The sequence below is a fragment of the Homo sapiens genome, chromosome 13 (assembly GCF_000001405.40).
Source record: "Homo sapiens chromosome 13, GRCh38.p14 Primary Assembly".
NCBI lineage: Eukaryota > Metazoa > Chordata > Mammalia > Primates > Hominidae > Homo > Homo sapiens.
Window position 1 is genome coordinate 38,416,256 of NC_000013.11, and position 544,122 is coordinate 38,960,377.

The 544,122-nt window shown below is 37.1% G+C and overlaps 1 protein-coding gene, 4 long non-coding RNA genes and 4 pseudogenes across 7 annotated transcripts, besides 11 other annotated features; 4 read left to right on the forward strand and 5 right to left on the reverse strand.

Moving 5' to 3' along the window:
• Positions 3,484-3,533: a silencer, noted in NCBI's record as "silent region_5273". NCBI's record gives its function as "represses an Ori minimal core promoter by ATAC-STARR-seq in GM12878 lymphoblastoid cells {active_cell/tissue: GM12878}" and the evidence as "EXISTENCE:reporter gene assay evidence [ECO:0000049][PMID:35858748]".
• On the reverse strand, positions 115,745-270,420 carry LINC00437 (long intergenic non-protein coding RNA 437). Its single transcript, NR_126377.1, has 3 exons — positions 270,184-270,420; positions 267,432-267,532; positions 115,745-117,765 (listed from the first exon to the last, which is right to left on the reverse strand). It is a non-coding gene; the product is annotated as a long intergenic non-protein coding RNA 437 (long non-coding RNA).
• LOC105370167 (uncharacterized) lies at positions 150,829-151,365 on the reverse strand. The gene is made up of 2 exons (XR_941883.3): positions 151,277-151,365; positions 150,829-151,196 (listed from the first exon to the last, which is right to left on the reverse strand). It is a non-coding gene; the product is annotated as an uncharacterized LOC105370167 (long non-coding RNA).
• Positions 151,469-163,261, forward strand: LINC00366 (long intergenic non-protein coding RNA 366). Its single transcript, NR_046999.1, has 4 exons — positions 151,469-151,540; positions 160,403-160,447; positions 162,474-162,578; positions 162,953-163,261. It is a non-coding gene; the product is annotated as a long intergenic non-protein coding RNA 366 (long non-coding RNA).
• Positions 186,017-186,311: an enhancer, noted in NCBI's record as "tiled region #5265; K562 Activating DNase matched - State 9:DNaseU". NCBI's record gives its function as "activates a minimal TATA promoter and a strong SV40 promoter by Sharpr-MPRA in K562 cells {active_cell/tissue: K562}" and the evidence as "EXISTENCE:reporter gene assay evidence [ECO:0000049][PMID:27701403]".
• On the reverse strand, positions 201,167-201,742 carry PRDX3P3 (peroxiredoxin 3 pseudogene 3; annotated as a pseudogene).
• Positions 208,466-209,027: an enhancer, noted in NCBI's record as "OCT4-NANOG hESC enhancer chr13:39198858-39199419 (GRCh37/hg19 assembly coordinates)". NCBI's record gives its function as "activates a minimal SCP1, AML or CMV promoter by ChIP-STARR-seq in naive H9 embryonic stem cells {active_cell/tissue: H9 hESC(naive)}" and the evidence as "EXISTENCE:reporter gene assay evidence [ECO:0000049][PMID:30033119]".
• On the forward strand, positions 270,822-470,876 carry FREM2 (FRAS1 related extracellular matrix 2). 3 transcript variants are annotated; one of them, NM_207361.6, is made up of 24 exons: positions 270,822-276,262; positions 281,443-281,532; positions 348,049-348,195; positions 353,323-353,553; positions 366,815-366,940; positions 368,302-368,553; positions 430,318-430,467; positions 432,206-432,415; positions 433,783-433,980; positions 434,689-434,853; positions 435,431-435,613; positions 439,871-440,001; positions 441,620-441,778; positions 443,032-443,335; positions 445,176-445,307; positions 448,020-448,351; positions 456,487-456,679; positions 458,227-458,331; positions 459,767-459,894; positions 459,993-460,127; positions 460,862-460,988; positions 461,879-462,066; positions 462,576-462,722; positions 464,029-470,876. In NM_207361.6, the coding sequence occupies exons 1-24, from the start codon at positions 271,090-271,092 to the stop codon at positions 464,530-464,532; spliced, it is 9,510 nt and encodes a 3,169-aa protein (NP_997244.4). In that variant the 5' UTR covers positions 270,822-271,089; the 3' UTR covers positions 464,533-470,876. The 3 variants fall into 3 exon arrangements, 2 of the variants coding, with proteins under 2 accessions (NP_997244.4, XP_016876043.1); XR_941571.3 differs by lacking the exons at positions 432,206-432,415; positions 433,783-433,980; positions 434,689-434,853; ... (12 more) ...; positions 462,576-462,722; positions 464,029-470,876 and adding an exon at positions 405,415-405,593 and having other exon boundaries at positions 430,318-430,386; XM_017020554.2 differs by lacking the exons at positions 348,049-348,195; positions 353,323-353,553; positions 366,815-366,940; ... (17 more) ...; positions 462,576-462,722; positions 464,029-470,876 and adding an exon at positions 346,796-346,955.
• Positions 281,717-282,011: a silencer, noted in NCBI's record as "tiled region #9586; HepG2 Repressive non-DNase unmatched - State 24:Quies, and K562 Repressive non-DNase unmatched - State 24:Quies". NCBI's record gives its function as "represses a minimal TATA promoter and a strong SV40 promoter by Sharpr-MPRA in HepG2 and K562 cells {active_cell/tissue: HepG2 | K562}" and the evidence as "EXISTENCE:reporter gene assay evidence [ECO:0000049][PMID:27701403]".
• RNU6-56P (RNA, U6 small nuclear 56, pseudogene) lies at positions 363,169-363,261 on the forward strand (annotated as a pseudogene).
• Positions 388,173-388,674: an enhancer, noted in NCBI's record as "NANOG hESC enhancer chr13:39378565-39379066 (GRCh37/hg19 assembly coordinates)". NCBI's record gives its function as "activates a minimal SCP1, AML or CMV promoter by ChIP-STARR-seq in naive H9 embryonic stem cells {active_cell/tissue: H9 hESC(naive)}" and the evidence as "EXISTENCE:reporter gene assay evidence [ECO:0000049][PMID:30033119]".
• Positions 405,429-411,336, reverse strand: FREM2-AS1 (FREM2 antisense RNA 1). The gene is made up of 2 exons (NR_146963.1): positions 411,156-411,336; positions 405,429-405,847 (listed from the first exon to the last, which is right to left on the reverse strand). It is a non-coding gene; the product is annotated as an FREM2 antisense RNA 1 (long non-coding RNA).
• Positions 408,264-408,453: an enhancer, noted in NCBI's record as "active region_7596". NCBI's record gives its function as "activates an Ori minimal core promoter by ATAC-STARR-seq in GM12878 lymphoblastoid cells {active_cell/tissue: GM12878}" and the evidence as "EXISTENCE:reporter gene assay evidence [ECO:0000049][PMID:35858748]".
• Positions 456,562-456,651: a silencer, noted in NCBI's record as "silent region_5274". NCBI's record gives its function as "represses an Ori minimal core promoter by ATAC-STARR-seq in GM12878 lymphoblastoid cells {active_cell/tissue: GM12878}" and the evidence as "EXISTENCE:reporter gene assay evidence [ECO:0000049][PMID:35858748]".
• Positions 486,037-486,546, forward strand: PLA2G12AP2 (phospholipase A2 group XIIA pseudogene 2; annotated as a pseudogene).
• ANKRD26P2 (ankyrin repeat domain 26 pseudogene 2) lies at positions 492,973-519,949 on the reverse strand (annotated as a pseudogene).
• Positions 504,701-505,900: an enhancer, noted in NCBI's record as "MED14-independent group 3 enhancer chr13:39495093-39496292 (GRCh37/hg19 assembly coordinates)". NCBI's record gives its function as "activates an origin of replication core promoter dependent on BRD2, BRD4, P300/CBP and CDK7 cofactors, and independent of MED14, by STARR-seq in HCT116 cells {active_cell/tissue: HCT116}" and the evidence as "EXISTENCE:reporter gene assay evidence [ECO:0000049][PMID:35650434]".
• Positions 526,171-526,340: an enhancer, noted in NCBI's record as "experimental_32865 CRE fragment used in MPRA reporter constructs". NCBI's record gives its function as "activates a minimal promoter by MPRAs in K562 erythroleukemia cells, with activity observed for the introgressed 13:39516648 variant allele {active_cell/tissue: K562}" and the evidence as "EXISTENCE:reporter gene assay evidence [ECO:0000049][PMID:34662402]".
• Positions 537,446-537,618: a silencer, noted in NCBI's record as "fragment chr13:39527838-39528010 (GRCh37/hg19 assembly coordinates)". NCBI's record gives its function as "represses an EF-1alpha promoter that drives an FKBP-Casp9 reporter gene in an ReSE screen in HepG2 liver carcinoma cells {active_cell/tissue: HepG2}" and the evidence as "EXISTENCE:reporter gene assay evidence [ECO:0000049][PMID:32094911]".
• Positions 538,263-538,432: an enhancer, noted in NCBI's record as "experimental_32869 CRE fragment used in MPRA reporter constructs". NCBI's record gives its function as "activates a minimal promoter by MPRAs in K562 erythroleukemia cells, with activity observed for the non-introgressed 13:39528740 variant allele {active_cell/tissue: K562}" and the evidence as "EXISTENCE:reporter gene assay evidence [ECO:0000049][PMID:34662402]".

Sequence of the window (544,122 nt, forward strand, 5' to 3'; positions counted from 1 at the left end):
AGAGCTTAATCTTATCATAAAACTGACAATTAGCTTTTGCTCACTGAGTTAATTTTATATTATGAAGTGAAAGTAGTCCAACAATTCACTAAGTGATGAGTAGAGAGGTCTTGGTATCCCAGATTAGTAGTCAAAACACTTCAGAAATAAAATTCTGCCTTTCCTGAGTAGGCTGACATATTGTAATTCCTGTGTTTTAAAGTCTGATACCTGATAATAATATAGTCTGTAATTACTGACTTCTGAGAAATAGTGGGCTCTTTACTCTTCCTCTGTAACACACTGTTCAATTCTCATCTTCCAGACTTAATGTAATCCCTTAATTTTACTCTGTTCCATCTTTTAATCTTCCCATCAGCTTAATTTTTATCCCATGCATGTGCCCTTGCCTACAAATTATTTTCATGGCTTTGTTTTCTTCTTATTATTATATTAAATTATAAATTTGGGGAAAATTGTCACATGAATCTCACTGGATTACTGTGAGAATTAAATGAGATAATGCCAAAAAAGTGCTTAGGACATTGGTTGGCACATATTCCTCAATGAATGTAAACTCTGGTGTGTGATAAACTGCTTGTGCAGAGGGTCTTTATCTTTAAAACCTTATATATAGTAATTAGTACCGATCCATGCAATCGCTGCCTAAATAAATTCTGTCCAATAAGTTCATGAGAATGATTTAATTGTTTAGGGTCTCACTATGTCACCCAGGCTGGAGCACAATGATGGCATCATAGTTCACTGCAGCCTCAAACTCCTGGGCTCAAGTGGTCCTCCTGCCTCAGCCTCATGAGTAGCTGGAACTCCTTCATGGCCGGCTAATTTATTTTATTTTTTTTGTACAGATGGAGTCTCGCTTTGTTGCCCAGGCTGGCCTAGATCTCCTGGCCTCAAGGGATCCTTTCCCCTTGGCCTCCCAAATTGCTGAGATTACAAGTGTGAGCCAAGGTGCCTGGCCAAGAATGATTTAAATTGTGAACACGTGTGATGGCTTTTATTGGTACTTCCTTTTCTGAAGTTATAATTTATTTTTCATCTAAAGAGGCTCTGGGTTCTTAAGTGATAATTTTTAAAAACTGTTTTTCTTATTGGTGGGGGTAGGGGGTTACCAATGAGCAAATGCATCAAGTAGAAAAATGAACAAAACAAATCAGGGCAAACTCAGCAATGAGTCATCCGGATGTATAGCAATGCCATTAACTCTGGAAAATAGTTTTATTTGTAATCATACATTATCTTTCTGTTTTTAATAAGTATTCAATGAACAATAACTGACAACAAAATAAAATTTTAAATGTTAAGAGACTTGTGTTAACCCTGAAAGATAAACAGGTACATGCAGACAATGGAATATTTTTCAGTACAAAAAAGAAAAGAGCTATCAAGCTGTGAAAAGACATGAAGAAAACGTAAATACATTATTACTCATTGAAAGACGCTACATCCCATATGATTCCAACTCTATGACCTCTTGGAAAAGACAAAACTATGGAGACAGGGAAAAGATCAGTGATTACCAGGGTTGGAGTCAGGGAGGGATGAATAGGAAGAACACAGGGGATTTTCAGAGCAGCGCAACTTCCTGTATGATACTGTATTGGTGGATATATGCCACTATACATTTGTCCAAACCCATGGAGTGTACACCACCAAGAGGGAACCCTAGTGTAAACTGTAGACTCTGGGTGGTAATGATGTGTCACTGTAGGTTCATCATTTTGTAACAGATGCACCCCTCTGGTGGAAGATGTTGGTAATGGAGGAGGATATGCATACGGCAGGGGGAGGAGGAGGAGTATATGGCAAATCTCTCTACCTTCCAATTTTGCCATGAACCTGAAAATACTTTGAAAAAATAAAATAAAAAGCATAGAATGTTTGTGTGTTTAAGATATTCTTTACCTAATCTCAGCCTGATCAGCTTTTTCCCTTGCAACATGTAGAATTATAAAATTAGTAAAACTGACAGAACAGGTATTTTGATAGAGTGTGTGGGTTACTCTTTTTTATCCCACATACTCTGTGTTAGAATACAAAATATTTGAGGAAGGTAATGCCCTCTTTCAGTCATTTGTCCTTATTGCAAAAGCCCATTACCTTAAAAGAAGACTTTAAATATTGCTTAGGCCATAGATTCCTTTTTGGTATACCAGCAGTATGGCATAGTATTGCACTATGCTGGATTTCCCAAGTCATTCCTTTTTCTATGTAGAAGCTGTTTTTCTTTTCTCTAACTTCAGAGTGGCCAAGTGGCTCCTTTGACTATGACTAAGAGACCTATTTCAACATACTATATTTTTCCCCACACAAATAATTGCCCTGATTGAAGGGGCATCAATCACCCTGATTATAAGAAGTTCTTTGTGGAAACACTGAGAGAACTTGATTAGAGATTTTTAAAAACTACTCTAAGAAGTTGTACCTAACAGGTACCTAGCTGACATTTCTGAGTTCCTCCCAATATAAATAGAAGACTTCCACAGAGGCGACTACAGCGCATTTTATTGTTGGGCAGTAATATCAAATAATCATTGTCAACTTTTTTTTTTTTTTTTTTTTTTGAGATGGAGTCTCGCTCTGTCGCCCAGGCTGGAGTGCAGTGGCGCATCTCAGCTCACTGGAAGCTCTGCCTCCTGGGTTCATGCCATTCTCCTGCCTCAGCCTCCCGATTGTCAACTATTTTACCATGGTTTGAATGATTTATTCTTAAGACAATTTTTTAAAAACCTGTCATTAAAATCTCACTTAAATCTTATTATGACTTGTATGTTTTTGGAGTATACTTTGGCCACTGTGTCCTCTATTAGGATATTTCTACATTTATTTATTTAGTAAAAACCTAAAGTCACATTATTCTTTCTATGCCACTGGATAATATTGTTAAATTAGATAATATTGTTAAATTAGATTGTTAAAGCTGCCTCTGTACTTACATCCTTAACCTAACATAGTGTGTAAACAGACTGCAATCTAAATTAAGAGTATATTTTGTAACTTGTGGCTTAGTCTTAGCCAATCATAGTAGCTAAGCTTAAGCCAATCATAGTCTGTTAACTGGTCAGACCATGTGCAAATGTGGCAAATGCTGAGCCAAGCTGTAAATAATCAAGCTATTTCTGTATTTCATTTTTGTTTTCTGACAATTAATATTCCCTGTCCCTATAAAGTGAAGCTCCATGAACGTTGCTAAAAGAAAAACCTTAGACAAATTAAATTTAGCAGAGTTTAATTGAGCAAAGAAGGTTTCATGAATCGGGCAGCCTCCTGAGCCAGAGTGGACACAGAGAGACTCCAGTGCAGCCACGTAGTGGAAGAACATTTATGAACAGTAAAAGGAAAGTGACATACAGAAAACAGAAGTGAGATAAGAAACAGCCAGATGCATTACAGTTTGGCATTTGCCTTATTTGAACATGGTTTGAACAGTTGGCCACCTTTAATTGGACAGAACTCAGTGACTGACACAAGAGTAGGTTAGTCTGTTTACACATCAAGTGAGGTTTCAGTTTACTATGTATAGGGAAACTTTTAGGCTAAACTTAAAATAAGTAAGGAGGCAGGTTTAATATAAACTTAACAATTCTCCCCTTTTGGTCAACTTTGAGAAATAGACCAAAACATTAGGCATTGATGTCACTGTCATTATTGTAAATGTCAGGTAATTTTTTTTTTCTGTAAGGGTTAGAGTAGAGAGGACCTTTTTGTGTTGAATCTACTGTTTACAAGAGAAAAACAAAGCCAGGTCTATTTTAGGATCTATCTGAGTCAATGATTCAGTTTGATTATGTCATGTTTAGCATGAGTGACTCCATTTTGGTTTGACCTGGTCTGTTGGAGCCTACTTCACAAGCTCAGTTTGAAACAATGGCCTCCCATAATTTTGTTTAAAAAAATGTCCCCCTGGCCAGGCATGGTGGCTCACACCTGTAATCCCAACACTTTGAGAGGCCAAGGTGAGCAGATCACTTGAGGTCAGGAGTTTGAGACCAGCCTGGCCAACATGGTGAAACCTTGTCTCTATTAAAAATACAAAAATTAGCCAGGTGTGGTGATATGCACTTGTAATCCCAGTGACTTGGGAAGCTGAAGCAGGAGAATCACTTGAACCTGGGAGGTGGACATTGTAGTGAGCTATTGCGTCAGTGCACTCCAGCCTGGGCAACAGAGAAGACTTCATCTCACTTAGGTGAGAGTATAACTAAAACTTACGGTTTTAGTGCCACTCTCAGTTGCCATCATTTTGGGTTTCTGGTCTCAGTACATCATTCGTAGGGTACAGTGAGCTCATGGGTCATACATCTCTTTGAGTTTTTGTCATTCTGGTTGAATAGAGATCATTTGGCATTATATGGATGGCTACATCCAAACATTTAAAACTTCTTCGAGAATACAGTGCAGCTGGGAGACTACTATCATGACTATCAGGAAGTTGTTTAAAGAGTTTAGAGTATGCTCCTTAGCCAAGGTCCCCATGAAACAAACTAACTAAAATCAAATAGATCACAGAATGAGCTAGATAAGGAGTCTATTTTTTAAGCAAGCAGCCTTTTCATTAATTCCTTACAGCTGAATTTCTATAATGCCCAATGTATTCCTCCATGTACAACTTGAAGTATCAGCAGCTGCACAGGTAATTCTCTGTTTAGCCAATAAGTAATCAAGAGCAATTCTATTATTTAGCACAATGTTTTTACAAGAATTTAAAGTCTGCTGTGTAACCATAGCCTTTACAGTAGAATCTGCTATTGAGCCTTTTATAAAGAATAAATTTTTAATCATTGCCTTATTTACTCCAAACTATGGAAAAAGAGACCTAACAAATGCTACCCATCTAGAAGAGTGAAGGCCTCCTGGCAACATTCTCTTTAACCTATGATGTAGGTTAAGAGGAGTGGTCCAATGTTCTGTTTCTGACTGATTATGAAGCAACAAAGATACCATTAAAATTCCTAGCTCACATTGGCCCTTCATCTTCCATTTTTCAAGGCATAAAATTGTCCATATATTAGATTGGCTACAAAATCCTCCACAAATACAAATATACCCTACAAATGTACAAGAGAGATCCTTTTCAGTTCTCTTATTCATAGAGGCATAAGCAAGGAAAAATAGAGAGATCAGAGTCTCATAATAGCAGAGAAGTCTTGATCTGTGATACTGGGACAAAGCGTCCACTTTAAGGTTGTCATTTGCTTGTGGGGAGAAGCATCTCTAGTTAGCTTTACTTTAAGATCTCTGATGGGTGTACAGTTCCAAGAGTCTCAAGGGACCCTTCTGAGTTGTGATATTATGAACCCAAGGCCCAAGGTCCCAACGTTTTTCTGCTGTGTGGATGGCAAAGACAGTCTTTCTCTGATGTTGTTCTCAAAAGATACAATCTCTAAGTTCTAGATTATGAAGGGTTTGATTATTCTCAGTCAATAGAACATGAGAAGCTTTCTTTACCTGGTAAAAATATACCTTGGCATAATGTATTAAAGCATTGCAGCATTTAGCTCTATCAGAATTCAGTAGTGAAGGCTGCATGAGGTTCTATTATCAGGTTCATACACCTTCCAGTAAGACTATTTTATAAAGTGTCACCTTCTGTTTTACCTTGGAAGTGGATCTGAGTGTCATCAATCTGAAATATTTTTGACCAAAGCAATCCACTCAGTTCAGTTAGCTTTGCCTAAAGCTACTGTATCTAGAATACCTTATTAACTGTTTTACAACTTTCCAGTGAAACAAGTGCTTCTATCACTGAAGATTGCCCAGGAATGTTCCATGACAAAAATACATTTCATAATAACCTTTTAGCTACTGCTATGACATCAGCCCTCTGGCATGGGAAAGCTTTTATACAACCAGATAACATGCATTGCAAATGACGATATAATGAAAATCTTCTTTAAATGTTTAAATGTCCCATCAGGTAGCAGAGATATACCTGAAGTTTTGATTGTCTCCCCAGGAATATGGGTTTGACAAATCAAACACTAACTGTAAGCTATGTTAATGATTTAGAACAGCAACCAAATCAATATATATAATTTTAATTGGGATCATTTTATTTCTTTCATGATGAGTCATGGAATTCAAAGCTTTTAGTAATGACAGCTTTAAGGAGTCAGAAAGGACCAGGCAGCTGTTCAGGTTCTCCATGAGTCTAAGCTTAACAATGGACTTATGTTCTCCTTTTTTTTTTTTTTTTGAGATGGAGTCTCACTCTGTCGCACAGGCTGGAGTGCAGTGGCGCAATCTCAGCTCACTGAAAACTCCGCCTCCCAGGTTCAAGCGATTCTTCTACCTCAGCCTCCCAAGTAGCTGGGATTACAGGCACCCACCACCATGCCTGGCTAATTTTTGTATTTTTAGTAGAAACGGGGTTTTGCAATGTTGGCCAGGCTGGTCTCGAACTCCTGACCTCATGATCTGCCCGCCTCGGCTTCCCAAAGTGCTGGGATTACAGGCGTGAGCCACCACACCCGGCCTTATCTTCTCTTAAATACCAGTTTCTTTTTTCCAATTTAGGACATAGCACTGATAACTGATGAATTATCACAGATAGTTTGACTTGGACTATGGAGTTCATTCAAATTGCACATTTAAACAATTTCAATACTGGCTGATTTAGCATGAAAATCTAGCAAAGTATTTTCTTGGTTTTCAACTATTTTTTGTCCTGCTTGGGTTAGCAGTTTTACAAACCAGTCAGTCTCTTCATTAGAGTTCCGGGAATTCTTATCCAGTCCAAATGATATGATCCTAAAGCTATTAAAAACCTGTATTTAAGAGTGCTCATCAAGGTCCTTTCCATCATTTTCATGAATCTCTAAACACACAGTACTCTAGGATTTTGCGTGCTTGTGAAGTCTTCAGAAAGCGCATCAAAATTAAGCCATGAACTGTGGAAAAACTTAAAATGGTCATAAAGACACAATTGACAAGAAAATTTTGTTATTTCTGTGGCCTACAATTATTTAACATAACAGCAAAAAATATGAATGATAGCATAGATCCAAACATTTGAGAATTTTAGGAATTCTATACAATTTTGGAACAGATATTAATAACATTAATTAAAATATAACTCGAAAAAGGTTAAACATCATTTCTTATTTGACAATGTTTTCCACATAATTTGCCATATCAAAGAATCCTGTTTATCTCTGTTTTGAATGCTACAGGGTCCCTCTGTAGCATCCCAAAGTTATAGGTTAAAAAACAAAGATCTAATTTTGAAGCTAATTGCAGTGAGCCGAGATCACGCCACTGTACTCCAGCCTGGGCAACAGAGCGAGACACCGTCTCAAAAAGAAAAAAAAAAACAACTTTCTTTGTCCTATTTCTTAATGGGATCCTCTCTGAACCTGGTCATTTTAGCTAAGAAACAGCAGCTAAGTTAAATGCCTTTTTAAAAATATGTCTTTCTAGAATTTAACTGGCTATTTTGAAATGCTTTTGTAAAAGAATTTTACATCTATAAAAAGATCTCAAAAAATTAACTCAGAGCTAATTTTGATATCGGGAAGCCTGTCAAATATGTCAAAAGTTTAAAGCACTTGACCAAAATAGAATCACAGGTCATTATAAAATAATAGTCACTCTTTTAGCTATAGTGAATTAAAATATTTTAAAAAACAAACATGTTTACTATTTGATAGAGGAGACTGAGTTTTCCAAACAATCAAAAGATCCGACAAAGACTTCATGAGACAGAATCTATCTCTCTTTCTCTCTTCTCTTTTTTATTTTTTGCAGTTCACTAAGTTTATTTTTCTTACCTTTCGAGGAAATTGCAAAAAATAAAACGTCACTTATTAATATTACATAGAATTTTTGTTCAAAAAAGAAAAATACATTTTACTTTTATATTAGTGTAATATCAATAAAGCTAATTTTAATAAAACCTTATAGACAAACTCTTTCAGCCTCAGTCAGCTTTTGACCACACTAGATTTCCATAAATCGTTTATAATCTCTTAACATTTTTCAACTTTTCATATTTTAGTTTACCTGCATCCTTTTAAACTTTTTTTCAATTTGAAACAAACTTTAAGTAACATGAACTAGACAACATTTTTTAACAACACATTTTTATGCCTTTATAACTTCCCTAATCAAAAGCATAGCTTGATTTTGTTTATGCACTTTCTATACAGAATTGTCTTCTCACATCTAGTAGTTTTAATTGCATGTATTAACTTTAACTCTTAGTAAACCTAATTTTTAGTGAAATCCGTAGAAAGCAATTTTGAACTATTTTATATCAGTATTGATAGATAAAAACCACTTTTAATATTTTAGAAAGATATTTTCCTCAAATTATTGTTTATTAACAGATCTAAATACATTTAACTTTTCTATACTATATAAAAATAAGATGGTAAAGTATATAAACTTAAACTTATGTTTAATTATTAATGTTTTAGTATTTTAATTTACAAATGACTAGAGCTTTCATCATTATATGTCATTTAGTTGAACATATCTTAAGATTTTAAAATCATTGAAAAGAATTTTGAAACTATTACACGGGTACCCTCCCTAATGTCTTCCTAGTTATCCTGGGTCTCAAGTAACCAGGTGGCACCCAGGATGGCTATGCCGGGCAGAGCCTGACTCAGTCCTGGATTTATATGCCCGGTGTAGAGCTCAGGGCAGAACACAGAGCTGTGAAGATGCCTGGAGGATCTAACTCCTCTCAGAGTAACCAGGAGGCAAAGCTGGGGCAGGGAAGAAGGGCCATAATGGGCTTGATTTTGTAACTGCTGGTCTAGACACTGAGATCATGTCTCCAGGCCTCACCATGGCCACCTATCCAGACCCCTAAATCCAGAGGCTAAAAGCCAAAAACATAGCTCACAGTCAAAACAAGCAAGTTTCTAATTATATTTAACAGATAATTTTGAAGCCACTCCTATTTTACCAACAATTTAAAATCTGCTATATTTACCAAGTATTATCACATATACAAACCACTTGCAGACATACAAACACACAGAGAGAAACAGATGTTATAGCTTTCATGAAGGTTTATTTGCAGGCTTTTAAATAGTTATTCTATTCCCCATTTAGATTATCAATCTTCCAATTTCCTGTTTCATAGCCCTAAGCAATTGTTAACCAGGTAACAATTTTGCACTTCTAAAGGAACAACTGTTAGGTGAAACAAAAAGAAAAGTATATTTTTTAAGCACAGAGCTAAGATTTTAGCCCTAAGTATTGCTCAAACCAAGGAAAAAATGGTATAAGTAAAAGTTCAGTAAAGACAAGACAGCCAGAAAAGCACCTTAAACAAAGGCATGACTTGTGTAATTTAAAACAACAATAAGAGTTTCTAACGTTTACAGGTAGACACCTTACACATGGAGATCTTCTTATAGATGTAAAGTTCTTTTACAAAAGCGTTTCAAAATAGCCAGTTAAATTCTAGAAAGACATATTTTTTAAAAGGCATTTAACTTAGCTGCTGTTTCTTAGCTAAAATGACCGGGTTCAGAGAGGATCCCATTAAGAAATAGGACAAATAAAGTTTTTTTTGTTTGTTTGTTTGTTTTCTTTTTGAGACGGTGTCTTGCTGTGTTGCCCAGGCTGGAGTACAGTGGCGCCATCTCGGCTCACTGCAAGCTCCGCCTCCCAGGTTCACACCATTCTCCTGCCTCAGCCTCCGGAGTAGCTGGGACTACAGGCGCCCGCCACCGCGCCCGGCTAATTTTTTGTATTTTTAGTAGAGACAGGGTTTCACAGTGTTAGCCAGGATGGTCTCGATCTCCCGACCTCGTGATCTGCCCGCCTCAGCCTCCCAAAGTGCTAAGATTACAGGCGTGAGCCACCGCGCCCGGCCAAGAAAGTATTTTTTAATGTATGGACTCAGCATGGGTAGATCTGAAAAGTAAGCAAGCCCACTCTACCTGAGGTCCTACCTTTTATAAACACTTGATCTAGGATAGCTTTCTTTTCACCTTTGGGGCAGGATAGTAACTAAGCCAGAAGATTAGCAGATTTAATTTTTCTTCTCAGCTAGGCACTTAAGCTTTTTATTTGCTTTTTATAAAAATTATTTTAAAAACAATAAAAATATTGAAATCTCTTTAGAATCTTTTGCATATCAATAGACAACCCTAGAGGAGACTAATTCAGGAACCCTCATTTTCAAATGCACTTCTTTCAGTGCAGTAGTGTTCGTTTGGATTGTTCCATTGTAATTTTAAGTTACTTTTAGTAAGATTTTGCTATTTCTGTAAGTGTTTGCTGCTTCTGGGACCTGATACTTACACATGTAAATGTAGGCATAACTGGAAGGTGGATTCTTAAGAAAGGAACCTATTTTTATCTTGAACTTTGGCTTTGCCTCAGATTTTCTTGATCACCTTAGCCAATGATTCTTCCCTACCCAAGCATACAAGAAAAAAATAAACAAATGGGGTAGAACAAAAACATCTCTGCAAATTTCTGAAACCAAAACTTACAACCCTGCAATGTTGCCATATACTACAGGTTCTGTCTGATCCAGTCAGACATCTGAGGCTGCTAACTGGATCCAAGCCAATTAATTATCAAACCCAATCTGATCCTGCCCCTATTTCAGTCTCGGTAGTGACTTCCAAATCCAGTTTTAATCAGGAACTTGCTCAAACAAACCCAGAGAGCTCGAAACTCAAAAGTGTAGAGATTTGGAATCTGAGCGAGAACTTACCACGACCTGCAGTTGCTGTGAGAGAACAGTGGACACCAGGGCCCAGCAGGTCCCGTGCTTGGTCCCTCAGTGCTCCTGGGGCTTGCTGGAAGCTCTATTTTGGATTCCACCTCTGACACCATCTGTTAAAAGAAAAACCTTAGACAAATTAACTTTAACAAAGTTTGATTGAGGACAGAAAAATTAGCAAATCAGACAGCCTCCTGAGCCACAGTGGACTCAGAGAGACTCCATCCAGTGGAGCCGTTGTAGGATTTTTCCTTAGTTCAGCTAAAGATGGGGGGTCCTTGTCCATCCCACAGCCATGAAAATTTAGGCTTGCAGGCAGTTTGGAGGGTGAGTGAAGCAGGGTTTTATTGGGTGAAAAAGAAGCAAAGGGGGAAACAGGGACTCTCAGAAGGCCAGAGTTCCTACTAGAGCACATCCCTCCCACTGCTCATGACTCTCTTCCCACAATAAAGTCTCTGACACTACATTTCTAGTGAGCCCATATAACGATGAGGCCACTAGGCAAAACTTTGGGATGTAGTATCTGCAGTTCCTGGAAGCTGTGAATCCCAGTTTCCACACAAGATGAGGAGGGGCCAGGCTCCTCCATGTTCCCAAGACTCCATCTCAGTGGGCAGGCTGGTTGGAGTTTCTCCAGGGACCCCCTCACACCTGGCTGTCTAACTGCACCACTGCTCTCCAGCCTGAGCGACAGAATGAGACTGTGTCTCAAAATAATAATAAGTAAAATAAAAAGTTGTTATAGCTATAATGGCACTACCATTGCCCCTATCAACCTCAGTCTTCTGGAAAGATCAAAAGGACACGTGATATTTTGAAACTAAAATTGGCAAAGCTAGTTGAATTGATTGTATTGCCTTGGCCAAAAACATTACCACTGGCTTTAATGCCAATCAGGTCCACTCCCACTGGGAAATATAGATTGGCCCCCTCATGAAATTATTACTGGAAGGCCTATGCTTCTATTAATAGAATCTCATTTATCTCCTACTCTCTGAAACTGTGATATGACTAAATACTGCAAGGTTTTAATGCGTTATGCCCAAGTGTATTTTCAGCAGGTAAAGGACACTTTCTGTTTTTCAACAATTGAGGAAAATAACACTCTTCACAATCTGGAACCTGTAGATTGGATCTTCTGGAAACAACATCAAAGAAAGAGTGCCCTTGAAACTCAATGGAAGGGAAAATACCAAGTTCTCATCACACACACTGCAGTAAAATTTCAGGGCCTCAAATCTTGGGTCCAACATCTCATCAATCAAAAGGGCCCCTCCAGACTTTTGGAACTGCACACCTGTTGGAGAACTTGAGGTAAAGCTGACTAGGAAAGTTTGTCCCCAGAAGCAGATGACACTCTAGACTTGGAAAGCTTTCCCAAGATCTGTTTGTAAGGCCAAGACTTATCTGCCATGGTGAAAGCCTTATTTTACTTTCTTTTTTCCTGATTTTCTGCTGTCCTAATCCCTTTTCTTACAGGAAAATGGATGATACCATAATCTGTGGATGGCTTTAGGTAAGGCTTATGCTCTAGCAAGAAACCAAAGCAATTTTTATCACAGGAGAATATAGTAGGAGAAAAGACTTTTTTTTTTAACTTTGTAAATGTGGCTATATATTCAAAGCTGGTAGGTAATTTGAATAATTTTCATGCTTTTTACAGGACAGTTGTACAGCATTAGAGAAACACTTTTACTGCAAAGGCTTGGCTTTAGGTTAAAAATTTAACTTAGTATACTTTTGTATTCTAAATAGGAATGTTTACTACTATATTTTCCTTACCAAAATATTGCACTTTCAATCATGCACTAGGGTACAATTTTATGTTTTACTTTTTGTAGGCTAATGCCCAGAAATCATAAACCAATCCCACTAATGCCAATGTCTTTCTATGTTCCCAGTGAAAGTCACCCTGAAACCCCAAAGGAAGAATGTAAAAGGAATCCTTGATATTCTAGACATCACTGCTACATGCTTTTCTACTCTCTGGAAATGCTACCCTAACCTTTCCAATTAATAACCTTGCTACTACCAAATATAAAAATAAATATTTGAGTAATGCCTACAAAGGGTATATTTTGCTTCCAGTCATTGCATACTGAAGAACTTGGAAGTACCTATGCGAGTCTGAGTAATTGCTTGTATGATGTAACTGAATTAAATTCAGTAAGGTTTCTTTCTACTAAATGTGGTTAACTACATTTCTCTATTCGGGTTTCCTTGGCCTCACAGTGAGCATAAATCTATATCCCAAATATGTGTGAATGAATATCTAATTTTACTTCAATGTTTGTGTCTTCTATTAAGTTTCTGTGAAATTACATTGGTTTATTAATACAGCTTAAATAATATGTATAGTATAACCTATAATCTTTCCCTATGTCTTATGTATTTTGTTTGGAAAGATGTCTAGAATCATATTCACTAAATGTTCAGACTGGTTATATCTAGATAATGCAATTCTAGTTGATTATTTTTCTATTTTCTTTTCTGCTTTCTTCCCATTTGTGAAGATTTATAGTGAATATGCATTTTTGATATAAAATACTAAAGATTCAAAAAACAATAAATTATTAATAGCAAAATAAAGTTCAAAGAAAGCAAGTATGTTTTAGGGCATGGATAATATAGTACTACTTATATACAAGTAGGGAGTACTTAATATATTACAAGAGTAAACAAAGAAGTCGTTTCTGTTTTTATAGAATCCCAGAGATTTATGAATATCACAGGAAAAAAAGGCTTTTTTTTTTTACTTTGTAAATGTGGCTATATATTCAAAGCTGGTAAGTAATTTGAATAATTTTCGTGCTTTTTACAGGACAGTTGTACAGCATTAGAGAAACACTTTTACTGCAAAGGCTTGGCTTTAGGCTAAAAATTTAACTTAGTGTACTTTTCTATTCTAAATAAACATATTTAATACTATATTTTCTTTATCAAAATATAGCACTTTCAACCATGCAATAGGGTACAATTTTATGTGTTACTTAAATATATGAACATGTGTGGTTTCTATTTAATGACAGTTAGATTATGAAACTTTTTTTTACATTTCACATAGTGAAATATTTTAACATTTGACACAGTGGAAATACAGCTTTAAGCAATTAGATGAAAATGACTCTGTTACCACAACATTGATGCTATGGTCATATAACTATCCTGAACTGACTTAAAAGGAATATTTTCAGACATCCCATTGCTTTTTGCGTAATCAATCAGAAGTGCTCTAAATATAAATCAGTCATTAGAAAAAGCTGAAAAATCAAATAAAGCACTTTTCAATGAAGAACATTTTTATTTTATGACCCTGGTTTTTGAAGAAATTGCCAGTTGAGAATCCATGATTACTATGTATGAATCTTTGAAAGCAGAGCTTGTATAAGATGTAATAATAACATAAAGTCCAAGTTTTTCCCAACATAGACATTAGTGCTACTTCTTGAGGACTATATAAAATCCATATGTTAAATATGAATTTAAATAACGATTAGAAATCTATTTGCATTCATTTAACAAACTTTCATTGTTGATTGGCACCATTTGAAAGTCTCTGTGTAGACAAGGGACGCACAAGAACATTATCTGTTCCTTCACCTTCAATTTCACCAGTGACAAATCAAGATATCGTTGATCCTTGACATACATCTATATGCAGACTTACTATCCCTTGCTTCTAGTCACTCAGAAATTATTACTTTCTTCTTAGGCCCCATACATTTGATATTAGCGTTAAATAATTTCTGTAAGTAGTTCCAATCAGTAGAATCAGAAATACTAGCTCTATCCTAAATAGTGCTGTTTCTCCCAGTCTCTCTTTTAAGGTTCTTCTTTATTATGCTACCTCAAAAAAGTCACAATCTATTTCTATTGTAGCTTTTTAAAATATCTCATTTCCATTCCAGTCCCATTTTTTTCTAAGGATGTGTCTTATTTTCAAGATCAACACATGTGAATTATTTTAGTCTCATCATCTAAATATGTACAAATCAGCCTTTAACTTTCGTTACTTATCCTGATGACTAAACTTTCACAACCCATGTAATTAGCATGGAATTTAGATTTGAGCAGATCTATTTGAATCCCAGCCCTATTACTTACTAGCCTTGTATCCCTCACTAACTTAATTAACTTCTGTGACACTAAGTTTCTTCATTTATAAAAAGGGGATTGGGAAAAAAAAACCTTTCCTGGGATAATATAACTAATAAATGTGAATGTTCAGCACATGTGATATAACTTCTTTTTATTTCTGGCTTAATTTTCAGTGGGTGACCTTTCTGGACCTGGTATCCTGATTCCAGGGATATAATCTACTGTGTCTTGTAGCTCCTTTGACTCTTAATATAATAAAGATGAATTGTGTGAGTGTAACAGCTACTAACACTGGAGACATAAATGTAATTTCATTTACAGTAATCCCCCTTGACTATTCTACAACTCCTAAGACCTTTTTGGTCACTTTTATGAAATTTTTCTTGGGTAATTTTGAGCAGGAATGGGTTCCCCCAGATCCCAACCCTGTATCCAGTTTAAGTAACAAGTCATTTCATCAGTGGCATCCCTTACCAGCAAAGCACTCTTCCCCTCTACCTTTTTTTTTTTTTAAAGATAAACTGTAAGAAATGTCTGACTATTATGAAGGGTATTTAGGAACATTCAGGTTTAGAGATTACTAATTCAGCAACATCTGATGCTATTTGGGACTTGTGTAAAATAAAGAACTACTAAACAGTTCATTTAGGAACAAAGAGCTAGATAAAGAGAGATTTCTAGAGCTTTGGGGCCCATCTGGTCTGAGCTTTAATGTGGCCCCTGGTCCTTCTCTGTCCTAATATCATCATCCTCTTCCTGTCACTTGAACTGATATCCGAAAGAATCCTGTCTCTGTTCATGCTTATTGAGAAATTTTACTGGGTTGCTTCAAGTTTCAAAAGTTTTATGCCATAAATGCCACATTTATTAAGGTTCTTTTGGATACAAACTGCAGGAATCAATTCAGGCAATCTTAATATGAAAGAAGGAGGAAGAGTAGAAAAGAAATTTATTTGAAGGATACTGGAGTTCATCTCAAAACAGAAAAGGCTGAATAACTAAGACTTAGGAAGGGAAAGGATCTAGCCTGCCCTGGGGACTTTAGCACAGAAGTAACAGACACTTTTGCTCTGTAAAATAATCTTCCTGGACTTGGCTATGATATGAAGGTTAAAAAAAAAAAAAAGAAAAGGGAAAATAAAATAATCTTTTATTGGACTTAGCTTCAGTGACTGGTAGTGCCCATTATTCTCTGGTTCCTGTTTCAAACTGGGAAGAAAGAATCTGCTTGTCCCACTTGGACCAGATGTGTGTCCCCAGACTGATTAATCGCAAAGAGCAGACAATTATAAGAGAATAAGGAATTGTTGAACAATTACCTGAGAAGTATCTCCCCTGCTTACATATGTTTTCAACTCAATTCTTTTTCTGCTTCTATTAAATGTTTTTATTTCATTTCTTCTCTTTTTCTGCCTTTGAACAAACCAGGCATTGCCTGCTAAACAAAAAAACTGAATTCAGAATTTAAAAAACAATTTACGGTTTCCTTTTCTTATGCGTGGAAAGAGTTAGTCATTTTTTTCCTTATGCAGTGTTTTAGTTTAATATATCAGGAGACGATATTTGGAGAACTGTTTTTTGAAGGAATCTCTTGTTTTCCATCATAAACATTTTCAGTGGTGGGGTGAAATGGAATACCTTCCAGGGGGCTGTAATAGAGCCTGTAGCGTGGAGGAAGAGCTTTTTTCTCATTCTTGCTCCTTGTTGTGTTTATGCTGACGTACCCATTTAACTCAGAAGTAAAGTTAGTTCTAAAGCAGATGATGGTGATTCAGATAGAGGCTTCAAAATCTATGGTTCAAGTTAAGAGATATAGCTTCTATAATTGTTGCATATTATTATTACTATTTTTTATTTTACTTTAAGTTCTGGGATACATGTGTAGAACGTGCAGGTTTGTTATACAGGTATACATGTGCCATCGTGGTTTGCTGCACCCATCAACCTGTCATCTGCATTAGGTATTTCTCCTAATGCTATCCCTCTCCTAGTCCCCCACCCCACAACAGGACCTGGTGTGTGATGTTCCCCTCCCTGTGTCCATGTGTTCTCGTTGTTCAGTTCCCACTTATGAGTGAGAAAATATGGTGTTTGGTTTTCTGTTCCAGTGTTAGTTTGCTGAAAATGATGGTTTCAAGCTTCATCTATGTCCCTGCAAAGGACATGAACTCATCCTTTTTTATGGCTGCATAGTATTCCATGGTGTATATGTGTCACTTTTTTTAATCCAGTCTATAATTTCTGGGTATTTGGGTTGGTTCCAAGTCTTTGCTATTGTGAACAGTGCTGCAATAAACATACACGTGCATGTGTCTGTATAGTAGAATGATTTATAATCCTTTGGGTATATTCCCAGAAATGGGATAGCTGGGTCAAATGGTATTTCTGGTTCTAGATCCTTGAGGAATCGCCACACTGCCTTCCATAATGGTTGAACTAATTTACACTCCCACCAACAGTGTAAAAGTGTTCCTATTTCTTCACATCCTCCCCAGCATCTGTTGTTTTCTGAATTTTTAATGATCTCTATTCTAACTGGCATGAGATGGTATCACATTGTGGTTTTGATTTGCATTTCTCTAATGAGCAGTGATGATGAGCTTTTTTTCGTACGTTTTTTGGCCACACAAATGTCTTCTGGCACAAGTCAAGGCTGCCCTCTCTCACCACTTCTATTCAACATAGTATTAGAAGTTCTGGCCAGGAAAATTAGTCAAGAGAAATAAATAAACGCTATTCAAATAGGAAGAGAGGAAGTCAAATTGTCTCTGTTTGCAGATGACATGATTGTATATTTAGAAAACCCCATCGTCTCAGCTCAAAATCTCCTTAAGCTGATAAGCAACTACAGCAAAGTCTCAGGATAAAAAATCAATTTGCAAAAATCACAGCATTCCTATATACCAATAATAGACAAACAGAGGGCCAAATCATGAGTGAACTCCCATTCACAATTGCTACAAAGAGAATAAAATACCTAGGAATCCAACTTACAAGGGATGTGAAGGACCTCTTCAAGGAGAACTACAAACCACTGCTCAAGGAAATAAGATAGGACACAAACAAATTGGAAAACATTCCATGCACATGGATAGGAAGAATCAATATCATAAAAATGGCCATATGCCCAAAGTAATTTATAGATTCAATGCTATCCCCATCAAGCTACCATTGACTTTCTTCACAGAATTAGAAAAAAAACTACTGTAAATTTCATATGGAACCAAAAAAGAGCCTATGTAGCCAAGACAATCCTAAGCAAAAAGAACAAAGCTGGAGGCATCATGCTACCTGACTTCAAACTACACTATAAGGCTACAGTAACCAAAACAGCATAGTACTGGCACCAAAACAGAAATATAGACTGATGGAACAGAACAGGGGTTTCACAAATAATGCCACACATCTACAACCGTCTGATCTTTGAAAAACCTGACAAAAACAAGAAATGGGAAAGGATTACCTATTTAATAAATGGTAAAGGAAAACTGACTAGCCATATGCAGAAAATGAAACTGGACCACTTCCTTACACCTTATACAAAAATTAACTCAAGATGGATTAAAGACTTAAACGCAAGACCTAAAACCATAAAAACCCTAGAAGAAAACCTAGGCAATACCATTCAGGACATAGGCGTGGGCAAGGACTTCATGACTAAAACACCAAAAACAATGGCATCAAAAGCCAAAGTTGACAAATGGGATCTAATTAAACAAAAGAGCTTCTGCACAGCAAAAAAAAAAAAAAAAAAAAACAAAAAAACAAAAAAACAAAAAAAAAAAACCTATCATCAGAGTGAACAGGCAACCTACAGAATGGGAGAAAATTTTTGCAATCTATCCATCTGACAAAGAACTTAAACAAATTTACAAGAAAAAAAACAACCCCATCAAAAAGTGGGCAAAGGATATGAAAAGACACTTCTCAAATTGTTGCCTATAATTAACTCTTAGGGTTCTCTGTGGGGTTCTTCAGCCTGGAGGTTGAAGGTGGATAAAACAGGTATAATTAATATTTTAAGCATTAATCAGAGAATAAAATAAATGCCATTAGTGTGGTATGAAATCACACAGTTTCCATGAAACCAAGACTTAAATCTTGCTATTTTAAGTATATCCATACCATATAAAACCCTCATGAGCTCTGGTTTTATACACTGGTAAGTTCTAATTGCTCCCATTTATAGCAATACCCCATATCTCAATGCTCTGAACCTCCACACTTAATTAGAAGGTGACTAGTTTTTCCTGGTTCTTATTCATCACCTGAGCTGTGGCCAGCAGCTCTGCAATTCCCCGATCATGTAATCCATTGCTCCTGACATTCTTAGTTGCTGTTGTGCTTCTGCCCTTGACACCTGCGTTTTGCTGCCTAGCTGCTTTTCATCCCTAATGCTTCTGGCACTGCCACCAACATGGACCTACCTTGCATTATTAAGCCATCACTCTCTATGGTTTCTCTTTCTCCTTTCATTAGGAAAGCTCCTCTTCTCATGACTAGTTCATTTAGACTCATTCCCCCAAGAAAGCTATTGACCCCTTGTGACATGTTCTGTTTTGCCTTCTTACTACCGCTCTCTACTTCTTGGGCCACGAAGATACTTTGGGAAAGGGAGAAGGGATGGTCAAGTGCAGTGTTCTGGTGTATCTAAAGGGAATCTTCCTGCCAACATTGAGGCCTGTTTTCAGTCTGGCCTACTCTGCCAAACTTCTTGACTCATGATGCTTTTTTCCACGAACTTCATTGCCTTTTCTTGGTCTCATTCCTATAGAAAAGTCAATATTCTGATTGTAGGCTAGGAACAAGCTCTTTTGCATGAGTCCCTTGAGCCTCATGTAGATTAAGTGGTGTCCCAAGCCTTTTGCATTATTCCCCCAAACATCCTGTGGCCAATAGGAGGCACGTTTTCCTAGAATGAGTGGAGGACCTCTAAGAGGGAGCTATTCTCTAACCTCTATTCTAACTTTGGCCCAGCCTTGAATGTTCCAAAACATCTACATCCATGTCACCTAGAGATCCTATGTGCATGTGTTACATGTTATAATATAATTCTTTTTTAAATTGTAAAATATACATAACAAACAACATACCATCTTAATCATTTCAAATGGACAGGTCAGTGGTATTAAGTATATTCACATTGTGCAACTGTCATCACTATCCGTCTTCAGAACTGCTTCATCATCTCAAACAGAAGTTATAGCCATTAAACAAGAACTCCCATTCGTCCCTCCCCAAAACTCTTGATAACTATATTTTACATTTTGTCTCTATGAATTTAACTATTCTAGATAGAAGTAAAATTATACAATACTTATCCTTTTGTGCTTGGTTTATGTCACTGAACATAATGTTTTAGCAGTTTCTCCATATTATAGCATGTGTTGGAATTTAATTTTTTAAGGCTAATAATATTCCTCGAATGTATATATAATATTTTGTTTATCTCTTCATCTGTTGGTAGATATTTGGGTGGTTCCACCATTTGGCTATTGTGAATAATGCTGCTATGAACATGGGTATACAAATATCTGCTCCTATCCTAATTTCAACCGCAAAAACTCCCACAAGTAGGCACATGTATATGATTAAATTCATTAAAATAAGAAAGATTTTATCCAGCTAGTCTACTTGAAAATAGGTAGCTTGGCCAGGCATAGTGGTTCACATCTGTAATCCCAGCACTTCGGGAGGTTGAGGCGGGTGGACTGCTTGAGCTGAGGTGTTTGAGACCAGCATGGGCAACATGGCGAAAACCCATCTCTACAAAAAATACAAAAATTAGCCAGGTGTGGTAAATACAAAAATTAGCCAGATGTGGTGGCATGTGTGTCTGTAGTCCCAACTCCCTGGGAGGCTGAGGTAGGAGGATGGCCTCAGCCCAGGAGATGGAGGTTGCATTGAGCCATGATCACACCACAACAATCCAGCCTGGATGACAGAGCGAGACCATGTCTCAAAAACAGACAAATAAACAAATGAAAATAGGCTTTGGGGTTGCACACATTAATAAATAATGTATTTATTAATATAGATTGAGTCATTTAGGTTCATTAATTAAATTATTAATTTAAATTATAGAGAGACTAGGGAATACAAATACAAATGAGATAATGTTATTGCACTTAAGGTTTTTGTAGTCCAGGGTAAGCAGATGAGGAAATGAGTGCTCAAAGCGATGTGATAATTATTAAAGTGGTCATTTACACAATGTCCTATGGTAACACAGAGAAAAACACTTAACTCTGAAGAGAGGGGGGTTTCTTAGAAGACATGATACTGGAACTGAATCTGGAAACATAAGTAGAATACTGTCTTGAGACATTGAGTGAATAGAAGTAGTTTTCCTGGCTAAGAAGAAAGAGTCTAAAAATCATGCAGACTGGGGAAATAGACTCAGTGAATGGTAAGTGGTTAATATGTCTACAGCACTGTGTGCAAATTGAGAATTGTTGGGGGCTGAGATTACACAGGTATTCAAATGCAAGATCATGAAAGGTTGTATTCCCGTGTATGCTAAGGAGTTCATATTTTATCTAAAAGCAAGTCTGACAATGCAGCTAATTCTCCTGAAATTTTAAATTCATTTTGATAAAATCCTCTTGCATGAGTTTGGATCTAGCCTTCTTTCCTGACACATTGGGCACAGCACTGCCACCTACTCAGGAACAAATTGTGCCAATACTTAATAACAGTCCACCCACATGGACTTTTAAAATCAGTCTAATTATGAGAGATTATAGCTCTTTCATGTTAGTAATTAATTTGCTCACTGTTTTTTTATCACTGGTAAATGATAACTAATTTCAGATTATCTAGAAGTACCCTAAATTCTAAATAGAATTTTGAAACTAAAATGGTTTGAAAATCTTGTTTTGTTCTGAGTCACACCAGGGCTATTTTATGAAAGATTGTGTTGCAAACCTGCAGCTTATTTTCTGTTTGACAGTCTCTACCTTTCTAACTAGGAGATGTTTCTTTACATCCAGTTTAATCATAACGTAAAATGGTGATGGACTGATAATATTAATGGATTTCAGGGTAAAAAGTGTTCAACAATGCATCCATTTTCTGAAGCTCACCCTGTAAATTCATTACCATTGTATTCTAGTGGGACTCCTATGAGTCAAATATCAGATGGATGTATAACTTGGAAATAAAGTAACAAATTGTCCCAGAAAGTAGTCTACTTGCCAATATAAAAGGGGGATGGAGGGTTTTTGTGTTACTCATTACATTTTTTTGCACTAATCTATCTTAATTAAATAACACTCTTCTGAACTGCAGAAATTATCATTTTGACATTTTATAACAAAATATTCTCAGATAAAATTATATATGGTAATATAGCAATTTCAACATGTTAGTGGAGGCTGCCTACCTAACATGGGACACTATTAAAGTATAAAAAGAGACTGCCTGTCTAACGTGGGACACTCAACACTTAGGAGGAAGCAGCTGTCTAAATGTTTTCTCTCTAAAAGCAATAGGCCTCGTTCACAGTCCTAAGAAGTTTCTCATAAGATTTGAAGGCACCCCACCCCCCCCATGAAAATTAGAAAATCTAGGAACAGCGAAGCTTAAAAAAAATCAATCCACATATGAAAGAGTGCAGGGTTTAGACAATTAGGATGATTGAATTACAAATGTTTTGATGCTTAGATGCTGGAAATCTTAGAGAATTTATAAGAAAACATCTTTCTAAAATGATACAGTGCATTAGATAAAAAGCACATTATCATATTTAGAACACATGTACATACTTTCTTAAAGGCACAGCTGGCTTATAACTTTTCTTTTACAAATGTTATATGTTGTAGGTTAATTTCTTTCCAGTGTATATTTCTTTGAAGTGAAAACCTAGGAACAGAGCTATAGAGAGACCATTACATGCAACAAGTATCCTGGAGAAAAAACTTGTTACATTAAATGGATTCTCATTCCTACCTTGAAGAAATGCTTATTCTCTTTAAACAGGACTGTCATATTCCAGTATAATGTTGAGTCCATGTCTTAGTCAGTTTTGGCTGTTATAACAAAATACCTTACACAGAGTAATTTATGAATAACAGAAATTTATTGCCCACAATTCTGGAGGGTGGGAAATACAAGATCAAGGTACCAGCAGATTCTGTGCCTGGTGAAGGCCTTCTTCCTCGTAGATGGCACCTTGTTGCAGCAACCTCACATGGCAAATTGGGTGAACAAATTCCTTCAGGCTTTTATAAGGGCACTAATCCCATTCATAGGGTGCAAGGTCCTCATGGTCTAACCATCTACCCAAAGCCCCACCTCCTAAAACCATCACCTTGAGAGTAGGGTCTAACAGATGAATTTTGGAAGGACATGAACATGCAAACCATAGTCATCCATAAGTACTATATGTTTTTCACATTCACTACTGAACTTTCATCACCTACAAGTAAGCTTGACATATAGTAAATGCTAAAAAAGCTTTATTGAATATATAAATAACATACTGCATTTTGACAAACAGCTTTTATAATCAATTTGATGTGAAGCCAAAGACCTCCAGAAACATACCTTTAGTTGAATGAGGTGGATTGCCTGCTAGTTACAATGACAAATACTACACACCATGGGGAACAGTGGGACATCCCAGTAAGAAGTTATTAAAAAGGACCTACTGTAAGATCTGGGGTTTGGTTATGTGACCTTATGGAAGATTCAGAAGCACAGCTCTTTTTCTGGATTGAGTGTTGTTAGGAGCAAGGATAATTCTATAATTGAGTATCTCAATCAGTCCTGTCTAGAAGGAGGGTAGACAAGAATGAGGCTAAAGTTGTACTTAGTAAAAAGTTTTACATAAATAATATGAGTAATCACTCATATTTGCCAAGATAGGAGGTCATTTTTGTCACTTAGAAAAATTTTTCCTTCTGTGTTCAGATATCATTATTATAGAATGATCTTTATTTGTCTTAATCTATCAGGATCATAAAGTTGCCTTCTCTGATGTTGCTGTTCTAATAATTGTTTATCTTTCACAGAAGAATACGCAGGGCTAGGTAGGATTGCTGGACCAAGTCCTTGCAACACCAGGGCATGGCTAGCAGTGCCAGACAAGCTCCTAACTGTTGAGTGCTGGTTTGGTTGTTCTCAAAATTAATCTGGTGTTTAAAGTTTCAATTTCGACTTTCATCTTTAAAATGTTTTCAGTAGTTAACCAAATGTAATAATTTCAAATTATGTGTCAACTAGAAGCACATATTAAAGATAATTGATGAGAATTTTTAAATAGGAAGGTGGTTTGAAAGGATAAGTACCAGAACTTTAAAGTTGTTACTTACATAATTTAAGATAATGTAATGGGATTATTAAATTTTATTTTTCTGGGATTTTTCTCTGTTTTCTAATTTAAAAGATTTTTTAAAGTTTGTGAAATGTTTTGAATAAAGTGTTAAATGTTCAAAGTCCTCAGAACTATATGAATAATTCCATGACAGTGATTAGGAAACAAAGTCAGGTTTGTCAGTATATGACTAATTTTAGATTAAAAAATAGTTAAAATGAATGGAAAATCATTTTTCACAATCTCACTACCTGTGAGACAGGGTATTTTAATGTAACTATTGAAAAAAGAGACCCCTGTAGATGTATGATTGTAAGTAGTAACAACTGAATAACATTAAATGGGAGATGAGTGGCTTAGTGGAGGAAGGAAAAAGAAAATGTTGAGATTTATAACTCCAAATTAGAGCCCCTCAGGCTTTCTGCAGGTTTCCACAGGCTTTGTTTCAGACTATATTTGCAGCGTTTATGTTCCAGGATGCATTCATTCTTAGAGGCTTTTAAAGTGGCAACTGGAGTGATTTATAAGAGCCGAACAGTGTGCTTGAATCTAAGAATAAGAAAAGCAAGGCAGCAGGGGAAGTGAACTACTAATGGATATTCATAACAATCTACTTCAATATCCGATTAGGAATACGAAATTTCCAAATTTATTGTTCTGTTTTGTCTGTCAGTGGGAGTACTGTCAATCCCAAAGTATGAGACCATAAAAAATTTATATAATAGGAAAAGATAAACCTGAAATGAACAACAAAAGGTAAAGATATGCTTTCATTCATGTCGATGCAACAGATATTTACCAAGTGCCTACAAGAACCATGCTAGAGCCTGGGATTACAAAGACTAAGAAAATAAGTTTTGTCAGAAATAACTATGCATTCACGGTGAAGGGAGGGAGTGGAAGTAGGGAATATTTGAACAGGCACTATCCTATGCTATCTACATTAATTTGCAATCACTGCTGTAATGAGTTACCACAAACCTAGTGGCTTAAAACAACACAAATTTCACACCTGTAATTCCAGCACTTTGAAAGGCCAAGGCAGGTGCATCACCTAAGGTCATGAGTTCCAGACCAGCCTGGCCAACATGGTGAAACCCCGTCTAAACTAAAAATACAAAAATTAGCCAGGCGTGGTAGTGCACGCCTGTAATCCCAGCTACTAGGGAGGCTGGGGCAGGAGAATCGCTCGAACCTGGGAGGCTGAGGTTGCAATGAGCCGATATTGTGTCACAGTACTCCAGCCTGGACAACGGAGTGAGATCCCAGCTAAATAAAAACACACAAATTTATTATTTTGTAGTTCAGAAAGTCAGGAATCTAAAATAGGTCTCACGGGGCTAAAATCAAGGTGTATGCAGGGCTTTGTCCTTTGTGGAGGATCTAGGGCTGAACCAGTTTTCTTGACTTTTCTAGCTAAAGGCTGCCAGCATTCCTTGCCAGGTAGATCATTTTTTAAAGTATAAAAAGCTCAAATATTTTAAAATTTCTCAAGTAGCCTTTATTTTGTAGAGCAGTTTTTATGTTCACAGCAAAATTGAGAAGAAGGTACAGAGATTTCCCATATTCTAACCCCAATCTCAACACATGTATAGTCTCCTCTATTATCAATATCCCCCACCATCAGAGTGGTAATTTTCTTTTTATACAATTGATGAGTCTACATTGACTGATCATTATCACCCAGAGTCCATAGTTTGCACTGGGGTTCCCTCCTGGTGTTGTACGTTCTATGAATTTGGACATATGTATAATGACGTGCATCTATCATTTCAGTATCATACAGGGTAGGTTCACTGCCCAGTGTATCCTATGTGCTCTGTTTGTTGATCTCTCCCACACCCCATTCCTGGCAAACACCGATCTTTGCACTGTCTCCACAGTTTTGCTTTTTCCAAAATGTCATATAGTTGGAATAATACAGTGTGTAGCCTCTTCAAATTGGTTACTTTCACTTAGTAATATGCATTTACGTTTCTTCCTTGACTTTTAATGGTTTGAATTTCCATTTTCTGGATGTACCAGTTAATTTATTCACCTACTGAAGGACATCTTGGTTGCTTCCAAGTTTTGGCAATTATGAATAAAGTTGCTATAATCATCTATGTGCAGGTTTTTGTGTGGACATAAATTTTCAACTCCCTTGGGTAAACAACAAGCAGTGCAATTACTGAATCATTCAGGAAGAATATCTTTAGTTTTGTAAGAAATTACCAAATGTCTTTCACCATGGCTGTACCACTTGTTATTCCCACCAGCAATAAATGAGAGTTCTTGTTGCTCCACATCCTCCCCAGCATTTGGAGATGACAGTGGTCTGAATTTTTTCAATTCATTTTAATTTGCATTTCCCTGATATCATATGATGTGGAACATCTTTCCATATGCTTATTTGCCAGTTGTATATCTTCTGTGGTGAGGTGTCTAGTAAAGTCTTTGGCCCATTTATTAATAATGTTGTTTGTGTTCTTCTCATCAAGTTTTTACAGTTCTTTGTACATTTTGAATAACAGTTCCTTGAATCGGACTTTTTTTGCAAATATTTAACCCCACTCTATGGCTTATCTTTTCATTATTTTGACGTTGTCTTTCACAGAGCAGAAATTGTTTAATTTTAATGAAGCCCAACTTATCAATTCTTTCTTTCATGGATCAGGGCACCCAAGGTCATCTCGATTTTTCTCCTAGGTTATATTCTAGGAGTTTCATAGTTTCACATTTTACATTTAGGCCTGTAATCCATTTTAAATTAATGTTTGTGAGGGAAATACGGTCTGTGTCTAAATTTAACCTTTTGCATGTGGATGTCCAGTTGTTTCAGCATCGTTTATTGAAAGGACTATTTTTGTTCCATATTGCTTTTGTTTCTTTGTCAAAGATGAGCTGAGTGTATTTATTTAAGTCTATTTCATTTTCATTGATCTATATGCCTGTTTTTTGGGGTTTTTTGGTCATTAATACATTGTCTTGATTGTTTTAGTTTTTTAGTATGCTTTGAAATTGGGTAGTATCAGTCCTTAACTTTGTTCTTCCTATGCAATATTGTGTCGACTACACTGGATCTTTTGCTTTTCCACATAAACTTTATAATCAATTGGTTGATATCCACAAAATAAGTTGCTAGGATTTTGATGGGGAATGACATTGAATCTATAAAGTTGAAAATAACTCACATCTTGCTACTATTAAGTCTACCAATGAATATAAAATATCTTCATTTAGTTAGTTCTTTGATTTCTTTCTACAGAGTTTTGTAGTTTTTCTCATATAAGTCTTGAACATACTTTGTTAGATTTATATCTACATATTCTGTTTTTTTGTGCTCATGTGAATGGTATTTTGTTTCTAATTTTAAATTTTATTTGTTTATTGCTGGTATATAGAAAGGTGATTCACATTTAAGTATCAACCTTGTACCCTGCACCTTGCTGTGATAGCTTATTAGTTCCTGAAGTTTTCTGCATTCTTTTGAGAGAGTTAGTCTTTTTCATATTGCATTACTTTGCCATTGAATCTTCTGCTTCCATCTTCCATCTTTTAAAGACCCTGTGATTATATCGGGCCCACCTGAATAATCCAGGATACTTTTCCTGTTTTTAAGGTCAGCTGGTTAGCAACTTTAATTCTATCTGCAAGTTTGATTAGCTTTGTCCATGTAACGTAACGTAGTCACACGTTCTGGGGATCACGATGAACATCTTTACACGTTTGTCGGGGCAGGGTGCAGGCATTATTCTGCCTACCACTCTTGCTTAGAGGTATGTATGAACAATGTGTTTTCAGAACTGAATGACCTAGTTGGGCATAGTCATTCAGGCCTCCCTGTCTGTTTTGTTCAAGTTACTGTACAAGATGTCTAAAATTTGTGGCTGAGGTAGCAAAGGCAATATCATCTTTTTAAAAATTAAAGTCCTAAGTCCTTTTCTTTTATAATTTCTTGTGACTATTTTTCAAAATCTTCCCTTTATTTATAAAGTATTTTTCTCAGTTCAAAAGAAAACATTTGCTATGTCTTCATTTAAATAGTGATATTTTCCTTCCATAATCAGTTTATTTTTAAAAATTATTGGTTTCAAATTACTTTCTTTGGACACCACCCTGTGCTACTATAAATTATCATCAAATATATGTTAAATACCAAGCCAAGAATGATCAAACTCCTAGACATAGACTAGGAGAAGTTTTACCATATTGAATGTATGCCATTTTATGTATTTTTAGTTTAATTGTGAGCTTCTCAAGGGCAGGGCATGAATTTTTGTGCTGATTTTTCTCATTCCATACACACAGTAGAATATTTCTTCATAATTGTGAGTTTCTCAAGGGTAGGAGCTGAGTTTTTGTGATTATTCTTCTCATTCTCTACATATAGCATAATGTTAAGCACATGCTATATGCTCAAAAATGCTGACTGTATACATGACTACACAATATATTCTGTTTTCCTAGACTTTTGTATATATAAAGATTTGATTTCAAAATGGAAAGTTTTGGAGTTTTCAGTTTAAAAGGTGCAATAGCCTGAGAAATCATTAGAAAGCAGAAAAATTATAAACCTTTTATACTTCAGTGTCATGGTAGGTTCCTTGGAATGCAAATCTCTGTCAAACCACTTTTCAATGGTTGCTGGAGTGGACAGGGGAGGGGGCAGGATGGCTAGACATTATTTCTGCGAAGTGTCATAAGCTCCTTCCATTGTTTGTAATCCACATGGGCTCCTGTTTTCCCAGACTGGTTCATGGTGACTTAATGTTTCCATGGAAACTAGATGTGAAGATTCCCTGCCATTTCTTAGCCATGGCTACCCTATTGACGTGTCTTCCCTCTTCAGAGCTTCTGTACCTCAGGAGGTAGTTATTTGCACTCCCAGAAAATTTTCACCAAGGCCCTGTGCTTGCCATCTCTTAGTTCACTTCCTGACACCACATTCTGAAATTGAGATGTTGGAACGACTCTCTGACCTTCTCTGCTGCCTAGCAGTTGTCATTTCTGTTCTTTCCATCTCTCTTTGTATCCAGAATCATAAATCAGACTCTGGTATGTCATGAATCCTGGATACATAAATCTGTATATCTGCAATCTGCCCAGTTCCCACCACCTCTAGAGCTATCACTGCAGCCAAAGCCACACCATTTCTCACTTAGACAATCCTGATAGTCTCCCAACATACCCTTGTCCCCCTACAACGTATAGTCAGCTGAGCAGCCAGAGCTACCCTTTGCATACGAAATCAGAAAATTTACTTCTCTACTTAAAACCCAGCAATAGGTGTTTTTCATTTATTTCAGGGTAAATCTTTGCAAGAGCCTGCAAGGGCCCATCTAGCCTGGCCCTGTTACTGCTCTGAGCTTTGAAATAGGGTAAGAGCTCCTAGAAGCCATGGCCGTGTCCTCCTCCTCTTTATAGCATCAGCATTTTGCGCACTGCCTGGTAAACAGAGCTTAACTATGCTTCTTTAAGTGCTTTCTTGAATACATACCTCAAATTTTTAGGGATGAGTTAGTTTCCAATGGTCTTCCTGCATCATTCCCTCTATCTTTGTCTGACAAGAGACATCTTGAGCTGTGAGGAATCAGGGCTGATGATGATCTCACAGCCATGTGCAAGAGTGACCAAGGCCCAAGAATCAAGCCCTGAATCTGGCAGTGACCAGTTAAACAACTGCCAGCCATTTGACTTCACAGTATACTTATTCCTATTTTTGATTTAACATTAATATTTCAGCTGAAGTTATCTTGCAAATATTAATTATTTTTCATGTAAGGAGCAAATTCTCCTTTATGGCACTACAATATCACTAACACATTGCTAGTAAAATTATTAATATATTTTCACTTGGTACTTGGTTAAAAAACATTAATGTCATATAATGTTACATTTCTTATTATCTTGTTACTCAAATCTCAGTAATGTAATAGTGTCTTAGAGCAATAGGCTGTATCTTAGTTATGTAAATACCATAAACCCAATGGAATGGAAATCCACATTTTACTAGAAATTATCAAAATAGAAACTTTTCAAAAATTATGTACTGAAGCAGTTACTTGAAACTGTATATTGTGGAAGATTTATATTTAAAAAGTTTAAAGTATTTCAACATACTGGCCCAACTTTCCTCCGTTGTGAAAAGCATGTAAATATTTATACATTAAATGGTGTGGGGTAAAAGTATTGTTACAGTAAATGTATTGATCATGTAGATATTTATTTTACCTTTGTAATATACATTTAAAAATTCTTGGCAGCTTGGAACTTGAGGAAACAGACTATTTATCCCTTTGTCTTGAAAGATTCCTTTTTCTTTAAATTTTATATAAAAGAAGGAAAAAGGACTTAACATAAGCTCCCTAAAACAGTTTCAACAGCTTTATTGAGATATAATTCACACACCGTAAGATTTACATATTTAAAGGGTACAATATAATGGTTTTAAATATGTTTACAGGTTGTACAGCCATCAGCACAATCAATTTAGAACATTTTCTTTTTTGTTGTTGTTTTCAAGATGGAGTTTCCCTATTGTTGCCCAGGCTGGAGTACAGTGGTGCAATCTTGGCTCACTGCAACCTCCGCCTCCCAGGTTCAAGTGATTTTCCTGCCTCAGCCTCCCAGGTATCTGGGATTACAGGCATGCGCCACCACATCCGGCTAATTTTGTATTTTTAGTAGAGATGGGGTTTCACCATGTTGGCCAGGCTGGTCTCGAACTCCTGACCTCAGGTGATCCACCCACCTCGGCCTCCCAAAGTGCTAGGATTACAGGTGTGAGCCACTGCGCCTGGCCAATCTACTATCTCTCTACATAGATTGATCTATTCTTGACATTTCATATAAACGGGACTATACAATATATAATTTTTTGTGACTGGCTTCTTGCACTTAGCATAATGTGTTCAGGGTTCATTCATTTTGTGACATGTATCATCAGTATTTGATTCATTTTTATTGTCTAAAAATATCCTATTTGTTGAGGGACACTTGGGTTGTCCCAGTATTTGGGCTATTATTAAAAGTGCTTCTTCAACATTCCTGTAAAAGTTTTTGTGTGGTATGTTTTCATTTGTCTTGTTTGTATTACCTAGCAGTGGAGTTGCTTGGTCATGTAACTCTATGTTTAACCTTTCAAGTTTCTGCCAGACTGTTTCCAAAGTGGCTACAATATTTTGCATTCTCACCAGCAATGTACCAGTTGCAATTTACATCCTTGTTAACACTTATTATTGGCAATCCTTTTGTTTACAACCAACCTAGTGGGTGTAAAATGGTATCTAGTTGTGGTTTTGATTTACATTTCCCCAATGACTAATAATGGTGAACAACATTTTATGAGCTTATTGTCCATTTCTACAACCTCTTTGGAGAAATGTCTACTCAGATCCTTCACCCATTTTTTAAATTGGGTGATCATTTTTAAAATTATAGAGTTCTAAGAATTCCTTAAATATTCCAGGTAGAAATCTAAATACATAATTTTCAATATTAATATTTTATCCCCATTCTGTTCATTGTCATTTTCCCCTTAATAGTATTGTTTGAAGCACAAAAGCTTTTAGTTTTGATGAAGCTTATTTTATCTATTTTTGGCTTTGTCTAACCCAAGGTCACAAGGATTTGTTCTTATATTTTCTTGTATAAGCTTTATAATTTTACCTTTTACTTATAGGTCTATAATCCATTTTGAATTAATTGTTTTGTATGATATGAGGAAGGAATCCAACTTCATTCTTTTGCATATGGAAATCCAGTTGTCCCTGCATTGCTTGTGAAAAGACTGTTCTATCCCCACTGAATTGTTTTGGCACTCTTGTCACAATCCATTGACCATAAAAGTAAAGTATTCTTTCTGGACTCTATATAGATGGGGTTTCACCATGTTGCCCAGGCTGGTCTTGCACTCCTGAGCTCAAGTGATCCACCTGCCTCGGCTTCTCAGAGGGCTGGGATTACAGGAGTGAGCCACCGTGCCTGGTCTCTATTCTATTCCATGGATCCACATGTCTATCCTTATGCCAGTATCAGACTGCCTTGGTTATCGTAGCTTTACAATAAGTATTGAAGTCAGTAAGTGTAAGTTCTGCAATCTTTTTCAAGATTGTTATAGCTCTTCTAGGTCTCTTGGATTTCCGTATACTTTTCTCCAAACAGTTTAAGTTCATTTCATACACAATAGATAATACATTTGAATATCTATCATTTCATGAAAGAGTCTTGGTAGTTCTTAAGTTTTTTTGAACAGATTACCCAGTTCACTGCCTGTCTTCAATGGAAAACACAGTATGTCAAGCTTGCTGAGATTTACATTAGAGTTTCCAAGGAGTCAGAATTAATTTTTAGACAACTAATCTATCATTTATTACTCATATTAAGTCTCTCTCATATCTTATTATTTCTCACTAAGCTCTTTTTATCAAACAGGAATTGTGCCTGCCACACTCGTTATGAGAGTTCAGGTCCTCTTCTAAGATACTCTAGATCAGTGCCTTGTGTCATTTTGTTATTTTTCTGTAGTTTATATTTAGCCAGTCAATGATTTTTTGAACCTGTCTTTATATTTTTAAAAAAATTTGGCCCTACATGAATGTCTCATAATGCTAACTCTGAAAAACATCAAATTTCAAAAGTATATCTGTTTCTAAAATTGTTTCTAGAGGAAATGGAAAGGTAGTTTATAATGGAGGAAATCTAGGACATCTTTACTCATATAATGAAAGCAGCTTTACTTCTTTTGATTAACACGATAATTGTTTGCCATCTCTATATAGTTATAAAGATGTCATAGCTAAAAATAATAACTTACCCTTTACTTTGCAAATAAAACACTGAAATTAATAACTCTGGGTATTTCAAGAGAATGGAAAATAGCACATGGTGTGTGTTGTTTTATGCTGCTTAAATTAGTGAAAGGCAAAATTCTCTCTGGAAAAGACTTCTCTAAATAAGTAAAGCAATTATTTAAAAATAATTGTTCTTTTTCAAAGCTTAAGTGTGAAAGAAGGAATAGCTGTGCAGAGGTAAGAACATATAGCAATTGGTTAAAACACATAATCAAAGAAAGAGGGTTTTTTAAAATCACTCTCTGATGATGACTTTGACTTTTCTTTTGTTTGTATTAATTTATAAAAGAGTTGTTTTTTCCTTGGCTCTCTCAAAAAATATTTCATTATTCTCAACCAAATATAAATTGTTTACTTAGAGCAGTGCTTCAAAAATTTTAATGTTCATATCAGTGACCAAATAGTTTTATTAAGATACAGACTCTGATTCAAGATGACTGAGGTGAGGTCTGAGCATCTGCATTTTTAACAAGCCCACAGGTGATGCCAGCATGGTAGGCAGCAAGAACATAAAAGGATAAATGATTCCAAGAACTCACCTTTCATAATTAGACATGTGTATCTTGAGAAGACTCTACAAATTCTATAATATATTACCTCTATTAAACTGTTTATGTGTCTTTTAGGAATAAATTGGGCATACAAGATAGTATTTATTGATTTTTAAACACAAAGAGTAGCATCTGCCAGGATTCTGTACTTTTTTCCATTTAATATATATTGGAGAAAGTTGAAGTCATTTTCTTTCTTCCAAACTACTTTCTAAATCACTGGTGCTTATGGAAAGGTAAGCTATTAAATTTGTCTTTGAATAATGTAACCAGCTAGCCTCTTGGATTCTGTTATTTTTTATGATTTTTTTTCCATTCAATTCTCTAGAAGTTTTCAGTTGTATTATATCAACCTCAAATAAAGATAATTTTATTTTCTCCTTTCAATATTTATATACTATTTATTATTTTATTGTTTTGGGTATTAATTATAGAAAAATATTAAATTGTAGTGATGATAAAGGTAACTTTGTCTTATATTTGACTTGAATGGGAATGCTTCTGCTTTTCATTTTAGGCATGACACTGAATTTAGGAATTCTCCCAATAAATAGCTCTATGTTCTGTCTCTGTCATCTCTTTCACCCCCTCTCTTTCTCTCTCTCTCTCCCTCTCATGTGTGTCTTTGTGTATGTATATTTATGTGTATATGCATATGAATGGATTTATATTTGTATAGAAATATTAAATATGCATCTATTCCTTTATATTATAAATGCTTAAAACTAAGATTGAATATTGCATTTTGTTGAATGACTTTCCAGCATATGGAAATAGTTTCTCTTAAATATAATATTCTGTTGAATTATATATTTCATAATAGTGAACCTTTTTTCATCCTCTTTATGTACTCTACTTGGTCATAGGATAATGCTGACCTTTTGTTAATAATTGTATTGAGGTAAAATTCATATACAACAAACTGCATATGTATTAAATATACAATTTCACAAAACTTGAAAAATGTATACACCTGTGAAAACCATCATCACAATCAAGACATAAAACATTTACTTTCCATTGAAAAGTTTTCTCATGTGTCTTCAAAATTCACTGTTCCCTCCACCCCTGATTCCAAGCAACTGCTGATCTGCTCTCTTTATACATTTGTTTTCATTGTTAGAATTTTATATTTTATATAAATGAAAACATATAGTATGTATACTTTTCTGTCTGCTTCTTTCACTTGACATTATGCTTTTGAAATTAATTTATTTTGTTGTGTCTACAAGTAGTTCAGTCTTGCTTATTGTTGAGTAGTGTTCACTGTATGAATGTACTATATTTTTTTTACTCACATACCAGTGGATGAACATTCCCCCCTCGGTTGTGGTAATTACAGACAAAATTGTTATGAGCATTCATGTACAAGTCTTTATGTAAACATAGACTGTTCTATTCTTAAGTAATTACCTACGAGTTATATAGCTGGTAACATTATGGGTGTATATTTACATTTTTTGAAATTGCCCGACTATTTTTCAGAAAGGTTGCACCATTTTATTTCCACCAGTAAAGTATAAAATCAACATTTTTGCCATCTCTTGATGGCCTGGGTTTTTTTTTTTTTAATTTTAGTATTTCCAATAGGTGAGTTAGTAGTATCTCACTGTGGATTTAGTTTACATTTCCTGATGACACCGAACATCTTTTCATGTGTACATTTTGGCCACTTGTAAACTGAATTTTCAGAAATATCTGTTCAAAAATATTTTACTTGCTATTGTATTGATTCATTCTTATTATTATTGAGGCTTAAGAGTTATTTAATTGTGCTATTTAAATATTCTGGATATAAGTCCTTTGTGTTATATATAATTTGCAAAGATTTTTCTCCTAGTTTATGAGTGGCTTTTTCACTTTTTAACTCTTTCAAATAATTATTTTTTAAATCTTTGTATAACATTCAATTTATTGATTTTTAGATATTTTTGTGGTCTGAGTGTTCTACCTAAAACACTTTTTCCTATCTCAAAGTTGCAAAGGTTTTTCTGATATTTTTTCTTCTAGATTCTCTATAGTTTTAACTTTATATTTAAGTACATCATCAATTTATAGTCAATTTTTGTATATGGTGCAAAGTAAAAGTTGATTTTTTTTTTCCAAATAGGTAACTAATCATTCCAACGCTGTTTGCTAAGAAGACTTTCCTTTCCCCATGAAATTCTCCCACCAATATTGTTGATCATATAGATTTAGCGCCATTTTTGAGTTCTCTAGTCCATCTCATTTATCTCTACGTATATTTTCCACCAATACAAAATTATTTCAGTTGCTAGAGCTTTCTCATACAGACATACCAAGTTTTATTGCCCTTCACTTTATTGCACTTTACAAATACTGTGTTTTGCTTCTCTCACTCTCTCTCTCTCTCTTTTTTTTTTTTTTTTGTATAAATAGCTAAGAAAGAGAAGACTGCTCCTGGTTTCAGAGTTTTAGAGGACAGGCTAACTATTTTTTGAGGAACTAAGGCAGCTGTTGATTTTTAAGTTGAAATTAATGCTTATTCTGAAGGTTTGTGGCAATGCTACATCGAGCAACTTTATCAATACCATTTTTCCAACAGTATGTGCTTACTTCTTGTCTGTGTGCCACATTTTGATATTTTTACTATATTTCAAACTTTTCCTCATTATTTAATTTGTTATGGTAATCTGTGATCAGTGACTTTTGATGTTACTATTGTAATTATTTGGGGGCACCATGAACTATGCCCATATCAGTAAGGTGGCCAACCTAACAGATAAATGTAGTGTGTGTTCTGACTTCTCCACTGAATGGCTGTTCTCCCAACTCTGTTCTTTTCCTCAGGCTTCCCTATTTTCTGAGATACTACATAATAGAAATTAGCCCAATTAATAATCCAATAATAGCCTGTAAGTGTTCAAGTGAAAGGAAGAATTGCATGTCTCTCAGTTTAAATCAAAAGCTAGAACTAATTAATCTTGGTGAGAAGAATATGTTGAAAGCCAAGACATGCTAAAAGCTAGGACTCTTTCACCAAACAGCAGAGATGCGAATGCAAAGGATAAGTTCTTGAGGGAAATTAAAAGTGTTTATCCAGTGAACACACGAATGATAAGAAAGTGAAACAGCCTTATTGCTGACATGGAAGTTTTAGGGGTCTGGATAGAAGACAAACTAGCCGCAGTATTCTCTTAAGCCAAAGCCTAGGCCAGAGCAAAACTCTGACTCTCTTCAATGCTATGAAGGGTAAGAGAGGTGAAAAAGCTGCAGAAGTTTTCAAAGCTAGCAGAGGTTGATTCATAAGGTTTTAAAAAAGAAGCTGTCTCCATAACACAAAAGTGCAAGGTGAAGCAGCAAGCAGTGATGTAGAAGTTGCAGCAAGTTATCCAGAAGATCCAGATAAGATAATTAATGATGGCAGGCAAACTAGATAACAGATTTTTAATATAGACAAAATAGACTTTTCCTAGAAGAAGATGCCATCTAGGTCTTTCATAGCTGGTTTCAAAGTTGCAGAGGTCAGGCTATCTTTTCAGGGGCTAATGCAACTGTTGATTTTTAAGTTGAAGTTAATGCTTAATCTGAAAATTCTAGGGCACTTCAGGGTGATGCTAAATCTACTCCACCTGTGTGCCATCAATGGTACAACAAAGCCTGGATGACAGAACATGTTTACAGCATGGTTTCCTGAATATTTTAAGCCAAATGTTGAGACCTACTACTCAAAAGAGGGATTCATTTCAAAATGAATTACTGTTCATTAACAATGCACCTGACCACTCAGGAACTCTGATGGGGATGTACAAAGAGATTAATTTTGCTTTTATGCAATGATAACACAACATCTATTCTGTAGCCCATGGATCAAGGGGCTACAGTTAATTCAGTGGAGGAAATAACTGCAGATGTGGAAGTAGCAAGAGAACTGGAATAAGAAGTAGATGTGACTGAATTGCTGCAATCTCATCATAATATTTGAATAGACAAAAAGTGTTTTTTATGGAAGAGCAAAGAAAGCAGTTTCTTGAGTTGGAATCTACTCCTGGTGAGGATGTTGTGAACGTTTTTAAAAGGATAACAAAGGATTTAGTTTAGACTGTTATATAAACTTAGTTGACAAAGCAGTGGCAGGGTTTGAGAGGACTGATTACATTTTTTAAAGTTCTACTGTGGGTAAAATGCCATAAAACAGCATCACATGCTACAGAGACTTCTTTTGTAAAAAGAGGAGTCAATCAATGTGACAAACTTCACTATTGTCATATTGTTAAAAATTACCACAGCCATCCCAATGTTCAGCAGCAACCACTGTGATCAGTCAGCAGCCATCAACATCGAGGCAAGACCCTCCACAAGCAAAAAGATTATGACTTGCTGAAGGCTCAGATGGCAGTTAGCAATTTTTTAGCAATAAAGTAATTTTTAATTAAGGCATGCACATTTTTAGACATAATGCTACTGCACACTTAATAGACCACAGTATAGTGTAAACATAATTTTTATATGCACTTGGGAAACAAAAAAAAAATTTGACTAGCTTTATTGTGATATTTGCTTTATTGCAGTGGTCTGGAACTGAACCCTCAATATCTCCAAGCTATTCCTGTATACATTGAAATCAGGTAGTCTAAGACCTCCAACATTACACTTTCTTTGGAAATTGTTTTGTCTCTTCTAGATGATTTGCACCTCCATATCAAGTTTTCAATCTCCTTGTCTCTTTCTATCTAAAAATCTTCAACAATTTTGAGTAGATTGCACAAAATCTATACATCAGTTAGGGGAGAATTTAAACCTCAACAATAAATCTTTCAGTCAGTAAATATGCTGTCCATTTATATATGTGTTTTAAAATTTTACTCAGAAAAGTTTTTAGTGTTTAATATAGAGCTCTTCCATATATTTTGTTGGATTTGGACTTCTTTTTATTATCTTTTGCCACTACTATAGATGGAATTTTTTAATTATTTTAGAATTCCATTTTATTAATATCTCTACTATGGGCATATTTGCTATATTACTTTGTTTTATAGTTGTTACTGGTTGATATAGGGTTTACAATATACCTCTGAAACCTACACAGTCTACCTCCAAATAATGACAGACCCCTTCATGTATAGGTTAACTACCTTGAACCTGTAAGCCTCAATTCCTCTCTTCACATTCTGTGTACATTTTACTCCCACATATGCTTCATAATACATGTTATTTTTGCTTTAAACAATCAGTTATCTTTTAGAAGAGATTAAGAAGGAGAAAAATATTTTGTTTACCAATGTGTTTGTTATTTCCAGTGGCTCTTTTTGACCCTTTATTTTTTGTGTGGAGCCAAATTACCTTTTGGTATTGTCAAGGGCTCAGAGCTCCGGAGATCTATGCCTCCAGGTGTTAGAGTAGCAGGTTAAAACAATAAGACAAATAAAAATAGCAGTCAAGTCTTCATCACTCACTATAATAGTATCAGCAAGAAGAAAAATGGGAGAAAGTGTCAACTCCCCACACTATTTTATTTTCTCCCATGGAATGGTGTTCCACTAAGGGTCAGGCGGATCAGCATAGATGCAGAGTCATCTCACTGCCAAGGGAGCCCTGGACAAAAAGCTCCTGCTATTTTGTGGAAGGGGTGGGGCAGGGGGAGGAGACAAGGAAGTGTTGGGGGGCAAAAGTACTGAGTAGTGAATTAGAGTGTAGAAAAGTGTCTTCCAGGTACCTCCCTGCAATGATAAGGAGATCTAGACAGGGGCGCCTAAGGAGGGCCTCAGCTGAAGATCCCCATAAAGAAGACACCAAAAGAAGGCACCTGGGCTAGGAACTCAGATAATATAACAGCATGGCCTGCCACGGGGGCCTGACTCCTTGTCGGCAGCTCCCTTCAGGGACTGAAATGCACTGGCTGTGCATTAAGCTAGGGAAAGCTCTAGTAATTGCCTATGGTCAGACTTGAAAAGAAATCACAGGTAGGTTTTTTACTGGGAGCTGGGCTTCTCAGGTATCATTTTCTTCTGCCTGAAGAATGTCCTTTATGGTGCATGTCTGCTGGCAATAATTATCTCAACTTACAATTCTTTCATTGGTCTTCACTTGAATGATGTTTTTACTGAGTCAGAAATTGGAGGTTAATAAATTTTCTTTTATACGTATAAAATGTTGCTCAACTATTGTCAAGCTTGCATTGTCTCTGAAAAGAAGTCTGCTTTCATTCTTATCTTTGTCCCTTATTCTTATCCCTATTTTGGTCTTTTTTCTATGTTCGCTTTTAAGAATATTTTTCATTATTACTAGTTTTCAGCTGCTATGTGATTTTGCTATGCCTAGGGATGATTTTCGTTACACGTTTACTCCACTTAAGGTTCGTGAAACTCTTTGGAGCTGTGGATTTATATTTTTAATCAAATTTGGAAAACTTTTAGCTACTATTTTTTGAATCATTTTTTTCCTTTACCACCTCTTTCTTTCTGGAACTCCAATTACATTTACGTTAGACTGCTTGATATTGTACCACAGTTCCCTAATACCATTTTTTCCATCTATTTTCTTTCTTTGTTTCATTTTGGATGGTTTCTATTGCTATGTGTCCAGGTAAAATGACCTTTTCTTCTGCGGTGTCTAACTGCTATTCATCCCATGTGGTATATATACATATTTCAGATATCATATTTTCCATCTCTACATTTTCTATTTGGGACATTTTTGCCTTTCCTTTCTCCCTTCATCATGTTTATTTTTCCTCCACTTTTTAAAAGAATATGGAACATAACTATAATAATAATTATTATAGTTATAATAACATAACTATAACTATAATATAATCATAACTGTAATAATTATTATATTTATATATAATAACTATAATTATTATTATTTTAGTTATATATAATAACTATAATAATTATTATTTTTTTGAGATGGAGTCTCACTCCATCACCCAAACTGGAGTGCAGTGGTACGATCTTGGCTCACTACATCCTCCGTCTTCCAGCTTCAAACGATTCTCGTGCCTCAGCCTCCTGAGTAGCTCTACTAAAACTACAAAAAATTAGCTGGGTATAGTGGCAGGTGCCTATAATCCCAGCTACACAGGTTTCGCCATGTTGGCCAGGCTGGTCTCAAATCCTGACCTCAGATGATCCACCCACCTTGGCCTCCCAAAGTGCAGGGATTACAGGTGTGAGCCACTGCACCCGGCCTAATAATTATCTTAACATTCTTCTTTGCTGGTTTTAAATATAATTTCTTTTATTTCTCAGTCAATTTTTATTGATTAATTTTTTTCTGATTATTTTCCTGCTTCTTTACATGTCTGGTAATATTTTTCCTGGATGCCAGCCATAGTGAATTTTATGGTTTTGGTCACTGGATTGTTGTATTTTTTTAAATACTGTTTGATTTTGTTTTGACACTCAGTTAAGTTAGTTGGAATCCATTGGACCCTTTCTGAGCTCTTCTTTAAGCTTTTTAAGTGTAGATCTAGAGAACCTATTATCTAAACCTAATTTAACCTAATCACCCTTCAGAAAATTCTGTCCAATGCCTCAGGTAAATTAAGCTGTGAGATTATGATCTAGTCCCAATTCTGTGTGAGCTTCAGCTTCTCATTTGTAATAATTATTTCCTCTGTCTTGTGTAGTTTTCTTTCAGACATGTGCATATTAGTACTTAGTCAAAAACTCAAGACACTATGCAAGTATTTAAAACTCTCTCTTTGTTCATCTCCCTCATACCTCGTTGTCTGCCCCACCAATTCTAGCTAGCTACACTGGTTTTTTCTGCTCTCAACTCAATGTGACATCGAAGTTGTTTTTGGTTTTCTGTCTATACTGTAGATACAATGATAGGGCTCACATCAGTTGTTATTCTCTTCCTAGGGCCAGGGTCCTGTGTTCCATGTTGTCCAATATCTGGAAAACTACTGCTTCCTATATTTTGAATCGTTTTCTGGTTTTCTAAGAAGAGAAAGTATATTAGGATCTTGTTATTCTGTCATAACCAGAATGGAATTTTTAGAATTAGCTTCTAACTAATACATTGAAATCCTTATTACTAAAATGTTTTCTACAATTATATATGCAAGTGTTATGTGTTCTGTTGCTTTTGCCACTTTCCTTCAGGGAAATCAGTTATGAATATGTGAACTTTTGCTATATTTTTGTCTATATTTCATATCTATGTTTAATTTAATTTAATTTAAATTTTAATTTTGTTAATTTATATTTTCTCAACTTTCTCATCTGTGTTTATGCTCTTTTGCATTTTTGTTCTCATATGTGCTGCTTTAAGAGCTTTAAGTTTTGTCATTACTTTTTCTTTTCTACTTCTCTCTTCAACTCTTCTAGCATATTGTATTTCGCCTTATTCTTTTGTTCCACTCTGTCAGCCTTGAGCTTTCATATCCCTGTTCAAAAGATTTGTATTTTTGTTAAGTTATTTGAATTCATGAAACTATCAAAACATCACAAAATATAAAATAAAATATATAATAGTCGGGCACTACGTTTATCTACTCAGTAGAAGCAGTCTTCTAATGACTATCCTACTTTTGCATGTTTCAGGTCTTTTATTGCTCCCTGCAGGGTATGTGTGTGTGTGTGTGTGTGTGTGTGTGTGTATACTCATGTATGTGTATATATGTACATATGTAATTTTAAAATGGACTGCTCATTTTCAAATCAATAAATCATCCATATGTTTGCAGGGATTTCTTATGAGAAAAGAGCTGGTAGGAATTTCTACCTACAATGAAGTTCCTTTGGATGCAAGAATGTGTATGCATGTGAATTCTTTTTTTACTCTTGCCAGCCAAACAAAATTGACCATGGCCCACAATTCAGAGTTCCACTTTTTGACCCTGCCTTATCATCTATATGATTTCGGCTAATGTGGCATATCAGATATTCTGATATGTCTGATATTCTGATATATATGATATTCTGATATAATATGATATTCTGCTAACGTGGCATGTCTGCTAACATGGCATGTCAAACACTTTAATAGTTTGGACAAACATATCTCCTAGTTTTATCAGTAATAAAATTTTATTTATTTTGCACAATACTTTTATTGTGTTGGGAGATGTTCAAAATTAAAATTACAGATGTTTAACAAACTTGGTGCTAGAAATCAACAATAAACATAATTAACTGACAAATAGCAAGTGTGCAGAAAAAATATAGGTAAAATTTACTGTAGGTTGATTATGATGTCTGAACATACAGTGATGCAGAAGGCATCTCCTCTAGAAAACAAAAAGCAGAACTGGAAGAAGACTTAAAAACAATCTAATCCATTTATTAATATTTAAATCTCCTCTACATCATTACTATCAAATGACTATTCAATCTTCTTCTAGTGAGGTCTACTCCTGGTAAAGAGAGCTCTCAGATTTATGAAGCTGCCCACTACATCTTTGGACAACTTCACATAATACTGATACAAACCAGCTTTCTTTGATATTAAGCATCTCAATTCTTCTCCAAAAAGCATATTATAAATATTCAAAATCTTTAATTCACTTTGGAAATGCCACCATTCTCAAAGTGATGCCCTGGTTAAAACTATTTCCTGATACCACTTTGGCCAGAGGATATTTACATCTTTATGCATGCCACTTAGCAGAGAGTTGAGGAAGAAGATGGAATATGCATTAAAGGTGTGCTCAATGGATCTGGAGCACCAGCTCTGGAGTAGCTCATTTTTATATTTGTATTTTAAATAAAACCTCTACATTCCTCAGCCCTTTCAAACATATTTATTTGAAAAAACAAAATAAATTGCTAATGATTTCCTTTTCTTTCTTCCATAGAATATGACATTAGAGAATAAATATCTACATATTCATATGGGCTTTTTCTTTTGCTTTGACTTAGTATACATGGTCTAAGTAAAACTGAGTAACAGATTACAAACATGCTGGTTATATACATATATTTTATTTTGAAATAGAACCTGAAAATCTAAGATATTAAATTATACATAATTATGCCTAGAAATGGTTTTCTTTTGGTAAATAAATGGGGTATTGAAGGCTATATTATATTTACTCTTTTTATTCCAACAATTTCAGATTAGGAGAAAAAAATCAGAGCATTCAGCATCTTCAAAAGTAATCCTTTGTATTAAAAGGTGAATTGATTTTTATATAAACATGGTTACCTGAAAAAATGTTGAAAACTTTGCATTTGGTTTGAAATTGCTAATTTTACTGAATGATAATCTGGGGTTTAATGCACAAAATCTGAACATATAATGATGACATATTATCATCTGATGATGGATTGGTCTCATCACGGTTAAAGTGATTCTCTGATGGTGTTATGTAGAATAGCAATGATATGATAACCAAATAGCTTATGTATCTTCAGGGTCCTGTAAATTTATGTTCTAGTGGAATTATGTTTTGCTATAGAAACAAGAAATAAGTCTATATTTGCTAGAAGTCAGACTCTTACTTTAGACAAATCATGCAGTTTCTCTTGGCCTTGGGTTTCTCATTTGTAAAAAGAGGTGTTTAATATCATGTTCAACTTCAAATTTTAACTATGTGATATTTTTGCTAACCAAGTAAACACAGCATTCAAAATATCAGGAATGTGTCTGATTAGAGAGACACAACCTCAAGGAAAAAGAAGAGAAAAAGGGGTAGATAGGACTGAGAAGGATAGGGTGAAATACCAGGTGATGTGCTAGTTATTGCTTCCTGTGCTGGTCACTGCTTCACAATAAGCTAGAAAGACACAGCCATTCACACAGAAAGGGCAATTCTAACTTACATCAGCCAACTCTTCAGAAGCTGCTCGGGAAGTCAGACTTCTGTACTATGTGATGTAGCATCTCAACAAACTCAGAACAAATGGGAGTAGCAAGGGGGTCTGGGAGTGACAGAGTCAGCCACAGTGGTGGCTGAGGCACAGTGAAAAGCTGAGGTTTTTGCAGAAACACAAAGCCTCAAAACTATAAAAACCCTTGAAGACAACCTAGGCAATACCATTCTGGACACAGGAACAGGCAGAGATTTCATGATGAAAACACCAAACGAAATTGCAACCAAAGGAAAAAAAAATAATAACTGGGATCTGATTAAACTAAAGAGCTTCTGCACAGCAAAAGGAACTGTCAACAGATTGAACACATAATCTACAGAATGGGAGAAAATTTTTGCAAACTATGCATCTGACAATGGTCTAATATCCAGCATCTATAAGGAATGTAAACAAATTTACAAGAAAAAAACAAGCAACCCTATTAAAAAGTGGGCAAAGAACATGAACAGACACTTTTAAAAAGAAGACATACGTGTAGCTAACAAGAATATGAAAAAAAGCTCAGAATCACTGATCATTAGAGAAATGCAAATCAAAACTATAATAAGACACCATCTCACACCAGCCAGCATGGCTGTTATTAAAAAGTCAAAAAAGATAACAGATGCTGGCAAGGTTGCAGAGAAAAAGGAATGCTTATGCACTGTTGTTAGGAGTGTAAATTAGTTCAACCATTGTGGAAAGCAGTGTAGCAATTCCTCAGAATTACCATTTGACCCAGCAATCCCATTACAGGGTATATACCCAAAGGAATATAAATCATTCTATTATAAAGGTACATGTATGCATATGTTCATTGCAACACTACTCACAATAGCAAAGATATGGAATCAACCTAAGTACCCATCAGTGGTAGACCGAATAAAGAAAATGTGGTACATGTACACCGTGGGATACTATGCATCCATAAAAAATGAGTTCATATCCATTGCAGGAACACGGTTGGAGCTGGAGGCCATTATCCTTAGCAAACTAATGCAGAAACAGAAAACCAAATACCGTATGGCCTCACTTACAAGTGGGAGCTAAATGATGGCAACACATGGACACATAGAGGGAAATATATACTGGGGGCTATCAGAGGGTGGAGGATAGAAATAGGGAGAGGACCAGGAAAAATAACTAGTGGGTACTAGGCTTAAAACCTGGGTGATGAAATAATCTGTACAACAACTTCTCATGGCACCAGTTTACCTATGTAACAAACCTACATATGTGCCCCTGACCTTAAAATAACTGTTACATTTTTTAAAAAAGAACCTTAAAAGACAAGCCAACACCAAAGGCTCTCAATTTATCTTCCTTTATTGATGATTGACTGTTAAGAATATGTTGGCAATGTAAAAGATGAATTTCACATTGATTTTGTTTTTTAAACATATGCAAACATTATGATATAATTGTGCTATAAGATCTTATTAACAAAAAATATATTTTGTACAAGTTAAATTTGAGACATCTTTTGGATATCAAAGTGATAATGTCAGGGATGAAACTAGACATATGAATTTGAAGCTTAAGACGGAAGGTTGAATTGCAGCTATAAATTTAGGTGCCATGAGTATATAGATACTACTTAAAAGCATGGAACTAGATAAATATATTATACCTTTAAGGTACTATATCATTTATCATATATGTTATTTTCATTCTCTCTCAGACATAAAACCTATGTAGAAAGAATATGAATGTTCCAGGAGATTAGAATAGGGTCTAGTCAGTATGTATCAAAAATATTTCTGAATATTGTTGAGAAAAGGTTATAACTTTAAAAGAAGGGAAAAGGAACGAGGGAGATTTGAGGAGAGAAAAGTATGAGGTAATGTTCTGTTGAGTATGGAAGTCAATTGACTAGGCAAGTGTCAAATTGCTAGACAAGACTAACAGATATGATTTGTGATTACTATTTAGAATGATTCTACTCAATGTGGCAATCTTCTCTCCAACTACATTTATATACAGCGTTAGAGAGGCAGAGTGCATTAAAAGTTGGGTTTAACTGAGGTATGAGTTTCTCAGTGATTAAAACGGTGACAATGAGATTCATAAAATCTCAGCTGGCTGTAGGAGTTAAAGACAATGAAAATGTAACAGGATAAATAGATTGGAGATCCTGATAGACAATACATTGTTTAAGTGTGAGGTTGGGGGCACTTAGTGTAGCTCATGAGGTGGAAATGCAGAACTCAGTGGTCTGAAAATGAGATGGTTGAAACTGAAATTCTGGGTGTGATGCAATTTTTCAAGTGTTGAAGTAAGGTACAGGAAGAGGTATTTGAAAGTAAGGGCCGGGTGCGCTGGTTCACGCCTGTAATCCCAGCACTTTGGCAGGCCAAGGCCGGTGGATCATCTGAGGTCAGGAGTTCGAGACCAGCCTGACCAACATGGTGAAACGCTGTCTCTACTAAAAAAAAAAAAAAATTAGCCGGATGTGGTGGTACATGCCTGTAATCTCAACTACTTAGGAGGCTAAAGCAGGAGAATTGCTTGCACCCGAAAGGCAGAGGTTGCAGTGAGCCGAGATCATGCCATTGCACTACAGACTGGGCAATAAGAATGAAATTCTGTCCACCCCCCACAAAAAAAAAAGAAAGAAAAGAAAGTAAGATAAATGAACTAGAATACAACTATTAACTGCTATTAACAAGAATACTCAGTGCCTACTGATGTTCGACAAAATTGTAAATCTTATTCAGACAGCTGATCAAACATGTGCATTTTCACATAGGCCAGATTGTCCCCAAAGTACATAGTAATTACAAAGCAGAATACCCATGACTTCTATGTTTGCAAAGTCCCAAACGAGGTTCTCTTTTAGACTCCAGAAGGGAGAAAATTAAACTCATCATTCTATTGTAGATAGAGTTCATACCTAATTAAATTAAAGAACAGATTGAATAGTTTAACATATTTCAACGTTCATATGGCATTGAAAATCCTTTGGTTGGCAGCTGTGTAAATCAGCAGGAAATCAGGAGAAGGCAGGAATTAGATGAATATTTAGAAATGGAAATAACAGGCAGTGCTATTTCTAAAACACCCTTTATTGCTTACGTGGTAATACCAGTAATTAAGGTATGATTTAAATAAGTTTTTAATGCATTATCAAAACATAATAGTAGTGAAAACATCATGATTTAACATCTACCTACTTACATTTCTGTAATCGGCTCTTCAGTTTTAAGAAGCCGAACACATAAATGAGAGAAGCATAGATCTTGAGCACTACAGCTCTCCCCTCATTCTTAAATTCCAAAAATATAAATCATTGTTAAATCACTATGCCCATGTGACATCCAAATACAGTTCATCTTTGAGACACGTAGCATAAAAATGACATTGACTTTGAACATCATAATTTATATACAGATGCATATTTATGTAATTACCAAGAAGTTAAAGTGAATGGAATCCTTCATATTTTGCCATTTATCATTTTTTTGTGAAAATTCTCATACATACTCAGAAGTAAGAATTGTTTGATTAAACCCCCATACATCCATAATGCAAATTTTGCAGTTATCAAGATTTTACCACTTCGTTTTATTCTTTGCTTATTTTGCTACAGTATGTTAAAGAAAAATTTCAAATATTTTGTAATTTCATTGATAAATATTTCACAATTATATAGCTTGGGATTCTAGTGTTATCAAATTTATTTAAGTGTTTTTTAAACCTTTGGCATGTTTTATTTATTTATGCTTTGAAATTCATGCCAATCTAATAAGAGTAGAGTAAAAAACAAAATCAAAAATTGAAAAAGTATGGAAAACAAATTAAATAGATAAAGCAGGTAATATGTCAATTTTTCCATTAAACTTTTTTGAGATAATTGTATATTTACATGCACTTGTAGGAAATATTATAAAACAACCCCATATGTTCTTTGCTCAATATCGCACAATGGTAACACCCTGTAAAACTATAATACAGTGTCACAACCAGGATATTTACATTGATACAGCCAAGATACAAAACATCCATCACCAAAAATCCCTCATGGCACTCTTTTATAGCTGCAGTCACTCTCTCCTACCCCCACCTTCTCCTTAATCCATGGTAACCAATAATCTGTTCTTCCTTTCCAGAATATTGTCATTTTAGAAATTATATATAGATGGAATTATACAGTTTGTAATCTTCTAGAATTGCTTTTATTTCACCCAGCATAATTCTCTGGAGATTTATTCATGTTGTAGCATTGATCAGAAGTCCGTTCCTTCTTATTGCTAAGTGAGACTCCATGGTATGGGTATAGCGCCGTTTTTTTAACCATTCACACACTGAAGGACATATGGGTTGTTTCCAATTATGCTTTTGGTGTCAAGTCTAAGAACTCTGCCTAAATCTAGATCCCAACCCCTATGTTGAATCAGAATTGAAGAAGAAGGAGCATTGTCTAATACATTTTATGTTCCTTCTTCTCTTTACTGAAAGAGATTGTGTAGAATCAGGTTTATTCTTCTTTAAACATCTAGTAAAGTATTCCAGTGAAAGTATCTGGGCCAGAAGATTTTCTTTTGGGGAGATTTAAAATTATTGATTTAATTTTCTTAATGATTATAGCACTACTCAAAGTATCTATTTCACATTGGGTGACTTGTGGCACTTTGTATTTTTCAAGAAAGTAATACATTTCATGGAGGTTGTCAAATGTGTGTGTAGAGTTGTTCACAGCAGTGCATTGTTATTCTTTAGGTGTCTGCAAGATCTTTACTTACAGCCCATGTTTCATCCATGATATTGGTTATTCATGTCTTCTCTCTCTTTTGTCTTTGTCAGCCTTGACAGAGGCTTGTCAATTTTATTGACCTTTACAATTGATCAGCTCATTCCTTCATTAACTTTCTCTATTGTAGTACTGCTTGGGATTTCACTGATTTCTGCTCTTATATTAAGTATAAATTATTATGGATTGATTTATCCAGTCTATAAGTATAGACATTATTAATTGTTTGGTGCATATATAGTCAGAAATGCTATATCTTCTTGGTGGCCTTACCCTTTTACCATTACATAATAACCCTCTCTGTCTCTAGTAATTTTCTTTTTTCTGAAGTCCAATTTACCTGATTTACATGATATATCTTTTTCTATTTTTTTACTTCCAACCTGCAAATATTATTATAGTTGAAGTGAGTTTATAGGCAGCATATACATAGCATATACATATCTCATGTTTTTAAATTCCCTCTGCAAGTGCCTTTTATTGGTATCTTTACACCATTTAATATAACATAATTATTCATACTTTAGGGCATAAGCCTGCCATTTTATTTTTTTGTTGTTGTTTTGTATTTGTTTTTTTCTTTACTTGTTTCTGTTTTCTTTTTCTTGCCTTCCTTACTTGGACATTTCTAGAATTTAATTTTAATTATAGTGCTTTTGAATGCATTTACTTGTCATTGTTTTAAGTATTACACATATATAACTTAGGGTCTACCGCTGTATTTTTACCAGTTTGAGAGATGTATAGAAACTTTGCTACATTGATATCCCTTTGTCTTCCCTCATTTATAATTGTTTTTAATATTTTCTCTATATATATTTAGACCTACATTAGACAGTTTATAATGTTTGCTTCAGTTATCAATTTAGAACTCGAGAACAGATGGAAAACCTTTTATATTTACTCATATTTTTGCTTACCACATTCTTTGATCTTTCCTGATGTTCCACAGTTTCTTCATTTATCATTTTCTCTTTGTTTAGAGAACTTCCTTAGTAGTCCTTTTAAGGAAGTTCTGCTGGCAACAAATTCTCTTAGCTTTCCTTTATTTCATAATATTTTTATTTCCCTTTAATTTCTGAAGGATATTTCTTTTGCTAGGTGAAGACTTCTAGGTTGACAGTTCTTTTCTTACAACATCTTGAAGAAGTGCCACTTCTCCAAGGTTTCTGGTGAGAAATTTGCTGTCTTTTGATTGTTCTTCTCTATGAGTGAGATGTCATTTTTTTTTCTGGCTGCTTTCAAGATTTTTGTTTGTATTTAATTTTATGAAGTTTAATTATGATGCATCTTGGCATGGATTTCTTTCAGTTTATCCTGTTTGGTTTTGCTTCCCTTCTTTCTTTATTTAGAGACAGACTCTCTGTCACCCAGGCTGGAGAACAGTGGTGCAATTATAGCTCATTGCAGTCTTGAACTCCTGGGCTCAAGCAATCCTCCTGCCTCAGCCTCCTGAGTAGCTAGGACTACAGGCACATGCCATCATGTCCAGCTTGCTCAGCTTCTTGAATCTTTAGGTTTATGTCTCTTGCTAATTTTGAGAGCTTTTCAGCTATTATTTTTTTCAAGATCTTTTTCAGCCCTGCCGTCATTCTCCTTTTCTACTGGAACTCTGATAACATGAATTTTAGCTCTTTTGTTACATTCCCACTAGTTCCTAAGGTTCTGCTCAATTTTTAGTTGATTTGTTCTCATCATTCAGATTGAGTTATTTTTGTTCTTGTGCATTCCAATTCATTGATTCCTCTGTCCTCTCAATCTGTGTTGAGCTGATCCACTGAAGATTTTTTCTCATTTATTGTATTTTTCAGATATAAAAATCTCCAGTAGATTATTTATATCTTCTCTTTGCTGAGACTTTCTGTTTCTTTGCTGGGGCTTTCTATTTTTTTATTTGCTTTAGACATATCGTAATTTGCTCATAGAAGCATCTTCACCATGATTTCTTTACATTCTTTTTCAGATAATATGAACATTCCTGTCAGCTTGGTATTACTTAGTTTTTTTCATTCAGTTTGAGAACTTCCTGATTGTTGGTATGAGTGATTTTTGATTGAGATTTAGGCTTATTTTTATGTTGACATAATACTGTAGATCCTGTTTAAATCTTCTGATACAACTAACTTTATGAGACCATAAAATAGGTATCCACAGGGAGAAAGAGGTAGTTCAGTTCTCCCACTTAGCCTCCACTGACACCGAAATAAGGAAGACTTCTCATTACTTTAGAGCGGGAGTGGCATTTCCAGTTTCCCACATGATCACCACTGACATAGCAGCGGACGTGGTGTGGTTACCATTAGGTGATAGTTCTCCTTCTCCAGCACGTTTCTTCAGACGCCAGCTTATCAGAGATGCAGAGCAGGTGTCTGTTTATAGTCAAGTGGAAGTAGAAATGCAGGCTTTCCATGTGGTCTCTGCTGACTCCACCAGAGGTAAGACCTCATCACTAGCCAGTGAGGATGAAAGTTCTGCCTTTCTATTTGGCCTTCCCTGACACCACCTAGCAGATGGCGCCCTTCTTTGCAGCCTGGTGAGGAGGCAAACTTAGGCCTCCAACAGCCTTTGCTTGTATGGATTGGGTTGGGCCACAGTTTTGTGCGTATACTGCCTGGAGTAGAGAAGTTACTGTCTAAAAGTTTTCTGTCCTGCTTGTTTGTCCCTTTTCTGGCCCATGGTTTCCAGAAGTCAAGCCATTATTAGAAGGTTTTTGTTGTTGTTGTTTTGTCTGCATCCTTTGGCATTTCCAGGTTGCCAATGTATTCAGCTCCAAATCTGGGGTACCTGAGGTTAAAAGAAAACCCAGAGAACTCACCATTGTGTCTCCTCATATTGCAAGATATTTGGCTGGTTCACCATCTTCTCTCTACCTTTCAGAGTTTTCTTATGCTTTTTAAAAATGTGTAATCTATAAAGTTTTAATTTGGACTTAGTGGAAGAAAAAGGAAAATATATATCTATCCCTTTTTTCTGGAAGGTACAATGTTATTTGTAAAATGAAAATAATTGATCATCATATCTATTCTTTTGGACATGTAACAACCCACCATTGTCACATTTCTACAAGTAAATCACAAAATACAGTAAATCAACATGTATTTTACATAGATTCTTTTGATGAAATATTAAAAAACTAGTGCCAGTGTCATGTATTCTTAAAGGAGCCATGCCAGTAATCTTGCTAATATAATTCACTTTTTAAAAATTTAATCAGAGTGACCAGAAAATTTGGCCAAGTCTAAGAGTATAAATCATGTTATTCATAGATTTACCCATATTTTTCAATCTTCTACAATAAGTAAGCAGGTTATTTATTTATTACCTAGGTTACATGTTTGCCTTGTGGCTCTGACAAAGTGATCTACCTTCGGACTAACTGATTATTAGCAATCTCCAGGAGAAACACTAGCAACAAATATGATTGCCCATGTCATTGGCTTTCTTCAGTTATAAAGATAGACAAAAGTAGTAAAATGATAACTTTATAGTTAGCTATTTATATCAAAGGCAAAGTCAAGATCATAAACCCTCAGAAAGAATTGATACAGAGATATTTTCTTTTAATAGACTAATAAAATATACCCACCATTAATTTTTTACCTAGAGTTTCAGTCTTTATTGATTTGGAAAATTGAATGATTCTCTTGTTTCAAGTTTATATTCCATTTTAAACTAAACAATCTCCAAAATATGATAGCAGAAGAACTACACCTTTTAATTCTATCTGCTCTGCTTCATTTTTAGACCATCTTCTAAGAAATATTAAAAGCAAAGCAGTAAAATAGTTACCATGTAATGACATGATCTTTTCTCTTTCCTGATTTCTGATTCTTGAAAAATGGAGTAATTGTTCATTTGCTTTTCAGTAGACAGTATTTTGAGAAGGTGTCTCTTCAAACCCTTTTCACCATATTCAATTTTCTGCATCTCCTGGTTTGGTTTCTAAACTAATTTTATCAGAGTAGATCAAATAGTTTTATTACAGTAGCCAATTAAAGTTGGTTTCATACTTCTTACAGTTATTGGTGGGGTGAAAAGTATTTCTAAATACGTTTTTCCCCTCATCTCAGTAACCAGCAGGTCATAATAACAGTAAGTGTGTTCCATTAGTTAAACATATATCAATTATGAGACACAGTTACAAAATGTCAGGGAATTTAATCAGATTGAAAATTTTTTTTAAAAAAGATTTTAAATTATAACTATGTCATTAAAGAAAAGTGTTGAAAAAGATAGTCAGTCGTTGATTCTTATGAAATACCAGAAGACAATATTATAAAATCTATTATTATATCTAAAAAGAGGGAAAAATCATCTTTCCAGCTTGAGTTTACATGAAAATCTGTCAAGAAAGAAGTCAGTAAGTTAGACAATATCTCTTGGATTTTTTGAGGAGTCTTTCACTTTAGTTAATTAAAGAACCAGCAAAGAGATATATTTCTAATTTTGTAGCCCAAAGTTTGGTTGCTATAGCCAACACAAGCATGCAAGAGAAGCAATCTCTCTAGCATTGCTTGTTTCTCAGAGAGTTTATAACATTTCTAATCTAATTTGGATCATTTATATAATTCCTTAAGATACCAGTTTATTTGCACTTTATCCAGTTAGATTTACTTTTTCCCCTTCAGTCTTTAAGGTTTTAGTGAATGTTGACTCTAAAGTCAATAAATACTAGCAGTACTTTGCTCCAAACAAGGTACTATGGCTTGCAGCAAGTGTGGAATGCCTGAACTCTGCTCTTCTTTAGTCTCCCATCCCCAAGTCAGAAATAAATAAGTAAACAGGAGAAAATTTTCTAAAGTGGGATTCTTTGATTACAAAAAAAAAAAATCGTGACACTGGAACCACAACGAAGGGATCTGTGACTGGGCTGATGGTACCCTCACTTTGGACGAGGCTGACTGCGTGGACTTTGTAAGAGCTGAAGCTCTGCCACCACTGATGCCTCCTCAGCCTGTCACACGGGGTCCATGGGATCATTTCTCAACACTACCTTGATGCTTCTGTTTATTTTCTCATCTAGCTTATCTTTTCCATCATCAATTACATTTCACATGGATGAATCAGAAGCTTATAATTTTCTTCTGCATGGTTCCTAAAGGCACCTTAGGATTTCTTTATTTCTACATCTGTACTTTTCATAGAATGTTAATGGACTTCAACATGCAGAAATAACTGGATCAACACTGAACACTGTCTTCAGCTACTGACACGGTGCTGCTCACTAGGTGCTCAGCCTCTGCCTTCATGCTGTTTGCATCAGCAAATGCTTTCCTTTTTAGTTACTCAGTAGACACTCTTTGTGTTATTTAGTTTGAAGTTTTAAAAGTTTAAAGATTTTGCCTATTAATCCTTTCAAAGAAACATTAGATCATAACATTTTACCTGGTTAATTGAGAGAATTGTGATAGCTGTATAGTCACAATGAGGGAATTGTTCTTAATCACAGTCGTTCTTATCATTGTTAATGTGTGCTTTATGTATGCTTTCTCACAATTTCTATGACCTGTAACAACTTTTAATACTATTAATGAAGGAAGAATCACACAAAAATGGATTTAATGGGAAGTAATTATTGAAATTCAAAGATCTCCTTTATTTTAAGGTCCTTTATGAAGAATCTGTAAATACTCCTGCATTACATCTAATTCGTAGTAGAAATAGACCCAAATTCTTAAAGAAAAACAAAAAACAAGGAAATTTTGCATTATTCCTGAAATCTGGGAAAATTGTCCTACAGCTACTTCCAATTTCAACCAATATTTGGTATCCTTTCCTTTTTAGTCTCCTATCCCCGCATTAATCTCCACATCTTGACAAGGAGAAAAATATATAGGTATCACAAACTTTTCTATACATAGTAAACTCTCACCTGAAAATGTATATATTAAAAACTAGAAAAATATTTTGAAATATTTTAAGACAATGAAAATATGAAACTTATTCTCCAGATAAGATACAATACATATATTTATCTCCTTCCCCAGGAATGTCTAAAGTGTGAAACCAACTAAGTGACAAAAGATGTGAAGTATTATTGTCTTAGTTTTAGAGTTAGTCTGCTACTCTTACATTGAATGAGTCATATCCCTCGAAGGACTAATTGAAATGCTTTCTACTTTAAAATTTTCCATCCTAGATAATGTAGTCTCTATGTATATTGCAACAAGTAACGTACTCAGTGTGTCCGGAATTGGTGGGTTCTTGGTCTCACTGACTTCAAGAATGAAGCCGCGGACCCTCGCAGTGAGTGTCACAGCTCTTAAGGTGGCACGTCTGGAGTCTGTCCCTTCTGATGTTCAGATGTGTTCGGAGTTTCTTCCTTCTGGTGGGTTCGTGGTCTCTCTGGGCTCAGGAGTGAAGCTGCAGACCTTCGCGATGAGTGTTACAGCTCTTAAGGCAGAGCGTCTGGAGTTGTTCGTTCCTCCCGGTGGCCTCGTGGTCTCGCTGGGCTCAGAGTGAAGCTGCAGATCTTCGCGGTGAGTGTTACAGCTCATAAAAGCAGCGTGGACCCAAAGAGTGAGCAGTAGCAAGATTTATTGCAAAGAGCTAAAGAACAAAGCTTCCACAGTTTGGAAAGGGACCCCAACGGGTTGCCAATGCTGGCTAGGGCAGCCTGCTTTTATTCTCTTATCTGGCCCCCACCCACATCCTGCTGATTGGTAGAGCCCAGTGGCCTGTTTTGTCAGGGCGCTGATTGGTGCGTTTACAATCCCTGAGCTAGATACAAAAGTTCTCCACGTCCCCATCAGATTAGTTAGATACAGAGTTTTGACACACAGGTTCTCCAAGGCCCCACCAGAGCACCTAGATACAGAGTGTCGATTGGTGCATTCACAAACCTTGAGCTAAACACAGGGTACTGATTGGTGTGTTTACAAACCTTGAGCTAGATACAGAGTGCCAATTGGTGTATTTACAATCCCTGAGCTAGACATAAAGGTTCTCCAAGGCCCCACCAGAGCAGCTAGATACAGAGTGTCAATTGGTGCACTCACAAACCTTGAGCTAAACACAGGGTGCTGATTGGTGTATTTACAATCCCTGAGCTAGATATAAAGGTTCTCCACGTCCCCACCAGACTCAGGAGCCCAGCTGGCTTCACCTAGTGGATCCCGCACTGGGGCTGCAGGTGGAGCTGCCTGCCAGTCCTGCGCCGTCGGCTCGCATTCCTCAGGCCTTGGGTGGTCGATGGGACTGGGCGCCGTGGAGCAGGGGATGGCGCTCGTCGGGGAGGCTCGGGCCGCACAGGAGCCCATGGAGTGGGTGGGAGGCTCAGGCATGGCGGGCTGCAGGTCCCGAGCCCTGCCCCGGGGGAAGGTAGCTAATGCCCGGCAAGAAATCGAGCATAGCGCCGGTGGGCCAGCACTGCTGCGGGACCCAGTACACCTTCCGCTGCCACTGGCCCGGGTGCTAAGTCCCTCATTGCCCGGGGCCAGCAGGGCTGGTGGGCTGCTCCGAGTGCGGAGCCCGCCAAGCCCTCGCCCACCCGGAGCTCCAGCTGGCCCGCAAGCGCCGCACGCAGCCCTGGTTCCCGCTGGCGCCTCTCCCTCCACACCTCCCTGCAAGCTGAGGGAGTGGGCTCCAGCCTTGGCCAGCCCAGAAAGGGGCTCCCACAGTGCAGTCGGGGGCTGAAGGGCTCCTCAAATGCCGCCAAAATGGGAGCCCAGGCAGGGGAGGTGCCGAGAGCAAGCGAGGGCTCTGAGGACTGCCAGCACGCTGTCACCTCTCATTAGTATTGTTGCAGTTATCATTGCTATATAACAAATTACCCAAAAAAACTTGGCACAAAATGAAAACGATTTTATTATATCTCATAGGTTCTGTGGAAAAAGAATTTGGACAGGACTGGGCTGGGTGATTTTTCTACTCCTTGCACTGTTGACAGGGTAATTTACTGTTGCTTCTATGGTACACGGATTTGGAAAGCTCAAGACAACTCCACTGCCATTTCTGGGATGGATGGAAGACTGGCCTCAGTTGTAACTGCCAACTAGAGTGACCAAACTTAGTCTCTGAATCCTGGCAGTCTCAGGGTACTCGCACTGCTTTCATAGCAGCTGAGTTTCCCCAGAGCGACTGTCCCAAGACAACCAGGCAGAGTTGCATGAGCTTTTCTCACCTTGTGTCCGAATCCATGCACCGTCACTTCCACCACATTCTCTTGGGTGTAAGTAAGTCATGAGGCCAGCCCAGTTCTCAAGTGGAGAAGAATTAATCTCCACATCTTGACAGGGAGTAACAAGGTCAAATTGCGAAATAATTTATAGAATGGGAGACAATGTTGTGGTCAACTTTGAAACATACAACCTGAAAAATACAATCTGGAAATTCACTTATTGCCCAGAGTCACTTGACTAATAAGTGGTAGATTTAGGATTTTAACCCAGGCAAAGTCTGACACTAAAGAAGCCTTTTCATAATAATTTTATAATGGCTTGGAGAGAGACAGAGGGGAAAGAGAGAGACAGAGAAATACAGAGAATACTGTTTGGAAATCTTATTTTAGACTAAAAATTAGAGTTTTAGAATATAAAATAGTTTGCCATTTATCTCTTTTTTGTTTATCATATCACTAAATCTTTGTATGTATCATATGAATCAAAGATCGATTAAGGTGGAATATTTAGTCTTCTCTTTTACCCTTTATGCTTTTTCATAACATTGTGTCTGATATAAAGTAAATGAACAAGAAAGATTTGTTGAATGAATGAAGGTATGTTTTGTGCAAATGCTGGCAAAGGGAAGATAGTGTGTATTTGGAAAAATAAAGGCACAGTCTTAAGTATTTTCTAGGAATCGTAAACCTTTTATCTTTCCTTTGAGCTGCCTGTTGAAACCTATTTTCTGTGGGATTATTTTGTTTTCTATCCTAAGCTTAAAGCATATAAAGATACATATTCCCCTCCCCTTTCTTACCATTAACTTCACATTAAAAATATTTGAATATAGGAAATACAAAAATAGTTTTTGTGTAAATATGCAGGTTATTTTACATAATACATTATTAAATAAAATGTCTGTAGTAAATTAAACTATTGCAATTAAAAGTATAAGCAACTAATTTACTATACCCCTGTAATTAAAACTTTAAAAAATTGTATAATTTTCAACTTTGACTTGTTTAAAAAGTTACAAAATTATAAGTGATATATAATTAAAATGTATGTACAAATATGTCATATAAGGAAACTTGTTTATCCAACTACTGCAAATTTTTTAAAAGTAACATTTATTTTATTTCATACTCATAAATCTCTCTCCTAAAATATGATAAACGGATGAATAGCTTTTGTTTCTAAATTCTCTCAGAATTTGCCAAGGCAGTAGAGAGGATTTTTCTATTGCTTAGGAGGAAAGCATTTGGTATAATTTATTTGCTCAAAGTTAGCATTTCCATATGAGAAAACACAATGTTGCCATGACAATATGCCAGAAAAATCATAAATAAAATGCAAAATGACATATAACCTATTCTGTCTTAGAAAACAGGTCCAATTTTTAAAATATATGGAAATTTTATTTTTGAAAACTCTTTATAAGGAAACAATTTAATAAATAAAATAAGTTTGATTTAATTACATTTCAAATGCATGATAAAAAGAAATCTCATTGGATCTCAAGTTAGTCTCTTCATTTCCTTTTATTCCATTGGTTAACATTGGAAAATATCTTATGTGTGAAGTGTGAAGGGATCACCTTTTAATGGCTTGTGGAGAATTAATGGAGAATGCATGTATATAAAATTGATTCCATCAGACATTGATAGATTCCTTTTCAGTTAGTATTTGCTTTATCTAAAGGTAGCATTAGTTAGTTGACTAACTTACCCTTTTTTTTTTTTTTTTTAAGACAGAGTTTCACTCTTGTTGCCCAGGCTGGAGTGCAATGGTGCCATCTGGGCTCACTCACTGCAACCTCTGTCTCCGATTCTCCTGCCTCAGCCACCCAAGTTGCTGGGATTACAGGCTCCTGCCACCTACACCCGGCCAATTTTTTGTATTTTTATTAGAGACGGGGTTTCACCATGTTGGCCAGGCTGGTCTTTAGCTCCCGACCTCAAATGATCCACCCACCTCAGCCTCCCAAACTGCTGGGATTATAAGTGTGAACCACCGCCTCCGGCCTAATTTACCTTTTTAAGCCTTTAGTTGATGGAATGAAAAGTAACAATTCAGTGGGCGACTAAGAGAGAAGAAAATGGCATTTGTTTCCTGTCAGAACTGGAATTTGATTGTTGCTAACATTTCTGAACATAGCAGTTACTTAAGCAGAAAAAAGAGGAGAGAAAAAGACAACACATCTAAAAGCAAAAAAATGTGTCCTTTCCTTTTATTCTTGGTTGATGGAACCCAGTGTATAATGAAATCAACTTTGTTCCCCTCTTGGTCTTGGAGGTCCCATTTGGTTCTTTTATGTCAGTCTTTGTAGTTGCCATCCCTCATGTATCAGACCAGCTTTCACAAGTTCAGGTGGGCTGTCTTGCGTTTGGTGATGCTGGCTCTCCACGGCCCAATTACAAGGATAAGGCATGCTTGTGAACAAAGCTGTTAACCCTTAGATCTTACCACAAGGTAGCATATAGATGGAGGACAAAACTCCTCAGGTCACTTTGATTGTCTTTGTCTCTTATGGTGCAAAGTGATGACCTAGACAGTAACAAGGCCTTGATTATCTATCCCCCAGGGTCCAAAAGCAAATACACATGACCTTTTCATTTTGAAAAAAAAATCAAAAGTAACCAGGGGCTAGGTGTGAACTGTTTCTCTTAAGATTGAATCTTTGCAAAAAGAATTTGCTAAAGAATATAGTCCCTCAGCCAGGCACGGTGGCTCACACCCGTAATCCCAGCACTTTGGGAGGCCGAGGCAGGTGGATCACTTGAGGTCAGGAGTTTGAGACCAACTTGGGCCACCATGGTTAAGCCCCATCTCCACTAAAAATACAAAAATTTAACCGGGCGTGGTAATGCAGGCCTGTAATCCCAGCTACTCGGGTGGCTGAGACAGAATTGCTTGAACCCAGGAGGCAGAGGTTGCAGTGAGCCGAGACTGCGCCACTGCACTCCAGCCTGGGTGACAGAGCAAGACTCCCTCTGAAAAACAAAATAAATAATAATAATAATATAGTCCCTGAGCCTCTTTATGTATGTCTTACTTTCCTCCACTAAGTTATAATTATTATATATAATCATGCAAAATACACTGTAAATCTAGAGGAATAGAAAGTTTCAATAATATAAGGAAATAATTGAGTTATTTTTTTCATTCTGAAGTTAATTTCTCCTAAAAGTTGTTGAAAATCACATGTTTATTTTATTTATTTATTTATTTATTTTGAGACGAATTTTCACTCTGTTGCCCAGGCTGGAGTGCAGTGGCGCAATCTCGGCTCACTGCAAACTCTGCCCCGGGGTTCAAGCAATTCTGCCTCAGTCTCCTGAGTAGCTGGGATTATAGGCACCTGTCACCATGCCCGGCTAATTTTTGTATTTTTAGTAGAGACGGGGTTTCACCATGTTGGCCAGGCTGGTCTCAAACTCCTGACTTCAGTTGATCCACCCACCTCAGCCTCCCAAAGTGCTGGGATTACAGGTGTGAGCCACTGCACCTGATGAAAAGTCACATCTTTTTATTTAATCCTTCACAGAGACAGAAAATCATATCTTTATAGAAATACATTTATGCTAATTTTTTTTTTTTTTTGAGGCAGAGTTTCACTCTTGTTGCCCAGGCTGGAGTGCAATGGCGTGATCTCGGCTCACTGCAACCTCCGCCTCCTGGATTCAAGTGATTCTCCTGCCTCAGCCTCCCGAGTAGCTGGGATTACAGACATGTGCCACCACGCTGGGCTAATTTTGTATTTTTAGTAGAGGCGGGGTTTCTCCACGTTGGTCAGGCTGGTCTCGAACTCCCGACCTCAGGTGATCCTCCTGCCTCAGCCTCCCAAAGTGCTGGGATTACAGGCATGAGCCAGCACGCCCGGCCACCTTAATGCTAATTTTAATGCTTTATTCCTTATGACAGATGAATTCAGTGATGACATTGATTTCAGTTTCCTATAAAATGGCATTTGAATAGCAATACATTGGGAAGAACACCTTTATTCAGAAGGATATAAAGGAAATAAAGGATATCATCTCCAACAGTAGTTGACACAAATTATCATGTGGACCTTCAACATTTTTTTAGAAACTATTTGTTTACAAGTATGATTCCCTGCTTCAGAGCTAAAGCACTATCTTACTTATTTTTATTTCCCAAGTAATAGCAGAATTATTTCCAAATAGAAGGTGTTCAATAAATGTTTAATACATAACATATAATGTTGGCAAATCATAGCAACAAGTTTTGTTAAAGAGACCTGGAGATCTTGACCAAAAAGAATATTCAATAGTTTTATTCATATTTAATTAACAACAATAAAAGGAGACACTCTAGTATTAGACAAATTTCATTAGTTGATAATATGAACAAATGTGCAGGTATCAACAGTGTGCTCTGCCCAGAGCCCTCAGCATACACCATTTCCCTACCGTCTAGGGCTTCCTATTGCAAGCACCTGCAAGTTTGTGCTTGAGGACTTTCAGTGGTCACAAGAGCCTGTCCCACCATGTAACCCATGTAAAGGGCTGCCTGGACGTGCCAGGAATTTATGTCCTTGGGAGCAGCTAATATGATATGTAGTTGGTAGATACATACCCAGCACCTTCACCCTCATGTATAAACATAGTCTCCCAGAATTCCTTATCAGAATTGAGCCCCAGGTGCTTACTCTGCCATTGGCTGGCTTCTCTTTCTCACATTTCTGCTCCCCTACTACTCCCAGAGCTCAAATAAGCTAACTGCATATATATCTTTTTCTCAGTCTGACCTGTTTTATCATACAAAACTATTTTTTCTTTCAGTAAAAATCTAAATTATTTATTTATATTTCATTGTTCTTTCATTCAATATGCATCTACTGTCACCCATCATGTACAGTGAATTCTTGTTAACACTAAAATGTTCTTTTAAATAGGCCATTTTCAAACAGAATTTCTAGCTTTCATAAGAATTTAGGAAATAATTGTTTCAAACAAATTTCAATTGATTAATTAAGCCTGTTTGTTTTTAGGCCAGAAGGGCAATGAAGCATTGAGCTCAAAATGGCTTTCATCTCCAAATCTCCAGTACTTTGCAAACATAAGCTTATTGTTACCTAATACCTACATTATTCATAATATCTAGGATTGATAAGCCACATATTCTCAGTTCTATCTTAGGAAAACAAGAAATACTGGAAGATTTCTGGTGCTTCAGTCAAGAGAGAATTTTAAATCCCAGTAACAGAATTAAAGCTCTATTAAACTTTACAGAAACTATAGAGACCACAATACATCTTGTTTCACATGCAAAACCCTCACAGGATAACTCTCAGTAGATGCACTTCTAATTACTTAGCACTCTCTAGCACCAAATAGAATTACAGAGGTATTTATTTCAACATTTAAATAACTAAATGCTTACTTCAAGACATATATTTTGTTATTTTCCTTAGAAAAAGAAACTCAGAAGAATCTTAGAATTATTTCCTTCTCTAGCCCAATATAATACTATCACAATTGTGCCTATATTGTTTATATGGGGCATCTATTTTCAAAGAGATTTCAAGTACACTATTTCGTAGAAAGCTGTTGTTATTTTCACTTGGGGGAAACCAGTACTCCTAGAGGCTGAGCAACTGGACAGACAGGACATGCAATCGGGAATAGTCCAAGGTGGCCTTCACCACATTTCAGGGTGATTCCACTTGACCATGCTAACGTGGGTGGAATGGATAACACCTCCGACCAGGGGGAAAATGCTCATCCACTGTGAATTCTGTATTATCAGAGAATTCTTGCATTGCCTGAAAAGAATATACAGTTTCAGAGGAAAAAGAATGTCCCTAGAAACACATTTATATCTTCAATGAAGAGGCAATGCTTATTTCATTTCTTTGTGTTGAATCAAATCAAATTCTTGGATGAAAGAATTTACAAAATAGTCATTATGTAGAAATTTTTTTTCTTTTTCTTTTTCTTTTTTTTTTGAGACAGAGTCTCACTCTGTCGCCCAGGCTGAAGTGCAGTGGCGCGATCTCGCCTCTCTTCAAGCTCCGCCTCCTGGGTTCACGCCATTTTCCTGCCTCAGCCTCCAGAGTAGCTGGGACTACAGGCACCCGCCCTGTAGAAAATTTTAAAAGCATAAATCCTGTGCAAATGGTTGGATCTTAGTGGAGCAGTAAAGTCATTGATTTTCTTTGCTGAAGCTAACATCTGGTAAATGTATAGCTTCTTGTACTGTAGCTTAGCGGCAATAACAAAAATACTGTCATCACATCAATGGTCAGCCAACATCAAGAGTAAACGTTATTATCCAGAAAATAAATCCCAAAGAAAATGTATTTCTAACTGATTAGCAAAGCTGGCACTTGGGGACCCTACATAAAGAGGCAACTTTGTTTCTTAGCAACAGAAGCAGAAAACAAACTGAAATATGATGGTCTTGACAAGAACAATAAATGGGGGGAAATCAGTGTAACTTGAAAAAATCAGGAGAGAAGTTAATAGGTATTGAGTAAAGTGGCAGAATACTTTTACTTTTAAGAGATTTTGAGCACAAATCCTACATATAGAGGAGAATGATATTTGTAGCCAAACAAAAATCTTTAGAAAAAAATTTGTTTTATATAAGAAAATGATTCACTACATTTTTTATTATATTGCAATCTATTACAATCTATCAACTAATGTGTTAAGAAATGAGAGTAAAGGAATAAATCATACTTATATGCTTTTATAATGTTATACTGGGGATCAAATCATAGAAGAAAACACATTTTACAGATTATCTGGATTTTAATGTATTAAGAGAATTTTCACAAAATGTTATAATATATAAAATATTTTAAATTTATTTTCTTAAAACTCATTTAAACTTTCAATGGGATTGGACTTTTGAAAACGCATTATAGACATTTTATTCAATTCAATGAACATTATTGATTTCTAATTAATTAATTAAATTTATTAGAGACATGGTCTTACCTCCTCACCCAGGCTGGAGTGTAGTGGCTCAATCTTGGCTCACTGCAGCCTCGAACTCTTAGACTCAAGTGATCCTTCTGCCTCAGCCTCCCAAATCACTGAGATTACAAGCTTGAGCCACTGCACCGAGACTCATTGATTAATAACAGTTTCTATTTATTGAATGCTTACTATGAACTGAGCTCTTACTAATCCATTTACATAATTATTTTACTTCATCTTTACAACAGCAGTAAAAGTAGAAATTATTTTCCTCTTTTCACAAAAGAAAGCAAATACCTAGAGAAATCTGCTTGTGGTAGGCAGAATCCTAACGGAGCCTCTAAGAATCCTAACCTGTTATGTGCACACTTTCCACCCCTTAATGATGTACATAATTCCCCTCTCCTTCAGCATGGGTAGAACCTATAAATCTGGATGGTAAACCCCTCTTGTTATTGGTTGATTTTGAATTAATCAAAAGGAAGATCGGCTGAGCTTGATCTACTCAGTGAGCCCTTGGATCCTGGGTATGTGGCCCCTATCCACAGGTCCTCTCACACAACCAGTCTCTTTACTTTGAAAAATAGACCTGGAGATTTTGACCAAAAAGAATATTCAATAATTTCATACTAATTTAGATAACAGCAACAATAAAAAGTGATACTCCAGTCTTAGCCAAAATTTCTTTAGGTATTTATATGAAAAAATGTACAGATCTTGTCAGAGAGATTGGTGGTTTGAGAGGACCTGTTGGTGGGGGTCACATACCCAGGACCTGGGAGCCTCCTCTAGAAAACGAGAGCAGTCTGTCTCTGGATGGAAGCCTGCAAAATGGCAGGGACCTCCATCATACAACTGCAAAAGCATGAATTCTGCCTTGAGCTTCCCAACTGAAACTCAGGGTCCTCTTCCAAGGAACCACCAAAATCAGGAAACATCTTGATTTCCCCCTGGTCAGACCCTACAAAGACGACTCAGCTAACTGGCATCCAGATAAAAGACATTCAGAAACTGTGAGATAATAAATGAATGTTGTTTTAAGCCACTAAATTTGTGATCATTTGTTATGCAGCAATAGAGGAATAATGTGGTGCTTCGAGTCCTACTGGCAGTAAGTGAGATGAAAATCCAGGACAGTCTGATTATGATGGTCTTGCTTTCAAACATCCTCATATCCATTTCCATATAAATTAGGCTTTTTTTTTGTTTGCTATCTATAGAAGCTGACTTCTGGCAAACTGAAATAAAAGTAAAAAGATTCCATTTCTTATGAAATACTGAATATCTCACAGAATGATAAAAGAAAAGCTAGACAGCTAGCCTTAGGAGGGACAAGACAGGGAACAGTTTCCAGAATCCTGGCTGAAATGACAACAGCCTTTGTAGGCAGCTGCTATTGGAAAATGGCTCTTCTCACTGCTTCAGTCTTGAAACTCCAGACTCCTAGTTGTCCCACCTAAGTCACAGGCCCACATCTGTAGTCATAGAGGCTGGAAGTGTGATTGATTGAACTTTCAGAATCATAAGAAGTGGAGAGAAAAAGAAATAATGCAGAATTGCTTTTTGTTTTTACATTGTAAGAGATGGAGGTTGTATTAGCATTCTCCAGAGAAATCGCCAATGAAATGTGTACAGAGTTAGATAATTGTTTTTAAGAATTGCCTTGGCTGGGCGCAGTGGCTCACGCCTGTAATCCCAGCACTTTGGGAGGCTGAGACGGGCAGATCACAAGGTCAGGAGTTCGAGACCATCCTGGCAAACATGGTGAAACCCCATCTCTACTAAGAATACAAAAAAATTAGCTGGGGGTGGTGGTGTGCACCTATAGCCCCAGCTACTCAGGAGGCTGAGGCAGGAGGATAGCTTGAACCAGGGAGGTGGAGGTTGCAGTGAGCTGAGATCATGCCACTGCACTCCAGCCTGGTGACGGAGTGAGACTCCGTCTCAAAACAAAACCGAACAAAACAAAAACAAACCAACAAAAAAAAAAAAAACAAAATGAGTCGGCTCATGCAATGGTGGAGACTGGCAAGTTAAAAATTCACAGGGCAGGCTGGCAAGCAGAAAATTCCAGCAAGGGGTGATGATGCAGTCTTGAATTCAAATGTCAGCTGGAAGGTAGAATTCCTTCCTCTTAGGGGCCTCAGTCTTTTTTATTAAGGCCTCCAACTTAATAATAATAATGATTGGATTATTATTATATAATCCAATCATTATTATTATAATGATTGGATGAGACTCAGCCACATGATGGAGAGGAATCTGCTTCAGTTGGAGGCTGCTGATTTAAATGTTAATCACACCTAAAAAATACCTTCACAGTAATATCTAAACTGATGTTTAACCAAGCAACTGGGAATCACAGGCTAGCCAGGTCGACACGTAACATTAACCATCATGGAGGAGGGTACAAAAATTGGTTAAGGCTTCCGGTGCCTCCATATGGGTTTTTCTATATTATAGCCCTTTACTGTGGACCAAGAAACCAACAAAAAGATTCTGAAAATTGGAGATCTTATCTTTCCATAATTAATGTCACAATGCAACCAAAGTACTACACTGAAAATTATGGGAACACAGTAAATATCCATGAGCTTTGGACAATTTATACTGATAGAAAAAAAAATAGATTACTTCATTGAATTTTAAAAATAGATGTAAAAAATATTATAATCATGCTGAAACAATTTATCTGAAATTCCCTTCACCATATACCCATTTTACTAATAATATTAAATGAGTGAACAACCATACATGCAGAAACATTATAGTTGATTAATTGGATTTAATTTAAAAATCTATGGGACCTGCCTATGATATGATTGCAGAATTAGGGCAAAAAATTAAAACATGCCATCTTTGAGGAAAAAGTACATTTTGAATTCTTATACATTTATAATTAATTCAGTCATCTAACAAACACTTGTTTAGTGCTGGTTCTGTAGAAAATTATTAAGTGGGATCTCAGATCCCTTTAATCTCCCTTTGTGATAACTTTATTGTCTTGCAGGAAGCAGATGAAATAGAAACCATGACTTTCTAACTGTTGAATAAAGGACTTTAGGACCCTAATACACCTGCTCAAACTTAAGCTTTCAATTTTTAATGAGGAGAATCATGTGACTAATCATCCCCTGTCAAAAATTGTCATTTTTGATTCTTATGCTTGCTTGGTTATTGACATTTGTATTTCCATAAATATATTTTGTCCATAATGAAATTTGTCTATAAATGTTCCAGACATGTGTAATGGAGGTTGTGCTTGAATATTTTTGTGGGCCCAGGATTCTAGCTTAATCAGGACAAATGTTTGAGGAATTCCCATACTGGGACAGTTATGAATTGGTATTACTAAGGGTTGGCTGTAAATAGAGGACTACTCTATCTTGTTAACACTTTCAATTTAAGAGTGAGGACAATTCTTTCACATTCAAGCACCTAAGGCAATCTGGAAGGCTAGAGACTACCTCCTTATTCAGCATAACTAACATTAGGCCATATACTGACATCAAAGAGGAAGTGAAAGCTCTTTAATTTCTAATCTTTTACTGTCAATTGTGGAGGCAGTGGAATGTAGTGAAAGGTCTGGATTCGGAGTGCCTTAACTAGAACCCTGGCTCTACTGGGTAATAACTATGTGACCCTGTCTGCTTTTCTCAGGTTCTCTGCCTCATCTGCCTCACTTTCTTTTCAAAATATGAAAAATGGCAATATGTTTTCAATTAGAACTACATAAAATAATACACAAAGAATGCTTAGAACCAGAGGAATCCTTGTAAAATGATAACCAGAAAAAAAATTCTCAAAATTATAGAATTTGCCAATTTCTATTGTGCAAATCTTCCCCCTCCCCTGCCCCCAACTCAATTTCAAGCTGCCAATGTGACATCACTGAATTCAGAGGTAGAGATGTGCTAATTGGATCTTTGGAGATGGTATGAGCCAGCTCTAGCACACCGCTGCTTTTAACAGTGCCTTCACATTCAACAAAAAGAAATTATGCCTTCCAAGTTTATCCATGTTGTCACATGTGGCAGGATTTTATTCTTTTTAAGGCTTAGTAATATTTCATCATATATATACACACACACATATATATATGAATATATATGCACACATATATACACATATATATGAAGTATCACATATAAAGTATCTGAAATAGTCAAAGTCAAAGGAACAGAGTATAATATACATGTATATGTATATTATGCCTCATTTTCTTTATGTTTTCTTCTGTCAGTGGACACAGGTTGATTCCATATTTTAGCTATTGTAAACACAGCTGCAACAAACTTGAGAGTGCAGATATCTCTTTGATATACTGATTTCCTTTCCTTTGGGTATATACCAGGAGTGGGATTGGTGGATCATATAGTAGCTCTATTTTTAATTTTTTGAGGACCTGCTGTGCTGTTTTTCATACTGGCTGCACCATTATACATTCCCTCCAAGAGTGTACAAGGGTCCCAATTTCTCCACATCCTCACTAACATTGTTATGTCTTGCTTTGGATAATAGCTGTCCTAACAGGTATGAAGTACTATCTCATTACGGTTTTGATTTGCATATGCCAAGTAAAATAAGCCATCCACAAAAGGGCAAATAGTACATGACTCCATTTATATGAAGTATCTAAAATAGTCAAACTCAAAGGAACAGGGTATAATGGTGGTTGCCGGGGGTTTGGGGTAAGGGGGAAATGGGGCGTTGCTGTTAAATGGGTAGCAAATACAGTTAACACAAGATGAGTAAGTTTCAAAGATCTGTTGTACAATATTTTATGTATAATTAACAATACTGTATTTTTTAGTTAGAAATTTATTAAAAGAATAAATTGAACTGTGTTAAGTGTTTGTATTATAAATAAATAAATATTAGTAGTAGTCCTACTTTCTTGAAAACTTATAAGTAAACGTTGTCTCATCAAAGAGGTCACCATAACAGGCAGATTCTGAAACACTCTTTTAGTCTGCTTTATGCTGCTGTAACAGAATTCCTGAGGCTGAGGAATTTATAATCTACATATATTTATGTGGCTTATGGCTCCGGAGACTGTGAAGTCCAAGATCAAAGGGGTGCATCTGCTGAGGGCCTTCTTGCTGTGTCATCCCATGGCAGAAGGTAGAAGGGCATGCCAGACAGAGAGAAAGTGAGAGAGGAGGAGGTTGAACTCACAACCCCAAGCCCTTTTTTAATCTGCGTTAATCCATTCATGAGGGCAAAGCCCTAATGACCTGAATACCTCTCATTAGGCCCCACCTCCCAACACTGTTTCAGTACGGATTGGTTCCAACACATGAATTTTGAGGGACACATTCAAACGATAGCACTCCTCAAGTTCCTAGCACCTACTTTATGACATCCCCTGGTCAACAAGAGAAAGATGCATCTGTTCTGTAGACCTACTTTTTTCATGCTGTAGTTATTATTTTTCTACTTCGGCTGCTCTTATCAAGATCAGGGCAATTAGCAGCAAAAACTTAACCTGCCATGGTGCTATCCATGGTCGGACAAATCTTCAGCTGTTCTTCTTACATATAAGCAACTACTCAGGGACAGAGAATGTGTTTGTTGGTTCTAAATTACAGCTTGAGACCTAAACATATATCTTAATAGCTACTCTAGTTTTAAAACCAAAAGTGCCATGATTTGTTTGACTAATTTCAGAATTTCTATTGAGTGTTCTCTGGTTCCAGGTAGCTGCATGGGGATGGAGTCTTCATCTTTTTCATAGCAAATGAATTTTGGAACAAAATTTGCCTGTAATGAGTGTTATTTTCTCAATGGGAGGAAACCTCTTATTTTAATCAGTGTTGAAAATAAATATTACTTTGATTTGGACTTGTATTATTTTATTTGATATTACAAAACTCTTTTCTTTGTGAAAAAGGAGATGGAATATTATTTTGCTTTTAAACTATTCCAAAAAGGCAAAGTAAAACCACACAATCTGATGATATGACTCAATCATGTTGAAGACACCTTCCCCAACTCCTCATCCTGGCACCAATTTGTATGATTCTTGTATGATTGTACCATTTAGCAAAATATTAAATGTTTGTGATTACTTTGTTTTAAAATAAAATTTGTTTGTAAGATAGAACACTTCTCTGATTTCCACGATTTCTCTATCAAAGAATATGATATTGGACAAGTAACTAAATATCCCTAGATTTTCATGTCTTCACCTGTAAAATTAAAAATGTACAGTAAGGGAATATTTAAGGACACTTTCAGCTAAATTAGTATATTTTTAAAGAAACACCAAATCAAAATGATAAACCCAAAAAGATCAAACGTTTTGGTGTCAGAGATCATCAAGAAACATTTTGCATAAAATCACACTATCTTTTTTTCTTTACTCCTGAATTTTGTATTTGAAAGTGAATAGGCTTTCATTCAGGTTGGCGAGGTCATTGTTCAAATCCTAACCTTACTATATATTGCTTATTGACTTTAACCTATAAAATTTATTCATTTGACAAACATTTTTGAGCACCTTCTCTGTACCAGCCTCTGTTCTAGGCATGGTTCAGGGCCTGTTCTAAGATAATAAAATTTGGATATAAGGATACAAAGTCACTGTCCTCATGGAGATTACATTCTGGTGGGTGAATACAGAAATTTAAAAGATAAATTAATACATAATATTAAGTAGCAATAAGAACTAACAAGAAAATTAAAGTCAAGGAAGAGGATAAATCATGGTTGAAATATTGTTTTAGACAAGGTGGTCAAGAAGAACTCTCTAAAGAGGTGAGGCAGAGGAAGAACAAGAGCCAATTCCCTGAGGTGGAATCACACTGGTGTGTTCAAGCATTGACAAGAAAATCAGGGTAGTTGAAACATACTGAGTGATGGTGACTGATAGTGTGAACAGGATTGTGACAGCATATGTAGGCCAAGTGTATTTGTCATTATGTAACAAATTATCTCACACTTAGTGGCTTAAAATAACTTACGTTTATTATCTTACAGTTTCCATGGATCATAAATCCAGACACAGCTTAACTGGGTCCTCTGCCCAGGGTCTCATGAGGCTGCAGTCAAGGTGTTGGCCAGGCTGCATCCTCATCTGGAGGCTCAGCTGGTTAAGAGTTCACTTCCAGATTCATTCAGGTTGTTGAAAGAATTTGTTTTCTTGAAAGCATATGACTGAATAACCCATTTTCTTGTTAGTTCTCAGCTTCTGGATGTTGCTCTCAGGCACTGGCCATGTGGCCCACTCAATAGCTAATTAACAAAATGCCTGTTTCTTTAAGGTAGGCACGGGAAGCTATTTTCAGGAAGTCTTCAGTCTCTCTTCCAATGGATTTCATCTAAATCAAGCATCCCAGGATAATTTCCTTTTCATTTAACTTAAGATCAACTGATCTGGGATCTTAACTATATTTGCAAAATCCCTTCACATTCACAATATAATGTAACCTACTTAAAAAAGTGACAGCCAATTTGTATCCTATTCATGGACCCCGCTCACTCTTAAGGGAAGGGAATTATAAAGGATAGGTACACCAGGGTGGGTATCTTGAGAGCCATTTTAGCATTTTGCCCACCACACCAAGGTAAAAACCTTAGATTTTGTCTTAGAGTAATGGGAAGTCATTAGAATATTCTATGCAGGAGGGTGACATAATTAAGTATAGTTTTTAAAAGGATTACACTTGCTGCTCTGTGGGGAATTTACTGTAGGGCTACAAGAATGGAAGCAGTGAAAAAATTAGGAGGCTTATGCAGTAGTGTAGGAGTGAGATGATGATGATCTGGACTGGTGTGATAGCAATGAGTCTAGTCATATATTTTCTATATATTTTGATATGGCATTTAGATGGTTATAAGATATGTATTTAGCATTAGTAATGAATAAGATATGCATTTAGCATATGATGAATAAGATATGCATTTAGCATTCGTAGATACTAAACAAAGGTAAGTTACCTTTCATTCATATTATTATATTTCTTATTTGGAAGAGATACTATTTTCTTTAAATAATCTCATGGCAAAAACTGGCACCCTGACAGAATTTATAAATTTACAGAGTTTATTTTTTTAATCAAAATCTAAGTAGTTGAAGATTAAGAAATGAGCAGTGAAAGTTCAGGATATAAAGAAAAATTGATTCATTTTCTTCTCACTCTGAAAATTCAGTGTACATTATTATTCTCTTTGCTTTATACTCAACCAAGTAAAAGGAGAGTGGTTTTTGGATGTAAGACTCAACTACATTTAATTGCACCCTTTAATTAAATCTGGCTTGTGTCTGAAAGTACTAAGTTATACCAGAGAAAAATGGCTCCTTTCACCAGTAAGATATCCTGTGAGAGAGAAAAAAAATTATGGCTTCAAATCTCAATCTCTAGAGTACCACTAAAGTAAAAGCATTTGTTGAAACAGCCATATCCACGAGTCTCAGTGGTTCAGCCCAGAACAGTATTTCAGAATTTCCATTATGTTTGTATGCAAGAAACCAAGAGAAATGAGCCAGTTCTCTCCCCAGAGGATGGCTGAGGTTTAATAAGTACGTGGTTGTAGGAGCTTTTAGCTCCTGTGTATACAAGTTTTTAGAAGACACTACTATATTAAGAGTATAATATACACAAGGCCTACATCCTTTTAGAAACAAAGTTGATTAAAATTTTTAAGATAAGAATTGTAAAGATAATTTCTCACTGGCTTTTCATCAAAGAGATCCCCATATTCAGTAATCAGAAATATTGATTGATGACTTAAGATGCCAGGTATGTATGTGGCAACTATGCTATACAAACTAACTTTACAATTGAAGGGAGGGATGAGGTTCTATTGCTAGTGCCCATGAGAATGACACTCCTGCTGACTTCTAGAACAGAGGTTCTAAAATCTACGTGCATATTAGAATTTTCTGGGTACTTTTTAGAAATTACCAAGGTCTATAGGTTTCACGCCAAGAGATGATGATCTAATTAATTTGGAGGTAGATTCTGAGCATAAGTCAATTTTTAAAAATAAACATGATAGGCAAAATTTTGGCCCCAAAATGTGTTCCTTTTCTAATCTCCAGAATCTGCCAGTGTTATAGGACTTTACAGATGTGGTTCAGGTAACAGACCTTGAGACAGCAAGATTACTGGGCAGAATCCAATCACAGGAGCACTTAAAATCAAAGACCACTTCCTGGCTAAAGTCAGGGATGGGCCAGAAGAAAGGAAAGATTTGAGTTTGAGCAACTGGACCTATAATTACTGGCTTTGAAGAGGAGAGAAGGCCCATGAGCCAAGGAATATGGGGCACCTCAAAGACTGGGAATAGCCCTCAGCTGACATCAACCAAATAAATAGGAATATCAGTCCTACAATGGAAAGGAACTGAATTCTGCTAACAACTGGGAAAAACTAGGAAACAAATTCTACCTTAAAGTCTACAGAGAGGAACATAATTCTGTTGTTATCTTGATTTTAGTCCAGTGAGCCCCATGCCAGATAATATTAAATTGTGTTGTTTAAGCTCCTAGTTTGTGGTAGTTTGTTTATGGCAGCAATGGACATAATTATAAATAATTTTGTATATATTATACATAAAATAAAAATATAATAAATTTTGTATTTTAAACTAGTTTTAGGTTTACAGAAAAGTTGCAGAGATAGTACAGATTTCCCATAAATCCCACATCCATCTGCCTTTGCTATTAGCATCTTACATTGGTATGCTATGTGAGTCACAAACAGTAAAACAATATTAATTCATTATTACTAACTAAAATTCATACTTTATTCAGGTTTGTTTCATTTTTACCTAATGTTCTTTTTCTGTTCTGGGATCCAATCTAGATTAGACTTGTCTGATGTTTTTTGGGATTATGTGATGTATGTGATTCTGGGGAGGAAGATCACAGCAAAGTGCCATACTCATCACATCATATCCAGGGTACTTGCAACCTGAGGGGTTTATCAGTGCGGATCACCTGGCATTTGACAGGCTTCTCCTCTCTTTCATCCTCCTTGGAAAGGAGCCATTGTATCTAGCCCACACTTAAGTGGTGGGGAGTTATGCCTCATCTCCTTGAGGAAGTAATAACTATATAATTTATTTGGAATTAGTCTACACAGGAAATGTATTCTTTTCCATTATTTATTTATTCAATACCTTGTTTACATCAGTGTGGACTCATGGATATTTATCTTATACTTTGGGTTATAGTTTAATGCTACTTTATTTTGTTGCTTAAATTGTTCTAGATTTGGCTAGCAGGTTCTCTTTCAAATGACTCCTGTGTCCTTTTTACATACTTTTATTATCATGTTTTTTGACTACTTTCTTATTTTCTTTTGCTACAAGATGTTCCAGAATTATCTCATGTATTCCTTACCCCAATCCTAGACTCATCCATTTCCCCAAGAAGCTCTAGTTTCTTTTATTTGAGAATGGTATTTAAAAATCAGTTGTGAGTTGAATATAGTCATGGCTACTGAGATGGCGTTGCTTCTGAACTTTCTCAGCTGAGAGAACAAGGAAATACATGTGCGTATACTAACCCACAAATAAACACCTATCTATAAATATCTCTACATGTATCTTCCTGTATGTATGCAAAGCTAGACATGACCTCATATTGATGGCTCGAGGTATCATCCATACCACATGGATTATTGTAGCCTTCCCTCTTACCTGTCTAGAACCTCCCATTACAAAAGTGAAAAACCTGGTTCCCACCAGCCTCCCACCATTTTTACATGTTCCATTGTACTATACATGTATAGTGGTTTCAGAATTGTCAATCTGGGAAGCAGCTTTACCAAGGAGAGTACAGAACTTATAATTAGTTCCTTTTGTTTTGGTTTTGCAGTCACCATTCATTTCTGGATTTACTTGGGTAAGCATCTTTTGCCCCACAGCCATAGCGAAGTTATTTCATACATTTGTATTTAGAGTTTTCTATTTAGCTAATCATGTCATTTGCAAATAAGCACAGGTTTATTTTTTCCTTTACAATATTTATATATTTCATTTTTTGTTTCATTTTAATATCTAGGACTTAAAGAATGATGATAAATAGGGATGATGAATGAGGACATCCTTGCCTTTTTCCTAATATTAGGGGGAATTAATTCAGTCTCACATTAAGTATGATGTTAGCTCTAGGATTTTTAGTTATTCCCTTTACTAGGTTAAGGATTTCTCTTCTTTTCCTATGATTTTGAGAGTTTTATTATGAATAGGTATTGAACTTTGTTGATTGCTTTTTCTGAATCTATTGATATGATCACATGGTTTCTCCCATTCATTCTGTCAATATGATACATGATATTAATTTATTTGTGAAAGTTGGAAGCAATATTGCATTCCTGGAATAAACCATTTGGTTTTGATGTATTAACCTTTTTGTATATTGCTGGATTCAATCTGCTACTATTTGATTAACGATGGCATCTTCATTTATAAGACATGTCGGTCTGTAGTTTTATTTTCTTGCAGTGCCTTATGTTGACATTAAGGTAATGTTAGTTTAATAAAATGAGATAAGAAGTGTTCTTTCTATTTCTACATTATGGAGAAATTGTAGAAAATCAGTATAATTTCTCTTTGAATGTTTGGTAACATTCACCAATAAAACCACCTGGGCCTGGTTCTTTCTTTTTTGGTAAGTTTTAATTACTGAATCAATTTACTTAATAGATATAGGGCTTTTCTGTCTATTTTCATTTTCTTGGGTGAGTTTTGATGGTTTGTGTCTTTTGAAAATTTTGTGTACTTAAGTAGGTTATTAAATCTGTTGGACAAGAGTTGTTTGTAGTATTTGCCTATTATCCTTTAAATAGGCATCCTTTAAATATCCTTTAAATGGGATCAGTAGTCATGGCTCCTCTATCATATTTGATATTGGTGATTTCTTCTGCTTTTCCTTGGTTACCCTGGCTGCAGGTTTATACATTTTGATTGATCTTTTCAGCAAATCAATTTTTGGTTTTGTTGATTTTTTATATTGTTTCCTGATTTCCAATTTGTTGAATTCTGCTCTAATTTTTACTAATTTGTTTCTTTTGCTTGTTTTAGATATAATTAGCCTTTCTTTTTCTACTTTCCTAAGCTGGGACCTTAGGTTATGGGGTTTAAATTTTTATTATTTTCTAACACATGCATTTTATGCTATAAATTCCCTTCTAACCATTACTTTATCTACATCCAACAATTTTTGACATTTCATTTTATATTTACATTTAGTTTAAAATATTTTTAATTTACCTTGAGGCTTCTTTAATCCATGAGTTATTTAAAAGTGTGCTGTTTAATTACCAAATATTTGAGGATTTTACAGCTATTAATATATTTCTGTTGTTGATTTCCCATTTAATTCCATAGTATTTTAAAAACATTATTTCCATCCTTTAAATCGAATAAGGTTTATTTCATGGCCCAGCATGTGGTCTATGTGAGCTGGAGAAAAATATGTTTTCAATATAGCCCCATAGTTTTTGGATGTTCTGTTTTGTGGGCCTTTTGTTTTTAATTTTTTTTCTTTTTGCATGTCAGACTGGGAAGATTTCCTCTGACTTATCTTTAAGTTCACTGATTCTTTCCTTGACTATGTCAGGCTTACCAGTTTGCCCATTGAAGGCATTCTTCTTTTTTGCTATTAAAAATAAATAAATTCTAGCATTCCAATCTAATTCTTTCCTATCACTTCCATTTCTCTGCCTACATTACCCATCTGTTCTAACATGTTGTCTACTTTTCTCACTAGTGCCCTTGACATTTTAAATCGTAGTTATTAGTAATTTCCTGTCTGATAATTCCAGTATCTGTGTCATATCTGAGCCTGGTTTTGATGACTTTGTCTCTTCAGAACTTAATATCCAAATTTATGCTAATCTGACTAGGAGTTGGGCTGTGTTTGCTGTTTGCTGTAGCTATAGGTATCTGAAGCTCCAAATTCCTTTGGTGTCCTAGTTTTTGTCTTCCTCTTAGTACAGGGGCTCATTGTCTGCTGCTCCTCAGAGAGAATCTATGTCTTGCAGTTCTTTCAGCTGCAATCCACTGTTATTATACTGGGCTCCTTTTGCTGTTGTGGTAAAGTTTGCGGAAGAAGAAGCGTTCTATAACATTCCTTTGACTCTCAGTCTTTTAGTGGGCTTCTACTTTGGGGCTATGACGCTTCTGTTCTCTTATAGTATAGAATTTCTCCTTTCAACACCCAGTCTCTTCCCTGGCTGCAGAATTTTTATCTATTTCCATGAAGTCCTGAGCCTATTAACTATGTATTATATGTATATAATTACTATGTATTTCTTTTTTGATTAGTTGGCTGTGTGGAAGGTATCACTTTTAGGTGATATAGAAAGGCTAGAGGAAGATGAAGTAGGGAAGAATTCCTCTCCTCAACTGAGATAAAATTTCAGAATTATGCCCTAGCAAAGTCCTTTCCTGTGGAGAATAGACCTTTTTTTTTTTTTTTTGAGACGGAGTCTCGCTCTGTCGCCCAGGCTGGAGTGCAATGGCGCGATCTCGGCTCACTGCAAGCTCCGCCTCCCAGGTTCCACGCCATTCTCCTGCCTCAGCCTCCCGAGTAGCTGGGACTACAGGCTTCCGCTACCACGCCTGGCTAATTTTTTTTTTTTTTTTTTAGTGCAGACAGGGTTTCACTGTGTTAGCCAGGATGGTCTCGATCTCCTGACGTCATGATCCGCCCGCCTCAGCCTCCCAAAGTGCTGGGATTACAGGCATGAGCCACCTCGCCCGGCCAAGAGTAGGCGTTTTTAATGGATAAATCTTTGGGAGTGTTTCCCGGTGTTACTCTCTCTCCTCTGTCAGAGATACTGAAGTATCTTACTGTGATCTGCACCATGAGAACCTGGTGGGCTTTCTAGAGAGAAAGCCCATGAAAGTGTGGCACCTCATTCAAACTGCAGCTCCAGAAATGACTTAGTCTTATGCTAGTCCACACTCAGCCTCCAGGAGTCCATCCAAATTACCTTTTCCTATCGACTGTTAGCTCCAGCGGCTTTTGGGGAAGGAGATCTGAGTTGCTGCATCTCTCTGGATGTGCCCCTCTCTCCAGGTTTTGGGATGGCAGTTTGTGCAGCAACCTCAGTTCTCTGATGGATCCAAGGAAAGTCACTGATTTTCAATTTTTACCTCTTTTCCTTGTTGTAAAGATAGCAGTGCTGACTGTTAAATTCATTGCACGTTACAGCAGAAAGAGGAAATCTACAGCCCATATTTAAAAGCTCTCCTGGTGATTCTAATATACAGACAAGATGAGCACTGCCTCCAGAGAGCAAGAATTAAGGATTTGTGAGAACAGGCTGCCAGTAGGGGCACGAACTTCAGCTAGAGGTTGGCAACCAGATGGAGGGGGATTACATAGAGAAGAGGCCCAGAAACCCTGCAGAGAGTGATAAAGGGAGCTGATCTCTGGGCCAGGACAGAGAACTCAAGAGAAATTGGCAGTATATCCAGAATTACCTTGTGGCTGGTAGTTTATGCACCACTGTGCCTGAAAGCATGCCATTCTACCCTGGAATATATGTTATCATTTTCTTCCCTTATTTAATGTGAGAATTTCTCTGTTATGTGGCATATGCATGCTTCTTTAAGGAGCTGAATGAACTACTATGGTGTTGAATAGCTATTGTATTATAATATAGAATCAGAGTCATCTGGGGATTGAGAACATAAGAATATCTGGCCTCACCCCAAACCTACTGAATCATATTTTTGAAAGGATGATGTACTTATTAGTTTATTAAAAATTCTGATTACTAGCCAGGTTTAGGCATCCGCATTGTTAATCACATACTGCCTGTCATTTACTTCCATGTGTGTTTTCTTCAACTTCCCAAATAGGTTGTTCTGGCAAGGGCTCTTCAGCATCTGCTTCACTCCAAAGAAATCTCAGGTGTCCTGGCAATTCTATAACTCCTTGCCAGGAGTTAGCTTAGGAACAGATTGATGACCAGCCAATGAACAAGGGGAAGAGCAGTGGTTTCAGTTAAGGCTTGCTCATGGCTAAGAAAGAAAGACAAGAAGGTTCCACTGCTTTCTTCCTCTGCATGTGGCTTTGTCTGCATTTGACCTCTGGGCTTACTGCAGCCACCTCACTGCCAAGCTAGGGAGACTGAGTGAAGAAAACCACGGGGAAGCCGAGCCAGAGCCTGCTGCCATGCCTGGGTCATCTTGACCTCTTGTTACATGCGATGAATGTTGTTTTGGGGAAGATATTTTGAATTGTGACTTTTTTACTGCAGTCAAAATATCCCATTTGATATAACTGTAAACTTCTTGAGAACAGGGAATAAGTATATAAATAGCTACTATGCTTTATTTTACATGCTCTAAGTATAAATCACTATGCATTTTTGTTTGCTAATCTTCAATTTGAAATTAACCTACATAAACAAACTTAAGTCTGTCATCAGCTTTTTGAGAGTAACAGGTAAGGAAAGGCTTTGATTTCAAAATTGCTTTTCTATGAAATATATATGACTATAAATATACATTTATATATAATATAAATAATATATTAAAAATCTAATGCTTCTATATAATATAAATGTATATATATATTTATATATAAGATACATAAGTTGGCATAACTTTGTCAAAACTGTTTAGAGTAAACAGCAAAAGAAAACTTATAGGCATTAACCAAGAAAATCTATTTTTATGATTTTACATGTCATGGTGGATGGGTGATTACCTCTCTTAGGTCCCTCATATTCTTATTTTCAGATTTTGGCATTCCATGTGGAAGTTGGGGGAGTTTGCCTTCCCCCCTGAAAAAACTCTATTGTAGTCATCCACTGTTACTCATAGGAGTGTTTTGATATCTTCAGGAGACATGTAACAGAAAAATAAAATATTGAGAATCACTGTGCTCACAAGAATAACTAATAATCTGGAAAGATATTCACAAGGCATAAAAAAGCAGCTTATAAAGCATTATGTAGAAGATTTTTAAATGGCAGCTTTACTTTAAATGTATGCACAGAAATAGTGAAAGAACTAGAAAAATATTTGATATGCTAATTACGTTTGTATCAGGGAAATGATTAATCAGTCATCTCCCCTTTGCTTGTCTGTATTTCTAAAATGAATAGGCATTTTGTAATAGAAAATAAACAAACTAGCACTCAATACATACATTTGCCTTTTCTTCATTTATATTTATGTTTTCTGGACCTGTAAGCTAACAGACCCAAACATTTAGATAGAAATTATCATGTACTTGCTAATTTTTAAAAAGGTAAAATGACCAAACATTAAAAAGTAAAAATAAAAAGCTTAAAGACACTAAAGATTATGCCAGTTCCGAGTCTTAGAGGAAAGATCTGCATAGTGTCTGGTGAACACTGCCTTGCTATATGCAACGAACAGGATGGAGAGCCATTCTCCTTTGTTTGATGAAGTTTTCTGAAAGTGAAAAGGAAAAGATGAAGAAAGAAAATGTGTTTGTGGCCTGATATTTACTAACCCCAGAACATCTTGATATAACTATATAGGCCTTCTTTTTCCCCCTGTTCCCTTCCCAGACCCCTTGGGAACTAATTCCAGGGTACTCATCCTCAACATGGTAAATGGGTTAGCAAAGAAGTCAGGTATATCCTCAGTCAGAGCAAGGCTTCCTGCCTCCTTGCCCTAGAAAATCGGTTCCAGGTGTATGGGAACAGCAATTCCTTTGTGATCCCTCTAGGCCAATTGCCTCTGAAAACAGGCTTATCTCTATACCTCAGCATACTCTACAAATATTATATCATTTTCTTTGTGTATTATGATGTGGAAATGGTTGGAAAGAACAGCTTAGAGAACATTGAATTTGGAAGCATTCCAAAAGGACATCTGTAATCTGCCAGGGCACTGCTCATGTTCCAGGAGCTTAATGTCATGGGAAATAATGAGTTTTCTCATTTCTGCCATTGACTCACTGTAACTTTGAGTAAGACTTAACCTTTGTGGGTCTCTGCAAATGAGAGGGAAAAAATAAGTGATCTCTGAGGTTCTAATATTCTTTGAGTCCGTGGACAGCTAACAGTGAATGCAAGAAAAGATATAAAGTTGAAATACAGAACTGGATGCCAGCAGAGCTGGATCTGTGGCACATTTTGTAGAAAATGGCTTTCTTCGGATTCATGAACCTCATCAAATGATGCCTTTTATGCCGCAGCTTTTAGCATTTACTTGTCTAATTAAAGCAAAATGTCAGGAGACTTATTTCAGACCACATTTCACCATACAATGAGTTCATAGTACCAAAAGCTCTCGGAAAGTCCATTTGAAAGAGAGGGCAAATTGAATATTTTAAATAAGAGTTACTAAAGTAGATGTGAGTAATAAAAAACAATGTAAGTCTGAGCTAAATAAATTGTATTTTAAAAGAGAAAGCAAACTGGAATATTTTACCAATGCTTTTAATCAATTTTTTATTGAACGGCTGTATTCATTTAGTAAAAAAGAAAAGAGGACGTTTCATCTCATGAAGATAATTAGGATGTTTTATTATCAGTCTTTAGATTGTAGCCAGTTCAGTCATCTTTAGATATGAATTCAACCAAAAATCCCTTAAGAAAACATACAGCATTTTTCAGAGACATCCCAAATTCTAAGAGAAAATGGTCAAAGTTATAGTGAAAAAAGTTTCAGGAAGATTCATAGTACTTCTCTTGCATTACTCTTGCCAAGGGTTTCTAAGTATTTTGAATTCGTCTCTATCTTCAGAATAATTGCATTCTCAATGGGCTAGAGCCTCTCAATGGGAAATATTTCTTGTACGTGAGCCAGTTACAGAGAAGCATATTTTATTTGAACAAAATAATGTTAATTTTGAAGAGATTTTTTTCACTACTGCAATGTTTTCTGAAATGTGGGCTGTTTGTCATTGACCAAGAGATAATTTTAGGTGGTTCATAGACATAATATTAAATAGGATTGAATCACAGTAAAAAATTTACTAAGTGTTCAATTTTTTTCACTACTCCCTTATTAAGTCAATAAACATCTTAGTTTGATGCTAATTCATTTTTCCTGTTTGTAACTTAATGTAATTCTGGACAGGTAATGTAAATATATTGTTTACAGTATGGCTTCTCTCTACCGCATAATGTTCGGGGCTTCAGTTTGGGAGACTTGCATGGCTAGAATGTCTCAAACAGGTAGGAGCTGGAACCAACAGAAGGGTCTTCCCCTGTTTCTCCACCTGGGCTCCGCTGGGACTGTTGGTCACAGTGCCTACAAGCCACCCGCCATGTTGATTGGACTTCTCACAGCATGAAGACTGTTTCTAAGAGGGCGTTTATGGAGAGTGGGCAATTGAGGAGACTTGGGCAAAGGCTGCATAACCTTGAAAATCATATAGCATCACTTCTGCCATACTGTACCAGTCAAAGAAGTCACAATCCTGTCAGGTTAGAAAAGAAGGAATATAAACCAAATTCTCAATATAGAGTGTGTCAGAGAATCTGGAGCAACACTTTACAATTACAACAATGTTTAGAAGAGCACACTGATGTTGCTTGTGTGTATCTGGTAGCTTTTATATGCCAGGCCTTTTTTTATCTCATTTCTTTGTCTCATTTTTCCTTCTTCTTGCACTGTATTAATAGTTGTTTTGTTCTACCAGCCTTCTGCTATGCTTTGCTAATGTTGATCCTAAATTTACAGTTTGTTTTGCTATTAAATATTAATTTTTAAGAACTTTATGAGGTTTTCAGTATTCTTATCCTTCTCTCCAGAAAATAAGCAACTTACCATGTTTTAACTACTCCTTTATCCTTTTCCCTTTTGAAGTCCATATTATTGTCTTACAGAAATTTAGTTCCAAATCTTACAAAAACAAAACTAATAGTAGTAAAAGTACTATCTAAGGTGTGTAATTCACTAGACTTAGGTTTGTTTTTGCAATGCACATCCTCTCAGTTCACTTGTATTCATTCTTTCATAATTGCTTATTATATTCCCTTTTTTTTTTTTTTTTTTTTTTGAGGCAGGGTCTTCTTCTGTTGCCCAGGCTGAGTGCAGTGGTATGATCACGACTCACTGCAGCTTCAATCTCCTGGGCCCAAGTGATCCTCCTACCTCAACCTCCCAAGTAGCTGGGAGCAGAAGTATGCACCGCTATGCCTCGCTAATTTTTAAATTTTTTGTAGAGACAGGGTCTCCCTATGTTGCCAGGCTGGTCTTGAATGCCTGGGTTCAAGCAATCCTCCTGCCTTGGCCTCCCAAAGTGCTGAATTTCAGGCATGAGCCACTGTGTGCATCCTAACTATATTATTTAATGATTCTTTCAGTGGTTCTAGGCCTATCTTGATTGGAATGTCCTTTGGACTTTTATATTTTTTCTTTAAATTGACTCAAGTTTTAAAATTTTACCTAAATATATTATAAAGGAATTCTTCTTTGCCATAAGTAGATGGTAATTAAAATTAGTACAATGAAAGTAAAGTTACTACAGTTCAGCTTGATTCAATTAACTGGTGGAGTATTAGATCTTTCTGTTTAAAAGGGATATTTGCAAGTGTTTAAACCCAGTAATAATGGGAGATAAAACAAGGCATGGAAGTACATATAATCCTATTTAGGTAAGACAAATGATATAATACATATTTGAATGAATTGATAATGGAAGAATTTTTAAAAATCTAGTAATAACATTTGCCTTCAAGAAGGAAGAATGAGATGGGGATCCAATGTGGGATGGAGACTTTTTATTGGAATTGTCAGATCCTCTGACACACTCCATATTGAGAATTTTGCTTATATTCCTTCTTTTTGAATCTGGCAGGGTTGTGACCTCTTTGACTGGTACAGTATGGCAGAAGTGACACTATATGATTTTCAAGCTTATGCAGCCTTTGCCCAAGTCTCCTCAATTGCCTACTCTCCATAAACGCCTTCTCAGAAACAGTCTTCGTGCTGTGAGAAGTCCAATCAACATGGCGGATTGCTTGTAGGCACTGTGACCAACAGTCTCAGCTGAGCCCAGGTGGAGACGTGGAGGAAGAACCTTCTGTTGGTTCCAGCTCCTACCTGTTTGAGACATTCTAGCCATGCAAGTCTCCCAAACTGAAGCCCCAAACATTATGAGGTAGAGAGAAGCAATATCTGTAATCCCACAGGTTCAATAAAATAATAAAGTAGCTGTTATTTTATGCCACACAGTTTTGGGGTAATTAGTAACACAGCAATAATAAATTGGCACAATAAAATATGTTTAGTTATGGCTGTATTTGAATGTTATATAAGTGAATTTATAATCTATGCACTCTTTTGTGTCTGGTTTCTTTCTCCCAACACTGCATATTTAAAATTCAGCCATTTCGTTGTGAGTCGCCATAGCTCATTTATTTTCATTGTTTTCTATCATGCTATTATAGAAGTATGCCCTAATTTACTTGTGCATTCTGCTATTGATGGACATTAGGTTTGTTTCCAGTTTAGGGGCTACTGAGAATAATGCTGCTAGGCACATTTTTATATATTATTCTGGTTATATGTGTCCACAAATTCAGTACTTAGGACTGGAATGCATAATTTTGTTTGCCAAAATAGTTGTGACAATTCACACTCCCTAAAGTAGTATGTGAAAATTTCTGTTTCTCCTCAAACTTTAGTATTGCCAGACTTTTACATTTTCTCAACCTGATGGGGTATAGTGGTATCATTGTGGTATTAATTTGCATTTTATTGATTACTAATAAGGTTCAGCATCTGTTTATATTTAATGGCTATTTGGATTTCTTCTGTTGTAAAGTGCTTACTCTTATATTACATTGTTATATTAATGTATTGGATTTTACTAATGTTTTGTATTACCTTTTCAATTTAATTTTAAATAAGTATTTCATGTATTTTCTAGATGTTGTTCCTCATCAGTTATACATATTGCAAATATCTTCTCTTAATCTTTGGCTTATTATTTCACTTTCTTTTTTGTGTCTTTCAAAAGATTCTCAATTCTAATATAGAAAAATTTTCAATTTGCCAAGGCACAGTGGCTCACACCTGAATTCCCAGAACTTTGGGAGGCAAGGCGGGTGGATCACTTGAGGTCAGGAATTCGAGACCAGCCTGGCTAACAAGGTGAAACCCCATCTCCACTAAAAGTACAAAAATTAGCTGGGCGTGGTGGTGCGCCTGTAGTCCCAGCTACTGGGGAAGCTGAGGCAGAGAATTGCTTGAACCCGGGAGGTGGAGGTTGCAGTGGGCCCAGATTATGTGCCACTGCACTCCAGCAGCCTGGGTGACAGAGTGAGACTCTGTCTCAAAAAAAAAAAAAAAAAAAGATAGGACAGGACAAGACAAGACAAGAAAAATTATCAATTTCTTTGGTACAGACAATGTCTGAGATAAATATTGCCAGTCCTTGAAGGTGCAAAATATTTCTACTCTTTACAGATTGCTTTTAAGTATTTTTTTAGATGGCATCAACTTAACTCATTTCATAAAGCAAGTATGAACTTGGTATGAAAATTAAACAAGGAAAAAACAAGAAAAGAAAACCGCAGTCAAATCTAATTTATAAACATAAATACAAGTATATTAACGAAAATTCCTTTTAAAAAATACACAAAACAGTGTATTAAAATATACATTACTGCCAAGTAGATTTATCCTAGGAATATAAGAATGGTTCATTGTCAGAAAAAGAAATCAATGTAATTCACTACAATGACAAATCATAACAGAAAAAAATATAAACACATCAAAAGGTGTAGAAACAGTATTTGATGAAATTTCACATTTGCCTATGATACTTACTCTTATTAAATTAGGATGAGAGAACTTCTTCAATCTGGTAAAAGATATTTATTAAAAATTTGAAACAAGCTGCATAATTATCAGTGAAACTTTAAAGGATCACAATTGTGTCAAAATTAACAGAGGACCTAGGTAAGACAAAGACAAAATACAACAACCACACACACACACAAAAAAAGGAAAATACTGATACTAATACAAAGTAAAGTGAAAAAGGAAGAGAAAGAAGATATCTAAGATATTAAGTCGTCATTATTATTTCCAGAAGCTATGATGGTATACCTGAAAAAGCTGAGAAAAATTCTATAATCTGTTAGAGCAAATAAAAAGAGCCGAGTAATCTTGCAGTATCTAACATACCTACATATGTTAGATATGTACGTATCAACAGTATCTAATGTAAGTTGTAGGAGAACATTAGGAATTTTTATAAAATTGTTATTGAAGGACATAAAATGAAGTCATCAGTGGGCTACTTTCACAGCTAGTCTCTTTCCTTCTGCCTGTGCCCCTCTGCAGTGTATTCTCATCACCAGCAGGCACAGCGATCCTTCTACAATACAGGGTAGATCCATCCAAAATTTGCCAGTCTTCGTTTCTCATTCAGAATAAAGCCAGAGTCCATAACAGGTTTCGACAAGATCCCTGGTCTAGTCCCTACTGCAATTCTGACCTCACCCACTGCGCTACCCTTTGTTTTCATTTCCACTCAACCTGCTCCAGTCTTTCAGTCTTTTTGCTTTTCCTAGAACCAGGAAATTTCCACTTTAGAGTCTTAGAGTCTTGGCACTGTCGGTTCCCTCTATTCGAAATGCCTGTCCCCAAAACACCCCTGACTTTCTTGGGTCTCTGTTCAAATGTCACATGATCAGTGAGGCAGTCCCTAATTCCTTTCCCACATAAAGTTCTGTTTTCTGTCCTGGCATCCTCTGTCCACTTTCTTGGGCTGTTTCTCTGTAGCACCATTCGCCAACTCATGTTTCATACATTGATTGCTTCCTTGTTTGTCTCCTCCCTTTTGATCACAAACTTCAACAGGGAAGCGATTGGTCTGGCACCACTGCATTTTATGTAACTGGGTAAGTTCAAGGATGAGAAGGTGCAGTAGTAATTTTCGAATGTTGTTTCTCATCAAAATATCTATAGATATAAGGAAACCCGCCAATCAACATTTCTACAAGATATTTCCTGAAAATAAGGAAACTGATTCTAAAATGCATAAAGAATAAAAGCATAAAAATCTATCTGAAGAAAAATAAACACAAGAGATTTGCCCTCCCCAAGCATTTGTATATATCTATAATAATTAATACAGTATTTTATCAGTGTAGTTTTAATTAAAAATGGAAAACATTAGAGTCCAATGCCAGATATTGTATATGAGGTATTTGATGTATGACTGAGGAATTATTTTAATCATTAGCGAAGGATAAGCCATTTAATAAATGTTAAGGTTTTATAATATATAAAACTGGCTTTATAATATATATATATATATAAAATGTATATATGTATATAACTTTGTTTTACACCAAACATAAGAAAAATCATAGGGGGTCACATTCTTAAATGTGAAAATAAACTTTAAAACTGTTGGAATAAAATAGATATTATATTTACGACCTTGGAGTAGGAAAGGTTCCCTAGATAAGAACCTAGAAATACAAGTCATGAAGAAAAACACAGCACAAACAAATGTTTGACTATGGCAAAATATATACACTTTTTTTGCCAAAAAAGGCATAAGCCAAGTAAAATGACAAGTTACATTCTGAGAAAAGATATCTGCAACATGCAGTGCAGACAGTTAATTAAGAATCAAGGTGGAAAATATTGCCTAATGGAAAAATAATCAAAGCATTTGAAAAGGCAATTTAGATAAAAGGAAATGCAATGACTAACACATATATGAAAATATAGTTGCATTACTAGTAATTGAAAAAATGCAAATCTAAAAACAGTGACATACCATTGCACAATAATCAGATTGACATACAAAAAATATTTTTAAAACTTTGGTAACACCACATTTTGATGAAGTTGTAGAGAAAAAGGAAATCTCATACATTGCAGGTGGGAGGTAATTGGGTGCAACCACTTTGGAAGAATTTTTCAATGTTTAGCACATTTGTAAAGGCTGCTCATGTGTAACAGGAGACATTTATGGAACTATTCATTGTAGCAGTTCTTGAAACTTAAAAAAAAAGTGAGAACAAGCTATGTCTACAAATAGAATGGATAAAATGAACAATCTATGTCTATATGTATCAATAGGGATGGCTCACTCAATGGATGCTAAATTCATAACAGGAGCTATTTTTGGGAAATTGAAAAAACTGGTCCTGAAGGACAAAAGTGACATCCACTCCATCTATATAATATTTTCTTTCTTTTATAGAAAAATATGCAGTAAAATAATAAATTACAAATATTAATTATTGATAGGGTTATGTATATACCAACAGACATTTTAACAAGAATGCATGGGAGGCTGAGGCAGGAGAATTGCTTGAACTGGGGCCTGGAGGGCAGAGGTTGCAGTGAGCTGAGATCACTCCACTGCATTCCAGGCTGGGCTTCACAGCGAGATTCTGTCTCAAAAAAAAAAAAGAATGCAGAGGTGTTCCCCAAATGATTGAAGTTTAGGAAATGGCATTCCAATTTTCGTAGGTTCGATGACATCTTGAATGTATTACTGTATCTGTAAAGTGATCATTTTTTCAGCTGGAATAAACTTATTCTGACTTGAGACAGTCATACCCATGATCTTGGTCTTTTGGTTAACTTTTATTTTGTTAATTGAGCATATCACGGTCTTGGTAAAATGATTAAATATATTGTGTTCATTGATTCATAATAGAGCTGCAAATTACCTTGAAAGAATGAAAGACTATATGCAAATCCCCTATCATTATGACGACTGAACAGTTGTTCATTCACAGGTGCAAACTATGCATATGGTACCTTTTACATCCCATATGGACTAGTGTTGAATAAGATTAATTTGTTAATTGTTTCCCAAATAAAATTGCCAACAGTCCCCATTCATTTTAATACAATGTCTAAACCTGGAACTATGCTATTCCCGAACTTTTTTTTTTTGGTCAAAAAAGAAAATAGATCCAATGCTCACCTCTATACATGTTGAGTTCTCTCTTCAAGTAGGACATATATTGCCATCTTTTATTACTGTTGTCTTAGTGATTTGATAACACGGCCCAATTAGTTAAAATACATTTAATGACCACTAAATATAATATGCACTGTACTAGGTTCTGGGAACATAATGAAGAATGGAATTCAGAACCTGTCCTGAAGGAGTTAACAATAGGGAGGTTATGGTGAATACAATGTCTATGAATTGCCTTCTAAAAGGAAAACAATGCAATTACTCTAAAATGTATGTCTTTTCTTTTCTGAAACTGTCCTAGACATTTCATTAAAGGTTAGGGAATATATATAAGTAAATAATAACTAAGTTACTGGAGAGATGATGTAATAAATAAAAATACATAAATTCCTCTGAGATAGCATATTAAATGGTGCTAAATAGAATGAAATCAATTTAAACAAGAATTAAGTGTAAGCATAAGATCAGTAGATAATGCCTCCATGCAGAAAAAAACAAACAAGCCTTCTAGAAAGAGGCACCTCAGGATTGGCATTTCCTTAATGAATTTCAGGCAGGTTACCATCTCCAGTGGGGCTGGTGAAGAGCTCTAAGATGTCTATTGAAAATGAGTGAGCTGCTACTGTGATTCTGAAAGACAAATTTAAGCCTGAGTTTACAGAGCCCTATGAAGGCATCATCTCTGCAGATAGTTGCAGTCATTCTACCCAAACAGACAAATGACATCCTAAGACACTTTAGTACATCCTCAAACTTTAGCCAAGAATACAGAGAAAGAGAGAGAGGGTAAACAAGGGAGATAGAAGAGAGAGAAAGAATTAAGTCAATTACAATTAGGTACTAATGTCATTAAAACCTTATATTGTAATACTTAAAGGAGTTGGCTTAGCTTAAATTTAAATAAATTAAATCTGAAAGAATCTGATATGGTCTGGATCTGTTTTCCCACCAAATCTCATGTCAAATTGTAATCCGCAGTGTTGGAGGTGGTGGCCTGGTGGGTGTTCATTAGATCATGGGGGCGGACATCTCATGAATAGGTTAGCACCATCCCCTGGTTGCTGTTCTCGTGACAGTGAGTGAGTGAGCTGTCAGGAGATCTGGTTGTTTTAAAGGGTGTAGCAACTCCCCCTCCCTCTCTCTTGTTCCTGATCCAGCCATGTAAAACATGACTTCTTCCCCTTCATCTTCTGTTATGATTTTAAGTTTCCTGAAGCCTCCCCAGAAGCTGAGCAGATGCCAGCATCATGCTTCCTGTACAGCCTGCAGAACTGTGAGCTAATTAAACCTCTTTTCTTTATATTAATAAATTACCCATCTCAGGCATTTCCTATAGCAGTGTGAGAACAGACTAATACAGAGTCATTATGATTTCTATTCTTTCTATCAAGCTTTCTTCCTATTAAATTCAAATAAATTTAGTCTGAAATAGACATAGTTCTTATTCTTTCCACCAAGGTATTTTTTCCATGAACTATTTGAGTGTGTTAAAATGTATGTTATCATTTATATAAAAGAGAAAATATACATTTTAATATTTCATTGACAAATGGAAGCATATTTTAAAGACATAAAATGACAAGTCAATGAAGATGTCTAATAAAAACCATAAATGACTATTAAGTTTAACTTTTCAAAAATGTATTCTTTATTTTAAAGTTTCTTTAATACAGTAAGGTAAAGGCTTAGGCACTCTCAGTTGGCTGCGCTGACAAATGGCAAATACATCATATAAGATGTAAGTGTCCTAAAAGCAGACATTGCCTCTCTGACATATTGGTGAATAAATAGTCTAGATAGCTAGGGAAAAAAAAAAACCCTGATAATTTGCTCCTTTAAGTTATGTGGGGTTGACAGTGTCAGCATGATGCTTCCTCACAGCATAGCCTCAGATGCAACTTGAAGCAATTAAGGAAGGAAGAAACGTTTGAGTTATGAGTTTAGCTGCACCAAGGAGTTTGAGCTAAGCAGAGGGCAATTGAAAGGATCGGCAAATAGAAAAGCATGTCATTATTGCCTAAAATATTTAATTTCTGAGAAAAGTTTATTTTAATAATCATTAATTTGTTGACCATTTTTACAAATAAGGTGTTTCATGATAACACTCATTCTGATTTTGGGACATCCATAATGACTGAATAAACTGAGCACAATGAAATGGGTAATTATTTTCATCTGCTTACTTTGAGACAAGTAGCTTTGACGAATAGGTATATGCAGCATGAAAATATGTGTTTCATAACTAGGATCACCAATTCTCAGTAATATAGAAAGATTTTATTCAATTTTGTACCATTCTTTTCTTTAGCTTTTCCTGTATCTTGGTTTGGATTTTAGATTTAAAGTAGTTTGCTGTTCATCAAGTTATCTACTGGAGATTAGTAAATAAAATCAGAGTGGTTGAATTTCATTCATTCAGGAGCCATGTAATCACCATTTATAGAATATTAAATATATATGAGAGCCTGCAGTTTCATGCTGTAAATACTGAAAAATATGTTAAGCATATATAATTAAAACTGTTGAATACAATGAGATTTTAATTTTTCTTGTGATTTAAAATATTAACATTAAACTAACCTTTTTACTATAAGGGGAAGGTATTTCATAGGTATTGATAACACTGATTTTTATGTACTTTGTGTGGTACATTTTTATATGCTAATAGTGTGCTTGAAGTTTTTCTATATAAATGTTCATGAGATATATTGATTTAGTTTTCTTTTCTTATAATGTCTTTACCTGGCTCTGGTATTAGGATAATGTTGGCCTTATTGAACAAGTTAAGAAGTCTTTCCTCTTTTCTGGAAGAGACTGTAGAGTATTCCTATCATTTCTTCTTTAAATTGTTGGGAGAATTCACCAATGAAACCATCCAGATTGGTGCTTTTTTTTCTTTTAAGATTATAATTTATCAATCAATTTATTTAAAAGATACAAGCCTATTCCGTATCTCTATTTTGGCTGTGTTGAGCTTTGGTAGTTTGTGTTTTCAAGGAGGTGGCCCATTTCAAATAAATTACCAACATTGTTGTCATAAAGTTGTTTATAATACTACTTTATTATCCTTTTAATGGTTAAGAAATCAGTATTGATAACTTCTGTTTTTATTTTCAGTATCAATAATTTTTGTCTTCTCTCTCCTTTTTTTTCTAGTCAGCCTGGATAGAGGCTTATTAATTTTATTGGTATTTCCAAAGAGCCACCTTTTTACTTTGTTGAATTTCTGTATTGGCTTTCTGTTTAAACTTCATTGATTTCTACTCCACATTTTATTACTTTCTCTCTTGCTTTAGGATTAAATTGTTCTTTATTTTCAGTTTCCTAGGTAGAAGCTTAATTAATTTTGGATCTTTCTTCTTTTCTAATATATGAATTTAATGCTATATATTTCCATCTAAGCATTGCTTTTGCTGTATCCCACAACATTTAAGGTCATATTTTTATTTTCATTAAGTTCAAAATATTTTAAAAATTTCTTCTAAGAGTTTTACCTTGACCAACCTGTTATTTAGAAGTATAGTGTTTAATCTCCACATATTTGGGGGATTTTCCACATATCTTTCCATTATTGTTTCTAATATAATTTTATTGTGGTCTAAGAATGCACTTTGCATGATATCTATTCTTTTTGTTAAAGTGTGTTTGTGGTAAAGAATGTGGTCTATCTTGGTGAATATTCAATGGAAAATTGAAATAATGTGTTTTCTGCTGCTGGTGAATGAAGTATTCTATAAATGTTAATTAGATCAACTTATCTCATGGTACTGTTCATTTCAACTACTTCCTTAGCAGTGCTCTGCCCGTTGGATCTAGCAAATACTGAAAGAGGCATGTTGCAGTCTCTATAATAGCTATAATAGCAAGTTGTCTATTGTTTCTTGCAGTTCTATTCATTTTTGCCTCATGAATTTGGTGTTCTGTTTATAGGAGCACACATGTTAAGGATTTTTATGTCTTCTTGGAGAATCAATCCTTTTATCATTATGTAATTCCCTTCTTAATTCCTGAAAATTTTCCTTGTTCTGAAGTCTGCTTTGCCTGAAATTAATACAGCTAATCCAGCTTTCTTTTGATCAGTGTTAATACAATACAGCTTTGTCAATCCTTTTGACCTACTTGTGTCTTTATATTTACAGTAGACTTCCTATCGATAGCATATGATTGGGCCTTATATTTTCAATGACTCTCACCATTTCTGCCTTTGAGTTTGTTTGTTAGATCATTCACATTTAAAGTGCTATTCATATAGTTAGATTAATATTTACCATATTTGTAAATGTTATCTATTTGTTGTACTTTTGTTTTCTTTTTGTTATTTTTCTGCTTTCTCTGATTTAATTGAATCAGATAATCTAATTAAATTGTATAATGCCTTTTTTTCCCCTCTTAGCATATGGTATGTATTTTTTTTTAGAAAACACTAAATAGTTCCTCTATACCTTGCAATATATATTTTTAAAAACCTACATCCACTTTCAGGTAACACTGTACCACTTCACAGGTAGTGCAGGTGGTTTATAAAAGAATATTACCAATTTCTTCCCCCCATTCTTTGTAACATTGCTATATTTATTTCACTTATTCATAAGCTATAATCACTCAATATATTTTTACCATTATTAATTTGAATAACTGTCTATTAGATTAAATAAGAATAAGAAAAGAATTAATTTTTTATTGATTAATTTTATGACACTCTTTTTTTACATATATATGCATTTCTGACCTATATATTTTTTATTCCTTCTGAAAAACTTCATTTAACATTTCTTGTAGGGCATGTCTACTGCAACATATTTTTTCAACTTATATTTGTTAGAGAAACTTCTCAAGAATAATTTCAATACATGTAGAATTTTAGGTTCTGTGTGTTTTTTTCTTTAACTACTTTAAATATTTCATTTCATTCTCTTCTTCCTTGCATGGCTTCTGATGAGAAGTCTGCATAATTTTTATTCTTTTCCTATATAAGTAAGATGGCCGTTTTTTCCTGGCTTCTTTAAAGATTTTTTGTCTTCAATGTTCTGCAATTTGAATACAATTTGGCTATGGGTAACTATTTTGGTATTCACCTGCTTTGTGTTCTTTGCACCTCCTAAATTTATGGTTTGGTAACTATAATTAATTTCAGAATATTCTCATTTATTATTACTTTAAATATTTCTTCTACTTTAATTTATGGTTTGGTAACTATAATTAATTTCAGAATATTCTCATTTATTATTACTTTAAATATTTCTTCTACTTTATTTCTTCTCCTATTACTCACATTATGCATATGTCATACTTTATAAAATTATCCCAGAATTCAAGATGTTTTGTTCTGATTTTAAAATTTATTTTTTTCTCTTTGCATTTTACTTTGGAAAGTTTATGTTGATCTATTTTCAAGCTCACACATTCTTTCCTCGGCCCTGTCTAATCACCTGATGAACCCATCAAACATACTCTTTTATTATACTGTTTATTATTTCTAGCATTTACTCTTATTCTTTCTTAAAGTATTCATCTTTCTGCTAACTTTATCCAACTTGTGCTTTCTTTTTTTTCTGCATGTTGCCTACTTTTTATTAGCGCTCTTAACCTATTAGTTATATTAATTCTAAAATGCACATTATATCTGAATCTGGTATTAAAGCTTGCTTTGCCTCTTCAGGCTGCTTTTTCATTTGCCTTTTAGCATGCTTTATAATTTTTGTTCAAAGCTGGACACAGTTTATTTGGTAATAGGAAATGCAGTAAATAAGCCTTTATTCTCAGATTTTATGTTAATATGGCTAAGAGTTATGTATATTTAATGATTGCTATAGCTGTAAGTGCCAGAGAGTTCAGTTTCTCCTGATGTGCTTGTTTTTTGGTTACCTTCGGGTCTTTGGATTTCCCTAAGAACTCATTCTTAAGAGGAGTCTGCACCTTGCGGCTCTTCCCATTGTAGCCCACTGTTACTAGACTGGAGCCTGATTGATGTGGTTGTAAGGTATGAGGGAGGGAGCCTTCAATAATCTAACAAATAAGTCTCAGCCTTTTAGTGGTCACATGTTCCTGGCTTATTACCTTCCCAATTGTTTCTTAGCTTTTCTGTTTCTCCCCTTAGGTGAGACAGGATACTGGAGTTGGACAATAACCTTCACTCTGGTTTGATAAAGATCTGGTAAAGTTTTTTCTCTTGAAGAATAGGCCTTTGTTATAGGAAATGTTTTGTGCATATTTTGATATGGTTACTTTTCTCTTCTACCTGTCAAAAATATGGGGTATTATTCTTAGATCTTTACCATCAGAATCTGGGTGGCTTCCATGAGGCTGTGCCAATGAGAGTTCTCACACTTAGCCCACACTCAGTCTCCAGCAATTTACCAAAATTACCATTTAAATGTTTCTTTCAGTTTATATCTGCTGTGACATCTACTCTACATAAGCCAAACTTAGCTGTGATTCTCTGTATTCAGCTTTGACTCTCTATATTTGTCTTTCTTTCCAGATTTGGGGGGCAGCAGTTTGTCCTGTGAGCTCAATTCTCTAATGAGTCCAAGAAAAGTCATTAGCTAAAGTCAAAGAGGTTATTTTTTAGCTTTTTTTTTAATTAAAGTGATGGGGAGATGCCTTTCAAGCCCTTCACATGTCAAAGTCAAAACAAACTAGTAATTTCTTTTGAATTAAAAAAAAAACCCTGATGTCATAAAATAGGCAAGAGTGAAACTAATGCCATGTCATGTAAAAAAGATTTTCTGTGCAATTTGAAAAATATAATAAAAGAGCAAAAGAAGTCAGGCTTAGTTTCATCGTTAAATAGTATTCACTAATCACTGGAATTTTAATGAGGAATAAGACATTGCCCAAGGCTTTAAGTAAAATATTTGCCATTAGGGAAGGTTGACATAATAATAGGCAATTGCCATGCATTTCCACAACAAAGTGGTATGGGAGCACACAAAAAATACCATTTATTCTTACATGAATGTTTTACATAAGTGTGTATTTTATGGAAAAAATATAATTTAATACCAGTCAGAGAGTTGGATCCAGCAGTGCAAAGAAGGGAGAAAATGAGAAAAGAGGCACAAAGGAAGGAAAAAGGAAGAAAGGTGATCCATTATTACACAGTAGGATTTGTTTTTTACTTTTTAAAACTATTGAACTCATAGTTTGTTACCAGAAAAGAGATAGTTAAAACATGGATCTTTTTTTTCTGGATTTTTTGGATGATACCTGAGCTGGTATACCTTGGAGAGAATGACACCTGTGCTGGTTTATGGAAAGTGAGCAGGAACTAAAAGGTATAAGGGAATGAGGAAATAAATTCCTTGAAAAGTATAATAAGGAGTAAGAAAAGTCATTACTGGCAAAGTGAACAGACTCGATTGAACCTAAAACTCAGCGAGGAGCTTAGGTGGATTTTGGAGATATCAAAAAATAACAAGAACTGATAGATAAGATATAGCACAGCATTCAGTGGATTTTAAATTGACTTTGGGTGAATCATGTTGAGACTATAATGAAAGCTATGAACCTCATCCCCAGAAAGCATCCACATGTATGAAGAATTCTGCATTACAATTTTATGGTGTATATTAACTCACTGAAGGCAATCTAGATTATGTTAGGTGATATGTGGGTACAGTGAAATGGGTCAAGGAGAAAACCCTGAGAAAAGCCAGTTTTTAGGAGAAGGAAGTAAATAAAGAGCCCATTAAAAAAGACTGAGAAGCAGCAATCAGATCAAAAAAAGGAAAACGAGAAAAGATTTTTCTCATTTAAAAGAGTCGAGCATTACAATATAGCCAGTCAGCTGTGTTATATACAACAGAGAGGTCCAGAAAGACAGTGATTAAAGAGTATTTATTGAAACTATGATTATTAGAGTCATGTGTGGCCTCTACCAATGCAGCTTCACTGGAGTATTGAATATATGAAGTAGATTGCTATGGATTATATAGTGAGTGGGAAACGAAGAAGTGGGCACTACAAGCAGGAGAAATTAGGTTTAGCTGAGAAGGGAAGGAGAGAATAAAATAGACTCTATAAGGGGGCATAAGATCTATGGAAGAATTGTGATTTAAAGTGGAAAAACTTGATCTTGTTAATAACATGTAGGTGGAAGAAAAAGTGGAGAGAAAATGCTAGGAAAATAGGAAAAAATGTATATATAACTGATGGAGTGAAGTCCCAAAGAAGGCAGGAAAGAAGTGGATCAAGGCCATAGATGCTCTAGATAAGCATGAATGGGAAGAGTGACAACTCAAAGGCTAAGCTGACAGCTCTAGGGAATAGAGATATGTCTCACTTATTCACCACTATATTCCTAGCACAGTGCCTGGAACAATGTTTCCATCTTCCTTGAAGGTCTTTTTTATGTTTCATAAAAAAATTACACTAGGTCCTGTGCATATCAATCCACATCCTTTGTGCCCTTATTGAAACTACCTCTTTACTTGAACACACTTTTGTTCCTTTCAATCAAATAATCATCAGTGAAGGCATTAAGAAATCATCAGAAAGAAAGACAAATATTTACATGCAAAGTTCTTCATTAGAGTTGTATTTATAACAGAGGATAAATGAAAACTCTCTAAGTGTCTAAAATAGAAAAATGATTAAGTAAATAGTACTATATTCAAATAATATGGCCATTAATGTTTCCATTTTCATTATCCATGTCTGGGACATAATAGATGCTCAATAATTATTAGCTGAATAAATTAATAATCACATGGATAGACTAGCTTAATAAGGGCCCATTTGTGCATGCTTTTATCTTACTGAGAGAAAGGTTCCTAACCCTTATGAAATTCCATACTAGATCATAACACTTCTGACTTGCTAATGGAAGCTTGAGTTAAGAGGATATTTTAGGGAAACCTTTCCCAGTATGTCCTCTTTCTGTGCTGCTATAAAATAGACATGGCCATCTGCAAGCAAGTTCTAGCCCTAGTTCAGAAAACAATTCTGAACCACTACCATACACAATGCCCTGTAGTCAAAGATCATTATTCCTTACTAACTAGATTTTGGAGGGTAGTTTTATGTAGATTTTTTTTAACTTTTATTTTAAGTTCAGGGGCATATGTGCAGGTTTGTTTACATAGGTAAACTTATGTCATGGGGGTTTGTTGTACAGATTATTTCATCACCCAGGTATTACGCCTAGTACCCATTGGTAATTTTTCCTAATCTTCTCCCTCCTCCCACCCTCCACCCTCCAATAGGCCCCAGTGAGTGTTGTTCCCCTCTGTGTATCCATCTGTCCTCATCATTTAACTCTCACTTACAAGTGAGAACATGTGGTATTTGGTTTTCTGTTCCTGTGTTAGTTTGCTAAGGATAATGGCCTCTGGATCCATCCATGTCCCTGCAAAGAACATGATCTCATTCCTTTTTATAGCTGCATATTATTCCATGGTGTATATGTACTGCAAATGATGCTCCTAGGCTCCAGTCTCTGTACTATTGCAGAGCACATAAGAGGGTGTGAAACGAGTGCTAGTTTGAAGAAACAGATCAAGCACTTGCATGAACCAGGGAAGGCAGGAGAGAAGCAGAAACCACCATTCTCTTTCACTACTGGCAGATAGGTTCCTGTCCCTGAGAGTTGTGAGGTTTTTCAACAGTTTCCAGGTATTCTCATTCAAAGCACCTGACCTGGTTGTGCAGGCAGCTGTGACCATGCAGTGTTTCCTTCAGATCCTGACCTGGCAGCATAGTAACTTCCTGATTCTTTGAAAGCTTGACACAAAACTAGGAGCTACAATTGACCTTACCTAAGTATGACAGCTGTATTTCTTCCAGGGGCTTTGAAACCACCTGAAATAAATCGTTTATTGCTTGAAACACTAGGTAGTTTCTTTGTTTGAAACCAAATACTGACTGATAAAATTTCTCTCTAGCCGGAGGTAAGAGGCTGAAATATAAACACATGTTATAAGTGGCCTGATGCTCTCTCCTACCACTCTTAGCCTGTTCACATTCATTGTTGAATGGCTTCCATCTTCTGATTACTTTCTGAATGTAGTGTCATGGCACCTATGTTGAATAGATTGTGGTATAGTTTAATACAGATGTCCTATCATTTGGAAATTTTAAGAACCTAAGGAAATCATCTCCAGAAGTCTCCTTTTGAAAGCCCATATGTTCCATTTATGTACTCACTAGACTGGATGCTTTCCTGTGGCTAATTTAGTGTTCCTATTGAAGTCATTCATTATGAGTTTATTATTTGCTGTATTATCTGGGCAAAATTATAAGACTTCTGGAAAGTTATCCCTTCAAAATGATGCCTCCTGCGGTGTTTTAGTAAGAAAATAATGCTGAACTTAAAAGCAGTAACAGAGCTTTGAAAATTAAAGAAATAATTCATAAATATACAAGGGCACCCTACTTCTCTCACCTTGCAATTCATCCTATATACTGCTGTCAGTATATTTCCACCAAAATATTTCTGATTATGTCATCACTTCGCTCAAAACTTTCCAAATTTTACCATGAATACAGAATGAATAATAGGCTTCTAGGCATGACATCTAAATTCTTTCATGATTTATGTCTTCCTAATTTGCTCTTCCAGGCCATTGCTCCTTTAATATACATTTAACCATCTCAAAAGACTGGACCTTTGGCCATATTTCAGACCATGGCAAATCTTGGTTGCTAGCTCATGATTTTACCCTTTCACCTGTCTTGTTAAAATCTTACCCACTTTTTAGGTCTCAGACCAAACATCATTTCTCCATAAATAGTTCTTGATCACATCAGCTCTCTTCTTTAACTTCTCGCTGGCCTTTTTCTCTATTGCTCTCATGGGTTTGAGGCAATTCAGAGTAGTGAAAAAAGGCAGTCGAAAACCACAGACTAAAATCCCCACGGCAACCGAGATTGACAATATAGATTTTGAACGGCAGAGAAGTGATAGAAAATACTAGAGAGAAGTGATTATAGTTTGGTAAGAAGCCAGCATTTTACCCGACATATTTAAATGCAGGTTATTGTATCTGTATTTGAGACCGCAGAATGGAAAATACTAGGTTTGAAATAATGAAAAAGCTGAACTCACTCAGCAAAAGTGCTTCAGCCCACTAAACTGGGATCTTACTAGCTTTTGTAATAATTGCTCATTAAAGGCATCCTCCTCTGTGCTTGGTGAACTCTTGTTTTAAAGTTGGATTAATTTCTAATCGTATTTTGGAGATAATTTAAGCATACTGAAAAAGACTCTCTTCAGAGACTCACAGCAACTTCTTCCTAAATTATGATTGTAATTATTTATTCATCCATGCATTTATTCTGACTTTTGAACATACATAATATGCACAGCTCAGCAGCAGAAATTGAAGGTAGGAAAAGATTGGTGAGTCTGAAGAATAACAGCGATGTTTGACTGGCCTACAGATTGCTTGAAGATAACTCGTAGAAGAAAGGATTTCCAAGGTCAAATGAAGGCAGATCATTAGAGGACCTTAGCTAATTGGGCAAAGGGTTCTAATTTACTTATTGGGCAGAGGAAAGTGCTACAACTCTTGGCCAGGGAAATAAGATAATCAGAGACATGATTTAGAAACAGTGTGACTAAAGCAGACAGAAGATTGGAAGCTAGAGAAATTCTTAGGCAACTGTTACACTCATCTGTGTGATAGAGTGATTATCAATTCAGTAGGAACAGAGGGGAAGGGAAAGAGACAGGTTTTAGAGGTAATGTTCTAAAACTGTAATTTGGAAACTGATTAGATTAATGGGATACAGGAGAGGCTGGCTACAAAATTTGCAAAGCCCAGTGCAAATAAATGATCTGAAAACTGAAAAAAGATAGAGCCCCCTTTTCAAAAATCAGGAAAAAAGTACCAATAAAGGTATTAAAATATAAAGCTTAGGCCAGACGGAGTGGCTCACGCCTGTAATCCCAGCACTTTGGGAGGCTGAGGCAGGTGGATCATGAGGTCAGGGGTTCGAGATCAACCTGACCAACATGATGAAACCCCATCTCTACTAAAAATAGAAAAATTAGCTGGGTGTGGTGATGCGTGCCTGTAATCCCAGCTACTCAGGAGGCTGAGGCAGGAGAATAGCTTGAACCAGGGAGGTGGAGGTTGCAGTGAGTGGGGATCGTGCTACTGCACTCCAGCCTGGGTGACAGAGTGAGACTCCATCTCAAAACAAAAGGAAAATATAAAGCTTATTCCTTTAAAATACTATTACTTACACATTATAAGAGGGGGTAATAGAAATAAAAACATAAACTTCAAAATTGCAGAAAGATAATATTTTGGCATCATAATTTTATATAATACAACAAATCACAATATTAATGTGATATGTTGATTGAACACAAATTTATTGGGCTTTTCTGCAGTGACTTATGTCATCATGTTACATACTTTTAATTCAAAATACTTTGTTTTCAGTTAAATAATTGAAAGTGAACAGTTTCTCTTGGTAAATGCAAGATCTCAAATAATGTTTTGATAATTTTTAATTTTGAGAAAGGTCTTTTCGCTGATGTAAATGTTATTGAAACTGTTAAGGGCATTTTATAGGCTGTAAAAACATAAAGATAAATTACTGATAAATTATTACAAAATTTATGTTTTATTACAGCTAGAGTTGAGGTCATGGAACAATTTTTTCTAAAAAAAAAAATTAACTTCACACAAATCAATTTTGTGTAATTTTTAAATGTAAATTCATTTTAAAATGTAAATTTATACAATAGCATTTTAGTATTTCTCTGGCATTTCATGTAACTTTTGGAGGTTATGTGGATATGTTATTAAAATAGCTTCATTATTTGTGTATCATTAAAAACAGCTGTTTATGTATTTTATCACCATATTTTCAATTATAAGAAAAAAGTCTAAAATCATCTTTCTTATTAATAATTTTTCATTAGAAGTTTTATTGAAAATATGTTCTTTTCCATTGGATGTGATGATATTTGAATTTAATTTCATTTCTAAATCTGTGGATATTTATTTTGCAATGTTGTAGCACTTTACAAAACCAGAGATTTTAAGTTCTTATAGAATTCTAATCATTTTCTAATATGCTTTATTGCAATGTTCATGTGTACACAGTTATTTTGTAATATTTACTGAAAGTTTACTCCTTGATTGCAGCAGTGCCTGTCCCAGCACTCTGGCTGGAGAATTAACATTTGCACACGCACTGCAATGACAGGTGCTCGAGCCAGAGGGTAAGCTGGCCTCTTAGTGCAGGAACTAGCCTTTCCTCCAGGTGAAGTATCTTTCCTCTCCTAGTCATGGTCACTTCTGCTGCTGCTATCACCAATTTGGGCCCTAGTACTACCAAGCCATGTCCTCAGAGCCTCCTAGCCCACAGACTTCCCCAAGGCATGCCCGTGCCTGCCCAACAGAACAGCTGCTGTGTGCGCTGCCCTTGTTCCCCCAGCTGCTGCTGGGCCACAACCCTACCGCCTGACATCTCTCCTCTCCTCTGATCCTGCACTTGCTCTTTGTCCCATCATATTTCACTTACAAAACATTAATTTCAAAGATGAAACAAAGGGAGTCCAGATGTTGAATGCAGAGCATTAAACCAAATGTGGGGAGGGGATCTTCTCAGCATGGGGTCTGTGGGACTGCACACGTCCCAGCCCATGGACCTGGCCCTGGGTACGAGGGAGGGGAAAGAGCCTGAGATGGTTTTGAACACTGGGAACTGAGTAAGCAATGTAACAGGCTGTGTTAGTCCCTCTTACACTGCTACAAAGAAACACCTAAGGCTGGGTAATTTTTAAAGAAAAAGGATCTATTTTGGCTCTTGGGTCTGCAGGCTGTACAAGAAGCATAGAACCAGCATTTGTTTCTGGTGAGGATGTCAGGAAGCTTCCACTCATGGCAGAAGGCAAATGGGAAACAGGTGTGTCACATGGCAAGACAGGGAACAAGAAAGACAGGAGGAAGTATCTGCTTTTAACCACCAGATCTTGTGTTGACTTACAGAGCCAGATCTCATTCATTACCATGGGGAGGGTGCCAAACTGATACAGGAGACAGAAAGAAATTAGGCAGATAGTGAGGGCAGAAGAGTCCTCTGCAGAACTTCTCTTTTAACAAAAAGTAGCCTGAGAAATCATTTCTTTTCTAACAAAGAGCAGCCTGAAAGATGGAGCTGCAAACATAGATAAGGAAGCTGGAAGCTTGTACAGGAGGAGGAATGTCCACCATGGGGGGTCCTCCTTCCCTTTTTCATTAGCATGTATATAGTAAGAAAGAAATGAGCAACACGGAGAAGCTCAGGCAGAGAACCCGCCTGCATAATAAAAGATTGGGGTGGGGGCTGCCAGCAATTCACACCCTATGCAGATGGCACACCTGGTCCTAACTGGTTTTTTGTGCCCTATATAGATCAGACACGGCCTCCACACTAGCTCATCTATAAAACCCCCTGCATTTCACTACAGATCAGCAGACCATTTTTCCGGGACCCCTTTCTGTGGTAGCAAGCTATTCTCTTTCTTTTGCCTATTAAACTTCTGCTACTAACCTCACCCTTTGTGTGTCTGCATCCTTGATCTCCATGGCTGTGAGACAACAAGCCTTGGGTGTCACCCCAGACAATGAGGCCACTTCAAAACCGTTAATGAGGGATCCACCCCCATGATTCAAACACTTCCCACTGGGCTTCATCTCCAACACTAGAGATCACATTTCAACATGAGATTTGAAGGGGACAAACATCCAGACTATATCGTAAGAAATGGAAACCCTTGAAGAATTAGTTTGGAAGGGGTAGGAGTGGAAAGAAGCAAAAGATAGTTATTTCCATTTGAATAATCAACTGAATGGAGATAGCAAAACATAAACCTATCCAAAGTTTAAGCAGTAAGCACTTCAAATGGAGACTTGTTTGCCGGAAACAAGCAGCTGTGAAATAAACTACATCCTCTTTCCCATTTACTTTTCCCTTTTCTTTTTTGGGTTCTCTTTTCAACTTCTGCATCCCCTACACCTCCCTTTCATGTTCTATGGCTGCAGTAACACAACCCTAATGCAGTTAATGCAGCTCTGATGCGTATCTTCACATTCCTTGACACTCCCCTGGAAGGAATGTAAATGTAATTACCACCAATTAAATGGAAGCAACACGTAGAAAGCATGCCATTTCTGCCTGGTTCTCTTGGAACGTTCATCCTCCAGATGTCTCCTGGAACACTATTTCTGAGAACCCAGCTTGGTGCTGTAAGAAACCCAAAGCATGTGCAGGTATCCCAGGCTCTGCCCCAGCCGAGTCCTGCCTTTTCATCATCTCCGCACAGGCACCATGCTCGGTACCAGGCGCCTGCAGCTGATTTGGGCTTCTTCTCTGCTCGCCTTTAGTTGTCACCCTCAGCCTTCATGTCTTTCCAGCTGAGGGCCCAGACATCAAACAAGAGAGACAAGCCATTCCCACCTTGTTTGGATTCTTAAACTACAACATCAAAGCATGATAAGATGGTGGTTTTACACCACTAAGTTTTCAGTTTGTTTGTAACCCAGTAACAGTAATTGTCATGGTCTTTCAACACAAGTTGGAGCAAAAACAGATTTTTTTTCTCTCAGCTCATTAGAATAGGCTAAAATATTTTAAAGACACTTACCAAAATGCTAAGGATAACAAAAATAAAATAATATAGGATATATAGAAGGTGCCTTAAAAATCTTTAAGCATACAAGTGTTAGATTTCTGATACTGGTATATCTAATTTGTTTTCAGGCACACATTCATTTTATTGAATGAGAACCCAGAAAAGTGTACTTTTAAATTCTTAAACTGTTTTTTTCTACCCCTCTTTCTTTTGCATCTCTTCTTTCTTAAGGAGATGCTATATTCAAGTAATGAGCCTTCAAGGGAAAACAATGGAAGGACGTATTTCTAGATGCACAATGCAATGTAGACAGTCCTCCAGGTCATCTAAAAATCACAATCCAGCTACCCAAACTCTAGTTTCCAACCCCCTTCCTCCCCTACTTCTTTTTGGGGAGGTCAGATAAAACTTTACCAAGCAAGTGACAATTTGGCCAAGTCTTAACGATACCTTGTGTTTGGCAAATAGTTAAAACTCAACAAATATTTGGAATAAATGAATGAGGCAAAGGACCAGGAGAAAAAGAAGAAACAGTGGCCAGGTATACTGTTGTGTCCCATAGTTTGGCTATGAGATGCTGGGATCTCTGAGCATACTTCTTAGGACAGTGGCAATATCAGCTGAGTGCAATGGGAAAAAAAAAAAAAGAACTTCTGTAATTTCCCAGCCAAATCAGAAAATGTGAGCATTTTCTGCCTAACATCTGTCAACCATGAGATTTATTTGGATCTGAAACTTACTTTTACAAACTTTAATGTCATAGAAAGATGCCTTTAGTCAAAAAGCTGCTTGACACTTTTCCATCTCAATATTTAATTACATAAACTTTTAAAAAAATCAAGTGGTTTCAATTGAGCATTAAAAATATCCATAATAGTTTTGAAAGTTGTCATAAATTTTACCAAATTCCTCTTAGTTTATCTTTTTCTCTATATGATTTGAAAAATCAAAGCTATGTTTTCAAAGCTGAAAGATCGTTTAGCTTAATAAGCACTAATAGGGCTTACCAATCACAATAATTAAAAAACAACAACTCAAAAGAGAAACAGTGATTAAAGAGAGGCTTGATTTTGGAAAAATTAACAATCTGACTTCAAACAGTAGAACCTACATGTTCCACATAGTTGTAGCTGTATCTGGGTATCACTGTGCACATATGATAGGTCAAGGAAAAAGACACTAAGGATTTGTAGTAACATAGACAGCCAGCTGTGATTTTAAAAATTAAATGCAAAACATTTGCCTTTATAAAAATGTTTTTATCTCAGTAAAAAATATGTAAATTTCCTCTTGCACCAAACATCTGAACACTGACTTGTTTTATATTCTGCTTGAAAATATCTATGGATTTGGGGAAAATGGTCACCTGTCTTTCAGAACTCAGAAGAGGAACTCATCAGTCAAACAAGGATCTCAAATCTCTCTCTGCAGCTTTTCACATGAAGTTAATAGCAAACACTGCAATGCCAGAGATAGAATACAAATATTTTGTGCTTGAGTTTTGCTTTAAATTCATGAGAAAATTATCAATTAATTAGGCTTACCTATGCTTTTGTGTTCTGTGTCTCTATTTTAAGATGACAACTGGAAAACATATTTTTACCTAACTCTAATCATCTTTCTATTGAGTGGAGAAAAACAATACCATTATCAAAATTTCTCTCTTCCCACTTCCATCTGCTTTTAACATTTGGGAACCATTCTATACTTATGCTTTCAGATATTAAATACACACACATATGCAGTGTTTGCTCATAATTAAAAGTTTAGCATCTTTATGATTTTAAAATATTTTATACTTTTCACTAGAAACAAAATAACATGCTGCAGTATCAAGGCAAATAATATACCCTTAGGAAGGATAGTATCTTACGCTACTTTGCAGCCCTTTACACTTTCATTTGAGTGATGTTGAATCTTGTCATATAATAAAAGTATGGACAATATCAGCTTGCTGAGGTGCAAAGAGAAGTGCCTTTCATTATCAGTGCATTTAACAAACTATTTTTTCAGCACCTGTCATCTCGAGCACTATTCCAGACAACTGAAATATAGAGACAAACTTAATACTGATAAACTTGATAAACAACATGATTGCCCTCAAAGAGCTTACATTTTGGTCTACATTGAAGGAAAACAGGAGTTCAGAAATAAACCTAAGTGGCCACAATTTTTCTAAGTCAAGGTCTTTGGAAACTTGCCAAATTTAGAAATGAATAACTTCTCAAAGTTATACCTTATTTTGATTCTTTTAAGAACAACGAATGAGAAATTTCAAAACTTTAAGTGCTAGATATTGGTCAAAGGGCTTTATTATCTTTTGATGTTGCTTCTTCAGAAAAAATTCCTCCTTCCCTGTTTATGCCAATGCCAAAATTATTCAGATCCTACTTTCCCTGCAGTCAGCCTTTTGCTAAATATGGAGTTGTTTCAAGCATTCTAGTCATCCTGCACAGAAGACCTGGCAAAGTTTGCTGGGAGAAACAAATGGCCCTGGTGGTCTGTGAGACCTGTGGCTAGGTCTATGTGTATTTTCACTCAGTTCCTTCAAAAGATAGAGATATATTGACCCCTGTAATTTCATCGTCTGGAAGAAAAAAAGGGCAAGTCTAATGGGGATAGCCAATTACATTTTAACCATGTCACGGGCAAATCTAATGGTAACATCTGTGGTAGATTGCTTGTTATTCTCTTGTCTGCATTCATGGCCCTTTGCAAAGTCACTTTGTAGCTTCACCCATCAAGAGATGAAATGTAATCTGAATCAGGGATCACATTGTTACTTGCTTTAGCTAATAGAATGTAGAGGAGGCAATGTGTGCAAGTTCCAATCCCAGAACACAAAGGCTTTGCATGCACCCACACTCTTTCAGAACCTTGCACTGTCATGGGAACAAGCCCCGGCTGGCCTGCACAAGATGAGAGACCCTGTGAAGAGAGGCTCCAATTTTCCCAGCCATGAGCCCATCATAGACTCACTGATCTTAGGCAACCCATCAGCTGACTGCAGAAACATGGGTAATTTGGACAAGATCAGACCAGGCTGTCTCAGACCAGATTAACTGCCCAGCTGAGCTCAACCCTACAAAGTCTGAGCTAAAAAAAAGTTATTGTAAGTCACTAAGTTTTGGAGTGGTTTTAACACATCAAAAACTAACAAATATAATATTTGATCACAATTTATTACCTCATTTTAAATACCTTCTCGATTCTGTCATAAAAGTATTAAACAACCAATAACAATAATTCTCCCGAACAGAGCGCTCTCTCAGGATTTTGTAAACATAATTCGTTCTTTTTCCTTGTTGCAATATATAACCAAAGGTCAAAAAATTGAGATTTTGGTACAAATTATTTAATACGCAGTTTGATGCAAAAACTAACTTGACCATTTGGTTGTATAATTTCTCCACCTTATAACATTCTGCTCACGGAATAGTGATATAACTCATGATGTATTCTAGATAATGCAGAACATTACCTAGAACAAATGTAACTCAATAGTTTGGACTCGATTGGACTTCAGTCATGTTAATAAATATAGTTGAAACCCCTTTATTAAAATCTTCTAAATTTTCCAAAAACTTAATTAAAATTTTTGAATATAAATAATAGGGAACAAAGATAAAATAACTTAAATATCCTCAGTTCTGCGTTAACTAGGTGCATAAACATAAATATAATTATATTTACTTATTTTTCATCGGATATTATTTAATACCACTTGCATATGTGCAAACATGAAAATCATTTTTAAAATTTCATATTCCACCTTTGACTCTGAACCCCAAATTTACCTAAAATATTTTTGTCATATTCTCATTTTCTCAATTTGTGTCTGTCATTTTGTAGTTTAATTAGTTACTAAGACCTCAGCAAATGTCCAACTTATAGCTGTATCTCACAAATTCCTTTTTAAAGAGGCATTTCCCCTCTCCTTCTTTCTGGTCCCAAGTACACATTATCTACCTGGGTGGCAAGTGACTTTCCCAATACATACAGTAAGTGCAGGGCCCAGGACCCACGATATTTTTAGAGACCCACAAAACATGTTTTAAAATAAATGAATAAATAAATAAAATAGGAAGTAAAACCAATATAAGAATAATGAATAGGTAACCATGAGTCCAGCCTGGATTATTTCTACCTTTATACCAATGTAGTCCTAAAATATAATTTTTAATATTTTTGCATGGAGAAAGGGGCCCACTAGGGCAAAAGTGCCTGTGGTTGGGAGAAAGATGAGTCCTCCTGAGAGACTGCTTTCCTTCTGCTAGTGGCAAGTTTGTGGACCTTTCTGGTGAAGGTCAGAGCCTCTTCTTCCTAGGCAGGTCCAGACCGTTTGCTCTTTTGTGCTCCCAGCACCTAAATGTTGGCTCTTTTGAAGCCTCTGATGTCCCGCATGTGAATGTCTTCTCTGTGTGCTGGCATGACATCTTAATCCACAGACATCTTCTGTTCTACCATGTCCTCCTAGAAACCCAGGTATACCGCTGACAGATCTGAGAGCTCCTCATGCTCCCAGGTGCCACTTTTCTAGGCCTCATCTCCCTCTCCTTATTTCCCTTGTCCCAGCAGCACAGTTAGGGTTGAAAAGAGCAATAAATGGTTAACGCCCTCTGGGAACCCATTCCACTCCCTGCCTCTCTGCCAGCTCACCTTTTGTGTCCTCCTCTTGACAAAAATAATCAAACCAGTTGGGCATTATTTGAATCTTCCTATGGAATGAACAATGTGGCCCCAGACATAATTTAATTGGTAAAACACACAAAACATCTGTTTTGGTGATGCATGGTCATATATTAGTAACTAGTGGAGTGTGAAGGTAATATAGCCAGTACTTCCCATTTTATAGGTAAAATCTATATATTATTTAATATAAATAATAATATAGATAAAGTACAGAAATAACATAAACAAATAACAAGAAATTGTCCAGAGGGAAAAATAAATCTTATTTGTTCAAATGAATTGGTTATTTCAAATTTTGTCCTGATGGAATATTTTCCCAGGGCACAATAAAACAGAAGACAAATTTTTACTGTAGGCACATAAAATGTCCCTTTTTTGTCACCATCACCTGAATTTTTTGGAAATAAAATTCAATAATTTCCTATGAAATACGAGCAGCTTGCTGATAGAATTGACTCCAATGGACACTAGATAAAATACCTTTGAATCAATATATCAAAATTTATTTTGTTTTTAAAAGAAATATATCTCATTTGAAACTGTGAGATACACAAAGCCAAGATGTAATTTTTTAAAGGCTTCTAGAGTGTGTGTATATAAAATATAAAATTAAAAATAATTCGCATATATTTCAAAAAGTAATTAATATCTAAGAATATAAGTGCATTTAACAGAAAACAAGCTGAAAAGCTAGAATATAAACCAAATCTATTTGACCCCAAATTCCAGGACATTTTTACTATATCAGTGATGGCAATTATGTACAACCTATGATGCAACCCGTCTCACCCACTCTCATAGTGGACATGGCTAATCAATCGTAACCATTTTCTGCCAAGTCAGCTGTGGTCTCCAAAGACCTCTCCACACAGAAGTTCAGAAAATCAGTCACAAGCAAGCATGCAACCTGAAACCTCTTTGCAATCTCTCTCTTATATCTGCAGCCTGTGTATACTTTGTCCAATTTTATCTAATAGGGATGATAAATTTTAAAAAATCCTCCAGTGTCATCTCCCTCTTGGAAATACATGTTTTTAATTTTTCTTACCATCAGGCAAATCCATGAAACGTATGTTCCTAGGGAAGGTGGGGAAAGATAAGTTTCTAGAATAAAAAAGCCCATAGAGTGGGGGAAAATAATGATATAAGGAAGGTTCCAGAAAGGCATGCAAGTTTTTCTTCATGGGAAGGTTTCCTGTTGGAGAGGAGGGAGATTTGCGTGGGCCCTTACAGTGGGTGAAGATGCTACCTGAGTCATAAGAAATATCTAGTGCCTTCATCCCTAAACTGGGGCAAAAATGGAAAAAACAGACAGTGGGAATGTGGAGAAGAGGATCATTTGAGTATGTGTGTGTGTGTGTGTGTGTGTGTGTGTGAGAGAGAGAGAGAGAGAGAGAGAGAAAGAGAGAGAGAGAAAGAGAAGTAGAGAGACAGAGGGGAGAGAGGGAAAGGAAGAAGGGGACTAAATAAATTGGAGAAAAATCCAATAATACCTGGTCCCTTGTTATAATTTCTTTATTTTTTCAGCATACTATGTGTTGCCACAAATACAAAGTGACAGAAAGACACGATAGATGGGCTTGAGACTGTGCCCCAGCAGACACAGCCCCTTCTACAATCTCTGGATGACATGTAGGAGGCTTTATGAGTCCTGGAAAAGAGCGCAGGTGGATAAGAGCATCTGTGGACCCCAGAAGTCAGGGATCTGGACAGGGGAAACTACTAGTTTAGAATTCATACCTAAGGCAATGATCAGCAAACATAGAATTCAACAGTGGATATACTAGCGCAGTGGGATGGCTGAGACTCTGCCCTGCTCATTCAGGTTTCCAGACCTAACTTTATGTCACTTGCTGTTGGCAGAGCTAACAGGGAACACAGCAGTTCCCGAGCCCTTACCTTCACCGCAGTCTCCTCTTGGATGAGAATAACACGTTCCTCCGCACTCAGATGTCCTCTTAGGAAGTTGGATGGAGAGGCAAAAAATGTTTTAATGGGGAAAAAAAAAGCTAGAAGAGAGAGTTTAAACTTTAAATTCTTCAAATTGACTTCATAGTCACTATGAGGAGGCAGTTTTGAGGAGATTGTTACATTTTAATAGCTTATTTGAGATTTTCCTCCCCCGCCATCAGAGGGAATGGAAACTCCAAATTACGATGAAATCAGTTAACAGTTAATAAGAAGTTGCATTTACAAGATACTCCTAAGGAAGGAGCATTTTATCTCATTTTTCCATTCTTCCATTTTCATTGTCTATGTAATCAGTTTTCAGCCACCAAAAGATGAACTCAGCAGAGATAAGTAACACTGGGAATTTACCTGCAAGTACTATTATTCCCATTCTTCAGTGAGAGAACCAAATCTCACATTTGTTATGCATTTGGAGTCCTGCTGCTAGAAAGTTGCCAAGCAAATATCTGAATGCCAGTCAGCCTGATCTCGCAATCTATCTTCTTTCCACCATAAACTGCTTCACATCCAAATACCTTGTTAGCTTCTTCATATTGACACCCCATCAAGCACCTCAAACCAAATATATCCAAAACTGAACATATCATCTTTCCCAACAAACCTACTCTTTTATTCTATGTATTCATCTCAGAGAATGTTGTCTAAACTAGAATCATGCAAGATTTCCCAATCTTTCTCATTCTTTTTAGTTGTTCAGCAAACCCTGTCCATTCTATCTTCTGCATGTCAGCACTCCACAGATAATCTTGGGAGAAATGAATGCAGGATAGGAAATACCTATATAGAGATATTATAACTACAAATAACTGTGGTAGGAGCCACGGCTGGAAAATTTCACTGTTACTTAAATAAAACCAAGCCAGTGTCTACAGTAAGTCAACCAATGAGCAACATGGAACCCAAGCACCTCCCTTGAAATCAGGTTTCATTTATTGAAAAAAGGAAATGAGATTCTTGGGAAGCTAGAAGGATACTCATTTTCAAATCAGATTCAATGAACACAAATCTCAAACGGAAGCACTATACAATTCAAAAATAATACTGAGGTGTTTAAGGAAACACCTGGAACCTGCTTTTGGAGGAGTCAATCAGAATGCTTTGCATTGTAGAGGAAGAAGGATTCTCCAAGAGAAAATCCACACTCCTGCACCTCATGGCAAGTACTGTGTACAAAAAGCTGTATGCACTGCCCAAAGAAAGAGGAAAAATCTCAGGGGCTTCCACTCATTCCTGAACAATCTACAAAGCATGAGAATGATAGTTGCTATTGTTGTTCCTTTCTTCTTCCCTCCATCCCTCCCTCCTTCTCTCCTTCCTTTCTTCCTTCCTTCATTCCTTCCTTCTTTTCCTTTCTTTCCTTTGACTTGTTCATTCATTTGCTTTTAGACTCACTGTGTTAGAGATCAGTTATAGAATTAGTTAATAGAATTGATATTCAATTAATAGATTCAATATAAATTAATGAAAACTACATTTTACACTTAAAATAAGTTCAATAAAATTATATATGATTTTGTAAGATTTTGATATAAAATTTTATATTTTCTCATCAAAGAACAGGTGAAAAGAAAATACTTTATGTTTATTTACATTTCTCTTTTTCTTATCTAATTAGCTCTGCTAAAGATTTTGTACGTATCTTAGTCTTGTCCCACATTATCTTTGCTGACTCTTGCTTTTTTATTTCAAGGTCTTTCCTCAGACTCTGCTCAGGAACTCGCTCAAAGTTCAATTTAAGAGTCTACTGTAGAGATTTGCATCCTTTGATTCCATCCAGCATTAGTCACCTGCTTTAATTGCCACATGACAATGCTTTGCCACTGGCTGCTCAAAGCTGTGTCTCTTCTGACCAACCTGGTGTTTGATCTGTTCCCCTTTGATTTGCACAATTCATTAAAATTTTATATTCTACAGTAATGTTGATAGTAAGCTTTAAATTCCTTTTGCTAAGAAATATAACCTCAAAATCACAAATATCTCACCATTATGTGTTATTGAATAACAACAGAATTTGACTTTGATTGATGTGAGTTGGAAAAAAAATCGGCATTTTACAGAATCAGCAGGAGGCCTCGTAACATATGCTTTATGTTACATAGCTGAGAACAAAAGCCTAAATCATACACAGAATTTATCTGATGAGGAAACATAAATATTTCAGTGTGCATTGTGGGCCCTAATGCTCTGAGAATTATCACTGTAACATAGACTCATGACTTTACGCTTCTCTGGCCCCAGTGAGCTCCCAATCCCACTTGTGGAACAGGTGAATGTGATTATTAGAGTTTCCATGCCTAGTGCAAAGAAGGATGGAAAAATGAGCATCTCTAATTTTCTGTTTCTATAAGGTTGATTCTGCTCCCTCTAAGACTCAGATCTCTTAATACTATTCCAAATATAGGCAGAGAATGCAAATACTGAGCAGTCAAAAAAAAATGACAAATGTCTACTACAGCATCTGAGTTGAAAATTCTTGCCATATCGTACAGAATCAAAAATGCCAATACACTGCCAGACTACCCAGTTTCCCAAGTAGCATAAACATGGATTCTTATTTAGCCATGTTCTTGGCCAGTTTCCCACGGGACACACACACACATACACACATACATAACACAAGGAAAATGAAATCACAAAGATACTTGCTCCTAAACTGCAACTGGAGCATGAATTTGTCTAAATGCTTAACTATTCCATGAAAAATAAAATATGACTAGATATTAATCAATTGGGAGTATTTTTAGTATGATTTTTGTTCATCTTGTTTTTTTGCTTGCTAATGACAGTTTTGTATGCCACTTCAGGTTAATTTTGAAAAATAAATACTGGATTAAATGCATTAATATACTCTTATAATCATAACCCTGGAAAGGGTCTTATTACTGTTGAATAAAATCAACAGAAATACGATGAGTTTATGAGTCATAACCTATGCAAAATACAAGGCACTTTTTTTAAATAGGAAAAGCTTAAATTGTTAGACATAACTAAGCAAGAGTATACAGTTTTAGTATGCATAAACCAGAAGTGTTACAATTTTATATCCATGAAGTAGGATATTGAATCATGAGCCCATATAAAAAGGAAAATTCAGTTATCATTTTCATTTTCTCTTCTTGTAAATATTCACATGGTACACTAAATTGTCATTTTGTTTTATTTTGTTTTAATTAAGGGATGTAGTCTCATTCTTTAATTTAACTGTGTTAAGCAAACCAAATAGTTGAAATAAATCCAATGCACCACCGTTGCCCGAAACCTCTACTGTTATATAGTACACCAGCACACTCTATTGGACACATAAGATAATAAATGTGGTCTCCAAAGCAACATTTTAATGTCATTAAATTCTGCTATTTATTTCATTGACAAAGTATTCTTTTTTATACTTACTTTATAGAATAAGCAGAAATTACATGATATTCATGGAGAAATTCAGGATTTTGATATAGACGAGAATAAGAAATGTAAAAATTATGGCCATTTTCTACATACGTAGAGCTTGACCCAATAAATTGCGGGACAATGGGATGAGGATTGAGAAATGCCTTCAGATCAGGAATCGTCTTGCAGAGCAGACAGACCAAAACTAAGAAATTACCCATTCAACCAACATTTTTTGAGTGCCCACTATCTGTAAGATGGGCTAATCCCGTGTGTACAAAAATGGCTAAGACATAGGTCTGCCCCAGCACTCTGAAAAAATTGTTAGAGCCAAAATATTTATAAAGTTTTTCTGGTCCTACATGAGCAAAATATGGATACAGCTCAATTTTTAGATGTCCAATGCCATAATTCTTGTGGCATATTTTGAGGAATTTAAAATTTTGTTCTCAGAAATAAGATAGAGAAGGTGTCAATTTAAGACCGTGGACTCTGGGGCACTTGTACCCACATCTGCCTGTGATTTTCTTTGGTACTTTAAGTAAAACGATTCTAGACTCATTTAATTATCTAGAAATTGTAAATGTCACTTAGGATGATAGTAAAACTGAGTTTTTTAGTGCTTATAATATGCTAAGCTTTTTTCTAAGGGCTTAGAATGTGTTTTCTCATTTCGTCCACACAGCAACCCTATCAAATATTACTATTTTTTCCCACTTTGCTGATGAAAAGACTGAGGCATGAAGAACTTAAACAAATATCTGAAGATTACACAGCTTTTTAAAATAAATGACAGAGTTCGGGTTAAAACCCAGGGTGTCTGATAGGAGGGCTCTTTCTCTTAGGGTACATCACAGGATATTTCTGTGATCAATTTATTTCATTCAAATGTGGGAAGGATAGCGAATGCTCCACAGCAGCTTTCAGGCTTTTAGAATATCAGGGATCTATACAGAAAAGGGGGCATCTAATTGTCTGTGGCTGAGGACTCATTATAATAACCCAAACTAATTGGTTTGTAACTTGTAGCCATTTGAGTAATTCTCTTATAATATGTCAGTCAGATCAAGATTGCTGGGACAACAATGGATATGTTGCAGACAGTGATAACCATGCTTCCGCCCTCAGTCGTCACCATGTGTACCATATTTTATACATGTTTTCTTACTCCCAGGCATACACAACATTAAAATAAATAAAATGGTTGATATCCCCATTTTTAATAAAAAAGAAAAAGGACATTTTAGTAACTACCATAAGTCAAATGAACTCTAATTCAGCATCAATATAGAATGAAGTGCTATAGTTCATCCACATTCTTATTAATAAATTCTGTATGATTCACATGCCCCTTAATTTAGGTCTTGTATTCATCTAATTTGCTTACTTGTCCTCCCTATGATTGCAAAAATGTTGACAGTTTGGATTTTATTTTATGAGTCAGTTGCTTACATAACAGTACCAAATGTTAAATGTGGAAATTAAATGCCCTATAGTCAAAATAATGATAATTATTAACAATACAAAATAAACTGCCAAAGAGATCCTTACTCTAATGACAAATATGCTAGCTTTAATAGAAACAAGTTGTTTCCTAAGCAGCTGTCACTCCTAACTCATTGAAACTGAAATGATTATGACCTGACACAGATTAGAAATTCATACACACACACATAATATTGTAAGCATAAGGTATCTCAGCAATAATTCAACTTATAAAACCTGCGTTACACTCTTTTAATTAGGCAATTAAGAAAGATACAAATGGGTACAAAAATTAGACAAAAATTATGGCAGAACATATATGTCATTATCTTGGAAGATTAAAACTAAACAAGTAGCAATAATGTCTGTTTTGAAGTGTCTTTTGGGTGAAATCATTAATAAACATGTTAAACCACTAGTTTCATAATGATAGAGAAAGTAATATTTCTGGATTTAAATATAAACATGATTATAATTATTCAGCCTTGCCTTCAATTCTGACAAAGAAAAAAATGATATATAAGCTATGATGAAATATCTTTAGAGCATACTCTCATGATTTACAGCAAATTTATATAGGCTCAATCGAAATGGTTCAAATCAAAATCCCTTATAATTCAGAGTGCAGATGAGGAGTTGTTTACACTAATCAATAACTATTATTTGAAGAATGTTGCAACTGGGATCTTAAGGAATCTTAAGACTCATTCATTCTTGGGAAAACTTTTGGTGGGTCTATGGTGCCCAAACATTCCGTGGGAATATCAAACTTGAATTAGTCAATGTTGTATTTTTTCTCGTTCAATATTAAAATTAAAGCACTGATATGACTCAATTTATGTCATGCTAAAAAACAACGAATTCTAAACAAACTTTTCTGATGTTACTTGCAGATAAAAATACATTGCAGAATATGTGATTGATTAACACAAAGCTGGGGAAGCAGTTACATTTGGGATATAGACCAAGGAGAGGGATGTATTAGTGAGGAGTACACAGAAGGCTCTAAAGATACTGAGAGTGGGTGCTTTATTTGTTAATTTTAGCAGTGGTCATATAGGTGCTCATTTCATCCTAATTTTTAAAAATTGTACATGTGCAATTATGTATATTATATTCTATGTATAGCATAGTTCAAATTTAAAAAATTAAAGACTGACATGATTTTTGAAACTGCTGGATGAGTTCATTTTGTCATCCTACATATCCTTTTGTTAGCTTATCTATTTATGTTCGATAATTACAGTGTTAAATTATTTCATAAGTTTTTTGATGCAATGAAATACCTTAGGTTTACTAAATTTTAGTTCTTAATTTGTTTTAGTTAGAATAAAATACTGCTTCAAGTAAAAGAAGAAAAAAATAGTTGATTAAAAATATGAAGGTTTATTTATCTCACATTTAAAAATGTCTTGTAGGCAGTCAATCCAGGAGTGACATGATAGCGTTGCTCAAAAAATTCCTTGGGGACACAGGCTTTTTCCAGCTTCCTATACCAGTAACTCTAGTGGACTATGGCCTTTCCCCTCATAATATGAGATGGAGTTTCAGCAGCCGATCCAAGTTCCAAGAAACTGGATAAAATGATCAGAAGAAGAAGAAAGGGGGAGGTGCAATATATTTCTATTCACATTCCATAGGCCAGATCTCAGTCACGTGGCCATATCTTCCTGCAAGGCAGGCCAAGAATGAAGTCTTCATTTTGAGTGGCCATGTGCCCAGCTAAACATCTTGTTACTGTGGAGGAAAAGAAACCATATTGAAAAGTACTGAGCAGGCTGAGAAACGAGGCAATATTAATCAGAAGACATAGCGTCTTTCTAATGATTCTGTTTACATTTTAAAAAATCCTCTTTTAATTTCAAGTTTATCAAATTAGAAACTTCTTCTATTGATCTTTGTCTTTTAGCTCTTTAGATATTCAAATTCACAGACTGAATGTTTGTAACGACCATTCAGTAAACCCTGTTCTTTCTAAAAAACTAAATTATATTTTAACATAATACATTAAAATAAAAATATAAATTAAATCAATGTGTTGTCAGCTTTTGTTAAATTATAATTTCTGTAAGTTAAAGACTACTACTTGGATGAATAAAATTGCCAGTTTCCTATCATTGATTTGTTAACTATATTGAGTATTTTATTGTACTTCATCTTGGTCATAAGAAGGTAAATTTTAATATAAAAATACTAAACATAAGTTACGAGTGAAATTTTCTTTCCTACTATTATCATCATTTGACTTTAATAACACATTAAAATACGCTTTTTAAGTTTTATATTTCTTTTAGTAATTCATCTAAAACAGCATATCAGAATGTTAATTTTAGAATATTTCAAAGTAAAAATACTTTTCCTCATCCATTTACATATCTGAGCCAAAATTCTAAAATATTTTTAAAATACCCATTTAATATAGTGTGCTTCTTTCTGAGTTTACTTATAACCATTGAATGCATTATCTTAAAAATAAACAACCAAAGAAAAATGTTGACTCATCTCTCTTTCTGAACTTCAAATTCTACTGATAAATCAATTCCCATTTTGCAAGCAATGTTTTAACTTTTCTCACCCATGTCAACAAATTAAACTGCTATATGTAATGAATAATATTTGATAGTCAAATCAGAAAAAACAATGAGCAAAAAGAAACTATAAGAAACAAAAATATAATAGAAATGCATTTGCTTTTAGAAATGGCTGTATCTGGCTGTTCCATAAACTGACACCTCTTGATTAGCAAAGGGAAAAATGTCACAGGTGCAAGTAGTGATTTAGAGATGTGATATAGAAATATTCTCAAACATGAAGTGCTCCCATACAAGTTGAATCAGCAAACATTTTATTGACAAACCCTCAGTGAAAACCTGCTCAGAAAGTCCTGAGGCTGAATTCTGCAGCACCGCTGTCTAGCACCTGACTTGGAGATTCCCTATCTGGTGTCAAAGTCTCCCATTCTGAGATAGGGATTTTTTTATGTGTACTCAGCTTTCTATCAGATTCAGCACAAAGAAATGGTTAGGAGTCGCTTATTCAAATGGAAGAGTACATAGAGCTAAAAGCGACTTCTTTTTTGTGTGTGTTTTTGCTTTTTGTCCCTCTCCCTTTGTGTTATTTCAGATGACCTCCCTAGGCTTGAATACCCCACGGGTGGTTACAACTTGGAACATCTGTCCACAGCCTGGCGTGGTGACAACACCTGCTCCGCACTTGGCAGGGTGGCTGTATGGAATAGTGGTTTACCACATGGGCTATTCAGTCAGGGTGGTTGGGTTCAAATCCGAGCTCGGGTTAATTAACCTCTCAGTGCTCCAATAATCATTTGTATCATTAGTATGATTATAGAGGTGATGTATGGAAACAGGTAATATTTGTAAAGTATCATGTATTAAGTGCTCAAAAATATGTATCATCATCATATATTTTACATTATATAGATGTATTATAAATATATGCATAAAGATGACATTTTAAGAAGGGAATTGGGTAAGGACATTGGAAATTAAAATTGTTCAATGTCAAAATACTTAGAAGAAGGAAGACAGTCATTTAAATGTCTATCAATCTCCTGAAAAATGTTATGATACTATGGCACCATTTACTCTTTGTTCCACCCTTGATGATTCTGATCACCTGCCAGGTCTGAGTTGTAAGCCTAGGTCTATATATAATTTTTAGTTTTCCAAGCAATAATATATAGCCAAATTGGAGAATGCCTTGATCAGAATATCCTCATCAGTGATCAATATTTCTGATTCTAACCCACCCACCCACCTACCTTCCTTCCTTCCTTCCTTCCTTCCTTCCTTCCTTCCTTCTTTTTTTGACAGGGTCTCATGCTGTTTCTCAGGCTGAGTATTAGTGGTGCAATAACAGCTCACTGTAGCCTCGAACTCCTGGATTCAAGCACCCTCATGCCTCAGCCTTTTGAGTAGCTAGGACTACAGGCATGTGCCGCCATGCCTGGCTAATTTTTTATTTTTTCTAAAGACAGGGTCTCACTATGTTGCCCAGGTTGTTCTCAAACTCTTGGGTTCAAGCGATTCTTGAGCTTCGCCCTCCCAAAATCCTGGGGTTACAGGCTTGAGCCATTGTGCCCAGCCTCAACTGACCTCTTCAACTTTTTCTTTCACTACTATCCTCTCTTCTCATCCTACTGCTTGTTGTTCTCTAAACACACCATGCTTTATTTCATATATATATATATATATATATATATATGAGAGTTTGCATGAGCTACTACTGCTACTTAAATAGGCTTCCCCAGAGTGCCTTTTCTACTGGCAAAGGCTTGCTCCTGTTTTAATACCCAGATCAACCATTCTGTCCTTCCCATGCTGAGCAAGATCAGTGGATCTCTTCTATGAATTCCCCGAGACTGCTGCAGCCCCAATCCCACCTCATGTGAAGGTCTTAGGTCCCCAGAAGGTCACTAGACTGTGAGTTCCTTAATGACAGAATTTTACATATTTTGTTTTCTCCAGTGGCTTTAGCACACTGCATAATACAGAGTAGATACCTAAAGAATGATGGCAATGACTGAAAAAACTCAAGTTGCATGCAGAAGGCTGAGGCATATGTAAGTATCTTTGTTCAAGGGCTTGACTCTGAGAATAAGATGCTGTTAATGTAAAATATTACAGAAATTCAGAAGAAAGAGCAGTGAATGTTGCTCTATTCACACACAAGGACATACCAAGATATTTCTTGTACAGAAACACTGTTTTATATTGCAAAGGAACCAGAAAAATTTGAAATCTGATTTTTGCTTCATTAAATTTGCAATCAAAGTGGGGCAACAAGACAAGTACTGTGCAATTAAGAGATGAAATTAAGAGGTTTATGGAAGTCTAGTGATAGGGAAACCATATAAAGCCACATGAACATAAGCAAAGATAACTTTCTTGAGAAGGTGAGACTAGCTCTTGATATTAAAAAAGACTGTGTTTGTACAGAGTAGGGGAAAAACAGATGGTTTTTTAGAAGTGTGAAGTAACGGGAGGAATAGGGAGGCTGGTGTGTTAGTTAGGAAACTGTTGAAACAGAGCCCAGATTGCATGTTAGGAAGTAGTGGGAAATAATGGGAGATCGGTAGGTTGGGCCAGATTATAATGAAGCTTTTAAAGTAACTAGGAACGAAAAGTTTGAGATTTTTCTGCTAACTGAAGCAAATGATTGATTGATGAAAGGAAAAAAACACTGTGTTGATTAAATGTTGACCATTATAATTTTCAGTGCAACAGCTGCTACTGAAATTGCAGTAATTCAAAATGAAAAATAGACACTGTTGTTCTAAAATAGCTTGGACTATTTGGAACCCTGTAGCATGAGTTTATGCTATGTAGTTTTGCTAAGAACATGATGGGGTGCAGGGTTTTCTTTTTTCATTTTATCATAATTACTTGTTCTAAGGATGGAGAATTCAAACTGAGCAACAATTTCACAGCCAGAGTTGGAGTGTGGGTTGTATAAAGTTGTCGAAGCACTTTCCAAAGGTATAAAAACTCCTCTCAACTACCTAATTACAATTTCTAACTGAAATGGTATTTAAAACATGTAACTTGCTTACATTATTTATCTATTAAAATGCATGTATTATAAACTCATTATTTACATTGTATTATTTGCTCACAGTTTTTCTCCTGAAAACTAAGTCCTTGAGTTTGACAGTAGGTATTTCCCCTCAAGATAAATATTTTAAAAACTAACCATACTATGCAAACTACTGGGGTAGGAATAATCCATGAATATAATTTACATCACAACTCATAGTTACTTATTTTTTATTGCCCAAGATAAACAATTTATTTCAAGGCCATCATTTTATCTTCTTTTGGATTAGTAATATCTATAATGTCAAATAAATCAAGTTGCAGTTCAACATTACTATTCTAGGCATCCTTGTTTATTACTAGCACATCATCTCTCTGTACCTCTAATTTATTTTAGGTTACTTTGTCATATCAAGACATTTGGACATCATCCCATAGCAGGTATTTGAAAACAGGGAGATGCCGAAAAACCCCAAGCTGTATTTTGGAAAGATAATGCTGGTAGAAGTAGGAGGATAAATTAGAGGGCAAGGGAAGAGACTTGAAGAAAAGGGGACCAGTTATAGGATAAATGGGATGAGCTGGCTGTGTGAGGAATAGTATGAACAGATTGAGGAAGCATTTTAGAGGTTGAATGGAACTTGTTACTCTACAAGAATTAACAGGTACATAATAAAATGACCTATCAGTGTTACAGTCACAGACACGCTTAGGTTGAAAATGGAGCTCTGGGTACTCTAAGGAGGCAATGGCAGAAGCTTTGCGGAAACAGGTTGCTATAGCAACAGTAGCCTGTCAAGTGCAAATAGAGCCCATTCTCCCTGCCAGTGACCAATAGAGATTTTCAGAAGGCCAAGATGTAATTAGCACGCTAGACCAACTGGTACTTTGATATGGAAAAGTGATCATCCAACGGATACCATAAACATGTCTATGACTTTAACCAAAGCAGGACCCTACATTTTCAAATGTTTATGGTACTGAAACCAGACAATATTTATCCAAATATAGATTCCTTATCCCTTCTACTCTAGGCAAGTATAGCTCTTTAACATCTTTGTGGTTCATATTCCTCATCTATATGGCAGAATAATCACTATGACTATAAACTTGTATGATACTTAGAAGGTGCACGGCACACATTAAGTGAAATGCAAATATTAGTCATTATTATTATCGCTGTTATCCTCATCATCACATAAGTGGGTAGCATAATGCAAGGCTTAAAAGCATGAACTCTGAAAGCAGAATGCTTGTGTTTCATTGTTGTTGTTGTTTAAAAATATAGCACTTTGTAGCTGTGTGAATTTGGGCAACTTATTGAAACTGTCTGCAATTCAGTTTCCTCACCTACAAAATGAGAAATAATACCTGCACCTACTTCACAGAGTTGTTATGTGGGTTAAATGAATTCATATTTGTAAAGTGCTTAAGGTAGTGTCTGGCACATAGTGAATAATAGAGTATTTGTTAAATAAACAAGTAAATGAAAATGTTTTTGTTACATTCCTCTTAGTGGTTTTGATGCTTCCATAATAGCTACTCTTTTTTAGTAGGTTTTAAAATCTAAACTTGCTTTTATGCTTTTCCATGGCTTTCAAATTTAAAGAAAGCAAAAAGGGGCCAGGCGTGGTGGCTCAGGCCTGTAATCCCAGAACTTTGGGAGGCCGAGGCGGACAGATCAAGAAGTCAGGAGTTCGAGACCAGCCTGGCCAACGTGGTGAAACCTCGTCTCTACTAAAAATACAAAAATTAGCCAGGTGTGGTGACACGTGCCTGTAATCTCAACTACTCAGGAGGCTGAGGCAGGAGAATCGCTTGAACCTGAGAGGCAGTGTTTGCAGTGAGCTGACATTGTACCAGTGCACTCCAGCCTGGGTGACAGAGCGAGACTCTGTCTCTAAAAAAGAAAGAAAGAAAGAAAGAAAAACAAAAAAGCAGAAAGTAAAGTGAAAAACACTGAACTAAAATTTATTGCATTTCTACTTCATTGCAGGCCTTCTCAGAGGCATTATATTATCTCATTTAATCCTCACAAAACCCACATGAGCTACAGATGAGAAAAGAGACTAAGAAAATGGAAACAATCCAAATACATTCCCACAGGTGGTAAATGTTAAAGCTAGAATTTAATCCACATATCATTAATTCTAACATTAATATTCTTTAAATTATTACTATTATTATTTTGAGACAGAGTCTCGCTCTGTTGCCCAGGCTCGAGTGCAGTGGTGCAATCTCGGCTCACTGCAACTTCTGCCCCCTCGGTTCAAGCAATTCTCCTGCCTCAGCCTCCCAAGTAGCTGGGATTACAGGCACCCACCACTACGACCAGCTAATTTTTTGTATTTTTAGTAGAAACAGGGTTTCGCCATGTTGGCCAGGCTGGTGTCGAACTCCTGACCTCGTGATCTGTCCGCCTCAGCCTCCTGAAGTGCTGGGATTACAGGCGTGAGTCACCGTGCCTGGCCAATATTCTTTAAATTATTATTGCACAGTATTTCTTACATAAGTTTAAAGTAAATAATAGTTATTCCAAATAATTATTGATTACGATAATGTGAAAAATATTTTTACTATTATTTTATTTTTATGAAACCTTATGTCTTTAACAGTTAATGTTTTTCTAAATATAGTAATATTTATTAAATTATCAACCTGCTACATCACTCCTGGGTGAGATATAGCATTCTGCTTAAAAGACAAACTAATGGTTAATTTATGGTTGATTGACTCATTAATGATGGCTTCAATGGAGAATATATTCTATCCCATGAATTTAAGAGCCCACTATAATATTTAAATATAGGTAATTTTTATTAAGACAATATCATTTCCTTTTTCAGACTACAGTACACTAATCTTTATCTTTTAAAAATCATTTCTAATATTTTAGATTTATTGGGTTTTGAGATTATGGTAAGATTCCTTCATAACCTTCAGCAAAAATGCCTATTAAAGATGTTTTAAAAAAACTGTTGTCTACCCCTAACTTATGAATTTATCATCTATGAAGCAAAAACATAGACTCCACCATGAACCAAAGATGAGTTAGGCCAAGGTGGGTGGATCACAAGGTCAGGAGTTCAAGACCAGCCTGGCCAAAATAGTGAAACTCCATCTCTACTAAAAATACAAAAATTAGCTGGGTGTGGTGGCGGGTTCCTGTAATCCCAGCTGCTCGGGAGACTGAGGCAGAGAATTGCTTGAATCCAGGAGGCAGAGGTTGCAGTAAGCCGAGACCATGTCACTGCACTCCAGCTTGAGTGACAGAGCGAGACCCTGTTTCAAAAAAAAAAAAAAAAAAAAAAAAAGAAATACACAAAACCCATCATCGCAGTTTTCATTCTTACCTAATTTACACTTCATACAAATTACTTCATGTGTTATTTTCTAGTTAATTTTCAGTTCAGCATTTTGTTAAATTATATTGATTGCTAGCACTTCCACAAGTGCACAGAAGCAGTGATTTCTGCATCAGAGTTTAAAGGAAAACAAAAACACATTCTCAGATAGCAAAAAAGGAAAATAATTACTGCTGTTAGTCACTCCTCAAGGACCAAGGAGAAAATGGCAATGAATTTAGGTGTGGATGAAAAGGTGAAATGAGCTTCTTTTTTTGTCGCTGCTGTGGATTAGTTACAAAGCAACTTTAAATGGATTCAGACAGAACAGACGGAAATAAATCTAATAAATTGTATTGGAATTCATTGAGTGGAATGCCATAGTGTGTTTTCTCTTTACATATTCAAGTAATTCATCATGTCCATTTCCTCATTTTAGAACACCTGTCTAAGATATTTTCACCTACAAATTCATTAATGGGTAGCTAATTTTTTCTATTCATACCATCTGTATATACCCTTAAAATTAATGTATTCATAAAATTGTTTTCAACAAGTGAGAACAACAGCAAATCTTCAAAGGCAATTAACCTTTTAAACTCATCTAAACAAGTGCATGATTTAATGTATACATGTTTATAAGTCAACTCTCATTCTTTGTTTGTTTGTTTGTTTTGTTTTGAGACGCAGTCTCGCTCTGTAGCCCAGGCTGGAGTGCAGTGGCGTGATCTCCACTCACTGCAAGCTCCGCTTCCCGGGTTCACTCCATTCTCCTGCCTCAGCCTCCCGAGTAGCTGGGAGTAGCTGGGACTACAGGTGCCTGCCACCACGCCCAGCTAATTTTTTGTATTTTTAGTAGAGACGGGGTTTCACCGTGTTAGCCAGGATAGTCTCGATCTCCTGACCTCATGATCTGCCCGCCTCGCCTCCCAAAGTGCTGGGATTACAGGTGTGAGCCACCACCCCCGGCCTAAGTCAACTATCATTCTGAAAAAACAGAGCATCTCCCAGTCCCCACAAAAATAGCCCACACCCCAGTTTAATATATGTGTAAGCTAGTGAATGCAGTCTTTGAAAAAATAATAGAAAAACTAATCCCTAGGAAATTCATAGGTATATTTTATGCTATGAAATGTCATCAAGCGTGTGATAGTGAAAACTTTTCTTAAAACTGACTGCTCCATGAAATTGTTTTAGAAAACTTGGAGCAAGTCCAGCATTACTTATGCCTCATGTAGGAAAACAATAAAATGTAGCTGAAATATTCAGCATGAAGAATGGAAGTTATGTGTCTTCAGTCATGACTGTGTAGATTTTTCTTGAAGGGAAGTATGCTTCTGGGAGATTTAAATTTGTTGTAAGGTAAAACATTTTTGACAAAATGAATGCTGAGTGTGCAAGAGATTTTCCATTTTCCCTCTATATTCACACTCAATTTTTCTCCAACTTGCTCGGCGACCTGGGAAGGAAAACTTGAATTGCACATGCTCCCTCTGACCTCCATTGGATTTGGTCTATGGAAAGGAATAGCAGCAGATCTACATGTGGAAGGACATGTGATCAGAGTATTTATTCCCTGGCTAACCTCTGCCAGGCTGCAGGCTGGCAATGGTGTGTCATTCTATCAAAGGCTGAATCACCTATTTGGCATCCTCCTGCTATGACCACAGCTACTTCTAAAGCAATGGCAGCATTTCTTTCCAGATTCTAATATCCATTCCTCTTCAGATCTAAGATGGAAAGGGCTTCCTGCTATTGCTAGTCCTTCAGTGTGCCATCCCTTGCTGGTTTCCTTAGCCAAGCTCGTGCCTTTGTAAATGGTTTCTTTATTAAACTATCCTTAATTACCCCCCTTTAAGTGTGCTATCTTCCTTGCTGACAAATACCTTCAGCAAATCAATTAATTCCAAGTATTAACTTCTAAGCCTCTTCCTCGAGCCATTAGAGAAATTAAAATGTCTTTAAAGCAATGTAAATGTTTTTGCAGGCATATAGATAATAGACTACTTCATTGAGTTCGGTATAGCTGGTAAATCGATGATAATTTAACATTTAATTTAAAGTTTAAGATTTAATGTTTCTCTAATGGGAGTAGAAATGTCTTTCCACAACTTGATAACTATTTTGAGGGACACAAACTTAGGCGATTTTATGGAACATCAATCAGGAAATTATGAGGTTTTCTTGTGATGCGTTTTCTGATCAAGTATTGTTCCATACTTTTAAATAGTTCAAATAATGTGCCCTGACATTTTTTTCTCAATTTTAAACAGGTTATTTACATACCACATCATCATTTAGACAAACACAATATTTTATGCTATTACTATTGTATTTGGGTCTTTCATCAGCCTTTTGATATTCATATAGGTATTAAAGAATGTTTTGGTTTTAAGACTTACGACAGAAAAGCCTCAGACATAATCAATATAGGCAAGCTCTAGGGAAGACAGAAATTTTCCTATTCAGTTCATTGTTAAAATTAGTTATTTCACGTCTATCCCAACTGCCCAGTATCCTTTTTACCACATCAAAGCATAATTGCTGAGTCAATCAAGTTCAAAACAGATGAACTGGGAGTATTGGCTGGTGGTTGTGAATTCCTTGGTTCTCTCACCGTAGTTTAGTTACATCATTAAAGTGTTGATTTTTTAAAAATTGTGATGCATGACTCAGAGTCTGAAACTTTAAGAGCAAGAGAGCCTTAAAGAATGAGAACAGAAGGCTGCAACATACATTGTTCAATGTCCCCTTTCACGACTCTTCTTATCAAATATGTACACCTGCATAAACACGCTTTACTTGCTGAATTCTACCAAGATATGTTTATTATTTGCCCAAAAGACAAATATAACAAAGACAACATTTTCATATTAAATTCTCTATTAAATTTAATATGAAAATGAAAAAGCTAACTCATCAAGCTTAATCCCCTCCTTGATCACAGTACGTTTCTCAAATGTTTGACTAGTTCATGTTTGAACAGATTTTACACTGTAAACATAAATAATTCACAAGACAATACCAATATACAAATTTTAAAGATGATGAAATAGAAATTCAGAAAATATTATTTTCTCAAGGTTACAAATTACCAGTAAGCTGTAGAATACGACCTTGAATAGGCCTTCTAACTCTGGTTAAATGCTTTAACCACTACACCTTGAGAACATCTTTTGATGAGCTATAATAGAAAGTCATTAAAACACTAGATGCCCAAGTTAGGATAAAGAGAGAGAAAGGACCTACTGAGATCACTGAGAGGAAACATCCCCAAGTTCAGAATTTTTCCTAGGACCAGCTTTATCTGAGGGTAGAAAGGCCTGAGAGAGGTGCACTCAATGAAGCGTCCTGGTCACCTCTATTTATCTCAAAGGTGGAGTCCCAGAAGACATGCCAAAAAGGACAGAATGCAAAAATGTCTTTTCTTGACATTCTCTTCTAGTATCTCCATGTTACTCTCCTCAAGGTGGAGAATTAAGAAATGAGTCAGAGAGAGGGATGCATTTTGGACAGTGTTGTCACATAAGACCTTTGGACAGTGCGCAGGCTCCAGGGACTCAGTATTGCAGCAGAGGTTCTTCACATTCACAGTTTACTCCTATTCTATTACTGCAAATAGTGCATGAGAAAGTTGCTTACCAAATTCTCCAGAAAGACTTCTGTCCCTGGATAAATTAACATAAAGCATCACATAGTTTGACATTAAATAACCGTGTGTGCTGATTCCTGGTTATTTTGTTAGTGTAGCATTCACTTTATTTGTGTGCACCTGGCCATCCCAAAGGCTAATGGATGTCTTAAAATGTGACTTGCATATTTGTTTTGTTTTGATTTTTGGTTCTCAGAAGAAATTACCTCCTAGAAAAAATACTAAAAATAATAATTCTCTTCCTAGATCAACCTGCAAAATTTTACTGAGCTCCATAATTTAGCAAGGAAGAAAAAATATTTTCATAATACTAAGAGTTCAACCAAGTAGAATATTAACTAGACCGAATTACCTTGAATGTGATGTTTGAACTTGTGTGGGTTCTATTGATACATTCAGCTGACATTTGTTGAGTGCCTCTCCTGTGACAAGCACATAGCAGGGATTTCTGAAACAAAAGACAAACTTTGCAGGTGTCAATTGCTGTTGAGCTAATAGACCAGCAGGAAAGATTGAGGTACAAGTGTTGCCACCCTTTCAGTTTGAACATCCTTTGATTACAATTCCAGTCACATTTGCATAAATACTACAAAGCCTGGCACTCTGAGTTCCGCCGCATGATAGCAGGACCTGGTATTTTCTCTCAGGGAGTTCTTGAATGGTAATACCTCTTGTCCAACTACCCCATTGCTCATGCCACAGGGTTCCACTTCCCTTTGTTTCCACTCACTCCTTCTTGAAGTCCCCACGGACCATACTGCCACCACCATTCTGTCTCCAGGGGCTTGGACAAAGAGGAGTGCCCTTAACATAGTCACTGTATAATAAGTACAGGGCTGACTTCATGGACGTGTCCAGTGCAATTGCACAAGACCCCACTTTAGAAGTCCTTGCACTTGAACATTTGGAGTTGAATGCTCTCTGGTTGCTGTCTTGAAACGTTTAATAGTGTTATCTTTGAGTTTATGTTTTGTAAGTGAAGTCCAATGGGTCAGTGGAGCATGTGCCGGGGACTAGGCACCTCAGCCCACACATGATGCTGCCTCCAACCACCTCCGTGACTCCATGGGAGGAGCTCCAGGCAGCCTAACCTCCATCCTCTGTGGCCTTGGGACATGCCCTGACTCCCTTTCTTGATCCCACTCTTTGATCGCTGACCCCTATATCTAGGGCAGTAACCAGGTCACATCTGTTGAGAACGCCCTGCATCCTCTTGACCTCCACCTTGCTGGGGGCCCAGACAAGGGTCATGGGAAAAGTCAAGGTCTCTGTGTGTTCCCTGCAGAGTCTGGAGAAGGAGCATGGTGCTCGTCATCCCAAGCCTGGGTTGGCAGTGCCACAGCATGTTTCCTGGGGGCAAACGTATCATTCACAACTGATCCAGGTACTAAGTGTATGCCAGTGCAGAGGTTTGCCATTTCTTGCATGGTCACCCTGTCAGCTGTGGGTTGGGATGACAGCAAATAGGAAGGAGAGATTGACTTCCCTGTCCCTGCTGGGGTCCTGTATTTCCATTTTGCACTGGGCCTGGCAAAATTAGACAGCTGACCCTGCATGGGTAACATACATTATACCCCTGGATATTATTCTGAACAAAAGAATAAACTATTTTACTGTTCCCTTTAATATGAGAGTGTATACTAGGAAAGAGGGGCTTTAATCATGTTAGAATAACCTATAACCAGAGGAACTGCAGCTTGGGTTGAGGGGAAGGAAAAGACCCATGTGGTTAAATGGTTATATGCAGGATATAAAAATTAAGTGAATATATTGATAATTACAGGACCTTGAATTCTTACTACTTGGGGAAATACAAATATAGAAAGGAGGAAGGTGAAAATAAATCCTGAATGTTGAGTTGGAAACTGTAAACTCTTGGTTTTTAAACACGGATGGATGGGTACAGACAGAGATGCAGATTACATGGGCCTACACGTGCCTGTGTGTGTGTGTGTGTGTGTGTGTGTGTGTGTGTGTGTGTGTGTGTTCCTAGTTCTTCCTGCTGAGAAGGTCTGGAAGCCTAGTAGCAAGAAACACACTTGGCACCCAGATCTTGGATACTAAATACTCCACTAAATAAAGCCAAGACTCCAGGGAAAATGCGTGATTCCAGAGCAGGGAAAGTGTAAGATGGGACTGGAACATTTTGCAGTATCACAATGAAAAGAAGGAATCAAAGAATATATGGATATGTCAAAAGAGCAGAGGAGCCATCTTGAAGGGGCTCTTACTGTCCAAACTTGGGACAATTAGGACAGCAAATAAATAATGATAATAATAAAATATAACCCATGGAGTAAAATAAGAATCCATGAGTCAATGCTGATATAAATATATAAATGAATGAATGAATGAGTCAAAGAAATTGGAGAGAAGGGATTGCTCTACATTATAGTAAAACATAAGCAATAAATGTAGAAAGAATTATGAACTTAGAATATCACCATTTGGCAATAACTGCAGTAAAAAATGATTTGGGATATGATTATCAATAGATTTTTTAAAAATAAGTGAAATTTTGATAAGAAACAATATTTATCTAAATAATATTTACTTACTTTCAAAGCAGCTCCCCACTTACATAAAAATATTTGATTGATTTAAAAATTAAAATAATAAGTGCATTATGTACTTACATAAATAACAATTTTAATTAAAATATTCTTTCAAAAATTAGTGAGAAGATTAACATTGCTTCATTTTTTGGAAATCTTATTAACACGAGGATTAATAGAAGACAACTGGATTTTCACATCTGCTCTGCATTTAATCTGATGTGACATTTTGTTTTGGTTGAAGTATGTAAAGAAAATCTAATCTCACACAAATACGTAGTTTGAAAAGGAAAGGATATTTTAATAGTCTTCTCAAATAATGGTGGATATTCTTTGGTACAATAGCAATTTTTTTAAATTGTTGTGGTACTCAGTAAGTGTATATATTTGTGGGATGCATAAGATGCTTTGATACAGGCATGGCATGTAAAATAAGCACATCATGGAAAATGGGGTACCCACTGCCTCAAGCATTTATCTTTTGAGTTACAAACAATCCACTTACACTCTTTAAGTTATTTTTAAATGTAGAATTGAGTTATTGCTGACACTAGTCATCCTGTTGTCCTATCAAGTAATAGGTCTTATTCTTTAACTATTTTTTGTACCCATTAAACATCACCGTCTCCTCACCAGTGCCCCATTACCCTTCCCAGCCTCTAATAACCATCCTTCTACTCTCTATATCCATGAATTCAATTGTTTTGATTTTTAGATCACACAAATAAGTGGGAACATGTGATTTTTGTCTTTCTGTGCCTGGCTTATTTCATTTAACAAAATGATTTCCAGTTCCATCCATGTTGTTGCAAATGACGGATCTCATTCTTTTTTGTGGCTGAATACTACTCCATTGTGTAAATGTACCACATTTTCTTTATCCATTCATCTCTTGATGAACACTTAGATTGATTCTAAATCTTAGGTATTGCAAACAGTGCTTCCACAAACATAGGAGTGCAGACATCTCTTCAATATACTGATGTCCTTTCTTTTGGGTATGTACCCAGCAGTGGGATTGCTGGATCATATGGTAGCTCAATTCTTAGTTTTTCAAGAAACCTCCAAATTGTTCTCCACAGTGGTTGTACCAATTTACATTCCCACCAACAGTGTACAGGTGTTCCCTTTTCTTCACATCCTGCCAGCATTTGTTATTGCCTGTCTTTTGGATGTAGCCATTTTAATTGGAGTGAGAGGATATCTCATTGCAAATTTGACTTGCCTTTCTCTGATTATTAATGATCTTGAGCACATTTTCATATGCCTGTTTGCCATTTGTATGTCTCCTGTTGAGAAACGTCTATTCAAATTTTTGATCAGATTATTAGATTTTTTTCCTGTAGAGTTGTTTGAGTTATTTATATATTTGGTTATTAATCCCTTGTCAGAGGGTAATTTGCAAATATTTTCTCTCATTCTGTGGATTGTCTCTTCACTTTGTTGACTGTATCTTTTGATGTTTAGAAGCTTTTTAACTTGATGGAATCTCATTTGTCCATTTTTGCTTTGGTTGCCTATGCTTGTGGGGTTATGCTCAAGAAATTTTTGCCCAGACCAATGTTCTGGAGATTTTACCCAATGTTTTTTTGTAGTAGTTTTATAGTTTGAGGTATTATATTTAAGTCTTTAATCCATTTTTATTTGATTTTTTTATATAGTGAGAGACAGGGGTCTAGTTTCATTCTTCTGCATATGGCTTTTCAGGGGTCTAGTTTCATTCTTCTGCATATGGCTTTTCAGGGGTCTAGTTTCATTTTTCTGCATATGGCTTTTCAGTTTTCCCAGTGCCATTTATTAAAGAAACTGTCTTTTCCCCAGTATATGTTCTTGGCACCTTTGTTGAGAATGGGTTCACTGTAGGTGTGTGGATTTGTTTCTAGGTTCTCCATTCTGTTCCATTGGTCTATGTGTCTGTTTTTATGACACTACCATACTCTTTTGGTTACTATAGCTTTGTGGTACAGTTTGAAGTCAGGTGATGTGATTCCTCCAGTTTCGTTCATTTTGCTTTGGCTATTCTGGATCTTTTGTGGTTCTATATAAATTTTAGGATTGCTTTTTCTATTTCTGTGAAGAATGTTAATGGTATTTTGATGGGGATTGTATTAAATCTGTAGATTGTTTTGGGTAGTATGGACATTTTAACTATATTGATTCTTCTAATCCATGAACATGGAAAACGTTTTCCATTTTTTAGTGTCCTATCCAATTTCTTTCATCAGTGTTTTATAGTTTTCATAATAGAGATATTTCACTTCTTCAGTTGATTCCTAGGTATTTAATTTTATGTGTGGCTATGATAAATGGAATTACTTTTTAAAATTTCCTTTTTACATTGTTCCCTGTTGGCATATAGAAGTGCTACCAAATTTTTATGTTGATTTTTGTATCCTGCAAATTTACTGAATTTGTTTATCAATTCTCATAGTTTTCTTGTGGAGTTTTCCAGATATAAGATCATATCATCTACAAACAAGTATAATTTGACTTCTTCTTTTCCAATTTTGATACCCTTTATTTCTTTCTCTTGTCTGATTGCTTTAGCTAAGATTTCCAGTTCTATGTTGAATAACAGTGGTGGCATCCCTGTCGTATTCCAGATCTTAGGGGAAAGGCTTTCAGTTTTCGGCATTAAGTATGATACTAGCTGTGGGCTGTCGTATATGGCTTTTATTATGTTGAGGTGTGTTCCTTCAATCCCCATCTTTTTAAGGGTTTTTATCAAGAAGGAATGTTGAATTTTATTAAATGCTTTTCAGCATCAATTTAAATGATCATTTGGTTTTTATCCTTCATTCTGTAGATATGATGTATTACATTGATTGATTTGCATATGTTGAACCATCCTTACTTTCCAAGGATAAATCCCACTTAGTCATAATGAATGATCTTTTTAATGTATTGTTTAATTGGGTTTGCTTGTATTTAGTTGACAATTTTTGCATCAATATTCATCAGAGATATTGGCCTTCAGTGTTTTTGGGGGGTGGGTATTTTTTTTTTTGATGTGTCTTTGTCTGATTTAGGTTTCAGGGTGATTCTGGCCTCATAGAATGAGTTTGGAAGTATTCCCCTCCCCTCTATTTGTTGGAATAATTTGAATAGGATTGGTATTAGTTCTTCTTTAAATGTTTGGTAGAATTCAGCAGTGAAGCCATCAGGTCCTGGGCTTTTCTTTACTGGGAGACTTTTTATTACAGCTTTGATCTTATTACTTATTAGTCTGTTCAGATTTTTTATTTCTTCCTGGTTCAATGTTGGTAGGTTGTATGTGTCTAGGGATTTGTCCATTTCTTCTAGATATTCCAATCTATTGTCATATAGTTGCTTATAGTAGCCACTAATGACCCTTTGAATTTCTGCAGTATCAGTTGTAATGTCTCCTTTTTAATTTCTGATTTTATTTATTTGGATTTATTATCTTAGTCTGGCTAAAGGTTGCTAATTTTGTTTAACTTAAAAAAACATTTTGTTTCATTGATGTTTTGTCTTGTTTTTACTTCAGTTTTTTAATTTCTTCTCTGATCTTTATGATTTCTTATCTTCTACTAATTTTGGGTTTGGTTTACTCGTGCTTTTCCAGTTCTTCAAGATGAGTTGTTAGATTATTTATTTGAAGTTTTTCCCCTTTTTTGATCTAGGTGCTTATATCCATACAATTCCCTCTTAGTACTGGGCTGGGTGCAGTGGCTCACACCTGTAATCCTAGTGCTTTGGGAGGCTGAGTCAGGGAGATCACCTGAGGTCAGAAGAATCACTTGAACCCAGGAGGTGGAGGTTGCAGTGAGCCGAGATCACACCACTGCACTCAGGCCTAGGTGACAGGCAACAGAGCAGGACCCTGTTTCAAAACCAAAAAAAAAAAAGAAAGAAAGAAAAAAAAGGAAGAAAAAAGAAAAAATTCCCTCTTAGTACTGATTTACTGATTTTGCTGTATCCCCTAGGTTTGGTATATTGTATTTCTGTTGTCATTTGTTTCAAGAAATTTTTCAGTTTCTTTCTGAATTTCTTCATTAACCCACTGGTCATTCAGGAGCATATTGTTTAATTTTCATGTATTTGTATAGCTTCCAAAATTCCTCTTGTTATTGATTTCTAGTTTTATTCCATTGTTCTCAGAGAAGATGCTTGATATTATTTCAGATTTTTGAATGATTTTTTTTTTTTTTTTTGAGATTAGTCTTGCTCTGTCACCAGACTAGAGTGCAGTGGCATGATCTCGGCTCACTGCAACCTCCACCTCCCAGCAAGCAATTCTCCTGCCTTGGCCTCCCAAGTAGCTGGAATTACAGGAGTGAATGTTTTAAGACTTGTTTTGTGACCTAAGATATGGTCTATCCTTCAGAAAGATCCATGTGCTGAGGAAAAGAATGTGAAATCTGCAGCTCTTGGATGAAATATTCTGTAGATAACTATTAGATCCATTTGGTCTATAGTGCAGATTAAGTCCAATGTCTCTTTGTTGACCTTCTGTCTGAAAGATCTGTCCAATGCTGAAAGTGGAGTGTTAAAGTCTTCAGCTATCATTGTATTGGGACCTATCTCTCTTTTTAACTCTAATTAATATTTTCTATGTATATGTATATATACCTGAGTAGTTGGAGTGCATATATAAAATTATTTTATCATCTTGCTGAATTGACCCATTTATCATTATATAGTGACCTTCTTTGTCTCTTCTTACATGTTTGTCATGAAATCTATTTTGTCGGATGTATGTCTAGCAACTCCTGCTATCTTTTGGTTTTCATTGTCCTGAAATATATTTTTCCATCCCTTTATTTTCAGTCTATGTGTTTTTACAGGTGAAGTGTGTTTCTTGTAGGCAACAGGTCAGTTGGTCCTGTTTTTTTCATCCATTCAGCCACTCTTTGTCTTTTGATTGGACAGTTTAGTCCATTTATATTCAATGTTATTATTGATAAGTAGGTACGTACTCCTGATATTTTGTTATTTGTGTTCTAGTTGTACTGTGGTCTGCTCTTCCTTCTTTCTTTCCTTCCTGTCTTCTCCTAGTGAAGGTGACTTTCTCTGGTGATATGGTTTAGTTTCTTGCTTTTTATTTGCTGTGCCTATTGTATGTTTTTTAATTTGAGGTCATTATGAGACTTGCAAATACAATCTTATAACCCATTATTTTTACCTGATAACGTAATCCTATTTGCAGAAATAAATGAAGAAACAAGCAAAATGAAACCTAATTAAAACTCTACACCTTCTTTCCCCTTCTTAACATTTTGCTGTTTCTATTTATATTTTACTGTACTGACTATGCCTTGAAAAGTTGTAGTTCTTATTTTTGGTTGTCTCATCATTTAGTCTTTCTACTTAGGATAAGAGTAGTTTACACACTACAGTTACAGTGTTATAATATTCTGTGTTTTTCTGTGTACTTACTATTACCAGTGAGTTTTACACCTTCAGGTGATTATTGCTCATTAATGTCCTTTCCTTTATGATTGAAGTACTACCTTTAGCATTTCTTGTAGGACAGGTCTGGTATTGAAATTCCTCAGTTTTTGTTTATTCGGGAAAGTGTTTCTTTCTCCTTCATGCTTGAATGATTTTTCTTTGGCGTTTTAAATATGTGATGCCACTTTCTCCTGGCCTGTAAAGTTCCCACTGAAAAGTCTGCTACAAGACATATTGGAGCTCCATTGTATGTTATTTGTTTCTTTTCCCTTGTTGCTTTCAGGATATTATCTTCATCTTTTACCCTTGGGAGTTTGGTTATTAAATGCCTTGAGGTAGCCTTCTTTGGGTTAAATCCTCTTGGTTTTCTATAACCTTTTTGTACTTGGATATTGATACATTTTTGTAGTTTTGGAAAGTTCTCTGTTATCCTTTTGAATAAATTTTCTACCTCTATGTCTTTCTCTACTTTCCTTTAAGTCAATAACTCTTAGATTTGCCATTTTGAGGCTATTTTCTAGATCCTCTAGGCATGCTTCAATTTTTTTAATTTCTTTTCTTTTGTCTCCTCCTCTTTCATATATTTTCAAATAGCCTGTCTTCAAATTCACTAATTCTTTCTTCTGCTTGATTAATTCTGATTTTTAAAAACTCTAATGTCTTCCTCAATACCCCAGTTGCATTTTTCAGCTCCAGAATTTCTGCTTGATTTTTTTTATTTTTTTAACCTCTTTGTTAAATTTATCTGACAGAATTCTGAATTCCTTCTCTGTGTTATATTGAATTTCTCCGAGTTTCCTCAACACAGCTATTTTAAATTCTCTGTCTGAAAGGTCACATATCTCTATTTCTCCAGGATTTGTCCCTGGAGCCTAATTTAATTCATCTGGTAAGGTCATGTTTTCCTGGATGGTGTTGATGCTAGTAGATGTTTTAGGGTGTCTGGGCATTGAAGAGCTAGGTATTTAGGAATTTATTGTAGCCTTCACTATCTGGGTTTATTTGTAGCCATCCCTTTTGGAAAGGCTTTCCTGATATTTGAAAGGACTCAGGTGCTATGATCTTAGCTGTATCTGTTTTAGGGAGCACCCCAAGCCCAGTAATACTGTGGTTCTTGCAGACTCATAGAGGCACCACCTTGACGGTCTTGGACAAGATCCAGGAGAATTATCTTGATTACTAGGCAGAGACTCTTGTTCTCTTCTCTTACTTTCTCCCAAATATAGTCTCTTTCTCTGTTCTGAGCCACTTATAGATGGGAATGGAGTAACACAAGCAACCCTGTGTCCATCATCACTATGACTGCACTGGGTCAGACCTGAAGTCAGCCCAGCACTGGGTCTCACCCAAGGCCTGCTGTAATGACTCCCTGGCTACTGCCTATGTTCTAATAGCAAAACTTAATATGTGTTTGTTTCTTAAAGGTTATGGGCAATATGGAATCAAAAATCAAAATGGTGTCAATGAAATTTTCATTGTTAAATTTCAATTGTTTATGTACTTTTTTTAAATCAATAACTTCACTTTTAAGAATTTTAGATTTACAAAAATGTTGAGCAGATAATGCAGAGTTCTTAAATATACCCCTTCCAAGCACACAGTCTCTCCTATTATTAAAATCTTGCCACAATGTGGTACATTTGTTATAATTAATATATCACCACTTATACATTATTATTAGCTAAAGTCTATAGTTTACATTAAGTTTTGCTGTTCGTATTTCACTGTTCCATGGGTTTTGACAAATATAGGTGCTGTATATCTCATTACAGTATCATATGGAATAGTCTCATTGCCCTAGAAATCTCCTGTGTTTCATGTATTCATTCCTCCCACCACTCCCAGTCACCAGGACCCCTGAAAACTATTGACCTTTTTACCGTCTTCACAGTTTTTTTTCCCTGCAGAATGTCATAGAGTACTTAGTCTTTTCAGACTGGCTTCTTTCACTTAGCAACATGCTTGTGAGGTTCCTCCATTTCTTTTCATGGCTTTGGAAATTATTTCTTTTTCTCCTTGAATAATATCCTGTATTATAGATGTACCATGGTATTTTTATGCATTCACCTACTGAAAGACGTTTTGGGCTGGGCGTGGTGGCTCACGCCTGTAATCCCAGCACTTTGGGAGGCCGAGGCGGGTGGATCACCTGAGGTCAGGAGTTCGAGAGCAGCCTGACCAACATGGTAAAACCCCATCTCCACTAAAAATACAAAATCAGCTGGACATGATGGTACATGCCTGTAATCCCAGATAGTAGGGAGGCTGAGGCAGGAGAATTGCTTGAACCCGGGAGATGGAGTTTGCAGTGAGCCGAGATCGCACGATTTCACTCTAGGCTGGACAATAAGAGCAAAACTTGAAAGAAGGAAGGAAGGAAAGAAGGAAGGAAGGAAGGAAGGAAGGAAGGAAGGAAAAGAGAGAGAGAAAGAAAGAAAAGAAAGAAAAAAGAAAAAGAAAGAAAGAGAGAGAAAGAAAAAAGAAAGAAAGAAAGAAAGAAGAAAGAAAGAAAGAAGAAAGAAAGAAAGAAAGAAAGAAAGAAAGAAAGAAAGAAAGAAAGAAGAAAGAAAGAAAGAAAGAAAGAAAGAAAGAAAAGAAAAGAAAAGAAAAAAGAAAAGAAAAGAAAAGAAGAGAGAAAGAGAGGGAAGGAAAGAAGGAGAGATGTTTTGGTTGCTTCCAGGTTTGGTGATTAAGAATATAGCTGTAAATAGGTGCAGGTTTTTGAGTAAGCACGTTTTCAATTCAGTTGGGTAAAATCTAAGAGCAGGATCACTGGGTAATATGTAAGATCTTGTTTGCCTTTGTAAGAAACTTCCAAACTATCTCTTAAAGTACCGTTTTATATTCTTACTAGCAATTAGAGTTGCTATAGCTCCACATTCTCTACAGCATTTGATATTATCGTTTTTTAAAAAATTTTAATTAGCTTAATAGGTGTGTAGTGGTACCTCACAGTTGTTTTAATTTGTAATTCCCTAATTACATATGATGGTGAGCATTTTTTAATATGTTTGCTTGCCATCTACTTTTCTTCCGAGGTAAAGAGAAGACATTTTTCTCATTTTTAAATTGGGTTTTTTGTTTTCTTGCTGTTGAGCTTTAAGAACTCTTTGTACCTTTTGGATAACAGTCTTTTATCAAAAATATTTTTTACAAATATTTTGTCCCAGGATCTGTTTTCTCTTTTCATTCTCTTAAGAGTATCTTTCACAGAGCAGAAATCTTTACTTTTAACAAACTTCAACTTTTTTTTCTTTCAAGGATTGTCTTTTTGTTTTTGTATTTAAAAACTCATCATAAAACCAAGGTTATCTAGATTTTATCCTATATTTTATTTTACCAGTTTTATAGTTTTTCAATTTATAGTTAGGTCTATTATTCATTTCAAGTTAATTTTGTGAAAAATAAAAATGTGTGTGTGTGGGTGTGGGTGTGGGTGTGCGCATGGACGTATGTGTTTGCATATAAATGTCCAATTGATATGGCACTATTGTTTGAAAAAACTATCCTTTCTCCATTGAATTGACTTTGCTCCTTTGTCAAAGGTCAGTTGAACATATTTGTGTGAGTTCACTTTAGGATCTCTATTCTGTTACAATAGACAAGTACAGTCTACTTGTCTATTCTTTAGCTAATATCACACTTTCCTCATAATTGCTGCCTTATAGTAAGTCTCGAAGTCAGGAAGTGTCGGTCCTTTAACTTTGTTCTTCTTTTTCAATATTGAGTTGGTTATTCTGGTCTTTGACTCTCCACATAAACTTTAGATATAGTTTGTTGATAGCCACAAAATAACTTGCTGGAGTTTTGATCACATTGTATCTGTAGATTATGTTGGGGGAAATTGACATCTTGATAACACTGAATGTTTCTACACTATGGATATTTCATGAACATGGAATCTTTCTCCATTTAGGTAGATCTTGTTTGATTATTATCATGATAGTTTTATAGATTTTCTCACTCAGAACTTGTACATGTGTTGTTAAATTTAGAGCTAAGTATTTCATTATTTGGGGGATAATGTGTAGTGTTTTTAATTTTAAATCCCAACTGTTGTTAGTACATAGGAAAGCTGCTGAGTTTTTGCAAAATAACCTTGTATCCTGCAACCTAGCTGTAATCATGTATTAGCTCTAGTTCTATTGATTATTTGGGATTTTCTGCATAGACAATCATATCATCTGCAAACAAAGACAATGTTACTACTTATTTCTCTCTCTCTCTATGTATATATATATACCTCTTATTTCCTTCTCTTTTTTATTGAACTAGCTAGGACCTTTGGAATAACACTGAATACAAGTTGCACTCGTTGCTGGTGAACTAATCTTGGCTTTGATTCTCTATATTAACCTATCTTTCCAAATTTCAGGGTGGTGATTTTCCCTGTAACTTCCAATCTCTGGTGGATATACTGTCGAGTTTCTGTTTGTTCGGCATTTTCCTTGTGAGGATCAAAGTGACGTCTTCCATGTTCTTTACATGTCAGAACTCCCCCTTTACTTTTTAGTAAATACAAACACTGATCAATTAGCTTATAATGAACCATCCTGTAAACACCATCACAACTAAATTATACAATCCAACATCTCCAATTATGAGAAAGATTGTTGTCATGTACCCACAAAAAATACTGTGCACTGAAAAAAACACAGCATCCCTTGTAATATTTTGTCAAAAATGTATAACCTGAATATAATGACAAGAAAACAAAAGAAAAATCCAAATTGAGGTCATTTTGCAACGAACTAAAATATATTCTTTAAAACTGCTATGGTCATGAAAGGAAAGCATAACTAAGAAGCTGTTTCAAATTGATGGATAATAAAGAGACATGGCAATTAGGGGCCATTTTTGACTCTACATTGAATCGTACACCAGAAGTAAATGGGTAATACAAAAGACATTGATAGGGAAATTGGAGACAATTGAACAAGACCTATCCACTGTTTTAAAGTACTGAATCAACATTTATTTCCTTATTTTCATGAAAATTTATAGGCTGGTATTGTTATTTTTAGGAAATATTCTCTGATGTATATAGGGATACTATGACACTATGTCAGAAAATGACTTTCTATGAAATGTATAGTATATATAATAATAATGACATTTATATAGAGTGAATAAGACAAATATGGTAAACTATTAACAACTTGGACATCTGGATAAGGGGTATACAAGAATCCTTTATCACTTATCATTATCTGTGTGACCTTGTGAACACTATTTTACATCTAGGTGCTTTAGTTTTCACATGTGTAAAACAGTGATAATAGTGGTATTTTTAGACATAGTGTGACTATTAAGTGGAATAATGTATGTAAAAACATGCAGATGATCTGGTGTATAATGAACACAGGAAAATCTGTTTTTTTAGAATAAATGCAATAAGTATTTGTTACATCATTAAAAATAATATATAACTTCAAAGCTTCTGGAAGTTCTATATCCTACTGAAGGCATATATGTGGGATAGAGAGTACTTTTATTTAACAAAAATTAAAGAACCATCTTGTGAACACACTTTAATGGTTTTTGTTTTTTTTTTTAACTAGACTGGGTTCTGTGTATAATACAAAATGCCACTTCCATTATGGATGGGGAAGTATTTAGAGATTTTTTTCTTCAAGAATATGTTTATCTTGCATGCATTTTCTAAAATGTTTCTGAGGATCTGTGTGTATAAGTCCTGTGCACACTCGTGCATGCTTACTCAGGAGTTATCTTCAGCAGACTGGCAGGCAACAAGAAGAGTGGCAAGGTGTTTTGTCATTTTAACTGGTGGAAAAACCTCAAATAAGAGTGAACTTGGATTACTTGTATTCCCATAGAACAATTCTCTTCGACTTGAATTGACAAACACACCATGGAATGTTTGCTGGACTTTAGAAAAGCCCACCTGGGCATTCTGTTACATTATCTCCCCAATTCAATGAGTTATTCTTGCCTAATTAACCTAAGTTTTGGCAGCTGCACTATAAAAGTAGATTATTGTAGGTTATTGGGTGTTTATCAATCATCCTGGTGGAAAGAAGTCACCCAGATTGGAAGAATAAACCATGCCCTCCTTGGTACGAGATAGAATATTTCTAAAAGGATCAAGAATAAAAATTTGTACCGTAAAAAAGAAATAGGGAGGAAAAGTAAAAGCTGACCTTCAAGGTAAAAAAGGCTAAGAATTAGGAAGTTCTCATTTTTCTTTTCTCTTGAGCTGTTAATATTTTGTCATTTATTTTCATTATACCCAGATTTTCAGGAAAGACTATACCAAAAAAGGAGGCTGTGTTTTGAGTGCTTCAGGAAATTGAAGACATAGCTATGAAGTCAAAACTCATTTTATTGGCTTGGTTTTACTGTGGTTTTCATGAGTATACAGCAAATACTCATGAAAGTTTGAATAATTGTGTGAATGTACTATTACTAAATTATAATTATTAATACTAATTAGTGAATAAATAACAAATACGTATTGATATACTTCTTGGAAAATCTGAAATGTTAATTGAATCAAACTCAATCACAAAAGTAGCAGATTCCAATATGAGTGAATATATCCTATGCAAATCTTGAGGTCACAACCTAAGACGGTAGAAACTGGTAATCATATCTGATCTCTTATTGCACATGAAATAATTGAAATACATCAAAAATTGGTACACAATGCTCATAAGTGGAATAAAATTTCTGCTTAAATATATGTGCAGTATTGCATTAAATAATATTGTCTGTGTTGTGCCATAAACACTTTACCCAGGTTTTCAAATATTCTCTCTCTATAGCTTGATTCAGAATTTTATTGTTTCATTATGTGACATATTCACATTTATCTTGTACTCCTTTTAGCTCCTTTCCCCATAATATAATGTTTCATAATGTTTTCTTATTGTCATGCATTCATCAGACAAATCTATTTCTTTAACTAACTTTTTTTGGGGGGACATTGTTGAGTTATTCACTCTACACAGTTTTATTGAGTTTGGATGTACTTACAGGCTATACCTTCTCATCTAGAGAATATAATGTGCAATATAATTGCAATATATTACATTCAATAATATGTGTCAAGCATCTGGTTGCTTTTTGCTTTGCTTCATAGAATCTCTCAGAGAGCTCAAACATCAAGATTGAAAACATTTTGTTCCAGAGAGCCATGAAGCTCTACTGAAAAGAAATACAACAAGATAAAATATATCTTTCACCTGACATGCAAAATGTTTTCTGGCTCAAACGTGTTTACTTAAGGGAAATGTGTGAATTCTATTGATTTTTGGCTGGCTTTGGGGGGAAAAAAGGAGGAAGAGCAGAGTGCTATGTGGTGTTGCCAAGAGATGCCATATCAAATTTCAGTAAGGCCATATCAAATAAAAACATTTTCTAATAAGCTGTAAGAAACTCCCTTAAAAATCCATATAGAGATGACCTTCTACAACAAAAGTATAAAACTAGAATTTAAAGACTTACAAATATACTGAAAGTTATGGTATTGTTGTTTTCCAATAAAAACCAGTTAGTTATGTTGCTATAACTTTTTATAATGTTTACCCAAGTTTAATTTCTAATAGATTGTGTCAATTTATTGGGATCAATTTTATAACATGACATTTCAAATATGTATAAAATATTAACATCCTGAAATGTTCACTCTTATTTGATCTTAGAAGTTAAGCAAAGTAGGTCAGGTGAGCACCCAGGAATATGGGGTACAGAGAAATTTGGGTAGCTAAGAAAGAGTGTGAGAGCAATGGGAAGATTTTCCCCCTCAAAATGGAAACTACAGGAGCATGTTTCTCTATTGATGTAGCAATGCAAAGGTGGCCTGGGTCTACTTGGGGTAGGGTTTCCTGTTCTCTGAGTACCATGATGGCCTCAGGGTTAGGCTCACTTAGGCAACACAGGATGAGAAACTCATTGATGTGTGTCTATGTGTGTGTGTGTGTGTGCGCGCGCACACGCTTGGTTTTTTGTTGTTGTTGTTGTTACCTAAGAAGCAGTTAAGTGTAGAGGAAAAAAAATGAGATTCGGGATCAGGAGTATATCAGTTCAGGAAACACCAGCCCAGAAGACACCACTTAAGAAGTAATAAGGTGGAAGGGGTCCCAACACTGAAGAGGAGCTCAGTGGCAGTGGTCTCCTCTAGGACTGGGCTGATGATAAGAGATGTTATTATAGAACTGGACTCCCCAGTAAAATTGGGGTGCTAGGAGCCCACAATGATGGAGGCCTCATGCAGTGTATCTACTCTGGCCCTTCCAGCTCTATGGGCCTTTTGGTCCCTTCATCCATCATCTACAATGGCAGTTCTAGCATTTCTGCTTCACTTAGCATGAGCCTTCACTTTCCAAGTTTCCAAGAGACAACCTAGCACTGGATTAGCATCATTCCTTGAGGTCCTTTTTAGAGCGTTTAGAGTAATTTTATTTCTATAAACTCTCCCTTACCCAACTTCATATTCTATCTCCCTTGCTTCAGCACCCTCTGGATTAAGTCCACGTATACTCCTCTGTTCACGTTTAAGTCTCCGCAGCTTCTCTCAGATAGAGTTCCTTTTCCCTCTCGCCAAGCCCAGCACTTTGTTGAATGGGTTCTACTGTTACTTGGCCCTCCTCATTGGTCTGGTTGTCAAGAAGGGAGGTAGAAGTCAATCCTCTCCGGGCAGCACACCTGGTCTTGAAAGGCAGAGTGTTCTGTTATCTTCAAGCAGGGCTGGGGATGGGGGAAGTTATGCAGACCAGAAGCGGTAGAGGTAACCTGGGTTGCAAGGTTTTCAAGTGAGTTGACTGAAGTGTCACATCCCAACTTTGAGGTTTCACTCCTCCCAATCTCAGCTCTAATCTTGACAGAATGGTCTTGTTTAGGTTGAGGATTCAAACTTCACTGCAGTTCAACTACCCTTATAATTAAGCATTCGGCCTCATGCCCAGGATCTTCTGTAGAGATGTGCTGCCAAGGGGCCCTTGACTTTCACACTCTGCTTTAAATTGGTGATTACTCACCCTCTATCTTTCAAGTAAGAACCATCTCATTCAATTGTTTTCATACTAACTAATCTCCCCTAGCCTCTCCAACACCTGAAAGACTGCATCAGCGAGTGCATTCCTTTCACTGTAACTTGTTTGTTTTTTGTTTTTATCCTCAACCCTACTGCCGTTTCGACAGGTTATTTTTTTTCTTGTGGGGGGCAGGGGTCCGTTCTGTTAAGCACCATCCCTGGACACTACCTGCTAGATGCCAGTAACACCATCATCCCCTCTCCCTCAACACACATACATCATCTCTATCAGAATTGTCTCAGGCTTCAACAAGCGTTTCCAGAGAGGGGAGAAGTATCGCGCCACTGAGAACAGCACTAGCTCATCCCAGTTCAGCATTGGTGAGAATTTTATCAACTGCATTGCCACAGCACACCAGGCCCTGTCCTCTTTCCACCTGTTACCAATGATCTCTCTCAATAGGTTACGGGTTATTCAGTTCAAATTCCCTTTTTAGATTATTCTTTTGTGGAGTGCTCCTGGCACCACCTGCTGTGTATCAGGTCCCCAGGGGAGTAGATCTTGGGATGGATGTTTGTATACAGAAAGCTTTCTGGGGACTGCTAGGGGAAAAGCATCTGTTGGGGAGTGGGCAGAGGAAGAAGTTGAGCCATTATGCAACTGAAACAACTTTTCATCTTTCCCACAGCGAGCACTGGAGCTAGGATAATCCTTTAGAGATGTCCAAATTGTATCACTAAATCAACCACCATTGGATGCAGGTTGCCTCCAGCTTCTACTGATGGAGGGTAATTCCTAGGAAGTTTTCAGCTATGAGCCATCAGCAGTCAGAATTACTGACTCCTGGGGAAATGAGTGCTTCACAAAGGCTGTGCACCATGACATCCACTACAAAGACTGAAATAGAAAATCTTGCAAAATAATTTATTTTCAAATTAGTCAGTAAAAGACTTAAATTTTGCTGTTAAAGAGAACTTGGTAATGCCATGGCATCTTGTGACAATCCAGTCATTAAGTTAACAAATATTTACTGAATGTCAAGCACTATTCTGGAAGCTAAGCAGTGCATTTATGTACATGAAGAGTGATGTTATTTTGTCATAACAAAATCAACCATATGAGGAAGAATAAAACTGGGATGTGATACCATGAAACGTATTCTATACATTGATTGCTTATTTTAAACATATTACCAATAAAAAGAGGCAACTTAGTGTATTCAGTGCCTCTCAGGGGTTTCGTGTGGACTTGTCATTTACAGTCCCATTGGTGAACATAATATCTCCAATGCATTTGGTTGATTGTTCACTTTGAAAAAAAAAATCAAGCTTTAGTGATAATTCTAGAAAAGCAACGAGTCTTCTTAATAGGTCTGGAATTTTTTTTAATTATTTGGTTTATTTTTGTGGTGGCCAGTGAAGGGTGATAGAATTAAGTGTCTCCAGGGTAATAATATTGGTGGTTGTTCTTAAAATATCCCCCACTGATGAGGTTTGATGACATCTTTAAATGTCCTTCATCTCAAGGAAATTGAGTCATGCTTTAGGAAAGGAATTGAGAAACATTTTAGGAAATGTATGTATGGAGCAAATAATATAATGTTATATAACTATTCAAATTCTAAAATATAAAGCAGTGTTTGGAAATATTTTTATTGTACTGACTTCAGAAGTGTGATGGGGAAGGGGGCATGCTAATGGCACCTAGCTTTTAGAAGCCAGGGGTGCTGTAAATACTCTACAATGCACAGGACGGTCCGCAACAACGAAGAGATCTCCAGTCCAAAATGTTAAAGGTGCCAAAGTTGAGAAACTCTTATATACAGAGAAATAATATTCTCTGTACTCAGCCAGTTAATTAGTTTTCAGTATTTTGTGAAAACTATGCAACGTTCTATACACTTCAGGTTCATACAAAATAATATTCATATTGGCAACTTTTAAAGAACAGTTATTCTACACATTTTTAAGATAAAGCATTAAAATCCTCGTACAATGAAAATAAAAATTTCTGTGCATATCTTTTTTATTATCATTAAACATTTGTGAGATTTAGTCTCCCTCCCTCTGCACCTGCAAGTTTAGCTCCTTAAGGAGGAGTAATTGACACCTTGACATGCATGTTCAGTCACATTCCAGGTCCTGAGTGTGTACTGACCTAGGCTGGAATTAAAGCAGCAGCCACATCTTTACTACCACCTACTGAGAAACACAGTTAATTTTTCCTTCAAGATCTAATGTCATGAGGCAACCGTGACTTTGGGATTCCAGCTTTACCCATCTCTCCTTCTTAAAAATGGTGATGCAAATTATACTCAGGACCCTAAAGCACTAGAAACTACCCGTGTTCTCTCTGCCTCTTCACCCCTAAACAACTACTCCCTTTCAGACATCTTGCCTTTTAACCTTGTCTCTGTTCACTTCCTATCCCTGGCACCAAGCCCCCACTGGCACTGAAGCCCTCTTCTAGTCCCTAGTTTGGAAATACGTTCAGATTCTTCACACCTGCGTCTTTTCCAGAATTGAAGCCAGTCTCCCAACTATTAACATAATGGGTCATGACAGATTAACTAGGAGGTAAATATTCACGGAATTGCTCACTTTAGGCCGCTGAATTTAGACATTGTCTTCCATTTTCTATAGAAACTTTTTCCCCTGTGACATTTTGAGTGCTGTATTGTAATTGTTTCTTTATAGGTCTCCTTTCTCAATCAGGCTGAGAGCTTTCCCAGGAGACTGATTTTTCGTCTGCGACCTGCAGAATAGAGTATGGGACATAATGGACTTTGAAAAATGTTCGGTAAGTAACAAAATGCCTGATTGAAAATCTCATTACTACCCTTAGTCTTTGGCCAGTGGCTGCCCTTCTAGGTTTTAGAATCTAGTGTCAACTGTGATACTAGTGCATTTTCTCTGCCTCTGCCCTGTTTAGGTGCTGGACTCTGGGGCTGTGTTCTGTCTGTCCTATCTCTTCTGTGCTGATATGAATAAGCCATATTGTCTTGAGCTTGTGTAATGCACAGATAAGTCACTACCTAGTAATTCAAACAAATTTTTTACAGGATTGCTTTAATGAACAACTAAAGAACTAGTAATTACTTTAATCACAGGCATTTCTGTGGCTGCAGCAGTAGAGACCATTAATACCAAAAGGCCTCAGGCATCTAAACTGGTTTAGAGAGAACAGAGCTTCTTTGTAAGTAAATGACTTTTAATCAGAGGCTCCAAAGCTGTCACTGGAACTGTGGCAATTTACCCAGACACAATTAAAGCTTCTACTTTAAATAAAGAAATAAGAAAAAAAGAATATTTTACAGGAGAAAAATGAGAAATGGATTAGCATTTACATAGACATGACATTCCAGTGAGTGAATACCAATGCTAGAAATGATGATTATGATGAAGAAATGCAGAATTATATGCATTAAACCTACAGTCTGAACAAAAATGATCAGGAAAGAATGGGTGTATTATCCAAAAATTATATACCAAATAAATGGAAAAAGATTTGTAGCAGAGCATTGAAATGGAATAATACTATAGGGATTTTTTAATATTATAATTGTATGTATTATAAAGATGGAAATGCTGCGTAACTACTATTTTAGAAAGGATTTGATCCAGTTATTTGGACCAGCATATGAAAATAAATATTTACTATTTAACATTCCTATGCCTTTGATTTTTGTTTTTTGGCTACAGAAGCCTCCAAAACTTATGAGAATACAATTGCATCAATCGTTTTAAAAAGTTTGAGTAAAAGAGTCTGAGATAACTACATATGTCAATCAATTTTTACAATGAAAAATACAAAATAGAATTAAAGTTATTTGTTATTAGTGTTTCCAATAAACAATATAATCATTCTGCAAGCGCCTAGAGATTTAGATATCACGCATGCTACACAATTAAAGAATGGCAGCATAAAGAGACTGTTACCCAATGGAGCCAGTGTTCAAGAATATTTAGTGATGGTTTATTGTGCTTGAATGATGGACCTCAAGTGAAATCTCTTTTATGTATATATAGTTAATATTTCATCTTATTTATTTATAAATCACTTTGTTTCAAAATTGAGCCAGCTACATTAAATACTCATAATTCAAGATAAGATGTAATTCAAAATGAATAGATGGGATAATTTCCAAGTAAGATCTCAAGAGGCTGAATCCTCTCCCCGCAAGTGAGGATGATCATTCTCTGTCCACCACTCAATGCCTATGATAGTGCCTGGAACAGAGGCAGTACTCAAAATTATCTGCTGAATGAACAGATGTGACTCGAATGCCCATTTTAAATTCCTCCTCTCCTAGACTTTTATTGAAATAGTCACCAGAACAACAAGAATAGAAAGACTTTTAATTTGTTTAATTTTTTTAGTATAGATAAAATCTTGCTCTGTTTTCCAGGCTGGAGTACAGTAGCTTGATCACAGCTCACGGCTCAGGGCAGCCTTGACCTCCCAGGCAAAAGCGATCTTCCTGCCTCAGCCTCCTGATTAGCCGGGACTACAGGCATGTGTCACCACACCTGGCTAATTTTTTTTTTTTTTTTGTAGAGACAGGGTCTCACAGTCCAGGCTGATCTCAAATTCCTGGGCCCAAGTGATCTTTCTGATCTCCCAAAGTGCTAAGATTACAAGAGTAAGTCACCACACTTGGCCTAAGACTTTGTTTATTTTGTCAGAGTTAAATCAATCTGGAAGAGAGTAGTGTTTACTACAAAGTAGTATATTTCTGCTAAATATAGTACTGGTGGGGCTGGAGGAAAAAAATTAACTAATTAAAAAGCTGACCTGACCATGTGGGAAGGAGTAGCCTATTTGAGAAGTAAAGCTAGACCATCATCCTCCAATTCAGAATGGCTTGGGCTGAAACCGGCAGCTGGCTGGTGGGACAATCAGAAGCATGTCTGATTCCCATTATCTTCCTCTGGGAAGAATGCCAACTACCAAAGACGACATCTATGGAAAAAACATAGAATCACTTTTAATGGGCTCACAACACAACACAAATGGCCGTGCCAGGAACAGAATAGCTGCCATACTAAATAGGGAGTTGAAACTCCAGTTTTTCCATTTCTCAAGCAGTATGTCATTGAACTGGCAGAGGAAAACTAGAGTAAATCTTAAGTTTTTCATCGTCCTTTATTTAGAAGAAGATGGTTAAATAATAATGTACACAATCTTGGAGAACAACCGTCTCATTTTTTAATATTAAGCAAGCATTGAATTTTGTGGTAAATTCAAGCAAACTGTACATGATAATCATAGTGATGATAATGATAGGCCCAAAGAAAACATCAAGTTTATTTTCTTCTGGAAAACAAGGTTTCCTGAGGCTTTCAATCAACCACACTGTGGTCTGGAGATAGACTACAGTGTGCATCTGAAGTACCTGCAATGGGTGTGATAGGGAAATAGATTCTGTTCATGTCTGTCTACCATGCGGGAGCCAGTGAAGCCTCCTCACTCTGCCCCACACAGAGATCTCTGGGGCATGTCCCTAAGAGCATCTCCCAGCCACCCTTTTCAGGGCTGGTGCCTGTGCTTGCCATTGGGATACACATGGGCAAGCCAGAGGCTCCAGCTCTGCCCAATTGTGTCCGGCCTCTTCCACGGAACACCAGGAACCCCACTATCCAGCTCTTCACCTGAAACAGCAAAGAACACGTCACAGTAAACAGATCAGGGCCATACCCTCCCTGTTGTGCAGTAAGTAGCTGGCTCTTACCTGCAAATGTCATCTATTGGCCTGTAGGTTGAACCCAATACAAAACCTGCTGCATAGGTCTGTAGAAGCAGAGCCAAAACAGCCTGCCCACTACAGCCATCTCCAGATGAGAAGGAACCAGTGTGAGAATTCTGTCTGAATATTGTGACATCACCAGAGGCTCACAGTAGCTCTCTAGCAATGGTCCCTAGCAGAAAAGGAGGCACAGAGATGCAGATGGAGAATTCAGAGCATGGATTGCAGGCAAGTTCAGTGCAATTCAAGGTAAGATTGCAAATCAACACACAAACAGAAAAAAACTTCTAAAGCAATCCAGGAAATAAGGATAGAGGAAAACATTTTAAAACAAAATCAATCAAAGCCACTGGAACTGAAAAACTGAAGGGATTTCAAAACAGAATTGAAAGCATATTTTTTAGTAGCATAGACCAGGCAGAAGAAAGAATTTCAGAGCTTGAAGATCAGTCTTTCAAACTAAACCAGTCAGATAAAAATAAAGAAAAAAGAATTAGAATAGATGAATAAAGCCTCTGAGAAATATGGGATTTGAAAAGCAATCAAGCCTATGAATTATTAGTATGCCTGGGAGATAAGAAGAGATAGTAAACAACCTAGTAAACATTATATTTGAGGACAAAATTCAAGAAAATTGCCCTAATCTTGATAGAGAGTTAGACATGCACATACAAGAAATTCAGAGACCACCTTACTGATACTATACAAAACAAACATCACCAAGGGATATAGTCACCAGAATGTCAATGCTAAAGAAAAAAATCTTAAATGCAGCTAGAGAAAAAGGTCAGATCACAAAAAAAGGGAACCCCAACAGGCTAAGAAAAACTACTCTGCAGAAACCCTACACGCTAGAAGAGAGTAGGGGCCTATTTTCAGCATCTCAAAGAAAAGGAACTCTGACCAAGAATTTCACACCCTGTCATACTAAGCTTCATACATGAAGGAGAAATACAATCTTTTTCAGCCAAGGCATTGCTAAGAGAATTCATTACCACTAAACCAGCCTCACAAGAGATCCTTAGAAGAGTTATGAATACGGAGATGAAAAACAATACCTGTTACCAGGAAACCACACCTAAGTACACAGCCCACAGACCATTTAAAGCAACTGCACAATACAGACTGCAAAACATCCAACAAAAAACTTCATGATAGGATCAAAACTTCAAGTATCAATATTAACCCTGAATGTAAACAGTCTAAATGCCTCATTTAAAAGGCATAGGGTGGCAAGTTACATTAAAAAATAAAAAGACCCATCCATCTCCAATTTTTAAGAGGTCCATGTCACATGTAATGACATCCATAGACTCAAGGTAAAGGTTGGATGAAGATCTATCATACAAATGGAACATAAAGGAGCGAGGGTAGTTATTCTTATGTCAGATAGAATAGACTTTAAACCAACAACAGTAAAAAAAGAACAAAGAACGACACTACATAATGATAAAGGGTTCAATCCTACAAGATGACCTAACTATCCTAAATATATAAGCACCCAACATTGAAGCAACCAGATACACAAAACAAATACTTCTACAACTACAAAAAGATGTAGACATTCACACAATAATAGTTGGGGATTTCAATACCCCACTGACAGTGTTAGATTACCGAGGCAGAAAACTAACAAAGGGATTCTGGACTTAAATTGGATACTTGACCAAATGGACCTAATAGATATCTACAGAACACTCTACCCATCCACCACATAATATACATTCTTCTCATCTGCACACAAAACATACTGTAAGATTGACCACATACTTGGCCTTGAAGCAAGTCTCAATAAATTTAAAGAAATCAAAATCATACCAACCATACTTTTGAACCACAGTGGAAAAAAATACAAATCAAGGTCAGGCACGGTGACTCATGCCTGTAATCCCAACACTTTGGGAGGCCAAGGTGAGCGGATCACTTAAGGTCAGGAGTTTGAGACAAGCCTGGCCAACACAGTGAAACCCTGTCTCTACCAAAAAATACAAAAATTAGCCAGGCATAATGGCACATGCCTGGAGTGCCAGCCACTCCGGAGGCTGAGGTGGGAGAATCCATTGAACCTGGGAGGCGGAGGTTGCAGTGAGCTGAGATCACATCACTGCACTCTAGCCAGCCTCAACAACAGAGTGGAACCCTGTCTCAAAAAAAATAAAAAATACTAATAAATACCAAGAAGATCTCTGAAGAACACACAATTACATGGCAATTAAACACTTGTTTCTGAATGACTTTGGTGTAAACAATAAAATTAAGACAGCAACTTTAAAAGTCTTTGAAATTAATGAAAACAGAGACACAACATACCAAAATCTCTGATATACAGCTAAAGCAGTTTTAAGAGGAAAGTTTATAGTGCTAAATGCCTATGTGAAGCCATTAGAAAGATCTCAAATTAACAATCTAACATCCCACCTAGAAGAACTAGAAAAACAAAAAAGTAACCCCAAAGCTAGAAGAAGGAAAGAAATAACCAAATCAGAGCATAACTGAACAAAACTATAAGCAAAAAAGTCATACAAAGAATTAGCAAAGCCAACAGCTGGTAGTTTGAAAGAATAAACAAGATTGATAGACTGCTAGCTAGATTAACAAAGAAAAAGAGAAAATCCAAATAAGTGCACTCAGGAATGACAAACAATATTACAGCTGATCCCACAGAAATACAAAAACCCTAAGAGGCAATTATGAAGACCCCTGTGCACATGAACTAGAAAATTTAGAGGAAATGGATAAATTTCCAGAAACACACAACCTCCCAAAACTGAGTCAGAAAGAAATCAAAGCCCTGAACACATCAATATTAAATTTCACAATTTAATCCATAACAAAAAATGTACCAATCAAAAAAAGTCCTGGATCAGATGGATTCATAGCTGAATTCTGTGAGACATACAAAGAAGAGATGGTCACTGTGGTACTAAAACGGTTCCAAAATATATAGGAGGAGAGACTCCTCCCTAACTCATTCTACAAAGACGTCATCATTGTGATAGCAAAATCTGGCAAAGACACTATGAAAAAAATGAAACTACAGGCCAATATCCCTAATGACCAAAGATGCAAAAATCCTCAACAAAATATTAACAAACCAAATCCAGCAGCATATCAAAAAGTTTATTCACAACAATCAAGTAGGCTTTATTCCTGGGATGAAGGGCTGGTTCAACATACATAAATCAATAAATGTGATTCATGACATCAACAGAATTAAAAACAAAACCACCTGATAATCTCAAAAGCTGCTGAAAAAGCTTTTGATAAAATCCAACATGCTTTCATAATAAAAACCTTCAACACAATAGGCAAGGAAGGAACACACCCCAAAATAATGAGTTATCTATGACCAACACCCAGCTGACATCATACTGAACAGGAAAAAGCTGGAAGCGTTCCACTTAAGAACTAGAACAAGACAATAATGCCCATTCTCACCATTCCTCTATAATGTAGTACTGGAAGTCCTAGCCAAAGCAATCAGGCAAGAGAAAGAAATAAGAAATAAAAGGCATCCAAATAGGAAAAGGAGAAGTCAAATTATCACTCTTCACTGATGATATGATTCTATACCTACAAAATCCTAAAGACTCCAACAAAAGGCTCCTAGAATGGATAAACAATTTCAGTAAAATTTCAGGATACAAAATCAATGTACAATAATCAGTAGTATTTTGACATGCCGATAACATTCAATCTGAGAGCCAAATCAGGAATTCAATCCCATTTAAAATAGAAAAAATAACTAGGAATACATCTAAGGAGATGAAAGGAATACACCAAGGAGATGAAAGATCTCTGCATGGTGAACTACAAAACTGCTGAAGAAATCACAGATGATAAAAAAAAAAATGGAAAAAAATCTCATGTTCATACATCGGAAGAATCAATATTGTTAAAATTGCCATATTGCCCAAAGCAGTCTATGGATTCAATGCTATTCCTATCAAACTGCCAATGACATTTTTCACATAATTTTAAAATACTGTTCCAAAATTTATATGAAACCAAAAAAAGGCCTGAATAACAAAAACACGTCTACATAAAAGAACAAAGCTACAGGCATCACACTACCCAACTTCAAACTACACTACAAGGATACAGTAACCAATATAGCATGGTACTGGTACAAAAACAGACAACATAGACCAATGGAACAAATTAGAGAACTCAGAAATAAAGCTGAACACCTAAAACCATCTGATCTTTGACAAAGTCAACAATAAGAAGCAATGGGGAAAGGACTCCCTATTTAATAAATTGTGTTAGAAAAGCTGACTAGATCTATGCAGAAATTAACTGAAGATGGATTAAAGACTTAAATGTAATACCCAAAACTATAAAAATCATAGAAAAAAGCTAGTAAATGTCATTCTGGACATCAGACTTGGCAAAGAATTTATGACAAAGTTCCCAAAAGCAATTGCAACAATAACAAAAATTGACTAGTGGGACCTAGTTAAACTAAAGAGCTTCTGCACAGCAAAAAAAAAATTATCAACAGATTAAACAGACATCCTACAGAATGGGAGAAGATATTTGCAAACTGTGCATTCAACAAAGGTCTAACATAGAGAATCTAAAAGGAACTTAAACAATTCATCAAGAACAAACAAGTAATCCCCTTAAAAAACAGGCAAAGAGCATGAACAGAAATTTCCCAAAAGGAAATATGCATGTGTCCAAAAACTACATGAAAAAATGCTCAACTTCACTGATCATCAGAGAAATGCAAATCAAAAGCTCAAAGAGATACCATCTCACACTAGTCAGAAAGGCTATTATTAAAATGTCAGAAAATAACAGATGTCGGCAAGGTTTTGGAGAAAAGGGAATGCTTATATAATGTTGGTGGAGATATAAATTACTTCAACCACTGTGAAAAGTAGTGTGGAGATTTCTCAAAAAAAAAAAAAAAAAACCTTGAAACAGAGCTACCATTTGACCCAGCAATCCCAATACTGGGTATAGAGCCAAAAGGAAAATAAATTGTTCTACCAAAAAGACATGGATGTGTACATTCATCACAGCACTATTTTTAATAGCAAAGACATGGAATCAACCAAGATGCCCACCAGTGGTGGACTGTATAAAGAAAATATGATACATATACACCATGGAGTACTATGCAGCCATAAAAAGAATGAAATCATGTTCTTTACAGTAACATGGATGCAGCTGGAGGTCATTATCCTAAGCAAATTAGCACAGGAATGGAAAACCAAATATCACATATTCTGACTTCTAAGTGGGAGCTAAAAATTCAGTACACAGGATATAGAGGTGGGAACAATAGACGCTAAGGGACTACCAGATGGGGAAGGGTGAGGTGGTGGCAAGGGTTGAAAAGCTTCCTATTGGGTACCATGCTCACTACCTGTGTGACAGGATCATTTGTACACCAAACCTCACTAATATGTAATTACCAATGTAACAAACCTGCACATCTACCCCCAAAACTAAAATAAAAGGTGAAAAAAAAATGATAGATATCTGAATAGGCTAGATCTTTACTTCATAAATATATTTTTTTAATTCTCAAAAAAATCCATCTAGTAGAACTTCCAAGAGAATGCTAATAACCACATTATAGAATATTTTTCTTTTAATTCAGCACAAATGAAGACATGGTAGTGTACTACAGAACAATCTCCAATATAATAAAAATTTTATCAAAACCAAGATAACACTTGATGGTGAAAAATTGCAACTATTTTTAAAGTCAGAAACATTAGGAGTGTATTTCTTTTACCAGTCTTATTAAATGTATATTATCAAGACATTATAATCGATGCAATACTAATAAATAATCCAGGCCAATAAATAGCAGAAATCATAATTTTCACATTATGTTATTGCCTACTAAGGAAAACTAAGAAAACCAACAAAAACGTGATTAAAACTCAAAAGTGAATTCAGAAAAATGTCCGATTTCCAAACTTCACAGTGTTCAATGTACCGATAATAATGTTTGAAAACAGTGAGTAAAAATACTTTTCTCATAGTAACAACAAAAGTTATAAATAGATTACAATAAATTTATAAAGAAATGCGCAGAATCCAGACAAAGTAAACTACAAAAAGTTTATTGTGGCATATAAAAAAGACTAGCAAATGAAGACGCATATTATAACACTGGAGTAGAACTTAATGGTGTAAACATTCTCATCCTGTGTAATTAATATGGCCTAAGTGTAATATAATTATGATAAAAATAGCTGAAAAATGTCTTGTGAATACAAAAATGTTACTGAAGCTTGTTTAATTGAAAAAAATGAGGCTAAATCCTTCAAAATAAATGTAAAGGAGAGTACACTTCCAATTATTAAGATGCATTAAAGTGCTTCAATAATTAAAATAAGATAGCCCATACTGATTGGAAGAAGTTCAAAGGCTAGAAATAAAAGAAAAACTCCAAAGAACAAAGGTATAAATAGAATCTACATATTTATATTTTACATAAAAGAAGTCTGGAGGCGGATAGTTTAGGGCTGGCAAGACAGCTCCAAGTTCATCAATAACTGAAGCTTTCCACCTGGATATTTTTGGTGTATAGTTCCATCCTAAGTGTGGCTTCTACCCTCTGGGTTATGTTTTAGTCCAATACATTTGCTGGAACCCATCCATCACTTCCACACTGCAGGGCAGAAGGAAAAGTAAAGCCAAAGGAGTAAAAAAGGAATTCCTCTTCAATGAATGAGTTCCCTTTAATCAGCCTTCCCCTGTGGCCCACTTGGTAATCTTGATGGCATTTCATTGGCCAGAACCTAGACATGTGACCACATCTTGCCATAAAGAAGGCAGGAAATCATAGTTTCATTTGTACGTTATTTACCTAGCTAAAAATTAACACTCATATTTCTAAGAAGGAAACAGGGAATCAATGTTGGACTAAATAATGCTAGCATCTGACAAATGATAGGAAATTAGTCTATAATAAAGGTGGCATTTTATATTAACAGAGAAATGATGGCTTTTTTCAAAAATAATTCTGAGAAATTAGATAACTACCTAGAAAAATGTTAAGTTTACTCTTTCCCTATAGTATTCAGAATTTTAAATTATGTATTATTTAAATTTCTATAATTTTAACTTTTTTCTGATTCAAAATAAAATATATCATTGAATGCAATTTAGGAAACATAAAACAGTATACCAAGCATATCTATAATGTTATTACCATAGATTACAATGATCAATGTTTTGAACTTTTCTTTGTATATAAACATCTGTATAGATTTATATAAATGGATATAATGTGTATATAATATATATGTATATTTAATAAATATATATAACATATATGGGTGCATGCACAAACATATGTATATGTATAAACACACACACACACATACTCAGATCATATTGTATGATTCAGGGTGGTGTTGCTGAAAACATTGGAAACCGATCCTAACACATAAAAAAGTCATGCATCACTGAAAGATGAGGATACCTTCCAATAAATGTGTGGTTAGGGGATTTTGTTGTTGTGTGAACATTATAGAGTATGTTTACACAGATCTAGAAGGTATAGCCCACTACACACTTAGGCTATATGAGCCAATGCTCCCAGGCTATAAACTTGTATAGCATGTTACTGTACTGAATGCTAGAGATAATTGTAACAGTATGGTAAGCATTTGTGTATCTAAACATATCTAAAATTAAAATGCTACAGTGAAAATATGGTATTATAATAGGACTACCATCATTGATCAAATATTGTCATGCAGTTCATGACTGCATTAAAAAGTAGCTCAGCAAAAAATAGAAAAACCTACAGAAGCAAAAGGAAAACATCAAGGACATATTATAGTCAAAAGTTAGGTTACTACAAACCATCAAATCCTACTTAGGTTTTACAGAAGAATCAGAAATATGCCTCTATGCCTTCCAGAGATATAATCAGTGATGTAATCTACAGAATCCGTAAGATATAAACAAACTCTTTCCTATTACAAGAATGGAAAGAAACTTAAACCTTAGGTACTAATGCATAACAAGCCATGCAATATAATGCATAGGAATTTCAACAACAAAAACAAGGCTGTTTCTTATCTCTCAGTGTAAACCCATATAATCTTGGCAATGTGTAGTTCAATAAAAGCTGTTCGACAGGAAGCCAGAACAATTTTGTCCACCTCTGTAGCAGTCTGTTGTTCTGAACAATACAATGAGAAAATTGAGAGTCACTATAGCAATGGTTTTCAAAATGTGTTCTAGTGGAGGATCTTGGCTTCCAGGCAGAAAACAATCAACTTTTAATTCTTAGAGGGCTGCATGAAGTTTGCTTGAAAACAATTTTTAATTAAAAACAATAGTAAGTCTTTAAAATTTAATTTTAGTGTAATTGGTGGTCTGCTTTTTCTTTAGTCTTCCATAAATACTAATTCTCTTAGTTGAGCTTTTGGTATTAATTAAAGACATATTAAGCACCGACCACTAGAAAAACTGGCTCAAATAAAACTATTCAAATTGCTGGCTAAGCATAGAATGCATGCTTAAAGAGCCAGAAAAGCTGGGTATAGCATTGACATTCTCTTGCAAAGGTTGCAGCCTTACAAAGGCACACATCTCATTAGAAAGTCACCCACACAAAGTTTGGGATGGGAGAGCATCCAGAGGCAAAGCCAGGATTGTCCTCCAATATTGTTGTGGTCCGCACTAATATTCAGACAGAAAGATTATCAGCGCTCATAGTGTAATATTATGACCCCCAAAGGGCCGTATTCCATGGAAGAAGCTTTGTATGTATTTGAGTGTATTCTCAGGGGCCTACTAGATATCAGGAAATGTATTAACTGGCCTTATCATTTCAAACAATTAAATGAAGGTAGAATAAAGAAGTGTTATTATGATAGTGGTAAGATCATAGTTAGAGAAGTCAAGAGTTTCAGAACCACCTAGACAACCATTCACTCAAGAACAATGCAGGTCCAGATGACAAAACAACTAAATTTTTATTATTTGCTGAACAGCAGCCCCACATACCAATGCTGAGATTTGAAGAGCTAAGCTGCTAGGATGCACCCTGGGAAAAGGCTTGTGCAATGCAGTCCTAGAAAAACTAAAACCAAAGCTGGACAAATGATCTTCTTTGTCTATTCACAGCTCAAATCCTATAAAAGACTATATCCAAGAGTACCAGAAAAACAGGTAAGTGGATGTGTTTAGTTAGTATAGATATATTAATAATTCTCCTTATAAAATTTTATTCTTAGAAAATATAGTCAATCAGCCCATGTTCTGACATCTAGATCTCTTCTTGGTGAAATTAGGCAGGTAGGAAGACAAAAGGGGTTAAGTGAGGAGAAAGGTGTATAGAATTCCTTTCCTAGAAACCAATATTCCCTGGGATGTTGTTTGTATATGGTTAACTAGGAACACAGCTATTCCACTCAAGTAAGATCAATGGAATATAGTACTAGAGAAGTCCCACTGAAAACTTTCTGTCACTTTCGCTTTCTGTCTATATATCTTCTTGGGACTAGTAAGATACAGACATACACACATCTTCTCCAACAGTTATGAATGACTCTTAATTATTTCCCCTGAAAGATTATCCAAAGGGTCAAGGAACAATATTCTTTTATTCCCTTTCTTTTTCTGTTGAATTCCATCTTCCTAAGAACTAAGGGGCATGTGGAGGTCAAAGCTTTAGAAAGAAAGTGGTATGTCAGCAGTTCCTGAAGAGGGCTCACGAGAGCTGTCCAATACTAGCAGAGCTGAAACCAGACCTCACCATGGCTCTTGGGTCCTGAGACCGGATAGCACTTACAGAGCTTTGGTTTTCTCCTTTGTAAAATAGGAAGGGTGTTGACTTTACGTCTATGATTTGTTACATCTCTTCAGCCAAAGTGATTCAACTGAGCCCCATTCTCTATCAGACCCTTTTCCCATGACCCACGTACTTATGCAGTGCTCAGAGAAAGCCTGAGCCCCATTCTCTATCAGACCCTTTTCCCATGAACCACGTACTTATGCAGTGCTCAGAGAAAGCCTGAGCCCCACAACAAACAAAACCGCAGTATGTTCTTTCTTTTCCATTGCTGGTCAAGAACATTTCCAATAAAGTGGAGATGGTGCATGAATAACAGGGGGTGACGTTCTGCAGTTCTGGAGGCTGGAATTCCTAGACCAGAGTGTCAGCACAGTCAACTTCTGGTGAGGGTCCTCTTCTGGGTTGCAGACTTCCAATTTCTCTTTGATTCCTCATGTAACAGAGAATGCTGAGTTGTTCCTATTCTAATTGTAATGTTGTAGTACTACGTTCTTTTATAACATTCAACTAAGTTCACAAAACATAATTTTATAATGACCGTTAAATCAGAGTTGAACCCATATGCTACAGCGCTAGCAACATGATACAGAGAAAAAGGTTCACCTTTCTTTAATAAGGTATCAGTACAAATGCTCTCCAGTTATTAAGTATATTTCTATCCTACAGAGAATTTAAAATCCCCCCAAAATTTTTCACCCTGAAAAATTAAAAATGTGTTCAAAAATAGATTTTTTTTCTGTCACTGGAATACTTGAAGCTCCTTTAGAGTATTTCAACCCCAAGTTTTTAGTGTAACTATCCCATTTTCCAAAGCTAACAAAAGTCAGTCATCATTTTTATAAATTGTTGCTCCATCAAAACAAAGTTCAGTTCTAAATGGGAGAATTTTAAATTTTATTATATTAGGGTAACCTTTTTCACAGCATCAATATAATGTAGTAATAAACTGTTTTCTTACTATGTCAGTGAGAACAGGTTTGAGAATCCAACAGATTTCTATTGGTACAAGGAAAACTAATCTCCTATCAAAGGATCAGTCAATTAAATGTCCTTGCAAGGGAGTCTTCTGACCATGCATTAGGGTTGCATTAGGCTGCACCATATCATCGTGAGACAGTCATCATGCGTATTTTAATTTTTCTCCTTGAGGATTTCCACTCAACTTCTTGTGCCTAACATGTGTGATTCTAAATTGAACCAATGGTTATAAGTTGTTTATTTCAAGTAGCATTTATAGATTTGGCAAAAACACTGAACTTAGTAGGTTGCTAATTAATTAAAGCTAATTGCTCTTACCCCTTAACTGTTTAGGTGATTGTAAATTAATTTCCTTTAATTGTTGCTAATCCACTATTTGGATAATTGTCTATACATATGTTCAATGTGTTTCCTATTTTATAGCATAGGAGCTGAATTTCCTACATTCGAACTACCACTCTTTACTTGATCTTAGCCAAAAGGCTTAGAGATGATCTCTCCAAACCGCTCTTGTCAGAATCTGCCTGGGTGAGCCTTTTTGAAATATATCTCCTCGGCTCCTTCTCTCCTCTAGACACCAACCGTTTATTCTTAAGGCCTGGGCCCAAAGCTCTCATCTGTTCTGTATTCTGTTATTTAATATCCACAAGGCTTCATTGCTAAATATTCTACTTGTTCCCTACCATCAAGTTGTTGTTGTCATTGTTGTTATTGTTGTTTGAGATGGAGTCTCATTGTGTCGCCCAGGCTGGAGTGCTGTGGCATGATCTCCGCTCACTGTAACCTCCGCCTCCAGGATTCAAGCCATCCTCCCACCTCAGCCTCCTGAGTAGTTGGGATTACAGGCATGCACCACCATAGCTGGCTAATTTTTTTTTTTTTTTTTTTTGTATTTTTACTAGAGACAGGGTTTCACCATGTTGGACAGGCTGATCTCAAACTCCTGACCTCAAGTTGTCCACCTGCTTCAGCCTCCCAAAGTGCTGGGGTTACAAAGGTGAGCCACCGCACCTGGGCCCCTGCCATCTTCTTTACCTTCTTTTTACTCTCTCAATGTATAGTTTTCTCCTTTCTAATTATTCGTAATAGGAATGTTTCATAATCTACAAATAGTGATTCTGTTATGGTTTGGATATTTGACTTCTTCGTACCTCATGTTGAAATTTGATCCCCAGTGTTGGAGGTGACGCCTGCGTGGAGGTGTTTGGGTCATGGAAGTGGATCCCTCATGAATGGGAGTGAGTTCTCGATGTATTAGTTCCCTCCAGAGCTGGTAGTTAAAAAAGAGCTTGGCACCTCCCATCTCTCTTGCTTCCTGTCATGCCATGGAAGCAGCCTGGGGCTTTCATCAAATGCCCAATCTTCTAGCCAGCAGAATCGTAAGCCAAATAGACCTCTGACCTTTATAAATTACCCAGTTGCAGGTATTCCTTTATAGCAACACTAAATGGACTAAGACAAATACTCAGCATTAAAAAAAGTGACATGTCAGTAAATCCAAACATATCATATCATGGGTAAAGCCTTACTACAAAATGCAATGATAATATAGAATAATCAAGGGCCAGCATGCATGGTTTACACAATAAGTGCTGTCAAAGAAAAAAAGCTGTGCATGGTGGTGCATGCCTGAAGTCCCAGCTACTCCAGAGGCAGAGGTAGGAGGATGACTTGAGCCCAAGAGTTCTAGGCTGCAGGGAGTTATGATGGTGCTACTGCACTTCAGCCTGGGTGACAGAGAGAGACCCTGTCTCTAAAAAACAAACAAACAAAAAATTTCCCAAAGAAAAAGAAAAAGAAGAGATACATGTTGGGAGGTTAAATGTCATTAACATTATTTTCTTCATGGCCTTTGCAGCAACATGGATGGAACTGAGGCCGTAATCCTAAGCGAATTAACACATGAAAAGAAAACAAAATACCACATGTTCTCACTTGTAAGTGGGAGATAAACACTGAGTATACATGGTGTGTTAGTCAGGGTTCTCTAGAGGGACAGAACTAATAAGAGATAGAGAGAGGGAGATAGATAGATAGATAGATGATAGATAGATAGATAGATAATAGATAGATAGAAAGAAAGAAAAGTATTAAGTAGAAAAGGGGTTTATTAAGTATTAACTTACACAAAAATGAGGTCCCACAATCTACTGTCTGCAAGCTGAGGAGCAAGGAGAGTCAGTCCGAGTCTCAAAACTGAAGAACTTGGAGTCCGATGTTGGAGGGCAGGAAGTATCCAGCACGGGAGAAAGATGTAGGCTGGGAGGCTAGGCAAGTCTCGCCTTTGAGGTTTTTCTGCCTCCTTTATATTCTTGGAGAGCTGATTAGATTCTGCCCACCAGATTAGGGATGGGCCTGCCTTCCCCAGCCCACTGACTCAAATGTTAATCTCCTTTGGCAACACCCTCACAGACACACCCAGGATCAATACTTTGTATCCTTTAATCCAATCAGGTTGACCATCACACATGGACACAAAGAAGGGAACAATAGACACTGGGGTCTATTTGAGGTAGAGACTGAGAGGATGGTGAGGATTGAAAACCACCTATTGGGTATTATGCCGATTTCCTGGATGACACAATTATTTGTACACCAAACCCCTGAGACATGCAATTTACCCCTGTACCAATACTGCACAGGTACCGCTTGATCCTAAAGTAAAAGTTGGAATGAAAAAAATAATAATAATAAATGTTTTTACAAGTGAAAAAAATCCATCATTCTTTGTAGAAAAATGCCAATTTTCATTTTTTAAAACTTCTATAAACTAAACTTAAAGCAGACATACATGCACATTAATTTATGCATTATGTCATAACAATATTGCTGATTTAGTTCTCTTTTTCATCTTTAACTTAACATGTGAACTGATTTTAAATATACAAAGATGAAATATTATTAACTATCAAGAATCTGATTTACAGAGGATTCACGACAGATTAACCTAAAACTCATTAATCTAAATAAAAGAGAACTATAATGTATTTTTCCCCAGGAAAGCAATAGTAGTTAATAGAAATACGTCCAAAGTATTTCATACATTCATGAGCCAAATGTGCATGGAGGGAAGCTGATAGAGAGATCTATAAGGAACCAGAGACTTGTCTTTTAAAAAACTGTAGATCTGAGAATAACAATCAGATAAAATATAATTTAAAGGTTCCAAGAAGCCCTGATTTTATACCTTAATGAGATGATTGTAAGCCAGATATTTTTTAAACTTCTCAAAGATTTTCAAATTGCTGCCTGTGGAATATGTTATTATATTAAAATCTAGGAACCATTCCAACTACTTTAACAACATTTTTAAGTAAATAAAAGATTTGGAAATTGTATTACCCATGTTATTTACAATTATATGTGAATAAAGGAAAAGAATCATGTTGATTTCTACATACCTTCTGTATATCTATTCAAATTTGAAAGAGAACAGCAAAATCCCACACCTAATGGGCCTCTCTCCTTATTTAGGAGAAATAATTACAAATTTCTCTTCCATCAATATAGAACTTCCATGAAATGTTCTAGCAGTTGGGCTGCCCCACAAGGTAACTTCCACAAATCGTTTGCATCAAATCTGACTTTAGCAGCTTCCTTAGGCAAATTCAGCTGGTATATTTTATCAGGTAAAATGTATAATGTGTGCCTATATGTATATTCCACGTCTATCCACATTTATCACCTCTATATCAATTTAGTTTTGCAGTGTGAGAATGTGATAACATTTCCACATTAATCTTCACTTAAATAGAGTTTCTTTGGGCTTTTGCTGTATAAACCAATGTTCTTACTGCCTTTGTGTTTGGCAGTTATAAATATTTCATAAAGCATAATATAGCTCGGCTGCTTTTTATTTTACAGGAGTAGCAGTTAGGACTGTTAGTTCAGCATATGTCATTAACATTTTCATATCTTGGAACTGGAGCCCATTTATTAAGTATAAAGGTCCACATAGCTTGGAGAAGAATAAAGACAACTGAGTTCACCATATCTGTAGCTTTAAATATTGAAGCATAGTGCCATCTGGCGGGAGAAAGAAATTTAGAGGAGAGATATGAAGCACAGTGTCCCCACAGATCACAGGACACTGGGGAAAAGACAAGCTCAGATACACAAAGCAGAGATAAGGTGTCCCTCCTTTATTATAATTTTCTTCAATTTTTATTTTAGAATCAGGGGGTGCATGTGCAGGTTTGTTGCAAAGGTATATTGACTGTTGCTGAGGTTTGGAGTACAAATGAATGTGTCACCCAGGCTGTGAGCATAGTACCCAGCGTTAGTTTATCAACTCTTGCCCAACCCCCCTTCCGCCCTCTTCTTATATTTCCAGGTGTCTCTTGTTTCCATCTTTATGTCTATATGTGCCCAATGTTTAGCCCTCAAATTTCAGTTGTGAATAAGGACACAGTGCTCAGGGGAGAGTTAAGGCCTTGCTGCAGGACTGTAGCAAGCCAGGCGCTCACTAAGGTATCTCAGATAGGAGAAATGGTCAGATCCTCTCAATCTACATGTCTTGTTTCATTCATTCACTTTTCATTCATTCTTTCATCTCTCTGTTCATTTAACATCTATCTGCTGAGCACCATTCTAAGTGCTGAGGATACAGCTATGAATAAAGCAGACAACATCCTTGGCATCATGAAGTGTACATTCTGGTGGAAGGACATAGACTATAAACCAATGTATCAAGTGACATGTTAAATGCTCTGGAGAAATAATTAAGCAGAGTATGACACTTGAGGGTTGTCTCCGGGAAGGGTAGAGAAGAGGTGCTATCTCCTGTAAAGTGGCCAGGGAAGACCGCTCTAATTTTGTGACATTCAAGCAGCTAACTGGGTCAAATGTAAGAGCAAACCATGAAGATACCTGAGAGAAGAGCATCTCAAGCAGGAAGAAGAAAAAAACGCCAAGGCTCTGAGAAAAGTGCCTGGATTTTCAAGGAACAGGTGACTATGGTAGGGTAGAGTGAGCGAGGGGAAGGCTCAGATTAGGAGAGGTTGGAGGAGGGGGCAGGACAGATTATGTCCGGCTGTTGGCACATTGTTTACCCATCCCAGAGACAATGCCTCCAAGCATGCATGTGTAGACCCCACAGAAGAGAGTGCTTACTACTTTCAACTGAAAGAGGGCAAGAGAAATTCACCTCATTTATACATTAAGTAAATATTCATGGGTGCCTATTATTTGCTATTCTTTGTGCAGAATGCTGAAAACATGTAGATAAATATGATGTTCTCAATTATGTCAGCCTAATGGGGGAGATAAGTAAAATAACAACTAGAATAAACTACCACAAATACCATAGAAATATTATGGGCTATATATTTATGGGGCCATAACATAATAACTTTAGGTAAAATTCATGACAGTCTTCTGAAAAAATATGAGATTAAGATGTATCTTAATGACTGAGGTGTGCCGGGCACAGTGGCTCATGCCTGTAATCCCAGCACTATGGGAGGCAGAGGCGGGAGGATTGCTGGAGGTCAGGAGTTTGAGACCAGCCTGGCCACAATGGTGAAACCCTGTCTCTACTAATACAAAAATTAGCAGGGCGTGGTGGTGTGCACCTGTAATCCTCTCTACTCGGGAGGCTGAGGCACAAGAATCACTTGAACCTGGGTGGCGGTGGTTGCAATGAGCTGAGATTGTACCACTGCACTCCAGCCTGGGTGACAGAGCAAGACTTTGTCTTAAAAAAAACAAAAAAACAGACTGAGGTGTATCTTAAAGACAGAAAGAAAAAAGAAAAATACCATTCTGACAAGAGGGAACATTATATTCAATGATGTTAACATTTCTGATATGTTTGATAGCGTGCCAGGTACTGTTCAATGTGCTTCAATAGATTAACTTATTTCATCTTCACAACAACCTTATAACCATTACTAGTTTCATTTTATATATGAAGAAACTGAGGCTCAGAGATATTAAGGAATTAACCCAAGTGTATTGAATTCTTGTCATGGAACTGGGATTTGCACACTGGCAGCTTGGATTCAGAGTTTCTGTTATAATCCACATGTAATTTTACCTTAGTAACAGACTCTGAGATACAACAGATGACATGTTTCTAAGAAAGGCAAGAAGTGTACTTAAATAAAGAAAAAACATGAAATAGTAGAGAGAGTGGGGATCGAAACAAGCAAAGATAGACAAATGACAAACTTGTAAAACTATTTTCTACAAATATCCAATGATCTTGGGAGTTCTTCTGTCCTACTTTAATATGGTACTCAAATTCCCATGGTGATTTGTATGGGGCCATGCCCATACTACACTTAGAAGGTACCTAGTTGCATCCTTTCAAGAGGCCAGTAGAGAGAGGGCTGGAGGTGCTGCTCTTAGTTCCCCGCCTATATGACAGGGAAGAGATCCAGAGCTGCCTGCATGCTACGGCAGGAGCCAAGAAAGAGATAACAGTGGCCTTCGATTGAGAGAAGGTGGAGTCCAGGCAAGAAAGGTATGGAAGTCAGGACCAACATAAGGGGCTAAGAATGGGACCAAAGATACCAGTGATGGATGCAGTTCCCAAGGACATGTGAGTCCTAGTAGAGCGGCAGCACATGCTGTCAGAACAGAGACCAACAGAAAAGCCCATGTGAGAGATACATCTCAGTAGTAAGAGAAATGATGACACAGACACTTCACAGCAGCTACCACAGTGCTTCCCAACGTTTTTTCCTTCCCCAGAAAGGAGAAGGGAAAGCCCTTTAGAAGAGAGTCCTGAGTTATTAACAACGTATGTGAAAAATGATTTTAAGTAGAAAAAGATGTATTTAATTTAAGTGACCAGATGGCCTTTTCTGCCATCTGTGCAAATTTAACTCATGAGAATGTTAAATTTCTGAGTTAAACACTTGAGTTGCTGTGTAAATTTTAGGTTGACTTCTCATCTATGGTATCTTCTCATGAGAAGCAATAGAAAGAAAACTGTTGTATAGTATCACCGAGAATGGGTAGTACTCAAATAAATATTTTATAATAAAATCATACATTGAGAGTAGTGTGTGTGTGTGTGTGTGTGTGTGTGTGTGTGTGTGTGTGTTTGGTAAAACTTCAGCAAGGTAATATGTTATTGTGCTTTCATATAAATTCTATTTAGAACCAATACATCATTTAATTTATTTTAGCTTCATTTGAACAAGTTGTCAAACTTGAATCTGATTTTTTAAACCACACTGCCATTTACTGGAAAAACACAAAATGATTAAGAACCTGTAGTCTAGAACCAAATTCTGTGTGTCCTCCATTTTGGAATCCTCCAAAAATCCTAGCACCTCCATTTTTCTATATATGTGACTTCGGTGAAGCTAATTTCTCTTTGTTTCAGTTTCCTCATTTGTAAAACAGAAATAATAATACCTACCGCATGCAGTTCTTAAATGGATTCGATATATTAATATTATTAAAGGGCTTGCAGTAGTGCCTGGTATATATTGAACTACATTAAGTTGTAGCTATTGTTAATATATCTTTAAGGATGTCTTACTCAAGAGATCTTTTTAAAACATAAACAGACTAGGGTCTTGAATAACAAGTATAATCACCAGTGATCAATATTACCCAGTTAAATTAGCTCTATGGAACAACAGTGATATATCAATGATATTAAATTTATAAGCCTCTAAACATGATTTACTATTCTTCTTTATTTTTATCTTGCTGCTTTTCCAATGCCTGGAATAGCTGAGATGTCATATTGCTTCCTTATTCTGATATTTACAGAAACAATCCCCAGTAGAGAATGTATTAATACATTACCCAATCTTTAAATGTATTTTATATCTCTGATATTTACACTGACGATTTGCTTTTCAAGTTTTCATCTTACAAGCTTTCTCAATGAGAATGCAATACAAGATTAAAAGAGAAATCGTTGAAAATACAATTTCTTTTTTTTTTAATAAAGAAAAAAGGTTTAATTGACTCACAGTTCCACATGGCTGGGGAGGCCTCAGGAAACTTACAATCATAATGGAAGGCACTTCTTCACAGGGCAGCAGGAGAGAGAATGAGAGTTGAGCAAAAAGGAAAGCCCTTTATAAAACCATCAGATCTCATGAGAACTCACCCACTATCACAAGAATAGTAGGGGGAAAACCACCCTCATGATTTAATTATCTCCACCTGGTCTGGCCCTTGACATGTGGGGATTATTACAATTGAAGGTGGGATTTGGGTGGGGACACAGAGCCAAACCAGATAAAATATTTTTAGTTATACAAAAGTTTTGAATGAGAATGAAAATGGCTTATTTGTGTTTCCTTGGCTTTAACCACATGCTGATTGTACTTCAGGAAGAGTCTCTAAAATTGTAAAAAAGAAACTTCAAAAACACGCTCAAATGGTTTCTACTCTGCCAAAATTGCTGGGCTTTAGATTATCCAAAATGAAACTTGCATTTCTGGCCATGGATGATTTGACTGAGGATTCATGCCTTCATTGCCTAAGGCAATTACAGATGGATTTGGTACTAGAGAAGACATCCACTTCCACCTAGTCTGTTTGAAACCCCATGCAATAGGAGGGCCTCTTGTGAACAAATCAAATCCTCTTTTTAAGGAAATAAAAATTATCGATGAAAATGGAGATACGTCTCCTTTGGTCTGGCCATTATGCGAAATAAAACTCAGTAAACTTATCACCTGTTCAAGGTAGCACTTATTTGCTCCCTTGTAGCTGTCAGATAGCTGCACAAAATTTAAAAAATATATTTTACTGAGGTTTTCTAGTTTTTCCCAGTGTGAAGAAATGGCCTGTAACAAGCTAGTCTTAACACTACCAGCAATGGACATTCTGTCATAGGTGTTTGTTTTTTAAGTAAAAAAAAAAAAAAAAAAAAAAAAAAGAAAGTAAAATGATACAAAATTGAAATCCAGCTTTGTCATCTGTTAAGTTCGAAAATTTTTGTGTATTTCTTAGTAAATCCTCCAGTTTATTTGTTTAATCAGGATAAAATTACAACATTTTACATATCATATTTTATTATGTCTTGATTCTTTAATATAACATATATTCACATTTTATACTTATTTACTGTATTCATCTTTTCTTTAAGGTCCTTTGAAATTTCATATTTTTTTATTTTTTATTTTTTATTTTTTTGAGATGAGGGCTTGCTATGTTGCCCAAGGCTGATCTCAAACTCCCGGGGTCAAACACTCCTCTTGCCTCAGCTCTTGAGTAGCTGAGACTAGAGGAGTGCACCACCATGCCTGGCTCCATACAAATATTATAGCTGTCAATTTTTTTGAAAATATCTTTGCAACTTTACTTGGAATCACTTGAATGTACACATTGATTAAAATAGAGGTGATTTTCTGAGAATACAATTTCTAAATAGAAAATGGGAGGATTATGAATAATTTTAGTATATTATCACATTCATAAAGAGTATCACTGACTAATATAATTATCTTAGAGCTGATTTATGACTAGGTCCATCCATTGATAGAACTCAGGATAAAAGAAACATATTTTGAATAGTTTTTGCTTGTTGAATTATGGGCTTATTTGTTCCTTGTGCTGTCCATGCATTTATATGGCACATCATGTAAAGAACATGGCATCTGGAGTCAGGCAGCCTAGAAGTGAGTTCCAGCTCTGACCACTGGTTATGATGTTGTAAGGGGAAAAAAAATCACTTCTTGTGGCTATATTTTCATCTAAAAGTTACAGTAAAATTTCACACTACTTAATAGTTAAGACTGTGGTTTTAGAGTTAGAAAAACTTGAGTTTTAATTCCAGCTGTGTTTCATCCCAGCTGTGTGACAGTGGCCAAATACTCAACCTGTCAATGCTTTAATTTCTCCATTTGTAAAGTGAGAATAATACATAATAACTATATAATAACAATTTTAAATGACAGGATAACAGTGAGACTTGAATGCAACACTGCATATGAAATTCTTAGCACATTATTATGCAGACTAAAAAATTTTAAAAAGTTAACTCTTTTTGGATTACCTTGTGGCCTAAGGGATAGCACTGCACGCTATGGCCACTCAAATGCTAATTTAGCATTGGTGTGATTACAACAGCATTCCAACAATATCACATATGTACACAAAACATATACTTTATATTCACCAACCATCAAGATCAAGAGGTAAAGCTAAAAAGTATATTTACAAGAAATACAGTGGCTCATTAATTCTTAACTTAGGGAATGTCCTAGTTCATTACTTAAAAATAAAAATAAAAGCACACAAGCAAGTTCACAAGGATTTTAAGTAGGGCAACCTCCACGTCAATTTCTCTTAAAGTAAGGTGGGTGGGGGCAGCTGCCCACACATCTACAGTATAGAAAGCCTATTTGCTTTAACAACAGAGGCTTTCCCCTAACACTCTCTACTCAGAGAAGCCCCTCTACCAGTCATCATAGAAGACCAGCCATTTAGAAATTAAGACCTTAGAAAATGATTTGTCAATCTTATCTTAATATTCATATAGTATTCATCTTCCATTTCTCAGTCTCAATTAACCTTCATTATTCATAGCCTTGCTTAACTACTTAATATTCTCAAGACCACATGTACTTTGGACATTTCCCCCCTCTACCTAGAACATTGTCCCCTCTTCACTACCCACCACCACATGCCCATCTGACTCATGACCTCCTATATATAATCAAACTTTTCCTTTAAATTTCACCTCTTCCTGCTTGCTTTCCTTGGTTCCCACAGGGGAAATTAAGAACTTAATCATCTGTCTTTAATGCTACCTATGTAGCTCAGCTATATTTCTTCTTGAATTTTGTTTTGTGTTTCGGCATGTCTTTGTTCCCTCACCAGACTATAAACTAGGGGATAAGGGGCTCCTGCCTATTCATTTTTGTATTTATGTTTGTTTACTTGTCTATTTTTTCTTTGAAGTATGTGAACTACTTACTTCATCAACATTATTAAAGTTGAATTTTCTCCTGCATGCATTTTAATACACAGCCACGTGTGGCATAATGACGTTTTGGTCAAAGAAGAACCATGGGCCGGGCACGGTGGCTCACGCCTGTAATCCCAACATTTTGGGAAGCTGAGGCAGGCAGATCACGAGGTCAGGAGATTGAGAACATCCTGGCCAAAATGGTGAAACCCCGTATCTACTAAAAATACAAAAATTGGCTGGGCATGGTGGTGCACACCTGTTGTCCCAGCTACTAGGGAGCCTGAGGCAGCAGAATCACTTGAACCCAGGATGCGGAGGTTGCAGTGAGTCGAGATTGCACCACTGCACTCCAGCCTGGTGACAGAGTGAGAGTCGGACTCAAAAATAAATAAATGAATAAATAAATAAATAAATGGGACCGCATGTATGATAGTGGTCCTGTAAGACAAAAAATCCTATCCCTTAGTGATGTAGTAGCTGTCCTAATGCAGTGGCATAATACATTACTCATGTGTTTTTGGTGTTGCTGGTGTAAACAAACCTATTGCACTGTCAATGGTATAAAAGTATAGCACATACAATTATGCACAATACATAATACTTGATAATGCTGATAAGTGACTACGTTAATGGTTTATGTATTTACTATATTATGCTTTTTAATCATTATTTTAGCATGTATTCCTTCTAATTATAAAAAAGCATCAAACTGCCTCAGGCAGTTCTTTCAGGAGGCATCCAGAAGAAGGCATTGTTATCACAGGAGATGAGAGCTCCACGGGTGTCATTGCCCCTGCAGACCTTCCAGTGGAACAAGATGTAGAGGCGGAAGACAGTGATATTGATGATCCTGACCCTGTGTAGGCCTAGGCTTATGTGTGCATTTGTGTTTTAGTGTTTAGTAAGAAAAGTTTAAAAAGTAAAAAATAATAAAAGCTTAAAAATAGAAGAAAGCTTATAGGACAAGAATATAAAGAAAGAATTTTTATACAACTATATGTGTTTGTGTTTTAAGCTAAGCATTATTACAGAAAAGTTTAAACATTTTTTAAAAATTCAAAAGCTTATAAGGTTAAAAATTTACAGTAAGCTAAGGCTAATGTATTTTTGGAGAAAGAAAAATATTTTTGTATTGAATAAATTTTGGGTAGCCTAAGTGAACAGTGTTTATAGAGTCTATAGTAGTGTACAGTAATGGCCTAGGTCTTCACACTCATTCACTACTTACTCGCTGACTCACCCAGAGCAACTCCCACTCTCCTGTAAGCTCCATTCGTGGTAAGTGCCCTACACAGGTGTGCCATTTTTAACCTTTTATATTTTAACTGTACCTTTTCTATGTTTAGATATAAAAATTATTATATTGTGTTACAATTGCCTACAGTGTTCAGTAAAGTAACAAGCTGCACAGGTTTGTAGCTTAGAAGCAATAGGCTATTCCATATAGCCTAGGTGTGTAGTAGGCTATACCACCTAGGTTTGTGTAAGTGCACCCCAAGATATTCTCACAATGACAAAATCCCCTAGTGATGCATTTCTGAGAATGTATTCTCATCATTAATAAACTGGAAAAATACAAATGATGTCACATACCTAATTACTGTTTCTCTGACATTTTAAAAATATATAATTGGATTTTTTGCTAAGTATAAAATAAGTATAGCAGAGTATAAAAGTATGTGTTTCACTGACACGTTAAGAATGGAATTTGAAGTAGGGTTTTTCTGGAACACTCTGTGCAGAGACCAGCTCTCAACAACCAGCACTTATTCCCAACTTCAAAGTAAGCCCTCTTCCCCTTAGGCTGGAAGGTAGCAACATGAAGCAACCTCAGCTTTCCAGCTATTATTCGTAGTCTTCAAACATGGTCATTTTAGGCAAGCCCTATATGGAGTACAAGCTCTTCAAAGGAACCAGAAGCATATCTAGGCTTAAAATATCACTCACCAGAAAGATAAAGATGCTTTGGCAAGGTTGTGTCATTTGATCGTTAGTTCTTTCATAAGTGCCATTAAGTACCTCTTTGGCCAAGCATCAGATTTAACAAACAATGTGTAATTCAAATCTCCAACGAGATTGGGCAGGAATGTGTGCTGACTAATCAAGGTATCGGCAAAATGAGAAAGCAAAGCACTTTGGCCCGGCACTGGGCTCCACCTGCCTATCACTAGCACAGTGATAGTGTGGGGCTGGTTCAGGCCAGGGCTATTGTATATACAGCATCCAAAAATAGGAAGGAATGAGCCTCAGTTTGCTATACCTGATGTGATCATTATGGTCTTTCTTCACAGAAATTTGGCTAAATTTAACACAAATTAGAATAACAATTAAAAATTAATATATAACTAGATGCCAGTGAAAAGCTAATAGCCTTCTGATGACCTTAAATAAAACATTCCTAGAGGGAAAGAAACCACTACTGAGCATCTCCAATATGTCAGACTCAACACTAGGCCCTTTAGGTAAAGGCATCTGCTTTAATTTTTGCAATAATCCTAGTCATTTGTATTGTTATACCTACTTCACAGATGAGGAAAGTGAGGCTCAGAGAAGTTATATAACTTTTTTTCAATATCTCATGGTGAGAGAGTATCAAAGCCAACATTTGCACTCAACAAAATCTAATTTCCATTCCATCACAGCAAACACACCTCTACTTTACTCAAGGCATCAATATTTCTTTGTCTTAAGCCCCCCCTTTTATATTTTTATTTCTGTCTTCTATATATACTTCTTTCTATGGCTTTTGCCCTTAGGTTTTCTAAAACCTTAAGAAAAATAATCATTCTTCATTACATGTTTCCCAAGATTTTGTCCATAACTTTTAAAAAATTCAACCAGGTTCAGATAAAATTCTAGATTCCTATTCTCTGATAAACGGTTTCTTATACAAGAAACTCAGTTTCCAAACTAACCAATCAACCATGTTTCAGATAAAATTCTGGATTCCTATTCTCTGATAAACAAACACTTTCTTATACAAGAAACTCAGTTTCCAAACTAACCAATCAACCATGTTTCAATGGACTCAGAAAAATAAAAGGCACTGAACTTTGTGATGGCTGCTTCATTGGAAAGAGCAATTAAAAGAAGCTCTCACGATTAGCAATGGATGCAAATGTGTCTTGGTTATATTTTGCTTACATTCATGCATAAAAAGTTAAAACTTCATCCTGTACCCAGACAAAACCAGTTAACCCTGGTTTTGTGTGGAAAGCAAATACTTCACTCAACTTTCAGAGGATGTTTTTTCCTAATTTTATTTTTCAGACAAATGAGCGATAGCAACTAGAGAACAAATTGGTGGCAAGGTTTTAAATTTCTGGAAATGTTTTCCAATTATATGTTAGTTATATGAGATCATTTATTTTCAGATATGTGCCAAGATTTGAAATTTCAGACTTTGGGATTTTAGATTAAAGATAAGCCACAAATATTTGTAATTGGACTAAGTGTTTCTATTAGCCAGTCAGTCTCACTACCACCTCCTCACACCCCTCTACACACAGCACTTCATTCAAGACTTCTATACCTGCTGTATTGTCTTTCTACCCAATCCCTGTTATCATCTGGCCAATGGCATCATCAGTGGCAACCCATATGGTCCCAGAAAGCCAGCCTCTTGATCTCCAAGAGTCATCACCTCCATCCCCCATTCCATTACAGGTATCACTGATCACAGCCCTAACTAAACCAGCTGACTTATCTTCCAGAATGGCTCTTCTTCATAATTCTCAAATCCAGACTAATGACAACCTGCTACAATCATGACTATCTCACTCAATTATTCACACTACACCAATTCTTCCACCACTTCGACACCTCTGATTTTGCTATCTCCAAACCTAAGAGTGTTTACCTATCTTTACTTTCTTTTATTTTTTTAATTTTACTTTAAGCTCTGGGATACATGTGCAGAATGTTCAGGTTTGTTAGTTAGGTATACATGTGCCATGGTGGTTTACTGCATCTATCAACCGGTCATCTAGGTTTTAAGCCATGCATGCATTAGGTATTTGTCCTAATGCTCTCCCTCCCCTTGTCCCCCACCCCCCAACAGGCCCTGGTGTGTGATGTTCCCCTCCCCGTGTTCATGTGTTCTCACTGTTCAACTGTCACTTATGAGTGAGAACACGTGGTGTTTGGTTTTCTGTTCCTGTGTTAGTTTGCTGAGAATGATGGTTTCCAGCTTCATTCATGTCCCTGCAAAGGACATGAACTCATTCTTTTTTATGGCTGCATAGTACTCCATGGTTCCATGGTGTATATGTGCCACATTTTCTTTATCCACTCTATCAGTGATGGGCATTTGGGTTGGTTCCAAGTCTTTGTTATTATAAATAGTGCTGCAATAAACTTTCATGTACATGTGTCTTTATAGTAGAATGATTGATAATCTATTGGGTATATACCCAGTAATGGGATTGCCAGGTCAAATGGTATTTCTGGTTCTACACCCTTGAGGAATCACCACACCATCTTCCACAATGGTTGAACTAATTTATCAACAGTGTAAAGGTGTTCCTATTTCTCCACAGCCTCGCTAGCATGTGTTGTTTCCTGATTTTTTAATGATTGCCATTCTAACTGGCGTGAGATTGTATCTCATTGTGGTTTTTATTTGCATTTCTCTAATGACCAGTGATGATGAGCTTTTTTTCGTATGTTTCTTGGCCACATAAATGTCTTCTTTTGAGAAGTGTCTGTTCATATCCTTCGCCCACTCTTTTATGGGGTTGTTTGTTTTTTTTTTTCTTGTAAATTTGTTTAAGCTCCCTTTAGGATGGGAGAAAATTTTTGCAGCCTACCTATCTGAAAAGGTCTAATATCCTATCTTTACTTTCTTCAATTCAACCTGGATTCCAGAGCAATTACTTTTTTCACTGGCTTGCCACTTTCTCCAACTATCTTGCCCTACTCCCATTCACAGATGCTTGCGAGACCCCCACTGCCAATCTCGAGGCTTCCAGGAACAGCCTGGAAAATAATCACACAATGTCCTCTCAGGAGAGTTTTTCTCCTTACCCATGGGGGTAGGGTACTTATCTGAACCAGGCCTTTAGTTACCACCCTTTCCTTTCCCAGGAAGTTCTCCTTTTCTCTAGAGATGTTCCCTCAACCTTGCTTAACTTTCTAGAACTTACTAGCTAACCATCTTCTCCTCTCCCACACTTTATTTATTTATTTGAGAAATATTTATTGAACACCTACTATTTGCCAGATCCTAATCTAAGCACATGGCCTCAAATCCTAATTGCAAAGAAAAGGAAACTCATTACAGAGACAATTCTTCACATTTTTTGCCATGTAAGATACTACAAACTACCCATCTTTTCTTTCTTTCTTCTAGAGAAAACGATTCCCACCCGCTCCCTACTGAAGATGCTTCTATCTTTCCACTGGTGCTTGGATTTGCAGTTTCTTCCAGCCTGCTCTCCTTTACCCTCAACCTCTTGCTTTCCACTGGTTCCATTTAACAAGCATGAAAACATTCTCAATTTCTCTCAGTATAAACAAAAAAACCTCTCTGGCTGTACTTTCCATTCCAGTGACTATCTCTTCTTTTTGATCCACTTTCTCACTTCCCATTTACTTCTTAGCCTTGTATGCTTCCTTTCCCACCACTCTATTATGTCATTATACACCAAGATTTCCAGGGCTCTCTTGTTGCTTTAGCCAATAGACTAAATAAATAAATAAATAGATGCTCTTTAGTTTACTTTGCCTTTCTGAAATGTGTGACGCTCTTGACCATTCTCTCTCCCTTGATGTCACAGACACCTTGTACTTTTGGTTTTCTTTTTATCCTCTTAGATATCTTCTTGGTGGTTTCCTTATCCTCTCTTCCCTTTGTCTTCGGGTTTAAGTCCACATCCACTAACCTGCCAAACCAGCCCTTCAATTTTACCTTTTCTTTTCCCCAGGGGCTCCTGATCTCTTCATTATAACACATAAAGTTTCACTTTTCCTTCTTCCCAGCATCTTCCCTTTCTACTATTGTCTGGCAAGGTCTATTCAGTCACAGACATTGCCTTCTCTAAGCTTCCTCCCCATCCAGTCACTAATCACACTGCACTGAAATTGCCTGTGTCCCCACTGGATGGTGAACTTCTTAAAAGCAAGGGTTATGAGGCATGTACCATTTCGTCTTCAACATAGGATCTGGCAAACAGATGTTCAATTATTTTAAATTTATTTAATTTATGAATTCTGGACATTTGTGTCTTTTCCCTGTACCTAACTCTGACTTTCCTTGATACTATATTCTCCCATAACATTTCTCAAAGATGTAGGCTACATATTTGATGCTCAGCCATTAAACAATTTCTCTCTTAAGTTTAGTGTTAGAGGTACACATTATTAACTTCAAAATATTTCAGTTGGCCATGATATTATGAGTCAATAACATGAAGCCAACCTACACTAGAGTTTATTATTGTTATAATAAATTCTAGTTGAGCTAAAATATTCTCTTAGGTTTAAAGAATTAAGTCACACATATAACAACATGCCACAAAGTCTACCATTAAAATAGTAAGGTACTACACATGAACAAACAGATAGACCAATGGAGAAAAACCAAAAATTCTCAAAATATATGTGGACACTGTATTGATTTCCTATTGCTGCTCTAACAAGTTACCACAAACCTAGTGGCTTATACCAACACAAATGTATTATCATACAGATCTGTAACAAGAAGTCCAACACACATCTCACTGGACCAAATGAAGGTCTAGCCATGGCTGCATCTCTTCTTGGAGGCTCTATGGAAGGACACATTTCCTTGTCCTTTCCAGCCTCTGGAGGCTGCTGTATTCCTTGGCTCATGGATCTCTTTCTCCATCTTTAAGCCAGCAACACAGCATCTCCTTGACCCTTATTCCATCATCACATCTTTCTCTGACTATAGCCAGAAATGGCTCTCCTCTTTTAAGAATTTCTGTGATATGACTGGGCACACCCAAGTAATTTAGGACAGTCTTTTATTAGATATATAATCACAAATCACTGGGAAAAAATGATTTATTAATAAATGATGTTGGATCAACTAAAGAGCCATTTGGAAAAAGCTAAATTATATTTATATCTCACACTATTCACAAGAATAAACTCCCTGCCTTAGAGCTGTAAGTGTAAAAACGTGAACTCATATACATATACCTAAAAATGAGAAAACATAAAAAATAAATACATTTGACTTTATGATAAAATGTGAAAATGTAAATGACAAATTATGACTATATTTTTCAGGGTTTTTTTTTTGCAGTTTTAACTAGGAAGAAAAAGGGACTAATATCCCTGAGATTAAATGAGAAAAATAACTATAGTCATGTGTCCCTTAATGACAGGGATATATTCTGAGAAATGCATCATTAGGTGATTTCGTCATTGTGTGAACATCATAGGGTGTACTTGCACAAACCTATGGTATGGTCTACTTCACGGCTAGGCTGTATGGTATAGCCTATTGCTCCTGGGCTACAAACCTGTAGGGCATGTTACTATGCTGAATACTGTAGGCAATTGTAACAGGATGGTAAGTATTTGTGTGTCTAAACAGATCTTAACATAGAAAAGGTAATGTGTTTCACTATAACTTTACATCACTAAGCACTAGGAATTTTTCAGTTCCATTATAATATTATGAAATCGCTGTCATTTATATAGTCCATCATTTACCAAAACATTGCTATGTGTCACACAACTAAATAAAAAATAGAAAAGAATATTACAATTTTTACTAAATGGGCAAAAAAAAATGAATAGACAGTTCATGGAAAAATAAAAGCAAAAATCCCTGTACATATGGGAAAAAAGTATCTATCTCATAATCAGGAAATTGCAAAATACCACTATATTATGATACTATCTCTCACCTATTAGATTATAAATATTGAGAAACTTGACAATAGACTCAGTGATGAAGCATTAGAATTACAAACACTCAAATATATGCAAAGGGAGGTACAAAATGATCCAAACCCTATGGAGGGGATTTTTGTAATAGTTTAAGAAAATTATATATATATATACCCATTAGCCAAGTAATATCATTTTTAGGAGTCTACCTTGAACTTTACAAACCTGAAACACTTATGTATAAGTTTATTTATCAAGGATCATTATGAGAGCAGTGTGGTTTGAATAAATTATCATATATACAGGAGCAAAGTTGTATGTAGCCATATGAAAGAAAAGGGATACACTCTAAGAGAGATAATGGAGCATTTTTAGGAACACATTATTAATTATATTTAGTAGGCTTCATTTCATGTGAGACTGAAAGGGAAAAAAATTTTATATTTATAAAATGTATACAAATACCTATATATGTACATATAACATTTGCTTCATTTTGTTAAAAGAAACACAGGTAGCATAAATACAAATTAATGAAAATGGTTAACTATAGGATGTAGATAGGAACCTGATGGAGAAACTAAGGAATGAAATAAAATCTTTTTAAAGTATACCTTTTGATATACTTTAAAAAGTATATTAAACATACTTTTTAATATAGTATAATTTGGACTATTTAACATTTATATGATTTATATATTAAAACATTTATATTAAATCAAAAAGAAAAACAAATTCTAAAACAATACAAATGAAAAGAAATGAACCTATCTGTATATAGCATTGTTAACATTAATGCACAGAGAAAAGAATTACAGGAAACTTTTGAACATACTACCCTGTAGATCTCTAGGGGAAAATATTCTGAGGACAATAATAATTGCAAAGAAGTCTTAAACTTGACTCTGTATATTTAGCAATAGTGGTGCTACTGGTATTGTGATTTTAAAAATATTATAGTTGTATTACAGCATAGAATAAAGCAAATAAGTAAATACCTTAATATTATTAGAAATCTTGATTTCCAGTGTAAGAGAAAGAAGATACAAAGAAGTTTAGAAATAAAACTATGTTGTTAAATTTTAATTGGAAATAGCAATATAAGCTCATATTTTTTGAAAAGTAAATCTCTTGGCTCTATCTACAGAAAGATCCTAGAAGCAGTGACACGTCAGTGGCAATGAGTATCCCTAACATCCAGATTTTTGTTTGTAATTGTTATTTGCATTAGTTCAAGTCCACTATGAAGCAGACATCAAAACTGGATCTACTCCACGTGCAAGAGGTTTGTTAGGAGAAGGAGCAGAAGAAGGTAGAGAGAGTCCTCAGATGAAGATGCAAACCCGACGTCTGTGGAAGGAGGAAGGAAGGGAAGAAAAGAGGGTAGGGAGGAAGTGTGTCAGGCTGCTGCACATTTCTGAGAAAAGTTCAGCTGGGCCAATTGAGAGCCCTGATGTAAAAGTCCTGCATCTTTCCAGAATGAGCCTGTCTTTATAGCCTTGCCATGCTCAGTTATGGCTGCATGCAACCATGGGAACTGTAGGCTCTGCACGGGTTTGATGGTGGATACAGAAAAGCAGCTTCTGGTGCTGTCAGTCAATTATGCTTTCCACAGAAGGAGATCTGAATGGTCCATTTCCATGGCTATTACACCACTCCTTGAAAGAAACCAAGGCTCCTTGGAGAAATAACTCATTGCAGGTCTGCACAGGGAAGGTATGAAGTAAGTCTTTTACTTAACTCTGGACTTCTTCCTTTCACCATATATAAAATTAACTCAAGATGGTTTAAATACTTACATGTAAGATCTGAAACAATAAAAAACCCTAGAAGAAAACCTAGGAAATACCATTCTGGACATCAGTCTTGGCAAATAATTTATGACTAAGTCCCCAAAAACAATTACAACAAAAACAAAAATTGTCAAGTGAGACTTAATTAAAGTAAAGAGCTTTTGCACAGCAAAAGAAACTATCAACAGGGTAAAAAGACAACCTACAGAATGGGAGAAAATATTCACAAACTATGCATCCAATAAAGATCTAATATCCAAAATCTATAAGTAACTTAATTCAACAAACAAAAATCAAATAACCCCATTAAAAAATAAGGACAGGACAGGAGCAGACACTTCTCAAAAGAAGGCATACATGCACCAACAAACATATTTTAAAATGCTCATTATTACTAATCATTCAAGAAATGCAAATCAAAACCACATGAGATAACCATCTCACACCAGTAAGAATGGCTATTATTAAAAGGTCAAGAAACAACAAATGCTGGCGAAGTTGCAGAGAAAAGGGAACATTTATGCACTGTGAGTTGGAATGTAAATTAGCTCAGCCACTGCAGCAATCAGTGTGGAGATTTCTCAAAACTTAAAACAACTACCTTTAGATCCAGCAATCCCATTACCAAGTATATACCCAAAGGAAAATTAATCATTCTACCAAGAGGACATGCACACATATGTTCATCACAGCACTATTCACAATAGCAAAGACATGGAATCAACCAAGATGCCCATCAATGATGGACTGAATCAAGAAAATGTGGTCATATGCACCATGGAATACTATGAACCCATAAAAAGAGAATGAAATCATGTCCTTTGCAGCCACATGAATGGGGCTAGAGGCCATTATCCTAAGCTAAGTAAGGTAGGAACAGACAACCTAATAACACATGTTGTCATTCATAAGTGGGAGTTAAACATGGAAAACACATGGACACAAAGATGGGAACAATAGCCACTGGGGACTGCTTGAGAGAGGGGGGTGGAGTGGGGGCATGGGTTGGAAAGATTCCTATGCAGTACTAGGCTCACTACCTGGGTAGTGAGATCATTACTATGCGTCAGCAACATGTAATTTGCTCATGTGACAAACTTGCACATGTACCCCTCAACCTAAAAGTAGAAAGAAAAAAATAGGTATACTTTTTTAGAAAACAGAATAAAGCATGTCAATTTATATAATATTTTCAATATTTAAGTAAAAATCAGGCTGGGTGTCGTGGCTCACGCTTGTAATCCCAGCACTTCGGGAAGCTAAGGAGGGCAGATCACCTGAGGTCGGGAGTTCAAGACCAGCCTGACCAACATGGAGAAACTCCGTCTCTACCAAAAATACAAAATTAGCCTGGTGTGGTGGCGCATGCCTGTAATCCCAGCTACTCAGGTGGCTGAGGCAGAAGACTCGCTTGAACCCCGCAGGCAGCCGTTGGGGTGAGCCAAGGTCATGCCATTGCACTCCGGCCTGGGCCACAAGAGAGAAACTCTGTCTAAAAAAAATAAATGAACAATAATAATAATAATTTAAATAAAAATCTTCACTTTCGCAAATATTATGATTCTATGAGATAAATACATAATCTCCAAGGGTAGAAACTTGTAGTTCTAAACCTCAGCCCAGTTGCTCAATTTCAGCTTGGGTAACTTGTCCAAACTGCTTCACCTGGACTTCTCTCACTCAAATAAGGGCAAGATGAGGGCCTGGGTGGAAGGATGATCACTAGGATCGCCTTAAAGCATCATTCCATGGCATAACTTTGTTTTTATGGTGTTGATATAATTGATATCACAAACTTACAGACTACCGCAGCAATCTGAATCATAAAATTCGCTAGTTTACAAGCCACTTGAAAAATTTAAATTTACACAGTGAAAAACAAGTGATTTCGAATTGACATCATCTCTTACTATGAAAATTGTAAGTTTAAATCTCTAAATGAGTGAGTAATTTTGTTTTTAGGATTTGAGAAGAAGTAGTTATCAGTATGGACTTTGCATTCATGACAAAATGTCTATTAGATTTACAAGCTAAGCTTTTTGTCATCATATTTCTGGATGATTTCTTCGCTCAGGTCAATTTTGAGGCTTGAAGGGAGGAATGGCCTTTATCAAAGTCACCTTGTTTAACAGAATCTGGCAGTACCAGCTTCTCTGAAGGTGTCAAGATGAGGTCAGCTCCAAAGATAATAACATAACATGAAATTCAAACAGAATTCATTTTGGTTTGTATTTGTCTTCTTTCTGAAGTCTCCTAATTATGAGCTGAGTTTTAAACAAGAAATGTTTTTAAAAACGAATTTGTTTAATGAGGCCCACTAATAACCTGCTCAGAGATTTTAGGAGGGCATATAGGGCATTAATTCCTATGAGTTAGCAGTAATTAGCAGAGTAGTTCTTATACATATTCCTGTACATATTATCAATAAATTATAAGGTTGCTGCTAAATTGGTTAGTAAGGTCAGTGTGAACCATACCAAATAAATCATCAACTATTATTAAAGCACTGCTAAGTTTAAGGAACGTATGGAGAAATCAAAGACGTAAAACATCTCTCTCTAAGCTTCATACGCAATCTGTCATCTATTTACTAGACACTTATTTATAAAACACTATGTTGCATATTGTCATAAATCAGAATAGACCCTGACCCCCAGGTATTTTTAGTCTTGTAAAAGGGATAAGGCCAATTACTAAGTAGCTATAAAGCTGAGATAGCTAAGGTAAATGCTTCAGAAAGATATTAAAAATATATGTTATGGGAGTTTGAGGAAGTTAAGAGGAGAGAGAATTTCACATGGATGGAAGCCCAAACTCAACATGTCCCAAACCATGCTGGTCTCCTTCCTCCCTCATGCATGTATTTACTGCTATCTTCAAAGAAATCATAGTGCTACATATATGCCAGGCACTGGACTATGTTGATGATAGAACAATGAATAAAATACAATCCCTGCACTTTAGGAACTTTCTCTCTAATCCTCAACCCTTCTCCTCACCCCACAGCGTGTCCTGTCTCAAGTCATGACACCTCCATACCCCACTTCCATCAAGCAGAGAACCCCCAAATCATCTTTAGTTCCTTCTCCTCTGTCTTCATTTGAACCGAAAATCCGGTCAATCAGTTCTACCTGTCTTATTCTTTTTTTTGTTTGTTTGTTTGTTTGAGATGGAGTCTCACTCTTGTCACCCAGGCTGGAGTGCAGTGGCGTGATCTCAACTCACTGCAACCTCCACCTCCCCAGTTCAAGCGATTCTCCTGCCCCAGCCTCCCAAGTAGCTGGGATTACAGGCACACGCCACCATGCCCAGGCTAATTCTTTGTATTTTTAGTAGAGACAGGGTTTCACCATGTTGGTCAGGCTGGTCTCGTACTCCTGACCTCAGTGATCCACCCTCCTCAGCCCCTCAAAGTGCTGGGATTACAGCCGTGAGCCACCGCACTGGCCCTGTCTTATTCTTTTAATCCACATTGTTACACTCCACGCTTTAGCTATTTGTTGCTACTTTATTACGATTTGACCGTCCCTCAGGATGGGCTCTCTCCCCTGTCCCAGCCACCATCCACACTATCAGCAAAGCACAGACCTGATGCTGTCATGGTCTTGGCTCAGAAACAGCCCTTTGTTTGTTACAAAGTGATGTATGACTCATTAGTGTGGATATCAAGACGCTTGTAATCAGATACCAACCTCAACTCCCAGACTTATTTCTCTATCTCCAGTCTTCTACACACTGAAGATTCTAGTCACACCTGACTTTTCTGGAATACACCCTCCACTTTCAATCCCTGATCACAGAGTTCATTCTGCATGAATTATCTTATCTTCCTTCAAAATTGTATTTAATCTTCCAAGTTCAGCTTCTCTTAAGCCTTTCCAAATGTCTCCATCATAATTATGATGTACGCCTTATTTTGAATATTTATAGTCTTTGGATTATTACATTTCTACTAGGCATTGTATTTTATTTATATAATGATATTATACATTTTGCAAAGCACTTTCACCAACTCCTAATACACACACTTTTTACCAACTCCACACACACAACTTTGATGTGAGTGTAGGAAGCCAGATGAGGAAACAAGTGCAGACAACTTAGGGGTGACACCCCGGTTTCACAGTCCATTAGCTCTGCACCAGTGCTTTGCTCACGCTCAAATATGGAACTTATATTTCAGATCAGTCTTATGGTCCTGCTTTCCTTATTTCACTCTGGGTTCCTCAAGGGCAGGAGCCCAAACCTCGCTTACTTCCTGGGACATAGTACATCTCATTGAAGGTTTATTGAATTAATGAAGCCCCTGCTTATATTCCTTCTCCACTTCTGCCTCTCTTTTTAGCTGAGGTCACTTCATCCCTTTGAATGAATTTAAATAAACAGAGGTACTCAGCCTTGAATCAAACCTGCCTATCTCATACATTGTGTCTCAGCTTAAGGAACTGTGTGCTTTTAGCCTGCTTCTGACACAAAGTCTCAAAGTAATAACTCAGTTCTAATAAACAATCTTCACCTTTATTCCCCGGGTATAAAAATCTTTAAAATCTCACAGTGCAGGAAAAACATGTGATTCTACAAAGAACTTTTATCCCACAATAAAAGACCATTAAGTCAAATACCATGATCTATAATAATCTAACTTGGAAACTATGGTGATGAAGTTTCAAAATGTTAACTGCTAATTCCAAATGCCAAATGTGATCTCTGTTAAACTATACTTTCAATTAGAAAAAATAAAATTAGGATTTCAGTGTTAATCACAATTTTGACACTATGAGCCCTGAACATTTACCTACAAATTACTGAAAAGTAGAAGGAAAGAGGAAAGTGCAACTCAAGTTCGACATGAATTAGTAAAGACTCCATAACCTGTAGTAATATCTGAGGGTCTTTTTCTAATCTATTTTGTCCACAATGTCTCTGGCTCAATCGTTATCAGTGTTATTTCACTATCTTCTTATAGAGAAATGTGATATATCAGGATGCATGAGAAAAAAGGCACTAACACTAAAAGTCTCACTTTATCAGAACCCGTTTCCCCACTCTCATTCTGCTGTGTGTTGCTACAATCCAGCTTTGGAGCATGAACTCTCACACTCCCACTGTATTCCTTCCATTGAAATTAAAGAAATGCAACTCATCAAACATTTGGCAGCTTCATATCTAACGCTCACATTTCAGTGTCTCCTTTGATGTTGTAAGAGAAGCAGATGCTTCTACATGAGAAAGCAAGATAGGGAGCCATGTATTTTTACTTTTACTTTAACTATCTCTCAATGTGATCACCTTACCTGGATTTTAGGATCTTTCTAAACTAGAAAGACTCTATTGTCACAACGTAATGTCTGAAATGAATGATTAAAGGAAGATACCCACATTATGTGAAGTGAATTAAATCTAAATCTTAAATCTCTATCATAAAATTATTCTGTAATGAATTAGGAGTTTCAATTAAAACATGCAAAGGAAATTTTTGTTCTATTTGAATTTATTGGGACTATGATCTTCAGTTCCGAGCATTATATTTAAGAAGAAACTGATCCAATAGAAATATAAGCAGAAGAAGATCACCAGGTTGGTCAAGAAATATGAAACCATATGAAATAGAGAAGTGTTGAAGTAACTGGGGAGGTTTACGTTGGAAAAAATGAATATTCAGGAGGGATGAGATGATTATGTTAAAGTGTCACTCAAAAAGGAGGATTATATTTATCTAATACTTAAACTTTACCCATTGGATTTAAAATAAACCCAATGGATAAAAATTCTAGGTAAAGAAACACTAAGTATAAAAAATATTATTTAAAGCTGACAAATTACATGTTGGATTTCTCTGAAAAAGGAAGGGTTGCCTTAGAAGGTAATTCCCTATTACTACAGAAGTTCAAAGAAGGTTTACAATAACCCAGTGGCCAGTTCTGTAAAATGGATTCCAACATTGGATGACTGAGAAGGCCAGATGGCTACTGGGCTTATTTGCAACTAGTGACTTTATTGTTGCCTTTGTTCTGATTATAAAGACAGAGTTATTAGAAAAGTGAGAAGAAGCTTCCAAATACTGCATTTCAAGCATAGAAATAAATAAGTTACTATTACTACAATTAGAAAATGACATTCATTTTCCCATTCTCTTAAAGCAGATTATTTCAACTGATTTTACAGTCATCTTAAAGGGTCAAAGGAAAATGTTAAGTAGACAAATTGTTAGGAATAAAATAGTACACAATTGTGTTTGACTTTATTTCCAGTTTTGTCAATTCTTTATGAAACTGAACTAAAAGAGGTCCTGGAAATGAGAATTTCATCCTGTGAGTTTTTATAGAGCAAGTTGAAAAAGCACATAGGAGGACAGTTGAGAAGTTTTAGGTCGATAAAAGAAAAAAGAAAAAAAAACAAGTCTGAATGTACACCAAACTACAAAGCAAAAAGTGGTATTGGAGAAGCAATTTTAACTTTTTTCTTATTTGTTCATAATACTTGAAATTTGTCCCAATGACTTTGCATTATTCTTTAAAGGTACATAAAAATAATTTTTAAGTAAAGCTAACAGATGACGTATACATCTTCAGTACTCAATAAATATGAATGACGCTTATTATAAAAGTACAATATACTCCAAATATATTCATACCCTTTTGAACAGAATTTTACCGTACATATGACTTAATTTTGGATTATACTGTGAATAAAATGTCGATTAAGTATAAATATACACCAAAGTAATGAAAAAGGGAAAGTAATGTACTATTCCTGTCTTCATGAAGCTTATAATGAAAAAGAACTGAAAAGAAATACATCCATAAAATAACTAAAGGGCATATTTGCCAAGCAACATAATAACAGAGTGAGGTTCCATAGATAATATTATAAACTATGCACATAAATGTTTTTTAAAAATCCTGAATAAAGACAGGGTTAAAATTAGGTGAGGTTACACAAAAAAATATTTTCTAAATGAGGTAGGGATGTTATTGCAAGTTTTAAAAAAATAAACTAATAACAAAGTCAGATTAATTATAAATTGTATGACTCCTCCTCTATCATTCTTTTCATTATTAAATCATTTCATTGATTTTTTTTTTAAAAAAAACATTCATTTCCTCCATCTCCATTTCCAAGTCATTTGGTTTTGATTTGTTAATGACTGCTGTAGTTTAGCTATGAGGAGAGTTTTGTGTTATTTGGTGTTAGGCACCCAGATGATGGATTAGTGGTTCTTAGGCACACCGTTTTAAAACATCTTGTCAAAAATACACTTTGCTCAAACTTGCATTTGAAACAAAAGAGGCCACAACAGGACAGCTGCCACTGCAGCTACGTGGTGGACTATTCTAGCTCCTACATCTATGATGTAGAGATGTTTTTGATGACAGAATAGGTAACTGCATGCATTAATAATGACCCTTACACTTTTATTACTTTTTTTTACTTTTATTGCTTTTTAATAGAAGGTAATCTTGAGTCTAATTTATTACAGACACTCATACCTATTTTAAGGCTAAATTGCCCATTTCTGTGAAATCAAAGATCTAAGCATTCACTAAATTATAGCTACTGTAGATTTCATTTCCACTTTCACCACAGGAAGAGGGAAAAGGAAAGGGAAAGAGAAAAGAAGGGTTAAATGTGTGCACGATGCTTCTTTTCATGTTTGTGGTAAAGAATGTATTGGATGGCTTAATTTTTTTGTGTTTTAAACCACATTTGCCTTTTCTCACTGTGGTGCGGTTGGAGCAACCATAGGTGTAGACGTGGATTCTAATCATGATGTGCCTATTATGCATCTAGCACAGTGCTAGACACTTTCTCACACACACACGCACACTCCACACTTAATCCTCCAAACAATCCTATAAGGAAGACAGTTTAGCTCCCTTTTTGAAGTTGAAAGAGGCACATTTAGAGAATTTAAATAATGAGCTTATTGCCAGAAATTTATAGCCTAGCCAGCATTTTGGTTTCTGACTCTAAGTCCCACATGCATGCAACTGAGAATCTGGCAGCCCTGCAGGTCTTGTGAGCACTGGGTGGGGACATCCTGCTCATGAATGTGGAGATGCCCATTCTCCTCAGTACTAGCTTCCCACTCCTGTGGCCTCTTCCAATACACTGGACTTCTAATAGCCTCTGCACTTCAGAAAGCAGATGTTCAGCTGCTCTGCCCCACACACTCACCCACATACACACCCTTCCTCTTAATTGTGCCTCAGTGCCTTGGGGTCCCCATCCCCGTTCCAATGAATGCCATGTCATTGTTTGAAAGGCTTGCAGACTTTCAGAGCAGCATTCAGGCAGGAGTGGCACAAGCTTGTGACTCTTAACCCACCCACCGGAACCTATCCAAGTGTCCCAACCCTACTTCCCGGGATTTCAAATCTGAGACATAAGATTCGAGTCTTTGGCTCTACTCTCCCTCCCAACTCCTCTCCTAGTCTTAAGAAGGGCTCCCCTCTGTCTTTCAGAAAGCAATTGACTTAGTGACTCATCCAACTTAGTCCATGGTTCTTAGTAAAAACATCTGCGTATTCAAAGCTTGGCTTTCAAGATTTTAAAGAAAATCATCATTTCCTCACTCAACAAAGTCAGAATTTTACAAATCAAAAGCGCTTGCTTTTAGACTATGATTTTCCAAAGAACTAAAAACATTGTATTTATTTTAAAACTGAAAGGAATTTCCTTTTTTGTCTAGGGTTTTCTGAAAGAATGAATACCCCACTTTCAGTTGGGGGAGAGGCACAGGATAATTAAGGGACAAAAAACATAGTTACAGGAAATAAGGCTATTGGGTGGATATTATCAAAAATTGTATCCTGATATTCTGGAATTTTCTTGTCCATTCTTAAGAGCATAATTTGAAATGTTTAAAAAGTAAAATTCAAATTTATTAAATATAGTTTTTATGTTTTATTTGGTATGACTTAACAATCATAAAAATTTTTAAGATGATTTAAAGTAATAACTCCATGACATCATCTCACAGCCTTTGAAACAGCATCTAAGGGGACCACGTAGAAATGATTGCCTTAAGGACTGTGAAGACACAATAGACCCCAAAATACCTCAAACTGGGTCGTCTGAAGCTTTAGATGTTTCTCTTTTTTTCATGTAATTTTCATTTCTCAGAAAATTTATCAAAAAGATGTCGCAAACTTTAGGCTTTTGGCAATTATTATACAGACACAAAGTTTATTTTACAAAATGGTAATTTTTCTATCAATATGTCCAGTAGCAGAACTATTGAAGATATGTGTTTCAGTTTTAAAAAAAAATCTATTTAAACACATTTATATTGTTTTAAAATTGAGTGTGGTGATATTCAAACTATCATTCTTTCCTGCAATGTCTGTTTGTGAATATGATCTGTGTAATAGGCAATATTTAATTCAACCATATGTATTGATACTTGCTTTGTGTCAAATATTTTTCCAGAAGCTGGAATTGTAGTTGTAAATGAAACAGAAAACAAAATTCTTGACCACAGGTAGTGAGGGATGACAGTGAACAAATAAATAAGTAAAGTATGCCACATGGTAGACGGCCATTACAGTTACTAGACCTGGCCAACTGGGTTCCTGATCTGGGGTCCCCATTTTAGAAACACCTGTTCTGTCCTGTCACTGGCCACGAACCTCCTGTCTGGCAAGTAGTCTGCAGAATCAAAGGTATGTGCCGATGTGGAGGCCCAAAGACTGGGGTTTCTGCAGGCATGTACCTGTGTATTACTATCGGAGGAAACTGAGGTAAGAAGAATGAGAGGCTTAGGTTTTCCTTTGCATGCTAGCCCCAAGCCCTGCAAATATCAGAATATGAACTTCTGGGTTATTTTTATTGAATGGACTATTTTATATCTCTGTAGGGCTAGAAATTAACTTTTTTTTTTTTTTGAGATGGAGCTTCACTCTTACTGCCCAGGTTGGAGTGCAATGGGGCGATCTTGGCTCATTGCAATCTCTGCCTCCTGTGTTCAAGTGATTCTCCCATTTCAACCTCCCAAGTAGCTGGGATTACAGGCACGCATCACCACACCCGCCTAATTTTTGTATTTTTAGTAGAGACGGGGTTTCACTATGTTGGCTAGGCTGGTCTCAAATCCTGATCTCAGGTAATCTACCTGCCTTGGCTTCCCAAAGTGCTGGAATTACAGGTGTGAGCCACTGTGCCCGGCCCCTAGAAATTAACTTATAGAACAATCATAGTAGTGAAAATAATTAGTGTCCTTTACAATGCAAATGAATTTTATCTGGTAGAGTTCCAATTGATTTCTCCCTTGTAGAAAAAATCACCCAAAACATTTTATTGCCCCAGAGAATATGTACCAGTTTTGCATCTATTACTTACTTCATTTTAGCCCTACTGACTGTATGTATATATATATATATGTCTATACATACATACACACATTTACACATACATTCAGATTTTTGAGATTCCCTTTTGAACTGTTCTGAACATCTCATTGATTAATAAGATCTTGTTAATTAATTAGCACCCCCATTAACTAGTGCATTTAATGAATCTTTGATACAGGTTTATTTTTTATTTGCATCCAAGCCATAATGAAATTTGTTTTTTTTAATTTTTGAAATTTATAAATTAGGAAGAGTTTAAAATTTAAAATAGAATGGAAGGTGACAGTTTCACTGGTAAGGTGATATTTGGACAAAGGCTGAGGAAGGTAAGAGAGGAACACAAGATGAGACTGTTCCAAGTGGAGATAAAATCAAGTCCTAAGAGAGAAGATAGGAATCATGGAGAAAAAAAACTAATTCCCTCCTACCTCTCACAACCTAAGAAATATCTGTATACAATTTGGGGTTTGAAAGAAGATCAGACACAGGAAATAAACATTGTATGGATGTGGCTGTAGACATTTGGAGTGTATGTAATTTAAAAGTAGAATATCCGAATGTCTGTGGGGACACTGCCAAAGAAATCACTGACCTTGGAGGAAGGGGTAAAAGGATCCCTAATGAGATAACAATGACCATATGGTAAAATTTGCAGACAATGGGCAACTTAATCATGCTGCAATGTGGATCTTTTCTGCCTGGTTATTTAGAATTACAGTTATAAAAAAAAATTTTTTTAACAATTTTGTCTAAGCCTTGAAAATAAGAAATTTTTTTAAAAATAGTAGTCTTAACAGGTCACCTATTTGAATAATCATGTCTACTAGCCAGCAGAGATGCTATAATTTTCTTTCTAACAGAGTTTTGTCTTTAATTTTATATTAAAATAATCTTGTGATGTAGTTAAAGAGAATATTCGAAATTAAGGAACATGAACCTGGTCCCTAAATCATCAAAACCAAGATAGTCAGAGTCTTAGTCCATTTTCTGTTGCTATAACATAATACCACAGACTGGCAAATAATGAAGAATTAAGGTTTATTTGGTTCATAACTCGGGAGGCTGGGAAGTGCAAGCACTGCACCAGCATCTGACAGAAGGCAGAAGTGAGAGCATGGGACAGAGCAGAAACAGAGCCAAACTCATCCTTTTTATCAGGTACTCACTCCCTTGTTAATGGCAGTAATTCAATTATGAAGGCAGAGGCCTCATGGCCTAACCACCTCTTATAGTCCCAACTCTTAACACTGCTGACTGGAGACTGATACAGTTTGGATATTTGTCCCCACCCAAATCTCATGTTAAAAGGTTATCCCCAATTTGGGAGGTGGGGCTTGGTAGGAAGCGTTTGGGTCATAAGGGAAGATACCCATAGCTTGACGCTGTCCTCTCAGTAGTGAGAGAGCTCTCGGGAAATCCAGTTGTTTAAAGTGTATGGCACCTGCCCTCCATCCTACTCCTGCTTTATGCCATGTGATGTGTCTGCTCCCCCTTTCCCTTCCACCATAGTCAGAAGCTTCCCAAGTCCTCCCCAGAAGCCGAGCAGATGCCAGTGCCATGCTTGCTATAAAGTCTGCAGAACCTTGAGCCAATTAAACTTCTTGTCTTTATAAATTACCCAGTCTAGAACTCCTGATCTCAAGTGATCCACTCACCTTGGCCTTTCAAAGTGCTAGGATTACAGGCATGAGCCACTGTGCCTGACCCAGCCTGGCCAATGTGTTAAAACCCCATCTCTACTAAAAACATAAGAATTAGCCAGGTGTGGTGGTGGGCACCTATAATCCCAGCTACACAGGAGGACAAGGCAGGAGAATCGCTTGAACCCGGGAGGCAGAGGTTGCAGTGAGCCAAGATCGCTTCACTGCACTCCAGCCTGAGTGACAGAGCAAGACTCCATCTCAAAAAAAATTAAAAATAATTTTAAAAAAGTCAATCTCATGTATTTCTTTATAACGATCCAAGAATGGCCTAATACAGGGACTAAGTTTCCAACACCTGAACTTTGGAGGACACATTCAAACCATAGTAGTTAGTTAGGTTAATTCACTGTATTACATTTTAGAAGGCATAGAGATAGTAGTAAATTTAAAAAGTAATTTAAAAAAAGAAAAGAAATTTCCTACTTCGACAAGGTTTCCTATCTATAATAGTTCACTAAAATGGAGCGGTTACCGTCTTGCTTTTTATTTTGCTACAGACATGAACAAGACTCAGATGTAAGAAAGTTGATTTATGCATACAAAGCAGTTAATTTTTATTTCTTGTCTACAAGCAATGTTTAGAACTACAGCAATGTTCTAAAAGCCTCTTTATGAATGTCAAACCACACATGAAAATAAAATAAAAATGTCATCAGCAAATAAGTCATTTCACATACTTTTGAAAGTAGACAGGGGTAGGGTGTCTGACCAGTTTTCACTCTTGTATTTGAGCTCTCCTGTGTGAGAGATACCAGTCTGACATTTGAAAACATGGGCCAGAGGATGAAGACACAAGACTGTTTTGAAATCTTTGTGTGTCTCTGCCTTTCCTTTAAATGTGTATTTGGTTGCAGCAGTGTAATAGGTGACTGCACAGATGAAAGAAGCAGCATTTATTTCCAGGGTCACAAGCAGAGCCAGAGTCTCCTCTATCATTTTCCTAATCAGCATTTCTAGTGAGCTTACAACAAAAGTAAACCTTTGCCCTCTTCCAGAACGCAGCACAGTAAACAATGCGCAAGAAAGTAAGGTGTACAAAGAATGCTTTCGCATATTGCATAAAATACTATCATAATGATTACGTGAGAACATGTATCTGACCTTGTCTTAGCTATACAGACATGGGTGCTCATCCCCAGGACATTTCAGAGTCTAGTAAACAGGAATGATAAGGCAAATGATCTGAATAACATTGACTCCATTCATAGCTGCCCTTAATAGCCAGGGTCATGAATGCATCATAGCAGCTGGAAGACGACCTGTAGGAAAAGGCCACCAATGACGCTCTCAGGAAGTAAAATAAAGAGCTAAGAGAAGCACAGAAAAAGAAGCCCTGCTGCCTTTACATATCTCAAAACTTGAGAAGAATTTATGTACAATTTGGAAGTTTGGGGATGCAGTCAGGATACCAACAAGCAAATGGGTTGTAGATATCTCGTGGGTGGAATGGAGATTTGATTTCAGGAAACCTCCGAGAAGTTTTAAGACAGCTGGAGTGAAAGAACCCTTTTGACCTACAGGGATTCACAAAAATGTGTCATTGGGCAAAATGTCAGAAATAAAGGGAAAAAACTACTAAGTTAATATTACTCTTCCTGGTTTAAAATAACTAAACTTACTTAGTCTTAGTAAAGTTCAGATTATATGCTGGGGGGCAACTATTACCTACTGTAGTGTCATGGATATTTCTACATAAACCAAATATCCACAACATTCTTAATCCAGGTCTTTTGGGGCATCAATGAAAGAGTGTGTGTGTGTGTGTGTGTGTGTGTGTGTGTGTGTGTGTGTGTGTGTGTGTGTTTATCAATAGGAGAAAATTATTTTTGTTAATGTCATTGTATTTTAAACTTTCTGATTTTGATTTACCAAAGGAATTGGTAAATTTGAAGGAAGCAATAACCATCTTCAAAATTCACACTTTTAAATTAGTGTCTTTTTCTATATATCATTCATAACTATAGTTTATCCAATTTATTTTTATCAAATACCTACTCTCCCCCAGGCTCTGAACACAGAGGATAGAGCAATAAAATAAAACAGTGAAAGTATTAAAAAGTATTCTGATGGAGTTTGCATTCTATAAGGGTAGAAAAAGAATAAACAAGTATATAAAATGAAAGGTAGGGATTAAGTGCCTTGAGAAAGAAAATGGTAGGATGATGAGAATAGGGGTGGGAGTTGCCCCTATTCTCCCTATGGGAAAGTGATGTGATATCAGCAGACTACGGCCAGGGGAGATTACTCTAGGGTGAGATATGACCCAAAATTTGAAGGAAGTAAGAGAAAAGGCCACAAGGATATCTGACTGTGATGGCTTTTTTGAGGTGTCAGCTTGGCAAAGCTACAGTTCCCAGTTATTCAAACACTAATCTAGGTGTTGCTGTGAAGTTATTTTGCACGTTAATTAAACTCCCGAGGCAGTTGATTTTAATAACGCATATCATCCTGGAAAATAATGGTTGACTCAACTTAATCAGTTGAAAGGACTTAAAAGTAGGACTGAGACTTCCCAGAGAGAGAAAAACAATTCTGCCCATAACAGCTTCAGCCCATGCCAGTGGAATTCCGCCATGCTTACTATGCTCCCTCCCTGGCCACCTGCCTGCCCTACGATGTTCAGATTGGCTTAGCCAAGCCCCTCAAGTGCCAATCCCATGTACTAAACAGTTTTATGTCCTATGGGTTCTATCTCTCATTGAACTCTGGCTGATACACTTGAGAAGAGCATTCCAGGCCCTGAGTTAAGAAGTTGCTTGGCAGGTCCGGGAGACAGCACAGAGGCCACTGTGGCTTCAGCAAAGGGAGCAGACAGGAATGGTGGGAGAAATAAATAATTTTTGCTCTGGACACATTAGACACCGAAGTGGAGAAGCCAAATGGGCATTTGGATAGATCTATCTAGAGTTTGGGACAGAGTCTGGATTGCAGATATAAATTTCAATCTTTATGTACTGCTCTCTTATTCAAACTATTCTATAGTAGCAACCCAATTTCCTGTAGATAATACCAAACATCCCGATAACCTCAGGAAGTCAAGTAACTTTTTTTGTAAAATGTGATGCCATTCAAACTAAGGTATTCAACAAGTAACATAGTCAATGCCAAAACCTCTAATCCTTCTGTGAAAAACGCAGGACATAAAAATACATAACACTAAACATCAAGATGCTGTGACATTTTGCTATAAGACTAGAATATGGGACAAGTATAAAACATAGATTACAAGCTTTCCTTATAATAAAAATGTGCTTCATATATATGGTTATGCTTAAAGGATACATTATCATTGGGAAATAGAAGAGGAATAAAACATTTTTGTAGTTTCATAATTGCCTAAAAGTTTTTTATACAGATGTATGGGCTTTGAAGAAGTTGGCTTGAAATGAAAAAAAAAAGCATGTTTATTCTTAACTCCTTTGTGAAAATGTTTTAAGGTAGCTAATTCTTCAGGAAATATGGCATGGTCCACTGCCAGTTAGAATAAATTAATGCATCATTTTCCCCGGGAAATATCTCACACCTGTTTCTAATATTTGTTCCTTTGGACTAATTCCATGCACTTGGTTCACTGATTTCTCCTTTTTAGGTCTCCCTAGTCAAAAAGAGTAGGGCATGACTACTAAACCCAGGTGGTCTAGAAATCTTCGTCACTGTTGAATTGTGGTTGACCCTAGTGGGTTGGGGTGGATACGTTGTTTAACAAAACACACCACCCACCTTCTTTAAAGACGGAGACCACACAGTCCTACTTTCTCCATTCACATAGTTGGCTAATAAGATGCAAACATTAATGTTGCTTCTTCAAAGAGAATAATACAGCAACTTTCAACCTAAACATGAACTTTTATGCTCCAAGGAAAGCAGGCAGTGCTAAATCTCTTTTTGTGGTTCTGAAATCCAACTAAAGACAACCTGAAAAAAAAAGTGGTGGACATTTGAATGAATTTATCCTGACAATGTAGTGAAGCTATATTTCCATTTCTGTAGTGAATTTCTGCCATTTGATTGAAAGCCATAAAAGCAGAAATAAATTGGATCTTGGATTCATTCATGCATGCAGGCAAAAAAACATTTATTCAATGTTTATTTTGAAAGACAGAATCCTTGCTTTTATAAAGGCCACATCTCATGAGAAAAGCAGCTAAAACCACTACAGAAATATGACCAGTGTTAGAAAAGAGTTTGCAGGGAGAGTTTGCTACTGAATCACAAAGAAAGGAGAATCTTGGGATGAAGGAAAATCATGGATAATAGTCCAGGAGATTTAAGCTAAGTTGAGCCTTGGGACCAGTAGAAGCTAGTTAAGTGGTGAGAGTTTTCCATGATGAAGATAAAATCTGGAACGTCAGAAGTAGTGACTGCGTTCAGAGGATTTTAGGCAATTCTATGGGGCTGGCACATGGCCATTTGTGGAAATTGGGTGACAGATGGCAAGAGATAATAGCTGGATAGGCAGGTATTTAATAACGAGTTCATCATAGCTACACTTGGTTATTTGGATTTTGTCTAAAGGCTTGGTTAGCCTCTGAAAGATTTTATACTGTAAGGTCACATGCTTGCATGCACATTTTAGGTGCTCTGGCAGCCTTGCGTTGATTGGGAGGGTGTCAGGTTGGAGATAGGACAGATATGGAATAAGCATCATAAATAAGATAGTGATAGTGGGAATAAAAGAAAAGAGGTGAATTTAGGAAATATGTAAGGGAAACTTCAAAGAGTTTTTATGACATGTTTCTAAATATAACAAAGTATATTAGCAAACTAGGGCTGCCATAACAAAAAATACAGACTGAGTGACTGAAACAACAGAAGTTTGTTTCTCAAAGATCTGGAGGCTGGACGTCCAAGACCAAGGCATCAGTAAGTTTTTGTTTTTCCTGAAGCTTCTCTCCTTGGCTTATGGATGGCTGCATTCTCTCTGTGTCCTCACATGGCCTTTCCTCTGTGCATACCCCCGGCATCTCTTCCTCTTCTTATAAGGACACCAATCCTATTGAATTAGAGCCCCATCCTTATCATGTAATTTAACCTTATATACCTTCTTAAGGGCTCTGTTTCCGAACAGTCACGTTGGGGTTAGGCCTTCAACATATGAACTTTGAGGGCCATAATTCTGTCCAGTACTAAATGAGGACTGTTCTCAAATTTTAGAGAGTATGAATCACATGATTAGATTTCTGGGGATATGAAGATGACAATCACATGGCTCTAAAACCTTGGTGAGAGCCTCTACATCTTTTCCCCATCCTCCAGATAACCAGTAAGGATTTGAGGGTCTGGAGAGCACACAGTCACAGGACGGGGCAGCCTGTGTGTTCCTGGGTGAAGACAAGGAAGAGCAGGGCCCTTACGTTCCTGTACTGAGCTGTCACGGGAGCAAGGGAAGAGATGCTATTTTTAAAATACATTGAAAAATAGTTATATTGAATAAATTGATATTGAATTTGAATGAAATGAGCACAATAACTACATAAACTATAAATCTCAGGGGTAAGGATCATTCACAATCAGTTAAGTGATTTTGCCACTGGAAGTGATATTTTAAAACATGATTACCCTTTGTTTCAAGCACATCCACATCCACTGCAAGAGTTAAATTAGACTGCTGATGCTAATAATCTAAAACTACAATCTTTGTTACCTTAAAAGAAAATGTCGTTTACTACTAGGAATTCAAGAGGAATATTTTAGGACCTTTGATCAGAAGCTTTCAATGCTTGCAATACTACTTTGGTATACATAAAAGTTCAACTAAGACTAGGAAAGAATGTTTCCTTTTTCTATTGAAGACAGGATCTTAGAAGTACTCAAGTGAGCTACGTGTCTTTTTAAGTTTTATTTTATTTTTAATTGACATAAATAATTGTACTATTTATGGGGCACAATGTGGTGTTTCCATGAGTGTATACATCGTGCAGTGATCAAATCGGTGTAATTAGAAAATTTATTACCTTAAACATTTACCATTTATTGTAGTGAGAACTTTCAAAATCTTCTTTTCTATATAGGAACTAGCTAGACAACAACATATTACCAATACATGACTCTCTTATATTAGCAACAAACCAAATTTGAAAAGCCTTAGGCAATATTACAAAAACAAAACATTTAGAGTAATATTTTTAAAGTTTTGAAAATTTCTTTAGTTGTATAATTATAATTGACAAATTATATTTGTATATTCTCATGGGGTAGAAGATATAATCTTATAATCTAAGAATGCAATGTAGAATAATTAAATCAAGTAAATTAACATAACAATCATCTCACATGCATCATTTTTGTGGTGAGAACATTTGAAATTTACTCTCTTAAGAATTTTGAAATGTACTGTGTTATTGTTTACTATATTTACTATACTGTGCAATATACATTTATAGTAATATTTATGAATTCCAACATATTAGATTTATCAGCTTCTATAAATAATCATCTTTGAAATGATAAAAATCGGTTCTACCTGTGATTCTTTTCTGACATGAGAAGTTGCAGGTGCATATGAGATGATCTACTGACTTTTCTTCTCAAGGTATTCTTTGGAAGCAGTGGGATTTGGCTTGGTTGTAGAAGAACTCAGTATCTAGTTTGCCAGGCAGACTTCTCGTGGATCTCCAGCAACTGGAATGCCTTCACCAAGAAGGCAGTCTCTTCCATGCTTCAGCCACTGGGAGATCATTGACACTCAAATACTTGAAGATTTCCACTGGGAGTCAGTTATGAAAAGACCTGTTAGTGGAAGGTCAGGACCTCCTACCAGCACATCATAGTCTCAGGAAATCTGTTTATTTAAATCTGACAAGTGTATAATGCTTATATGGCCCAAACTGGCTTTCCTTGGTGTATATACTTAGACATGATGGTTATAGTGAGAATCCACTGAAACTGCACCAGCTTCACAGTTCACATTATGAAATGTGTTGGCTTTCTCACTCAAAGCAATAATTTCTGTAGGACACACAAAGGTGAATGCCAAAGGATAAGAGAAGAGCATGAAATATTTTTTTAAGTCAAGCCTAAAGTCAAGGCTTAGTTCTTTGAACTCTTCCCTGGCAATGGCAATATACTTAAAATAGTAGGTTTCTGAGGAACTTACCCATTCATTCACTCATGCAATTGAAGAATGTAGCAAATGTGTACTGAGAACCTTCACTGTGCCAGCTTTGTGTAGAAAAAAAAAGGTTTGAAGTAATGTAAAGTGTTTGTTCCTGCTGTCTTTTGTTCTGTACGGAGTTATACTAAGTAGATAGTGGAGAGCAAAGCAAACTTGCAACCACTTTCCTTTCTTAAAGAAGAAACATTGAAGGGGCCAGCTGCTACATGCATTGCTCATCTTCACAATGTGTACTATGTCCTGACAAAGTGTGAGGAATATTAAATACCATACTCTATGTCACAAAAATGTTTCCTGATAATTCAGAATAATGGAGAAACAATTCATTTTGAGACATACTGAGACAAATTTATGCTCGGTCAATTTTTAAAATTTAAATTTTCTGTTAAAAATCATAAAAGCAAAAAGAAAGCATGGAAACTAATGAAATAATATGACATTTTACAAAGAAATTTCCTCATAAGTCGTCTTTCCTCATGTAAAGATAACATCAGACAGCTAAGCATTCCAAAAATGCTAAAATGCTTGAAGCTTTGGTCTTACAAATACCTAGCATTTGTCACCCTTCTAAGAGATTTTAGCGATCAATAAGGTCCCCATATCTCATCTTATTTTTGTTCTTTTTAGAAGATGAAACATTCCCTAAACCTGCCCAGAAATAATGGCAAAATTAAAACTAAAAACCCAAGTTATCTGCCTCCTAGTCTAAAACTCTTTCTGCCTAATTATGATTCCCTTTAGTAAAGTATTTTTAAATGTTTTTTCAGCTTATCATTTCTACCAATCTCATCCAAAATATTTATTTCAACACAGTATTATCAAAAAGTAATCTGATTTTACATTATCCAAAAAATAATTCACAAACTATATGCAACCTTTAACTTTTGTAGACTATAATTCCAACATATAACTGGGTCTTACAAGTATATCCCTATTACTCTGAGCTTGCAATATGTATTTTATAGAAAAGAGGCAATCATCACCCATGGCTATGTCCAGGGAACGCCAAGGAAAAAAATAGGACAAATTTGGCAAGTCTTGCTAAACACAATGTTACAAAAACCCTGTGATGAGCCAATTTCAGAAAGAAAATAATGTAGTGCTAGAGAAAAATGACCTTAAAGAAACACTGAGGCTAGAGTTTTCTGAGATGTCTAATTAGTTTTTAAAGAAAAGCTCTGTGTGTATTTGCCCTGTGTGTCTATTAGGTTTAAGAACTGGTAATGTGTTAGCATAATAAGCAGCTTTAATTAATTGCCAGAGTTGAATTATCTGACTATATATCTTTTCAGGAGGCTTATAGTCTGCTGAAGAGAATAATATTCCTGGAAGGTGGAAGTGCATCACTCAAGTAAATGACTATGGGCATCTGTTTGTCTGCTCTAGAACCTCCATGCAAGTTTAGGGTTCATTCTAAGGTGGTTGGAGTATTTTCAGTAAAGGCTTTAAAAATTCATTATGTGTAGGATATTTTATTTCACACAGGGAAAGAATAGAATCATTCAATGGTAATGGATTAGTGTTGGATATGCCAGTATGAATTCATGTTTAGCTAAACATAAATACATATGGTTACCTATAGAAATATGTATAAAAATGTATATATATATATATAGTTGGTACACACACATATATTTTCATTTCTCATCAGCCCTAAATTAATGATACCCCAGTAGCAAAGAGCATACCTATGCCTGGCTCCAGGTTTCTTATATTATTCTCCAGAAAAGGAACCAGGATTTCTTAGAGTAATGCTGATTTGAGGATTGGGGAAAAAATATACAAGATCAGCCTGGAGTAGTGTTAGAAAGAAGTGTTAACAAAAAATTATGGAGATATGACAAAGGGACACAAAAGTTGGCTGAAAGATCCATCAATGACCAAAGCTGGAACAATTTGAGCAGAAAAATTAAGTAGCATTGAACTATAACCCAAAGCATGAAATAAATACCCATGAGTTCATAGTAATATAAATGATTAAAAATAAATAAGTGAGGGAAGAATAGACAAATGTACTACGCAAAAGAATCCTACAGACAGTCTGCTCTTAAAGAGGTGGAACATAATTCCCCGCTCCTTATGGGTAGGCTATGCAAAGTGATTTCCTTTCAAAGAGTAGAGTGTGAAAAGAGGAAAAAGAATAACTTTGCTGGGGAGAAACCTGACCAAAAACTGTCTCAGCTAGGTAATCAAGGTTAACATCAACAGTGGTAGGTCACGTTAATTGTATGTACACTTCATATGATGTGATGAGAATGGCGCTTTACCTCAGTGGTCTTTCTCCCAAGAACACATAAGTGAAGTCTAATCACAAGAAAAACATCAGACAAAGTCCGGTTGAGGGACATTATACAAAGCTTCTAAGCAGTACTCCTGAAAACAAGCAAGATTGTCAAAAACAAGATAATTCTGAGAAACTGTCAGAGCCAATAGGAGCCAAAGAAGACATGACAACTAATGTAATGTGCTATCCTGGATGGGAGCCTGAATAAAGTACAGTGTTGAATTTAGTTTATAATAGTGTGTCAATATTGGTTCGTTAATTGTAACAAATATAACAAATACACCAAACTCATGTTAGATGTTAATAATAGGGGAAGTTGAGTGGGAATATATGGAAACTCTACTATCTTCATAATTTTTCTCTAAATCTGAAATTGTGTTAAAATAAAAGTATACATCTGAATACATATACATACATAATAAAAGTATGCATATGAATACATATACATACATAAACATATACACATTTCATATATACATATACATATGTATATGTATATACATATATATGGTTTGGAAACCACTGAACTATGATATGCAATATAGTCTGAAATTGTATTGTATGATAAATTTCAAATAATACAAGAACTGCCTATCTTGTTTATCAGTGTTTCTCTAGTACGTTATACAGCGCTTGTCACAGATTTTTTTTTTTTCTTTAGAGGCAGAATCTTGTTCTGTCACCCAGGCTGGAATGCAGTGGCATGATCATAGCTCACTGGAGCCTCAAATTCCTGGGCTCTAATAATGCTCCTATCTCAGCCTCCTGAGTAGCTGGGGCTGCAGGCACATACCATCACACAATTAGCCTGGCAAATGTTTTCGTTTTTTTTGTAGAGACGGGGTCTTGCTTTGTTGCCTGACTAGTCTCAAACTCCTGGCCTCAAGGAATCCTCCTGCCTCAGCCTCCCAAAGTGCTGGGATTACAGGTATGAGCCACTGTGCCTAGCAAAAAAGAAAAAAATTCTTTAAAAAATACTCATTGAATGGATATAGATACAGAACTATGCGTATTTGTGTATTCATGCATGTCTATATATCTTACAATTTATATGTATGTAATTATATATCATTTTCTATGTTAAATGTTTCACATATGTAATATTAACTGAATCTGTGATAATTTAGAAATGTGTTCAATTGAAGTCCCCAAATGACTCCCCAATCTACTTGTATCAAGGTTCCAATTTAATGTTTTTCAAATAATTTGCATGATTGCAAACAGTAGTTTGCCTACCAGTGTATAAAACTTAAAAATGATCACGTGTCACTCAACAAGGGCTCATTCATTGTATGTAATGCACTTCCTTGTGGATTTCCTTGAGGTACTTGATCTATCTTCTGACTCTAAATTCCTCTAAATGCCCACAGGCCTAATTTTAGTTGAAGAATGTCACGTTAATTTAGAGAATTGTTTTGAACTAATTTATGTTTACATATGCTTGGTGTAACCTTGAGTCCTATGCTCTTTGTGATTAGTATTCACGTTTGTAAGTGTGCTGGCCAATATATATATTATAATTGTCATTTTCCTGAGGCAGTGATTTTGATCCATGGTCACAAAATCAAAATTTTCCTGACAGGCACTGAGGGTCTGGATACAGGGAAGGTGTGTATAATCTCTTGCTCATTGGGGCCAGTAGTACATGGATTCCGGCTGTATATGTGTCTCAGCAGTTTAAAAACTTTTGTCACTTTTTATCTCAACTTTCTCTTTACTGAGGCATGCTTGAACATTTGGCTTTCTCAGTCTCTCTCTCTCTCTGTGTGTCTGTCTCTTTCTCTCTCTTCTTATTTGTACTTTGATAAATGACTAGGCCTCTCATACTGTTTTTGAGTCTTCAATTGGGGTGAAATTAATACATTTAGTAATAGTAATTAATAAATGGGGGTAGGCTGTTTCCAGTTTTGAACTCACAGTATATTTATTATTTTATAAGATACATAAAGATTTTTCTCTCCATTTATATGGTATTCACTAACTAAAGCATTGAAAGCATTAACTACAATACAGTGCTATCACCATATACAGTTATAGCTTCTATTTTATGTGAATAACTTCATGGTTATTTTCATGGCTTTTCTTATTGCACAGGACTATGAGAAGAAAACATATTTTATAAACTGCCATGGATGGTGTCTCTAATGCACTCACACCTGATCCATGACGTGTGACACAGCTGCTCCTGAATGGGTTCAGATACTTGATACTTATGTGTATTTTATGTCATCTGTCAGCAACCTGACCAGTTGTGGCTTATGTGGCAAATGACAGACAGAAAATGTTTATTGTGTCTTAACATGTGCCTTTCGGGGAAGATCTACTTAACATTCATTCAGTTATTAATAAATTAGATGGACATTCATTGAATATCTAGTGTACTTAATGCATTATCATGAGTGATATTGAGTGTAATATTAAGGTTCGCTTTCTTTTATGCTCACAAATATTAACTAAATAAGCTATTGAAACAGGCAACAACGTGGGTGAATCCCAAAAACAGTAGGTCATGTGAATGAAGCCAACACATATTATAAGAAATTGCCAAAACATGCTGCAAAGTTGAAAGAATTTTAGAGAGAACATAGATATACCTACCACCTAGTCATAGGATGACTTTTACATGAAGTCCCAGAAGAGGCAATGCTAATCTCTGGTGGCAAAGAGTCAGAATGGCAGTTGTTTCCAGAGAAGCAATAGCAGGAATTGACTAGAAGGAGGCATGAGAAAACTTCCTAAAGTGCTGGGCATGTTCTTTTCATTTAAATATTTTTTAACTGGCAGATAAAAGTTTATGTATTTATCATGTATAACATGATGTTTTGAAGTATTTATACATTGTAGAAGATTAAGTCTAGCTAATCAACCTATACATTACCTTATATAGTTATCATTTTTGCAGTGAGAACACTTAACATTCACTCTCTTAGCACTTTTCAAACATGCAATATATTATTTTTAACTATAGTCACAAGATACAAAATTTCAGTTAGATAAAAGAGCATATATTATTTCTATTTCTTAAGCGAATGTATCCTAAAGATTTGGACATTCCATTATATGTAACTTCTAAATTAAAATCATTTTTAAAGTAAGTTCTAATTAACTTTATGCATACCAAAGTATTCAGGAAAAAGTATATTTATCTCTGCATCTACTTTAAAATGCATCAAAAATAAGATGGAGCAACACATATTAAAACAATAAATGGTAGAAACTGGATGGTAGGTATAAAGAGGTTCTCTGTGAAATTCTTTCAACTTTGCAGTATGTTTTGAAAATTTTTCATATGTTAAAAGTGGCCTTTCAAAAAAATTAAATGATTGTGTTAATATTGAAGCTTACTTTTTCATATTTACTATTATATTGGCATTTTTAGAATTATTGTATAAATTTTTATTAGATATTCTTCAGAAGAGATCTCTGATTGTTACTTCTTCATGGCAAAGGTTATAAGAATCAAACAAAACAAATGCTAAGTTCCTATTTGTATTCAATGTCAGAAACTTAGAGTTAGTTGCACCATGAAAAGTCACATGGTCCATTTCCCACACCAGTCTTCTAAGTCAGAGAGTATCCTTAGCCATCAATGCTATAATACATGATGTTCGCTAGTCCCCCGGTGTTTGCTGCTTCTGACATTAACAGAAATTTAAATCCTTCATAGTTACAACATCTGGTTAGCACCAATGGAAGGAAAGATCATTTGGATATAGAAGCCAGGCCATATAGCAACATTTATCTTTTTTCAAAATAGAAAGTGCATGGATTTTGTTGGATCAAGAATGTTAACTGTCTTCATCATACACTAATTAAGACCATTAGTTATCAATGCCTCTCATTCCATAGAGAGGGTCCCAGTGGATAACTTCCAACAATTTATTTTATAGATTTTGTTCATTAGTATTTCATAAGATGCTGGTATTGCCAAGTGTTTTAACTTACAGAAATGGAGACATTCTAAAAGACAGCCCAGAACAACTCAATTTTTTCATAATAGCACTCACTCCAATAACCACATAAAAATTCAAAAGTTCGATAAAAATTATTTTCTTCACATATTGGAATTCAGTTGCTACGTTTTATCCAGCAATCTCATTGCCAAAGGAAATGAAATCAGTATGTTGAAGAGGTATTTGTATGCCCATGTTCACTGCAGCATTACTCACAATAACCAAGATATGAAATCAACCTAAGTGTTCATCCCTTAGTGATGAAACGATAAAGAAAATGCAGTATATATACACAATAAAATGATATTCAGCCATAAAAAAAGAGAAGAAAATTCTGTCACTTGTGACAACATGGGTGAACCTAGAGGACATTAAGTTAAGTGAATTAAATCAGGCAAAGAAAGACAAATTGATACAGGAGATATAAATTATTTAGGCAGATAGTGAGGGTAAAAGAGTCCTTGGCAAGGCTTCCGTTCTAACAAAAAGCAGCCCGAGAAATGATTGTTTTCTAACAAAGAGCAGCCTGAAAAATTGAGCTCCAAACATAGATAAGCAAGCTGGAAGCTTCCGTGGGTGAATGCCAGCAGCTGTGCCAATCGAAAAACGCTACCAGGGGTCGGGCATATTCAACATGGAGGCTGCATTTTCCCTTTTATTTGTTACCACGTGCACAGTAAAAAATCAGGCACCATGGCGCTTGCCAGGTAGAAAACCCATCTGCATAATAAAAGATTAGGGTGGGGACAACCAGCTTTTTGTGCCCTATGCAAATGGCACACCTAGCCCTAACCAGTTTTTCGTGCCTTATGCAAATAGCACACCTGGTCTGACCCATCTTTCCTGCCCTCTGTAAATCAGACACTACCTTCTCAAGCTCATTTATAAAGGCTACTACTGCATTTCACCGCGGAAGTGGAAATGCATTCAGGACCCCGCTTTCTGCAGGAGAGAGCTCTTCTTTTTCTTTCGCCTATTAGACCTCCGCTCTTAACCTCACTCCTTGTGTTTCTGTGTCCTTGATTTCCTCAGCGTGAGACAACGAACCTTGGATATTACCCCAGACAAACGAGGCTGCTTCAGAATATCACACGTTCTTATTCATATGTGGAATCTAAAAGAGTTGATTTCATAGAAATGGAGATTAGAATGGTGTTTACTAGAGGCTGGAATGGTTATGTTGGATGAGGGGATTAGGAAGATGTTGGTCAAAGGATATATACTTACAGTTAGAGAGCAGGACTCAGATCAAGACATCTACTGTACAGCATGATGACAATACTGACGACATACTGTACCCTTAAAAATGCTAATGAACTGGATGTTAAGTGTTCTCACTACAAAAATAACTGTGAGGTAAATGCATTTGTTAATTAGCTAGACTTAATCATTCCACGATGTATATATACTTCAAAATAGCATGTTATGCAAAATAAATACATACAATTTTAAAAATAAAATGTTAAGAGTAAATAAATTCACCATGTTTTGTTTTGCTTTGTTTTTCTCTAATAAATTACAGCATTCAATTAATAAATAACGTATTTTCTCATTGCTGGTCTAATTATTTTTCTTTCCTATAAAGATAGTCATAGCTGACAGGTTGATCTTATAGTTGGCAGCCAGGTATGAAAGTAACAATATATTTCAATACATACAAATGTAAAATGATGCCATAATACAATTATTATCATTTTCTCATATCTAATATATATTGTATAATAAGCTATACTTTTATATTTAATTTTAATCTACTAATTATACTTTAGTATAATCCCTTATTCTTTTATCCAACTGACATGCATTGAGTACTTAACTGTGCCAGGCATTCTGAGTGCTGGAATCAGACTTATAAAAAGTCCTAATCAGGAATCTATTAAATGGAGATGGCTCAGGGAAGAGACCCTTAGCACAATTCAGAGGACAAGCAAAAGTAAAGTTATGAAAGCGTTGTATATTCAAGGAAGACTATTTCACTGCTCTTGGGCCACAGAAGCACATAAATAGGATGGAGAGATGATGAGCCTGGAGAGACAGGCTTGGAAGAGATGAGGTAGGCCTTATATGTTAAGCTAAGGAGTTGGTTCTACACCATGAAGACAGTAAGGAGGCACTGAAAAATTGTGAGTATTTGAGTGCTACAAACAGAAATGTTTATGAATTCTGCCTGACTAAAGCCTAATAGTTATGGTCTCTGGGCATGCAATGCTGTTTTAGGGCTCCATCTATCTCCCCTTCTTGAATGTAGGCTCTTGCCAGCACTGAGGCCATGTTCTATTCCAGACATGCTGACTGGTTCGACTCCTCCCTACCTTATGCGCCTTGTTGCTCCTGCTGTCTTGATATGTGCAGCAAGCTCATGATTTTGCTTCATGAAAAATGAGGTGGTAGAGGAATGCTAATGATAGTGTATATGATGTTCACGATGTTCCCAAGGTGTGAAGTAGAACATCATAGCTATTAAGAGTATGAGATTTGGGCTTCCATCTGCAGTGTTCAAAACCTGGTTGAGTTAGCTAGGCAAGTTAAGTAACATTTTCTTATCCATAAAAGAAATTGTAACAGTAAGTTTAAGACCTAACTACTAAAACAGAGGCCCCAAAATGTGATATCTTAAACAAATTAGAAGTTTATTTCTTCTCTGTAACAGTCACTTATGTTCATATTCTATTAGTGCAATAGAGTTGTAGAGGAGATTTGGAAAGCATTCTGTCATATGCCCAGCTAAAACTCAGGAGTCATTAAGGAGGGGGGATGGTTGGGGGCAGCTGCAGGCTCTGCTATTAATAAAATGATAAGTGTACAAAGCTACCTTGTAATCTGCTGTATTTCATATGATCATGTGTAATGTTAGACATGGTAACTGGCATAAACAAGATATATAGTTGTAGCTTACATTTGTAATAATTATTATCAGCATTTTACATGAACATACATCCAAAGGAAGACTTGCTATTCAATTGGCTCTGGGCTTAGAAAAAAAAACTGTGTTGTCAACTGAAAAGCAGTTATAGCATTAGTAGGGTTCCCAAAAATCTATTAGAGTCCCTTTCAGTAACTGTTATTCAACTTCAGCAGTCTGATATTATTTTTTCCCCTGTTTTAGTTCAAGATTCCAAGAATAGTTACATTGCATTCAGAGATTCTTAGCAGAATAAAGTTCTGTTTCCATGACTAGCTATAATGGATTATTTAAAGGGAACAAGTGAATTATGTGTACTTTGCAGCAGAATTGTTAATTGCCAACAGAAATTATATCTTAATATTTACTTCCTAAAATCATTCTCTTAAGATAACTGAAGTATTTTTTCATTTTAGCTTCAAGGCTCATTGTCAATGAAATTTTTTAAAACTACATATATCCAATACATTTTTAAAAACATGTTTGTGAGAAAAAATTAAAAGTAGAATTGTTATATAATCCAGTAATTCTACTTCTCAGTATATATTCAAAAGAATTAAAAGCAGGAATTCAAACATGTACCACCATGTCCATAGCAGCATTATACACAATAGCCAAGATACAGAATCAACTTCAGTGTCTATCAACAAATAAATGGATAAACATAATGTGGTATATACATATGAAACCGTGCCCCAAAGACTTAAGGAAACCAATGGCCAAATTCTTAGGTTTACAGGATAGTAGATAAGAGAAGAAACAATATGCTGAGATGCCTAAACTCAAACTCTGCCCCCAAAGAGTAAGAAAACAGTAACTAACAAAAATTCTTGAGTTTACAGGACAACAGAAAAGAAACAGCCTGGTCAGACACTGAAACTCCCTCTGCTTGTGAGATCAAAAAGAACCTGGGCCAGGTGAAGTGGCTCATACCTGTAATTCCAGCACTTCGGGAGGCTGAGGCAGGAGGATTGCTTGAGCCTAGGAGTTTGAGTCCAGCCTTGGCAACATAGCAAGACCCTGTCCAGCTATTCAGGAGGCGGAGGCAGGAGAATCACTTGAACCCAGGAGGTGGAAGTTGCAGTGGGCCAAGACGACACTACTGTACTCCAGCTTGGACCACAGAACACGACAGTCTTTAAACAAATAAATAAAATAAAATAAATAAAGATGATTGTTTCCCAGTTAATTATCTTGGCACACTCTCAAGGTTCCATTATAACTATTAAATCAGGGTTAGATAGCTAACATAAAATGGTTAATCTACAGGCTTGCCAATGATAATGAAGTGACCTGAGTTCAAAACATTCTACCCAAGTAAGAAAGAGCTAGGTCAATGAGATCGTTTCCTCTTGGAAATTCAGATAGGGACATACTAAAAGAATTGGACCATTAGTAACTGGAAGAGAAACTAAAGAATTATGAGGAAAAAAAGTTTGTTATGTAATAATTATGAATGAGCTGAATTATTAAGAAGAGATGCTATAGGTAGAGAAAATATGGATGGAGTAGAGAATGATCTCTTTGATCTGTCATTTCTGAGAGGAAATGACAAAATGACCCCAGAGATGCAGAATCTAAAAGAGCTGAGTCATGTTTAAGGCAGAAGGAGAGATGACATAGACGCTGTTGCTAAGGGTCTTATACAACAGTTATTATTCTTGAATTCCTAAGAACCCTTCCTCCTGTTAGCCACAGAGATTTGTTAGTCCTTGTGACCAAAATGACCATCCATATTTGTGCCACTGTTAAATCTATGGGCTTTTTGAAACACTCTTAAATGAAATGAAAAGGAACAGTTTATGTTAGTGGTATCTGGCTCAAAAGTTCCACAAATGCTACTTTCTCTGACGTAGTCCCAGACTTCCCTTGTAGGTTTCATAGGTACTGCCATCATTTTATAATTATCACAGAAGCCCCAAGTCATCCTGTTAACACAAGGATGCATGGCAATCTAAGTCATAACTAAAATTCCTTTGATGTCGGGAGTAAATACTGTAATAAATTATGTATCAAACTTAACTGATGAACAAATGGAGCCCATCTAACTAACCTCTCCCTTCATATTTTCTATTCATCCATCACAGTTTTTAAAAATTAATCTTAGAATCTTTCTTTCTACTCAAAAAAATATTTTGGATCAAATATGATACTTATCTTTTTTTCACTTAGGATAAATCATATTGAAAATTAATGCACACAGATGCCATGAATACATGAGTATACATAGTCATTCTCTTAAACTCATTACGATCACCCTTTTGTCTTTGATTTCAAGTAATGCTGAGTCTTTAAAAAAAAAAATCTCACTTGCCAATAGATTACGTGTGAGAAGATAAACCTCCAGCAATGCAACTTTGCAAGAAGGCAGTAATATTCAGACAATTCAGACAAGAGTGATGGGGTAGAACTGAGATTCTAGGCAAAGTTCCCAGGTAGGGTACAATAGTAACATTCTTGAAGATTTAGAACTTCATTCAGATTTTTCTGAATGTTGACTTTGCTGCTTAAAATTAGTACTATATAAATCCTATATTTTCTGTGAAAATAATTGTTAAAATTGAGGCAGTTTCTATCACTGAACTAACTATCCAGTGCAGCATATGTTTGTTAAGCACATGTTGTGTATAGACACTGTGCTGCTATACGACAAGGTGCCAGGAAGAAAAAGAATCCATTTCTATACTGAAGAACCTCATGATCTATAGCAGGGAGAAATTTATAGGCAATTCCTTGACCTAAAAAAGAAAGCCCTAGATGCTGTTTTCTGAACCACCTGGAATCAGTAAAACTGCTGGAGTTCAAACTTCATCTCTATAAACCTAATCAAGTTACTTAAACTATCTAATCACCCATAAAGTGGGGAGAGGTAACAGTTCCTACTTCATAATGTCTTGGAGATGATTCTATGAAGAGACAATGGGATGACAGATGTGCTTGTCACAGATTAGGCAATAGTACGACCCAATGAACATTAACTATTATCTTCAAAATTTTAATAATTATTTTAAACCTTCAGATACAATATGATTATTATTTAACAATATTGCAAAGATATTGGCTCGGTTTTTAGTTTTAATAGACACAGCCTCTTGTTAATTTGGCACAGTTTAATTCCAAACCCATCTCTCTAATGTATATCATCACGAATGTATAATTAAAGAGCTATGCAACTCAATTTCAGCTAAAGAAAAATTATTCTTTGTACTTTCAAATGATGTTTAATGTTATATAAATATTTTGAATATAACCCCCACCTTCTAGGTCTTCTGGATCGAAGTAACACAATGTTATGTATGCTATAGAGAGCTATTCCCATAAGAAGACTTTATAACATTGATTTTAATGAACATTTTTAAATAACCTAAGTCCTTAATTCTCATTAAGGGGAAATCATATATCATGTCAACGATGAGTCACCTTAAATGAACTATAACTGTTCTCCATTCACCATCCCAATTTTCTGCTTCCCCTGTAGCCACACTTCTTAAAATACTTATACCTCAGATTTACAATTCTTTACTTTCCATTGGTCTTCAAACAGACCAGTCTGCCTTTCCTTGTCACCTCCCCATTTAAACTCTCTTATCAAAGAACCAAGAATTTCACTGTTAACACATTTATAGACATGGTTCTTTCCCTCATCACATTCAATTTTCCAGCAGCATTTGATTCAATTGATAATTTCTTCTCTCTGAAAAGTTCCGATCACATCATAGGCTTCTCTTGGGTGAAACATAATACTCAGTAGTGTGCTGGCAAATATTTAAAAGCCGATTCTCTGGGGGAAAAGCCCGAACTGTAGTGTTGGCCAATTTTCGTAGTTTACATACTTCTGTCATGACTGATTTCAAGCTGCCAGTGTAACATGGCTAAGCAGGGTAGAAATATACACAAACACTCCAACACACCACTTATTCTACAAATTGTCATCTGGATGCCACTGAACACTGGAATTACAAATTTCATTTCTGTAAAATTCTAATAAGATGTAATTACATATTCAAAAATATTTTAACTTTAGCTATATTCAATTTTTATTTAAGTACTTGATATTTATTAACTGTAGTTTGTATTTACCTTTGAAATTTATGTTTGAATTTTATAAAATAATGTTGAGTATATATATATATATATATATATATATATATATATATATATATATATTTTTTTTTTTTTTAGACACAGTTTCACTCCATCACCCAGGCTGGGGTGCAGTGGCCAGATCTCAGCTCACTGCAACCTCTGCCTCTGGGGTTCAGGTGATTCTCACGCCTCAGCCTCCCGAGCAGCTGGAATTAGAGGCATGCACCACCACGTCCGGCTAATTTTTGCATTTTTTTTCTTTAGTAGAGATGGAGTTTCACCATGTTGGCCAGGCTAGTCTTGAATTCCTGGCTTCAAGTGATCCGCCCACCTTGGCCTCTCAAATTGCTGGGGTGACAGGCATGAGCTGCTGTGTCTGGCTGATAGTGTTGACTTTTAAAAGAAAAATAACTTCTCTCAAAACCTAAATAAAACTTACATTTTAGTAAAAAAAAATACATAAATATTTATCGTTTGGCTAGAAATATAATTTTTTTTACTCCTTAAATCATTACTGATAATAGAAAACAATGTACAGTGAATGAAAATGTTGATTACAACATAGTGATTTTGCTAAAGTGGCATCAAAAATAAATTCTAGGCCGGGCGTAGTGGCTCAAGCCTGTAATCTCAGCACTTTGGGAGGCAGAGGCAGGCGGATCACGAGGTCAGGAGTTCGAGACCAGCCTGGCCAACATGGTGAAATCCCGTCTCTACTAAAAATACAAAAATTAGCTGGGCGTGGTGGTGAGTGCCTGTAATCCCAGCTACTGGGGAGGCTGAGGCAGGAGAATTGTTTGAACCCAGGAGGCGGAGATTGCAGTGAGCCGAGATCGTGCCACTGCACTCCAGCCTGGGTGACAGAGAAAGGCTCCGTCTCAAAAAAAAAAATTATAGAATAAATAATAATTATAAATTATGTATGTATTTGTCTTATTATTCACCTAAACCTCATTGGCCCATCAGTAAAACTTCCAGATATATAATGATAAACTCAGCTGTCTAACATTTTGGCAATTTTTAGTCATGTACAAAACATAGGTTTATATGTTTTTGTTAATATTGTCATTATGAAGATGTATTTGTGAAGGCAGAGGGTAGAGGACATTTTAATTTAATAGCGATTAGTGTTATATCTAACTTTTAAATATCTAGACATAGAAGATGTGGGTCTCCATTTGTACCCTGACCCCAAGCCCTGTAAATGCTGGGAGTGTCGTATGATTCGGTCATCATGATAAACTCGTAAGGTTAAGATCCTTATCCTCTTTTATTTGAACCAAGGTCCATCTGATTCCAAATTTAATGTTGCTGAGAACTACAGTTTACTGCCTTTCACCTGTTTTCAGTGGTAAATAAATAAGTAAATAAGCAAAATGTTGTTTTTAAAACATAATATCTAATTTAACAGTTCAAGTCAGGAGCTTACATTTTCTAGGTGCTACTAAACTCAAAAAGTAAGATTTAACATTCTCCAAATTAAATCCAAATTAATATATTCTGTTTAAGGCATTGATAAGTACATGCTATGCTACAAATATTATTCCACACATTATTTTTGAGGAATAATACATTTTTGACAGATATTTCAGAAAATCAAAATTGAGGTAAAGGAATCTGCTTTTAAAGCCATGAAGATGCTTGAAGAAAAATGGAGAATAAACGAGACCAAATGGAAGATAGAAATTTATGGCAGATGTAAACTAGAAGGTGGGAATGCCGTGGTTGGTGGCTTTTGAATGGAAAGCAAGAAAGAGCAGACCTTGGAATGAGAATTTATTTGTGAGGCACATTGCACCTATTCTTTCTGCCATACTAAAGTCATCTTATGTGCTTCCTAACTTGCATCCCAAAATGCTGGTAGTCAGCTCAACCCACCCCTGGCTATGGCCCCATTATCCCTGGGACATCAGATATCTATCTGGTCGCTGCCTCATTGTTACTAATTTTTTAGGTTGTTGCGAAGTGTTTTAGGTTGCTGCAAAGTATTTTGCAATGGGGAAATAATCAGAATGTTCAAATAGGCCACCTGTTGTATTTTATGCTCACATATAAAATATAAAGGCTCTGCCACAGTGGAGGACAACACAAAGATATTTCTGGCAGAAATAAGACTAAGGCACATGCACTGTAAAGGCCATGCACACCACTAAAAACACTGAGCTTAAATCAGGCATCATCAGTGTAACAGAGAGATGCTTTCCTTATTTATAATACTATCTGAACTCTGCAGTGGGGTTTATGATAGTGGCAGATGGCATTATTTTAATAACACAATTCAAGTGAGTACTAATCCTTCTATTGTCACTTTAATTGAAGTCAAATTTTTTCATGTAATTTTAAAGAAGGTTTCCATCAAAAACAATATTTTAATACTTGGCTTCCTACGAAGATAAAATGTTCCAGGAGTACATTGTACTCATAATGCACACATAATGCACACTTCTTGTCATGTTATTAATACCTCATCAAGGCAGATGGTGTCTTGCTATCTTTCAGATCATAACTGAAGCATCATTTCTGCAGAAGGAGCGTGCCTGATTCTCCAACCTAAATTTGGTCACATAGTGTTGCATTCTCTTAGTACTCTGTGCGTTTCCTTTATTGGGCTCGTCACTATTGCCATGTGTGTATGCTTTTCAGTGTTTACTGTTTCTTCCACTAGATGAAGTTCCACAACTTCAGGGGCCATGTTTACCTGATTCACCACCTGTTCCCAGCACCTTGCACTTTTTCTGGCAAACATGACTTGCTCAAAAATGATTCTGGAATAAATTTGATTTATATCACTGATAGAGACCATTTAGTGTCATTTAAAGCCTTCAAAACGTAGAAAGGCTAAAAAGTGCAAAGGGAGAGAGATATTAAGATGATGGAGACTTAAGGATGGCCAATGTTTAAGGTTCTCAGATGGTGACACACAGAGCAAAAGGCTTAAAGAAGATGAAAATTATTTTATTTTTGGATGAAAGAATGGTAGGAGAGACGACAAAATGGGCATTGGTTTGGGTCCCAACTCATGAAGGTATGTTGGGAAACAAGATGGGAATTGTATGGCCTCTGGAGTTCCCCTTGCTCAAGCAAAATATGACAAGCAGATTCAGAAGGGAGACTGTCTTGTTCATGCTGTTTTCAAAAATAGGTATCATTTGAACCAGCCCCTATAATTCTGAGGACACTTGTTTCAGTTTAGTTCTGTTTGTTACCAATACAGTGGTTCCTCTAAAGGGAGATAAGATTTTCAGACTCTAGTTTGAAAGATTTGTATCCATGTTGAGCGTTTATAGATAAAATCACTTCCTAAATGTTGAAATATTTCAGTTTTTTTATTTCTTTTCCTTTCTGTTGGAGTCTGCACTCAGTGGGAATATATGATGGCCTTGGCTTTGCCCCATATGAGAATATGAAAAATTAGATAATGTCTATAATCTACTCCCTTACCAAATTGAATGTGAGCTTCTTGTCTCAATCACCTTAAAGCCCCTATGGCATAGGGCAGTGTCTGGCACATAGCAGGTGCCCGAGAAATATTTGTTGAATGTAAAACTCATGTAAAAGTGCCTCATCTAGTAGGTCATCTTTTCTCCCACATTTCCACCCCCTACCCTCAATCTCATTAGACTGAAGAATCCAAATATGTAGACTCGGCATGGGATCAAGGACATAGCACCTTAAAAGAAGAATTTCACAGAAAGTTGCCAAAGACTTGGAGAAGCCCCTCCACATACATTCCCCAGATGAAAAATCAATCTCAGACAAGGCCCAATCAGGACCCAGTAGATTTATCAATTTTCTATGCTGACATAAGAGAACTGTGGGGCCATCTGAGTGATTAAAGTGGACTGAGCTAGAATAATTCCAGGACGCTCATGTGAAATGACTGCCTCAAATCAATCAGCGTTCTCAGAGACACCAGACAGCTGTGTTTAAACATCAAGCAAGAGGTCAGGAATCTACTGCATTCCCTAGAGGGCAGTGGTTCCTAACCTGTTGGATCACATACCCCCTAGAGGATCTAAGGAAGGTGTAGGACCCTCTGAAGATTATTGTGCATTTCTGGTTATGGATGAGAAAGACAACACACATACATCGGGATATTTTCAACCCTATACTGTACGTGTGGCAAAGCTTTAGAAACACTAAGTGGATGGCTCTTTACTTGTCCCCTGGAAAGAGCCCAAACAAGCATTCAGTGGATGCTCATTATCAATAATTAATGTGGGGCTAGAGTTGGGAAAGTGTGGCACCCATAATGTTTGGTGTTAGGGAAAGTATCCTAAGGACTTCTGGGTTTTCTACATGTCACTGCTCAGTCACATACAAGTGCAGTGACTTAACAGACTGATACATTTGGTAAGAATAAATCAGGCATGCCCTGCCTCTTCCTCTTGGGAGCAAACCTGGAAGTAAGATGTGCCCTAGAAATGAGGGCAACCTTATTCTTTCTCTTATGTCTGGGTCTTGTTTTGTGTAGACTGGGCAAGGAAAGAGCTACTTCTTGGTTCCCCTTAGAGACTTCCACCACTTAGTACAAAGTGGTGCTCAGTGTCTGTTGTCTTTTGCAGTGATTCGTTGATGTGCACGTGTCCTGACACTAAGTAAATCTCTTTTGCATCTTAGCATTCTCGGGGAATCATTATGGAAGTTTTGCCGTAAGCTTCTATAGAATCTTTTAAAATTGTGTACGTTATATGAATTCTTTTAAAAATTTAGACATAATCTTTTGTGAAAATTAATAATTATTAAAGCAAACTACATATGGCCCGAGAAGAATTCCATACTTGTATATCTGAGTTCTTGTGGATAAAGTGTAACCTAGCTTAATAGTCAGACAAGATTGAAAACTTAACTTAGGAGTATGCGCCTGTAACAACAACTGAGTCTTGGCCCATCCCAGCAGCCATACTTCAACCACTCATAGACTGCTAAGTGTTCAAACTGTGCTCAAATAAGGCAAATGCCAATCTGTAACCAATCCAACTGTTTCTGAACCTCACTGCCAATTTCTTCCTGTCATTTCCCTGTTTTTGTCTATAAATTTCCTTCCACCACGTGGCTGCCCTGGAGTCTCTGTGAATCTGCTGTGATTCTGGGGACTGCCTGATTCACGAATTGTTCATTGCTCAATTAAACTCCTTTAAATGTAATTTGGCTGAAGTTTTCCCTTTATCACAATAAAGAGATCAATAGCTCCTTGTTTAAATAACCTTGACAAAAGCCACTTTATAATTTGTAGAACAAGAAACAATATATGATGAACTGATAGCCAAGATCTTTGAGCTCATTTGTGTTTGTTCTATAGTGATATGCTCCACTGCTCTTGTTTTTATTGTTTTTTCAGCATTTATTAGTCAGGATTTCCCCTCTCCCTAATTTACAAGGCTATCTAAATGGTGCTATGTCAGAAAAATAAATATAATCAGACAAAACTAATTTTTTTCTTAAGTGTAATTGTTAAAATAAACCTCTGGAAATCATTTAAAATCCAAAAGCCCAGGATGTATAAGGATTTATAATTGTACTATTTTCTGATCTTAAACTTTATAATACATTTAAACTTCACAGATATCAACATAAACTTTGTTAAAAGGGCTTAAACATTGTTCAGATGGGTCCCCTTGAAAGCACAGGTGGCTAGTGAATAGGAGAACCTGCCAGTGTGCATCCAGCACTTTGGGAAACTGGTGATGTCAGGCTGAACCGAGTCTATTCTGAATGGTATGTCATTTAAAACAAGTTGAGCAGGTCAGACCACTCTCCATCAATGCATGTTATCAACAAAAACTGATTAAACTTTAACTTCGCATTAGGAGACCATTGTAGACTTTTCTGGCTGAGAATGATGAAGGCATTTGTAATACAGGAAATCCATTTTCAGAATAGTTACTACCAAGTATTTGGTAAATAATATTTGTGTGTACTCTGACAAGACTGAGACAACATACGTTTCATAGATTCACTGGTTATTTTTATTTTAGAAAAGTTTAAGTGTAATTTCACATGAAGCAAAACCTATACAGAGTAAAAATACCATTTATTTTAATACATATTGCTACTGTGAACATACTGCCTGTAAAAAGTAATTTTACTATATTAAATTTGGAGTTGAGGAAGCCTTTAATCTGTACATCATTATTAAATTATCTTCACAACTACAGTTAGATATGACACATCTGATATGGATTTGTTAGTCTCTAAATAAATATAAAATATTTTAAAATGTAAAAATTTAACTAAATTTTAGTTTCTTTAAGACACTTAGATATTAATAAATTTGTTTAATTTCTATTCAAGGCATAAAAATAGTAAATGGAAATTATTCTGCAACCCTGACTTCGAAAATGCAAAATGAACATTTAAATCAATTTAAGTTTTGGTTAGCCATTTGGTGGTAGGTAAACACAATTTAGGTGACAGAATTACAAAAGTTCATGTGTTTGAGCAAAAATGCTACACAGAACAGATGATGAGAGGAGAAGTGGACTCTGACACCACAGTCTTTCCCTCCAGGCGATTGCAATTAATCATCTTGGTTTTTGTTTGTTTGTTTTATGACAAGGAGCCAAAGTATACAGAAGAAGCATGGATTATACAGTTTGAGCTCATTAGGTAGAATTTTACTTTTTAAGTTAATTAGGAGCCCCTAGAGACATCCTAAAAGAAGCAGCGTATTTCCAACAACACTTGAGGAAGGATCATGTAAACAATGAAATGAATAGGACAAAATTGTAAGTAGGGAGCTGAAAAATGATGACAAAAAAACAGACTCAATGCAGTTAAAACCCAGACAGGGGTCGGATGAAATAATCTATGGGGGTAACTGAACGACTATGGCAAGTATGGGAGAGAAAAGTAGGAGACTGTACCTGTGCTTCCCTCTATTCCCTCCTGAAACTGCACTAAAATGGCAGTCAAGGGATTTTTTTAAGCATAAATATACCCAAGGAAATACAGAAGAAGATGTGCCTGCAGTCAGATTTTGGGAGCTGGAAAGCAGGTAAATGGGGGTAACTAACCTGACAAACTAGAGGCAGCCATGACCTGAGCCAGCTGCAGAGAAAAGCCAGCAGCAAGACCATCTGAGTTGTGGAAACCCCAAAAAGGACAGAAATGGAAAGTACCATGTACCTTTGAAAATGAGGTAGCATTTGGGTGAAATGTTCATGTTAGCAGCAATTCACCTCCCAAATCCTGTTTCTTACCCCATCCAGCCAGGTAACTGCCTCACGTCACCCCAGGCAGAAGATTCCTTGGCCTTCCAGAAAGATTGAGTTAGGAGCAACATACGGCCGAATCCCAGGCTCAGCTGGCAGTGGAGTTAGCTTGCTGACAGTTGGAGGTTCAGTGAAAACCTACATAATGAAAAGGAAAATCTCCTACTATTTTACCAAGTCAACTGAGAAAACACTGTCTGGCTTATATTCCGTATCTTTCCAGGAAGAAATAAGAGTTCCTTTCTGGGGAAACCAACCAAGCCAAGAGAGAAGACATACAGATACTGACTGTTGAGGGCTTCTGCAACAAAATAACCCAGCCAGATTATCCTATAGTGAGAACTACCACCAGAGAAACCCCCTCAACCCCCACAAGCATGTGCATATGCACACACACACACACACACACAGCTTCTAATCAGTTTCTAACATGAAATACAAAGGCCAAAATAATCAAGGAAAGAACAGAGAAAATATAAGTCATAGAAGCAAACTTCTCAAAACTCTAATTAGTCCTTCAAAGATGTAAAAAAATGTATTTTTAACCTAAAATAGAATGGTATTTTTAAAAGAAGCATTTTGATAACATAAAAGAACTCAAAGAATTTGAACATATTATAGCAGGAACAGAAAATGCCAAAAAAAAAAAAGGAGCTGGAACATAAAATTGAAGAAATTTTTCAGAAAGTAGAAGAAAATACAAAAAGAAAAATATATAAAATACCTAAGAAGATCAGAGATCAATATTTACCTAAGAGACTGCCAGAAAAATAGAGAACACAAGTAGAGAGATGATACGTTTTCCCAGGCCTAAGCATGAGTTTCCAGACTGAAAAAGCCCAAGTTTCCAAGACAATAAAAGACCTTCATGAAATGACAGCATCAGAAAAATTCCAGAACTCTGTTCACAAAGAGACAATTACAAAAATTACTGACAGGAAAAAAATGATCAAAATCAAAGGGTGGAGGATCACAGTGCCACCAGGTTTCAGAACAATTGGAAGCTGGAAGACAATGGAGCAAGGCTTTAAAATATCAGACAGAAAATTCTTTCCAACCATCAAAATTGTCACTCCACTAGGAAAGTACAGTTAAGAACTTTTCTGATATGCAAGGTCTCAAAAAATATACAATTTACACTTGAAACTGAAAAATTTAGAAATAACAATATAAACATTATATTTAGAAACATGGAGGTAAATAAATTTAAAAAAAGCCACCTGCCTCTGGACATTAAGAATCAGAAGCAGGGGAGCTAATTACTATTTTAGTTTTATATCTTGTAGAACTAATTGATTTTTAATGCCATTTACCTTTACAATATTGGTTACAATAAAAATTACATTAAAATACAAAATAATAAAAATTAAGGTACAAAATATTATATACAGGTTGCTCTCATTGGAATACAAAAGAACAGAGTTACACATGCCTGTATATGTACAGACTATTTATAAAGGAGAGGAGGAAACGGATAACTATAATTGTCATTAAAAAGAAACTTCAAGTTACATTGAGGGATTTACTTTTAATTGTGTATTTGTTATCTTATTTTAACTTCTAAACAAGTTATTTCTATTTTAATGTTTTTAAATAAAGTGGATTGTTTTGTTGAAAAAAGGCTGGAGACTTATCCTCTGCAATGTGTATATTATCTTATATTCTGGGATTCTTTGTAAACTGAAGATACCCATATGTCAACAATGTATGCTGGAGTCTCAGGGTGGAGCAATGACAATGAATCACAGGGAGGTGAGAATTCATCTGCACTCTAGGCAGGATTGATTTGAAAATACATGAACAGATTTAAGAACAAAAGAGAAAAGGAGAAGGGGTATTACCGTACATGGGTTATCAACATTCTTAATCATAATATGTAAAGAAAGTACATTTTCAATTTAGAAATAATCCCAGAATATAAGAAAACTTATAAATTGCAGAGGATTAAAGGGCAGGGCTTGATGAACAACTGGATAGAGATAGTGAAGAGAAGTAAGAGTCACAAATATTGCCAACAATTCCTGGATAATAGAGAATAGTCTGCATAGTTGTTAAATGTAAGGAGGAAAAGAACAATACTAACAGTAGTAAATACCCATCGGGTGCTTGCTTACTATGTGCCAGACACTATTGTCAGCACATACATGTATTAACTCACTTAATTGTCTGAAGATCACTGTGAGATAGGCACTACTACCACCCTCGTTTTATGAGCTACAAAAACAGAAAGTTTTCTGTTTTTTTGTTTTTTGTTTTTTGTTTTCTTTTTGAGACAGAGTCTCACTCTGTCACCCAGGCTGGAGTGCAGTGGCGCCATCTTGGCTCACTGCAACCTCCAACTCCCAGGTTCAAGTGATCCTCCTGCCTCAGCCCCCTGAAGAGTAGCTGGGATTACAGGCACGTGCCACCATGCCCGGCTAATTTTTTGTATTTTTAGTAGAGACAGGGTTTTGCCATGTTGGCTAGGCTGGTCTCGAACTCCTGACCTCAGGTGATCCACCCACCTCGGCCTCCCAAAGTGCTGGGATTACAGGCTTGAGCCACTGTGCCTGGCCAACAATGTTATTTTCATTTAAAAAAAAAAAAAGTGTCGCAGATTCTGTGGGTCACTTGTTGCAAAAGGTGAGCATCCTTTCCCTGAATCCTCTCCACAATCACTTCTATTCTGATCCTGATCATTAATACATTTGCAGGAGAGTTTTTGGGCTTGGATTTGCTTTTCTTCTGAGAACTGGCTACACTAGACACCTAACTTAAAGTCTTGGTCACCAACTCCGCATGGTTTGCTAAGAGATTTAACAACAAATTATATAACCATCATACAGGTTGCTGCTGCTTTCACATTGTGTATCTTTTATAGAATGACAAAGACATGAAATATTCAAAGGCATGGAAAGTAGGTATGAGCTCTTTCACTTTCATGTGTCGCCTTGAATGATCACAGCTCACACACTTGTGAACACAGGTAAATTTGTTGCAAGTTTGGTATCAATAAGGTGGATTCTTTCAAGTTAACCACTGCTTCACCATTCTCCCATGAATGGTAATTAGTAATTTTTTATTCACAAGGGTCCTCAATCACTTTAAAGCAAATTGAAATACTAGGCACATTTTAATATTTCTTAATATTTTGCTCTAAGTAAGCAATAAGAAATCCCATTTAATCTCTTTACTTTGTGGCGATTTTCGCTATTTCAAAATCCTACATTCCTGACTGTAGAAAGAATGAAGGTACCATTTCCGTAAATTATTTGTTTGTGCAAATATAGAAGCCTGTTTTTTGCTATTACTACCCTCTAGTGGATGCATAGCATAGACCAATTTTCATGGATGCTCTGGGCCTTTTCCTTAATAATGGCCTTTCAGCTGTGCTGTCCAATATAGTAACCACCAATCATAAAAGGCTATTTAAATTTAAATTAATAAACAATAAATGGAAAATTCAGTTCCTCAGTCACACTGGCAACATATCAAATGCTCAATAATCTCGTGTAGCTATTGACAGCTCTGACATAGAACATTTCCATCACCATGGAAATCTGTATTGGACTAATGCTTATCCAGGCTAATGTGTACATTATGGAACATGGAGACATGAACTTATTTAACCTAAAGGAATTAACCTATTGACAATAGATTAGCCAACACCATCCCAAAACTCTTGATTCTACTCCCAGCATCCAAGATTTACAGGATCAAAAGCTAACGTTCTTGAGCTTTTCATAAAAAAGTTAACCTCACCTTTTTTTAGATGAATTTTATTTCTTTAAATCCAACAGATTTCATCACTCCAAGCGTTCAAAGGCCATGTGGTGGCTGCCAGGTGCGGTGGCTGACGCCTGCAGTCCCATCACTTTGGGAGGCCAAGGTGTGAGGATCACTTGAGGTCAGGAGTTCAAGACCAGCCTGGCCAACGTGATAAAGCCCCATCTCTACTAAAAACACAAAAATTAGCCAGGCATGAAGATGTGTGCCTGTAGTCCCAGCTACTCAGGAAGCTGAGACAGGAGAATCACTTGAAACTGGGAGGTAGAGGCTGCAGTGAGCTGCACTCTCACCTGGGCAACAGAGCAAGACTCTGTCTCAAAAAAAAAGACCATGTGGTGGCAAATATATTAAATTATTTTCAACATATTTCTGTGTCGTGAACTTACAAGATAAAGCTTTCCTTTCTTCCTGAGATGCAGAGAGAGAGAGAGAGAGAATAGAACTCGCTTATTTTCCTGTTTGTTTTTGGGGTTTTTTTTGTTTGTTTGTTTTGTTTTGTCTTGTCTTGTTTTGTTTTTGAGATGGATTCTTGCTAGGATGGAGTGCAATGGCACGATCTCTGCTCAATGCAACCTCTGCTTCCCAGGCTCAAGCCTCAGCCTCCCAAGTAGCTGGGATTACAGGCGCCTGCCAAAACGCACGGCTAATTTTTGTATTTTTTTAGTAGAGACGAGGTTTCGCCACATTGGCCAGGCATGATGATGCATCTCGAACTCCTGGCCTCAAAGTAATCCACCCTCCTCGGCTCCCAAAGTGCTTGATTACAGGCAAGAGCCACTGCACCCGACCAGAACCCAATTTTTTTCTAACAAAAGCTAATTTTTAAAAAGTTGGTGGCTGGGCGCTGTGGCTCAAGCCTGTAATCCCAGCACTCTGGGAGACTGAGGTGGGCGGATCATGAGGTCAGGAGATCGAGACCATCCTGGCTAACACGGTGAAACCCCGTCTCTACTAAAAATACAAAAAAATTAGTTGGGCGTGGTGGCGGTCGCCTGTAGTCCCAGCTACTCGGGAGGCTGAGGCAGGAGAATGGCATGAACCCGGGAGGCGGAGCTTGCAGTGAGCGGAGATCGCGCCATTGCACTCCAGCCTGGGTGACAGAGTGAGACTCCGTCTCAAAAAACAAAAAAGTTGGCAAGAGAAGTTTTTTAAAAGAACATATATACATATAAGAGTTGTAGACAATACTCATACATGACATCTACATTAGAGGAAAGTCCAAAACATTCATGATAAAGGTAACATTTCTGATTTGGGAGGTTATTATTTGAAAGAAAAAAAAAAGGGGGGGTGGGGGGAGGAGTTCTTTGCAATGCTGAATGTAAACTTTTGCCACTGAGTAAATGGCTTTCTTTAACTCAATCATAAGAGTGTATTAAGCACTATACTGGGCTATACTACACCATACTGCACATATAATTTATTTTCTGGATGAACTAAATCAATTTCCACTTTCTAAAATTTTTAGTATTCAATTATAGTTCACACATAAATATTGTGCTTAATTTTATTATGTGAATATCAAGATATTTGACTGTAGGTATTATCTCTGCCTCAAATGTCAAATGAATCACCTAATGGCCTCAAATGAATTCAATCATTATTAGAGTGATAATGTAAATAACCAGAATAAAAGAAACACATAAGAATTATTTTCTTTTCTATCAGAGCATAACCCTACCCTACAAATGCCTAGGGCTTCGGTATTTAGTAATATTGAAGAAACAATTGATGGACACCTAGAAGTACTACATAGCCAATGAATACGTACAGTCCTTGCCTTTGTGAAATTTGCAGGCTGGTGGTAGAACTGACAGTCACATAGCTATTATGTCCATTTGCACATCATGGAACATAGCAAACAGGATCATGAAGCAAACCCACCTTAGGAATCTCATATATAACCCTCAATTTATATACATATATTTTTTGACTCAATGACTATTGACTTGTGCTGTGTGTTGAGCACTATTCTAGGCCCTGGGGATACAACAACAAATTGGACAAGGTCTTATCCAAAGAGCAGTCACAATTAATTTATATAATGATATTCAAGTTTCATCTCTTGCCTTTTTTTTAAGCTCATATATATTTGAGAGGGTTTTCCCCTTGCCATGAATTTCATCTTCTGGTTATTTAGTTTGCATATTGAAAGTAGAAATGGGTGCTTATTGTCTTGTTCAAATGGTAACAAATATTTGTTGAGCATTGAGATACTTGCCATTTGATAGGAGTAACAAAAAATAAATGCAAAGTGACAAGGCTGTAATAGAAATACAACCGAGCACAAGGCACGGTGACTCACGCCTGTAATCCCAGCACTTTGGGAGGCCGAGGCAGGCAGATCATGAGGTCAGGAGATCGAGACCATCCTGGCTAACATGGTGAAACCCTGTCTCTACTAAAAATACAAAAAATTAGCTGGGCATGGTGGCAGGTACCTGTAGTCCCAGTTTCTCGGGAGGCTAAGGCAGGAGAATCACTTGAACTTGGGAGGCAGAGCTTGCAGTGAGCTGAGATCGTGCCACTGCACTACAGCCTGGGCGACGGAGCGAGACTGTCTCAAAAAATGAAATAAAAAAAAATAAAAAAAGAAATACATTCAAATACTATTGGATAATAGAGTAAGAGGCAGATAACTATTACAGGGAAGACTAGGAAGGATTTATAAAACAGAAGACATTTGACTTCGTATTAAAGAGTAGATGGGAGTTTCCTAAGTGCAGAAAAGCAGGCCAAAAATTGGAAATAAACAGAAGCCTGCAGAATGGAGTCTGGTGATTTAGAGCACAAAGTTCAGGGAGGAGAATGGCAGGAAAACGAGATGAAAAATTTTTAAAGGATATATTTATACCATGAGAAATGAATATGTTTGGGCTGAATCATCAATCAATAGCTCATTTATAATCTGAATCAAGAGCCAAATCTCCACTTCCTGCTTTTATATCAAGCTTTATCACAAACATGTATTATTTTAAGGAATTCTATGTTGGCCAATACTGGCTAATGGAGAGTATAAAAATTATTCTTAATATGTTTTTCACTAAATAATTCATTTATTCAACAAATATTTTAAAGCATCTATCCTCTGCCTAGCATAATATACAGATTTGTAGTAATCCAAAAGGTGAGAAAAATGTAGTCTACATTTGAGAATTTGCTGTTTAACTGGAGAAGCAAAGGTGGCCAAGATAATTGCACTACAATATGACATGTGTACTGTTGGAGAGATGGGTGAATTATTTAGGAGCAAAGAAGATGTGGCTACCTCAGAGAAAATGTAGACTATTTATAGAAAATGTAATATTTTATGTGTTTTTAAGAATGATTAAGAGTTCACCAGAAAGAAAAGTGAGAAGATATTCTAGGCAGAAGAATAAAGAATAATTATGTCTTCTAGCAATAGAAATTCCTGGCAAACATTTCTCTGACCTAGTTTCAAAAATTAATAAAAATATTTTCAAATTTAAGAAAAGCATATGGTATAAAGATACTTTCTGACTATAAATGTATGTTTTATTAAATTTATATGGGGTTAAGCAGACATCATACTTTGGAAAAATATTGTTTGTGAAATAAAGATATTCCTAAAATAAAAACTGGGCCCAGTTTTTAGTCCTCCATTATATTCTGGCTATATTTCTTCTACTCAAAGAGCTCTTCTTGATACTGCTATTGACAAAAGTGAGACAAAATTTACAGCAGAACAAAAATCCTGCTAGCATGGAAGACTGAAGACAGAGAAGCCATATCACAGTGGTATGTGATCTAAAAATCGCTCTGTAGTGTTTCTCTAAATTTAGTGCACAGCAAGACTGGAAACAGCTCAATAATACATATTTGCATAAAATTTTCCTCCTTTCCTATTTAACTCTTCCAGTATCCCACTCTTCTTTACTTACAAATTTTTACTAAGATGTAATTTACACGTTGTGAAAGAGAAAATTCCAAACGTAGCATTTGATGAGTTTTGACAAATAATACATACATGTGACCCACACTGAAAACAAATCAAATATTTTGATCACTCCAAAAAGTTTTCTTTTCCCTCCATGTATAGAAACTGGTATTCATCATTACTGCTGTCTTCATTTCTGTACTTTAATTTTATAACCTGCATTACCAAGTAGACAGGAAGTCCAGTCCCCACCCAAAGAGAATGGTGTTTAAATACATATACATGCAATACATAAGCTAACAATTTAAATTCTGTAACAGTTTCCCTGCATATAGAGTAGTAATTTTAGCAATAAATGGATGCCAAAACATTATCATCACTGAAAATATTTTTAAACATTTTTATTGGAGGAAGAATATACATAACTGTATTTATGTGAATGAAGCAAAAATCCAAAGTAGAATTAATACCAAATATGAAAATCATAAAACAGTATAGGCTGAGTGCTGTAGCTCACGCCTGCAATCCCAGAACTTGGGAGGCCAAGGTAGGCACATCGCTTGAGCCTAGGAGTTGAAGACCAGCCTGGACAACATGGCAAAACCTTGTCTCTACAAAAGATAATAATAATAATAAATAGGCTTGACAGCACATCCTGTGGTCCCAGCTACTCAGGAGACTGAGGTGAGGGGATTGCTTGAGCCCAGGAGGTGGAGATTGCAGTGAGCCAAGATCTAGTCACTGCCCTTGAGCCTGGGTTATAGAGCAAGACCCTCTCCAAAAAATAAAAAATAAATAAAAAGTGCAAAATACAGCAAACGTATACACAGACTTCATTTTATATACTTCATTAAAAAAATGAGTTTTCAGCAGAGTCCTGAGGAAGAAAGAAGATATAGAAAATATTGGGAAGACATGAAAGGTATGGCCAAAGAAGTGTGAGTGTGTGTGTGTGTGTGTGTGTGTGTGTGTGTGTGTATTGGGGCTGTTGGGAGCAAATTAAATATGAAACAGAGTGTAATTTGCGAAGCATTGGGCATTTGTAATTGCTCTAATAAAAAGTGCTTACTTCAACTGAAATAGACTATGATCCATTGTGTAACTGCTGAATAAGACTGTCTCAAATTTTGATTTCAAATAAAATGTGGTACAAATGCTACTGGTGTAGATTTTTGTCCCGATTTTGTATATGATTAGCTGACAATGATTGTGGATGAGTGTTTTGGGCTTCTGCTCTTGCATAATTCTTGCCACTAATGGACGTAATAATGTTTATGTTTATCATAAACCCTTCCAGGGTTGCAAGGAGGATGACATGCTCTATAGAAGAAAACAAACAAAAAACCTATGAGTCTATTTGCATTACTTAGTGTTATGCCATTCAACTCTTACCACAGTGCTGCAAATACTACCTCATACTGACACAGGAAACCTGTTCTTGTATTTGTTTACATGCATATGCCTTTGAATTCATTCTTATTTATCTTTCAGATGAATATGATTTATCTCTCCCAGTCAGTCTGTAAATTCCCAAATGTCTTGAGGCAAGTTCTATATATCATAAATCTTCACTAAAGGTAGGCTGAGGACTGATTGATTTTAGATGGTCACTTATAATATAAAATCAAGATGCTTCCTAGGAAAGTATAATAAACACAAGTCTTTATGCTTCAAAAACTATATAGGCCTTTTATAAAAACACGAGATATATTTTATTTCTTTATTAACTTTAAGTATTTATTTATACTTTTTTCTTAGATTATAAGGCCCAAGAAGGACATGACTCTCTATTTAGCTCAACTTGAAAATGCCTAATAGGACATAAGGCTTCAGTAGGGATTTAACGATGTTCTAAACTAATGATCATGTTATCTAGCTGTATTATGAGTGGAATAATCGGGCTTTCAACAACTGTCTTTGACTGGAAAAAATAAACCTTTTTGGAAAAGAGGCCTGTGTTTTAAATCAACACAACATAGAAAAACAGAACAAAACAAAACATTAAAAGGCACTAAACAACTGGGGGAGAGAAATTACTAAATGTAATCTGAAGTGTTTCTGGGTGTAATGGTCTTTTGATATGTCTACTTGACTAGGCTACCATTCCTAGCTATCAATCAAACAATAATCTAGTCATTGCTGTGAAGATACTTTGTAGATGTGATTAAAGTCCATAATTAGTTGACTTTAAGTAAGGGAAATAATCCTAAATAACTTGGGTGGCCCTGAGTCAATCAGTTGAAAGTCGATAAAAGCAAAGCCGAGGCTTCCCTGAAGAAGAAATTCCACTTGAAACTACGGATGGCAGCTTCAACTCCCAAGCTCTAGCCTGCGCTTCCTGACAGCCTGCCCTATGGATGTTGGACTTGGCCAACCAGCCTCCTACAGTCACATCAGCCAGTTCCTTATGACAAATCTCTCAATGTGTATCTCCTACTGATTCTCTGATTCTGTTTCTCTGATTGAACTGTTTCTGATGCCATACATATATTACAAATGTTAATGTCAACTTGCTGTTCTATAAAACTTCTATCTCAGCCCATCATTTTCAGTGGCAAACGGTTTGCTATAATCAAACCCTAGAGTAGAAATGGCCTGAGAACATTGAAATTTTTAAAAATAAACTTACTTAAAACAGCTACAAAGAGCTGTCATTAACAAGGAGATAAAATATATATTCAAACATTTTAAATATTTTAAATGAAACAAAACATTTTAAATGAATGTTTTGTCATCAGAAAATTATAACCAGGAAAATGCTCCTTAACTCATCTGATGTAACATACAAACAACAACCAAGAAAATAGCAATAGAGCCTTTTCAGGCTATTACCTTCATAGGTTTCTAGGCATGTACCTAAAGTAATAGTTTGGCATTCCTAGCTTATTTATTTATGCAATGAGAGCCATTAATCATTCCATTTGAGCTTAAGTATCTGCATTTGAACTTCAACTACAGCCTCAATATAGCAGTGTACTTGAGAACCGCCAATGTGGAATTTCTTTTCTTACTTCAACAAACAATTCAGTTCAAACATTTATTGAATACTCATTAGTTGCTAGGAATATAAATACCCTATGACTAAGTTTTGACTATTTGCTTATTAAACTCTCAAATACAAAATGAATATCAGCATTCAAATGCTTATGCTATTAAGAAATGTTAGAAAATTTTTTAAAATTACCTTTATTCATATCCTGAAAGAAATTTTCTTCCATTGACACTCAAATGAAACTACTTATAATGTTCTCCCAAACTTAAAACATGTCTCTCTCATTTGTAATTTAGAGGAACACATCCTAAATTGCCTTTGTAATGGATTTCTGTTTCTAAACTAACTACCACTTGTACTTTTATAATGCGTAGATTAGAGGAAACGAAAGAAAAAATTTGGCTAGCAATTTGGTACAAAACTAGGGGGCAAAATTGGAGAAGTGTAAATAAATGAATATAAATAGAGGGGAGGGAAATGAACAAATAAAAAGAAATATATGAAAAAAAGAATAAGAAACAAAGGAGAGATGATAATTAAAATAGGAAAATGGAAGTAAGGAGTAAAACTCAAGCAAAAGGAATTTAAAACTCCATGCTTCTGTAGAATAATCAATTAACAATAAAATATTTTAGAATCCTTAGAGAAGAGGTTATATAATAAATCTCATACAATCTTGTCTCATTCTTTTATCAACTCGACAGTGGGAAAATTAACTAAACTGTTGCTAAGCCTAAGGCAAGAATGTTGATTCTCCAGAATTCAGATATAATTACATAATAACGTTGGAGAAAGGGCATTGGAATATACGAATATTTCCCTACTTAGAAATCTAGGTGTGGTCTAACATCTAAGAAAATATTCCCTTGAAAGAATTATGTGCTGGGGGCACAGAACTCTTTGAAAGAGGCCTATGACTTCTGATATATTCACAGCATAAAATAATAAATGTTTGTCTGCATCTACATTTATCCAACAACGTCTGTGCAGCTGCAGTGCTTTATTAAGGACTCTTTTTGTCTTTATGGGATTGAATGGGGGTTAATGCGACCTGCCTATGGAATGAACTGACCCAGATTCTACTATCAGTCTCCAAAGTCAGGTATGTTCTCCTCACAATGTTTAAAATCTCATTCTTTCTTCCTTTCTGTAAAGTAGCAGAAGATTTTGTGCATGAAAGCTTAGTTTGGGACAAATTCTGTGAAGCAAGACAAATTGACAGACTGATGTCAAAAGGTCAATTTTATAAAGATTCTTTCCTCTGATTATTTTCTCTCCTAATACTTTCTCTGGTGTAAAATAAAGCAATGTGTTTATTTCTTCCAATCAAGACCCTTAATTCCTTCAAGTCCTGCTAAAATAGCACTGAGTAAAGACACAAAAATGGTAAACACGCACCAAGTTAGTTTAATGTAAACCCTAACATGAAAAACCTTCATTACAAAATCCCTATTTGCTATGTTAATCTCTTCATCCTTGCCACTGCTGAAGAATTTTCCTCTTCTAGTATTAGAAATCCTGGAACATTTCCAAAAATTCTCTAACCCAAGAAAAATGTCTGGAGGCCCTAACCTATTTGTAAAGATTTAGGAACATTACAAAAAATTAAAGATTTAAGTATTAAGTATGGTCTCCCTGCTTATTAGTTTGATGTGTATGTTATTTTCCTAGGCATATTTCACATGGTGTTGCTTTATTGAAATCAGCATGTTGGACATTCCCATTAGTTACTGACATACGAAACACATCCTGTGCTGCACTTACCTGCCCACTTAGGATGCATTAGAAAAGAAATGTTTCAGCATTTTAGGAAAAGGGATCAATGTTGTCAGTTAAGTGATTAACTAAAATATTAGGTACTGAAAATAGGCATGGGAATACTGGAAGTGGGAAAAGATATGAGATGGGAAGAAGCAGAATAATGGATTTCATAAATTTCATAAATATTTTATATTTATTTCATATTTTATAATGACTGTGATACAGTCATACTTCTACTTAGTTATCTCATTCAATCCATATAACAATTTAGTCAGATAAGAAGTAATTTAATATTTTTATTCCTGTTTTACAAGTAAAGAAACTGAGACATAGAAAAATAACATAATTTATCCAGTGACAGCACAACTCTTATATGGTGAAGCGGGCATGCAAATTCAGGCTCTCCTACTCCCACTTCCACAATATCACACTATGCCACAATGGCTCACTTAAATTATGCGCCTGAAAAATACACTAATATCTCCACAATCTAAATTATACCTTAAGATGTCAGTAATTCCCTTCACAAAAGCCAAAATGACATATTAGTAAATGTTCCATCACTTACACAACCTTGACATATCACCAGACAATGATCTCTCCCAATTTTTTCCATTGTATTATTTGTTTTGTTTTGTTCCATTTTTAATTTTACTCCTGGTTGTTCCCACATAATACTGTAAAAAAAAAACAAAAAACAAAAAAACCCAGCCGTTCCCTTATGTTTTTGCCCCATGGCCTCTTCATGCTCTTAAAATTTATTGAGGACCTCAAAGATCTTTGGCTTACATAGTTTTTTTTAAGTACTTACCATGTTAGAAGTTAAATATGACAAATTTTAAGAATGTATTTATTCAATTCAAAATAAAAATAACCCATTAATGTTAACATAAGTAACATGTTTTATGAAAAATAACTGTGTTTTCCAAAACAAAAAAACAGTGAGAAAATTGGCATGATTTCACATTTCTGTCAAATATTTCAATGTCGAGCATAATAGAAGACAGCTGAATTTTACATTCAATCTATTGTGGTCTGTTGTTGGGTTAAAGCATATGAAGAAAATCTGGCATCACATAGATTTATAGTTGGAAAAGGGAAGAGTACTTTAGTGGCCTAATTGCAAATAATCTTCAATATGAAACCATAACGCAGTAAGGTGTAGTCTCTTAAAGATCAGTTGCAATGAGCAATCAAACCGTATCAATGAAGGTGTTGTATTGTTACATTACAAATCCATTTTTTGTATCTTGAACAAAAAATGGGTCTTTTATTCATGAACAATTTTGTAACATGCATTGGTCACAAGTAAAATATTGGTTCACTGAGTTACACGGAGCCCCCAAATGTTAACACATTTCATTATTCAACACCAAACAATTACATTTGTTAGTTACAAGTTTTTCAAAATGCTATTTTTTCTCGAAATCTCAAATTTTATCACTGACAACAAATACTGCCAGTTGTTTTGTATAAACTGACTGTCTCATTTTCTTTATTTTCAAGAAAAAATGTGTAAAATATTCAAGTCTGAATAACATAGTTTGCCTGCCAGTCATTCCTTCAATTAAAAAAATGATGTTTCGTGGAATAAGCTTGTAACTCCAACAATTGCACAAACACTTTTTCTCAAGACATCCATCACATTTTAGTACGGAGCAAAATGCTTTCTGCACACTTCACATTTGCCCTACATGATAAATAATCTTAAACATTGAGACTGAACAAAATTAATATTTCATATTGTTTCATTAAAGATATTCTGAACTGCAAATGTGAGTGTGGTGAAAATATATATCTATATAATGACTGCTAGTATCGTTTGGTGCACTGTGTTGATATATGCTAAGACACCAGGGGTTTCGCCCTCTATTACTTTTGCCCCCTCAGTACAAATGCCAACACATTGCAGGAGGCAAATAACATCCTAGTGTTGTTAGGAAAATAGCTTTGACCTTGCATACCCCTTGGAACAATGTCAAGGAACCTCAGTGGTACATGAACCACAGCTTGAGAACCGCTACTCTAGAGAGTACAAAGACTATTTTTTGAGTTGTCTTAGGTTATGAATGGCTCTCCTTTAACCTTGCTGACTCGACTATTCCTCACCTAGACCTGATATCGTACGTTAGAAGCAATCCCAGTCAAAAGCACCATGTACAAAATAAAAAACCAAAGGTAACACTGACCAAATAAACATTTGTCTGTGGATTTGTACTAGTATATCAATTTAAAATCTAATGAAAAATATTTATGTTACAATACTTTTCATCCTGTTGTTTTAATTCCATGAGGAAAAGCTAGGGGAAAAAAATGAAAACCTTGATCTCATGCCAAGAGCTCAAACCAGCACCTTCTCCTTTTTAGGTGGCAGCTGTTTCTTGTAACCAAGACACATGTTTTGTTTTCTAAAATAATTGTGAGGACTAAGTAATGACTACGAATGCCTTTGTAAAATTAGCATAGTTGTATTTTTATTTGGTTTGTGAAACTTTACCAAAATAATAGGTCAAACATAGTTTAAAGGAATTGTTTGAAGTATGCTGAAGGAAAGGTCGGAGAAAGTTTTATGATGCTAGGCTTCCTCTTTGATACACACTGCAAAAAACTCTGGGAGACATTTATACCCAGCTAAAGAGATTGGTGAATGACTATACAGACAAAACAGCATGACCTAGTAATAAAGAGGAGACTGGATGGTTTATCAGCCTCTTTTCTGGCAGTAGGTAGCACCTTGGTTATGTACAAAACAATGAAGCAAAGCCAATCATTGTCACAGCAATACAGTTAAAAGACACTATTTACTTGACATTTGCACCATGAGCAGAAAAATGTTTCTGCAATCAAGCAAGAGCAGTAAAACTAAGTTCTCCATTCGTTACTCTAGAGGGCTTCTTTAAACATAGAACAAATAAATAAAAGAATGGATTGATTCAGAATGGCTGGACCAACACTATCCAATGGGAAGTATAAATTAAAGTCCTGCATAGATGCTCTAACAAGGTTTTTATGATGCAAGGGTACTTGCCACCCATTGTTCTTGGCTTTGCCAATCCCCAAAATGAGACAACAAAAAGAGTTAAGATTAATTTCTTGTGCCATGTATATTTTCTGAGCATCCAGGCTCTTAGCTAAAGCATTTTCACTAGCTTTAGTTAAGTCAGTAGTCTTCCTATAATAAATCTTACCTTCCAATAACTTATTATCTGACCGAGGGATTTTCTACTTAGTACATTGTACCATTGTTTGTATTTGAGGATTTAAGAGTCTGTCTTCTTTGGAGGCTTTAATGTTAAGGCTAAGAACATGCCTCTCCCAGAGCCTGCAGTGAGCCGAGACTGCGCCACTGACTTCCAGCCTGGGCAACAGAGCGAGACTCCATCTCAAAAAATAAATAGATAAATAAATAAAAATAAAAAAAAAGAACCATGCCTCTCCATACCACAGTCTTTGCACAGAGCTTGGCACACAGCAGGAGCAATAGAGGTATATATGTTACATCCCGTAAGAACAGAGACTTCCCACTTCCACATCCCCAATGCCCAGAACAGCAGCTGACACTCAGTGGATTCTATTGGCTGAATGGCACAGTTATGATTCGAGACCACATATTCCCCTATTGAAAGGTATAGAAACTATGTTCGTTTTCTGTTCATTTTAAATTGCATTTTTCTGGATATATATTTCTGTGACTTTGGGGTATACTGACGTGTCCGGGGTAGGCCAGATTAATTCTTTGAGGACCAGATGCAATTTTTTCATGTCTGAACTCTGCTTCCCTAGTTCTCTTCACAACAGTAGACTCTAATGCTTTTATTCATGGTAAAATGTCATGTCCTTAACTCTTTCATTTTTATGTGAAGAAAATGTTCAATTTATGTTCTTCATGCAGCACTTTCTGCATTCATCAATGAAGTTAACAAATGAATAAACCTATTGGGAATAAGAAATGCTGGCAATATTAAGGGATTAGCAGTAACTTTCTGGAAAATCAGAAATAACTACAAAGAACTTTGAAAACAAACTCTTTAAAAATGCAATTAATCCCAGCACTTTGGGAGGCCGAGGAGGGCAGATCACGAGGTCAGGGGATCGAGACCCTCCTGGCCAACATGGTAAAACCCTGTCTCTACTAAAAATACAAAAATTAGCTGGGCGTGGCGGCGCATGCCTGTAATCCTAGCTACTCTGGAGGCTGAGGCAGGAGAATCACTTGAACCGGGGAGTCGGAGGTTGCAGTCAGCCAGGATCGCGCCACTGCACTCCAGCCTTGTGACAGAGACTCCGTCAAAAAAAAAAAAAAATGCAATTAATATAAGCACTTAGTGGAATGCTCTTCTGTCTTTCTTCCACTCTTCCCAGCTCTGGTGCATGCTTTTCCTAAGCACACTTCCCTGACAGTGTGTATCACAGCAGGCAGGGTGTATAGACATCTAGTTCTTGGGTTTAACAACGGGTATTATGCATAAAATAGCAAAAGTATATAGAATCCTATTTCTGTATGCTGGCTACTAGAGAAAACTTCTCTACTAATGCAATATTAAAGTTTAATTTGAGTCTAAATTAAAAGTCTAGTTTAATACTAAAGCTACAAATGTAACCATATCAAAGTTAAAAAAAAATTTAAGAAAATGCTCTTTAGCATTATAATCTCTGAAATATTTCAATTACTCAAATCAGGATTCAGTGTACAGTTGAATATGGCAATGTGAATGTGATCTGATTAACTTTTTTCTCATAAAAAGTTTCTTCTTATTACATTCTTCAGATTGTGATGTTTTATTTGTAATTTTCACATGGTGCTGATGTAGTTTCTCCTGTAACGAATCTTCTCAAAGTAGTTTTCAACAACTCAACCCAATAAAAAATATACATATAAGATAAAAATGGAAGTAACAACCATGGAAACAAAAATATGAGAATGACTTAGAAAGAAATTATATAAATTGGAATTAATAAGACCATGTATTGAGTCATGGTAGTATAAACTGAAAATAAAAGCTTGAGCCCCCAATCAATTAAACAGATACTCCTTGGCCAAAAAGACCCCCCCCAAACCTTAAAACGTAGTTCCCAACCATAATGAGACAAGAGATCAGACACGCCTTGTTGTACCCCTTTCCCTTTGTAGTTTAGACACAACTAACCAACATTAATGTTAAGATGAAAATCATAAACTAACAAAACAGACTCTTTGTGACAATAAAATACTAAATTATAGACAAAACTCAAGGCCAGGCTAGGAAAGAATTAAGTCATATATCCCCTACACTTAAAAAATAAACTATGTTCTAACTGCCAAGAATTTTCTTTTTCTCTAATAACTAACCATCAGCCTCAAAATAAACCATATTAAGCAATTTATAGCTCCTCAAGATACTGACTAAACCCCTGTTCCATTAGCCGTAACTACAGTTTTAATTAGACAAGAGACTCATTTCAATAACTTTCTCCTAATAACAAATGCAGCAACTGTAGACTAGTTCTGGCTGGTTTACAGAGATTACACACTTGTGTGCCTTCATGTACTAAAAAGACCTTTTAATATATAGAACCTAATTATAGTACATTTAGACAATAAGTCTCCATCCCAAAGAAAACATAGGTCATATGTTACATATTTATTCAATACGCATGTGTCAAGACCACGTTCATAAATATTCATAACTCCTTCGATGACCGGTTAAATATATGTTTAGCCAACCCCTTCAATATAAAACTCCTACCCCAACTCCTCCTCTTTAAAATGCCTATCTCTAATTTCTTCTGGAGACACACTTGCCAGCCTGCAGAAAGGCCACCTTACAGATTATAATCCTTTATAAAAAATAAAGTTTCCTTTTCTCCTTTCCAAATTTATAAAAGCTATAATTTTTTAAGCTAACAATTATTGCAATGAATGGCATTTGACTAAAGTTCTGCTGCTCTGGTTAAAGAAAAACCTGGAACAAGAAGGAGCTCCCTGCAGGCCACAGCTGCATGTGCCAGCCTCTGGCAGTCTTATCTCCACTGTTGATCAAGGTCGCTGGCAGTCTCACCCCATGCAAACTGCCCCACAGGCCCTGTGTCTGAGTGTGAATGCGTGGAGCCTGGCAGCTCAGGTTGGGGTGGGAATTCACAGGAACACAATTAACACCAAAATAATAAACATGGCTCTTATTCTTCATTGCAGTTGAAACCTCTTTAAGACAGTTTTATATATTTACATTCTAAGGGAATGTAAGGGAATATTAGGGAAAAACTTTGGGTGTCATGGAGAAGTCTAAACATGCACAAAACTAAAGAGATAACCCCTCATCCTTCTTTGGGAATGGAAGTCATGAAGTGCACTGCACTTTACTTCTATTAAATGGCCAAACTGAGAGCACAGTATTGTGGTCCTCTTCTTCTAGGAAGAAAGCCATGAAAACCTTTATCCATGGCCTCCTTTTTCCTAAACAGTCTGGCTTCACCCTCTCTGTACTACTGAACTGACTTCTCCAGATTATGAATCATTTCCTGATCATTCAGTCCAGTGGCTCGTACTCACTCCACACTCTGTGTATCCACTGAATTATTCCATTTCCTCTTCCATTTCCAAAGACTACACCATCTGCCCCCTCACTTTTAAAATGAGTGTCTTTGATCTTATTTTCTCACCCTATTCTCCCTTACTCAGAGATCCTGGTCCTTCTCCTGACTTCACAGGCTCCTTCCTGTAGGGTGAATTTCCAAGTCCACATTTTCATTCTTGACTTTGCCTGAACTCCAGTTCTGAATCTTTAGCCACCAACAGACATTTCTACTTGTCACTTAAAATACAATATATTTAAAATTGAACTCTTCAACTTGGTCTCATCTACCACGTGGCTTTCCTTCCCTAACATTTCTTTCCTTTTCTTTTCTTTTTTTTGGGGGAGAGGGGGCGGGGGAGACAGGATCTCACTCTGTTGCCCAGGCTTGAGGGCAGTGGTGCAATCTTGGCTCACTGCAACCTCTGCCTCCCAGGCTCAAGCAATCCTCCCACCTCAGGCTCCTGAGTAGCTGGGACTATAGGCACACACAACTACGCCTGGCAATTTTTTTTTTTTTTTTTTTTGTAGAGACAAGGGTCTTCGTATGTTACCCAGGCTCATCTCAAACTTCTACACTTCAGAGATCCTCTCCCCACCTTGACCTCCCAAAGTGCTGGAATTACAGGCATGAGCCATCGTGCCTGGCCCTAATTTTTCTTATTTCTGTTTGTGGTAACATCTTTTTCCAAGTTACCTACATATATTTTCTTCAGATATTAAATTTTACTGATCCTTCACCTTATTAGATAGAACCATATGAAATGTCTATTTACATGGGTCAAAAATGGTAAAATATCAGCAATTTCCTATGATTTCCTTCTTAAAATTTCAGATTCTTTCGATCTAAACTACTTCAGTAGCCTCCTGTTTTCTGCACTTCTATTTCTCCACTTGCAGTTCGTTCTGAAGGTCACAACTTATTAATCTTTCTGAAATACTCACCTTTGAGAACTCCAGTCTAAAGTTAACAAGACTTTTCAGTCACTTTTTATTCACATCTTCTACAATTGGCCCCTAAGCCTACCTTTGCAGTCTTGGCCCTACTTACCTTCAGAGTTCTCTGTTCCAATCAAACTGGCATAAACGTTATCTCTCTGTCCCCTCTTTATTCAGAGAACTCTCCTTCCTTCCTTCAGAAATCCCTCTGCTTGTAGACTTACTCAAACTTTAACCTCACACAGGCTAGTGACATGTCCACTGTCCTTCACTTCACTTTTAACTATTTTCAGTAATGAGATGTCCTTCCAAATACTGTTTAAATGTCTTGAAAGTAAAAAATGATGTATTTTATTTCCTTATTAAGCAGAGCATACAGCCTTATTTATAGTAGGTGATCAAAATATGGTTGCTGCTGCTTATAATAATATTTTTAAATGGTCTGTCTGAGTTCTGGCCCAGAAAACTTCCCTTAAATCACCCTTCTGAAGGTAGCCCTCCTGCCCAGAGATGAGATGTCTTTTAAAGAAGTTTTCAGATCTGCTCTATTTCCTATCAACACTACTGCTGTTTGTGATATCATGCACTTGTGGACCAATCTATCTTCTGGGCAGACTCTTAGATTTCATCAGAATGAAAACTGATGAAAGATACAGAGATTTTTTTCGCAGATTTTAAAATTCTTGGACTATTCTTGAATTTCTGTATATCTCTAGCAACAAAATCTTGGAGAGATGTATAGCAATATATCTCAGAATCTACTAAATCCAAACAGCTTAGTGACTACAGTTAAACTGAGAAGCTTTGATTCATGAATCCTGTTTTCATGAGACCTCATAATCTGTTATCTGAATATCCAAGCAAGAAAATGCCTCTTTGTCATCAAGTCATAATAGTCTGTTTTTTCCACTGCCTGCTTGATTTACTTTAACATACCTTTGGTCTTTGTCTTCTTATAGATAAATAAAAATGATTCTTATAAGCCCTACTGGTCCCTTAAGGTTCTCTATCCATGTTTCATCTGTGCTGCCATGTAATTGCCAAGATTCAATCCAAGCTGATTTAAAAATAAGCTAGGTTATATTTTTAGATAACTTCCTTAAAAAAGAAACCCAAAATCATAAAGTTGTACTTCTTGAGAAATTCCTATTTTGTTGTGTTTTTTCTTTTATTGAACCAAGGAAAAAGCAAAAAATATGCTGTTTTCACTTTAAAATACTTCTGCTATTCGTTTAAAAAGGTAAAGGTAAGAAATAACCTCTGCAAAGGAGCGTACTCTCTTCTTTAGGCTCTTTAGGACATTTTTAAAGGCTATTTATTGAAAACAAGTCAACAGAATTAAACAAAGGTTTGTACCATTAAGCTCCAGTAAGAAAAGATTTAGTTCAGATGACTACAAAAATATGTGAATACGGAATATAATATGTTAAAACTTCATGTTTAATTTTCAGACAAGACATACTTAGTTAAATTTTCTAAGTATGTGATATGATATCATCCAAGGTCATTTGGTTTAAATTCATGATTAAGAAATAGATACCACACTTACTTAAATGTACTGCATTCATTAATTATTGAGCCACATGACTGAGTTGCTATTTTAGCTTTGGTTAAAGATTAATTCTAGTTGTTCTTAAACTTTCTTTAAGTCTTCTTACTTTACAATTAAGTGGAAAGATTAGACTTAAAGTTAATTTCTCTGCCAAATTACAAAGGAAAGAAAATTGATTGCATTAAGCAGAACAATTTTCTTTAACTCAGTCACATTGATCTAAAAATAGGGCAAATGAAAGAAAAGATTCTGGTTTATTTGTGTTATTGTAGTTTGGTTTTGTTTTCTTATCAATTACAGCCTTTGTTTCTCTTTCATTATCTTGGAATGGATTACAAAGGTTTCTTGCTAAATACTTTTTTCCCTGATTTGTATTCAATGAAACATTAGTTTTAAAAATTTGCCCAATCAGTAGAAATTCACATTTCCATTAATTCTTTCCTAAGTACTGGTATTTTTGAGCTAAGCAGAATTAATGATAATTTCCAACTAAACATTATAACTCATTTCTCAAAATGAAAATAATTATATTTTAATTTTTTGTATTAATATTTCAAGTTACACTCCAAATTATTTATTGAATAGCTACTATGTGAAAATGATTTAATAATTCCAATAATACTATGTAAGAAATCCATGTGTAAAGGAATCTTCATAATTAACAGAACATAAGCTGAAGTAACAGTGAACATCTCTATGAGATGACATTCATGGTATATAATGACTTTTAGCTTCTATATTGATGAAAATCCTGTGCTCCTTACACTGTCACAAAACAAATACAACCAAATGTGAGTTTCTCTATTTCATGCACTAGCATGTTTTATGTTCTGTCACACTAGAAACAGTTACAATATTTATATATGACTTGATTGTGTGGGGTGGGTTGAAGGCTATTAAAACTGATGATGAGTGGAGAAAGGTCATTTTCATATGTATTGAAGACACACATTCTCAGGTCATAGGATTTGACCTGGGTTGCTTCCAAGATGGGCCAGTTCTGCCTAACTTCTTCAGCTCTTCTCATCTGCAGGTATTACCTTTATTAAACCTTCAGACTTTGCTCAGCTCAGATACTGAGCCAGTCCTCTCCATAGCAGTCTGCATTCCAATAGGCTCAGGCACATTAATGTATAGGAGCAGGTTATAATTAAATCTTGCTGCCTAAATATGTGTGTCTCTCACCTATAGCCTTCCTCTCCAATATACTTCCTTGCCACCACACACACACACACACACACATATGCACCCACACACAATCCTTCCATATGCACCCAGCTCTTATGTCTGAGCTTCTGCTTAATCGTCTGTCCATTTCTTACCCTGGGTTGAAGCCCTGGGCTGAAATCTAACTTACTACACTTAGACCCTACTATCCATCTTGGGTCTTGTTAAACTTGAATCTAAAATCTCCCTATCCCTGTAAAAGCTTTAATTTGAACTAAAGTAGTAGAGAGAGAAACCTACAATATACATATTTCCACTGTCTCTAGAACTGCACATGATTGAATTTGTGCGCTGGCTGGCAGCTGCTGAAGTTGCAGCATGATTCAGAGCCAGGCTGCCATGGATATGACATAGCACTGTAATTGGTTTTATTCAAAAGTCTGTGAAAGGCTAGGCTAGCTAGAGACAAAAGAGAAACTTAAAAGGACTGAATATTTATCTTTGAAAAGGAATATTTTAAGTAATCTTTGTTATTTGTGAGATATTCAGAAGTCACCATAATACTGTACTTTTGCATACATAGATGATATTGCTATAATAAACTGAAGAATATGGAAATTGATATGAATATATAAAAATAAATTATGTTTCAAAAGAGAAAGACAACATATAATAATATAAAACAACTTAAATCATTCTCTTTGTGTACTCATTATTTTGTCTCCAGGAACCCAGAAGAAAAAATAAATAAATAAATATATATATATATATATATATATATATATATATATGTATATATATACACGTATCTATATAATCCAAGGTATTTGAGACTCACACAGATCCTAGAAATTTAAACTCAAACTTGGGATAAAAGTCCATTTTGTGTGTCCTTAGCATACACCCTAAAGAAAAGCAGGATTATCCAAGAATACAGACTCTCCTTTTCCTAAAGCTTTGCCGGCAGAGCTATCTAGAATTTTATTGATAATAACAAAATTGAGGTTTTATCACGTTTTATTACCTTCATGAAACATGAAAACCAGGTGAGGATGGGGGTGGTAACTGGAAAAATTATGCACTTTAACAAGCACACTAATTGCCCTCTTTTAAATCTTCATTCATCCAGACTTTCCAAATCTGGAAACTCTCAGCATCTTTTCCTGAGCTATGCTTTTTATCAGTGAATAGATTACAGAAGAGATTTTTAAAATAAAATAAAATAGCCTCATATGTTCTGACCTCTTCTGTAAGGGGTTCTGAAAATATGCTTTAAAAATAGGCATGAAATATTTTTCTTTCTTTTCTCTCTAGAAGAAGAAAACAGGGGGCAGAAGTTTCCAATGTCCTTTTATTCTAAGTGCTCTGTTTTTATCTGCCAACCATGCTTAGTAAAAAAAGGAGACTGATTACAAAATCAGTTCCAAACCCTCTTCTTACTATGAGAACTCGTATGAATCATTGAACTGAAGACTTGGACAGGACCCCAGCTGCTTATAGGCAGTAACTCTTCCAGTAGAGATAAAAAGAAAGCTGACACAGAAAAACTTAGACAGAAGCAATTTTAACCCTTTCCTCTCTGGAAGTAACAATTGAGCCAATTCTGTCTTCATGTTAAAACTAGGCGGGAAGTTTTTCTCCCAAAAAGAACATATAGAAAATATATTTTTTTATTGTAAGCATCAACTCTCGATTAAAATTCTAACATTTACATGTGACTTGCCATTTTAGAGGCCTATTTTTTAGGCACATGATATTGTTTTTCATCACTTGCTGGTGATTTTACATGAGAAATGTTCAACATTATACACCTAACCCCCATCCCCACCATCACTCAAGGACTTGAGTGGAAACTATGGAGTAAAATTCTTCATTCACAAACTTTTGAGCACAAATCATGTGTCTAACACTATTCTAGGTTCTAGGAACAAAAAGATGAACAAGAGGGATGAGGGAAACTTATTTTTTGCCTTTATGATGTGTAGGATTTTTGTGTCTTTTCTATCCATTTAATAGTTTAGTTCCCATGATGCAAGCCCTGAGAGGTAGTTTCCCTGCTCTAAAGATTATTCCTTTCTTTTCTCAAAGAAATCTGGAATGCACTTTTTAAAATAAGACACTGAGAAAATGTCACCTTCCACTGAGGTGTCCCAGCCCTGAATGAGTGTGCAAGGTAAGAGTAGGAGTCAGGAGGAGGTATGGGATTTTAGCTTCTAAAAGGATGCAAAACATTTCCACTGCCCAAAATAGAATAAGGTTCTGAGAAACAATTGCCCTGTTACCCAGATGTGTGTATGGCCAGAAGATAGAATGGCGGGACCGGCTGTAAATGATCCCTCTATCTCACGCTGCCCTATACCCTTGGGAAGCGGCAGCCTTTCCTGTACATTACACACTCCCTTACTTGCCTTCTACCTATATACTTCTACTATATACACCTTATATTCCCTTTCTTTCGGAAAAAAAGATGCTGAATTTCTCTGCAGTCCATGTAACACCTGGAAGACACAATTAGGAATAGGCTGTATTTCAGCACTGTTCTGTTAGGAAAGCTGTTTAGTTTTCCAGAATATCAGGATTTAGCTGTTCTAGGTGGGAATGGGATTATATTGGCACTTCCCGCTAATTATACCAATAAGGTTTTATTTTGTTTGTTTGTATTTTGTGTTAATTCAGGACATCATGAAGTCAATTTTAAAAATTTGGTAATAAAACTGAACATGGTTCTTTAATTCAACAAATATTTATTGAGCATCCGCTAAATGCCAATCACTTTTCTGGAAAAAAAATAGACAAAACAAAACAAACAGACAAAAATCCTCTCTCGGGAAGAGTTTAAATGTGTGAAACACGCACACATACACACAGAAACACACACATACACTTCTACACATATTGCCAGCACAGCCAGCGTGACTGGTATGTTAACTACATAATGCATTGGTGAACTAAAGAACATCTTTTGAAATGATCAGATTAGCCTTTTACATAGTAAGTTAGGACTAGCATACGGACTATCATATGAACTCTAAACAAGCAGTGCTCAATACATTAGAGTTTCTTCCCATACCTGCCACCCTCTGTTTTCATGTTTCTGTTTTCCCATAAGTAATGCCAACCAAAGCCAAAATTGAGAAATTTAAAGGTAATCAGTAACTTTTCTCAGTTCTTTAAAGTGCGCAATAATTCAGCTGCCCAGTTTCTCTCAAATCTTTTCACATAAATGCCTTTTCCCAAAATCCTCTTCTCCTTATTACCCTTCCCTTATTTAGTTAACTTGCAATTTCTCCTCAGAAATTTTGACCTCCCCTCACTGCATCACTTGAGCTCCAGAGACTCCTCCCTCTAGTCACTAATATCAAAGTTGTCACTTCCTGTGATGTTGTATAGGGTCTACAATTTTTCTAAAGTGTTGGTTCCCCAAACAGCAGCAAAAACAATCCCGTCTTTGTTAATTCCATGAAGTAACCAGTGTGCAAAATAAATGGTTTTTTATCTGTTTGGATTATAGAGTCTGTTATTAAATCTCAATGTGTCATTGCAGTTTCACATTATAAATAGGAGAATTTTTAGTAAAGTCATGAACATTAGGTTACTGTGGGCATCTTGTTTCTTTCATGATGCTGACAAAATTTGCAATTTGCTTGTTTATTATTTGCTTGCACTAAATTGGAAGGTCTACTGTAGCAGAGCCCATTTGCTTCGCTTTGTTTGGTTTGGTTTTATTTTAATTCAACAATATGAGGTCAGAGCCTAACACACCTGAATGAATGAATGAATGAATGAATGAATGAATGACACAAACTAAAGACTGATCCCAGGAACCAAGGTTTTGCAACTAGCTAACTGGCCACAAACCCAAAACTAATCAAGTGTCTACTGTACCCCACACAGCATGTGGGACAACTGCATTTTGTCTGTCTCTAGAAACATGTATCTCCTTTTCAAACTGTCAGTACTGCTTTTCTTCAGACTAACCAAGACAGAAGGAGACATGCAGCAGTAGAGAGACAATAACCACACTCTACATGTTCAAACTTGATGTTGTATCATTTTAGTGTTTGCATAATAAAATCTGCCTAAGAGTGAATTACGTCAAATACGTATGATTGGTATTTTGCCTGCAGTAGTCCCAGAAATCTTAGAACCTTCAAACCCTTGAGAATCAAAGACAGACACACAGTGCCAATCACTGGGTTACAGAGAGGGAAGGTTTTCCCATTTCATAGGAAAAACAGCAGGCCTGAAGTGAAGTGATTTGCCCGTAGTCATGGAGTAATCAGTGAAAACACCAAGTTAACACAAGTTGAGCAAAAAAAAAAAAAAAAAAAAAAAAGGACTTTTTGTCAAAGAAGCCTGTGTTATTTCCACACACTATTTTCATACTTTTAATTTCCATTTGAATGTTTACATCGGATCCGCTAAAGCTGAATGACAGGGCAAACAAATTTGGCATTGAGTACTACCCACAGAATCAAACATTGTTTAGTAAAAAATGGTCTGAGATTGATCAACCTTGGTTTAATAGTATTAAAATTCAAAATTTTCTGTAAAGAAACAGAAGACAAGAGAATCAGATGGAATCAAAATAATGTTCTTTTTTTAGTTTTTGTAGAACAGGTGTTCTCAATCTCAGATCTACAAGCTCCTGGACTGACTGGATGAACTTGAAAAGTTCATATCCCTCAAGTCCCTGGAACTGCAAACAAAATTTGGATGAACGTGCAGACATGCAGTTTACTAGAAAGGAGCCAATAACCTTGATAAAATTGTCACAGGGATTAATACTACACAAAAATGAGCCAGTAATTACTGCCATGGAAGTTAATACCCAGGCTATCACAACAAGGTCTATTCAGAATTTTTTTAATGTTTATTTTGTTCAGAAATATGAGGAAAGTATTAGCTGTAAAAGTATTGGCAAGGCAAGTATAGAGTCAAAGGATCATATAATTATAAATTGTGTTACTGCCATGCTAGCCTAGGGGATCATGTGGAATTACAGAACAGTAACCTTTCCTCTCCCCTAAAAAAGCCACCACCCCAAATTTGCAAACACCCTACACTGTCATTCCTTTTTTTTTTTTTTGAGACGGAGTCTCACTCTGTTGGCAAGCTGGAGTGCGGTGGCACGTTCTCGGCTCACTGCAAGCTCCACCTCCTGGACTCAAGCAATTCTCCTGCCTCAGCCTCCCGAGTAGCTGGGACTACAGTTGTGCACCACCATGCCTGGCTAATTTTTGTATTTTTAGTAGAGACGGGGTTTCACCATGTTGGCCAGGGTGGTCTCAATCTCTTGACCTCATGATCCACCCGCATCAGCCTCCCAAAGTGCTGGGATTACAGGGGTGAGCCACCATGCCCGGCCCCTACACTGTCATTCTTGCTTGATATGTCAAAGAGTGAGTCCTTCTCCCCACTCCCTATGATGGTTGTACTGGGCCCACTAACTGCTGATGCTTCCTTTGTGACATCTCACTTGGGGTTGATGGCTCAGCCCCAGGTGGCCCTCCCATGTCCCCATATTGGATGAATAGATTTGGATTTTAGCAGAACTTAGACAGTAGATACTAAAGGGACAGGAGGAGCAGTGTTGCCATCTTCAGCATATCCTCAGAGCAGCAGTAAAAATGGTAGGAACATGATACGGTTTGGCTATGTCCCCACTGAAATCTCATCTTAAATTCCCACATGTTGTGGGAAGGGTCCGGTAGGAGGTAATTGAACCATGAGGGCAGGTGTTTCCCATGCTGTTATCATGATAGTGAATAAGTCTCACGAGATCTGATGACTTTATAAGGTGGAGTTTCCCTGCACAAGCTTGCACCTTCTTGTCTTCCACTGTGATTGTGAGGCTTCCCCAGCCATGTGGAACTGTAAGTCCAACAAACCCTTTTTCCTGCATAAATTACTAGTCTTAGGTATGTCTTTATCAGCAGCATGAAAAGGGACCAATACAGTGAATTGATACCAGTGGAATGAGCACTGGTGAAAAGATACCTGAAAATGTTGAAGCAACTTTGAAACTGGGTAACAAGCGGAGATTGGAAGGGTTTGGAGGGCTTAGAAGAAGATAGGAAATGTAGGAAAGTTTAGAACTCCCTAGAAATTTGACGAATGACTTTGAACAAAATGCTGATAATTATATGGACGATGAAAACCAGGCTGAGGTGGTATCAGATGAAGATAAGGAACTTTTTGGGAACTGGAGCAAAGGTGACTCTTGTTATGTTTTAGCAAAGAAACTAGCAGCATTTTGGCCCTGCCCTGGAGGTTTGTGTAACTTTGAACTTGAGAGATGATTTAGGGTATCTGTGGAAGAAATTTCTAAGCAGCAAAGCATTCAAGAGGTGACTTGGGTGGGTTAAAGGCATTCAGTTTTAAAAGGGAAACAGAGCATAAGAGTTTGGAAAATTTGCAGCCTGACAATGCGATAGAAAAGAAAATCCCATTTTCTGAGGAGAAATCTAAGCCGGCTGAAGAAATTTGCACATGTAATGAGCCAAATTTTAATCCCCAAGACAATGGGGAAAATGTCTCCAGATCATGTTAGAGATCTTCATGACAGCCCCTCCTATCACAAGCTGGGAGGCCTAGGAGGGAAATATGGTTTCATGGGCTGGGCCCAGGGTCCCCATGCTGAGGATTTGGTGCCCTGTGCCCCAGACAATGTCGAGCTCCAGCTGTGGTTTCATAGGGTGCAAGCCTCAAGCCTTGTACGCTGCTGATAGGAATGGAAATTGGTATAGCCATTAGGTAAAACGGTAGAAAAATTTCTCAAAGAACTGAAAATACAACTTCTATATGATGCAGTAATCCCATTTCTGGGCATGCATCCAAATAATATAAAACCAGTATGTCAAAGAGATATCTTCATTCCCATGTTTGTTGCAGCATTATTCACGATAGCCAAGATATGGAATCAACCTAAGTGTCTATCAGTGAATGAACGGATAAAGAAAATGTTGCAGATAGATAGATAGGTAGATAGATAGATGATATATAGATAGATGGAGAGAGAGAGAGAGAGAGAGAGAGAGAGAGAGAGAGAGAGAAAATGCTATTCAGCCACACACATAAATAAAACCACGTCATTTGCAACAACATGAATATACCTGGAGGATACTATGCTAAGTGAAAAAAAATTAGGCATAGAAAGACAAATCCTGCAGGGTCTCATTTATATGTGTAACCTGAAAAAAGTTAAATTTGTAGAAACAGAAAGCAGAATGGTGGTTACCAGAGTACCAGAGACTGATATGGGGGTTAGGAGATAGTGGGGCAGTTGCAGAGATGTTGGTCAAAGAGCCAAAGTTTCAGCTAAACAAAAGGAAGACATTCTGGAGATCGATTGTACAGCATGGTGACTGTAGTTAATACCGTGAAGTTTGCTAGGAGAGTAGTTTTTTGTTTGTTTGTTTGTTTGTTTGTTTTGAGGCGGAGTCTTGCTCTGTTGCCCAGGCTGGAGTGCAGTGGTGCCATCTCGGCTCACTGTGACCTCCACCTCCCGGGTTCAAGCAATTCTCCTGCCTCAGCCTCTTGAGTACCTGGAATTACAGGTGCGCACCACCACACCCAGCCAAGAGTAGATTTTAAATGTTCTCACTACATCTGTGGCACTAGATATGAAAGAAAAAATGAAATAAAATGAATGTTCTCACTACCAAAAAGTATGTGAGGTGATGGATATGTTAATTTACTTGATTTAATCATTTTACATTGTATACATATATCAAAACATCATATTGTACATCTTAAATGTGTAAATTTGTATTAGAGAATGATATCTTAATAAAGCTGCTGGGGGAAAAAATGCCCAATTTTAGAAAAGGTGTTCATATACAATCCATCTAAAACCCAGCACATTTAAGATTATAATAATCTTGTACTAAAAACTGATTAATCTAGTCTAAAAACTAATTTCTTAAGCTGATTGTAGAAAGAGATTTTAGAGTTAATCAAAAGTAAATTCTTCTCAAATGTTTATGCTAATTCTGTAATAGTAACCAAGACACAGGAAGCAGAAAAGCCGGGGGGAAAAAATAGCCCATCATGGGTAAATCTTACTTGATAACTTTAAAAAATCTATATTCCTAGGAAAAGATAGGTTATTCTGTAGCCATGGTAAGAGTAGCCACCAGAACTCCTTTAAATTCAGTTTACACAATGACAACTTGCCCCAGGGAACACACTTTATTTTGTAAGTCAGCAGTCAGTAACAGCTCCTTACCTATCAGGAATCAGCCAGGCAAGAATAGACTCAGACTCAGTCCTCTAAACTTGCCTGTAAGTGTCAACCAATCCAAGGTAGCCTCATCTGGATAATTATGTCTCGACAGATGATGTCAACCCACTCCTGAAAATCTGTCAAACTCCCTCCCTTCTTCCCTGAAATGATACGAACAGTCTGTTCCTCAGAGAGAGACTGTACTTGACCAAGGTAGTTCTTCTTTACTACAGTAAACCATAAACTTCTCTTTGTGGTTTTTGTTTCATTTACTAAGTGGTCACCTCAAAATCCTTTGACAGTCTATGTTACAGTGATGTCTTTTTTTAAATCAGTGTCTACCACTGAGCAACAAGCTTCATGAAGGCAGAGGCTGACTTCGTGTTTGCTACTGTTGCATTCCTGCTGCCTGACACAGAAAATACACTCTTCACACTTGTTGAATAAATACGTGAGTGCATGCAGGGATGGATGGACGGATATATGGGTACGCAGATGGGTGAGTGGTAGGCTGAATGGTGAATGGGTAGGTAGGTGAATGCCTCAGTAAAAGGCAGAATCATATTGGCATCTAAAGGTTCTAGGAGATGGTACTCTGGGTGAAGAATCAAAGATCACATAGAGGACACCAATAGCAAATGTCATGAAAAGATCTTGTACACAGAAATAGGGATTATATGTGAGACACTGGCAAAGATTCTCAAAATAGTGATAAATTTTAATGGGATCTTTTTCTGGCTTTCTAGAAGATGAGGACAGGTTTATGAGAGAGGAATTGATTCAGAGACAGTAGTGTCTCAATGCAAAAATAATCTAATTTTTACCCTTTATCAGGTGAGACCTGAAGAAAATGAGGTTACTATCAAAGTCTAGAATCTATCACCCCCAATGTAGAGTAGAGAGTGTGGAAGCCACGTTTTAGCATTTAATTTATTCAAGTCAAGTTGTCTCAGGTTGGGTTTCACAGAAGCAGAGCCCAAGATAGGGATCGTTGCCCAGGCAATTTATTGAGGAAGAGCTCAGAAAATTGGAAGTGAAGTGACAGAAGCAGCAAAGTTCAGGGGAAAAATTAAGCAAGAATATAGTCTCAAATAGAGACTAGCTTCAATGTGATCCCACAGGAAAGCTCTGAAGTATGAATTACCCCACAGAGTTGGTCTCATTGGCTTTGGTCTGAGGTGGCTTTGGTCTGATGAGAGTCTTAGCCACTCTATTGCGGGGGCTCCTGGCTGGATAGGGGTAATTCTCTGAGAAAGGAGAAGGTGTGAATGTTTACCAGCCAATACTCACAACTGCTAGGAGATGGGTGCGCCTTGGAGATCTGTACAAAGCAAAAACAGCATTCTCTATACAAGGCTAGGACAGAGTTTCTCAACTGTGCCAGTACTGCCATTTAGGATTAGAAAATTCCTCGTTATGCAGGAGATATCCTGTGTATTGAAGAAGCTTTATCACATCCCTGGCCTCTACCCACTAGAGAGCAGTAGCATTCCTCCACCAATTGTGAGAACCGGAAATATCTCCAAACCTTGCCAAATATCTGCTGGAGGCCAAAATTGCCCTGGTTGAGAACAACTGAGTTAGTGCAAGAAGCAAAGGAGGGAGTCAGTTAAGTAACTTTATCCTTTTGCAGCAAGAACAGTGTCTGACACAGAAGAGTTACTCATCAGAGCTTTTGAACAATATTCCAAACTGTGGGGGATGAAAAAGGTATTTTCAAAGAAAGAATTCACAGATGACTATGTAGTAAAGACTATTTCAACAATTACACCCTGTTAGAGTACCGAAGTATGTACCTATTAATTTTATTGAATGCATAGATAAATACTTCTACCTCAATGTAACACATTTCTCCCTAAATATTACAGTGTTTTTTCAAGTCACGATGTACCTGTCACCATGGGTTTTTGACAGTAACAATTATCATAAACTCTTATTCTTGAGACTGGAAAAGTGAAAAGAAATCCATTGTCAAAAATAGCTCATAGGTGGGGGATCAGGCTAGACAGAACATGAGCAGCACTAAGCAAAAAAAATGGGTAGAGTGAACAAAGCTTAAAGCAGTACATCAATACAGGAGAAAGGAGAGAGAGGGCACCAGTTGCATTGATTTAAGGGGAGACTGAGAACATACTCTAAGGTATTTCTGTGATCAGAGGCTCAGCAGGGCAGGTATCCAGCTAAACACCAGCAGCAAGTATGTGAATTGGTCAGGGAGACCTCAGGTTCAGCAATGAGATGCCCTTCCTATCTGTCTCCTTGATGACTGTTTATGGTTCCCTTACTTAAGGCTCAGTTGAGTTTTTGTCTTCGCTGTGAAAACTTGTCTGGCTCTCCCCACAGGTAGAGAGAATGTTTCCCTCTACTGTTCTTCCACTGCACCCAGGACATAGCCATCTTATAATATTTGCCACATTGTTTTTTCACTATTGGTTTGTTTGCCATTCTCCCCAGTGAAGTGGCGAGAGTCCTAGGACAGAGCTTTTTGCTCATTTATCTTTATGACTTCAGCCTCTAAAACATGTATACAACATTCATTTGGCAAACCTTCACTGAATACTTGCTATGAATCAGATAGTGTGTTATGAACCAGATATGGTCTGCCTCAACCCTGATGTTCTTTTCTACTTTCCTATAAGGAGAAGATGCTGACCCATCCACCCTCCATAAAGAAAGTATTACTTCTCATTCCTTTAAGAAGGACCAGTCACCTTATTACCTAAGGGTCTCCATGCCTCTGTGATGGACTCTGGTCACCACTCTCCCTCCCAGAAGAAGCCACCGCATTGTGATGGATTCAGTGTCTCATAAAGTCAGTATGCCCTGGGCACTGCCTATAATTCAAGTCAGCCTATGAAGGAATAAGCCTGGAGCACAGAATCCCTGCTCTAGCTAATTAGCATTATACATGTAATGTATGACTCTGTCAATGAGCCACTGATGCAGAATGCCATCAGCAAAGTGGAATATCGACATTTTATATGTCTCTACTGGATTGCCTGATTTTTATTTCTAGTTTGTAAAATCTTAGTAAATCAGAACCACCACTTCTCCAGATTTTTGTATTACTAAAACCTAATCTGCCCTTTCAGTGATATTGGAAAAATAATAATTATGTTATATTGGAGGAGTCAAATGAATTCTGATATCTCAATAGATTTTTTTATTCACATAACCAGTCTTAGGACTTGCAACATACTTCAAGAAAGAAGCCATATTTAGAATCAATTTTTATTTAGAGACATTAACTAGCTCTTTTAATAGTCTGGTTTCCCTCTCTCTAATATTATCCAGAACACTTCCAAAATATGTTGATATTTACAGTTATAATACACAAGCACTTTCAGTCACATAATTCCCAGGTGACATCAGAGTAATACCATCTCAAAGGAAGAAAGGTTTTATTAACTTTTTACTATTTCTATTGCATAAAATATATGTTTATATATTTTATATGCACATATGTATCTTTTTCTATTATTTCTGTAATATTCTCCTACAGGGACCATTGTAGCAGACCCAGCATCTAAGGCATTATTTTGAAGCACCTCCAGTAGCATGTCTGGGAATATAATAATATTGTGAGTATTGTAAGCTACATGCTCCGGGGAACATGGACAGTAAATAGCTGAAGTCAAATATCCCATCATGGCTGAAGGTAAAACGGCAATTTCTTTTACATCGTATACCTCTAACAGCATACCCGATAAAAGCCATGTTTTTCTAGATAAAACACAGAACCCAATGATACGTTATTTTTTCCTGAGTTAAGATTCATCTAGCTTAAATGCATATTTTTGCAAAATCCATCCACCCACACTCTAAAGCTATACTCAAGTACGCAGCCAGACAGACATCAACAAGAAGAAATCTTGAGGAATTAGAAAGAGTAAGTATCAATATGTCAAAAAATATTTGTTTAGCTACATAATTAAAAGAAGAAGGCTGCTTTTATAATTTAAGTGGCAAGATACACATTTTAAAATGTTATTTTATTTCAAAGTCTAAAGTAACAGTGTAATAGCTGTAAAAAAATGTTCACTGGTGTTTAAGACATTACAGCTATGATCTATAACCAGAATTCGGTATGAATATCTTTCAGCGTAATAGCTTTTTATCAGGAAAAGATCAAAGAAATTTAACAGCCTTTTTATAAAATTATAGCCTTCCTTCCTTTGATGACAGTACAGTAGATGTGGGCGTGTACACATTTACATTAATGTGTGCTCTTCGGGAAAAACTTGGGGTCAAATTTTCTTGCTTATGGTCATGTTGAGTTTCATTAGCCCTACTAGTTCCACTTCTATTCCTTGTGAAATCTATTTTCTACCCTAAAGGTGAAGTACAAAGTGTGACCCATGAGGAGGTGTGCTGCACTCCAAAATAACTATGTGGATTTTCCATTTTATACAGGCAGAAATTCAGGGGAACATGTGTGGGAATGCATAAAAATGGTGTTGGATAATGGTGGAAGGAATATGAAGTCGGATCAAGCCAAATTTGTTGATAATGGCTCACTAAGTAGAGATTCTGCATTTAATGTTGCATCCTAGGAAGTTAGAAAGGGCTCTAACATTTTGTTTGGTTGAGTGGCTGAAACATGGACCAAAAGGCAGCCCACAGTGAGTGAACTAAAAATGCTTAATGTGCCTTGGTTTAACACAGAGGAAGTGATTCAAAAGCGTCAGGAGATCACACTGTTAGAGTGGATTGGTCATTTAAGACCTACTCACCCACACTGACAAAGTCATACCTTTAACCAATAATGTGAGAAATAAATCTGTGAGTGATGCTCCAGCATCCTTGAAGAGCTCTGTGATAGTCAAGATTCAAGAATTCAAGTCCAGGAATCAAGGGAAAGAAATAAAAGTGGTATAACTCACTATTAAACCTAGTGACCCACTAGTAAAATTTTTGCTTTCTGTTCCCACGATCTTAGGCTTTGCTGGCCTAGAGGTCTTAGTTCTGATTGGAAGAAGCCTCCACTGAGAGAGATAATGATGCCATTGAAGAGGAAATTAAGACTGCCACCTGGCCACTTTGAACTTCTCATGCCTTTGAATCAACAGGCAAAGTAGGGATTACTGTGTTGATGGGATGACTCATCTTGACTACCGAAGGGAAATTGGACTACCACTTCACAACGGAGTTAAGGAAGAGTATGTCAAGAGTAGAGAAGATCCCTTAGGGCATCTCTTAGTATTACTATACCCTATGATTGAGGTCAACGGAAAACTACAACAACCAATGCACACAGGACTACTAATGGCCCAGACACTTTAGAATGAAAGTTTGGGTTACTCCATTAGACAAAGAATAATGACTGGCTGAGGAATACAAAATAGATAGTTTAAAAAAAAAAAAAAAACAGGTATAAATACCATCTATGACCACATGACCAGTTACAGAAGTGAGGATTAATTGTCACTGGTATTTCTTCCTTATTTTGTTATAAATATGTCTGTATGTGCATATATGTAGCAAATCTCTTTTTCTTTCCTCTCTTATTTCCTCACCATGTAATATAAGATATATCAATTTTATATCATAAAATTTAAGTATTGTTAATTTTACATCATTCAAGGACTTTACCACCTCTTCTAAGGAAAGGGTTAATGAGTTTTCAGTTGTACACAGGATACATGTATCTGAGTTTTCAGTCGTACACAGGATACCTGTATCATGTTAAGTGGAATTATAATCTGGTTATTTTCTTCATTTGGAGATTATATATGGTTTAAAGAGATGTGAATGGATACCAAGATGACAAATGGTTGACTTGTATTAGTTAATTTTATGTGTCAACTTGGCTGAGCCATGAGGTACCCAGATTATTTGGTTGAAAATTATTATAGATGTGTTTGTGAGGGTGTTTCTAGAAGAGATTAATAACCGAATCAGTAGACTGAGTAAAGGAAATTGCCCTCTCCCATGTGAGTGGGCCTTATTTAATTCATTGAAGGTCTGAATAGAATAAAAAGTGCAATAAGGGAGAATTCACTCTCTTCCTGTTTTTGAGCTAAGATAATAGTTTTTTCCTGCACTCCAAAGGAAACGCTTACCATTGGCTCTTTTGGTTCTCAGGCATTCACACATAGAAGATATAAATATCTGTATTTAGATAGAGAGATGATAGATAGATAGATAGATAGATAGATAGATAGATAGATAGATAGATAGATCTTCTGTTGGTTCTGTCACTCTGGAGAACCATGACTAATATATCCACATATTTTGACAAAGCTGAATTAAACCAGAGTTTAAAATTTTCAGTAACAAATCCTTATGGAACAATTTTAATTACATATTAAAAATTTAATAGTGCATTGTATATCTACACATTTAAATATTGCAAATTGGTTGTTAATTTATTAAACGATTCAAATTCAGTAAGAATTTTTTGGGAAAAAGACTGAGATTTATTCAAAATCTTGGGATATTTATGTTATGTTTTATAGCTCACATTTGAAAACAAAATATAAACATAAACATATTAATTCTTAACATAGGGTTAAGATGACATATCTTCTTCTTTAAAAATCATTTTAAAAAATCCAGCAATATGAAGGACAGAAATTAAGTAACTTTCCTAAGGTCACACATCCAATAAATGGATATAAAGGAAGAGGAAGGAGATGTAATAAACCCTTCTTGTACTTATTTTTAGATATTGCCAAATAACTGCATTAGCAATCTGAAAATTATTTCCAATATCTCTTTCTCTCTCTTTTTTTTTTTTTTTTTTTTTTTTGAGACAGAGTTTCGCTCTTGTTGCCCAGGCTGGAGTGCAATGGCACGATCTTGGCTCACTGCAACCTCCACCTCCCGGGTTCAAGCAATTCTCTTGCCTCAGGCTCCCTAGTAGCTGGAATTACAGGCACCTGCCACCATGCCCAGCTAAGATAGTGTGCCACATACATATTATTCTCTGGAGTTTTTTTAATCCCAATAAATAACATTATTTTGAATGTGTTTTGATTGAAAAATCTTATTCATATGTAAATATATCCATTGAGTAAAGATATACAAACACTGATATTTGTTAGGAAGCAATACCAATGATGTTTTATTTTGTGCCCTCAGTGACAAGTTATTTACTCTACTAACACTAAAGGTTTATAAATGTGATAGAAGCAGCCCACTAATGTTTTATAATAGGTGAGAAAATGTGTACATTTCTGGCAGCAAAGTATCAAAACCTAGCTCATTGATAAAGCACATTGCATATGAGGTTTTATCATAACTATTGCTCTTAAAGTGGGACCCAATGTCTTAAAAGAAGGGAGAGAAAGAAATGGTTTGTAGCATGATCAATATCTGTCTTAAGCAATCATATTTAAACCTGTTGAGTTGTACAAATTCAGTTCTAGGGTGGGGCTTCCACTCACCTTTCAAGAGAATTTAGTGCAGCTTTTAAGACAAATCTAAATATAGTTATGCATTGCTTAATGACGAGAATACGTTCCGATAAATGCATTGATAGGCGATTTCATCATTGTGTGTATATTATAGTGTATTCACATAAACCTACATGTTATAGCCTACTCCACACCTGGGCTATATGGTATAGCCCATTGTTCCTAGGCTACAAACCTGTATAGCATGTTACCGTACTGAGTAGGTAATTATAACACAATGAAAGTATTTGTGTATCTAAACACATCTAACCACAGAAAAGGTGCAGTAAAAATAAGGTATTATAATCTTATGGGACTACCATCATATATGCAGTCCATTGTGGACTTATCAGCATAATGCCCTTATCAGCATATGACTTTTAACTCTTTAATTTATGAACACGTTTTGTTATAAATCTAACAAAGGTGGTAACTAAAAAGAAAAAAATAGTTATCCACAAAGCCATCAGTACAGGCCAATGATTTTTTTTTTTTTTGCCTGTTCGTCCAGTTCTTGTTTGTATCTCATAATTCATAGATTGTAATCATAGGAATGCATACTTAATATAAATTTTCTGTGTCTTTTCCTCACATAATTATCATCTCAAATATATACATACCAATATCATGAATATATATATATATATATATACATATATATATAGTTTTTTGAGACTGAGTTTCATTCTTGTTGCCCACGCTAGAGTGCAATGGTGCCATCTTGGCTCACTGCAACCTCCGCCTCCCAGTTTCAAGCTATTCTCCTGCCTCAGCATCTCGAGTAGCTGGGATTACAGGCATGTGCCACCACGCCCGGCTAAATTTTTTTGTATTTTTGGTAGAGTCGGGGTTTCACCATGCTGGCCAGGCTGATCTCAAACTCCTGACCTCAGGTGATCCACTTGCCTCGGGCCCCCAAAGTGCTGGGATTACAGGTGTGAGCCACCGCGCCTGGCCATGAATCAATATTAAATTTTAATTTATCTTTCCATTTTCTTTGAGACACTTAGTTTTTTTTTGTGCCTTCTCTCTTTTATTAATAATACTACCATAAACATTTTTGTATAGCATTCATTTCACTTTTGGATTAGTTCCTAGAATAAATTCTTGACATTACGATAACTGTTTCAAAGGAATAAAAATATTCTCTCCCATTTCAAGAGGGAACTAATATACTAAGAATTAATTAATTCCTTTCCAACAATTCTGATAACAGCATATACACCCTCCATAACTTAGTCACGTTTTTAATTTTCCTTTTTTTCTTGAGCTTTGGAAGATTCATTTATACAGCAGCAGATCCTATTAAATCAGCTCCCCTTGAGTCAGTACAGTTTGTGAAAAATGAATACTCAGAAATTACAGTATAAAATACCACACGGACGACCTTCCAAAGTCTCCTTCCCTGGCTCCGTCCCCGGGTCACACCTCCAGAGCTAGTCATTTGCTTCCAGAGTGCACTGTCGTCCCAGTGCTGGGCCTGGGTCTCTGCTCAGCTCTGATTCCTGAGTCCCTGAATGAAGAAGAAATGAAGAGCATGGAAGACTCCAGGCGCACAATCTTCTTGGCCGGACAAACAGCCTGCTGGAGACACTTGCGTTTGAACTGTCCAGGCTGCCGACAAGATGCTGTTTTCTCCTATATCTCACGAAGGCTGTGGCATTAAACGTTTGTCTCCATTTGCTTTTCACCAAGTTCTTCCAGATCTGGGTGCTGAGGGACTCGTGGGTTTTCTTTTCCTTTTAATTTTGATTTTTGTTGTTGTTTTGCTTTTCTGAGAACTTAAGAGGTAAAAATGGAGCTGGAGATCTTTCCAACTAATTTCCTTCTGCCGTTTCAAAATTTGTTTAATAGAATAGTGGAGCTTATTTCACTTGGATATATCTTTGAAACACAAATAATGGACCAACTATGTTGACAGACAGGAGTCTAGTGTAGAAGAACCCAGTCATGGCATCTGTACTACCTGGGTTCAAATCTCAGCTTAGCTACCTGGGTCTTGGTGCCACCTTTTAAAGGAGACACTGGAAAAGCAGAGCAAACAAAATTATGAGGGTCTGGGAAACATGCCCCAAGGAACAGTTGAACGAAGCAGCAATGTTTAGTCTGGAGATACGGTCACACGATGAGAATGTGCTTGCTGACCTGGAAAACCTGAAGAGCTGTCCTGGAGAAGACAGAGTTGATAGATTCTGTTTCATGTTGGAGAAGAGAACACATAGAAGTCACAGGAGGCAGTTTTGCCTTTATAGAGGATGGTGTTTCTAATAATTATAGTGTTTTAGGAATGAGCCTGGCTTCCACCTGGAGCAGCAAGCTTCTTTCCACTAGAAGATTTCTAGCAGCAGCCAAATGACCACCTATCCTAGGTGGCACAAGTTATAGGCTGAAGTCAAGACAGGAAGGCAGGGGATTGGGGAACTGGCTAAGCTTCTTGGAAGCAATTTAGGAACACTGCCTGAGATCCTAGATAGGGCACCAGCATGAACAAGGCAGGCATCTTTCTAGGAGAGGGCTGGAAAATTACTGATAATTAATCTAGAGGTTAATTCATAAACCAAAAAAAAAATGGAAACAAGAATATTTTAAGGACTTTTTCAGTAATTTACCAATGAAGTTATCTTCAAGAACTGATTCATCTTAAACCATAATTTCTGACAATAAATCTGCAATTGTTTCTCTGTGTTATAGCTTTATAATTATCTTCTGAAGCTATAAAATAAGAGTTATTTTTCTCTCTAAAAGTATGTGCACATTAGCCTCATATTAAAATACAATTTTCTTTCTAAATTTAAGTTATATCCCTTAGATTACTCTGCTTTACAGAACTTCCCTGAAGTTAGAAGTAGAAAGGAGAGAACATTCTACCTCAGAGGGTCTTTCGTCAAATGCCACAATTCATCTCCCAAGGACATCATAGGTATTACAGTGGAGGCCTGTTAATAAGACTCAAAAATAGGATTGCTGCAAGAAACCTACAGAAATTTTCTCATCATTTTTAAAATTTGTAATGTAAATTTCGGTAAGATAATTTTTTTTCCTTATTTGTTCTTTGTTTAGTTTTTCTGGGCTCAGCTGAGTGGTGGTCTCTTGTTTAAACTGTGTTTAAATTTTCCTTTGTACTGAATTTTGTTTGAAAACTTACAGGTGAAAAATCCAGGAATATTAATGCCCCAGGATCATTGGCTTTAAAAAGATCTTAACAAATGGCATCATCAGACGTTTGGGAAAACTTAACTATTTTAAAGGGAAGCAAGTCAAGCCTTTTATGCTGAAACTCAGCTCACACTGAGTGTTTATTGCTGGCTCTGCTCAGGTCTCTGCAGCCACGATGACCCAGCCTTTCTCCCTTCCCTTTTCCCTTTATGACTTTCCTCAATATGAAGGGTTTTCACAGCTGTGTGGATTGAGTAGTTTCCCAATTGTGCACATCCTGTAATTTCCACCTCCAAAGCCTGTCAGAAGAAAAGTCTCCAAGGAAACTTTCTCCTTGCTGAAGTCCTCAGTCACCCCTTCTCTGCATAAGAAAAGAACAGGAAGGATTTGCCAAATTTTCTTGAAAGTAAAAACTGGTATATTTCAGGTTGTAAAAGAAAGAACAGGCCAGGCGCGGTGGCTCACGTCTGTAATCTCAGCAATTTGGGAGGCCGAGGTGGGTGGATCACAAGGTCAAGAGATAGAGACCATCCTGGTCAACATGGTGAAACACCGTCTCTACTAAAAGTACAAAAATTAGCTGGGCATGGTGGCATGTGCCTGTAGTCCCAGCTACTCGAGAGGCTGAGGCAGGAGAATTGCTTGAACCCAAGAAGCGGCGGTCACAGTGAGCTGAGATCGCACCACTGCACTCCAGCCTGGCGACAGAGCGAGACTTCATCTCAAAAAAAAAAATTGTTTTTGTCATATAATTTTGGAAAAGAAAGAACAGACCAGCAGCAAAGTAGTAGTTAGATGACTTAAATTCCAAGTCCTTTAATTTTATCTAACTAATTTATTTAATTCTAATTTCATCCATACTTATGCAAACTTCTAAAAATTACTGAACCCTGTGATGTCTCAGTTTCCTCAAATATAAAATGCTAATGTTCATACTTGTCCTGTTATGATGAGTCGTGACTGTGTTGAGCTTCCCTGAATTAAACCTCTCCCCCACCATGAAGTGAGAAACTGCCATAGCAGGATTCTTAGTGGTAGGGGAGCCACTCAACACTAGGAGTCCAAAAGGCCAACACTTACTCCTTGTTCTCCTGTGTTTTGGGCAGCCAGGGCATAGGCCTATGACTTAAGCTTGAATAATACCATCCTGCTTAGACTTTTGAATTCCCAGTGACAGAGAAATGTTTATTGGTCAGTGGCTACAGTGACATACAGAGTCCAAGAGCAACAGAGACAGAAGCTTCAGGGCTGCTGACTCATACCAGGTGCTGGCCAGAGTAGGGGTCACTGCAGGGCCCAGTGTCCAGCAGAGACCACAGTGCAGTACCCACCAGACCATTACTTGGGGTGGCCTCAACTTCTGGTTCCTGTTCATTTGTTTTGATCTTTATGCTCAATCTTCCGAGATCCTGAGTCTTTCCAGGAATTATGGGAACTATTCAATATATTTTCATTTCTCTATTGCTTAATTCAGCCAAAGTCAGTTTCTGTTGATTGTTACTAAGAAAACTGAATAATATGCTTGGTTCCCTCACAAAGCTGTTGTGAAATCTGGCTGAGTTTTATTTAAACTGAAAGTACTTGAGAAAGAATAAACTGTAATCGAATTTAATGTGACAAGTATTTATTAAGGCTTTTACGGGGTTAAAGGATGAGAAAGATGCAGTCTGTGAGCTCAAGATGGTTTCAAAATAGTAACAGGCACAAGAACACAGGCAAGTGTAACACAGCTTATGGTAGCAGAGAGTGGCCTCACATGAGAAATACACAATGGAGTTGGTGCAAAAGGAAGAAGGTGGTGAAAAACAGTTAAAAGTTGCGCAGTTTGTATTAAAGTGCATAGATGACAAAGATTCCACGGAAAAGGAAGGATTTGACATCATCCTTGCAGGTCAAACTGTCCATAATGTAGGATATAGACACCAGTCCTTGGAATCAGGAATCTCTCATTCTTTTCAGCTTGATTCCCAGGTCTTAACCTCCTTGTCTCTGTTTCCTCTAATATGAAATGAGGAAGCATTACATGGTCTGTAAGGCTGACTGATTCCCAAGGACAGACAGGGATAATGTTACAGAAGAAAAAAAAGAGCAGAGTGAACCAACAATTAAGGGTAAAAACATGTGAGATGAGGAAAGGTCTAGAAGCAAGACAGTTGGTGTGTTCACAAAAAAATCTGTAGTTTAGTATGGAAAGTAAAGATGAAGAGAATGAGTTTCATTCAATAAGCAATGAGAGGTTATAATTCAAAGAAACTTGGATGTAAAATAATGGTGAACTGAGCTAGGATAATGACAGACAGTAGTGGAAAGAGAAGACAGTTGTAAGATACACTGTGGAAACAGATTTTCCCCAACTTGATGGACTGGAGAGAGAGATAGGAGTTGTGGTCAAGGTAACTTGTGACGTTACCTTATAGAAGGTTCATGAGTCAGTTTGATGAAAAAGTTGAAGAAGCAGATGTACATGATTCACAGGATTCTGAAAGACACAGATGTGTGCAAAGATTGCGGGGCTATCTTAGTTAAGGGAGAATGCTATTCTACAGATGAGAAAAATTAAGCATAATTGTAATCAAAGATGGAGCAACTAGAAAGACTGGAAATACAGATAAATGAAAACTAATAACCAATAGATATAATTGATAGGTATATTATCATTTATGATAATGAAACATTCTAATCTTTCATTTAAATTATAAGAAATAAATCTAAAAAATACACAGAGAGAGAGAGAGAAAAGAGAGAAAGGTGTTTGAAAAAAATGATCCTTTCTCTTCATTTCCACTTTGCATATATACCTATACATAAACACATATTTCATTTTATATTTGTATATAAATGACCTCCTCCTCAATTACACATTTTTAGAGATGTGTAATTGAGCAAATGGAAAGGCCAGTTTCAAAACAGGTTTTCTGGCTTCTAGTCCAGTGCTCTTTCTTCTTCCCCACATAGACTCCCATCTGAACATAGCTTTGTCTGGAAAGTCTGGGCGCTTGTGAAGCCATATGTTACTCAATAATAAATCCATCTTGAAAATTCGCCTATCCTTATGATGAGTTTAATTAAGTTTTGCATTTCTAGACTTTTATTTCAATTTTATTTTTTATTTAAAAATAGTTACTTAGAGATGTTGTATTTAAGCTGTCCACGTCAATTAATACAAATGTTGTTCTGTATATTTTACAGCAAGCAAATGGAAAGGCCAGTTTCAAAACAGGTTTTCTGGCTTCTAGTCCAGTGCTCTTTCTTCTTCCCCACATAGACTCCCATCTGAACATAGCTTTGTCTGGAAAGTCTGGGCGCTTGTGAAGCCATATGTTACTCAATAATAAATCCATCTTGAAAATTCGCCTATCCTTATGATGAGTTTAATTAAGTTTTGCATTTCTAGACTTTTATTTCAATTTTATTTTTTATTTAAAAATAGTTACTTAGAGATGTTGTATTTAAGCTGTCCACGTCAATTAATACAAATGTTGTTCTGTATATTTTAGGCAGAAACAATTGAGCCGTTCGCAAGGGGCATGAATTTGAGTTCTACATTTTCTGACCTAGTAGCAGTGATACATTTTTGATTAGTAGTGTTTCTGGCAAGAATGAGACCTATAGCCAATGGCCAAGGGACATGAGGAAGCAAAATAGCAGGTCGTCCATAAATTTGGTCTTATGCCACAAGCTTATTAAAACCAAAAGGGAATTTGTCCACAAAGACTGACTCTCTTGTTTTACAGTTGAGAAGACTATAGTTGCAAAACATAAAGAGGATTGCTGTAAGTCATAATTTAGTGGATGTCAAAACCGCTACTGGAACCCACCTCTTGGTTAATGAGTCCGTAGCTGTTTGTCCTCACCCCTCAGTGCTGCTCTGAAATCGATGAAGTTTTGTGTTTATGGTCAAACCATGGTTTTGATGCCACTGAAGAATAAGCATTTGTTGAGAATGAATAAAGATGTTTCACAAGAAACTTCAATAATTCATCTGTAAGTATTTTAAAAGTGTCTATAAGGCAATCTTCTCTATTGGAATCTTATGACCCGGTGGAGAAGCATAAGGAAAATGAAATAAACTATATAATGAAAACTATAATTCTCAAAATTTAACTAGATGTATTTTTAGTTCCAGTCTGACCTCCAGTCCTAGACCTACTAGGTATTAGGTATTTCCTACTAATAGGTAGTAGTTAGGTAATAGTTAGGTAGACCTACTAGGTACTAGGTATTAGGTATTAGGTATTTCCACCTAAATACCTTGCCTGAATCATAAATTAATTACATTGCTTCCTTTATTTTAGAAAACAAGTTCTCTAGTGCTTAATCTTAGTCTGTGAGTTTTAGCAATCAATAATTTTAACTCTAAGTTGATATGAGACAACACTTTGGTATGACTTTAAAGTAGCAAACAAATTTAAGAATGTATTTTAAGGAATATTTTGCCCATGGTATGTATAGGAAGCGTTATAAGGCTTAAGGAAGTAAGAAGTGAAGTGTTAAGCTCGAATTTTGTAAAAAAAAAAAAAAAAAAAAAATCACATTTGCTAACTTATTCTTCATGAAATTGAGTGATATTGAGAACGCTGACTGTAAAATAATAATTTTCTTGCTATTTTAGCATTCATATCTTTTAACACTGAACTAGGAGCCTAAACAGAGATGATCTTCATCAATAATATTTGCTCTCAAATAAAAATTTGACATCTCATTGTTTTGTCAATGATCATCAATGTAAAATATATTTAGCCAAATGATAGTTTGAGTTACCTTCTATTTGATTTACAAGACAAATAACTAAGACATTTACCAAAAAATAATAATAATCTCTAAAAATCATTCTATCACTTCGATCAAGGCAGACAAAATTAAAAAGTCAAAAAGATTATAGTTTATTGATTTCCTTAGGCTATGTAAAAATAAATGTGGTCCTGTATTTTTCTTACCATGAAACAAAATATTGAACTCTGCCCTTGAGGCATACTACCATACTTCAAATGCTGATCTTATCATTGCTTGCAAGTCAAACAGAGTTGGACTTTAAAAGGAGGAAAGGAAAACCCTGGAGCCACTAAGAAGCATCAAGGGTCAAGCTGTTAGTCTGGTTCTGCTCAGAATTTACCCAGGGTCACAATGCCTGGATAAGGCCACTTTGCTTCCAGATGACATTTTTCAATACAAACACACAACCAGAATTTGAAATTTACTATAAAAAGAGCCATATTCTGAAATTGGTTTTCTAGTTTACTTGGCATCTTATTTGTTTTAATTTGGAACAGGAAATAGCAGAATTTCCCCCCATGTTCCGCATTTTGAATTCTGTATGCGATAATAAATAATCATATAAATTATAAAATAATAATGACAAAGCAAATAGGAAATTGGTAAAGAGTTAGATGGGGGATTTTCTAATGTATTTAAAGTAAGGGCCACATCCCTTCTATGCTCCTGGATGCCCATTTTGTAATAAATTGTGAAATGTATCCATCAGTTTCTAAGTTGTAGTTAAAAGCTCCTCAAACAATGCACAGCACACAGAATAATCTTAATTAATATTTAATTAACTAAATGTTACTTGTTTGCGTGCTTGCACACTTGCTTGGATGAGTGACTCCTTTAAATTGATCTCTTGCTTCTTTTTGAAAGATTTTAGAACTTCCTGTCTATGATTCCTGGAAACGGACACCACTCAGTAGGTTTCATGGAAAGGAATCTGGCATCTCCCAGCCATACTTATGTACAGAGTTTGTGCTGCAGCCTGGAAAATAGCTGTAACTGTGTCAAGCAAGGATCAAAATCCTGGTCTGGAGGAGCTCAAGCTGAAAACACAAAGGCTTAAAAGGATAGGCACTTCTTACTGAAATTACTCCCATAGGCACCTTCTAGCTTCAATTTAGACTGAAATGTAAAAAGACATTAACAATTTCTTATATTTCCCTCTTTTCCAAATTCAAAATCCCTTGGAGCAGGAAAAGGGCAATTATGGCTAATTATGACTATTACTCCAATTCTATGCTCCTGTTAGCAATCAGATTTGCATTACTGGAGAAAAAAAATATTATCCTAAATAAAACATTCTGACTATGATTGCTTAGGAGCCAATCCGAAAATGATTAAGTTTAAATTACAAGGGATCTTTTTTGAGGGGGGGAGGAGAGTTGATAAAAAAACCTTTTAGAAAGGGAATCTACACACTACTAAAACCAAACAAACACAAGGGGGCAGGAAGAGCTCAAGCTCTGACTTCAAAACCTGTTGGCTGAAATGAGAGCTAAACTATTTTAGTGTGCCCTCCGGATATTTATCAATTTTCGTGGCATGCAAAGAAATGTGATGCTGACAAGTAGATTTAGTTTGTGCTTGGTCTAATTACTGCGAAGAGAACAGGAACGTCTCTAATGACAGCTACCCTAACAGAGTCGGATTTGGGAGCGCCTGGGGCCACATTCCCTAGAATTTATTCTTTGGTGCAAGACTAGCAATTCTGATCAGACTGCATTTCTCACGCATTCCAAATGCCCTTTTTCCCTTTTACTCTGTGAACCTCGGTTGCAAAGGAGGGGCTTGTTAAAAACTCACCAATCGGAGGACTGTGCCCATTGTAATTCACGAGGAGAAGGCAGCGTCTGGGCGCGCCGAAGGGGGCTGGGCTGGAGTGCAACCTGCTCTAGCTATGGCTTTTAATTCCAGCTGTCCTTTTGCAAATATGCCCCAGAATTTCTTCTCAAACGCTCTGGGTTTCGCTTCAAACTCAAAAAGCATTGCGTCTAACTTTCCCCTGGGTTTGCAAGTTTCCTTGGGAAATGGCCATGCCCTGCGCGGGATTTCATTGACTAGGGCGGAGGGGTGGGGGTGGCTAAAATGGGTAACCCTCGGTCGCCGGCAGATGAAGTGAACCCAGCACAGCAGTGTGTTCCGGCTCCTCTGCAGGAGTACCAGATCTATTAATAGCAGCCCAGAGAGTAGCGCAAGCAGGGGTGGGCAACTCCTGGCCACTTCTTCCCTCACTTCCAGGACAACCTGTTGCGCCTCTATCTCCTCCCCTCCCCGCAGTTTCCCCGCCTTGGCCTCTAAGAGCTGATTGGCAGAAATTACTACCCAACCCTCAGCTCCGCACCTCCTCCCCCGACCAACGATTGGCCACCTGGGAGGACTGGAGTAAGGGGTGCGAGCGGAGGGATTTCCCTCAAAGCCCAGGGTCCGGGGACCTGGAAAGTAGAAGTGGAGGGATTCAATTCTCCGCGCGATTGAGGCGCTAGCGGCGGAGCTGGACGGCCTGGGAAGGCTTCGGCTCCTCGGCTGCGGCTCCAGCCCGGACGGCGCCGCGCAACTTTGCCATCCTTCTGGCCCAGCCCCGGCTACAGGAGGACCCCGCGGGCAACGCGCGGAGTTCCTGGCACTTCCCGGCGGTGTCTCTTGTTGTCTGCCCGGGGACCGACTTCGCATGCTCTCAGGCTGACCTGTCCAAGCCCGAACACCGGGACCATGCACTCAGCCGGGACTCCCGGGTTATCCTCGCGCCGGACAGGCAACTCCACCAGCTTTCAACCAGGACCGCCACCGCCGCCCCGGCTGCTGCTGCTGCTGCTGCTTCTCCTGTCACTGGTAAGCCGCGTCCCGGCACAGCCCGCTGCCTTCGGCAGGGCGTTGCTGTCCCCTGGTCTCGCGGGGGCTGCAGGGGTCCCTGCTGAGGAGGCCATAGTGCTGGCGAACCGCGGACTCCGGGTGCCTTTCGGCCGTGAAGTCTGGCTGGATCCCCTGCATGACCTGGTGTTGCAGGTGCAGCCCGGGGACCGCTGCGCGGTTTCGGTACTAGACAACGACGCACTGGCCCAGCGACCGGGCCGCCTGAGTCCCAAGCGCTTCCCGTGCGACTTTGGCCCTGGCGAGGTGCGCTACTCTCACCTGGGCGCGCGCAGCCCGTCTCGGGACCGCGTCCGGCTGCAGCTGCGCTATGACGCGCCCGGAGGGGCAGTAGTGCTACCACTGGTACTGGAGGTGGAGGTGGTCTTCACCCAGCTGGAGGTTGTGACTCGGAACTTGCCTCTGGTCGTGGAAGAGCTGCTGGGGACCAGCAATGCCCTGGACGCGCGGAGCCTGGAGTTCGCCTTCCAGCCCGAGACAGAGGAGTGCCGCGTGGGCATCCTGTCCGGCTTGGGCGCGCTGCCTCGCTATGGAGAACTCCTCCACTACCCGCAGGTCCCTGGAGGAGCCAGAGAGGGAGGCGCCCCGGAGACTCTCCTGATGGACTGCAAAGCTTTCCAGGAACTAGGCGTGCGCTATCGCCACACAGCCGCCAGTCGCTCACCAAACAGGGACTGGATACCCATGGTGGTGGAGCTGCGTTCACGAGGGGCTCCTGTGGGCAGCCCTGCTTTGAAACGCGAGCACTTCCAGGTTCTGGTGAGGATCCGAGGAGGGGCCGAGAACACTGCACCCAAGCCCAGTTTCGTGGCCATGATGATGATGGAGGTGGACCAGTTTGTACTGACGGCCCTGACCCCAGACATGCTGGCAGCCGAGGATGCTGAGTCTCCCTCTGACCTGTTGATCTTCAACCTTACTTCTCCATTCCAGCCTGGCCAGGGCTACTTGGTGAGCACCGATGATCGCAGCCTGCCCCTTTCCTCCTTCACTCAGAGGGATCTGCGGCTCCTGAAGATTGCCTACCAGCCCCCTTCTGAAGACTCTGACCAGGAGCGCCTCTTTGAACTGGAATTGGAGGTAGTGGATCTAGAAGGAGCAGCTTCAGACCCTTTTGCCTTCATGGTAGTGGTGAAGCCCATGAACACAATGGCTCCGGTGGTCACCCGGAATACCGGTCTTATTCTCTATGAGGGTCAGTCTCGGCCCCTCACAGGCCCTGCAGGCAGTGGTCCGCAAAACTTGGTCATCAGCGATGAGGATGACCTAGAAGCAGTGCGGCTAGAGGTGGTGGCTGGGCTCCGGCATGGTCACCTTGTCATTCTGGGTGCTTCCAGTGGCAGCTCTGCTCCCAAGAGCTTTACAGTGGCTGAGCTGGCAGCCGGCCAGGTGGTCTACCAGCATGATGACAGAGACGGCTCGCTGAGCGACAACCTGGTGCTTCGCATGGTGGATGGAGGAGGCAGGCACCAGGTACAGTTTCTGTTCCCCATCACCTTAGTGCCTGTGGATGACCAGCCACCTGTTCTCAATGCCAACACGGGGCTGACACTGGCAGAGGGTGAAACAGTGCCCATCCTGCCCCTTTCCCTGAGTGCAACTGACATGGATTCAGATGATTCTCTGCTGCTTTTTGTGCTGGAGTCACCCTTCTTAACTACGGGGCATCTGCTTCTCCGCCAAACTCACCCTCCCCATGAGAAGCAGGAACTTCTCAGAGGCCTTTGGAGGAAGGAGGGGGCATTTTATGAGCGAACAGTGACAGAGTGGCAGCAGCAGGACATAACAGAGGGCAGGCTGTTCTATAGACACTCTGGGCCCCATAGTCCTGGGCCAGTCACAGACCAGTTCACATTTAGAGTCCAGGATAACCATGACCCTCCTAATCAGTCCGGGCTACAGCGGTTTGTGATTCGTATCCATCCTGTGGATCGCCTCCCTCCGGAGCTGGGCAGTGGCTGTCCCCTTCGTATGGTGGTACAGGAATCCCAGCTCACACCACTGAGGAAGAAGTGGCTGCGCTACACTGACCTGGACACAGATGACCGAGAACTACGTTACACAGTGACTCAGCCCCCCACAGACACAGACGAAAATCACCTGCCAGCCCCACTGGGTACCTTGGTCTTGACTGACAACCCCTCAGTCGTGGTGACCCATTTTACCCAAGCCCAGATCAACCATCATAAAATTGCTTACAGACCCCCGGGTCAAGAACTGGGCGTGGCTACTCGAGTGGCCCAGTTCCAGTTCCAGGTGGAAGACCGAGCTGGGAATGTGGCTCCAGGTACCTTTACCCTTTACTTGCATCCCGTGGACAACCAGCCACCTGAGATCCTCAACACCGGCTTCACTATTCAGGAGAAGGGTCACCACATCCTGAGTGAGACAGAGTTGCACGTGAATGATGTAGACACTGATGTTGCCCATATCTCTTTCACTCTCACTCAGGCACCCAAACATGGCCACATGAGAGTGTCTGGACAGATCCTGCATGTAGGGGGTCTCTTCCACTTGGAGGACATAAAACAGGGCCGAGTTTCCTATGCCCATAATGGGGACAAGTCCCTGACTGATAGCTGCTCCTTGGAAGTCAGTGACAGACATCATGTGGTGCCCATCACTCTCAGAGTAAATGTCCGGCCAGTGGATGATGAAGTGCCCATACTGAGCCATCCTACTGGCACTCTGGAGTCCTATCTAGATGTCTTAGAAAATGGGGCTACTGAAATCACTGCCAATGTTATTAAGGGGACCAATGAGGAAACTGATGACTTGATGTTGACTTTCCTCTTGGAAGATCCACCTTTGTATGGGGAAATCTTGGTCAATGGCATTCCAGCAGAGCAGTTTACTCAAAGGGACATCTTGGAGGGCTCTGTTGTATATACCCACACCAGTGGTGAGATAGGCCTATTGCCTAAAGCGGATTCTTTTAACCTGAGTCTGTCAGATATGTCTCAAGAATGGAGAATTGGTGGCAATACTATCCAAGGAGTTACTATATGGGTGACCATCCTGCCTGTTGATAGCCAGGCCCCAGAAATCTTTGTAGGTGAACAGTTGATAGTAATGGAAGGTGATAAAAGTGTTATAACATCAGTGCATATAAGTGCTGAAGATGTCGACTCCCTGAATGATGACATCTTGTGCACTATAGTTATTCAGCCTACTTCAGGTTATGTTGAAAACATTTCTCCAGCACCAGGCTCTGAGAAATCAAGAGCAGGGATTGCCATAAGTGCTTTCAACTTGAAAGATCTCAGGCAGGGCCACATAAACTATGTCCAGAGTGTCCATAAAGGGGTGGAACCTGTGGAGGACCGATTTGTATTTCGTTGTTCTGATGGCATTAACTTTTCAGAGAGACAGTTCTTCCCCATTGTAATCATTCCCACCAATGATGAACAGCCAGAGATGTTTATGAGAGAATTTATGGTGATGGAAGGCATGAGTCTGGTAATTGATACACCCATTCTCAATGCTGCTGATGCTGATGTTCCCCTGGATGATTTAACTTTCACTATTACCCAATTCCCCACTCATGGTCACATCATGAATCAGCTGATAAATGGCACGGTTTTGGTCGAAAGCTTCACCTTGGATCAGATCATAGAGAGTTCCAGCATTATTTATGAGCATGATGACTCCGAGACCCAGGAAGACAGTTTTGTGATTAAACTAACAGATGGGAAGCACTCTGTGGAAAAGACGGTCCTCATTATAGTTATCCCTGTTGATGATGAGACGCCCAGAATGACTATCAATAATGGACTAGAAATAGAAATTGGGGATACCAAGATTATCAACAACAAAATATTAATGGCAACAGATTTAGATTCAGAAGACAAATCTTTGGTTTATATTATTCGTTATGGGCCAGGACATGGCTTATTACAGAGACGAAAACCTACTGGTGCCTTTGAAAATATCACACTGGGCATGAATTTTACCCAGGATGAAGTAGACAGAAACTTAATTCAGTATGTCCATTTGGGGCAAGAGGGCATTCGGGACCTAATTAAATTTGATGTGACTGATGGAATAAATCCCCTCATAGATCGTTACTTTTATGTGTCCATCGGGAGCATTGACATTGTCTTCCCTGATGTGATAAGTAAGGGAGTGTCCTTGAAAGAAGGTGGCAAAGTCACTCTTACAACAGACCTACTAAGCACTAGTGACTTGAACAGTCCTGATGAAAACTTGGTTTTTACCATCACCAGGGCTCCCATGCGAGGTCACCTGGAATGCACGGATCAGCCTGGTGTGTCCATCACGTCTTTCACTCAGCTGCAACTGGCTGGAAACAAAATCTACTACATCCACACAGCTGATGATGAAGTGAAAATGGACAGTTTTGAGTTTCAAGTCACCGATGGACGTAACCCTGTCTTTCGGACATTCCGTATCTCCATTAGCGATGTGGACAATAAAAAGCCAGTGGTCACCATCCACAAGCTGGTTGTCAGTGAAAGTGAAAACAAGCTGATTACTCCTTTTGAGCTCACTGTCGAAGACAGAGATACTCCTGACAAGCTCCTGAAATTCACTATCACCCAGGTGCCTATTCATGGCCATCTCCTATTCAACAATACCAGACCTGTCATGGTTTTTACCAAGCAAGACTTGAATGAAAACTTAATCAGCTACAAACATGATGGCACTGAGTCAAGTGAAGATAGCTTCTCCTTCACAGTGACTGATGGCACCCATACAGACTTCTATGTTTTTCCTGATACGGTGTTTGAAACAAGGAGACCCCAAGTGATGAAGATCCAGGTCTTGGCTGTTGACAACAGTGTCCCCCAAATCGCAGTGAATAAGGGGGCCTCTACACTTCGCACTCTAGCCACTGGCCACTTGGGGTTCATGATCACAAGCAAAATATTGAAAGTGGAGGACAGAGACAGCTTACACATTTCTCTTAGATTTATCGTGACAGAGGCCCCTCAACATGGATATCTTCTCAACCTGGACAAAGGCAACCACAGCATCACTCAGTTCACACAAGGTATGTTTCATGTTTCTTTTCTTGGTTATCCTTGTTTCCTGAGAATGTGGCTTCACTAAAAGCCTCACAAACAGAGCATTAAATTAGAGTCCAAGAGAAGGAAAGGAAACAAAGGGGATGGGGAGAATATAGGGACTCACTTTCCTAGGAGGACAGCTCCCTTCTTGTCCTACCTCCCATCTCAGTGGCCTTCATTAGAGGGAGTACTGATGTATTTTGAAAGTGGCAAGGATAGGCTGCCGAAGCAGGAGGTGAACTTTGGTGAATTAAAATCGAAGCAGGCTTTCCAATTCTGCTCCATTTGCCATACCTATCCAACGCATCCTCTGTGTTGTATGCTGCAGGTGGTTCATGAAGCATTTTGGCACCTTAATGAAGGATGTGCTTTCTAAATACTGTTTATTCACATTGCTGTCATTATCAATTACCATTCCAAAAAAGCCTTCAAACTTAGGTTACTTTGAATAAATTTTAAGAGCATTGCTCTGACACGGTTATAGTTGTTAGGAACTTTGTAACTAAAAGATTTGTTTACATTTATTTACTTTGTTGATTTTTAAAATTGTTAATAATATTTCATGACAGGCAAATACTCATCCAGAGACGTAATTGATAAACACCTATCTAGAGTTATAACAATGATATTTACAGGGCATGCTACTAGGATATACATGAAAAAGGAAAGTATACTTAAAGATGTGTAAAATAACAATATGTTCATCACCAAAATATACATCTAATTCATTATTAAGAGCATGAAGATAAGTAGACAAGCTTAATATTAGAAGGGGGAAATTATTTCATCATTGTGAACCTCCTCTCTGACCTGTTGCAAACACAGTGACAAAAAACAGTTGCTTCAGGCACCTGCGGTCTTTAGGCAACAGGATTTTTCTAACCTGAATTTCCTTTGTGGGTGGACACAATCTGAGGCAGAAAGGACAAGTGTCCTATGCAGAGTTATTTAGTGAGGGAAGGGAGAAGCCCATTCACTATACTGGCTTGGGAGTCAGGGCTCCGTTCTGCAGAACATGCAACTTTCATTACAGTGGGATTTGGGTTGCTTTCATGAAAATCTCACCATGTCAGAATGGACACTAGATCTTTCCTATGTGGGATCCATGGGTAGAGATGGAGCTTAACCCCAGGGCATCCCAGTGGGGGTGTTCTTTTCCTGCAACTGTGTTGTACTCTTAGATAACAAATGCTTTAATAAACATGGAAGTAGCAAAATGCACTGTTAAAGTGGACTACTTCTCTGTTTGAGGTGCTGGCAAATAGCTCCACACTCCAACCTCCTGATTCTTGGCTAAAAGCCTGAATGTCTCCCAGGGCCTGCAGGGACAGGAAAACCTCAAAGTGCCAAGTGTCATGCCAGACCAGTAGGAAACTTTTATGTGAAGGCTTTCTGAGGCTAGCGATGCCATGCCGTCTTACACTGGTTTATTTTCATGGAGAGGGAAGAGAATGAAAGGAATATATTAGATAATAGAAAATGGTTCTTCAAATTACTCCTCTGACCTGAAAAAGAAATCTGATTTAGAGATTTTTAAAAGGACTATTTTGATGAAGACAGGCAAATGATTTAATTTAAATTCTGTGGACTAAGTCCAACAGCTCACAATATTAGAATATTATTTCTGAAATTTTGAACTCTAAAAATTATGCTATTTCATTATAGGCAGTTGTTCTTTCTCTTACTGACTTTGAGTCACCATGATTAATTTTTGTCATCTTTGTAAATGTAGAGAAGTTATGCTTATTATGTGATGTGACTTTTTAAGAATTTTTAAGGAAAATTATCACATTCCAATATAAACCAAAATATTGACTAGGGAAGCTGTTGGTATTCAATCACATGGCACTCATTCAAACAAGTCAAGGCTAGACTTTGATCCGTAGCTGTTATTTATGGAGATTAGATAAGTGATTTAAAAAACGGAGAAAGCGCCATCAGAAAGCTACCATGGCTCTTTTTCCACTAGGAGAAATGAAAGCAGTGCTTAAGAGTGAAGACTATGCAGTCCTTTTATTTCTTTTTGTTTTTGCTTTATCATGAAGGGATAAGGTAAACCTATATTTTGATGGATTTTCAATGCATTGAATTAGGTCAGTTTAGCACAGGTAGCTAGAGAAGGTTATTCCTAAATTGATTGACTAAATGGTTCCTAGAAGAAAAAAATTAATTCCTTTCTAAAACTTATTAAATTGATGAAAAGTTAACAATGTATAATTAGGTAAATTATGGATATCATTTATTTATTTCAAACTTCACCTCTTTGCCAAGTTGCCCCTGTTCCCCTTAACCCAGATCTAAATTGCATGTCTCAAGTACCTGGATTTTTCTTCCCTACAATAAGTACGTAATGATATATTCTGTGGGATAATTTATAAGCCAGTTTCAGGAAAGCAGAAATGTCTTCAAAGAGTTTGAACCAGATGTGGCTGCCTGATATGTTAATGAACTTAGAATTAAAAACAAACAAACAAAAAAATCTCATGGAATAATTTTGTAGATAAACTGAAATAAATTTAATGTATATTTAACAACTAGAAGAAAATCTAGATAATTCTTAGATATTTGCTTTAAAAAGATTACATTTTGGCTATTAGATTATATTTCTACTACTTTTGTGTCTTAAGAAAGCTAGACGTTATTACATTTATATATACATAAATATGTAACGTGTGTTTATGTTATTTGTAGAGGTGCCTTTAGAATACCAGTATGATGATGAAAGTCTTTACTTACTTTTTTTAGAGGCTCTTTTTTGAACCATGAATTATTAATTAATTATATGAAAAATATAAAAGGTTTTAGTATGTTCCAACTAATCAATAACACATGCCCTAACTTGGAGGGAAAATTGGGTACCAGAGTGCCATATAGTTGCATTTATGTTTTCTTTATCTGAAAAAAGAAAAGTTCTTAAAATTCTGTTTTGAAGTGAGGATTTATTTCAATGAAACTATCCCTTAACGATTACAATTTCGCTTAAGAAAACATTGATACAGATGCTGGGCATGCTAAACAGTGCCTTTTCTCCTAGTAGAGCCTTTAGATTTTCTTATGCAATTTGAAGGGGTGGGAACATTGGAAGAGGGTCTTCTCCACATGGCCAGAGGTCATGGTTCTTGTGGTAAAGATGTGTAGTCAGCAGAGTTTACTGCATTTTTTTACTGATAAAGTGAAGGTTATACAATTAAGAATTATAACAGTAAACAGGCAAAGAGTTGTGTAGGGGCTTCAGTTCTTACCCTGGCAGAAACATCATACATGCAAAGGTAGAGATACAAGTGTGATCTACCTACTCAGCCTTTTCATTTTAAATTGAGAAACATTTGCGCCTTTGCTACTGTAATATCCTAAGCAAAGAGCTGTGGGAAGTTAAGATAGGAAAAAAAAATCCCAGAAGTTTTTCATCTACTGGGAAAGATAACCATACAGAAAGATAAAAGTGAAACTAGGCAGCAAGTGTGGAAAGTTATAGTAGAGTTAGAAATATGGGGCCTGGCTAGGTGGCTTACACCTATAATCATAGCACTTTGGGAGGCTGATGTGGGAGGATTGCTTGAGGCCAGCCTGGGCGACATAGTGAGACCCACATATCTATATTTTGTTTTAAAAAACAAATGAAGTGCTAAGGGAGAATCAAGCGACTTAGGCATGTTTTACCTCCAAATACCTCTATTAGCAGGAGGGTACCATTAACTATAAAATCAGATTTTCCATTCTGCAAGTGTTCCTAATAATGAGTCACCTTTCAAAACTTTATGAGCCAGGGTAGACCACACATTTTACATCTGTAAAGTGGAGCTATAGAAATTTGTGGCATCATTGGTCCATCCTAATGCCTTGCCTCACTTGAGATTAACATTTCATAAAGCCATTGTCTTCTTTATAAGCCTTTGAATTCCATAGCATGAACTTACTAGAGCTTTTAGGAGATGAAAAAACCATAGAACACACACTAGACAGATAAATATTACCTATCATTGTCATAGCTATTTTTAGCCATGATCTTGACTTTATGTAGTCTTAGAAACTCACTGATTGGCCCAGATCAATTAATGATCTATTATGAGTATCACAGAACAAAACGATTTTTTTCTTATTATGTTGTATGTGTGGCATCATTAAGGAAAGGAACTGGTAAGATGGATGAATAAGTTTTAAAAATTGTGTCTTCATAATGAAAACAAATGTATGCATGTGAATTTGATAAAGTAGGAAACAACATAAGGAACATTTCTGAGGCAATATAACTTTCTGCCATGAATAAAGGTTTCCACTTTTTTTTTTTTTTTGAGACAGGGTCTCATTCTCTTGCCCAGGCTAGAGTGCAGTGGTGCGACCTCAGCTCACTGCAACCTTTGCCTCCCAGGCTCAAGCAATTCTCCTGCCTCAGCCTCCCGAATAGCTGGGATTACAGGAACGCACCACCACACCCAGCCAATTTTTAATAGAGACAGGGTTTCACCATGTTGGCCAGGCTGGTCTTGAACTCCTGACCTCACATAATCCACCTGCCTCAGCCTCCCAAAGTGCTGGGATTATACGCATGAGCCACCGTGTCCAGCCCGTTTCCACTTTTATTAGATGTTTTTTGTTCTCAACAGGGAGTCATCAGTTATTTCAATGTGTGTGATTTTTTGAAAATATCATCTTATTTTTTTCTCTCAAACTTTGGAGAGCTTAAAAAATAGCCTGCTACAGCACAAAAAGTAAGAAAAGTTAGCCAGTGTTGGGGAGCAAAGCTCTGTCCTCTGCGGGCCAGTTCCCTACTGGGAGGCAAAGGATGTGATTTCAAGAGTGCCAGGAAATCTGCCATGCCTCAAAATATCTTCCTTTCCACCTGTCATGGTGCCTGACATTCCATATTTAGACAGTCATTCCTTTGGTGCATGAACATGCAAATACCACTGGGAGGGGAAACACCTTGCTATTATTATAAACTAACTCTTGCACTGTATTTATCTGTGTGAGGGATCAGGTGTCCATGGGACAGCTGAAATCTAGGGGCTTAGAGATCTGAGAAATAAGACAGCACTGTTTCTGTTAGGAGGAAAAAGGAATTTAAACATGTTTATAGGAAAACTAATAGCCAATAAAATTTACCATAATGAATCATCAATTTTACTCTGGTAATTAATCATCTTGTTTTTTGGTTATTTTCTAGCTGACATTGATGACATGAAAATATGCTATGTCTTAAGAGAAGGGGCTAATGCCACAAGTGATATGTTCTATTTTGCAGTTGAAGATGGTGGTAAGTATTCCCCTCTCCTGGTAGTGACCGCAAGGAGAGACGCTTTTCTTGGTTGCTCTCTGATGACATTATTACAAGAAGTCTTCATCAAGTAATATTTCATGATCACCTAAATTTAACCTGGTATTTGCTGTAGACAATTTTACAATCTCACTATGACACAATCCTACTATGTCATGGCTATAGATAAAAGTTCTAGTTATATCACTTTTGTCTTACTATTTGTAAAGCACTAAAGAGAGAGATCTGTATAAATAGGATCTCCATGTCTAGTTGTTCAGATTACACCCTGCATGAGTTTGCCTACTTGAGTCAGTAAGAGGATGTTGGAATTCAGCTGCAGTTCCACTCATAGCCATGTGCTCACTGAGGTGTAGCTGCCCAAAGGAGCTGCTTTTTCCTGATTTGCTCATGGGTTCTGTGTGGACTAATACTGATGGAAAATGTGTTGCATTCACCAAGAAATCAGTAGTAAATTAATGTCTGTTTTATCTCACCAATCTCAGGACTTCTAATGATTTTCTTAGTTTGGGGGATTTTGTGACCTAGTCCAGCTAAAAATTTTTCTTGGTTAAGTGTGAAGAATACTTCAGAGTATAGGATGTGACTTCTGAGCTAAGTCTTTTGGGCGATATTATTCTCATTACTCCCCCAGAACTGCCTGCTGTTTATACTCCTTTCAGCTTTGGATCTCTTGTCTTCCTAACCCTGTGGGTGAGGAGAAAAACTGGTCACTTTCAGATTGCTCATAAAGATGTTTTTGTTCTTGCATGTTTTCTTTTGAAGCAAAAGAACCTCCCCTAGTACATGTGTTGTGTGAACAGGACACCAGAACTGAGGGTATATGTGAGAGAGCAGAGAGAGGAAGGAGAAAAATAATTCATACTCTGTTATCTGTTTCCTTATGATGCTTTTTAAAAATGGCACACTATTATGTCGTCTATCTCAAAAATACTGCATCCTTACCCTCCATGTTTTTTGAAGCATTACATAGTATTTGTTTAAAATATCAATGGACACAACATGATCACAGTTCTGAAAAATGTCAATTGTTGAGTGTGTGCCAGAGAGGCAAACAAAATGTGTTATGTTGGGTTCAACTGTTTGATTCCTACTATGAATCAGAGAGTCAATCATGTGAGTGCCTTTATTTTTTGAGTAACCAAATCATAGTTTAGTATTCTACGTATTGATGAAAGGCATCTTAGCATAAAACGAAGTTCTAAAAAGGAAATCAACTCATAAAAAAAACCTTCTTGAATTTTGCTGCTCAAATGGGAAATTCTATTGTAACTAACTGTAGAGTGAAACCCTGAAATAATCCAAATCTCTGTAACATATATAAAAATTTAAGGATGAAATTATTGGTTTAAAACACCATGTTTATCTCTTAGGATGACTGAGTAAACCTCAATAGCAAAAGTGTGACTTTCTGTAAAATTACCAAAAAAAGTTTCAAATTCAATGGCTGCAATTACACTAAAATATTCTATACTTTTTAATAAAATATTTTGCTTTTTTTGCTCATACACAAACACACACACATTATTTTACCTTACCTGGGTGGAATGGTAGCATTTACTTTAAAATTTTGGTCTCTATTCCAATTTTGGAAAACATTCTATAGTATCATATTTCAAAATATTAAGTGCAAAATATTAAGTGAAGAATGACTAGCTGAAGGGGCTCGGTTTATGTTTGAATTTGCTGAAAATGTGGCAAGGCCTCCAAAGATTGTCTTTATGGAAGTAGGAACATATCATTTTAGGAGTCTTTTTAGAGAGAGAGTTTCATGTGAGAGATAAAAATTTCAGATTTTCTTTTTTACCCTCTTCCTCTTTACTGGCATAACATTACCTATGGAGCTCAGGCAGATTTTGGCAAGCTGTTGAATAGAATTTACTTTAATTCCCCTGATATAAGAAAACTATCCTTTGACAGAATAAACACAGAGACCTGCAAGATTAAAAAGTCACATTGGTATCCCTAAATTGTTTTAACCTGATTCTTAAATTTTTTTAGGATTTTTGCATTGCCGTATAAATCTTCTGACATTTGAATGAGAAGTGCAATACTGTTTAAACTTAATTAACTGTAGTGATTTATTGTCGTCTAGTCTATACAATGATAGTAGGCATATCTATAAGTCATCCCGATGAAATATGAAATGTGTGAGTATTTCACCCCTGGGAAGCAAGTCAGGGCACAATGGCATAAAATTGAGAACTCTGTATGTCCAGCTTGCTTTCCAATCTGATAAATGCATCTTCTTCAAATCAACGTGATTGATTTTATAACAGTAACTATCTAAGGAAATTAGTGGGGCAACCATCATCCATGAATAACCTTAAAAATAAAACATAATTCAATTTAAGGGATTTAGAGTAGGAGAAGAGATTGAGAAGAACAGAAGGCTCAGACCTCTTGTTTCAGATTTAATTGTGTTACCATGGGAATCTGGCTCGCCACAGGATTCTTCTGTTATGATGTAGTAATGGATTAGTGACTATCCATTACTAAAAGGACTATGCTTGGGAAAGGGTTACTACCTTTGAAGTTTTGGAGTGCTTTGGGACTTTTACCAAATGACAGAAGTAAAGAGAGCACTATCTGAGCAACAGATAACATCAGGGTCTTTACCTCAGGGGAAGTCTACTGTATTTGGACTTAATACACGTTGGTTGATATAGCACATGTCCACACACATACACAGATCCTTGTATCTTAGGGTTCTTTCAATTAGATTTCAAACCTTCTATGTTATTTATTGTTTCTTATGCGATTTTACCTTCATAACATCTCTGTGAGCAACAAAAACAGCAAAAAAAACTTAGTATGATTTCTATTTGGCAGATGAGGAAACTGAGTCACCAAAATAAGTAACTTTCCTCCTTCAAGCTGCACAGCTGGGCAACTAGAGGCTGCTTTCAATCTCAAATTCTTTCCTCAGTAATAAGCGATAACTTCCACACTTATTCAGGATAGGGATAAGAGGGGGAACTCTTGAACTTCTCTGGGTTCTCCAGACCAACTTTCTAGGAATGTTTAATAGATGTGAGTGAAGTCAGAGTAGGATCTGCTTTTAGGATAGACAAAGAGCTTTGTGTTTTCTAAAATGTGCATTTTTATTTTAAAATACTTTAAAAGTTGTAGTGCCCTAAACTTTGTAGTACTCTTTCTTGGTATCATAGTGTAATTCTCTTTTTAAAAACCTTTGTTTTCGGTTCAGAGGTACATGTGGAGGTTTGTTATATAGGTAAAGTCATGTCAAGGGGGGTTGTTGTGCTGATTATTTTGTGACCCAGGTACTAAGTCTAGTACCCAATAGTTACTTTCATAGTGCAATTCTTAAAATGATTATTTTATAATGCAATATGCTTATTGGAATATTAGTAAAGAGCATGAAAATGTGATATCAGAATAAGGCACTCACCCAGGTGTTCTGGGCCAGTCAACATACATGAATGCATCATTACAAAGTATAAGGTCAAACTCTGAAGTTCAAGAATATATTCCCGCTGTCTGCGGCTTCATCTAATGAGCTCGTGTATATATGTAGCAACTGCCTGTGGATTTAGCTGTCTTCCATTTCTTTTGGTTTTCGTGCTTTATATCTTCACGAAGGTAACTTATAATAATACAGACCTGGGAAATACATCTTCCTTTGTTGACTGCCTCTTTGAATTGTAATTCCAGATCCAGTACTCTGGAATTTTGTTAGGGAGAAATAAAATATTTATTCTTTTATCCTCTTTGTAGTCAAACATTTTTATCTGATTCCTTCTCAGTGTTCAACTCTCTGTAATTTTTCTATAAGGTATTCTAACATGAAAGTGCTTTGTCGGGCCCTTCTAGCTCTTTATTGTGATGTGAAAGCTGGTCTCAAATAACTATTCCAGGCATGCCCCACCCTCAACCCTAATGATTGTTAATCACTCTTCAACACCAGGCTCAAATATCATTTCCTCTCCAAAGTTGCTCCCAACATCACAATTACATAATTAGTCTCACTCTTTTTTATGCTTTTCTCCCCAACTTTATTTACAGTAAAAATTTATATTATGATTATTTGCTAATGTGGAAACCTCCATTAGTAAGGAAGAAACTCCTTCATATCAAAAAAGGTATCATTAATCTTTGTACCTCAGTGCCAAGGCTGAGCACGAGGTAAATACTTACCGAACATTAAATAAATGAATGGATAAACAGGAGAAAAACAATTGCTCTCTTTTGACATAAAGATCAATTAAATAGTATTATATGAAAAACTCCTATAAACAATTCCCAGTAGACCCTTTGCATTCCTTTAGAACGTTGTTCTATCCTAGCATTAATTTAAATCCCTATGGCACCAGGAAAGTTTTTTAGTGAAGCTTTCACATTTTTAAACGCATGAAATTAACTAAATCAACTGCTGTGAAAATTCCTTCAAAATCTTCAGTGAAATGTACTTAAGATTGAAGTATTAACCACCAGTTCAGAGCTCATATTATTCTTAAACAAGCCTTTTCAGAAAAAAAAACTTGTCGGTTTATTATTAAAGAATTATACAATTTAAAATCTAAAAGGAAATAACCATTTCCTATAAGTCACTAAAATTTTCAAGCCAGCAGCACCACTACTGTATTTTCAGTTACCCCAGTATTTTCTTGTGTGGTATGAGATAACATTAGGACAGGTGGAGAAGTAGAAGACAATACCAGCAAAAAGTATCTCTAGTTTTCATTAAAAAGTCCTCGTGTAAACTTTTTTGTTTGTTTGTTTTAAGTCTCAAAGCCTCAGCATCAGATCCAGCTTGTTTCTTGATGGGCTTGAGAAAAAATTAGAATACATACCTCAGCATCAGATCCAGCTTGTTTCTTGATGGGCTTAAGAAAAAATTAGAATACATGATCACCTGGCTGGACATATTGAGTAGGAGGAGTCTTACATTTGTATTCATTATGAAAACCAGCTTGCTGCTTCCTTATTTGAAACCTCTCATATGACATAGGCATGCAGTCTCAGTGAGTTCTGCCTGCTGAGTTTGGCATTGAAACTGGGGCGGCAGACATAATATCTGTGTTGGCCATTATAGTGTTATCTGGGCCACAGCCAGACATTTTTTTGCTGCTGTCTTTGATTATGCCTTTGGTGCCCAATTTTCCATCCCCCAAGATCCTTGATTCATATGCTATTGAAGGATATTATAAATAGTATCTTGACATAGTAGAAGCTGCAAAGTCATTTCTGTATATGAAATGTCATTTAAGGTCAAGGCTTTTGAATTGTTATTCCGTATTTGATGATTGACTCCTCAAACACAAAGAGACTACCGGAAGCCTTTCATTTTTAATAGAAGGAGTACAAGTTTTTGCTTGAAAATGACCAATAACTTTGGGGTTTAAGGCAAAATAATTACTGATAATTAGCTTGAAGTTAAATCAAGGGCTGGAAAAATATAAATAGAGTAAGTAGAAAAGAGAGGTCTGAGTACAAGCATTAAAAGATTATACAGACATATTCAGCTCAGAGAAAAAAGCAAGCATTCTTGGCAATAAAATTAATTGCTAGTGACATGAGAACCAGGGGGAAAGATGCTAGTGCCTTAGGGAGTTATAATAAGATGGTGAAGTAATGTCAGGCACTGATACAAATATTTTTAATCTGTGAGAGACCACAAGGTCTACTAGAATACAGATCTTGGGAAGGAGTGTTGGCTACTGTGGCTGAATGTTTGTAAGCCTTTCACTCTTCATTGAGCAGTTCACAATAGATCAAGTCATCAGGGTGTTTCTAGGCCAGATCCCTGCCTTTAAAAGCATGATTCTATTAAGGTACCTGTACTGTGTGCAAGAACGAAGTTAAACCTTTTAGATAGAAAAGTATAAACTCAAGTTTTTATACCTTTTAGATAGAAAAGTAAAACTCAATTTTATTTATTATTATTCTTTAGATTCATTCCAAAATTATACATTATATGAATATACTGTTTTCATTGGCTTTAGTTCCGAGAACATTTTTTTAAATTGTTAAATCTTTGGGTGACAATGAATTCTTGTTAGGAAGATTTCTAGAAATTTCACATGATTTCATATTACTCAGAACAAATGATAGTCACCTTTTAAACACTAAGCATATTTTTCATAGGTGATTAAAGTACCATAATCTCAAATCAAATATTTATTTGTGGCATATGTTAATAATTTGATAGTATCTCAATCTGTCTCTTTACATTTGCTCTGATGGCTGGGAGAAGTGGGAAGTTATTTTCAAAGGAGAAGCACACAGTGGTAATTGGTATTATTCTGTATTTGCCAGAACCTAAGATAATGCAACAGATAACCAGAATGCAATGTAAAAGAAGGGTCAGAGTTTCTATGGTGAATCTTATTGGCTAAAGCAAGATTCCTTGTAAATTTCTTTATCGAATTACTCAACAAATATTTTTGGAGCACCCACTCACCATGTTTCAGGTGTCCATTGGGGTCTGAGAATACAGTGATGAATATTACAGTCATGATCTTTGACCTGAGATTCATCCTTAGGATAAAGAAGTAGACGAATGAGTTAAACTTTGTTTAAAGTATTCTGACAGTTATAATTAAGCCCCAGATAGAGACACAGCTGTCAGGAAAGGCACCTGAAAGGTGGTATTTAAGTATAGACTTAGGACAGGATGAAGCTGCCACTAGAGGAAGGGAAGAAGAAACCTTCCAGGTGGCAGCAAAAGCATGTGCAAAGGGACTGAGCTTTGTGTGTTCAAGTCACCAGAAAAGCACCAGCATGCCTGCAGCTCCATGAACAAACCAGAGAAGGTAACAAGATGAGGCTGGAGAGCTAGATCAAAGCCTGATGGTGCAGAGCCTTGTATACCCAGAGGAGTGATTTAGATTTTGTGCTAAAGAAAAGAGTATCCACCTGTATTAGTCAGTTTTCACAGTGGTCTAAAGAACTACCTGAGATTGGCTAATTTGTGAAGAAAAGGTTTAATTGACCCAGTTATGCATGGCTGGGGAGGCCTCAGGAAACTTACAATCACAGCAGAAAATGAAAGAGAAGCAAGTACCTTCTTCAAAGGGTAGCAGAGGAGAGAGTGAGTGAAGGGAAGTGCCACACTTTTAAACCATCAGATCTCATGAGAACTCACTAGCTATCATGAGAACCGCATGGGGGAACCGCCACCATGATCCAATCACCTCTCACCAGGTTTCTCCCTCGACACATGGGAATTCCAATTCGAAATGAGATTTGGGTGGGGACACAGAGCCAAACCATATCCCAAACTAAATCATTTTAAAGAAAGGGAGCATTGTGTTCCAATTTGTGTTTTAGAAAGATGATTCTTGCAGGTGTAGAGGATCTATAGGAGGGCAGCAAGGGGAAACAGGAAGATTGACATGAGGCCGATGCAGAAAGACAGATGTCATATGGGAAGAATAAGGTAAGCTTGATATAATGTTGGATCCAAATCTGTAAGACTTATTGATGAGTTGGAGTGTAGGGTAAGAAAAAAGGAGACCGTAAGCATGATTCTGGGTTTTACAGCCAGCAGAGAATGGTGCTGCCATTTATGGAGATGAAATAGACTAGAGGGGCATGGACTAGGTTTAAGGGAGGAAATTAAGAGGACATTAGAAACATATTAATTATGAGACCTCTTACTTCTTTGAAATGTGTATACAGGAAGCCAGCCTTTTGATCTTGCTTATCTTTTCTTCCATCACAGTTAGAAGCGCAGCTTTAGGAGTGAGAGCTGGAACAAATACTGCTTGTGCCTCTTACCGTAATTGGTGACGTGACCCTGAGCCAAGTGACCGAGACTTCCTCAGCCTCAGTTTCATTTATAAAGTTGGGATAATAACAGTACCTAGCTAATAGGGTTCTTTTTAAGATTAAGTAGATAATTCATGAAAATAAGATCATTCATGCGGCACAGTTCCTGTCACATAGTAACAACTATGCAGGTAGCTGCTGCTGCTGTAGCTGCTACTCTGAGGGCTTCCAGAGCTATGCTGTTCTTTATTTTTCTTTCTTTATTTCCCCTCCCTCCCTTTCTTCTTTTCTTCCTTTCTTCCTTTCTCCTGTCTTTCTCACAGCAGCTGTCTATACAGTTAGACTGTTCATTTGGTGTTGGTAGAAAGATGGGGGAATACACAGGGATGGAAAGTCAGAACCTGATGAGCCCTTCTGTAGTGCAACGTTTCAATGCTACGGAGGCTTCCAAAGTTATTTCACACGTTGTAAGTAGTTTAACTAATATTTTCATTACAAAAATGATAACAAATGAGTTTTCACTATGGCCAAATAACAGAAATTTTTAAAAACCCACTGTATCTCTGAAGCTCAGCCTGCATGTTTTATTTCTCCTTTTTAAGGGTTGAAGTGTAAACTTTATAGGCTTGAAGATTAATACCGTATCTTGATTTGATCAAAATATAACCCTTCGAAACATCTGGGTTTAGCAAACATGAGGTTCAAAGGGTAGTTTTGATTGCAAATCTCTAATACACTGAGCCATAAGTGGTTGGAGAGATTGATTAAATGCCATGTTTATTCAGATATTGGAATCGCCTAAATATGCTTTGTTATATAGAGAATGATATAGTCACCCCAGTGGCCAGATGCCCCATTTAGTCAATATCATAGAGAAAAAAGCAAGTAAATAAATGTACCTTTGAGAAAACTAGTAAATTTAGGCACTGAGAAGAGCTTGTTTTAAATTTAGGCATTAAGGAACTTGAAATTCCTTACTGGGGTCATTGGAAAATGAGTGTTGTGTGTATGTAGATACTCCTAACAAGTTCCTTCAAAAACTCAATGTTGCTTATGGAAACAATTTGTACTAAAAGAATGCTTCTTGATTTTATTTTATGAAAATATAAAATCCTGCTTTTTCTGAGATTAGAGGAAAACTATATGCTTTTTAGAATCTTGTAATTTTAATATTTTTGTAAGTAATGATTGGGTAATGAATAAATTTTATTTCACATCTACAATCACAAACTTCCTACCTGATAAGTATTAAAGCCTTGTACCTTTCTACAATATCCCAATGAGTTCAAAAGGACAAATGTCATACTTAATCCTCATTGCAAATAAGGAAAAATAAGATTCATTGAAGTTTAACTTTGTGACACAGTGATGAATGCATGAATCACACACATGAATAAAGTATAGGTACTTTTGTTCTTGCTTCACAAATGTGGATTGATTTCATAATGTACATTTTCTAAGAGCAAAAATATTTGTATAAATGAGAAAAAAATGTTTTTCTTAATATTCTGTTTCAGAACAGTTAGTGCAAGTTTACTAAGATTATTAATTTATTAATCCGGTTCTGCCCTTTATAAAAAAAATTGCCAAGTGGCTGCATATAAGCAATGTTTCACTGAGGGAATATTATGTTAAAGAAACAGTGTACCTTCAGATGGTTTACACTTAGAATTCTTACATTTTTAGGAGAGAAGTTTCTAGAATGAATTATTCAGTTATAGCTAATTACCATTAGATATGATTCATTTTTTTGCAGAGTATTAGTATTCTTGGAACAAAGAAATTATACAAAAAGATTAGGGAATAAAATTATATAGCTATATTTGGTTTTCAACTTAGAACATTTTTTTCTGCATGTTAATTTCATGCTAAGCTTAGAAAATAGCAGCCTTCATGGTAGCTTTTGATGAAGGAAGTGAGGACACAATTGTCCTCTTTCTATTCCCAGAGAGCTCTGACTACATTACTGCAGGTTGAGAGAGAAGCGCCTGTTCTCCATCCCTCTGCTGGATTTTTTAGCACAGGAAGGTTTAATCCTTTCATCTTTGTAATGTGCCACCTGCTACCTTTAACTCTACTTATCCAGCTGTTAGAGGCACGAGTTGAGAACACTGAAAACAGTGTTTTTAAGAATAGTTCAAGAGTGCCACTTCAGAAATTGAAAATAAAGTTGTGAAACTGGTTGGTAGACTTTAGAAATCCCCAAGAAAGAAAAGAACCATTTTGTGTCCCCGTAATACTTCTCTTGCTTTACTTGATTTTATGCAGAAATGGCCAAAAATTAAGTGCATTGCATCACTGCTATAAAATTATGAAAGGTAGGCTACATTTAATCCTTTAGGAAATTGTTTTCTCAGTTTCTTCTTGCCACCTAAACCTCAGGGTCATTTTGTTTCACCATCCGTGTCCACCCAGGTGCTAAATCCAGGCAGCTTTCCCTGGTTCCTGAATTTCTGTTGAGTAGGATTCCCACACATTCTCCATGGCCATTGGTTCCTTCAGAACCACATTGAAGTTTATCTTAAATGACGTAACAGATGTAAACTGCTTAAAATAATCATAGGCACAAAGTAAGTGCTATATTCATGTTAGCCATTGACCCCCACTATAATATATGCTGTCCATGAGAGCCAGGATTTTTATCTCTGATTTTCATTGATATACCCTCAGTGCCTGAGTACATATAGGTGCTCGATAAATATTTATTGAGTGAAGGAAAATATTTCTTCCAGTGCAATTCTAATGGATCTCTTTGTCTCTTTTTGCCTTCCCCTCTGACCTGGATATAGCTTGTTTCCAAAATTACCTAAAAATACAAATGTGATTTTAGACCGGGCGCAGTGGCTCATGCCTGTAATCCCAGCATCTTGGGAGGCTAAGGAGGGCAGATCACTTGAGGTCAGGGGTTCGAGACCAGCCTGGACAACATGGTGAAACACTGTCTCTACTAAAAATACAAAAATTAGCTGGGCCTGGTAGCGTGTGCCTGTAATCCCAGCTACTCGGGAGGCTGAGGCAGGAGAATCACCTGAACCCGGGAGATGGAGGTTGTGGTGAGCTGAGATTGCGCCACTGCACCCCAGCCTGGGTGACAGAATGAGACTCTGTCTCAATAAATAAATAAATAATCTTTAAAAAAAGTCTTTCCTCCCTTCTTCTGCCATAATTTTCTAAACTGTAAATTTGATGTTGTCTCTACTTTATAACTCTCAATGTTTTGTTTTGTTTTGTTTTGAGACAGAATTTCTCTTTTGTTGCCCACGCTGGAATGCAATGGTGCGATCTTGGCTCACTGCAACCTCTGCCTCACAGGTTCAAGCAATTCTCCTGCCTCAGCCTTCTGAGTAGCTGGGATTACAGGTGCCCGCCATGACGCCCAGATAATTTTTGTATTTTTAGTAGAGTCAGGGTTTCATCATGTTGGCCAGGCTCGTCTTGAACTCCTGACCTCAGGTGATCCACCTGCGTTTGCCTCCCAAAGTGCTGGGATTATAGGCATAAGCCACCACATCCAGCCTCAATGTTCTCTCACAGGATAAAATTCAGACTCTTCCCATGTTGTACAAACTGTGCAGGTCTGACCCAATGCAACCATGCTGCCTACTCAGGATTCCTGCACATGCCATGCTACTTCATGCACACTCGCCTTTCCTTTCTTCCTCAATCCCCTGCCCACTTCCTCTGCATGAGATTCAGTAGAGATGGCACATTTTCTTCCTGACACCTTCTACTCCTATCCTTAGGGTCAGACATCTCCGCTGTGTTTCCCATAACAACTCATATTTGGATCTCAAAGCTAGATTCAAAACATGGATGTATATAGCAATATATTGATTTATATAATAATTTAAATCATTATGCCAATTGTAAAATATTATATATGTACATATAACTGTGTAAATATATAGACACATACATGTATACAAATACATAATTGCTTACCAAGTGATGTATGGGGCAGCACAAATATTTAATAATATATAATATAATGTAAAAGGTTGTTAGACTATTATGTAGATGCATATATATTATGCAGAATATACTACATAGGTATATATACCTATGTTATATGAGAATGCTTATAAGTGCTATATCATAGTACAAATTGCTCCTCAAATCACACGGATAATTTAAAAATCTTTTATTTTGACGTCATCTTTTATTTAAAGTGGCTTTCACAAGCTGAAGGGTACTCTCCTAGGACCGTGATTTGACACAGATACTGTACCAAACCCTTCTAATGACTTTACCCTTAAACTGCTTATTATTAAGTGACTTGTAGTCCCAATTGGTAGAAAATTGCTCTTAACATCAGTGATGGCCGGGCGCGGTGGCTCATGCCTATAATCCCAGCACTTTGGGAGGCTGAGATGAGTGGATCACTTGTGGTCAGGAGTTCAAGACCAGCCTGGCCAAACGGTGAAAAATTAGTCTAACTAAAAATACACACACACACACACACACACACACACACACACACACACACACACACACAAATTAGCCGGGCGTGATGGCACATACCTGTGTTCCCAGCAGGAGGCTGAGGCAGGAAAATCGCATGAACCCAGGAGGCAGAAGTTGCAGTGAGCCGAGATTGCGCGACTGCACTCCAGCCTGGGTGACAGAGTGAGTGAGACTCTGTCACGAAACAACAACAACAAAAAAACACAAAAAACATCAATGATATTGGTCACGGTGCTAAATCTACTCAGCTTTTCCTGAATGAAAGCAATTACATTCAAACTATTTCTAAGACTTAAAAAATATATGAGACTCATATATTCAATATCTCTATTTGTAGATGAAGTCACAAAAATTATTCACTGGAATGCAAAGTTTAATTAGGTGAATCTATGTACTTCAGGACCAATGAGAAGAGAGCTCTTCTAGGCATTTTGGCCTTGAACCCTGGCTCTGCCAAGTTTTCATTAAACTTTCTGCTAATCTGTTAATCAATCGAGATGCATTTCACCCTAACAATTGGTATACCAGCCCTAAATGTACCACTCTGTACTGGAACTCCTTATATACATTTGTGTTTACAAAGCTTCTCAACTGCGAGAGCTGTTTCATTCATATTTATGTCTCTTCTTCAGTGCTGAGTTGCCTTAGTCACCACACGGCACTTAGTAGGAGGTCAATAAATACGTGTGGAGTGAGTCATAAATAAATGTAAAGCATAGGTGAATTGTTGATTTCTATTTTCTCTTAAAGTTGCATGTGGAGTAACTTCAGAAGTCAAGAGAAAAATCTAAAGAAAAACAGAATAGGCTTACCAGTTAAAAATAGTGTAAAAATAAATGGAAGCTTGTGCTTACTTTCTATATCTTTCAAGAACACATAGGTGTATATGGACATATACTTTCCTGTAATTGTTTGCACACACTTTTATGGTGACATCAAACTCTTGCTCTTTATAAATGAAATTGCTGTCCTTATTTGTACACCCCTAGGTATGTTTCTAGTGTAGAGATATCACTTCCAGATATTTCAGCATTTGTAGATGCTGCCATTTCTTTGACTTGGTTCATGTAATAAGCATATTGTACCTTCTTGATTTATGTTCTGGATGCTGTTGAGAATGGAGTGAGTTTACACCCTTGTCTTAATGTGCTCACTTTAATCTCCCATTTCTCTGCATCACTTTGATAAAACTGAGACAACCACCAGCTCCCTTTCCCTTCCCATCCCCGTCTTCGCCTCCAGCCAGTATGTATGTGGTAAAAGTAAACATTAGAGAGTCAGTTAAATGACAATTCATGTCTGTTTCATTTAATGTAGGATGAAGATAGCAGTAAGAGATAAAGTGGACTAGCAAAGCATTTTATACTAGATTAAAAAAATAAGTGATGTTACTAAATGATGTGGTAAAGTAAACCTATCTGGAAATATTAATGAATCACTTGTTTTAAGATGCTATCTTAGGAGCCTGTGTTTTTTACCATATTGTTTAAATATTCACTGTATGAGCACACATAGTGAATGTAGTGAAAACCATGTGTTATAGAGTCCTTAGAATTATGGATACCATATAGCATTTGATTTTTGATATTTCAAGGAATGGATTGTTTTTTAAATAGAAGATTCCTAAAGTTTTAATGTCTTTGATCATATCATAAGTGTATTATATTCATGCATAGATAGTTTTTAAAATAGTCTTACTACTTCCCAAAAAATTTAAAAGCACTTTAGGATTTTAAAGAAATTTTTTCTATGGAAAAACTGAAGTGAATCGAGTTTATGTAAATTTAAAAACCTGGATTAAAAATGTGGTCAACACTTTGTTATTAATATCCCCAAGCACTGAGAGTGACCACAAACAGTTTTAAATGCAGTGGCTTATCTTGTGGGTCTCTGGGGCTGATAATTTCTTTTTTTTTTTTTTTTTTTTTTTTTGAGGGGATTCTCGCTCTGTTGCCCAGGCTGGAGTGCAGTGGTGTGATCTCGGCTCACTGCAACCTCCACATCCCAGTGTTCAAGTGATTCTCCTGCCTCAGCCTCCCTAATAGCTGGGACTACAGGCGCCTTCCCCCACCCCCAGCTAATTTTTGTAATTTTAGTAGAGACGGGGTTTCACCATGTTCCTCGTGATCCACCTGCCTCGGCCCCCCAAAGTGCTGGGATTACAGGCGTGAGCCACCGCGCCCAGCCCCTGAGAGTTTAAGAACTAGATGCAACAGAGCAGAGCCAAAGCATGTGGTGTATGCACTGGATGTGGCTAAGGGCTCTTCTGCAATACTCTAGACAAATATGATTCTGCCTTGTTAGGTAGTTGCTTAATTCATAGTGGTTGTATTACCAAGCCCAAGTTTCCTTAATATAAGTAGTAGATAAAACTGATTAGGCCGCCTTTGAATCTACCAATATAGCTAAATACAAGTTTTGCTATATTATTCTTTCTTCCTCAAGGACAATATATTTACATAGACCCTTCAAGTATTTTAATGATCATTTGGTATATTTATTAATTAGAATATAGAAAGCATTTTGTACCCATTTCAATTTTTATCCTATCAGTTGCCCTAAGGCAGGCAGATATACATACACATTTTCTTTCTTTCTTTCTTTCTCTCTTTCTCTCTGTCTCTTACTCTCTCTTTCTCTCTCTCACACACACACACACACACACACACAAACACACACACACACAAGTACACACACAGACTTTTCCTGTGAGATTCCAGTGTATTACTATTTGGAAACCAGTTTCATACTTTAGTAAGTTAATAAAATTTTCCTGGTACTAGTGCCAAAATTAGCCTCTTAGGAAATAGTATTAAAAAAGCTGAAAATATTTTATTACTTACTGACTTACTCCTAGATAGTAACATGATTGAGCATTTAATTCTCATAGTAATTAAGTGCCTGTATCAGATGTGATTCTTCTATCATCCCCATTTCTTTCAGTGGTATGTCTGTTTGCTCAACCATCTAAACATCTTTTAATTCTCCTCCCCCATCCTCTGTCCAAATAGTCCTCACAACCTGCTATTTTTCATTTACAATATCTAATTTGACCCTCTTTTGCATATCTTTTGTGGGAAGCACCCTAGTAGCCTGAGTTACTGAATTATTATTCCAGTACTTTTCTAAGCAGTGTTCTCTCTCCTGTCTCCCCAACCTCAAATTCCTCCACAGTGCTTCATAGAGGAAGTCTTTGCATTTGTAAATGAATGAGAACTCTGGATTTAAACTCGGAAAATTGGTCTAATGCTCAGCTTTGCCACTTATTAACAGAGTGATATCAGGCAGGTCACTTAACCTCCCAGAGCTTTTGTTCCCTCATCTGTAAACCTGAAAACATAACGTAGCAGTGTCTCAGGAATGTGACAAGGACTATATGGCACAAGAATGTGAACATATAACCTAATGAATCTATAATGCATACTCTTATCATGGATATATTATTATATGGCATTATTTTTTGTCACCTACTGAAAAACATTTGATTTTCTTGCTTTATCTACTGATTAGATTGTGTTATATGTTTATTAATCTAGCTCATGGATTTAAGGCCAGCCATTCTATGGCCTTAACTGATCGCTCCATTTTTATCTCCTGTGATTTATCGGTATTCTCTCTCAAATGGATTTCACCTATGGTGCTTATTTCACAAGACAACCTACATATTCATGTTATCCCTTCCCCAAAGTATAATTTCATGTTCCTCTACTTACTTTTAAAGCACCACTCATACACATTAAATTCCATGAAACCTTGTTGTATTTCTTCATCCCAAAGTAAGCTCTATCTTTTCTGTATCTAAACCAGTGGTTCTCAACTGTCCCTTCCCAGATATTTGACAATGACTGGAGACATTTTTGACTTACCCACTTGGGGGAAAGGGGTAGAATGCTACTGATATCTAGTGGGTAGAGAGGCCAGAGATGCCTCTGAACATCTCACAATGTAGGAGACAGCCTCCAACATCAAAGAACTATGGAGGCTACAATGACAATAATGCTACTGCTTGGAAACCAGGATCTGTGGTACTCTAATTGAACTGATTATAACCCAACCAGCTTTGAGTTGTTGGCATTGTGATTCTAGTGATAAACTGTTTAGGGACAGAGGCCTTGTCACAGTCATATTTGTGTCCTGAGCAGTGTAAAGCACCGTGCCATGCACATAGTGGCTGGTCAGTCACATATTCAAATGAGTGAACTTGCTCAGTAAAAATATCTGCTGTATTAAACCTGTATTAATCAGTGGTTGAAATGAAATTAGAATCCTGAGTTAAGGGATATGACCACAGGGCATGGGGCTACAAGAACCTCATTTAAAATAACATCAAAAGTATAGACATCAAATACTTCTGAAAGTGAAGTTATAATTTGTTGATCAAAAACATTCAATTGTATCCTGTCACATTCAATGTATTCCATTCAAATGTATAAAAGTTGTGAGACTGAGCAAAGGTTGGGGGAGGGGAATGTTGGTGAAAGGATACAAAATTTTAGATAAGAAGGTAAGTTTAAAACTATATGACATGGTGACTATGGTTAGTGACATATTTTGTATTCTTAAAGATTACTAAGAGAGTGTATGTAAGCTGTTCTGACCACAAAAATAATAATTATGTGAGGCAATGCAAATGTTAATCAGCTAGATTTGATTATTCCACAATATATACATACTTCAACGTATACACATTTGGTCATTTCACAATGTATATATATGCACAATATCATGTTGTACATGATGTATTTATGTAGTTTTTAGTTAAAAAAACTTAATTTAAAAAAAATTACTTAAAAATTGGCCCAGCGCGGTAGGTCACACCTGTAATCCCAGCACTTTTGGGAGGCCAAGGCAGGCAGATCACCTGAGGTCAGGAGTTCGAGACCAGCCTGGCCAACATGGAGAAAACCCCCTCTACTAAAAATACAAAAAAAAAAAATTAGCTGGGCATGGTGGCGGGCACCTGTAATCCCAGCTACTTGGGAGGCTAAGGCAAGAAAATTGCTTTAACCTGGGAGGTGGAGGTTACAGTGAGCCGAGATCGTGCCATTGCACTCCAGCCTGGGTGACAAGAGTGAGACTCTGTCCCAAGAAATAAATAAATGAATAAATAAATATACTTAAAAATGATTTCTGTAGATTTTTATGGCCTCATTTGTAAAATTTTGACATCATGTTTATTTAAATGTGTTTTGTCAAATGGCTTCTATAAGAGACAAAGATAACCAATGCAATAGAAGGAAAAAGAACCCTGTACACCAGAAATCCCACCACATGTTTTGATCATTTAAATAGTGACGTACCAAAAGAAATAATTCAAAAAGTAGGGAAGGGTGGATGAGATGCAGAGAGGATTGCTTTGCCATTCCCAAATAAACGAAAAGTGGACTCTCTCCCCAGATGTTGGAAGACTTGACCAATAATGCCTAGGAGCAGAAGGAGATGCACATGGCCCTTCCTGGCTAATCCAGAGCTCTCCACACACCAAGACTTGCCAAGAGTCTGTGGAACACCTATCAGACCTGATTCGTTTCCAGATCCCAATCAATCCTAATCAGATTTTTAATCTACCCAACAATCACTTCTAATGCACCAGTTGGTTTTTTTTTTTTATTTAGAAGGCAATGCTTTTTACAAAATAGTGTTATATAGACGTATATAATGGCCCTATTGTCTTAGAGATATGTATATTTCAAGATTAATGGAGATAACTCAGGATCTAGAATGATCATTCTATCAGAGAATGATAGAAATCCTATCTTGGCCATTTATTTTCTGTCACTTTGGTAAAATCTGTTAATTTTTCTAGTCTCCAGTAGTCCATGTATGAATAAGAATACCTTTTTTTGTGAAAGGAAATTAATTTAACCTTAGTCTAAGCTTAAATTAAATAATATAAATGAAAATTTGTCATAAATCATAAAGTGCTACATGACTATAAGTTATTTCTTGAAATAATTTGCACTTAGAATTTTTTGAGTTCCAAAGTTACCTAGTAAATGAAGAGTTGATTTACGCCAGAGTATAAGCAAGAAGGCAAATGATTTATTTTACTTTAAAATAGTTAAAGGGAACACTAGGGAGATATGACTCTTCCCCTTCCATGTCCTGTCTCACTGGGATGAACGAGCCCCTAAAAAACCTAGAAGAGAGCTTTCTGCATGGATCAACTATTTAGAAGCTTTCTTTTCTCACCCATGACAAAGACCTTTACAGAGGTCTACTACCTTTTCTTCACTGCTGACTTTCACTGTTTTCCTGTGGTCTGTCCCACTACCAGCTCGTGCAGTGTGCTTTGCTATTTTCATTTCAAAATAGGTACTTATGCAAAATTCGAATCAGCCTGCATCCAGCTTTCCCACACCCCAGAACCTTACTGCATATCTTGGTGATTCCTTAGCATCAGCACTGAATATTCTCAGCTTAAACCTTCTCCTATATCTTTCTTTCCCATTCCCTTTCCTCATACCTACCTCCACCTTGTTGGCTCAGTAATCATCTCTGTTCTTTCCTTTTTTTTTCTTTTGGAGACAGAGTCTTGCTCTGTTGGACAAGCTGGAGTGCAGTGGCATGATCTCAGCTCACTGAGATCATACAAGTCTCAAGCAAGTCTCCTCCCTCAACCTCCCAAGTAGCTGGGATTACAGGCACCTGCCACCACACCCAGCTAAGTTTTGTATTTTTAGTAGAGACAGGGTTTCACCATGTTGGCCAGTCTAGTCTCGAACTCCTGGCCTCAGGTAATCCTCCCGCCTCGGCCTCCCAAAGTGCTGGGATTATAGGCGTGAGCCACCGCGCCTGGCCTGCTCTTTCTTATCTTCCCAAAACACACATGTGCACAGGCACACACACTTTACATACATATGTATGTGTACACGCATAGACAAAAATTTGAGTGAGATGTCCTTTTTATTTTTTCCCAATGCTGTGCATCCAGGTATGGAAAGCTTATACTATAAATGCTTGTAAATACCTTCATTTGGAACCAAGATCACTGACTGGAAGAAAGAGAAAGAGATGATTTGACTAACCGTGAAGCAGAAACTCTAACAAGTGCTGTCTGACATTGAGTGAGCTGTCATGTGATAAGAATCTTCCTGTCACTAGAAGTATTCAAGTCAAGACTGAATAACCATGGTTAAGGGCCTTAAAACTGATTTATTTTGTTTTAAAATAGGTTAGGGGAACAAAAGGGAGATGGGACTCTTTTCTCCTTCCATGTCCTGCCCCACTGGGATGAATGAGTTCCTAGAAAAACAGAAAACAGCTCTTTCCACATGGAAGTATATAGAAGAAGGTTAAAGTTGAGAATATGCAGTGCTAATGCTGTGGAACCACCAAGATATGCAGTAAAGGTTTTGACGTGTAGGAAAGCTGGATGCAGTCCGATTAGAATTTTACATAAGTACTTTTTTTTTTTTTTTTTTTTTTGAGACTGTGTCTTGCTCTGTCGCCCAGGCTGGAGTGCAGTGGCACAAACTCGGCTCACTGCAACTTCTACCTCTGGGGTTCAAGTGATTCTCTTGGCTCAGCCTCCCAGGTAGCTGGGATTACAGGCACACATCAACATGCCCAGCTAATTTTTGTATTTTTAGTACAGACAGGGTTTCACCATGTTGGCCAGGCTGGTCTTGAACTCTTGATCTGAAGTGATCTGCCCACCTTGGCCTCCCAAAGTGCTGGGATTACAGGCATGAGCCACCATTCCTGATTTTAATTGAAAATAACAAAGCAAATGCACAAGAGGTAAGAGATTTGGCTAGTTATTAATTCTAAGTTCCCACGATTCAAGCTTCACTTGACAAAATGACCTTTCAGATATAGATGGTGAAGTCCTCATCTTGATAAATATGAGTGTTTTCCTAGAAAACATTGCCATTGCCATTTAATACTTGAAAGACTATTACAGTGAGTTTTCACCAGTGAAGTTTATTTCAGGTTTTCTTTTTACACAAGTATACATGCTCATTATAAGAGAAATAGCAAGTACAAAACTAAAAATAACCAACCAGAAAGAATCACAATTAGCAATTAGCAATTAACTGTGTCTTTTTTCATATGATATGTGTTACCCAAAAAGACATCATTTAACATATACTCATCTGAAGCCTGGCTTTGACGTTTCATAGCATGTTTTGAACACCTTTCTAGATCAAAGAATATAGATCTACAGTTGTTTTTAATGATTGCTTTGTATTCCACTGTATGACTACCTTCTATAACTTATTTTTAAAACTGCAGTATTTTAAAGAAGTCTGTATGTTTAAGAGATGAGCTACTAAATGAATCTTATCTAGTTAGCATTATTAATTATGACAGCCCTACTCCAGGGGTGAAAAGGTGTTTCTGGACCCCATCCATTTGCCTTCTCCTACTGTGAACAGGTGAAATCGAGCTGCATTCTTACTGCTTTTAAGAATTGATGGGACCAAGACCCCCTTTACAATTCCTTCTCCCTTTTATTATTAATGGAAATAAAGCATGGTTTGGGCTAATCTTTTGAACTTGGAATTCCTGGAATCCTTATTCAGAGCATCTACTAGCTCAGAAGTCAATTTACATCCTCCAGCGATAAGCTGTATGTACACAGCGTTTCTGTAGTATTTACTAATGGCTCTCATTCTACCAGTTTCTCCCTCTCTCTTTTTCTTTCACTACAAAAAATTACTCTAATATTTTAAGAGATTATTCTGTAATATTTATTAAACAATTATCTCTTAATTACATACCTCCAGTTTCGAATGTGGACATCATTGCAAGATTTATGGTGGCAGGTTGGTAGGTGGGCCAGCAAACAGAGGGCAGAGATAGGAAACAGCATGTATTAAATACTTCATATGTGACACAAACTTTACCCTGGTCACTCATTTGATTATTACAGGAGCAGTCAGTCGTTTCTAGTATTCTCATTTTACTTAGGAAGAAATTGAGTCTCAAAGAATTAAATTTCTCAGAGTTACCATATTAATTTCCTATTGCTGCTATAACAAATTATCACAGATGTAGTGACTTAAAACAACACAAACTTATTATCTTACAGTTTGGAGGTCAGAAGTTCCAATTGAGTCTAAGGTTAAGTCAGGGTGTAGTCAGGGCTGTGTTCATCTGGAAGCCGAAGAGGAGAATCTGTTTTCTTGGCTTTCCCAGCTCTTAGAGGCTGGCCACTTTCCTTGGCTCATAGCCCCTTCTTCCAGCTTCAAAGCCAGCAGCGTATCATATTTTATTTAATTTTTTGAGATGGAGTTTCGCTCTTGTTGCCCAGGCTGGAGTGCAGTGGCACAATCTCTGCTTGCTGACACCTCCGCCTCCTAGGTTCAAGTGATTCTCCTGCCTCACCCTCCCGAGTAGCTGAGATTACAGGCATGCACCACCATGCCCAGCTAATTTTTGTATTTTTAGTAGAGATGGGGTTTCGCCATGTTGGCCAGGCTGGTTCCGAACCCCTGACCTTAGGTGATCCGCCCACCTTGGCCTCCCAAAGTGCTGGGATTTCAGGCGTGAGCCACTGCACCTGGCCAGCAGCATGTCATCTTTAAGTCTCTCTCTGTGCTGACTTTCTGTCTCTCCTTCCACTTGAAAGGACCCTTGTGATTCTGTTGGGCTCACCCAGACAATCTAGGATAATCTCTTCATCTCGAGGCAAGTTGATTAGCAAACTTAATTTCATTTTCAATCTTAATTGCCTTTTGCTGTGTAAACTAACATATTCACATATTCCATGGGTCAGAACATGTACATTTTGGGGGAGCCATTATTCTGCCAACCACAGTCACCCTACTTGTTGGATATGATTGTAATTTTGAGTCAAGTCTAGGTTTGTCTACCTGTTGGTGAAATTTACAGACAGGTTCTCCTATGCAAAACACAGGTTCTCCTTTGCAAAAATATCTAACTTGCTGCCTGTCACAATACATTCCATCACTGGTTAATTTCTTTGAGGTTCAGATGCAAAAGTCTTCAAGAATCCCAAAGTAAAATTCAGACATTACAGGTCCTCTGGAGAAGGTTTACCAACAACATATTAAGTACACAAGGAATATTTTAGGGAAAGGAAATGAGGGAAGAGGATAGCAAAGAAGGTCATCGAAAGGGAAGTGTAACAGTGCCAATTTTCCTTCTAACCTACTATGTCATTTGGCCCACAGCTAGTCTTAGCTGTGGGATTTCCCTCTAATTTAGGCTTACAAACATGTACAAACAGTACTGTGACTTTCCTTTTATCTATTTTCTGAATTATTAATCGTATTTACTACTATCTTATTGTTACTGGAGAGTTTAAAGAAAATCACTTAGTACTGTCTCAACTAGAATGGGATAGAGGTTTATCTACAGAGACTGACACTAAATGTAGCCAGTTCAATTTGACACATTTTTACTGACTTCATAGTATATGCCAGCCACGTTGCTTAAAGCTATAGAACTCACACATGCGCAGACAGATTCTAATTGCATCTCTGACTCTGGATACATTCTGACACACAAAAGCCTAGGTTTACAAATTCAGACCAGGGTGATCTTAATGAACTAAAGGAAACCTAGCAGGAATCACACACCCTTATAAAATCAGGTGTCAGGCAGGATTCCTGAAAGCCTAAAGCTAGACCAGGTCAAGGGCATGTTTCTGGTCTACAGAGAAGGGGCAGAAAGTTAAACTCCTTGGTCCAACTGAGTGGTCAATTGAAGATGCTGAGAAGGGTTTTGCAAGTACGTTAAGAGGCAAAATGACAGAGTCTAAAGAAACCAGAACACAGCAACCAGGCTCAAAAGAGAGGGGGAAAGACTGAATCTAGATAGGATGAGTCCTCTCAACCTCACTGGTGAGGAGGGAGATGTCAGGATGTCCAGAGGGTTGGAGTTCGGTACAACAAGTTCTAAGATACATTTTTACTCTCCTCAATATGGATCCTGTATTGTTCAGGATATTATCAGAAGTGGAAATAGAAGGCTATTTCTGAGCATGAGTTTGATGAAAAGAGACACTATGAAGATTAAAGAAATTGTGAGTTTGGTTGGGGGAGGGAGCATCAGGAAAAATAGCTAATGGATGCTGGGTTTAATACCTAGGTGATGGGTTGATAGGTGCAGCAAACCACCATGGCACAAGTTTACATATGTAACAAACCTACACATCCTGCACATGTACCCTGGAACTTAAAATAAAATATAAAAAATAAATAATTGAAATTTTTGAAAAAGCAATTGTGTGTTTGGTAGAGGCAGAAAAAAAAATATTGTCAGCTGACAGTGACATTGAAACTAAGTCCAGATGTCCCTGGAACTTGAGGAGAGTGATGTAAACTGACAAGACATTAGAGGCAGGACAGTAGTAGAGAACATAGGTAGGGTCAGAGATGGAGAGAAAGCCATGTAAAACAAAGAGGCAGCCATGGGTGAGGACAGCAGAGCAGAGGTAGCATAGCCACGGCAGAGGCAGCCACCCAGGGAGGGGGACGCAGCACCAGACAAGTAGCTGCAGTCAGTGAGTGCATTTGTTTTACAACAGTAGCAAGCTGACCCTCAATGCAGAATAGTTCCAGAGCCTGTATAGACCAGAGCTGGGTGTATCAGTGATCCCCTGTTGATACTGACCCAAAAGGCAGTTTAATAATGAGTTTTATGAGAAAGAGCAGTTGGCCGGGCTAGGCATACTCAAGCTATTTCACAGTTCTTGTTTCTGAGGCTATGTTTAAGCATGGATGAATCCAGTTCAATGAAATTTGCCAAATTTCTTTTTGGTAAGTCAATTAAGTAATATTTACCCTTGCATTTTAGTGGGATAAAATAGTTTCATTAACTCTTGATAGTACTAAAATCTACTAATCCCAGAAATTAAACTCCTGATAATATAATATTTGGAGATGATGGCTGTTTCTGTCCTTCCTGTATACTACTTACTGCTTAGAGAGAATAAGTTATCAGCTCTGGTCAGATATCAGAGTCCCTGGAGAGTTTCAAAGCCCAAGACAGCCCCAGTAATCTAAATCCCTGGTACTGGGACACAAACATTGATTTTTGTTGTTGTTGTTTCTTTTTAGAGGTAGTATCTCACTCTGTTGCCCAGGCTGGAGTGCAGTGGCACAATCATAGCTCACTGTAAACTTGAACTCCTGGGCTCAAGAGATCTTCCTGCCTCCGCCTCCCTAGTAGCTGAGCACCGTGCCTGGTTAACTTTTTCAATTATTTATAGAGATAGGGTCTATGTTAGCCCTTCCTTTTTAAAAAAACAAAAAAATTAATACAGAGATGGGGGTTCCCTCTGTTGCCCAGGCTAGTCTGGAACTCCTGGACTCAAGCAAGTCTCCTGCCTCGGCCTCCCAAAGTGCTGGGATTATAGGCATGAGCTATCTCGTCCAGCCCAATATATATATATATATGTTTTTTAAACAAACTCAAGTAATTTTAATTTGCAGGCAAGACTGAAAAACACTGGATTTAAGAGAGTAAATCCTTAATCCTGCCTAGACATCTGACCTCTTTTTTTTTAGTACTGATTTCACTGACTAAGCTAAGTCTACCTTTTTTGAACAGTGGTTATCAAATTTTAGCATGCATCAAAATAACCTGGAGGGTGTCTTCTAACACAGATTGAGGGGCCCCACCCCAGAGTGTCTAATTCAGTAGGTCTGGATGGGATTCAGGCAATGACAATGCTATTTACGTTGGAGGCATATTTTGAGAACCACTGTTCTAACAAGATGGTGTAAGGATAAAAATAATCAAGCAGAGGGTGTAGCTGGTAACGTTTTTTTTTTTTTTTCATCCTACTGCCTGTCCACGTGACCTCAGAGATTCAATCTATGGCCCAGAGTTAATATCAAACATAAGATTTCAAGTACTTTATCTTAAAGTTACTCATGTCTGATAACCTGTTGAAGAGTTTTGCAGAAAAATTGTAGGTCAAAGTGTTGAATATTTAAACTTCGAGGTATGCAAAACCCAGCTGGCAGCCAGGTGCAGTGGCTCCTGCCTATAATCCCAGCACTTTGGATGGCTGAGGCGGGAGGATCACTTGAAGTCAGGAGTTCGAGGCCAGCCTGGTCAACATGGTGAAACCCCATCTCTACTAAAAACAAATACAAAAATTAGCTGCATGTGGTGGTGCCCACCTGTAATCCCAGCTGCTTGGGAGGCTGAGGCTGGAGAATCACTTGAACCTGGGAGGTGGAGGTTGCAGTGAGCCGAGATTGGGCCACTGCACTCCAGCCTGGGCAACAGAGCATGCGCCATCTTAAAAAAATAAAAATAAAAAATAAAAAATAAAATAAAACAGCTGGAGATGTCCGTGGGAATGTGTCTATGTCAATTTGTTTATTCATCTTAAACATGTTAGTATGTACATCAATTTTTCATTTTGTTAAATATGATCAGATTAATTTTTAAAAATACAAAATTAAGAGTATTTGTACACTTTCCCTTGCCCCTGCTTATATGCAGAAAGTTTCCTTTGTTAGCTAAGCTAGCAACTGGGCTTTTAAACTGGGGCTGGATGGGAAAAAAGACCTTCTGGTTGAGACATGTGTGGAAAAGATTTTTAGGATCCTTGCTGTGGGGGGTGCATGACATAATTGTCTCTTCATTGTCTCCATAAAAGAACTCCAATAATTGCTAATGTTTATTGAGTTCTTTCTATATCTATTCCTTCTCAACCTCCATGCGAGAACTGATTCCTAATGCCCTGAAGCATGCATTGTATGAAACAAATTTACTTCATGACTATACGTCAAGAAGGGTACTAGCTATGTACCATTTAGAAAATAATCACTGAAATCGCTTCCTGTAGAGGTGGAATCTAGGCACTGCTCCAAGAGCTTTATGGTTTGTAGCTTATTTAATTGTCATTACTCTCCTAAGAGGAGATTCTATTATTTATCCTCATTCTTACAGGTTAGGAAACAGTCACAGCTAAATAACTTGCTCAAGGTCATACAGTAAGTAGCAGACGAAGGATGCAAGCCAAGAGTACCCTGACTCTGCAGCCCGTGTTCTTACTGGCTCTGCTACAATGGGTTCACTACAATTCAAATGTTCTGGAGTTAGACTTGTATTGCCTTTAGATTTACTCCTTTGCTGAGTCAGGTGACCCAGCATATCCAGGCTCTAAGAAGGTCCCTCACATTGTTACTCCTTCTATCCTATGTGTTTTCTTGCATCTAAAACTAGTTGGGGATGGCAACGTACATTGGTACAGCAAGGAGGAGTGGGCAGCAGATAGAAAGTCAGATCTGAGAACAGTGGAAAACTAACCCTGGTTTAATGTCTGCCAGGAGCCTAATGCATTTTCTCACTTCATTCTAAAATAAAATTAGTACATTTTAAGGTAAAATATTTTGTGGTTTAAAGACACAGAGATTCAGAAAGATAATGAAACTTAACCAATATTTCACAGCAAGTATATGACAGAGTTAGAATTCACACCAGGGATGTGGTATTAGATTTAAAAGTCCAAAATATAGATATGTTTATCACTATCATTTGTAAGATATTATTTACAGAACTAAAGATTTTAAAGCAATTTTTATGTAAAATACAAATTATCTTGGTAATAGTAGCATTATCACTCATTGATGTCAACTAGGGCACTTTCTGTGAAAGTTATTTAAAAAAATTGAAATTTGTTTAAACAAAAAAGTAAATTTATTTGAAGCCATGGAGGCTGATTTCAGGGGTAGTTAGAACCAACATTATGAGAACCTGGGGCCTTTCTGTTTCTTTGTTTGGCTCAACTTTGTTCCTTAGCCTCATTCTCCAGAGCAATATGGTGCAAGAAGGCTGCAGCACACTAGCCCCCTATCAGTTACAGTCAAGTCCAGTGGGAAGAGCCAGACTTTTGTTGCAGTAGCTCTCAAAAAATTCTGAGATTTACCTTAATTGTAGTAGTTAAGATCATACGTCCATCCAGGAACCAGGAAGTTGTATGATAAACATACTTGGGTAACAGATTTTATACCCATAGCTAGGGATGTTGCTAGGGAAAAAGGAAATATGTCCTGGAATGGAATATTTTAAATGTAAATTATATTTGTTTTGAACCTTGCCTTTTAGGGAAGGAAAGAAAGAGATAAAGCTAGAGGTAGGACTTTGAGGAATTGTACTTAATTCCCAGCCTATGCTGTATAGGCCATAGCCTGTAATCTATATGTGCAAATAGCAGTGCATACACAGAAATTTATTCATCATTCATTTATTCGTTCATTGCTCATTATCTGCCAATTTTGTGTCAAGTACAGTTCTAGGTGCAGGATTTAGAACAATGAAGAAAAAGTGGCCTCTCTGCCTTCATAATACTTTACATACATGGGAAACAAGTAGTAGACAAGTAAACAGGTAAGGTTTTAGGTGGTTGTCAGCCATGATGAGTGGTTTAAAACAAAAGGAAACAAACAAGTGGGTAGCTAATAATGAAAAAATGAATAAATGTAGAGGAGGCTTAACCTATCCAAAGCATGGTCAAAGAAAGCGCCAGTTATGCTTTGTTCAAGCTGAGCCCTGATGAGTGAAAAAAGAATTAACCCTGGAAAGACCGGGGAGAAATTGGGCACCTGTTCTTTGTGCCAAGGTCTGAGGTAGAAAAGAGCTTCACCGCTTCAGAACTGAGAAAAACCCAGTGCAGCTGAAGTAAAGTAACCTAGAGAGAAAGTGGAGGAACTGAGTGGAAGCCTGTCATTCAGACCCGTTTGTTCTCTTCACTTAAAGTTTTCTCTTCCACTTAAAGTTTTCAAGCAAGGGAAGGATATAATCTAATGTACTTTTGCAGATCTATGGAGAGCTGGATTGGAAAGTTTTCAGGTTCAAGCGATTGGATGAATGGCAAGGCTTTTTACTGACATGGGAGATGTGATTTTGGGGAAATGAAAAGTTTTGCTTTAGGCATGTCAAGATGGCGATGTCTGTGAGTGAGGTGGCAAGGATGTAATTTCAGATGGAGATGTAGAACTCAAAAAATCTGAGCCTGTTTTAAAGTGGAGGTTTTATTATTCTTCAGGTATCTTGAAGCCAACAGATCAGGACAAATTGCCATTGAAAAGATGTTTGTTACTCAGAGTTCCCATGAGGAGGGCGCACACCATGCCATGCAGGGCTCCATGGAGAGGCACCGGTGTTGGTTAGGAAGGAGGGGGCGAGAGAAAAGCCTGGACAGTGACAGTAACTTTTATTGTGGTTTCTGTGGGAAAAGTGAGGTAGGGTAAGCAGACCGATGACTGGCTCGTTTTTAATAATTTCAGCAGGCTCCTGGGTATAGGGCCTATCTGTAATTATCTGGTACCGGGCCCTGAGATGATTAGGGCAGAGGAATGTATTGCCTCCTGGAATGTCAGAGCCAGATAGAGGAGGTGGTTTGGAATATGTGCTCTGGATCGGATAGTTTGCCTATGGAAGGCATGCTCTTAGAGAAGCAGCTTGCTAATCTCTAGGAATTAGCTAGCCTTAAGAAGAGCAGTTCCCCTTGAGTCAGCAAGGCTGCAGATGCCAGAGCATCAAAAATATGGAAAATATGAAAATATAATTAATACAGGGTCAGAGGCACAAGTTTGTAAATGGAGTCTATCATGTGTGTGGCATAGGGAGAGAGTGTAGGGGTGGGGGCAGGTTGAGAACTACTCTGTCACTCTTCCAGATACCCTTGGAAAAATGTTGAAAAGTGCATTCAGGTTGGAAAATATTATTTCTTTTTTGTTGTTTCCTTCACTACTAATGATTATGGCATAGGGAGCACAGACAAAGAAGTTGCAGCTGTTGTCTTCCCAACCCGGTCCTGTTGCCCAAACTGCTCTTATATGCTATTTTCACATAGACCTATGATTGTGGGTGGAGGAAATAAAAATATTTACCCATTATGAATACAATGTACTTACAGCTGTTGCTGCACCTTAATTTGGAATCTGATAGTTGTTTCTAAAAGAGTTAAGTGGTAGTTCAGTTAATCGGTAAAACTGCCAAGTTGCCAGGTACTTTAATTAAATTGGTTGAAATGAAAGGTGGTGATTGTCAAGCCTGACAAACTAAAATTCTTTATTGAATCTAATTAGGGTGCGAAGAAAGTATTGTTTTAATTCTTCAGAGCTTGTTGGACGTAGTTTTTGATACCTTTGGTACAGTTTCAGCTGCACTCAAGCAAAGAATTTCATCTATTGCATCAAAACACCTCTAAATCATAGGTATTTAACTTTTAGATTTGAATCTAGGATATATAAATTTTATTATTTCATCATAAAAGTAATTCTAAAAGAATAATTCTGGGTACAATATTGTTTTATGTATTTATTTATTTTAAATGCTATAAAAATACAGATCTACATGGTGAAACCCCGTCTCTATTAAAAATACAAAAATACAGCGTGGTGGCACAGGCCTGTAATCTCAGATACTTGGGAGGCTGAGGCAGGAGAATCACTTGAACATGGGAGGTGGAGTTTGCAGTGAGCTGAGATCATGCCACTGCACTCCAGCCTGGATGAGAGAGTGAGACTCCATCTCAAAAAACAAAACAAAACAAACAAAACAAAAACCAGATCAACATTCTGCTCTTCAAATGTATTTCAAAATTTTTATTTCATAGATAAAACATTACAAGCTGCATGAAGGCAGAGACTATGATTGTTCACCATTTTATTGAGTGCCTGGCATAGCACTTGACACAAAGTAAACTCTCAATACACACCTAGTGAATCAATGTGCACCAAGTACATTACAATGGTAGCAAGTATCTACGCAGTAAGTGTTGCCATCTCCTCATGCATTGTATGCTGTGTAGCCTCCCAGTAGCTTGCTTTCTTCAGCTTTTTTTCTGTTTTGCTTCTGGCAATATTTCATCATTTTATCATATGATATTAGTAATGGCACAAATGGAACAAATCAGAACCATAGAATGAATTACATTCCTCTTTGATTATAATTACAAGTTAATCCAAGCTTGTAATCTGAGCATGGCTTAGATGGCAGTCAGTTACACTACACTAACATTGCCAGAATTTTCAGGTAAGCTATATTTAACCTCACAAGTACACACTGGACATTGGTTGGCCCATTTCTTGGATGAAGAAAATAAGACAAGTAGACATTTAGGATATATTTAGATCAATGAGGTTAGTTAATGGTACATTAAGCACTAGAGTCCTTGGTTTTAAGCTTTGCCGTGTTCAGCACCCAACACCAATATCATAAACAATGTGGAGTATTTTGTATTCTTTTTTTTTTCCTATCTAGTAATTTTCTGAATCTCTGATAAAGACCAGGTCACATGTTGTCGTTGACAGGACTGCTAGTGTTACTATTTTTTACTGAGCAGGATTAAAACTCTAGGGCTGAGTATACAATGAGCGTGAGCTTTGTTGTTCTCCATTTGAGTTATTCAGAAGGTCTCAATAACAGGGAACAAATGAAACATCCTGTAGGGATCCCCACACTATTATTATTCTTTTTTTAAATGGGGTCTTTCTTGTCACCCAGGCTGGAGTGCAGTGGTGTGATCAGGGCTCGGTGCAGCCTCCACTTCCCATACACAAGTGATCCTCTAACCTCAGCCACCAGAGTAGCTGGGACTATATGTGTGCACCACCATGCCCAGCTAATTTTTTTTTTCTGTATTTTTTGTAGAGATGGTGTTTCACCGTGTTGCATAGCCTGGTCTGGAACTATGGGCTCAAGTGATCTGCCCATCTTGACCTCCCAAAGTGCTAGGATTATATGTGTGAACCACCCGTACCTGGCTAACACTGTTATTTTTATGAATATATTCTACAAAAGACCAGGCTCATGAAATATTGCATGAAGTAAGAATTTCATAGTCAAATATGTTGGGAAATGCTGCCTACCTTATCCTTCTCATTTATTTATTTATTTATTTATTTTGAGATGGAGTTTCGCTCCTGTTGCCCAGGCTGGAGTGCAATGGCACGATCTTGGCTCACCACAACCTCCGCCTCCTGGGATCAAGCAATTCTCCTGCCTCAGCCTCCCAAGTAGCTGGGATTACAGGCATGCGCCACCACACCCAGCTAATTTTGTATTTTTAGTAGAGACGGGGTTTCCCCATGTTGGTCAGGCTGGTCTTGAACTCCCGACCTCAGGTGATCCGCCCACCTTGGCCTCCTATCCTTCTCTTAGAGAGTCACAGTAGTCACAGAGTCTCAAAGAAAAGAAACCCTGAACTCAGCATTTCTCATACTTATTTGATCACTGGCATTTTTTTTTTCAAATAACACCAATTAATGTCCCACAAAGCTTGTCTTTCAAAGAACACAGCTCATGATTCACTCTATGGGCTAGAATGATGATTTTCTGTGTGTGTCTATGACATATGATGCTTTTCTTTTGCTGAATGATTTTATTTATGAGATAACACAATAAGAACTTATGTTATTCTTGAGATGTAATGCCACATTGCTGTCTAAAAAGAATATAAATTTGGAATACTCTCAGGGGTATACTAGCATATGATCTTCATTATTGCAATATCATTAAGATTGTGATTTTTTTATTTTCATAATTATCACTAAATTCTTGACCTAACTAGGAATTTGTGCTAATTTTATTTCTGTCATCTTTAGTCTTACTAAAGGACTTGAATTTAACTCTCATTCAACTTTTTTTTAACCAAAAAATACTTCTTTAAAGACATGATATTCGTTTGTGAGTGATGCAGTACAACAAATACCGCATGTGTGATATGTGTATTGAGGCTTTCTTTAGACTTTACCTAAGTGTTAAATGTGGGCTCCGTTATATCTAGACGTTCCACATTTGTGATCAAACTGTAGTAAATATGTCCTTTTCTAAGGTGCATAATTAGAGTATTTAAACTTGTATTCCATAGAGTGAGTTAGTAACATCAGGAGAAATGATAGTCTTATCTGTGGTCTGGCTGTAAATATAAAGTAGTTTTATGTTGGCTAACTTGATTTCTTCCATATTTTTAAAAAATAAGACAGAAACAATAGTCAGAATAAAGCTACACTCTATGAAGTAGAGAGAGCAATTCTTCATTTGAGGGGATATTTTCTCTTTTTTGTATAATTATTTGGATAATTGTGTAGGAGTGCCTAACGGGAGTGAACCCATGATGGTCAATAATTTAGAAACAGAATTAGAGCACAGCCTTTGCCTAGTGTTAAATAAACAAAAATTTGATAGTCACACACATCTCACGGTAGCACTGTGTCTAGATGCAGCGTGAAGCGGCCTTTGCTATTAACTGAAATGTTCTTATTTTCCACTGGACTGCTCAGTACGTTTATGATACATTTGTTTAAAAAAGGAGAAGGAGAGTGTGGGGATTTGTCATACATTTAACTTCTTTATAAATGATATTTCTTTTTGTTTATAAAGTGATTCTGTCTGTTCACCATCATTCAGTGGTAAAAAATGCAAATGGAATTTGAGAACGTAACATATGGAAGATGTACAGGGAAGGCGAACATGGCACCATGGCAGTTGCTAAAGTACTTACATGCTTGATAGAGGGAGCCCTGTGAGCTTTCGCTGTTCTATCAGTGTGAATCAGTGTCCCATTCTGTGAGGAAGGAATGTTGGATTGCTGGAGAGTCTCATTAAGACTTGGCACTTTCTTGGAAAGACTTGCAAGAAGAAAGTAAAAATTATACCTGACCTCTTCCTCAGGCAGCTCACCCTCACTCCCACCTTCCTCCAAACCTATTATTTGCACCTATGTGTTTTGAGATACGTGTTCACAGCTTTATTTTTACAAGACTAAAATGCTTTTATTGAACTGTGATTTGTCATTTAGACAAGACTCATTGCCTTCATTTTATAAGTGAAAAATAAAATGAAACAGCAGAAATATTATTGTTTGTGTATTAAAGAAAAGGTTCAAAGACATTATTATTCTTTAAGTTTTTGAAGTGTAAAGACTTACTCACCTACACCAAAAGGGCGATAAAAATTTCTTATGCAACCTTGTTTTCTGTAAGTTTTTTTTTTTTCACCACAGTTCTTACCTTCCTCTTTGCTGAGAAATATTAATGTTCTTATGGGTATTATCTAAACTGAAGAATTCATAATTATTTTGGATTTAAACTCTTTGGCAAAGCTTAATGCTCATTGTTCAATTTCTGTCTGCCTTTTTAAAATAACAGTGCTCCATTCCAAATTTTGTACCTGAACATGCTCCCATAGCCGTGGCAAGAAAACACTTCAGACATTGCAAAGTCTATGTGAACTTCTAGAAAATGTAGCCTGTGAGGAAATAGATATAAAATATCCGATTAACTGATTTTATTTTATTTAGAAACTACTTTATTTTTCAATCAAGAAAATTAAAATGACAAAAACATACAAAGTAAATGAATAAAGGTTATTCTTAGATAAATTGGCTTTTAAAACAGCATAGAGATGTTATTTGGGGATTCCTTGAGTTATAAGATACCAGTGAATATTGGCCAAGAAGCAAGTTTTCTGTTGAATGCATTAGCTTGATAAATGGGCCTTTTGTTTTATTATCTGAAGAAATTAGGTAACAATATACTTTATTATCTAACTAGAATACTTTTGAGAGAGAAAGCAGGACAGTAACCACGCCGGACATGAAAACAACCAACATCAACTGGGACAGCTCTAGAAAAGTAAAAAAGACTGGTCAATCTACGGATTATGGATTTTCACAAAAGTAAAACTCTTCACTAATCACAGATCATTATTAGTATTGCGTTCAAGATGCTGCACTTGGCAACTTGAAACAACTGAGAAATAACTTGGAAATGAACAGACAGGCAGGCCTGTGCTCCTGGAATTTGTTTTGTAGGCACCAGCTACAAAACAAACATTTGCCCCAAGTAGAATGATTTATGTTAAATGGCCTCGGTCAAGCTGCTGCTGTTCATGTTTGTAAAATAGTTATCATCAGTGTACAACAGAAACCAAGCAAATAACCACATTAGAAGAAAATCCGCTAGTGAAAAGAAATCCCATGAATGAACAGCATTTGATACCTGGTATAAAAAAGATGATTCTGAATTTTCATCTTGAGATGTGTCACATAGAGCTTGGAAATGAATATCCATACCACCAGTTACTTTGTGTTCAGTTAAATTGGTAACTTGCAAGAGAAATATGAAATATAGGAGTGAGCATTGTCTCTTTACATTTGGAAGAATGTTAATAGTAAAGATGCATAATGTCTAAGCTTCATTAAAATACTCTTAAAATAATACAACTACGTCTGACAAAATGTCATATCTTAGTAGTCTTTTCAAGTTGAAATCTTAAATATTATTCACTCCTGGATTTTTAATGCTAGGGCTGCATATAAATCAGAACGTGTCAATTCAGGTTTCATGTCAGAGTTTGCCAAATTCCTGATTGGACTTCACTAGTCTATGGGTGTTGCTAATTGAACAGAAATTGCTGCTTAATAGTAAAATATCATGGCTATGTATTCATTACATTTTGTGATTTATTTTTACTTAATAAACTACTTTAGTTATGACAGCCATTATTTTCAAAGCATACTAAATGCCAATTCAAGTGTCTGTTGAACTCTTGTTCTGTGTAGGTTTTACTAGCTCCATATGTGATTCAAAATCAGCAAGATGTAGCCCCTATGAAAAAGTGGTGTGGAAAGCCGGGGGAACTGACAAATCAGACACAACTGGGTTGAAATTCCACTGCTTACATGTGGTGCCCCGAGCTGTGCAGTCCTTCTGAACATCACTGAAGCACACAGGAGAAACTGATGAAGATGAAGTTCTCAAAGAAATCATTCAAACAAGAATAGTAAGGGGAATTAAGAAGAAATTAGTAAAAGAATTGCCAAATCCCAGTGAAGATTCTGTGTTGACTACATAGAGAATCTGTAGAGAACACTATTTTATATGGTTCTGAGAACCTCTTGCAGAGCTTAGGAGCCTGGAGGCCATGGTCTCACTGGCTTGGTAAATAGTGAGAAATTTTACTGTATTATTGGGATATTGTTTCAGTAACTGACAGTGGTGAAAGAACTGATAGGGGTGGAAATGATACCAGAAGAGAATCTTTGACATGGATAATGTGAAGGAGGCTTTATCATGGAGGTTTGTTGTTTTTTAGTTACTTAAGGGATGGTAGCAGATGATAGTGAGAGGAAAACTGTAAACCATCTGCTAGAGACATCAAGTAAAGAGGAAGGATATTTTGCAGATCTATACTAAACTGTGGCATCTAGAGAGGTGAAGGTTTTTGAAGAGGTGGCAATGAAACTATCAGTTTCTAAGAGGCACTGAGGAGTAAGAAATAAAGAAATAGACAAGCCCCTACTCCTCATCTTGTGGGAAGTAGATAGTAGGAACAGAGGAGCCTCTGTTGACTTCGGAGCCAGTGGTTTTTTTTTTTTTCTAATGATGGTAAGATTCAATGAAGGCAAAGAAGTGAGGGATCATAGAAAAGCTCAAGTGCATAGAAGTAGAATTGAATAGCAATGAAAAGAGCACAGTGTTTCCTGAGATGATACCTCCCCTTACTATCCACCATAAACTGATATTTTCTATTGTATTCCTTTGGCTAAAATGTTGGTTGCAACTTACCCACCAGATCTCAGTAACCACTAATGGAATGTTTTAGGAAAAAACATACACTAGAGGATCTTGGTTTTTGCAATTAAAAAAAGGTTGTCAAGAAACTTTATATATATTTACAGCAAGCAGATCAAATTCCTTTCCTTTGTCTTACTGTTTATTTTATGTTATTTTATTTTATTTTGAGACAGGGTCTTGCTCTATTGCCCAGGCTGGTCTTGAGCCCCTGGCCTCAAACAATCCTCTTGCCTTGGCCTCCCAAAGTGCTAGGATTATAGTCATGAGCCTCCACATCCAACCTGTCTTACTGTTTTAAACAATTATTCAAAAACTATTGAGCTAAATACTGCTGATATTTATTTTATGGAAATATAAGCTGCCTGCATTTGACAAAATATCTTAGATAGAACTGTCTTTAATGCCCTATTAGTGATAAAAATAAATCTTCTGGCATAAGCCAGAAAAAAATAGTTCACTTAAACAAATATTTAGAAAGCCCAAATAAATAGGTGGTATAAGTTAATGAAAGGAAAGCAATTGTTTACATTATAAACTAGATCACCTTATGATTAACTGTATTCTTATTTAAGAAAAAAAGTCAAGTGGACAAACCTGGTAAAATGAACCAGTCTTAAAGAGGCTTTGATTTGCACACACACAAAAAAAAAAGAAAGAAAAGAAACAGGAAAAAACAAAAAAGCAAAGAAACATAACAAAATAACATGTGTTACCCTATCTCATTCCTCCCCCGCAAAAATCACATGTTTACTAAGATTTACATGTTCCACATACATTTTGAGCCTGGCTGGAGGCATAGGACAATATGAGAAAAGAAAAGACCCAGAGGAGTCTTTAAGAAGAAACGTATTTCTTTCTTTTTCAGCTATGAAATACTTTATATATAACTAGTTAAAAGACTTTTTCCTTAACCCTGCACCCTTTTGTGATAAATTATTACTTGTACATATTGTACAGCAGCAGTTCTCAGACTTTTGGACCTAGAACCTCTTTCTATTTTTAAAAAAATTGTTGAGGACCTCAAAGAGATTCCATTTGGGAAATATCTGCTGATATATACCATAATCTAAACTGAAGAAATTTAAAGCATTCATTCATTGATTCATTTGAATATAATAACAGCAATCCTATGACATATTAAATAACATTTTAATTAGCAGTAACTATATGTTCCTAAATGAAAATATTAGTGAGAAGAATTGCAGTGCTATACTTTTTTTTTTTTTTTTTTTTTTTTCTGAAACACAGTCTCACTCTGTTGCACAGGCTGGAGTGCAGTGGCACGATCTCAGCTCACTGCAACCTCTACCTCCCAGGTTTAACCGATTCTCCTGCCTCAACCTCCCATGTAGCTGGGACTACAGGCCTGCACCACCACGCCTGGCTAACTTTTTATATTTTTAGTCGAGATGGGGTTTCACCATATTGGCCAGGCTGGTCTCAAACTTCTGACCTTGTGATCCACCCGCCTTGGCCTCCCAAAGTGCTGGGATTACAGGCGTGAGCCACTGCGCCCAGCCAGTGCTATACATTTTTAGAAATCTCTTTAATGTTTGGCTTAATAGAGGACAGCTGGATTCTGATATCTGATTCTGCATTCGATCTGGGGTGATATGTCATTTTTGTTGATTTATATGAAGAAACCTCAGCCTCACGACACTGTCCCTTTTATGAAGAATTTTATCATCATGCTATATTTAATGATTAGAAATTGAATTTCACCCTTATATAGAAAATATTAAAATCATCCCGTTTATAGCAATCCTCATATTGCAAATTATAAATGTACCCTTTAGGTTAGAAATTATGTGATTGAGTTTAGATACATAGAAGCCTATGACAGAAACATGCACAGCCGGTAATGTCTATATTTGAAAGTGAAGTTCATTAAAGAAAGGAATTATCTGCTCTCTTTTATGGTTCTCTCTGATTATATCTGTGAAAAGGATAACTACTGCTTTGTCATTTCAGTTTCAATTTTTATTCTTAGTAAAAAAATCATTTATTGAAATAGTAATTACTTGAATTACTTTTTATCATCACAGCAGGAAATTATAGCAAGCGCTTAAAAAAAATGCATACTCAGGAACTACTTAAAAAAACGTAAATGGTTTTTGCTGAAAAGCTTAGCATACAATAATGAGGAGTCCAAAAATGTTTTTGTTACTCCTAAAACAGAGTGGCTTTTCAAGTAGGCCTAGCAGCTGAGGTTCTGTTGTCTGAAATCTGCTCCAGGCAGTGAGCATGGGAGGAGTCAGGAGTACCTGCAAGATTAGATAATAATAATGACTGTTTCCTCTGCCTCCCTATCTGAGGAGCCATCGCCACCAGTATTTCCAGGCAATTAATGTGGGAATAAGCAGGAGTTAGTTCAAATGACTCCTCACAGTCACAGAGGTGCTGTTCGTGTAAAATCTGACATCCCCATGTCTTTAGGAAAAGGAAGAGCCTTCAGTGGCAGAAGGAGGAGCATAATCTTCCAGGAGGGAGGCCTTGTGCAGAACTGAGATCCCTTAGGCTGTGCGAAAGGGCTTCAGTGTATCCTAACCGCCCCTAGACCTAGTAGCACAGTACTAGACTAGATTGCGCTGTTTATTCAGCCCAGCTTTTCTTTGCCTCAGAGGCTCACTTAATGATACAAGGTATCTCAAACCTTGAAAGATAATTTTTAACTAGAAAGTAACCTATTTGTAAGAATGATTTTTAGCAAGTGGTTCTAACTGGCATGTGTTTTCTGGCCTTAGGGAGCTACAAAATTGTTTCAAAAGGAAACAAATGGACCTAAAAACAAATGACTGGTAATTGTGGCTGAGAGGCTTACGTATGAAGGGAACTTGTTTAAAAGTGCCATGATTTTATTAACTGATAGATCATCAAAACCTCTCTGTAACCATGGAACAGGTATTGTTTTTAAAAAGCTAGAAAAAAAGTACTTATATTTCATTATAAGATTTTATGTTATTTTAACATGTGAAACCTTTTTGACGGTTTACAACAAAATGTTTCTATTTTTACACACAAATGTTTATTTAATATGGCATTTTCTTTCTATCCACTGTCAGGTATGCAGCAAGATCTTATATAGTAAGACTGTTTTGAACATGAGGATTATGGAAGAAGGAGACCCACAGTTCATGGTTAAACCTCATCTATTAGAAAAATAAAGAAAAAATTAATGGGTAGTCCTAGTTTAAATAAATACTGAAAATCATCATGTAAAGAAATTTATATTGATGCTAAAAAGTAAACATTTCCCTTTGGTGGAAATTTAAATTACCCAGCAGACAGTGTTAACTTTTAGTGAAAGATGCACAGATACATAACTCAAATGCAAACCGTTTGTTTTTTTTTTCTGCTTTCTTTTTTTTTCTTTCTGTTTTCTTCTTTAAAGCTCACTTTGAGTGGCCTTGCATTTGGCAGTCTCCCTGGCTCAAATGTTCCTACCCCCTTTCCCTACTTAAACGAATTTCTCCATGTTTGGAGACTTGGATTGAGCACATTCTCATCATGGGAACCATTACTGACTAATATGAAGCCACTTCGTGCTCCCCTACCCACCAGAATCCTGTGAGTGTATCATGTGTGGGGATTTCAGTAGTGTGTTCTGTCCTGTCTTCCCTTTGGGGACTATGTCACCTTCATTTTTGCATCTGCCACCCCTAATACAGACCCTTGAATGTGGCAAATTTTCAAGGTTTGTTGAATTGAATAAATCAATTAATGGATTTAGCTTTTGAACCATCAGGAACCGAAGAAGGTCTCTAAGCTTTTGTCATTTTAATGCTAGATGGATGGAGTGCACATGTTTTTATTATTTAGATTCTTTTAATTAAAAATAGCATCTGAGACATCCAAAGGAAAGAACAAAACAATGTTAGCATATTTCTCTCTAAAATCTATGGCAAAGCGAATGTTTGCTAGAGATTATCCACCATCCATAAAACTACTGGAAAACTTTGTTTTGATCTGTGAGGTACATACCAGTTCTAAAGTATTACTTGTCAGCTGAAACTAATAGTAAATTAAAACTAAGTGACTGTTAAGAATGTTACAAGAAAATAGGATACAGCAGTGAAGGAAACAGCCTAGATCAGTGCTCAGTATGTGATAGATGAGACCTTCATTAAATACTTATTAGAGTTGAATGGAACCCTGAGAGACTGCATCATGTATCTGGACTAATACACAGTCTGGTGTGATGTAAGTGAAGGGTTGGTGTGGAGACACCCAAGGGGAATGAGACTGGGAATGTAAGGAAATAAGTCATGAGGTTTTGGTGTGTTGTTCTAAGGTTTTAGACTTTATCCTCAAGTCAATATGGAGTTAGTTAAGGGTTTTCAAATGGAAATGGTATGATGTAAGCTGGCATTTTAGGAAGATCACTGGGGAGCTAATTGGAGATTGGATGGGGGTGAAGAGAAGAATATGAAATGGGAGGCAGATACACCAGGTAGAAAGCCATTGAAGAAAGATAAGGATGCTGTTGTGGCAAAGAAAAGAGGGTGTGAATTCCAGAGATGCTGAGGACTTTGTTGCTGATTAGGTATGGGAGTGACTGAATCACAGAAGCAGGTTTGACTCCTCATGTTCTGCTCTGGTAGCTGAAAGGAAGAAAACACTGTTTTCTACAATATGGAACACAAAAGGAGAAACAGCTTTGCAGGAAAAAATAATGAGGAGATCAGCTTTGGACATATGAAAATTTCAGGTGCTGGCGAGACATCTAGACAGACATGTGCAATGGAAACGGGATAATTGGGCTGGGAGCAGTGGCTCACACCTGTAATCTCAGTACTTTGGGAGGCCAAAGTGGGTGGATCACCTGAGGTCAGGAGTTCAAAAGCATCCTGGGCAACATGGTGAAACCCCACCTCTACTGAAAAATACAAAATTAGCCAGGCGTGGTGGCACATGCCTGTGGTCCCAGCTACTTGGGAGGCTGAGGCAGGAGAATCGCATGAACCTGGCAGGTGGAGGTTGCAGTGAGCTGAGATCATGCCACTGCACTCCAGCCTGGGCAACAGAGTGAGACTCCATCTCAAAAAAAAAAAAAAAAAAAAAAAAAAGAGAGATAGAAAAAAAAGGAAAGGGGATGATCTTGGTTTAGAGATGAGAAAAATGGTCTGGATGAGTCTACAGATTTTAGAGTGATCTATGAACCAGAGGGTGCAGGGGCATGAGATTGGATAAGTTCAGTCAGATGCAGAGTATGAGACCAGCCTATCTCTGAGCACAGAGCTCTGGAGGCCAACAATAACAAAGGGATTCCTTGAGAAAGAGAAGCCCATGAAGGAAATGGAAATGAGACATTCAGAAAGCCCAGAATAAAACCAAAAGTGTAGTGTCACACTGTTAAGATAATAGATTCTGGGGTGAAACAGATGAGATTTTTAACTTTGATTCTAGAAATACTAGCTGTATTGCACTCGGCAAGGTAACTAACTTTCCTAATGCCTAGTTTCCTGATTTCAAAATAGGCATGATAACAGTATCTATCTCAGAATATTCATGTGGGGAGTAAGTAGTATCATATATACAGAATGCTTGGCAATGTCCAGTCCACAGTAAGTACACAATAATTGCTGTTGGTGGAGGGAGTATCAGTAGAAACAGAAATGGTAGAGTAGTAGTAGCAATCATTGTCATAATCATCATCATCATCACTATTTTGTTAAGAAAGTTTTAAAATGATTGAATGTAATTTTAAAAACAGGAAAATATTGGAAAAAGATAAAGGAAGACAAGCGCCTGAAACTGCTCCATGGATTTAATAACTTACATTTGTTTGGTGGCCTTGATAAACACAATTTTAATGGGACAGGGAGACCTACTGGCATACCAATAAAGTGTAAAGGAACCAGGAGTGATTATGTAGAATCCTCTTTTGACTTTTATGGGAAGGAGAAAAATATAGCAACAGTTCAGCATAGCATTCTCAGCATGTTCCTGCCCCATTCCAACATGGCTCTTCATGAAACCAAATCATTACACCTATGGTTGGCTTCCTTTGTCCATACTGTTCTTCCTAGAAAGTATGAGCTCACCCTGATCATCCTTCTCTCTAAGACTCAACCAAACTCCCAAATTTTCCAGGAAGTCTCCTCTCAACTCTTCCTTTTTCACTGGCTCTTTCGTGGTCACTACATACACCTGCGGCACCCTCACATCACCCAGGACGGAGAGCCTTAAAACTAGTCATCTACTTCCCAGAGAGATTCTACACGGTGGTTCTAAGAGCAGGGATTCCTTTCCAGTATTGTTTGGTTATATAGTGCATGATTGGAATTTGTTTTACTGATAATGATAAAGTAGTTGGAACACATGGCATAATTTAAAGTTGCTTTTTTCATTAACTTAGCACATGTGATACTGATATCAAAACCTCACATTTACATACATAGCTAAGGCATGAGAGCCTTCAGAGAACAGCACTGCCTACTGATGCTAGCAAAATAATTATCCTTCAGTTTAGAGTGGCTTGCATTTAAGTTTCTTTACAATAAATACAACCATTTGAAATTGTATAACCATTCAAAGCCAAAAATTTCATATTTTACAAGAACTTTTCATGTGTTTTATAAGTTCTAAAGAAACTTTGAGTTATGAATCATCATAATCTATTTTAGGATATTCTCAATATGTTTTTATATTAAATAAACAAGTAATTGTAATGTAAGTGGTAGAATAAGTTTGCTCAAATACTTAGGCTGTGGAGAAAAAGTTATTTAATAAAACATTTCATTTTATACTGTATTTTCATGTTCGAGAGATATGTTACTTCAGTTTATAAACATTAAAGACTTGTAATGAGGGAAAAAATAAGAAAGTGATAGTAAACTGAGATTTTTGAACATGCACATCTTCAAACAGTTCTTTAGCAATGTGTACACTATTAGGAGGTCTAGCTTCTGAAATGAAGTTTAACGTACATCAATTGTTGAGATGATTAATTGGAGCTAGTAGATGAATTTAATGATCATGTTGCTCTCTCTCTTATATTCTCCATTGGAAGAACAAAAGAGACAAAGGAAATTATTTGCAATCATTATTCCTCATAAGAAAAGAAATAAATCATTCTGTATTCTGTTCTCTGATTTCATTATAGCACCTGTCATGACGAAAAATTTACTACAGTGCTATTGGCCCTGTGGGCATCAATTAATGTTGATCATAATTAAAATTTTAATTGCAAATAGAAACACAGTGTATGTTATCACTTTAAAAAGTAATTGTGTTCTTGTATATTAAGGTTGTAGGAAACTTTTATTCATAACATTGATTTGGAAGCTTGCCCTTTTATTAGTGGTTACTGTTAGAAGAAGATAAGAATCAGGACTTGCTCACTACTCTTGACTCCTTTTCTTCACATATAATGATGAGGAAGATAGTTTTTTCTTGAAAGCAAAGAATAAGTTTGACTATTCAACAATGCAACTCTCTGTGTTTGTGCAGATCACAGACCCACACACAAACGTCCATAGTAATATTAGAGTATGTGTTCTTTTGCTTTATACTCATTGATTTTAAATCCTTACCCTATAAGGTATTTATCACCATGTTACAATGTAGGAAACTAAGGCACAAAGAATAAATATCTCACATCAGACAGAGTAATTGGCAGAGTTGGAATTCAAACCCTGCAAAACACGTGTTTCTTCCACTAAAACACACTGCCTCTTAGGCCAATATGACCACAAGAGGCAAGTGTGGTTCATGCATGCCTGGTTCAGCACTAGAAGGGGTCAGTCAGGGAACCAGTGTTAGACATTCAGAAATATGAAGTTGAGTAGGTGCCAGGAGTACCCAGTGCTCTCTTAACATATTTTCAAATATGGAAGAAATCAGTATATCCAGCAAGTCACAAACCACCAGAATTTCTCCCTAATGAAGACCTTCATATGTATGCTAATATGAGTCACTGAATGACCACAAAATGGGTGCTCAATAAATTTTTCTGAAAAATCCATGAACAGGGACAATTGAGATCAGCCCTCAATTCAGGGTGCAGACTGCTGTTGACTCAAGCAAGTCATTGTTAGGAGCGAATTAAGGTGGTAGAGACACTTAGTTTTAGCTTTTTTTGGACACATCACAAATTGCAGATAGTTATAACTTTAATAGCACTTTAGTTAATGGGCTCCCGAACTCTTACCCTTTTGAAAGTGTTGTTTTCATTCCCTTACTTGAGTTGAAGCAGCTGTGCTCATCAGTCATAGAAAGTAATCGTTATGTATCTGTGGCTCTAGGCATGCATTTTTATGAGGGTGTGAAAGTGGGAATCATTTATTCAATACACCTGTGGAAAACTTTCCAAAGTCTAAGTGTGTAAATCTATGGCTTAAGTGTAATATGCTTGTCTGGAGAAAAAGACACTGAGGCTTTTCTATGTACTTTTTTGTTGTTCATCTGATAAATATTGACAATGAAAAAAATACATGTTGAGCAGAGGCTGGAAATACACTATGAGTAAACAACGGAACATGTGTTTTGAGTTATTGAACTAAAATAAGGCAAAGTAGCATCTAAATTACAATAATAATTAGACGGTCATTTGCCCATCTGTCAACATTTCTTCCTTACACTGCTCTTGAACTGTCCAAGTTTTAAGTATCTCTAACAGGTATTGAGCCTGTCTTTACAAGTCCTATTTATCAAAAATAGTTTAAAGAACAATTTAGAATAGATGAATAGAGATGTATGCAACTACAAGGGTTGTATAAAAATATGCACTTGCAATATCTAATAATGAATATTGCTGCTGTATTTTGTGAGGCAGAATTCCCTAATTTATATGGTCCAAGGATTATGAAAGTGAGAATGAGATCAGATTCCTCATATAGAGAAATTATATGGACTAGAAAACATATGGAAATGTGAATTTGGCACAGGGGGCAAATAACAGCTAGCTGTGAGGAGCTCCCTGGCAGTATCGATTTTTGGGTCTTCCATGGTCCTTAGGTACAAATCAGGTTGTAGCTGGGTTTTTCCCAATGATGATTTCAAATATGACGGTCTCTGATACTCTTAGCCTTTTACACTTGTCCATTTACTTTCCAGATTTCAAATGTTACATTGCATTTGCCCTGTTTCCTGTTTTCTTTGTTCTTGAGGAATTATGCCATTTTATCGTTTACTGGACTGTAATTTTTTGTGGGGCTTCCCAGTGAGGTAGAATTATCAATGGTCATCTTTGTGTACTTTTCTAATCATGAGCCTCAAACCTTGTCTTCAGTACACTACAATAGTTCTCTCAATGAATTTTGAGACTTAAATTAGGAATTAACTTGGTTCCCTATATTCTACTGAACCAACAACATGTTTGAATTATTGCAATCATTAAATAATCATCAAATTGAGCAATCCCATTGTTGCTTGGAATGGCTCAATAGCGAAGTCTGAACCAGAATTTCTGGAATAGTTTAGGCATTGAACTAGGACAATAATACTGTTAGCACTTTATGGGTCTAAAACTCAATGTACCTGGCAAACTTTTCTATATGGATCACTGGTAAGAATGAGCATGTAAGAAAAACAAGCTCCTGATGGACAAACTGATTTAACTAAATCCATGCTCCAGCTCATCCACCTTGCTGACAGGCAAGCCCCAATGTGAGGGTCTCCTGGCATCCAAATATACACTTGAGATATACAACTCAGGGATGCTCAAGTCAACTTTATGCTTGGCATATTTGAGTAAGTTTTCTACCCAGGTTTTTCTCATTCTGTATAGTACATTCCTTACCATTATGCTATTTTAAAATATATATAGCTATATAGAGAGATATTTTAATATATATATACATACATATATATATGTATAGTATGTGGCAAGATTTCTTATATTTGCCTCACTCTGAGCCTATGGAATTTAGTTTGTCTCATTATTTCAGGCCCCCAGCAGATTTCAAAATTAATATTAGGATGGGAATAGAGAGTTTCCCAAAAGAGGGATCACTAGCAACTGACGTGACAGCTAACATTTCACAGTAATGGAAGAAAGAAAAAAATCTATTTTAAAGCAAGCCCAGAATCTCAAATGGTATGAGGGAGGCTATTTAGCGCAAGTACAGAAAGTCTTGTACTTCTCAATAAGCCCAGAGGCATCACTTGATTACAGAGCAGTGTAATAATAGCTGTTGATAATTGTGCTCTGGAGTCATCAAGCCTGTGTGCCCCACCCCTAAACCACTATAGCAACCTTTTCTCCACTAGCTTAATCCTTACTGAATAGAACAATAAAGCTCTCTTTCTTTGTCATTTCTCCCACTATATTGTGAGCTTGCCTTCTGTATCTACGTCCCTAGCGTCAGCATAGTGCCAAGCCTATAATATCTACTCTCAGTGATTTGTAGGGCAAATGGATTAATGAAATGACTATGTATACATTATATATATGTAAGTACATACAAAGGTATATATGTTTTATAGAAATAATTACAGGTAAATATGATGAGAATCAGTAAACTACTTTTGAAACAAAATAAATAAAAATAAATCCCCCGAATTCTCATGGAAATGAATGGAGAGAGGTGGAAAAAAGATAAAATGAATAAACACAAAGATATTTTTGAATTTAAAAAGTGTCAGCTAAGAAGATAAACAACTAACATTTGTTAAGTCAGGAGAAAAGCATCTAAAATACTCTGTTGTTATTACTCTACAGATTTGAGGTAAATCCTTTTTTTTTTTTTTTTTTTTTTTTTGAGACAGGGTCTTGTTCTTCCCCCCAGGCTGGTGTGCATTGGTGGGCTCATAGTTCTCAGCAGCCTCCAACTCCTGAGCTCAAGTGATCCTCCTGCCTCAGCCTCCCTAGTAGCTGGGAGTACTGGTGTACATCATTGCACCCAGTTAATTTTTTTGTAGAGATGGTGTCTCACTATGTTGACCAGGCTGATTGCAAATCTTAGCTTTTCTTTTAATGACTCCAACTTGTTACTTAACTTTAAAGGCTCCAATTATTTTATTATTATTATTATTATTTTGAGATGGAGTTTTGGTCTTGTCAACCCAGGCTGGAGCGCAGTGGCGTGATCTCGGCTCACTGCAACCTCCACCTCCCGTGTTCAAGCAATTCTCCTGCCTCAGCCTCCCGAGTAGCTGGGATTACAGGTGCCCACCACCACGCCTGGCTAAGTTTTGTATTTTTAGTAGAGGCAGGGTTTCACCATGTTGGCCAGGCTGGTCTTGAACTCCTGACCTCAGGTGATCCACCTGCCTTGGCCTCCCAAAGTGCTGGGATTACAGGCGTAAGCCACTACGCCCAGCCAGCTCCAATTATTTTACAGTAAACAGCCAACACTTTAATGAAAAAGTAGTACCACTTTCCTACCCAGGCAATTAGGCAGATTTTTCTACAGTAATTTCACTCACAGAGGTCATGATGCAATAACAAATAATTGAATCCATTATTTATGTGGTTTATAAACTAACATGACATAGAAGCTCACTGAATCACCTGTTTTGCACTAGAAGTCAAACAGTATATATTCTGGCCCTTGTTTTCTCTAAAGCAAATGAATTCATTGCCATTAAAATATTAATTAGGAAGAATGATCCAATAATCCTAACATTAAGGTAATGTCTAAATGGAAAATATGACTGTAAGGAACACATAAGTAGTATATAGAATAGAATCTGAAATAAATTGAGGATATTTACAAATTAACCAGATTCTAATCTGATTCAATTATTTTAAAATTATTTTGAAGTATGTTTTTAATAGTATAAATATATTAAAAAGAAAAGCTTTGCTGAGCATGCTGTTTATATTTTGTGAAATGTCTTCCTAAAGAAGTTCCAAGCTAGGCTGTAAAACCAATCCTGAGACACATTTTGTTTAAATAAACTTTACTTGAACTTCTATCCCATACTTAAGAAAAGCTATGGGCATATTCAATAACATCTCATCGTATACCTCTTTATTTTTCATTGTGGTATAATTGCTAATAAAGATAAAGAGCTGCTATTTAATCACTTCCCTAAAAACATCAGGTTTATTTCAGTTTTTCCTATATGGTTTTGTCTTTTCTATTAAAATGTCCTCCTTTCTCCCCCTCTGTTGACCTAAGGAGTCTAGGTTGGCACCCTAATCCGCTATTTTCAGGGATCACCATAGATTTTCCATAGAAAACAGTTGGCTTTTATTGTTTGTTTGTTGTTGTTGTTTGTCTCCAGCATCTCAAGCTCACTGATTCTGTGAGCTTTCTGGTTTTAATCTCGCTTCTGCTTTCTGATTTTCAATCCGATTGAAACCAGAAATCTCAGAGTCAATGCTGGGTAATTATCACTATTCTGCCTATCGGGGACAAGGTTAGGAATTTTCTCCCTGTGTGTATTTGACTTTCTCATCTCTCCTTCTTTCTTCCCCAGCTCCTCACAGCCAGGCCTCTGTTTTGTTCCCTGTGCTAAATTCACATTCCAGTATCGTACCCTTTCTAGTTCATGTAATTTCTCTATTTGAGGGATTTGATCCCATTTCTTACTTTTATGATTTCTGTATTATATAAATTAGGGAATCCTGCCTCAGGGAACACAGTGGAAATACTCATTTTTAGATTTGCAAGTGCATATTTTTATGGAACTCTTATAGTTGTATTCATCTCTGTTCATCTGTCCTAAATTGGTCTTTAGACCACTTATGCTAAGTAGGAACTCTAAACATAGGCTCGATAACTGTGAACTCTTTTTCTGCATAACAACATCTCAATCCTATTTTACCTTTTGATAAGGCTTGCAAAACAGATAAGTAGGGAAAACCTGTACACAATGAGGCTACTATTCATATGTCTTATGGCCTTTCCCAGTGAAAGATTTGTAATGATGTCTAGGTGTGTTGAGTGTAAAGTGCAGTAAGGTTCGCTCAAGATTTTGCCATAACACATAAAAATGGCCACATTCCTACTCACAATATCCAAAGCACTTTTCTAAGCTGAATCTCTCTCCCTAGAAGTGACAGAGCCAGTGGGTGGGAGGCAGAGAATTGAGTGCAGGGTAAGTTACCTAAGAGGAATGGTCTAAAGTAGGCAAAGATTTTTGAAGTACCCATGATTAAAATTTTCTCTTCTACTAGAAGAATATTTTTTAGTCTCAAAGAGCCTCATTTATAGGAAACCTTGAAAAGATAAGCTTATGCATTTTTTAGGCTGAATAACTAATAAAAAGCCGCTCTATACCTGACCAATGGCATTCAAGTAAAGGGATTTATCATTTAAGTCAGGAGGGAAGAAGTAAAATTGCTGAGTTGAGTGGCTGCCATGAAGGGAGTGAGGGCTTTAAATGACCAAAAGAAGATTTAACTTCTTCCAGAGAACAAATGAAGGTGTGGAAGAAGATTTTACCAAGACAGAAGGTGCACAGAGACAACCTTTGGCGATTTGGCAGCATTTCCTGGGTCCTTGGTAGAAACCAGTGCAGAGTTCCAAACACCGGCCAGGTTGGAGCTTCCAAAGCCATCCAGATATTCTAGTGCAGACCTTGCTCACAAGCCTGGGCAGGTCAGCCCAGTTTCCCTTGTTCTGATACATTTAGTACAGCATCTGTACATTCTATCAGGTATTTCCTTGTTTGAGTCCCAATCCCTACCTACCTTGCCCACCATATTGAGAAAAGGGAGGCGAGAGAGTAAGAAACAGAAGAAATATAGATCTTCCCCACAGTCTCACTCACTTTGTTATCATTAAGGTATTAAAAGATAGTTATGAGATTTTCCTCTCTTAAGAATGCATTCTGAGAATTTTCTGTATTCCCAAAGGATAGTTATCCTATTATTCTTTGAAGGGTACTCATGGTCTGATTTACTCTGTGTGTGCATTTTCTCTTCTCATAAAAATTTTCAATTTGAGTTTCTTGAGGGCATAAAGCTGATATAATATGTGTGTGTGTGTGTGTGTGTGTGTGTGTGTGTATTCATCTGTTGCCCTAAATCTCCAGAGTGCCTGGTGAGTGTGTATATGTATAATATATATACACAAATACACACACACACACACACACACACATTTATGTGTTTTTTTCCTTGTCTATATAAATAACATTGAAGTAAGTTTAGTTACTTTTCATTTTCTAACTCATTTGGTTCTCCAGTCAATAAAGGTATTTTCCAATACAACTTATTAATATTATTACCATAATCAGTTGAGATGCAAATCAATGACTCAGAATTGTCTATCAGCTTCCTTCTAAAATTGATGAGTACAGAACTGTTGTATTTATTGATATTCTCATGGGAAACAGTTACTGATCAGGGTGAGGAAAAAGTGCAGACTAGGAAACAATGTGCTTTCAGAATTTGTATCTGTTTATCAGCCTTAAAGTTTATGTTGCAGCATTATCCTTTTTCCAAAACCCAGCTTAGTCCATGCTTCCCATACTGGTAGTTTTAATAGCTTCAGAAGCATTCTTCTTAGTAAGCCTTTAAATCCCTTATCAGAGCTGGGCAGATCGTAAGGTTCAAATATCCACAGGGACTAAGATCCAACTGAAAACAGGAGGCCGACATAGCTCGTTGTACATTGTTGGTGATTTTAGCTGTGTTTTTTGGAACTGGCCAAAATCCTAACCTTTGTCTCTTCTGAGATCTGATCCCGCATTTGACTAATTAAAAAAAAGGGCTGGGGCATTATATAGTTAAGTTGCAAAAAAAGCAAAGCGTGTGTTCCAACAGTAAATGTGGTCTGTCTGTGGAACGAATATACCAGTAGTCAGTTGTGTTTACCTGAACTTATATTTTTCTTGGCATTCTACAAACTAACATATTTATTTTGCCATTTGGATTAGGAAATGGAAATGACATGAACCAGAATTTGTATTGCTGGTAGGGAAGAAGTTTTTAAATTGTATTTGGATTTGTTCCTCAAGATTATGATGTGCAGTTCTAACTATTAGTGTCAAATATGACAAACGAAAATTATGTGACCTGCATGTGATTGATACTGCACAGGCTCTCTGCTCATATCTGTGTTTTGGATGGTTTGTACTCAAAGGCAACTTGTCCCAAATTATGCGCTGTAGATCAGAGTCTTAACATGATGCCTTAAGACACAGGTTCCCTGCTGAAATGAGATTGAGAAATGCTGTGTGCTCCAATCCCTTCCTTAGACTTCCTCAGTGCATATTCACATATTAAAGACCCTAGGAATTACTGCAGGTAAGAATGTTGTTTACATAGCTTAATACAGCTTATTTTTCCCTTAGTTAACATAGAGTGATTTTTTTTAAAATGTAATACCTATTAACTACCAGGAAAAATAAGATTCAAAAAAATTATTTTGGGAAGTGCTTTCCCAAATTGTTCAACGGAAAAACATGTAAAGGATGCTGTGAGCTCTATGTTTTTGGAAAGGAAGGCATTTTTGTTCTTTGTAAGAACAAAGGTAAGGCTGTGCATGCATGTGTGTGCAGGTACATGTGTGTGTACTGACAAGCACATGTGCATTGGAACATGTAGTATTTCTCTTTTGGGCTACAATAAAGACATGGGAGTCTGGATAACTTGTGTTCAGTGCCCAGTCTTGTCTATCTGCAGTGACCTTAGGAAGCCTTTCTATTTTGTGTTCTCGGCTCTAACATGGGTTGGTGAAGCCTAATCTGCTTAAAACATCTAACATGGAAATCATCACCCACATATTTGATTTCATACTGAAATCTAAATCATGCATACAGTATCAAACTTTGACACAGTTTGGTGCATTTCTCAAGATCCTTCCTCACCTCTAACTTCCGAAAGGATTAGCCATAAATGTTGACAGTAGGAAAATTACTGGCTCAACTACTTTCTGCAACAAGAGAATAAACACTTCCTACAGGAAACTTTTCCACATCAATGATGGACTTGAAAAGTTCTGCATATTTATGTAAGAAGAGGAGGCAGTTTTATCATTTCATCATATATATTCACAATTCAATTTATAAGAAAACATGAATTACCAAGAAAAGTCAGATCATATGTTCATGTTAGGTTATAAATGTTGATATATCACAATATAACAAGTACAGACCACGGTTTCTCAACCCCAGTGCTATTGACATTTGGGGCCAGATAATTCTAATGCTTTGTGTGTGTGTTGGGTGGGAGGGTCTGACTGTCCTGTGCCTTGTGGGATCTGTAGCTCCCTGGCCCCTACCCATTAGATGTCAGTAACACCCCCTGCCTTGCCCTTCACCCCCTCCCCAACTTGTGACAGCCAAAACTATCTCCAGACATCGCCAAACATTCCCCAAAGGGCAAAATTATTGCCCCTTCTCCAAGAACTACTGGTTTAGACCTTATTATTAATTGTAAAGTCAATGTATTCACTTTCCAAGTCTGCTCTTTAAAAAGTTTATGCATGCAATTAGTATGAATTCTCTGCAGTAATCATTGTCTCAAATCCTCCACATATTCAAAAATGCCACCTGCATTTTATATTAACCAAGTGCAGCAAAACATAGTTTATCTTGGCCTAGGAGAAAAATTTTGTCACACTGATCCTCATTTTCTTCCTAAGTTGAAAGAGAGAGAAGGAAAGGGGTAGGGCCTAACTTTTACCTGTATGTAGTATGCATTTGGATTTTGGCTAAATAGTTGCTTAGGACCAAAACTCCTCCAAGAAATTTATTCGTCATTTATTTTTACTAATCAAAATGAATGGACTCTTTGAGTACCTCTGATATGGTTTGGCTCTGTGTCCCCACCCAAACCTCATCTTGTAGCTTCCATAATTCCCACGTGTTGTGGGAGGGACCTGGTAGGAGGTAACTGAATCATGAGGGCCGGTCTTTCCCTTGCTGTTCTTGTGATAATGAATGGGTCTCACGAGATCCGATGGTTTTTAAAACGGGAGTGAGACTTACCTATGAGTGAGATCCATGTGTTTTGTGTTTTTCTGTGCCTAGCTTATTTTACTTAGTATAACGACTTCCAGTACCAACCATATTGCTGCAAATGGCAAGAGTTCATTTTTTTTATGGTTGAATGATACTCTACTATGTATATAGAACACATTTTCTTTATCCATTCATCCATTGATGAATACTTAAATTGATTCCATATATTGGCTATTGTGAATACTGCTGCAGTAGACTTGGGAGTGCAGATATCTCTTCAGTACACTGATTTCCTTTCTTTTGGGTATATACCTAGCAGTGGGATAACTGGGTCATATGGTAGTTCTGTTTTTAGCCATGCTGTTTTCTTCTTTTTTTTTTTTGAGACGAAGTCTCACTCTGTTGCCTAGGCTAGAGTGCAGTGGCACAATGTCAGCTCACTACAACCTCTGCCTCTGGGGTTCAAGCGGTTCTCCTGCTCAGCCTCCCAAGTAGCTGGTATTACAGGCACCCACCACCACACCCAACTGATTTTTGTACTTTTTAGTAGAGATGGGATTTTGCCATATTGGCCAGGCTGGTCTTGAACTCATGACCTTAGGTGATCTGCCTGCCTTGGCCTCCCAAAGCCATGCTGTTTTCTGTAGTGGCTGCACTACACTTTACATTTCCACCAACAATTCTACCACAGTTTTGTTTTTTGTTTTTTTCATCCATGGATAAGCACTGAGGTTGATTCCATGTCTCAGCCATTGTAAATAACGCTACAGTGAACATGGGAATGCAGATATTCCTTCAATATCCTGATTTAATATTCTTTGAATATATACTCAGAAGTGGGATTGCTGGATCATATGACAGTTCTTTTTTTTTTTTTTTTGAGGAACTTCTGTATTGTTTTTCATAAGGGCTGTACCAATTTACATTCACATCAACAGTGTACAGCAATTCCCTTTTCTCCACATCCTTGCCAACACCTGCTGTCTCCAAATCAATATTTCTTAAAGCGTGGTGCAAATTATGTCTCTCTATGCCCCAAGTTTCCTTTGTGAGCAGCCTGGTTTTCCAGCTTATCTCCTCCTCCCCTTTTCCTTTCACAAACCCTACAGAGCTTGACTCTTATTGCTGCCCACACACATGCTGCACTTGTCCTTCCCTGAATCGGTTTTCTTGCAGTTCCTTCCTCTGGGAGGGGCCCATCCTCCATCCACAGACCCTTGTGCCAAGCCTTTAATGGTCTTTCCAACCCAATGTGCTCCCCTCCCTCCTCTGAGCCCCAGGAGATTTCTGTTAGCTTTTCACCTTAGATTTTGTATTATAATGTATGTATAGTATTTGGTTTACCCTCCTTACTAGAGTCTACATTTCACAGAAAGGACTATATGTAAACCAACTTTATACTTCCTAACATATGTGCTTTTCATGGACCTCGTTCCAAAATATCAATTAAATAAAACTGTACATTGTCTAACTTTTTTTTTTTTCTAACAAGGACTGGAGCTCTAAGACCACACCAACTTGTTTTTGTACTTACTCTGTGTGTGTGTGTGTGTGTGTGTGTGTGTGTGTTTTCCTTTTGGCAGCCAAATATACAAAATGAACAGCTTTTATATTAATCTGAGATAGTGAAATTAATGAGAAGGGCTGCTTTTGTGGCTCTGGCACAATTCTAAAGGGATCAGAGCAATCACCAAAGGGTTCAACTAATTAAATAATACTACACGCTAAGCAGCAAAGCTAGCTTCGCAAAACTAATCTGAAATAAATGAAAAGAAAATGTGAAAAACAAGTGTATGACATTGATGCTGTAATACTCCATCCTCTCTTTGTCCCTGTCTCTGTCTGTCTCCACCACATTGTCACTTCCCACCCTGCTTTCTCTTTCCCTCCTTCTCTCCTTCCTTTTTGACAGATATCAATGACACATCTCATTTAGTTTCTCACAGGAGCAATATCTAAGTAACCAGGTATAATGCTATATATGTCTTTTTAAGTCTAGGAGTTTAAAACTTTCAAATCTTGATTTTGCCGCTGAAAACAAATAGAGCTAAGAACATGTTCCTGATTTAGATTTTAAAAACAATAATAATAAATTAAACTAAAATTATCTTCAGGAAGTTCCTATTTCTAATTTTCAATCTAATTTTCTGGGATTCTGAGTTAAGATTCACTCACAGTATTTTAATTCATAGAATGGCTTTTCTTCTCCCACCCCACTCTAATCTCTTCATACTAGCCATGAGATTTAAGTTTTGGTAATAATGGAAACAAGTCAGATTAAAAAAATGTTTTCTTATTAACTGTCAGATGAAGGCACTTGTATTTTCCCTTTCTATATTTTTGTCTCCTAATGTGGATATACCACATTTTCAAAAGATAATCCAAGATACAGTTCAGACTGTAATCCATGTTAATTGTGATGACAGTGTCTGTGTATGGTACTGTTATACAAATAGGAATTAGAAAACAGCCTCACTTCACAGAGAATTAACTAAATGGTGCTAAACCGGTTACTCAAAGAGGTGGAGAAGTGTAGAGAACCACTGCTTTCCTTTAGCTCAGAGTCTCCTTTGGGGTGCGGGGAGAAGTCTGGCGCCACAAAAGGAATTAGGCTCTGGTTTGAACAGAGACCTGAAGGCTATTAAGTTTATTTTAAGAATGTGTTGCCAGAGATCTAATAAATTTATTCGTAGCTTCAGGCAGTGCATGCACGAAATCTTGCTGCACCAGGTGTTTTGTTTTGTATTTTTTCTCTTCCCCAGAGGGAGAAGAGGGTGTGGATCTTCTTGACAAACTTAACTCTTGGTAAAGCAGTTATTTTTTCTATAACAATATAGTATTTAAATTTTTTTTAACTTATATACAAGTGAAAAATAATTTAAAAAATTATATCTGGGCTGCTTTAAAGAAAATAAAGTAAGTCCTCCCAAATTATGTATACACATATAATTATACTTAATTTTAAACACATTTTAAAATAGTCTTATGCTTAAGAACAGTATTTGAGATTACAGCCTGTTAAATGGAAAGACCACTAAACCAGGAGTGAAATCCCTGGGAATTTAAAATGCTTTGTAATCTTATTCACATCCCACCCTTTCTGAATCTTAGTGAAATGGAGCATTGAGAAAAGATGGAATCCAGCATTCATTCTGCTCTAAAATGCTTGGCATCCGTTTATATTATTCACACACATAATCATTTCTTGAGTTAGTTTGTGTTCTTATTTAGAATACAGTGTTATACTTGCATTTTCAGGAACAAATAATTCTCAGCCACTCATATCACAGTGTTAAAATGACAAAATTAGCTTGTAATTTAGACTCCAAATGATAATCCAATAACCTGAATGTTGTAAATGAGAGTTCATGTTGCAGTTATGTATTTGCTTTGTCCTTTGTCCTCTGTAGGTGTACACCTGAATTCCTTATCCTAGGCATGCATACCAGCAGTACAGACATTCATTCCACTAAGTGTAAGCTCCCAATTAGGAAAGTACAGTGTTACCCAATTAAATCAGGTTTGATGAAGGAAATATGCTTAAACTCTAGGTGAGGGGATGTAAATTCATGTTTCTTCCTTCCTTTTCCCCCCTTTTTGTTGCAGGGGATCAAAATTAACACATTCTTTTTATTTTATTTTATTTTTTATTTTATTTTATTTTATTTTTGAATGGAGCTGGGGGAGGGGGCTGTGCTTAGAGAAATGCAGAGGATCCCTGCAGGCTCAGGCTTGCAGATTCCCATTCCAACCTGGCTGTGGCCTGATGATGCACATTAGTCAGCCTGGAAGGAGGATTTTCCTTCTAGCTTCCCTGGATTTTGGCTTTGGCTCCAAATTAATTCATCAAACCAGAGGGTCTTAAATCCTAGCTTGCGTTAATTTTTTATAAATCCATCTCAAATATTTATTAACCGGCTTTCATACCCTTTGCTTTGTCACATAATACTTATCATTTGAGGGCCTCACTATTCACTAGAATGAGAGCTGATAGTAGAGGGAAACTCACTCGGATGACAGTTTTGCTTCTTTCCAATAGCACTAATTTATAAATTAAGTTAAGCAAATTAGAATTAAGCTAGAATAGCCTGCAAATAGGATATTCACCTAAACAACGTCAAATGAAGACTCAGAGGAAGTATAGGAATAATATTAGCAGGCTGCACTTGAATGCTACATCTACCACATACTACACCCCTTGGAATGTAAAGTGGGTAGTTTAATCTGACACTGATTTACCTCATGCATAGAATGTGGAAATACCTAAATTGCAGGGTTGCTGTGAGATGCATTGAGATAATGTGCGTATTATCAAAATCACCCTGACCATGGCCCTCAATCTGTCCAGCTCTCCTCTGCAGGCATTTTCAGAGTCGCCAAGGCTGAGCTGAATTCAGCCAGTTTATACCTGCACTTGAGTTCCAGTTGTTTTTGATGAGTGTTATGGTTTCTCTTTTTTGTGTTTTGATTGTCCAATGCCTATATTATGCCAGTTCTGATTGGTCAAAGCCCATGCCACTGGTTGGTCAAGATGATGATGATGATGATGATGATGATGATGATGATGATGATGATTATTATTATTATTATTAGAGATGGAGTCTCGCTCTGTCACCCAGGCTGGAGTGCAGTGGTACGATCTCAGCTCACTGCAACCTCTGCCTCCCAGGTTCAAGCAATTCTTCTGCCTCAGCCTCCTGAGTATTTGAGATTACAGGCAGGCACCATCACACCCGGCTAATTTTTGTATTTTTAGTAGATACAGGGTTTCACCATGTTGGTCAGGCTGGTCTTGAACTCCTGACCTTGTGATCTGCCTGCCTCGGCCCCCCAAAGTGCTGGGATTACAGGCATGAGCCACCATGCCCGGCCAGTCAAGATTATTTTTAATATCACTTCTGCCCCAAGGATAGGTGCTTTCCATAGTAAACCCAGTTGCCCAACATCTGCACAGCTCTACTAGAAATCCTATCACAGCTATGCCCAACTCCCCCATAGGAGGAACCCTCCCTGTGGCCCCAGGAACCCCCAGGGGTGGGCCACATAACTGTGTGGTGATATTTTCTGTTATTCTCTATTGAAGGAAAAGGGTATCCAAAGTGTGCTGCTTGGCCCCTGGTGTGAAAAAGAGACTAATTAAGCATCTCTTTAAATTTCCACTTACACTGCTTTCTTTCCCTGGAATCCAAAAATACATCCAGGAGCCTGGGCAAGAATTAGAGATGAAAAAACTTACACTACACTTTGAATCCCTACACTCAGATGATTAAACTTTTCTATAGAGTCCATTATTTTGCCTGACATCCATTTTCATTACCACAAGTTCTCTCTCCACAGGCTCCTTTATAGCCCAAGAAAATCAGCTTCCATGAGGTCTGTCACTCCAGTTTCCCACCTAAGCACAGGAAGATGGGAACCCCAGATGTGGGCTGTTGCTTAAACTGAGATCCTAGAATGAATTATCCTAAAATTGTCTAGTAGGATTAGGGGTGATTCTTCATTAGAATTCATTCCATGCATATCACTTTCCCGTAGGCTAACAACAATCCTACAGATTTTCTTTGTATACCCTCAAATTAGCAGGTAACCATGCGGGAGCCAGTACACCCTTCACCCCCAAGCCACAGCTGTGTCTACATACTAATATTGTCATGGCCAGGGACAGATGGCTGGAGGGAGGCCAGAGCTGCCCATCTGAGAATGCAGTGAGGGTTCCTTTCAATTCACACTCCTGAGCATATGCCAGAAAAGGGATTGATTAAAGCAAGACAAAATGTGTGGGGTAAACATTTTTCTGCTCCTGTGCTCCATTATTTTTGAGTCCCCAAAGAATAACCTATTGTGACTTTTACTGAGTAAATACAGTTGATTTTAATTATTCAGCGCAGTTACGTTTCCGTAAAATCACAGTGAATATTGAATTAGCAAATACTGAAGCATTGCTCCTAGGGGAAATACAGGGTTAGGTTTCTATGGGCCTCTGGTCACATTTCATCAACCAATCAATTATAACCTTGTTTTATGTGTGTTTCTATTTAAAGACACCTTATTAACTATATGTTGTTGATTCATTAACACGGCACACTCACAGTCTGAACAAAACTTATCTAGCACACGAATTTTCTTTGCAAGGCCCATCACAGCCTTCTTGTTCTTAGGAACGCCAGACACTGCTTCAGCACTATGGTTGGGGACCTTTTTTTTTTTTTTTTTTTTTGAGACGGAGTGTCACTCTGTCGCCCAGGATGGAGTGCAGTGGCGCGATCTTGGATCACTGCAACCTCTGCCTCCCAGGTTCAAGCGATTCTCGTGTCTCAGTCTCCCAAGTAGGTGAGACTACAGGCATGTGCCACCATGCCTGGCTAATTTGTGTGTGTGTGTGTATATTTTTAGTAGAGACAGGGTTTCACCATGTTGGCCACGCTGGTTTTTAAACTCCTGACCTCAGGTGATCTGCCCGCCTCAGCCTTCCAAAGTGCTGGGATTACCGGCGTGAACCACCATGCCTGGCTGGTTGGGGACCATTTTTAAAAATAGCAAAATCACCAACAAATAGCAGAAAAATATGGAAAATGTGGCACTAAAAAAACTGTGAATAGGATACTTCTTTACAGCATGAGAGCTGAAACAAAGCACAGAGTGTCAGGTGATGAGAATTTTTTGATGCCCCTCTGCACGTGTCTGAGAATGATTACAAAAGTACCAAGTGTATTAATTTGGGGGCTAACATAAATTTTCATGAGTAGAGCAGTTTGTAAATATGGAATCCAGGAATAATGAGAATCAGCCACATATTAGTCTTTTGCATAGTAGATGAATAGGAATTTCAGTCTTTGGAAACTTGTGTACAAATACCCATTATATACCCACATTATATACCTGGGATGGGTATATATGTAACCATATCATGTCCTCAAGGAACAAAATTACACATAGTAATGTGGACTGTGATACTCTTGGCTTGTAAGGTGAACATTGATATATTTGTCAGCACCCATCTCCACCTCCATGTAATCTGGCCGTTGCTTGTCTGAATATTGAGTAGAGTATGAAATAATCCACACTTGATCTCAATTCAGTGTAGTTTGTGTGACAATTACTAAGATATCATAGCTTCATTTATTCTTTTGTGCTTGTACATGGCTATCCTAAAAATGGCCCAAAAGATCACTATAAGCTGTGTGTGTCCAGTGGAAACCCATGTGTGTCGTGGTGCTGTGCCTGTTTCCCTCTACGTCCTGGGTCTTTGTCATGCCACTCCTCTTTTTTTTTCTCTTTTTTTTTTACATGATGTCTTGCTCTGTTGCCCAGTCTAGAGTGCAGTGGTGTGATCTTGGCTCACTGCAACCTCCACCTCCCAGGTTCAAGCAATTCTCCTGTCTCAGCCTCCTGAGTAGCTGGGATTACACCTGCCACCAAGCCCAGCTAACTTTTGTATTTTTAGTAGAGACGGGGTTTCACCATGCTGTTCAGGCTGTCAAACTCCCGACCTCAGGTGATCTGCCTTCCTAGGCCTCCCAAAGTGCTGGGATTACAGGCATAAGCCACCACACCCGGTCCCATTCCTCTTTCTCTACATTTCTCTACCAAGTCTCCATATTTGTTTGTGCTGCCTCATTTTCAGAATGTGTTAGGCAATGGAAATGGTGAGGAGGGAGTGTTCAGAAGGAAGGGAGAAAATGATAGAACAATTATCATAAGCAGCAATTCTTGAATACCTTACTATTGGACTAATCATTATTGAAATTATCAAATAGTCTAAAGCTTGTCATCCCTCGGTGCCTGAGTCACCTCTGGATGATCCAGGGTGGGCTGCAGATGTATCTTGACCTTGCCTTCTTTGTCTCTAATATCCAATCTCCTAAATAGGAGGAGAAGGAATTAAATATTTAGTAAATGTCCTAGTGCCTACCACATTGAATTCTTTGAAGTTCCTTTTTATTTTTTAAACCGGATTTCTTATCTCTCTTCTTATACCTAATCTTCCAGGAACGCCTTCCCCTCCATCTCTCTGAATGTCTAAATACCACCCTGTACTTAAGCCCCCATTTAAACACTATCTCTTCCATGAGTTTGTCTTTGATCCCCTCAGGCTACAGTAATCCCTCACTCTTGTGAACTCCCACAGCTCATTATCAGTGCCTCTCACAGCATTTGCCAGGCTCTAGTTTGTGCACATTATCTAGGTGCCTGTGCCATCTCCCGCAGTTGAATGCCAGCCCCTGGGGGCAGGGTAAGAGCCAAGTCGGCTTCAGCTCTGCACCAGGTGGTTTTCAGCAAAGAGTGAAGTCAGTCTGACTTTAGGGGCCAGAGGACAGGATTCCACAAGCTCGAGGAGATTCTCCTATGGAAGATTCTGAGGCAATGCAAAGTTCAAGAGAAGGTAATCCTATCACGGAAATGGCAATGAAATGAATCCCTTATTTTAACTTTAATTTTAGATCTTCACCATAATCACTAGCATTGATTTGGATGGTAGCTGCATGGTTGCTAATCACCGTCCTTGCTGTCTAAGAGAACAAGACTTCTTAAAAATCTGCTTAAAAATCAAATTATCTGCCCAGTGCAGTGGCTTACACCTATAGTCCCAACTACTCAGGGGCCTGAGGTGGGAGGATCACTTGAGCCCAGGAGTTTGAGACTGCAGAGAGCTGTGATAGCATCACTGCCCTCCAGCCTGGTCAGCAGAGTGACACCATGTCTCTAAAACAATAACGAAAATCAAATGATCTAATTTCCCCAATAAGGTAGGTAATAATATTATTATCTTAATCTTTTCTCATATAAATATCTATATCTATTGCTGATTTAAAGGACTACATCCAGCTTTTAAAAATTTCTGTAGAGTTGATTTTCAATTCAGCTTTGAAGCTGAACTTTATTCTGGGCAAATGAGATTTTACCAAGCTAGAAATTACCAACAATATTTTCTATTTGTAACTATTCTCCAAGAAGAAATTTGTTGTCAAAGCTGAATGGACACGTCCCCTTTATCAAATACAAGTCAAAATTGTGGCACTAGTTTCATATTATTGAAGATTAAATGCTTTGTCTTTAGAGAGATCGGGCAGCCCTGAGCTTTTAGGGAGGGCTAATTGGAGTTTGGTATTCTTTGTTATTCTAAAAAAAAAAAAAAACGACTGAGTTTGAATTGAAGAAAATGAAGAAGTCTAAAGACCAGCTGGATAAGTTCAAAAGAGGTCTTTTCATCAAAACCTTAATGGCTTTGGTGTCAGGATTTGAAGACAGAGCATTTGGGAGTGTGGTTATCAGCTGTCAGGCACCTGTTGTGTGGATTTATGACTTGAGTCATGGACTTTAATTTTTTTCCAATGAGGTGCTGAGACTAGCTCCTCATGCACCATAGATGACAGAATCTATTTTAGAAAGGCAACAAATTTTGTTTAAGTAAAAATTTGTCAGTTTTTAACGTTATTTAACTTCATCTATAATTTCACGTTCAGTAAGCTGTAGCTTTTGTTAAAGTGCCAATGTTTATTATTTCCATGAATTGAGGTTTTAGAGGAGTTTACGTGATAGGTAACAAATTAGTAAATAAGGTATCTTTCTATTCTTTCAATAAAATACAGAGTTCAATTATACAAGGTCACAGTTTTAGTAAAGAGAGTTACAATAAGTTACAGCTTGGTTCCTCAAATCTCTATATCACTCTTGCGTAAGAAGTGAGTACCTAAGATTTTACAAATTCTGAAACCAAATCTGATTCACATGTGTAATGTACAGAAGAGTTATGTAGTATTTAATTCCATTCAGATTTAAGCTTTATAGACTGCATATTTTCTAGTTAAGTATCTGTTTCATTTATATTCTCTGGTTTAAAATCCCAGTGTTAGTGGGAATTCTAAATTTTCTATGATAGTTACTTTGGGCCATCTCCCTGTCTTACAAAGCAAAGCTTCTTTATATTTTTTCTGAATTTTATTTTGAAGTAAAATCTCAAGGTGGTGGTTGTACATATGAAATACTAGCAAACTGTTCAGCTATGTGTCATTCGAAACCTCTGATTAACCAGTAACCTGGCAACTTCGTCCTTTCAGAACATAGGCACAAACCTGAAAATAATTTTTACAGATATATAAGTAGAGATGAAATTAGGTATCTCTAAAACCATCCACAAAGGAAGTGGAAGGGTTAAATAGCCCTTTAGTCATCAATAATCCCTGGGAGTGTCATTTAGAGAAACACAAATTCCAATAATTCACATTTATGTATCACTTAAAATCTTTCAAGAAGTATGCAAACATTTTAGAAAGAGTGTCATTAAACCAATTACTGTTTTTTAATAAAAAGATTCAGTAATGAAAGAGATATGTTATGTTTACATAGAAAATTTATGTTGCTCAATAAATGAAGGACCACTAAACTTTCAGCCAAGACATTAGAGTTTCTAATTGATGCAATAGATGTTTTTCTAACAATAAGTTAAATGAGCTCCCAGAACTCCTGGATCATGTGTTGCAGTGGGAGAACACAGAAAATGACAAAAAAAAAATAGTAAATATATATAGGATATAAGATTTTGGAAAGTACCGTAGAGAAAAACTAACCAGAATAAAGGGGTAGAGAGGGCTGGAGTTTGCACTGGGCTTGCTGTTTTATAAAAACTGAAAAGAGAAGCCCTCAGTGACTCAATATTCTTAAAATGTGCCATATTTAGAAGAGAATGATATTTTCTGGAATATCTCAGGAAAGGGTTAGAATCAAATCTTAAAATTAGCTAAGAATTGTTAAAATTTAGAGGAATAGGGATTCCCAGGAAGAGGAGAAAAACTAAGGATGTCCTGGGCAGAAGATACAGCACATACAAAAACAGCCACCTTTGTTCAGAAAAGAGTGAGAGGTTGGATGTGAGAGGATGGATATTTCTCTTTAAGGGGAAGTGATAGGATGTGAAGTCATAGGTGTTAGAATGGACAAGAAAAAGCTTGGTAGAGCATGACAAGAAGTTTGGAATGAAACCTAGGCTTGCTGGGACCACAGTTTAAAGTGGACAGGAGTGTGGCATAAAGGTGTTTTCATCTGATAATTTGTTTTGAAATCAGAGCTGTTTTATGTACTAATTTAATCAATTGCATGTTATTCTATCTTTTCTATTACTTTCTAGATGATGTTCCAATTAATGGAACGTAAACACAATAATTTTTTAAAATATTTTTTAAAAACAATGAGAACAAGTATTGGCAATAATGAAAGAATGGATACTGTCAATTATTGATGTAAATTAGTACAATTTAGTACAATTAGTAAATTAATACAATTAAATATGAGAGGATACCCACTAAAGTGCACAACTATACAGAGTAATCAATAAGAGAACAGCTGCAGAACCACAAAGACATGAAAGGGCTGGAGCAGCTGCAGCTGCTTCACACAGGAGGGGGATAGAGCAGCAATAAGGAATGGAAAGTGTCAGCCAAGGAAGAATAGGGGTCCTCATTTTAGGCAAGAGGACAAGGGTGATGGAAAGAGTGAGGGTGGCAAATCCCAGGAGCTGCAAGAATCTTGGCTTGACCTCCAAATGGGCAGATTAGAGTGCAAGGGGAACAATCAGGGTAGGTCAGGATGAACCTGGAAATCTGCAAAGAAAAGTCCACTTGATATGGGCAAAAGCTGTAGGCAAGAGGGGCAAAGGAGAAAGGAGCACAGGTGGGTGTAAGGCAGACGAATAGTAGTCCAGCAGTGGGCATGCAGGGTGGGCTTGGGCATGCGTGGCGTGGCAGGGCAGAGTGAGCTTGCATTTGTTGAATGATACTATTGACCTCAGAGCACTGTGTGTGTGTATGGGTTACCTGAGTCGATCTTTGAAGAAATCACAGGCGCTAATTAGCGTCACCCTCACCTGACTCTCCAGAAAAGGAAACAGAGATCCAGAGAAGTAACTTGGTCAGAGTCAGACAGCAGCTAGAAGTGATGTGGGTGGGCCTTGGACTCCAGTTCTGAGGAGCCTCCTAGCCCATGGCCTCTCCTCTCCAGAACAGCACTCAGGGTGCAGCAGACATTGGGCATAGTAAGTTTAGTAAGTTTCATCAGCGCAAAATGTGGAATGAGTTTCCTTGTTAAACGGACAAACTGACACAAAATTCCTGCTCTCCAATCTTTTTTTTTTTGAGACAGAGTTTCACTCTTGTTGCCCAGGCTGGAGTGCAATGGTGCGATCTTGGCTCACCACAACCTCTGCTTCCTGGGTACAAGCGATTCTCCTGCCTCAGCCTCCCGAGTAGCTGGGATTACAGGCATGCGCCACCATGCCTGGCTAGTTTTGCATTTTTAGTAGAGACGGGGTTTCTCTATGTTGGTTAGGCTGGGCTTGAACTCCCGACCTCAGGTGATCCACCTCAGCCTCCCAAAGTGCTGAGACTACAGGCATGAGCCACCACGCCCGGCCCCAATCTATTTATATTTTATAGTTGATAAATTAACTAAAAATAGGAAAGTCCATAATCCCATCATTTAAAACACCAAGCAGCTTCTCCTGTATCATGTCTCATTTTACGAAGCTACATTCACAGTATCAGTACCATTTGTTGTTGTGTTTTTAAGTGTTTTCGGTGTTCCAACAACAATTTCATATTTATTGTTTGGGAGTTGAATAACATTTTATTGATTTGATACACTATAAGATAGTTTTTAAGGTTTGGGGTTATTATAGAAAATATTGCAATGAATAGTTCCTTACAAATATATTTCTGCTTCTCTTAAAGCAAAAATCCCACAGAAGGAGCGACAAGATTGAAGGATATAACCATCTTTTTGCCCCTTGCACACATTGGCACATAGCTGTCCAAAAGGCTTGTGCTAATTTGAAAGCCAAACAACAGTAAACAAGAAAACAATTTCCCTACATAATCTCAGTTGTACAAGGTATTCTCTTTAATCTTTAGTACCTGTTAAGTTGATAGCTCAAAGTTGCTGCAGTTTTTATTTTTTAAAAGTTCGAGCAAAGATGAATGTATTTTCATGTCTTCGCTCACTCAGCGTTTTCCCTTGTGTAGATTTTTTTTTTGTCGTCTATTAAAGTTTTGAGATTTTCCTCTTTCATTTCTTTTTCTATGTGAACTGCAAAGAGAAGAAACTAGAATGAAAACTGTGCCTCTAGCTGTGTTTGTTACTTGGGCTTTTTTTTTTTTTACACCCTCTTTCAGAAAGACTTAAAAGGCATTACTGATGCCTTTGTTTGTAAACCTCACCTTACTCTGAAATAATTGGTGTAGATCAAAGGAAGTAGAGGGATGCGTGCAGAGTGATCAGCTGATAACCATTTTTCCTTTCATTTACCCAACATAGTCGCTTTCACATTAGAGAGATCACACACAAGGTTTATTTTCTGCTGATAGGCAGCCCACTCCATTTTGGTGGGAAGATGGAAGGGGAAAACCTTATCTTCAGAGTGGAATGGAAATCAATGAAAAGAACTGTCTGTTTGCTCTAAGGAATGGAGTGGAATATAGTGGGGAAGGGAGGCGGAGAAGGGATATTTGTTTTTCCTTAAGTGGTTATAATTAAAACCTTCCACCCAATTGCTCTGTGAACCGGAAAAAGTATTTGTGAAGTTGTGTGTGTGTTTTTTAGAACATCACAAAGGAGCCTTGCAGCCCTCTGATTAGAAAACTTGCTCTCCAGTGGCACCTTGTGGGAAGTGAGTTATCCTGCAAGTTGGATATTTAGTTTTAGGATTAAACTAAATAGCCTCTGGTAGTTGTGCACTTCCTACCCATTACCTACTTCCCCTCCTAAAACAGCAAGGAATTTGTGAAGAATTATGTCAGCGATTGAATGTATGTGTAACAGTCTCTAGACTGTAAGCTGTATCTCCATGTACATATTCCAGAGTTGTGTATCAAACTAAGTAGCTGTATTGATTGTTAATGTTGTTTCATTAAAGTAATCTGTGGAATTTTGAAGATCACTCATTCAAGAAAGCACTAATTTATGGCTTTAAATTTTTATTTTCAAGGTGGAAACAAGTTAACGTACCAGAATTTTCGTCTGAATTGGGCATGGATCTCCTTTGAAAAGGAATATTACCTGGTCAATGAGGACTCCAAATTTCTAGATGTTGTTCTTAAACGTAGAGGTTACTTGGGAGAAACTTCTTTTATAAGTAAGTTTAATTTTTTATTTCTGTTTTAAAATTTTATTTTTCTAGCAAAGGTTTATAATTCTACAGTGATTAAAGTATCAGTTTAGTTCACTTAGAGCTTAAAGTTAAAATTTAAAAGTTCTCTAACTGCTAAAGAAACAAGCAACAGGTTTGTGTCAAGGTACTTATCTCTTCAAGCCTTCTGTGTACATATGATCTTTTTCTGGTATAAAAATTGGCAGGAACACTAATAAGTTACGAAACAAAAATAAATGTCACTAGATCTTAGAATGAGCTTAGGCAAATCTGTAATTTACCCGTAAGATAAAAGTTTTCTGAAACATGAGTATCGTGACCTTTCTTTGTAACAACAGTAAATTGTTAAATACTAATGATTTTCTTCTGCTTTACTTCGTTTAAATAAAACTAAGAGTCAGAAGCAAACGAATGAAACCTTTTTTCAACTCCAATTCAAGTTCATATTTGTTTTGTTTTGTTTGAGACGGAGGCTCGCTCTGTTGCCCAGGTTGGAGTGCAGTGGCGTGATCTCAGCTCACTGCAAGCTCCGCCTCCCAGGTTCACGCCATTCTCCTGCCTCAGCCTCTCAAGTAGCTGGGACTACAGGTGCCCACCACCATACCCAGCTAATTTTTTGTATTTTTAGTAGAGACGGGGTTTCACCGTGTTAGCCAGGATAGTCTCGATCTCCTGACCTCGTAATCTGCCCACCTCGGCCTCCCAAAGTGCTGGGATTACAGGCGTGAGCCACCGCGCCCGGCCTCAAGTTCATATTTGATTTTCATAGAAGCATAAAATAAAGTTGGCAGTATATTGGTACTTTTAAGCAGCAATATGGTTGGCACAAAATATTTAATATGTTGATAAAAATGGCAGCACCTGAAGCAACTATATTGTTTTTGGTACCATATATTTTATAGACATCTAGACCAATGGAATTTGCATGGGATAAAAAGAGATTTCATTGAGTGAGATTATCAACTAAGGTGGCAATCTGGGAAAATGTTGGCAAAGTAAAAAGTTAGTAAACCTATGCTTGTCTCCAAATGATTATTTTGAAATTTTACTGGGTCCATGAACTTCCAGATCCTCAAAGAGTAGACCTCTATGCACAGAAATACACACCCCTGCCACCCCCAACATCCCTCCCTGACACCCCCACACATCCCGCTGTAATTTTGCTGCAGCCAGAACCCCACCACTCTTTTTGATTTCCCCTGACATGTTTTGATTCTGAATATTAATTACCCCTTACTTTTAAAATTCTTTTTTTTTCCTTTTAACTTTAGAAGACCAGGTTTTCACACGACACTTTCCCTGTCTTTGAGGTTGCTCTGGTTGCAGGGGGGCTGGTCTCCCCGCGGCCTCACCCCCAGCCTCTGCTTCCATCTTCATTTTGCATGAGCCTCCACCTGGCTGTGCTTCTCATGCTTTGTATTTAGCCTAGGATATTCTGAGCACTCTCACTGCGCTCTCTTTTAGGGACATATTCTCTGTGCACATGTGCACATCCTGTCTTATCATCAGGGAGTGATTCGTCTTAACTCTGCTTTGTACTTGAACATATAGCAAATAAATCATGGGGAAAATGATAACTAAAAAACAGAGCACCTTACCGATTATTAAAAATAGGTTTATCTATTTTTTACCTGAGTTCCCACTCCTGGTGAGTTTATTTAATTTTTCACTCACAACAGGCCCCTGGATAACATTGGGAAAGTTAACAGTAGAAAAAGATTGTAAAATTATTTTTTTGCCTTTTTTTTTCTCCACTGCCTCTTTTTTCTTAAGCTGGATGCCAAAATGTCAAACAAGAGCTCTTTTTGTTGTTATTTTTTTCAATGCACTATTATTTTCTACGAATGTGGGGTTAACGGCAGTTCTACAAAGGCTCATAGGCTTTACTTGGTTCACTTCACATGGTTACTTAGTAACCTGGGGTGATAGAAAATTGGGAAGCCTTCTGTGTGTGGCCCACATCCTTCAGTCATTGAAGATGGTAACGGAATTCATGCTAGGACCTGGAATGGAAACCAGATTAAAATGAAGGGTAGCCTCATACAAGTTTTACAATGAATACGTTGCTTATAACTGTGCCCATACAACCTCTGCTTTTATTTATGGACTTTTAGAATGAGATAGATTGCATTATAGCAAAAGACAGAGTATCGCTTGAGTACAGCTAAGAAACCATGAATTACTGAAATTTGTAGATGTATATTCTCAAAGATTATTATTCATTTTATAACCACTAAAACTAATAAACTAGATATGTATTTATATTCCACATTAGTATATGCATTTCAAAGCTCTTATTGCTACCAGTTATTGAATATTTATTAAAGGCAAGGTACTTCATACGTACATTAAGCACTTTATCTATCTCTTTTATACCTTACATCCATCCTTTATTCCCTGACTCAACAAATATTTTATTGAGTACTCATTACATACCAGGGGCTGTGTTAGGTAGTGAACTATGAAGAAACAATGATAGCTAATGTTTATTGAGTTATTTGCTGGGCCTACTTCCCAATACCCTACCTAGGTCAACTCCATGAGAAGAGTACCATGAGGTGAGGAAATAGAGAGGCTGTGACATGTTTAAAGTTAGCCAGCTAGTAAGGGGCAGAGCTGAGATTGGGCAAAAGGCCCATGCTCTTAATCACTGCACCATAGTGCTTCATAAATCCTCCACTGAGATAAGTTAATAACTTGCCTACGATCCCACAACTGTTATATGGCCTGGATGGGATATAAAATCTATTCTCTCCTTCCACAAACACCCTGTTTAACCACTTTGTTATTTTTCTATGTCAGAGGAAAAGATCCAATTGCAGTTTCATTTAATAACAAAAGTGAAAAATTATAGGTGTTTTTAGCAGCAACAATTGGGATATGGTATTGCAACTCATTTAATATCAGATGGTATTGCAACTCATTTAATATTAGATGGCTTGACTATCGTGCAGGAAGGAGGACTAGTTGGAACTAGCAGACATTCATTGTATCACACTTACTCAATTTTTATTTTTAACTCCCTTTTGAAACTCCAAAAAAAACAAATAATGCATTGCTGATGAAAGAAAACAAAACAGAAAAGTGAGCAGTAGCTATCAGAGGCAAACTAACAGATTTTGCTGGTGATGCCACTGGGGATAGATGGGTCAGTGAGCAGCATGTGTTCTGGAACCTCAGAGAGAATGATTCCTTTCATCAGCATCTTGGCAGTGAATTGTAGTGGATCCAAGAGGTGCTGACAACCAACTCTGTGTGCACAAGGAACCAGAGAGCTGTCAGGAAGTCTACAGCATTCAACAAGATATGCAGCCCTGCAATTCCTGGTTCTGTGCCCTTTTTTCTCTTGCCATTAAATGAATCATGTTTTACCTGCTACTGTAAAAGAAAAATATGATGCAATATTTATGTTAGTTATTGTTCTGAGATCTGTAAGACAGAAATATTTTTAATAAAATCTTTTTCATCTTCACTTTAAGATTAAAATAACAGTCATTGATATATTCCTATATATAAATACATATTCAAATGACTCTTATATAAGCACTACGAAGGCAAGAGTTTTTGTCTGTTTTGTTCTCTGATACAGCCCCAGCACATGGAATAGAGCCTGGCATGGAATAAGTACTCAATGAATATTTGTGGTTGAATGGATCTTATTTAGTTCAGTTTCATTTCTAGTTTGAAGAACAAAAGGAATTTTTCAAAAGTATAATTTTTAACTAAATGCAAAATCTTCCAAATAACTTATTTTCAAGATTTAAAAAATCTATCACAAGACTTTATTTTTCCCTCTTTTATTTATTTATTTATGCATTTATGTATTTTTAATTTTTGAGGCAGGCTCTCACTCACCCAGGCTGGAGCACAGTGGCATAATCACAACTCACTACAGTCTTGACCTCCTAGGGCTCAGGTGATCCACCTCAGCCTCCCCAGTAGCAAGGACTACAGGCATGCGCCACCACACCCAGCTAATTTTTGTCTTTTTTGTAGAGATGGGGTTTCACCATGTTTCCCAGGATGGTCTGGAACTCCTGGGCTCAAGTGATCCACCCACCTCGCCCTTCCAAACTGCTGGGATGATAAACCTGAGCCACCATGCCCAGCCTTATTTTTCCAACTCTTTTACATCTGTCTGTCTTACCCACTTCTCTGAAAATGCTCAGGTTTAGAGAAATATATTTGAAAATTATTCTATTAACTTGACTCATTAAGAGGTTCTGGTTCTGTATTTAAGGATATAGAAGTCCAAGTACCATTGCCGTTTTATAATTTTTCTATGACATTGAATGTTTTCACTGCTTTTGGATAATGTACCCTATGGTTTGAGTACCTGGCATGGTAATAATGGAGATCATCTTGCGATGTAGTTAGAGACCCAGAGATCCTTCAACCTTCCCAGCTAACTGAAATTGACCTTGAATGAACTACCAGAGTAAGCCAAGCATACTGCTCATAATAACCATATATATTTAGCTCTCCAATTCTGTTTATTTAATTTCATGGAATTCTGGGGTGTTCCAGAAAGAAAAATTTTGCAGTGACCATGTTGAAAAACACTGAATTACATTTTTTAAAGGATCTTAGTTCCATTAAGTGCTTAGAGAATACTATCACTTTTTATTATTCCACTTGGCCATTTATGACTTAGATTGTGAGTCAGAGAATTCTTTCATGGAGGAGTTTCTTATTGGCTTATATTTTATAGTTAGAGAATGTTTCTTATTTTTTTTATAATATCCAGGAACACATGCAAAAGTAAATGTGAAGAGTTTTAAGATTGTATAACTTGTAGGAGTAAGGATATTGAACAATGTGAATATACATTTACTTGGTCTTGTTTGACAAGAAGTTCTAATCCAAATGTAGCTTAAAGCATATATAGCAAAACCATAATTGAGGCAAAAGCAGAACAGAATCACAAACTACCCAACACCTACAGTGAAACACTTTCATCATCAGACCCATTCCCAATTTTCCATTTCATGAGGTCAAAGCAGGATCAACTTTGCTTTTCAGGATAAAATGACATGCAAAAAGTTAACAAGGAAAATCTTAATAATCCAAGCGAAAATGAAACTAAGAAAATGATATTATGTTTTTGTGAAGGTATTGGCACAAGAGACAGAACTGCAGAAAAAGACAAAGACTTCAAGGGCAAAGCACAGAAACAAGTGCAGTTCAACCCAGGCCAGACCAGGGCCACATGGCGAGTGCGGATCCTGAGTGATGGGGAGCATGAGCAGTCTGAAACCTTTCAGGTGGTACTCTCAGAGCCCGTGCTGGCTGCCTTGGAATTCCCCACAGTCGCCACTGTTGAGATCGTTGATCCAGGAGATGGTAAGAGCCATCGTCAACTGGTTTATGTTGTTGCTGTTGGGCTGCTATGACAAAATACCTTGTAGGGGTATAGCTTACAGTTTTAAATTCAATGTTTGAAATTTCCATAGAGAGAACCTTCTAGATTAATGATTCATTATTCTCAGATGTGTTGACAGGAAAATGGAAACTAAAAAGTAACGAAAGAATGCTATATATGTATAATATGTATAATATATAAATATTTATATAGTATATATAAATTGTATTAATAGATTTTATGTATATATAAACATAATTATATTTTCCAGCTAGTACAATTTTCATATTACCAGAAAATCTTTTATTTTATGTATATAAATTATTTACATATTTTATATAATTTTATATATAAATTATTTACATATTTATATATAATTGAATATATATACACATATATATAAAATCGTTTGTAAAGACACGGTCTTGCTATGCTGCCCAGGCTGGTCTCAAACTTCTGGCCTCGAGCTATCCTCCCAACTCAGCCTCCCAAAGCACTGGGATTACAGGTATGAGACACTGTGCCCAGCCAGGGATGCTATACTTTTCCAAGTAAATGAACTACCCATAGAATTACCAACATGTTCTTCCTGTTATTATAATTCTATCATTTAATATTGCTCATGTCATTTTTAATGAATTAATTCATCACTTTTTGGAGTCCTTTAAATGTCTTAACATATCTTTGAAACAAACGGTTTGAGAATGAGATCATTCTTGAATTAATGTGTTCCCCATATTACTTTTAATTATTCAAGATTTCTTTATATATTTACCAGCCAAAAATTTTTATTTGGCCATATGTTTCCACATTTGTGGCATAATACCCACCCCACCCACCCCCATTTTGTAGTGAACACAGTGTTTTGAATCATTGCTGTTAATTTCTGTCAGATTACATTTTCTTGTCAATGCACACCTTGGCTGATGCTGGTAAAAGTGAACCTTAATGCTTTTGTGTGTAATTTGACCTTTTTATTCCCCGTCATACTTCTACAGTCCTGGCTTGTCTTGATCTAGTCAGAAAGTTTTAAAAAGAAAAAAAAAGAAAAAGAAAAAAGATTGAATAGCTTTTTGAGGGCTGGCATTTATACAAACCGTATAGAAACATCTAAAGCTAGGATCCTGTCAGAAGCCAGACATGACTTTCTTTTAAACTTCCAGCCTACTTTATTTTGTCAGTCAGAAAACTCTTAAATGGTTTGCAAAGATACAATCTACAGAGTACATGAAATGGAGACCTGTGTGGAAATCCCTGTGTTAAAAGACTAAGCATAATTAAAGAAAGTGAATAAGAAAACTGGAGCTCTGACATCATTTGTTTAACTAACAACTCTGCCTTTAGTTAAATATGAAGTTCAATTATGTTTGTAATTTTCATTAAAGAATAGTTAGCATTTACTTACATTTAATTGTATCTGCATTATCCAGAGATAAATAACTAAACTTTCTTTTGGTCCTGAACTTTGCACATATGCTTGAAAAATAAAGCTTTTCTCTTTTAAACAAGCCCAGGACAGCTTTAATACATATAAATTGACTCGTTAGTTAAAACTGGAAGCCATTTTTTGATATTTCATTTCCCAACTAGTACAATTGCCGTATTACCTGAAGAAATAAGACACTTGAATTCATTTCTGCCTTCCTATTTATAAGCTCAGAGTGACACTCTGCACCCATGATATATCTAAGCAGTAGGATATTAAAAACAAAACAAAACACATACGCACACCCCACATACACAGCCCCCCACTTATATAATCTTTTCTTAGTGTAGGCTATACCAAATGAAACTTTGCCATAATTTCATTTCATGTATTGATAATCTAAGTTGTTTCAGAATTTTATAGATAAAATTCAGCCCTGTTTATTTCAAGTCATGAAAATCCTTGGATAACTGATAAGTCTTCCATAATGCTTGGTATGCTCTGTGCCTTGTTGAAGACCATTGGTCTTGAAACCCAACTCTATTTCTAGTTGTATGACCTGAAATAAAACAGCTTTTAATAAAATTTAGTTTCCTAATGCACAAAATAAGAAAAAGTAATAATTATCATGTTACAGCATTCCCATGAAAGAGTTCTATAAAACATAAAGCAGAATGCAAATATTCTTACTTCTAACATCATAAATCTAATGTTAGATTTCATTTTAAGAAATTGAGTATTTTTTTTCCCTTACAAAGGATCACTTTTCCCCCCATTTAAAAACTTTGTTTCCTTTTGTACTCTCTCTCCAGCTCTTTGCATATAAATTCACCTGCCCTAGGAGCCGTTATGCCTACAAGCTCTCCCTCTGCATATTCATTCTAGGACATGTTATGATGTTTTGTTTTCAAAATTAAAACAAATTTAAAAATTAAAATTTTACATTAAAAATTTATCCAGCTCATATTTGTGCTGGGTACAGCACTATATATTGGGAATGCAAAGATAATAGCATAGAATCTCTGCTGTCAAAGACCACAGGGGATGGGAAAGAGAGCCCTTTAACTTATCACAGCAGAATGTGATGTGATAAAACAAGGTATGAAGAGTATTGGGACGTTTAGAAGAAGGAATAAACAACTCGGCTTTATTTTAGGCTGGGAACTGGTTTTACTTATTAGCAAGTTTATGTAAACATATGTAAGTCTATGCTTTTCTCATTACTTTATAATGGTAACGACTGAAATTCGTTGAGCAGTTACTATGCAACAGACAGTGTGTTTAGCACATTATATACGTTCTCTCATTCAGTCCCTTGTAGACATATGAACCATTTTAGGCATTTTACTTGATGTTTACAGGAGGCTTTCAATTTTATATTTGGCAAGTTTTGGAACATTAGTTCCAAAATTATATGACAAAAAGAACTTTCTTTTTTTCTCTCTCTCTTTTTTTTTTTTTAGACGGAGTTTCGCTCTCGCTGCCCAGGCTGGAGTGCAGTGGCGCCATCTTGGCTCACTGCAACCTTCGCCTCCTGGGTTCAAGCAATTCTCCTGTCTCATCCTCCTGAGTAGCCTGGATTACGGGCGGTTGCCACCACGCCCGGCTAATTTTTGTATTTTTAGTAGAGACGGGGTTTCACCACGTTGGCCAGGCTGGTCTGGAACTCCTGACCTCAGGTGATCTGCCCGCCTCGGCCTTCCAAAGTGCTGGGATTACAGGGGTGAGCCACCGTGCCCAGCCCAGAACTTTTTAACACACACACAGACACATATACATGTATTGGCTTCTCACATTTTATAATTATGGTCTTACAATGCCATGTATCCATATATTTTTTAAATTATATAGTTGTTATATAGGTGAAGATTTTAAATGACTATGTATTTTATTTAATACATCAGTGTCTACATCACTGAAAAAGTATCACATACAGTTATATGCTTGCTTATTTCTTTAACCTGGTCCAATACTCAGTGCCCTCATGGATATACTGTAATACCTCACCCCCTGCCCCCATGCCTCCAAGTGTCTGTGGCTCTCTGGTTGGGAACCATGGCTCTGCGATCAATAGAGCTGACCCTCATGTAAAGAGTGAGTTCAGTCACTCATTGAGATTGATTCTACAGTCTCCCCCACACCCCCTTTTTTTTTCGAGACGGTATCTCACTCTGTCGCCCAGGCTTGAGCGCAGTGGAGCTATCATAGCTTGCTGCATCCCCAAACTCCTGGGCTAAAGCAAAGCTCCCACCTCAGCTTTCCAAGCACCTAGTATTAGAGGTACACACCACCATGCCCAGATAAGTGTTTCCTTGTTTCGTTGTGTTTGTTTGTTTTTTTGATTGGTTGTTTTTTTTGTAGAGACAAGAGTCTTACTATGTTGCCCAGGCTGGTCTTGAACTCCTGGCCTCAAGTGGTCCTCCTTGGCCTCCCAAAATGTTGAGATTACAGGCATCAGCCACCACACACAGCCTCTTCTTGCTTTTAACATGCGCATAGAAAGTTCCAACTGGGAAGGGTTTAAAGTTCATGAAACATTTAACTCATTTTCTGGATGAGGAATCTGAGAAATAGAGCTTTGAAAACTTACCTCATTTAAACCTTATGTTTATAACTCTGTGATTTATATATCAATTTACAAAGATCTCTGAGGGTCAAGGAATTTACTTTCCCCAAGTCACCCAACTAATAAGTGCCAGAGGCAGTATTTAAAAAAAATATGTATAAAATATATAATAAAACTAAACAATATATATTCAAATATATATATTGTTTCCCCCTCTAGAGCTCTTCTTTCCCCTGAGTTATGTTCTTCTATCATTTTACATGGTTAGAAAAGAAGTAATATCCCAAATCCTAATTAATCAGTGAACTTATCACTGTGACGTTGTTTTACTTATCTTGTATATGAAAACAACACAGTAATTTCTTCCCGTCTTATGCTCTTCTCTTTTCTCTTTCTATTATATATTAAGCCTCAAATTTATTATATAGGTGAATAAAACTAAGCATTCTAAGAAAATAATCAAGACCAATTCAGCTCCTGCATAATGTGTCTGTATATTCAACAAATGCTTATTAAACATCTACTCTATGCCAGGAATGCTGCTAGGATCTAGGTAGTAGAGAAGAAGGCATACTAACCCTTGAAGTTAATCATATAATTAGGTGATTGCATTCCCCTAGATTGTTACAATTAACAATATAGAATGCTACGTGCTCTGATAAAAGAGCAACTGGAGCCCATAGAAGGAGTATCTATGGAGTATCCAGTCTTGAGAGAGAAGGAAAGGCTTCTAGGATAAAGATTCTTAACCTCCGTGTATTAAGTTACTAAGCTGTCAGAAATTAACACTATCTTCCCTTGCTCTTTAAAGCATATAGATATTAGTTAATGTTAAACATTTCCATTTTTGTTAAGGGAAAATATACAAGAGCTAAGACGTCTGATTTTATATAAAGATCCCATTCTTTTTTGACTTAGTAATTTCTAGCCAGAGTAAATGGAGTTCTATATACATTTATTGGGAGAAAACAACCTCAAATATAGAGGTATTTGAATACAGATACTTAGTACAGGTACCTAAAGCCTGTAATAGTTTATGTAATTATTTAGTTTGTACACTTGAAATGTCTGCCAACTTCTGATAGAAACTGAGTCATTCTGATATTTCCATGATACCAAAATATGGCCAGGAACCAGTGGATTAAATATTTGATCTCTGTAATCATTTCTGGTGGGCCCATGGCAGGTTAATGCCATATAATATTTAATAGAGAATAAACACATTATTTTAAAGGAATGTAGAACTTAACATTAAAGGTTAAAAACCTAATATTAATGAGTACAAAGAAAAGACAAAAATCTGTATTCTGAATGAGCCAAACCGATTTCATATGATAGAATTCAGATGACATAGGCTGACTACAATATGAAACTCAAACATTCATTCTTATTTTTGAAATTCTACACGTTGTCAGTGTTGACATAAGGAGGTCACTGGCTAGCTGATATTTTGAGGTGAATGTGCCAAAATTCAAGGTCCAGAATTAATGAAACGATAGTACGCTGCAGATGATGATACAGAAATGATAAAGCAGGCATGAGAGAGCTTCAACTTCAGTGAGAGTCAAACCATTTTTTAAAAAGAAACTATCAGTGTGAAGCATAGGTCGTCATCTTAAGGCAAACAAAAAATTTCAAACACTTGCTAAAAGTATAGCACATAGTTTCTGACACTGAGTAGTGGATAAGCAAAAAAGGTGCAAAATAAAACTTGCATCATGAAAAACTTTCTGGAAATTTCTCCATTTACAAAACAAAAACATTTAATAATTCAAACAAAGATTACCGAAAGATTCACTTTATTTACTTATTTATTTAGAGGCAGAGTCTCACTCTGTCACCCAGGCTGGAGCGAAGTGGCACAATCTTGGCTCACTGCAGCCTCCGCCTCCCCATTAAAGTGATTCACCTGCCTCAGCCTCCCAAATAGCTGGGATTACAGGTGCACACCACCATACCCAGCTAATTTTTGTATTTTTAGTAGAAACGGGGTTTCACCATGTTGGCCAGGCTGGTCTCGAACTCCTGACCTCAAGTGATCCGCCTGCCTTGGCCTCCCAAAGTGCTGGGACTATAGGTGTGAGCCACCACACCTTGCCCCAAAGATTCACTTTAACCAACACATTTGTATAGTAGTACCAAAGGATAATTTTTGGACCTCATGCTATCTTGATGTGAACTCATAGCACTTATTATCATGTGGTTTGGGTATGTTTACATTACTTTATTTCTTTTTCAAGACCCTGTAAAAATTAGTCTATATTACTATGTCTGTCTTAGAGTAAAACAAACAAACCATAGAAATGTAAGAAAGCTGTCCAAGTTCAAATAGATAAATGACAGACTCTGCTGTATTCAATGCCACTTGTTGGCCAGTCTGAGGGCACCATAGTGGCCTGAAAATGCACTGGAATCTGGAATGTCTTCTGAGTTGTTTTTGAATGTGCCAAATTTCTTAAAGGCAAGGAACCATCAGTGCCTTCATCCATGTACTCTATTTTCTTTTCCTTTCTTGTTCTATTATAGCAGATTTTTAGAAGATATTTTGTTCTATCATTGTTTAGCAGAGTCTGTTTATTTTTTATCCTCTGTGGAATATAATTGAGAGAAGGTATAAAATGTACATTCTCTTTCAAATGAAGCTACAACTACTTTATGTCTGAGAACAGAGAAATCAATTTTGCCTGTTGTAGCACAGTCAAAACCCAAAAATAAGAACTGCAGTTACAAATTGCAGTACTCATTACAATATAGTCACATGGACTAATAAAGAATGCATTCACTTTACTCTTTCTTTCAAAATAAAGGGTAATTAAATCAATCTGGAAGTATAAAAGTAACACATGTTCATTGTCAAAAACGAATACAAGATGTTAATAATGGTGGAAAATGAGAGGGAGTGAAGGGATATATGGGAACCATATGCACTTTCTATTCATTTGTCTCTAAATCTAAAACTGCTAAAAAGAAAAAAAAAAAACCCAGAGGTCTATTCACTTAATTTCAAAAAGTCATTTGCAGCCTTACCACTTGAGAGTAACCATTGTTAACATTTGAGAGCACGACCCTGCAGTCATTTTTTTTCTATGAGAGTTGACTATTTCTATAATGTAGCCCTTAACTGTCTCTCAGTGAACACCTTCACAAAGACAGCAGCAGTTCCAATCCAATGTGTTAATGGGATTTGACATGTGTACTTTTATATTATGATATACATATATTATATTCCATATACATACTAATATACTATATACTTTATATACTTTTTCATAATACTTGTGAAGATTTATTAATATGCATATTGTACATATATTATAAAAGTATACATACTTTTTAAATTGTGTATGTATACAATCATATATATATAATTTCTATGAAAATACTGGATTTTAAAAAGAATTCTCAAAATATTTGTTTCTAACTTCGTTTTTTCTGATTCTACTGCAATGGCCATCTCTCTGCCTTAGCAGTACTTCGTGTTGCTCTTTTATCATCTCAATTTAGCCTTTTGTTTTTCTCTGGTGTAAGTGATGCTCCCACTCCTGGCTAACCTGAGCAGTTTTCTCTTAGGCAGTAATGTGTAGTGGTTACGAGCCTGGGCGGGCTCTGACATGGAGTTTCTGGGTTGAAACCCCAGCATCACCACCTACCAACCTAACTTTCAGCTGCTCACTTAACATACGTGTGCCTCAGAGGTAAAGTGAGTCATAATAATTCTTACCTCAAAGGTTGTTGCAAGGATAAAACTAGCCAATCATGTGAAGTGTTTAGAATAGAGCTTAGCAAATAATGAGAACTCCATGCCTACTAGCTAAGAATTTTTAAGGGTAGTCTACAAATGCCACTTTTAGGAATTTTGCACTTAAAGCTCTATGCTTACTTGAAGCAGCCTGCATAGACACTTCCATTGTATTTATAACGTGAAGTTGAAAAGGAATGTTAACAGAAAAATCTATCAGGGAAGCCTTTCTTTGTCTCTGTGATACCCTTTTCCAGTTTTTCCCACAGCCTACATATTTCTGTTAGAAGTTAGGTCAACAGAAGACCTAAACTTGATACTGGGCCTATTTACTCTGTCAGATTGACTGTAGGAGTGAATTCCAGAGCGAAGGGCACAGCCCAGACACTCGGTTTTCTTTTTTATTCCTAATTCAAACTTACTGGCACTGGCAAGAAGTCCTGGCTTGTTTAATCAAACCTGCATGTGTCATAAGGCCTAGGAAGAATCAAAACTCAGGTGCTTGAGCTTTAAATCTTTAAAAAGATTATTAAATTAAAATCCCATACATGGACCACTTCTGAATAACTTATTTGAAAAGAAAACCCTGGCCAGTATAGATTAGAAGTATAGAATGAATTATGAATAATCAACCCTGTCTTAGTCAGCTCAGGCTGCTATAACAAAATGCCACAGACTGGGGTGGCTTAAACAACAGACATTTCTTTCTCACAGTTCTGGAGGCTGGAGAATCCAAGACTGGGGTGCCAGTAGATTTGGTTCCCGGTGAGGGGCCTCTTTCTGGCTTGGAAATGGCTACCTTCTCTCTGAGTCTTCAAAAGACGTTTCCTTGGTGCATGCTCATGGAGAGAAAAATACCTCTGTCTTCTTCTTCTTATAAGGACACTAATCCCATCCTGAGGGCCCCACCCTCATGACCTCACCAAAGTACCTCCCAAAGGCTGCATCTCCTAATACCACTGCCTTGGGGATTAGGGCTTCAACATATAATACAGGACGAACACAAACATTCAGCCCATAACAAACCCTAAAGGATGAGAATAGATGGACACATAGCGGGAAACAACACACACTGGGCATTTCAGAAGGTGGAGGGTGGGCGGAGGAAGAAGATCAGGAAAAATAACCAATGAGTACTAGGCTTAACACCTGGGTGATGAAATAATCTGTGCAGCAAGCCATCGTGGCACACATTTATCTATGTAGCAAACCTGTACTTGTACCCTGAACTTAAAAAAAAAGTTAACAAAAACTCTAATAAATCAAACTTTCTGTAATATTTCATACTAATGCCACAGAGTCCATGACCTGAAGACTGCCAAAATCTAGGTGATACCGGAGCACATTTCCATAAGTTAATGAAAACAAACTCACTAAAACTAATTGAATATTTGACTTGAATTTTCAGTGATACTTGGTGTATTATTTGTACTCAAGTCTTATGATAATTTCTACATTGAAATTTTATATTTGGTGAAAACCTTACTTCATAATAATAGGTGTAATTCTTGCTTTTACTAAAACTCATCTTAAAAATAAACCGGCATTCTCAGCAAACTAACACAGGAACAGAAAACCAGACACTGCATGTTCTCACTCATAAGTGGGAGTTAGACAATGAGAACACAGGGACACAGGGAGGGGAACAACACACACTGGGGCTTGTCGGGGGGTGGAGGGAAAGGGGAGGGAGAGCATTAGGACAAATACCTAATGCATGCAGGGCTTAAAACCTAGATGACAGGTTGATAGGTGCAGCAAACCACCATCGCCCATGTATACCTATGTAACAAACCTACACGTTCTGCACTTGTATCCCAGAACTTGAAATAAATTTTTTAAAAAAAGAATATTAAAAAAAAAAAGTACTCACTTGGGCAGGTCACATACTGAAATTGGAGTTAGCACGGCCCCTGTGCAAGGATGCCAAGCAAATCTGTGAAGCGTTTCGTATTTTTGCTGCCTGAGTGATGGTGAGGATGTCCCTAGCCACCAAGATTGCTGATACACAAGTAAAAAAATAAAAAGTAAAAACCAGCAAAGACATTTCTCTCCATGTCACTTGTTTCCATTTAAAGCAAAACTTCTTGAAATAAATGCCTATGCCCGGTGTCACCTGCTCCTCTCCTCACACACTCTCTTAAACCTACTTATTCAGGCTTTATTCACCCTCTACTTCACTGGAACAGTTCTGGTGAAAATAGCCAACTTTTGGTGACATCCATTTGCTAAATCTGATGATCACCTCTCAGTTCTTCACTCATGTGACATGTTAGCAGCTTTTGAAACAACTGATCACTCCCTTTTCCTTGATATGCTTTTTGTAACTGGCCTCCGGGGCCCACACTCCTCTGGTTGTCTTCATCCCTAGGACTTTTTCTCAGCCTCATTTGCTCGGTTTTCTTTATCTCCCTGACTTCTAAGTGCCCCATGGTGAATCCCTAGATCCATTCTCTTCTTTATCTATAATCCTCCCCTGTGTGATTTTATTTTGACTCGTGGCTCTACATACCATCAACATGTTCAGTTTAGATTTCCATTCGGACCTCTCCACTGACATCCATGATTCTATACCCAAATGGCTAATTTGACATGTCAGCTTGGATATTTAAAAGGAACCTCAATTTTAATATGTTTAAAATGGAACTGTGGATTTCCACTCCTAAATCTGATTCTCCTGAAGTCTTCCTCACCTGTATACCTAGCAATTTCATCTTTCCAGTTGGTCAAGACAGCAAAACTTGGAGTCATCCTTTATTCTTCTGTTTCTTGCGCATACCACACCTGGTCCGTCAGAAAACTCAAATAGCTCTACCTTTATATTCCGGCATGCAGCCCTGTCATTCCACCTCCACTGCCACTGCCTGGTCCAAGCTTCTATGATCGCTTGCCTGCATGGTTGCAAAATCTCCTGATCAGGCTCTTTACTTCAACTCTTAGACCTGGTGTCTCTTTATCTTACAGCAGTCACAACTTATGTTCTTAAAGTATGTCAGATTATGGAAACCTTCCCCCCATCTCCAAAGCCTTCTAATGATTTCATATTGAGAGATTGAATGTAAAAAGCCAGTAGCCAGACCACACATTAAAATACAACTCTGCAGCACAACCTACAGCAACCGGAAAGCCAAAGACAACTTTTTTGGCAATCAGCCTCCAGTGGTCAGGATCTGATGATGGCTTTCCTAATTTTTGTCTCCACTTTGAATTTTGGAACAACCAGACAGAACCATATATGCACCTCTAACCATAGGATACCCCACTTCTAGTTAATCCACTAGAGCTTCCCCATGCCAACAGCCTCCAATGAGGTCACACCTGAAGCCTTCCCTTTTTTCCACTATTAGGCATTCCTGCTTCTCTGCCTGTCTTTGAGTCTTTATCAAAACACAGGTGATAGTGGCTGATTCCATTGCTAAAGCAAGCTCTGAATAAACAGCACTTGCTTGTTCTCATCCCATCTGGTCTTTGTTTATTTCTATATCTTACTCTGAGTAAAAACCAAAGGTCTTCCAATAGTCCTGAAGGGCTCATGTGACCTGCCCACCACCCACCCCTTCACCACCTCTCTAGCCCTCATATCTTAGGCTCTCCTTCTTGTCCAATTTGCTTCAAGCACACTGGCCTCCTGGCTATTCCTTGTACACACTTGGCACAACCTGCCCCAAGGCCTTTTTCACTTGTCCATCCATTTACCTGGAATTCTCTTAAGTTGTTCATATGGGACATTTTATTACTACCTTCCAATCTCAGCTCAAATGAGATTCTAATTCTACCAGAGACTTTTTTTTTCGACTTTCCTGTGTATCTTAGGCCCCTCTACTCACACCCTGTCCAGCCACAGCTTTCCCTGTCACCCTCAGCATATTTTATTTTATCCATATGTCCCTAATATACTACTTATTTTCTTGTATACATATTTTCTTCCTCCTCCCCACCCCTCAACTATAATAAAAACCCTATGAGGCCAAGGATTTTGTTACTTCTGTATCCCCTGCACAGTATCTGGCAAGTCGATGTCACCCAATCCATATTTGATAAATAAATAATTAGTTACAAAATCTTATATTCACAGATTTCTTAAAATGGGGGCTTTTTAAAAATTAGTATGTCAGTCATAACTCCAGGAGAAAACAAATAGCACACTGAAAATGAGTAATTTAAAAAGAATTGAATCACGTGACTATTTTAGAAAGGAGGGGGCAAAGATCTGTTAATACCTAGGCATGGTAAAATGCTTCGAGGCTAATGAGAGCAGCCCCATCACCACCTCTAGGCACAGGACAGGAGAGGCTAGCTGAGCCCAGAGAGTGAGCTAGGCCCTAGGCCTTCCACAGGCACTCTAACCTTTTGTGGAGGGTGTGCAGCCAGCTCTGGAAACCCTGAGGGAAACCAAGGGAATAAACGCCTGGCCCACTCTGCTTTTGCCCTCCAAGTTCCTTCCTGTATTCCCCATTGGCCGACCCAACCAGGAGCCAGAATGTAAGGGAAACATTAGGCGTGGTTCCCATTTGTCAGCTCCTGGGGCACAGCGCAGGGTGAAGCAGGGTGGAGCATGGACCTCCAAGGCTGTATCTGCTGTTCCAGCAGTCTTTTATAATTTTTAAGTCATAAGGTTAACTGTTTTAAAAATAATCATGAAGTGTTTTCTGTGTGGGTGTGAGACTGTCTGTGAAACAAACTCCCAGTCAAATCCCAGAGTATCTGTTTGGGGTTTACAATGTCAAACCATTGTACTAAATGGTTGTTATTGTTTTACATGATAACTGCATTTTTTTTTAACAATTTACTTTTGCCATTTTTATTATTTAACATGCCCTTTGACTGTGTTAAAAAAGAATCATTGGTAATATTGTATATGTTATTCTGTCAGGAGTGAAAGGGAGCCACGGAAATATTCCTTATAGCTGATAAATAGATTTATCAATTCTAAGGGAACAGCTATTTTTTAAAATGTTGAACAATGTATTATTGTAACTTTAATCATGAATTGTCCAAAAAGAACTCACTTTGGATGAAAAGAACAGCAGAACAGACATTTCAAGATCTGAGTTCTAATCCTGACTTGGCCAGCCATTGACAAATAGGTTCAACTATGCGAGCCTGAGTTTCCTCATCTGCAAAGTGGGAGATGGGACAAGATGACTTTTGAGGTCATTTCCACCTCTCAAGTGGTGCTCCATTGGAAGGTGTTAATGTGTGCCAAGAGAACAAAGTTAGATTTATAAAAACTGTGTCAGCATGACTTATTTATTTAGAAGAAAGCAATTACTAGAGATATAAGCCATGTTGGGTTTTGTTTTTAGATTTCAGAATTCACTGGCCCAGAGCCTATTCCCTTTATACCCACTTCTTTTCCCCTCTCCTTCCTCCTTTTCCTCCCACTATGTTATTCTAAAGAATATTCAAGGGGGAAAAATCAATCATTAGAGAAATTTTAATTCTGTATGATTGTTTCAGAGGTAAGAAGCTCAGACAAAAATAATGCTTGCAATTGTGTTTTCTCTCTAGAGCCAACTGTGTTTATTCCCCAGTCCAAATACTCCGTTGAAGAAGATGTTGGTGAGCTGTTCATTCCCATCAGGAGGAGCGGAGATGTGAGCCAGGAGTTGATGGTGGTCTGTTATACCCAACAAGGTAGCTCGATTTGCCGAAAAACTAAGATAACCCCCAAAAGATATAAATAAGCCTTTTTAACATATTGGAGCCATAACATTTTACCATGAGGGGTATACTTTATTAATTTTCCATAGATACAGAAAAGGATTTATTTAGAAGTCTTTCTTCAGGATTTCACCTTTGACGAGTCCTCTTTCTGATTTCACTTGGTCACTTACTGCAATACTCAAGGCTTTTTGGATTGTAAGGAACTAAAGCCCAACCCAGCCTGCTCAAGTAGAAATGGGTTACTATATAAAAAAAAAAAAAAAAAAAAAGAGGCAAAGTGATGCGTGCCCAAGGAAAAGAAACTAATTTAAAACCAGTTTGCAACTCATTTCAAAGAAATATCAAAATGTTTGTTTTGCTCATGAGCAAATATCCTATGGAAGGTGATTTTATATAATAAAAAATTAAAATTAATACATAATATTCACTAATATACTAAACACCTTTCTAGGAAATAAGTAGATTTTCTAAAAATGCAAAATCAAAAGTTATATATGCTGATATCAGAGTAGACTTTTGTTAAAATTTTCATTCGTAGGTATATGATTTGAAAGGCAGTACAGAAGAGTGATTAAAAGCCGACTTCAGAGGCCGGGCTCAGTGGCTCATGCCTGTAATCCCAGCACTTTGGGAGGCCGAGGCGGGTGGATCACGAGATCAGGAGTTCACGACCAGTCTGATCAACATGGTGAAACCCTGCCTCTACTAAAAATACAAAAATTAACTGGGCATGGTGGCGCGCACGCGCCTGTAATCTCAGCTACTCAGGAGGCTGAGGCAGAAGAGTTGCTTGAACCCAGGAGGCGGAGGTTGCAGCGAGCCAAGATCACGCCATTGCATTCCGGCCTGGGCAACAGAGCGAAACTCAGTCTCAAAAAAAAAGCTGACTTCAGGACCAGCCTTGGACTCCGGGGTCCAGACCAAGTGGTTCAACTTCTGAAAACCTCAGTTACCAAATGTGTAAAGCCAGGTGGAGTGGTTGAGAGGATTAAGGAGACAAGTATTTGAAGCACTTGGCACTTTGCCTGTGCATAGTAAGCTTTAGAATAGTAGGGGCTATTAATTTGTAACATTGTGTTGATCTAAAGTCCATTGACAGGAAAGTCAGGAGTGAACACTTGAAATGTAATATTCCTTATAGGTGTATAGGTTTGAGGTCACTCTCAAGTTGACTCATGATACTAGAACAGTACGTAGTTGCTATTGCAGTTCTAGGGGTGTTCATGTCTACTAACTGACCATTAAAATGCTGTGTATGAAAATAATTGTGTCTGGAAATATCTTTGTCTTATGTTCTACATAAAAATCTTTTGAATTCTCTCTGCTTCCAGGAACAGCAACTGGAACTGTGCCGACTTCCGTGTTGTCTTACTCTGATTACATATCCAGGCCTGAGGACCACACCAGTGTTGTCCGCTTTGACAAAGATGAACGGGAGAAACTGTGTCGGATAGTCATAATTGATGACTCTTTGTACGAGGAGGAGGAAACCTTCCATGTCCTTCTGAGCATGCCCATGGGGGGAAGAATCGGATCAGAGTTCCCAGGGGCTCAAGTTACAATCGTTCCTGACAAAGATGATGGTGAGTACTAATTTACTTGAAAATTCTTTTTCCCGGGAAGATCAACATCAGGAACAACTTTCTAGACAGAAAAAATGGGAATCTAAAACAATGATAATATACACATTTATTTTATGTTTGGTTTTTTCATATGATTAGGTTTCAAAGTTGGCTGCATCTGTCGGTTTGTCTTCCTTGATTTAATGTTTTTAAAGGGCAAAAGTCACAATTATGTGAGTTTTTTCCGCTGCGCCGTTTCTTTCACCAAGCCCTGTACCATCAGGTGATTAAACTTTTGACATTTCATGGTGAAGAATTGAAATCTAATTTATTTCCTTCTTGGTTTTTTGTTTTGTTTTGCTTTTAAAAGCTTATATTTTGTAACTTTAATCTCAGTGTTTGAAACTGTTTTTTCAAAGAAACCTGTCGGGCAAGGCTGTTAAATGAATAACTAGTAAACATAGGGAAAATTAAGTCCAACAAGCCACTCTGCCCCAAAACAGGAGGGAGAGAATATCCTAGATCATTCTTCCCCAGAGAAACTAAATTGCCATGAAGTAGAAATAGAGAAGGGAGCAAAAGGATCTTAATCTCCCCAGTTCAAGAAACAGTTTGTATTTTTTTGTGTGGATACAGAGAGCAAACGGAAATATTGTGAATACTCTTGTAAGTAAAGCAGAGAGCAGTAAACTGAGAGATGGGACACCCTAACCCTGGGCTGGTTTTCTTTCCCCCTTGAAATTTTCCTCCTGGTAGATGAAAGAGGAAGAAACTGGGGGATAAATCTTTCGGTTTGGAAAGAAGCTGGAAGACAGTCAAAAGACCAAACTGAGGAAGCTGAAAATAATCTACCAGGAAAGGTCTTTGATAGTTAAATGGCAAAGCATGTGAGAGGTGAAGGTGATAATGTGTCTTGTGAGGTTATACTCTGTGCCAGGCATGGTACTGGCTCCTCTGTACATTCTTTTAAAAAGACCTTTGCATAGGTTTATTGGATCTTTGTATTTCTTTGAATTGTCTATATACAAATTGATTTTCTTACTGATTTATAGTAGCTGTGAGAATAATAGGTATTTTACCTTTTACTGTATGTTGTTAAAATTTCTTCTAGTTTCTGCCATTTGTTTTTGGTTTATTTTGTTTTTCAAATTGACAAATAATTATGCATATTCATAGGGTACATAATGATGTTTAGACACATATAAAATATAGTGGTCAGATCAGCATAATTAGCATGTCCATCATGTCAAACATGTATCATTTCTTTGTGTTGGGAATTATCAACATCCTTGTAGCTAGCTGAAGCTATGTAATGTATTATTGTTAACTAGAGTCACCCTACAGTGGTATAGAAAACCAGAGCTTGCTCCTCTTATCTAGCTGTAATTTTGTGTCCTTTAACTAATCTTCCCCCATATCCCCCATCTTTCCTCCCTTCCCAGCTTCTGCTACCTTTGTGTATCATTGTGCTTTATCATCCTAACAATTCTGTAGAATCCATAACAACATCTGTGTTTTTACTGAAAATGTTTGAAAACACGAAAAATTAGAAATTATTTTATCAAGAGGTATTGAAAGTCTTGATTCTACCTTAAATTTATATAATACCCTATAAGTATAAGCTGCTCTAATATTTTTAACTGCTGCCTTAATTGATCAGTGTAATAAGAAGTTCTATTCTGATTTAAATAAAGTACAGAAATTTTATTTTAACTTTAATTTATCTTAAAGAAAGAGCAATATTTTGAATATCATTTCAGAAAAATCTAATAGCCCATGCTAAATGCCTATCTGCTCTTTAGATAATCTATCAATTGTTACAGGTAGAAAGAAGTAGGTTTAATTTAAAAAAAGAAAATGTAATTCATGTTTACTTTAGTTCAGTTTGTTTTTTTTGGCAAAAAAATCTTTCCTGTATGGATTGCTATGGGATGCACATGCAGAAAAAAACATAAAAGTACAGAAAAAAACATTTATTAAGTGCCAGGCATTTTCACAAATGTATCTCTAAATCTGCAAAATGAAAGATGATGCCATTATCCCTATTTTACAGATGACAAGACTGAGACTTAGAGAGACTAGTTGATTAACTTGAACTTACGAAGCTAGTATACAGCAAAGTCAGTATCATGGCCCCCAAATCATGACCTTTCCATGTTATTACTCCACCTTTAAAACGTGTCTCTAGTGGTAATGAGGTTGAGGAACCATTGGTATGGTCCTATCATATAATATTCATAGAACATTTTACTATTGTCAGTGTCTTATCAGAGCTTCACAATTCACTGATGTAGACAGGGCAAGTGGCATTATAAGTGGGGTAGCGAAAGCCCAGAAAATTATTTACCCCAGAACACAGGGCTGGTAAATTTGGGTGCCATGGACTTTGATTTTGAGGCAACTGAGTACCATGCAGACATTAGACCAGCAGTTTGTCAGGAATGCTCTTGGTGATTATTGCCATTGCTTCTTCATTCACTCAACCACTATTCAATAAATCAAAAGTCCTATGCATACTGCTCTGTTTTCTCCCATCTGTCATTTACCTTCCACTTCTAACATCACTACTATAGTTTAGACAGATCCTTTTCATCTCAGATGCAGATTATAATAAACTTCTCACAGTTCCCACAGCCTCATATCTCTTCCTACCCACACCTTGGTTTCCATTGCCACCAATTTAACCTTTCCTAACCTCCTCCCACACCTTTTCTCAGCACAAAACCCAAAAATGTTGACAGCAAACTTTGCCATCGTCAGGAAGATAGATAGGCACCTTCCACTTTCCCCAATCAAAAGCCAGTAATGCTCTAAAAAGAAAAAAATAAGTAAGTGTGGTTTAATCTCTTCTGGTAGTGTAATGATTGAGAAATCTATAAAGATTAAAGTTATTTCCTAATTAACTTATTTATTATTTATTAATGTTATTTATTAAGTTTATTATTGTTATTTATTAATGTTATTATTTATTATTTATTATTATTTATTAATTTAGCAATATTTATTAATGTTATTCAACGAATATTGCAATTATTTTCTTAAAAATGCAATGGTCAGTCCAGTCACAGAATAAGGAAAAGAAGAAAGAAAAGAGGAGGAACAAAGGAGGTGGCACAGGGAGGATGGGTCTCATGAGAGCAAATCAAAGACAGATTGATGAGTAAGAACAGGACAAACCAAGAAATTAAGAGAGAAAATGACAGCACATCATATCTAAAGAAGAAAGAAAAGGACAGTACTGAAAAGAGGAGATGAGATAAGCCCATTAGGGCCTCTACTGTGGGTAAACCACGTCTTTCATATCCTGGCACTCATTTAGAGGGTTATTTTCTTTCTTTACAGTTACTTGAAATAGCACTAGCAAAATAAACCCAGTTTACAGCTCTTTGAGTGCTATATTTTCAAGTCTTCAGAAGCTTGCAGTGAGATCATTATGACCTACCAGAAGGAATTATTCCTTAGACTGCTTAACATAGCAGATGGCACAAGCTCACCTTGAGGCTTAATCTTCACCCTGAGAGTAAAGTTGCAGTTATCCAGTTTAGTATTCCATTGAATAAGAAATTTAATAAGAAATAAGTTTGGGATGGTTTATCTATTAATACTGTACCTTATCCACTGCTGCGTCCCCACAGAATCCTTTTGGTTGAGTCTTTCAGAGACCACCTTACTGACTAAATGATGATTTATAGCACTTCAGTGAAAAATACTTTCAGAAGATCTTCTGTTACTTAAGAAATGGCTGCGATATCAAATGTCAACACTTTATAGAATTGACAATATTGACTTACGGTCCCTAGGACCTGCACTTAGAGCTCAATCATTTCTTTTCATTCACTTATCACAGTTTGTCTTTTCTTTGATAATTCTCAACGTCATTTTACATATTTATTTTGTCATATTGTGCCCTTTAGTATAATGTTGGATGGAAGCAGTAGAGCAGGCATTTTTGTCTTTTTCTCATTGAAAAGGAAAATATTATAATGGTCCCCCATTTAGAATAATGTATACTATAAGATTCTAGTAACATTTTATCAGGTTAAGAAAACATTTAGTTTGAGAAGAGATTTTATCAGGAATAAGTATTAAACATTTTAAAAATTTCTGCATTTATTGAACGTATTACATAATCTTTTCCTTCAATCTGTTAGTGTAATGAATTGCATTTTTAGATTTACTAGTGTTAAGCCACCCATATATGCTTGAAGAAACTTACTTGTTCATGATGTAATTTTATAAATTGCTGGATTAAATTTAAGAATATTTCATTTTAGTATTTTTGCATGTATATGGGGCTTTAAATCTGTTTATTTTTAGAATCAAGTTTATAATGGCCTCATTAATTGAGTTGAGGTACTATCTTCCTTCTTTAATCTGTAAACTTCAAATAAGATTGACATAATTTAATTTTGTAGGTTTGGTAAAATTATAAATCTGCCTGTATGTATGTAGCTAGATTTTGGCCTATTGTTTGGCTTCCTTAAATGGTTATTTCTTCTTAAGTTTTATTAATGTATTTTTTCCTAAGAAAGTTGTGTATATTATCTACATTTTCAAAATAATACTGTAAATTAATTATATTATCATAAAATTCTTAAAAGTCTCTATTGCATGTCTATTTATGTATCCATTTTATTACTAATAATGTTCTTCTATCCTCTCTCTCTCTGTCTGTCTCTTTTCCTTTTCTCTTTCAATTTATCTTTCCAGAAGTTTGTATATTTTATTCAAGTTTTTTTTTAAAAAAAGCTATGTTTGGTTCTGACTTTTCAAAAAAAAAGAATAGAAATTTTTGGAAATTTCTATTCTTTTTATTTTCTATTTCATTAATTTCTGTTTTTGCCTCAGACTTACCTTCCAGTTGGCTAATTCTCTCTATATCTATTTGCTACTTAACTCATCCACTGAGATTTATTTTGATAACTATATTTGCATTTTGAGAAGATCTGTGTGGAGTTTTTTTATATTTATCTTTGACTTTCTATCATGCTTTATTTTTTCTTCATATAGTTTCTTTTTTATATATTTAATAATTTAGATATTTATTTTATAATCTTTGTTGCAGTTTTATTATTGAAGATCTAAGGTCCAGATCTTATGTTTTTCGCTTCAACTGCTTCTTGTTCATGGTATATTACTTCCTTGCATATAATAATTTTGTCTTATGAATTGACTTTCAATGAGATTTTATATGTAGAAAGCCTATACAATCCTAGTTCAGGGATTAAACCCTGAGAGTAGTTTTGCTTTTATATTTGCTAGGGTCGATTTCTATGTTATGTTTTCTTTTTTAATTTGAGGAGTTCCAGTGCCAAATAATGTGAATTAGGACTCCAAATCTGTGTATTAGAGAGGCCTATTGAGACATTTTTTCCCCGTCCAGAATTTAGGCAGAAACAACAAGCTCCATAAGAGGATGGGTTTTTATTCTAACTCACACATCTCCTCTGGTATCCAGACTTTATTCGTGGGGTTTCAGTTTCAAATTTCCACTTTACATCACCTGTTCCTGTGTGGGCAGTCAAATGCAACCCACTCAGGACAGCCACAGTATTAGCTCATTTAGCTAGTACTCTATTTTTTTTTCAATTCTGTCTTGTGAGAGTATTTCTTACTTTATTGTAAAACCTCCATTTAAAAGAGTTTCTATTATATTTGCAGAGTTTGTGAGAGGAAGGTTTTCAAGTATATCCTTCAAAATATTGCTGTTATAATTCACTAGAAAAGCTTTTATTGAGTGAAAATAACATGTGTCCAGAAGTGTTTTCTGCATTGGTGCTTATGGACTACTCTTCTAATACTAAATTGCCATTTGTACCATCAGTTCTCATGTCAGGAATACCATGGCTGAGTCAAAGATGGGGCAACTAAACTTTTTATTAGGTTGGTACAAAAGTAATTGCGGTTTTGGCCATTGAAGGTAATGGCAAAAATAGCAATTACTTTTGCATCAATCTAATATTTTGTGAGACAAATGCTCTTAAAAGCTTTAATTTCTAGACATGACCTTTTTGGCAAAGTGATTTAATTATTATGCAAATCCCGTTTTTCTTTTATTGTACTGAAACTTATCCAAGTCAAGCCCAAAATAGATTATTTGAAGTCTTATTTTAATTAATCCCATTGTATTGTTTCCCACAATGCATTATTCACATAGACAAAATCTCACCATTAAGGTGTCAGTGGGCACAGAAAATTACCATTATAAACCAAATTCCCATGTGAAAAGGACAAGAGCACTTGGCAAAGCAGGAAAAATTGGGCGATGACTGAAACAGCTTACTTCTCATAGATCATCAAGGATTGCTAGTGACTGAGATTCAATGAAGGGGGAAAGTCAACAAATTTAATTTGGAACCAGTGAATAAAATAGATGCAGTACTTCTTCAACAGCACATTTAAAAATATATGTTTTAATATAAAGCATCTGAAAAACTCTTCGTCGATATGCTTTTTTGGTGTCTCAGTTGAAAAGAGTCTAGGCCAGGATTTGTTCAAGTGAGAGCATCAAGGAACTCAGTTTCCACGTGTGAATTTGCTGCTTAAAAGTCTCTCATGTATCTTGATTATTCACCCCTTTCTTACCTTGGCCACCATCCCTAAAAGTGCATGTATGAAGAATAAAGCAAAAGTACAAAAAGCATTGTATTAGTCAGTTCTCACGCTGCTGTGAAGAAATACCTGAAAATGGATAATTTATAAAGAAGAGAGGTTTAATTGACTCACAGTTCCACATGCCCGGGAAGGCCTCAGGAAACTTACAATCATGGCAGAAGGCAGCTCCTCCTGGGGCAGCAGGAGAGAGTGAGAGCCAAGCAAAGGGGAAACCCCTTATAAAACCATCAGCTCTGAGAACTCACTCACTATCACAAGAACAGTATAGGGGAACTGCCCCCATGATTCAATGATCTCCACCTGGTCCTGCCCTTGTCACATGGGGATTATTACAATTCAAGGTGAGATTTGCATGGGGACACAGAGCCAAGCCATATCAAGCACAGAAGCCAAAAGCAACATATTTATTTCATTTGGCTTCTATCTTACCACTTCCTTGACTTTCAATGCCAGAAAGTATTTTAAAGTAAAGAGTGAGTGCACTTTGCCAGTAGTATATTTCCTCCCTCATGTCTTCATCTACTTTTATCATACTGTAGCAAACCCTATTTTTTGTCATTTAATGGGAAGTCCTTATTGTTTGTCATTGGAAATCACTACATCTACCATATACTTAACACAAATAATACAAAGATAACCATGAAAACAAAAATGTCCCTTTAGGCCAGATGCAGTGGCTCATGCCTGTAACCCCAGCACTTTGGGAGGCTGAGGCAGGCAGATCACTTGAGGTCAGGAGTTTGAGACCAGCCTGACCAACATGGTGAAACTGCATCTCTACTAAAAATACAAAAAACTTAGCCGGGTGTGGTGGCACGTGCCTGTAATCCCAGCTACTCAGGAGGCTGAGGCAGGAGAATTGCTTGAACCTGGGAGGCGGAGGTTGCAGTGAGCTGAGATCACACCACTGCACTCCAGCCTGGGCAACAAGCAAGACTCGGTCTCAAAAAATATATTTTAAAAAAGTCCCTTCAATTTTTCCATGAATCAAAATGTCTCTGGAGTGTATACAATTGTCCTCTCCTTGTCAGCAGTTTCCCTTTTCATGGTATTAGTTACCTGCAGTACAGAACAATAAGATATTTTGAGAGACAGAGACCACATTTACATAACTTTTATTTTAATATGTTGTTATAATTATTCTATGTTATTTATTATTGTTGTTAATCTCTTACTATGCCAAATTTATAAATTAAACCTTATTATATGTATGTATTTATTAGTATTTACAGGGTTTGGTACTATCTGTGTCTTCAGTCATCCACTTGGGCGTCTTAAAATGTATCCTCCACAGATAAGGGGAAACTACTACATTTGCAACTATAGGCAGCTAATATTCACTCATTTATGCAAAGCACTTTGATTTGGGATTTTTTTTTAATCATTCGATTTTCATTGCAGTACTGTAATGTGGGAGGCACTATAGCAAGGTTTTTAAGGATAAGATAAAACAAAGTAGACAATAAATTTACCTGAAATCAAATGATTAAGTATAAGCAAATACAGTGGTGCCCTCCATTTGAAATAAATTCACACTGTGAAGTTTTTGACTTAATAATGTACCGCACAAATTTTTTCTTTGAAAGAAGAAACCTGCCACTTGAAAGATTTCCTAGTTGGAGTAAATCATGAGATGGAATCTAGATAATGTTGAATTGCAGTTTAATAAATTTTTATTTTACAATAAATATTTTTTGAGAATTTTATATCACTCATTCATTCAAAAACTGTGAATTGAGCACCTGTGTGCCTGCACATGGCTAGGTGCTGGGGACATAACAGCAAACAAGAGAACCATGGCCTCTTAATTCATGGACCTTCCAGACTTTGGGGGTACACAGATAAGTGAACAGACAAGCATAAAATAAATGTGGTAAGTTCTCTACTAAGACAAGAACACCTTTCCCAAACCAGGTTCAGGAAAAACTTCTTTAAAAATGTTATTTTCTAGCTGAACTTTGAGGATGATATCAAGGTATCCCAGTGAAGAGAGAAGGAAAGTGTGTTTCTGGAGTGAGAAATTCACAAGTGCACTGGCTAAGTGGATGGGATGCCTCCGTGGAACTGAAAGCTTGGATACAGCAAAAAACTAGAGCTCAAATGAGTGAATAACAAGAGTTTGGAGAGGTGGGCGAGGAGTCAATCTTATAGGGCCCTGTGGCCATATAAAAGAGTTGTGTTTCATTCTTGCAATAGAAATAGGTGACACCTAAAAGGTTTTAGGTAAAATGACAAAATTAGATTTATATTTTAGAAATATCACTCTGCTCTGGCTGCAATGCAAAGAAAAGATTGAAGAGCTCAGGTGGCTGTTGGAGCAACACAGGTGATCGGTGACAGTGGCCTGAACAGGGTGGTTGTATGAGGATGCAGAGACCAGGAGGCATCTGAGAGATAGTGCTGAGGAAGAATGGGCATGTCATGGTAATTGATTGGACAGGAAAGTCTGAAGGATGATGCTTTGGTTTCTAGTTAGAGCTGTTGGGTTAAGAGTGGTACAGTTCACTGAGATGGGGAGAATAAAGGTAGAATGGGCTTAGGAATAAAAAACAATGAATTTATTTAAGGCATGCTAGTACGAAAGAAATGCCTGCTTGACTTCAAATGCGGGATATCAAATAGGCAACTGAAGATATAGGCCTGATTAGGAATTCTGCACTAGACCATTCTGTGCTAGAGGCATTGTGACAAGCTCTCTCTATGGATAATGATAAAAATCTTAGGAAAAGATAAAATTACTTAAGAGACCTGCAAAAGTGGACCTAGTATGATTTATAATATGGATGGATTTACACTAATTCTCATTTAAAGGAAAGGAATAGATTTCATGAATGCTAAACAGAAGATGACAAATGATAAATAGAATAGTCAGTATTAAGGGTATGACCATCCCAGCAAAGAAGGTGCTAAAAAGAATCTAAGAACCAAACACATCTCAGTGTCTGAGTTTAATAAAACATGCCTAACTCTGCACTATTCAGCATGTGACAAGCTATGTCATTGTTTATTCCTGTTGCTTACTAAAAGATTTTAACCAGCTTATTTTGTGTATTTTTCTTTACCACGTGCAAATATTTCACCAATTTTTGAAATAATAGGAAAGATTAACTTTATTTTAGAGGAATTTGCTTTTTGACCATCTTTGTTGGTATACTTCTTATCTTACTAGCTTTTTGGTCAAATTTTATTAATGTCTAAGCTTCAGTTTCCATGGGTTTGAAATGGGGATACTAGTTTTACCTGTGTATTCTTCGTTTTTTTTTAATAAATTGATATCTTGATGTTTTATCTGTCATGCATATTGTTTATACATGATAAAAACATTGCTAGCTATACAGTACTGTGTGTGCAGTTTTATCAGTTCAGCATGGAGAGAAGAATGCCCAGTTCAATGGGGAGAAAGTCAAATTTCATTCATATGCAATACTACACATACAATACTAACAGCTGCCACTTTTGACCACTTTACTATATACTAAGGACTTTACATGAATAATCCAGTTAAACCTCAAAGCAACTTTATGATATAGGTATAAGTATCTTCTCCATTTGATAGATGGAAAAATTGAGACCTGGAGAAAATTACTTAAGATCACACAAATGTTAAGTGTTGAATATATGTCCTAAATTTAGGTCTGCTTACCTCAGATAACATGTGCATTACCACTAGGCTGTAATGAATCCTGAATCTCCTCAAAAGGATTAAAATATAAGTATTACCTAATGATCTCACTGAAGGGAGGAAATTGGCATGGAATCCGGAAAAAAATGGTCCAAAAACATATAGGTCAACATTGGTCAAGAAGGAGATGTTTCTGAGGGTAGCCAATATTGCAGTCACTAAAAATTTGCAGTTGGAGTAGGGAAAATGTTCAAGCCTGTTGTACACCCTGGATGAGGTGTCCTATATGGCTTTCCAACATATTTTTTTTTTTCTGATTGCTGTGTTCTTTTCTGGTAGTGGGTATACTAGATGAGGAATCAACCAAACAACTATTCCCTGACTAAAGATAAATGAATCCCTTGTAACTTTAAAAAAATTCTTTTGTTTTTTACTAATACAAAAATGTACATATTTATGAGGTACATGTGAGTATTTGTTACATGCATAGAATGTGCAATGATCAGTTCAGGATATTTGGAGGATATTCATCACCTTGAATATTTATCATTTCTATGTGTTGGTAACATCTCTAGTCCTCTCTTTCAGCTACTTTGAAATATACAATACATCATTGCTAACTATAGTCACCCAAATCTGCAATCAAATATTGGAGCTAATTTGTTCTGTATAATTACATATTTGTACTCACAAACACACCTCTCTTTATCCCCACTCCCATCCACATACCCTTCCCAACCTCTGGTATCTATCATTCTATTCTCTGTCTCAATGGGAATCAATTTCTTTAGCTCCCACTTACGAGGCAGAATATGCAGTATCTGTCTTTCCATGCCTGGCTTATTTCACTTAACTTAATAACCTCCAGTTCCATCCATGATGTTGAAAAATGACATGATTTCATTCCTTTTGGTGGCCAGATAGTATTCCCTTGTGTGTATACACGATAGTTTTCTTTCTTTCTTTCTTTCTTTTTTCTTTCTTTCTTTCTTTTTTTGTCGAAATGAGACTTTATTGAAAAGATGTTGGGAAGCTCATAGAATCATTAAGGTGGCTGGCAAATCAGGTTTAGATAATGGGCAGAATCCAAGGGAAAACAGGTACCTGGATCTCATCCATAACTGTGTACAGCAACTGTTGTACCCTGGCTACCAGAACTTGAGCCATCACTGTTGGAGCTGGATATAGGATACCCTATGAGATCCTCTGGAACGGATGACCCTAGAAACTGGATGTTGCTGTGGCTACTTCCAGAGCAATTTCTCTCTGCCATTATTACTCATGTCACTTGCTTTACAGTCAATGTTCTGGTAAAGAACTGGGGCTGGGTATTGTGTCTTCATCCTAACTCAGATGGTAGGGGAAAGTAATTATCTGAACTTTTTGGTTGTTGTCATGAGATATTCTTTATATTCCACCATGACTCAGATAATGGGGAAGTTCCCCAAAACAGAGGATGGCAATTCTGATGCTAGGCATTTTAACAACTGTAAAAAGTACCTCCCTAACCCCCCAGCCCCATTCCCCTACAAAATGACTATGGTTATTCTCTCATGCCATGTCCATATTTCAGTTCTGTGAATATAATGCACTTGATTGCTTGTGAATTCATAAGTATACATGATAGTTTCTTTATTCATCTGTCAATGGACACTTAGGATGATTCCATATATTTGCTATTATAAATAGTGCTGCAATGAACACACAAGTGCAGGTATTCCTTTGATATATAGGTATCTTTTTCTTTGGATAAATACCTAGTGCTAGGATTGCTGGATAGTATGGTGGTTCTATTTTTAGTTTTTTGAAAAATTTTTATACTGTTTTTTCTGGGTTTTTTGTTTGTTTCTGTTTTTGTTTTGTTTTGTTTTTTTGAGGCAGAGTTTTGCTATGTTTCACAAGCTGGAGTGCAGTGGTGCAATGATAGCTGCAGCCTTGAACTCTTGGATTCAAGCAATCTTCCTGCCTCAGCCTCCAGAGTAGTTAGGACTAAGGTGCACACCACCACACCTGGCTATTTTCTTTAAATTTTTTGTAGAGATGGGGTCTCTCTATGTTGCCCAGGCTGGTCTAGAACTCCTGACTCAAGCAATCCTCCCACCTTACCTTTGAAAGCATGGTATTAAAGGTGTAAGTCACCTCACCCAGCTTACTATACTGTTTTTTTATGGTGATTGTACTAATTTACATTTCCACCAAGAGGGTGTGAGTTCTCTTTTGTCCGCATCCTCACCTGCTTCTGTTATTTTTTGTCTTTTTAATATTAGCCAGTCTAACGGGTAAGATGCTGTCTCATTGTGATTCTGATTTACATTTCCCTGATGCTTAGTGATGTTGCACATTTTTTCATATATCTGTTGGCTATGTATATCTTTTTTTGAGAAATGTCTATCATCTCCTTAGCCTAGTTTTTAATGGGATTATTTGTATTTTTTTAAAAAATTGCTGAGTTGTTTGAATACCATGTATATTTTAAATTTTACTTCCTTGTCAGATAAATAGTTTGCAACTATTTTCTCCCATTCAATAGTTTGTCCCTTCACTCTGTTGATCATTTCCTTTGATGTTTAGAGGCTTTTTAATTTAATATAGCCCCATTTGTCTATTTTCATTTCTCTCTCTGTGCTTTTGAAGTTTTAGCTGTAAAATCTGCCTAGACAAATGTTCCCAAGTTTTCCCCATTTTTTTCCTAGTAGTTTTATAGTTTCATAGTAGTTCTTAGTTTTTATAGTTTTATAGTAGTCTTATATTTAAGTCTTTAATCCATCTTGACTTGATTTTTGTATATGGTGAGAGACAGGGGTCCAGTTTCATTCTTCTGCATATAGATATCCAATTTAGCCAGCAACATTAGTCTTTGGGTTTTCTAGATATAAAATAATGTCATCAGAATATAGGGACAATTTGACTTACTTTTTTTCCAGTTTTAATTCCTTTTCTTTCTTTCTCTTGCCTGATTGCTGTGGGGAGGACTTTCAGTAGTTTGTTGAATAGGAGTGGTGAAAGCAGGCATCCTTATCTTGATCTATACCTTAGAGGAAAGGCTTTCAGCTTTTTCCTGTTGAACATGACGTTAGCTGTGGGTTTGTTATATATGGCCTTTATTATTTTGAAGTAAGTTTCTTCTATTCCTAGTCTTGTTGAGCATTTTTATTATGATGGATGTTTAATTTTCTCAAATGCCTTTTCTGTGTCTATTGAGATGATTATATGGTTTATATCTTTCATTCTGTTGATGTGATGTATCATGATTATTAATCTGCATATGTTGAACCATCCTTGCAACCCTGTTTTAAATTGCACTTGATCACGGTGTATTATCTTTTTGATGTGCTGTTGGATGTGCTAGTATGAGAATTTTTGCATCTATGTTTATCAGGGATATTGGCCTATAGTTTTGTTGTTATTGTTGTTGTGTCCTTATTTGGTTTTGAAATCAGGGTAATACTGTCCTGATAATGATTTTGGAAGTATTCCTTCTTTATCTATTTTTTGTACTAGTTTTAGAAGAATTGCTGTTAAGTTCTTCTTCATACATTTGGTAGAATTCTGCAGTGAATTTATTAAGTCCTGAGCTTTTCTTTGTTGGGAGACTTTTCATTACTGATTCAATCTTGCCACACATTATTGAACTGTTCAGATTTTCTATTTCTTTCTGATTTAATCCTGGTAGGTTGTATATTTTCAGGAATTTATCCATTTCCTCTAGGTTTTCCAGTTTGTTTGTTAGTCTGTAGTTGTTCATAATAGTCTCTGATGATCATTTGTATTTCTGTCATGTCAGTGGTAAAGTTTCCTTCTTCCTTTCTGATTTTGTTTATTTGGGTCTTCTATCTTTTGTTGGTTAGTATATCTAGAGGTTTATCAATTTCATTTAGCTTTTCAGAGAACCAACTTTTTCTTTCACAGATTCTTTGTGTGGGTTTATTTCTTGTTTAGTCTCTGTTTTCTTCAGTTCTGTTCTGATCTTTATTATTTCTTTCCTTTTGCTAATTTGAGGTTTGGTTTGTTCTTGCTTTTTGGTTCCCTGAGGCGCATCATTATGTTGTTTATTTGAAGTATTTCTACATTTTCGATGTAGGCATTTATTGTTATAAACTTCCCTCTTAGAGCTACTTTTGCTCTATCACACAATTTATGTATTTTCATTTTTATTTGTTTCAAGAAATTTTTTTTCTATCTAAATTTTTTCCTTGCAATAGTCATTCAGAAGCATGTTGTTTAATTTTCATGTATTTGTATAGGTTCCAAAGTCCCTTTTTTGTTGATTTCTAGTTTTATTCCATTATGGTCTGAGCAGATGCTTGATAAAATTTTTCTTTTAAAAAATTTGTTGAGGCTTGTTTTGTGGCCTAACATATGGTCTATCCTGAAGAATGTTCCATGTAATGATGAGAATAATGTATATTCTGCAGTTGTGGGATAAAATGTTATTTAAATATCTGTTAGGATCATTTGTTCTGTAGTCTAGTTTAAAACTAATATTTCTTTGTTTATTTTCTGTCTCAATGATCTGTCTAGTGCTGTGAGTGGGGTGTTGAAGTCCCTTGCTATTATTGTATTGCTGTCTGTGTTTTTCTTTAGACCTAGTAATATTTATTTTATGAATCTTGGTGCTCTAGTTTTGGGTGCATATGTATTTTGGATTGTTATATTCTCTTGTTGAATTGATCCCTTTATCAATATATAGTGACCTTCTTTCTCTTTCTTTCTTTCTTACTGTTTTTGACTTAAAGTCTGTTTTACCTAATATAAGTATACCTACTCTTATTTTATTTTGGTTTCCATTTGCTTGGAATATCTTTTTCCTCACTTTATTTTGAATCTATATGTGTCTTTGAAGGTAAAGTGCATTTCTTATAGGCAGCATATATTTGAATTGTTTTTCTTTATCCATTCAGCCAGTCTGTATCTTTCAAGTGGAGAATTTAATCAATTTTCTTCCAAAATTATGATTGATATATGCGACTTTGTTACTGTCATATTGCTAATTGTTTTCTGGTTATTTTATATATTATCTGTTACTTTTTTTCCCTCTTATTGTTTGTCGTTGTGGTTTGGTGTTTTACTGTAGTGGTATCATTTGAGTCCTTTCTTTTCCTCATTTGTAAGTTTGGATTACAAATGAGTTTTACAGTTTTGTGTGTTTTCATGATGGTGAAAGTCGTCTTTTCACTTACAAGTTTAGGGATCCCTTGAACATTTCTTGTAGGGCCAATCTAGTGGTTATGAATTTAATCAGCATTTTCTTATCTAGGAAATACTTTATTTCTTCTTCATTTATGAAGGATAATTTAGTTAGATATAGTATTCTTGAGTGGCAGACTTTTTTTTCTTTCAGTACTTTGAATATGTCATTATCTCCGGGCACATAAAGTTTCTGCTGAGAAATCCACTGTTGGTCTGATGGGAGTTCCTTTATAGGTGACTAGAAGCTTTTCTCTTTCTGGTTTTAGGATCCTTTTTTGCTTTGACTTTAGACACTTTGACTATAATGTGCTGTGGAGAAGACCTTTCTGAGTTACATCTGTTTGGGGATATATGGGCCTCCTATATCTGAATGTCTAGGTCTCTTGCTAGACTTGGGAAATTTTCGTCTGTTATTCTGTTAAGTAGGGTTTTTGAGACAGAGTCTCACTTTGTCACCCAGGCTGGAATGCAATGGTGCAATCTCAGCTCACTGCAAACTCCACCTCCCGGGTTGAAGCAATTCTCTTGCCTCAGCCTCCCATGTAGCTGGGATTAGAGGTGCACACCACCATGCCCAGCTAATTTTTATATTTTTAGTAGAAATGGGGTTTCACCATGTTGGCCAGCCTAGTGTCGAACTCCTGACCTCAGGTGATCTGCCCATCTCAGCCTCCCAAAGTGCTGGAATTATAGGCATGAGCCACCACACCCAGCAATTAAGTTGGTTTTTTAACCCTTTCATTCTCTCTTTTCCTGCAGAGACAGCAATAATTTGAATATGTGGTTGCTTTATTTGGTACTAAATGTCATGAAGACATTGATCATTCTTTTTCTTTTTGTCTGACTGGATTATTTTAAAAGACCTGTCTTCAAGTTCTGAGATTCTTTCTTCCACTTGATCTACTCTATTGTTGAAACTTGTGAATGTATTTTGTATTTCATTCAGTGAATTCCTCAGTTCCAGAATTTCTGTTTGGTTGTTTAAAAAATTATTTCTTTGGTAAAATTATCATTTATATCCTGAATTGTTTTGTTGATTTCTCTCTATTGTTTTTCAGAATTATCTTGTATCTCACGGAGCTTCATTAAAATTAGCATTTTTAATTCTTTGGGATTTTGTGAATTTCCTTTTGATAGAGGTCTGTTGTTGGAGAATTATCATGCTTATTTGAAGATTTCTTTCCATGCTTTTTCATGTTTCCTGTGTCCTTATGTTGATATCTGTGCATCTGGTGTAACTATTGCTTCTAATTTTTTGAATTTACTTTTTTAGGTGATGACTTTTTATTGACGATCTATATATGGTTTTGGTTGGAGAGGGTGCATTACCTTTGATTTAAGTGCATGCAGTAGTGTAATATTCATATGATTTTATTGACTGTAAATAACATCCATGGTATCTGTGATTTTCTCTGTGGCCTAGGGTATCATTATTAGTAGAAGCTGTGCTGAAGATGCTCTGGGAACTAGGATGCTAGGTAGGCCAGTCTTTGAGCCCCAGTGGTGGCAGTGGTAACCTAAGCATGCCTGTCTGTAGGCCCCAAGGTAGTATATGCTGGTACCAGTATTAGTGGGTCATGGTGGCCCAGTTCGTTGGCTTTCATGTGGCTTGCTCAGATGCTATCAGTGGCAGTGGTAGGCCAGGAATGTGGGAGGGTTCTTGGTTTTCTGGACCATGGATATAATGTGGGAACCCAAGAGGTCTGTTGTGGTGGCTGCAATAGATTGGGCACGCACATATGGGTAGATGTCATCTGTGGTGATATCGGCAGGTTGGTTTGCCCCAACCTCAGATCCCAACATTATTCAGCTTCCAACAGTGGCAAACTGAGATGGATGATTTCCAGACCCCTGGATGGTGTATTCAAACACTGAGAGGACAGGACCAGGCTGGTAGACTTGTCTTCAGGACCCCCGGTAGTGTGTTCAGGTGCTGGTTTTGATAAGCGAGGTGGGGTTGTTCCCCCGCCACCAGTGGAGTGCTCAGGTGTGGGAAACAGCAGATTATCGTGGGCCTGCCACCAGGGCAAGTGGGGCCACTCTCAATGGGAACAGAGTAAGGAGGTAGCTGTGGGATGCATGGTTTCCTTTCTCCTCAGTCCCACAGCAGCCGGCAACAGTGACAATTACCTGCTTGGCCTCTTCTCTCCTTTTTTGGCCCAGCAGCAGCAGTGGCAACATCAGCCCCAGCTCCAGGGCATAACGCAGGCCTTTGGAGGCTGGGCTTTCAGGATATCCCCACCTGTGGGCCTGCCACCAGGAAGGCAGGGCTATCTCAGTGGGAACAGAATAGATAGGTAGCTGTGGGGAGTGCAGTTTGATTGCACCCCAGTCCCACAACAGCCCACCCCAATGGCAGTAAGATTTTTCCTGGAAGTATGTGAAGATGCTCAGCCTGTCTCTGCCCCTCCTTGGCATGGTAGCAGCAGTGGCAGCATCAGCTCCAGGATAAGACACAGTCCTTTGGGGGTTTGATTCTCAGAATGGCACCAAGCTGTAGCTGCTGAAGGCTCAGAAGCCTGTGGTACTCAGCGTAAGTTTCCTCTCTAGAGCAATGCCTCTGTGCAACCTGTAGGCATCTCCCTATGACAATCACAAGCCCCATATAGGTCGAGGGGTCTCCTGTAGCTGGGATTGTGAAAGTTTGTAGAGGGAATATGGAGCCCTGGGGGTCTGTCACTTACCCTTTCCGCACTTGTGGGAGGTTCTCCCAGCTCCCAGCCAATCCCAGCTGAGCAGGTTGCCTTGCTTCCCTCTCCTTCTTTGCTTTTGGTGCTTCCCATTGCTTCTCTGTTGAATCCCAATATGGTCCCTTAGATTGTCTATTCAAAGTTTGAATATTTGCTATTTCGGTTTCTTTCCATGGATGAGGCATGTACTAGCTGCATCTAGTCAGCCCTCTTGAACTCTGGACCTCCTTATAACTTTGTAACTCAGGGCAAATCTGAAATTTTACATGTGAATTTGTTCTCTAAAGCTATATTACCTCTCAATAAAATTATGAAATTATGTTTTTGTGCTCACAGAGTGGAAGATCAAGCCCTGCCTTACTAGTGACTTCTCTTAGTTGCAATGTCTGAGAAGTCCAGCTGAGGCCAAAGCTTTTCTCTGTGCTAACTCTTAACTGTGTGCAAGTAGGTCAGGGGCGCTAGAAGTACAGGAACAGGTCTTGATGAAACCTGTGTCGCGTCTTTAAGACACGGCTAAAATTTTTGTACTGCAGCATGTTTACACACAAGCAACACAACTGATGTTAAGAACAATGCTCTCATTTTGTGCAGATATCAAACATCTGACATCGATGTCTTTGGTCCTCAGTACTTCAGTAATTTTACAATTTAATACGCAGTATTGTTTCACTAGGGTCAGTATTAAGTCAGTGTTAACAATATTTCACTAATCTTTACTGTCAGTCTTAGGAAGGTAATTAAGGAACATTCAAACTGAATCTATTCTCTGCCTTTGTGTGACAACCCGCAGGGGTTTTAGCTAAAGTGGCTTGCTTCCTGGACCACCCTGCAAAAATTACCATACTAGATATAAGCCAGGCACATGTAAAAGGCAACATGGTGAGCTCTGTGGTAAATGTAACTCAGTTCAGTGCTGTTCAAAAGCTTACTGACATCAGAAAAGCTTTCTCAACAGCAGGAGTACCTTGGAGAAGAAAACATTTCTAGTGCTAGAAAAATACATCATGGTATGGTGGGTGTGTGAATGAAATTTTTTTATTCATTTGTGCCTAGCTGAAAGACCTAATCACCATCTGTTTTTGTTTGAATACAATTATTTGCATTACGCTTGCAAGCTCCCAAAAACTAACGGCAGAACAGTCATTATAAGAAATGGCCAGATTCCTTTAAAGTAACAACTTGAGAAAGTCACATTCTGTATTTGGTATACTTGAGTTAGAACAAAATGAAAAATCAAAAAGTAGAAAAATGAGTTTCTAATTTCTCCGAATATTAATGCAATGTAGCCATTGGTAGCCTATTTAATATAGTTGATGATTCTAACAATTCGCTGAAAGTCAGTTGATGATTAGCAAGTGCCAACAAAGTGAAAGCATTCCAGGGATTCACTGAATAGTAAAAATTATACCAATTTTTCCACATGAGAAGGATACTAGATAGAAAAATGTAGATATTATAGTCTGAAAACAAAAATCAAAATAAATCAAACAGTATGTATAAAATATCTTGCCATTTAAAAAATATCCAATGTCAAAAACTACATGCATGTAGCAAATCTTTGCTCTGCACATACTAAATACGGTATGTGGGGGGATACAAAGACATTTAAAATATAGGCCAAGAACTCACAATACTTAAAATCTGTTTGAAAGGAAAAGCTAAGTATGTAAAAAGCTAAACAAGAATAATTTATTTTAGTAAGAATTTGAAACAGTAAAAAGACTAAGAGAGCAGAGTGTGATTAAAAGCAATTGTATGAATCATTCTGAGTCAGAGGAAGAACAGATGAAGCATTTAAAAGATGAAAAGGATGTAGATGAATGAAGAATAAGGCTACGTATTGTCAGATTGCATGAGAGAAAGCTTGAGGGAGGGAAAGGCTTTTGGGCACAGTGAGCATTCCAGTTTGGCCAGGCTCCCTTTTTATGTGGAAGGTTTAATGCCCAGCTCCTTGGATTGGGAGTTAGGAGTCCTGGGCTGTAGACAAATTTTTGCAATTTTCCAGCCAATAATTCCTGATCAAACAACCTTTCTTCTTAACCAATCCAGCTTTCTTCTCTAGCCAATTTTCCTCATTTGAAGCATGAGCATATTTTTACCTGAATTTCTTACCTTATGGCATGTTTTTTGAGTAACAAATAATATGATCTATATAAAAGCACTTTAAAAACCAAGCAAAAGAAAAATAAGAGTCATTGGCAGTAGAGCCTGGATAAACGAGCTTGAAGCACATTTATTTGATAGGAAGCACCTGGATGTTTTTGAATAAGAGAATTAAATAATCAGAGCAGTGTTTCAAGGTTATTAATGATATAGCAGTGTACGTGAAAAGAAATGTAGGGTAAGGAGGTGAGGCTAGAAAGGAAAGGACTCACTGCTAAGAAAAACCTGACATAACTAGGACATCACAGAGGGAGGAAGGAGGAGAGGGATTGAAAAAAAATCTACGTTCAAAAAAGATTGTGCGTGGAAGCTCCAAAAAACTGAGGTACCATTATAGGAGGTTAGGAGAAGGAATTAGTCTAGGGAAAGAAAGATGGAAGAAGATGAGACTCTATTTAAACATACTAAGATAGAGCTACCTGCAGGGCATGCAGGTGAAACCAGGCAATAGGCCGGTAAAATACAGAACTAACTAAGCTGAAGTTTGAGATTTATAAGTCACATGTCTGATGGTGGCAGTTGAAATAAGGAGGGTAGATGACATCTACAAGAAAGAGAAGAGAGGGTGAAGAAAGTCAATTACTTGCAGTAGAATTTTATCTATAGTTATAATAAATTGAGTATGTGAAGTGGAATAATGAAAGGTTACCAGACTATATTTCTACTAAATATTAATGTATAGATTTTTTGGCTGTTAGCTACAAATAGTAATTATCACTTGTTATATATTAAGAAAATTGTGAAAATGTGCGGTATTAAGTACATTAATGGAATTGTCAAATAATAAATATACCTTTAGGCCCTTTTAAATAAGCTGTTATTAAATCTTGACTATTAAAAATAGAAATTAAAATACTGTTGTGTGGTTTCATTCCATCATTTTGTAACTCATTTCAGGTAAATTTAAACCACTTTTTTGATAGTCATTTAACATCTTTTTTTTTTTTTGTAATAGTTTCCGGAGAAAGGTTGCAAAATTACAGGATTCATTCACTTTTAACAAACACATGAGTGGGAGAGGGTAGGAAAAAAATGAACATTGTGAGGGTGAGTGAGTCATTCACTAAATACAAGTAGGAGGGTCCAGAGAAGAGAGACTTCTCCATGTTTCACTTGTGGGAGGACTTGTGGCCCCATGAATCCCAATTTCTAGCCCTTTCTACTTAATTCTAAACTTTGATTCAGAACCCACCAGGCCAGCTGTTTATGGAGAATAGTTTTATAAGGGAGGAAGTGCGCAGTGCACAGATTAAAAGAAAAGCAAATTTGAGCTTCCTGAAGCTGGATGCCCATATCTCTCCTAGAACTTGGGAAGTTTTCTGATATGTCTGTAATACCTCAGAGATGTTGAGAGTTTGGTTCCAGACCGCTACAATAAAGCAACTATTGCAATAAAGCAAGTCACACAAACTTTTCATTTTCCCCGGCATGTAAAACTTATGCTTACAGTATGCAATAGTCTATTAAGTATGCAATAGTATTGTGTCTAAAAATGTACATACCTTAAATAAAAAATACTTAAAATACTTTATTGCCAAAAAATGCTAATGATTGTCAGAGCCTTCAGTAATTTGTAATCTTTTTGCTGGTGTAGGTTCTTGTCTCAATGTTGATGGCTGCTTATGGATCAGGGTTGCGGAAGGTTGGGATGGTTGTGGTAATTACTTAAAATAAGACAACAATGAAGTATCTGCACCTTGTGATACTATTTGATAGCATTTTACTCACAGTAGAACTTCATTCAAAATTGGAGTAAATTCTTTCAAACTCTGTCACTGCTTTATCAGCTAAGTATATATAATAAACTAAATCCTTTGTTGTCATTTGAACAATGTTTACACCATCTTCACCAAAAGTAGATTCCATCTCAAGAAACCACTTTCTTTCCTTATTCATTAGAAGCAACTTCTCATCCACTCAGGTTTTATGATAAGATTGCAGTGATTGAGTCATATTGTCAGGCTCCAATTCTAGCTCTCTTGCTTTTTTTGCCACATCTGTAGTTACTTCCTCCACTGAAGTCTTGAACCCCTCAATGTCATCCATGAGGGTTTGAATAAATTTTTTTCAACCCCCTGCTCATGTTGATATTTTGACCTTTTTGCAGAGATCTTGTCTCTGTTATATATATATATATATATATATATATATATATATATATGTATGGTTTTGTTTTGTTTTGTTTTTTGCAGAGACAAGATCTCACTATGTTGCCCAGGCTGGTCTCAAACTCCTGGGCTCAAGCAATCCTCTGACCTCAGCCTCCCAAATTACTGGGATGATAGCTGGGATTATAGGCATGAGCCACCACACCCAGCAAATTACATATATTCTTAACGACATCTAGAATGGTGAATTTTTCCAGAGAGTTTTCTACTTACTTTGACCAGATCTATCAGATAAATCACTGTCTATGGCAGCTATAGCCTTACAAAATGTATTTTTTAAATGATAAGACTTCAAAGTTGAAATGACTCCTTAATCCATGGGCTGCAGAATGGATGTTATATTAGCATATTTAAAAACAACATTAATATTCTTATATATCTCTATCAGAGCTATTGGGTAACTAAGTGCATTGTAAATGGGAAGTAATATTTTTAAAGCAGTCCTTTTTTCTGGGCAGTAAGTCTCAATGGTCAGCTTAAAATATTCATTAAACTATGTTGTAAACGGATGTACTGTCATCTAGGCTTTGTTGCTCCATTTACAGAGCACAGAGTAAATTTAGAATAATTCTTAAATTACCTAAGGTTTTCTGATTGGTAAATGACCGTTGGCTTCAACCTAAAGTTACCAGCTGCATTAGCCCCTAATAAGAGAGTCAGGCTTTCCGTTGAAGCTTTGAAGCCAGGCATTGAATTCTCTTATTTGGCTACGAAAGTCCTAGATGGCTTCTTCTTCAAATATAAGGCTGTTTTTTCTCCAATGAAAATGTTATTTAGTGTAGCCCTCTTCATCCTTCATTTTAGTGAGATCTTCTGGATAACTTGCTACAGCTTCTACGTCAGCACTTGCTGCTTTACCTTGCACTTTAATGATTTAGAGACGGCTTCTTTCCCTAAACCTCATGAAGGAACCTCTGTTAGCTCCCAACTTTTCTTCTGAAGCTTCCTCGCCCCTCTCAGAATTGAAGAGAGTTAAGGCCTTGCTCTGAATTAGGCTTTGACTTAAGGGGATGTTTTGGCTGGTTTGATATTCTATCCCAACCACTCAAACTTTCTCCGTATCATCAAAATGGCTATTTCGCTTTCTTATCATTTGTGTGTTCACTGGAATAGCATTTTAAATGTCCTTCAAGAGCTATTCCTTTCCATTCACAACTTGGATAACTGTTGGGCACAAGAGGCTGGTTTCAGTTTTTGACATACCTTCCTCACTAAGCTTAATCATTTTTAGCTTTTGATTTAAAGTGAGAGACATGAAACTCTTCTTTTCACTTGAAAACTTAGAAGCTATTGTAAGCTTATTAATTGGCCTGATTTCAGTATTCTTGTGTCTCAGGGAATACAGAGGCCCAAGGAAAGGGAGACTAATGGGAGAACAGCTGATTGGTGGAACACTCAGGACAAATGCATCATTTATCAATTAAGTTTGACCTCTTCTATGGGCGCTGTTTGTGGCACCCCAAAATAATTACAATAGTAACATCAAAGATCACTGATCATAGGACACTATAACAACTGTAATAATAATAAGTTTGAAATATTCTGAAAATTTTCAAAACGTGCTGCAGAGAAACAAAGTGAGAGCACATGCTGTTGGAAAAATGATGCAGATAGACTTGCTTGCCACAGGTCTTCAATATGTTAAAAATAAAAACCCAAAAAACAAAATCTGTGAAGAACAATAAAGCAAAACACAATATAAGGAGGTATGTCTGTGTTTCATTAAACAGGTTTTTGGGTTTTTGGTGCTTTTCTCCATCTCTTCTCCATCTGACATTCTTCTGACGGAAATACCTGTTCACTTATTTATGTCCTGTTAAGTTCCATAGGCTTTATTTTTTCATTTTTTAAAATTGTTATTTTTTTTCTTTGACGGATTATCTTAAAAGCCTTGTCTTCAAGTTCAGAAATTCTTCTGCTTGATCTAGTTTATTTTTTATACTCTCAGTAGTATTTTTTATATCATTCATTGAATTTTTCAGCTCCAAGATTTCTGTTTGGTTCATTTTAATGATATATATCTACTTGGGGAGTTTATCATCCAGATCCTGAATTGTTTTTTAAATTTTCTTTTTTTTTTAAATTTTTGCAGGTACGTAGTAGGTGTATATATTTTTGTTTTGGCTGCCTGTGCTTATGGGGTATTGTGCAAGAGATTTTTTGCCCTGACCAATGTCCTGGAGAGTTTCCACAAAATATTCTTGTAGTAGTTTTATAGTTTGAGGTCTTAAATTTAAGTCTTTAATCCATTTTTATTTGATGTTTGTATAAGGCGAGAGATAGGGATTAAGTTTCATTATTCTGCATATGAATATTCAGTTTTCCCAGAACAATTTATTGAAGAGACTTTTTCCCAAAGTATGTTCTCAGCACCTTTGTCAGAAAATGAGTTTACTGTAGGTGTACGGATTGGTTTTTTGGGTTATCTTTTTTGTTTCATTGGTCTAAGTGTCTGTAGATAGTACCAAGTTAGTACCATGCTGTTTTGATTACAGTCGTTCTGTAGTATAATTTGAAGTGAGTTAATGTGATTCCTTCAGTTTTGTTCTTTTGCTCAGGAAAGATTTAGCTATTCTGGGTCTTTTGTGATTCCATATAAATTTTAGGATTGTTTTTTCTACTTCTGTGAAGAATGTTATTGGTATTTTTATAGGGATTGCATTAAATCTATGGATTGCTTTGAGTAGTATGAACATTTAAAAATATTGATTCTTCTAATCTATGCACATGAAATATCTTTCCATTTTTGTGTCCTCAATTTCTTTCATCAGTGTTTTATGGTTTTGTTGTAGAGCTCTTTCATTTCTTTGTTTAAGTTGATTCCTAAGTATTTAATTTTATTTGTGGCTATTGTAAATGAAATTAATTTTTAAATTTCTTTTTCAGATTGTTCAACTTGACATATAGGAATGCTATTGATTTTTATGTTGATTTTGTATCCTGCAACTCTAATGAATTTATCAGTTATAATATTTTTGGTCGAATTTTTAGGTTTTTTTTCTGAATATAAGATTATATCATCTGCAAAAAAAGGAAAATTTGATTTCTTTCTTTTCAATTTAGATGACCTTTATTTCTTTCCCTTGCCTGATTGTTCTAGCTGAGACATCCAGTTATATGTTGGTTAACAGTGGTGAAAGTGGACATCCTTTTCATGTGCCAGATCTCAGAGAAAGGGCTTTCAGGTTTTCCCCATTCAGTATGATGCTAGCTGTGGGTCTGTTTTATATGGTTTTCATTATGTTGATATATGTTCCGTCTATACCCAGTTTTTTGAGGGTTTTATCATGAAGGATGTTGAACTTCATCAAATGCTTTTTCAGCATCAATTGAAAAAAACATATGGTTTTTATCCTTTATTCTGTTTATATGATGTAACACATTTATTGATTTGCATATGTTAAACCATCCTTGCATTCCTGGAATAAATCCTATTTGGTCATGATGAATAATATTTCAAATATATTATTAAATTTGGTTTTCTAGTATTTCATTGAGGATTTTTACATCAATATTCATCAGAGATATTAGCCCATAGTTTTCTTTTTTTATATGTCTTTATCTGACTTTGGTATCAGGATAATGATAGAATGAGTTTGAAAGTATTCCCTCTTCCCCTATTTTTCAGAACAGTTTTAATAGGATTAGTATTAGTTCTTCTGTAAATGTTTTGGTAGAATTCAGCAGTGAAGCTGTCAGCTCCCAAGCTTTTCTTTACTGGAAAACTTTTTATTATGGCTTTAATCTTGTTATTAATCTCTTCAGGTTTGAGATTTCTACACAGTTCAATCTTGGTAAATTAATTTTTTATATTACATTAATTTTGAATAATTTATCCATTTCTTCTCTGTTTTCCAATTTATTGGCATATGGTTACTCATAGTCACTAATGATCCTTTGAATTTCTGTGATATTAGTTGTAATGCCTCCTTTTTCATCACTGATTTTATTTATTTGGATCTTCTCTCTTTTTTTCTTAGTCTGGCTAACAGTTTTGTCAATGTTGTTTATCAATAACAACTTTTTGTTTTATTGATCTTGTGTATTATATTCTTCATTTCAAATTCATTTATTTCTGCTCTGATTTTTATTAATTCTTCTACTAATTTTGGTTTAGTTTACTCTTGCTTTTCTAGTTATTGAACATGAATTATTAGGTTATTTATTTGAAGTTTTTTCTGTTTTTTGATGTAAGCATTTATAGCTATAAGTTTCCCTTTTAGTACTGCTTTGCTGTATCCCATAGGTTTTGGTATGTTGTGTTTCCATTATCATTTGTTTCAAAAAATTTTTCAGTTTCCTTCTTAATTTCTGCATTGGCCCACTGGTCATTCCGGAGCATATTGTTTATTTCCATGTGTTTGTATGGTTTCCAAAGTTTATCTTGTTTTTGATTTGTAGTTTTATTCTATAGTGGTCAGAGAATATCCTTTATATTATTTCAATTTTTTTGACTGTTTTAAGACTTGTTTTGTGACCTAACGTATGGTCTGTTCTTGAGAATGATTCCTGTTCTGAGGAGAAAAATATGTATTCTGCAGTTGTTGGATAAATGTAAATATCTATTAGGTCCATTTGTTCTGTAGTGCAGATTAAGTCAGATGTTTCTCCATTGATTTTCTGTCTAGAAGATCTGTCCAATGCTGAATGTGAAGACTTGAAGTCTCTAGCTGTTATTGCATTGGGCTCCATCTCTCTCTTTAGCTCTAACAATGCTTACTTTATATATCTGTGTGCTCCAGTGTTGGGTGCATATATATTTACAATTATTGTATCTTCTTACTGAATTAACCCCTTTATCAGTATACAATGACCTTCTTTGTCTTTTCTTGCAGTTTTTGTCTTGAAATCTATAGTGTCTTATATAAGTATAGCTACTCCTGCTCTTTTTTGGTTTCCATTCGTGTGGGATATCTTTTTCCATTCATTTATTTTCAGTCTATGTGTATCTTTATAAGTGAAGTATGTTTCTTATAGTCAAGAGATCATCGAGTCTTGTTTTTTCGTCCATTCAGCCAGTCTATGTCTTTTTATTGGAGGGTTTGGTCCATTTACATTTAAGGTTATTATTGATAAGTAGGGACTTACTCCTGCCATTTTGTTATTTGTTTTCTGGATGTCTGGTTGTCGGGTCTTTTCTTCTTTTCTGTCTTCCTTTTAGTGAAAGTGATTTTCTCTGTTGGTACGCTTTAATGTCTTGCTTTTTATTTTTTGTGTATCCATTGTATGCTTTTTGATTTGAGATTACCACAAGGCTTGCAAATACTATCTTATAACCTATTATTTTAAACTAATGACAACAACACTGATTGTATAACAACCAAACAAACATGCACAAGAAAACTAAGAAAAACTACACTTTTGGCTGGGCATGGAGGCTCATACCTGTAATCCCAACATGTTGGGAGGCTAAGGCAGGCAGTTCACTTGAGAACAGGAGTTTGAGACCAGCCTGGGCAACATGGTGAAACCCTGTCTCTACAATAAAACTACAAAGATTAGCCAGGTGTGGTGGTGTGTACCTGTAGTCCTAGCTACTTGAGAGGCTGAGATGGGAGGATCGCTTGAGCCCGGGAGATTGAGGCTGCAGTGAGCCTTGATTGCACCACTGCACTCCAGTCTGGGTGACAGAGCAAGACCCTATGTCAAAAAAACAAAATGAAACAAAAAGAAAAACAAGCAAAAAAAAAAAACCCCACAAAAACCTCTACCGTTTAACTTCACCCCTGCCCCTGCCACCTTTTAGCTTTTTGCTGTTTCTTTTTATTTCTTACTGTAGTGTCTATGTTTTTAAAAGTTACAGTTATTATTTTTGATGGATTCATCCTGTAGTCTTTCTACTTGAGAGAAGTTTATAACACCACAATTACAGTGTTATACTATTCTGTGTTTTTCTGTCTGCTTCCTATTACCAGTGAGTTTTGTTCCTTCAGATGATTTCTTCTTGCTCATTAACATCCTTTTCTTTCAGATTGAAGAACCTCCTTTAGCATTTCTCATAGGACAGGTCTGGCATTGATGAAAGCCCTCAGCTCTTGTTTGCCTGGGAAGGTCTTTATTTCTCCTTCAGTTTTGAAGGATAATTGCGCAAGATATACTATTCTAGGGTAAAAGGTTTTTTTTCCTTCAGCACTTTAAATATGTCATACCCCTCTCTCCTGTCCTGTAAGGTTTCCACTGTAAAGTCTGCTGCCAGGCATATTGCAGCTTTATTATATGTTATTTGTTTTCTCTCTCTCTCTCTCTCTCTCTCTCTCTCTCTCTCTCTCTCTCTCTCTCTCTCCTCTCTCTCTCTCTCTCTCTCTCTCTCTCTCTCTCTCTCTCTCTCTATATATATATATATATATATATATATATCCCTCTCTCTCTCTTGCTGCTTTTAGGATCTTTTCTTTATCCTTGACCTTTGAGAGTTTGATTATTAAATGCCTTGAGGTAGTCTCCTTTGGGTTAAATTGGTTTGGTGTTCTATAACCTTCTCGTACTTGAATGTTTATCTTTTTCTCTAGGTTTGGGAAGTTCTCTGATATTATCCCTTTGGATAAACTTTCTACCCCTATCTCTTTCTCTACCTTCTCTTTAAGGCCAATAACTCTTAGGTTTGCCCTTTTGAGGGTCTTTTCTAGATCTTGTAGGTATGCTTCACTGCTTTTTATTCTCTTTTGTCTCTTCTGTGTATTTTCAAGTTGCCTATCTTTAAGCTCACTAATTCTTTATCCTGCTTGATCGATTCCAATATTAATAGACTCAGATGCATTCTTCATGATGTCGCCTACATTTTTCAAGTCTATAATTTCTGTTTGATTCTTTTTTAATTATTTTAGTCTATTTGTTAAATTTATCTGATATTCTGAATTCCTTCTCTGTGTTGTCTTAAATTTCTTCAAGTCTCTTCAAAATAGCTCTTTTGAATTCTCTGAGAAGACATACATCTCTGTTTCTCCAGGATTGGTCCCTGGTGCTTTATATAGTTCATTTGGTGAGGTCTTGTTTTCCTGGATGGTATTGATGCTTGTAGATACTTGTCAGTGTCTGGGCATTGAAGAGTTAGGTATTTATTGTGGTTTTCACAGTCTGGGCTTATTTGTGCCTGTCCTTCTTTGGAAGACTTTCCAAGTATTCAAAGGCACTTGGGCCTCAAGCCCAAGACACTGTGATTTTTGCAGACTCATAGAGGTAGCACCTTGGTGGTCTTGGCTGAGATCCAGAGCAGTTCTCTGGATTACAAGGCAGAGGCTCTTGTTCTTCTCCCTTTCTTTCTGCCAAACATATAGCGTCTCTGTCTCTGTGCTGAGCCACCTGGAACCTGGGGTGTGGTGAGGAAGCACACCTGTGGCCACCACTGTTGGAACTATGCTGAGTCACACCTGAAGCCTGTAAAGTACTGAGCCTTGCCCAAGGCCCTTCACTTCAGAATGGCAAGTTTCCCCAGGCCCCAAATGTGTCCAGGGATGCTGTCTGGGAGCCAGGGATTAGAATCAAAAACTTTAGCAACTTACCTGATGTTCTATTCTACTGCAGTTAAGCTGATATTCAAACCACAATGCAAAGTGCTTGCTGCTCTTCTCTCCCCTTTTCGCAGTCAGAGGAGCCTCTCCCTGGGACCACCACCACCACTGATCCATGGGGGGCTCTACTAGGCCACCACCAATGTTGGCATAAAGCCCAAGGGCTTTTCTCTTAGCTTGTGGTGAATGCTGGCAGGCACAGGACTCAGCCTTCAGGACAGTGGGCTCCCCTCTGGCCCAGGGAAGGTTTTGAAGTGCTGTGCAAGAATCTAGACCTTGACTCAGGGACCCTAAGGGCCTGCTTGTTGTTCTACCCCATTGTGGCAGAGCTGGTGCTGATTTTTGGCTCTTGTGGTGGTGCTTTTCTGTGTACACATGGTTGCTAAAATTTGGTGTTCCTAGGTGGAGGGAACAAATGGTATAGCCTTCTATTCCACAATCTTGCTCTACTTCCCATGAATTGTTTTTATTTCATTGCGTTGTTTTACTGGGTTCCTTGTATCTGGCTGTTTCCTTAAGATCATTGTTTTGAAATTTTCAGGCATTTTGTACATGCCTTTTTCTTTGGTTTCTCTTACTAGAGAAATGTTTTGTTCCCTTGTAGAAGGCAAGAAACAAATCTCAGAATAGAAAAGAAATGGAAGCTAAAAAAATTCAGAAGATCAACAAAATGAAGAGTTAATTTCTTGAAACAATAACAAACTTGAAAAACCTTTAGCTAGACTAAGAAATAAAAGAAGACAAAATTAGATATTAAACAAGAGACATTACAACTGATACCACAGAAATACAAAGGATGATGAGAGGCTGCTTTAAACAACTATATGCCAACAAATTTGATAACATAGTCCATTTGAGATTACCCGAGGCTGGGTAATTTATAAGGATACGAGGACTATTTGGCACACAGTTCTGCAGGTACAAAAAAGCATGGTGCTAGCACCTGTTCAGTTTTTGATGAGGGACTCAGGCTGCTTTCACTCATGGCAGAAGGTAAAGAGGAGCCAGAAGGTGCAAGATCCCATAGTGAGAGATCCCAAGCTTTTTAACAACCAGCTTTGGGGAGAACTAATAAAATGAGAACTCACTTACATCCACCAAGGGAGGACATTAATCTATTTATGAGGGATCTGTACCCATAACCCAAACACTTCCCATAGACCCCACCTCTGATATTGAAACCAAATTTCAACATGAGATTTGGTGGGGACAAACAAACCATATCCAAACTACAGTAGAAGAAATGGATAAATTCCTGGACACATACAACCTGTCAAGATTGAACCATGAAGAAATAGAAAATCTGAGCAGGTCAGTAATGACTGAGGACATTGAATCAGTAATAAAAAGTCCTCCATCAAAGAAGAGCTCAGGACTGGACAGATTCCCAGCTGAATTCTACCAAACATTTAATAAAGAACTAATACCAATTCTTCTCAAACTATTCCAAAAAATTGAAGAGGAAGGAATACTTCCAAAGTTATCTTACGAGGCTGGAATTACCCTGATTTCAAAATCAAACAATCACATAACAACAAAGAAAAACTACAGGTTAGGATCTCCAGTGAACATAGATGTGAAAATTCTTAACGAGATGCTAGCAAACTGAATCCAACAGCATATTAAACAAATCATTCACTGTGGTCAAGTGGAGTTTATTCCAGAGATGCATGGATGGTTTAACATTTGCAAACCAATAAATGTGATATGCACATTAACGGAAAGAATTATTTTTTAAAATATCATTTCAATAGAGGCAGAAAAAGCATTTGATAAAAATTTACTATCATGATTAAAACGCTCAAGAAATTAGATTCACATGGTACTTACCTCAATGCAGTAACAGCCATATATGACAAACACACAGCTAACATCATACAGAGTGAGGAAAAATTGTAAGCTTTTCCTGTAAGGTCAGGAACTAGACAAAGATGCCCGCTTTTACCATTTCTATTTAATGTAGTAAATGAAGACCTAGCCGGAGCAATTAGGCAAGAGAAAGAAATAAAAGGCATTCAAATTTGAAAGGAGGAAGCTAAGTGCCCTGTTTGCAGATGACATGATCTTATATATAGAAAACCTTAAAGACTCCATTGAAAAACAGAACTAATAAACAAACTCAGTAAAGTCGCAGTATACAAAGTAAACATACAAAAATCAGTAGCATTTCTATATGCTCTTAGTGAACTATCTGAAAAAGAAATCAAGAAAACAGTTTCATTTACAATAGCTACAAAAAAGATACCTAGTAATAAATTTAGTCAAGGAGGTGAAAAATCTTTATACTGAGGCTATAAAACTTTGATGAAAGAAATGTAAAATAATACAAATACATGGAAAGATATCCTATATTTGTGGATTGTAAGAATTAATGTCATAAAATGGCCAAACTACTCAAAGCGATGTACAGATTAATGCAATTCCTATCAAAATGCCAATGGCATTCTTCACAAAAATAGAAATAAACAATTCTAAAATTTATCTAGAACAAAAGACCCAAAACAACCAAAGCAATCCTGTGCAAAAAGAACAAAGCTGGAAGCTTCATACTACCTCACTTCAAAATATACTACAAAGCTATAGTAAGTACAGAACAACATGGTGCTGGCATGAAAAACAGACACATAGACCAATGGAATAGAATATAGAACCCAGAAGTAAATTTACACACCTACAACCAACTGATTTTCAACAAATGTACCAAAAATACATGTTGGGGAAAAGACAATCTTTTCAATAAATGGTATTGGGAAAATTAGTTTATCTACGTGCAGAAGAATGAAACTAGATCCCTACCTCTCACTATATATAAAAATCAACTCAAAATGGATTAAGGATCTTAGTGTAAAATCTGAAGCTAACAGAAGAAAACATAGGAGAAACACATCAGAGCATTGGGCTGGGCAAGGACTTTTTAGATAAGACTTCAAAAGGATAGTCAACAAAAGGAAAAATAGGCATATAGGATTATATCAAACTAAAAAGCTTTTCCATAGCAACAGAAACTGTTAAGAGAGTGAAGAGACAACCTACAGAATGGGAGAAAATATTTGCAAACTATAGATGCGAAAACGGGTTAATATCTAGAATATATAAGGGACATAATAGCAAAACAACAATAACAATATTAATCAAAAATGGGCAAAAGGCCATTTTTCAAAATAAGACATACAAATGACAAACAGGTATATAAAAAATGTTCAACATTGCTAACCATCAGAGAAACACAAACCAAAACCAAAATAAGATACCATCTCACTTCAGTTAGAATGGCTATTATAAAAAAAGACAAGTGTTGGTGAGAATGTGGAGAAAAGGGAACACTGACGTACTGTTGGTGAGGTTGTAAGCTAGTACAGCCATTATGGAATACAGTATGGCGGTTCCTCAATTAACTAGAAATAGGATTCCCATATTATTCAGCAATCCCACAGTTGAGTATTTACTGAAAATATTTGAAATCCATATGTTGAAGAGGTATCTGCATGCCCATGTTTATTGCAGCACTATTTACAATAGCTAAGATATGGACTCAACCTAAGTATTCAACAATGGATGAATAGATGAAAAAATGTGGTATAAAAACCCAACAGAATACTATACAGTCATAAAACATAATGAAATCCTATCATTTGAGACAACATGGGTGAACCTGGAGGACACCATGTTAAGTGAAATAAGCCAGACACAGAAAGACAAATACCACATGATGTCACTCATATGTGGAATCTACAAAGGAAAAAAAGTTGATATCATTGAAGCAGAGAATAGAACTGTGGTTATCAGAGATTGGGAAAAGGAGAAAGGAGAGGTAGATGGAGAAAGGTTGATTAATAGGTACATGTTACAATTACATAGAAGGAATAAATTCCAGTGTTCTATTGCACAGTAGTGTGACTATGGTTAACAATAAAATATTATATATTATAAAAAAGCTGACTGGACATGATGGCTCATGCCTGTAATCCCAGCACTTTGGGAGGTTGAGGCAGGTGGATCACCTGAGATCAGGAGTTTGAGACCAGCCTGGCCAACATAGTGAAACCCCGTCTTTACTAAAAATACAAAAATTAGTGGGGCAGAGGTTGCAGTGAGCCAAGATCGCACCACTACACTCTAGTCTGGGCAACAGAGCAAGCCTCCGTCTCAAAAAAAAAATGCTAGAAGAAAGGCTTTTGAGTGTTCTCATCACAAAGAGATAATGCATGATGTGCTGGATATACTAACTACCCTTATTGTGTCATTATACAATACAGAAATATATCAAAACATCAAGTTGCACCTCATAAATATGGGAAATTACAGAGTGTCAATTAAAAAACAAATTTAAAAACAAAGAAGAAGGCAAATGAGCAAAGATCAGAGACTGCTGTAGTGGGTTTGTTAGCAATAGGAGTCCATTTGACTCAACCTGTTATGGCCAGAACCTCCAAAGGCCCTGGCTGCTATGCTGCTGTGCGCTTGCCTGGTCTTTTTGAAACTGTTGATACAATGCACTGCTCACCACAGGAAAAGCATTAAAGAGCTTTGTTCCACTGCACACACACAAGCTTGGCAAGCAGCCACTTGAATTTCTCCTGCTAGTCACATAAAAACATTTCACCACCATTACCAGAAAAGGCAAAGGCTCCAAACTTCTTTATGAGAAAAACTAACCATTTTGTATAATTTACACTGAAGAATGACCTTTCTCCCCACAAGAAAGTGAGCACAGGGAGCTGTGGCAGGACATAGGGCTGGTTCACCCAGAAATGAGCCCTCAAATTCATGGAGTGTAAATTTACAGATATGTAGTCTGCTAGAGTGGTTTTAGGATATCAAGGTTGTGGTACCGATTAGGATCATGCTGTTCACAATATTAAATTAACTTATGTCTTTATTTTTTAGGGCTTTGTAGATATCATATATTTTTATATAATCATAGCTATCATGAACACCTTCCAAGATGTGCTAAATCTTTTACCTGAATTATTTAATACACATATGCACATACACAAATTATGAGCCAAGTTTTATTATGCCTGGGTTTTATCATCTGTGAGTGGTTGGATAACTTGCCCAAGGTCAAACAGCCGGTAAGCATTTAGCCAGCCTGACTAAAGAGACTATGGCATTAACAACTACGCAGCACACTTCATATTATACTAGCAGTAAGTATATTTAATATACACAATGACCTTCTGATTCTACAATGTAATACTCAAAGTTATTATTAGTTATCCTAATAGGGAAGTTTACAAGATGAAACAAGCTATATATACTTTTATAGACATATAGCACCTGAATATTGATAATTGAAATGTCATAGATAATAGAATAACTTGTAAATGAACTATTCTTGTTGATCTTTTATCAATTATAACTCCCCTTGGATCTTTAGCAAAGCTTATTAGTGCAGTCTCAATCTGGTACTTCAATTGGACAAGGAATAGCACTGCTTTTTCCACATCATCTAGCAAATGACCCGGTGAAAATGGTTGCCTTTCTGAAAGATTGCATTTTGGCTCTCTTGTCAAGTCCTCGTGGATAAATATTGTCTTGAGTTTGTTTTGTCTTTTTCCCAGTAACACTATCTGCCTGATTCCCATCTCTTCCAAACAGAAAAGTGAATGCTGGCCATGCAATACTATCTTACAGACATCAAAGAATACATATTTCTGATTTATTACCACTAAAACCCTGGAAGCAGTTTACTAAACATTTATAGGAACCTCAAGATCTCAGTCACAGAAAATTCCATTTTAGTGTTAAAAATCACATAAATCTGAGAAGCAGCTTCTCAGATACTAGACTTCAGAATTTGTAAATTTAAAACTATTAAAATGAATTTTATAATAAAAACCAATAAAATACACAAAAAGTTGATTAAATGGAAAAGATCTCTTACTAGATACTATTGTTGTGATCAAAAAGTCCTAATTATTTGCTGGCCAGAGAGGTCTGGCATATCTTTTTATTGAAATCATAAAACATACAGAAAATGCTGAAAAGCCAAACATGGCAACTTGGCTGAAAACAGAGCACTTCAAAGTCTTGGCCTGCATGCCTCAGTGATGTAAAGAGAGGCCAGCATCTGTGAAATGCTGCCATGGACTTGCAGGGCTATGATTATTTTAAGTCTAGAAAATGCACTATGCACCTATGGTCTACTGTTGAAAACATGTACCTCCATTACTAAACAGACAGCAGCATCTCCACGTATGGTATTAGAATGAAATATTAAGAAAACATTTTGTAATAGATGTACTATTTTCTGACATTGGTGGATATACCAGTGGTCACTGTAGAGATGTGAAACTTGCTAGTTTGCTTCTTTATAAAACCAGAAGTAGTTGTCTCATTAGGAGTCCTTATGGTGTCCCTATGTTCTCTGTGAACCTTCCTTCTCTTTGTAGATAAATGTTACCTTTCAGAGGGAACAGATAGGTGTTATGTTTTCCTTGAGAAATAGGCCTTCATCCTGTCTGACTGGACATCAGATCTTCTTTTCCCTGATTTATTCCTGTGTTGTAAATCTTATACATTTTTTTTTTGTAATTGGCCTAAAATCTTCCTTAAATTATGTAGAGAACCTTACACTGACCTAGAAAGATACAAGATTGCCCAGTCAAATATAGTGCTATTGTTATTTGACAAACAGTAAAGTATGTGACAAATAATCACAATAATAATTTATATTGAAATTTTAAACATATAGCTAAAACTAAAAATGCCTTCTTTCTCTAGGCCATTTGTAACCATTTGAAGCACTTAAAATGATGGATGAAGCTTTTCCTTCATACTACTGGAGAAATAAATCATCTTTTTTTCTCTTTTTTCTAAGAAACAGGTCTTTTTTCTGTCTCTCTGAAACAGGCGTTTGAAATAATTTGAATTCACACATTTATTCATTTAAAACACACACCTAACATCTCTCATGTTTCCAGATGCTGTGCGAGGGTAGAGGGCATAAGGATTTGTCCTGGCCTCACTTCACGTGCTTATAGGCCCCTGCTAAGTGGCGGGCAGTCTCCAGGACATTAAGGACACAGTGGTGAAAGACACTAGCCCAATCTATAGAGAACTTCGAGACGGAAATAGACAAACAGCTCCAACAAGGCAAAGGGTAAGTCCAGGCTCCCCATGCAGTGACGGCTTTCAGAAGGTTCTCTCACTTGGCCTCAGGCTCCCGGAAGGCCAGTTCTCTTCCACACAAAGAATGGAGGAGTCTGAATCATTGAGTGGGCAGCCAGTAAACTGATGCTCAGAGTCACGTGTCTTTTTAGGCTGTGACAGTCTCTCCATTGTGAAGACAACTGCACTATTTGGGATGAGCCAAGTTACAGTACAATTCAGCAGTTCCTGAGTTTAAACACATTCCTGTGAAAAGAAATAAAACAGCTGATAGATCTTTACTCGTGTGTACCTTTTTAAAAAGCAAGAATATAGGTATTGTGAGAGGAAAAAAATAGCTTTCTTTTTACACCTTATAGAGCTGAAATATATCTCAGCTTCAATTTCCCTGAGGGTGTTTCACAAACAATGGGTTTCACAGGCCCAGGAAGTATACTACAGAGCTGAAGCTCTGTGGTCAAAATGCCAACAAGGAGCCCATTCTTTCTTTCTTTTTTTTTTTTTTTTTTTTTTTTAAGAATCACACTTATTCAGAAGGGTAATTTTTGAGAGCACACTCCCTGCCAGAGAAGGCTTTAAAAAGCCAAAGCCACAGTCTTTCACAGTCTCAGTGCTGCAAGATGATCCTATAAATACAAGATAAAATTAGAAGTGGTCTAGGTGTTGCTTTATGCCTGTGGGTCTAGCGTGCACGGTCTGCATCTCATAAACTGGTGGAATGCTGTCTGCGCTAAATAGGGGGTTGAAAACAGTACAGTTTTATAAGTCTTTCCAGGGGATCGCTATCCTCCCAACAAACCTAGCATGCATGTTTTCTGTGATGTTGGTCCTCAACATATATTTTGAAGTTTTTAAAATGACAGTATATCTAAATAGTAATATGTATTCGATCTAGTTCAGTATACTGAGAGGACAAATCAACGCTTTGCAGTAGAAGATGTTAGGTTAGCTCCCTGAGGAAAATTTTATGACTCTGTTCAACACATCCCTTGACATCTCTGTGAAGAAGGAAACTTCATCAAACCCTGTGATGTAATTATGGAAGACACAATGATTTTGTCATGTGTGAAAACTCTTTTTTTCTTCTTCTTTTTAAACAGTGCAAGAAAAGTGATGTAGGCACACATCTTACCAGACTTAATGTCTTAGATTCTGAAAAGCATCAAAACAAATCAGGAGAAAAACTCAATAGATTAGAACACTTAGTCCTTGCCCTACCCTGTTTTATTCCCGCTTATCCCTAATCTTGGTGAATGGTTCTATGAGTACTGGATTCCTTCCTCTCAGTCCTCACCCCAACTCCTTGATTCTACCTCCTTCATATCTCTAAATATTATATCCTTATTATTTTTCCTCGTCTGAACTGCCATCACCTGATCCAAACGAACTTCCTATCTTGCCTGGATTCTTGCACTTGCCAACTAGCTAGGCCGCCTGCTTCCAGTTTGCTCATATCCCACCCCTTTCCACCAGACCATTCATCCTCCAGAACCCTAAATGCACATTTCATCATCATGTTCCCCCCTTTTTTAACACTGAGCACACCTCTCACCTGCTAATTTCTAGGACAAGGCTCCCACCACAAGGTCCTGCATGGCCTGGCCATGGCTCCCTGCTTTCCTTGTTCACCCCATCTCCTCATTCCAAGCAGCATACAATACCACAGCAAACTCTGCAGCCCCCAAACATATGAGGCTGTCTACTTATCTTTAGTTTCTATTTCTGCTTCTACTTGAAGAAAAATTCTCCCTCTCTACCTCCTCATTCATCAGCTGGCTAACTCATATTAATGCCTCAAAATTCAGCTGCCAATAATTAAAATAATAATAATAATAACTTATGGTGACTGAGCACTTTCCATGTGCAGGTAAAGTAGTAACTTTATGGTCATCTTATTCTTCCTTTAAGAGAAAACATTCACAATTAAGCAACAGATAAGAGATGAGAGAAGTACCAGGGGACAGCAGTAATATGGAAAGAAAAGGATGAAGATGCAAGAAAAAAGGTTGTGGCCCATAGTATTAAATTCTTCAACGATAAAGACAAAGATTTGCAATATGCAATTGGGTTTTGCAAAAAGAAGGGCATTGGCCAACTTGGAGAGAGTATTTCTTGAGTGTTTTGGAGAATGAGGCCGTGTTTCAATGAGCTTAAAATTAATGAGAGCTGAGAATATGAAAATAATGGATAGAGCATTTCAAGTGATTATTCAAGTGAAAGGAAGAAAGAAACTTTAAGATCAAATACCGGTGCTTGTGATAGGGGACAGAGTGGTAGTATTGTGGGAAAGATATGTTATGATGATTTTATGTAGAGAAGAAAGAGTGAGGAGAAAGAGACAGTTTTGTCACATAAAGTAGTAAAATTGGGTAGCACAATCTAAGCAATTAGAATTACATCATACAAGGAGAGGCATGATATGCTTATGAAGCCATATTGCTCGGTGTCTAATTCTGGCTCTGTCTTATAAGGTATATGTTCTTGGGATAATTATCTAACCCTTCTCTGCCCCAATTTCCTCATAACGTAACAGCCTGATGAGTTATTCTGGCTCGGTACACAAATAAAGACCGTGGCATTTTAGGAAAGAAAGAGTTTAATTGACACGAGGTCAGCCACACCATGTAGGAGATAGAGTTATTACTCAAATCAGTCTCACCAAAGGCTCATAGGTTAGGGGTTTTCCAAAGGTATTTTGAGGGAAACAGTGGGAGTGGCTATGCAATGGGTGCTTGCTGCTGATTGGTTGGGTCAGAGATGAAATCATAGGGAATTGAAGCTGTCCTCTTGAGCTGAGTTGGTTCTGGGTGGGGCCACAGGAGCCACCAGTTAGCAGCTCTAGGTGGAGCCATGCTGTTAGATACACACAAAACCTGAAAGGATATCACAAAATGCCTATCTACAATAGAAAAGTGATGTTATTTGCAGGAGTAACTGGGGAAGTTACACCTTATCAGAATTCAGACTCCTCTCCTCCTGTAGGCTGGTGGTCTCTCATTAGCTTCATAAAGGCAATTGAGTTTTGGGGAAGGACGGTTTTCATTTAAACTATAAACTAAATCTCTTCCAAAGTTAACCAGCCTAAACCCAGGCAGCTTGAAAGCTAAAGAAAAGGTTGGGGGTGGAGGGGGGCGGCGGGCTAGATCAGATCTCCCTCACTGCCATAATTTTCTCACTGATATAATTTTTTCGAAGATGGTTTCAATAATACTGTCTACCTCATAGGGTTGTTATACAGAATAAATAAGTTAATATATGTAAAGCACTTAGAATACCAATATGTTTAGCTGTCATTATTATTACTGCCAAGACAACTGTGCAATGCTGTGTTTGTTTTCGGTTTTAACTTCTAGACTAAGAACTCTTCGAAAACAAGGGCTGTGTCTTTATCATATCCCCAGTATGGAGCACAGTGCCTGATCCATAATAGGTGTTCAAAAAACAGATAATAAATTGGTGGTTAAATGTATGCAGGCAGGAGGGTTGGCCAGGACTACCTTTCTTGATATTCTTCCTATTACTTACTGTTTTTATAATATACAAAAAAATTAACCACAAAGAATAAAGCCTTATTTATTAAAAAAAAACCCACATGTAGTATATTCACAGAATATCAAACATCTAAGAACAAAACATGTGCTTTGTAGCTTACTTGAGTTTTCCTAGGTACGTCTCTGAAAAGCAGTGGTTAGCCTTCCACCTAAAGCCTGCAGTGAGGCATTGTCATTGCCCTAGAAAGCTCTGGCTGCTGCAGTTTATATTCAGCTATTAGAATGAAAATGCTGAACAGCTCCTTAGTGACATTACATGTATCTGAACACCAGTAGCCTTAAATTGGCATTTCCTTGTGTCAGCCATTTATTAAGCTGTCCAGTTCTATTACCCAGGCTCCTCTCTGAGCTACCTTTTACCCCCATCACTCACAGGCTCTGCCATGAGCATCACTCATATCACCCTGACTCAGGGCTGTGCTCCTTTCACTCTAGAAAGTGGCCTTGCTTTATTTTTAAATTGTATTTTAAAAATATATTAGACAGGTTTTTATTCTCTATAAATGAAAATACACGTTCAAATGATTAAACAAGTTGTTCTCTTTAAAGCCAAAATGTTATCTGATATAAGAAGTCATATAAAAATCATAATGCGTATGTTTACAGCTTCTTGGTTACTCTTTAAACACAAACCATCTTAAAGACAAGAATGGTTTTCTAACTCCTATTTTTCCTTGAGAGGAAGCACCTACTATCCTTCCAATAAAGACTGCAGGAAATAAGCATGAATCAATTGGATAAATGTTGAATGAGAGAAATAGCTGCCAACTAGTATCATATCAACAGGAAAAACACAAACGTCCCAGAAGGGCAAGAAGAATAGCTTGGACCTGAAAGCTTAGAGATCTGACTTCACGTAGATCAAATTGGATATTGCAGACCAGAAATACAAGAACCAAAGAAGTTGATTTCCCCAGTGTCGGGCATTTCGTAAGTGACTGAGAGGGGGAGTGGCACCCCTGGCTTGCAGAACAATGATTTTTTTTTCCACGTACAACAACGCAAGGAAGCAATGCAATAGCGTTGACTGCTAATATAGAGTAACACAAGGATAACCGAGGAAGAAGGATCTCACAATAAAGGAGCACATTCCTTCCAACTTGAAATGGAGTCGCTTTTGCTGTTTACTCTGGAGTCCCTTCCTGTGCTGCCTGCAGGCGTGTTCAGGTGTCAGTTGTCAAGCAGCCTGTGGTCAAGATTACTTATTGTTTGAGTGTCAATCACATGCTTTTATTCCTGAGACCTCACACAGATTGTGTTTGACACCATATTAATCGTCATCTTTCTTCATTCAGCTGTTGGAATTCCCAAATAAATCACCCTCATGTCACAGTCTCTGTTGATTTCAAAATCTTACTTATAAAATTTACTTTAGTTAGCAGGAATAAAATGTACATATGTGACTTCTGATTGGTGATTTTTGAAGCAGTGACAATTTTAAAGGTATGGAGAGTTTAAGCATAAAGTGACATCTCATTTTATTTCCCTCTTCCTAGAATCTTTTAATTAAGAAATTTATCCTCACAACTTAGGAATACTGATCTGTATAACATATTCTAATTTTCTCTTACGTAGAATATCATGTTCCTCCCTTTTTCTTTAATCAGATTCTCATTACACATCTTTTAAAGAAAATATTCTAAAAATCTAAACATCTAAAATGTTTACATGTCCAGACTCTTAACCATTTTCAGAAAAAGTACTATTTAATTTTTTTACAGTACAGATTTTGTATGTGAGTACCTTATGTTTGAATCCTCCTTATACCACATTCTAGTTGTGTGGCGTTGAGCAAGTTATTTAACCTCTCTGAGTCTTGACTTAATTTTATTTGTAAACAGCAGATAAAAATAATCACCTCTACAGCTGTTGTGAGCATTAAGACAATATAACAAGGTTTCTAGAGATCCTGGTGTCACTGGGGCAGGGGCAGTCAGTAAATGTAGCGATTATAATATTAATATTACATTAACTATGATGTTAAGTGGTGTGTTCTCACATACCTGATGAGATTTACATCCAAAATGATTACTTTTGAATAGAAACTTGGGAGGCAGTTGTCAGTCTTAGCTTATACCTCCACACTTGTTTTGATGACCTCCCATACACCAGACTGTATGTTTCTCATTGGAGTTTACAGACGAACAATAGGTGATTCCTGCCTTTGGGAAGCTTGAAGATGGATGTGTGGATAGATCACTGAAATAGGGCATAAAAATAATGGAAGAAGTGTGAGAAGGCAAGACTTTCTTGATAGCAGTAACTGTTAAGTAAGTTATATGTAAGAATGGAAAGACACAAACTTTGCAGGACCTCAGGACTGTGAGATGATGTTTTTGAAAGTGCAGTAACTACTCAGTTCCCTAGACAGCATAATCATCCACAACACTGTGAAATGCTATAGACAGTTGGTAGAGTTGAACCTGTTAAAGAGTAAAAATGTTTTAGAGAACTTAACGAAGAGGAGAGACTTTCTACTCTCTAATATTTTTGCCTAATATTCTGAGATTATGTTTAAAGGAGACAAGTTATACATGTTAATCTTTGTTTAGTAATAATATCTTTTATCACAAACTTATTACATGAGTACCAAGAAGGAGTCTTGTCATCTTCCTCACGGAAGCCACACCTCTCCCTTGAGGTCATTTAGTTTGATGCATCTTTCCATACATCCAATAACATGCACACATTTTTGTTTCATTTTAATTAGAGTAAATTATTGGTAAAGTGGCACAATATTCCAAAGGCAGGCTGTCTTACTTCCTTTTCAATTATTGGTTATTGATCTTGAATTTCTGGATCTCAGTTTTCTCATCTGTAAAATGAGGATGATAATAGTTTGTACCTCAAAGGTTGTTAGGAAGATTGAGTTAGTAGATAGATAAAGACAGAAATATATATAAAGTGCTTAGAACAGTTCAGGTACACTGAAAGTACTCAATAAATATTGGTTATTATTATTACATGATGATATATGTATTATCTTACGAAGTACTTATTTCACATAAGAATACATAATGGCCAGGCACAGGGTCTCACCCTATAATCCCATTTCTTTATGAAGCCGAGGTAGGAGGATCACTTGAGGCCAGGAGTTTGAGACCAGCCTGGGCAATATAGAGAGACCCCAGCTATACAAAAATAAAAAGTAAAATTAGCCTGGTATGGTGTTGTGTACCTGTAATCCTACCTTCTTAGGAGGCTGAGGCAGGAGGATCACTTGAGCCCAAAGATTCCAGTTTATAGTGAGCTATGATCTTGCCACTACACTGCAGACTGGGCAACAGAGAGAGAGAGACCATGTCTCTTAATAATAATAAATTAATTTAAAAAAAATTTTAAGAGACTATATTATGAAAAACTTTTCATGTCAATGCATATAAACCCAGCTCATTTTTAATGGTTATATAGTATTCCACAGTCTGGCTATAACATATTTAACAATCCCCTATGGATGGGCATTTAGACTGGTTTCAGATTTTTTTTCTAATCACATAAGTGCTGTAGTACATATCCTTTTTCACATATGCAGGGTGTCATTTATTTGCCTAGTCTCTATCATTACATTCAGTTTTAGATGTAACAAAATATATAATATGACAAGAAATTATCTGAGCCAAGCACTGCTATAAGCATGTTATATATATTCTCTCATTCAGTCCTTATAACAAATCCATGACACATATGCTGTCATAATCCCTAATTTTACAGGTGAAGAACTGAGACACACACATATTAGGTACCATGCCCAAAGCCATACTGCTAGAAAGTGATTCAGTAAGGGGTAGAACATAAGCAGTCTTAACAAAGCAAAGTTATTTAATTGAGAAAAGGCATCCATATTGGCATTCACTGTGCTATAGCCTATGATAGCTGGCTGTTGATAGTAAGAGTTTCTAACAGGTCTGTATCATATCCCGTAGTATGATGATATGGGCCTTCTCCAGAAATGAGGCCCTTTCAGCCTGTCATGGCAGAATAACCCTTTCCAAGATTCCTTTTAACATGATTTTGAAAGGAAATATATCAAACTTTTTCATTAACTATGGATAACTCAACTATTTATCATTATTTCTCATTTTTTGTCTTATACAAAAAGACAAACATTAATAGGAAAAAATACAAACACTATGATACATAAAATAGCATTTGGGGGCCTACTATGCTATTTGTAGTATAGTACACCATGTAGTGTAGTATGGAAATGGAGACCTCAGTAAAATGTATTTATTATATCCTTTTTTTTTTTTTAGATTTCACAGTGTCTTGATTTTACCTATTAAGTGAGTATAGAGCCCATTCCTCTATGAATAATTTTTTTATTTGAATAAACAAATTAATTTGTTTATTCAAATAAACAATAGATAGTGTCTGGAAACTGAAAGACACAAACGGAATACACAGGTTTGGAGTGAAATTTATTTTACCCACATCACACAATTTGGCTACTTTCCATCAGTGATTTGCTCTCAAAAGTTGTTTCTCTGCAACTTTTGTCTTTAAAAATAGACATAATGTTGACTAAATACATTACTTTTACCAGTCTTCTCAAACAATTGTACTTATAACCTTATGTTTAATTACATATATTATCTCTGCACAAATCTAGGGGATGCCCTCATCTATAGTCTTAGCCACAAAATATGGTTGGGAATTTTAATCTTCTCTAAAAGAAGACACATAGATGTGAATAAAGCGTGTTGATATATAGATTTTCTTAGCCAGATAATTTTAAAGAAATATATCATACAAGAGTACTGGGAAAGATAACAAACGAAAGTGAGGAAAATGACTGTGTACCAGAAATCAGTTGGCAATGGCACAATGAATGACAACACAAATATCCTTCAAAATTAAAAAGCTGGCCAGTTGATCAAGCAGGATATCACCCAGTCATCCACTTTGATACTGTCCTTCACATGTGATTGATCACAAAGCATTGTCACTGTATTTCTGAAGCTCTTCTAGAATCTGACTTCTCAATCTTCCCACCTCCACTGCCCTAGCTCAAGACCTCACTGTTTCTCTGAATTGCACTTTCCCCTCAAGGGTCCCACGGCTTATGGTCTAACTCTGCTTCAGTCCATCCACCATGCTTGGTTTGCTTTTTTTGCAAACCAAGTTCTGATGATTTCAATTCCAGCTTAAAAATCAGCGTTGACTCCCTTTTTTCTGTAGTTCTTAGCATGTATTGCAAGAACTTGCAAAACCTGGCTCTCACCTTAACTTCCTCCCTGGGCTTTCGCCCTTTCCTATACTACAGCCACACAACTTCCCAACCTACTGCACACTCACGTCTTTCTTTTCCTTTATCTGAGATGCTTTTCCTCTTCAATGCTGCCAAGCATTGAAGGTCCAGCTCACATTTTTTCTTCTCTGGGTTGCTGTCCTGTGTCAGCTCTCCATCTCGGGAACCTCTGCACTACAGCAGCTGTCACCTGTTACAATCACTCTGCCCTCCCAGACTAGCAGCTGAAGGGTGACGACTGATTCTCAGACTCTAATATGTGTACATTCACCTGAAACAGTTTAAAATCCTTGACTCGGAGAAATGTTGGTTTTGTTGATTTAAGATGAGGCCCCAGGAATGTGTGTTTTAAAACCCCTCGGGTACTTGCAGTATAGATCTGTGACCACCTTTGGGAAACAGTTTTATATACAATAGTTTAGGAAACTGTAAATTGCACCTCACTGAGTCGAGAAATCAATTAGTAGGTCATGACCAGTTTTTCCTTCTTCTTCCTCATATATGGGGTATGCTGTCATATGGAATAGAAAAAATATTTTAAGTTTTGAAACAATCTTCTAGAAGGCAGGGAACTCAATAGCATTTGTGGAATAAAGAATACTCATGAAGCCTCTTCACATGCTACTGGATGTTGGAAAATTTTGATGACTGTGATGCTTACATTTTATTTTACACTTGTGATGACTCTCAAAAAGGCAAGAGAAGATTCCAGAATGAAACTACATTGATGATAGAATCTCTGATATCATTATCTTTTTGAAGAAAGACTCACTATGTATTTTCAACTGAGATTTTGGGCAGGTTCAGTATTTAAATTGTCATCATTCTAGACATGTATTGACTTTTCTTTACTCTCCCTGAGAAAATTATAGTTGACAAGAAAAAGAAATGTTAAAACATGTCTTTAAAATGATATATATTTTTAAACTTTCCCTTTTTATATACATTTTAACTTCAATTTTTTTTTTTTTTGAGATGGAGTCTTGCTCTGTCGCCCAAGCTGGAGTTCAGTGGTGTGATTTTGGCTCACTGCAACCTCCACCTCCCAGTTTCAAGCAATCCTCCTGCCTCAGCCTCCTGAGTAGCTGGGACTACAGGTGTGCACCTCATGCCAGACTGAATTTTTTTTTTTTTTGGTATTTTTAGTAGAAATGGGCTTTTGCCATGTTGGCCAGGCTGATCTCGAACTCCTGACCTCAGATAATCTGCCTGCCTTGGCCTACCGGAGTGCTGGGATTATAGCCGTGAGCTACTGCATCTGGTCCTGAACTTTAATTTTTCAACAATAATTTTGAAAATGCTTTTTAAAGACTAGATATGAGCTCATTTTTCAGAATGTATGTTTATGTAAAGTATTTATTGAAAGAAAAGTGAGTAGGCCAGGGACAGTGGCTCACGCCTGTAATCCTACCTGTCTTGGAGGCCAAGGCAGGTGGATCACTTGAGGTCAGGAGTTCAAGACCAGCCTGGCCAACATGGTGAAACCCCGTCTCTACTAAAAATACAAAAATTAGCTGGAAATTGCTTGAACCCGGGAGGCAGAGGTTGCTGTGAGCCAAGATCTCACCACGGCACTCCATCCTGAGCGACAGAGCAAGACTCTGTCTCAAAAAATGAAAAATAAAAAGAAAAGTGGGGAAAGGCCATGCCTAAATTATTTAAAACTAATTTTTTAATGATATTATTACAGGGAGAAGTTCATCAACATTTTTTTCTTCTTCGTTTTTCTTAGTTGCAAAAGGAATCAATGCTACTTGAAAAAGTTAAATGGGTAGCAAATGAATGTATGCAAGAAATGTATAGCAAAGGAAGTGAAATTTCCTCACAATCTCAGCTCTAGGAAATAACCAGTTAGTGGTTTAACATACATTCTTTCTTATTTTCTATGCATCAAAAAATAAACTATGTAGTTTATTTTTAATAAGATATAATAATTTTATACATACCATTCTCTATCTACCATGTTAAAAAATTTCATTGCAGAAAAACCCACAAACAATATAACATAAAATGTGCTCTATGTAAAATTAAACAATATTACTATTTTTCATAGTTGCTTTAGGTGTTTTAAAGATATGAAGCAGTACATATTAAAATGTTAAGTCTCAGCAGGGTTCAGTGGCTCATGCTTGTCATCTAAGCACTTTGGGAAGCTGAGGCGGACAGATCGCTTGAGTCCAGGAGTTCAAGACCAGCCTGAGAAACATGGCAAAACCCCATCTCTACATTAGAAATTAGCTGGGTGTGGTCATGCACGCTTGTAGTCCCAGCTACTCAGGAGGCTGAGACAGAAGATTTGCTTAAGCCCAGGAGGTGGAGGTTGCAGTGAACTGAGATTGAGCCACTACACTCCACCCTGGGTGACAGAATGAGACTGTGTCTCGAAAAAAAAGCAAAAAAAAGTTAAGTCTCTATTAGTGTCTTTTAACTGCCATTGTCCCCAAGAGCAGCATGTCATAAATTAAGTATGTATATATACTTTTTATAGTCTTATCTTTTTCCCATTTTTCTGCAGTTTTGTTTGATAACTGTCTTTTATAACTGGCATATGGTTTTGTTTTTTAACCCAACCTAAAAAACTTTTTTAACTATATTTTTTAATAATAAAGCTAACAACTTTTAAATAATAAACAATTTATTTACATTTGTTCTTAGTATTGATACATTTGGGCTTTTTATTTCATTTTCTGCATATGAACTTTGTTTCTCCTCCTTCCCAGCTTCTTGTAATATTGGGAAACTTCTCCCTATTCTTAGTTATTTTTTATTCTCTGCTAGTTTCTGCCCTTTTGGTGGCAACCCTTATCATTTTAAGAGTTATTTAACCATCTGAGCAACCAAGTTTGTTCTCTTGACTAAGACAAGGACATTAAAATATTTCATCTACTCACTGAACCCCATTTATAACCTCCTTACTGTTATCTCAATTTTTAGGTTCAACATTGAATGGAAAAAAATAATTCAATGAGTTTACTAGCATATTTTATTGATTTCTTTGCTCAACAGAATTTCTTACATTTTGAGTCCTTTGGATTTATTTATTTATTTCAGTGTCCATCTATAGGTAGATGAAACTTCTTCATCTTCAAAGCCTGAAAAACCCATATTTCTCTCTCACTCTTGAATTTTGTTTTAGTTTGGTTTCCTGTGATCCCCCTCAAGAGTTGATTCATTGCCTGTCTCCAGAACTAGAGACCAGTAGGACCACACTCCTTTGGCTTCACCTACCACTATGATGTTCTGCTTCATTTTTAGTCCATAGAGATGTTTATTTTGTTTTGAGCACAGTCCTCTTTTTGCTTATCGAGTATATTAACAGGAGAGGAAAAAATTTCAAAGCTACCAAAAAGAAATGGCAAATTACCCCTTTTTTTAAATTATACTTTAAGTTCTGGGATACATGTGCAGAACGTGCTAGTTTGTTACATAGGTATACATGTGCTGTGGTGGTTTGCTGCACCCATCAACCCATCATCTACATTAGGTATTTCTCCTAATGCTATCCCTCCCCTTGATCCCCACCCCCCAATAGGCCCCAGTGTGTGATGTTCCCCTCCCTGTGCCCATGTGTTCTCATTGTTCAACTCCTACTTATGAGTGAGAACATGCAGTGTTTAGTTTTCTGTTCCTGTGTTAGTTTGCTGAGAATGATGATTTCCAGCTTCATCCATGTCCCTGCAAAGGACATGAACTCATCCTTTTTATGGCTGCATAGTATTCCATGGTATATATGTGCCACATTTTCTTTATCCAGTCTAACGTTGATGGACATTTATAGTAGAATGATTTATAATCTTTGGCTATATACCCAGTAATGGGATTGCTGGGTCAAATGGTATTTCTGGTTCTAGATCCCTGAGGAATCACCACACTGGCTTCCACAATGGTTGAACTAATTTACACTTCCACCAACAGTGTAAAAGCATTCCTATTTCTCCACATCCTCTCCAACATCTGTGGTTTCCTGACTTTTTAATGATCGCCATTCTAACTGGCATGAAATGGTGTTCATTGTGGTTCTGATTTGCTTTTCTCTAATGACCAGTGATAATGAGCTTTTTTCATATGTTTGTTGGCTGCATAAATGTCTTCTTTTGAAAAGCATCTGTTCATATCCTTTGCCCACTTTTTCATGAGGTTGTTTGTTTTTTCTTGTAAATTTGTTTAAGTTCATTGTAGATTCTGGACACTAGCCCTTTATCAGATGAATAGATTGCAAAGATTTTCTCCCATTCTGTAGGTTGCCTGTTCACTCTGATAATAGTTTCTTTTGCTGTGCAGAAGCTCTTTAGTTTAATTAGATCTCATTTGTCAACTTTGGCTTTTGTTGCTATTGCTTTTGGTGTTTTAGTCATGAAGTCTTTGCCCATGCCTATGTCCTGAGTGGTACTGACTAGGTTTTCCCCTAGGGTTTTTATGTCATTAGGTCTTACATTTAAATCTTTAATACATTTCAGTTAATTTTTGTATAAGCTGTAAGGAAGGAGTCCGGTTTCAGTTTACTGTGTATGGCTAGCCAGTTTTCCCAACACCATTTATTAAACAGGGAATCATTTCCCTATTTCTTATTTTTGTCAGGTTTGTCAAAGATCAGATAGTTGTAGATGTATGGCGTTACTTCTGAGGCCTCTGTTCTGTTCCACTGGTCTATATATCTGTTTTGGTACCAGCATCATGCTGTTTTTGTTGCCATAGGCTTGTAGTATAATTTGAAGTCAGATAGTGTGATGCCTCCAGCTTTGTTCTTTTTGCTTAGGATTGTCTTGGCTATACGGGCTTTTTTGGTTCCATATTAAATTTAAAGTAGTTTTTTCTAATTCTGTGAAGAAAGTCAATGGTAGCTTGATGGAATAGCATTGAATCTATAAATTACTTTGGGCAGTATGCCCATTTTCATGATATTGATTCTTCCTATCCATGAGCATGGAATATTTTTCCATTTGTTTGTGTCCTCTCTTAGGTCCTTGAGCAGTGGTTTGTAGTTCTCCTTGAAGAGGTCCTTCACATCCCTTGTAAGTTGTATTCCTGGGTATTTTATTCTCTTTGTAGCAGTTGCGAATGGGAGTTTGCTCATGATTTGGCTCTCTGTTTATCTATTATTGGTGTATAGGAATGCTTGTGATTTTTGCACATTCTCAGTATCCTGAGACTTTGCTGAAGTTGCTTATCAGCATAAGGAGATTTTGGGCTGAGACGATGGAGTTTTCTAAATATACAATCATGTCATCTGCAAAAAGAGATAATTTGACTTCCTCTCTTCCTATATGAATACCTTTATTTCTTTCCCTTGCCTGATTGTCCTGGCCAGAAATTCCAATACTATGTTGTATAGGAGTGGTGAGAAAGGGCATCCTTGTCTTGTGCTGGTTTTCAAAGGGAATGCTTCCAGCTTTTGCCCATTTGTGTGATATTGGCTGTGGGTTTGTCATAAATAGCTCTTATTATTTTGAGATATGTTCCATCAATACCTAGTTTATTGAGCGTTTTTAGCATGAAGGAGTGTTGAATTTTATCGAAGGTCTTTTCTGCATCTATTGAGATAATTATGTGGTTTTTGTCATTGGTTCTGTTTATGTGATGGATTACATTTATTGATTTGCATATGTTGAACCAGCCTTGCATCCCAGGGAAGAGGCCGACTTGATCGTAGTAGATAAGCTTTTTAATGTGCTGCTGGATTCGGTTTGCCAGTATTTTTTATTGAGGATTTTCACATGGATGTTCATCAGGGATAGTGGCCTGAAATTTTCTTTTTTTGTTGTGTCTCTGGCAGGTTTTGGTATCAGGATGATGCTGGCCTCATGAAATGAGTTAAGGAGGAGTCCCTCCTTTTCTATTGTTTGGAATAGTTTCAGAAGGAATGGTACCAGCTCCTCTTTGTACCTCTGGTAGAATTCGGCTGTGAATCCATCTGGCCCTGGGCTTCTTTTGGTTTGTAGGCTATTAATTACTGTGCCAATTTCAGAACTTGTTATTGGTCTGTTCAGGGATTTGAATTCTTCCTGGTTTAGTCTTGGAAGGGTGTATGTGTCCAGGAATTTATCAATTTCTCCTAGATTTTCTAGTTTATTTATGTAGAGGTGTTTATAGTATTTTCTGATGGTAGTTTGTATTTCTGTGGGATCAGTGGTGATCTCCCCTTTATCATTCTTTATTGTGTCTATTTGATTCTTCTCTCTTTTCTTCTTTATTAGTGTGGCTAGTGGTGTATCTATTTTGTTAATATTTTCCAAAAGACCAGCTCCTGGATACATTGATTTTTTAAAGGGTTTTTTGCGTCTCTACTTCAGTTCTGCTCTGATCTTAGTTATTTTTTGTCTTCTGCTAGTTTTTGAATTTGTTTTCTCTTGCTTCTTTAGTTCTTTTAATTGTGATGTTAGGGTGTTGATTTTAGACCTTTCCCGCTTTCTTCTGTGAGCATTATTGCTATAAATTTCCCTCTAAACACTGCTTTATCTGTGTCCCATAGATTCTGGTACATTGTGTCTTTGTTCTCACTGGTTTCAAATAACTTACTTCTTCCTGCCTTAATTTCGTTATTTACTCAGTAGTCATACAAGAGCAGGTTGTTCAGTTTCCACGTAGTGGTGTAGTTTTGAGTGGGTTTCTTAATCCTGAGTTCTAATTTGATTGCACTGTGGTCTGAGAGAGTGTTTGTATGATTTCCATTCTTTTGCATTTGCTGAGGAGTATTTTACTTCCAATTATGTGGTTGATTTTGGAATACATGCTATGTGGTGCTGAGAAGAATGTATATTCTTTTGATTTGGGATGGAGAGTTCTGTAGATGTTTATTAGGCCTGCTTGGTCCATAGCTGAGTTCAAGTCCTGAATATCCTTGTTAATTTTCTGTCTTGTTGATCTGTCTAATATTGACAATGGGTGTTAAAGTCTCCCACTATTATTGTGTGGGAGTCTAAGTCTCTTTGTAGGTCTCTGAGAACTTGCTTTATGAATCTGAGTGCTCCTGTATTGAGTGCATATATATTTAGGATAGTTAGCTCTTTTTATTGCATTGATCCCTTTACCATTATGTAATGCCCTTCTTTGTCTTTTTTTATCTTTGTTGGTTTAAAATCTGTTTTAAGAGACTAGGATTGCAACCCCTGGTTTTTTTTTGTTTTGTTTTGTTTTGTTTTTGCTTTCCATTTGCTTGGTAAATATTCCTCTCTCCCTTTATTTTGAGCCTACGTGTGTCTCTGCACGTGAGATGGGTCTTCTGAATACAGCACACCGATGGGTCTTGACTCTTTATCCAATTTGCCAGTCTGTGCATTTTAACTGGGGAATTTAGCCCATTTACATTTAAGATTAATATTGTTATGTGTGAATTTTATCCTGTCATTATGATGCTAGCTGGTTATTTTGCCTATTAGTTGATGCAGTTTCTTCATAGTGTCAATAGTCTTTACATTTTGGTTTGTTTTTGCAGTGGCTGGTACTGGTTTTTCCTTTCCATATTGAGTGCTTCCTTCAGGAGCTCCGGTAAGGCAGGCCTGGTCATGACAAAATGCTTCAGCATTTGTTTGTCTGTAAAAGATTTTATTTCTCCTTCACTTATGAAGCTTAGTTTGGCTGGATATGAAATTCTGGGTTGAAAATTCTTTTCTTTAAGAATGTTGAATATTGGCCCCCACTCTCTTCTGGCTTGTAGCATTTCTGCCGAGAGATCCACTGTTAGTCTGATGGGCTTCCCTTTGTGGGTAACCCAACTTTTCTCTCTGGCTGCCCGCAACATTTTTTCCTTCATTTCAACCTTGGTGAATCTGAAGATTATATGTCTTGGGGTTGCTCTTTTCAAGGAGTATCTTTGTGGTGTTCTCTGTATTTCCTGAATTTGAATGTTGGCCTGTCTTGCTAGGTTGAGGAAGTTCTCCTGGATAATATCCTAAAGTGTGTTTTCAAACTTGGTTCTATTCTCCCCATCACTTTCAGGTACACCAATCAAACGTAGGTTTGGTCTTTTCACATAGACCCATATTTCTTGGAGGCTTTGTTCGTTCCTTTTCATTATGTTTTCTCTAATCTTGTCTTCACGCTTTATTTCATTAAGTTGATCTTCAATCTCTGATATCCTTTTTTCCACTTGATCGATTCAGCTATTGATACTTGTGTATGCTTCACGAAGTTCTCGTGCTGTGTTTTTCAGCTCCATCAGTTCATTTATGTTCTCTAAACTGGTTATTCTAGTTAGCAATTCCTCAAACCTTCTTTCAAGGTTCTCAGCTTCCTTGCATTGGGTTAGAGCATGCTCCTTTATCTCGGAGGAGTTTGTTATTACCCACCTTCTGAGGCCTACTTCTTCAATTCGTCAAACTCATTCTACACCCAGTTTTGTTCCCTTGCTGGCGAGGAGTTGTGATCCTTTGGAGGAGAAGAGGCATTCTGGTTTTTGGAATTTTCAGCCTCTTTGTGCTGATTTTTCCTCATCTTCGTGGATTTATCTACCTTTGGTCTTTGCTGTTGGTAATCTTAGGATGGAGTTTTTGTGTGGTCGTCCTTTGTGTTGATGTTGATGCTATTCCTTTCTGTTTGTTAGTTTTCCTTCTAACAGTCAGGTCCCTCTTCTGCAGTTCTGCTGCAGTTTGCTGTGGTTCCCCTCCAGACCCCGTTTGCCTGGGTATCACCAGCAGAGGCTGCAGAACAGCGAAGATTGCTGCCTGCTCCTTCCTCTGGAAGCTTCATCCCAGAGGGGCACCCGCCACATGCCAGCCAGAGCTCTCCAGTATGAGGTGTCTGTCAACCCCTGCTAGGAGGTATCTCCCCATCAGGAGGCATGGGGGTCAAGGACCCACTTGAGGAGGCAGTCTGTCCCTTAGCAGAGCTCGTGCACTGTGCTGGGAGATCTTCTGCTCTCTTCAGAACTGGCAGGCAGGAACATTTAAGTCTGCTGAAGCTGTGCCCACAGTCGCCCCTTCCCCAAGGTGCTCTGTCCCAGGGAGATGGGAGTTTTAGCCCCTGACTGGGGCTGCAGCCTTTCTTTCAGAGATGTCTTGCCCAGAGAGGAGGAATCTAGAGAGGCAGTCTGGCTACCGTGGCTTTGCGGTGCTGTGATGGGCTCCACCCAGTTTGAGCTTCCTGGAGGCTTTTTTTACTCTGTGAGGGGAAAACCGCCTACTCAAGCCTCAATAATGGTGGACACCCCTTCCCACACCAAGCTCAAGTGTCCCAGGTTGACTTCAGTCTGCTGTGCTGGCAGCAAGAATTTCAAGCCAGTGGATGTTAGCCTGCTGGGCTCCATGGGGGTGGGATCCACTGAGCTAAACCACTTGGCTCCCTGGCTTCAGCCCCCTTTCCAGGGGAGTGAATGGTTCTGTCTTGCTGGTATTCTGGGCACCACTGAGGTATGAAAAAAACTCCTGCAGCTAGCTGAGTGTCTGTCCAAATGGCCACCCAACTTTGTGCTTGAAACTCAGGGCCCTGGTGGTATAGGCACCCGAAGGAATCTCCTGGTCTGTGGGTTGTGAAGACCATGGGAAAAGTGTAGTATTTGGGCCAGAGTACACAGTTCCTCACGGCACAGTCCCTCATGGCTTCCCTTGGCCAGGGGAGGGAGTTCCCCGACCCCTTGCACTTACCAGGTGAGGCAACGCCCCACCCTGCTTCTGCTTGCTCTCCATGGGCTGCATCCACTGTCTGACCAGTCCTAATAAGATGAACTGGGTATCTCAGTTGGAAATGCAGAAATCGCCTGCCTTCTGCGTTGGCCTTGCTGGGTGCTGCAGACCAGAGCTGTTCCTATTCAGCCACCTTGCCGGGATTTCTCCTTTTTTTTTTTTTTTTTAATGCGGAGTCTGGCTCTGTCACCCAGGCTGGAGTGCAATGGTGCAATATTGGCCCACTGCAACCCAAATGACCTTTAATTTTTAATCTATCACTGCTGCTGATGAAGCCAAGTAGAGAGTGTAAGGTATAGAATCACAGAGCATCAATATCTCAAATATTTTTTAACCTGGGGGATAAAACTAAAATATATATATATATATATATGTGTATGTATATATATACACACACATATGTATACATGTGTGTATATATGTGCATATATACACACACACACACAGATATATATATATACACACACACACACATACATATATGCTTTATAGTCTGGTAGTCCATTTTGTGAAAGAACTGAATTTAATCCCTTTCTGATGGATTTTGGGCTTGTTTCCAATTGCACCCTAATACAAATGAATGAAATACAATGAACAATCCTTTGTATGCATCTTTGAACACTTAGGTTAGCATTTCTATATGACAGGTCCTCATATATTGAATTGCTAGGTAAAAACTTTGTCCATAAAAATCTTGTGAAAAACTTTTATGACTCTTTTCCTGCCTTAATAGTAGTCAAGGGCACAGGCTTTATCTAGATATGCATCCTAGTTCTGCTATTTCCCTGATGTACAGCACAACTTTGGGGAAATCTCTTAATCTCCCTAATCCTTAATTTCCTTATCTGTGAAAACGGGATTAATATAGTACACACCTCAGTGGGTGGTTGTGAGGATGAAATAAGGTACTGAATTTAAAACAACTACTATGGTATCTAGCAATTAAGTTACCAGTGTTAAAGACGCTGAAATGAGCTAAAATAATACGCGGATTGCTGACTCCAAGGTAGTTGCCTGTCAAGATTTTTAAAAACAGTGCTGGGCCTGTGTGGAGGCAAGGGGCATGTGCAGGTCTCTGTATCTTCTGCTCGGTTTTGCCATGAACCTAAAACTGCTCTAAAAACTGAAACCTCTTAACAAACAAACACAGGTGCCTGGAAGCGGCTGTTGGAGATTCTGAGTTGGAAAGTTGGAGATGAGGCCCTAGCGTCTGTATTTTTAAATTGTCTAGGATAATTCTAGTATACTTCCTATTTGGGAACCAGTGAAGGCAAAGTATTTCAAAACAAAAGAAAAAAAAAAGCCTCTTCTCTTTGAGTTCATTTTGATTCACTTTTCCTTCCTCGTGAATTTCTTGCCGATTCGAAGGGCAGCCTTGCAAAGTCCTTTTACTGCAAAGAAAATCACTGGCTCTTCCTTCTGAGGCTTCTTAACTGCCACTGCCTGATGCTAAGAGTGTCCTCTTCTGACTCACCCACCACAGAGACAGAAATATTTATTCATTTGCTGCAGCAAATAAATAATTCTACTTTGATGTTAATTCATTCTACAAATATTGATTGCACACCTATTGCATTGATTAAACTAAGTGTTAGGGAAGTTACCAGTGAATAGAGGAAGCTTGATTCCTCCACTTAGAGAACTCAGAGACAATGGGGGACATACGCACAGTGATGGTAGAAGTTGAGCAAGGGCTTTGTTTGGTAGGGGAAAGCAGGGTGCTCCCCACAGAAGTGACTTCTCAACAGAGGCCTGGAAGATGTGCAGAGCAGAAGGTATCCGGACGAGGAAGGAGGAGCATTCAAAGCAGCAGAGCCATAGAGCAAAGGCTGGGAGGGGCACATTTAAGACATTCAAGATACTGGATTGTTTAGTAGAAAAGGGGCTAATAGGATGTTGAAAAGGCAAACCAAGACCAAATGTTTCAGTGTCTTGTAAACCATGTTAAGTAGCTTGTGAATAATCCCAAGAACAGTAAGCAAAGTTGAGAGGCTTTCAGCAAAGGGAGTACTATGATGAGATTTGCTTTGAGGGATGACCACTTTCCTTAAGAGCCTGGTTAAGTGGTTGCTGGGAAAACTCAAATGGAAGGTGTTATTGCCTACAGCTGGATTAGTGGAAATGAGACAGAGAGAAACCTGGGGAAGGGGAGTGGAGGTGACCCTGTGGATTCCGTTATGGAGAAGTTCACCTTGAGGTGCCCATGGGACGTGGATTGATTAGGCAATACAGCTCAGAAGAAAGATCTCATTTGGAAACAATTCCTTTGTATTATTTTCAGCACCGGACAAAAAAGGCAGCATTAAAGCTTTTACTTCATTCAGTTCTAAGCAAACACATTGGTTAGATCTACAAAGCTTACTTGAATGATGGTCTATGCGCACTTGAGTAAATAAGATTTGGCTCCAGATAGCAATTACTACTGGCACCTCTTCCTTTCATCTCAGGAGACACAATGTAATTGTAAACATCCATCTAGACACTGGGAAAATTTTCCCTCTGGGAAAGAACTTAAATTGTTTCTCTTTGTCTTTGTTGCAGGTATCTGTGCTGTATTGCTCACCTGTCCACCTCTTCTACGTTTGTAGGAAATAAATGTGATCCTATCTGTGCTGTAGGTAGTGAAAGTATCCCCAACCTTGAGAAGCGCATTTATGTTTAATGAGCTAAAATAGACTTTTCTGTAGTCAATGCCTTGATCTATGTCCTTTATTTAAAAGTATAAAGACCTCAAGGGATAGAGTGTAGAGTTTGGCTTCCCTTATGAATTTCACCCTCACTAGGCCAATTCAAAACCTCCCTTGCACTGCTCACAGACAATTTGGATAAACTTATCTTTCCTCTGCATTCTGGAGTGTCATCTGAGGGTGGTGGAGTGATGAGCAAGGACTGTTTTATGGTCTTAGTTGGGTGTAGGCTATGAGATGTGTGGCTTTATTTGATCATCCTCTTATTCTAAGTAATAATATCCTCCACTGATTGTTTTATCCATTAAGTCTGTGAACTTAAACATGGTACAAGGCACAGTATGTATTTAGGAGCTGAATTAAAGAATTGAATAGGCTTCTAGTTTACTTCAAATTGTACTGGGGTAGGGGTATTTCCATAACTGATCTACAAAGATCTTCAGTTTACTTATTTTCTTAAAAGAAACCAAGTTTCTAGGCCAAAAAAAAAAAAGTTTACCAAAGAAAGAGGTGAGTTAAAAGTCTTACTCATGAATAATAATTTTTGAGGGACAAGCAATTATTCTGGATTTTGCATAGATACCTTTCAAAGGCATGACAGTCACATCTATTTATTATTTTATTCCTTCCTCTTGCTTTAGTACTCATTAAAATGTTCCAGGAACATCTTGCTATTTTCCTTAAGTGACATCTATAACTCAACTTACTGCTTGATGTGTCTTTAACTCATTCATATTACATAAGGTTTTCTCCCAGTGGTAATGATTATAAACAATATTCAAATTGTAGATATTTTGAAAAGATGCTGAGAAATTGAAATAAACATAATCATTACTTCTTTTTAGTTCTCACTCATCTAACACTGAAAAAATATGCTGATGCTTAACCATTTTTTTAATTCATGGCACAAGAAACTAGGTAGTTAGCAGAGTTTTTTTTTTTCTTATGGAAACTACTGAATGTGTTTTAATCTCATAATAATCACATCAAACTTTAACTTCAGTAATTGTAATTGATTATTTGACCAGTTTTTCAATCATTATGAGTGGAGCACAAAGAGGGAGAAAAATCATATACATAAATCTACTCATAATCAAAAGCTTTAAGGAAGTAGTTAATTAACTTTTCTAACTCCTCTTATTAGCACTGCATTAAAGTTGAAGGATTTAGGGTTAAAATCCCATTTCCAGTCTCCCTCCTTCTTTCTACAGGAGATAACAATATATTATGCAATAGGCAACGTAATAATGTTGTTTGCATCTTTCATATCCCTTTTATTTTTATAACATTGTCACATGTGCCATGCCACCCCCGCCTCTTTCTTTCTCTCTCTCTGTCTTGCTTACGTACACACTTGCACAGATACACACACACATGCATATAAAACACATGTGTCTGTACATATATGGTAACTCATTCGTCTTCATTTCGAATGACAACTTAGAAGTTTTCAGAGTACTACACCCATAAGACTTCCATATTTTTTCTTATAAAAACTACACATTAAGCTATAAAGTAAAACTACGTGTTTTGGAGTTGACAGAATGAGTCTGAAACATGCAACACACCATTTGGTCCCCGATGTGTAGCTTATTTGGTGTTTAGCAGTTGTATATTCACTCATTTGATTTTATTATGTTCCTTTTTTGTTATGTGTCTGTGAGGAGTTGGGAGATAGGAAGATGGGGAGGTATCATTGTTAAATAAAAGGTCCTCCCTTAACTGCATTTCACAGCTCTCTCCCATAACTCAGAAACCTAATTTGGGTGCTGATGTGGTTTGCCAGGAATGTGAAGAGACTTACAGAGATCACTTGTTGGATGCAGGTGATCAAGCCTCTGTGATAGTTACGGAAGCCTTTTAAAAGACTTACAGATGTGCCTGGTTTGGCCATCTGGTCAGAAGATACATTTTCAGAGCTCTCTGTCTTCACCTTTGTGCCCTACCTCAGTGTGGGAAATGTCAGGAATGTATTGGCTTGTAATTGAGGTTGGCTTTGACTGAGGTTAACAGATAACACCTTCATCTATACACATTACACTCATGTGCCCTAGCACTGTCCAAGTCAAAAGGATAAGAAGGAGGCTAACTATGTTATAGGGACATTTATCACCCCCGAACCAAAATATGTGAACAAAATTTCTAAGGTTGGTTTTCTACTATTCAAGAATTTGAAGGGGCTGTATGATTTTTATCATGCCCACCATGTGAAGAAACAAAGAAAACAAACTTTTCCAGTTTAAATAAAGGTAATTTATTTGGGGCAAGAAAATAAAGAAATCATACTCAACTTGAACAATGCACAAAATGAATTTTCTTTGGCTTTCCAAGTGGCTTTGTGAGCCATTGTTGTAGAGTTTTGCTTAATTTGGTATGTGTGGGAATTCAATTAGTTGCTCTGAAACATGATATCATGTTTTTAGTGGCCTGCCTTCTTAAGGAACAGTAATGTGAGTTGCATGTTCTTTTAGATTCAGTCCTTTTGAATCTTGTAAAACTAGAGCCAGGTGACTAGAATCTGTCAAGTCAAAGGGTTGTTCACCTTATGTGTGTACATTCACCTGTGTCTGTTCATACATGGTAACTATTATCATTAACCTTTATTCTGGGTGATATAATTTATCTTTCTTAATAATTGCTTATAAAAATAAGCTCAAAATGAGTGAAGTATATACTACTTTTGCAACTTCCTGTGAGCCTCTATATAACTCAAAATAAATTTTTTTTTACAGTAAGATCACAAATTAAATCTCTGTTTTATCATTGGTCAGCTGACTGCTAAACCTCAGACTTCTAGCAGCTCTATCACAAGGTAAACCATTGGTCACAGTTTGAGTCAGGCAGAAACAATGATTAGATCAATTCAAGTTTATCACCAGTATTGGAAAAAAATACGAAGACCCCAAAGCATGTGCCCTAGTTTAGTGACTGAATTTGCCTCATTTTCATGTGTGTTTAGAATTAATATTAACCTCTTCATATGAGATTATTTATTTAGTAAAGTCTCACTTGGTATAGAGCATCTCCAATACTCTACAGGCAACCTGCAGTCAGGCCCTGCAGTCTTCAGGACTAGCAATCATATATTCAGTCTAGTTATGACAGTAGGTTCTAACCCTTGTGATTATAACACACTCACATACATCGAAATAAGCCCAAATCTAATGGACCAGAAAATGGCATAATGCAAAAAGGAATAGCTCTGTTCCAGAGTGGGAACTTGGTAAGAAATAATAAAATGAGTGGCTTGGCCAAAGTAAAAAAAAAAAAAAAGATACGTGTTTTGCTTCATTTAGTTCTATTTTTCCAACTAAGCTTCCAGAGGCACTTTTAGAAGCCACTTATAATCCCACATATGAAGCACAAACAAACTTATGCCTCAAGATGAGAATGTTTTATTAGGCACTTTACTGTGTGTATGTTCGATTGTAAGGACTAATATTTTCACCTGAAAAGTTTAGATTAAAGAGATGTTATCTCACTAAAAGGAAAAAAGTATGATGATATAAGGAAGTCCCTAAGAGGAAGCACACTCTTCTTTGGAAGCATGTCAATAGAGTTTGATGTGAAAAAATAAAAATAACAGAAATGATTTCTGTTCCTTTCTTAACAGAACCCATCTTTTACTTCGGTGATGTGGAATACTCTGTGGATGAGAGTGCTGGCTATGTGGAAGTGCAGGTGTGGAGAACGGGCACTGACCTGTCCAAGTCTTCTAGTGTCACAGTGAGGTCTCGGAAAACAGATCCTCCCTCTGCAGATGGTGAGCAGTTTCCCACTCGGCTCTTTTGATTGTTCTGCAATTTTCAATGACCATGGCACAAATTTATTTAAAGCTGAAATACTTCACTTCTATTAAAGCAGTTGGCTGGGTATATTGTTTTTGCTGAAATTATTACTCTAGGAGGTAAATCTAGGCTTTATTTACTACTTTGGGAAAGTACATTTAAAGGCCATGAATCAGAAACTAGGTTACAAACGTTAAGACTCAAAGGATCTGTATACTGAGGCCTATATTTCCATGAAGTGGTTCTCTACTCTCAGCAAATCTAGTATTGCTGAATGTTGTAGCATTATAAGCAGGAAAATCATCTTACTGCACATAATCTATCCCCACAGAAACCTATGACATTTAGGTATTATGCAGGCATGTGTCTTCAGTTGGCTGTCTCCTTATTTTAACCATGTGTCCCTATAAATACTTCAGATCCAAAAGGTTTTTTCCACACTTCGTTATAAAAAAGTACTAACTAGCACATATCTGCATTTTATTCCGGGATCCACATCTCCAAAAAGTTGATTATAAAGTTTACAGCAAGCATAGAATTCAAAATTTCCTTTTTTTTCTAAATGACCAACAATACAAACTTTCTCATGTACACACACATGAGAACACACATGCATGTCATACACACATCATGCATTCATCACACAAAGCAAGCACAGGTTATACCATTTTAAAAGTCACCCTTAGGTTTTAACTTTTTTAATGTAGTGGAAGCAGTATAGTGCTTTGCACGTAGCAGGTGCCCATTAAACCTTTGTTTAACTAAATTAATCATTTTTAAGAGAAAGATTCAAATCACAGATGAGGGGAGGGAGAGAGAGAAATAAGAGCAAAGGGGAAGAAGCAGAGGAAAAGAAAAAAATATAAAAAGAACCACAGGGAGATATGGACATCCTACAAAATGAATCAAAGACAGATATACTCAAGCAAAGTTGCACATTTGGAGGTAAAGTAGATACAAAATGAGAGTCAGAAGAGCAGAAGGTATGAAAACAAAGAAAGAAGAAATATTATCGATCTGTTGCCCACCACTGTCAATCTTTGTGGATGTAGTGGCTACAGATTAAAAGACAGTTTTGTTTTTAACTACTTTAGATATAAGTGGAGGTATCAACACTAGATATAACCCCCTTTGTCTGAAAAATATTAAATTAAAGATCAAAAAGTAGAAGCTTCTCTCATTGCCTGGGACAAAGGTGGATGGAGTGTGGGCAGAGCTGGTACCCCTTAAATGTGTTGCTTTAACTAACAGGCAACCACATACCTGAGTAGGATGTTCTACAGCAGCTCCAGCAAAGATACATAAATACTTAATTAATGTTAACAAAATTTTAAATGTCTCTATTTCATATGTAATTTATAAGGATCACATATTTGATTGATATGCTGATTTTTCTAAGCCTGATTTTTATTACCTTTATTAGAGAATTTTCAAACTAAAGTTAGAGGAACTATAGCACAGAAAGCTAAAATAATGAATCCAAAGTCTAACCATGAAACATGGATAAAGTTCAGCAGCTGGTCTTTGATCTATCACCACAGTAGTTATCCAGATACTAATCTTTTGCCTTTTATTAAATGTACTTTTCTGTAGAGTTATGCTGGTCTCTATTTTTTAAAAGAAGAATTATAAACACAATTACATAATTTATGTCTTATAATTTTTTGAAATTTAATTAGTCCCCAACTGAATATTTTTTTGTTACTGTCATAGCTGGAACAGACTATGTGGGCATCAGCCGTAATTTAGATTTTGCACCTGGAGTCAACATGCAGCCTGTTCGTGTTGTCATTCTGGATGACCTTGGACAACCAGCGCTGGAGGGAATTGAGAAATTTGAACTGGTGCTTCGCATGCCTATGAACGCAGCCCTTGGCGAGCCCAGCAAAGCCACAGTGTCCATAAATGACTCTGTCTCCGATTGTGAGTGTTTATTAATTTTATAATTTACAATGATAATTGAAATCATAAGCTAAGGTTTATGTATATATGATAAGCAAGATGATTATATATATTTGTTTGTTTGCTAGGGCTTCCATAACAAAGTAGCACTGTCGGGGTGGCTTAAATAACAGAAATTTATTATCTCATAGCTGTTGGCTGGAAGTCCAAATTTAAGGTGTTGGCAGGCTCGCTTCCTTCTGAGGGCTGTCAGGGAAGGAGGTTCCAGGCCTCTCTCCTTGGCTTGAAGATGGCCATGTTGTCCCTAAGTCTCTTTGCATGGTGTTCCCTGTATGTGTCTCTGTCTAATTTTCCCCTTTTAATGAGGACACCAGTCACATTGGATTAGAGCCTACCCTAAAGACCTCATTGTAATTTAATTACTTCTGTCAAGACCCAGCCTACCAATAAGGTCACATCCTCAGGTATTGGGGGTTGGGATTTCAACATATGAATTTGAGAGGAACACAGTCCAGCTCATACAAATACCCTAGCTGACCACACCTTTCTCCTCCTGATGATTTTGATAGAATTAGACAGTCTCAGAATAAAACTTTTATTCTTTCTCTCAAACCTTAAAGAAAAAAAATGTGATGTCATCAGTATCTTGATTGTGCCTCAAGAATTCCCGTCACCACAGTTGGGTGGAACCATGTGGAACTGCACAGACTCCTGAGTGTCAATAATCTTTCTCCACTTCACAGCACAAGACACTTTCTGTCGTCTCCTTCCCCTAGACACTCATCAAATTTCTTTAATAATGTGCCAAAAATGCTGTTCTGGGACAACCCTCTGCTGGACACATGGCAGAGCTCTCTGACACGTCATCACAAGGGAATTCTGAACACTCTTCAATCATGATGATTTCAACAGTGCTTGGAGGAGTCTCACCTATTGTCAATGAGCCCTATACGTAATTAACCTAGCATAGGTGTCACCTAAAAATCACACACACCACACACACAGTCAAGTTACCTACATGATCTGAGTAAACTATGCTTGTAATTATGTGCACAATATTCAGTGTTCTTCACGTCAGGAAATTCTGAAAGGCTCATGACTAAGAAACATGTAGATACAAATATCTTAAGGTTTGTGGTTTTATCTACTTTTTAACATTTCATTGCATACCCTTACTTTACCAAACAGGCAGAGCAAAATGTCAAAGGTAAGGAAATCAAAACTCTTAAGTGATTTGCTCAAGGTCAAAATATTGGCAAGTGACTGAATGGAGACAGAATCCAGTTCTTCTCACTTACTTTCCATTATTCTTTCCACTAAATCACATCTTCTGAAATGCCATTTTCCACAAGGAAATTTCTGTTCACTTTAATCCTTTGTTTTTGCAGTGCCTAAGATGCAATTCAAAGAACGAATATATACTGGCAGCGAAAGTGATGGGCAGATAGTTACAATGATCCATAGGACTGGGGATGTCCAGTACAGATCTTCAGTGAGATGCTACACCCGGCAGGGGTCTGCACAGGTGATGATGGACTTTGAAGAACGCCCAAACACTGATACCTCCATCATCACATTCCTCCCTGGTAAGCTTGAACTTGAAATTTTTTCGTGAAATTTGAAGAAGCCGAATTTTTACTCAGAAATATATATCAGGGAAATACAAGTTCCTCGATATCAACAAGCATATGGCATGGTTTTATGTGCAATAAATGAGGAAAGTGAAATCGATTTTTAACAGGTTGAATGAATGCCCTTTTGGTATCTGCATTAACTTATTGATTTCCAGTGATGTGATATATGGTTTATTCAAAACTTATTCAGTGGACAAAAGCATATCAAATGTACAGATTTTACAATGCTAGGAATTAAACTTGGCTCAATGATTTGTTTAGTAAGTCAAAAGTTAATAATACTAGAAACTAGTGTTGAGGTCAGATTAACAATGATCAACCAGGGCAAGGCTGCTAATCTTGCTTTCTGAATGTAATGCTAAAAATTCATAAATAAAATTGACATTTGTGCTTTTTCCCTTGTTTTCTAAGATGAGTGGCAGAGCTCAAAGACAGAAATCAAAGAAATTCCCCATACGAATAAGTGCTGGTCATTGCATATACTTAAATATTTATTCACTTATTCAGCAAATATCTGCTGAAGGCTTATTGCATGCCAAACACTATTTATTGCACTGATACAGCAGGGAAAATCAACAAACTTGCCCTTATGGTGCTCACATTCTAGTTGTAGATATATTCCTATGGGATGTGATTGACCTGCTGACATTATTGTTCCAGGTGAGACAGAAAAGCCCTGCATTCTTGAGCTGATGGACGATGTGCTCTATGAGGAGGTAGAGGAGCTCCGCCTGGTACTCGGCACTCCACAAAGCAACTCTCCCTTTGGGGCTGCAGTTGGTGAACAAAATGAAACTCTCATAAGGATCCGAGATGATGCTGATAGTAAGAAATCTTTTTTTGTTTGTTCAACTGTAAATTAGAAACTAAAATCCAGCCAAGTCAAGGTTTTAAGTGACTCAGAAAAATGCCCCCACCTCCTCTGCTTTATGACTAGGGTTTTTAAGCAATTGAGAAACAGCAAAAAGACAAACAAATGGGGAACAAAATAAACCATTAAAACTGATAAAGTTGATGCTGGAGAATATGGCTTATATCCAAACACTAATTCCCAAACATCCATACTGGCCCTCTACTCTATACACACCCTTGGGTACAGGGGGACCAACAGTTTCCTCCCTTCCCACCCACCTTCAGTGGCCTGCTCATGTGTAATTTATGGCACATATAGAGAGCTGGCAGCACATGCTCTCTGGGGGCTGGTTAGATCCCTGGAAGGAGCTGGACAACATATGCCAGCTTTTCCTTCCACACACGTCACTAATTTTGAGTGAGGGGACAGAGAGAAGCCAGGAGTGTAATAGTCATTTATCCCCTCCCACATGGAAACAAACATTAGAAATGGAGGAAAAGCATTCCCCTTACTAACAATTTCATTTGTCTTTGTTTCCCACAATTTTAGAGACTGTTATTAAATTTGGAGAAACCAAATTTAGTGTCACTGAACCCAAAGAACCTGGAGAGTCGGTGGTTATAAGAATTCCAGTGATTCGCCAAGGAGACACTTCAAAGGTTTCCATTGTGAGAGTCCACACCAAGGATGGCTCGGCCACCTCTGGAGAAGACTACCACCCTGTGTCAGAAGGTATGGGGCTCCCAGGGCCTGTCTCCTGATGGATCATGCCAACTCTGTGTTTCAGTGCCAGTGCCCTTAAGGAAAAGAAGGGAAACATCCAATTGAAATCAAAATAGGGCACTCTTTTTTAGGGGGTATAATTTTAAGGGGTACAAGTGCAATTTTGTTACATGGTTATATTATGTAGTAGTGAAGTCTAGTCTTTTAGTATCTCCATCCCCAGAATAATGTACATTGTACCCATTAAATAATTTCTCAATACCCACCTCCTGCCACTCCCCCACCCTCCCAAGCCTTCAGTGTTTATCATTCCACACTCTATGTCCACGTGTACACATTATTTAGCTACCACTTATAAGTGAGAACAAGCAGTATTTGACTTTCTGTTTCTGAGCTGTTTCAATTAAAATATAGACATACTCTTTTAAATTCCTCTCGTTTAGTAAAACAAACACAATGGGATTTATTTCCAAGATTTTTTTCTTTTTGACTTACAGGGTATATGTGTTAGGACTTAGGGAAATTTTGAGTAAATGTGCTAAATAACCTTCTGTTTGAATTGGCTTTCTATTAGTTTTACCTTCATTGTAGTTACCAGATTAAATAATAATTTCCTATATTTTTCTATGTAATTGCAATATGCATGATAACTGTGATAATAATCTATTTTAGTTTAGAGAACACCAGCAATCTAAATCTAAACCAAAAAATTTTGTGTTAACAAAGGACAGTAAAAGTATAGTGAAATATTAACCACAGAGACAATGAATTCTCTAGGATTTAGGAGCCACTTAGAGATGTCTTTCATCCCTCTCCTTTTGCAAATGTTGGGCCATGTCACCATCTTTTTTTTTTTTTTTTTTGAGACAGAGTCTCACGCTGTTGGCCAGGCTAGCATGCAGTGGCGTAATCACAGCTCACTGCAGTCTCCGTGTCTTAGGTTCAAGCGATCCTCCCACCTCAGCCTCCCAAGAAGCTAGGACTACAGGCATGCACCACCATGCCCAGCTAATTTTTTGTATTTTTGGTAGAGATGGGGTTTTACCATGTTGGCCAGGCTGGCCTCAAACTCCTAGTCTCAAGTGATCTGCCCACCTTGTCCTCCCAAAGTGCTTGGATTAAAGGCATGAACCACCAAACTCAGCCTGCCATTTACTTTTATCAGTAATTAAAACAAGTCAGTTCTGGCCGGGTGCGTTGGCTCACACCTGTAATCCCAGCACTTTGGGAGGCCAAGGCGGGTGGATCACCTGAGGTCAGGAGTTCAAGACCAGCCTGACCAACATGGCAAAACCCCGTCTCTACTAAAAATATAAAAATTAGCCAGGCGTGGTGGCACACGCCTGTAATCCCAGCTACTTGGGAGCCTGAGGCAGGAGAATGGCTTGAACCCGGAAAGCAGAGGCCGAGATCCGCCATTACACTCCAGCCTGAGAGACAAGCGCAAAACTCCGTCTGAAAAAAAAAAAAAAAAAAACAAATCAGTTCTTCTCTCTCACTTGCTCTCTCTCTGAATTATTTGCTTACAAAATAAAAGTAACTTTATGTCCAATATTACATTTATGAATTATTTGGAGTCTAATTATTCACTGTGTTTTCTCCTTTCCTACCTCTCACTATCAAGAGTCATTAGTTCTTGATGATCTTAGCACGTCAGGCATTCATCTTTATCTAATTTACAAACAAAGCTGAGAAAACAACTGATAGGTATCACTGAATCAGTAATAAAGTTAGTGAGGCAACATAAAAAATGGCGTCTTCTACAAAGGAGCTTGTATATTCTTTCCATATAATGGTTATAATTTGATGAACTACTCTAGAGCTTCAAAGTTATCCCCAGATTATTCTCTATGTAAAACAAAATATATATTTGAAATAAATCACATGTAATCCCAGAGAAGGGAAAACAAAACTGATTAGCTACTGAATTATAAAATATTAAATGTCTTTCTATAATGAGCAGATTTTACATGAAAGAAGTGTCTTTTAAATATTGATAACATGACTTTTAACAAAAAATGTTTTTCTTGGAAGTAAAATGATTCCTTTTGCTAAACGGAAACAAAATTATAGCTATGTAGTAAACTGAAAAATAAAGTCAGAAAAAAGTTAAAACATTAAATAAACCTGTTGGTCTCTTTTATCCAATAAATGTCAACATGTGTTTTATAATGTTTATATTAAAAATTTAAGGAATAGTTTTCTGAAACATTTTCTAATTTCTCCTTTTCAGGTTCAAACTGAAGTGAGTTCTTTGCAAAAAAAAAAACCAGAAAAAATTAAATATAGAAAAAAAGTTGAAATTTTTTCATGCTAAAATAGTCTAAAGTGACAGAAAAAGATAAATGTGAATGAGAAAACTTGACCACCGTCCAGCAAGTATACTATCAGAAAACAATAACAAATATTTAAAATAAATATTTAATTTTTTAAATTCTAAGAAATTTGGTTTGTATAACTCAAGGCATCACAAAACCTTGAATGCTTACATGTCTAAGATAAGCAATGAAAACGAGTAAACCAAGGAAAATATGATAGAAAATGGAATGATTATAGTGTCATTAAGCCAGCAAGCCCATTCCTTGCCAAGAAAAGGCTGTATTATCACAGCCTAGTGTTCGTAGTCTTCTGCCATGCAGGAAGGTGCCAAAAAACTCAAAAATCTCTATTTTCTTATGAAATTCCCAGATATTTAAGTGTTAGAAACCCAGTTTTTAATGTCACATCATACAGGTCAAATCAAACAAATGATTAGCTATTTTCTTCTCTGGAACAAGAACTGTAAGTTCTCTCAGGGTATAAGAAATCTGAGACTGATGGGCTCATTATGATATGTGAAGGCTGATAGGAATAGTTGCTGTATCTAGAGACAGAGAACTAATTTTAAAAAGAAAAAGAAAAAAATCTTTAAAGATAAAGAGAAGAAAATTGCTCCTCGTACCTGATAATTTAAAAATTGAAGCAGAAAAAGGAAAATGCACTGGCAATTCATTTTCTTCTTCCAGACTCTAAAGGATTTGTAATTTAGAATTATAATAATTGAACTGCAGCTACATCAGAAACTGGCATCTGTTGACTCTTCTAATTGGGATAATTATGCTTTATAGGCTTTATATTTTCTCCTTTGAAACGGTATCTTAAAAGGTATAGTAAAACCAACAAAATAGTTTATCCATGGTTTACAGTATGATCAGCTGCTTAATTACGATTTCAATAAAATCTGATAATTGTCATGTTTTTTAGCAATTTTGAAATGAGTGGTTAAGAAAATAATTCTGATTTTTTTTTTAGGATTCTAGATTTAACTTTCATGACAAAGAAGCAATTCTTTTTTAGTGAGAAAGGACAGGGTGAAGGGAAAAAAATCATTAGCATTTATCTAAAATAACTTGTCTAAGTTTCCCTGAAAAACACAAAGAAGTCTTCTTGAAATATAATTTGGTATTTTATAAAAAAGTCAACAATTATTTATCCAGCTCTTCTACATATGTACATAATGTAAATCCCATTCACACTCTATTATACTTATGATCATATTCATTTTCTTGAGTCCTATTGGTTTAGAAATTCTGGAGAATAAGAGGTTAATTTTTCTGATTCTATCCCAATATTAGAACTACTGATTGTCCCTCCCATAATTCAGCATCTTTTCAAACTGTGGGCCAACGAACCAATGTCTTATTATTAAAATTTTCCTTCAGATAAAATCGGCATTCCTAGCAACCTGGATGGAACTGGAGACCATTATTCTAAGTGAAGTAACTCAGGAATGGAAAACCAAACATTGTATATTCTCACTCCTAAGTGGGAGCTAAGCTATGAGGATGCAAAGGCATAACAATGATACAATGAACTTTTGGGACTCCAGGGAAAGGGTGGGAGGGAGGTGAGGGGTGTAAGACTACAAATTGGGTACAGTGTATACTGCTTGGGTGATGGGTGAAACAAAATCTCAGAAATCACCACTCAAGAACTTATTCATGCAACCAAACACCTCCTGTTCCCCTAAAACTCTATGGAAATAAAAAAATTAAAAAAATAAAGTCTTGGGAAAAAAGAAAATATTAAAGTAAAATGCATAGAATAAGAATTAGTGATGTTTGTTAAACATTTGATTTCATTTTACACACACACCCAAATATACTGGACCACAGTGTAAAATGTATTTCTCATTGTAGGCCACAGTAAAAAAAAAAAAAAAAAAAAAATAGAAAACTTCTCATATTCATATGCAAATGATTTAAATCTGTGATGTTACATTTGTAGAAATTGAGTTTAAGGAAGGGGAAACCCAGCACGTGGTTGAAATCGAAGTTACCTTTGACGGGGTGAGAGAGATGAGAGAGGCCTTCACTGTTCACCTAAAACCTGATGAAAATATGATAGCAGAGATGCAGGTAAGTAATGTAATGTGTATGTAAATTCATGGCTAGCAGTTTGTCAGAGGAAATGCATAAAAGCAATCACATAGTGTACAACAAAATGAGGAGACTTTGAACAAGCCTTACGTGAAAGAGATATGCATAATCTCTTTTTACCACCTAAATGTGTTTTGTTCTGATTAGATCATAGTCAAGAAATGTGCATCTTTTTCTTTGAAAAATCATGTTTGTCGAAACTCAAGGACTGAAGCCACTGAGCCCCAAACCTGTGCACTTCCCTTCCCCATGTCAGTCAGTAATGATTCATTGACCTTGGGATTAACCATCAGAGAGAAAGCAACATCTCAGAGTAAAGAGGGAACTATTAATTCAGTGCCACAACTCATAAAACATATTCGAACCCACAAAGCAGTTAGCTAACCCTCCAAATCAAAGTCTGTTTCTCCTGGCTTTATCAGAATTTGATGTCCACAGCCTCATGATCAAAATGTTGCAGTCCTAAATCTTGTTTTCTATACTTACTTAATTTATATTGTCTCACTAACCAGGTTTTCCTCAAAATGAACATAATTCCACAGAATGTTGACCTTTATATTGGAAATAATTTTTAAAACTACGTGTCTTTTTGGAATGTATTAATTTTTTATGTCTTTGCTTACATTTACTGTATTACTTTTTTTTATTTGTTTCACTTTAGTATGAGTTCAAGCTGGGAAACGTTTTTCCTTAAATATTTTTATCATTTTGTAATCTTTACTGCTTGATGGTTTTTCTACTACAGTGCCTTGCTTTTTATCAAGTTATTTAAAACTCAAGTATGGGCAATCTTTATCAAATATAGTTTTGTGTCTTCATCACATAAGATGAATCTTTTATTATTATTTTTATGGAGTAGCGTATGAAATTCTTTTGGGTGAAAAGGATAGTCACTCAAATTACTTCCAGCGATGAAAGCTTCTTTTAAAAATATACACGTAAAGATAGTTCAGGAAACTATGCTATGTAGTCAGATGTTGGAAGGTTATTAGGGAGCCAGGGCAAACTCACAGCAAGGTGTTCTTGTCACCTTGCCCAGCAGCAGGTGTTCATAGATTCCTCTTCTGTCTGGAACTCAAATTCTCCCCTGCCTGGGTTTCAGGCAGTGCCTTCTGCCCTTGGCTGCTTCAAAGAGTTTCTTATTACTGGCATCTGCTTCATCCAGGCTCACACTATCCCATGACCTCTGTGATATTCCTTCCTTCAGAATGTCCTCCAGCTTTACTCCCACTGTCAAAGAATTGACTCCTTCATAAAATTTCCCTTCACAACCCCAAGACACATTTAGCTACTGTCATCACAACTGGAGAAAAAAAAATAAATTAGAGCCCAAACACCTCATGGGCCGCTGGCCAACCTTTGGATTGACTGCCCTGGGCTCAGCTGCCCTCCCTGGAACCATAAGATGTGAACAAGGTGCCAAGGTCATGTGCTGCAGGCCACTTAGGGCCTGTTGCTCTCCAGGGGCTCTGAGTATGACAATTTGCATCATAACGAGGCCATGGGGTTGCCAGGGATCGTGAGTATTGTTCTGTGTGGTAGAAGCATCAAAAGTTTAATATTTCACTAATCAGTGATAATTGTCTTTTCCTTCTAGTTGACGAAAGCCATTGTGTACATAGAAGAAATGAGCAGCATGGCAGATGTCACTTTTCCTTCTGTCCCTCAAATTGTATCCCTGTTGATGTATGACGACACTTCCAAAGCTAAGGAGAGTGCTGAACCCATGTCTGGCTATCCTGTCATCTGTATCACAGTGAGTAGGAGATTCACAAAATTGAGGAAAATTGTAAGATAATTATTTCAAATAATTATAATCAATATAGCATTGGCTTTGTTATGAAGAAATGAAAGTAGAAAAATACTACATGGTTTAAGCCTTGAGCTTTGCATATATAACACTAATCAAATAAAGCTCCCATTTTTCTTTCTTCACCGAACAAAGGTTCATTAACTGATGTGTACATAGTGTGTTATCTCAGTCTGTCACCAATAGAAAAATAAATAAGATATGAAGTCTGCATTCAAGATATTTAGAGATGAAGAAAAGAATATAGGAATTGGTAACTCTAATATAAGGCAAGATATAACCACTATCATGAAAATGATACAAATTAGAAGTCAGAGCTGCAGCTCCATATATGAGGGGAGGTTTGGGATGGTCAGGTGGAATTTTGACTCTTTAGGATGCAAGTCTGATAAGGGAAGGTCATTCTAGGAAGAAGGGACTGCAACGTGAGCTACAGCTAGAAAAAAATAGCATAAGAAATAGCAAATTATCACTACTTTCAAAATTTGCCTTTTCTTGACTCTAAGTTTAAGCTCCTTGTGAGCTAAAATTATGACTTACTTATGTTTATATTACAACAGCACTTCTAAAATCACTTATACAATACATGTTTATTGAGTCAACAAGGCAGAGATAATTTGGCGTCAAAGTATAGGGAGTTTTAAATGTCATATTAAGAAATTTGGACTTCATTTGTTGGGTAGCGAAGAGTTCTCACATGGAAGAATGATCAGAGGGGTTAAACTGGCAGGTTAACAGGGCAGTCGTGTGTCAGTGGACTGGAAGAAAAGATGCTGAATTAGACAGAGAAGTGCTGCTGGAAATGGAAAGGAAGGCATCAACTTAAGCAATACTGTTAAAGAAGAATCAGCCGAGTTCATGACTTACTGGATAAGGGGGGTAAGATGAGCGACAGGAAGCGGGGGAGGAAAAAAGAGAGAATAAGGATAACTGGCAAATCTGATGATTCAAGAGATTATGGTATAAATAACAATTTTACACATATTAAGTTAGAAATAGAAACATCCAATAAGCTGTTTGAAATGCAAGATTATGTTTATAAATGTTATCATGCCTGGGGATCAAAATTCGGAAGCTGTATAAACAGCATGTGGAAATTGGGGAAAGCAGCAGTGAAAACTCGATGGCAGAGAACGGGAGAAGAATGCGTTCCACCTGTTCTACACTCTGTTCCTAACACAGTCATTTGTTTTCCGTAGGCTTGCAACCCCAAATATTCAGACTACGATAAAACAGGCTCTATCTGTGCAAGTGAGAACATCAATGACACTTTGACGCGGTACCGGTGGCTGATTAGTGCACCTGCGGGCCCTGACGGTGTGACCAGCCCTATGAGAGAAGTGGACTTCGACACCTTTTTTACGTCATCCAAGATGGTCACACTGGACTCCATATACTTTCAGCCTGGCTCCCGGGTACAGTGCGCAGCTCGTGCTGTGAACACCAATGGGGATGAAGGCCTGGAGCTCATGAGCCCTATTGTAACCATCAGCAGAGAAGAAGGTCAGTCATTGCCATTTTCCCCTGAAGATCACTGGAATACTGTGCAATATTACAAATGTCTACTTTCTGGTTATTAATACTTCCAATGTCCCACATATTCCATATATTTTGTAAGTAGTGAAAAATTAAAATCTATTTTTACAAAATTATGTATTAGAAAACAAAATATTTATTCATTCTACCTTTAAGTATCTATTATATGCCAGACACAATGCTTTGTGCTGGCAATAAAATAAAGAAGACAGGATCCCTGCTTTTGAGGAATTCTTGGTCCAGTTGAAGATGCAGACACATTTTAGTCTAGACAGGGCACAGGAATGCACAGGTAGAAGTGATTAGTTTTACCCTGAGTGGGTCAGGAAAGGCTTATCAAAGAGGGGAGGCTCAAGCTGAATCTGAAAAGAGTAGAGGAAAACAAGCATGAGCAACAACTCATAAAAGCAAGAAAGAATGCGGGATATTGTGGGAATGGCAAGCAGAGAAATGGGGAAGCTTCTGAGAGGGAGAGGAGGAAAAACCAGGAGACAAGGCAAAATGGTATGCAAGGCTCAGATCTGAACAGAGCTCATGCCATGCAAGGAAACCAGCTGGTTGTTGGGTGAGTAGGATTTTGCTGGGGACGGGAGGGGAAGGGCAGTCCAGATAGAGGGGTACGTGCAAATTAACACCTTGGTATTACAAGAGAGACTGTATTTAAGGCTGGAGCAAAGACACATTGGGGATGGAGAATAGGATGTGGCTGGGGACAACATTGGAAAGACAGGAAATCCACTGTATAAATAAATCCTTCACTCTGCAGAATAATTTTTAATGAGATTTTTCTTAAAAACGGTTGTATATATTTGATTCTATTTCTAAATCATCTATTTGCACACCGCATTCAAAAGTAAATTTACTGCATAGAGGTCATATGTCCCACCTGTGACTACTATATATTCAGGATCAAATATTTAAATAATGCCTTAAAATGATTCTCTCTTTTAATAAATCAGACAGCCTCTATGCTGGGGCCTGACTCTGATTTCCTTGCTATTCTAATACATATTTGTCTATTTTCTCTGTTTTATACAAATAGATAAGTAATTGTATCTTTCCAAGTTCTCCTGAAATTATAATTCAGCGTCTTGGTTCCTTTCATGATGTTCAAATAGAAACCCCACTATTTTCCTAAAGGAAATACTGGAGAAAGAGTTTCATGTCCAAATTCTTGAAGGTCACTGGGAGATATGAGACAGAAAGAGATGAATATAAAATGGATTATAATGTATAATACACATACTGTAAAAAATTACATCTATAGAGAAAACTCTACTGTACATATTTTGCTCTCTGATTTTTAAGGAGACTTTAGTTTTTGTTCCTAAAATGAGCACAGTTTTAGTTTTATTCACTTATAAGTAATGTAAACATAACTAATGATAAGTATATTATTCTAGAGTAAAAATAACATTTACTTGGTTTAACTACACTTACTTTTATCCTACTGACTTTCAGTCATTTTTACTGTATCTGTTCATACTTTATATTTAAATGATTTTGTGAATATGACCATGACCTAGAATAACCAGCACACATTAAGTTACATTGAATGGTAACAAATTTTTTCTCAAAGTTTGAACAATCCATAAATTGTCAAGTGGCCACTAACTGTCTGCTGTGATTACTTCTCACCCTGTGGACTTCTAATTCCTTATCACGTGATGTACACTCTTAGCCATGCCCTACTCCACAGAGAAGTTGAAAGTACACAGAAAAATAATAGCTCCTATTTTCTAAAACATTCTTTAGGTATTATTGATTACCTTCTTTTCGCATAAATATGGTCTTTTTTTTTTTCAAGGTCTTTGTCAGCCCCGTGTACCTGGGGTTGTTGGAGCAGAGCCGTTCTCAGCTAAATTGCGCTACACAGGCCCTGAGGATGCAGACTACACAAACCTTATCAAGCTCACTGTCACAATGCCACACATAGATGGTAGGTGACTTGGGTAAGCAAATCCATGGAATTGTTTTGGACTCCTCATTACCTGTTGTATTTTCCTTCATCTTCTAAATAACCAAGCTTAAATAAACGTTCAATTTGCAACTTGAGCTTCAAGTCCTTCCACTTCTTTCAACTGTTTTAGCTTTGTTCTACCCTGTTTTTATAACTATGGCAGTGTAAGCATTCGTTAAAATTAGGTAGATGTAATACATATCCAGACACGATAAAACAAAACTTTGGTACCTAGTCTAGCTTTTATGAAAGAGTACAAATGCATCTTCAATCGTAAACTTGAAGTTACAGTAAAGTATTTGATATCTTAGTACCTACCTTCAACATGTGTTGCAGTTTTATAGCTGGAGTTTTATGTCTCTCTCAATATTTATCATGTAACTGTAAGACATTTCCAAGATATTTAAATAAAATAAAAAATGAAACTAACAGGTATTAAATATTGTGTCTATTTTCTCTGGCTAGGTAGCCATGACCAGAATGTGTGCATCAATAACTTTATCATACTTTATGAATATTTTACCATGTGCGGAAGGCATTTTCAAGTTATTTTCCACTCAAATCACTTTATACTTATAGCAAATTGTTAATAAAATTACTTGATATGTTAGTTATATTTTATGTAGCTAAGGGAGAGGAAATACGATTAGGAGCTGCAACGTAGAATCTACCTCCCCCAGAACAAGAACATCTGCTATGTCTTCCTATTACAACCTGAGATTTTTCTGGGGATTGGAAGGGCAGGTGGTCAGGAATCTGCATTCCTTCCTTTATAGCATAATGTTGGTCCCTGAACCACCCAGTCTGTAGGTCCATGTGGAGGTGTGACTTGAGCTGCAAAGGGCTGAGAAGGGACCCATCAGGGAAACACAGACCTATAAGAGTTATTTCCTAAAAGAAAGAGTGGTCTCTTCTGCCACTCCTAGGGCTTGGCTTTGCGTTTTCTGAATGCACTGTTCAATGTTCAATAGCCACAGTTCTGCCAGAAGTGTAGTTGAGGCTGACCACTTCTTCTGTGGGGCCGGAGTTTTGCTCTGAGTGAATCTGAGAGGAAGAGGTGTGAAAGGCTCAAAGAGAAGAACTGGTTCATAGTCTTTTGCTGTATTGCTTATGCCAGGGCTCAACACACTATGTCCTGTGGCCAAATACAGTCTGCTGCCTGTTTTCATATGGTCTGCAAGCTAGGAATAGGTTTTATATTTTTAAATGTTTGGGGAAAAAAAAAGAAGTCTACTTTTGAGACATAAAGATGGTATGGAATTCAAATCCATTGCCCATGATAAAGTTTTGTTGCACACAGTTCTGTTTCTTCTTTCACATAGTAGTGGCTTTCACTCTGATGGCAGCATTGAACAGTCAACAGAGACCTCAGGGACCACAATGCTAAAATATTTACTATTTGACCCTTTATGGAACAAATTTTCAGTCCTTAGCCTGTACTTTTTAATGGTGGTAGTTTTCAACTTTATAAAAATTTTTTTTTTGAGGCAGAGTCTCACTCTGTTACCCAGGCTGGAGTGCAGTAGCGCGATCTCAGCTCACTGCAACCTCCACCTCCCGGGTTCAAGCGATTCTCATGCCTCAGCCTCCTAAGTAGCTGGAATTACAGGCGTGCATCACCATGCCTGGCTAATTTTTGCATTTTTAGTAGAGACGGGGTTTCGCCATGTTGGTCAGGCTGGTCTCAAACTCCTGACCTCAAGTGATCCACCTGCCTTGGCCTCCCAAAGTGCTGGGATTACAGATGTGAGCCACCACGCATGGCCAGTTTTCAACATTTATGATCCAGGACATCTTAGAAATTATTGAAGATCTCAAAGAGATTTTGTTTATGTGGGTGATATCTATAAATATTTATTGGATTTTAAATTAAAACTGAGGAATTGTTATTTATTCACTTATTTAAAAATTACAAAAAGAAATACATTACATATTAACATGAAATACATCCTTTAAAAAACTATGTTATAAAACAAAAAAATGATGAGTGGCACTTTTATATTCTTGAAGATATCATTAATGTCTGACTTAATAGAAGATAACTGGATTCTCTGCTTCTGCATTCAATCTGTTGCAATTTATCATATCTTGTAGTCTCTGAAAAACTGCATTTGTGAGAGAATATGGGTGGCAAAGTCAAATAATAACTTACTATCATTGTGAAAATAGCGATTAAGTCATGGATCTCTTGAAATTTTCCTGGGGAACCCCAGGGTTCTTAGTATACCACTTTTTTATTTTTTTGTTTTTTGTAGGGGTTTTTTTTGAGGTGGAGTTTCACCTTTGATGTCCAGGCTGGAGTGCAGTGGTGCGATCTCAGCTCACTGCAACCTCTGCCTTCCGGGTTCAAGCAATTCTCCTGCCTCAGCCTCCCAAGTAGCTGGGATTACAGGCACCCGCCACCATGCCCAGCTATTGTAATTTTGGTAGAGACAGGGTTTCATCATGTTGGCCAGGCTGGTCTTGAACTCCTGACCTCAGATGATCCACCCACCTAGACCTCCCAAAGTGCCGGGATTACAGGCATGAGCCACGTCACCGGGCCTGGACACCACTTTGATCTGTATGCCATACACCACTGCTGTATGGCATTTTATGACACTTGTTTTCTTAAGAGATAAAGAAGTTTTAAAGTGTTCAAAATTCTTGGCTACTTGAAAGACTGTTAACAATGATTTCGATTTATCATAGGCATGCTCCCCGTGATCTCCACTAGAGAGCTTTCCAACTTTGAGCTCACCCTCAGCCCTGATGGCACAAGAGTTGGAAACCACAAGTGCTCCAACCTCCTGGATTATACTGAAGTGAAGACTCATTATGGTTTCTTGACTGATGCTACCAAAAATCCAGAAATAATTGGAGAGACATATCCTTACCAGTACAGCTTGTCCATCAGAGGTTCCACTACCTTGCGCTTCTACCGGAACCTGAACCTAGAGGCCTGTTTATGGGAGTTCGTTAGCTACTATGACATGTCAGAACTCCTTGCTGACTGTGGTGGCACCATTGGAACAGATGGACAGGTACAGATTTATAACATCTGAGTTTGGTCACTGGATAAACCAATTGGTTTGTTTTGTCACATAGATTTGTACTAAGTCCCAACTCCAGTTTTCCATCTTGGTGTTGTAGGTAATTATTGACAGCAAGGGACCAGACAACTGGCATGGATGGTGTGAAAATCCGTGTCTATTTCTTAACAATGGGCCAGAATATACGTAGTTTTTGACAATGGGCTAGAAACATTATATCTATGTGAAAAGGATGCTGTATAATTATTGCCTTAAGCTCAAAATCTACTCTGATATTATAAAAATCCAAATACTGACTTCTCTTCAAAGTATACACTATGTTGTTTTTGTGTTTATGTGTAGATGCCTGTGATGTTGTATCATGAGCCACCTAAAGTGAGGTTTTACAATCCTGGGAGTCAGCCTAATTTTTCTCCCTCTTTTCTGACTTTCTTCTTCCCCTACATTTTACAAAACTTTCTCTGCTTTTAGCCTCCTGTTTTACTCTCCTTCTTTTTCTTTCTGTTTTTCTCCTCTTCTTCGCTTTTTGATTCATTTATCTATCATTAACATAGTCAGAAGTGTTTTTATTAAAACTTATTGTTATTTGCACTCTACAGTTACTGATTCTTCTTCATACTACACATTCACACATAAAATACACATACACACACACAATCCTCACCCCCACCCCATCATCAGCAACAAAGTTGTTAAAATGATAAGGAAGCAAGATCTTCTTGTGGGTTACAATAGAGAACCTAAAATATGTAGGGCATGATTTAAAATTGTTATGAGTATTTGAACTAAAAGCAATGCTATAATCTTACCTGGACTAAATAAGGAGTTACATAAGTAGGTTTATGCATTGAAGTGTTGAATGATATATAGACTATATAATGCCCTTCCAGATTGAGCTAAAGTTAGGCTGCCCTTTTTTGTGCTATATTCATAAGGTGTTGAATGAAATATGTAACAACCAGTAGCAAGAAAAAACTAGATAACTAGTATGAGATAATCCCACAGTAAAGCTGTGGACTTTGACAAGTTCTGCTGGTGTTGATGTTGAATTGGACTCAGAGGTGGTGAGACATGACCATAGCCACCTTGTCAAAAAGCAGCAACATTTAGTAACTTACAGGGATTGCTAAAAATGCCAATAGAAATAGCAATAGAGAAGCAGTATAAGATGGTGGAATCTGGATATTGGAATCAAGCAAATGCTGACCAAAATTTGGCTCTGATAGTTTCTAGCTGTATGTCTTTGAGCAAGTTACTTAAACACGTATAAGTGTTCATCCTGTAGATTCCTCTTTCCTAACCTGTTTTTGCCACCTGAAAGAAACATGGAAAAATAAAGATTCAATCCCTAGAAGAAAAATAAAGGCTCATATTAACAAATCTACCTCTTTTTCTTTATAGATCAGGTATCTCTACTTCCTTCATGTCTTCCTTACAAAGCTGCCTTCAATCCATTACTAAATTATTTCTATTTCCTTTCTGGTTGCTTTTCTCTCAGATTGTTGCTTACATCACAGCATCTATTGGTATAAACAAAATTGGATATAGAAATAGGATTATGTTGTAGTTCTCATTCCTTGTTAAAATCGTTTCATACGCCAGGAGCAGTGACTTCATGCCTGTAATCCCAGCACTTTGGGAGGCCGAGGCGGGCAGATCACCTGAGGTTGGGAGTCCAAGAGCAGCCTGACCAACATGGAGAAACCCCGTCTCTACTAAAAAAAAATACAAAAATTAGCTGGGTGTGGTGGTGGGCTCCGTAATCCCAGCTACTCAGGAGGCTGAGGCAGGAGAATCACTTGAACCCGGGAGGCAGAGGTTGCAGTGAGCCGAGATCACGCCACTGCACTCCAGCCTAGGCAACAGAGCGAGACTCTGTCAAAAAAAATAAAATAAAATAAAATTAGCCGGGCGTGGTGGCGCATGCCTGTAATCCCAGCTACTCAGGAGGCTGAGGCAGGAGAATCGCTTGAACTGGGAGGCGGAGGTTGTGGTGAGCCGAGATCGCGCCATTGCACTCCAGCCTGGGCAACAAGAGTGAAACTCCATCTCAAAAAAAAAAAAAAAAAATCACTTCATGCTATTGAACTTCTCTGTGGATCTCATCTAGTTTATAGTCTGTTTTTACCCTTAAGAATGTTTTCTATCTTCTCCACAAAGTGGCAGCACTTCTCCGTCTTTTGTCCATGTTACACAGGTAGCCTTTTCTATCAGTAATAAAAACCCTGCACTTGCCTGCCTAAGCTTTATCCTATTATATCTGTCCACTTTTTTAATGTAGCAAGGCTGTTTTATTTTGAATGCAAAGCCTGCCCTCTACTGTGTTCATTCTTCAAATCAAATCTTACTGTAAAATTTAGATCAGCTAAAGTGACTATACTTTGCTAGATTTTTAAAATTCCAGTTCCTTTATCAAATTATTTGTGCTCAGTATTTTTTTTCTTCCTATGACTGCCAGCTAGAAAAGTCATTACTCTGCTTCTCTATTGGAACTGACAACAGTCCTACTCCATTAGGTGAAAATCAGCAATTGTAGGTTTTCAGTTAAGTTTTTCCTGCTAGAAAAGCTTATGTTCCATAATACTAGAAGAGAGTGCAATATAAGAATTACAACATAATTCAGTTCTTAATAGTCTGTGCTACTTTCTTAAGGAAGATGGCTAACTTGTATGAGTTCCTTCTGAAAGACTTCTGCTTTTGCATTGTTAAACATTAATAGCATAACCATCATGATCAATATCATAGTGATGACCAGATTCAGAGTAAATCATTGAGATTTTAGGATCTTGTTATAAAATTCTAAAATCCTTATTGTAAATTAAATGGTAATACAATTTAATAAAACATGTTGCTTACTCTCTTGAAGTGAAACTTAGAGATGTTGTGTTAGTCAGGGTTCTCCCCAGAGACAGAACCAATAGAATAGATAGATGAGAAGGGATTCCTTATGAGAATTAGCTCACGAGATCGTAGAGACTGAACAGTTCCATGGCAGGCCATCTGCAAGATGGAGAACCAGGGAAGCCAGTGGTGTGGCCCACTCCAAGAGGCCAAAGGCCTGAGAACCCAGGTTAAGTCCCCAAGTCTAAACACCAGAGAACTGGGAGTTCTGATATCCAAGGGCAGGAAAAGAAGAGTGTCCCAGCTCCGAGAAAGAGAGAGAGATAATTCACAACCACTCTTTGAGATAAGTACTATTTTTGTCCTTTTCTTTTCCTTTTTTGTCTATCTAGGCCTCAGCCAATTTGGTGGTGCCCACTTACATTGAGTGAGGATGGGTCTTCCTTACTCAGTCCACGGATTCAAATGCCAGTCTTTTCTGGAAACACTCTCATGGACACACCCAGAAATAATGCTTTACCCACTATCTGGGTATCCCTTAGTCTAGTAAAGCTGACACCTAAAATTAACCATCATAGATGGCGGTCCCATTTTCTTCTACCTTCTTCACTGAGGTTAAGTTTCTACTTTTCCCCTTGCTGTTGATAGTCTCCTACACCCTCACCTCAACATACACGCACATATTATTTACACATAGGTGAGGGAGAAGAAAATAAAAATTAAAGTAGAAGAAATTCAACCCTCTGAGATATTGCCCTAATTTTCCTCCATTAGTTTTGGCTTATAGTGAAGAGAACAAAATATCTAATAATAGTACTAACAATAACAGTAAGCACAATGATAGTTGTAATAGCTTACATTTATTGATTGTTTACTACATGCCTGCCATTCCTCTAAATACTTTGTATATTTCCACTCATTCTAGCCTCACAACAACCCTTTGAGATAAGTACAAGTTTTGAAGCAAAGAGAATTCAAATAACTAGCCCAGGTTCGTGTAGCTTGTACACCTATGCTGTTAAACACATCATAATGCTTATCTGGGCATTAAATTGAATGTGAGTGAATGTGAGAAATGGATATGGTCATGGATGCAATTGCAAGAAAGCCAGGTGAACTTTTTCCTTTGTCCTTGGTACAAGTATGCTGCCTGACAGCATTCATGAAAATACGTGCCAGATAACATCCACACCCACTGTTGGTAAAACGGTGCAAATCCATGTCCTAACAACAGTGGTCTACAGCTTCATCTGAATACAGGCAGATCAGTGTTGAATGCAAGCATATTTCATGAGATGGCACCTGAAGGAAAGCAAAGTAAATGCTTGGTAAATTCTACTTTATACTCTATTTTGGAATGTCATGAGAGCCTTCCAAACTTTTGCATTTCAGCATTAAGGATGGGAAAATGGAGAAAAATAAAAAGCAAACCATCAGCACAGACTCCATGTGCTTCAGAGGCTTCGTGGTTTTATTGACCACCCCAGGAAACAGCCCCTGCAGCAAGCCAGTGCTGACCCAGGTCTGTTTGTCCTCAACAATCCCACAGAGCCCAGGCCAAGCGCCTAGCAGACATTACTTGCCCTCCTCTAGTCCTTTCCCAAATTTGGCATCTCAGCTCAAGGTAATCACTGTGCAAACACATTTTATCAACTGGCAATTGCTTTTGCTAGGAACAACATGATAGAGAATTGATTTTTTAAATGTGTTCTTAGTAGCTAAAGCTACCACCATAAAATATTGCCAAGTCCCTGCATTTTTCTTTGTAAATGAAAATCAACACACTCTGTAAGGGTTTTCTGCCTTCTCCAACCTCCCAATTTCGATTATTTACCTTATTAGTTAACAGGATAGTTATCTGTTAACAGCAATGAAGTGTGATTAACTTTTATGCAGCTAGACTACATCTAGCTTCAGCTATTATTAAAACTATATCTGATTTTGCCATCTCATTTATTTGTACATTCATTCATTAAAGAAATATTCCATGAACACCTACTCTGTGCCAGGGAACATACCAAGTACTCATGAGGACACCAGACATGAAGCTTACGGAGGAACAAAGTCGTTACAAGAGTCAGATCATCACTCATAAAAGTTAAGAATTTTACTTGCCAAGAAAAACAAATTTGGAATTTCTCTAATGATATTTAACTCTAAAATCATTTTAATAGTTTCTAAAATATAAACACAGATAAATAGCAGGAAAAGCAAAATAGAGATGAATTAAATAAATGATTCCACTCTACCTTTGTGTGTGACACCTATTTTGTAAATAAAATTTAAAGTTGTTTGGGTTCACAATAAAAAACACTTTAGATGCAAAATGGTTATTAAAGTTAAATTAAGTTCTTAGAACTATCAGATAGTTTGGTAGTTTTTCTCTTGAAAACAATTTTTTAAAATAATTGAAGACTGCAGATCATTTGATCTTTTATTGTCCTGGCTAGCTGTTTTGCGACATAGAATCTTAACTCTCCCATTTGTTTACAGGTAAACAGCGACTGATAACATCGTTCAGTGTGCATGAATAAGCTACAGAAATGCAACCCCAATCACAGTTTTCACTTAAAACATGAAATTATAATGTACTTATCAGAAGACATAGAATAATTTTGGAAAAGTAAACAAATTTTTTTCTTAGTTGCTTTAGGGAATAATTATGCCTCTTTTTTACTATGTATTTGATTTAGATATATGAAACTTTGAGGCTGGAATATACTTGAGGTCATTTTTCCATCCCATTGTTTTATACTTTGTACACTGATACTCTTTTATATGTAAGCCACTCTCAATTATTTTGCAGGATATATACTTACCCCAGTGTGTAGCAGAATAAATTTGACAGTGTGTTACTTTTTCCATGGTATTTGCATTTTACACTTTCCTTTTAAATATGGAATTTAAAGTATTGCTTGCCTTTGATGAAGAAACTTCAAACAGCAATAGGGACATATGAAATCACTCATTGTGTCTCGGTTTCTTTAAGATTTGACAGATATTTATTTCAGTATAAACAAATACCTCGAAAAGTCCTGTGATACAGGCTGAAAGAAAATTAAGTGCTTTTTAAGTTGACATCTAAATGTTAGAATGATTGCATTGCACTCTTCACTTTTGAAGAAGGTAGGTGATCTAGATGGTCAAGATAGTTTCATTTAGGCTCCAGTTCCTCCAGGTAGAGATTCTAAGTAGACAGAAAGAAGACCTAGCCATGGGTACTAAGAAAATGCAATGGAATGCTGATTCTGTGTCCAAAAATGATCAAGCTCTAGTTTACCACAACATCAAATAAAATCAAATCAGAATTAGTTGGGGAGCTGTACTCCAAGTAACTTATTCATAGGAAGTGAGTATTAGTAATTCCCTCCAAAATAGCATACTCAGTAACATTTGATGGATAGAATATAACATTGGAAAAAATTATTCTTAGCACCTATAAAGCTTAATTGGAAATCTATTCCTAAAACCTAATTATTTTTTAAAATCATGGTTTATTAAAATTGTAAGGTAAAATATTAATCTTAAGGACTAGTGGCATATGGGTTGACTTAGTCACCGTCCATTTCCCTGCACTTCAAAATCAATTGCTCAATGAGGTAATAACAGCCGCCCATAGAAACTACTGTCTCAAAGGACTTTTAATGCAAAGCACCTCTCCTGCTGGCCAGGCTAGCAGGTAAGAGGGAATGCTAACTACTATACTATACAGCTAAGAATGAAATAACTGGTTTGGTTGATGGTTCTTTTCTATATATTTTTATTAGGGATTCAGGTCATCATTTTTGTGACATGAGCAGTTTACTTTTAACTTCATAAGAATGTTCTAAATTATAGTTCTCATGATTTAAATTATTTGCTAACTCATGCCTGTGATTCTTGTTGTGAGCTGTGTGGAAGGAGAACTAGACCATAATCAGACAGCCTGACTCAAACTTCTATGGAGTGTGATCTGACCTAAGTCCTTTCCTCTTGTGTAGAAGAGGCTAGTTGTATTTGTCCTACTATTGTGCAGAGCTATTTTGAGAATGAAATATGATAGCCTTTGTTAGATGACCTTAGGACTGCCTTCATCTTTGTTTGGAATACGATGAAGTAAGACAGAATAGAAAAAAAACATGGGCCAAAAGCTGAGTTCTGATCTTGTCCGAGCCATTCAGGAGGTTTAGAGAATACTGTGGGACATTTACCTTTTTCCTTTGAGTCTTAATTTTATCTTTGTCTCTTTCTATCCGTCATCCATTGACCATCCAACTATCCATCCATACATGCAAAATAATTATGGTGGAGAGTGAAAATATTAAATAGTGTTTATTCAGAAACTAGTACAGTTTCTGAAATATGGTAAGTACTCAATATATAAATATTAGTTTATCCTCCACTATTCCCAACCCATCTGCTAAACACCAGAAGGAGGAAAGTATAAAATTCAAGGCAAGACACTTCATTTCAACTAATTATTCTTGAGATATTATAAATGTTATATGTTATTAGTAAATATATTTGCTTCCAGATCTATGTTTCATATTCCCTTAATAAAAAAGTAGCTCATAGCAGCATTTTTTATAATAGCCAAAAACTGGAAACAACCCAAATGGCCATGAAGTGATAAATAGATAAATGAAATGTAATATGTGCATACAATGGGCTGCAATTCATTAACAGGGGAATTAAGTATTGAAACGTGCTCAAACATGGATGCACCTTGAAAACATTATGCTAAATGAAAGAAATCTATCACAAAAAAACACATTTTGTATGATTCCATTTATATGAAATGTCCAGGATAGACAAATACATAAAGACCTAGTGGTTTCCAGGGACTGACGGGGAGGAGGGATTGGGGGTGACTGCTAATAAGTACAGGCTTCCTTTTGGAGGTGATGAAAATCTTCTAAAATTGATTGTGTTGGTTGCACAGCTCCTTAAATATACTAAGAACCATTGAACTGTTTACTTTAAATAGGTGAATTACATGGTATGTAAACTATCTTCATAAAACTGCTCTAAAGAGGATTTTGTAAGTATAGTATGCTCAAAATAATGCACTGTCTTAAGGATTTCTGGTACATATCCTTTGTTGCCAATGAAGGTAATTAGTAACAACTATTTAATCGATCCAAAATTAAGTGAGGGGAAAATAGTGTTATAAAATGCTGTCATTTCCTCTTCTCAATGATTACTCAAAATCTTCAGTTAAGCGAAAAGAGAAAATGGCTTGTACAAAATTAGGCCCACTTAGTTAACACTGAGTCATGTTGATTGATGTAATTTTGTTGTTTTAGGTCCTAAACCTAGTGCAGTCCTATGTGACCCTTCGAGTCCCTCTGTATGTTTCCTACGTGTTCCATTCCCCCGTGGGGGTAGGAGGCTGGCAGCATTTTGACTTGAAGTCAGAGCTTCGTCTAACTTTTGTGTACGACACCGCCATCTTGTGGAATGATGGAATTGGCAGCCCCCCAGAGGCTGAACTTCAAGGTGAGTTCAGAAGACTTGGAAAATTCTATAGTTTTGTAACCTATTTAAACTATTTAAGACGATTTTTTTTTGCCATTGCTAAAAGTAGTACTAGCAAATTTCAGTATATTTTCATTTTCTATCTATAATAAGATAATTTCACCTTTTTCATCAAAAAACTCTTTAAACCATATTAGGGCTTTAAATTTTGTGCAATATGTGATTATTAAATATGACTTTATATATTTCATGGATATTTTATCCTTGCGATCTATTTTAGGTGATTAATTATTTATGTGTTACATAACACAACATATATATTTTTCTGAATTCTAGAAAATGGATAGAGGAAGCTCCAACGAAAGCAAGAAATGACCAAGGGAAAAAGTTACACATTTTTATTTCTGAAAAAAAGAGGTGCATTTAAATTAAATACAAATTATGGCCTGAATTCTAGTCATGACTCTACAACTAACTAGCTGTGAGATCTCAAGCATATTGCTTAACCTTTCTGGGACTTAACTTTTTCTGAATGATAGACACAACTTCTAATATCTCTTTCTGATGTAAAATTCTATTACTCTGGGGTACTTTAGTTGAATGTCTGCGAACTCGGATTGTGAATGCCACTAGTTCGAGTTCGCGAGCATTTGCAAAACTTGGTTTCAATCTCCATGTTAGACTCATAGTTCAAAGTCCACAAGCATCAATCTAATCCATTAGTAGGACGAGTGCTTTTTCTTTTTCAGACATGTATTACTGTTCCGATTCCACAAACATCCATAGTGTCATGCCAGTACTGCATTTTACTAGCCAGCAGGAAAACAGAGTTAATAGTGCACCTCAAATGTAAATCTACTCTCTTAAGTGGATTAAAACCTATTTATGCTCTGTTCATTTTGTTGTTGTCTTTTTTTCTCCATGTTTCATTTTGAATAGTTTCTATTTTAGAGCTATGTGACAGGTAATATGATAACCCTGAGTTATGATTCCAAATTATTTCAAATGTTTTAAGTCCGTGTCTTGTTTTAGAAGATGTATATTTAAGTTAATCTTAATGAGGATTTTTCTGTGGTTCCCAACCTCCACATAGGATCTCTTGTTTCCATCTGATTTCTGGAGCCAAATTTTATCAAACTGCTAAATTTCTTGGGAAAGCTTCAGAGGTTTCTTTAAGTCTATAAAATTAGGAATAATTCTGGATAACTCAAACCTATTTCTATTTACATGTCCGAATCTCCATCATTTTGACAATTTTGTCATGCCTCTCAATTTACAGCTTCATTTTTATAAACTCAGATTTTAAAAAAACTTGGTCTATTGTAAGTAATCTGTGTATTTCATAGTGACTTCACTCATGTTACTTAATAATTCATTTTGGCTCCCTTTTCTGCTTAGAAAAGAAAATGAAGATACTTCTGCCTCTGTTATTCAGAATTCTTCTGATAATACCCTTTGCCCAGAATGTTTAAAGACAAGTCAAACCTGAATTAATTTTTGGAAGGAATCTGTACATAAGGGGTCTCTGGCTACATATATTTTCATTCTTGGTACTCTCCCCATTATAGGTTCTCTCTATCCAACCAGCATGCGCATCGGTGATGAGGGGCGCTTGGCCGTGCACTTCAAGACAGAGGCTCAGTTCCATGGCTTATTTGTGCTGTCACATCCCGGTAAGCCCCGTTATCTTTTAACAACCACTCCTCACACAAAAAGGAGGTAGATTTTCCATCTTCACACATTTCAGCGTGCTTCTCTGTTACCACTGAAGCCCTTAATCTCAAATGAATTGTACATGTGGGATTATCTCCATGAGAGCTTGATAATTGTTCAGCTTCACCTCATAATCCACAAAATTATCATTATGCAGACTTTCAGAGAAAATGCAAAATAATTAGAGTAAAATTAAAAGGAAACCCTATTGAGTTCATTTTAAGTAAAGTTTTCCTTAAAGAGCATAGGAATAATCATTTCTTTCTCTGCTTTGCTTCCATTGTACAAATCGAATTGCAGATGATTCATTCAGCAAGCACTTCTCTTTTCACAGCTTTTTGCTAGGTACTGTGAGAAACCCTTTTAATAGGGTCAGAGGAGGTACTTCACTTTCATATTTAAGTTTTGGACATGTTAATTATGTTTAATAAGTATTGGCTATGCAATTTTACTAACTGTGATTCGCTGTGCTTTGAATATCAACAAGGCAGCAGTCGATAAAATCCCACGTCTAACTTCATTTGTTTTTTGTTTTTTTTTAACAAGGACATTTCACTAGAAAGAGCTTATTTTTTATTTGACTCTCCATATTACCAGTTTAGTAACATGGAGAGTCAAATAAAAAATAAGCCATTTTTCTGCCAGCTTATATTAGATTGGGAAAGGGAAAATAGTTCACTCAACATCTTTATAGCTTTTCTTTTTCTGGACTTGAACTCTAACAAAAGAGAATAGGGCTGAATAATTAGGAAGAGAAAGAGGCTTCATTGTATTTTTATGGAACTGAGCTACAAGAAAGAAAGAACCCAAAAAAATCATTTTGCTTTATTGTATTTGACAGTTCTGGAAAATGAGGATTTTCTGGTCTATACAGTTTTCTTCTACATGCCTACCTTTCTAATAAACTGAATCTTTGTGTAGCCATGATTGCAGGCAATCTAACTAAAATCAGACTCCATTCATAAATTGGGTTTGCCCAGCTGTGTGGATACTAATAGACTATTTTAAGTTCAGCTCGTAACTTCAGTGCACAATAAATGCATTCACATCACCCTTTATTGTGCTGCTGTGACTCCCCAGAAAGTAGCTCTGAACAATTTGAGCATTTCTGTACAATTATCTTTTGACAAAACTATAGAGCAGAAACAGTACTGAAGTAGGAATCAGAAAGTCACATCCTAGCTGTGTGATCTTTGGAAAGTCACACAGTCACTCACAGCCCAGTTTCTTCATCTGCCAGAGGAGGATAATTATACTAACCATGACTGCTTTGCAGCCTTCTTATAAAAACAGAAGCAAATAATGTATGATCATTTATTTTGAAAACTCTAAACTGTTATGCACTCTTTTAATTGAACCACTATATCATTATTATAATTACTGGCACTTTCCTAGCATCCTTTACAAGCTCAGTGATCATGTCAGCTGATCATCCAGGCCTGACATTTTCCCTCCGCCTCATAAGGAGTGAACCAACCTATAACCAGCCAGTACAGCAGTGGAGCTTTGTCTCTGACTTTGCCGTAAGTGACTAAGACTCTTAATTAATTTTCTTCTGCTGCTGCCATCTGATTACACCTCAGATTTTTAAATGTAATATATCAATATCTTCTCCTCAAAGGTACGTGACTACTCAGGGACCTATACTGTGAAGCTGGTGCCATGCACTGCCCCATCACATCAGGAATACCGCCTGCCAGTCACCTGCAACCCCAGAGAACCTGTCACCTTTGACCTTGACATCCGATTCCAACAGGTGTGGCTTATAGAATTACTATCTTATGACTTGCAGAATCCCACTTTGTTTTTCATTTATTAGTAAAAAAAAAAAAAATCCACACGTGAATGACTTTAATTCTTGCATGCTGAAAAGAAAAGAAATCAGACAGTTAAGGAAGCTAGGGATAAAAGAATGAGGAGAGATTTGCCCTTTATCTGTTGTTAGTACAGGATGTAAAATTCAGAGTTTAAATGTATGCAATGGTTATTTTTTTCTTATCTGATCTTATCTTGTGTCCTCCTGAAGTTTGCTGTCTTGGAGATTTGAGAATTTTCCCCGCACTTCTGCATTTCTTTTCTTGTTCTTCTCTAAAGAGAATGAAATCCTGTAGCTCAAACCACCTCAAAGTACCTAATTGCCATTATGTATTATAAAAAATGTGATGGCATCTTTTTTTCAAGAATTTTTACTGTTGGCCTTCTACTGACAATGATATTTACAAGTCCTTTATATACCCCAATAAACCAGTGGAAATGAGCTCAAGCAATGCTGTTTAGTCCCATTCAAAAAATGACTTGATCCCACCAGTTTTGCCTTCTCAAGGACAAAAGCAATGTTACAACTCTCTGAGTTAGCTTGGTAGGGTGTGAAAATTGCGATGCAGTGTTTAGTGTTCTACAGTGTACGGTGAATGTATGTATCTGTGAACAGTATGTTTGTGCACCATCAGAACCACTGATGCATAAAAGAACTTTTACCTTTGGTTTTAGGTCAGTGATCCAGTGGCTGCTGAGTTTAGCTTGAACACCCAAATGTACCTGCTCTCTAAGAAGAGTCTCTGGTTGTCTGATGGATCCATGGGATTCGGGCAAGAGAGTGATGTTGCTTTTGCAGAAGGTATCACTTTACAAATGAGAGGGATGCTCTGTTTGTCATGTATATCTTTTGTGCTTTGCTTTTTGGGGATTGTGTTTGAGGGGGCAAATTATAGCTTTTTTTATGGTTTTGAGAATGTAACTGGGTCTTTACCCACTCTGGCTGGTGTGGGAAGTCGTTGCGATTGGGTATATGTAACTGGGTATCTTTTTTTTCTGAGGAAGCTAATCTCTAGCTGTCTTACCTAAGTGACTTTTGGAACAAGTCTAGATGATTTTCTCGAATGTTTTTTTTCAATCTGTGTAAACTTAAATGCTGCAGCTACATGAGACTGTAAATGCCTCTCAGGCAAAGATTGTGCCTGCCTTACTCAATGGTGTATATTCAGCACCCAGCACACATACCTAGCAGAAATACCTGGCACTCATGGTAGGGGTTCAATAATAGTTATGAAATAAAGAATTGAACACCAGGGGGTTTCATTAAACCCTCTTTCAGAAACAAATAACGTTAATTAGGCTTTGTATTGATACTTTCTTTCTTAGTGTTATTCTATATTGTATCAGTATATATCTTATCAACTTATTTTTGTAAACTGGACTTGGACCACAATGGGATATTATTAATGCCAAATTATAGGCCAGATCTTTGAAATTATTCACACTAGTGGCTGAGCATCTGAGACTCAATAAATCTTTAGTCACTTCTGGTCAGTCTGCAAAGTGGTCTTACCTGAGGCCTGAGAATGTACCAGATCTTGAAGCTCATGCAAACAGGCCTTCAACATTTGATAGTAGATGAGGGTGGCAAGGAAATAATCTCTGTGTCCTCATTGTCATAACCTGTTTACAGTGTCACGTTGATATACCTTATCATATAACAGAAATAACATTTCCACATCTCTATTTCAGGTGATATAATTTATGGTCGTGTCATGGTGGATCCTGTCCAGAATCTGGGTGACTCCTTTTACTGCAGCATTGAGAAGGTGTTTCTATGCACTGGAGCTGATGGCTATGTTCCCAAGTATAGTCCAATGAATGCAGAATATGGCTGCTTAGCCGACTCTCCTTCACTCTTATATAGATTTAAAATTGTGGTAAGTGCTTTGACCCAAAAAATGAGCTAGATAGATTTTTCAAAGTTCAGCCTCCTTGTCTTATATTTAAAAACAAGGCTGGGCACAGTGGCCACACTATAGTCCCAGCACTTTGGGAGGCCAAGGTAGAAGGATCACTTGAAGCCAGGATTTCAAGACCAGCCTGGGCAACATAGTGAGACCCCATCTCTACAAAAAATTTTAAAAAATTAGCCGAGCATCGTGGCACATGCCTGGAGTCCCAGCTACTTGGGAGGCTGAGGTGGGAAGATTGCTTAAGTCAGGAAGTTCAATCTATGATCATGCTACTGCACTCTAGCCTGGGTGACAGAGAAGGTCCCCGTCTCTTAAAAAAAATAGAAAAACCAACAAAATGATCATTTTTAGTAAACCAAATGGTGACATTTTATAGTAATTTGTACTTGCACAAAACAAATAGAGAAACATGCTGTCCTGGCAAAAGCCGTGGCATTATCTACAGCAATCACCACTTTCCTTACTGCTTAAAGGACAAAGCTCAGCCAGAGACACAAGCGACCAGTTTTGGAAATGTCCTATTTAATGCCAAACTAGCAGTGGATGACCCTGAAGCCATTCTCTTAGTGAATCAGCCTGGATCTGATGGATTTAAAGTCGACTCAACACCACTCTTTCAGGTAGGCCAAAAACAAGCTCATTTGTAGTAGTTGTGTACCCACATGCAAGTTATGGAACATTTATATGCCTCAGATGTCTCATATGTAAATAGCAGTAATAGTAATATTGCATACAGTTAATGGGAACATTGAATAAGATATGGCAAATAAACTACATAACCCTATGCTGGGCATATGGTGAGCACTCCATAAACCCAGCGTTTATTATTTTTGTTAGCAATATATCTGGCTTTCATAGCTCTTATCACTTTTATTAATGTATTAATATTATTTTAAGACTATGTGTAATGAAGAGTCTTATTTAGCCCAGAATATAAATCTGTGTCTGACAGTTGAGTAATCTGCTTTTCTTATTCAAAACTTCCTTCCTGCTGACTTTTCACCAATATCTTAATTAGAGTGATCTTGTGTGAACTGCTGAACTCAGGAAAGCAATTGTGCACAGCTCCACTCTCAAAGATTTCAGAAACCAAGATACAAATTCCTGACTCAGGGATCAAAGGTGGAGGGAAACACAGGCAGCTGCCACAACACTGAGCAAATGCCACAAATTTCAAGAGGTGCTTACACTGCAAATCTCTGCCGAAGCAAGTGCGGCTTTTAGGATATTTACTGAAAATTAACCCGACAGGATGGCCTGGAGAAATGTGTTATTTTCATTCAACCTAAGGAAGGATCTTAAGAAAGCATGTTTGTTATTCTCAATCTTTTCAAACAAGAAGTTGAAGTATGATATGTTTTATTTTTATTTTTGCCATTAAATCTCAAAGCATCTGACCTTCCTAAATCTTGCATGCTTCAAAGACTCATCAGAAAATTCATCCTTTTCCAAAGCCCCAGAAAAGCTTGAAAATTGATTTTTTCCCCCTATGGTCTTATATGCAATAAGCAGCAAGACACAGTGAAAAGAGTCCTGGGGTTCAGAAGATTTGAGCTGTAGTCCTGCCTCTGCCACTAACTGGTTGAGTAACATTGGGCAACTCACTTAACTGCTGCATATTCTAATTTACTCATTTTTTTAGTGAATAAGCTAGACTGTATAATCTATTAATAGTTCTTTAGAACTCTCTCATTCTATGACAACAAGTATCACATATTCACTCCCTTAAGAGTTGCACAGGATATATCACAGAGTGCTTTGCACAGAGCCTTGCACCTAGTACTCATTCAAAAATATTAAGTAAGTTAATTCTGCAGACTAAAATCATTTATTAATATCTCTGCCATTAATTTCTCTTGCAAAGAGTCGTGGATTAGATTGACATGGTATCTAGTATTTCCTAATAAATAGAGTTGTGCTTTCTAGGTCGCTCTAGGCCGAGAATGGTATATACATACGATCTATACAGTGAGATCGAAAGACAATGCCAATCGAGGTATTGGCAAAAGAAGTGTGGAGTACCATTCTCTGGTGAGTCAAGGAAAGCCCCAATCCACCACCAAGAGCCGGAAGAAGAGAGAGATCAGGAGCACACCCTCACTGGCATGGGAGATTGGTGCTGAAAACAGTCGAGGAACAAACATCCAGCACATTGCCCTGGACCGCACCAAGAGGCAGATCCCCCATGGGAGAGCACCTCCAGATGGCATCCTCCCCTGGGAGCTCAACAGCCCCAGCTCTGCAGTCAGCCTGGTCACTGTGGTGGGAGGCACCACGGTAGGGTTACTCACCATCTGCCTCACTGTCATTGCAGTGCTGATGTGCAGGGGCAAGGAAAGTTTCAGGGGGAAGGATGCCCCGAAAGGCTCCAGCAGCAGTGAGCCCATGGTGCCCCCACAGAGCCATCACAATGACAGCTCAGAAGTTTGATGACTGCAGGTAGAATTCAACCTTTTCCGTAAGTGCCTCGGAAAAGATCACAATGGAACCTTAAATACTTCTGGTAAACCATAGAGAATGGAGGATGGCTGTGATGAAGCTGCTTAGAGAATATGACTGTACTAATGGAGTTTGATTTGAATTCTCCATACTCTTTTTTGCATCAAAGGACAAATTAAGGCATCTTTCCTCTTGCCCCAAAGGCAGCAACAACGTACTCATATGTACACAGAGCCATGATGTGAGGAATGTACTCCTCATTTTAGACATATTCTCTATGCAGTGGAGATAAATCTATTAAAAGGTGCTAACAGACTCTCTTACAAGTGTAAGAGGAATCTACTGTTGCTATGTTAGTGTGAATGTTGAAGGTGCAATTATCACATTGTTTATTAATTGTATAACAGATTATTACTAGAAAGGTTTTTGTTGCTAGTCTGGAAAACTGGTGAACACACTGTTTATTATGACAAGTTTTCAAATAGGTGAAGACAGCATAGAATTATGACCAGGGTGGCTCAACCCACAAATCAACTGATCTACTACTTGGGAGACAGTGGAAGGAAAGATAGAGGGAAGGAAGTTCACTCACTTGAATTTGAATTGCTTCTCATTCTCATCAGACTCTCCTTGTTTTGTTTGCATATTTAATTTTAAATTAAACCAAAGAATATGTTAATTCTGAAAGAGATTTTTAAGAGATGCTGCTCTGTTTTGGCATATAGTGAGTAATGGTAGAGCTCTTGCATGGTAATATACCTTATTGGTGCTCAACATTTGTGGGAAATTAGAGGGTTGGTGAGATTTTGGTGATGAATAAATGCCATAGAGTTAGAGTCACTACAAGACAATGTTCTCTAAGAACTGAGCCTAGATGTTTGCAGTATTGAACCCATAAATGATAATAAGAAACATTGTTACAGATGGTGAAGGGAGAAAGTGGTATTTATTAATATAATGTGTATAATCAGAGTGCCTCTTATACATACTTTATAGAATAAAGGAACATTTTGACAGATGAGGTTATCCCTCGGAGTAGCGTAATCACACAATAACATTTAGAACTTAAATTGGCTACAGGACATTTTATTAGCTTTCTATCCAGCATCTGGTCCAAACGATGGGACTCTCTGCAACTATCATTCCAGAAATGGTCTTGGAGGTGGCCAGAATCATTGACCATATTTTTATTTGGTTCAAGAAGACATCGCTCTGGCATCCCCAGTTCAGTGAACTGGTACAATGTGGTCCCTCTCAATATTTAAAAATATAATTTGTAACAGTGCTTACCATTCACCTCCCAAAGCCAAGGAACTTGAGTGAGCTTCCTTGGCAAGCCTCCCATTGCCTTTCTGCATCAATGTGTTTGTTACCAAATAGCAGAAATTTCGCTTAGAAGGGGAAAACTTCAGCTTTCCAAAAGCTAGTAAACATGTTTCAAAGAAAAATAAGGTCAGGAGAAAAAGAATAATGCCTACAGATTATCCTTCAGATGCTGGCTAGAATCCCCTTTGACTTCTAGCCATAAGCTGGCCACATTGGACATCTTGGTCACTGCAGAATTTTAAAAGGCAAACTTCTCAGAACAGATGTGCACATCTTAATTTGGTGTCTGTAAGTATCAACCATTTCTTGATCAAGATAAGGAAGCAACACTGATACTGAGAGAGAGGTCATATGTCCAATAGTTGCCTTTCTTCTCTTAGGCAGCTCTGCACTTCATGTTCAGTTTTTTAAAAATAGACTGTAGTATCCTTTCATTGGAGAATTTACAAAAATATCATCTACAGCTCAAAAGTCCCACTAACGGCTTATATGAACAGAAAGTACTGTGTAGCCCAGGAGTTTATTTAGCAAGATAAATAGTGGTAATTTCTTAATCATTCCCCTTTCCTTTGCTTTACCTTCTGGCAGATGCTTAGCTACTTCTTTGGCTACCTCATAATTTGTATGGGAATGAACATGAATTAGGGAACTTCAAATAGTGCGTAGACTTTTCCCTACTTACCATTGGGTTCAATTGATGTAGACTGTTAGAGCAAGTATACTCAATCAACTTGCTGATATTTTAGTAGTTAACAGCTTCCGAGCCTATCATGCAATTTGGAGTCTGTCAATGAATATAGCAATCGGTGAAGCATTACTGTACGAAGTCTGTTTTCAGGCTTTGGGTCAAGCTGGTTTTATACCAAATTTCACTCTACAATGCATATTCTAATGAAGCTACTTTATATAAATTGGAGAGCTTATAAAATGCAGAACATTTCTATCCTATCCTACCAAATATTTATCCTTCTCTGTCCTCTATTCTCTTACTCTCCTCTCTCCCTTTTTCCTTCCCTTTATTCCCTTGAAAAAAGAGAATCTGTGGGAAATAGGCAGATATAGCTTTTTAAAATATAAAGTACTTGGGATTTTGCATTATTTTTCTTAATATCTATTTACTAAGTATGTAATTTAATATACATTAATTATTTTTTGAAACTCTTGTTAGTGGGAAGAATATGGTAAATTTTTTGTTAAATAAAATAGACCCTTATGTTTAGCATTTTGTTTTTAGAGAACTATTCTGGTACTATCAGAACAAATACATAAAATAACTTCCCATAGAGAACAGGATATAGCAATAATAGCTCCTTAGATACTCAGTGGCTTCTGACTCCAATCAAGGTCTTGTTGATATTATATAGTAAAAATAAAACCAAAAATAAATATTATTCAAGTGGCTCTTCTAAGCATGTGAATCATGAAGCACTGAAATATGTATTTTAATGATGATCTTATTTATTCCCATTTTTGCCCTTAGTTAACATTTACTGGTGCTCACCTAGGATTGGCTATTCTGAGGGATTGCATAGAAACCAAGCTCCACTTGCTGTCCTTGGGAAGGTTATAACTGAATGCAGCTCTTTATTTGGACTAAAGTGTCAGGATATGCATTAGATTCTCTCCTGAACCAAAAACACAACAGTCATTATCTGTGAACCATAATTTAAAAATCTTTCTAGAATAACAACAGCAGACTCCACTCTTGTTTGTCTAAAAGAGCCCTACTGGGTATGGATCATTCTGATGACAGATTTATACAAAATGATTCAAACCAGTAACTTAGTAAAATTGACCTTCGCAAAACCTCACTGGGGGAGTGCCTTGTAGAGCTGTGGGTGGGACTGCACATTCTTTTCCTCTTAGTAAAAGATAGGCCCACTTTATTCCAAGAATAACACTTAGCACATAAACTCTTCTTCCAGCTCGTTAGCAGCATTAGCACCTTCTGAATTCCACCCTCTCAGAAGAATCCACAGTGTTTGAACAATTTGCATAAAGGTCAGCTAGCATCCTGCTGCCAAGCCACTGCATAGCATTTGTGATAAGAAGGACCAACTCTAGGCTCAATATGAAGGGATTTAGTTCTGTAAGCAGCAAAAAAGCTTCTTTATCAAGTCATCTTACCTCTAATTCTTTTCCAGTGTGCCAACTCCAAAGTCAACATTAAAAATGTAAATGGACCTGTGTAAATATCACAGAGAGCTTTTCCTTATACATCTCAATGCTGAGAGTTAAAATATTCCCAGGTTAAAATTTTTTTAAAGTACCAATAATAGAGCTAAATACAATGACATTTGCTTTTAAAAGGTGGATATTTTATTTCTGCTTTTTGAAAATACTTATTTAGTATTGACTTGGAAGCCAATTTGGTCCTTTAATAAGTAAAGAAAATAATATGTTTAAAAATGTAAATGTTTTACAAATTTGAAACTTTCATAATTGTATTAATCAGAAAACAAGCACATTGCCATTCTTTGAAACTCATGTTTCTAGACATGACAGCAGTAATAAAAGGATGAAAACAAGTGTCTTCACTAAGCGTATGGCCAATAAATGGGACCCAAACGTTCAATCTGTTCAGTTTACCAAGGTTCAGAAATACGTAATTTAGCAGGAAACTATAAATACCAGTGCTATCACAGCCACACATACACACACACAGACATAAAATAACCAAACATCTCATTTCTAGGAAAGAGATAACACTAAAGGCATCATAGGTTTAACTGAAATACGTTATATGAAGTTTTACAAAAAGGTCAACAGAAAGCTCATTTGTGAAAACATACTCTCATGGGAGCTTCTTTAACATTAGTTCAGAGGTTAATATATTTCCTGGAGGTGTTTTCCTAGAATTGATTGCACTATTGCATGGTAATAACATTTAATTGTTAAGGAAACATTATATATAGGTTCAAATTATCCCTTAATGTTGATTTCTCCCCTTTTCCATGGATTTTGATACTAAGAAACAAAATGCTTTGAGATTTTGGTAACTATTTTGATTTTGATAAAACATGTTAAAATAGAAGGACATGATATTTTTCTATAGTTTCCATCAGGAAGAGTACATCAGAAACTTCTCCATAAGGAAAGAAAACTGACTCTCTCTTGAACTAGTGTTGACAAAATACACTAATGTCTTTCTTAATTTTATTTTATTAGGAGAAAAATCAGAATATTAAATTTGCAAACTTTTGAACAGCAGTAATAGCTCCTTAGACACTCAGTATCTTTCTTCCCTATCTTTCAAGCACATTTAATTTCTTTCCCCTGGTATTTGTTTGCTTTGTGTTTTTTCAATATTTTGTTTGCTAAAGAACAATAACAACAACAAAGCTGGTCCAGCCCTGACACCTACTTTTGCTTTTTTTCTTTCTTTCTTTTAATTTGTTGAACTATAGGTTTCTTTCTGAGATGTATTTTTCATTCTTCCAATAATGCTCTCTTTTTCATTTCAAAACCATTACCACTTTCAATATGTAATTAACATCCTCATTCATCAGAAAGCTGGTAAGTCCACACAGCATTTGTGCAGTATCCCTTCTGTGTAAAATGTTAAGGCTTTCAGATGAAAGAAAAAAGAACTTCCTGCAAAAGATCAAAAGCATCATACTAAATAAAATGATGACAATATGTGCCTTGATTTTTCTCTCAATGGAGGTTCAACATTGACATTTAAGATGTAAAAAAAATTACTTTGATGGTTTAATTAAGAATAATAAGTCAAATATCACATGTATGTAGTTCTTTTGGATGACCGAATACCTTAAAATGAACTAAATAACTGAAATAAAGTGTTAAAATGTTAACAGCGTTGAAGTTTTTAAAATTATAATTATCAAATGCACAATGTTCTTTTACTATGCCAAATGTTGCCTACACTGATTACATGATTGTCACAGTTTAAGTGAATTTCTACTATGGATCTTTATTTTCCCCAATGTTTGGATCATCCTCTCAGATAAGAATTGTCAGTATTGCACCTCAAGAAAGAAGAAAAAATAAGAATGTAAATTTTTAAAAGCTAGCATTAAAAGTAAAGAGCAGTACAATAAAAATCACTTAAAATAGAGAAAGGCAACTACTGAGTAAGAAGAAAAGATAATTTCTGTAAAAGCTAAATTTATGCACATTACAAAAAGTAGTCAAGTCAGTCTTCCATTGTGACTTCAGGAATTCAAATGCAAGTTGTTGGCAAAATATATATATACACACACACACACATACACACACATATATGTACATACATATATATATAGAGAGAGAGAGATAGATTTTTTTTTTTTGAGACAGAGTTTCGCTCTTGTTGCCCAGGCTGGAGTGCAATGGAATGATCTTGGCTCACCGCAACCTCCGCCTCCAGGGTTCAAGTGATTCTCCTGCCTCAACCTCCTGAGTAGCTGGAATTACAGGTGCCCACTACCATGCCTGGCTAGTTTTTGTATTTTTAGTAGAGACAGGGTTTCTCCATGTTGGTCAGGCTGATCTCGAACTCCCAACCTCAGATGATCCTCCCGCCTCCACCTCCCAAAGTACTGGAATTACAATGGCGTGAGCCACCACAAGATATTTTTAAAGCCCATTTGTCTATAAAAGAAAACTCTTGGACAAGGAGCTTTGTGTTTTATAATTGTATTACGTGCCTGCTTCCTTACCAAGTGCCCTCCATAACACTAAGTAAATTTATATTTATCTAGCCTCTGAGTGACATATCTGTGTGTAATGGAATTATTTGCAGAATTTAATAGCCTTTTTTATTTTCGCATGAGAATTTTTCAAAAACTATCAGGGTCTAGTTTTATCATACATTTACTAAGTTACTACATATTGGTGGATATTGACGTTTATTCCTGGGAATCTAATTTTGCAAACAATTTGGAGCCATTCAGTCATAAATTCATGTCAACAATAAGTCTTGCTGCCGCTTGTGTTTCATAACTACGCTTGCTTTCCTTCAAAATATACCAAGTGTGTAATATAAATAAAGCCCATATCAATATAAATGTTCAAATGGCCAAGTTATTCTGGTGCATTCTGTAACTTAATTTTTTATGCTAAAATCACAGATTCCCATAGGCTACAATGAATGTCAGTTATTTTCTTTCTGGTTCTGGAGCCTTAAACTTAGTTCTCTGGACTGGGACCTGTGCTTCCACTGCCACTCATACTGATGGTAAAACTTTGCCTCTCCCCAGTAGAATCCACCTGCAGGGTCCTGGCATCTGCCCACTAGTTATAAAGAGTGTAGCCAGAGGCTCATCAGAGGCAAATGTGTATTTTAAGGAAACAACATATTTGGACTAACTAATTCTTTGTCCCAGGAAGCAGTGTGACTAGACTTTGCTATAGTTAGGAACTCCTGCCCAGTGCACTGATGAGGATGAATTAACTAATCTGGTCTTTACTGCCAATGTAGTCTGGTCACCTCAGTTAATGATCAATTGATTTGTTATAAGGTCAGATTTTTAACATGAGGCCACCACTGTTTAATACCAAAAGGAAATGCAAAGACATCTTGTTTAAGACATTGAAGAATATCCCAAGAAAAGGACAAAATACAAAAAAGAAGGTGAAGTGGAAGAAAAATAATTGCTATGTCAAAGATCTTCTAGCACTTTCAAGACTGGGGAGAGAAAAACGGCTGTGTTGTAAGAGAAAGTTTGTGACCAGTAACAGAAAAGTGCAGCTCAACCAATCTTCACCATGGAAGAAAAAAACATGGGTAGACCTTTCATTGTGATGTCTAAGGCAGGAGTCATAAGGCAGGGTAAACTGGTTTAGGATTGGCTAGTTTGAATACTTCCAGCAGTCTCTAGGGCATAGGGACAGTCTCTAGTTGTCTGGTACCTAGTTCTGGGGTGTTTAGCCGGTGTGGTGAAGAAATGTCCAAGCTGCTAGGGATAGGGCCTGGCCTTCAGGAAGCCTCAGGAAGGGAACCAGAGAAGGAAAGAGTCATGATTCAGTCATGATTCAGTTATTTTTACAGACACTTGTGTGTGCATTAAAACAGGTGCTTAGTCTGTGTAGATAATTGGAAAAAAGTAGCCCCATCCCTGGAGATGAAGACCCCAGGCTCATAATTTGGTGTTTTAAAATGTAGATTGTATTATTATATAAGTACAACAATGCCAGCAGATGAGGAGAAGATCGCCATTAAAAACACAGCATGTTATACTCACAGATCGCAAGAGGAGGAGGCACACCGCACCATGGAGGGCCACATGGAGAAGCACCAGGGTTGGTCAGGAGGCAGAGGGAGCTAGGGGAAACCATGGGTAAACCTTTCATTGTGGTGTCTGAGGCAGAAGTCGTGAGGCTGGATAAACAGGTTTAGGACTGGCTAGTTTAAATAATTTCAGCAGTCCTTAGGGCATAGGGAATGTCTCTAGTTGTTTGGTACCTAGTTCTGGGGTGATTAGGGCATGTGAATAACGGCCTAGAGTGTGGGCTGTGGATGGGTTGGTTTGCATGTGAAAGTAGATGACTAACACAGGTTAGTCATCTACTGTCTCTAGGAATTGGCTAGCCCTGGGAGAGGCAGTATGTCCTGGGTCAGCAGGGCCCCAGATGTCAGAGCATCAGAAACACAGTTAATACACTTAGTAAGTGGAAGAGGACTTTTCACAGGGAATGCATGGTGTGGTAAGTCAAGCCAGTGTTGTGCTGGGATATTTTAACAATCAGCTCTTTGAAGAAAGCAGAGTCCCAAATCAGCTTTTGCTGATTTCCTAATGCAAATGCTCCTATCATCATCAATTCCAAGTTATCAATGTGCCATCAGCTAGTTGGAAAAATTCCTGAAAATTTAACAATTAACTCTTACCAGCCAAAACATGTACACTTCAGCACATCACTCAAAGTTTTTATTTCAGTCCTTATGTGCATCCTCTGTCTTGAATCTTTGTGCACTACACAAACTACAAAATCACAGGCAGAGAACACAAATTTTCTGTGAAGCAGGGGTTTATAAACCCAAAGTAATTGGTGAACAAAATATGATTACAACAGCCATCTCTAAAGACCAAAGAATTGATGTCTATGAAAGGGTAATCTTTAAAAGTTTAGCCCAATGTCTCAAATCAGGTTTCTTGGGTAAGCCCCATGTTTTAGTGTTTTAGGTGAGGGCTGTTTCTATCATCAAGAAAGGAAAATTTTGGCCAAAATTAGTGGCAGCATCTATTGTTTGAAGGGATTTAAAACTGAAATGAGAATTGATTAACAGGAGCTGAGGCTTTAAAATAGTAATGAATATTATTCCAGTATTAATACTTTCCTGAAATTATTGCAAGATTATGTGATATAAGTACAGGCAGCAAAAGAACAACACTGAGGCCAAGTTCCTTTTTAGATAGAACTGAATAAAATCTCATTAGACTTAGGAGATGTGTGGGCCTGGAGATGGTTTTGTTGTGAAAATAATTAAAATATGAACAAAAACCTACATATGAACCTGACTGATTTCAGACTCACCATATGCTCATGTCTACTGGCTCTATAATTCTTCCTCTAAAATAACCATACACAACAGAGATGGGAGAAAATTGAGGAGCAATTTGAGCTCTAGTGACATCAACCAACCCTCTAAGTAAGAGATCTCAGCACCTGCCTCACCTAATACTCTCCTGCATCTCTGGAGACTTGCTACTCCCACCACAATATAATGGCAGTGGAAGTGGAAGTCTACAGAATACCATGGCTTAGTGAGCACAGTGGTAAACAAAGGCAGCATTTCTCATACCAGAAGAATAGTTCTTGGCTGGAGCAGCCCAGGGTAGGGAGACTAGGTGAGACACTATATTCTATATTTAGAATAATTAGTAATATATTTATAGCAATCTATTCATGCTGGGAAGAGAAAATGGTCCTTTATTGGTAAATATTTTTGTGATGTCTCATTGCTAGTTGCTTTACATGTTATCTCATTGAATCTTTATGATGATCCTAAGAAGTAGCTGACAGAACAGGACCATCGCCATCTTAGACAAACACCGCCATTCTAAAGTTCCCCTCAATCAAAAACTGCCTAAATCCAAAGGGCATCAGCCTAATGGCTAAGGTCAGCATGACCATAAACCACAAATGACATCTCCGACCAGAAACACTCCAACCCTAGGATAAAACTCTCCCCTACCAGAGACATGCCAGCCCCAAGATAACTTCTCCTCTGGTTGGAAAGATGTCAGCCCCAAGATAACCGCCCCTCCAGCCAAAGACATTCCAACCCTGACATAAACTTCTCCCCCACACAGAAAACATTCCAAACCTGTGATAATCTCTCTCACCCTCAAACCAATAAATACTCTTACACTGTAAGAGAGAGTGCTCCTGACCGAAATCAGCCAGAAGCCCCTCTCATGTTTATTCTCCAGAATAAACCTGTCTTTGACTGTTGAGCCATTTTTCATGTTTCTTTCCTCTTTCTTTAACTCTTACAGTAGCTTTGTTTCTAATAGAGAGAAGAAACTTGAGATTATTTTTTGCTATTTCAATGTTTCTTTTTTCCTTTGCCAGTCCTTCAATACGTATTAAACAAATTCTATGTATTAAATTTAGGACTGACTCCATCTTCCCAATCACTGTAATTACTCTCTCTAAACTAATCCCATTATTTATTTATTGATCACCATGAATGTACAGAACTCATCCATTGTCATCCCCTAAAGTAAGTGCTGATGTGAAAACTGAAATGAAGCTGGCACAGCATTGTAGGCAGTGGGAGAGAAAGTGACATGTGTCTGGGTCCCAAGGATTGGAGATGATGAAATGATGAGGAACTCATTTGGGGTGCCACTGGAATATTGATTTGTGACTAAAGCAGAGAGATCATTGGCCATCTATAAGGGAATAAAGCTGTCCCTCATGGTTCCTCCTTTCCAAGATCATCTCTGTTTTTTCTGTTAGCGACTTCTCAGTTTCAATAAATGTCAAATCCTCCAGTGAATGGGGCCATGATAAATTTTAGTCTGTCTCCATCCACCATCATTAAACATGTTGGACTCCAGTAATCGTAAGCACAAGGAAATCATTTTTCCTCTTGACAATTATCTTTTAACATTTGAAACAATATTAATGTAACAATATTTTTATTCTAATTTTTTTCTCATATCTTGTCTCAGTATCTTCCCATGTAGAACAACTCTATATATCACAGAATTACTTTTAGGGAGCCATTAAACATGGCATATTGTGTTATTAAGTTATGTTATTTCTATTAAAATAACCAGAGTGGAGTGACATTAGTAAAAACAATGGAGTAAGAGCCTTTGAAAATTCACCTCTCAATAAAAGCAACAAAAATCTGACAAGTAATATGATAGAATCAGCTTTTTCAGAACTTTAGAAATTAACCAAAGGCTTACAGAAATCTGGATGCATGCATTCAAAAATAAATAAATAAATGAAAGGCTGGCTCTCCAGAAGAACAGCACGTTTTATTGTGTTGTAACTTGCATTCCCCTTTCCCCCAGCTCAGTGGTAGTCTTGAAAAATAACAGTATTCCTGTTACAAAATACAGTAGAATGGAGTAGAGCTTGAGTGTTTCTAAAGCCTAATTCCTAAAGAACTGGCATTAATTTGACCTGTCTGGTGCTATCCTAGGACTAGACTGGAAAGACTTCTCTTTACGTAACTTTACTTAGCGCTCATGCAGTACCAAAAACCTATACACAGAGGGATGGTGGGGAGGAAAATGAAAACAAACAAACAAGAACATGTATAGGCAAGTGTTTAAAATGTTTTATCTGCTAGATGTGATGAATAACAGTTAGATCAAACAACACATTAACCAGAAAGCTTAAAAGAAAATGCTGAAAAATGAGATGTTTATAGAGACTTTTAAAATCTCAGGCATATTCATAGGAATAAGGAAGTTCATACATATGTGTAGCACTATGCACATACACAGGAAAATACACGAGAAGGCCTTAAGCTCTTACTTCTGGCTGAGTTTGAGGCTCTATGCAGGGAACGTGAAGACTAAGATAGAGTTTTAAACTGCTTGGTTGAGTATTGAAGGCATGCTCCAACACTTGCATAATCTTTCAGCAAAGACTGACATGTTAATTGGTCTCAAGCTTAAGTAACGATCTGTACAATCACTAGCTAACAACAAAACTGAGTAAAGACTACAGTGGCTGAACAAAGACTGTGCCAGAAAAGTAACTAAACAAGCAACAATTACAACAAGCAGCAATACCTAGGATGATGATCAGAGAGATTTCTCCATGGACCATCTTTCCTGAAGACATTCTGTGTTCTCAGCTACAACTATATGAGGAAACAGACTGGTCTATTTATTTTGACCACTTCTCATTGCAAGCTGAAAGTATATTTCAAGAGCTGAAATCAGAAAAGATGAGATTATCAGAGAACCAAATGGGGGAGCCCAAGACCTTCTGTTTATAGCTAGCAGTCAATACACAACATGGGCAATTTCTTAGCCTGCTCAGCAGCAGTGAGATTGTGTTGCCCACCTGACATATACTCAAAGTGCTTCCCATCTGGTTCTTTGTATTTCCTTCAGTGACTAAGTGAGAAATTCTATGGGGGCCAGGTGGGAGGAAACCTTATTAGGAGAGGTGACAAATCTGACAAGAACATGTGCTAGAAGGCTGTCCGTTAGCTGCCTGGGGAAGAGATGAAAGAGGACCCAAAAACCGGACCAAAATTAGCTTTAAGAAGTCCTTGAGCATCTGCCATAACAGAAGGTCAAGGCCTCCAAGATGACACCTGCCACTTGACAATCCCAGACCTCAGTAGAAACCAATCCATAGGTTCTCAACTTCTTGGAGCCAGAGTGGAAGCTCAGTGTCCATCCCTGGGCCAGGAGAGACTACTCACACCCGCCTGAACTCTACTGGCCCTCTTCTGTGACTGGTTCCATTTGGTGTAATTCAAGTTGGCCAGCATCTATAGAAGGACTTCTTATGTGTTAGGTAACAGGCTAAGAGCTGGGACACAATAGCCCCTGTCCTCAATAGACTCCTAGTCTCACGGTTGCCAATCCAAGCTTGAAATCCCTTGACCATGGTATAGCCACATGTAGGGATAGGCCACGAGTGCTGCAGGAGAAGGGAAAAGAGCCTACAAGGCTGGGGGAAGTGGGGAAAAGAGCTTCATCATAGACGGTATTATAGTCACTTTCTGAATAAAAAGATTTTACAAAGAGCCAGTCTCTAGATGCTAGTTGAATTGGGATGAGTCACATGGCCTGTCCTCCCCATCATGAAGTGGTTGCACAACTGAGATGCTGCACTGCCCACATCTGTCTCCTACTTTCCCCAACCAAAAAGAATCTGAGACGTTTCAATCAATTTAGAGGTTTATTTAGCCAAGGTTAAGGACATGCCTGAAGAAAAGGGACACAAAACCACAGGAAAAATGTGTGATCTGTGCATTTTTTCCAAAGATGGTTTTGAGGGCTTCAATATTTAAAAGGGAAAAGCAGGCTTGAGGGAAAGGAGGGAAGATATGGTCACGTTACTGGATCCACATGTTGCAGGAGAAAAGAAGTAGGTGGTAGAATAGTCAATTATGTATTTGCCTCACACTCAGCAAATCGACACTTTAAGTAAGATAAAGTGAACATAGAGTAGCTCCCTGTGGAGTTATCTGGCCTTTTATCTGTCGCTATCAGCTTAGGAACCAGAGGAAAGGCAGTTTCTTGCCTAACTCAGATTCCAGCTTTTTTCCTTTGTCATGGTGAATTGGGGTGCTGAGTTTTTATTTTCCTTTCTCACCTAGTCTCATTTTCAGATGCCAACCTCTTTATTTGTCCAGCCAGAACATTCTGTCATTATTTAAATTGTGAAGGGCTCTGACAATAACTCCTGGTTCTCCTAAACCTGCCAGTGATACAGACGGGAGACAGGGAAATACTGGGTAGAAGAGGGCAGTTCCCCAGCAAAGGCCCCACCCTCAAGCCTGGAAACCACAGCCCTAAATGAGGACAGTTATCCCTTTTTCCCACCCAAAGATTATGTTTTTGGCCTGCCCTGCCCCCCTGTCCTGTGCCCACATAAACCCCAGACCTCAGCTGGCAGAGAGACAAGCAGCTGAAAGTCAAGAACGGAAGAGGCAACTGAGCATCAGAGACTATGGATAGAAGCGGCTAACTTCAGATGGCGTGACTTCAAAGAGGAACCTGGCCTGAGATGGCCAGGCTTCAGGGAAAGATCACCTTCTTTTCAGACCATCCCCTTTCCAGCTCCCCATCTGCTGAGAGCCACTTCCACCACTTAATAAAATACTCCGTATTCATCATCTTTCAAACCATTCGTGTGACCTGGTTCTTCCTGGACGCCAGACAAAAATTCAGGATGCACTTGGTGCAGGAACCCAAAAAGGCCATCACACTGACTCTTGACTGAGCTGTTTAATACTCAAGCTGTCCACAGATGGCAAAGCTAAAAGAGCTTAATTGTAACACACCCCCAAATGCTGCCCTTGGGCCAGAGCCCAAAAGCACTCGCCCTAGCTCCTGTACCCACTCACCTGCATACTCCCTCTCCCACAAGGGGTTTGAGCACACAGTGGGCAAGTAAATGAGGCACACCCCTGTCACAAGTCCTGCGAGGGGATCAAGGGAACTCTCCCATCTCATGACCACAACAGCATCAAAAAAATGTGGTGCACAAGGCTATGGCACTATCACTCACCCCTTTACCTGAGGACCTGGAGACAGTTCACAGGTTCCAGTGGCCCCTGTTCAACTCTACCTCGGCTTTCTGTCCTTCTCCTTCAGTAGACGCATTTCAATGGTGTGACATCATGATTTTCCCAGTTTTCTCAGCCCTTTTCCACTTTACGTGCAGAAGAATATCTCCCCCATGAAAAGACACTTGCTGCTTTCCCTGAAGTTGATGGGAGAGATGTTTTTCTTCTGCGAAGGTGGGGAAAGCTTAAAAAGTAAAGACTATGGAGGAAACCCAAGTAGCCCTGGGAGTGTCCTGCTCAGACACAGCTGCAAACACTGGCCTGGAAATGCTCATTCGCAGCTGAGACCAGTGGGTCTCCTTTCCTCATTTTCTACTCTCTATAAAGAAAATAGTCTCTCTGAAGGAGCAAGTAGGAACCAGCCTGTCAGAGAGTCACCATGTGCTCCAGAGGCCAACTTAGCCAAATCCAAGCTGAGAGTAGGCAGCTTGCATTTCTGACCTTTTGAGCAGGGGCCCCTGCCATCTCAGGACCTCTGCCATCTCCTGAAATAGTGCCTGAGCATGGTGAGCTGCTCCAGCCCATTTAGAAAATGGCCCAGAAGAAAGTGAAAATACAGCCTCAAGCTCCCTCTAAAATATTCCCCCTGCCCTATCACCCCTAACTTGTGCATAGTTCTGTGTCTCTTTTCTTGGCCCAAGGAATTGGAATAAGTAAAAACATTTTTAAAGGGTCTTTTTTTTTTGTCAAAAACATCACTGGCTGGAATGTGTGACAGCCTGAATGTGTTTGTACTCAGATAAAAACAAAACTCCCCTTGAAAATCCTTGAGCAAAACAAATCTCTAAGGACATAACTGCAGTGACACAAAGTCATGGATGAACTCTCACCCTCTGACAGTTTCCTTCTGTGGCATTCCTTTATCTCTGAAGCATCCTGGGCTCTGTGTCCACGTGTGCTTGCTGACATGTGGCTGGGAAGGGTCCTCTCCAAAGGTTTCCTGGTTCTATATCATGACATTCTTGAGAGGGGCTGTAAGCACCCCAACATCGTGAACTCTGATCCTATCTTTCTCCATACAGCTGCCCCCATCTCTAGGTCTGCCACAGAAATGAAAGAATGAGTGAGGAAGTGTGTAAATGAGTACCCCACAGTGGTGAGGGAGGAAGCAGAGAGGGGGGAAGATCCACACTAAGTAAGGAGAGAGGACAATCATGGTCCTGGTGGCTATGTCTGTAGAAGACGCCTCTCCTTCCCCTTCTCTGCACATTCTAGCTGTGCTTCCTCCAGGCCCAGAGAAATCACTAACTGGTGGCCTAGGTAGTTTCTTGTTATCATCTCTTCTTCATTGCTATGGCCACCAGTTTTCTTGGCCCACACCTAGGGACACACTGTGACTAGCTGTTAAACAGGGCTTTAGGATTTATCAAAAATGATCACATTTTGTGTCCCATTGCATCCTAACAGCAGTCAGCATCATGCATTCCTTAGCCCTGGTCTACCCCATGGCCACCTCCTTTACCTCCTCTTGTATTGGCTCCCCCTTCCTGGCCAGTCCTCTCTCTGTGGGGCCACTCAGGGCTGTATCTTCCCTGCCTCTTCCCTTCCCTAACCCCCACTGATTATCTGGATGTGTCCATCAAGTGTCATGGCTTTAAAGACCATACATCTGATGACTATGACATCTGTGTCCTCAGACCTGATGTCCCCCTAAATTCATATAGTCATGAGTCACTGAATGATGGGGATGCATTCTGAGAGATGTGTTGTTAGGTGACTTCATCACCGTGTGAACATGAGAGTATACTTACACAAACCCAGATGGCATAGCCTACTACACACCTGGGCTATGTGGTATGGCCTATTGCTCCTAGGCTACACACCTATACAACGTGTTACTCTACCAAATACTATATGCAAGTGGAACACAATGGTAGGCATTTGTGTATCTAAACACAGAAGAGGTACAATAGAAATATGGTAAAAGATTAAAAATGGTGCACCTGTATAGGGCACCTACCCTGAATGGAGCTTGTGGGACTGGAAGTTGTTCTTGTGAATTTTAATAATAATTATTATTATTTTAATAATAATTTAATAATAAATTAACATTAGCTTAATGTATTTTTTCTTTATGTTTCTTTTTTTGCTTTTTGACTGTATGAAATATCCTATATGTCCCTATTCTATAAGCTTTTTTCTATTTTTACATTTATTTACTTACTTATCTTCCTGTTTAAAATTTTTTTATTAAAAGCTAAGGCGCAAATACACACACTAGTCGAGGCCTACATAGGGTCAAGATCATCAATACCACTGTTTTCCACCTCCACATCTTGTCCCGCTGGAAGGTCTTCAGGGGCAATGACACCCATGGAGCTCTCATCTCCTATAACAATGCCTTCTTCTGGATACCTCCTGAAGGACCTGCCTGAGGCTATTTTACAGTTACTTTTTTTATATAAGTAAAAGCGATAGGGACAGGAGGCAGGGAAATTACGGACAGAAGAAGGTGGGTCCCCAGCAAGGGCCCCACCCTCAAGCCTAGAACCACAGCCCAAAGTCAGAACATTCATTGCTGTTTTCCTGCTCGAATATTGCCTTTTCAAAAACCACCCATGGCCTACCCTGCCCCCTGTCCTGTGCCCATAGAAACCCCAGACTCCACCAACAGAGAGGAATAGTGGAGAAGCAGCTGGATATTGGAGACCTATGGTTGGACATTAGAGAGAAGAGGCTTGACTTCAGAGGGACGGTTTGATGGCATTGCTCCAGGGGAAGATTACTTCCCCACTCCATTCCCCTTTCAGCTCCCCTTCCTGCTGAGTACCACTTTCATCAGCAATAAAACCCCCACATTTACCATCTCCAATTTGTTCACGTGACCTCATTCCTCCTGAATGCCAGACAAGAACTTGGGTATGGGTGCAAAGGGCAGTCACACTGATGCTCCACTGAGCTGTTAATACTTAAGCCATCCATGGATGACCAAGTTGAAAGAGCAGTGACTGTGACACATTTTCTGGGCCTTCAGGAGTCGTGGGCATCCCCCTAGATGCTGCCACGGGGCCACATGGAGTTTTACTCCTGCCAGCACCCAAAAGCACTCACCTCGGCTCCTGCACCCACTCGCATGTGCTCCTGCTCCTGCGAGGGGTGGAATGAAGCAGGACCAAGTGAATGGAGTCCATCCCTGCTGGCACCAACACACCTGTGCACTCTAGTTCCCACCTGCGAAGGGGTCAGGTAAAATTTCCTGCTTCAGAAGGAATACACTCTAAAATAACCATAAAAATATAGTATATTAGTTTGCAAATATTTTCTCTCATTCTGTAAGTTGTCTTTTCACTCTGATGATTGTTTCCTTTACTGTGCAGAAGCTTTTTAGGGTGATATAATCCCATTTGCTTATTTTTGGTTTTATTGTTTGTGCTTTTGAGGTCTTATTCATAAAATCTTTTCCCAGACCAATGTCCTGAAGTTTTTTCCCTATTTTTTTTTAATAACAATGCCCTCTTCTGAAATACCTCCTGAAGGACCTGCCTGAGACTGTTTTATAGTTAGCTTTTTAAATATATAAGTAGAAGGAGTACATTCTAAAAGAATAATAAAAAGTATAAGATACTAAACGCATAAACCAATAACATAGTTATTTAGTACCATTAGCAAATATTATGCACTGTGTATAACTGTATGTGCTAGACTTTTATAGGACTGGCAGCACAGTAGGTTTGTTTATACTAGCATCACCACAAATGCAAGTAAGATAAAATTATCTTATTTATGTAAGTGCCTGTCTGTTTATTGTCTGCCTTCTTGCTATTGGGACCTGAGAGTCACATGGTCAGGGGCAGTGTCTGAATGCTTAATGCCGAACCCTAGTGTCTGGAATGGCACCTGGTAAAGAGTCAATGAGCCACATATGCTTGTTAAATGAGTGAGATGATGACTGAATGGAAACGGAAGCAGCTATTTCTAGCCTCCCCTTCTTTAAGATGAGAAACCTAAAGTCTACACTGGCAGGTCACACAGCTGGGGTTTAAATCCAGAATCTCTGACTTCCAGCCTGGTGCTCACACTAGCTACACACTGCTGCTGCTTCTAATAAAAGTAGCAGCAAATGTAAATTCAGATCATGCTTTTAAGGCATTGTTATTAGTTTTTTTGATCCCCATAGTTTAGAGTAGCCAGGGGAGGATTATGATTTAATTTAAACAATAAAGTGACCTTGGCTCTCAAGCAGTTCTCATGTTACCAACACCATATTCACTTGAGGGGACAAGACCTCAGGCTTCCACAGTCTGAGAGGCCTTTCTGATTCCTCCCCAGCCTTTTGGAAGTGAGTGAAAGAGGGTCCAGAGATCAGGGAAAAATATAAATGGTTCCCGAATCTTCTCCACCCTCCTTAAACGTGAAGGGTCCTTGGGCTGATCAAGGGGCAGGGTGAGGAGCCAGTCCTTTGAAAGCTGCAGGCCATGGCTTATGAGAGGCCCCTGGTGTGGGGATAGAGTCATGGCGAGATTCAGAGCCTGGATCCCAGGCCTGTTTATAGACAGAGCAAACCTTGTCCTCTCTGGACCCTGGTTTCCCAATATCTGCATGGAGGCCTTACTCCATATTGTCATCCCAGGCTGCTGGCCTGTTCTTCTCCCTCCTACCGACCTCCCAGGCCCTCCAGGGACAGCTAAAAAACTACTCTAAACCTGAATCCAACCCCCTGGCCAAGACTGCCCTCTGCCTACCTCCCTCATGATAAAGCCTGCCCTGGCCACTGATCAGTGTGCAGACGGCAGGTAGGAAAAGAGGCTACCGAGGGCTGCAGCTTTTATTCTCTGAAATCACAGACCTGCCATGGGGGATTTTATCAGGACTCCTGCTCCCAGATCCCTCTTTTCATAGAAATAATTAATCCTCAGGATTTAAAGCCTTAAAGCCCTCTCTTCATAACCAGCTGCTCTTTGACCACCCCACCCAGACCCTGGGGAGAACGCCTTCCAGGTTCTGAACGCAGAGCAGCATGCCTGGGAGGGGCACAGCCTGCACAGAGCCCTCCCACACAGGAGATCCTATGCCATTTCCCAAGTTTGGTGAAGCCCTGTGCAGAAGGCTTTAGATGTTCTTGTAAACAGCAAATCTGTGAGCTGAGGGCTACTACCTGGTGAACAGGGAACATGCCAGTCTTCTGTTTAGTTTGGAAGGTGGAACCTAAGGGTATTTAGCACATATTCTCAGAAATAAAAAGGAAAGAAAGAAAAAATTTTCTGTAAGAATATACTATCATTTAAAATGGCAGAATAATTACTCACTGGATACTAATGATAAGAAAAGTGATATATAACTTAGGGAAATATAAAAAGATACACAATATTTTGGTTCAATAAATTTATTTCTCTGAATCTTGAACAGTTACCAATCAGATTGGGGTTTGCATAGTAGGGAAGAAAACAAATTCACATGCAGTGTTATCCTGTGGATGGAGGCCTCTTGGGAGTATATACAGACCCCTCGCGCTGAGTGATGCTAAGCTCAGACAGCATGGGGTGAGGAGCTTTATTTGAGTCTTAGTTAAATGAGAATCCCTTGGACTCAGCAAAGACCTTCCACTATGGCTGGAGCTGTCAGACGGACCCCTAGTGGCTTTCTAGGCTCACTGACTAGCAATTGCAGTCCCCATCTGACAATTCTCTTTACATCTTTGACTACCATTTGCAAAATGGAAAACTAGCTTTCTGCTCCATGAGATTTCAAACTGGAAGCAAGAAGAGATTGTCAACATTCAGCCTTGCTTTCCCCAATCCCCCCTCCCAAGTAAAACAGAGAAGAAAAGCAATGACCCCCACCCCCTCAACAGCCTAATGCAGTCAGGAGAGAGTTTTCTCTTAGAAATATAGAGACTTTTCTCCTTTATCTTTTATATAAATTAATATTATATTATTACAACAATCAAATTTCACTTTCAGAATCAAGTTTAACCTAAGGCTATTCTGAAGTTGTGCACACCCTTTCCTCAGAAGCCATCAGTAAAACTGTACCTGGCTGCATGAACATTTACCCATTTCCATTCCATCCTGCTGCTCCCGACTTATTGTGTGTCCACACATGATAGTCAGGCCCCTGGCTGTTTCGGGGGTTTTTTGTTTTGTTGCTTTTTTGAGATGGGGTCTGTGTCATCCAGGTTGGAGTACAGTGGTGCAATCTCAGCTCACTGCAACCTCTGCCCCCCAGGCTCAAGTGATCCTCCTACCTCAGACCCCTGAGTAGCTGAAATCATAGGTGTGCACAAACACACTCAATTAATTTTTAAAATTTTTTGTAGAGATAGGGCCTCCAAGGCTGGTGTCAAACTCCTGAGCTTAGGTGATCCACCCACCTTGGCCTCCCAAAGTGCTGGGATTACAGGCATGAGCCACTGCACTGGGCCTAGGCCCCTGGCTTTATCATGCCTACCCAGTTCTCTCTAAGTCCCCTGCATCTTTGTTGTGGGCCACTCATGGGGTTCTAGAGCACAAGCCTCAGGCAGGTGAGGGCAGCAGAGACTTAGAACATCCTCAGAGAGACATTATGCCTGGAAATAGATAATTTATTTTACATTCTCACAGCTTGAGGAAATTTGCTTCAGAATAAATCGTGCCTTGAGTCTTACCCAGGTCTGATTTAGATGAGACTGTGCACTTCGGACTTTTGAGTTGATTGTGAAATTAGCTAAGACTTTTGGGGCTACTGAGATGGCATGATTTTGTATGTGATAAGGCCATGAATTTTGGGGGCCAGGAGCAGAATGTTATGGTTCAAATGAGTGCCCCAAAAGTTGGAAACTTAGTTGGCATTGTCACAGCATTAAGAGGGAAAGCATTTAAGAGGTGATTAGGCCATGAGGGCACCACTCTCATCAATGGAATACTGCCATTATCATGGGAATGGGTTAGTTATCATCCGAGTGAGCTTCTCGTAAGTTTGCCCTCCCTCCTGTCTCTCTCTGTTTTATGTATGCACTTCCTTGCCATGTGATGCCTTCTGCCATGGAATGACCCTCGCCTGGTGCCATGCTCTTGGACTTTCCAGACACCAGAACCATGGGCCAAATAAACTTCTGTTCTTTATAAATTAATCGTTATGTTATTCTATTGTAGCATTAGAAAAAAGTCTAGAACAATGACCCAAAATTACATATCTATATCCATGTAATGTTTTTCTCTTTGACGAATAGAAAACTATATTATTTTAGTATATTTGTAAAAGACCCAAGTACAATTTCTATAAATAAAAAAAAAACAACACCATTACTAAGATGGCTGGCCCAGGAAATTGGACACTGTGTAAAGGCAATAAGGGCCCACCAGCTGGACAGGACAGAGGCATGGGCTGAGACAGCAGTGGCTCCCAAGCCCCAGTTCTGTGCTGCTGTCTAGAGGGTGCTGGGGGCTCTGGGAAAACAAATCCAACCCAGGGCTCCAGGGAGCAGTGGGGCCCAGTAGAGCCCCATGATTCACAGATGGTCCTGCTTGTAGCCTGTACTTGCCATCCTGCTTCTCTTCCTGGCCTCTGCTTTCAGGTGCCAGAAGCAGGCCCAGACCACTGATTGCAGGGCCAGCCTGAAGACCACAGGAATGGTATTCACCAGATAGACACATACCCAAGTGCCACCTTGGACCTCTGGGAGGCAAGGATGGGTTCTGCCAGCATGAGTGCCTTTCCCACATTGCAATTATAAACCCTCCTGCTGAATGGACGGGGCTCTCCACTATCTGGAGTTCGTCTTAACATTGGCATTGCTTCCCAGACTGAGTGCTGCAACTACTGTGACAGGTGCTATGAGACTGGGGGCAAAAGCAAGAACAACTGGGAAGAGAAGTTCCAGTATTTATTGCCTCTTTAACATCTGCCAAAATGTGCAGAAAACACTGGGACTGGCTCAGCATGTTCAGGCTTGTGAAACAACAATGCAGCTCTTGTTTGACAGTGTTAGACATTTAGGCTGTAAACCACACCTGGACAGCCAGTGGGTCCCATATAGGTGTTGCTGACAAAGAAATATTTGGTCTTTAAAGAAGTAGCTGACAGCTGGTGATAGCAGATTAAGACTGAAGGGCGTAACTTTTGACACAGAAATAATGCTTTTTCAGCATAATGCTGCCTTATTTTTGTGAAAGGATTATTTTAAGAACTTTTAACACTATAAATATGGGGAAATCTTCACTTAGAAGTATATGTGTTTACCATGAAATTATAAATACACACTCACGCCTGGAAAGATCTCTTTTTTTCTATTTTAATTACACATAATAGTGCTGTTTCTCTGTAACCCACTGAGCAGATAAATAAGTCATAGTTCTGTTAATGACAAGAACATTTCCTTGTCTGTTTCTTTTGTAAAACTGGAACCATCAACTGGTAATCTCTTAGGGATATTGACATATTATGCAATATGCCTAAAAGGTGACATGAACAAAATTCAGAAGGACAGCCACTCTTATTTTATGAATGACTAACTTAAAAAATGTCAGTTGGATGCAGTGGCTCACACCTGTAATCCCCATACATTCCAATGGCGAGGCAGGAGAATCACTTTAGCCCAGGAGTGAGACCAGCCTGGGCAACATAGTGAAGTCCCGTCTCTACAAAAAATGTCTAAATTGGAGAAAAGATGGATTTAATGAAATAAAAAGTTTAACATAACACACACAAGAGCACTATTTGCTGTTATACTTTAGTGTTTATTTCCTAGCACTTGCTCTTACTCACAGATTTTGGGATTATTTTTAAAGACTGAAACCTTTTACTAATAGTGGTCTTAATAAAAATTGTTCTTGAAAAAAAATGCAACCTAAATTTAAAATTCTATGGACAGGTCAGCCAGCAGACTGGGCACAGTAGAAGAGAAAATTAATGAAATAAAAATAAAAGAAATAATTCAGAATACAAAAATAGGCTCCCCAAAATCATGGAAAACATGAGAGGTTAAGAAATATGGAGGCTAGATCAACATAGTCTAGATATGTTGGGAGACACCAAACCATAGATTCAAGAAGCCAAATGGGCCGGGCGCGGTGGCTCACGCCTGTAATCCCAGCACTTGGGGAGGCCGAGGCGGGCAGATCACGAGGTCAAGAGATCGAGACTGTCCTGGCTAACACGGTGAAACCCCGTCTCTACTAAAAATACAAAAAATTAGCCGGGCGTGGTGGCGGGCGCCTGTAGTCCCAGCTACTCGGGAGGCTGAGGCAGGAGAATGGCGTGAACCGGGGAGGCAGAGCTTGCAGTGAGCCGAGATGGCACCACTGCACTCCAGCCTGGGCGACAGAGCAAGACTCTGTCTCGAAAAAACAAAAAAAAGAAGCCAAATGAACCCTAACCAAGTTAAGATGGTGGGTAACAGGGACGGAGCAGGAAATGTATTACATTTACCAGAGAACAGTTATACAGAAAGCTGATTTCTCAATAGCAATTATTAATGTGGAAGCCAAAAATCAGTAGAATGGTATCTTTCATGTGATGAAAGACAATAGCTAGCAACCTAGAATCGTCTAATGAAAATATGTGTCAAGAATAAGGAGAAATAAAGAATTTTTAAATGGAGATTCATTACCAGGATTAAATATGTATAACACATTTTATATTATATATTACATATTATATTATATACAGTATAGTATATATATCATATATTACATTGTAAATATGTATATATTACCAGTATTACATATATAGATAAATTTAGGGGAACATTGACAGTATTATATAAAAATTATAAAATGTCTAGTATTTTTATAAGTTATAAGAGAATTACAACAGAAAGCAACAATATATATAATTTTGGAGGAATGTAAATGGAGCTGAAGTATTGAAAATTCTTTGTATAATTATATAAAAAGAGAGACTTTTTAAAAGTTCTAACTAGAATATTAACATACTAAAAGTAGCAGTATATAAAACCAAAATAATATCACGAATCCAGGTCAGTTTATCTGACAAATGCAAAGTTGGTTTAACATAAGCAAATAATGTAATGTAATTCAACACATTTAACAACTTGATTTCCCAGCCTGGGCAACATGGCAAAACCCTGTCTCTACAAAAATACTAGCTGGGCATGGTGGCACACACCTATAATCCCAGTGATACAAGAGCTAAAAATAAATTATTTAGGAAGATAGTGAGGGTAAAGGAGTCCTCAGCAAGGCTTCCCTTTTAACACAAAGCAGCCCCAAAGTAATTTCTTTTCTAACAAAGAGCAGCCTGAAAAATCAAGCTGCAGACATAGATAAGCAAGCTGGAAGCTTACACAGGTGAATGCCGGCAGCTGTGCCAAAAGAAAAGGGCTACCTCATGGCCAGGCATGTTCAACATGGAAGCTCCATCTTCCCTTTTCTTTGTCACCACGTGTACAGTAAAGAAGCAAGCAACATGGCACCAGCTAGGTAGAGAACACATCTGCATGATAAAATATTAGGGTGGGGCAGCCAGCTTTTTTGCATGCTATACAAATGACACACCTAGCCCTACCCAGTTTTTCACACCTTATGCAAATAGCACACCTGGTCCGACCAATCATTTGTGCCCTATGTAAATCAGACACTGCCTCCTCAAGCTCATCTATATAACCCCTTGCATTTTGCCACAGACTGGAAGACCCACTCAGGACCCCTCTTTCCACAGGAGAGAGCTTTTCTGTTTCTTTCACCTATTAAGCGTCCACTCTTAACCTTACTCCTTATGTGTCCACATCCTTGATTTCCTTGGTGTGAGGAAACAAACCTCGGGTATTACCCCAGACATCACTTCACCAGCTACTCAGGAGGCTAAGATGGGAGAACTTCTTGAGCCCGGGAGGTTGAGGCTGCAGTGTGCCATGATCCTGCCACTGCAATTGAGCCTGGGCGACAGAGTAAGACCTTGCATCAAAAAAAAAAAAAAGTTAATTTTTAAATGATTATCTTCCTAGATGCAAAATAACTACCTGATAAAATACAACATTTATTCATAATAAGAACTTTAGAAAACTAGTACAAGAGGAGAACTTCATTAATACAATTTTAATAGTAACATCCATGAGTTTTGCCCCTCAGCATTCTCACCTTACAGAATCCTCCTCTCTTGATCGTGACTGCCTCTGGCTATTAGAATTTTGCCAATGTAATTAAGGTCCAAAATTAGTTAATCTATGAGTTAATCAAAAGGAAGATTATCCTGAGTGAACCTGATTAACCAGATTTAAGCCCTGAGGTGACAGGCTTTTCTTGCTGGCTTGATGAGGAATTGTTGAGGAATTCCACATGGCCAAGAACTGTAACCAGCTTCTAGGAACTTTAGGCAACCTCTAGGACTTTAGGATAGTCAGCCAAGGATTAGCAGATGGCTGAGGACCTCAGTCATTCCATCACAAGGAAATACATTTTGTCAACAAACTGAATAAACTTGGAAGCAGATTCTCCTGCAGTCAAGCCTCCAAATGAAAATGCAGCCCAGCTGACACCTTGGTTACAACCTTGTAAGATTCTGAGGAAAAGATCAAGTGAAAACCTGCCTGGACTCCTGACCTACCAAAGCTGTGAGATAATAAATGTTTGTTGTTTAAAGATGCTATGTTTGTGGCAATCTGTTATGCAACAAAAGAAAATGAACACAGTAATAAATGATATCTACCATGAAAACAAAAGGCCACCATCTCCATACTTACTGAAAAATATTATTTTCCCATTGCCATTTCAACAAGATATGAGTGCCTACCATCTCTATATTTATTTAACAGTATTCTTACAGTAGAAAAAAAGAAACAAAAGCTCTAGGAATTAGAAAGGATACAAGACTTACTATTTACAGATAATATGTCTGTGTATATAGAAAATCCAAAAGAATCTATAGCTAAAATATTCAAATAAGAAAAAATATAACTAAGTGTAGCAATATAGCTAAACTATTCAAGATCAATATACAAAATATCAATTTTATTTCTATAAGCAAGAAACAAACAGAAAATAAATTAAAGATAAAATTTGTAATAGGATCAAATGTATCAAATATTTAGGGATCTAAAATACATATGCAAGACCTCTATAAGAAATTTTTTAAACGTTGAGAGTTAATAAGATAGACTACTAAAATATTAATAGTTTGGGGAAATTCAATATAGTCTTTTCTCTCTAAATTATGTATTCAATTCAATTCCAATCAAAATCCTTGCTTTGTAAAGCTTTACATTTTGATTATAAAAAGTATATGAAGTTTTTTCCTCCTTTCTCTTCCTGAACATTTCAGCTCACAAGGGTGGGGACAAAACAGGGAGTTGTGTTGATCCAGAGTGAAGGATTGGGGCCTGAATGAAATGAGAAGGGCTCTAGTGGCGCCATGTCACCCTGCACAGTGCTGGAGGTCAATTGAGATCATTGTTGTAAGGTGGGCAAAAGAAATGAGGTATGAAAGACTGAACAATATCAGGAGGCACCCACACACAGATGGAGCATGTGTCTTCAGCACCTAAGGGAGGTGAGGATGGGTCATCTGCATAAGAGGGCAGCCTGGCACAGGGTGTCTGAGGAAGGATCAGGTGAAGATGGCATCCACTTGGGAGGAAAAATGGCAGAGGCAACCAATGAAAGGTAGAAGAGTCCCAAGTGGGAGTGAAGAGTGCATCTGCATGGGAGCAGGGACACAAAAGATTGGTTACACACTCGGGGTTAAACAAATAACTAAATACAGCAAGTCCTGGAATAATGCCGTTTTGTTATAACATTGACGAGAAAAAGAAATCATAGCCAAAGCCACTGTGTGTATGGAGTTTACATGGTTTCCCCAAGTCTGCGTGAGTTTTTCTCCAGGTTCTCTGGTTTCCTCCCACATCCCAAATCTGGGCACATTAGGTTAACCGATGTGTCTAAATGGTCCCAGTCTGAGTGAATCTGGGTGTGTGTGAGTGTGCCATGCAATAGCGTGTCCAGAGCCGGTTCCCACTTGGGCCCCTGAGCTGCTGGATAGGTTCCAGTCATCTGCCACCCTGAACTGGATAAGCATGTTGGACAAGGAACAAATACATGAATGCAAATTACTGTAAAATAAAAATTTGTAAAGTTTATGATAATCATACAAATGCTGCAATACACAATGATGTCGTACAAAAGTGCTCCATGAGCCTGCCATATTTGTGATTGGTTTTAACTGTATGGAGGTAGGAGGTGATCCTTACAAATTGCACTTTGCCAACATTCATTTCTTGATTTCACCCACCACCACTACAACTGCCATCATTCGCTGATTCACCAAACAATGGGTAAATAATATCTTATTACTCTTTCTTCCTTATATGTATGTGAAGCTAACATTTATTTTAATGTTCAATATTACAAGTGGTTTTGGTCTTTATTTACATTTGGTGATGTTTTTGTGGCCAGAAATATGTCATAGGCACAGATCTCTTGCTTATATCAATTAGCCTATGGTAAAATTAATTTTGTTTCACATCTTCACTTAAAGTCAGTCAGTTCCCAAGAAGACCTATTGATCATGTTAAGTGAGGACTTACTCTGTACTAAGGATGAAGGGAGTCAAGCTGTGTCAGAAAAGGGAATTACAAATATAGTTGACCCTTGAACAACACGGTTTGAACTGTATGGGTCTACTTATAAGCAGCTTTTTATTTCAATAAATAGACTGAAATTTTTTTGGAGATTTGTGACCATTTGAAACAGCTTATAGATGAATCTGCATGGCCTAGAAATAAATTAAGAAAAAGGTATGTCATGAATGCACAAAAAATATAGGTAGATACTCATCTATTTTATCATTACTACCATAAAATATATGCAATCTATTATAAAAAGTTAAAATTTATCAAAATTTATGCACATACAGCACATGGCACCATTCACAGCTGAGAGAAATGTAAACAAATATAAAGAGGCAGCATTAAATCATAACTGCATAAAATTAACTATAATACACACTGTACTACTGGAATGATTTCATAGCCACCTGTTGCTTCTGCAGTGAGCTGAAGTGTTGCAGGTATTCCCTTAAAATGCCTTGTGATGCTAATCATCTCTGCAGAAGCAGTTCATCTATCCAGGAAATTGTATTTCACAGTAAAAAGTGATGACTTACGGCTCTTGCATATTTTTCATTTTGTTTTGTTTTGTTTTGTTTTTGAGACAGAGTTTTGCTCTTGTTAACTAAGCTGGGGTGCAACGGCATGATCTCTGCTAACTGCAACCTCTACCTCCCGGGTTCAAGTGATTCTCTTGCTTCAGCCTCCCCAGTAGTGGGGATTACAGGCACCCACCACCACACCTGGCTAATTTTTTGTATTTTTAGTAGAGACGGGGTTTCACCATGTTGGCCAGGTGGGTCTCGAACTCCTGACCTCAAGTGATCTGCCCGCCTCAGCCTCCAAAAGTGCTGGGGTTACAGGCGTGAGCCACCACGCTTGGCCTTTTTCATTGTTTTTAATGCAATACTGTGAAACTTAAATAACACCATGGAACCCATACAAAGTGCCACCATTGATGCTGGAAGTGCTCCCAAGAAGTGGAGAAGTCATGACACTGTATTAAAAAGTCTGACATTGTCAAAGTAGAACATTTCTGAAAAGAAAACTATGCTTTCTTAAAATTAACAAATTATAAACCATTGAAGAAAATAAAACATGGATCCATATTGATACAAGTAAATGAATAAATTGAGGGTTTTAGGAGGAAGAGAGATATTTACATAGTCTCAAATTACCTCCCCACAGGATACTAAGTAACAGGACAAATCAAAATTGTAGGTCACATGATAAGATGCAATGAGACAATTACAGGATCACTTCTGTACAGGATATACTTGACCAAAGATGTAAAATCTCTTTGTTCCCCATACCTCAGCCTGACACAATATACCCATGTAACAAAGCTACACATGTACTCCCTGGAACTAAAGCTGAATTTTTAAAAAAGTATGATGTAAATTTAATCACAATGAAACACCAGAAACACCCAATTGACGAACATTCTACATTACTGGACTTTACTCTTTGAAAGATTCAAGGTTATAAGGTCAAGGGAAAACAGGAGCTGCTCCAGACAGAGTCTAAGAGACACAAGAACTAAATGCAATCCATGGTGGGTCTGAATGGATTATATAATTTTTCTTAAAATCGGCACATATTCTCACGATGCTTTTCAAACTAGATCTTGATTTAGATGTAACTCATCAGTAGATTCTACATAGAAGACTCAGATTCAAATTCAGCAGCACCTGGAAAGAAAATGAAAGAATGATGCTCCTTACCTAAAATATTTCATAGTTAACTAAGTGTAAGTCAGTAAAAGAGAGTTGAGAACTTTATCTGTTTTAATAAGAAGGAAAAATATGTACGTATGACCATGATACAAAATTACTGTTTAATATTAAATATAATCTGCCCATAGTTGTGCATTGAACTGTCATTGTGGTTAAGTATCAGAGCTTTTGGTTTTTTCACTCTTCATTCCTGTATTCAGCAACCATGTGACAATAAGCAGTGGAGTTACAAGATGAAGATGAACAGTTCACTTCTCAAAAATCGTATGATACAACCTGAAAAAACAAACAGGCAATTTCTTTACAGAATCATAGATACCATGACAGGTATAAAACAGGACACTATTGGAACACACAGAAGGGACACCTATCCCAGTTTTGTGTCAATATTGCAGGCTTTTTGGTGGAGGCAATATGTAGGTTGATATCTGAAGGACAAGGAAAAGATGTGGCACATAGAGGGAAGAAGCAAATGCAAAGAGATTAGAAAGAGCACTGTGGAATTCTATATAGTCCAGTTTGGCTGAATGCTAGAGCAAAGGGGTAGAGTAGGGTATGTGGCAAGAGACAAGGCTGAATAACTTGACAAGAACCAAACTGATGTAGGTGTTTTTATTGCATTCCAAGCAACTTAGAGCATTTCCTGAGTGCAAAAGTAAACCAATCACAAAATAAATAATTGGAGATTTTAAACATCACCTGTCAAGTAACTGTTTTTGAACTCTAATTGTTTGGCTAAGTATTACTAGATGACTCTGGTCTTTTGGACTTAAATTACTACCATGTCTTTGAGAAGCTGATGATGACTTTGTTTCTTGAGTGCAGTTTCAGTGTGCTAGCTGACAGTTCCCTAGGGATGGCAGAAATGAAGACGGTTTAGAGCCAGAACAAAAGAGATAGTTAGGTTCCTTGAGATTTTTTTAAAGCTATGGAACATGATGAATTAATGAAGCATAAGTATATTCTCCATTATGAGTATTTATGTGTTTCTGTCTTTTATGAAATGTATATAGGAAAAAAAACTTACTGTAATACAAACAGTGGAGAGGAAAGCCACTTGCTATTTATAGTTTATTTCAGGAATCAATTAATTAATCTAAATTTAATTAATTAATTTTGGCAACATACGTTCTTCTACTTCTCTAGTTATATTTTCTATCAACTCTTGCTGCATCTGAAATAAGCCAAATATTCATAATGTTTAAGTTAAACAGAGAAATTATCATGAAAATGATAGATCACTTATAAAATATGATCTTTCATACTTTTAGAGACAAGACCTAACTTGAGGATTGCGTAAATAGAAAAATTAACTACATAAACAAAATAAAAATCCTACTTATTTTAAGTTTAGATAAAAGAGAATATATATGTGTAATGCTCTTGACATTAGTCTAATAAAAAGTGCAATTAATATTAGTCTATGGAATATACATCTTTCAGAAGGGCAACGTTTTCTTTTACTAGTTACAAAGGTTACACAATTCAAGTCATATTTTGCAACAAACGCATTATTTTCTAATTCTTAGCAAAACTCTGACCTTTATAAGAGTTCAATCAGTTTTTTCACTTTGGTAGAATTCTCCTTAAAATACACTTTCCATTTTCCTCTTTTGGAAAATTAAAATTTTAAATACATTCCATGTTATTAACTTTTCGGGACAGAATTTTAAATATGTACCTGAAGAAAGTGGTACTGTCACATAATATGTGAAAATTCTACTGGCAAAATATTAAGTAGAAATATTATTCTATCTGCATTGCAACTAATTTTTTTACATATGAATAAAAAATCTTCCTTTCCATATGGGAAACAAAGATTTTTAAAATTTACTTGAAAAAAGAATATAGATTAAAACCAGTTTACAAACTTGGTTTCTTTGTTTCATGACCTTCTAGAATTAGAAACAAAGAAAACAATATACAGCCTTTTAATTGTAACTTTTATGCTTTTCAAAAAGTAGTAGCATTTTTTGAAACATCTAATTAACTGTAGTTCTCTACTTAATTATGAAATTGTGTGGGGATACTTCAAACTATATTGCAAGTGTTCCCATCTAGAATGTTTTTATTTAAATCTTTTGTGCAAAAGGTGTTCTCTCACTAAATGCCCAGAAAAGGTTCTAAAATTCTTTACTAAACATAATATTTTTGGTGACAATGACAATATGATATACAATGCCTTTACAAGTTTTTTGACCAATAGCTTTTGCAATATTTTAAGAGATAGTTTTCCATAATCTTTCTGTGATCATAACATTATAGACAGGCCTTATAAAACTAGTGACATGACAATAGAATTATGAGAAAAATTTTATAAAAGTGATAACTCAATATCAGATAAAGGGAGAAGGCTTTATTGAAAGAAATTTACTTTATCATTAATGAACACTATGTAAAATGTACATTTTTACGTGACTTGAATTAAAAAACTCTTAAAGTAACATTGTTATCTTTCCCCCAAAAGTTCTTCTTATACTTCCTATCTGTAATAGATTGTATTAATTTCTTTATACCCCATTCACAAATACATTCATAGTACATAAATTTTACTAGATAAAAATGAAGTACCTTTCTCATCAGCTTGCTTGTTTTTATGCTAAAGAAATAACTCTCTAGATAAAGAATATTTTTTGTATAACAAATTTAAGTAGAGGACTTTTTTTCTCTTTTGGTAGAAGTAGTTGCCCAACCTTGGGATGGCCTCCTCCTACATACATTTTTTTTAGCCTTTCACTGACCCTTGAACACTTTACCAGTTGCTGAGGGCAACTGCCTTTGGGTAAGAAACACCAGATCAGATATAAAAGCTCAGAGGGTAAAGAAACAGACTCAGAACACGGGAGATGCTCTGAGAGGGGCACCCGAAAACACTGGAAAATGATCTTGAGTGTTAATGACTCCAGTGTTGTCCTGGCTGTTGGGAGGCTGCGGTGGTTTTACCCATATTCACAAGGGGGAAATGAAAACTATTAAATAACTTTTTTTTTTTTTTCTGAGACAGAGTTTTGTTCTTGTTGCCCAGGCTAGAGGGCAATGGTGCAATCTCGGCTCACTGCAACCTCTGCCTCCTGGGTTCAAGCAATTCTCCTGCCTCAGCCTCCCGAGTAGCTAGGATTACAGGTGCTCGCCACTGCGACCAGCTAATTTTTGTATTTTTAGCAGGGACGGGGTTTGTCCACGTTGGCCAAGCTGGTCTCAAACTCCTGACCTCAGTTGATCCATCCTCCTCGGCCTCCTAAAGTGCTGGGATTACAGGCGTGAGCCACCACACCCGGCCTAAATGACTTTTTAAAATTCCCTTTTATTTTATTCTTGCTTTCCCATTAAATCACACATTTTCCTCACATTTCTATGAATAGAAATTCAGAACTTTTATCCCTGGAATTTTTACTGAGTGACTTAATACAGTACCTGGCACAGATTATGGAAAGGAAAAGGAGAGAAAAATGTCTTGGTGACATTAATCATTGTCCTGTTTGGTTAGAAAAGGGTGCCATTAATGGCTTTTGAAGTGTGTAGAATAATAGCCTAGCAGAAAATAAATATTGCCAGAGGAAATAGAAAAGCTTAATAAACTGCTAATTTTTATGTTATGCATAATACTAAATCAAAAGTTCCGTTAGTTCTGTATGGAGTGAAATACTTAAATATTTTAAATAAAAACGCTCCTGCTTTCTCCATGGCCTGTTTATTCAGCTTGAGATTATGTTTCAGTTGGTGGAGGTAGCTTGAAGTCCAACATTAATAAGGAAAGCACAACCGCAACTTTGTTTATACTTTTTTATTTAAAAAAAAAGTAAATAGGCCAGGCGCAGTGGCTCATGCCTCTAATCCCAGCACACTGGGAGGCCAAGGCAGGTGAATCACCTGAGGTCAGGAGTTCGAGACCAGCTTGACCAACATGGAGAAACCCCACCTCTACTGAAAATACAAAATTAGCCAGGTGTGGTGGTGGCATATGCCTGTAATCCCAGCTATTCGGGAGGCTGGGGCAGGAGAATCACTTGAACCCAGGAGGTGGATGTTGCAGTGAGCTGAGATCGCACCATTGCACTCCAGCCTGGGCAACAAGAGTGAAACTCTATCTCAAAAAAAATTAAATTAAACTAAATTAAATAGAACAAAGCCAGGAAATCATGTTGCCAGAGGGCTCAGGAGGGTCTCCAGATACCTGTGAGACCGCAGCCCCACCTGGCGTCCAGATTCTTGACACCATCACTACGAAGAATTCAGGGACAAAGGCTCAAGAAGCTTTTATTGCAAAGTGAAAGTACACACAGGAGAAGAGGACAGATGTGTCCGTGACAATGAGTCATGCACAACAGAATTTGGGGTTTCTGATTTTACGGGTGTTCAATTGAAAGGTGGAATCATCATTAGATATTCTGAAAAAGGAGGGGATATCAGGGACCTCTGCTAACCACCCCCTTTCTCCCTTGTTTGGGTTTCCTCAGAAGAGTCATGGACATGCCACCTTGACCGGGATTTTGGCCATTTTCTCTCTCTTAGTTTTATTGCCCTAAATTCTAGCCATACCAATGGCTTTCAGTGCTCCAAATACATCCCTCCATGCCTGGGTACTTTAGCCATGCTTTCCCCAGTCAGTGATGGTGGGCTAGGCACCTTCCAAGGCAAATGCTCACATACTCTCAGGACCTACCTCTAACACTTCCAGGGCCATGACTCAGAGGTTCCTCCAGAAGCCATGTAGATTACTCCCCAATTCCCCTTACTCCATGCATCTCGTACATCTCTATTCAATGCCATACCATACTGAATTAGAATTGCCTGTTTTAAGAGTGTTTCACAGGCACTCTTGTAGATGCATTTCAAAACTCTGAAAAGTGACTGATACGGAGCTGGTCTTGACTCAATAAATCCCTCAATCTTTTCTCCCGGTCCCATCACCTTGCCTACGTTTTTCTCTTGCCTGAGCCTTAACAGGTAGCACTCACTGTCTTCTGGGATGGCTCTGCTTATAAGATTCTTGAGGATGCCATTCAGAAATACTTGTATTTAAAGAGTATGTGAGATGATGAATTTGCTTAACTGTAATAATCATTTCACTATGTATAAATATGTCAATATATCATGTTGTGCTTCTTAAATTTATACAATTAATAAACTAAAACTTTTTTTAAAAGCCAAAACTAATTGTGTTTAGGAAACCAATTTAGAGATTTTAAAAATTAGCCCTCAAAGACATTTTCAAGCATGTTCTTTCACCACCCTTGTACAATTCACTCATTACCTGGGAAAAATTAAGCATTTGGCACTGAGGAATAATTCAGAGCAACAATTCTAGGGGAAAACGAGAGAGCTGAGTTGGTGATCAAAAAGAACTCAAGCCAACTTTAAAGGCAATTAGCTCCTAGCATTGCAACCACGGCATCAGAGGTGGGGCCTGCCCTCTGTCTTGCACTCATCCCCTTCAGGCTGAGCAAGGTGTTATTTTTAACTAGTTTGTGAATTATAATTCCCTTCACCCTTATGTTAATCATTACCTATTTCACAGGGATGCCCTTATGTAATGAAAAAACCATACAGGATAGTTTGTCTCATGGCGCCCTCTAGTGATAATACAAAGATCACAAACAAAGAAAGTTAATTCACCCAGTGCCAGAATGTGCCAAGAGTAATAGTACTTTTCTTTTCTTTTCTTTTTTTTTTTTGTTTTTGTTTTTGTTTTTTTGGAGACGGAGTCTGGCTTTGTCGGCCAGGCTGGAGTGCAGTGGCGCGATCTCGGCTCATTGCAACCTCCGCCTCCCGGGTTCAAGCGATTCTCCTGCCTCAGCCTCCAGAGTAACTGGGACTGCAGGAGCACGCCGCCATGGCTAATTTTTTTGTATTTTTAGTAGAGACGGGGTTTCGCCGTGTTGCCCAGACTGGTCTCGAACTCCTGAGCTCAGGCAATCCGCCCGCCTCGGCCTCCCAAAGTAGTAGGATTACAGGCGTGAGCCACCGGACCCGGCCGTACTTGACTTTTGAAAAATAAAACTTTCTTTACTCACAGATTACATTATTGAACAACTAGAAAATCCTATCAACAACAAGAACAATACAAACTTCTGGAACTAATAAGTGAGTTTGGCAAGGTCTCAAAATACAAGGTTAATATGCAAAAGTCCATTTCTTTCATATATATCAGTAAAGAGCAATTAGAATTTGAAATTTTAAAAAATACAATTTACAACAGCATCAAAAATAATGAAATACAATTATACATCTAACAAAGTATGTACAGGATATATATGTGAAAAAACTACAAAACACGTATGAAAGGCAACAAAGAATATTTAAATAAATGGAGAGAGAGTACATGTTTATATATTGGAAGAAAACATTTTTTAATAATTTCAACTTGTATTTTAGATTCAGGGGGTACATGTGCAGGTTTGTTACATGGCTATATTGCTTGATGCTGAGGTTTGGAATGTGATTGATTCCATCACCCAGGTACTGAGCAAAGCACTCAAGAGTTAGTTTTCCACACACTGACTCCCTCTTTCCCTCTCCCATTTAATAGTCCCATCATTTATTGTTGCCACATTTACAGCCATGAGTACCCAATGTTTAGCTCCACTTATAAGTAAGAACATGCAGTATTTAGTTTTCTGTTAATTTTATGTTAATTCGCTTAAGATAATGGCATCCAGCTGCATCCATGTTGCTGCAAAGAATATGATCTCATTCTTGTTCATGGCCATAGTGTATATGTACCACATTTTCTTTATTCAGTCGACCGTGGATGGGCACCTAGGTTTATTCCATGTCTTTGCTATTGTGAAAAGTGCTGTGATGAACATACGAGTGCATAGGTCTTTCTGGAAGAATGATTTATTTTCTTTTGTATATATACCCAGCATTGGAATTGCCGGGTTGAACGGTGGTTCTAAGTTTTTTGAGAAATCTCCAAACGGCTTTCCATGGTATCTGAACTAATTTATATTCCCACCAGCAGTGTATAAGCATTCCCTTTTCTCTGCAGCCTTGCCAGCATCTGTCATTTTTTATTTTTGTTTTGTTGTTGTTGTTGTTGTTGTTGAGACGGAAGCTCGCTCTGCTCTGTCGCCCAGGAAGGAGTGCAGCGGCGTGATCTTGGCTCACTGCAACCTCCGCCTCCTAGGTTCCAGTGATTCTCCTGCCTCAGCCTCCCGAGTAGCTGGGAGTACAGGTGTGTGCCACCACGCCCAGCTAACTTTTTGTATTTTTAGTACAGACGGGGTTTCACCGTGTTAGCCAGCATGGTCTCGATCTCCTGATCTCGTGATCTGCCCGCCTGGGCCTCCCAAAGTGCTGGGATAACAGGTGTGAGTCACCACGCCCGGCCCTTTTTTTTTATTTTTAGTGATAGCCATTCTGGCTGGTGTGAGATGGTATCTCATCGTGGTTTTGATTTGCATTTCTCTGATGATTAGTGAGGTTGAGTATTTTTTTTTTTTCGTATGTTTGTTGGCCACTTCTATGTCTTTCTTGAGAAGTGTCTGTGCCCACTTTTTAATGGGGTCATTTTGTCTTTTGCTTGTTGAATTGTTTAGGCTCCTTATAGATTCTGGATATTAGACCTTTTTCAGATGCATAGTTTGCAAATATTTTCTCTCATTCTGTAGGTCATCTGTTTACATTGTTGATAGTTTCTTTGCTGTGCAGAAGCTCCAGTTTAATTGGGTTCCACTTGTCAATTTTTGTTTCTGTTGCAAGTGCTTTTGAGAACTCCAAATTCTTTCCCAAGGCCAATATACAGAATGGTATTTCCTAGGTTTTCTCCTAAGACTCTTATAGTTTGAAGTGTTACATTTAAATCCTTAATCCATCCTGAGTTAATTTTGTTTTTTTTTTTGAGATGGAGTTTCGCTCTTTCGCCCATGCTAGAGTGCAGTGTGGCATGATCTCAGCTCACTGCAACCTCCGCCTTCTGGTTTCAAGAAATTCTCCTGTCTCAGCCTCCTGAGTAGCTGGGATTACAGGTGCTTGCCACCACACCTGGTTAATTTTTGTATTTTTTTTAGTAGAGATGGGGTTTCACCATGTTGGCCAAGCTGGTCTCAAACTCCTGACCTCGTGATCCGCCCGCCTCGGCCTCTCAAAGTGCTGGGATTACAGATGTGAGCCACCGCGCCTGGCCTTGAGTTAACTTTTGTATATGGTAAAAGGTAGGGAGGGTCCAGTTTCAATCTTCTGCATACGGCTAGCCGGTTATCCCAGCACCATTTATTGAATAGGAAGTCCTTTCCCCATTGTTTATTTTTGTCTAATTTTTTGTAGATCAGATGGGTATAGGTGTGCAGATTTCTTTCTGGAGTCTCTGTTTTGTTCCATTGGTCTATGTGTCTATTTTTGTGCCAGTTCCATGTTGTTTTGGTTACTGTAGCCTGACAGTATATAGCATAAAGTTTAGTATAAAGTCAGGTCGTGTGATGCCTTAAGCTTTGTTCTTTTTGCTTAGAACTTCTTGGGCTATTTGGGCTCTTTCTTGGTTCCATATGAGGATTAGAATAGTTTTTTCTAATTCTGTGAAAAATGGCATTGGTAGTTTGATAGGAATAGTATTGCATCTGTAAATTGCTTTGGGCAGTGTGGCCATTTTAACAATAGTGATTCTTCCAATCCATGAGCATGGAATGCTTTTCCATTTATTTGTGTCATCTCTGATTTCTTTCAGCAGTGTTTTGTAGTTCTCTTAGTAGAGATTCTTCACTTCCTTACTTAGATGTATTCCTAAGTACTTTTTTATGGCTATTGTAAGTGAGATTGCATTCTTGATTTGGCTCTGAGTTTGAATGTTACTGGTATATATCAATGCTACTAATTTTTGTGCATTGATTTTGTATCCTGAAACTCTGCTGAAATTGAAATTATTTGCCAGTTCTGGGAGCCTTTTGGCAGAGTCTTTAGGGTTCTCTAGGTATAGAATCATATCATCAGTAAAGAGAGAGAGTTTGACTTCCTCTTTTCCTATTTGGATGCATTTTATTTCTTTCTCTTGCCTGATTGCTCCAACTTGGACTTATAGTACTATGTAGAATAGGAGTGGTGAGAGAGGACATCCTTGTATTACTCTAAAAGGAATGCTTCCAGCTTTTGCCCATTCAGCATGATGTTGGCAAATAAATTTGTCATAGATTGCTCTTATTAGTTTGAGGTTTGTTCCTTTGATGTCTAGATTGTTGAGGATTTTTATCATGAAGGGATGCTTGATTTTATCAAAAGCTTTGTCCACATCTATGGATATAATCATGTGGTTTATGGTTTTAATTCTGTTTATATGGTGAATCACATTTATTGATTTGCATTTGTTGAGCCAACCTTGCATCTCAGGAATAAAGTCTACTTAATCACAGTGAAATAACTTTTTGATGTGCTGCTGGATTCAGTAGTATTTGGTTGAGGACTTTTGCATCTATGTTCACCAGAGATATTGACCTGTAGTTTTCTTTTCTCGCTATGTCTTTGCCAGGTTTTGGTATCATGTTGACACTGTCTTTATAGAATGAGTTAGGGAGGAGTCCCACCTCCTTGATTTTTTTGGATTAGGTTCAGCAGAATTGGCACCGGCTCTTCTTTGTACAACTGGTAGAATTCAGCTGTGAATCCATCAGGTTTGAGGCTGTTTTCATGGGGGCTTTTTAAGGTTTTCTATTGCTGATTCAATTTTGGAACTCAATATTGGTCTGTTCAGGGTTTCAATTTCTTCCTGATTCAATCTTGGGAGGTTGTAGGTTTCCAGGAATTTACCCATTCCCTCTAGATATTTTAGTTCGTGTGCACAGAGGTCTTCATAATAGTTTCTGAGGATCTTTTGTATTCCTGTGGGATTGGTTGTAATGTCATCTTTGTCATTTCTGATTGTGCTGATTTGGATCTTCTTTTATCTTTGCTCATCTAGCTGGTTGTCTATTGATTTTGTATCCTTTCAAAGACCCAACTTTTGGTTTCATTAATTATTTGTATGGATTTTTGGGTCTCCATTTGCATTCAGTTCTGCTCTAATTTTATTTCTTTCTTTTCTTCTGCTAGCTTTGGGGTTAGTTTGTTCTTATTTTCCTAGTTCCTCTAAGTGTGATGTTATATTGTTAATTTGAGATCTTTCTAACTTTTTGATGTAGGTGTTTAGTGCTGCAGACTTTCCTCTTAATACTCCTTTTCCTGCATCCCAGTGATTTTGGTATGTTGTATCTTTGTTATAATTTACTTCATATAATGTTTTTTATTTCTACTTAATTTTATTGTTTACCCAAAAGTCATTCGGGAGCAAGTTTTTTCATTTTCATATAATTGTGTAGTTTTGAGAGCTCATCCTGGTACTAATTTCTATTTTTATTCCATTGTGGTCTGAGAGTGTGGTTGGTATGATATGGATTTTTTCTAATTTCTTGAGACTTGCTTTACGAGCAAACATGTGTTTGATCTTAGAGAATGTTTTGTGTGCAGAAACAAAAAATATATATTCTGTAGTTGATGAATTGAGTATTCTGTAGATGTCTATTATGTTCAGTTTATCAGGTATCCAATTTTGGTCCAGAATTTCTTTGTTGGTTTCCTGCCTCGATGATCTAATACTCTCTGTTAGTGGGGTGTTGAAGTTCTCCACTATTTATTGTGTGGTTGTACAAGTCTTTTTGTAGGTCTAGAAGTTCTCATTTTATGAATGTGGGTGCTCCAGTGTTGGGTGCATATATATTTCGAATAGTTAAGTCTTCTTGTTGAATTAAACCCTTTATCATTATGTAATGCCCTTCTTTGTCCTTTCTTACTGTTGTTGGTTTAAAGTCTGCTTTACCAAAGAATCACAACCCCTGCCTTTTTGGTGTTCTGTTTGCATAATAGCTCTTTCACCAACCCTTTACTTCAAGCCTATAGGTGTCATTATATGTGAGATGGGTCTCTTGAAGGCAACAAACAGACGGGTCTTGATTTTTTTTCATCCAGTTTGCTACTCTGTACCTTTTAAGTGAGGGCATTTATACTGTTGACATTAAAGGTTAATATTGGTTTCTGAGGTTTTGATCCTATGGCGAAGCTGATAGCTGGTTGCTTTGTCATTTCTATTGCATGGTTATTTTATGCGGTCTGTGAGCTATGTAACTTGTGTGTTTTTGTGTTAGCACACAAAACACATGCTCCACAACAATCTCTGCAAAGGAAGGGTGGGATGGCTCAGCTTACTGGTCCTGGCAAGCAGGTGCTCTGACTGCCTGGAGATATGCCTGGGCATGAAGTAGAGAGGGCCTTGCTGTACCACAATCTCTGTACAGGAAAGGTGTGACAATTCAGGCTGCTGAACCAGGTGAATGGATTCTCTGAATGCCTGGAGAGATTTGCCTGGGCTTGAACCAGGGAGGACTCCTCTCGCACCAGGATCTCTGCACAAAAAGGATGGGGTGGCTTAGGCTATTGCTCCAGGAAAGTGGGTGCTCCAAATGCCTAGAGTTCAGCCTGGGGGGTGGAGCAAAGAGGGACCCACTGTACAACATCTCAGAGGAACAGGTTGGGGCACCCAGCAATGGCACATGCAGACCAGTTCCAGGTCACCAAGCTGGCCCTGGCTGCAAGTCTCATTGAACAGGAGAAACTGCAGAACCCTCTTCATCCCAAACCCAGGCATATCACCAGGCGGCTCTCTTCCTATCCCAGACCTGTGATGGAGGAAAATACAATTCCAGTGCCTACTACTGAGGTGCTTTCCACAATTACCCCAGTGTGGAAACCCCTACCCTTCTCCAGAGCAAGCATGAGAATCTCTGGCCCAGACGAAAATGCCTGAACAGCCATACTGCCAGGTTCCCAAAGAATGTCTGACCCTGTACTCACCCAGATTAAAAATGGTGTCCTGCTCTTGGTCCTGGATCTGGGAAAATATCTGCAGTTTTCCTTGTGTTTCCCTCCCAGCATCTCCAAGCCTCCCCTCAAGTTAGCTGCAGAGTTTGGGAGAAACAAAATGCTCTCCCTTGGCCTGGGTTGCTCAGATCCCCAGTGGAAAGACGAGTCACAGACAGAAGCTCTTTGCCTCTCTCAGGTACTGGAGCTTCGCTCACTTTTATCAGCTGGATACCATCGCGGGGGCGGTTTGCCTGCATTCTTCTCCCTGAGATCTGGGGTGTCCTTCACAATTCCAGTGGATTCCCCTTTTCCTAAGTGAATTAAAGCTCAGGGAGTTGGTCTCTATGCATCATTTTGCTATTTCCAAGTAACTGAGACATGCTAAAAATCATCTGCCATCTTGGAAAGAAAAAAAAAACTTGACTCTTTTGGATGAAGTTGTAGTCTTTCAAATAATAGTTAAACTCAACATTACTATTTAGAGAAACGCTGACAAGCAATTTTAGAACAATATCACTGTCTAAATTATAAAGCTTCAAAATTACTTAGCTTAAAAACTAACAGATCAAGTTAACTACATGAGAATATTAAGGGGAAAAAAAGCCTTATAAAAAAAAAATTGGGAGAGAGATATAAAGTATCCTGGACTAACATTTTAAAGGTAAGTTCATTTACTAACATCATTTTCCAAAATTGTATTATCTAGTTACCTTTCAGTTCCCAGTAATATCTTAAACCTGTCTCACTAAAAATTATGCTTTCGAGGCAAATTAATGAGCTTAATTTATTTTCTATGATTCTATGTTTTGACTTACGTGTTTAGTTCATATAACAAAGATTCTCTTTTAATTCTTCTAGATATAGCTGCTTCTGTTTTTCTAATTCGCTATCACTAAAGTTTTCTTGAGCAATTTACATTTGGGACTGCTCAGCTTCCAGAGCTTTAATTTTGAGTTCCATCTTATTTATTGAAGTAATATCATGCCATCTTAACTGCTCTAAATGTTCTTTAGATGCTGCTTCTGTCTAAAGCAAATTAAACAGCTACATTTTTAAAATAATGACCGAAATTATTATTGTATATTTGTTTTATTTTGTTTTGAGTCAAAATACAGAGCAATTTCAAATATTAAAAAAAGAAGCTAAACTTTAAAATATTTGTCAACAATATCAAGTAAATTGAAATTTGTATTTGAATTAAATCTGAATTATAAAAAAGTAAATCATTCTTATGTTAGTACTCATGTAATCTAATAATCCAAAGAATAATGAAATCAATTTAAAATTTTTTAAACTCAACAACGTAATTTAAGAACAATTCAAGAGTCTGGCATAATTTCTAAATCACAATTATTTCTTTTCTTGATAGTCATATTTTATGCCTGCTGGTCTTAATAATCAAATATTTCTATAGGGGAAATTATTATTCTGAAAGACTGATTTAGTTATAACAGTGATGAAAATTGAAATATTTAAAAGGATAAACAGATGCCACCTTCCTTCTAGAAATTTATAAATATATAAAGTAAGGGGAGGAAACAGATACAACATATATGTTGAAAATATAATTTAAAGTGAAATGAAAGTACATCTTAGATGAATAAACTAACCAGATTAAAAAAAAAACTTATAGATTGACTTCTTGTAATTCTTCTATACGCTGTCTTGCTCTTTCTCCAATCTCCTGTTTATATTGTTTGACTTGACCACATTCTACCATACTTATGTCTACATGACTTTTGAGGTCTATTACTTCTTGTTCAAACATGGTTTTTTCTTCTGTAGTTTTTCACATTTTTTGTATTGTTTTCATAGATAATAACTCCTGTTGAAAAAATTTATTCTCTGTATCCAGATTTAGACGTATTAAAGACATAGCTTCCATTGCTGTAAGATCATCGATCTTCATGAATAAAATAATATATAGTTTGGTAACAAAGGAAATAGGCTTAGAATAATTCTAACACAAAACCAATAACAGTTTGTGAAATAAATTCAGCCATGAAAAAATGTTATCTCTTCTGTAGTAGATTCTTCAAATGTGGACCCTTACTTAGAAAATCAAGAAAGTTAAAGCCGTCAGAAGTAACGTAAGTGTATTTTTTACTCTTATCAACTCTGCCACACAATATTTGCACTTGATCTTAGACATGTATTTTTCTATAATTATTTCTCTGTCTTTCCTCTTTAAAATGGCTCTAAGTCACCTCTTAGTAGAAGGCCTCTTATTCCTTTCCCCCATCACTACCCACTATAATTTCTAAAGAAGTTTAACGGACTTCATATTGAGTTGTTTAGGTCTTACTCTATAAATGGCTCTGCGAGTAAAACTTTGAAAATAAGATTCTAATTAATGAATCCGGTATTATGGATTCAATATCATAAGCCTTTTTCTAAACTGCAAATGTTATATGCTAATTTGAACTGCACTCCAAGGAGTAATGACTCTTGGAGTTTAAGGCCACAGAAAACAGGACACAGAAATGAATCCACATATTTACCGCCAACTGATTTTCAACAAAGATGCCAAGAACGTACACAAGGGAAAGGATACCCTCTTCAATAAATGGTGCTGAGAAAACTGGATATCCATATGAAGAAGAATGAAGCTAGACCCCTATCTAACACCATATACAAAAATCAACTCAAAATTAAATAAAGACTTAAATGTAAGACCCCAAACTATAAAACTACCAGAAGAAAACATAGGAGACATTCTTCAGGATGTTGGTCTAGGCAAATATTTTATGAGAAAGAATTCAAAAGCACGGGTAAAAAAAAAAATAGACAGACAGTATATTAAACTAAAAAGCTTCTGCCCAGCAAAGGAAACAATCAACAGTGAAGAGATAACCTATAGAATGGGAAAAAATATTTCCAAACTATTCATCTGACAAGGACTAATATCCAGAATATACAAGGAACTCAAACAACTTGACAGCAAAACATGAATAATCTGATTCAAAAGTGGGCAAAGAATCTGAATAGACATTTCTCAAAAGAAGACATGGAATGGCCAAAAAATATTAAAAATGCTCCACAGCACTAATCATCAGGGAAATACAAATAAAAACCACAATACGATATCTCACTTCCGTTCAAATGACTGCTATCAAAAAGACAAACAGTAGCAAATACTGTGCAGATGCAGAGAAGAGGAAACTCTTATACATTGTTGGTGGGTATGTAAATTTATACATCCATTTTAGAAAACAATGTAGAGTTTTCTCAAAAACTAAAACAGCAGCAACAACAACAAACTTAAAATGAACTGCCATATGACCCTGCAATCCCACTACCAGACATTTAACTGATAGAAAGGAAATTAGTACATCAAAGGGCCACCTGCATCCCCACGTGTGTTGTAGCACTATTTACGACAGCTAAGAGATGGAATCAACCTAAATGTTCATCGAAAGACAAATGGATCAAGAAAATGTTGTATATACAAAATGAAACACTATTCAGCCATAAAATGAAATAAAATCCTGTCATTTGCAGCAACATGGACAAGTCTGGAGGACATTATGTTAAGGGCAGGCACAGAAAGGTAAATACTGTGTGTTCTCTCTCATATGTGGGAGCTTAAAAAAAAATTAGCTCATGAAAGTAGAGAGTTGAATTGTAGGTATTAGAGGCTGGGAAAGGTAGTGGGCAGGAGAGGAGAGGCTGGTTAATGGATACAAAATTATAGCTGAGGTAGGAGGAATGAGTTTTGGTGTTCTGTGGCATTGCAGGGTGGATATGGTTAACTATGATTTATTGCATATTTTCAAAAAGCTAGAAGAGAGGATTTTGAACATTCACAACACAAAGAAATGTTAAGTATTTGAAGTGGTAAATATGCTAATTAGCCTGATTTGAACATTACACATTGTATATATGTATCAAGATATTACTCACTCTGTATTCCATAAATATGTGTATATGTATCAATTAAAAGCAAAAGAAAAAATATGTATCCCATAAAACAATAGAATATGGGCCAACCTTAATGATTTGCTTCTAATGAATGCGATGTGTCCTGAGCTTCCACACAATGGGGGTCTGGGGTTCCAAGGGCAAGCAGTCTAAGATACAGAGCCTTTTTTAACCTAATGTTAAAAGTCACGTAGTATTAGTATAATTTTCACCACATTCTATTCATTAGAAGTAAATTGCTAAGAGAGCGCAGGAGTTCTAGTAGGTTTTCAGGCTGCCTGCCCCAGATAAAGTTCCAGTCAGTGGTCGGCATCAATGACCAGACAAGTGGGGGAGCAAACCTTCAGATGATTCCCGTCCCCCCGCCTTTGAGCTGTTCCCAAGGAAACTGAAAGGAAAAGGGACAAGCTGTCTTGGCCAAGCTTTTCCCAAACCACAGATTCCTGAACTAAATACATGTTGTTGTTTTCAGCCATTACACTTTGTGTAATTGTTGGAAAACAAAAACAGAAAAGATTTTTAAAAAGAGACAATAAGAATCATAAATTACACAGTAGATATTAGTCTCTTTTAAAGTAGGATCTAATCAGTATTGAGATCAATTTATTAATGGCAAACAATGCTAATGAGAAACAGTAGATAACTAGAAGAAAGACATAAGAGCTATTGAGGAGGAAGTTTTTCTGAAGTTCCCTTCATTTACAAACTCTTATAGCTAAGCAAATGTGCCTCTTTAGAATTTTCCCACAAGTTTGAGAATAAGAAAGACTGAGAAGCAAGGAAACATTATGTGAAGCGTAATCACTGGAAAACAACTAGAAATGTTTGGTTTAATGACTGAAATCACACATTTTCCCTGATTTTAATTAACTGAAATTCTAAAAGAAGCAAGCAGCTTTCAGTATTTATTAATAAATCTAATATTTTAATCTTCACTTTCCTTTCCTCAGTGAGGAAATAAGGAGAACATCGTGGAATCATTTTTAATCTTCTCAGAAGTAAAATAAATGTAGTACGCTTTGAAATGATGAGAAATTAAATACAATTTCTCCTTTACCTTCAAGTTTCTTTATATAAAGAAGCTAAGACCATCTTATCTTTACATCGTACTACAATGCTTCTCCATAACATACAAATTGGCTCTGAAATTTTGAAATTCAAATAACTAATTTGACAATTATCTGTCTCTGATAAATTGCCTGAACATTTTCTGCTTTTTAAGTGCTGTACTCCTGGAAATTTTTCATTAAATCGGTTGAACTATTTTAAAACCATGTACTGAGCTATAAAGTATAGCTGTGCATCTCTATTGGTTTAAGTAAAGAAAGGTAAATACAGGGAATTGTGGTATCTGAAAACACACAATCTGCACCAAGAAAAGGATCAGCTCACTATTATACACAAGAATAAGGTATGAGATTGGAAGAGGATCTAACTATGAACTGAAAGATGACATATGATGAGCTCAGTTTCCAATGACAACAGCTGACAGCCCAGACTTTTCTCCTTCCTGGATAGTAAAAATCTACAGATCATTCTATGAATTATAGCGAGTTAATAAAACATAATGTAGTAAACAGTAGACTGTATCAGCAGATCCTGTGACCACGATTTGATGAAAATGGGACTGTAGAGGGATACACTGGGTGAGACATTAAAGGTATGAATGGGGGAATAAAGGAAAGGACTCTGTCCATTCCTTTGTTAGCCTGACTTCCTATCATGTCATGGAGTCAGCAAGGTTGACTTATGTTGGCCACAGGCTCCTTCAATAAGCAAACAGTGAAGTTAAAGATGTTCCACAAAATTGAATTTTTATTATGACCTAAGACAAATGGTGACATGCAACATGATTAAAAAAGAGTTCTCACAAAATTTTCTTTGGTACTGGCATAAGAATAGATATAAATCAATGTATTAGAATTGAGAATTCAACAATAAATGTACACATTTACAGTCAACTGAGTTTCAACAAGGGTAAGAAAGTAATTAAATAGGAAAAGAATAGTCTTTTCAACAGATGATGCTGGGACAACAGGATATCTGCTTGCAAAAGAATAAAGCTGGGTTCCCACCAAATACCATATATAAAAATTAACTCAAAACAAAATAGCTAAATGTAAGAGCTAAAACTATAAAACTCTTAGGAAAAAATAGGGATAAATCTTTGTGATTGCATTTGTCAGTGTTTTCTTCCATATAATACCAAAAGGAAAAATAGATTAACTGGACTTCATCAAAATTTAAAAGTGTTGTGCTTGAAAAGACCCTATCAAGAAAGTAAAAAGTCAAAACTTTGAGTAGGAAAAAATATTTGAAAAGTATATATCTGATAAGGGACTTATATCTAGGATCTTGGAAAACATACCAGCAGCTCCTGAAAAAGTTAAGCATAGAATTACCGTATGACCCAGCAACTCAACTCATAAGTATATACCCAAGAGCAATAAAATCATATGCACACACAAAAACTTGTACTTGAAACTTCATAGCAGCTTTATTAATAATGGCCAAAAGTTGAAACAATCCAAAGGTCCATCAACGGATGAATTGATAAGTAAAATGTTTGTTATATCCATATAATGCAGTATCATTCAGCAATAAGAACACATTAAGTACTGATATATGCCACAACGCAGATGAAACTTGAAAACTTTAGGCTGAGTGAAAGAGGCCAGTCACAAAACACGACGTGTGGTGATTTGAATGATATGAAATGTCCAGAATAGGCAAATCTACACAAGCAAAATGGATAGCTGTTTCCCTAGGGCTGGGCAAGGAAGGGGAAACTGGTAAAGGATGTAAGCGTTTTTTTTAGGGTGATAAAAATGTTCTAAAATTAATTGTGATGATGATTGCATAACTGTGAAAATACTAAAAGCCCTTGAATTGTATATTTTAAGTGAGTGAATTGTGTGATATGTTAATTATATCTCAATAAAATGAAAACAAAAACAAAAACAACCTGATTTGGTACTACTGATTTGAAGTCATATAATGGCGTACTGCTTGCATTTAGACCATTGGCCAGGGTTCAAGACACAAGAGAATCAGCAGTATACCCTTTATATTATGTAAAAATGATATATTAAAATGCTATCGTTTTCACTGGTATCAAGTACATAAAATAAAAGGAAAATTTTTTCTTTCAGTACTCAAAGCATTGAGAGATTTCTATTTCCCAAAATAAGTGATTTTTTTTGGTCCCAAAACTGATTAAAAATTACCTTATATTTTAGATTATTAATCTGAATATCTACATCAAATTGATTGGTCTTTACATCTCCATAAAAACTAAACTTGCCATTTTCACATTCATTGAGCTTCTTTTCTGTCATTTGTAAGAGTTTCTTATAGCTGCAGGAATGTACAGAACGAGTAAATCAAATTTCTTAAGGGTAAATATTTAATAATTATTTAAAGAGATATTACATTCTAACATACAAAAGAAACAAATCCATAAATTAGAATCCTCTCTCATTTGTTTCAAACTAAAAGAGTTGGAAAACATTTAACGAAAGTATAATCTTAGGTAAATAACATGAAGAAAATTTTTATGACATGTATGGCAGATAAAGAGTTAATATTAATTAATAAACTAGTGTGCATTTTAGTATATTAATATAAAACTTTAAACTATTATTAATTATGAGCTCTAACCTAGAGCTCAGTATCCCAGGTGAAGAGAAAAGCATACTTATATAAGTTTGAAAAAGACACAAAAATACATTTTGATACCCATTGACAACAGTCTATAAGAAGAAAATACATGCAGAAAACACCAAGGAGATTATTCAAAGTAGAAAAATGGACACAAAAGAAAACATCTGTGAAGTCTCAGTTAAGGAAGAAAAGGAAACGGGCAAGAGTTTTACAAGGAAGGAAATGAGCAGAGAGATAATGCATGGGCCCTTAAAGGCTGTTTTAAGAAGAGCTCTAGAGATCTTTGCCAGTACAATGTTAACAAAATGAAACGAATGCAAAATCATGTAGAGAAAGACAATGAGAGAAAAACAGTAATTAGAATCAGAAAACAAACCTAAGTACTCAGCAAATACGTAGAAAAAAAGTCATGCTGGGGTCTTCAAAGGTACTGGGAAACATTCCATTTTCTATTTGGGTGATAGAAACACAATGTCCATTTTAAATGCACAAGAGCGAAACTCTGTCTCAAAAAAAAAAAAAGAAAGAAAGAAAAATATCACCACATACACAATTCATCTTTTTTTCCTCATGTGCACACATTGCTATTTATTACTGAATCCAGTTAAGGACACAGATGTTATCTTCCTGCCAGATAGATGTTCTGTTACTAGACAACAGTTTTAGCCCACCATTCATTCAGCCCTCGATAATTCTGCAATGCTTAACAACCTACTGAAGTCTCAAAAAAGAAATGGATAATGTAGGGAAGACTGGTGGTGGTAAATTCTACACTGTGGAACGTTTTCCTCTTTTTTTTTTATTAGAAGCTCCAATCAACCTCAGGGGTCCTCACTTATTCAATTGCCTGCCCAAATCCTTCCAATAGATTCCTGTCTCCAGAATGAAAGAAAAATTCCAATGGCCTTTGAGGCCCTTTAGGTAACCTCCCTGACCTCAGCTGCCATGACTCTCCCCTACTTACAGCATTTCTGCTATATGTGAATCCCACCACCCCTCATTAGTCTGAAACTGGGGGGTCCATTGCCAAACTAAAAGATCACAGATAATTACACTTATCATTGTTGGACAAAATTATATCCAAATAATGGTCATTGAGCCTTGAAATAAAAATTATAAGCAAATGATTTCTAATAATATTAAATTACCTATACCAGTGGGAAAAATAAATCAAATATGGTTTTCCTAAAATTCACCACATTTGTCCCAAATTGTTATTTAATAAAAAGTAGATGCCTTTTAAAAGTCAAGTGGTCATAACAACATGTAATTTGAGATTGAAATATTTTCAGATTTAAGTCAAATTGACATGAATAAAAATAAAATCATACCAACTAAAATGTGTGAACAGCTAATGAAGAAAAAGTATTACAAGATACAACAGTACACTTCAGTTCATCTGGGAAATCTAGAATTAACTGTCAAAGTAACTCATTTAATCAAATCTTAATTTCAAAACACTCATTTCAATTATGAGCATTTCCATTTATCTGCTACATTATAGTCTTAAAATGTGGCAACGTAAAGGCATTAAAATTATTTCAGCAGTGTAAGGCTACATTATTAATATTAGTCTATATCTATTAATAATTTGTAACAAACTCTTAAAATTGGATAAGTAACATAACGTCATTACTCAAAGTAAAGAATCTCTCAGCTTTAGGGCCTGGCGCAGTGGCTCACGCCTGTAATCCTTAGCACTTTGAGAGACGGAGGCGAGTGGATTGTCTAAGCTCAGCAGTTCGAGACCAGTCTGGGCAACACGGTGAAACCCCATCTCTACTAAAACACAAAAAATTAGCTGGGCATGGCAGCATGCGCCTGTAGTCCCAGCTACTCTGGAGGCTGAGACAAGAGAATTGCTTGAACCCAGGAGGTGGAGGTGGCAGTGAGCCGAGATTACACCACTGCACTCCAGCCCAGGCGACAGAGCGAGACTGTCTAAAACAAACAAACAAACAAACAAACAAACAAATCTCTCAGCTTTAACTATTATTTGCTGAAAATAAGGCATTTCTAAGCTAATACAGTGAATAAATCAATCATCTATTTTTACATTCAACTAGACTAAACATTTAGCTACCAGCAAATATGACTTTAAATTTTCCTTCAGGAGGTTTGAAAAATATTTATCTTTCTGAATACTTAGTTCTCTTTCTGCTTTCTCTTCTTCATATTGATATAGTATTTCTTTTAAATGATCACACTCATTTAATAACTCCTTATATTTATCTTCTAGTGAACAACGTTGCTTTTCATTCCCAAGAAATTGGTCTTGAGTATTAATTATCTTTTCTTCCGTATCTGCATCTTGTGATCCTCATCTAGTTGCTGTTGAAGCAGCATATTTTCATTTTGTAGCTGGGATAATCTCTCTTCCATGGCTTCCTGCTTTGCAGTGCATTTACTCACTTTATCTTGCTCATTTTCATACATTTGTTCAGTGTCCTTCATCTGACATCGTGTTTGGCGTAGATCTCTTTGTAGACGTTCTGAAACCAAAGTTATATCTCTGAGAGCATCTCTTGTGTTATGGAACTAAATTGTTAGGTTACTGAATTTACTTTGAGCTTCAGAAAGTTGTTGAGAAAGAATTTCATTGTTACTTTTTAGGTTAGACATGTCAAAATTTATTTTTTCTTGTAAACAAGCATCTCTTGCACTCTGGAGAGCAAATTCTAGGTGTTTCCTTGATATCTTGCCTTGATCAAGATCACATATAGCAGCAGCCAGTGTATAACCATAGGATTCAACTTCTGTTTCCAGTCTTTCCGTGTTTTCTTTTTCTTTCTTCAGTTCAGAACTGAGCAATAATCTCTCACCTGCTCTCACCTGTCAAAACATTCAGCTCTCCATTACAGTCAGATACTGTTTTTGTTACTGTTTCCTGGGTTTTTATTGTGTCCGTTTCCAGTCTTAGAGTGACAATTTCTCCCTTCAACATGCAATTTTCATGCAACATATCTTCGTGTCTATGAGAAATCTAAGTAAAGCAAAGGAAACTTTTAGCTACCACTCAATAAAATTACATATCACAATTTCCTCTAAAATTAAAGAATAACCTGTACATTTATACAATGAAAGGGTTGCCGTATGTGGATATCCAACTGGAGAAAAAGTCAGGTCAAAACCTCAAACCTAATAGACCATAGACTACCAAAAGTTCAAAAATTTATTTGAAAACAATGAATCTGTGAAAGTAAAAAAGAAACCACTAGGGAAGATTTAAGAATCTCAAAATTGGATAAGCCCCTCCCTGAATTACAACAAATCCAAAGGCATAAAATAAAAAATTAAAAACTTGGACTATGTTAAAAAACTGGGGCCGAGCGCGGTGGCTCACACTTGTAACCCCAGAACTTTGGGAGGCCGAGGCAGGTGAATCACGAAGTCAGGAGTTCGACACCAGCCTGACCAACATGGTGAAACCCGTCTCTACTAAAAAAACTACAAAAATTAGCCGGGCACAGTGGCAGTTGCCTGTAATCCCAGCTACTTAGGAGGCTGAGGCAGGAGAATCGCTTGAACCCAGGCAGCAGAGGTTGCAGTGAGCTATCACACCACTGCACTCCAGCCTGGGTGACAGAGTGAGACTCCGTCTCAAAAACAAAAAAAAATAATAATAATTGTTTACCCTGGCCAGGCACGGTGGCTCATGCTTATAATCTCAGCACTTTAGGAAGCCAAGGCGGGCGGATCACCTGAGGTCAGGAGTTCAAGACTAGCTTGGCTAACGTGGCGCAACCCCATCTCTATTAAAAATACAAAACTTAGCTGGGCATGGTGGCGGATGCTTGTAATCCCAGCTACTCGGGAGGCTGAGTAAAGAGAATCGCTTGCACCCAGGAGGTGGAGGTTGTAGTGAGCTGAGATCACACCACTGCACTCCAGTCTGGGTGACAGAGAGAGACTCTGTCTCAAAGTAAATAAATAAATAAATAAATAAATAGGGTTTACACCCTGATGGCTAACTTATACATGACCCCATAATAAGAACTTTCGCACTGCATATATTTGGACAGATTAAATTTCCCAAAGTTATTTAAGTTTCTTTGTCCTGAGAAGGTTCTATAGACATTCTACTTTTCTAATGTTTTTATAGTCAGTTATAAGAATTGCATTCATTAACGAATGATAAAGCTAGGCATTTTAGCAAGTACTTCTACATATACACATCACATTAGTTATCACAATTCTGAAAAGAGGAGGTTAAAAATGTAAGTGAGCTACAGGATTTTCCCCAAGTCTTCTGATTCTACTTCTAGTGTTCTTCCACCAAATCCAAGTTACTTCTGTGGGATAAGTATACAAATAACACAAGTAGCCTTTTATTTCAAAGCACCAGTAGTAAATAAGATGACATTTATAGAGCTTTTTTTAGAAAATCATGCAGTTATTTTCTATTGCAATAACTTTTGTTTTCTCTTCATGTTTGAAACAGTAATAGAATAAAATACACTAAACTATTTCACTAGGAATGACATACTTATCAGTAAATTATCAGCAAGTGTATATTATGACATCATTATTTTCAAAAGCTCTTTGTACTGAAATAAGACACTACTTGGATGCCAAGATTTATAACAAATAACTATAGCTGTAAATATCATAGTTCATTTTTAAGATAAGATAACATTTTTGGTTTGTTTTAGACCTAAACAATATGTATTAAATCAAAAACATACTATAAGTGATATTGATGAAACAAAGTTAGAAATAGGAAATTTTTAACAAATATTAATGTTACTGATGTGAATTATTTCTTGCAGTCTTCCATTCCATGTCTAGTATCATTTGAGACTGAGTTCAAGTTGTTGTTTCACTTCGATTTCTTTCTTATATTCCTCTTCTTTTCTGCCTAAATCTTCCCTAGTTTTTTCATATAACATATCAGCATTTCTTCTCTTCTTCTTGTTTTAAAGTAAATCTGCAGTTAAATATGCTTATCTTAAAATTCATTTTGTTAGAAAATAAAACGTTCATTTTGTGATCTGCCACTTCATCAGTTAATTTATTATCCTAATAAAATTTCTATGTTCTTAAATATTTTCCCTTTCTAGTTCTCAGATATCTAATTGTTTACTTCAGTCTCTTCCGAAGGATGTCTGTCTTGAAAGGTGGCGAGGAAAGAATACTCTGCCCATTGGCGAGTTTCCATTACTAGTAACTTCAGTTAATATTATTGAAAAGGATGTTGGAAATTATTCAATAAATTTACATGTCAAAAATTTCCTTTTTACCACACCTCTGTAATTAGGACAGATCATTTAAAGTTAACTAACTAAAAAGAAGTTACTGTTTAAAAGCAATTTTATAAATTCTCATCTTTATGAAATATTGCAGGTACCCCTAAAAATGATTTGCAGTGTAATATAAATAGCACCTTCAGATGTCTTTCACACAACGTATATCTATAAATTATTATAACCAAAGACTAGGCCAAAGAATCTAATACGTGTTACCCCACACATTTTGTTTCTTTTTTGACTGCTCTGCTGGTTGAGTTACAAATTAATATAAATCTTTTTGAGAACAATTTAGAAATATTGACCAAAGACCATTTTTAAAAGTTTCTATACTTTAACCAAATAATTCTATGTTGAAGAATTTATTTAAAGTAAATAATTAGAAATGTAGAAAAAGATTTTTATAACAAATGTTCCTCACCGTACTTATTATAATGCAAAAATATTTAAAAATTAAACATCTAATTTATTATATAAATAATGAGATTTCCATATGATGGACTCCTATAAAGCCATTAATATTATGATTTAAAATATATGAATTTAATTATTATTATAATAGAATTCATTGTATTAATTTAATTATTATAATACTATATTATTAATTATAATTAATTATGATAGTAGAAGTATTCACAGTTAAGGACTTGTTATATTATTTTGGCCTGGGTGTAGTGCTCACACCTATAATCCCAAAACTTTGGGAGGCTGAGGCAGGAGGATCATTTGAGCCCAGGAGTTCAAGACCAGCCTAGGAAAGATAGCAACACTCCATCTCTACAAAATAGAAATAAGAATAATAATTTTTAAAAAGAGCTTGTTATATTATTTTGAAGAGTTTCACACTCCACAAGACCAAAAGATGTTCTCCACTGTTACAACCCAAAAGGTAAGTCAATAATGACAAAAATTTTCCTATGTATGTTATTATAAAGTAAGTAGTCCAAAAATTTCTTTTAAACTAGAATGTCATACCTCAAATTGCTGAGTTTTTGTTCCCATTCAACTTGTTGGCTCTCTAGCTGTGATGTAATTTCTTTTTGTTGTTGTTGTTTTTGTTTTTGTTTTTTGAGATGGAGTCTCGCTCTGTCGTCCAGGCTGGAGTGCCATGGTGCGATCTCGACTCACTGCAACCTCCACCTCCCAGGTTCAAGCAATTCTCCTGCCTCAGCCTCCTGAGTAGCTGGGACTACAGACATGTGCCACCACACCCAGCTAATTTTTTTTTGTATTTTTAGTAGAGACAGGGTTTCACCATGTTGGCCAGGCTGGTCCAAACTCCTGACCTCGTGATCTGCCCACCTCAGCCTCCCAAAGTGCTGGGATTACAGGCGTAAGCCACCACGCCTGACCTAATTTCTTTTGTTTCAGATAGTTCCTTTGGTAGTACACTAAACTCATTTATCATTTTTTCAATTTCTACTGTAAGTTATTCACTGTGATCATTTTTAAGTTCTACTGATCTTTCACATAGGCAAACTGCATCCAGGCTAACAGAGCCTGTATCAGGGAGAAAACAAGGCAGAAATAAAATTTATAAGTGCTTTTTAACTATGAAGGACTGCATATTTTAACATTCACTCATTCATACACTGAACAAATATATGAGTGCCTAAATGTAAGAGACACTATACTAAGCTCTGCAGATAAAACAGACAAAACTTCTGCTCTTGGTTAGCTTATAGTGTAGTGAAGAACAAAGACAGAAAAAGATAACAGAGTTCTATGCTGACATAAGAGAATTTAATCAATACCGGGCCCAGGGAAGATTTCCCTGAGGAAGAGACGGCTACACTGAGAAATGAAGAATAAGATGAAAGCAGTTAAGCAAAGGGGGGAAAAAGCATTCTATCCAGTCTATGGCATGTGCTGAAGATCTATTACAATTTGCTTCTAGCCAAGATGGAGCAACAGGTACTGATTTTCCTTCTTAGCTAAAATAACCAAAAACAAACAGACAAAAAATATTTTAAAATAATTTTCAAGACAGTGGACTTCAGGCAAAGAAGACAATAATTCCTAGAAGACAGGAGAAAAATATAAAGTAAGCCTTCTGAATGCTCCAGCTCTCTGCCTTGAAAGCGTTTCCAGGTCATGGCACAGAAATTAACAAACTGAGGTGCAGTCTCCCTGAGTTGGAGTGATGAAGCTGAGAGCCTGGTCAAACCAAAGCAGACAGAAACCACAGGTCAGAACACTGGAGAGAAAACAGAGGTACAGAGAAAGAACCCTGGAGATGCAGAGATACCCTCCTGGGTATTTGGCAGAATATTGAACATGGCATGTGTACTAGGAAACTCTCCAACAACAAGGGAAAAAAATCTAAAAACACTAAAGGAAACTGTGCCTGGTGATCACATAGTGTGAGGAAGGGTGTCCATTCCCAAGAGCAGGCTGGAAAAGACTCCTAATTCACAGGACAATAAATAATCAGAAAGATCTTGCCTCAGGAATGAGGAATTAGCCCAAATCATAAAAGCAAGAATGGACAGGATCAAGCTGTTTGTAAATAACTCAGCCGTATCCCTAAATAAATCTCAACAAGGTAAGTTGAGCCATAAAGATACTTTTAAAAATCACACTGCACTTGTAGAGATGCAAACTCCAATGTCAGAGATGAAAATTACACTAGATAAATATAAGCACAGATTAGACATCACAAAAGAAAAGATTCATAAAGTTGAGACATTAGTGAATTGTGAGAAAACTTCGAGCGGCTAATATAGAAGCCCCCAGAAAGCAAGAGAGGCAGAAAAAACATTTGAGGAAAAAACAGCTGAAAACTTTATAAACTTTACAGATCCAGAAAGAAGCTGGCTGGGAGAGAAGAAATAAAAGTATTCTATTGTAATTTTCTTATACTGTATAGGATGTGGTATAATATTACTCGAAGGTGAACTATGATAAGTTAAAATCGTATACTATAAATCCTGAAGCAACCACTAAGACAGCCAAACCAAGTAACACACATCCAGATAACCCAGGGTCAAAGAGTTAATAAAAAGTATAATTGGAAAGTATTTCGAATGACCGGGCGTGGTAGCTCACACCTGTAATCCCAGCACTTTGGGAGGCCAAGGCGGAGAGATCACGAGGTCAGGAGATCGAGACCAGCCTGGCCAGCATGGTGAAACCCCCGTCTCTACTAAAAATACAAAAAATTATCTGGACATAATGGTGCATGCCTTTAATCCCAGCTACTCGGGAGGCTGAGGCAGGAGAATCACTTGAACCCCAGAGGTGGAGGTTGCAGTGAGCCGAGATCCCACAACTGCACTCCAGCCTGGGCAATAGAGCAAAACTCTGTCTCAAAATCTCAAAAAAAAAAAAATGGATTTCGAACAGCTGAAAACACAACATATCAGAAGTTATGGAATGCAGCTACAACAGTACCTAAATTTAAAAAAAAAAAAGAGCTATAGCTCACAAGTCAAAAAAGAGATATAAAACTAAATCATAAAAATTACTTGGCTAATCTAAAAAAAAAGCAGAGAAAGCAGAAAAAGGAAACAAAGATGAGCTGGGACTAATAGAAATCAAACAGCACGATGACAGACAAATCTAACTCGATAATCACACTATAAATGAAACTGTTCTAAAAACCTCAATTAAAGGCAGAATCTCAGGCTGGATAAAAAAGCAAGACCCAACAATATGCTGCCTATAAAGAATGCACTTTAAATGTAAAGATACAAATTGGCTCAAAGAATAGAACAAGATATACCATGCTAACACTTACCAAAACAAGACGTAGGGGAAGTGGCTGTATTGATACCAAAGGAGATTTCACAGCAAAAATATTATCAGCACTAACAAGGTCATTTCATAATAACAAAAACATAACAGTTCTAAATGTTTATTCATACAATAACATGACGGCTTCAAAATATGGGAGGCAAGAATGAATAGAACTGCAAAAAGAAATAGACAAATTCACAGGTATAGTCTGGGATTTCAACACCCCTTACTGAACTGATAGAACAAGAAGGCAGAAAATCAGTAAGACAGAGTAGACTTGAATAGCGCTATTCTCAAGTACCCATGGAACAGTTACCAAAATAGACCACATTCTAGATCATACAATAAATGTTAATAAAAGAATGAAGTCAAAAGGATTTAAGCCATACAAAGTATGTTCCTGACTGAAAAGCAATCAAATTAGAGACCAATAATAAAAATATCCCTGGAAAAACTCAATTATTTGGAAACTAAGTAATGCACATCCAAATAACTCTGAGTCAAAGAGATAATAAAAAGTGAAATTAGAAAGTATTTTGAACATTCGATATGCTGAAAACACAATATATCAGAAGTTATGGAATGCAGCTACACAGCCCTTAAATAAAAATGTTTAGCACTGAATATCCTGCATTAGAAGAGTACCAAATCAATTACTTGGACTGCTACCTTAAGAAACTAGAAAAAAAGAAGAGGAAATTAAACGCAAAGGAAGCAGACGAAAGAAAATAGTAAACATCTGCCATGGTCTGAAAGTTTGTGCCCCGCCAAAATTTATATGTTAAAACCTAATCACAGAGGTGATGTTATTGCTAGATGAGGCTTTTTGGAGGTGACTAGGTCATGGGGACCAAGCCCTCATTCATGAATGGAATTGGAGCCCTTATACAGAGTTCCTAGAGAGCTTCTTCGTCTCTTCTGCCATGTGAGAACATAGGGAAAAAGAACACATCTATAAAGCAGAAAGTGGTCCCTCACCAGACACCAAATTTGACAGCACCTTGATCTTGGACTTCACAGCTTCCAGAACTGTAAGAAATCAATTTCTGTTGTTTATAAGCTACCCAGTCTATAGCATTCTGTTACAGCAGGACAAAAGGACTCTGACATTGTATTAGTTTGTTCTTGCATTGATATAAGGAAATACCTGAGACTGAGTAATTTATAAAGAAAAGAAGTTTAATTGGCTCATGGTTCCGCAAGCTGTACAGGAAGCATAATGCTGGCATCTACTCAGCTTCTGGGAGGCCTCAGAAGCTTATAATCATGGTGGAAGGTAAAGGGGTCACCAGCACTTCACGTGGCTGGAGCAGGAGGAAGGGGGTGGGGGAGGTGCCACACACTTTTAAACAACCAGATCTCATGAAAACTCACTTGCTACTGAGACACAGAACTAGGGGGAAAATCTATCCCCAAGATCCAATCACCCTCTCCAGGCCCCACCTCTAACACTGGGGATTATAGATCGACATGAGATTTGAGTGGGGACACACATCCAAACCATATCAGACATCAAAGATGAAACCAATTAAAACAAAAAATGGGAAAAACCAACAACACCAAACACTTTGAGGAGATTAATAAAAATGATTAACTTCTATCTAGCCCTGCTGCTCATAAGAAAGATAAGATGTGAGTTAATAACTCTGGACTCTGACAATTTTTTACAAAGCATTCCCTTGGGATATACCTGCAGATTATACTAGGATTACTATTAACTATACTATTGGTAGGCAATTAATGCAATAAGAAGTCTTACTTTCTCTTCTTTGTCTTTATCAAATGTATTTATTTAATAAATACCATTTATCAAAATGTGATACCTACAAGTTAACTGTGGTGTACAGTAGTCATAATCCTAACAAAATCATATCAGACTGACAATGTTATCATTAGCAGGATCAGTATCATAAGCAAAGAATGTCAAACTTAAGGATCATGATTTCTGAACAAATAAACTAGGAGCAGTTAGGATAGAGTATACAGTAATCCCCCCTTATCCACTATATGTATAGAAAAAACACACTCAACACGTTTTTCCTATGCCCTCACAGCGCAACAACAATCATCAACACAAAACACTTCTGTGACCAAAGGTGTGGGGTATTTCCCCACCAACAAGCAAGTAATCACTTCTGCAGCTGACAGCAGCTGAGTGACCTCCAATTCAATTCTAGTACTATCTACCTAGAGATAGCATCAGATCCCACAGGCTGAAGGCTCAGTCTCATACGACTTCCTCTGCAACCATCAGTTGCAAGTCGGGGCCTCCAAAACTTCTGATTGACTTGCTTCAAGTTGGGGTTCCCATGACCCCATCTTTGGGTTTGATTAACTTCCTAGAGCTGCTCAAAGAACTCAGGGAAACACGTTTACCAGTTTATTATAAAGGAAATTACAAAGACTACAGATGGCGGGGCACGGTGGCTCACGCCTGTAATCCCAGCACTTTGGGAGGCCGAGGCAGGTGGATCACCTGAGGTCAGGAGTTTGAGACCAGCCTGGATAACATGGTGAAAACCCCTTCTCTCCAAAATATACAAAAAAATCACTTGAACCCAGGAGGCGGAGGTTGCAATGAGACAAGATCACACCATTTCGCTCCAGCCTGGGCAACAAGAGTGAAACTCCTTCTCAAAAACAAAACAAAACACAATAACAAAAACAAAGACTACAGCTGAAGAGATTGTAGGGTGAGGTATGGGAGAAGAGCCACCGAGTTTCTATGCCCTCTCTGAGTGCTCCACCCTCCAGGAATCTCTATGTGTACAGCTATCTGGAAGCTCTCTGAACCCAGTCCTTTGGGTTTTTATGAAAACTTCATTATATAGGCATGACTGATTTAATCACTGGCCATCAGTGATTAACCTTCAGCCCCTCTCCCCTCCCAGGAGGCTGGATGGTGGGGCTGAAAGTCCCAGCCCTCTAATCATGCCTTGGTCTTCTTCCTGGTGACCAGCCCCCACGCTGGTGCTGCCAGCCATCATTCAATAATTAGCATACAAAAGACATCATTTTGGAGATTCTAAGGATTTTATGAGTTGTATGCCAGGAAACAGGGTTGAAAAACAAACATATTTCACAGTATTACATCAGCAGTTTTGATTTCTGTGGTTTTAGTTAGTTACAGTCAACCACAGTCCAAAAATATTAAATGGAAAATTCCAGAAATAAACAATTCATACATTTTACATAGTATGCCATTCTGAGAAGCGTGATGCAATCTTGAGCTATTCTGCTCCATGCCACCCAGAATGTGAATCTTCCCTTTGTCCGGTGTATTCTCACTTTATATGCTATACTCCCAGTCTGCTCCTGACATCCAACCATCAACATCATGGCTCCCTGATCCACAATCACCCAAAGCAGGTTACTATATGTCAGAAGGTCAATAGTAACCTAACACTACATTACAATGCCTACTTCATTCATCTCACTGCCTTTCATCATATAGGCATTGTATCACCTCACATCATCACAGGAAGGGAGATTACAGCATAAGATGTTATGAGAGCCCATATTCATATAAATTTTATTACAGTATATGTTGCAATTTTTCTATTTCATTATTAGTTACTGTTATTAAACTCTTTCTGTGCCTAATGTATAAATTAAACTTTATCATAGATATATATGTTTAGAAAAAAACAGTATATATAGGGTTCAGCATTAGCCACGGTTTCAGGCATTCGCTGTGGTCTTGGAAAGTATCCCCCATGGATAAGGGGAAATTACTGTACTTATTTTTTTATGACACAACACAGTTACCTCAGCTCTACAGCTGAAATTGTTTAGTTTAAGATAAAACACCCTATCACAAGAAGCTAGGTCTATGGGCACCATATCTTGAAGCATGGAAAAACACAGACGGAAGTCCAGGGAGAAGGATCCTTGCAAAGACTTTCCAGCTGCCAGTGGAGAAGAGCTCAAGAGAGATCAACGTACTTACTCTCATGAATCCTCTTTTGGGGAAGACGCTGTTAAGTTTATTTAATTCCGGCTATTTTCTCCGCCCCATGTATGGTGTAAACAAGGCTCAAATGCACCTGCCGGATTACCTCCCGTGAAAAGAACCGCTGGAAAGATCACTTCCTTAAGAGCTTCTCTTCTCTGAACCGTACCACTAATTCAGACAGAAGCTTAAGAAGAAATTCTGGGGAAATAGTGTCAAGTTGCCAGGGCCTCACCAGAAGCTGAGCAGGTGCTGGTGCCATGGTTGTACAGCCTTGAGAATAGTGAGCCAAATAAGTCTCTTTTTGAATTACCCAGTCTCAGGTATTTTTTATGGTAATGAAAAACAGACTAATATAGACATCTTGAAAATTAGAGATCATGAAAGGTCAAAGTAAGAGAATATGAGCATTATCTCCCAAATCCGAAGTATACAAAAATATGTAAAGCCTATAATTTAAATTGCATACTTAGCCAAGAGAAAAATTGATAAAAATGATAAATATTTCATCTTATTTTGCAGTTATAAATAGAAATTTGACACAATATGAATGAAAAGTGGACCATCTACATAAGACAATTTTTATTGTAATTTTAAATTAGAAATTATTATGCTTACTTCATCTAACAATTTTACTGAAATGTTAATCAGATAAGAAGGACAAATTATAATTACCTAATATTGCCATAGTAACTTACATACAAATACTGTTATTCACCAAAAGCCAAAAAAGTAACCAGTCTTGCAAGTTTAGATGGATCCTACAACTGAAACCAGTACCGTGTTATATCATTATATTGTTTGCATTTAAAATAAAATGTTAAGACAACAACAAAAATTAAGTAGGGACTATAACTGCTGTGCAGAGGAGATTTCATATAGCAGGCATGAGACTGCCATCTTTAGAAAGGCCTGCTTGCCTGGCTGGCCTCTGGTTGGCATTTGGGAACTTGGAATTGGGAGAGTCCCCAATATTCCCTAACTGAGATGAGTGGTTCACTGTGTCCTAAACTGTTTGCATAAACAATGCAGTTGTCTCCGAACAGCTGCTTTCCTTCTGGGAGTCTGGAAGTTGAGTACATTAGAGAGAGATTGCCTATGTGACTAGCCTCCATTAAAAACTTGAGCACTGAGCCTCTAACAAGACTGTGGTAGTGATAGACAACACTGCACATGTGTTGTCAAATTTTGAGGCTGAAGGAATGAAGTACGTTCTGGTAACCCCACAGGAGAAGATCCTTGGAAACCTGTGCCTGATTTCCTCCAGATTTTACCACTACACCTTTTCCCTTTGCTAATTTTGCTTTGTATCCTTTCATTGTAATAAAGAGCTGATATGTAATAAATCTATATATAATAAAAACATATGCATATAATAAAATGTATAAATAATAAAATCTCTAAGCACAAATCAAAAGATTCCCTTTACTTCTGAAGAGACTAAAATTTCACAGAAAATACCAATTCACAAAAATAAAAATAATAGAAATTGAGAAATATTAATTTTCTTCTGAAGAAAACACAGTATTTATTAGCCTGTGAGGATTAACATGATTAGAGTTTAGGTTATATAGAACTCCATAAGGACCTAACATCATAGGCCCATATGGACTGCTCCAGCCCTTTGCCAGTGCAATAAACTGTTTATTAAACAGCCACTACAACCACTAACATCTTCTGTCCTCCTGTGTACTCACTACATTAATTGAAGAGCAGCCTTTGTAATAAATCAAAAACCCGAGTATGACTATTTGGTAAGCCCTGTGAGTGATAAATACAATTACTATTTTCATAATTGTTTTTATATTTCTAGTAATTATGTAATAATTACTATTTATATCAAGTATAAACTGTCTTCAAATCCTTGAAATCATTATCAAAATATACTATAAAACAGGAGTTGCACACTCAAATACTTACAGAGGCAAAGTAGTTAACCTGAGTAAGTGAAGTAACTAGAGAGTCACAGTAGGAAATTGGATAGCATATGGCCCGTATGAAGGGGCAACCTCTGCACAGCAGGCTAAATGGTGATAAGGGCTCAGCTGGTAGCAGATTTGATTCTTTAAGGAAAGCCTGAAATCTAGATTTCTGCATGTCCCCTAAATTTCACGTGTTGACTCACTTTATGGAGGCAAATTTTGCTTTCTTGTGTTGATTTACACTAATTAGGGAAAAAAAAAATCTAAGGTGGGAAAAAAATTTTTCGAAAAAAACAGTTTTACCTTAAACAAATTCAGTATTTTCACAAATATTTACCATAAATGCATAAAGGAAAGCTGTATCTTGTAATAATTCTTTTAAAGTATCAATCTTTTTTTTCTTTTTCTTTATATATTATATAATATACTATAAAACAGGAGTTACAAACTCAAATACTTACAGAGGCAAAGTAGGTAACCTGAGTAAGTGAAGTACCTTACTCTACTACATTTCTGTTTTAAGCAGACTGAGGAAAACAAATTGCATGTATCTCTAATTATTTCCTAAAGAAATTTTAGTATAATGGAATTGAAGGGTAAAGGGCATATGCATTTTTTAAATGTGGTACTTCACCACCAAATTTTCTATTTGAAAGTCATCAACAACTTAAACTTTCAGCAGCAGTGTAAGTATGCTGCTCCTCATTCTCGCAAACTCTGTGGATAGAAAACAGTATTTCAATTCCTCGTTTCTCTTAAATTCCTTGTCTTACCAGGAACATTAAATGTTTTTGCCTATATGCATAGATCACTTGTAGATCTGGAAAAAAGTACTTTGCCCAATTTTAAATTAGTGTCCTCTTCTTGTTGATTTGAAAGAATTCTCTGTAAAATCAAGACTTTTTCATCTGATATGTATATGTGGTAAATATTTTGCACATGTTGTCTTTTATTTTGTTAACTTTTTTCTTATATAGAGGCTGTTTTAATTTTTATTTTGCCAAATCAACCTTCAGAATGCTTGAAATTTGTTAAGAGTGGGTCTTACGTATCTCACTACAGACACACACACACACACACACTATGTAACGATGCGAGGTGACGAATATGTTCGTTAGCTTGATAGTGGTAATTATTTCACAATGTATGTGTATATCAAAGCTCATTACATATATCCAATTGTATATGTCAGTTATAACTCTGTAAAGCTGGTGAGGGGTAATGACTTCCTTTCATTGATCTGCCACATTACCTGCTGCAGGTCAGAGGTTTGAAGCAGGGCAGTGCCCCACCATCTGTCCTCCAGAGCCAAAATGGAAGCAATGTTTAAACAATACATAATCGTGTTTGGGGGGTCAGAGGTGTGAAGCAGGGCAGTGCCCCACCATCTGTCCTCCAGAGCCAAAATGGAAGCAATGTTTAAACAATACATAATCGTGTTTGGGGGGTCAGAGGGGTAGCAGGTTCTCTAAGGAAAAGCCTGGCCTCTGGAACATTCTAGGAGGACAGCACACAGGATCCACATGCACATGCCTCTCCCTGGGTGATCTCATCCCCCCAATGGCATCTAGTCCATCCATATGCCAACAATGTCTAAAGCCACACCTCCAGCCCGGACTCCTCTCCTGTGCAGCATTGGCCCACCTGAGAGCTACACTCCAAGGCATCCCCAGTGAAGGTGTCCCGAATGCCTCCTTCTCTCACCAGCCTGTTCTCATTTATGTCTTTGTTGTCTCAGTAAATGGCACCATTACCTTTATCCAACATTTGCTTGAGTCCATAAATGTAGGACTTATCATTTATACCTCTGTTAGTATTTTTCACCCAGTTTAAACACATCTCCAAGCCTTGTTCATTTCACTTTCTTTCTTTTCATTTTTATTTTTTTGGAGACAGAGTCTTGCTCCATTGCCCGAGCTGCCAGGCTGGAGTGCAGTGGCACAATCCTGAATCACTGCAACTTCCGCCTCCCAGGTTCAAGCGATTCTCCTGCCTTAGCCTCCTGAGTAGCTGTGATTGCAAGTACATGCCACCACACCAGGTTAATTTTTGTATTTTTAGTAAAGAAGGGATTTCACCATGTTGGTCAGGCTAGTCTTGAACTCCTGACCTCAGGTGATCCACCTGCCTCGGCCTCCCAAAGTGCTGGGATTATAGGTGTGAGCCACTGTGCCCTGCCCATTTCAGTTTCAAAATATAACTTGAATCTCTCATTTCTTCACCTTTATGGCCACTGTCTGACTCTAAGCCACAGTCACCTCTATGTGACCATAGCCAATATCAGTTACCCTGCCAGCTGCATACCCTGCCCGCATTTCCTGCTTCCCTCCAGTCCCTTCCACATGCATGGACACACACACACATATACACACCACCACATGCATTCACTCACAAACATACCACCACACACATTCATAACACTCTCATACTTATGACCACATGCACACATGCACACACTCACACTCACTCATACACTCACACACAACCACCACATAACTCACACATGCTTACAGACACACACACACACACACACACACACACAATCTTTAAGAATATATGTTAGATAACATTATTTCTGCTTACGACCCACCAGTAGCCTCCTGTGGCATTTTGTATTTAATCCAAGCTTCCTCACTTGTTCTAGAAGCCCCTGAGAGCCACAGCCCTTTCTGTCTCCCTGGGTTCTCCTCACACCACTCTCTCCATTGTCCAGTCCCTCCACAGAAACCCCTGTTTCTGTTGGTTTCTGCCCATCTGCACTTTGCTTTTCACATATGCCTTCCCTCCTGGGATGCTCTCCATCCCTGTCCTCACCTGGCTGCCTCCTACCGTAGACCACCATCATGTTGGAAGAGAATTCCCTGCACCCACTTACAGCATGCTGACCTCGTCTCCAGGGCAGCTCCCACAATGTAGAGTTAGGTGTCTGCTGACTCACTCACAGCGCATGCCTGCAGAGGATTCCCTTCTCCTGGGCTGCCCTTGTCCTGGATTGCAATCCTCTGAGGCCCATGATCAATACCCTTGTCTAAGGCATGCTTAGTGTGTCACCTAGAATCCTTGCAATGCAAATACATTACTTCTCACAAAATGGTCTTGTCATGACATCAAGGGAGTTTCTATTCCTGCCTATTTACTTGAAATGTTATTCCAGGAGGCTGCCACTCTGTTAAGAATAGACAGCCTCCTCCTTTATGCCCAGGTTAGCTTCATGAAGTTGATTCATGAACTGCTGTAATTCACAGAGGGTTTTTTAAATCGCTGTTTGACTGAATTTATAAACATGTTTAATAACGCCAGGAGGTCTTCTGCAGGCCTTGGCTGCATAGTATCGCAGGCTCATTTGAGGCTGCCTCCCTTCCTGAGCCAAACATGTGCCTGGAAAATACAGTTTATGCCAGATCTTCATCCCCCATAGTGACTCAGTTTACATTCTGAGTTCTCATCCCTGGGTGGGGGTTTTTGAGAGATCCTGGGAAAAGTTGGCCAGGTTGAGTGATCTCAATCTTACTCAGCCCTATGTGAATTTACGCAGCTATACACTAAGCAGCTCCACAAGCAAAGGAGGAGAAGCAAAGGCCCCAAGCACGAAAGAGTGAGGGGGGATGGGAGAGAGGCTGTTTCCAGGGAGGCCCATCACCCCATTCCCACTATAGTATTGTCTGTCTGCCAGTGTGCAATGAGCATATGTTGTCTGACAGACAGCAGAGCAGTTGGAGATTCTTCCTCCTACCTGGCTGTGCAGAGCTACCCTGAGACCCCTGGTGGGCAAAGAACCTAAGGTGCAGAAGATGGAAACCCGTTCTTTATACTCTCTCTTTACTTCCAACTGAGAAGGACGATCTGAATTGGGGTAACATGGCTTCAGGACTTTCTGTTCCTTCCCTTCCCTAAATTTCCATCAAAGCTAATCAAATCCCTGCAAATATCTGCTGAGAACCTGGGGCCCTTGGCAGAAGAATCCGATCTCAGCAGGTGCTGAGAGCAAGCTGATTTTGCCCCAGAGTGGGGAGGACCATTGGGCAGGGCTGTGGAAGGTGGCAGGTGGCAGTGAAGATTAAACATAGGAAGGCAGGATGTCAACTCAGAACCATGCTGGCTTTAACAAGAGCAGGTCGTCTTCCCAACAACTAAACCATTCCCAAGTATTTTGCCATGAAGCCCACTGTCCAGGTCCTCAGTCCACCACTTTGTTCCCTCCTCCTCTAGCCCATTCATCCACTTCACACTCTCCAGAAAGAGAAGGACAGGCATACATTGTCTCACAGATAGCAGAGCAGATGGCTGAATGCAGCCCTCAGCAGGTTCATGGAAGTATTTGTGCCCTGAAGTGATTTCTTAATAAGACCAGACTAACATGAGTTGCTGGACACAACCTACCCAAAAGACCCCTGTCCTTAGGGAGCTCATGTTCGAAGCCCACAGAGGCAGCAGCTCCACCTGTCACTTAACTCCAAGCACCAGGAAACCTGCAGAGGTGAGGGATTGACCACACACCCTCGTGCCTTCCAGCCTGGCCCAGGCTGAAACATTTCACCTTCCAGAGGCATTCGGAGTCTGCTCACTCTCAGGTGAGTCACCTTCTTCCATAAATGAAACAAAGACCATCTCCATGGAGAAGCATCAGAGACTTGTGCAGTCCGGTTCTGGTGAGTGAGGTTGGGATGGGCTTGTGGGCAAAGCCGAGTCTGGCTGGGCCTGGTTGCTGAAGTGGCGCCCTCGCCTGCTTTCAACAAGTCAGATGTCTCTGTCCAGAGCTGTGGAGGCAGCGCCGTCCAGCAGTTCCCTGGGTGCACGAGCCCTGCTGGGTAGATCTCTCCTCCCTCACCTGCAGCACTGGAAAAATCAGTTGAATCCTAGCCTTTAACTTCACAGGTGTGTGTGTGTGTGTGTGTGTGTGTGTGTGTGTGTGTCTGTGTGTCTGCACACGCGCACGCACCCATGTGCGGGCGGAGTCATCTGGCCTGTTGAAAGTAAGGCAATGGCCCCTCTTTTAAAACCAAAGAGGCAGCCGTGATGGTCTCTGAATTGCCTTCAAGGTAATTCTTCCCTTGTCTTGAAGAAAAGCATGTGTTTCTAGCCAAACGGCTCTGTGAGCCTGTCTTGTAAAATCCAAGTCAGTCTTTGTACATTCCTTCTCAAGTTAGATTTTAACGTATGAATTCTGGAAAGACACAGAGTAGGTCCAGAAGATGAGAGTCTGTCCCAGTGAGCCTAGATATCAGAGCATTGAACCAAATTATTATTATTCTCAACCCTTATGATCTCATGGAGTTTGCCTTGTAGTTCGAACTTGATTGAGATTCATCAAGATTCATTAACCCTTTCTTCTTTCCTATTTTTTCATGTTGGGAGAAATGTCTATCCTGTGCCTGTCTCACCATTTTACTTTAAAAACATAATTTATTTTGTTTCACAGATTTGCAGCTGGAGAGTAATTTATCTGAAGATGAATCTTGAGTCTTACCCATATCTGATTTAGATATTTATATGAGACTTTGGATCTCAGATTTTAGAGTTGATGCTAGGAGTTGAGACTTTTGAGGCAATTGAGATGTAATCAATATACTTTGTATGTTTAGAAAGACACTGTAATCTCCCAACAGGTTCATTTTGCCTGCTGCCTGGATAGAGCCAATTTATCAAGACAGAGAAATTGCAATAGAGAAAGAGTTTAATTTTCACAGAGATGGCTGAATGGAAGACTGGAGTTTTATCATTACTCAAATCAATCCCCCTGAAATTTTGAGCACTCAGGTCTTTTAAGGATAATTTGGTAGGTAGAAGGCCCAGGAGTGGGGAGTTCTGAATGGTAGGGTTGGAGATGAAATCATGGGAGTCAAAGCTGTCCTCTTTTGCTGAGCCAGTTCCTGGGTGGGGGGCCACAAGACGAGATAAGTCAGTTTATCAATCTGGGTGGTGCCAGCTGATCCATTGAGTGCAGGGTCTGAAAAATATCTTGAGCACTAATCTTAGGTTTTAAACTAATAATGATGGTATCCCTAGGAGCAATTGGGGAGGTTTAGCATCTTGTGGCCTCTAGTTGCATGACTCCTAAACCATAATTTCTAATCTTCTGGCAAATTTGTTATCCCAACAAAGGCAGTCTGGTCTGCAGGCAAGAAGGGGGTTTCTCTCAAGGAAGAGCTGTTATTATCTTTGTTTCAAAGTTAAACTATAAACTAAGTTTCTCCCAAAGCTAGTTTGGCCTATGCCCAAGAATGAACAAGGATAGCATGGAGGTTGGAAGCAAGATGGAGTCAGGTCAAACCACTGTAACTGTCATAATTTTCTCACTGTTATAATTTTTGCAAAAGTAGTTTCAAAGTACATCCTTGGAGGCCAGGGGCTAAATGTCAAAGACTCAATATTTGTGTCTTTCTGAAATTCATATGCTGAAATCCTCACCCCCAAGGTGATGGTATTAGGAGTTAGGCTTTTTGGAGGTGATTAGGTCGTGATGGTGTAGCCATTATACATGGGATCAGTGTCCTTATAAAAGAGACCCCAGAAAGTTTTCTTACCCTTCTACCATGTGAAGAAACAACAAAAAGATGGCTATCTATAGGCAAGAAAGTGAGCCTTCACCAGACACTGAATCTTCCAGCACCTTGATCTCAGACTTCCCAGCCTCTAGAACTGTGAGAAATACAATTCTATTGTTTATAATCTATCCAGTCTGTGATATTCTGCTATAGCAGCCTGAATGGACTAAAACATTTAATAACTCAAAGTGACATTTTAAGAACAGCAGAGTATAGAATTTGTCATCAGAAGACCCAAGCTTCTTCCCTCCTCACGTCCCGTAAACTGACACTGCCTTCCACCACATCCCTTCACCATTTCCATCACAATCAACACTACTTTCACCTTTTCGACTGCCACATCATATTGACACTACCAACTGCCTCTGACCTTCTGTTAATGCTATATTTAGAATCAACTTTTTATCTGGAAAGATTCCAACTTAGGTCATAGATTTGGTCCTAGGTGGAGGATAAAAAGAAAAAAGATTTCTAGACCCTGATTTACATCTGTCATTAAAGCTGCTCATTTCATTTAAAAGAAACAAGTAACCTTAATGAATAGATTTAAATACTCAGACAACTAAAGTATGAGATACTTTTGCATGGTAACAATTGGTGAAAAGAGTAAGGAGAGGTATCTATTCTCCATTCCTAAATGCCTGATTTGATCACAATCTTAGGTTGAAATTACTCAATTACTATTTTCAAGGATTAAATTTCCCCCACCTCTTTATAGAAATAAAATAGACACACATACCCCCTGTGAAGCTGAAGGCTAGGGTTCAACTGATTTTCCAGAGCTAATCATGGAAGTGAGGTTTTTTTATGACTTGTTGATGAGAGTTGAGCAATAAGACTTTTATCACTGGGCAGTGGCCCCTTGGCAAAGATTCAAGGGCCTGTGGATAGGAAGGAACTGATGTGGTAAAAAGGAAAAGACTGAGTTCGTCATGGCAGAAATGACGCAAATAAATGAACCTGATAAAGAAGAAATGTGAATCAATATCAAACCAAGAATGGTTATTTAAGCTTTCTGCTTTCAACAGGAGTTTTTTTGTTTCATTATCACTGCATTATTTTCAACTCTGTTACCTCCAGAAAACAGAGCCATTCAGTTTTATTACTTTTTTTTTCTATTTGTTTGAAATTAATTTGTCCTACAGTCTGTAGAGATTGTATGCCCTCTTTTTTCGTGGTTTAAGGAAGTCAGGAAAAAAAAAATATGTGCTCTCCTGAACACTCGTCTAAGGCAGAGAATCTCACCGAAGTAGAGAAAAGCTCGCACTCGCTGAAAAACAATGGCTCAGTGAGAGCAGCTGAAGTTGCGTCTGGTCGTTGTCTGCTGGGCTCTCTGTTAGCTGCTGACCAAATCCTGTTTTAGTGTAGAGATTGTTTTTCTAGCTAGGATCCTTTCTTAAGTGTGCTTAATCTGCTGTAAAAAGGTGTTCATCTCTGCAGTAAGTGTTACTGTAACTGTTTTTAAAAGTGCACTGCCTTTACCTTGGCAAACTTTGTGCCAATCAGTATCTATTCCAATGCCATTTCTGCACACATACATTAATGCTCCGACATTTAGACGGGTTGGAATTGGGAATGACTTTGTTGAAGACTTATTATTAACTATTGTATGGTACTTATATATTTTTGTATTCCACTGTCCCCACCTCTCACCCTCCAAAAACTGATGTGATCTGTCTTACAATAACAAAAACATTTACAATAAGGCCAATACAATAAGAGATAAAATCAATACTCACAAAAAGAGGACAAAGTATTAATTACCACTACAGTTGGATTTGACATTATTTGTATGATTGAGTTTCAAATACGTCTGTAACCTGCATAAATATGAACCAAGCTCACACAGTTTCACCCATGGTGCTGATCTGGGAGAACACATTCCTGCATGGACATCTGCTCCCTTTTCCCAACTGCCCAACCCATCAAGAAATGGCCAAAGTTTGGTTTAAGCCGATTGTAATACAGTATTTACCCCTTACTTGAGATTTTACATTCTGCAACTTCAGTTACACATGGTCAATCAAGGTTCAAAAATATGAAATGGAAAATTTTAGAAATAAATAAGGTACGTGTTTTAAATTGCATGCCTTTCTGGTATTATGATGAAATATACTGTCCTGCTCTGTCCCACCTGGGATATGAATCATTCCTTTGTTCAACATATTTATTCTGTATACTCTACCTGCCCATGAGTCACTGAGTAGCCATCTCAGCTTTCAGATCAACAGATCCCAAAAAGGAGGGTGAATAGAGTATAATGATATGTTTTGGGAGAAAGACCACATTCACATAACTTTTATTTTAGAACAGTGTTATGATTGTTCTACTTTATTCTTAGTTATTATAATTAATCTGTTAACCATAATTTTAATTTATAACAATTTACCTAATTTATAAATTAAAATTTATCATAGGTATGTATGTTTAAGAAAAAACATAGTATATATAGGATTTGGTACTAGCCACAATTTCAGGAATCCACTGCTGTCTTAGAATACATCCCTCATGGATAAATGGGAGTCATATGTAGCAAAATACAATCAAATAATACAAAAATGTCTAACTGCATGGCTAAAGAAAATATACACATGACATTCGAAAAGATAAAAGGATCAGTAGTCATCATAGCAGCTTCAAATTTATAATATAGGGTAAACACACAATATCCATGTAAAGTCGACATGTTACATCAGAACTTGAGTATCTGTGGCTCTCAGTAGCAAATTGTATGTTCATGCTGGAACTGCTCTATGATTCGAAGTGAAATCAATTTTTATGAATTCAGATGACACCTATAGACTTTACTGAAGGCAGCCTGATGAAAAGCAGTGGTGGAGGGCCCTAGTTGCATACTGCAGCTCCCAAACCAGACAACCACAAGATGCCCACAGCTTGTAAGAAGTACAGGAATGACCATAACCACCAAGACAGCACCGTCGGCTGCTGGCATGAGGAGAGAGCGGCAAGGGTCAGCAACCACTTGTAACAGTTGTAACTGCTAGTCTGACTATTCCTTTGCAATGGCTTATAAATTTTTGCATTTGTAATTTATTTAATGAGTATTCTACTAGCTACTTACTATGTACAAGGTAGTATGGTAAGTAATAGGATACATTGGTGATTAAGCCAGGTACTCACTATCCTTATGAGCTTACAGTGTGAAAGAGAAAGACTTTAAGTCAGAATTATACAAATACTTATCCTATTGTATTAAGTTACTATTATACTATGAAGGATGCCATACAGTGAATTATAATGTGATCAAACCAAGACTGGAGGGGTGGAAGAGAATCAGAAAAATGCATCTTTTTCTGTCTGCCACTAGACTCACAGCTCTGCTACCTGCACCCTGGACACCTCTATCCTCCACTCCTATAGTGTATCTCTTTGAATCTGTCTTGGGGACAGAGCTAAGTGGATTCTAGAAGAACGTCTAGGACCTGTTAGGCCAACTCCAAGATACTTTGTTATACCCAGAACCAAAGAAGTAAAAACAAAGAGTCTTACAGCCAAAATCAAATCAGTCAAATTTTAGACTCTTTCTTCCCTTCTCTCAAGTAGCACTCAAGTCCCTCAGAAAAGGATAAAGGGGAAAGTGTGTGAATAACAATGATGAGTCATCTGTTCCAGCAATGTCCAGTCCTCTGGGCCATTGGTCTAGCCACGACAGATCCTCTAGGAGTTGTGAGCATAGAAACAAGATTCAGGAGAACAAAGGAGATACAGGTGTCTGGGTGGGTCTTTCAAATGTTTTGGGGGAAAATCTGGAGGAATGAATTTTTGACTGAAGAACAGTAAAGATTACCTTCTCCTTGCCAAAGTCTCTAATTAATAAATTCTTTTCATAAGGCAAACAATAAAAGGTTCAGACATCCAAGAGACAGAGGGATTTTCAACAGTTTGAATTTATATCCAAAACAACATTACATACCAATCACGTTTCTTGCAATCAATATTTTTTTCCCCAACAATCTGCTAGTGAGTTGGCTTTCTTTAATTTACAGGTCCAGCAGAATAGAGGCCACCCCACTATCTTCTACCCTGTCCCCACAACCACATGGAGGGACAGATAAATAGATATACACACAGAGGCAGACCCTCTCAACATGACTTGTCCTCTGCTTCTCTCCCTTGGGATGCCTGCCTCCCTTTTATACCTAAGATGATTGACAGGGATATCATCCAATCAGCATTTTTCCTTTCTGATTTGGACCACTGAGGAAGATTGTTTTCTTTCTCTAATAGAGATATTACAAAGTTGCAAGCAAGCAAAATTATGTTGGCAGAGAAATTTCTATCCTGGCAGTTTTAAAAAATGATAGAAGGACTTCTGGAAATATATTATACTGGTATTCTTTTTCTTGGACTAGAGCAGCCTAAGGCTTGAGTGCCATGTCTTTCAGATAAAGATTTAGCAAGTCCACAGGTTCAGATGGGAAGACTGAAGGAGACCCCACATTTGCAAGGGTATTGGGGTTGGTTTATGCTCTTCTGTAGCACTCGCTAATGGAGCACCTGGAGTCTTCTCTCATGTTCTCCAAGATTCCAGTCCCCCCAGCATCAGTTAGGCAGTCTTTGTTTTTTACTGAATAAACAACTATGTCTGGAGATATTTTGATTTCCTCAAACACTCAATTTTTATTTATTTTATTATTATTATTATTTTTTGAGACAGAGTCTTGCTTTGTTGCCTAGGCTGGAGTGCAATGGTGCAATCTCAGCTCATTGCAACCTCCGCCTCCCAGGTTCAAGCTATTCTCCTGCCTCAGCCTCTCAAGTAGCTGGGAGTGCAGGTGCCCGCCACCACGCCTGGGTAATTTTTGTATTTTCAGTAGAGATGGGTTTCGCCATTTTGGCCAGGCTGGTCTCAAACTCCTGATCTCAGGTGATTCACCCACCTTGGCCTCCCAAAGTGCTGGGATTAGAGGCGTGAGCCACCGCACCCAGCTAACAACTCAATGTTTAAAAAGCCACAGGGTTGGCTCAACTATTTTGTGAGTTGATTTCAGAAATATAACTTTTATTTCTTAGATTTTGAATAGATATAGAAAAGAGGGAGTAAATGACATTATAATGGTGTTTGATCAAGGAAATATATTCCATTTTGACAGTCTTGGAGGACCTAGAGAAGATTAAGAAATTCTGTTATACAAAAATGTAAGATATTTTAATGACTTCATAAAATCCAGAGCGATATTTTGCAACTAGCCTGTGCCCTTGATTAGACTGAATTCAAAGAAGTAAATTTTCATGAAAATTCTCCAGATGAGACACTGCATTGTCATATTAGTTGTAAATTATATATATTTTTCCTGTTACTACAACCTGTGCCTCTTATGCAAAAGAAGAAAATAAACTATGAGGTGGTCCTTCTGTTGTTTGCCTGCCTAGCACCTCATCGTCTTTCTCACATTTCAGGATGTTGAGTAGCATCGTTGGATTCCATGTGTTGGCAACCTATCACATTGGCTCAACACTGAATTTGGAAGAACCATGTTGCCTAAACTCTATAATATATAGTTATATATATAGTTATATATATATAGTATATAACTATATACAATATATAGTTATATATATATAGTATATAACTATATACAATATATAGTTATATATATAGTATATAACTATATACAATATATAGTTATATACTATATATGTAACTATATACAATATATAGTTATATATATAGTATATGTAACTATATACAATATATAGTTATATATATAGTATATAACTATATACAATATATAGTTATATATATAGTATATAACTATATACAATATATAGTTATATATATAGTATATAACTATATACAATATATAGTTATATATATAGTATATAACTATATACAATATATAGTTATATATATAGTATATAACTATATACAATATATAGTTATATATATAGTATATAACTATATATAATATATAGTTATATACATATAATATGTATAATATTATGTAACACCTAGTTCTTGTTGGTTAGAGTTAGATAGTGGGTTAAACAATATAGTGTCTGAAACTCTTTTATAAATACTCCAGAAAAAAGGGGGAAACGTAGATAGAACAAAATAGGCAAAATTTGGTAATTGTTGGAGCTTGGTAGTGGGATCATGTGAGTTTATTTTGGTGTTCTACATTTAGGTACATTTGCATACTTTTACAAGTTCAAAATATAATGAAGTAGTATTTTTCCAAATTATTGAGGTATGGTTGGCAATGTCAAAAGAAAATAGCACCTTTATAACCAGAAATAATGTGTAAAATAGTTTGGAAAAGGAGAGCATGAGGTCAGAAAAATCAGTTAGATGCTGTGGTGCTGAACCCCTCTTAACCTCAATAGAGAAGGCACCAGGTTCAAGAGGCCAGGGACCCAGAGCCAGAGAACAAGACATGGCATACGGATAGCTTACTAACAGGGAGGTCCAGTAGTGGCAGGCTAGGCAGAACTGCAACTGCTTGCAAAAAGCATGCATTTTATATAGCATCTTCACTCGCTCTCTTCCCCTAACAACTTCCACCTAGCAACCTTCATCTAACCCAAAACAGAGGGCCTCCATCCCCTGTATGGCCTGTGTTCCTATAGGATTAGACAGGAGCTCAGATATTCCTCATAGGTAAGGAATGAATCTCCTGGTTGGCCACGCATGGAACTCTGAACACATTCAGGTGTGTCTGCCACACAGCTGGGCATTTGGAACATGAGGTAATAGAGGTGAGAAAACAATTTCAAAGAATGAGCAAAAAGCAATATGAGACATTTTGGAGACCAAGTTGATATGACATTATGAATGGAAGGCTAGGAAAAGGAAAATATCAAAGATGATACCATGTTAAGCCTAACAGGCTGGGTAAACAAAGCCATTAATAAAAGTAGATAGATGAGTGTTTAGGAATGTAGCGATTGTGGTTTCACATCTTTTCTCAACCCCACAAGCTCACTGAAAGGAATCAATCTAACTGATCCATGAAAGCAAAAGGGGGTGGAGAGGAGTGCTCTATTAGGAAAGCAGAAATGTGGCATCTGACTGCAATTCTGAGCTTTCCGCAGAAGTAGAATGCACAGGGCAAAGACTAGGGACCTGCCTGCATGCACAGCCTTGTCTCGGGGGAACAGCCACAGGATGCTGAGTCAGCAGCCATGGGAGGACTTCTGAGAGGGGTCAGGGCCCACGAGCACCAGCGCAGCCCAGCAGTCACATCCTGGCAACTCATGTTCAGCGACGACATGGAATTGCCAGAAGAGCGTGGTAAACATTGTGACAACCAGGGACTAAGTCACCCCACTTTTTGAGACCCAGAAGCTCGGACTGAACCTATGGAAGAAAGGGAGAGGACCTCCCATAATGGCTGAGATGAGGTTTCCCACCAGACCAGATAGGTGGGGCTCAGAGTATATTTAATCTGATTTAAAGAAATAAGTGTGATGTAGAAAGTCAGTGCTCACCAAATATTTCATGTGGTCCCCCTCCACTTCCCAGACCTTCTTGCAGTTAGATTAGAGCCATGTCAGCAGTTCTGGGGAATGGACTGTGAATGGATGTGTCATGTGCTCCTCGACAGCTCTCTTCCCAGCACAACAGCTTTGGGGGTTATATGCTCCAGGTAGAGTTGCTGCAACCGAGGAGGGCCACCTGGCCCAAATCAAACGTCACAAGGGTGAGGAATAAGTCTTTCTTGTTTTAGGTCACTGAGATAATGGGGTTTTACAATTGCACCAGTTAGCATTAATTATCCTGAGTAGTACAGAAATAAATAAGATATATTGTGTTCCCGAGTTAGTAAAATGCATCCATTCTCCAATCAGGGCAGTGTCACATAAAAGAATAAGCTGTTTTGAAGGAAGATACAGACTCCAGTTATGAAAATTGGGAAACGTATGTCTGGAGTTTAAAAGAAATAAAGAATAATAAATCATATACATAGACGATATCATTGAAATCATGTCCATGTAAAAATAGAAGACAAGAGAAGAAAATAGAAGGAAAGGCAAACACGTGACTTCCAAATTAAACTCAGGCACAGAAATCCAACTGGGAAAGAGCACAGAGGTGGGAAATGCTTTTATGTGCTGATGTGTGTCCCTGAAAGACCAAGGAGAGCTACCCTTCTGAGCCCCTCCATACAGTACTGTTATGTAAAAATGGAATAAAATTTTTGTATGTTAAGCCCCTGAAATTCATTTGTTACCGCACCTTACCCTCGCCTACCACTAACCTACACAGTTGCTGCTACTGCATCTTTTGGCTGCAGCAATATAATACCCGAGCTTCTATCCAGGAATCAAGAAAAGACCACCAAAATTACCAGATGCAGAGCCACACTGTGCCTGCTAGATCATCGCAAGCAAAATGGATGCGTCACCTGCTTCTGACTCTCCCACTTAATTCAGTTCCAAACTCAGGCCATACATCTGTGCATCTTATTGGATGAATTTTATAAACGTCTGTAATGGCAGCTGAAAGGGCATCTAGGAAATGTGGTTTTTAGCTTCAGCAACCCAAGGGTTGGGACAGATTAGGGATGTGCTGGGGTTTTCTAGGGAGACTATGCAATTGATTCGGGACTGTTCTACTCTCACATGATTCTCCATGATCATGTAGAAACAATGGGAAACCCAGAGAAGTGGTCTCCCAGCATCTTTCCCTTCCACTAGTGATGGCTATGAAACTCACTGTTTATATTAACCATCCAGTCCCTTTTTAAACATCCCTGTCATGGTACCAATCAGATTGTTTTTGTCTGAATATTCAGTGGCCTGCAATTCCTACTGTCATGAGATTATGTGTGATATAGAAGATTTCTGAAAAGTAGCATTATCAGCATCCTTACTAAATTCATCGGTCAATCTTAATATCTCCAGAAGGCACACCTAGCATGAGGCTTCTAATGTACCATTTAATTTTCCAATTGACCTTGATAAAGATCACCTCATGCCACAGTGTTCAGAAAAATACTTATTAAGCACCCACTATAGGTGTTAGGAGCACAGCAGTGAGCAGACAACAACCTGGTTTATACGGCCTTTACCTTCTGGAGCCTTTCTATCATAAAAGGTTTGCTACTTTTGACAACGCAAATGTATGTGGCTAAGAAAGATATCTGAAAAATCATAATATTTTATTTCGTAATCCAAGGTAGCTTTACTGAAAAGTGACACTTGAGAGGAGGTGCACAGCAGGTATGAATTTGGGTCTGGGAAGGTGGAGGAGGTGCTCTCTTGAGAAGTTTTGCTAAGACTCCATAGCAGACGTTGTTGGTTTTCACTCATATCCCCTTGGCATATTCAAAAGATCACTTGCAGATGTTGCTCATAAATACTAAAAGATTCCTGAGTCTCTGCCTGGGGTCTTCTCTGGCTGTACTTCCTGACAGAGAACCAACCCTAAAAGTGTACCCTTGTTAAAGGATTATTTTCTCCCAAAAGGTAAAATGATGACTTTCATACAAAAATAAAATGAATGAGTATTTACAAATTTATTTAACTCATTGCTTGATGAGGGGAC

Excerpts from the sequence above, each read along its gene's own strand:
- FREM2 (NM_207361.6), top strand. The coding sequence starts at position 271,090 with ATGCACTCAGCCGGGACTCCCGGGTTATCCTCGCGCCGGACAGGCAAC. Across the intron at positions 430,468-432,205 it reads AGATCCTCCCTCTGCAGATG|CTGGAACAGACTATGTGGGC; the intron begins GTGAGCAGTTTC and ends TTACTGTCATAG. Across the intron at positions 445,308-448,019 it reads CACAATGCCACACATAGATG|GCATGCTCCCCGTGATCTCC; the intron begins GTAGGTGACTTG and ends GATTTATCATAG.